Source organism: Mesoplodon densirostris, chromosome 17, assembly GCF_025265405.1.
Source record: "Mesoplodon densirostris isolate mMesDen1 chromosome 17, mMesDen1 primary haplotype, whole genome shotgun sequence".
In the NCBI taxonomy this organism is placed as follows: Eukaryota; Metazoa; Chordata; class Mammalia; order Artiodactyla; family Ziphiidae; genus Mesoplodon; species Mesoplodon densirostris.
In genome coordinates, this window is record NC_082677.1 from 66,359,208 (window position 1) to 66,860,048 (window position 500,841).

General features: G+C 43.3%; 3 protein-coding genes, 1 non-coding gene and 1 pseudogene across 10 annotated transcripts; 3 read left to right on the forward strand and 2 right to left on the reverse strand.

The window, feature by feature from the left end:
- Positions 1 to 8,070: 8,070 nt before the first annotated feature.
- LOC132477845 (U6atac minor spliceosomal RNA) lies at positions 8,071 to 8,193 on the forward strand. Its single transcript, XR_009530349.1, has one exon. It is a non-coding gene; the product is annotated as a U6atac minor spliceosomal RNA (small nuclear RNA).
- A 53,082-nt stretch (positions 8,194 to 61,275) lies between these two features.
- On the reverse strand, positions 61,276 to 94,199 carry SLC15A1 (solute carrier family 15 member 1). Its single transcript, XM_060079781.1, has 21 exons — positions 94,025 to 94,199; positions 93,777 to 93,918; positions 92,498 to 92,617; positions 90,132 to 90,231; positions 89,824 to 89,914; positions 87,842 to 87,925; positions 85,035 to 85,117; positions 82,680 to 82,766; positions 82,063 to 82,152; positions 80,644 to 80,688; positions 80,457 to 80,489; positions 80,287 to 80,375; positions 79,688 to 79,769; positions 77,770 to 77,889; positions 76,568 to 76,714; positions 75,499 to 75,548; positions 64,908 to 65,015; positions 64,680 to 64,785; positions 63,989 to 64,132; positions 62,400 to 62,507; positions 61,276 to 61,467 (listed from the first exon to the last, which is right to left on the reverse strand). The coding sequence occupies exons 1-21, from the start codon at positions 94,197 to 94,199 to the stop codon at positions 61,276 to 61,278; spliced, it is 2,196 nt and encodes a 731-aa protein (XP_059935764.1).
- Positions 94,200 to 146,654: 52,455 nt separating this feature from the next.
- DOCK9 (dedicator of cytokinesis 9) lies at positions 146,655 to 428,927 on the reverse strand. Of its 7 annotated transcripts, none has more exons than XM_060080170.1 (54): positions 428,722 to 428,927; positions 300,465 to 300,581; positions 281,343 to 281,432; positions 277,861 to 277,943; positions 275,852 to 275,921; positions 273,983 to 274,078; positions 272,853 to 272,987; positions 267,364 to 267,538; positions 266,362 to 266,429; positions 256,688 to 256,762; positions 255,264 to 255,404; positions 254,742 to 254,945; positions 254,219 to 254,341; positions 250,683 to 250,765; positions 249,977 to 250,099; positions 242,559 to 242,638; positions 242,291 to 242,478; positions 242,091 to 242,156; positions 240,878 to 240,970; positions 239,502 to 239,625; positions 239,027 to 239,148; positions 237,841 to 237,927; positions 237,363 to 237,452; positions 235,943 to 236,058; positions 235,600 to 235,669; positions 234,666 to 234,791; positions 234,047 to 234,118; positions 219,696 to 219,842; positions 219,408 to 219,491; positions 218,560 to 218,671; positions 215,262 to 215,440; positions 214,907 to 215,020; positions 212,589 to 212,709; positions 208,015 to 208,148; positions 205,855 to 205,969; positions 202,403 to 202,469; positions 200,986 to 201,033; positions 198,049 to 198,185; positions 190,242 to 190,357; positions 184,293 to 184,430; positions 183,993 to 184,175; positions 182,068 to 182,181; positions 181,733 to 181,948; positions 180,192 to 180,249; positions 179,219 to 179,296; positions 177,872 to 177,978; positions 165,688 to 165,810; positions 164,995 to 165,108; positions 163,300 to 163,446; positions 159,738 to 159,948; positions 154,259 to 154,449; positions 151,162 to 151,262; positions 150,888 to 151,026; positions 146,655 to 147,309 (listed from the first exon to the last, which is right to left on the reverse strand). In XM_060080170.1, the coding sequence occupies exons 1-54, from the start codon at positions 428,848 to 428,850 to the stop codon at positions 147,256 to 147,258; spliced, it is 6,294 nt and encodes a 2,097-aa protein (XP_059936153.1). In that variant the 5' UTR covers positions 428,851 to 428,927; the 3' UTR covers positions 146,655 to 147,255. The 7 variants fall into 7 exon arrangements, with proteins under 7 accessions (XP_059936153.1, XP_059936155.1, XP_059936152.1 ...); XM_060080172.1 differs by lacking the exons at positions 146,655 to 147,309; positions 198,049 to 198,185 and adding exons at positions 147,730 to 148,965; positions 197,461 to 197,504; XM_060080169.1 differs by lacking the exon at positions 146,655 to 147,309 and adding an exon at positions 147,730 to 148,965 and having other exon boundaries at positions 198,049 to 198,116.
- On the forward strand, positions 223,014 to 223,289 carry LOC132477776 (keratin-associated protein 3-1-like). The gene is given in 1 exon segment (XM_060080277.1): positions 223,014 to 223,289. A coding segment is annotated over 1 exon segment (276 nt).
- Positions 428,928 to 462,053: 33,126 nt separating the features above from the next.
- Positions 462,054 to 463,693, forward strand: LOC132477447 (protein enabled homolog; annotated as a pseudogene).
- Positions 463,694 to 500,841: the final 37,148 nt, after the last annotated feature.

Here is a 500,841-nt window from a genome sequence, read left to right on the forward strand (position 1 = left end):
CAGTGGCTCCCCATTGCACTTCAGGAACATCAGTGGTGCTAAGATTCCTGGACCAGTAAATCCAACTGGCCCCTGGCTCATCTGTTACCCAAGCACACAAGCCTAACTCCTATTATCTCTGGTTTTCTGGAATGTCTGAAAGGTTAAACCTCCACTTAAAATATCAACCACAAAATCAACTCAGCCTTTGCCTGTTAAGTTTATAATGATCTCTATAAAGACTTTTTTCACCGTCATAAACAGGAGTCCTTGTCATTGCCCTATGCTTAGGATGAGGACTCTAGACTATTTTTCTACCCAGTCTAAATAGCAAATCCAGCTTTGATTTCCTTAATGCGGAGAAAGGAAAAATACCCGCTCATTTTCCTAAACTATCCTCCATATATACAATCCTCTGGTTCCTTACACAAAACATTTGCTGCCTTTTCAGGGTCCTAACTTGAGGAGCAAACAAGACTTTACAGAAAGAGACTGCGGCACATTTACTGGGGCCACCCTTTGGATACCTTAATACCTGTTTCTTTTTGTTTGCAAATGGCTCTGCCCTTAATTAGCATGATATTGCTGATCCAGTAATTGTTCTATTAACCCACAGTAACCATCTTAATCTGTGAAATGCAAGTATGTTATCTAGGAAGTAGTGTCACCTGAAGGAACTGAGATATAGAATTTCCTTCGTGGGTTACAAAAGCAACACTGGAAGGATTTATAGAAAAATTGTCATAAGCTAGTTAGGAAGCATGCTTATGAAAATAATCTTTTTTGAATGCATTCTTCTCTGATATACTGGAAGAGGATCGTGGCAAAGGTATTACATTCTGCTGAGGCTATTAGACCCTCCTCCCTTGCCTTCCAGTGAAGGAGGGTCCATGGGGAAAACCTGCCTCCCTAGGTCTTTTTTTTTTTTTTTAATAAATTTATTTATTTATTTTTGACTCCATTGGGTCTTCATTGCAGTGCACAGGCTTCTCATTGTGGTGGCTTCTGTTGTTGCGGATCATGGGCTCTAGGTGCGCAGGCTCAGTAGTTGTGGCGCACGGGCTTAGTTGCCCTGCAGCATGTAGGATCTTCCTGGACCAGGGCTCAAACCCGTGTCCCCTGCATTGGCAGGCAGATTCTTAACCACTGCACCACCAGGGAAGCCCCTCCCTAAGTCTTTTGCTGGTTAAACTACTTCTTGGTCCTGGCCCTAATCCCTATGCATCTTTATTTATTCATTCAAGCTCCGGGGGATTCAATCTGCTTTCCTTTCCTCTTCGAGTCTTTTACTAAGTATCTATCTCTTAGAGTTCTTCCAACACTGACTCCAGCCTCCTCCGCTTCCCTTTTCCTTGCTGTCCATCATTCTCTTATTCACAAATATTTGCTGAACACCTACTATGTTTTTATGTGTTTACATCAGACTCCATCTCTGCCCTGGTGGAAATCACAAGGGGGAGGCAGGCAGATAGTAAATAATCAGACAACCTACATACTCACAAGAAGATGTAGGATCTTGTGCTTTTCAGTATTTTGGAAGTTCAAATACATCTTAGAGGTGATGAGAGAGAGAGAGAAAGGAGGAGGAAGAGGAGGTAGGGGTGGGAAGAAGAGAGAAACTTTCCAGTTGCCAAGTTAGAGAACACTGCAATATAGTCATATTTTAATACTTTTAGTTTTTGCCTCTGCTATTTGCCTGTATGCTTCTAAACAGTGTGCTGAAGCTGCTGTCTTATGCTGCGTTCCTCCCAAGAGCAGAGCCTGGGGCAAGAGCTTGCATATGGACAGTTTACTTGGGGCCTGATACCCAGGAGAAGGAGTGAGGGGCTGGGCAGAGTGCAGCAGGGAAGGAGGGAGAGAGCTTTCAAGGTGCATCGTGGTTGTCACCACCACGGACCACTGGGGTTCAGTCCTGCTGGGGCCTTCTGAGGAGCCTCAGAATTGTCTACCCATGGATAGAAGGGGGAACATTTTTCCACCAGCTTCATATTTCCACATGCATGAGCGCCGTACTGCATGCTGGGGAAGTGCCAGGTGTGCGGTGCAGCTGAGGCGAGGTGCTGTCATGTTACACTGCTCAAAGCAGGTTGCTGCTGGGCCTCCCTGGTGGCGCAGTGGTTGAGAGTCCGCCTGCCGATGCAGGGGATACGGGTTCGTGCCCCGGTCTGGGAGGATCCCATATGCCGCGGAGCGGCTGGGCCCGTGAGCCATGGCCGCTGGGCCTGCGCATCCGGAGCCTGTGCTCCGCAACGGGAGAGGCCACGACAGTGAGAGGCCCGCATACCGCAAAAAGAAAAAAGAAAAAAAAAAAAAAAAAAAAAAAGCAGGTTGCTGAAGCAGTGGTTGGAGAAAGAGGTGGGCTGAGAGGAAAAGGGGGACAGAAAAAATGTCCTGTACGACTGCTATTTTTTTCTTTTTTAAATAAGAGTGTTCATAGCAGCTTTATTCACAATAGGCAAAAACTGGAAATAACCCAAAAGTCCATCTACAGGAGGATGGATAAACAAAATGTAATATATTTGTCCGATGAAATCCTACTCAGCAACAAGAAAGAATGGAGTGCTGATATACAACAACATGGGTGACACAGACATGGCACTAAGCAAAAGAGGTTGAAAACCAAAGAATACACACTATAAGATTCTTCTTATGAAATTACAGAATAGGCAAAACTAATCTATGGGTGGGGGACCAGAACAGTGACTGTCTCTGGTGGGGTATGGGGGTTAACTGCAAAAAAACATGAAAGAACTTTCCAGAATGATAGAAATGGTCCATATCTTGATAAAGGTATGGATTGCATGGGCTTATGCATGCATCAAAATTCATTAACTTGTACACATTTCATTCTGTATACATTTTACCTAAAAAAAAAACTATAAAGAAATATTTAGCTAGTAGATTTACCGCCAACAGTGGTACAGGTTAGTAACTCTACCTTCTGTGTACTCAAGTCTTGACCAAATGGATAGGATACATTTAGGATAATGAGAGTTCTGTTCTCACTGTTGGAAAAGGGGAATTATAAATATGGACAGAGGGGAGACCAGAATGTGGCCTGTGGTTTTGGTTTGGAACTAGATGCATCAATATGATCTCATGGTTTTATATGGATAGAGATAGACCTACATATATATGTACACATACACAAGTACACACACATACACACACTTCCTAACTCTATCTGCTCAGAGGACCTAGAAGCAACGATGCACCAGGAATACTGAGCACATATAGAGCCCAGATCTTGGTTTCTAAATATCACTTTCTACTGAAAGGAACCAGGGCTCTTTGGAGAAATGGCTGATTCCAGGGAAAGCACCAAATGACCCCGACACATCTTCTGCCATTAAATAAGAAAGTGGCTCAAATGCTGATGGGGAGATATCAAAAGAACAGCAGGACCAAGTTGGAGTTCCCAGTGGTTAAGTCTGGGGCAATTTGAGCATGAAGATAAATAAGGATTGTGATGGAAGTTAACTGTCACAGAACCCATGACAAACTAAATTGGAAATGATGCTGCTGAAGTAACAGTAATTAATAAATGAAGCAGGAATGGCAGCAACTGGAGACCATGCCCCGTTCAAGATAGTACTTACTGGGCTTCCCTGGTGGCACAGTGGTTGAGAGTCTGCCTGCTGGTGCAGGGGATACGGGTTCGTGCCCCAGTCCGGGAAGATCCCACATGCCGCGGAGCAGCTGGGCCCGTGAGCCATGGCCGCTGGGCCTGTGCTCCGCAACGGGAGAGGCCACAACAGTGAGAGGCCTGCGTACCACAAAAGAAAAAAAAAAAAAAAAAAAGATAGTACTTACTGTTAATGCCCTGATAAATAGCATCCTCTCCCCAAACTGCAGGAATTCCAAATATCCAAGTATGCATAAGTGCTGCCAATTTGTTAAGAGCTTCAAGGCGGCCAGCCAGACTTCTGCCTAGTGCCCCAACTTAGAATCCTGTGTCAATTCTCACCACTTCTAAACCTAGTACCAGTAACTATAGCACACCTAAGTAGCAGGTATAAGTTCACAAACTCAAGGTGTGCAAAAAAAAAATTATATTTCTTCATTTTCTTTATATCCAAGTAAATCTTTCAACCCTCTGGCTTGTTAGGCTGGAAGAAAATGACATTGCCATTGTTATGAGGTCTCTCTCTTCTCTTCCCTGACCCTCAGCGGAAGGCACAAGTTCTATGTGGTGCGGGGAACAGGCAAGGTCACTCTTCTGGGTTTCTCAACCTCTTTGTTATCTCTGTTTTCTAAACCCACCACAGACTCTTGAAGGCTCTGCTTCCTTGGAGCCGGGAGCCCTATAGTTAGGGACCAGCCTCCCACGGCCCTCCTAAATCTCAGCACTTCCACTAGGGACAGCAGAGAACAAAGCCAAGGACTGGAAGAAATCCCTCCTGCTGCCCTGCCTTTGCCTCAAAGAAGCTCCTCTGCCCACTGGTGTCTGCAAAGGAAGAGAGCATTATTCCTCTAATCACTCTGGTTTTAGGAAGATAAAGGTCTGAAGAAAAAGTGTCTTTTGAGTAATTTCATTTTGGACACAGTAGCCCCCAACTTCCTCTGAGGCACAGTGTTAATGAGGGAGCACAAAAGCCCTGCCCGCCTTGGTGGAACAGGGGAGGAGAAACTGTTAGAAAAGATGCTCCAGTAAATTATCCTGTCACATAGATTATGTGTTAAGTGACCCTGGGTTGTTTACAAAATTTTAAAACCTATGACTTGTGTATTAGTCACTCATAAGAATCAAGAGAGGACTTGCATTTTGAGATCACTTTAGGTTCATCGGAGGAAGTTTGTGGTCCACTGACCTTTCTTCAGGATCCTGACCTGGTCCAACCTCCCATCCCTGGAGGACGCCCATTACAGCATCATCACAGGGAAGTTGCTAGACACTGCTCAGACATGTCCGAGCATAGGACATAGCTTCCTCCCAGGGCAAATCATGCCCTTTCTGATTTAAAGCAACTTCTGCCTCTTTAACTTCTTTTCACTGATCCATGTTTCACCCTTTGAAGCTGCCCTGAGTTTGTCTAGCTTACTAGCAGTGGTTCCAGGGACATAATTTTAAAGTTTTTGCAGAACTCTGAGGAATAATCTGCTCAGTCCTGGAGTGTTAAACTCGTGTAAAACATCTAGATCTTCTCTTAAGTCTGTTCTCCTCTTTAAGGATTTGAAATTTTTCCCATAAAAAAAAAAAACTATATTGAAATCAAGTAGTTCTTTTTTCTTTCATTGCTTAACTTTATCTCTTTATCTAAACAACAGAAGTTCATAGTTTTTAAAAATAAGGAAAAAAGACAGATCAAGAGAAGTAAAATTACCCATAAACTCAACACTGAGATCTCTCTCCTTTTAATGGATACATATAGGCATAATTATATATTTACCAAGTATCCCACTGGCTGTACTGTTTTGAACTTGCTTTCTCCACTTAGCAACATGTCTTAAAAGGGCCTGTGTTCCCACGCTAGTCACTTGTCATTATACCCCAGTCTCAAGCTGTGAGTTACCTCTTTGTTATCCTTATTTCAAATATATCTATTTTTTAAAGCTCCTGAATATTTTGTTCTTTGGGTTCCTGTACCATTTTTTTGTTCCATAATTTTCATTGACTTGCTTCTGTATACATCCTTCTATAGAAACAATATCATAATCTATAAACAATACCTTATAATCTGTCCCTGTGTGTCACGCATGAACAACCTGACTTTCTTTAGATATCTTCCCATTTCTTCTTCAAAAAAGAACATCACTTGTAATTGCTTGTTCAGAATTTTGCCGTTGTTAAGCCCTCACCCCCTCCTAAGCCAACTAAGCTTTTAGAGTCTCTGGCCTTGGCATCAGATCTATTCCTTCCCTCTGAACATTTCTGACACCTGCCTTCCTAAAATCTAGGGTACGTAGTCGACGGAGCCCAGAGCTGGGGATCCAGCACAAAGCTGGCCAGGTCCATCCTGACATTTTGAGAACTTGTTGCTCAGTCCATCCCTCCTCCTCAACACACACACACACACACACACACACACACGCACGTGCGCGCACACACACACGCACACACACACAGGCTAAGACCCTGCACTCAACGGTTGATCTATGGACTATCCTTGGCTCCAGGACCATAGTCAGTGGGACTGGGGTGGAGATGTCTGGCTCAAACCAAGCCAGTAGATTCTCTCCCGGGCATATGGAACGGGGATACAGGGATTATCAGTCTCTTCCAGGCCCTTGCATGGGAAGTGGTAGGAAGCAGAGCCTGGGGGGAGCCACATCTGGCCCAGATGGAGGCAGATGACACAGAACTGGTTTCCCGAGAGAGAAGAACAAAGCAGGTACAGAGAAGGAAGTGGAGATACTACAGCAGACACACTTGTTGCCCCTCCCAGATCCCCTTGGGTTCCTTTTACCAGCTGTGTGTGCCCACTGCCAGCCTCTGCAAGCCTTGTCGCTCACGGCCCTCACTGGTGACTTTCTGAGCATCACCCTTGTGTCCTGGAGCCACCCCATCCATGGGGCTAGAAGCCCCTGGGCGCTTCCTGTTTCCCTCTTTGCCTCCCCTCCCTCCTCTACGATCATCAACTGATCAGTGCTCAAGTACACACGTCCATTTCCATAGCTCGAGGCCTAATTTACCCCCCTAAGCTCCCCTTACTAAGTTCCCCCTGGAGCATCTCACTGATACCCGAATTCTTAGCATTTGGGAAAGCCTGATGCAGAACACATGGGAAACCAGGTAGCCAGAGAAATGGAGAGAGTGACCTTGGGCCTGAGAGATGACTAGTCCTGGCTGAGGTCCCCTGTGAGGCCCGAAGCTCTTCCCCTGCGGGTTCAGTGGTCCGCTCCTGAATCTTCAACTCACTCTTCTGGTGGGTTAGGCTTGAACCAGCCAATTTCTCTGTCCTGGTACCCCGAAGACCTGACTCAGGCACCTGGCACGCCCTCCCTGCTGGCGGTCACTGTGCTCCAGAGTTCCCAAGCTTTAACTTTGATCAATTATTTATTTCCATTGGTCAGCATCTGGAGGGGATATTATCAGTAAGACAAATTTAGAATTCATCAGAGACTCTGCTTTTACTGGAAAGTGGCTTCCAGAAGAATTTCTAGACCTTTAAGTCACTCAATCACTGCTATTTTTGGCCATGCTTATGCTTGTATATTTATTTCTAGACCTTTATAGGCTACATATACATTATACTTATTTAGTTATATAAAAGAACTAATATTTAATATACGTAAATATTTTATATACATATTTATTATATATGCGTGCCACTCTTGTCCTAGAGCAAAATTTTTTACTGTAATGAACAGCTTTAAAAATATTATTTTAATGGAAAGGTCATGTCCTTTGCCCTTTTATCCAAAAGTCTATTTATATAAATGCAAAAGAAAAAAAAAGAAAAGAAGCTCATGTTCCTTATTTGGTGGTTGTGTTTCTTCTACTAGAGCCTGCCTCACAAAGATATTTTTGTTGCTGACACAGAGATTTTGGTTTTTGTTTTGTTTTTTAAGGTTCTTTACTAAAAGCCAGGGACTTTTTTGTACATCAGTTATCAAGTTCCTCCCAGGCCGTGATGAAAAGGAATATTGCTTAACAGACTTTTCTGACAGTAGATTAGGTGTTTCCACTGTGTTGAGAACACATTATACAATAATTGATAAATACAGAAAATCAGGCTTCACATTGTTCCTTAATGAAATAATGAAGTGGACGTAAAAACCTCGATGATTCCTTATGATGCTCAAAATTGAGATATGGGAAGGAAATGTTAGCCCCACATTGACTTGGAGAAACACAGGACTGGACATTAGTTCCCATTCCTCGTTCAATGCTTTGCTTTTTTCCATCATCTTTAAGGCCTTGTTCTTTTCCAATTTCTCCCCACACTGTTCCTTTATTTTCAGCTGTCTTTTGACTCCCTGATCGTTTTCCACCTTTAAACACAGATGAGCAATGCTTAGGGGCTCTAAACATCGCCATCCAGCACTGCCACAGACCCCCGCACTTGATTTGTTGAATGCTGACCGCAAGTCTGGACGGCCCTTTGCACAGCTCCACACGTAGAAAGATTTCAGTAAATGCTGGCTTAGTAGCTGGATCAAAGGAGAGATGGTGTATAGCGATCCCTCAGGAAAGGACGGACGGACTAGGGTTCCACTCACTTAGTAATTGCACATATCACTTCTTTTTTTTTTTTCATATTACTTCTTTTGGATCCCATTTTTAAATCTAAACCTCAGGACCCATGCCTTTCTGGGGGGCTGGGATTGCGTCATAGCCACACGTATAATAAAAGAATAACTGCCAACATTGAAAGAGTACTTAATATATGACAGGCATTGTTTAATTGCCACAAAACTGAAAGAAGGAGGTAACACTGAATTACCTCATTAATTAGAATTATTAGAATTCATCAGAATTATTTCATTAATTCTAATATATATACTAATGATATATATAATGATGCTAATAATATGGTTACTACTAATAAATATAAACTATATATGCTAATATATTATGTATTAAGTATATATGTATATATCTTTTCACTAACATCTCAGAATCCTGATGCATCTTATAACTGCTGGCATTTCACAGTTAGTCCGGACCTGGCAGCAGCAATACAGACTTGTCCTTGCCTGTGATACACAGACTTGGTCTTTGCAATTAATATTAGTATTTCAACTGAGTTGCGTGCCTTGCTGGGACTACGTGAGCACAGAAAAACATGGGAATAGAGTTGGAAATGTGCTGCTGGAGAAATGATTGCACGCCTACATTTTCTTGCAAAGGCACAACCAAGAGCTTCATGGCCCTGAGAAAGGAAGATTCCCCATAGGCAGATGAAGCTGTGTCACCTTTAGCTCCTGAAATGTGCACAAAAGGACTGCCCACCACATACTGAGCAATGCAGTAGGAAATGGGAAAGCCATGGCAGGCTGGTGTGACACATTCACACTCTATACAGGACTATTTTTTTAAGGCAACGTGCCGAAGTTTCAATGGCAGTGTTTGCCTTCCTTAGAAGTAAAGAAATAATGTATGCCTTTAATCAAAGATCTCTGAGATTTGATTACAACTATCATCTCCATTTTACAGATATAAAAACTGAGGATTGAAGAAACTGGGTAATGTGCCCATTTCCAAGTGCTAGGAAATGATAGAGCCAGGATGCAAACCCCAGCCAGTCCGATCCTAGATCTTCTGGTCCTTAATCACAAAACTGCACCACCCCTCACAGCACTTAGCACGGTGCCTAGTAAAATAAATGTTTGTCGGTACAAACCAAACTGTTTAAAGAGGGTTTATTCTCGGTGAGAAAAATAATCAAATATGTAGAGAATGTCTCTAAACATGGGAACATCATCATTCTGGTGGAAGAAAAACTCAGAGCATAGCTGCATCCAAAGCTGTGAGCCCAGGGATAAATGGGGCTCCTCAGAGGATCATGATCTCCACATGGTCTCCCGTCCAGATCACTGAGTGGGGAGTACCAGGGTCATGAGCCATGTGTCATGGGCTGGGGTCCACGGGCAGCAGTATGCTTGTGAACCTCTGGCCTGGAGTTTGTAGGAGCCGGCCCCCAAGAGGCTAACTTCAACCTATCAACTGAATTATTTCTGATTTTGAAACTTAAAAGTTTTATTTTAACATTATTTTTTTCCTGATTACTGAAGTAACTCACGCCCAGAGAAAGACAAATATCATATGATATCACGTATATGTGGAATCTAAAAAAATGGTACAAATGAATCTATTTACAAAACAGAAATAGAGTCACAGATGTAGAAAACAAACTTACGGTTACCAAGGGGGAAAGAGGGAAGGGATAAATTGGGAGACTGGGACTGACATATATACACACTACTTTGTATAAAATAGATAACTAGGGCTTCCCTGGTGGTGCAGTGGTTAAGAATCCGTCTGCCAATGCAGGGCACACGGGTTCCAGCCCTGGTCCGGGAAGATCCCACATGCCGCAGAGCAAGTAAGCCTGTGCACCACAACTACTGAGCCTGAGCTCTAGAGTCCGCAAGCCACAACTACTGAGCCCACATGCCACAACTACTGAAGCCTGCGCGCCTAGAGCCCGTGCTCCGCAACAAGAGAAGCCATGACAATGAGAAACCCGCGCGCCGCAACTAGAGAAAGCCAGCGCACAGCAACGAAGACCCAACACAGGCAATAAATAAATAAATAAATAAATAAATAAATTTATATTTAAAAAATAGGTAACTAACAAGAACCTACTGTATAGCAAAGGGAAATCTACTCAATACTCTGTAATGACCTGTATGGGAATAGAATCTAAAAAAGAGTGGATATATGTGTATGTATAACTGATTCACTTTGTTGTATAGCAGAAACTAACACAACATTGTAAATCAATTATACACCAATAAAAATTAATTTTAAAAAATGGAGATATTAATTCCTACTATGTGGAACTGCTGCAAGTATTAAATGAGATCTAATATCTGTAAGAAAAAAATAAAGTAACTCATACCCCCAAATTTAAAAATTCATAAGAAAATCGTGGCCACCGTGAACACTCTGGTGTACATACGTTTTCAAGTTTTGAATCAGGTGGCTTTGCAATGTTTTCTGTGGACTTAGTATATTTCCTAAATACCTTCCCAGACACTAAACATCTAGAATATAGCTTTCCATCAGGCAAATATGGTCTTCTTGAAACACTTAAAACCTATATAAAGTGGAAAAGTCCTTGAGGTAAGGTTTACTGTATACAGAGTAAGCCCTAAATAGACAATGAGATTTCCTCAGACAGAATTTAAATGTAGCTGGTTTTTAAAAATGAAATGATGGGAAACTGTTTTCTCAGTGTCTCCTTGAGACGCTCCCTTCCTGGCCCTTCCCAAACTTCCCAAATCAAATGCTTCTTTTTTATATTTAACTATCTGAAATATGATGTATTGGCTTCCTAGGGCTGAGGTAACAAAGTGCCACAAACTGGGTGGCTTCACACCACAGGAATTTATTCTCTCAACAGTGCTGGAGGCTGAAAGTCCAAACTTCAAGGTGTTGGCAGGGCTATGTTCTCTCTGAAGGCTCCAGAGGAGGACTCTTCCTTGCCTCTTCCAGCTTCTGACAGCTGCCAGAAATCCATGGCGACCCTTGCCTTGTAAAGGCATCACTCCAATGCCCGCCTCCATCTTCACATGGCCATCTGCCACGTGTCCTTCTCCTCCTCCTTTTAAGGTCACCAGTCATGTTGAATTAGGGGCCCACCCTACTTCAGTATGACTTCATCCTTTTTTTTTTCTTTTATTATTGTTACTTCTTATTGTGGTTAAAATGTACATAACAAAAATTTACCATTTTAACCAGTTTTAAGTGTACAATTAAATAGCATTAAGTACATTTACATTGTTGCACAATCATCTGCATTACCTATTTCCAGAACTATTTCATCATCCCAGACTGAAACTCTGTACCCATTAAACAATAACTTCCCAGTCTCCCTCCTCTCAACCCCTGGTAATATCTATTCTACTTTCTGTCTCTATGAATTTGCATGTTTTGAGTACTTCATATAAGTGGAGCCATATAGTATTTGTCTGGCTTATTTCACTTGGCATTATGTTTTCGAGGTTCATTCATGTTGTAGCATGTATCAGAATCTCATTCCTTTCTAAGGTTGTATAATAATCTATTGTACGTACATACCATATTTTGTTCATCCATTCATCTGATGATAGACATTTGGGTTGTTTCCATCTTTTGGCCATTGTGAATAATGCTGTTAGGAATACTGGTGCTCAAGTATCTGTTTGCATTTCTGCTTTCAATTCTTTTGGGTATATTCCTAGAAGTGAAATTGCTGAATCACACGCTAATTCCACATTTAATTTTGGAGGAACCACCAAACTGTTTTCCACAGTGGCTACACCATTTTACATTCCCACCAGCAATACACAAGGGCTCCAGTTTCTCAACAATTTCATCAACACTTGTTATTTTCCATATTCTCCGTAATAGGATACTCACATCCTAATAAACGTGAGTATGACAAGTATGACCTCATCTTAACTTTACATTTGCACAGATCCTATTTCCCAGTAAGGTCACATTCCAAGGTTCCAGGAAAGACATGAATTTGGGGTATGTGTGTACTCTATTCAACCCTGTACACGTGGTAAAGAGGATTTCCCATAGGCAGAGTGGGATTAAAGAGAACAATTCCCGGGCTTCCCTGGTGGCGCAGTGGTTGAGAGTCCGCCTGCCGATGCAGGGGACACGGGTTCGTGCCCCGGTCTGGGAAGATCCCACATGCCGCAGAGCTGCTGGGTCCGTGAGCCATGGCCGCTGAGCCTGCGCGTCCGGAGCCTGTGCTCCGCAATGGGAGAGGCCACAACAGTGAGAGGCCCACATACCGCAAAAAAAAAAAAAAAAAAAAAAAAAAAGAGTACCATTCCCAGAAGTCAAACTTACTAAAGATAGGCTGTGATATATAACTTTGAGTTCGAATGAGGAATGATGGAGGTTAAATGAAGGAAATAAAAACTAAGGTTTCCCTCATCTTAGTGGCTGAATTGCTGCCCACTGCAGGAGAAAACAGTGTTAAATTAACTGGACTGATACATGGATTTCTATTTTGTATGCAATATATCATGGGTTTAAAATAGTAAATGACAAAACCGTTCTGAAAAAAACAATTTAGCAGATGGAAGCCAAAAGAAAGGCATTGATAGGCTAATGATCTCTTTTAATCTATAAAGTGTGTTTCTGGACGTGAGGTAACTTTAAACGCATAGCAAGAAGATGCTAATTGCCCCACCAGAGACTTTGTGTATACAACCCCTTCAGTGACACTTGATGGGGGTACAGAACTGGGATGCCGCCTTTAGTGGACCTTGAGGAATTTCATCCCTTGGACAGGTGCTCTCACAATTTACCTTGCAGAGATTACAGATGACTTTGGTTGGATCAACGTCAGTGAAGAGAGAGAGAATGCGCATTTGAGATGTTGAACATGACAAGTGGAAGCATTCCTTATTAGTTCAGGGGGACCATAAGGTCTCTTCTACCTCTTTTCCTATCTGTTGTTAACTCCTGGTGGGTAAATTTTTTTATACTAAAATAGTTCATCAAAATCCATAAAAAGTAAATACAATTGTCTATTTCTAAGAGTCGAGAAATATATTAGAGTGGATTAATCAATAATGAGTGAATTAATAGGTGAATAATTAGGTAATTAATTAGGGGCTGGGATTCTGGAATGACTGGCTGACTTTAGTCACACCCTCAGGCTCACATTCAGTGCCCTGAGCGGACACTGACCAATGGAGATAATCATGACTACTTTCCTAACCCCATACGGCATTTGGGGGAATTAAATAAAGTGAACTTCTTGAGGGTTGAATCTCAGGTCCCACTCATTCTACATCCACTGCCAGGTGCCAGCCACCTGCTCACAGGCCTTTGATGAGTATTTGCAGGTAGCTGTCTCTAGCCCAGACTTCTATGCTGAATTCACACCCTAATCTCCAGCTGCCCACCAACCACCTTCACTTGGCACCTAACCCCTGGAACTCACTATGTTCAGAACTGAACTCACCATCTTTCCCTGTCAACCTTGGCTTCTGTCTCAGGGAATAGTAACAACATCCCACCCACATGGCTGCTCCATGGGGAACCTGGGAGGCGCCCTTGCCTCTGCTCTGTTGCCCACCATACACCATCAGACACTCACGAAACTCTTTTTTTTTTTTTTTTTTTTTTTTGCGGTTCGCGGGCCTCTCACTGGTGTGGGCTCTCCCGTTGCGGAGCACAGGCTCCGGACGCACAGGCTCAGTGGCCATGGCTCATGGGCCCAGCCGCTCCGCGGCATGTGGGATCTTCCCGGACCGGGGCACGAACCCATGTCCCCTGCATCGGCAGGCGGACTCTCAACCACTGCGCCACCAGGGAAGCCCCCACTCACCAAACTCTTGACCGAGATTGTCTTCTTGACCAAACTCTACCCAGGCTCCTCTGAGCCCTCTTCTTGGCCAGGCCTCAACCTTGGCCCAGGAAGACTTGGTGAAACACTAGCATGGTTTCCAACATCTCAAGTTCGTATCCCTGGGATGACCCTAACCCTCCTCCCCGCTTAAAGTGCCTGCCTGAGAAAACTCAAGGCTGCCCAAAGAAGTGACTGTTCCAGCCAGCGCCTGAAGATAGGGGTCCCTTCTCCCAGCCTCTGTGAGAGGGAAGGAACCTACCTTAGCAAATCCAGATGGTTTCACACGGACCCACCCCTTTTCCTGTTTTTTTGTAATGTTTCACTTCCCTGACTCTTCTCAAGGCCCTGCCATCCCCATCCCATTCTCCTTTTAAAACACCCAGTCACCTCTGCATGGATCAGAATGAAGCCCAGAACTTTCCGCTACTGCCAGTAGTTTCTGAATAAGATCTATTTTCACCACTTTAACTAATGTCCAGCTGTGTTTCTCTTTAACACTTTCTCAGTTCCTCTCAGCATCTCTTAGTTCCATCCATGTTTTTCCATCCTTTTGCTTCAGTTCCAGCCACCATCGCCTCTCCCCGGATTGCTGTGGCGGCCTCCTGGAGACCTCCTGGCCCCCAGCCTCGCCTCATCCAACCCCCTTTCTGCACAGAGCACGTTTGATCAGCACCCCCTCCAACACCCCTACTCAAAGCCCTCAAAGATGGCTTCCCTCAGGACACCATTCAAACTCTCTGAAATTGGCCACACAGTGAGGTAGCCCACTGACAACGAAATGAGCAAACTCATGGAGTTTAGCTGGGATGCAGAATCCTTTGGGACAGGATATCCTGTGCTTTTCCTTCCTGTCTGTGAGGGGGATTCCGACTTCGCCCCCGTCCCTTCTCCTAGAAAACAGGCTCGGAGAACTTAAAAGACCAGCCCTAAGTCCCCCAGTCAGCGTCAAGAAGACACAAATCCAAGACTCCTACACCCAAAACAAGTCCTTTTCCTCCACTCTGTGGCACTCACCAGCTCCCCTTTCTAGGATGCACGCTCTGGTTTTTTTGTATAAATTTCACCAACTCTACTTCCTTCTGCATTTTTACCTCTTGTGAGCAAGGGAAGTGCTTCTGTTTTCCTGTCACAGCTTTCCCATCCTCTTCTGCCTGTTCTGTATCCAACAGAGTGAATGGATGATTTATCACTGAAAATTTATCTTATTTGAAAATACAATTGTTAACTTATTTTTTCAAACAAGTAATTTACACAAATGGCTCCAAAACGAACCAGACAGTAAGACACAGAGTGAAAATTCTGTTTCTGCTGTTACTCTCCATCTTTCTGCTCCCTCTGCTCTCTTTCCCACCAATAAGCACTTCCAGTATTTTCTTGTTTATTTTTCCAGAGTTTCTCTATGCAGTACAGGTACCAATTTCCATGCTTATACCCCTCACCTTTTATACAGAATGCACACACATGACATGCCATTCTGCACCTTGCTTTTTTCACTTAACAATAATATATATTGGAAATCATCCATTATCAGGGCATAGAAAGTTCCCTCATTCTTTTTTATAACTGCAGAGCAGTTCAATAAATGGATACATTCCATGATTTATTCAGTTTGTCCCCTAGTGATGGAATTTGGCTAGTTTCCATTTTTTGGCTATTATAAAAAATGCTGCAAGAAATAACCTTGAATATGCTGCATTTCTCCCAGAATAAACTGTTGAGTCAAAGGAAACATTTGATAGATACTGTGAAATTTTCTAATGTACGTTACCTCCAGCAATGAATGAGAGTGCCAGCAATTTGTGTTGTTGAACTTTGACATTTTTGTCAATCCTATAGATAAAGAGTGGTATATCGCTGTAGCTTTAATATGCATTTTTAAAAAATAAATTTATTTATTCATTTAGTTTTTGGCTGCATTGGGTCTTCACTGCTGCGCGCAGGCTTTCTCCAGTTGCTGTGAGCGAGGGCTACTCTGTTGTGGTGTGCGGGCTTCTCGTTGCGGTGGCTTCTCTTTGTTGTGGAAACAAACACAACACGGGCTGCAGTAGTTGTGGCATGCGGGCTCAGTAGTTGTGGCTCGTGGGCTTAGTTGCTCTGCAGCATGTGGGATCTTCCCGGACCAGGGCTTGAACCCATGTCCCCTGCATTGGCAGGCAGATTCTTAACCACTGCGTCACCAGGGAAGTCCCTTAATTTTGCTTATGTATAAGGGGGACCATCTATTCATATTTTTAAAGTTATTTGTATTTATTTTAATGTTAACTGTCTGTTCATATTTTTGCCCTTTCAGGAATAGTGTGTTTTGGTCTTGTTGTTGATACCTAAGAGCTTTTTATATATTAGGGTGACTAGTGCTTTGTTTGTGATATGAGTCATGTAAATATTTTTTCTAACTTTGTCATCTGTCTTTTGAATTTGCTTATGATGCCTTTGGCCATGCAAAAGGTGATTTTCTTTTTTAAAATTAACATAAAGTACAATTGACCTTTCTTATTTGGTGTACAGTTCTACACACATATAGATTCATGGAACCACCACCACAATCAAGATATGAACAGTTTCATTACCCCACAAATGCCCTGGTGCCATCTATGTGTAGCCATGCTCCTCAACCCTAGAAACCACTGGTATGTTCTCCTTTCACTATAGTTTTTTCTTTCCAAGAATATTTTATAAATGGAATCATTCAGTATGTAGTATGTCTCAGCATGATGCCTTTGAGATTCATCCAAGTTGTGGTTATATCCTTAGCTCGTTCCTTTTTACTGCTAAGTAGTGGTCCATTGTATGGATGTACCACAGTTGGTTTATCCATTCACCAAGGACATTTAGATAGTTTCCAGTTTTTGACAGTTATGAATAAAGCTATATAAACATTCATGTAAGGTTTTTGTGTGAACATATCATAAATACCTAGGAGTGGGGTTTCTGGGTTGTATGTTGGACTTTACAGGAAGCTGCAAATTGTTTTCCAGAGTGGCTGCATTGCTTTTCATTCGTGCCAGCAAAGTTGCTTCCCCTCTTCCTCAGCAATTGGTGTTGATAGTATTTTTTTGTTTGTTTTTTGTTTGGCCATGCCACGTGGCTTGCAGGATCTTAGTTTCCTGACCAGGGATCTAACTCATGCCCCCTGCAGTGGGGACCACCCAGGGAATTCCAGATAGTATTTTTTATTTCAGCCATTATAATAGGTATGTAGTGGTATCTCATTGCAGTTTTAATATGCATTTCCCTAACGGTTTGATATTAAACATATTTTCATGTGCTTATTTCCTGATGTCCTCTTGGGTGAAGTGTCTGTTCAAATCTGTTGCCCAATTTTCAATTAGGTTGTTGTTTTCTGACTGTTCAGTTTAGAGAGCTCTTCATATATTCTACATATAATCCATTGGTGGATATGTGATTTGAAAATATTTTGCCTCAGTGTGTAGCTTGTCTTCTCATTCTCTTAATAGTGTCTTTGCAGACCAAAATTCTATGTGCTTGGGCCTCCCTGGTGGCGCAGTGGTTGAGAGTCCGCCTGCCGATGCAGGGGATACGGGTTCGTGCCCCGGTCTGGGGGGATCCCATATGCCGCGGAGCGGCTGGGCCCGTGAGCCATGGCCTCTGGGCCTGCGCGTCCGGAGCCTGTGCTCCGCAACGGGAGAGGCCACAGCGGTGAGAGGCCCGCATACCGCAAAAAGAAAAAAAAAAAAATTCTATGTGCTTTATACAAAATTGTATAATTTTGATGAGGTCAAATTAATCATTTTTTCTTTTATTTATCATGCTTTTGGCATCCTGCCTAAGAATACTGCTTAAGTCCATGTAGTTCATGAAGATTTTCTCCTATGATTTCTCATTTTACATTTAGATCGATGATCCATTCTGAGTTAATTTTTATAAAAGGTGTGAGATTTAGGTCCAGGCTCATTTTGTGTGTGTGTTGATGTTCAATTGCTCCAGCACTATTTATTGAAATGGCTATTCTTTCTCCACTGACTTGCCTTGCATCTTTCTCAAAAATCAATTGGCCATATTTGTTTGGCTCTATTTCTAGCCTCTCTGTTCTGGTCCATTGATTAATATGCCTAACCCTTGCCATACCACACTGTCTTTTTTTTTTTGGCCATGCCACACATCTTGTGGGATCTTAGTTTCCCAACCAGGGATTGAACTTGGGCACTCAGAAGTGAAAACACGGAGTCCTAACCACTGGACCACCATACCACACTGTCTTGAATACTGTAGCTTTATAGTAAGTTTTAAAAATGAGAGGTATGCAGATGGCTTCACAGGCAAATTCTATCAAACATTTAGAGAAGAGCTAACACCTATCCTTCTCAAACTCTTCCAAAATATAGCAGAGGGAGGAACACTCCCAAACTCATTCTACAAGGCCACCATCACCTTGATACCAAAACCAGACAAGGATGTCACAAAGAAAGAAAACTACAGGCCAATAGCACTGATGAACATAGATGCAAAAATCCTCAACAAAATACTAGCAAACAGAATCCAACAGCACATTGGAAGGATCATACACCATGATCAAGTGGGGTTTATTCCAGGAATGCAAGGATTCTTCAGTATACGCAAATCAATCAACGTGATACACCATATTAACAAATTGAAGGAGAAAAACCATATGATCATCTCAATAGATGCAGAGAAAGCTTTCGACAAAATTCAACACCCATTTATGATAAAAACCCTGCAGAAAGTAGGCATAGAGGGAACTTTCCTCAACATAATAAAGGCCATATATGACAAACCCACAGCCAGCATCGTCCTCAATGGTGAAAAACTGAAACCATTTCCACTAAGATCAGGAACAAGACAAGGTTGCCCACTCTCACCACTCTTATTCAATATAGTTTTGGAAGTTTTAGCCACAGCAATCAGAGAAGAAAAGGAAATAAAGGAATCCAAATTGGAAAAGAAGAAGTAAAGCTGTCACTGTTTGCAGATGACATGATACTATACATAGAGAATCCTAAAGATGCTACCAGAAAACTACTAGAGCTATTCAATGAATTTGGTAAAGTAGCAGGATGCAAAATTAATGCACAGAAATCTCTGGCATTCCTATATACTAATGATGAAAAATCTGAAAGTGAAATCAAGAAAACACTCCCATTTACCATTGCAACAAAAAGAATAAAATATCTAGGAATAAACCTACCTAAGGAGACAAAAGACCTGTATGCAGAAAACTATAAGACACTGATGAAAGAAATTAAAGATGATACAAATAGATGGAGAGATATACCATGTTCTTGGATTGGAAGAATCAACATCGTGAAAATGACTCTACTACTCAAAGCAATCTACAGATTCAACGCAATCCCTATCAAACTACTACTGGCATTTTTCACAGAACTAGAACAAAAAATTTCACAGTTTGTATGGAAACACAAAAGACCCTGAATAGCCAAAGCAATCTTGAGAATGAAAAATGGAGCTGGAGGAATCAGGCTCCCTGACTTCAGACTGTACTACAAAGCTACAGTAATCAAGACAGTGTGGTACTGGCACAAAAACAGAAAGATAGATCAATGGAATAGGATAGAAAGCCCAGAGATAAACCCACGCATATATGGTCACCTTATCTTTGATAAAGGAGGCAGGAATGTACAGTGGAGAAAGGACAGCCTCTTCAATAAGTGGTGCTGGGAAAACTGGACAGGGACATGTAAAAGTATGAGATTAGATCACTCCTTAACACCATACACAAAAATAAGCTCAAAATGGATTAAAGACCTAAATGTAAGGCCAGAAACTATCAAACTCCTAGAGGAAAACATAGGCAGAACACTCTTTGACATAAATCACAGCAAGATCCTTTTTGACCCACCTCCTAGAGAAATGGAAATAAAGACAAAAATAAACACATGGGACCTAATGAAACTTAAAAGCTTATGCACAGCAAAGGAAACCATAAACAAGACCAAAAGACAACCCTCAGAATGGGAGAAAATATTTGCAAATGAAGCAACTGACAAAGGATTAATCTCCAAAATTTATAAGCAGTTCATGCAGCTGAATAACAAAAAAGCAAACAACCCAATCTAAAAATGGGCAGAAGACGTAAATAGACGTTTCTCCACAGAAGATGTATACAGACTGCCAACAAACACATGAAAGAATGCTCAACATCTTTACTCGTTAGAGAAATGCAAATCAAAACTACAATGAGATATCATCTCACACCAGTCAGAATGGCCATCATCAAAAAATCTAGAAACAGGGCCTCCCTGGTGGCGCAAGTGGTTGAGAGTCCGCCTGCCGATGCAGGGGATACGGGTTCGTGCCCCAGTCTGGGAGGATCCCATATGCCACGGAGCGGCTGGGCCCATGAGCCAGGGCCGCTGAGCCTGCGCGTCCAGAGCCTGCGCGTCCGGAGCCTGTGCTCCGCAACGGGGGAGGCCACAACAGTGAGAGGCCCGCATACCGCAAAAAAAAAAAAAAAAAAAAAAAAAAATCTAGAAACAATAAATGCTGGAGAGGGTGTGGAGAAAAGGGAACACTCTTGCACTGCTGGTGGGAATGTGAATTGGTACAGCCACTATGGAGAACAGTATGGAGGTTCCTTAAAAAACTACAAATAGGGCCTTCCTGGTGGCGCAGTGGTTGAGAGTCCGCCTGCCGATGCAGGGGATACGGGTTCGTGCCCCGGTCTGGGAGGATCCCATATGCCGCGGAGCGGCTGGGCCCGTGAGCCATGGCCGCTGGGCCTGCGCATCCGGAGCCTGTGCTCCTCAACGGGAGAGGCCACAACAGTGAGAGGCCCACATACCGCAAAAAGAAAAAAAAACAAAAAAACTACAAATAGAACTACCATATGATCCAGCAATCCCACTACTGGGCATATACCCTGAGAAAACCACAATTCAAAAAGAGTCATGTACCAAAATGTTCATTGCAGCCCTATTTACAATAGCCCAGAGATGGAAACAACCTAAGTGTCCATCATCGGATGAATGGATAAAGAAGATGTGGCACATATATACAATGGAATATTACTCAGCCATAAGAAGAAACGAAACTGAGCTATTTGTAATGAGGTGGATAGACCTAGAGTCATACAGAGTGAAGCAAGTCAGAAAGAGAAAGACAAATACCGTATGCTAACACATATATATGGAATTTAAGAAGAAAAAAAAATGTCATGAAGAACCTAGGGGTAAGACAGGAACAAAGACACAGACCTACTAGAGAATGGACTTGAGGATATGGGGAGGGGGAAGGGTAAGCTGTGACAAAGCGAAAGAGAGGCATGGACATATATACACTACCAAACGTAAAAGTAAAATAGATAGCTAGTGGGAAGCAGCCGCATAGCACAGGGAGATCAGCTCGGTGCTTTGTGACCGCCTGGAGGGGTGGGATAGGGAGGGTGGGAGGGAGACGCAAGAGGGAGGGGATATGGGAACATATGTATATGTATAACTGATTCACTTTGTTATAAAGCAGAAACTAACAAAAAAAAATGAGAGGTACGATTCCTCTGAATTTTTCTTTTTCAAAACCATTTTGACCATTCTCATTCCTTCGCCTCTCCATATGTATTTTAGAATCAGCTTGCCTATTACTAGAAAAAAATCCTGCTGGGATTTTGATTAGAGTTATGTTAAATCTGTAGGTCAATTTGGAGAGAAATGACATTTTAATTATGTTGAGTCTTCCAGTCTATGAACTCTCCTTTAGATCTTCTTTCATTGCTTTCAGCATTCAAGTTTTGTAGTTTTCTGCATACAGATGCTGTACATATTTTGTAGATTTTTCATTTCATTTTGGGTAAGCTATTGTAAATAGCGTGTGTGTGTATGTGTGTATTTTTAAAATTTCAGTACGTGTTTTATTGCTAGTATGTAGAGATGATTGATTTTTATGTTGACCTTTTATTCTACAACCTATTAAACTCACTTATTATATCCAGGAGGCTTTTTTTGTTTCCTTGGGATTTTCAATGTAGACAATCATCTCATCTGTGCAGAGAAACTATTTGAATCCCTTCCCAATCTGTGTGCCCTTCCTTTCTACATTTTGCCTTATTGCACTGGCCAAGGCTTCCAATGAGATGTTAAATAAGATGCAGAAGCTTTTGTGGGTTTTGTTTGTTTTATTGTCTGAGGCTGCATTTATCAGTCTTCTATGAAATGTGGATTTTGATTAATGATAAGAAGACTTTCCACTGAAATTATTTTATAACTCTTTTTTTTCATGCTTTTTGGAAGAAAGATGCCAGGGCAGCTGTGAGGACTAGATAATAGAGAAAAAGAGATTTAAAGAGGCATTTTTGTGGTCTATGTATTTCTTTTCGTGATGTCTGAGAACTGTAATAAAAGAACTTGAGTTATCTTGAAATTACTTTTTTATTGATGAACTCTTATACTTGATCACACACTACTCTTGAGACTGGACCATGTGGGTGAGAGTTCTTTAAGTGTCATATTACCAAGGATATCAAAAGCATCCACACTCAATTTTAACACGAGTCTGCAAAGCGAGATAAAATTCCAGTGGCCTGATAAATTTAAGTAAGATTTCAAGAATGAGCAATAAACATATGAAAAAGATTCTCATTCTTATTAGACATCATGAATGCAAATTAAAGCTCTAATGTGACACTATTATAAACTCAGTGCAATGGCTAAAATGGAAAAAGACAAAAATATATGAGGATTAGTCAGAATATGGAATAATCATAATGTTCATTCATTAAAATTTGTAGTATTCATTAAAATTCATTAAAATTTGTAATATTTACTAACTGCTGCCGTGCATCTCCCCTGACCCACTAATTATAGTCTTAGGTAGATGTCCAAGATAAATGCACATAAATGTATGTTTGATAAAAGATATGTACAAGAATATTCATAGTAGCACTACTAGAATAGTTCCAAATTGGAAGCTATCCAACTCTCCATCAACAGAAGGAACAAAGAAATTACGGTATATTCACACTGCTGTATACAAAACTATATTCATTGTGAATGAATCAACTTTAACTTCATACAGTAATGGTCTTGAATCTCACAAACTTAATGCCAAGTGAAAGAAGCCAGATCCCAAAGAATACATACTGTGTGAGTCTATTTATATAAAGTTCAACAATAAGCAAAACTGACTAATGGTGGTAGGAATCTAGATAGTAGATACCCTTGAGGGGGATAAAAAGGGGGTTGAGAGGGCTTCTGGAATTCTGATAATGTTTTGTTTCTTGACATGAGTGCTATTACATGGTTATGTTCAGTTTGTGAAAATGTACCAATTGTACAGTTATGATCTGTACATGTTCCTGCCTGTATTTACCACAGTTTTTAAAAATTCAGTGTTTTTGTTGAGTGTGGAAGCTAACAGGTGGAGTAGGATACAACTGGCATCAAAATCTAACCACATGATGCATTATTTTTAATGTGCTATTGAATTCTGTTTGCTAATGTTTTATTTAAGAATTTTACACTGTTTTGCATAAGTGAAATGGGTCTATAGTTTTCTTTCTTGGTGCCATCTTTTTTTTTTTTTTTTTTTTTTTTGCGTTATGCGGGCCTCTCACTGTTGTGGCCTCTCCCGTTGCGGAGCACAGGCTCCGGACGCACAGGCTCAGCGGCCATGGCTCACTGGCCCAGCCGCTCCGCAGCATGTGGGATCCTCCCAGACCGGGGCACGAACCCGTGTCCCCTGCATCGGCAGGCGGACTCCCAACCACTGCGCCACCAGGGAAGCCCCTTGGTGCCATCTTTATCAAGTACTAGGATTAATGCAATACTTGTTTCGTAAAATGGACTTGGAAGTTTTCCTTCTTTTTCTATGTTCTGGAATATGTTAAGTAGCACCGGGATTATCTGATCGTTAGAAGGTTGGTAGAAGACAGAACTACCCTATGAAATCTGGACCTGGTATATTTTTGCGGAGAGCTTACTTTCTCTATTTCTTCACTGGTAGTCTGTCAGACAGGTGGTTTTCTTGAAAATTATACACTGGATCACTAACTGTGTTATGCTAGTTACTTAATCTCCAGAAGCTTTAGTTTCTCTGTCTGAAAAAAAGGGGATAATGTCAGAACCTCCTTCATATGTGAAAAACTCCTATCTGGTAAATACTAAGTGCTTGGTAAATATTAGCAGTAAGCTAGCAAACTTTACACAGAAAAAGTATCTTTCAGAACACAATTGACCTGCCTTGGTATTTGAACAATCAGTAACTCCTAAATCTACTGCCTTGCTAGTAATATCTTTTCCTTGGATAATAACCATTTATGATACATACTAAAATTTTTGCTTTTTCAGTTTTCTTTATAGTTTTCAAAGCAATTTCACATAAACTATATTCATTGCTTTTACATAAGAATAGACAGAAAAGCAGTGATTTATACTTAAGTGTTAAATTTTTTCTGAATATAAAATTCATAAATGCTCATTGAAAAAATTTTAGACAGTTTAGAAAATAATTTTTTTTTAAGTGCAAAAATTTATAATCCTAACACTAAAACCAGGTACTTCCATAATGGTGTTTTTCCTCCCAAAATTTTTTCCTGTGCATTTAAGACTCAAAGTTGTTGTAAAGCAGTTATACTCCAATAAAGATGTTTTTAAAAAATTAAATTAGGGCCTCCCTGGTGGTGCAGTGGTTGAGCGTCCGCCTGCCGATGCAGGGGATACGGGTTCGTGCCCCGGTCTGGGAGGATCCCATATGCCGCGGAGCGGCTGGGTCCGTGAGCCATGGCCGCTGGGCCTGCGCATCCGGAGCCTGTGCTCCGCAACGGGAGAGGCCACAACAGTGAGAGGCCCACATAACGCAAAAAGGAAAAAAAAAAAATTAAATTAAATTAAAAAATAAAAAATAAAAACTATAATAAAATATTATATAGAAAAAAAAGACTCAAAGTTGTGGTTCAACTTTGTATGCAAAGCTGTATCCTGGTTCTTAAACTTAATATAATGACAACAACGACTTGCCCTCTCCAGACCAGTCTCAGCACAGTGTTCCATCCCACAAAAAGACGTATGTGCTGGGCATGGAGACCCTTTCCTTCTACCCTACGGCCACCCCAGCGATAATGGGCAGGAGAATCTATTAAGCATTTTATTAAAAGTGGTTAAAAACCTTCAAGAAATGAAATTTTAATAGATGAAAATATTCCATTCTATCATTTTTAAATCATCCTCAATCACTGGCTATTTAGTTTGTTTCCAAATATTTGCCATTATATACAAATAACAAGGCATAGTGGAAAGAAAGAAGCTTTGAGAGAGGCAGATGTGAGTTGGACTTCTGTTCCTGCCACTTACCACCTGTGTGATTTGGGGCAAGGCATTTCTCCTCTCTGGCCTTCAGTTTTCTCCTTTGTAAAATAAACACTACAATACCCATTTCTCTGATTTGTTATGAAGATTAGGGACAATTCCATAGATAAAGCAGGTAGTGTGGCCAGTAGCCCTCACACATAGCAGGCTCAACAAATAGTAGTTATAAACCAAAGGGTGATAGTATTATGTACAAAAATGTACTATTTCTGTATGCCAGAATTTTTTTTAATTAATTTATTTTATTTTATTTATTTTTGGCTGCATTGGGTCTTCATTGCTGTGTGCGGGCTTTCTCTAGTTGTGGCAAGCGGAGGCTACTCTTCGTTGCGGTGTGCAGGCTTCTCATTGTGGTGGCTTCTCTTGTTGCGGAGCACGGGCTCTAGGTGCGTGGGCTTCAGTAGTTGTGGCTCATGGGCTTCAGTAGTTATGGCTCACGGGCTCTAGAGCACAGGCTCAGTAGTTGTGGTGCATGGGCTTAGTTGCTCTGCAGCATGTGGGATCTTTCCAGATCAGGGATCGAACCCTTGTCCCCTGAATTGGCAGGTGGATTCTTTTTTTTTTTCCCCTGAGGTACGCGGGCCTCTCACTGTTGCGGCCTCTCCTGTTGCGGAGCACAGGCTCCGGACACGCAGGCTCAGCGGCCATGGCTCACGGGCCCAGCCGCTCTGCGGCATGTGGGATCTTCCCGGACCAGGGCATGAACCTGCGTCCCCTGCATCGGCAGGCGGACCCTCAACCACTGCACCACCAGGGAGGCCCCTGGCGGGTAGATTCTTAACCACTGCACCACCAGGGAAGCCCCAGAATTTTTGTTTAAAGATAAAATTTCCCAAGTGGGAGATTATTTGTCCAAAGGATAGAATGTCTTGTAGATCCTTAATATATACTTGGTAGGTGTTATTACTGACATTTTTCAAATTAAGAAACGAAGGCTTAGAGAAGTTAAGCAATGCAGCTAGGTTTAGGTGCTCATAAATGGTAGGGGCCACATTCAACTTGTATTGGGAATTCCCTGGCGGTCCAGTAGTTAAGACTCAGCGCTTTTACTGCCATGAACCTGGGTTCGATCCCTGGTCAGGGAACTAAGATCCCAAACTAAGATCCCACAAGCTGAGCAACGTGGCCAAAACAACAACAAGTTGAATAAAGGACTCTCACAATTCAAAATAAGAAAGCAGATTAAACTCACATTTTTACAAAACGTCACAAACCCAGAACCCTAATCCTTGCAGCGTGGGAAACTAAATCAAGCCCTTTGTGAAAATCAGCTGTACAAGCTTCCTTATAAATACCACGGTTTTGCTCTGACGGGCCCTTCCCCTCAGGAAACTTTTATGGGTATGCAGTAGGGAAGGAGTTGCTGAAAAGTCCTCAGCTTCGGTCACGGAATCAGGACGCCTGGGATTTCTTCCCAGTCCTGCCATTTACTCTTCATGTTATCTTGGTGGAGTGGTCAACATATCTGGTCACAGTTAGCTTATCTGTAAAGTGAGCACTCTGGATGACTCCATTTCTGGTTTAAAGTCCCGTTGTTAAAGTACAGTGATTACACAGCTGGGGAATCAAGACTGAAACTGTCTTCCTAGATGCCCTCTACTAAATATCATGCCACAACTGAAATAACTGTTGCAAATGTATATACATTGGTTTATGTTTTCTTTAAAAATATCTTCGGAGACCAAAAAACAACGCATGTATGCCTATCCCATAAATGTTCATTAGAAGGTGGTGTTGAGAACTTGAGGGTGGGTCTACTCAAGAGTTTCGTGTGTGAGGAAGACATGTCTTTGTAGAGTTAAGAACTAGAAGGAAAGTGAAAAGTGAAAGCCTCGGACTTGGGGGATGGCCTAAGAGTAGAGTTTTTCTTTTCTTTTCAATTACTCTCAGTATTGTTCATGCAATGCCAACATCAACAACAAAAATACTACTTCTTAAGATGCTGGTGATGAATTCTGGCTTTGAGAACCTTGTTTGGAGGATTTTTTAAAAAATAAAGTCTTATTCTTTAAAAAAAAATTTTTTTTTTTCAAGATCCTGTTTAGTTGAGCAAACATAACAGATGTGGGTAGCCTTCGGGGGTGAGGACGGCTCTGAAATTGGCCAGTACCCCAAAAGGGCAGATTCCTGCACTTAGCATATATAACGATTGGCTGCATAAACACATTTCTGAGCTGTAGAGGCAGAGGACCATCAGAGGCCTCTGATTCAGAAAGTGCGGCTTTCTACAGCCCCGGTCTGCCTTCAGGCTTTCTCTCCGCACCCACCTGAGATTAGAGGCAGTTAGTGTCAGCTGCTTTCCCTTCCTGGCCTCTTCCCTGAGACTCTGAAAGCACAGGGTCGCTCTTACACCCGTGGCTCCCAACCAGGGGTGGTCGGCCCTCACTCCCCACTGCAGGGAATATACACCAACGTCCGGAGACGCAGACATTGGACAACGTCGGAAGACACTTCTTCCTTCGGTTGTCATAAACGAGGAAGATGTTTGCTACCTAGAGGGCAGAGGCCAGGGATGCTGTTAAACACCCTCCGATGCACAAACCAGCCTACCCACCACGAAGAAAGACCCAGCCCCAAATGTCTATGATGCCGAGGTGAGAAGACGTGCTTTAGGGATAAGAGAAGTGAAGATAGGGCGGGGGCTTCCGGCCTAGACCCCTGTGGCAGGCTGTCATTTGCAAAGGGCACAGAAAGTAGGTAAAGGGTCATGGCCAGTCCTGCGGTTCTGCCCCAGTGACATCATCAGCCCCTGGAGATCTGGTGCCTGGAAGCTTTGCCTGGATGAAGACTGACCTCACCAGTCTGCCTAAGTGGACACAGGAGTTGGCCCTTGCCCCGACATTGTGTCCGAGACATACATTCCTACACGTTCAAGACGACTTCGTGCCAACCGCCCTTTCTGTAAAGCCTGTTTCTCACCATAGCAAGTTTCCTGTAAAACCAGTTTCTCAAGCCTGGCAGCCAAGCCCTGACATTTCCAAATCTCTTCTTCCTTGATTAAGTGAACTCAAAGGCACAAGAGGGCATGGAAAGCCCAGGACTAGGTGAAGGGAAAATCAGCCAAGAAGAGAAGCTATCAGAAATGATCAGGGACTTCCCTGGTGGCACAGTGGTTAAGAATCTGCCTGCCAATGCAGGGGACACGGGTTGGAGCCCTGGTCCAGGAAGATCCCACATGCTGCGGAGCAACTAAGCCCGTGTGCCACAACTACTGAGTCTGCACTGTAGAGACCACGAGCCACAACTACTGAAGCCCACGCGCCTAGAGCCCGTGCTCCACAACGAGAAGCCACCACAATGAGAAGCCCGCCTCCCGCAACAAAGAGTAGCCCCTGCTCGCCTCAACTAGAGAAAGCCACGTGCAGCAACGAAGACCCAACGCAGGCAAAAATAAATAAATTTGTTTAAAAAAAAAAAGAAATGATCATAAAACCACCAAGTTATATGAGAAAGTGCAACTTAAATTGGCACAAACTCCGCCCAAAGGCTGACGATGAAACAATAGTTCCGGGAGTTTAGTTCAGAGAGTTTGGCTCGAGACACTGAAAAGGGAAAGATGAAGGGAAAGGAATTGGTCAGAGAGCCAAGAATCCGAGGAAAAGGGTTCACGGACAGGATAGAACAGTCTCGATAGCGAAGAACAGAAACTTATTAGATGACCGTGGTGTGGTGGAAATATTTCTTACAGCATCTGGCTTCTTTCACTTTAATTTTGTATTCGCTGTGCAACTCTGACCTCGATGAGGTTTTCTGAGGTCATGTTTTTCTGTCAACCAGCTAAAATGAAGACTTGCCTGTTTTTATTGTAAATTAATAAGTGAGCATTTTGGTTTTGTTGAGTCCGGCCTGTTCACCCTTGGGTGAGTCTGAATCACAGGACCCGCAATGCTAAGGATCCTGGAAACAGAGCTGGAGGCCTTGGGCGACCTTCGTGGTGACAAAGTGAGGGACCATCTTGCTTCCGGGGAAGTCTTTCAGTAACAAGGTATTAAAAATGGTTTTCAGCCCCCGGTTGACAACACTGATGGAAGACAGACCACACGGCGGCTGAACCCCCGGCATATTTGGCTCTCCCTCTGCTATCAGGATCTTGTCCTCCCATCAGTCCGGCTGAGAACATAATCTTACTAATTAACCGAGACAATAAGGGGTGGGGAAAAGGGAGGGCCTTTTAAATCCAGAGCCGTGGTACAGATGGATGAGCAAGCAGGTCAGCAGGCATAAAAGGTTTTGACTGCAGTAAACTCAACAGACGGTCTTGAGAAGTATGGCCAATGTGGTTAACACAGCGAGGACCGGGGGGCCAGCCAGGCACCGTCTCCTGGGGTCGTGCAGGGTGATCCAAGCCCTGGGCCCTCGCTCGTCCTAGTCTCTTCCCTGGTGGTTTGGAGTCTTCTTCCAGCTGCTCCAGCCACTGGCTTCTGGAATTTCTGCAGTCTTAAATCTCCTGCTCCAGACTCGGTCTTGGCCCAGTGGATTGATTCTGGGTCTGTTTCTCCACCCTGGACCCTCACTTGGGTTAATCGCACACAGACGTGCCTGGATAGTTTACACAGATTCAACTGAAAGGTTCCATGAGAGGTAAATGACCGTGCCCGCCTGTGATGGAATGCTGTATTCCTGCACCCTTTATCTGAGATCGGTGCAACCACAGAAAGAGTCTGAGCTGGGTCGCTAGGAAGATACACCCACACTGTGACAAGTGAATATCAGGACCCATGGAAGCCCTGTGGTGGCCAAGTTACAGTCGTGAAGCCTTGTGTAGCAAACAGGAAAGGTGCTTGTGGTGAAACACTTCCATGAATAGGTGAAATAGGATAGGAACGTGCATGATGCCACGAGGATATTTATTTCTCAAAGACAACGCCATCAGCAGTACTTAGGTCTCCAGCCCTATGGCTGCTGAATCAGAACATCTGAGGCTAGAGCTCAGTAGTCTGAATTTTACCCAAGTCGTCCTGGTGGTTCTTATGGGCTCTAAAGAGTGAGAACTACGGCGGAAAGAAGTCTGTGCTTAGGACGCAGCACTGCAGCCAGGAGTTACGTCAGATTTAGCGGGATTATTCATGGATTTTTCTCACCCCACACTTTTTGCTACTGCTACTTTACCTTTACAATGAAAAGTAAAGTATTTTACTTTTACTATGAAAAATAAAATAAAAATAAAAACAAACTAAATAAAAATTTTGTTTAATATATAAATAAAAAGGAAGAAAAGAGGAACTGGAGGAGCCCTAGAGACAGGCACACAGGTAGGCAGCCACCGAATAGCCCAGGTGAAAGATGACAAAGACAGGGCCGATGCAGTGCAGGTATAGAAGGAGGGGACTTTTAGACCTAGACTTAGAAAACTCGGGTTCAATTTTGTGAAATCTGAATTTAATAATTGCCCATTTTCTACATGCCTGTCGCTATTCCTAGGGCTTTCCGTATATTATCTCATCCAATCATCACAGAAACACTTTGAGAGACATACTATTGATGTTATCATCCCAACTTTTCAAATGAAGAAAGTGAGAAACAGAGAGGTTAAGCAACTTGCCCAAAGACACTCAGCTAGGAAGTGACAGAACTGGTAAGTAAGTATGAAGGCGCTTCCTGCATTATTCAGCTCTGTATAATGTCAGGAAGCAGCTTTTTGCTCTTTGTTTCCTTTTCCTTCTTTTTGAAGTGGCCGAGTAATCCCTTTAATTAGAAGGAAACCTTCAGATCCTTCTCCGTGACTTCAAACATTGTCTATGCCCCCGAAGGGTCACTCCTGCTGAGATCAGCACCACCTGAGACAGACTCTGAACTGGACCTGCTGGGAAAATACCATCCCCATGGTGACCAGTAAGTCTTGTCATGGGGAAGCCATGCAGAGGCAGGCATCCTCACACCACCTCTGCCATGTGACTTGGAAGTGTTACCTGCGCTCCCCTGAACTGGCTTGGTACTGTTCCGTGTCAGGACACCTGGGCTCAAGTCCCAGCCCTGCCGCCTGTCGGCTGTGAGATCTCAGGCAACTCACTCACCCACTAGCTTCAGCCCCAGCTGCCGCGCTGGCCAATTACTGGGCTTTGCAAAGCCCTGCAGGTGATTCCAACGTGCCACCAGCACTGAGCACCTTTGGTTTGCCTCTCCAAGCTTTCTGTTGCTTATGCTCCTTAAAAGGGGAGTAACCGGGCTTCCCTGGTGGCGCAGTGGTTGAGGGTCCGCCTGCCGATGCAGGGGACGCGGGTTCGTGCCCCGGTCCGGGAAGATCCCACGTGCCGCGGAGCGGCTGGGCCCGTGAGCCATGGCCGCTGAGCCTGCGCGTCCGGAGCCTGTGCTCCGCAACGGGAGAGGCCACGACAGTGAGAGGCCCGCGTACCGCAAAAAAAAAAAAAAAAAAAAAAAAAAAAGGGAGTAACCACTCATAACTGAAACTTACTTCTTGAGCATTGATCAGGCATTTTCTCACTGAGCCACCAAAAAGGCCCATGAACCCAGTACTGTTTATCCCCTAGTTTGTACTTAGTTGGTGGTTAGTGGCAGAGCTGAGACCCCAACCCAAGTGGTCAGACTCCAGGCACAGTCCTTCCCACTGCCTGACATCTCTCCACCAGCAAACGGTTTCACACACGGTTTTCTGCATATCAACCAAGAAACTCCCAGCACAATGCCTGGCGCATTAGTCAATAAGTGGAAAAACTGAATAATTAACTTGAGACAGAATTTATTCTAACCTACAACTTTCCAGGTGTCTTGGAATCCACCCCCACCCCAAAGCAAGGCAACATGTTCCTTTTCAGTGATTACTGGATGCATAAAATTCAAAATCAGGGCTCTTACTTACCCCCAGTCCTGGATTTCCAGATCAACTTTGCTCAGCCACGGTCTACACTGGGTGGTCCTTTGGGGACACTACAATGCAGTCTGCTTTCTGGAGTTGAAGACAACAACGGCCTTCCAGCCAGAGGAGCAGGCTCTGAAGGGGTGGTGATACAATGCAGCTTGTGCTGTACCTCCTCCATCTTCGTGAGGATCTTGTTTCAGGAAATCTTTGACTGTTGTCTTTGGGTATCCAGATGACTTACTGATGCCTTCCAGAAATCCCAGGGTTATGGTCAGGTCCTGTCAGCCCAGTGGGCCAGCTGAGGGCTGTGCATTCTCCAGGTGACAGTCTAGATCGCAAGGAGGTATATGAAGGGCCCAGCGTTTCAGCAAAGCCTTCCTTACAATCCGCTTCCCACTTTCCCTATGTCAGGATCACCTGTGGGGCTTGTGAAAGCATCCAATGGCTGGGCCCCAGGCTCAGAGTTTCTGATTATGTACAGCTGTGCATTTCGAACTAGTTCTCAGGTGGTACTGATGCTGCTTGTCCGGGGCCAACACTGGATTAGAGAGACAGCCATCATGATCGCCGGTGTCTTGTGAGGCGGATTCCTGGAGATTCCAGCAATGACTCTGAGGCCACCTCATGCCTGCTCTGGCCCAGGAACTCCTCCTCTTTGGTCGCACTGAGGCTGGAGGCCCATGGGGAGGTACATGCGGCAGTGACGTTGGGCAGAGCCAGGACCAGGAGTCTAGGGACTCCAGCTTGTCGGATCAGGTGACACCCAGGGCTGAACAGGGATGGTCTGGAGTTAAGGAAGTCTTACACGCCAGTGGTGAAGATCAAAGTCCAGAAGAAATGCAAGGCTCCAACGTCAAGAAAGTCTTAAAGATGACAGCGGGGCTTCCCTGGTGGTGCCGTGGTTGACAGTCCGCCTGCCGATGCAGGGGACGCGGGTTCGTGCCCCGGTCCGGGAGGATCCCACGTGCCGTGGAGCGGCTGGGCCCGTGAGCCATGGCCGCTGAGCCTGCGCGTCCGGAGCCTGTGCTCCGCAACGGGAGAGGCCACAACAGTGAGAGGCCCGCGTACCGCAAAAAAAAAAAAAAAAAGATGACAGCAGACCCAGGGGTAGCATGACGTGGCGTTGTGACATTATGGTATCCAGGGGATACCACCCTCAGGCCTGATCCTCTGGCAGCAGGATGTGATATGCAGTGGAAAGGGAGGTGTTGGCCTATGCTCCACCATGAAAACCTGAGAATAAGAGTCAGAAAACTACGATGCACTTTGCTCCCGACTGGGGCTGAGGCAGAAGGGGCTCAGAGTCCCGGGCAACAGCTGTGGCAAAGCCCGTGAAAACACCTATCCACGGGACGGATGCATGCTTGTTGCCATGGGAAACCTAAAAGTAATGTCTTGTTTGATGCTCAGTAAGGCAAGAAATCGATCTTGGGAAACCATTTGGGTACAAAACGTCTGACGTCGATGGCTGTTACACGTGTAGACTATGAGCACTCAGTCTCTCTGGCTGATCTGGAGTTGGCCACTGTCCTGTATCTGCTGGTTCTGTCCCAACACCAGGAGCCTCACCTTCGTTCACTTTGGAAGTGCGCTGTATTCCGCAATATGATGAAGAGCAAGCAGCGTGGCAAAGCTGAGGTCAGGAGCGGTTAAGTGTTTTCCCGGGGAACATGGCAAAGCGCTGGCAGGGCCCTGAGCCTCTGCTAAGCTCCTTCATTCATCATTCAGGCTCTCTGTGACATTTCCAGACCAAATGAGGACACACTGCTTAAAATGAGAAAAGAACAAGGCCTAGCCTAGGAGTTATCATTCTTTTATTAAGAGAAAAACTGTACCCTGCCTCCTCATAATTAAAAAAAAAATTCAACTAACTGCTCTTCATTGGGTAAATTATTTTATTGGAGCATCTTCGTATCATTAGGCCAATGCACGTGCTCCAGAATGCACTGGTATCGAGGTCAGAGGAGGCTAGTTTCCTTCACTGTGTGCCTCTAATGAAAAGAACACCAGCATTGGGATGCTTAGTGGTCTCTGTCGGTTAGCACGTGTTAGTTTTGTCTTTCACATGCTTTCTTCTAAAATGGAGTTTTAATTCCATTGAACACTGTATTGGCTAAAATAAGGTTCAGTAACAGAGAGGAAGTATTCAGGTGAGTAAGCACAAAAATGGAACAGGAAGTGAAAAGAATGCCAGTGTGATGACTGACAGTTAAAAATGAGAACGGCCGAGATGACTCCCAGCGCTGATAATGGCCTTCAATGTAGTAATTATGCCAAAAAGGGCTTGGAACATAATGGTAGAGACAGGGGAGTTTGATAATGCTCGACATTTCTCCTCTGAGGGATTTTTGAAGGCATTTTTCTGAGTGCAAAAAAGGTCCATAAAGTGAAATTCAGTGCATTCACCAGGTTGAGTAGTCACACGGGCGTCGTTTTTAACATACTTTTTTTTTTGGCTGCATTGGGTCTTCGTTGCTGCAAGCGGGGGCCACTCTTCATTGCGGTGTGTGGGCTTCTTAGTGCAGTGTCTTCTCTTGTTGTGGAGCACGGGCTCTAGGCGCATGGGCTTCAGTAGTTGTGGCATGCAGGCTCAGTAGTTGTGGCGCACAAGCTTAGTTGCTCCGTGGCATGTGGGATCTTCCTGGACCAGGGCTTGAACCCATGTCCCCTGCACTGGCAGGCAGATGCTTAACTACTGAGCCACCAGGGAAGTCCCATGAGCATCGTTCTGAGAACATTCTCAGACCAAGCGAGTATGACTGCTGTCGCCATCCAAGGGACAGCTCTGCATCCATTTTTGGCTACATTTTGATGACAAGATCAAGTCTAAACACCCCCCTAACCCAGTGGCATCAGCACACAGATGCTTGTTGGCATTTGCTTTGCTGATTCCTTTCTTTTCATCCCAGCGCCTTCAATCTGTAAGGTCTACAGGATTTCTGTGGACAGTAACAAAACCAAAACCAAACAAACACAAGAACAATACGGGACTTAGCAAGGACATTTAGTGTCCAGTCTAGTCTCTGATGGGTACAGACATTTGGGGGCCTGCTCATGGTTGTTTCTTTATAACCCCCAGAACATCCCACGTGGCTGAATTAACACTCTCAAAAAATACAGGAGAATCAGTTTCCCCGAGGCTTTAGTGCAATGGATGAAGGCTAGGGACGCCTCCGAATATTTTCACGGAAAGCTATGCCTCTTCATGGAGGAGGAGCTGGAGAAAGCACATGAAACTCTGTTCCATGAGGTCTAATTCACTATGTCTATTGGGAAGCTGATTCATTCTTTGTCTGAAGGTCGGGCTGTCTGTTCTTTGGATCTGATCGTTGCTATCACCAGCCATCAGAGTACCCCAAGCGGTTGCCAAGCAGCACAGTGCTGCTCATTCTGTTAGGGTCTGTCATAGCATTCTTCTGCCTGCCTGCAGCTGTACTGCGACTTGCCACAGCGCCTACCGCTCTGCCAGGGTGACTGCCAGTGGGGCTTTTGTTTGCTTTCCAAAGGAGATGGGCCAGAGAGTCACTTCCCAGGACACTCCAGAATGATGCCCACAGACCTGATGGCTCAGTAACCGGAACACCCACGTGGGGAAGGCACTTCCAGAACACATGAAAACCAGCTCAGACCCCTGGGTGATCATCTCCGCCCTGGGGAGGGCAGGCTGGGATGCGATGGCAGGACCGTCGGGGAGGAAGGTGTGAAGATTCGGGAAGGAAGAGCTTCATGCCCAGGCTGGCACGTGGCAAGACGAGCTTCATGCCCAAGCTGGCACGTGGCAAGACCTCTTTCGTAAGCCTCTGCCTGTGGTGACCATGAACGTTGCTCCCAGTCCTAAAAAGCAGCTCTGGCCCCCTGGATGCATCACACAGACTTACCCTGGCAGGAGGAGAGGACACTGACCCACCACTCACTCCACTCACCCCCCACCCTGGAAGGAGCCTCCTCTCTTCCGAGACAGGAGAAGGTGGTCTTACCTTTGTGGAAATAAACAAAGGGCAACCAAATGAGAAGCAGAGGCTATTGATTCAGCGCCTGCTGTAGCAGGGAGTCAGCCACCGTCACTTGTGTTTGGCAGAGACTCAAGGGCAGGCAGGGCAGGGGGAGAGCTTCATAGAGGAGAGAAGGGAAGGCTCCACCTGGGCCCTGATTGGAGGATATTGGCCTGCGGAAGCTGGGGGCGGGACAACTAGGAGAGGGGCTCCTATGTGATTGGTTGGGGGGCATGTTTGGCTTTCTCTGATTGGCCCCAAGTTGGAAGTGAGGATGAAAATTAGGGAAGCTGGGCTTCCCTGGTGGCGCAGTGGTTGAGAGTCCGCCTGCCGATGCAGGGGACACGGGTTCGTGCCCTGGTCCGGGAAGATGCCACATGCCGCAGAGCGGCTGGGCCCGTGAGCCATGGCCTCTGAGCGTGTACGTCCGGAGCCTGTGCTCCGCAACGGGAGAGGCCACAACAGTGAGAGGCCCGCGTACCGCAAAAAAAAAAAAAGTTAGGGAAGCTGGCAGTTATTAAGCAAGTCCTGGCCATTTGGGGACAGTTGCTAGAAGGGTTATTGTTTAGCTTCCTGGACTGGTTACTAGAGATAATGGTCTGACCTTCTACAAGTCTGACTTACATAGCCGGCTGGCTTCCTGGGCTGTACATAAATGTCCTAACAGACCTCTCCCCCATGGTGCCCTCCATTTACACGCCCGGCTCTAAAATAACTTTTTTTCTTAATCCATCTTTCTTCAGTCCTCATCTTCTCCTTCCAAAGCTCCATCTCCAAGTGTGAGGTCTTGGTGGACATTTGCAAAAAGCAAACAGATTAAGGTGTGAGTGTGCCTGCAGAGCCTTCCCAGGTGATTCTGTATATCTAAAGAGAAGGTGCTGATTAAAGCTGATTCAGCTCCAACCGCTGAGAGTCCGGGGGTGGAACTCAGGGAAAGATTCCTGGCAATAAAGGAGGGGAGTATCTTGGGGCAGGTAATCGTGTCCCGTACAGTGGGAGGGCCTCTGATTTCGCTGTGTGAAAGGGAGTGAGAGGACAGCCACAGCCAAGGGCAGGCTGCACCAGGATAAGTGAGCAAGGGATTTGGTGCCACCTGGGGTGATGCAATTCACAGGAATTTCACCAGCCACCTGGCCTCTCAGGTTGGAGATGGAATCAAAGCACGTGGGCCAACAGCAGCCGTCTCAGGACGCTTCCGAAATCCCGTTCCTGTAGATTTAGGCTCAATATTTTGATGCTCACAGAGCATGTTCTGCCCACAATTCAAAGTCCACAAGTACAAACATCAGCGGCTAAAAATCTGGGAGAGAAGCCACAGAGCGCTGGGCCTGGACCGCCTTCGTCAGGTCAATAAGAGGATTTGTGTCTCTCTGCTTGTCCCTGACATGAAATTCATTCCTGGTGCTGTACAAAGTGGGAATAGAATTAAAAACAAAATCCGCTCCTAACCCTGAAAACCTCTCCACAATGGTAGCAGAGAAAGAAAGCAGTTTTACTATCTATCAAGCATTAAACAAGAATGTGATGAGTATTGCAGACAACCTGCTAATGAGATTGCAGACAGGAAGCGTCTCACTCTTAGGTGGCTAACTGGGTACATCGATTACATTTGTGCGTTTCACAGTGCAGAGTCAGGTGACAATTCCGGCCCATCTCCTCCCGGGAAACTGGGAGCCAGGGCCTTATCTTCCCTGATATTACATTGCAAAGGGACGGCTCCAGGTCCTCGAGGAAATGACCCTGAGTCTTAAGGGTGGCAAGTGGCTTCTCTGGCCATTAAAAAGATTTACATACATTTGAAAGGACAGAGGAAAATTCTGAAAGAAAAGGGAGAGGTTGGGGAAGGCTCCCCCACCCCCACCCCCCCTCCTTTCAACCAGAGGAATTAAGCCTCTTATTCTGAATTTATATTTGCCCTTACCAAAGCCACAAATGTCAGACAGATACTCTACGCTATCACTTATATATGGAATCTAAAAAATAAAACAGACGAATGTATACAACAGAACAGAAACAGACACATACAGAGAACAAACCAGTGGTTAACAGCGGGGGGTGAGGTGGGCAAGACCGGCAAGGCGGATTAAGAGACACAAACCATCGTGTATAAAATAGATCATCAACAAGGATATATTGTACAGCACCGGGACATACAGCCATTATTTCGTAGTAACTTGAAATGGAGTATAATCTATAAAAATATTGAATCACTTATGTTGTATACCTGACACTAATATAATACAAATCAAATATACCTCGATTTTAAAGACCCCACACCTGGTTCAGGAGTCAGGGACTCCTGGTTTAGAGGCACCAGCCTGGGGAGGATGGCAGGCAGAAAAACCAGCGGGCGTGGGCGCAGTTTCCCCTTTCGGATGAGCTCCTCTCTCCCGCCCGCCCCCTGCAGGCCAAAGCGAGGGCAGCGGGCTCCACGTTCCCGGCGAAACAAACCCTCTGGGCAAAGGGGGGATTTATGAGCGCTTCTGCCCCCCTTCCTTCTCCCCAGACAGCCTTTAACCCACTCCCCGCCCCCGCCCCCCGCCATTCGCACGTTTTTATCTCCGATCCCCACTCACAAGATAAGGTTTCCATAATGGAAAATGAGAGCAAAAAACGAGCGTCAGGTGATGAGTCAGAGCCATTCAACAGCAACTTAAGAAGCCCTACTCTGAAGGCTGCCGCTTGAGCTGCAGCGGGAACCGGAGCTGCCAGAACATCACAGGCGTTGCGCGCCCACGTTTTCTTTCCTTCTCTTTGCAACCTACCCGCTCTGGAAATGCGGCCCCGCCTCCCTCCTGCTTCCAGGGCTCTGGTGGAGTGAGCCTCCTGCTTTTCGAAAACGTCCCCAAGGAGCCCCAGGTGGGTTTCTAGCAAAGCTATCAGAGGTCAAAAAAGATCTGCAGGAAATCATAAGGTCGGACCCTCTGCCTTTAGCTAGGTCATGGCCAGATGTCCCCAGGCAGGTAACGTGCTGGTCTTATCTTAAATAAAATGTGGCTACTGCTGCCAGGGACTGGACATCCATTCATTGCTTCACTCATTCATTCCTTCCACAAAAATGAGTTGATGGCCAGCTTTGTGCGGGGCACTGCTCTGACGGTGTGGACACAGGACAGATTCTGCCTGTGCGTGGTATGTTCCTACAGAGAGAACAGGTATGTAGAGCTGTGGGGTCAGAGCCATCCATCCCCCTAAGAGGCTTAAGTGAGCCCCCGGCAGTCACCAGGCATGTGGTCTAATCCTGTTTACCGCACCTTCCTGGAAAAATATTTGGTAGAGAGTCCAGGAAACCTTTCTCGAAAAATACCCAATAGCAGATAAGGCTGCAAGGGTGCTTAGCTCTGGCTTTTGGCCAAGATCTGATTCAGCTGTGCAATCAGGCGCACCTTTGGAAGGTCAAAGAGCCAACTTCTTTGTCTTTTCAGGCATCCTGACCTCAGGCACCTAGGTTACCATTAACTCTAATCAGCGCGATGATGCCAGTAATACAAGGACTAAGGTTCACATTTATTGTTATCCCTGAATACTTATTCTCCAATATGAGTAAATATCAGTAACTGAGCAGGACCCCATAGGCCCTTCCTGGGACAGACCCCTCCCCCATATCCCCTGTTTCAGCCCCTCTCTGAAGTACCCAGATAATAATAGTATCTGATGCCTATTTTCTGAGTTGTTTTACAGGTGCTAAAACCACCACAGATGGAAGAGTTAACTACTTGATGACCATGAGCACGTAGCCCCCAGGCCTAGGGCTCCTAAGGATGGATAATGTAACCCCCTGTGGCTCCGCCCTTTTACCTCACCATCAACCAATCACAGAACAGTGCACAAACTGAAATTCCCCTCCCTCACCATCCCTTTAAAAAGGCTTCCTTGAAACCCACTGGGGAGTCTGGGTGTTTGAGCATGCGCTGCCCTGGACTCCTTGCTTGGCACTCTGCAATAAACGCCGCCTTTTCCTTCAGCGCAACCTGCCCTCAGCAGATCGTTTTTACTGCGTGAGGGCAAGCGGATCCAAGTTTGGTTTGGCAACATATCGATGTGTAATAAGGCATCATGCTTAAAAGCACAGCCCAGGTCTTAGTTTGCAGGATTGTTTCAGTGAACTTGCATCATTCCCATTGATCAATCTTTAAGTTCAGGCCTTAAAGAATAGATAAATCTTTACCTTTGTCGCTTGCCACTGGAGAGGAAGGGAAGCTTAATAACTTGGTGACGACATTACCAGCATCAGTACCTTGCCCTGCAAGGCTAAGCCAGAGAAGTCTTGCTCTCCCAACGAGTTCCGCTGAAAGCGAGTGACTTATATCGGAAAAATGTAGTTTCGTGGCCACAAGAGAAATCGTTTCAACACTGAAATGTCAAATTTAAAAACTGACTTCTAAAATTTTTAATATAACATTGTAAGAATCATTAAATAGTTTTTGATGATATTTCAGATTTTTTTTTTTGTAACCCATGAGTTTTAGTCTTTGATATTTGGCTTCAACGTCAACCAGGTATTGATTTTAACACTCAGTCACTCCCATTCAGCCAAAATAAACATTCAATGCACCCGTAGTCACTGAGGACACCGTCAAACTGAGTCTGCACAGTTCTAAATGGCTGGTCCTTGGGGAAGTCGGGGGCCGGGGTGGGGCGGGGGAGGGGTGAGTAAAGGACAATGAAGGCGAAGGTCAAAGGGTAACCAAAACAGCTGAAGGAGTGGTGACCTCAAGAGCTTGTGAGAACGCTGGTCTAGCAGCTCACCCTACCCTGCCGCCCCTCACCCTACCCTGACGCCCCTCACCCTACCCTGACGCCCCTTACACTTCTGCTTTGAGACCAGTGCCCTGTTTGGTATGAGCATTTTAGCACCTGGACACTCATCTTGTCCCCACTTCTGCTCTGAGTTCTTTTGTCCAGAGGTCCTACACGACTGGGACCCTGCCCTGTCTCCTACGTCTTGAAGGTCCCCAATGCTGGCCCTTGAAACCCTGAGCTTGGGGCTGCGCCCCTCCCGCCCATTGTCAGGTTTCCCGACAAGAATGTCCCTCCACTGCACACCCCTTCCTGGGCTGAGTCCCAACCTTCTAGGATGGGCTGGTTCTGCTCCTGACTTCGCATGAGCTGAAATCCCGTAATGACGGCAGAGCTGCCATATTGTAAAGGATGAAAATGGGGCTTGATCAGAGCTTTAAGACAAAATCAATTGCAATTCAAGAAATCTTTAAAATAAACAGGTACAGGAAGAAAATCATATCATAGGTACAGGCATTTAAAAAAAATAGTTCTTGTACCAAGCCACGTAATACCTGGCTTTGAATTTATACCCATTGTATCAGTTATGGGGAGGGAGGACCCCATGAGGACTCGTAGCAGATAACTGGGGGAGGGCAAGTGGAAAGCTTAGTGCTGCAACACCTTACTTCATCTTGATTACATGGCTAGAATAGTGGTATGAAGGCTCAAAAATTTTTGCCATGTAATTAAACGAATTGGAAATCCTTCTGTCTGTCTTTTCAAGGCAGGCTTATTAATATTTGATTTAAACATTTACAATGCTTATGTTTTCTTTCTTAAATTTAAACTCTTTATCCTGAAAAAAATCTCAGACATCAGAAAAGTCATAAGAATAGTATAATGAACTCCGTATACCCTTTACCTGAATTCACCAATTTTAGCCATTTTTACACATTTTCTTTTTTGCTTTCCTGCTCTCTCTCCCTCTCCCTGCTCCTTCTCTCTTAAGAAGAGAGACATTCTCTTAACTAATTACAGTACCATGAGTCAGTCAGGAGATTTTATAACAATGCCATCCTATTATCTAACCAATTTTCCATTAATATCCTTTATAGAATTTTTTTTTTTTTGATCCAGGATCTAGTCCAGGATCACACTTTTTTTTTTTTTTTTTTTTTTTAGTTTTACCGGGTCTTAGTTGTGGCTCGCAGGCTCTTTAGTTGTGGCATGCGAACTCTTAGTTGTGGCATACATGTAGGATCTAGTTCCCTGACCAGGGATCGAACCCAGGCCCCCTGCATCGGGAACGCGGAGTCTTAACCACTGCACCACCAGGGAAGCCCCCTCCGTTTTAGCTGTGATTGTTTCCCCGTGGTTGCAATCAGCTTTCCTCCCGATTAGAATCGGGTTGTTTTTGGCAGGATTACCACACTGATGCCATTGGATCCTTCTCAGGGCCTTGCCTCAGGGGCATGTGATGCTGGTTCTTCCCTTTATTGGGGGCCCCTCAGTTAAAGAACTGCCCTCCAGCTCCCTCCACTGCAAAGTTCCCTTTGCAATTAATAATTTAATTGTGGGAATACATCATTGTATTAAGGTTCTCCAGAGAAACAAAACCAATAGGATGTGTGCGTGGAGGCAGAATTCCCGCTTCCTCTGGGAGCCCCAGGCTTTCTCTCTACTGGTTGCATGAGGCCCGCCCACATTGTGGAGGATAATCTGTTTTACTCAGAGACTACAGATTTCGATGTTGACTTAGACTGGTGTTTCACCAAATGTCTGGCACAGCCAAGCTGACACACAGAATTAACCATTACATTCCCCAAACCTTCATCTAGTGGTTTTAGCACCATTGATATTTCTAGCTTTAATCAATCATTATTATGATGGTTCAAAATGGCAATGTTCTAACTCTATCATTCCTTCTATATTTACTGGCCTTTAAAAAATTAGAAAATTGCAAATAAAGCTAAGTTTCCCAGTAGTATGGTGTATATATATATTACTTTGATGTGCACCATGCCACATAGTTTTAGGTATTTAATTTTTTAGGTATTTAAATATCTTCTTCATTTGGAACTGATTCTGAGTACATTGTGACATATGGAGCCAACTTAATTTTCCCCCAGATAACTACTCTATTTTCCTAACACCATTTGTTGAAAAGTCCACGTTTTTTCCCAGTGATTTGGTATGACACCTTTATCAAATTCTAAATTCCCATATATTTGGGTCTATTTTGATCTTTATGTCCCATTCTATTTGTCTTTTCACGACCCATATTACCTGTTTTAATTATAGAGATTGTATAATACCATATCTGTTGGGACACAGCTGTCTTTGGTCTCTTGCATTTTTGCACATCTTTTGAGCTGAAGATGCCTTTGTTCTGGGCTATCTTTCAAGGATATGTGTGTAGCAAACAGCCTTGGAAGATAGAGGCAGTGTCTCTTGGAAGCAAAGGGCAGGCATGGTCCTGCCCATGATGATGTGGGCTTCTTGAACTCAGGGTCTCTTCCCCTTAATGCAACCCACCTGGCCCTCTTCATGTCGCCTCCGGGAAAGGCTTGGGGAAGCCACACAGGAAAACGTTGATGATGCCGACGCTTTGGATTTACTGGGGGACCTCATGTCTTCTACAAGCCTCACACAACCATGGTAGGGCAGGTTGCTGGCTTGCAAGAAGGGTAAAATCTCCCACTCTCACCCAGTTCTTGACATTATCCTGCAGGGCAGTCCTTTCTCAATGGTCTTCTTGTTTAGAGTTTTCCTGGTATTCTTACATGTCTATCTGTTCATGTCAACTTTAGAATTAGTTAATCTAGTTCCCAAAGTTAATCAATCAAACAAAAACTTGTATTTTTACATGGAATCTTAATTTCACAAAGCCACTTAGGGAGAATCTATGACTTCATTGTTAAGGTTTCTTTTTTCTATTCTCATGATCCATCTTGTAATTCACACCTTATCAATTTATTCTTGAACTACAGCTCTTCTTAAAATCAAATCTTGGATTTTGTCTTACACAAGAGGGGAGGAAACCCCTGTTAAATCACAGGATGAAAAGCATCGTAGTCAAAACATGGCCTGTGGGGCTTCCCTGGTGGCGCAGTGGTTAAGAATCCGCCTGCCAATGCAGGGGACACGGGTTGGAGCGCTGGCCCGGGAAGATCCCACATGCTGCGGAGCAACTAAGCCCACGTGCCACAACTACTGAGCCTGTGCTCTAGAGCCCATGAGACACAACTACTGAGCCTGTGTGCCACAACTACTGAGCCTGTGCTCTAGAGCCCGTGAGCCACAGTACTGAAGCCCGCACGCCTAGAGCCCATGCTCCTCAACAAGAGAAGCCACCGCAATGAGAAGCCCGCGCACCACAACGAAGAGAAGCCCCCGCTTGCCGCAACTAGGGAAAGCCCATACGCAGCAACAAAGACCCAACGCAGTCAAAAATAAATAAATAAAATAAAAAAACAAACAAACAAAAAAACATGGCCTGTCATTGAACAGGGCCTGGGCCCCATCTGTAAAATGGGTAATAGCAGAGCCCACTCCACAGGGCTGTCGTGAAAAGTAAATGAATTCATGCATGTGGATCAGGCTCAATAAGGGCTCAATAAATGGCAGCTAGTGCTATTATAATTATTTCTTTTTTTGTAACAGTGATCTTTCATCTCATTTGGCCAAAAAAATCCCAGTTCTAGCCATTTTAATATGTGCAAATCTGTTGGTGAGGAAGCTCAGGATAACTTTTACAAAATGGAAATGATTTATTGGACACCTCTCCAACATGGCTACATTAATTTGACTACATTGGTTATGATCATCTATAAATAAAATCCTCTCCCTCAAATGTATTTTTTCACTGAAAAACATGTTACATATCTCATGGAGGCCACTACTTCATCATTTTTACAATTTAATGAGAATGAAAGACTTGTGCTTATGCAGAAAGGGATAGTAATGGATGGTTTTGTTCTATATCAGAACTATTATAATTCTGAATCCTCTGCCCTTGGAAATGTTTGGTTCACAGATTAATGTTGAGTTCAGCTGTTGTATAAAATACCTCTGTAGGGCTTCCCTGGTGGTGCAGTGGTTGAGAGTCTGCCTGCCGATGCAGGGGACACGGGTTCGTGCTCTGGTCCGGGAAGATCCCACATGCCCCTGAGCGGCTGGGCCCGTGAGCCATGGCCGCTGAGCCTGCGCGTCCGGAGCCTGTGCTCTGCAACGGGAGAGGCCACAACAGTGAGAGGCCCGTGTACCGCAAAAAATAAATAAATAAATAAATAAATAATAAAATAAAATAAAATACCTCTGTAAAAACCGGCCATTGAGGCAGTTCATAATTAAACAGAAAAAAATTTCATTTGTTCTTTATTTTCTGGAGATGTATAACCCAAATAGCTTTATACTTCCTTAACGACAAATTGATGCAAAATATGACAACCTTAATGCAAAACTTTGTAAAAAGTTCAATTTTGAAATAAAACAAAAACACAAACAAAAAATCCCACAACTGAGAGAGGGCGCAGCAGGCTTCAGAGTTTTTAACTGGAATTTGGTTATTTGCTTTATTCCAAGGTATAATTTTCAATTCTCATTATTTCATTTAGCTATTAAAAATCCTAATTTTTATGCCATAATAAAGGGTCTGAGTGATTTCCACGATAATGTGCTACGCTTTTTTTTTTTTTAAAGCCTAAATCTGAAATGTGACGGGAGTCCTGAGTTGTTAGGAACAGGTCCCTGGGCACAGTAACCTTTTTCAGAGGCAGGAACAAAACTGAGGCAAGGCCCATGTGGGCCATCTGGAGCAGCCAGCTGGGATTTGAGGTGTGGCCTCCCAGCCCCAAACCATGCCCCTTGCCCCAAGACCCATTCCAGCTGGGGAACCAAGAAGCTAGTTCACATCAGCTGGTTAGGCATCCAGCCTATTAACAGTTTCTCTCAGAAGGTTCTAGCTAAAACCACATTCCCCAATTTTTTCCCAGGAATATTTTCCAGGGGCCCCTCCAGGTCCATTCTCTGCCCACCTCCACTCTGCTCTCTGCCCTGGGAGGCTGTCTACATGAACTGCCCACCGGACTTCCTTGCACGGGCTTCTGGTTGGGTTCAGCCAGTGGGAGGCGGGAGGAGAGGGAAGTCAGGGTATCTCTCCTCCCAGGCTGCCTTGGGTTGGCTGCATCCCTCCTTCCAGGACCATCACCCTCTCCCACGGCTGAGCTGCCTTCTCTGGGTTCCAGTACCTGCTCCCTCCCTTTGCCTCTGTCTCGAACTAGTAAGGTTTTTACCAGATCCAGGTGCTTAATCATCGTGTTGGTCCCACCAGCCTCACCCACAATCTTTCTTGCTTATGGTTTCTACAGACTCTTCTCACTTCCCCACTTCGAGAGTGCCATCTGTTTTCTGTTGGGGGCCCGTATGAGTTTTAGGGCTGCCATAACAAACTACCACAAACTGGGTGGCTTCAAAGAGCAGAACTTCATTCCCTTACAGTTCTAGAGTCCAGGAGTCCAAAATCCAAGTGCCAGCTTCCAGCAGGGCCATGTTCCCTCTGAAGGCTCCAGGGAAGACTCTGTTCTAGTTATTTCTCCTAGCTTCCGGTGTTGCCAGCAAGCTCGGGCATCCTTGGCTTGTGGCTGCATCACTCCAGTCTCTGCCTTCCTCATGACACGGCACTCTCCGCTCTGTGTCTCTATAGCTCTTGTCTTCCTGTAAAGACACTGGTCATATTGGATTAAGGGCCCCCCCCTACCCTAACTTGTTGACATCTACAAAGACCTTATTTCCAAATAAGGTCACATTCACAGGAAACAGGGGTTAGGACTTCAACGTATCATTTTGGGGGGATACAGTTCAGCCCACAACAGGGCCTGACTGATGTAGTGCCCCAAGGGGGCTTTTCCCTCCCTCCAAATTCTCATGCCCCCAAATCTCCTCCACTGGTCCTTCCTCCCCAGCCTTCTTCAAGTTGCTCTCCTACTTGACTTCCCAATCACCTCAAATGATGTCCCCTTGAAAACTCTTCTTTCTTTCCTGGTCCCATGGCCACCACCCTAGTTTTAAGGCATTCACCTCTTTTGCCCTGTCCTGGTCTCCTGACAACCTCCCCACTGCCCAGACCTGAGCTGGCTGTGCACGTGCTCTGCTAACAGTGATGAACCAGACGTGGGTCGCATGCTATGCACATACACCCAGTTGTGAGTTGAAAGTCTCTTCTCTCTCACGTGTGTACTAAAATTGACCATGACTAAGGAAGCACTGCTACAGGCATAGCCCTCCTATAACCACGAGGGGAAAATGAAATGAGAATGACGTGGATGGAGAAAAACTGAAAGAAAATAGAGGCTGAAAGTATGGAGTCACTGATGACATCGTAGAGCAGCTGGATCAACCAACCCTGCAGCCTGTCCTATCTTTGGACTTTCAATCATGTAGCCAAAAAATGTCCACGTTACCTACATCTGTGTGGCTTGCGGTTTCTGTTACTTGCAGCCAAAGGCAAGTACACCACTAGGGGTTTTCCCTGTTTCTAAGTCTAAGCAGATGGAAAAAAAATTTAAAACAAATCAGAAACCAACTTCCCTGGATGCCAGGTGGCCAGATCAGAATTTGAGGCTGCCTGGTTCTTAATGTCAGGATGTCAGAGGGGATAAATAACTTCTACTCTCCCTGGGTCCTTGGATTTTCAGCCCCACCAAGTCTGTCCTGAGGGGATGCTGCAAACCGGCTTATAGCTTGAACGGAAGGAGAGTGGGAGCGAGATAACCTCTGCAGAACCTGGAAGACTGCTTTGGGTTTGGGAAGAACAGGTCAGCAAACTAGACCTGGGGAGAAGGTAGCTTTTCCAGGCATCTTGAATAAGTTGTTGGGAAGAGTAGAGACAGAAAGTCTGTTCAATCAGAAGGCTGCAATCGTACACCCGGGTCACGGCGGTGGCGGACTTCTGGATGGAGATGCGCACTGAATAGAAATATTTCCACCTACTCCCTCCTTAAACTCAGTACATGACAGTAAGGACAGTGAAATATTTTTTTTTAAATGTATCAACTCACAAGAACTGGAGAGAAGACAACAATATTGACAATTTTGGAAGCTGAAAAGCAGATAGAAGAGTGGTGAGTGATTGAGCCAATTCAGAGAGCTGGACTCAAAGTTTTATAGTAAGGAAGCTATAAAATAACTCAAATTGCACACACACCCATGCACACACTCACACCCATCTCAGGAATCAGCAGCATCAGCACCTTAGGAAGCAGGTGTGAAGGTGGGGCAACACATGGAATCTGATTGTTAAGCTCCCCCATCCCGTTCCTGCATAGCGGGCTACATCTCCCGCCCCACGACCTCCCTGGTGGTTTAGTCTCTGGAGAGGGTAAAACCAAGCATCAAGGGCTTGGGGACAGCTGGCACACACAGGACGTAAATGAAGTTTTACACACTGAATGCTAAGTTCCTCCTCCCCCTCCCCCCCATTCAGAGCTCAGGACAGTCGTGCTTTCACCCTCTGGTCTGGATCAGCTAAAAAAAAATCTAAAAATGCCACCTTCTGGGTTTCTGCAATAAAATGGCTTATCCATATTTCCTTAGAGTGAAGACCATGGGTCTGTGCACAGAACTTCCCAGCAGCTTTTCAGACCCCTCCTCTTAAACATGAGCAGACAGCCAAGAATCAAAAGACATTTGGGGAAAAACAACTTGGAGGGAACAGAGACTAAACAGGGGAAGAATGCTTAAAATACCCATGGGCATAGTCTAAAAGGAGAGAAGACACCGTCATCATGAAATACAAGCTGGATACCATCAACAATAACAATTCAGATAATTAAAAAGACTCTTTGGATTAAAGCTGGTAGGAATTAAGAAAAATAAATCAGGGAATTTGGAAAATAAGTTGAGGATTTCTCAAAAGTAAAACAAAAAGAAAAAAATGTAGGAGAGAAAGGATAAGAAAATTAGAGTCTCAAGAAGGAATAACATCTAAATAATAGGAGTTCTAGAAGGTAGCAGGGGAAATGGAGGGGAGAGGATTAAAATAAAATTCATGACAATGGCCCAAAATCCAAGGACATGAGTTTCCAGATGAAAAGGGCCCACTGAGCAGCCAGCATAATGGATAAAAATGGATCCACACCAACATACTTCACCACGAAATTTCAAATTACTAGAAGCCAAGAGATGATTCTACAAGCTTCTAGGGAGAAAAACGTTTTCATACAAAAGATCAATAACCAGAACGCCTTGGGCTTTTCAATAGCAACATTGAAAGCTCAAAGTCAGTGGAGGGATGCTTTCAAAGCTCCCAAGGAAAATGGCTTCCAGCTGGAATTCTACACCCAGCTAAGTGTCGATCAAATGGGAAAGTAGAATAAAAAACGTTTTCAGACATTCAAGACCCTAGAAAAAATTTACCTCCCATGTTTCATTTCTCAGCAAGCTACGACAGAAAAGTGCCCCACCGGAAAAAAAAAAAAAGAAGAAGAAAAAAGGAAAGAATCAAGAAAAAAGATGACATGGGATACAGAAGGTAACAGGAGGTGACAAAGCAGAGAGGTGAAGGGGACCCCAGGATGCTTTTAGAAGACTCTTTCTGGCTTCCAGATTGGAGTCCTTCAGAAGGCTCCAGAAGAAACCTTTTTAAGATGATGAAATCAATAGAACATTTAGTGTATTTGATCAAACTGAGAGGATATTTAAACTAAACCAAGGAAGATTTGGAGGCTGAATTAGTAAAAATATATAGAAGAGTAAGCAAGTTTTTAAAAGAGTAAGTAACTCCAGGGAAACCAAAGTACAGTATCTGCAGAGAAGGAAAAGCTAATCTTAGTACACTACGTAGCTTATGTGAAAACAGCACTTACATGAGCATAACAATGTGACAGTGAATATTAATCTAACTAAAGTCACTATAAAGCTGTACTGGGTGGATGGGGAACACCCTCCCCCCAATACATGTGTGCATTTGCAGCTGATGTGAATGGCAGGGGGTGTGTGTGAGGAAGAGCTACATTCTCATTGTCTACAGTAGGAAGTTAATATATAAAGTTGAGAACTGAGAAACCAACAAGTAGTTATATAAGCATGCCATTTGGAGATAAATCATCAGATTGTTTGCAACAGTTCAAAGTGGTGCCTCTAAGGAGTGGGAATTGGCCAGGGGAGGGAAAATGGCGGACTGCTATTTCTCAAAACAAGTCTTGTAGAGATCTTTGCCTTTCTAGACTTTGCATGTACAGATCTGATTTTTAAAAGACTAATTTAAAAAATATACTACATTAATACAGAGTATTCAAGATGGATTGGGTTCGAACAATTATTTTGACTCAGGTGGGTTTGGGTAGATTTCATGCAATCAAATCTCTAGTGAGACGCCTACTGGGTGCCTTACCTCTACTTTGTAAAAATAAACTTGATGTGGCAGGTGCCCAGTCACTCCGCACACAATCTTGCCAAGCTATTGATTAAGGGAAGCATAATCTGAAAGCTTCACACCACCACTCATTGGAGAAGAACAAAGGAAGGGTTACTGCAGTGCTGTTTCCTATCTCTGCTGCCAAAACCACATTGTTTAGGGTCTACCATTCTTTGATTTATTTTTAAATTGCAGTCAGAAATTTCAAAGACCAGTCAAAAGGCTTCACATGCACTTAATCACTGCTAAATGCCACACCTGATATTTGATTTTTATCCAAGCTGAAGGTGGGAAACGTCAGTTTCAACATCTATGTCTATGGCTTCTTGGCCCCAGGGTGGATTTTGCTGCCCAGTGATTGGAGGAGTGGGGTCAGGAAGGAGGATGGTCCAGAAGAGAGGCTGGCAGAGTTCCGTAGAACTCCTGGAGAGTTCCAGCAAATGGAGGCAATGTTCCAAACTGCTGGTAATCTTCTCAGGGCAGAGATGGGGACCCCAACTCAGGCCAGGAAGGAATCCCATCGTACTTAATTTTACAACAAAATGGGGCCCAAGCAGGGCACTTGTTTGTAATATTCAAAGTTCCTCTGTGTGGAGGTGCTGATATGTCGAAGGCAAGGCACAGAGGCCTTGGCTGGCACACGTTGCTTGAAAAAATGATCTAAAAATTATACATGCTTCTGCCAGGCATTCCAGGCACCACTGGGGATGTTCTTAAGAAACTCCCAACATATTTTTTTCTCAAATCAAAGTCAACACATGTTTGCTCAATAAAATGAGCATTCTCATTTCCACAGAGGCCTTCAGCAGGGCACATGCAAATGTGAACAGAACAAGAGAACAAAGGACCCAGAGGAAGGGAGAGGATGTGAGAGGAGTTTTGCTGTTTCCGGAGACGTGACCACCAGCATCTCATCATGCTTGTTCTGGACAACAGCACCGAGGAAATCCAAACTTTGCCTTGGATAGTTTACATCTAAACATACCTGACGAATTTATAGAAACAGAGACATGCCTGTATTTTACCTGTATCACCCTATTTCTTATGCTGGTCATCATAGCTTCTAATGACTCACGATGCTTTAGGAATTTCATTTTCCCCAGGAAAGATTCACTGGTGTTGATGGGACATAGGGGTTCCAACTTAAAAAGTTCATAGTTTTTAATAGCTGTGCTCAGTGACCCACGTCATGCTTCCGTGCACTTACTGGATCCAAAGTTGTTCCCGAAAGGCACACATTATCGCTAATCACAGCGTTTGCGCCGTGCTTTGACAGTTTCTATTGTGCTCTCACACGGTATCGAATGCTGTGGCTTCAACCTTGGTTGCTAATAATCCCTGGCGCGTTTAGAAAAAAAACAGATGCCCAGGCTGCAACCCCAGAGTTCTGATTCTGGGTCTAGGGAGGCCCAGGCACTGGGATTAGAGCCCCTCAGATGATTCTGAGGGGCAGCCCACATTGAGAACCTCTGTCTGACAGCTTCTCAACATGCATAGGAAAGAACCCAAAGTCTTATCATGGCCCCCAAGGCCCTACACGATCAATCCAGGTCACCTCTCCCTCGCCCCTTGCTCACCACACTCCAGACATGGGAGCCTCTTTGCTGTTCTCAGACACACGAACCATATTCCCATCTCAGGCATCCGCCCTTGTTAGGACCCCTTCCAGAATGTTCTTCCCCATCTCGCTCCCTTACTCCATGCATGTCTCTGCTCACATGTCACCTCTTCAGAGAGGCCCTCCTGGGCCACTCCTTCTAAAATACCAGCCTTCACCCCTTACTCTGTTTATTTTTTGTTTCATAGCATTTATCAACACCTGACACTATTATATATTTATTAGCTTACGTGGCCTGTCTCAGTGCCTGGAAACCTCGAGAAGCTTAATAAATATTTATTGCACAATTAAATGAGTGGATGAGGATGTGTATTAGATAATGCAAACTCTGGCTTGTAGGAAGTGCTTGATAAATGTGTTTCTTTCCCAATTCACACAAAGCCTGTTGCTTCTACCTGCTGCCTGGTGTCATCCCAAGGAACAGCGACCCCTGCTGGAATTTATACCTGAGTCCCAGATAGAATAGAGTCCACTAATCCAGTCCCAAGAATGGAACTTCCAGAAAAAAATACGCAGTGTATGATGAGGCCTTCTGATGTGCATTCATGAAAAATCCCGAATAAGGTAATTATGACATTTACAAAAGCCTTTTGTTGGCATGTTGTGGCAAGTTTTCCCAAGGATGTTCTCTTCTGCCATCTTGTGGCCACACTGGGGAACTTCCAGGGGAGCAGTTTGCGATGCCCTTGCTTAGTCAAAAGGAAAGTTGGGGGCTGGGCTTGCCCAGGGCCATTGGGCAAAACACCTGTGGTCATTTAACCAGGCCCTGGTGCTACCCAGGTTCTCGGGCTTCTGTTTTTTAGAAACAGGAAGCAACCGAGGTGACTGCCTCGATTGGTGGCTTCTATTGGGGAACAGCAGAGAGAAGCAATCGAGGGCCATTCCCTGCCCAAACTTGGTCCTTCCATTCTGACACATCCCTACATAAACTCTTCACAGCTAGACCCTGGCTATCTGGTCTGGGTACTCAATAAATGCTTGCCACCTCCATAAGGGCAGGCTTTATCTATTTTGTACCCCTAGTGTATTAAACTGCATTGAGGGCTTCCTTGGTGGCGCAGTGGTTAAGAATCTGTCTGCCAATGCAGGGGACATGGGTTCGAGCCCTGGTCCGGGAAGATCCCATATGCCGTGGAGTAACTAAGCCCGTGCGCCACAACTACTGAGCCCACATGCCACAACTACTGAAGCCCACGTGCCTAGAGTCCATGCTCCACAACAAGAGAAGCCACCACAATGAGAAGCCCGTGCACCGCAACAAGGAGTAGCCCCTGCTCGCCGCAACTAGAGAAAGCCCGCGCACAGCAACGAAGACCCAATGCAGCCAAAAATAAAATAAATTTATAAAAAATAAAATAATAAACTGCATTGAGCACAGAGCAGGTGCTTACTAAATAACTGTTGTTGAAGGAATGAAATAATAATTGTGAGTGTTTATAGGGCACTTACTACTTACCATGCACTGTAGGAAGCCCAAGCACTGCACATACATTGTCTCCTAAATTAGGCTGACCAACTCGTCCCAGTTTGCCCAGGACTGTCCTGGGAACTCCCTCAGTCCCTGACAAACAGGGACGGTTGGACCCTGTATTAGCCAGTTTGGGCTGCCTTAACAAAATGCCACAGGCTCGGTGGCTTAAACAACAGGAATTACTTTTCTTACAGTTCTGGAGGCTGGAGGTCCAAGATCAAGATGCTATCAGGGTTGGTTTCTGGTGAGGCCTCTCTTCCTGGCTTGCAGACAGCTGCCTAGTGGTGGAGGGGTTGGGGAGGGAAAGAGGGGGCAGCAGTGGGGAGAGGGAGAGAGCTCTCACTTCTTCTAAGGGCACTAATTCCATCATGAGGGCTCCCTCCTTCCCGCCTGGGCTGCCTGCTGCAGGGCCTTAATACTTATTGGACACACGTGGGTTGTGACTGTTAGTAGCTGAGTGGGATATATTAAGAATTCTTTGCAGGTTTTTAGCCAAACCAAGGATCCAAGTAAGACTGATGACTCATTGAAGGTTAGTCTTACTAAGACTGAAATCCATTGAACAGCATGGGGCAGCTGAGAATGTCATTTCTGCCCAAAGGTACAGTTTCAGGAGGGGCTCTCAGCACCTTTTGCTGGTAATTGCAGAGCTGGGAAGCCTTACACAGTGAGTTCTGTGAAAGACAGCCTGCACCTCCCTCCTCTTACCTGTGGTGATGGGGGCAGAGACTGCTTTAGGAGCCACGTATGAAATGGAAACTGTTAAGGGAAGCACTTTCTTCATTCAGCACTCAGGGCAGGACTCCCACACAGCAAAAGCTCTTAGGGGGCTTCCTTGGTGGCGCAGTGGTTGAGAGTCCGCCTGCCGAAGCAGGGGTCATGGGTTCGTGCCCCGGTCCAGGAAGATCCCACATGCTGCGGAGCAGCTAGGTCTGTGAACCATGGCCGCTGAGCCTGCGTGTCCAGGGCCTGTGCTCCGCAACTGGAGAGGCCACAACAGTGAGAGGCCCGCGTACCGCAAAAAAAAAAAAAAAAAAAGCTCTTAGGGCCCCTCACTGGCCTCTGGGACCTGCCACCTTAAGAAATGCAAGGCTCTCGGGAATTCCCTGGCGGTCCAGTGGTTAGGGCTCTGCGCTCTCACTGCCGAGGCCCAGGGTTCGATTCCTAGTCAGGGAACTAAAATCCCACAGGCCATGCGGTGTGGCCAAAAAATATTTTTTAAATGAAAAGAAAAAAAAAACAACTGGAAAATATAGAAAAACAAAAAACAAAACCGTGCAAGGGTCTCTGTTTCAAGGGCACCAGAATAGCAACCTTACAGATCCAGCTCCTGTTCCTTCTGAGTCTTTAAACACATCTATGGAGCCTCCAAGTCTCATTAGAACAAGCCAGACATTCCAGTAAATAAAAACCCTGGAGGCTCTGAGTGGTCAGAGGTCAGCAGGATTTGGGAAGGGGGGACAGACGCTCTGTGGTCAGGCTGCAGGGGCTGGAGGTGGGCTGTGTCCCCACGGACACACCTCGGAGCCCCGGGCGGCCCAGGCTCTCTCCTGTTTATCGCTTTTGATCAGGTGTGAGCTGGAGGCCCCAGACACTCAGGGCTTCTCCAGGAAGCCTGAAAGGCCTCCGACATCACAGGATGGAGGTGAGTGGAAGGGGAACTGCTGGAGGCCTCTGGGAGGAGTGGGGAGTGGGGAGTTAGTTTTTACTGAGGATGAAGTTTCAGTTTTGCAAGATGATAAAAGCTGTGCAGCGGGCCGGTGGTGACGGCTGCAAAGTGGAGTGGATGCTCTTAATGCCTCTGGACTCTGTAGACTTCAAAATGGTTCGCGGTGAACTTTGCCACATATGTTTTACCATAGTGAGAAAGGAAACAAGACAGCCTGCCCGCTCTCTGTGGCCCTTGCTGTGACTTGCTGGCCACTCCTCCTCTGTAGTAGCCCACGCCTACCCCTGCCTCCCAAGCTGGCTGCCCCTCACGTGAGACCCTGGCCCCCGCATGGCGAGCTTCAGAGCTGATCACCATGACCTCAGAGGCGCCAACGCCAGGACTCCCACACTGGCCATGGGGGTGTGCAAAACCCAGATCCATGGGGAGGGGGTTCCAGTGTCTCCAGAACGTCACAAGGTCTTTACAGGAGGTCCTGGATCCCTCTCAGATGGTAACTGTGTCTAATCTATTCTGTTTCACCCTTTGAAAGCAGGGTTTACCAGCCTCTCCTCCCTACACATGGCCCCTCTTGCCCCTCTAGGCCAGCCCTGGGGTGTCCACCTGGATTTTGGGTGGATCATGTTTCTCTGAGGCCCCCCAGTGCCCCCTTTGCCCTTCTCCCTGGTACACCGCTCCTGTCATCACATGTCTGCATTTGACTGCGTGAAAGAAGACAGTACAGCCTGGTGATTAGGAGAGAGGTACTTCTCCCCGCTCAGACATGCTTGGGTTCACATCCTGGCTTGGCCAACTGTTGGGTATATGGCCGTGGGCAAGTTACTTAAGCTGGTTATTCCTCAGTTTTCTCATCTCTAAAATGGGGGTAAGAACACCTTCTTTAGTATCGTTATAAGGATTAAATTCAGTTAATCCATACTGTCCAGTAACCATTGGCAGTGAGAGGCAGGCTGGTGTAGTGGCTGGTAGCCTGGGCTCTCGAGCCAGATGGCAGATGTGACCTTGGGCAGATTACTTGGTTTCTCTGTGCCTGTTTTCTGCTCTGTGGAATGGGACTAATAACAGGAATCTAAATTATAGGGCTGTTGCAAGGACCACATGCTTGTAAACGTGACACAGTAAAGTGCTTCACATGCTGTCTGCCCATATTCAGTGTCCAATAAGGGTTAACTACTTCTATTCGTCATAAAACAAATGAAGCTGCAGGACTTCCCTGGTGGCACAGTGGTTAAGAATCCACCTGCTAATGCAGGAACACGGGTTCGAGCCCTGGCCCAGGAAGATCCCACATGCCGCGGAGCAGCAAAGCCCTTGCACCACAACTACTGAGCCCATGTGCTGCAACTACTGAAGCCCGCGCACCTAGAGCCCATGTTCCGCAACAAGAGAAGCCACTGCAATGAGAAGCCCGCGCACTGCAACGAAGAGAAGAGTACCCCCGCTCGCCGCAACTAGAGAATGCCTGTGTGCAGCAACAAAGACCCAACACAGACAAAAATAAATAAATAAATTTATTTTTTTAAAAATGAAGCTGCAGGGCTTCCCTGGTGGCGCAGTGGTTGAGAGTCCGCCTGCCGATGCAGGGGACACAGGTTCGTGCCCCGGTCCAGGAGGATCCCACATGCCGCGGAGCGGCTGGACCTGTGAACCATGGCCGCTGAGCCTGCGCGTCCGGAGCCTGTGCTCCGCAGCGGGAGAGGCCACAACAGTGGGAGGCCCGCGTACCGCAAAAAAAAAATAAATAAAAAAATAAAAATAAATAAATAAAAAATGAAGCTGCAAAATAAGTCCAGAATGCATGAAAAAAATCTATGGCTAAAATGGTCAACAAAAATTAAACTGAAAGGTGCATTTAATAAAGTAACTTTATAAAGTCTAAAATAGACTGCAAAATAAACATGTTAGTACCCTGAAAGAAATAAAGAACATCCACAAAATGAAAAAAAAATTATGGAGACACGTGGAAACAAAACAAGAATAGGCCAATAAGATTCATGTGGACATTATAACCACTGTTCAAAATATTCTCCATCAAAAAGTCTAAAAACAATAAATGCTGGAGAGGGTGTGGAGAAAAGGGAACCCTCCTACACTGTTGGTGCAAATGTAAATTGGTGCAGCCACTATGGAGAACAGTATGGAGCTTCCTTAAAAAACTAAAAATACAGCTACTATGTGATCCAGCAATCCCACTCTTGCACATATATCTAGAGAAAACCATAATTCAAAAAGATACATGCACTCCTATGTTCAATGCAGCACTATTTACAATAGTCAAGACAAGGAAGCAACCTAAATGCCTGTTGACAGAAAAATGGATAAAGAAGATGGTACAATGGAGTATTACTCAGCCATAAAAAGAATGAAATAATGCCATGTGCAGCAACATGGATAGACCTGGAGATTATCATACTAAGTGAAGTAAGTCAGACAAAGAAAGACAAATATCATATGATATCACTTATATGTGGAATCTAAAAAAATGATACAAATGAACTTATTTACAAAACAGAAACAGACTCACAGACATAGAAAACAAACTTATGGTTACCAAAGGGGATGGGGGAGGAGGGATAAATTAGGTGTTTGGGATTAACATACACACTAGTATATAGAAAATAGATAATCAACAGGGACTTATCATACAGCACAGGGAACTCTATTCCGTATTCTGTAATGACCTAAATGGGAAAAGAATCTGAAAAAGAATAGATATGTGTATATGTATAACTGAATTAATTTGCTAGACACTTGAAACTAACACAATATTGTAAATCACCTATACTCCAACATAAAATAAAAGTTAAGAAAACCACAAAACAAAAACCCCACAAAATATTCTGGCTTTTAGGTATCAGCAATGATATCCTGCTATGTACAATGAAAGCATTTCCATTCCAGATACTCTCCCCAACCCATGTAGGATCGTACTTCAACACTCAGCCACTGTTCAAGTCAGTGAATTATTTTGATTAAACACTGATCAGCAACTTAGAGAAAGGTGTAAAGCACAAAAAAATGGGGGCCAAGGAAAAGGCAGAAGACCGGAGGTTGTGGATCTGGCCCCATGCGTCCCCCTTGGCCACTCCTGCCCCATGACATTTGCCATTGTCCAAAGTGTTTTGTCTAGAACCCCCACAGTCGCACCCGTCAGTCTGATTACGTTTGGAAGAAATGGGAAGATTGGAGGGAAGGTCACTCTGAAAACTCACCCCTGATGATCAGAGTGCCCCGATGCCCCCCATCCCCACTCTTATCCTTTAAAGGCCAGTGGAGGCCACATTAACACTGAGTGAATGTTTTCGTCCAACTGCAAAGCACACTCAATGTTAAAGTCGTAGTCGATTGAGGGGCAGGTCTTCATTCAACATTTGGAAGCCTGGTGTGCGCCAGGTACCCTCAAACAAAGGATTTTAGAGATTTCACATTGTCTCGTGTTCTCTTTGTTTTGTAGGAGAGGATAATGAGATTTGAAAGGTGAAGAGTTGCCCCATGTTACCCAGCGGCTGTAAGAAGTGTTAGGACCAGAATATATTTTGAGGATTTAGGATGAGTTCTCTTTGGATTATTGACAAGAGTGGGGTAATGGAGCTGAGAGCTCATCACCGTGACGGTTGTTTTTCTCCAGCAAAGGCATACTGTGTAAGTTAGAGGGTAGAAATGACCAGAGAGGCAAAATTCGTAGTCCCTTATAGCTAGTCTTTCACACTAGACCTTGTCAACGAGGCACATTCAAATCACTGCTCAAGGTTCAGTTCTCAGCCTCTTCCATCTCACTCCTCATGGTCCAAGAGATTTTAAATTGTTATTTAACAAAAGAGGCCAACCACCTTCCGGAAATTAAATGGATCACAGGATACACGCAGAGAGCTTCCGGCCCACAGAAAGCTGGACAGTCACAACCCACTGAGGGCTGCGTCACAGGAGTGCAGAGGAGAGACAGCCAAACTGTTGCCAGAGCTGCTCCAGGTCTTTGCTCAAAACCTGCCAACCCCTACCTTTAGCAGGAGTGAACATAAATCTTGAAGTTAAAGGGTCCAGAGATAAGAAAGGAAGCTACAAACAAAAAAACCCAGATGGGGACTTCTCTGGTGGCGCAGTGGTTAAGAATCCGCCTGCCAATGCAGGGGACACGGGTTTGAGCCCTGGTTCGGGAAGGTCCCACATGCTGCGGAGCAACTAAGCCCATAAGCCACAACTACTGAGCCCGCACTCTAGAGCTCGCAAGCCACAACTACTGAGCCGGCGTGCCACAACTACTGAAGCCCGCACACCTAGAGCCTGTGCTCCGCAACAAGAGAAGCCACCGCGATGAGAAGTCCGCGCAACGCAATGAAGACCCAACGCAGCCATAAATTAATTAATTAATTTAAAAAACAGAAGCCCAACGCAGCCATAAATAATTAATTAAAAAACCAAGCCCAGATGGAACCAGCTGGGACCAAGATGGTGGCCCGACTCGAATCTGACCTCCAACAGACCCTGAGTCTCATTATACACTGATTTTACTACATTAGCATATTAAGCGACACACACCTACCAACGGCCATGACCGGACACCAAGGACCAAAAAAGGATAAAAGCGGTGGCACTCCCCTCCCTCGGAGGAAGTGCTGCCCCTCCCCCAGTAGACTAACGCATATGCCTCCCCATCATTAGCCTCAGTCCTCCTCCCTTCGTCTTTACTCTAAAATTAAATCCCTCTCACCAGGTGGGTGAGAAGTTGATCTGTGAACTTACCTCCCGTTTCTCCATTCCTTGGCCCATGAATAAAGCTTGTGCTATGTCCATCTCAGCTTCAGTTTTGTTATTTGCCTACTTGAACCCAGCTGGGCTAGGGCTCAAACAGGGACCATGCAACTTAATTTGGTGACGAAACTGGGGAACAGGAAAACCGTTGGAGGAAGTGGCCTGGATCCTGAAGACGAAGAGGATTTTGCCAGGAGGCGCGCGTGGGCGAGGGGTGGGTAGAAAATTAAGTGTCTCAAGGCCTGATTTTTCTTTTGCCTTTGACTAGAAGTGAGAACCCACTGCATTCCAGGAACTAGAAGCAGCTGGTGGATCAGAGAGAGCAGAGAGAAAGGTGACATATCCACAGAAGAAACAGCCTTCTCAGTTAAGGAATGAGGACTTGATCCAAAGGGTAGAAAAGGTCCTCAGCAAGCTTTGATCATTTACATTTGCGTTTCTCACTCTAGACTTTGTCCCTCTGTTTCATTCCGTCTCCACACTGCAATGACAAGCTTGTGCCTGAAGCATCTTAGAGATCCAAGCTCCTAACCCAGGAACCAGTTTCCACATTCAGAACTGTGCACACGTCTAAGAACTGTTGCTCGTTTTAACAAGAATGCCAAAGCAGACTCGTTCTGAGTCTGATACCTGGGAATGGTTATATGATAAATATCTATAGGATGAATTAGGCAGGAAGTGTTTATAATATTTGGGAACGATTTTTATTCAAGTAGAAAAATGCTCACGAGTATTGAGAGAAACATTTGGAGATGGTACAAAAATATGCACACAGGAAGCTCCTAGTAATAAAAGAGAAGTGTAGCCACAGATAACCCTGAGAAAAGTAGGAAACGAACTCTGATATTTCATGTTCCTGGAACTTACTGTTTGTGGGTCTTGCTCTGCTCATGCTTTTATCACCTTCTGATGAAATCTTAAGGAGCGGGCGCAGCGTTTATAATCAGGAAGGACGTGTTAAGGATTTCTTACTCTGCCTTCAAATACACAGACACTTACTCTTCAGAATGAGAATTTATTTCATACCATTGAAACTCTAAAAATCATGACTTGCCTTTATCTGAGTAGTTTTTTGAGTTATACATAATTTAAAAAGACGTAGGGGCTGGAAAAACAGAACTAAAAGCAGAAGGTAAAGTTGCCAGTTCCTACTAGCCGGTCCCCATTGTGTACCATTCTAAAGCCTAAACACTCACTTTTTGCCTCATTTAACATCATTTCCATAGAGTGTTCGAAGGCAAACAATATGGAACTTTGCCACCATTTCAAAAATTTAAGTTAGTCCAAAATAACTTTGTGTCTTAGGAAAGGAGTTAAATGCAGGGTATGGACGCAGTGTTGTAAAAGTATGTGCATGTGTGTGTGTATGCTTTAAATAAGACTTCTCTGCAAAACAAACAAACAGAAGGACTTCTTTTAGAGTGTTAGGTTCGTTGCTGGCTGCTTAGAAAACGGCTTTCTTGGTTTGTTTCACAGTTCTGAAGTCTTCCCCATCAGCGGCCACACAGCAGAGTGTCCTGCCCCCAGGGGACAGACACCTGGGCACATCCTGGGCCCAATCCGTCCTCCACTTGCTTCTTGATATTCACATCTGTGTCTGTGAGACAGAATCCAACTTGGGATATGGGTTGCTATTTTCCAGGTACTCTTTCTTTTCATCCGCATCAAACTGCGCTTCAATCTCTGCTGGATTGATGTACGTATAGAATCGGGCCATGATGGCAAATATTACGCTGACGACCAGAAGCAACGCCGCAAACAGAACATACTCGGCCCACTTTGAAGTTGGAGCAAGGAAGAAAACAAAAACAATACAGGTTATGGGAATGTATATATCGCGGGTATTTTTTCTTGAGACATCCAGATCGAAGGTGTTGGAAATGAAGTTGTTAGGGGAAACTGGTAGCTACTGCCACAGATGCAGAATGGCCAGCTTTTCTTGAATGCCCAATGTAACAGTAACATTCTTCGAACAGCTCTGGAGTGCAGACACCCAGGACTTTAAGAAGATGAGACAAAATTTCTGAAAAACCCAAGTCTTAAGACAAATAGCTGGCCCCTGGAAGGATGGGGACCAAGAGCACACCAGGCAGAGTACTCCTGAGGGAAAAAGAATGTGCTGAAATGTTCTAAGGTAAGACCCCCATGTTATCTTTTGGCAAAACGTGGAGGTCTTGAGCATGAAGGATTAGCACAAGCTCTGATGGGACCTGGTGGGGGAAGTAATGAGTCTGATGGGGTAAAGGGACAGCTCCCTTATGAGGCAGAGATTCTGAGTGCTGAAGGAGAGTTCCAGAACCTGAAAAGCCCTCATTTTATTTTAATGGGAAAAATTACGACAACCTTTAGAATGGCTTTAACTTTAGGTATTATGGAACTTTCTGGATAACACGCCTGCTTTGGGGCCATTGAGCTGCATTCACTGAAGCCAGGAAGGATGTTTCCTTTGATAGTAAACCATATGAGTGTGTAGGTATGTTAACCCCATCTGGTTACATCTGGTTATTTTCCAAGTAGAAATAAGAAGAATCAGCACACACTTGGCTGTAAGACCTTTTTGTATCTGCCCTGTCTGGCTGGTCTGGCAGTTTTACTCAGCCATTAGCCAAGACGACCACGTGTATATACGGACAGCTAGGGAGGGTCGTCGCGATGATGATTAACAGGCGAGAAGACAGAGGTACGCGCGATCTCTGTCTGCATCAGTACCTGTTCACTGAACTGGCCTGCTCCTGCTACGATAAGGACGATGAAGTTGCCAATTGCCACTGTCAACAGCCACCCTGCTTGAAGCACGGATTTCATGTTGGAAGGAGCCTGAGGAAACGAAACAGAGTGAGTCCCGATGTAGATGTCAACCGCAGAGCGGGAGAACACAGCGAACTCACAGACTCCCTTAATTAGGCCGTCTACCCCCAGAATGCACATTAAGAGTCAGGCTGGTTTAAATGTAAAAAGGATTATCACTTGGATAACAAGACATCCCAAATGCTCCTGTGGTATGAACATACAAGAATCCTTTGTTTTTCACTCTCCACATGCTTGCAAAGCTGTCATCCTGATGAAATGGACGAATCTACAGATGAACCGATTCTGCTTCTACAGAAGAATTTTCAGACAAAGCCATGCAGTCCGACCTCTCCTTCCCCCCAAACGGAGGCTGCTCTCTGCGCTGTCATCTTGCTCTTTGGGGAGCTTCCCCGCTAGATCACCAAAACTTCTCTTAGAACTCTTGTCACCTGTGTTATAGTCATCTCCTTAACGAGACTCTGAGGTCACTGCAGAAAGGGATTACCCAGCTCATATTTACAATCTTTACTGCAAAACTTGAAGGTATTAGGCATGCTGGGGTTAGGACGACCATAACTGTATTTTGATAAGATAGTTCAGAACCTAAGCTCTAATTTAGGTATCAGCAACATGTGCCTCATTAGTCTAATATTCACAAAAGCAATACTATTTTTTAACTTTTAAAAGCTAGGCCTTGGGCTTCCCTGGTGGCACAGTGGTTGAGAGTCCACCTGCCGACGCAGGGGACGCGGGTTCGTGCCCCGGTCCGGGAAGATCCCACATGCCGCGGAGCGGCTGGGCCTGTGAGCCGTGGCTGCTGAGCCTGTGCGTCCGGAGCCTGTGCTCCGCAACGGGAGAGGCCACAGCAGTGAGAGGCCCACGTACCGCAAAAAATAAATAAATAAATAAATAAATGAAATAAAAATAAAAATAAAAGCTAGGCCTTAATCAGTGTGTTTACTGGGAGCTACAAAGAGACCTCAAGTGAACCTTAAAAATAATGAGGACACAGACCTATGCATGAGCCTGTTATGAACAGGGTTGTTTCAGAACGTGGGATCCACTGACCATCACGACCCTGGTAACGGTTGCTAATACAGTTTTTCCTACAGAGGACCCTAAATCTCTAGCATGTGACTGGAAATTCAGATACCTATATATGGACACTCATGATGCTAAATAGTAATATTCTTTTTTTTTTGGCCACGCCGTGTGGCTTGTGGGATCTTAGTTCCCTGACCAGGGATTGAACCTGTGCTCTCGGCAGTGAAAGCATGGAGTCCTAACCACTGGACCGCCAGGGAATTCCCTAAACAGTAATATTCTTATTCAGTAAATAAGACTTGGTAATTTCTAAAACCTTGTTTGGTAGAACCTACCGTAATGCTTTCTAGAATTTTCTTTTACACTGTAAATACATGGCTACCCTAGCTTTTAATTAAGTCCCAGCAGCATTATTTGAAGGCAGGGTTGTAGGAGAGGGGTGTACAGAACAATAGACAGGAAACCTGAGAATATGAGAACTCCAATCCCGTGACGGAGAAAACCACCTCGCCGCAGGTGAGGAGGAAGTACTGGGGGATTTGCAGGGCCATGCTGATTGTGTTCGGGGAAATATCTTCAAATATCGTCAGTTTGGGGCAGCTGTCACCCTAAACCAGTAAGGCAAAAGCAAGAAGAAGAAATGAAAATCGAGACTGCTTCCAGAATAAAAATTGCTCAGAGAGGCAAACTGAATTTGGACCTTCAGGGTTATACCATAGGATCTATCCAGAAAGTACACATTTTAAATGTAAATATGCAACACTGCATTTTATCCTTGGGATGGGATGGCCTTGGTAGGATTTGAAAATATGTTCACTAGCTTTTTCTTCTTAAATAAGAGAGCAGATTGGAAGTCAGGTTTGTTGAAAACATTGCCAGCTCTTTGAACGAAAAGCTTCCAAGGTCCATGTTGACAGTCTATGAGGACACTGGTCAATGTGAACGTTTAGAGGTCAGTCTGTTTAATTTTATTCTAAAGGTGAACTTAAGGCAATGATAAACCACAGAATTAGTGGTGAACTGAATTAATTCTAAATTCGTTTAAAATACAGATCCTAGTATCACTCTGTTAAATCATTACTATGTCCTGTTTTCAAGGACTCATATCAATAAACTTTGAGTGGAACTTCTGATTCAGTGCAATGAGTTACTAACCTCCCTTGTGATTACATAGGTATACGCACTACCAAATTCAAGGTAGGATGTTTCCAACTTTTTACACTGTTGTGCAATCTCTGATGAGTTTATTGTGAAGGTCTTTCTATGAAAAGAAAGATTAATATAAATTAATGCTCTTGGTATTGAAAGTTTCAATGTATTATTCAAAGAAAAAGACTTGAAACCCTTGAACTTGGGAGCAAAGTGTCCATTGTAGGTACTTACTTGCCAGAAGAGAAAAAATGATATTCGCTGGCATTGTGACTGGTGACGTTTTCATAAACTTCCCCATCCACTGTGACATTGAAGCTCTCAGCAAGAGTATTTACAAATCTGAAACAGAAAACCATCTGTCTTGTGAGTGGACTATGGAATGATTTGCTCCAGGTCACAGTATGTGCATCTGAAGTTGGGCTCTCTTCCCTTTTGGAAGGAATTTAAGATGTCTGCAGAAGATGTCTAGAGTATAAAGACAGAAAGTAACTTACTCTAGGTTTGCCTTTGCTCACCTCATGAGAACACACCTAAAATAATTTATTTAACTCAGGTAAATGCCGGGAACTGTTCTAAGTACTCTGTGACTAGGAACTATCTCAGTGGTATTTTGGGATATTAAGTACAGATTGAAATAGCTGCATCTCCTCCCCCTCCGGAAGGCAGCCACGTCTTTGTGCTTCTTATTTCAGAAGCTTGACAGCCAAAGCGATGAAGGACCAAAAGCAGTAGTTGCCAAGTACCTAAAAGACAGCCTCCAACTGGGGCTTCTTTTACAGCGTCAGGGAAGCCCGTTTATTTCCTTTACTTTAAAGAGCAGCTTCAGGCAGGGAGGGGCTCCAAGGAGTGGACAGGAAGACGTGGGCCAGCCCAGCAATCAGAGACAGTTTGGAGGAATTCCCTTCAGATGGCAGAGACCTGTGTCTGCAGGTCGTGGAGTAACAGTGATCAGCACCCACGGGAATACGGCTGGGAATGGAACACCCAGTAGGACTGGGTGCTGGGTCCCAAGGTTTCCAGTCTCTGAAACATTCCCTGTGTCCAAGCTTCAATGGGACCGTTTGAGTTGTTTGCCTCCAAAGGACCATATAGGTGGTGACCGGGTGGACAGATGATTAGAGATCCCTTCCTCAAGTGTTCCAGGCTAGAGAAGACTCTGATACTCTTGTACTGCCCCAGGGAGAAGGGGGCTACCCCAAATAAGAGCAGCGGACCTTTCCTACCAGATAGGTGATTTGAAGGCATACAGAAGATCATCCAATTCAGAGAACGAGAAGTAATAACAGTATACACTTAGGTACCATAAAGAACAATTTACCTTCTGCATCCCTAAAATACATGGTGATGGAATAAAATTTACGTTTTAAGGCAGGACAAGAATATGTAAGCATATCATTCCCTGCCCTGTATTGAGCACTCCCTAATATGCAGTGTGCATTATACATTAACTTGACCTCCCCAAAGGTGGGAATGCTGGCTCCACCGTAAAGATCAATTTTTTTTCCTTTCTTCTGACGTCAGCAGTGTAACTTCTTGGAAGATAACATTCTTTCCTAATTCTGTAAGGGGTCGTGGCGACCTACTGCTTGCTTTGTATGTGCAGACTTAGACTATGTGTTTTTGGTGAACCTTATGTAAAAGTGTGGTTCATTTTGATGTACAATCTTTTGTCTCAAAAATGTATATTTTGAAGTACCTTTGTGGTTTTTTTTTTTTTTTTTTGGCCACGCCAGGCAGCTTGTGGGATCTTAGTTCCCTAACCAGGGATTGAACCCAGGCCCTCGGCAGTGAAAGCGTGGAGTCCTAACCACTGGACCACCAGAGAATTCCCTTGAGGTACCTTTGTATACTTGAAGTACCTTTGACTTCTAACAAGTGGAACAGTCCTCAGAGTTTTTTGAAAGTCTGTCTCCCGGGTTATAATCTTTTAGATCTGCTCGAATAAAATTCTCTACTTCTCCTTTAGATGGACTATTGATTAATTTTTTTGTCAACAGTGGCCAAGTTTCATCTACTTTGTGGCAATAAGTAATATTGGTCAAATTCCAGGGACTGAGAGAACATTTTTATGAATGAAACATTTGACTTGGTGTCATTTAACAGGTGATTAAAATAGAAAACTGAACCTGATGTAGGTCAACAGGAGCCTAATAGAGTGAATGTTGCTCCGAACTATAAATGCCACTTTGATAAAAGATTAAGATGAACCATTCAAAAGAGAGACAGTGGAAACAGTATGAAATTAGGAAGTAGACCCTTGGGCCTGGGGCCTGGCTTTATATATTATAAGGTAGAAGACTGAATAAATCCTATCCTAAGCCTTGAGTACTACTGCCCGCCTGACATATGTCTCAGGGCTGGTACAAGATACCAATAAGAATGGAAATAATCTGAAAAAAAGAAAAAAAAAGCAACATCACACATACCAGATGTGTTTTCATATACACACAGAAAATAGGAGAGGATTAACAGCAAACACATTCTGAGTGCTTCGAAAGGCATGGAAAGCAGAGGTTCCAGATCAATTGTGCTCTGAGAGCTCTGATCAGGCAAATCCTAGGGTCCACTAGGCTTCACGCTGGCTTGACGTCTTAGGAGCACCAGGATCTAAGCTACAAAGTGATCATGGGAGGAGGGATGGAGAGTGGGAACCAGCTGAGAAAACAAGATGGGACCAGTTCCTTAAAGAATAACGAGAGGACAGAGATATTTGTTCCTCTTCAATAAAAATTTTTTAAAAAAAGGCTTCATGAGCTATAGTTCACATACTGCAAAATTCACCCCTTTAAAGTGTGCAATTCAGTGATTTCCCTATAGCCACATGGTTGTGCAACCATCACAAGAGTCCAGTTCTCATCACTCCAAAAAGAAACTCAATACCCGCGAGTAGTCTCTCTCCATGCCCCCTCCCCACAGTCCTTGGCAACCATTAATCTCCTTTCTGTCTCTGTGGATTTGCCTGCTGTTTCATATAAATGTAATCATACAGCAGGAGGTCTTTGTGCCTGGCTTCTTTCACTTAGCATAGTGTTTTTAAGGGGTATTCATGTGACAGCATATAGCAGTACTCCATCTCTTTTCATGGCTGAATAATATTCCACTGTATGGATAGACCACATTTTGTTTATCAGTTGATGGGCATTTGAATTGTTTCTACATTTTGTCTATTGTGAATAATGCTGCTATGAACATTCATCTACAAGTTTTCGAGTGGACATATATTTCCATTTCTTGTGGGTTGTATACCTGGGTGAAAAATTGCTGGGTCATATGATAACTCTATGTTTAACATTCTGAGAAACAGTTTTTCAAAGTGGTTGCATCAGTTTACATTTGCACCAGATGTGTACAAGGATTCCAATTTATCTGCCTCCTCACCAACATGTTTTATTACCTGTTTTTTTTTTAAATTTATTTATTAGAGCCTGGTGAATGTGAAGTGGTATCTTCTTGTTTTGATTCACATTTCCCTAATGAATGATGATGCTGAGCATCTTTTCATGGACTTTTTGGCCAATAGTATTTTTTTTTGGATAAATGTCTATTCAAATACTTTGCCCATTAAAAAAATTGGGTTACCTGTCCCTTTATTATTGAGTAGTAATAATTTTTATACATTTGGAATATAAGTCTCTTATATATGATTTGCAAATATTTTCTCTCATCCTGTGGGTTGTCTTTCACTTTCTTGATGGCATCATTTGTAGCACAAATGTTTTCAATTTTGATGAAGCCTATTACTATTTTTGTTGTTGTTGTTTCTGCTTTTAGTTTCATATATAAGAAACCACTGCCTAATCCAAGGTCACAAAGATTCATTCCTATTTTTCTTCTAGAAATTGTATTGCTTTAGCTATATTTAGGTCTATGATCCATCGAGTTAATTTTTATATATGGGATCAGTGAGGGGGGTGTTCAACGTCAGTCTTTTGTATGTGGATTTCCAGTACCATTTTTGGAAAACTCCACAATTTTTAAAATGAAGATATCTTTCTGAATCTACTTATGGCCAATCATGTCCCAGCTACACTCCCTCCTTAAAGCATCTTTTTTCAGTATGGCAGTCATCAAAACCAGGACTGAAATAAACTGAACTGACAGTAAATCTTAAATTGAGATTTTTAGCAACCAATGAAGCATATAATCACATTATCTACATGAATGATTTCTGTACCACTACTGAATAAAAATATTTGTAAAATATTGTTTTTTAAAACTTTTTTCATCCTTTTTGTATTTCTTTTTTGTATAACTTATGATGAACATATTAATTTGGTACAGTAGTTTATATACATTTATAATTTATAAAGGATACCATATTCATACATTGTGGGTACATGCTCAAAATATTTTTATTGAATGTGATAAAAGGTTTAAAGATCACTGCCCTCGAGAAACTTCCCACATGTGGACAAAGAAACATATGTGAATGTGGACTGTGACATTGTTTGGAAAAGCGAAAATAACCTAAATTTCCTGTACAGAGGAATGGACAAAAAAATTGTGGTATATCCATGCAATGGAATATTATACAATGGTTTAAGTGAATGGATAAGGGACACAGATATGAATATGACTGAATATTAAAATAATATTTCTAACGTAATATATTTTATAATATGATTGCAGAATGACATATACACAGGACAATGACATTTTAAGTTTAAAAACATGTCAAAAACATATTGTTTATAGATACATATATGTAGCAATATGTAGTGTTAAAAAAATTCATGAGAAAGATCAGTATCAAATTCTTGACCACTTTTTGACTGAAGTATTGCCATTTATTTAAAAGAATGTAGTCTATTAAGTCCTGCAGTTTCCTGATACCACATAATTAAGAGGATTCCATTTTGCTTAAGGTTCTATATACTATTCCTTTATTTCATATATTACTCAGAAGTCTGACTTCCTGAAATTTTTGAAGTTGTTCTAATTATCAGTTTGTCTCTGACGCTAGTTTTTCAGAACTTCCCTTTTTTTTTTTTTTGCGGTACGCGGGCCTCTCACTGTTGTGGCCTCTCCCATTGCGGAGCACAGGCTCTGGACGCGCAGGCTCAGTGGCCATGGCTCACGGGCCCAGCTGCTCCGCGGCATGTGGGATCTTCCTGGACCGGGGCACGTACCTGTGTCCCCTGCACCGGCAGGAGGACTCTCAACCACTGCGCCACCAGGGAAGCCCCTTCCCTTTTTATTTTAATGTGTCTCCTGGGCATTACTGAAATAATAAATAATAAAACCTTTGATCCATTAAGAATTTGTTGTTGCCAATAAAAAGAAAAAAGTTTCTGGTTTATCTTTTACCACGTGGATGGACTGGTGGAGTTAAGTGTTGGCGACCTCATGTATCCTTCTTCCTTTCTAAGATCTCATCAAAGACAATGAAGGAGGAGAGGGAGAGGGAGAGGAGTGAGGAAGGGGGGAAAGGGGAAGGGAAGGAAGAGGGGGAGGAGAGGAAGAGGAGGAGAAGAACGAAGCTTTAACAGCACCAGAACAAGAAAGGATACCACAATCTAAATTGTCAAAGTTTCTAAGGTTAGGAGACGTTTTTGACAAAATCAAAGCAATGGATTCTGAGGCACAAAACAATACCCTGAGGCACAAAGGAAATCCCAGAGGTGCTGCCAGCTCAGAATCAAATACAAAGGTCAGGAAAGGGCCAGGTGACCATGATTAGTGTACTTCCTCCCAGGTCTGCTAAGGCAGTTGTTGCGGATGTGCGTGGGTGAGGGAGAGAACAACAATCCAGAAGATAGAAAAGGTATTAGGGGCTGAACTGTGTTCCCCACTTCCCAGTTCATATGTGGAAGTCCTAACCCCCCAATATCTTGGAATGGGACTGTATTTGGAGACAAGGTCTTTAAAGAGGTAAAATGAGGTCATTCGGGTGGGCCTTAATCCCAGATGACTGGTGTCCTTATAAGAAGAGGAGATTAAGACACAAGCACACACAGAGGGATGACCATGTGAAGACGAAGGGAGAAGACGGCATCTACAAGCCAAGGAGAGAGGCCTCAGAGGAAACCAGCCCTGCCGACACCTTGACCTCAGACGTCCAGCCTCCAGAACGGTGAGGAAGTCATTTTCTTTTTGTTTAAGCCTCCCAGACTGTGGTACTTTGTTATGGCAGCCCTAGCAAACGAATGCAGAAGGGAACAAAGAAAACGAGGGAAGGAACCGAAAATTCAAAGGGCCTAGTGCAGGCAAGATTTATGAATAAAATCACATCCAGACTTACTTTCACTGCAGAGAAATGTGAGAACACCAAGGAGAAAGGAGCTAACAAAAGCGAGGAGAGAAGAAAATGAAATTAACTACAAAGACTGGCAGACGCTTTTTGTTGTTTTTTTTTTGTCTGCACAACTAGGTACTAGATGCCAGTAGAAAAAAAACCTCCAAGGTTCTGGGAGAAAATAGCATCCAACCTTATGATGAAGTGTACGAATAGGAAAAGGCATTTTCAGGCACACAAGGGCTTGCAATTTACCTCACAGCTTCTCTTGACAAGATAACTGAGCATATCCCACAGCAAAACAAGAAAGGTATCTCAGAAAGATGACATGAGATCCAAGAAAGAAAGGCAGAAACCTGGGCATACGACAAAAATTCTATGAGGATAGTGGCATCACAAGATTACAGAGCAAAGGTTCCAGTGGGATCAAAGAGCATGCTGAAGGTTTCCAGAGACACGGAGCCCTGGATCCGCTCACCTTGGGGATAAAGGCTTATGCTTTTGTCAATGAGAGGTCAAGTAAGCTACAGGACAAAAACAAAAGCTATGCGAGAAAGCCTTGGTTAAATTAAGGCAATCAGGATGCAGTACCACCGAACAATTCATGGAATGTCAATGAATCTTGACATTCAGAACATTTCCCTTTGAGGATACATTTTCAAGTTTATAAAGTTACATTCTCTTCTCTTTCAGACTGATCACTCTTATTACACTACGACTAATATTTATACAGTCAAATTGTAAATCCTGTGTATTGATCTATTTTTTAGACTCCACCTAGCACATGAAATACACGGAAAAATAAATGTTAAGTAATAACAATGTGAAACATGGGCAGTAAAGAGAGATGAAGAGTACATTAATTTCTTTATACCATTAAATTAGTAGATACCACCGTAATAACATACTTATTTCTCTATTAATGTGTTCTAGTGGTAGCTAGTAAAAGCTAAAATCAGAAATTCGGTTGTAGCCACAAAGAAATGGGAATTGCAGTAAGGGTTAAGGCAAATAGGAGACCTACTCTCATTTTTCCCCAATTTATTCTTATTAAAAAAGTGTATTTATAGTAAACTGGCTTTTTTGCTATATAGTTCTATGAGTTTTAACACATGTCTAGATTTATATAAACATCATCACAATCAGGATACAGACCAGTTCCATTGCCCCCAAATCTCCCTCATGCTACCATGTAGTTAAACCTTTCCTCCACTCCTACCCATGTCAACCACTAATCTGTTCTTTATTCTTAGGGTTTTTTTGCCACTTCCAGAATGTCATATAAACGGAATTACACAGTATGTATAACTTTTTGAGATTGGCTTCTTTGATGGCATAATGCACTTCAATTTCTTTTATATTGTTGTATGAATCAGTAGTTCGTTCCTTTTTTTTCTTGAGTAATATTCCATTGTATGGATGCAATAAAATCTGATGTCTGTTTACCCATCACCCACTGAAGGATATCTGGGTGACTTCCAATCTTTGGTGATTATAAACAGAGCTTCTATAAACATTTGAGTATAGGTTTTATGTGAGCATAAATTTGCATTTCTCTAGGATAAATATCTAGGAGTGAGATGGCTGGCTCATATGGTAAGTGTACCTTTAATTTTATAAGAAATTGCCAAACTGTTTTTCAGAATGGCTGTACCATTTTGCACTTCCATTTCAATGCATGGGAGGTCTAGTTGCTCTGTATCCTCACCAGCACTTGATATTGTCAGTTTAAAAAATTATTATAGCCATCCAACAGGTGTGTCATGAAAACTCACTGTGCTTTTAATTTATATTTCCTCAATAACCAATGATGTTGAACATTTTTTCATGTGCTTATTTGTGTATCTTCTTTGGTGAAATGTCTGTTAAAATCTTCTGCTCTATTTTTTGTTTTGTTTTGTTTTATTTTTTTCTGGTACGTGGGCCTCTCACTGTTGCAGCCTCTCCCATTGCGGAGCACAGGCTCCGGACGCGCAGGCTCAGCGGCCACGGCTCACGGGCCCAGCCGCTCCGCGGCACGTGGGATCCTCCCGGACCGGGGCACGAACCCGTGTCCCCTGCATCGGCAGGCGGACTCCCAACCACTGCGCCACCAGGGAAGCCCCCTCTGCTCTATTTTTTAACTGGATTATTTTATTATTGAGTTTTGAGAGTACTTTATATGTTCTGGGTACAAATTCTTTGTCAGATATGTATGTGATTTGTAAATATTTTCTCCCTGTTTGTAGCTTACCTTTTCATTCTCTTAACAGTGAGATTCATAGAACAGATGTTTTTAGTTTTTTTGTTTTTTGTTTTTTTTGCGGTACGCAGGCCTCTCACTGTTGTGGCCTCTCCTGTTGCGGAGCACAGGCTCCGGACATGCAGGCTCAGCGGCCATGGCTCACGGGCCCAGCCGCTCCGTGGCATGTGGGATCCTCCTGGACTGGGGCATGAACCCGTGTCCCCTGCATCGGCAGGCAGACTCTCAACCACTGGGCCACCAGGGAAGCCCTGTTTTTAGTTTTGAGAAAATTTATTTTTTTTCTTTTATGGATTATGCTTTTGGTGTCATATGTAAGAACTCAAGTCACAAAGATTTTGTTTCCCTATAAAAATTTAATAGTACATTTTACATGTAGGTCTGTAATCAATTTTGAGTTAATTTTCCTACATGATGTATAAGATTTTTTATATAATTTTGTATAAAATGTAAAGTTTAGGACAAATTCATTTTTTACGTATGTGTCCAAATGTTTCAACACCATTTTTTAAAAAAACTAAACTTATTAGCCCATTGAATTGTCTTTGTACTTTTGTCAAAAGTCAGTTGACTGTACTTGGGTGGGCCTATTTCTGGACCATTACACTGACCAATTATGCTAAGTGAAGTCTGCTAGACAGAGAAAGACAAATACTGTATGGTGTCACTTATATGGGGAACCGAAAAAGAAAAAGTTGAATACATAGAAACAGAGAATAAAGTGGTAGCTGCCAAGGAAGGAGGGAATGGTGAGGGGAGATGTTGGTCAAAGGGTATAAACTTTCAGTTTTAAGATGAATAAGTTCTAAGGACCTAAATAAAGTACAGCATGGTGACTAATTAATACTATATTGTATACTTGAAATTTGCTAAGAGATTGGATCTTAAAATTCTCATAATATAAAAATGGTAACTTTGAGGTGATGAATAGGTTAATTAACTTGATTGTGGTAAATATTTTACAGTGTATACATATATCAAATCATCACGTTGCATACTTTAAATATATATGATTTTGTCAATTATACCTCAATAAAACTGGAAAAATCATAAACCAAAAAACCAATGCTACGATTGAGATAGGAAATGCACTAAACCTATAGATCAATTTGGGGAGGATTGACATCTTTTCTATATTAAGTTTTCTAATCAATGAAACCAACATATCTCTCCATTTATTTAGGTCTCCATTGATTTTTCATCAGCGTTTTGTAGTTTCAGCTCTCAAATCCTGTATATGTCTTATAAGATTTATAATTAGTATTTCATCACTTTTTTTGAGCTATGGTAAAAGGTATAGTTTAAAATTTTCAGTTTCCAATCATTTATTGCTAGTATATAGAAATATGTTTGTTTTGTTGTTGGCCTTGTATCCTGTAACCTTTCTAAACTCACTTACTGATTCTATGGGCTTTTTCTGTAGAGTCCTTGGGACTTGTTTATGCAATCCTGCCTTCGTGAGTTGGGATAGTTTTATTTCTTCCTTTCCAATCTAGATGCTTTTATTTATTTTTCTTGCCTCATGGCACTAGCATCCAGAAGGATTGTGAATAGGAGTGGAGTGGACAGTCTAACCTGATTCCTGATCTTAGGGGGAGAGCATTTAGACTTTTGCCTTTAAGTACAACGTTAGCTTGGATTTTTTTAGATGTACATTTTCAGAGTAAGGAAGTTCCCTTCAGTTCCTAGTTTGCTGAGAGTTGTTAAATGAATGGATGCTGAATTTCATCAAATGCTTTTTCTGCATCAATTCGTATGATGATGTGGATTTTCCTCTTTAGTTTATTAAGATGATGGATTTTATTTATGATTTAAAAAACACTGAACCAGGGCTTCCTTGGTGGCGTAATGGTTTAAGAATCCACTTGCCAATGCAGGGGACACAGGTTCGAGCCCTGGTCCAGGAAGATCCCACATGCCGTAGAGCAACTAAGCCCGTGAGCCACAACTACTGAGCCTGGGCTCTAGAGCCTGTGAGCCACAACTACTGAGCCCACGTGCCACAACTACTGAAGCCCGCGTGCCTAGAGCTGGTGCTCCGCAACAAGAGAAGTCACCGCAATGAGAAGCCTGCGTACCGCAACAAAGAGTAGCCCCCGCTCGCCGCAACTAGAGAAAGCCCGTGCAGCAACAAACACCCAGTGCAGCCAAAAATAAATAAATAAAATAAATTTAATAAATAAATTAATTAATTAATTTAAAAAAAACCATTGAACCAGCCTTACATTCTTGGAGTAAAGCACATACTCTCATTTTATATCCTTGTTATAGTTGAATTTTACTATGGGTATACATTAGTTATGTAAGAAGCTGATATAACTTAAGTTTTAAAGAAATACACATACCTGATTCCATTTTTTCCATTTTCTGGCTTCTGGTTAAGGCCATCCTTTACCTGAGAAAGAAAACATTTTCAAATCTAACTCATCAGAATAAGTTCAGAAGGAGAGTGATATTGGCATTTATCCTAGGAGCTAAGGGCACCTTGATTACATTTGCTGGGCTCCATTCTTCAGCCCTGGTTCACCTGAAGTTAAGATGAGTCTCTACAACTTTTCATGCTTGCTTTCTAGTGGTTCCACAGAACACTGCTCTACAAGAATTTAGGGCAAGTCACTCAACAGTTCCCTAATTAAACACATTACCAAGAAGTCTTAATTCCCTATCGCAGTTCTGTAGAAGCTCACCTAAATTCACCTGACAGAATACCCACAACTCCTTCATTAGGTCAACTACACCATCACAGCTGCTTTGTATGCTGAATGGAATATCCAGATGCCTATATTTTGTCATGAAATCATTTTTATGCGTTTCTATTGCTTTTACCTAACGTATTCACTCTATTTTTTTTTTTTTTTTTTTGCGGTATGCGGGCCTCTCACTGTTGTGGCCTCTCCCGTTGCGGAGCACAGGCTCCGGACGCGCAGGCTCAGCGGCCATGGCTCACGGGCCCAGCCGCTCCGCGGCATATGGGATCCTCCCAGACCGGGGCACAAACCCGTATCCCCTGCATCGGCAGGCGGACTCTCAACCACTTGCGCCACCAGGGAGGCCCTCACTCTATTTTTTAAGAGACGGCTCTAATTTCCCAATTACTCAGTGCAAATTTTTTAAATGAATGCCATTAAAGATATATTTAAAACTTTATCTCAAAAAGTCTCTGAGAATGCACACAGGTACTCTGTGTGACCTGTGTACACATACACCATTCCATGCCCAGAAGGTCTTTTTAAGATTTGTAAAATTACTATTAACCCATCCCATCAAACCTTTACTGCAAGTCAAATGACTGTGTCCTTGAAGAAGGAAGAATTGAGTATTATCTAATATGGGGAGGAAAAAAAGTCACACCACTAAAAGGCTGTGTCTCCAATAGTACAGTCAAGAGTCAGCTGCAGGTGTCCAGCTACTTACCACTTGGTAATTGTCTGGGGCCCAGACTAGAAGGGTATGGCGATGGCCCTGCTCAAAGTCAGGATCTACTGGAGTGAGTGGCGATCCAGTAGAAGAAATGTTTATACTTGTCAGTTTGTCTGCACTGAAAGTCATAAATTTACTTGCCTATAATGGGGGGAAAGGAATCACAGTTAATACCAGAGCCTTATTCAGCACTAACACTCTCATGCATATGATTTGGCATTCCCAGGTCATGTGCATACACATCCAAAAATGCCTTGATGGGGGCTGGCATTGGTTTGTCTCAGCCCCCGCCCTAGTCCACCGCTGTGGACTCTATCCTGAAGTTGTTTAGCATTACCACAAGAATTATGATTTTCATCCAGCATTTTACTTTCATTTTATGAAGATAAATGCTATGGAAATTATTTCTACCATTGGGCAAGGAACAGCATTGAGGAAAAGCAACAGCCTGGGTGAAAATCAATACTGGGCTTTCCCAAGCATCGGGCGTCAAACATTCTTTCTTCCTTCACGATTATTAGTTTGGCAAGATCTAAGGGAGTGGTTCTCAGTGGTGGCTGACCAGGAATGTGACCAGTTAAATCAAAATTTCTGGAGTTGGGTTGCAGGCATCAGAATTGTCAAAGCTCTCCAGACTTAAGGTTGAGAAGCTCTAATCGAGACCAATGACCATCCATTCACAGTAGGGTTTTCCAGTCTCAGCACTGTTGGCATTTGGGGCAGATAATTCTTTGTTGAGGGGGCTGCATGTCAGCATCTCTGGCTTCTACATAGGAGACGCCAAAAGCATACTCCCAGTTGTGACCATTAGAAATGTCTCCAGAGATTTCCAAGTGTTCCCTGTGGGGGCTATTTTGATAGCCCCGGTGGAGAACCGCTGACCCAGAATCTTGCTATTTAAAGTGTGGTTCCACGTACCGGCAGCAGCACTGTCACCCGACAGCTTGTAAAAATGCAGCATTTCAGACCCACTGGTCACAGATCTGCATTTTAACAAGCTCTCCAGGTGATTCACAGACACATTAAAGAGTACACTGGTCCAGAGTGAAGCCAAAATGAGATCAGAGATGAAGATATTTCACTTCCGGGCTCATCTTTGGATTTACACAAGAACCAAGAAGACCGGCTTCTCCAAATCCTATTGTAATAACTCAGGTCAGAAGAGGAAAAAGAAAGTTGCATTTCCTTCTACTTACTTGATACGTCTGGTTAAGTGTCACTGTCGTTCCAGGAAAAGATATATTCATGGTATCATTTCCTATATTCAATACTTTAATTTGGACTTCATTTCCTTTGGGGAAGACGGGAAGAGTTTTCTGAGCAAAATAAAAGAGAATTGGCAGTGAGGTCTTCAGTGCGTACTGAAGATGACCGTAACCATGGCACTGGAGTCACTTTCCCCCTGGCCGAGGAAGGTGGACTGGCTGAGGCACACAACACACCCACCACGAAGCCCAGGAGGCCTCCAATCCCGCACTTCATGGCACCCATAGAAAGTGATGCTCGGATGGAACATGGAAGCAGTCGGCAAGAGGCTGCTCTCGGTCCTACCCAGCCACCTCCAGGTCAGACCTGGTCAAAGGGTGCCAGGGTATGAAGCCTAATACCTGAGGGGTCAGAGTAACCATCGCCTAAATGAAGGTTGATCTTGTTGTAGCACCTGAGGTCTGCTCTCCCTCGTAACTCTAGAAGCTCAGACCTCAGTCCTGGACATAGTGCTCTAAATATCCCCTCACAATGCTTGGGAGCCCCCTGCCTCTCACCCTGCTCAGGGTTTCTGCCTTTTCTCTCAAATCCCAGTGTCACTGAAGTAATCCACGTCTATTTTAGCCCCACAATTCATTTCCCATAAAGCTAGTGATGTCCGAGAGAAAGTGAGCACACCCAAGCTCAAGGCAGAATTACTGACCACAGCCAAGAGGTGGAATGACCCAAATGTCCATCCGCAGATAAATGGACAAACAAAATGTGGTATATCCATATGAAAGACTATTATTCTGCCTGAAAAAGGAAGGAAATTCTGACATGTGCTACAACATGGATGAACCTTGATGACACCGTGCTCAGTGAAATAAGTCAGACACAAAAGGACAAATACTGTATGACTGCCCTTATATGAGGTACAGAGAACAGTCAAATTCAACGAGACGAAATAGAATGGTCATGGCTGGGGGACTGGGGGGAAGTAGAATGAGGACTTGTTGTTTAATGGGTACAAGGTTTCAGTTTTGCAAGATGAGAAGTGCTCTAGAGACTGAGGTCACAACAACATGGATGTACCTAGTGCTACCAAACTGTACACGGAGAAATGGTTAAGATGGCAAATTTTATGTTATACATATTTTACCACACTTAAACATTTAAAAAAAGAGAGAGAAGGGAGGGAGGGAGGGAGAGAGACAGAGATAGAAATAGAGAAAGAGACCGAGAAAAAGAGAGACATGGGGGTGGAGGGGTGGGAAAAGGAGGGAAGGGTGGGGGGGGAGAGAGACAGAGAGAATGAGAGAGAGAGAGAGAGAGAGAGAGAGAGAGAGATTTTACCTCTCATCTTACATACTACCTAACACCCTGTTTCTGAGACCTGCTCTCAGACTAACAGCATTAGGAATCTAGTTCAGTCCCATTTTGAGTCCAGCAGACGTGTGGATTAGCTTGGGAACTAACCATCATCAGGAATGTTAGAATACAAAAGGCATCTTCCCATGAACAATTTCCCATTACAATTGACACATTTTTGCAGGACTTTGTGAGTGACGAACCTCTTTTAACCAGATCTCTTAGGAGTTTAAATAGCAAAAGAACAAGTTCCACAAACTTCCCTCCCCTTATGAAAACTGTATTATAAATGGAAGCCCCTATGTAACTGCCATCTAAGTTTTCTCCTAATTGAGTGCACCCTTTCGGCCCTACTCCTGGCTGCATCCTTTGCAGTGACAAGAACCCACAGGGCAGGCTGACTGAAAGGGACTGTTTTGCCCTGCAGCGCATCGTCCGCAGCCCCAGGACTTAGTTTATCAGCAAATCCCTGGCGTCCCTCATCCTCTCAAGTCCTGGAGAAGGACGCTCCACCAGACCCACCAAGAAAGGCCACTGGAGAATCAGAAAGCAACTCACTTCGATTTCCACCTGCACAATTGCAGCTGCCACAAAAGCCATGGAAGCCAGGATCATTCCAACCGTCATCCTCTTCAAGGGACTGGCGGGACAAGCAAAAGGATGGCTCTCAGCCAGCCATAGGTGAGCAAGCTGATGGTAAACCCACAAGGGAAGCGCTCCTCTCCCGCCCACCTCCCCCAGACAAAACCAACTCCCCCCCAAAACACGTGGATTCCAAGCGTCTGTCTCTTATTCATGACCAGGACTAAGGAGGATAAATGTTACGGCTTCTCATTTGCATTTGGACATTTAAATTCTAGAAACTACTTTAGACCACAGTTACTATTTCTATCATCTGCACATACAAGGGAGCCTTAATGAGAGGATTTTTCAGGGTGCCATTAATAGCACTTTCATTTCAAGGGCAAATTTTCAGAAATGTCAGCACATAGACATCTGATTCAAAAATATTTCTTGGAAAACTCCCTCACATAGTGGCGTCATGGGAGAGAAGCCAGACGTTCTTTCTGCTGAGGCTCTGGGAGCTGAGGGAGCGCAGCCCATCTGCAAAGCCCTGGGACAGATGGAGTCCGAACCCCAAGCTGAGGGTCACCTACGTGAAACTGAAGCCACATTTTGCGATCAGAGGATACACCACGGCATCCATGATGGGGACCAGGATAACGATCAGGATGGCATTCACGGTCTGCAGAGGAAGTGGAGAGGGGCTCTGACTGTCTCAGTGGTGGTTTTGAGCTCTGAAAGCGACTTAAAATTTTTCTCTTACCTGCATCTGATCTGGCTGAATTTCAATAACTCCCTAAAAGGAGGGGGGAAATCTCATTGATAAGTTCGCACAGAGGATCCGTTGGGGGGCTGGGACGTTATGAGAGGGAAGCAAAAAGGGGGCAAAGGGGCTAAAGCAAAGGAATAGGGTCCAAGGGCTGTAAAATAGCTCCAGGTCCCAGACTTACAATTTTCCCATTCATAGCTGTTGCTTGCAGTGTCCACCTGGAGCCCTTCAAAACAAGTTAAGTTTCCTGCGTCATTTGGGAATGTGGGTTTTAAACATTTTATAAGTCAGTGCGGGGTCTTTTCCAAATCGGGAATGAGGTCTGAATTGCTATGGGGTTTAAAGATGTTTTTCAGTATCAGGCTCCTCTCCCAGCTCCACTGTGATTGTAGGTAAGAAGAAACAAGGGCTTCCCTGGAGGTGCAGTGGTTGAGAGTCCGCCTGCCGATGCAGGGGATGCGGGTTCATGCCCCGGTCTGGGAAGATCCCACATGCCGCGGAGCGGCTGGGCCTGTGAGCCATGGCCGCTAAGCCTGCGCATCTGGAGCCTGTGCTCCGCAATGGGAGAGGCCACAGCAGTGAGAGGCCCGCGTACCGCCAAAAAAAAAAAAAAAAAAGAAGAAACAACTTGCATTTCTGCTGTTCAGTTAACAATAAATTGTACTCCAACCACTCACGCAGAGCCTACAAAGGACCACTTTGAGATAAGCTCTCCTTCATAAAGACAAAAATGCATTTCTGAGGTTTGCTGGGAAGCTGACATCACCTGCAAGGTGAAAGCATCTTCACACCCTGAGGATATTTTATGTTCACTGGGATCATAGTTTCAGGAACATTATTACTGTTAAGAGCCTACTGTTATGTTAAAAAACAAAAACGAACAAACAAACAAAAACAAGAAGGGAGTATCATTGTCATTAAAATTTTAAGAAGTAAAATGGTGATTGATATAAGGCAAATGTAAAAAAAAAAAAAAAGAGCCTATTGTTGACAGCCTAGGTTGTCCTAAAATGTAATTCCATCAAGAGAGTGATGGATTTAAACCTGGGCAGCCTAGTTATATTCAACCTATTTTGTAGTAAAAGATGATGCAGGACTGTACAAGTATATGTTATATATTCCATGAGAACTGGATATGTGAATTTTTCAACATAATCTACCATCTCTACTAGGAGAACATCATAGGAAGTCAGGAAATATGCCACCGGCTGAGTTCTTAATATAAGCCAGTCACTGATTACTTACTATACATTCTCTCTTTTGATCCTCACAGCCTTGTCCTGGGTTATTACCCTTTCAGAAGGGTTAAAGGATTACAGCAAGTCACACAGATAAAAGGTGTTCAGTGCATTTCTAGTGCAAGCCTGATTCTAATAACCAGTTCCCGCCCAACATGCAAAACTTGCTCTTAAGATGTTGGTCTAAATTCCATACTTACAAATAAGGAGATTAATGTCTACACTCAGTTTTTTCCAAGAGAAGGTTTACCCTTTTAATAATCCTTCCTGCACAATAAAACCACACATGTGTGTAAATTTCTTGCGGTAATGCCCAAAGAATGTTTTGTTAATGAAGATGTACAGAAACAGTTGCATATTACCTGCTGATCAAACAAGGCCCAGAACATGGGGAGAGGAATATACAGGAACATCACTCTTGTAACCATCTTGATTTGAGAGATGAGCCGCTCCTGCAGTTGGAGTGAGTGCGGGGACAAATCAGACATGACCTGTGCCAGAGCTCTCAGCCAATGCTATTTTCAGCGTAGACATATTTGCATCTAGAGACAAGCTGGGAGGTGAGTAATTGCTCCAAGAACCCTATCACAGGTTTCTTTAGAAAACCCCAAATTCCTAAGGTGTTGAAAATAAGAGTGAAAACATCTTTAGGAGGCAAATTATTCAAATTTAAGTGTAAATTCACTAAATGTAAATCCCACCACCATCACTTAACTCTTCGATATTCAAACTAAAGTTATGTGGTCATAATGACAGATTATTCCACATGAACAACTATGAAGAGGTAATATTGTTTCCAGATAAATTATATCCATTGTTTCTCAAGTTCTTTTCAATATAAATAAGCATTCTCACACAGGGTCTTATTTAAAATGTTAATAAAGTTTATGAAGATACGACTGATAATTCTGTCCATGTAGCCTATTTAATAATACGCATTACAATCAATGGGGCCGTTGTAGCAGTAATCATCACTTACGTCGTATTTCTCCTGAGCCCAGTCCAGCCAGTGCTCCCTCTTGGGAAATCTCTTACTCCGATGCCTGACCCTATTTTTGATGGCAAACTGAAGGAAGGAAGAACAATCAAGTTTCAAAATAGAACTGACTCCTTTATCAGTGCAACACATTCCAATGAAACTCCTTTTAATGGAAGACTTACGAGAGAAGCAAAATATGAAATTGTAGACGTTAGTGTAATGACGATGCTAAAGGCATAACATGCATTTATTTCAAACCTCTCCCTAACTGAGAGCGTTTGAGCCAGGGTGAACAAAACCACATTGTTACTTACTACTTCACTCTCTGGATTCTCTAGAGAGGAGCGTTCAGTAGAAATACAACACATGACACATTTGCCATTTGAGTTTTCCGGTAGCCATGTTAACAAGTAAAAGGGAAACAGGTGAAATTCATTTTAAATATATTTTATTTAACCTAGCAAACCCCAAATATGGTCTTAACATGTACTCAATGTTAAAAAATTAATGAAAAATTTTACATTCTCTTTTCATGCCAAGTCTTCAAAATCTAGGGTATACTTCACGCTTACGCCACATTTCAATTTGGATGCCAAATTTTTATCAGAAATGTTTTATCTGTATTTACATTGTCTAAAATTTATGCTTGAAAAACTAGACTTACACACCTAAGTTGTTTCAAACATATTTAAAAGCTGTCCAGTAACTGAATTGAGTACTGTTTTTGAAATTTAAGAGAACCCACTACATAGAAACACATGTATAAGAAATTACATAATTTAAATTAACTTAAGTGAAATCCAATTTAAAATTCTGTTCCCCAGTTGCACTTGCCACGTTTCAAATGTTCGATAGCCACACGTGGCTAGCGGCTATCATACTGGATGGTGAAGGCCTATTATAATGTATTACAGTCACACGAAGGAGAGGGAGAACTCACTACATAGAAACAGAATTAGAAGAAAATAAAGATTACAGTTGAACATATTTTAAAACATGGTAACACTGATCCAAAAAACATACCTACCTACCACCACCCACTACAAAACTGGAGGCTTCCAAGATTCCTTGTTTGTAAGATGCCTTTAGGAAAGCAAAGTGCATTCACAGTGATGTAACAGCAGGAGAAGGCGATGGTGATGCCAGCTGGGGACATGCATGTGACTCTGTGACTTAAAAGCAATAACTCAAAGCTACGAGATGACTTAGGATGCTGGGAAACAACAATATCATTCTCATGACTAAATAGCTTGAAATTGTTCTTTTGGCGTTGGGACTAAGTCATCAGTTACTTGGGAAGAAAGAACTTAGAGATCACTGGAATTGGATCATTCCTATTAGACTGGGAAAAGCTTTTTGGTGGGAATAGTTCCAATGTTAGAGGAAAGTGTAGGAGGAAAAGGGAATAGCAGCGAGGCGGGAGAATTTTTGACTTTGATAAAGTATACATGTATACTTTAACACAATAACATCAGGAAAAGGGGAAAGTAAGTGACTAAAATTATCTTAAGGCTGCCTTTACATCCAAAAGATTACCCACACTTAAAAAAAATGAGGGACACATTACTCCCTGATTATACAATGTCGATATTCCTAAAAAAAAAAAAAATGGGTAGTACGTTTGAGAATAAAGTTATTTGACTCCATTATTTAAAAATTCCTACACTCAATATTTATTTCCTGCCTTAAAATGTGCCTGTGTGGACACATACCGTGTAGATGCACATGGAAGAAACCATATTCCGCATGTTCCTATTTGGTGAAATAGTCTTGGAAACAAGACTTCTGATGTCTGCACAGTATGACATAGATGTACTATAAGTTAAACACTGTTCTATTTTCAGCAACTTGCTGGACTTCAATTTTTGCCATACATTTTTTTCTAAGTATTACATACATTGATAACCTTTTAATGTGAAGCTGTGTTCATTTTTAAAAGTTATTTTCTTGGCCTTACTTCCTGCAAGTAGGATTACTGACACTTTCCACACTTCAGACTCTGCATATACACTATGAAGCCAGACCTCTCCCTTTTTGTTTCACTGCTCCCTGACAAACATCAGATGGTGTCTGTCATTTTGAGAGGTAAAGAGTCCCTCTGATTTGCTTTTCTTTCACCACTCATCTTATTTTATAAGTTCAATAGCCATTTCCATCCCTCCCTTTTTGAGTTCTGTTTGTGTCCTTTTCCATTTGGTGAGTTTTATAAGAAACTTCAATTTATCAAAAAAGGAAAGAACAAGAATAAAATGTCTAAAGGAAAGTCAAAGGTTCATTGAATTTTAATTTAAAGGAGGTAGAAGGCTCTGGGGGTGACTAAATGTGACTGAGAGAGAGGACTACTGAAATACTTACCCCAACACACCTGGCGACCTCAGCCATGACATTACCCTGGGGCTGGACCTTCTTGTACATTCCACTGCCAATGACAAATACAACTGGGGAGGGAGGGCAAAAGAAGATAAGTCAACAGGGAGTTTGACAGAACTATCTGTGAACTAGGATATGGGTTTTTATTTGACTTACAACCTTGTTTTGGAAATACCGGGATTACTCATAGTGTTGGTTTACCTCCCTCTCTCCTGGTTTCCAGAGTGCTTTTGATTCTAATAATCACAGCAGCTTCTGAGTAATATTATATTGTGTTCTCATATATGAACATTGAAGCCTAATACTATCCCCTTCCCAGAACTTGGGGCAGCTTGCAGCCACTCGGTAGAGGTATTTGAGCACAAGTTCTATCCCTCTTTACAGGGATAAATGCTTTCACAAAGCAGATTAATGCATTATTGTACAAATACACAGAACACAGCTTTAATTTTCTGGCTGCAATAGCAAGAGAAAGTTTATTCTTTTTTTTTAAACTTCAGACAAAAATAGGAACTAATCTGTTGAAACTTCTACTTAGTCACATATGGCAGAATTTATTCTGTGGTCATGGTACAGAAACAGTCACCATTAATTGCATGTGCAGTTACAGTTTTACGAAAAGTTAAAAAGTTCTTTTTCAATGAGGCCATTCTTCCATGGACCTTCTTAGAAAATGCATAATACTGTGAAAATAACTTAGGGGAAAAAAAAGCCTTTCTGCAAGAGACTCTGAAAACCACAATCTCTATGCTGGGATTTCTGATTATCCAATATCACAATTCAATAATTTTAAAACATCGATGAATTGCTTGACTCCTACTTGTTTTCCTCAATTTAAGAAGGCTTGAAGTTTTGACAGGTGCCAACTCTCAAGCATATCTCCAAGTGTGTGCCTGGATTGTAAATGTTCTTACAGTTAAAGGAAGAGAAGTTTACTTGTATTCTCACCCAATGCTAATTTCCCTCAATCCAGACATGGAATACCCAGTTGAGTATTCCATTTGAGTTTACCTCTTTTTGCCAACCAATATTTTAATCTTTAAGCTTCTGATTAACTAATGAACTTGTTCAAGCATAGGATTGTTGCCAATAGGAACCTCTAGAGATGATGGTAAGGCATAGGATTTGGCCTCTTCTCAAATTCATTATAAGAAAAAGCATAATCTTTGAGGTAAGGATGACTCATAGAGACGAAAAGAGAATTTACCTGATGCCAATTTAACACAGCATCTGGCATAAAACAATAGTTTTTGAAAACCTATCTCTTTACCCAGAATTAGAGGAGAGAAGGCATATATAAGCCTTCTAGGGGAGAGTGGCAATATTTAAACAATTACAGAAGAAAATCGATGTTAAAAAGGGGGTGAATCCTGAGCTTTCGCCTAAGTGTAAGGATAAAGCTAAATTACTACAACATAAGCAAAAGAGATGAAAAAGGGCATACTCAATAGTACTAAAAACTGGTAAAAAAAAAAACCAGAGAACGTGATAGTGCTGACCGTTACCTCATCTGAGAGGGACGAGATGCTATGAAGGCTTGAGAAGGTTATCGGGTTCTGTTTCCTTCTTTTGCTTCTGTTGTAGAGTGAACTGTGTTCTCCCCAAAAGATGTTGAAGTCCCTGTCCCCAGGACCTCAGAATGTTACCTCATTTGGAAATACAATCTTTGCAGATGATGAAGTTACGGAGAAGTCATTAGGGTGGGTCCTACTCCAAAATGACTGGTGTCCTTATCAAAAGGGGACATTTAGACATAGATGCACACACAGGGGGAAGGCCATGGACCGACTGAAGTTATACTGCCACAAGGGAACTATTAGAGGTAGCAGGGAAGCCTGGAAGAGATTCTTCCCTAGGGCCTTCAGAGGGAGCACGGCCCTGCTGACATATTGATCTTGGACTTCCAGCCTCCAGAACTGTAAGACAGTTAATAAATTTCTGTTGTTTAAGCTACTCAGTCTGTGATACTTCGCTATGGCAGCCCAAGGAAATGAAGACACCTACCTTTTTTTTTTTTAATTTTTTTTGTGGTACGCGGGCCTCTCACTGTTGTGGCCTCTCCCGCTGCGGAGCACAGGCTCCGGACGCGCAGGCTCAGCGACCATGGCTCACGGGCCCAGCCGCTCAGCGGCATGTGGGATCTTCCCGGACTGGGGCACGAACCCGTGTCCCCTCCATCGGCAGGCGGACTCTCAACCACTGCGCCACCAGGGAAGCCCACCTACCATCTTTTAAACTGGACTATCCCTTGTAGAAAACTCTTCAGACCTCCTAAAAAGCTAATGCCAAGAACTTATGTGCAAATGACTATACACATATATTCCTCCCAGAGGAAAGACAGTCTTCTAGAAACATTTAGAGATGATACATTATGGAAAACTAGATGTTCACTGGAAATATTTAAGTGACAACTGGACCAGGTTGCCATGTCTTCAGGCAAGTTGTAGATGAGCACATGTTGATTAGAACAAAAGCCTTCAGCCATGGTTTCACCTAGTCTAGCAGATTCTATCACCTTTTTCTTAATCTGCCTAAATAGTTTCAAACCTTTAAATGTCCAACTCAATTGATCCCCTTTCCTCTGGACTCTTTTCTGATCCTGCTTTCTCTGAAACAATATGCCAACTCTACTTTCTTTGAATTCTCAGAGTATGTTTAACGTGGGATGGCAATTCTTTGTATTACTTACTATTACAATTTGTTACCTGAACTTTAAAAAACTGGTCACAACAATTAATATGAAGGCCTGACCTGATCACAGGACTGTATTAATTCAACTGATTTGTACTTACTCAGAGCTACAGCCATAAGGGCAGCAGGAACCCCAAACGCCAATGGGTAACAAGGGTGTTTACTGTGAATTCCACATTCTTTAACTGGGGAGAAATGACAAGATTAAAATTCATTATGGCAATGGTAATACTCATGTATTTCCTGGTTTTGTAAATCCCTAACTGGTTCTTACATATTGTTTTCACTTAATGATCTAGACTTATCCATTTGCCTTACTGATGTCATTGCAAGTAGACTGTCATTGCAGTAGACTGATGTCTACTACAAGGCTGAGCAAACAGCTTTGTAGTAGAAAGAGCAGGAGATGGAGGCGGGTTCTAACCTTAGCCACTAAATAGATGTCTGATACCAGCTAAGCCAAAATCAGTGGGAACCCTTATGTTCTGTGGACTTACTTAGTGGGAGAGATGAAAATGACCTAGACACAATAATGTGAAGAAAGTGGGACTCAGAAAGTAAAATCAAAGGGCCCTGGAAAATCAGGATTATATGTCCCTGAATTCATGCCAATTAGAAAACAATTAGATGACCCAGGGTAGGGGTCAATAAACTTTTTTGTGAACAGCCAGATAGTAAATCTTTTAGGCTGTGGACCTAACTACTCAGCCCTGCCTTTGTAGGTGAAAGCAGCCATACACAATACACACATGGATGGTCTTGTCCAGATTTCTGGATTTGGCCTGTGGGCCATAGTCTCCTAACTCCTGTCTGAAGATCTATTTTAGCTCTGAAATCCTAAGGTTGGTAGGGAAAAAATTAAGACTCTGGAAGGGGCAACAGAAATTACTGGAAATCTTTTCAATGGAGTTCTGGAGCCTCCAGGAATCATCTGATCCTAAAGGGGTTCGTCTTTGTTTTTGACCAACTGTTTCACAGTTCTACAGAGAAAGAAGTTAACTAGGCAGAAAACTATAGTCATACAAATGTTTCCTGTTCGTTACTGTACAAATGATTCCTATTCACAGCAATGCAAAATAATCCCCCCATCCAGTAAAGAACATAAATCTCTGTTAGTCAAATCCTTATTTGAACTGATTGTAGCAGCTTTCCAGTTCCCTCATTAACTAATAAGTTACATGAAATCTCTGTCACGCTGATGTTACATCTGTATGAGAGCCATGATTTTCCCTTAAAAATTATCCTATTACACATTTTCTAATTCAAATATGCACAGCACATATTCTAGTAGAACCTGAAGGCGGGGGAGGTTAGGGGGTGAGAAAACATAACGTAAGAATAAAAGCTAGTAAATTTTCATACAAAGCAAGTTGGAATGGGGTTTAAGTGTCATCTTCAAAGTGCTACTACAGGCAGAAATACATAAACTCCATAAATTATCTCCTTTCATAGTTTATTCTGACTCGAGGTGTGGACACCATAGTCCTGTTTTGGTCTAATTTGTCCCCAAATATTCCCTTCCACATGGGAAATTCATAAACCCTCAATGGAGTGCTGACAAGCACAAAAATATGAGCTGAGGATAGATGCTGTCCCATTCTCTTCCTGGGGGGCAGTTCTTTCAGAAATATCTGAGATGATGGGAAAGCAAAGGGTAAAACCTCGCCTGCTAGATTCTTCCTGGCTCACTGAACGGTCATTGGGGAGCAAAGCTTGAAGGCAAAAATGTCAACTAGGGCCCACCCGGTGTGGTTTCCAAACAGCCTCTCTTGTCTTATCTCTTACCATGAATAAGGACTTTGCATTAATAATCATTTAGAAAAATCGATTGCTATGCTAAGGACGGTTTAAAATTTTCAGGGGTCACTGGGATAAGGGATTCAAATAAGATTAGGAGTTAAATCTTGAAAGAAAAGTAGCTGGCATTCCAGATTTCACTGTATCCTCGAGGATGTATGTGACAGCTGAGGCATCGTGGGAGAACTGAGGGACAGGACACACCAACAGGGACTCCACCTTTGCACCTGACTTCTCTTCACAATTAAAAAAAGAAAAACCAAGGTCTACTTCAGATATGTTTTACCTCTGAGCATGGGAGTGATGATAGTAGACAGCAGACTTCCAGCATTTATGGCCAAATAAAAGATGGAAAAAAATCTGTTTCTTTGCTTTTCCTGTAATAAAAAAGGATAAGGTAGGATGACTTTGGCTATACAGTAATGGATCAACTTTGGCGATGATCTGACTTGACTTTGAACTTAGCTTTGGTCAGTGTCTTACTTTCACGTGTACTTGAACAGCCTCCAATGGAGAATACACTTTGACCGTGGAATTTGATTCCTGGGTGTTTATAATCACTTACATGGTTTCTGTGGAGACGCATGCTCTCACCTGGCCCTTTTCAAACTGATCTCCACCAAATGCAGACACACAAGGCTTTATCCCTCCGGTACCCAGAGCTATCAGGGCCAGGCCAACCATGGACAGTGCCCTAGGGAAAGAGGTGGGTATTGCTGAAATGTGAGATCCTTAAAAGCATCGGCCTCTCTCTCCCCTAATTTCCCTAAGAGGACCAGGCACACAGAGAAGGGATTCAACCTGTATTAGAAGATAATTCAAGAAATGCAGTCTTGACAGTTGAATGGAACTTGAACTCAAGGGCCTTCAAATTCATACTTTTATCTAATAATTTACCATCTAGAAAATTTAAAGAAATGGCTTGAATTCAGAACAAAGATTTATGTATGGAGTTCTTTTGTAGCCTTATGATTTTTAGCAAAAGAATGGGTAAGTAAAATTTTAAGCATTGTCTCTGGTACAGTCATAACAGACTAATAATAGTCATTAAAAGACATTAGAAAACATGATTTAATTGCAAAGCAGAATAGCAGGTTATGTAGTAGGATCTTAACTTGTTTACAAAGTATAGAAGACTGAAAAAAGTAGAGCAAAATGTTTATTACTATAACTTTTTATAATAAAAAAGATTATTTATAATAATAAAAGGATTAAAGAGTATTTTTAAAATTTACTTTCGTGTTTTCCAAGTTATCTGTGTTTTTAACTCCTGAATTGAAAAAAAGCACTCACAGAATTTACCAACCCTCATTTTGTAGTTTTGTTAGATTTACAATAGGTTACTACAAATTTCAGGTTTTATAAGTGTTTATTCCATATCTTCTTGATTGCTAATATTGTTTTAAAATGCTAAACAAATATTTTATGAAACAGATAAAGTCAAGGGAAGATACTGCACATAGAAAGAATTCTTTAAAAAATCATGCCCATCTTCCTAGATTAACTGGCAGAAGCATCTCTTTCATCTTGCTTTTGCCTCTTAAAACAACTTGTGTTTGGTGGTGTCACTCTGAGCATTTTAAAGGACAACAAAAACATGGCCAATTGAATATTATATACCATGCACCCTCGTGAGGACTGTAGGCAGGTTTCAATACTAACCCCGTGAAATAAAATAAGTCACTAAGCTTTCTTGAGTACCTACTGCTTGCCAGGCAGTGTTCTAGGTGTTCTGCCTGGATTAACAACTGGGCAGGCACAGAGGTTAAGAAACTTGCTGAAGATCAATACTAGTAAGAGATACAGGCAGAACTGGAACCCATACGGCCTGGCTCCAAAGTCCATATTCTTAATTGATATTGTAGATTAGAAAACTGAGGTGTGGAGGAGATAAGTTGGCCTAGGTCCTACAGCTCCTCTGTGGGACTCAGATCCTGGAAATCTGAGCTGTGGATTATACCCTGCTTATACCCACTCCCCTCCACTTACAGAGTTCCCTGGGGGCACCACGGGTTCACATCCAGGGACCTAGCCTGGATGGCAATCTGATTGACTAACAAACCAGAAACACACATACTGCAGATACTAATTTGAATTTCAATAATATTTTCCCAACCCATTAGATGGTTTACTCATAGATCGAGGAATCAAAGCAAAAGAACAGGAAACGAAATAAATCTTTACAACTTGTCTGCTAGGCCAGACTGCCACGAAGGGAAATTCATCTCACAGAGGAGCAGTTGTCAATAGCACTGTTCATCAAGAAAGCAGAACACAGGGCTAGAAAAAATATTTATGAAACTGAATTACCGAAAAAGGAGCAGAAATGTGGTACAAGACAGAAAATCAAAGGTACAGAGTCTTGAGAAAACCTGGGGCCATTGAGGATCAAGGTCTGTGGGAGTTAATGTCCCTCTAGGGAAGATCGAGATTAATACAAACATCCCGTGCACTGACCGTGCCTCATGGGAGATGCACCCAAGACACCAAGCCTTCAAGTGAGCAATGACTCCAGACAACTGTTAGGATGGTGACATACTGAGGACCCAACTCTGAGTCTATTCAACACCTTTCTCTACACTGATGAGGGAGGAAAGGTTTCCTTACACTTATGGTGAAGGTTCAAGAAAAATGATTAAAAATTAGAGCACCAAAGTGGGGAGGGATAAATTAGGAGTTTGGGGTCAGCAGATACCAACTACTCTACATAAAAGAGATAAACAACAAGGTCCTACTGTACAGCACAGAGAACTATATTCAATATCTTGTAATAAACCATAATGGAAAAGAATATGAAAAAGAATATATAAATATATAACTGAGTCACTTGGCTGTATATCAGAAACGAACACATTGTAAATCAACTACACTTCAATAAAAAATTTTTTTTTTTTTAATTAGAGCACCAAACAAGCAACTAGTGAGAGGATGGGGTAGGGCCGCAGTTAACATCAACTCACACGTGCACAGAAATATGGTCAGGGGTTCCATCGTGGTTGAAGTCCGTGAGGTCATTAATTGAGCTCACTGAAATGACTACTTGTCCAATGGTGTAGACAATGGAGAGCGACACAATCGTCCTGTGTTAAGAGAGGTCAAGAGAATCCAAGTTAATTGTACAAGAGCCACACACTTCCTACGCCACTGAGAAAAGGCCTCTGCTTCCAACTTTCAAAAGCCCAGTCACAATTCTCCTTGTTTCTCAAACTGGGACAAGAACCTGATAAACCTTTGCAAGGCAGCCTGCTGAAGAATCTGTTCCTCAGCACGTAAGCACTGAGCGAAGTTTTGGCTGCAGGCACCTGGGGAGGCAGGAGATCTGTTCTTTCTTTCAACTATTTGAAGACTCAGTGTCTATTGTTACCTAACTACTGAAATGAGGACCTGTATCTTTAAACAGAGATATTTATCTTCCACCTGGTAACACTATTTGGGCAGGAGTGGTCCATTGGTTATTTTTGAATTATATTGAGTAATTTTGAGATAGTGAATATTCCTGCCTCTGCCCGTGTCATGCATTTGACCTGGAAGAGCCTTTACTTCCTTCTGTGTTAAGTCCAAGGAAGTGTCCCAATGACCCGCCCCCTGCCCCGCATCGAGCGCACTCTTGGAGCTCTTCCTGCAGGACTGGTTGAGCACCCCATGCTTGTGGTCCAGCAGTTTGAGTCTTTCAGCAGCTGGGTTTTTTTTTTTTTTTTTTGCAGTATGCGGGCCTCTCACTGTTGTGGCCTCTCCCGTTGCAGAGCACAGGCTCCGGACGTGCAGGCTCAGCGGCCATGGCTCACGGGCCCAGCCGCTCCACGGCATGTGGGATCTTCCCGGACCGGGGCACGAACCCGCGTCCCCTGCATCGGCAGGCGGACTCCCAACCACTGCGTCACCAGGGAAGCCCAGCTGGGTTGTTTTGAGGGAGCTTTTTTGTTCTCCCAGCCCTTAATTTCTCACGCATCGTTAACAACAGACACTATCCCTAGTACTATTTCAAGATGCGACAAAGATGTTATAAGTGTTTAGAGGAGGAAAAAACATCCTACCGATGCTACTTGCATTCACCCTGCCGAAGGCCAGGCACTGCGCTGAACTCTGACAATGCGAGGATGAGCAGAAACAGGGCCTGGGACTCTCTCCTAAGAGTTTTACGTTCCCTGATCCTTTGTTCCCCTAGCCCACCCTCCCAATCCCCAAAGCTTAGCATTACTTGTTGGCTTGCTCGTTAACAAGAAAGCTGCCACGACTCACTTGAACTTCCCCAGCCACGAGTCGGCCACGAGAGCTCCGAGGATGGGCGTCAGGTAGCACAGAGCCACAAACGTGTGATAGATGGCGGTGCCCAGATTGTCGCTCCAGTGGAGGAAGCGTTGAAAGTACAGAATCAGGATCGCTTTTTGCCGAGGGTGGTGGAGGACGAGAGGGTGACAGAGTTAGCAGTGGCCACGGTAACTCAGGCTCTTCACTGACAGGGGGCGGGGAGAGTGTTGAAGAGTTACCTCTCATTCCATAGTAGGAAAATCTTTCACAGAACTCATTGATCACGATGAAGAAGATGCTCAAGGGGTAACCAAAGCAACTCTGACAAAGAGAAACAGTCTGCGTTTGAAACAAGCTCCTCACTGGTCCATCTTCGCCAATGAGGGCTAACGGCATGGAAAGTAGCGGATACATGTTTAGTAACGTATCAGAGGCACCCCAGAGGTGGAATCAAGAAGTAAAAAGTTTTATTCCCTTACACTCTACATAGAGACAACAATGAAATGAAGATTTTCTTGTTTTATCGTTTTACTGTTAGTCTGAGAAAAGCTAGACAGGCAGACCTCAGAGATATTGTGGATTTGGTTCCAGACCATTGCGATAAAGCAATAATTGCAATAAAACAAGTCATACAAAGTTTTGGTTTTCCCAGTGCATATGAAAGTTATGTTTACACTATACTGTGGTCTGTTAAGTACGCAATAGCATTATGTCTAAAAAAACAATGTACATACCTTAAGTTAAGAATGCTTTGTTGGGCTTCCCTGGTGGCGCAGTGGTTGAGAACCTGCCTGCTAATACAGGGGACACGGGTTCGAGCCCTGGTCTGGGAAGATCCCACATGCCGTGGAGCAGCTAGGCCCGTGAGCCACAACTACTGAGCCTGCGCGCCTGGAGCCTGTGCTCCACAACAAGAGAGGCCGCGATAGTGAGAGGCCCGTGCACCGCGATGAAGAGTGGTCCCCACTTGCCACAACTAGAGAAAGCCCTCACACAGAAACGAAGACCCAACACAGTCAAAAATAAATATAAATAAATAAATTAATTTTAAAAAAGAATGCTTTGTTGCTGAAAAATGCTAACCATCATCTGACAACACAGGGTTGCCACAAACCTTCAATCTGTACAGAAACACAGTCTCTGGGAAGCACAATAAAACGAGGTATGCCTGTACACAGCATTTCCTAAAGAGAAGAAATGTCACACAGGAACTCAGGATGGTCCCCTCATTGGTGTGAGATGCATGAGGTGCATTTGTTAAGCGAATAAAGCACAGCTGTGAACATTTACGGGCAAAACAGATTGTAAAGTTTACATCATGAAGCTACGTGGAGAAGTAGAAAGGACACTCACCTGCGATACGGACATTCCTGAAAGAAAACAAAATGCCACCGTTAAAGTCGAGTACTTAAAATGCTTTTGGCTGAGTTACGCTCAGACCCTCCGTGTTGGTCAGGCCGTCGGGTGTGTTGTCCAGACCCTCCGGCCCTGTCCACCATCCCAGTCCCAGGCCTGGGCCTCTTCTCCGAGTCAGGCTGGGCTAGTGGCTGCATTTTCTTTCAATCACCTGCTCGGGCAACTCTCGTGTGTGGTCAGGATGGACAGCCAGAGGCTCAGAGAATCTGCCGAAACCACTTCCTCCTTAGAAGACTTAAAAAGGCTGCCCAACGCCCACGGGATAGAATCCAAACTTCACCACCTCACAAGGTCAGAGGGTTTGGATGGGGGTTAAACAGAAAACGCTTAAGAGCGCCCGCTACACAGTGAGGTCCCGCGCCCCTCCTGTTCCCCGGGCCACCCTTCCTCCCGCCCGGCCCCGGCACACAAGGCTCCCGGGACACGCCACGCGCACCGGCCTTAGGTCCTCAAGACAGCGACCCCTCTGCCGGGAAGCCTCCTTTTAACGTGCCCCTTCCCTTCGCGAAGCCGCCTCTGACCTCCCCACGTCCCCAGCGTCTTTGCGTCAGAAGAGTGAATTAGGAGAACAGGAAGAAAATGGGTGAGAATGCAAGTGAGTTGGTACAAACCGGGCGCCGCTGACCGCCTTCTAAGTCCTAGCTGTCCCCTCGATCCCCTCTGTTCCAGCCCCTGCTTTTCTGTCTCCGCTGAGTTCCGGCCGGAGCGGCCTGTGGTCTCACCTGCGCCGCTGATACCGACAGCCTGGCCCGCCCCGATCAGGGTCTGTCACAGGCTGTCCCAGCGCCCACCGCTACCCGCCGCCCCTCCTCCGGCCCCACTGCCGACAGCTTCGAGTCCCCCGCGGGGCTATGGATCCGTGACGTCACAGCAACTGTTCTCAGACTGGAGGCTGCCTCAGAGGCGCCCCCAGGGCTGGGGAAGCAGGCTTCTGGCCTCCACGCCCAGAGCTGCTGTCCCTGTAGGCCTGACGTGGTCCCTCGAGCTTGCATTTCTAACAAGTTCCAAGGGGATGTCGGTGTTGCTGGTCCAGGGACCACACTCGGAGAATCACACGCAGGCTGTGAGGTCGAGATGCCTGACCGATCTACGTAAGTGTTTTATCCCTGCCCTGTCCCCAGCACCAGAGAGACCCGCCTGTGCCCTGTGTCCCAGGGGCGGGGGCGGGGCGGGGGAGGGAACCGGATACAGAAGCCGGACGGCACGCTGGCGTCTCCACCACGACCCCCAGCGCCAGCTCTTACACCTTCCCCGTCTGGGCCTTTCCTCTCCGACCTGCCACCTTGTGTTTTCATCATGTGCAAGTCCAGGGCCCCATCCCACAAGAAACAAACCGCAGCTCTGCCTGAGGAACTCCCTTCTGGGCCTGGACCGCGTGGTCCTCCAGGCCCCCCTTCATCTCGTGGGCCGGGGTCTTCCTTCCTGAAGCCGCTCACGCTGGGCTGTGGGTATCCGCGCTTCCCCAGCTCAGCACGGCCTCACGCCCCACACCAGATAGCCTCCCACTCTTGCCTCATCACTTAAGAGCAGCGATGCCATTTCAGTCCTTGTCCTAAGGTGGGAAATATTAAAATTCTGGAAGGAGATTCTTCACCACTAATAGACTGGTTTTCTCCCCAGTTAGACTTCCTTGTGGGAAGGGGCTGCTCTCAGGGGCAACATGTGCAGAATGCGGGCATGGGGTCAGATGGGTAACGGCATCTCAGTCCTGACCCCCCCGTGACCCTGGGCAAACCCACCTCCCCTGTGGACAGCCTGCCTATCAGATGAAGATAACGCCACCCACCTTCTAGGATGACTGTAAGAGCTCCACATGGGAAGCCCCAGACCAGGGCTCAATGGGTCCTTCAGTGGGAGATGCTACCACGTCAGAATCCTCAGCCCCTCACACGGTGCTTTTCAGAGTGGAAATTAAATGTTTGTTGAATGAATACATATTCCAAAGAACCAGCCACATCGGTCATCAAGTACCGTGTTCAGATCCTGGCCCTGCCACTCAGCAGTTCCATTTGCCCCGCGAGCCTCCTTCTGTTGGTGAGGCTGACCTGGTGGGCTTCCTCAGTGTCCCCATGTCTTCCCAATCCCCATAGAGTTTGGCCAATGGGGAGCTGTGGCAGGAGGTCAGAGGGTCAGGGTGTTCCTCTCCCTGAGGCTTTGCCCAGGCCACCTCAGATGGCTGAGCCCTCAAGTGTCAGCCACTGTGCCTCCGAGGTCAGCCCTCTCGCTCTCCACACGACTCTCTTTCCAGGTTTCCATCCCGGTTTTGTACCACTTCCTGCAGGTGGTAAGAGTAAGGCCGATACTCCGGGTACCTGCACCATCACTTATGGTGCCCTGCCCCCCACCCCTGTCTAAATGTCTTTCTGTGAATAAACACCCCTATTTTGAGTATGCCATCGGTTTCCTGATGGGACCATCATGGACAAACAAGCCACGTTTCATCACCAGACTCTACATGTTGCTGTGTTTCATCACCAGAGTGGGGAGAGGGCCACTCTGCTGTGAAATAAAAGGACCTGCCAGGAAGGCGCTTTTGCAAAGTTCTACAGGACGAGCCTGTTGGCAGTATTCGAAGCCTGTTTCTTTGCTCTGTCTTCTTGAGGATCTAAGCAGGACGGTGCGACGCTCCGCCTACTTCAACTTCAGATAACGCAGCCCTGCCTCTGTCTCCCAAAGACCAGACAAAGCAATGAGTATCGTCCACACAACAGCTCACTTTGGTTCTTGCAATGGGCCTTCTAGAGAAAAGCAGGAGGAAGGTATGAAACTCCAGACCCAACAGAGACAGCCTGGAGCTTTGCTGCGACCACCTCTTCCACATGTTTCTCAGAACTCTGGTTTGCAGGGAAAGACTTCGCCTGGCCAGGGTAGCACCTGTAATGTTTTGGCTAACTATTACTTAGCACCAATTATTTGCTAAATAATAATGGCAAAGGTTTTGTTTAGTTCAGACTTGAATAGGGTTACAGCAAAGGGATCTTAAACCTTATTACAACAACCGTCACACCCAGAACTACATGATGGAAAATGAAATTCCTGAACTCCCTCAAGTGAAAATCTGAGATTTAGTACCCACTCATCACTCTGGAAGTTTTTTCTTTTCGGAAAGCTGTGTGTTCCAAGGAACCACTTTTATTGCTGTGGGGCAGAGGTTGCTAAGCTCTTCTTTTATAGAATTCAGAGCTACTTACTGGATGTAATACTGCAGTCAGCATTTCTTAATACACCCGTGTCCTCTCAGGATTGCTGTCTGAGGAAGCTAAGTGCGGAAGGGGGGGTACGTTGAGCCTTAAGTCTGAACTCAAATTTCAACTGTCACAAGATTCTGTTTACTTTCGTGGAGTTGGGTCTATTGTTGATATCCTGATAGTAAATCTGATTGGCATATTTGAGTGGTCCGATGTTCCTAGCACCCTTCATGGGTCACTTGGTTTTAACTACTGATCAGAGTAAAACAGCTTAGCCAGTCCCGGCATATAGTAACTGTGAAATCAATGCTGGCTCTTCCTGTTATTCTAAGCCTAGCAGTACTTTTGTCTCTCTTTTGGCTAAAGAATTTAGTAAAGTAAGTGTACATTATAAACCTCTATGATTACTGACTTGTGAGGACAGCAGGAAAAACCAAGGAAGACACACTATCGCTTTCAACTAGTTGATGGAATCTCTCCATTAAGGTGACTACTTCCTACTACTTAACGAAGCACATTCCATATTTTGAACCATTTAGGGATGGAAACCCTAACTTTAATGTTTTATTACCTAGAAACTGATAACTCCCTCAGCAACATGATGGGCGTAAAGAGTGCTTTTCTAGGATTTAGACTTGGGAAGGGAAGGAAGAGGCATCTTTGCTGGATCTAACAGAGAAGCTCACACCTGCATGCAGAGAGAAAAGTATTCCCTATCATCGCCGGGAGGGAAATTGAGGGAAAGATGTAAGTACTGCATCATGTGTTGGGGATGACATTTCTGCAGTCGCATGGTGTGGGTGGCAAACCAGTGGTCCCCCGAGGATGTCCACGTCCCAATCCCCAGGGCTTGTGGATATGTTACCCTCCACAGCAAAAGGGACTTTGTAGGTGTGATTCATTCAAAGACCTTGAGATGGGGCGTTTATCCTGGATTATCTGGGTGGCCGCAGCACAATCAAAAGTGTCTTTGAAAGAGTCAAAGGAGGAGATATGAAGACAGAAGCAGAAGTTGGGGTGACAGCAATTGCTGGAAGGCCACCACGAGCCAAGAATGTGGTGACCTCTAGAAGCTGAAAGGATAAGGAAATGGATGGATTCTGTCCCTTGAGCCTCCAGAAGGAACCAGCCCTGCCAACACCTTGATTTTGCCCCAGTGAAACCCATGTCAGACTTCTGACCTCCAGAGCTTGAAGATAATAATTTTGTGTTGTTTTAAGCTGCTAAGTTTGTGGTGATTTGTTACAGCAGCCATAGGAGACTAATACACATGGGTTTGCCTCAAGCTCTGTAGATGTAGGTTTCATCACTATTTACATAGGTATAAGACTCAAACCTCCTAGCAAGTTTTATTTTTCAGCAACATGTCCTTTTATCATTTGTTTTCCTGAGCTACATTTTCTATCTCAGGGCTTAGGAGTCCATACTCGGCACCTGCCTTTTTGATGGGATTTGGCAGAATCTGTACTTGCTCAGCTGCCTTCTGCAGGTTTCTGACTCTTCATAACCCATCTCTAAAGTGGGGATGCTGCCTTACAGGGTGGCTACTCCTGGAATAAGGGGGTCTGAAAATGGTTTCACAAACCAGGAGTAAAACGAGTTTCCTTGACTATGGCTCTTTTAGGCTGTGCATATGCCTCACAAAGTCAGTCACATGAGACCCCAGGGGACACAATGCTCCTGCTAGAATATACTTAGCCTCTCTCTTAGCAGAAGTAGTTTCTGAGTTAAGGTGAGAACTCCTCTCACAATATTACCCCTGCAGTTAGTAGACGGAAGGACATGGGACTTTGGAATCAGCTTGGAGACATTCTTCCCATCCATGAGGCTCTGGTCAAAACACTCAACCACTGGCCCTCCATCTCTTCATCTAGAAATGCTAACACCTTTTTTGCAGGTTGGTTAATAAGATCGAAGCTACATTAATAAGATGAAGTTTGTTATTTACTGCATCCCATAAGACATCTGGGTAGTGTGGATGGATGTTTGGAATGGACTGACTTTAAAATAGGGACAAGAATTTGCCATGGGGAGCCCTGGCAGGGGTGAGAGGTGGCCCTTGAAGAAAGAGGCCGTCCCCTCCAAGGTTGCTCTCATTGACCCAAATCAGAAGGTCCTTATGATGTCACTTAGGGAAATTAGGTCATGGGATGAGGAAGTTGTGGACAGGAAAAAGTCAGACTTCCCAAATACAAGCCACAGTGGCAAGCACTAACTTTCAGTCAAGCTGTTTTCAAATCGGCAGCAGTATAGTGCGTGACTGTGTGAGTGGCTGCAGGGGTGAAAGGAACGTTCAAAAATTCTCCAATGCAGCGGTTCTCCACATGTGGTTCCTGCACCAGCAGAAACAGCTCCCGGGAACTCCATGGAAATGCAAACTCTCAGGTCCAGCCCAGACCCACGGAATCAAAACCTCCGAGGGTGGGGCCAGCTGTCTGTGCCGGGGATTCAGTTTGGGAGCCACTCGCTGTAGGGAGCCCCACGGGAGGGGCCGGGGCGCAGGCAGGTGCTGGGCATCGCTCACGTCTGGCTGGTCAGCTCCTATGATGTGATTCTGGCCTCGGCTCTTCATCCCCTCTTTCTGAGCTCTGTCTTCCGTTCACCAGGACGACGGTGACCAACAAGACGCCTTGCCTCACCTCCCCGTCCCCTGCCCACCCCACTGACCTGAGCGTCCCGGGTGAAGCCTCTCAGGACTGCCCTCAAACCTCGCTGGCTCTGCTACCTGCAAGGCCAGGCCTCCCCTGGGGACCTGACTTCCGTCATCCTCCACCTCAGCAGTCCAGCCAGGCCTCCTACTTCTCCCTCCCTCCAGGCTCCTTCATGGCTCCTGGCAGCATTAGGGCAGTTAGCGCCTCCCCCCACCGCACACACACACGCCCCCCTCGGTCTCCCCACTCCTCTCTCCCCGCTTAGATCCCTTTAGCCTCTTTACAATCACCCCAGACACAGCGAGCTCTTCTGACTTCTGGAAAGTGTTTCAGAGCCTCACATATCATATGATCCCCCCCACCTTTTTTTCTTTTTTTTTTTTTTGAGAAAATAAAGCATGTGCCATTTCAAAAAGAGCCCAGCAGGACATGCACCAGGCGTAACTGCAGCTGAGCTGAGACTTGGTGGCGGGAGAGGCGGGGGGGCCTGGTGTTGCACCCCTGCTTTGATTTTTTTCCCAAAATTGATCAGCTTTGATCAAGAAGTGAAAGGGCTTTTCGTTCCTTCAATGGGTTTTTCCCACAGGAGTCAGGCTAGTTACAGAACAGGCTCTGCGCCTGTCACCCAAGGCCCTAGTTTCCAGAGTGGGCTCTTCCTGAGGCTGTTTCTTGCCTGACTTGATTTTTTCCCTTCCTGGAATGTCTGGCCACATCTCCCACCTCAGGGTCACTGCTCTTCCTCATGGCAGTTTTGTGTGCTTTAGAACATTGTGATCTTTCCGGCTGGATCCTGCCCAGGAGGCAAGGCTTGCGAGTGGAGAGCGGCTTGGCGGCCTGGGCGGTGCCTTCCAGCCCCGGGCCTCCTGCTGGGGCCCCCAGGCAGGGCACAGCCTGCACACCGATGGGCACAGGCCCTGCCCACCCTTCACTTGTTTTTATAGAAATAGCCTCTTTTCCACAACTACTTCCTTCCCCACTAAGAGAGAACCTATTTTTCCTTTGATACATTGACAGATAGCTACATAAACATAGAACATACTGATGTATGGTTTTCCTAAAGCCATTTAATCAAGCTCCTGGCTGGCCTGCCGGCACCGCTGCTAAAAGCAAATGAGTTATCAGGCCTTTGAGAACGAAGAATTTCAACTAAACCCGAAGAACACGGAGCTGCTTTAGAAATATGGGGAAGCCAGTGCTAATGGGACAGTGTAGGTTTTATGATGCGACCCTGGCACGATGCCATGGCAGGGGCTCGGCCTGGGGCACTGGTGACCATGTATCCACACAGACCGAGGCGTGAGCCCAGGTGCCGGGGCGTGGGGCTCTCTGTCCAGCCCCAGAGGAGACAGACGTGGGGTATGAAACTGTCTGGCTGCAGCCTGGCACTGGCTCCTCAGCCACGGGGTCCCTCACCACCGTGCTGCCGTCATCGGCCCCTGTTGTTTCGGCGTCACCCTTCTTGGCTAGTCTTCCCTCGCTGCCTGTGGGTGCAGTGAGCTGCCTCGTGGCATCCCGAGCCGCCCAGCAACCGGGTCTGGTCCTGTGTGTGTCCGACGGCCAGGCCTTCATCTTTCTTGAAACCTCCTTCTCTCGGCCAGGGGCCCCCTGGTCAGGGCCGAGGAAGGCAGCCCTGGGTCAGTGCCTTCGTTTCCTGGGGCTGCCACAACACTGTACCATGAACAGAGAGGCTTAAAGCGATGGAAGTGCATCGTCTCGCAGTTCTGGAGGCTGGAAGCCTGAGATCAGGTGTGAGCAGAGCTGTTCCTCCTAAGGCTGTGAGGGAGAATCTGTTCGCTGCCTATCCCCCAGCTTCCGGTGGGTTGCTGGCCATCTCTGATGTTCTTTGGCTTGTATTAGCATCACCCGATCTCTGCCTTCATCTTCACCTGGTCTTCTCCCCTTGGGTGCGTCTGGATCCAAATCTCCCCTCTTACAAGGACACCAGTCACACTGGATTAGGGCCGCCTCCTCCAGCATGACCTCATCTGAACTGATTCCATCTGTGATGACCCTATTTCTACATAAAGTCACATTCTCAGGTGCTGGGGGTTAGGACTTCAGTATATGAATTCGGGGGTGACATAATTAAACCCACAACAGTCAAGAGCATTTGTAGTACTTGACCTATTGTTGTAGGTTACAGATGTCCTCCTACCTTTTAAAAAGGTTTCTAAACGAAATTGAGCTATTTGTAGTGAGGTGGATAGACCTAGAGTCTGTCATACAGAGTGAAGTAAGTCAGAAAGAGAAAGACAAATACCGTATGCTAACACATATATATGGAATCTAAGAAAAAAAATGTCATGAAGAGCCTAGGGGTAAAACAGGAATAAAGACACAGACCTACTAGAGAATGGACTTGAGGATATGGGGAGGGGGAAGGGTAAGCTGTGACAAAGCGAAAGAGAGGCATGGACATATATACACTACCAAACGTAAAATAGATAGCTAGTGGGAAGCAGCCGCATAGCACAGGGAGATCAGCTCGGTGCTTTGTGACCGCCTGGAGGGGTGGGATAGGGAGGGTGGGAGGGAGGGAGACGCAAGAGGGAAGAGATATGGGAACATATGTATATGTATAACTGATTCACTTTGTTATAAAGCAGAAACTAATACACCATTGTAAAGCAATTATACTCCAATAAAGATGTAAAAGAAAAGAAAAAAAGGTTTCTACACATGACTGTCTAAAATCACAGGCTTAAGAGGCCCATAATGACCACTTCTGATGGTTTTATAAATCACCTACAACTTTTAGCATCTTGTTTCCATAACCACAGATGTGAATCATTGATCGCCATTCCCATTCTCCTTCAGAAAGAAATCACCTCCAGGGGCCCCAGGACCCAACCCCCTCGGTACATGCTCAGAAGTTGTTTATGCCTCTATTGCAGGGAAAGGGCAGCCAGGCCAGAGGGTGCGACACAGTTAGTATGTAGTAAGCTGCTACGCAAAACAGAAAGATCCAGGGACAGGCCTAAGTTCTGCCTCAGGTGTAGGCAGATCAGTTACTCAGGGTTCAGGAAGGCAATCCTTGCTCTCCAGGGATTTCCTGTATCTACACCTGGACATTCCCGTTTTCTAGAAGAACACCCTGTATTCTGAACTTAGAATGAGGCTGACTCTAAATGCTATGACTGCTGAGAGTGAATAAACAAACATATTCTCAGGGTAAAGACAGACCTTTCCTCAGAGCTGCTCTAAAAGGAAATAGGAGGGAACGTGAGGAAACAGGAGAGAACGTGAGGGGAACCGTCTCTCAGCCTCCTGGACATCACCTTCCCACCACGGCAAGTGACACGCTCCAAGCAGGCAAGAGAAACAAGCATATTGGCATCGGCCCTGATACTGTCGTGCGTTTCATAGGAGAAAACAATGCCAAAGGCACACAAGTGTCACTAAATTGAAAAAAAAGAAAAAAAACTAAAAACCAATCTTCTGGTCTTTGGGGGAGTTTGTTTGGAGGCAATTAAGTTAGAGATCCAAAATTTTAGACACAAAGTGTTTTTACTCTTAGATGTTAAATCGCGGCTAGAAAAACAGCTTTCTGATCACGGTAAGTGTGAAGTTAGGCTGCAAAACTAGGTACAGAATGCAAATATTTTCCTCCGTTGATATTTAGGTTGTACATGCCTCATTCTCATCCTGAGAATACATGAGAATATCCATAAGAAATTTCTAGAAGTAGAACGCTGGTAAAATATTATGCATATTTTAAATTCCATCAGATATTACCTAACAATTCTCCACGGAAGTGTTAGGTGACTTATTTTTTCCAGTCTTATAATTTTAGAATGAACATGCACAGAAGAGACAGCTATTAAAAAAAAAACACTATTCATAGTTAAAGACTGCCTGGAAACTTTATCTACAGATCAGTAATACAGTATCAACAGAGTCTGACCATTATTTTTAGAAATAATTTGAGGTAAATTACCCATGTCTATGACATCAGTGTGAACATTTCTGATTCACCTACTATTATACATGGGGGGGGTGTTTACAGACCAATTCTGTTATTAATAGATTGCTGTTCAGAACTGATTAGAGCTATGACTTGAAAGTCCATCTGTCTTGCTGCGGGGAAGACACTAGTTACTAAATGTAGCACCTAAGCTGAGGATGCAGGCCACAATGGAACCATCTTTGCACAGTAAGAATATTTCCTAACTAAAGTTATGGACAAATAACACACATATATCAGAGAGAATATTTTCTATTACCATGTGTACTGGGTTAAATAGTGTTCTCCCAAAACTACTGTCCTTTCCATAATCCTAGAAGGTGACCTTAGAAGGTGACCTAGAAGGTGACCAGATGAGAAGAGGGAAGATGAGGTCACCCTGGAGTAGGGTGGGTTCTGAATCCCACGTGACCAGTGTCCTGGTAAGACGACAGCCACACACAGAGGGAAGATGATGGCCATGTGATGATGAACGCAGAGACGGGAGTGATATGTCCACAAGCCGAGGCATGCTGGCAGCACCAGAAGCTAAGAGAAAGGCATGGGACAGATTCTCCCCTAGAGCCTTCGGAGAGCGTGTAGCCCTGCTGACACCTGGATCTGGCACTTCCAGCCCCCAGCAATGTGAAAGAATACACTTCTGTGGCTTTAAACAAACTGGTCTGTGATACTTGTGTTATAGCAGCCACAGGGAACGAATACATTATGGGAGCTTCTGTGTTTTGCCTAAATAAGAAAAACTTTTGCTCCTCCGAGAACATTTCAGGTGTACCTCCTGATATGTCCTAATAGAGCTTATGATAAAACTCCGCAGATAGCAGAAGTTTTAAATGTTGACTTTGAGAACTTCGAATGGGTCTTCTTATGTGGTATACTTTGTGAGCTTTCTGGTCTTATGTCTGATCCTTGAACCAAAGCTTCCTGATGGGCACATGTTCATTTCTACATCATACCTGGGGACTCCGACCCCTCTGTGTGATGAGAGGCTCCTGGCGGCAGCCCAGTGGGAGGCCCTGGCTGGTTTGCAGTCTCGGAAGGACTACACCTTCCTCCTCCTTCAGGAGAGTCTGCGGAAGACCCTATCCCTTCCCCTTGGCTGTGGCACCTTCCAGCTGCTGAGATGGTCCTGTAACCCTGTACTGCCTGCTCATGGTAGCTGCACCTGGACCAAACCTGGGTGGCAAGCAGAGGCCTGACAGCCCGTTCACATCGACCCCATGAGTTGACCCCACTGGGCTGCTTCCTCAGTGATACGTTTCTGACCTTTGAAATCAGGGGACAAAGTTACAAAACAGCGACTCCATGGTTCTTTATGTTGCTCTCCCGTGGACTTTACGAGTTCACGGTTCTCGTTCATCTCCTGACAATACTGCCCTTATTCTTTCACCATCATCATGGAAGAACATGGAACGTCCTCAGACTCCACCCTTGTTTTTATTTCCTTATCAGCTCACCTGGGACACCCACATACGTTCTCTCCTGCTAAGGATGGAATCAGGATGTAATTGTGTCCAAGAGCTGCCACCGCCCAGAGGAGTGGTTGGGCGTCCCTGCCCCATGGTTCCATCCATCTGGCTCGATCCTGGAGGACAGAAGGCTCCCCACGAACCAGCCTGGTAGCTCATGATCCCTCGGTCTGCCTCTGTCTTTCAGAAACTCAAAGGGCAGTGGGAAAATTATTCATCAAAATCCAAGTGAACCGAAAATGGAATAATCCCACTCAGGACATTTTGTAGGGTGTGAAGGACGATGCAAATATTTACCATTAAGACGGCAAATCCTCCAACACGGACGTGGTAAAAGCTGCTGCTTTCATAACACTTGATACTGGTCTCATAATACTTTGTTCGCCTCACCTATAACTCAGTGTGGGAAAATGTTGTTTACGGGCTTGTGCTCCTGCCCTTGAGGATATGAGGCTCCTCAAGGCAGGACAGTTTTATTCCCTTATGTGGTAAAACAAACGAACAAGCAAACAAAAACTGCATAAATAGGAGACTCAGGTCAACCCCCTGCCAGCCTTAGCTGGACCACATTGAGTCAAGGCTCCCTTTCCTAAGACTGCCTTTATGAGCTAATTTTTAAATTCTAGCTACTCATTTGACCCAAATTTGGTCACGTGGACAAGCCAGGGGCCAGAGGACACTAGATCTGCTTGCCATGACCTCATTTTGGGGGGCACAGTAGCAACGTCTGGACATGGGCAAGGGTAGAGAAAAAGAAAGTTGTCGTGTAGAGTCACTTAGGGCAGTGGTTCTCAAAGTGTGGTCCTGGGACTGGCAGCAGGAGCATCACCTGGGAACTTGCAGATGCAAATCCTCGAGCCCTGCCCTGACCCACCGAAGCAGAGACGCTAGGGCTGCGGCCCAGGCACGTGTTAGAATGCCTTTGCTCAAGTGATCCCGATACATGCTAAAGCCTAAAAACCACTGACTCAGAGTAATGTCAGCCTAAAAGGACCCAATGTCAGAAGTTCTCTCTTTTTACTGCATGGGAGAAAGAGGTTCTCCCAAGGTTGGGAAGCCCAAGGCTCCCTTTGGTGTGGGGTACCCTCCGCTTCCAGCAGCACACTTACAGCCTACAGCAGGAATGTCAGCCTCCCTGGTCCTTTGGCCGTGTTCACAGGTCTACCCAAGAGCTTCCAGAAAGAGGAGAGAATGTGGAAGGACTTTTAAAGGACCAGGTTTGAGGGACCTTCAAGGCTAGACCCTCCTTTTATACTCAGGAAACTGACTTGAAAAACTCTTCAGAATTGCATACAAGGCCAGAAGGAAGCTGAGGGCTGGAGGGGAGGAATGTGATAAAGCGTCATCACTAAGTGAATGAACTTCTCAGGTCGGCCTGGAGGCCCTGGCATGGGGGGCAGGAAAACCGGAAGCCTCTTCCTAGAACCCGAAGCCTTGTCAACCTCCATTTTCAGAGTCATATATGTGGCATGTGACAGGGCAGGACCAAAGGTTTTCCAGGACCAAAGTGAGGGAAGGAATTGGTGAGAACAACAACTTTGGCATCTACCTTTGCTAAGCTCTGGGCTAGGGAGTCGGGTGGGGGTAACAGGACGGAGACAGAAGATTCCAAATCTTCCGCAAAAGCATCCCCAGCCCTCCAAAGGTCTCAGAGGCGGCGCTCCAGTCACTGAGGAGACCTAACTCCACAAGGCAGGCTGGTCCCTGCCTCCTCTGGCCCCGACTCTGATCATCACACACACCCTTTAAAGCAGAGGTCAGCAGCTATGGCGCGGCACCAAATCCAGCCCCCTGCCCATTTTTGTATGGCTCGTAAGCTAAGAATGGTGTCTACATTTTAAAATCATCGAAAAACGCTATTAAAGACTATTTTGCAACACCTGCAAAGCAAATAAAATTCACACTTCCGTGCCCATTGATAAAGTTTTACTGAAACACAGATTCGCCCATTTGTTTCATATTTCAAATTACAAGGGTGGACTTGAGTCGTTGCCACAGACACTGTGTGGCCCCCGGAGCCAGAAATATCTACTATCTGGCCCTTTTCAAGGCAAATGCTTCTCTAAGAACTTTCCTTGCTTCTTTCCCTCCTGCTGGATTCACCAAGCTTTCCAAGTGTTCCCCGTTCAGTCACGAGGGGATCTGAAACAATCTTGGCATCACCTAAGTCACAAAGGTCTGCTCTTAAGAGGGGAAGTTACTGCTACTTTTTAAAATTAAAAGACATTTTCCTAATTATTTGTTTCATTTACTAACTAGACCCAGATATTGAAAATTTAGGACTTGAGTAAACATAAAACTGGCGTCTGAATATAAACTTTTTGTTGCTACTCACATGCTATGCCAATCTCAGTTGCAAAACAAACAACCCCCCACCCCCAAACCCTTCAGCACCAATCTGTAAACCAGAAAGTCAGTTCACTGGGGACTATACTTCAAAAGCTAACCTTGTGTTCATCCACTGACAATCAGGCTGCCGACAGCTACCCCGATTGGAACTGTGTTAGGAAAAGTTCTAATTCGGCATGGATACCATTCAGGTATTTAGGATCTGAAAACCAAAATGAATACTTCAGAGCACCTCCCAGAAAAGTTACACAGAGTGACAAGCCAGTGGTGTTTGAGGCAGGACCCAGAGCTCCAGCCCAGGAGTCGGGCTGCCTGCAAAGCTGAGCTCTGCTGGGTACTGGCCCCTGACAGCCTGCACCGGAGAGGAGGCTGAAGCATCTTTCCGGAACGAGCATACTTAGCAGCGCTAGAAGTCCCAAGGGTGACCCACTAAACACCGCTACTCCAGGACCACGACTCGGCGTGGCACAGGGAGGCTGAGAGCCAGGTGCCCACGCACACCCGGCACTGAGCTCCTACCCAGCTCAGTGCTGCCACTGAGGGCGGTATGGACATTTCTGCCTAACGGCTGAGGGAGTCAAGGGCCACAGAGCTTAGCTTACTGATGCGAGAGCACAGAGGGAGCAAGTGGCAGGGCAGGAACACAAGTGCAGGCCAAAGTCAGACCCGCTTCTCTCAACCACGTGGCCGCACTGTGACGGCCTGGACCCATCCACGCACAGGCTTGCGGGGAGAAGAGGGCTGGGCTGACTCTGGTCTCTTGCAGCTCCGTTCTGCTTCTGCGTTCATCCCAGAGCTGTTTATTCGGAAGCAGGCAGGATTAAGTTGTTTTCTAGATGTTCCGCCGACACTCCATGCCTATGGAGGACCGGCTACTCTCCTCTGTGCCTTCCCCTGAAGCTCGAAGACAGCAGCAGAACGTTAAACAGGGCCCCAACGGGCCAGCCCCAGGTCCTCCTGGACCAGGGCTCCCTCAGCATCTCTGGAGTCACCTGGCCAGCCAGAGGCAAGAGAAGCGCCAGAACAGCCCCTGAGCGCCATGCTCCCCGCTCCTGGACGGAGGCTCTGCTGGCCCTGCCGTCACCAGCACGATGCAGTCTAGCTTCCAGCCCACTCTCAGCCCGCAGCGTGGGAACACAGAGACCGAGGATTCACAACAGGTAGGCAGGTCAGGGTTACTGCGTTCCTTCTTCCAACCTGTGACCGGGCGCCTGGGGCCCTCTGCCCCCGCGTCCGGGGACGAGATGGGGCGGGGAGGCTGCCCGCCCCGCAAACACGCCCCAGCCTGCGAACCTCACCGCCACCCCGGGCTCCGCTGACCCCGGTCGCTTCCCGCCTCGGCGAGGTGTCCCTGCTGCGCGCCCGCCCTCCTGCGGTGCCAGCGTTGCCGGCTCCGCCAGCAGGTCCGACAGCCGCCGGCGACCGCGGGGACCTGCGTGGCAGCCCGGCCCCGCCCCGCCCCGCGGCGACCCCTCCGCAGCGCCCCGACTGCGCAGCCCCTGCGCCGGGCTCCCCGCGACCCCGGCCCCGCGCGCCTACCCATGGTGTCGGCTCCGAGGGCTCCCTGCGCCTGGCGAGCGAGGAGTGCAGGACGGAGGACCCTTTGCTAAGGCGTTGCTTCCCGTGACTTGGTGTGCAGGCCCTGCCCGGCACCTGTGCGGCTGGAGGTGCTCGGGCGCGGCAGCAGCGCTCCGCCCTTGGAGGCGGCGGAATGGCAGAGGCAGAGGTCAGGGACCCTGGAGCCCCACCCAGCAGGGGGACACCTGTCCGTGGCCGGCACCCGGACTCCACTGTTCAGACCCCCCTGGCCCTCGGGGGCCGGCCAGAGGCATAGCGTGGGTGACAGGGGGGACCTGGGCCGGGGACGCCCCGGCTTGAGTGCGCATCTGAGCCACGGGGAAGGAGCATGAAATGCAGGGCCCCCGGCCTCAGCCGGATTTGCTGACTCAGTAGGTCGGGGTGGGGCCCGAGAATCTGCGTTTCTAACAAGTGCTAAGGTGAGGTTGACGCTGTTGCTCAGGGGACCGCACTCTGGAAAGCACTGCCTGGGAAAGCACTACGTCTGTGCAGGGAAGCAAAGGTGGGTGGAAGGCTGCTCAGTTTAATGTGTGAGCGGTGCCTGGACGTGTGTCTTTAGGTGGAGTGTGAGTGTGGAAAGCATTTATGGAGGATTCTGAACTTCCTTTCTTTAAGAATAACAGGGGGGGCTTCCCTGGTGGCGCAGTGGTTGAGAGTCCGCCTGCCGATGCAGGGGACACGGGTTCCAGCCCTGGTCCGGGAAGATCCCACATGCCGTGGAGCAACTAAACCCGTGCGCCACAACTACTGACTGAGCTTGTGCCCTAGAGCCCGGGAGCCACAACTACCGAGCCCATGCGCCTAGAGCCTGTGCTCCGCAACAAGAGAAACCACCGCAATGAGAAGCCCGCGCACCGCAACGAAGAGTAGCCCCTGCTCGACGCAACTAGAGAAAGCCCACGTGCTGCAACAAAGACCCAATGCAGCCAAAAATAAATAAATAAATAAAATTGATTTTAAAAAAATAAATCTAAATCTAAATCTAATAAATACCATTATGCTATTGAAATTGTAAATGTTCACTGCAGAGCCAGGCAATAGAATCTGATTACATTTTCATGGTACCTTTTCTGATTACATTTACTCCGTGGTTCCAGTGTTTCACTCCTGTGCCAAGCAGAATGTTCCAGATGTCGGTGTCAAATGGATTTCTTTTCTAAGCCCCACCACTGGTTCCATCTGAGGCACGTTTCGGTTTGCTTTACACAACTGTTGTATAGCTTTTCTTTTTCATAATTGCATTTAGCTTTTTCCTTACTGCTAGAAGAAGCACACGCTTTCACTTTATTCGGAAGATTATCCAACTCTCTAATCATGGTATTACATGGAAACCACTTTCTTCTAGAGGGTTCACTCTTACCTCTGGTTCTCATCAGGGCTGAGTGCCCTGTGGGCTTGGGGCACAATCCTGCTGGGACTCCCCTCCAGTGCTCTTCCCGTTAGGATTTCTGCTGTTGGGTCCCATGACTCACTGACTTCCTCCCTCCCTCCTTCTACTCTTCCTTCCCTTCCTTGGAGAACATCATCAGAAAGGGTGCTTGGCAAACAAATGTTCTACCTGCCTGAAAACATCTTCATTATGCTCTTACACCTGAATGAAATTCTTCGTTGGAACTCAATTTCCCTCAGAATTACAAAGACATGGCCTCTTGTCTTCCAGCATGAGTGTAGCTGGAGAGTCCATTTATTTTTTTCACTGTAGGTTTCCTTCTAAGTTTTTCACTCTTCTCATGAGAACGTGTCTAGAGGTGAGTTGATGGGGGTTTTTATACATCTTTATTGGAATATAATTGCTTCACACTGTTGTGTTAGTTTCTGCTGTATAACAAAGTGAATCAGCTATATGTATACACTTATCCCCTATCCCCACCTTCTTGCGTCTCCCTCCCACCCTCCCTATCCCACCCCTCTAAGTGGTCACAAAGCACCGAGCTGATCTCCCTGTGCTATGCAGCTGCTTCCCACTAGCTATCTATTTTGCATTTGGTAGTGTATATATGTCCATGCCACTCTCTCACTTCGTCCCAGCTTCCCCTTCCCCCCAACCCGTGTCCTCAAGTCCATTCTCTACATCTGTGTCTTTATTCCTGTCCTGCCCCTAGGTTCTTCAGAACTTTTTTTTTTTTTAGATTCCATATATATGTGTTAGCATATGGTATTTGTTTTTCTCTTTCTGACTTACTTCACTCTGTATGACAGACTTTAGGTCCATCCACCTCATTACAAATAACTCAATTTTGTTCCTTTTTATGGCTGAGTAATATTCCATTGTATATATGTGCCACATCTTCTTTATCCATTCATCTGTCAGTGGACATTTGGGTTGCTTCCATGTCCTGGCCATTGTAAATAGAGCTGTAGTGAACATTGTGGTACATGACTCTTTTTGAATTATGGTTTTCTCAGGGTATGTGCCCAGTAGTGGGATTGCTGGGTCCTATGGTAGTTCTATTTTTAGTTTTTTAAGGAACCTCCAAACCGTTCTCCATAGTGGCTACATCAATTTACATTCCCACCAACAGTGCAAGAGTGTTCCCTTTTCTCCACACCCTCTCCAGCATTTATCGTTTGTAGACTTTTTTTTTTTTTTTTTTTTTTTTTGTGGTATGCGGGCCTCTCACTGTTGTGGCCTCCCCCGTTGCGGAGCGCAGGCTCCGGACGCGCAGGCTCCGGACGCGCAGGCTCAGCGGCCATGGCTCACGGGCCCAGCCGCTCCGCGGCATATGGGATCCTCCCAGACCGGGGCACGAACCCGTATCCCCTGCATCGGCAGGCGGACTCTCAACCACTCGCGCCACCAGGGAGGCCCTCGTTTGTAGACTTTTTGATGATGGCCATTCTGACCGGTGTGAGGTGATACCTCATTGTAGTTTTGATTTGCATTTGTCTAATGATTAGTGATGTTGAGCATCCTTTCATGTGTTTGTTGGCAATCTGTATATCTTCTTTGGAGAAATGTCTATTTAGGTCTTCTGCCCATTTTTGGATCGGGTTGTTTTTTTTCAGATTGAGCTGCAAGAGCTGCTTGTATATTTTGGAGATTAATCTTTTGTCAGTTGCTTCGTTTGCAAATATTTTCTCCCATTCTGAGGGTTGTCTTTTTGCCTTGTTTATGGTTTCCCTTGCTATGCAAAAGCTTTTAAGTTTCATTAGGTCCCATTTGTTTACTTTTGTTTTTATTTCCATTTCTCTAGGAGGTGGGTCAAAAAGGATCTTGCTGTGACTTATTTCATAGAGTGTTCTGCCTATGTTTTCCTCTAAGAGTTTTATAATGTCTGGCCTTACATTTAGATCTTTAATCCGTTCTGAGTTTATTTTTGTGTATGGTGTTAGGAAGTGTTCTAATTTCATTCTTTTACATGTAGCTGTCCAGTTTTCCCAGCACCACTTATTGAAGAGGCTGTTTTTTCTCCATTGTATGTTCTTGCCTCCTTTGTCAAAAATAAGGTGACCATACGTGCATGGGTTTATCTCTTGGCTTTCTATCCTCTTCCATTGATCTATATTTCTGGTTTTGTGCCAGTACCATACTGTCTTGATTACTGTAGTTTTGTAGTATAGTCTGCAGTCAGGGAGCCTGATTCCTCCAGCTCTGTTTTTCATTCTCAAGATTGCTTTGACTATTCGGGGTCTTTTGTGTTTCCATACAAATAGTAAAATTTTTTTGTTCTAGTTCTGTGAAAAATGCCACTGATAATTTGATATGCATTGCATTGGATCTGTAGAGTGCTTTGGGTAGTAGAGTCATTTTCAACAATGTTGATTCTTCCAATCCAAAAACATGGTATATCTCTCCATCTGTTTGTATCATGTTTCATTTCTTTTATCAGTATCTTATAGTTTTCTGCATACAGGTTTTTGTCTCCTTAGGTAGGTTTATTCCTAGGTATTTTATTCTTTCTGTTGCAATGGTAAATGTGAGTGTTTCCTTAATTTCTCTTTCAGATTTTTCATCATTAGTGTATAGGAATGCAAGAGATTTCTGTGCATTAATTTTGTATCCTGCTACTTTACCAAATTCATTGATTAGCTCTAGTAGTTTTCTGGTAGCCTCTTTAGGATTCTCTATGTATAGTATCATGTCATCTGCAAACAGTGACAGCTGTACTTCTTTTCCAATTTGGATTCCTCTTATTTCTTTTGCTTCTCTGATTGCTGTGGCTAAAACTTCCCAAACTATGTTGAATAATAGTGGTGAGAGTGGGCAACCTTGTCTTGTTCCTGATCTTAGAGGAAATGGTTTCAGTTTTTCACTACTGAGAACGATGTTGGCTGTGGGTTTGTCATATATGGCCTTTATTATGTTGAGGTAAGTTCCCTTTACGGCTACTTTCTGGAGGGTTTTTATCATAAATGGGTGTTGAATTTTGTCAAAAGCTTTTTCTGCGTCTATTGAGATGATCACATGGTTTTTCTCCTTCAGTTTGTTAATATGGTGTATCACGTTGATTGATTTGCATATATCGAAGAATCCTTGCATTCCTGGGATAAACCCCACTTGATCATGTTGTATGACCCTTTTAATGTGCTGCTGGATTCTTTTTGCTAGTATTTTGTTGAGGATTTTTGCATCTATGTTCATCAGTGATATTGACCTGTAGTTTTCTTTTTTTGTGACATCTTTGTCTGCTTTTGGTATCAGGGTGATGGTGGCCTCACAGAATGAGTTTGGGAGTGTTCCTCTCTCTACTATATTCTGGAAGCGTTTGAGAAGGGTAGCTGTTAGCTCTTCTCTAAATGTTTGATAGAATTCACCTGTGAAGCCATCTGGTCCTGGGCTTTTGTTTGTTGGAAGATTTTTAATCACAGTTTCAATTTCAGTGCTTGTGATTGGTCTGTTTATATTTTCTATTTCTTCCTGGTTCAGTCTCGGAAGTTTGTGCTTTTCTAAGAATTTGTCCATTTCTTCCAGGTTTTCCATTTTATTGGCATATAGTAGCTTGTAGAAATCTCTCATGATCCTTTGTATTTCTGCAGTGTCAGTTGTTACTTCTCCTTTTTCACTTCTAATTCTGTTGAGTCTTTTCCCTTTTTTTCCTGATGAGTCTGGCTAACAGTTTATCAATTTTGTTTATCTTCTCAGAGAACCAGCTTTTAGTTTTATTGATCTTTGCTATCGTTTCCTTCATTTCTTTTTCATTTATTTCTGATCTGATCTTTATGATTTCTTTCCTTCTGCTAACTTCGGGGGTTTTTTGTTCTTTCTCTAATTGCTCTAGGTGTAGGGTTAAGTTGTTTATTTGAGATGTTTCTTGTTTCTTGAGGTAGGATTGTATTGCTATAAACTTCCCTCTTAGAACTGCTTTTGCTGCATCCCATAGGTTTTGGGTCGTCATGTTTTCACTGTCATTTGTTTCTAGGTATTTTTTGATTTCCTCTTTGATTTCTTCATTGATCTCTTGGTTATTTAGTAGTGTATTGTTTAGCCTCCATGTGTTTGTATTTTTTACAGTTTTTTTCCTGTAATTGTTATCTAGTCTCATAGTGTTGTGGTCGGAAAAGATATTTGATACGATTTCAATTTTCTTAAATTTAACAAGGCTTGATTTGTGAACCAAGATATGATCTACCCTGGAGAATGTTCCACGAGTACTTGAGAAGAAAGTGTATTCTGTTGTTCTTGGATGGAATGTCCTATAAATATCAATTAAGTCCATCTGGTATAATGTGTCATTTAAAGCTTGTGTTTCCTTATTTATTTTCTGTTTGGATGATCTGTCCATTGGTGAAAATGGGGTGCTAAAGTCCCCTACGATTACTGTGTTACTGTCAGTTTCCCCTTTTATGGCTGTTAGCATTTGCCCTATGTATTGAGGTGCTCCTATGTTGGGGTGCATAAATATTTACAATTGTTATAGCTTCTTGGATTGATCCCTTGATCATTATGTAGTGTCCTTCTTTTTCTCTTGTAATAGTCTTTATTTTAAAGTCTATTTTGTCTGATATGAGGATTGCTACTCCAGCTTTCTTTTGATTTCCATTTGTATGGAATATCTTTTTCCATCCCCTCACTTTCAGTCTGTATGTGTCCCTAGGTCTGAAGTGGGTCTCTTGTAGACAGCATATATATGGGTCTTGTTTTTGTATCCATTCAGCCAGTCTGTGTCTTTTGGTTGGAGCATTTAATCCATTTACATTTAAGGTAGTTATCAATATATGTGTTCCTATTACCATTTTCTTAATTGTTTTGGGTTTCTTATTGTAGGTCTTTTCCTTCTCTTGTGTTTCCTGCCTAGAGAAGTTCCTTTAGCATTTGTTGTAAAGCTGGTTTGGTGGTGGTGAATTCTCTTAGCTTTTGCTTGTCTGTAAAGGTTTTAATTTCTCTGTCGAATCTGAATGAGATCCTTGCTGGGTACAGTCATCTTGGCTGTAGGTTTTTCTCTTTCATCACTTTAAATAGGTCCTGCCACTCCCTTCTGGCTTGCAGAGTTTCTGCTGAAAGATCAGCTGTTAACCTTATGGGGTTCCCCTTGTATGTTATTTGTTGCTTTTCCCTTGCTGCTTTTAATATTTTTTCCTTGTATTTAATTTTTGATAGTTTGATTAATATGTGTCTTGGCATGTTTCTCCTTGGATTTATTCTGAATGGGATTCTGTGCTTCCTGGACCTGACTATTTCCTTTTCCATGTTAGGGAAGTTTTCAACTATAATCTCTTCAAATATTTTCTCAGTCCCTTTTTTTTTCCTCTTCTTCTTCTGGGACCCCTATAATTCAAATGTTGGTGCATTTAGTGTTGTTCCAGAGGTCTCTGAGACTGTCCTCATTCTTTTCATTCTGTTCTGTGGTAGTTATTTCCACTGTTTTATCTTCCAGGTCACTTATGTGTTCTTCTTCCTCAGTTATTCTATTGATTCCTTCTAGAGAATTTTTGATTTCATTTATTGTGTTATTCATCATTGTTTGTTTGCTCTTTAGTTCTTCTAGGTCCTTGTTAAACGTTTCTTGACTTTCTCCATTCTATTTCCAAGATTTTGGATCATCTTTACTATCATTACTCTGAATTCTTTTTCAGGTAGACTGCCTATTTCCTCTTCATTTGTTTGGTCTGGTGGGTTTTTACCTTGCTCCTTCATCTGCTGCGTATTTCTCTGTCTTCTTATTTTGCTTAACTTACTGTCTTTGGGGGGTCTCCTTTTTTGCAGCCTGCAGGTTCGTAGTTCCCATTGTTTTTGGTGTCTGCCCCTAGTGGCTAAACTTGGTTCAGTGGGTTGTGTAGGCTTCCTGGTGGAGGAGACTAGTGACTGTGTGCTGGTGGATGAGGCTGGATCCTGTCTTTCTGGTGGGCAGGACCACATTCAGTGGTGTGTTGTGGGGTGTCTGTGAACTTAGTATGATTTTAGGCAGCCTCTCTGCTAATGGGTGGGGTTGTGTTCCTGTCTTGCTAGTTGTTTGGCATGGGGTGTCCAGCACTGGAGCTTGCTGGTCATTGAGTGGAGCTGGGCCTTAGTGTTGAGATGGAGATCTCTGGGATAGCGCTCGCAATTGATATTACATGGGGCTGGGAGGTCTCTGGTGGTCCAGTGTCCCGAACTGAGCTCTCCCACCTCAGAGGCTCAGGCCTGACACCCAGCCAGAGCACCAAGACCCTGTCAGACACATGGCTCAGAAGAAAAGGGAGGAAAAAAAGGGAAAGAAAATTAAGTTATTAAGACAAAAAATTTTTTAAATTATTAAAATAAAAAAATAATAAAAAAAGAAGAGAGAAACCAAACCAACAAACAAATCCACCAATGATAACAAGCACTAAAAACTAAACTAAGATAAACATATAAATCAGAAACAAGTCAGTCGCAGACAGCAAACCCCAAGTCTACAGTTGCTCCCAACGTCCACCGCCTCAATTTTGGGGTGATTCATTGTCTATTCAGGTATTCCACAGACTCAGGGTACATCAAGTTGATTGTGGAGAAACAATCTGCTGCTCCTGAGGCTGCTGGGAGAGATTTCCCTTTCTCTTCTTTGTTCGCACAGCTCCTGGGGTTCGGCTTTGGATTTGGACCCGCCACTGCATGTAGGTCGCCCTCTGGCATCTGTTCTTCGCCCAGACAGGAGGGGGTTAATGGAGTGGCTGATTAGGGGGTTTGGCTCACTGAGGCCGGTGGGAGGGAGGGGTACGGATGCAGGGTGAGCCTGCGACGGCAGAGGCCAGCGTGACGTGAAAGCCTGAGGTGCGCCCTCTGTTCTCCCAGGGAAGTTGTCCCTGGATCACGGGACCCTGGCAGTGGCGGGCTGCACAGGCTCCCAGGAGGGGAGGTGTGGATAGTGACCTGTGCTTGCACACAGGCTCCTTGGTGGCTGTAGCAGCAGCCTTAGAGTCTCTTGCCCGTCTCTGGTGTCTGTGCTGATAGCTGTGGCTTGTGCTTGTCTCTGGAGCTCGTTTAGGCGGTGCTCTGAATCCCCTCTCCTTGTGCGCCCCAAAACAATGGTCTTTTGCCTCTTAGGCAGGTCCAGACTTTTTCCCGGACTCCCTCCCGGCTAGCTGTGGCGGAACTAGCCCCTTCAGGCTGTGTTCATGCCGCCAACCCCAGTCCTCTCCCTGGGGTCTGACCTCCAAAGCCTGAGCCTCAGCTCCCAGCCCCGCCCACTCTGGCAGGTGAGCAGACAAGCCTCTCGGGCTGGTGAGTGCTGGTCGGCACCGATCCTCCGTGCGGGAATCTCTCCGCTTTGCCCTCCGCACCCCTGTGGCTGTGCTCTCCTCCGCAGCTCTGAAGCTCCCCACCTCCGCCACCCACCGTCTCTGCCAGTGAAGGGGCTTCCTAGTGTGTGGAAACCATTCCTCCTCCACAGCTCCCTCCCACTCCATCCCTATTCATTTTTCTCTGTTTTTTCTTTTTTCTTTTGCCCTACCCAGGTACGTGGGGAGTTTCTTGCCTTTTGGGAAGTCTGAGGTCTTCTGCCAGCGTTCAGTAGGTATTCTGTAGGAGCTGTTCCACAGGTAGATGTATTTTTGATGTATTTGTGGGGAGGAAGGTGATCCCCACGCCTTACTCCTCCGCCATCTTGAAGGTCCTTCAGGAAGGTGTTTTTAAATAACAAGGAGAAGGGCCGACAGACCACACATTTGGCTGGATGGGAAGCACAGAAGCAAGGCCTGGGTACTCAATCTCTCTAACTTTCAGTTTCCTCTCTCTCTAAACGGAGCTACTGATCTGTTTGGGCTGTGGCAAAGGGGAGAGGTAGTCTACGTTCAGTATGTGGCATATAACAAGGGCTGTATAGGTACTGTTTTTACATTATTATTCATCATGTGACTCTGGAATATCCCAAACCAAAGCATAGAGTCAAAACTGAGTTGAGCGTCAGTTCTTAGAGGAACTGGACGTCTGCCTGTCCTTTTGCTCCCCACCCCCGCCCCAATTTCACCAACGCTAAGCTCCCAACTACTGCAAGAAGCTGTATGGATCACTAAGAAAGAAAACAACAACGATTAAATGATGACACAAGGCTTTCTTATCACTAGGTACAGGAGGCAACTGATTTCAGATGTTTAAATGGGAAAACGTGTCAGAGCCAGTGAGTGATAGTTCACTGGGTTCTACTAGATAATCTCTCTGACTTTGGACTTCACTGGGGCAGGGAGCAGGGAAAGGAGACAGGGAAGGAGATGGCAGAGGCAGGCGGGAAGCCTCTGAGCTACAGCCAGGACCAGAGGAAGGACTGGGTGGTTTGTAATACTGCACACATGTCCCACACGCAGAACGGCCTGAGCTGCCTGTACACAAGCAACGTTTCCCAGGGACACACCCCGAGAAGGCTGTGGGCTCAGAGACGGACATGAGAGGCTTCAGAACATTTTGTCTTAAACTTTCTGACTCTTAGGTCGCCCCTTAGCATCTCTAACCTTTGGAAATGTGTTTTATGTCTTTTTCGGGGCAACCTGAGAAAATAAAGATTTTTATACCCAGTGTATAAAAAGTACCCTGAGGAGTATTTGTTCCTTTGTTCAGAAATATTTACTGAGCATCTATTATGTGAGTCATATTAAAAATGAGAAGCCCTCCCTGGCGTAGGATTTGCAGTCTTGTGGGATGGGCTGTGCACACTAATGGGTGACTTTTCTGTGTTCAGGTGGCCCGTGAAGAAGAGGAAGCTGGGTAAGGAGCCACATGTCATACGGGATCTTAAGAGCCTGGGCCCCAAAACCATTTCCACCACTCACTGGCTTTGGTAGCTTGGATGTCCAGCTTTGTGGGGGTCTGTGTGTCTCAGTTTCCTCATCTGTAAAATGGGGCTTCACATAGTACTTATCTCTTAGCATTATTGTAAGGACCCAATGAGTTAACACATGCCTGCCTGTTATGAGTACTTATTAAGTGTTCATTATTTTAACAGTCAGAAGCCACTATCCAAAATTAATTTTTAAATATTAAAAACTTCAAAATAGTATAAAAGAGAGTATAAACTCTTCTTCCCATCCTATTCCTCAGCTACCTGCTTCTCTTCCCAACAGCCAAATTGCCTTCCAGAGATAATTTAGGTTCATACAAGCAAATGGTAGCACATATATAAATGGCACAGATTATATACACCATTCTGCACCTTGGTTTTTTTTAAGCTTTAAAGTTTATCTTAGGGCTTCCCTGGTGGCGCAGTGGTTGAGAGTCCGCCTGCCGATGCAGGGGACGCGGGTTCGTGCCCTGGTCCGGGGGGATCACACGTGCCGCGGAGCGGCTGGGCCCGTGAGCCATGGCCACTGAGCCTGTGCGTCCAGAGTCTATGCTCCGCGGCGGGAGAGGCCACAGCAGTGAGGGACCCGTGTACAGCAAAAAAAAAAAAAAAAAAAGTTTATCTTAGATGGCTTTCCAAATCAGAAGTAAGAAACAGAGGTTTCTCATTCATTTTTTGTTGGTGTTGAATTTTTCTCTGTTATACAGATATATTGAAAATTGCCTTATAATCTCTTTTAAAAAGGCGCCTTTTAATTTTTTTCTATTTTATTTATTTATTTATTTTTGGTTGTGTTGGGTCTTTGTTGCTGCACACGGGCTTTCTGTAGTTGTGGCTAGCGGGGGCTACTCTTCATGTGGTGTGAGGGCTTCTCATTGCGGTGGCTTCTCTTGTTGCAGAGCACAGGCTCCAGGTGCGTGGGCTTCAGTAGTTGTGGCACACAGGCTCAGTAGTTGTGGCTCGCAGGCTCAGTAGTTGTGGCGCATGGGCTTAGTTACTCCACGGCATGTGGGATCTTCCCAGACCAGGGATCAAACCTGTGTCCCCTGCACTGGCAGGTGGATTCTTAACCACTGAGCCACCAGAGGAGTCCCCAAAAAGGTGCCTTTTTAAAAATAATGAAACTATTTTAAACTTGAAGAATTTTTATTCTTGTACTCTTAAATTTTAATATTAAAAAATAAATTTTGGATATTCTGATTAATATGTGGCAATAAATTTAAAAATACATATGAAATGGACAATTCCAGAAAAATAGAAATGACATATGGGGCTCAGGATAAAAACCAGAATTCAGAGTTGTAACAATATAGTATCTAAAATGTCCAATTTCAACAAAAAAGTATGAGACAGGTGAAGTAGCAGGAAAGTGTTACCCGCCCCCAGCCCCCATTCCTCAAAAGAACACAATCAACAGGAACTGACTGAATGGGCGCAGAGGCCGAATTGCACAGAAAAAAATGCTTTGCAGCTTTTATAATTGTGTCCAAAGAATTAAAGGAAGCCATGTTTAGAGAATTAAAGGAAAATATGTTGATATGACTTAACAAATAAGAAAATAACACCAAAAAAAATTGAAACTATAACAAGGAACCAAGTGGAAATTCTATAGTTGAAAAGAACAATAGCCAAAATGAAAAATCCACTAGACGGGCTTAACAGTAGATCTGAGCTGGCTATATCTAGCAAAATTATTCTTCAAGAATAAAAGCATAAAAAAACTCCAGTTAAATAAAGATTGAGGTAATTTGTTGCCAGCAAACCTGCCTTACAAGAAATACTAAAGGAAGTACTTCAGGCTGAAAGGAAATGACAACAGATAGTAGCCTGAAAAAATTAAGAGTGCTGGAAATAGTAAATTTGAGGGTAAATATAAAACACTGTATAAGTAGACTTTTTCAATTACCTACTCTTAATTTAAAAAAAAATTATGCAAATCAATAACATTATGTTGTTGTGTTTATAACATATACAGTTATATGTCAACTATTCAATAATCTAAATTGATAATTGATAATCTAAATGAAAAGGAAAAATTCCTAGAAAGATACAAACTACTGAACTGATTCAACAAGAAATAGGGAGTCTGAATACACCTATAACAAATAAAGAGATTGAATTAGTAAACAGAAACTTCTCCAAAAGAAAAACGTAAGCCCAGACGACCTCATGGGTGAATTCTACCAAACATTAAAAGAAGAATTAATGTCAAATCTTTACAAGCTCTTTGAAAAAAACAGAAGAGGAGGAAACACTTCCCAACTCATTCTATGAGGCCAGTATTTCCCTAATACCAAAACTAGATAAAGACATCACAAGAAAAGGTCAATAGCTTTCACGAATATAGAAGAAACTTCCCAACAAATACTACCAAACTGAATCTGGCAACAAACAAAAAGGATCATGCATGACTAAGTAGGATTTATCCCAGGAATGCAAGGTTTAACATACAAAAATCAATGTAACACACCATATTAATAGAATAAATGGTAAAACCACACTATTTCAATAAAGACAGGAAAAAGCATTTGATGACATCTAACAACTTTTCATGTTAAAAACACTCGGCACACTAGGACTAGAAGGAACTTCATCAACCTGATGAAGGCCCCCTTTCCCCTCAGATCAGAAACAAAGCCAAGGATGCCTGCTCCCAGCTACTTCTATTCAATCTTTTTTTTTTTTTTTTTTTTTTTTTTTTTTGCGGTATGCGGGCCTCTCACTGTTGTGGCCTCCCCCGTTGCGGAGCACAGGCTCCGGACGCGCAGGCTCAGCGGCCATGGCTCACGGGCCCAGCCGCTCCGCGGCATATGGGATCCTCCCAGACCGGGGCACGAACCCGTATCCCCTGCATCGGCAGGCGGACTCTCAACCACTTGCGCCACCAGGGAGGCCCTCTATTCAATCTTGTATCCAGTAGTTTCACTACTAGGTGTGGCACAAGAGAGTTGAAAAGACAAAAACATGCACACAAATATTCATAGCAGCATTATTCACAATAGCCATAAAGTGAAACAACCAAAATGTCCATCACTGGATAAAGGATAAACAAAATGTGGCCTATCCATACAATGGGATATTATCCAGTCATAAAAAGGAATGACACAGGGCCTCCCTGGTGGCGCAGTGGTTGGGAGTCCGCCTGCCGATGCAGGGGACGCGGGTTCGTGCCCCGATCCCGGAGGATCCCGCATGCCGCGGAGCGGCTGGGCCCGCGAGCCATGGCCGCGGGGCCTGTGTGTCCGGAGCCTGTGCTCCGCAACGGGAGAGGCCACAGCAGTGAGAGGCCCGCGTACAGCAAAAAAAAAAAAAAAAAAAAAAAGGAATGACACAGGCTACAACAAGGATGAGCCTTGAAAACATTATGCTAAGTGAAGGAAGCCAGAAACAAAAGCCCACCATAGGAATTTACTTATATAAATGTTCAGACTAGTCGAATCCATAGAGATAGAAAGTAGAGTAACGGCTGCCAGAAGCAGGGAGGAAAGGGGGTGGGGACTGACTGTTAGTAGGTGCAGAACCTCCTTTTGGAGTGATGGAGATGGTCTGGAACTATACCCTGGTGATAGTGTACAATGAACATTCTAAAAACTACTGAATTATATGCTTAAAGGGTGAATTTTATGGTATGGGAATTATATCTCCATTTTTAAAATCCATGAGTTAAAAAAAATTGTACTGGAAGTTCTAGCCAGATCACAAACATACAGCTGGAGAGATTTTCACCCAAGTGCATTCACATATCACCTAAATAAAAAATAGAACATTCTTGTAGTTTCAGAAGCACCCCTTGTGCCAGTCACTAATCCACCTCAAAGTAACCACTCTGCCACCTGCTAACACTGAGGGTGACTTTGAACTTCATATAAATGGAATCATGTGGTATGTATTCTCCATGTCTGACTTCTTTCATCCAACATTACGTTCATCAGATTCACACACATGGTTGTGTACTTGAAGCACGTTCATTTCTGTTTGTGGATTGCATTCCACTGTGTAAATACACCACAGTTTATTTGCTCATTCTCCTGTTGACGGGCATTTTGGGTTGTTTTTACCTTTTGGCTCTTAGTGCTGTGAACACTTTTGTGTTCGTCTTTTACTATATATTTATAAAGCATTTCTCTTGGATATCTTCTGCCGAATGCTGGTTCATAAGGTCTATGTGTAGTCATTTTTTTTTTTTTTTTTTTTTTTTTTTTGCGGTACGCGGGCCTCTCACGGCTGTGGCCTCTCCCATTGTGGAGCACAGGCTCCGGACGCGCAGGCTCAGCGGCCATGGCTCACGGGCCCAGCCGCTCCGCGGCATGTGGGATCCTCCCGGACCGGGGCACGAACCCGTATCCCCTGCATCAGCAGGCGGACTCCCAACCACTGCGCCACCAGGGAGGCCCCATATTGACATCATTTTTCCTTGTCTTTTCTCATGCTGCTCTAGGAAGCTTTTCAGGGCAGGAAGCCCCCAGGTCCGGTTACAGCACCCCTGTTACCTAGCCTCTTTCTTAGATGCCTTCAGTACCAGGAATCTCTTATGCTGCACTGAGTGAAGGAAAGCACAGGACTAGGGGTCTGTGGGGGCCTGGTATATCCCAAAGGCCTAGAACACTGCCTGGCACATAACAGGAGCTCAAGACACATTTGCTGAAGGACTGTATCATCCCATTTACTCTGGTAGGTAGGTGGATGCTATTATTATCTGCCGTTTATTAAGGCAGAGATGAGTTCCTGGCTCCAAGTCCACTTTCAGGAGGTGGCAGAGCCAGAATCTAAGCCCAGGCCCCTTGACTCCGGAGCCCAAGAGCTCAGCCATCTGCTCTCCAGCCTCCCATGGACGTTGGCCATGCCTTTGTTTCGGGTGAGGACAAGGTGGGGAAGGAGGGATGCTGGAGCCCTTGGGAAGATGGAAAGTCTAAGAAAGGGCTGTTCTCAGAAGCTGGGAGATTCAGAGTCTTGGGCAACAGGCTGGAGAGCAGGGTGCTGGGAGGGGGATGGCGGTCATGAGCGGAGGTGGACCCTTGGTGACTCAGGTCCACCCCTGGAAGGAAGCAGACCTGCAGGGCTGTGTGCCGGGACTGCATGGTGCGCCCCTTGTAGAACCTCTTTTGTTGAGTTGCCCTTCCATGTGGTGCCCTGGGCTTTTTGATACACGAGGTCTGTTGGAAGCTTGTTGCTGAGACGGCCATTCTTTAGGGACCCTAAGAAGTTCATGTCCTATCTCAGTTTCAGGACTGCTTATGTTTGCCTTCAGCAACTGTTTTAGTCACCTACTGAAAACTGAGTTTCTTTTTCCACGGGCAGCTAAGACGCCAAATGTGTATGCTTTCCTGTGGGCAGAAGTCTAGGTCTTTAATTATTGGCAATTTTGTCTCAGCTCCACTCTTGCCTCTCTTATGTTCCTGGCTTGGTTTTCTTCTTTCTACCCACCTTCCACCTGAAATTATTCCTGGAACAATGTGAAATATACATAAATTAGTTCAACATATTAAAGCCTTAATATTAATGAGGAAAGGTCTGTCTTTTCTTGCCTTATCATCTCTTGAGCAGCCCGTGAGCTACTGCTGTTTGCACTGGCTCAGGGAGCACTGGCCTGGGACACTTGAGGTTTTGGTCCTGACTGCCAGCAAATCACTGTACCGTTTGAGCCTCCTTCTCCTGTTGTGTGGCTCACTCTGAAGTGGTGGAGAATAACAAGATAAGCACAAAGCACTCGGGCAGATGCTTTATCAGCACAGTAACAGGCATCATCACAGTGACAGCTCTCTTACTGAGATGGAACGTCAGCCCTTGAGCTTCTGCTTATGAATGAATGAGGGCAACCAAGAGCGGGCAGACCGCTCAGGGTCAGGTTCAGATTCTTGCCTAGAGCTCTTGGCCAGTCATGGAGATGACCATTCCGGAAGTGGTGTGTTGCTGTGGGCACAGAGGGAGAAAGTGAAGGCTTCAAGCTGATGACCTTCAGAGAGAAGAACATTCTGGAGTAATTCTCAGCCGGAGAGGGGACTGGAGGGAGCTGACCGGCTCCGCTAGCCCACTGCTCTCCCAGCCCCTCCGAGTGGTGGAGGCGACCGCCGTGAGGCTGCACTTGGGGGAGCTTGGCTCTCCTGGATGTCCACGTCCGTGTCCTCAATGTCGTGTGGAGGGAGCCTCCCTCCCTCCTTCTCTCACTCTCCATCCCCCCCACTCTCTCCCCCAGCGTCTCTCAATTCCTTTCATCCAACATGTGGAGCGTTTACTCGCCACCAGGCACTGCGCTTGGCACCAGGAGAGACCAAATGAGAAGGAGGCCCCATCTCTGCTCTTCTGAGGCTCACTCTCCAGGCAGGTTATTCTGATACTCAGGAAATAACGGGGGCTGGGTGGGTGGAGGGTTTCAAAGCTGCATCCTCTGTAACCGACCAGCAGATGCTCCAACCAAGAGCCTTAACGGAACTTCAAAACACTGGAACACGCTACTGAAAGGTTTGTGGAATCTTCTTATCTTAAGATTAAAAATCGAAATGATGGTCGTACCTGTTTTCACACATCATATGGTGCATACATAGAATTCCATTAGGCTAAATCATTCCTTAAAATAAATATATTGAAGATATTAAAAGAGCTGGCTATTTAGACAAAGCTTTAGCTGAGCACTGCATTCTGGCGGGAGAGTTGACTTTTGCTACCAGGCCCCTTGGCTTTGGGTGGGAGACTGGGGGTTGCTTAGAGCAGAGATTCCCAGACCTTACTGGACAGATGAACCTTGTTGAAACGTAGATTCTGAATCAGAGGTTGGGGTGGAGACCGAGACCCTCCATCTCACAAGCTCCACGTGCCCGTCTGTTTGAGGCTGCTGGTCTGCAGACCACACCTTGACCAACAAGGGATGGGATTAAGGCCTCTCAACGCTGGCACTACTGAAAGTGGGACCGGGAAATTCCTTGCCATAGGGCGCTGCCTTGCGCGGCGCAGGACCCTCAGCCGCATCCCTGGGCTCTTCCCGCGAGATTTCAGCAGCAGCCCCACCCCCGACTGTGACAACCTAAAAAAGGCTCCAAACATCGCCACATGTCTCCTGGGGACCGAACCAAAATTGTTCCCAGTTGACAACCACTGGGCACATGACTTTCAAAGACCCTCCCCAGTCCAAGTTTCTATGATCACAAGCCGACATCAAAACACACATGCCACTAATCCTTTAAAGACGACCCTAGAGCTAGTCTTTAAATCTCCTTTTAAAGGTATGAAGTCTGGGATCAACCTGCCTTTACTACAGCCAAGCGCAGCAGCCCACCTGCCCCCAGCAAAGCCTGGGCTAGCGGCATCTGCACCATTAAAGAGACCCTGGCGTGTGAGAGCCCCATGTGGCGGGGCTGGGGGACAGGGTAGGGCACACTTGCTCTCTGCGGGGATAGGCGTGAGCCTGCCTTGGGGGACAAGCGCTGTTCATCCCAGCTCAGCAATGGAGACCTTCCTTGAGAAGCAGGAGGGCAATTCATCGAAATCAGCAGAACACTGATTTTTCTTTACAAGGGGACTTTGCTCCCATTACCCAAGGGGTTAGGAGGCGTGCGAGGGCTTTAGATGGGGCTGGACAAGTGGCCAGTGTCTTAGGGCTCATTAGCGCCGGGAAGGATAGGACGGGGCAGAGGCCCAGCGTTCATCTGAGAGCCAGTGTCTCAGCCCCAGGACGAGAGATGGGAGGCTGAAAGCCACAGAGAGAGAGAGCAAAATGTGCTACGCGGATGCCCATTTATTTGCAAATGCATTATTAGCTCTTACTGCTCTGAAAGAAAAATGAGATGGTATTTCATTAGTAGTTGGATAAACTACTATGTTTCACAAGTAACAAAAACAAGTCTTTGAATGGAAAGTTACCTGTACAAGAACTACAGAGAAATCTCCCGAGGGAGTGCGAGCTGGGGAGGGCAGGCTGCCACGCATCTAAGGAAGGGGGCGGGGGGCTGTGTCTTGTATTGAAGAAATGGACGGATCTTCCAAAACATTTAAAATTGGTTTTCTTTAAGGAGCAGGAAAGAACGGAGGGACAAGCACGGAAGTTACACTTCTTTAAATACACCTCTTTTTTCTTATATATTTGACCTGGGAACTATGGGAATTAAAACAATAAATAAAAGACTTTATTTTTCAGTAGTGGTGGGTTCAGAGCATAACTGAATGGGAAGCACAGCGAGTTCTCACATCCTTCCTCTCCACCCTCCCACACGCACAGCCCCCCACGGACAGCCCGCACCAGAGCGGGACAGTGTCACACTTCCATGAACCCACACGGACGTGCCACCATCACGCCAGATCCATCGCTCACATTCGGGTTCGCTCTTGGATTCTGACAAGTGTATGATGACGTGCATCCGCCATTATGGTAGCGTTCAGAGCATTTTCACTGTCCCCAGAATCCTCTGTGCTCCTCCTTGTCATCCTTCCTCTGCCTTAACCCCTGGCAACCACTGATCTTTTTATTGTCTCCCCAGTTTTGCTTTTTCCAGAACATTGACAAATCCCACAGTAAGTGGTGACATGTATTGTGTGTTCTGTTGGCTCTGTGGTTAGTTGGAATCACACAGTATGTAGCCCCTGCAGGGTGGCTTCTTTCACTCATCAGTAGGCATTTAAGTTTCTTCCATGTCTTTCTGTGCTACGTAAATCTTTCACCAAGTCATAAGCAAGATTACATTTCAAAAGAACAATCTTTACAAATCGAAAACAGAATAATACAGATGAACTTAACTAGTCCAAGCGACTTTAAAGTGCAGTAATTTGACTGGACATCCCTAGTGGGATAAAACCTAGGGACCAAAATAACTTCAAAAAATTGTTCTAAACTGTTTCTGACACTTGGTATTATTGAGTTATATTTTTGGAGAGAGTGTCAGTATTGTTATTCTGAGGTTGTCAAGTATGTAACATGGAATAAAGCAAGTAGGTAATTAGTGGTATTCAAATTCCATCCTGAATGTCCTGAAAGCCAGTCTTGTTGGTGTGGAGGAAAGGGGATAGAGTTGGAGGACAGGAGAGGTTAGTGGGCACCTGCAGTCCTGGACTGAGTTGGAAGTAGCATTACGAGCTCATGGGGTGGTTAGCATTTTATAGACGTGCGTTTCCTAGTTCTTCCACTGTAAAGACCTAAAACCAGTGACCAACCCAGAACAGGGAGCATCCCTAGTGTCCAGACCAGTGGCTTGCAAATTTCTAATCAACAAACCCCAGGTATTCTGGGAGAATGGGCTGATGCCATGGCTGGGCCAGAAAATAGACAAGACGAGTCTGGACCACCTCATGAATCCCAGGAGCAAGGAAGCTGTCCATGACTTTGAGGGTCATGACTTCAGGGATCACACACAGCCTGAGGAGGCTCCCACTGGCCAGGATGGGACAATCTGAACATCAGTGAGAATGACAACTGCAATGCACCATCAAATATGTTTAAATCTGTGCATTCATAATGGCACTAAAAAGAAGAAAGCAAACTGGTCACGTAGTAGGATGCTAGTGAGCTAAGTCATTGTTTTGAGAACTGGTAATTATAGGGAAAGAGTTAAGTATTCAGTCTGCTTTTCCTACATGAACTGTGCTGAGGGCTAACCAAATGGTAGACGAGGGGAGGTTTTTCTTATGAGAAATATTCTAGTTAGTAAGTGAAGACAGAACATCACTATTTTGCAACCTCTAATCAATGAATGGAATTGAGTATCATATCAGCCCCACAAGACATTCTCTGTCTCAGGAATGGAAGCACTACCACCTCCAAGACAGTTGTGCTTAAAAAAAAAAAAAAAAAAAAATCAAAATCTACATCTGATCAAGCCTCTGGATCCAAATACCCATAGAGAGGCAATACAAAGGATGGAACGGACATTCTAGGAATGTAATCTGCAAAATCCAGTGGGAAGACCTGTGGGACGAATGGCCCACTTTCTTCAACACGTAAATTTCAAAGAACTAAAAGGTGGAGGGGAAACATATAGATTAAAGAGTCCAGACTTCCCTGGTGGTGCAGTGGTTAAGAATCTGCCTCCCAATGCAAGGGATACGGGTTCGAGCCCTGGTCCGGGAAGATCCCACATGCCACGGAGCAACTAAGCCCGTGTGCCACAACCACTGAGCCTGCACTTTAGAGCCCATGAGCCACAACTACTGAGCCCACATGCTGCAACTACTGAAGCCCGCGTGCCTAGAGCCCGTACTCCGCAACAAGAGAAGCCACTGCAATGAGAAGCCCGCACACTGCAATGAAGAGTAGCCCCCATTTGCTGCAACCAGAGAAAGCCCAAGTGCAGCAACGAAGACCCAACACAGCCAAAATAAATAAATAAATAAATAAAAAGAGTCCAAAGAAACATCTGCTTCTCAACATGTGACTAATGATGAAAAAATCTATTTTAAAAAAGTATGATATTTGCATAGCATCATTAATCCTAATCCACCATTATAATGTCATATAGAATAGTTTTCCTGCCCTGAAAATCCTCTGTGCTTCATCTATTCCAACCCTATCCACAGCAACTTTGGTCAACCACGATCTGTTTATTGCCTGGATCATTCTGTCTTTCCTAGAATGTCATATACATTGAATCATATAGTATGCGGCCTTTCAAACTGGCTGCTTTCATTTAGCAATATACACTATTTGTGCCTTGAAAGCCATTTCCTTTTATTACTTAGTGATATTCCACTGTATGGATGTACCACAGTTTCCAATTGTTTATCAGTTCTCTTTGAGGGACACCTTGATTGCTTCTAGTTTTGGCCAATAATGAATGAAGCTGCTATAAACATTCATCAAAAAAAAAAGTATGACATTAAAGAGACAATTGGAAGTAACACTGACTGGGTATTTGATGATATTAAGGGACAACTGTTAATGGTAAGGCATAATAATGGTATCTTTATCTTTTAAAGCTACATCCTGAACTATCTGAGGGTGAACCGAGACAATGTCTGGAATGTGCTTCTAAATGACACAGGATTTGTGACCACCTAGAGGGGTGGGATAGGGAGGGTGGGAGGGAGGGAGACACAAGAGGGAAGAGATATGGGAACATATGTATATGTATAGCTGATTCACTTTGTTACAAAGCAGAAACTAACACACCATTGTAAAGCAATTATACTCCAATGAAGATGTTAACATAAAAACTTAAAAAAAATAAATTGATGACAGAGGAGGGAGCAGAGGCTGGGGGTGAGAACAGCTGAGACAAGACCGGCCATGACTCGATCACTACCGAAGCTGTGGGGTGGGTTTGCCTCTCTTGTATATGTTTGAAATTCTCCATCATAAAAAAGCAAAAGAAAGAAAGATCAGAATCAAGTATACAGGAAGACCATAGGCTAACACAACATTGTAAAGCAATTATACTCCAATAAAGATGTTGAAAAAAAAAAAAAAAAAGACCACAGGCTCCAGAGGAAGCGATGTCTTTGCCTTTATGTTGAATTTTACTTTCAAGCTCTCTCACTGTGGCCCAGCTGCCTGGCCTGTCACCTGGGCCTGGAGCCTAAAGGACCATGAGTGATAGCTCTAATTTGGCAGCGGGATGGTTACGAGTGTGGGCCCTGGAGCCAAAAGCATGCTTCAGACAGAAGGTCTGCCACCTCCCAGCTGTGTGGGTGACCTTGCCCCAGTCCGTCACCCTGCCTTCCTCTCCATTCCCTGGTCTGTGAGTGGGGCTGACAGTAGTACCACTTTAGGGGCAGATTAAATAAGTTCACGTTTGTAAAGCCCTAGAGCAGTGCCTACTGCGTAGTGAGCACTAAACATGCGTTAGCTTCCCCTCTTTATGTATTTATTCTTTTTTTTTTTAACATCTTTATTGGAGTATAATTGCTTTACAATGGTGTGTTAGTTTCTGCTTTATAACAAAGTGAATCAGCTATACATATACATCTGTTCCCCTATCTCTTCCCTCTTGCGTCTCCCTCCCTCCCACCCTCCCTATCGCACCCCTCTAGGGGGTCACAAATCTTTCACTTTCTCTTCAGCTCCAGCTCTGTGACAGGAGCTCTGAGTGAACAAGTGCTAAATAAGAAGCACAGACCACCATGTGGGTACTGCCTCTGCTCGGGGGGTGTGGGCTGTGCCCCAGAGGAGGCCACAGCCAACCAGCACCCACATTACAGAACCATGGCCCATCAGAGGGCTGCGGTCGGGCCAGGGCACCCCAGGCCAATGTTATTTCATGTGCAAATATGCCAAACCCTCCAGGTCAGGGCGAACTGAAGCAACAGGGAAGTGCTCACTGGGCCACAGTGGGGACAAAGAGGAAGTCCGTGGGTCCCTGGGATGTTTCTGAAGTCCTGTCCTCAGGGCAGTACAAGGACAGGACAGAAGGGGACGTTTCCTAAGAGCCCACCAGGCGCCAGGCTCTGTGTGCACATCCATGGACCCTGGCAACAACCCTGTGAGCCTGGCCGGGCCAGACAGCGCGAGGCACCTGCCCAAAGCCACGTCGCTGTACGTAGCTGAGCTGGTATTTGAACACACAGACCTGTGTGATTCCAGAGCCCCCTGGAAAGTTGATAAATTTTACCAGATCCTCTCCAGCCCTGGGAAAGTAAAAACAGAGCAACGTTTATGAAGCCCCATTTCATGACACATACCTCATTTTTACATGGCGGGGCCATCAAATGGGCTGAGAAAGGCTTCTGGTGATGAGTGCTTGGGCTCAGCACGTGTTGAGTTCAGATTCTAATCCATTTCCAAGAGGGGTCGTCAAGGAGACAGGTAGACAGAGTCTGGAGTTTGCAGAAGTCTGCGCTGGAGACATAAATGTGGAAGTCGTCATATAGCAGCACGTAGAGGCGGTCGGTCAAGATCACCAAGGGAGTGGGTGAAGGCAAAGGAAGTGATGCCTTGAGCCCCGGGGCCCTCGGAAAAGCAGCAGCTGCATCTGAGAAGTAGGGACCATGAGGTAGAAGGAAGGCAAGAGAGGGCTGTGTCCCAGGAGCCAAGGCAAAGCGAGGACTGAGGACTGACCACGGGGTTTGGCCACAGGAGAGGCAAGGGAGGACGTGACAGGAGCAGTGCTGGCGGAGCCCTGGTACCCATGCCTCGGGCCTAAAGCAGCCCCACGACCTGGGCGGCGGAGCAAGGAGCTCAGGGGTGTCTCCATGGAGCTTTGCAAAACGACTTGCTTGCTGCCAGAGGAAGCAGACCTGAGGTCACAGGAGCACAGGCAGAACTGGTACCTTCCCAAGAGGCCCCCAGGGCAAGACAGGCTCACGTTCCTGCTGCTTTTGCCCCTTGTACCCAGTGCTCCTGTCCTAGGGCAAAGCCAGCCTTCTGGACAGGCACAGCCGTGGTGACACCACGGAGATGAAGGGGCTTGAGACCTGCACCAGGGCCACCCCCTCCTCTCACCCCAGGCTGAGGGAGACGCTCCCTCTCAGGGCACCCCAGGTGGGTGCATGGGGCCCAGGAGGGCACTGCCACGTGGCCGACTCAGGAGGAACGGGAGCCCCCGCCCCCTCCTTCCAGTAGAAACTAAAGGAGGGCGACCCTCCAGGTCGAGTAGAGGAGAGGGGTTGACTCCTGGTTCCATGGAAAGGGGGGGTCTACACCAGCGACAGGGCGAAGCAGGCAGGGCATCTGGCATTTCCCACCACACCGAGTCCTGGGACCGAGCAATGCTGGGGGGCCGCACGGCTTCCCTGCAGAGCCACAGGGGGTCTTCTTTCCTCCCCTCAGATCTAAAATGACTTCTGCTGCACACTCCAATAAGCCCCCCTCCCCACCCACCTCCGCCCCCTGCCCGCTGGTGCAGTTAGCATCACATGTAAGAGGGGAAATCACAGGTAGAAAGAATTCTCACAAAGATCGATTGATCAGATCTTGGAAGGAGATTTTTAAATGATGTGTGTTAAGTTGTGTGAATCTCCTGTTGATGGAACTTCAAACAGTGAAATAAGAAAGGGCAGGAAAACCCAGGTGCCGATAGGCTTTTTGAAAACTTCTTTTCCATTATAGTTTATTATAAGATATTGAATATAGTTCCCTGTGCTATACAGTAGTTCCTTGTTGTTTATCTATTTTATATACAGTAGTGTGTATATGTTAATCCCATACTCCTAATTTACCCCTTCCCCCCTGCTTTCCCCTTCAGTAACCATAAGTTTGTTTTCTATGTTTATAAGTATATTTCTGATTTGTAAATAAGTTCATTTGTATCATTTTTAATTAGATTCCACATATAAGTGATATCCTATGGTATTTGTCTCTGTCTGACTTACTTCATTTAGTATGATAATCTCTAGGTCCATCCATGTAGCTGCAAATGGCATTATTTCGTTCTTTTTTACGGCTGAGTAATATTCCATTGTATATATGTGCCACATCTTCTTGATCCATTCCTCTGTTGATGGACACTGAGGTTGCTTCCATGTCTTGGCTGTTGTAAATAATGCTGCTGTGAACATTAGGGATGCATGTATCTTTTCGAATTAGAGCTTTTGTCTTTTCTGGATATATGCCCAGGAGTAGGATTGCTGGATCATATGGTAACTCTATGTTTAGTTTTTTAAGGAACCTCCATACTGTTTTTCATAGTGGCTACAGTGGGCTTTTTAAAAAATAAAGTGGGATGGTGATGAGGAGCCCCTTCAAAAAGCTCACTAGGCTTCCAGGTAAAGGTTCACTGAGAAGATAGGAACATTGGGTGAAGAAGTTAGTGCCTTGGAACCACGTTTCTCCCTAGGCTGGGTTCTCTTACAGTTTGCAGAGCAGAGCCTGTTTTGGAGCGGGAATTGGTAGAATTGGATACCCACAATGAGATGTCTATGCCTCATCACGTGCACTGCCTCATGGCCCTCCAGGTGGGACAAGGGGAAGGTGGCCCCGGAACAGGCTGCTTAGCTTGCTTTTGAAGGAAGTGAGCTCCAATCCAGGAGAGGCTGACAGACTGGTAAGTCTGATGCTCCTACACAGCCTTTACTCAGAGCAAAAACTTCCAAGGCTGAGGCAAGTCAAAATTTAGGGTCAAGAAGCACCAGGAGATTCAAAAGACATAGAGAAAATACTGGAATGAAGTCAGTTGAAATGTTGACAGCAGTTATCTGGAAGGAACGGGGCAGGGAGGACTAGGGATATTTTTATTCTCATTTAATATTTTTCAGTATTTTAGACGTTTTCTACTAGGAGCAGGTATTGCTTTCCCAATTAGAAAAGAGCTATTTTTGTAAAGAGTCAAGGAAATAAAAAAGTTTATTAGATTTGCCCAGAACATGAGATTTTGACTGGGAAGAGATTACAGGGATAAATTAATCTATTCTCAACCAAACAAGTCTAGGGACTTCCCTGGTGGTCCAGTGGTTAAGACTCCGTGCTCCCAATGCAGGGGGCACAGGTTCGATCCCTGGTCAGGGAATTAAGATCCCGCATGCCACGAGGTGTGGCCTAGATAAATAAACTAAACAAGTCTAGAAAGCCTAAAATGTCTAAAAATGTAGGAAATTTGAGTTTAGAATCTGGATAGATTCTGTTCTTCATGTTTGGAATCTGCACAGTGAAATCAAATGATCATTTTTAGTACTATATAATGTTTTACTTCAAAAGAGTACAATAAGTGAAACAGCAATATCTTATACTTTATTTTTTTTTCTACTTTTGAAACTGCTCCACTTTTTTTCGTGACCGCCAGGATGCTCAGAGCTGAATTTCGTGCTTAGTCCACCTTGTACAGTTGTACAGCCACGTCCTCCCTCTGTTCCTTAACTTTCATGATTTTATGCTTGCTTAGATGATTCTACTTTTATTTATTTATTTATTTTTTAACGGGTACACGGGCCTCTCACTGTTGTGGCCTCTCCCGTTGCGGAGCACAGGCTCCGGGACGCGCAGGCTCAGCGGCCATGGCTCACGGGCCCAGCTGCTCCGCGGCATGTGGGATCTTCCCGGACTGGGGCACGAACCCGTGTCCCCTGCATTGGCAGGCGGACTCTCAACCACTGCACCACCAGGGAAGCCCGATTCTACTTTTAATATGTCTTTATTACAAGCTCCCCACAATCCTTTTGGGGAGTGGGTGGGGCATAATAATAAGAATAAATGATCTTATTTAAGAGAAAACCTCTGTGAAGTCAAGAGGAACAGGGATTATCTCGTTTACAGATGATGAAGCTGATGGGATCCACTTGAACTAGAACCCAACTTTTCAGACTTCTCATCCAGTGCTTCTTTCCCTGTGCCAAGCTAACTAGTGGGGCATCAGGATGGCTGTCTGTGACCATGTCAGGGAGGGTGACAGGAGAGGCCATATTGCCACCCACTCCTGGTCACTCCCCACCTGGAAAGGCTGAAAGCAGTTGACCAGGTGACATGCCCACTTTACTATATGTGAAGAACCAGGCAAACAAGACGGCCAAAGCCAATGGTAACAATGAATACTTCCCAGTCTTGGTTTCAGAGCAAGGGTTAGTTCCTCCAAAGACTTGCTGTCCTCATTTCTGTCCTGGTTTGGTGACATTTTTGTTCAAACTGTTTTCCCCTCGAGGGTCCTGAGCCTCTCCACACAGCCGGGGAAGCTTTTGCTCTGTCTTCCCTCATGACTGGGAATCTCGCTGGGTGCTTCTGTTTTGGGCTGCCATAACAAGGTACCACAGACAGGGGGCTTAAACGACAGAAATTAATTTTCTCACAGTTCTGGAAGCTGGAAGTCCAAGATCAAGGTGTTGGCAGGGTAGGTTCTTTCTGAGGGCCGGGAAGGATGGATCTGTTCCAGGCCTCTCTCCTTGTCTTGTAGGTGGCCGTCTACCCTCTGTGTTTTCACATCATTTTCTCTCTGTGCATATCTGTCTGAATTTCTTCTTCTTACAAGCACTCTCATGATATTGGATTAGGGCCCATCCTAATGACCTCATTTTAACTTGATTATCTCTATAAAGACACTATCTCCAAATAAGGTCAAATTCTAAGGTACAGGGGTTAGGACTTCAACATGAATTTTTTGGGGAAAGAATTCAGCCCATAATGCTTGCCCCCCCCCCATCTCCTGGTTTGGACAACAGCCCCTGCAGAGGCCCACGATGCTAGGAGGCCCCGGGCATCCAGGCTGGCAAGGGCATATCCACCCTTCTTCAGCCAGCAGCTGACTGGGTCAGACAATCTCAACTAGAACCCCAGCTCCACCATTTACTATGACCTTGGCCATTTCCTCCATTTCTCTGAGGTTTGGTTTCTTCACATAAAACCACCTCCTACCTAACAGGATCATTATGAGAAATAAGAGTAACAATGTCTGTGAAGTGCTGGCACCTGGGAGGAATCTGTGAGGTGAGGCCAAGGCTGATACTTAAGCAAATTGCCAGCTTTAGCTGGGAGACGCCAGGCCCGTCCTATCTCTGAGCTGCCAGGTCAGTCACACCCAGAGGAAAGGCTTCCCCGGGAGAGTCTCTGGGCCTCCTCTCTGAGGGACACATCTTCCTCCTCTGAGCATCTTTCAGAGCTCAGCTCAATACCTTGTGTCCAAAGAAAGAAGTTCTTTCTCAACTTCCCTCATGCCTGGTGACCTCAACAACCTAATGATGGGTCGGGCCTTGATTCAGGGGTTATGCTGCTCCAGTTTCTAAGGTTTAGCAACTCAGCCTCATTTCTTCACCTGTGGTTCCCTTTACAAAGCACAGATCATACACGTGGGGGTTAATTTTGTGTGTCAAGTTGACTGGGCCATGGGGTGCCCAGATATTTGGCCAAACATTATTCTGGGTGTTTCTCTAAGGGTGTTTTTGGATGAGGTTAACACTTAAGTCAGTAGACTGAGTCAAGCAGGTTGCTTTCCCTAATGTGATGGGCTTCGCCCAATCAGCTGAAGGCCGGAACAGTACAAAAGGCAGATCCTCCCCAGAGTAAGAGAGCGCTCTTCCTGACAGCCTTTGAACGAAACATCGGCTTTTTTTCCTGCCTTTGGACTCAAAATGAAACATCGGCTCTTCCTGTGTCTCTAGCCTGCTGGGCTTCAGACTAGAACTACACCATTGGCTCTTCCTGCGTCTCCTGCTTCTGACTCACTTCACCCTACAGATCTTGGGAATTGCTGGCTTCCATAACTGTGTGAGCCAGTTCCTTAAAATAAATCTTTACACACACAAACACACACCCACACACACGTGTGCATGCACACACACATGCATGCACACACTCACACACATCTTAGTGGTTCTGTTTCTCTGGAGAACCCTAATAAAACAGGTAAATCCCAGGTGACTAACACCAGCATACCAGTAGATGTCACCACCCAAATCCCAACCAGTGGGTCTACGTTCCAGCAAACTCTAATTGACACTGACTTCAAGGAACCATTGTAACCATTGTTCTCGCTTTTCCAAACAAGAGGAGGGCATTCCTTTTCTGCCTTGAAGGTCTCCCTTTTAATACGCATATCACCCCCACCTGAGGTAGGAGGTGTTATGGCTTTATCCCTGCCTTGTGGAGGGAGCGACAGAGTGAAAAATAAGTTTGCTCAAGTCATGTGTGGACACGGAAGGAGCAAGCTCCAGACTGGTGCCAAGCCTGTTGCTCAATGTCTGTGCAGCGTGACACACCCCGGACACTTGCCGGATGACATGCAGCCTCATCCATACACAGGCTCAGCCCATCTGGGAGTGGCAGTGACCCTCCTCTCCCAGGGTTATCTGCCCAGGTGGAGGAGGTGACCACTGCATCTGTGCTCCCAGCTGGAGTCTCGACAAGCATACTGGAGCCACTGCTCCACACAGAACAGGGAGAAAAGGCAGGACAGAGGATGGGTCTTGTAGGGTCTAACGGAGGATCCCCAGAGTGCCTTTTGTGGGACACTGGTCCTGGGACAGGCTTTAGAGAAGCAAAATGGATTGCCTCCATGAATTAATTTGGGGAAATGCCCCTTAGGAGAGACCTATCTTGGAAGCAAAGTCCATAAAGAAGACTCTGAGAAGTACCATAGGAAGAGCTTGCTTAACTTTGCCTTACTATACCCATAAATTTTTAATTTTGTTTCCCCATAATACCAATTAACATTCCACATCCTTTGGAATCAGTAATGTTCTACAGGACATGTGCAGGAAAACACGGGTCCAAACAATTATTGAGCAAGAATTAATACCGAATTTTCTCCTCTTTCCTCATTTGGGCTGTCTTGATTTAAAAAAAAAAAATGTGGTATTTACTCTGAGCTTACTCAGAGCCAATTAAGTAGTTAACTCCTTAACTCCTGTAATCCTCAGGGCCACGGGAGGTGTTGGGAACCATTAGCATCCCCATTTAACAGATGAGGAGACCGAGGCAAAAAAGTTAAGAAACTTGCCCACTGTCAGACAGCTAGTAAGTGTAGACTGAATTAAGATACAGTTCACCTCCGGTGGCTTAATTTCCTTGTCTTTTTCTAGTTGCTCAAGTCCAAATAATACCATCCAGCTGTCCCAGGCAGATTCTATAGTCCAAAGTGAACTGTAATTGGAACATTTGTCAGAAAACTTTCAAATACAACCACGAATCCAAGAAAGATGCTAAGCTTTAAAGGAGACAAAATAATGAGCTGTGCCCTTGACCTCGTGTTATTTTTTGGAGAGCAATTTGGGTGAACTGCCACAGTTTTACTTTTCTTTATTCGTTTCTGTACTGCACGGATTTTCTGCAAGGTGCAGCTGTTATCCTTGCAAGTCAGAAAAAATAATATTACAAAGTGCCCTGGGGTCCAGGCGGTAGTCAGAGGGGAGGTGGACATGGGGGAGGACAAAGGGGATGGTCTGCCAAAAGGAGGCGGTTCTGTCCAAACTCTGGGGGCTGCACTGCTGTTCCGGCCTGTGCTAGAGTTTTCTAGAACAGAAGACACCTCTGTCTCCTGGGGTGACATCCCTGGACAGAGGAGATGGAACTTCCTGACAAATGGCAGAGTCCATCCAATGCCAGCAAGGCCCTACAGAGCACACGGGGACCTCAGGAAGAGAACGTGGCTTTAGGGACTGCATGGTCTCTGGAAGTGGAGGCCATGCAATTTGCTGGTTAGTTCCTAGGGAGCGCTAGTTAAAGCAATACCAGGTGTGTAAGTTTCCCTTTGCTGCTGTAACCAATCACCGTAAACTTAGTGACTTAACACAGACTTATTATCTCACACTTCTGGAAGTCAGAAGTCCGACATCAGTTTCCCTGGGCTAAAGTCAAGGTGTTGGCAGGGCGGGTTCCTTCCAGAGTCTCCAGGAGAGAACTTGTTTCCTTGCCTTTTCCGGCTTCACAAGGCTGCCCACATCCCTTGGCTCGTGGCCCCTTCCTGCATTTTGCAAGCTCATCAGCCCAATCTCTGCTTCTGTCATCACATCACCTTCTCTGACTCTCACTCCCCCTGCATCCCTCTTACAAGGACCTCTGATTATACCAGCCCACCTGGATAATCCAGGATGGTCTCCCGCTCAGGGGCCATTATTCAGCCCATCACTACAGGGAACAGAGGCTACTGTTCTCTGTGAATACTAAGAAACACAAGTGTTAAAGTACTAAAGATATAACCTTGATCCCATCAGTTGGTGAAGCAGGGAATGGGAAACGACGGGCACGACAGCCAAGGGGATGGCGTGGTTCACAACAGGACTCAAGGCCAAGTTCTCAGGCTCTGTCCCAAGGCTGGCATGACCCAGAGACTTGCTTGGTCATGACTGCACTGAGTTGGTTGCAAACTATACGAGCGCCAAGAGAATGACAAACATGCATCCAAATTCTGCCTGTGCTCGTGGGGACTGCCCACCCCGGACTTGTCACCATGAGGAAATGGTGACAAGGAGAATGGGGACACGGATATAATTATGAAGCAGCCCAGAGTCAGGAAAAGGCAACTTCATCATTTTTCTACCATTGTGAGAACTGCTCTACTTACTGAAACATTTGACAGCACTTGTGTCCCCAACTCAAAGCATAGCCCGGTCACTCTGAGGGTGGAGCTCAAGTGCCACGTGCACTCTGCTTGATGCCAGCCACGGTCTTGGCTCAAACAACCCCCCTAAAGGTGACACAGGTCATCCTGGCAGTAGGAGCACCTGGCTGGGCAGGAGACAGGACAGGGCGGGCAGCACGCAGCCTCGGGTATCCCTCAGGCTGCCCTCTCACAGCCTCCCACTTCCTTCCCGTCCCACCCCCTCTTTAACCCCCCGCAACCACTTAACTGCCCTCCATTACTGTAATTTTGTCATTTCAAGAATGTTATGTGAATGGAATCATACTGTATGTAACTTGGGGATAAGCTCTTTTCGCCCGGCATAGTCCCTGGAGAGTCACAGGTGTTGTGCGCACCTGTAGTTCACTCCGTTCTACTGCTGAGTACCATCCACGGCCTGGGTGCACCGCAGTCTGTTGAGAAGCTTCTAGGTTGACCTATTATACAAAAAGCAGCTATAAACATTTGTGTAATGGTTTTTGTGTGAATAAGTATTTTCATTTCTCTGGGACAAATACCCAAGAGTGCAATCCCTGGGTCATACAGTAATCACATGCATGGCTCCTTAAGGAACCACCAAACTGGCCAATTTACTTTCCCATCAGCAATTTACGAGTGATTCAGTTTCTCTACACTCTCACCAGCATTTGGTGGTGTCACTATCCTCCCCAGTGAAATGTTTATCCGAGTCTTTGGCACATGTTCTAATTGGATTGATTTTTTTCTGGTGAGTTTTGAGTGTTCTTTATATATTCTAGATATTAGTCCTTTGTCAGATATATTGGTTTGCAAATATTTTCTCCCAGTCTGTAGCTTGTAGTTTCATTCTCTTAACAGAGTCCTCTCAGAGCGAAAGTTTTTACTTTTACTTTTAAAATTCAATTGATCAATTTGTCCTTTTATGGGTCATGCTTTTGTTGTCAAGTCCAGGCTCCCCAGGGGTCTCCACGGGCACCGCAGGGGCAGCGCAGCTGAGAGTCCTGGCTCCCTTCGGGCCTTCTGACCCCACCCTGGCAGGTGTGCTGGACCCGTGCTCCAGCCTAGAGAGGGTGGGAGTCTAGCTCCCCACTTGGCCATTGCTGATGCAGGTGTGGGTCAGGATGCTTTTCCTGTGGTGTTGGCTGGAGTAGTGTCACCGTGGCCTAAAAATTTTCTGTCTTGCTACGCTGCCCTTTTCATTTTCCTCTGGTAGAGAGAGTAGCTTCTGTTTCATTTATTTATTTTTTTTAACGGTGGTTAAATACATATAAAAGTTACCGTTTTAAGGTGTACAGTTCTGTGGCACAAAGTATATTCACACTATTTTGCGACCAGCACCACCATCCAGCCCACAACATCTTCATCGTACCCAGCTGAACCTCTGTACCGATTAAACACTAACTCCCCATTTCCCAACTCCCCAGGCCCTGGCAACCACCCCTCTACTTTCTGTCTGTGTAAATCTGACTGCTCTAGGACCTCATATAAGTGGAACCATGCAAGATTTGTCCTTTTGTGACTAGCTTGTTTCACTGAGCATGTCTTCAAGGTTCATCCATGTCGTAGCACGTGTTAGAATCTTCTTCCTTTTAAAGCAGCATAACATACTGTTGCATTGTTTACCACATTGTTTACCCATCCATTCATCAGTGGACACCTGGGTTGCTTCCATCATTCGGTTATTGTGAACATAGGTGTACAAATGCTATGCTATGAACATAGGTGTACAAATATCTGTTCAAGTACCTACTTTCAATTCTTTTGGGCATATCCTCCAAAGCAGAATTGCTGGATCATACGGTAATTTTATTTTTAATTTCTGAGGGACCATCACACCAACTCCCACAAGAGCTGTACAATTTTACATTCCTACCAGCAACGCACAGGTGTCTCAATTTCTTCACATCCTTATCAAAACTTTTTTTTTTTTTTTGGATAATAGCTATAATAATGAGCGTGAAGTGGTGTTGATCTTCTTTTGTCTGTGCCTGTAGGTATTTCCGTGTTGCTGAATTCTTCAGCTCCAAGTATGGGATATAGGAGGCATAAAGAAAACTGAGGGACTTCCCTGGTGGTGCAGTGGTTAAGAATCCGCCTGTCAATGCAGGGGACACGGGTTTGAGCCCTGGTCTGGGAGGATCCCACATGCCGCAGAGCAACTAAGCCCATGCGCCACAACTACTGAGCCTGCACTCTAGAGCCCACGAGCCACAACTACTGAGCCCGTGTGCCACAACTACTGAAGCCTGCGTGCCTAGAGCCCGTGCTCCACAACAAGAGAAGCCACAGCAATGAGAAGCCTGCGCACCGCAACAAAGAGTAGCCCCTGCTCGCCGCAACTAGAGAAAGCCCACATGCAGCAAACAAAGATCCAACGCGGCCTAAATAAATAAATAAACATATTAAAAAAAAGGAAAAAAAAAAGCCTTGAACAAAATTTAAAAAAGAAAACAAAAAACTGGGGGGCTTACCACTGTTATCATTCTTTGGGTCCCAATGTTGCTGGCTGGTCTGCTTCCTTCACTTTACCTTTCAGAGTCTTCTTATGTTTTGTTTTTTAATGTATAATGTCCAGGGTTTTTAGTTGTATTTAGTGGAAGGGATAGGGAAAAGTTTATCTAGTTTACATAGTAGATATACCATATCAAGAGAACCTTGAATTTCTTTTAACATATAAGTGCCCTCTCCATCTCTTTTTTCTTGAAATTTACTGAAGAAATCAGATCGTTTGTTCTACAGAGCTTCCCACAGAACTGGATTTTGCTGATTGCATTCCCCGTGGTGTCATTTAACATGTTCCTCTGTGTCCTGTATTTCCCAGGGAATTGGTGGTTAGATTTACAGACTTGATCAGATTCAGGCTACAGTTTTTGGCAAGACTCCGTCATAGATGGTGGTGTGTACTTCTATCATGAGGCATGTATCACCTCTTCGTCTTTCTTGGTAATATTAGCTCCTTCAATAGTTGCTAGTCTTTATTTTTCTAGTATCATCATGAACTTAATTATATAATTTTAACCCACTGCTATTATTATTCTTGTTTATGTTCGTCCCATATCTACCTAGAAGGAGCTTCTTGAAATTCTTTTGACAGGGTCTGTGGTGTCTTTGCCAGTCCCATGGAAGTCAGGTATGAGGAGACGCTCCAGACCCACCTTGGACATTTTCTGCCCTAAATCTAGAATCAGCCATTCTCCATGGAGCCTGGATAGTTTTGGTCAGAAAGGTATTTAGAGACCACAATTTGGGCACTTAGAGGTGCTCATTAGCTGCTGGCTTGGTCATTGTTTTTAAGTCTTTTCAGTTAACCAAGTGAGGAAATAAGTGTGTATTTAAGATAAATATATGATGGGTTCAAATTCTTATCTCCATATCAAATTCAGAACTAAAGGGTTTTAATTTAACCTATTTTTGTCTTATAGATGTAACTTCTTTTTCTCCCATGCCAAACACTTGGTTCCTAATGATATCCACATAATCACTCATTTACTTTCTCCAACAGTAAACACACAAGTCTCAGAATGACAATATAATCTCACAAAAACAAAACACCACTTCCACAAAACAATTATTGAAAATGTTTTTTGTTTATTAACCAATCATTTATTTATTTGTTGCTACTATTTTTGTCCTTAGGGTATGTCACTAGAGATGCACAGTGAAATTCCTGTATTTTAAAGTCATTTGAAATAATTCCTATGTATTTGTGTCATCAACTGTATATGTGGTTATGTTGAGTTATTTCATTTTGCTTTCAATTCTTAGGAATCAAAAATTTATTTTAATAATTTTGTAAATATTCACATGGTTCTAGAGCCAAATCTATGAAGCAAATTATATTTGAACAGGTTAATCTTCTAACTCTGTCCCCTATGTATTATTCCCTCTCTCCCCATATAGGTAATAACTTAAAACTTTTCTTTTTTGATTTTTCCCTTCCATCTAAAAAAAACAATTATCTCTGCTTACTTATCCCTCCTTTCTTAAATAATGGGTAGCACACTATTTGCACTTTTCTCTGTCTTGTGTTTTGTACATATGGTATCTTGAAGATCACTCCAAAGCAGTAAACAGAGATATTAATCCCTTTTTATAGCTACACAGTGGGAGTCACTGTGTAGATGTACAATAGTTTATGCAAACAATCCCGTTGATGGAAATCAAAATGTTTTTGAACAGAGTTTCTACACTGAGTAACTCTGACATATGGTTATGTAAATCCCAATGATTATTACATAAGTCACCTTTTAATTTCACATCCCTACTCTCAACAGCTTTCTCCATGCAAGGGGCTGACTTTATTTATGTATACTACCTAGAGTTAGTTAGTTCCCAGGTGGCAAATATCCCTGATAAAGTCCTGAATAGTGTTTTTTTTTTTTTTTTTTTCTTTTTGCGGTATGTGGGCCTCTCACTGTTGTGGCCTCTCCCGTTGCGGAGCACAGGCTCCGGATGCGCAGGCCCAGCGGCCATGGCTCACGGGCCCAGCCGCTCCGCGGCATATGGGATCCTCCCAGACCGGGGCACGAACCCGTATCCCCTGCATCGGCAGGCGGACTCTTAACCACTGCACCACCAGGGAGGCCCCTGAATAGTGTTTTAATTCCAAAGTTACTTCAAAGAATTTTCCCAAAGGGGGAATAGGGCGTTCTTGTTTAATGAGTACAGGGTTTTTGTTTCAGAATATGAAAAAGTTCTGTAGATAAATGGTGGTGATGGTTGCACAACAATAAGAATGTACTTAATGCCACTGAACTGTACACTTAAAAATGGTTAAAATGGTAAATTTCATGTTATGTATATTTTACCTTAATAAAAAAAAAGAATAAATAAGATCTATGGAAAACATTAAAAAATTTATTGAAAATTAGCAATAAAGATTTCTTAATGTTAAAAAACACAATATTCCCCAATAAACTGCTACTTTAATGTATAACTTTATGCCAAAATTAAAATTTTATGCATAAACTAAATGAGGTTTTTAACTGATGTGAATGTGTTTCAGTGCAGGGTCAACAGATGTCTTCATCTTAGAGATGGTTGCTTTCTCCACTGTTGTAATTAGGGAGGGTTGGTCACCTTCCAAGCTGAGTCTTATCTGACATGAAATCTGTACAAACTACTTTCCAAGTTTAACCACAAGGTAGCAAATTAGCTCTTTCTAGATGTATTTATCTTACTGCACGATGACTTGCATTTTATGGCTTCTAAATGAGGCATTTGTGACCAGGAAATCCAGCTCGGCGACAAGGGAGACAAACACTTATACCTATCCCTGCTGGTGTTAGGGAGACTCAAGGTTTATTACACGGGGCTGACATGTCAGAGACGCAAGGCAAATGCAGAGAATCTTCTCAAGCCCTAAGTCTGGATCCACTAATGAATGGGCTGCAGCCTGGTGAGCTGTCGTAACCGCTCACATCTCTTCTTCATGACCTCGTCGCCATCTGTAAAATACAGCCTTGCCCACTGATAGAGAAGTTCCAAAGACACCATAAGATCCTTGGCATCTGGGTGCTCAGGATGTACACAGCATCATGATTTCCTTCCTCAACTGGTTATGAAAAAAGACAGCCTCCAAAACCCTTCAAGCAGGAGAACCAGCTATTTTATTTCTTGTGAAAGACTCCTCTTTCTTCCATCTCTGGAACTCTGGGGCTGCGTGGCTCCTCTGCTGGGTCCCTGGGCACACCACAGGCAGGACCAACACCTGCAGTCTGAGGCATCACTTGACTCGGCTTCAGCGTTTATGATGAGGTAAGGCACAGGCAGTGTGGGCACACCTGGCCACTGATGCACTGCTGGGATAAATGACCACCTTATCCCAGAGTACTCCCCTTCAAAGCAAGCAGGGAGATGACAAAGATGAAGACCTTGGTAGAGTTGAAGAGGAAAAGACAGAAGTATTAACTTGTCTATGTATGCTTGGGAACAACCCGTAGAATTCAGAGCCAGACTGCAGTGTCACAAAGCATTTATCCACAGCCCCTGGAAGATCTGGCCCCTAGCCCTGCCTCTTGAAATCGGTACCAAGGAAACTTTGCACAAAGGCAGAGAAACGGGTATAATGATTCCCGCGTACCCAGCCTCAGCTTCCACAATTACCAACATTTGTCATCTACCTGCCCTCTTTTTTCCCCCTTGGGTATTTTAAAGCAAATTTCTTTTACCACATTATTTCACCCCCAAATATTTCAATATCCTGCCCCTCTTAGGACTGTCAGACAATAAATACCCAATACTCACTACCGGAAAATCAGCAATGTTATTTTTAATACAGCTGTGGTACAGAATGTTTAATTACAGCAGGGCAGAGATTCTAGTTAAATAAAATTAAAAACCTTTATTTTTCCCAAATATAAAATTACTAAATTAATGTCTGAAAAGAAAATATAACATGGTGAAAGCTTTACATTACACCACTATTCACCACAGGATTTATGATTTACCAATGACATACTCCACCATTTTGGCAAAAGGATGAAATTTTTAAAACAGTTTATAAACCTAACATAGCAAAGACTGTATACATCTCCATATTGCACTTTTTTTATGTACAAGAATAAAACAGTAAAGTCAAGTGTGTTGCATATACTAAGAACACCACAAATCTGTCACAATTAAACTTTATGCGGAAGCTGATGTGAGTATTAAAAATGTAGAAATGTCATACGTGTATGTACACAAGCCAAGACCGTATTAACAAACTCTATGTACATAACAGTATACTGTATTACTTTAAATGTTTAGCATAGTTGTGTTTATTAATACAGGCCTTTGGTTCTAAACTGCTTGACTAGTCTTAAGCTCACATAGTTTCTTAAGCTTTTGTATTTTTTAAATGCAAGTAAATGAGTATAAAAGCACTAAACCTCCGGGTTCACTGGTACAAAAATTACAATGGTCGGTTCCCTTAGGTCATCAAAAACTAGTCACAAAAATAGTTCTTGTATTCAACCTGAATGTGCCACAGGAAAAAAAAAAATATTTTCAAGATTTTCCAGCTTAGCCTAGAGGCAAAAGGTTACCCCAGCCTCGATTTCAGTGCTATGTACATTCCAGAATACTTGTTTTCTCCAGGCCGTTTATTTTTAATACTACTCTATAAGGAAGAATAAAATTTAACTCCAGCTTAAGAGTGTCCACCACATACCTCTGTTAAGACATAATGAAAATGTTGACTATTGCCAGCAAGGTTTAAAAAAATATGTGTGCCCTCCTACGACCCTGCAGAACATCTGCTATGAAATAATGCGGCTCTTTCTTTCCCTTCTCGCGCGTTCCCCTCAACTGCTCCTTGGGCTCCGCCTCCCCGGGTCTTGCACGTGCCCAGTGAGTAGCTTTGGAGGTCATCCTGAGTTTGCAAATGACAAAGCAAGTCCCCACACGTGGTCCACGAGATGAAGTCACACTACGGAGGACGAGCTGGTCATGCCATGAACCAGCGTGCTTGTTGGAGTCCCACTGATGGCGTTGAAGATGTGAAGGGAATTCGGCAAAAGGCTGGTCTTCTCCTCCAGGGGGCAAATCTCAAGGCACAGAAACACAAGGTTACCCAAGCGCAAACTGCTCCAAATGACACTTCTCACATTTATCATCCAGTGGCCACTGTTACTGTGAGTGGTGGTGCCCTCAGAGAGCTTGGCTTTGGCGGTTTGCAGAGGGAGTGTGTTAGCTCACCTCATAAATGACGTTTTTCAGATCAGGATTTTAAGGAGAAAGTCAAGAACAACACGCTTTGTTTCCTTTCCAGGTTAGTGAGTAGAGAGTCTTCTAACCTCACCAGGTTATAAGGCACCTTGAGGCCTATCCTACACATACTTGATGGGGACACGACCTGGCCCTGTCCCCTGGAAAAGTCTTTTTAAATTGAATCTGGAGCATCAGTGCTCTCTACCAGCTCCTTCTCTTAGGGTCTTACAGATTTCTATCCTGGGAGCAAGAGAGTGGCTGCCTCGCTGACCCTGATCAAGTCTCTTTCACACTCAGTAATGCAGGGAAGAATTCTAAGTGCAAGACTTGAGCTATTGCCAGGTGGAAACTGAGAAGAACATACACACCGATGCCCCTGGAAAATCCAAAAGCAAGTCTACTCCAGGTCATGACTCTTTTTGCTCAAGGGTTCAAAGTTTAATCTTCATAGTTGTTGAGATAATGGAAAGTTCAAGGTGTAGTTTAGAGCACAGCATGGCATTGTGTCCATACAATCTGGGAGTTTATTTTAGTACTCTCGGCCCACAATTTTCTTCCTACTTTCATCTTTTCTAGTGCTAAATGCTGGCACCCACTGATCAAGCTCTCCATCCTGTCTGGAGGCCCCATGGAAAAGACCTTGAGCTTTCTCCAAAAACTTGTTCCCATGAGACCCTCTCTTTCTGCTTAATGATTCACATGTTTATTCAATTTTGTTTGCCTACTTTTCTAAATGCCCAGGAGAGGGCTTCTTTTTGCACGTGCATGGTCATTATGTCAATGTCTGCCGTTGCCCAAACTCAGTAATAACTTTATGTGAGCCAGTTATCAAGAGCCAGAGAAATAAAATTAAAAAATGACATTACCATCCCATCTGAACGTGTGAGCATGGAGGAGAAAAAAAAGCAAGTTAAAGCATAGACATTTAAGTTAGTTTCCTACAACAGAATCCTTCTCACTAAATCATCACCTGGTATGTTAAGTGACACAAGTGGTCTTGGCCTCCATCTTGCGAGAATGAAAGACAGTACCGTAGGGAGGAGACAGAAGCAGTCATGTGCTATCAAGGTGCCAACACTAATCATAAAGACTGAGTCCGTGACTCAGAAGAAGTCACCGTGGCTGATGGAGAAGCAACAGGAGATGGCCTTTGAGATTTACTCAGTTCCCTGGGCAGCTGTCCCCGCTGATGACCACTGAGCCCACATATGTAATCCTACCAAAAGGAATTCATACAGGAAGACGACAGTAGCAGTGGAATCAGGAAAGCTGCCCACAATGACAAGGAATAAAGAAGTAGCCTTGAGGAACCCACGAGGGCACCCAGGTCAGCTGTAAACAGTAAAAAACTGAACGACCTTATCTTTTTAAATGGTGAAAGACACTTACTACAACAGAGAATTCCTTAAACCAGGCTGGTAAACCCTGTTCTTCCAAAGGATTGGGTGAATAAAGAAACTTCCAGGAACGGTACTGGTATTTTTTTTAGTGTGAGGTGTTTTGAGCTAGATTAAGTGATAAACAGGAGGACGGTGCTGGTCTCCTCTGGTCATATTAGACAATGACGGGTGAGCACAATGTTAGCGGCTCCCCAAGTACCCACGGTTAGGTAGTAGCAGCAGTGCAGCATGCTACACTATCCTTCAGAGAGCAAAATTCTGGAAGGATGTCAGAGGGTTTAGGCCATCATTGGGGGCACTTGAGACGCCAACTGATGTGTGCTCCCTAAAAATGAGAAGCACTCCAGAGTGGCACCTACCTGCTCATGCATGATTTCAGAAAGCTCTTTTGTCATTTCCCTGTAGTTGGCCTTCATTTCCTCCTGATACTCTAACTGGTCCTCTTTGATCAGCCGTTCATTTACCGCTAAGGCTTGACCGCAAGCTTCCACAAATTGCCTGGAATGGTGTGGGAGAGGGAAATCAAGGCATGTACAGAACAAAGGATGAGTCCAACTGGTAGGATCTCTTTCTTGAGTGAGCACAGAAATGATCAATACTTGAAGAAAAAGAGACATTTCCCGTGTGCTTTACCTGAAAACTTCTTTAAGCAACTTCACTTTATTGTCAGGATATCTTTTTGTGTTTGTGTCGTCTAAGAAAGCTCGGGCATATGCTAGTGGACCAGCATTGACCTAGATAAAGAACAAAGATTTTAAATTACATTATGAAGAAAATACCAATTATCATTAATTTAGTTTCAGTTGGCATTTGCTAAAAATGCTGCTTGAGTGAGTTAGTCATGACCTCTGCCCTCCAGGACTTAGGACCCCAAAGAGGAAACCATGAATAAAGCTCATGATGTTATAAGCGATTTGATTTTATCATCTCAGCCATCCTTAGGGCACTTGTGATGATGGTTCATTTTATGTAGGAAGAACCAATGCTTGGAAAACTTAAGGACCCGTTCAAGGTCGAATAGCCAATAAGCAAAACACCTGAGATCAGAGCCCAAGTCTTCCAACTGGTATTTGTGCTACATGACACTAAACTAAGAGGCCAATCTGGTGAGTGCAATGAAAACTGAAAAATTAAGCATATGAGCCAGCTTTAAAAAACCAACTGTTCACCTCATGGAATTGTGTAGCTAGCCATGGGCAGGCTGATCTGCTATCCTCAAATGAACTAACCATTCAGGTGGGCTGGAAAGACAAAGATTTGGGGCATTTAGCAACAGGATGAGTGAACCAGAGCCCTGCATGTCTCCTTTAATTCACCAAGAAGAGTTCGCTGAGGTTGGGTAAGTCAGGAAACGTGGGAGTGTTGAGAGAAAGAAGGTTAGACACACTGGATGGGAAGGAGAAAGTTCCAGGCACCTGAGACATCTTGGGGAAGGTCCTGACCATGTGACTAGTGCATGATTTTTCCTGGGAGGTCTGGTGGACTTGGAAGGTAAGTAGGGAGGGCCGTCTGTCTTGTCTGTGGCTGTCGGTGAAGGGGATGGGCTGTGGTCCTGGTCCACAGTGTACAGGACTTGCACAGTAACTGAGTCAAGAGAATTCACACCAGAGGTGAGGAGATGGGGGGCACAGACATTAGAGGTGGGGCCCTCTGAGACAGGGACAACTAGCGAACCTTCGGCGATGACTGGATATGATTACTGGATATGTGTGGAGAGCTATGTTAACAACCTAAAGGTAGCCCAAATGAAGGATTATCCAAAACGATACGTATGTTCAGTTTTAAGAAGATGCAGAAGGGAAGCTGATGAGACTTCATAAAGTCCAGCATGACAAGATCTTGGAGTAGAGTGCAGAATCACGGAGCCACCTGATGGCTCTGTCCTGTACAACAGCAACCCCAGAGGCTCTTGGTGGAAGAATTAAAGAAACACACAAATAAAACAATAAAGTTCATTTCCCCTGACTCCAGCTTTGTTGTTACCCTGGAGGGTGCACGTGTATAAGCTTAATCTCCTCATTTCATCATGGAATTCTTTGCTTTTAAAGATGATCGGGCATTTATAAAACTCTAAGGTCACTCCTAGAGACTGTCATATGGAGTGAAGTAAGTCAGAAAGAGAAAAACAAATATCGTATATTAACACCTATATGTGGAATCTAGAAAAATGGTACAGATGAACCGGTTTGCAGGGCAGAAATAGAGACACAGATGTAGAGAACAAACGTACGGACACCAAGTGGGGAAAGTGGGGTGGGTGGTGGTGGTGGGATGAACTGGGAGATTGGGATTGACACGTATACACTAATATGCATAAAATAGATAACTAGTAAGAACCTGCTGTATTAAAAAAAAAAACCCCTCAAGGTCACTATCAAATGGCAGGGCACATTTTGCCCTTTAGAAGGCTAGACCCGTCCAGCCCCATCCCTTACTGGCACACACACCCTTCCACTGGCCTTAGATAGAGGCTGGATGTTCCCAGGCCAGGTTTCGTTTTAAGCTGCAGAAAATTTTGGCCTCTGGCCTATTATCTAATCAATCATGTGGCTGGAATATTTATCATATTCGCTTGATAAATTATTTTGGCACATTAGTCTTTTGGGCCGTAAGGGAAGAGGCTGAAAACATCTGTGAAAACTTTTGCAGTGAATGACATTTAGAAAAATGTTAGGTAACAGCTCAGCGTGGATCTGATAAAAAGTTGACAAAAACTAACTTCAGGAAATGAAACCATTGTATTACAATCTATAGGTAACTTTCATAAACACACCCTTCCAGAAAGAGAAAATAATTGGATATGGGAATATATACATATACATAAAGCAGATGCTAGAATTATTTATACACATTTAAAAACATCAATAAAGCAAGAGGCATGCTGGTCCCTGGAGGGAGTGATTTAACATCTAGTAATTTCTTAGGAAATCATATACGTAAAATACCTGAAAAAAAAGAACCCCTATGGTTGAAGTGCACTATACAAACATAAAGGTGCATATATCATAAGTGCTTAGCTTGATAAATTTTCACAAACTGAACATATCTGTGTAATCAGCACCTAGATTCAGGATGACTCTGTCCATAAATGGTACACATCACTTGAACAGCTATAGGAAAAAAAATGTCTTGACCCCTATATGCTACCACATACAAAAACCAATTCAGATTGATTGCACACCTACACAGGAATATAAACAAAGAATACATAGAATGTCTCTGACACAGATTTCTTAAAGAGGACACACAAATAAAGGAAAAATTGATTAGCTGGGCTCTATTAAAATGAATAATTTTGTTAATAAAAGATACCATTAAGAGAGTGAAACTTAATGTACTTTTTCAGGTGCAATTTTCATAGAAACCAGAAAACAATAGTTTTATAAGAAAACCTATAGCTATCCACACTTCTTTATATTTAAAAGAGTCTTTATGCTTCCAATTAGGCACCCAGAATTCCTCAAATTACTGAAAAACCAGGTTGTATGGAGAGCCATCTCCTACTCCTGGCAGACAACTTGGTGAGAATGACACGCTTGTAGCCCCAAGGCTACTGCCCCTCTGGTGTCAGGAGAAACTGCACAGATATTGAAGGGAGGTAACGGGGATCACCTGATAAAGCCAGGGATCTACACTGCACCTTGCTGGTGTGAACGACCTAAAATCTCCCAAGGTCTAAGGATCTGTTCTCTGTTGCCCTGTGGTTTGCTTGGTCCGGCGCCCAGCTCACCTGGACGCTCACACTGCCCTGGAGTTTGAGCTGCAGTTTGATCATGTCCACTTCGGCCGAGGAGCACAGCTGCCGGAGCTCAGCCACCTTCTTACTCATCTCGTCAATGGCCACCTCGATGGGGTTCAGGTCCGTGTGGTGCTGGTACATGACGGGGATCCGCTTCTTCACGTAAGGGAAGCAGTGTATGGCTGTGGAGGAACACGGCCTAGAATGAGTCCACACCTTGCACGTGCTTCACTAGTACTGAGGTAGAAGTGATCATTACTCCCATTCTACAGATGAGGAACCCAGAGCTTGCCTAGGTCACATGCCAGTATTTCGTGGAACCAGAATACTGTCCTCGTTTATCATTGTGCATGACAGGCATCACATAACGTCAAGAGAGTTGGGTTCTTGTCAACTTTAATATGAGAAGTTTGTCTTTGAAGAAATCACTTTATCATTCCCTGCTCAATTTTCTTGCCCATAAATGCACTACTTCCTTGGAAATTATGAGAGCTGAATGAGCTAGTAGGTATAAGATGGCTTTGCAAATATAGAAAAGACTAAATAAACAGCTCTGAGATATCATATAATAAATTAAGTCCAGAAAACAGTTCCATAGAAATATGCTTGAGCCATAGAACAACTGTGAATCACATGCTTAAGTTTGTACAGCCAGAGAAATCAATGAAAAATAACATGAGAATATATTTCCAAGCAAAGTATTTTATGAAGCAGAAATTCACAAACTCTTTGAGTTGCATAATAAAGATATTTTAAAACTTTTAAATGATTCAAAAACATTAAATAAAAATATTTAATTTTTCTCACTTTTTTTTTTTTTTTACCAAAAAAGGTGCCACTTGATATTGTTTTCCTTTCTTATAATAAGACACCTGAACATATCAACACCAAAGAGTTCATTTAAAGAAGAACAGAAAGGTTTTCCTGGAGGCACAGTGGTTAAGAATCTGCCTACCAACGCAGGGTACATGGGTTCGAGCCCTGGTCCAGGAAGACCCCACATGCCGCGGAGCAACTAAGCCCGTGCGCCACAACTACTGAGCCTGAGCTCTAGAGCCTGCGAGCCACATCTACTGAGCCCGTGCACCTGGAGCCCATGCTCCACAACAAGAGAAGCCACCACAATGAGAAGCCTGCATACCGCAAGAAAGACCCAACGCAGCCAAAACTAAATACATAAAATAAATTTATAAAAAAAAAGAACAGAAAAATAACTGGTTCCAATTCGGTACTGTTTTACATTTCTACCTTATTGCTTGTATGGTATATGTAAAAATCTATAATATTCTTATTTAATATATATTTATGAATAGACAGGTAGATATATGCTTAAAAGCTTATTTTATTTTTTAACAAGCTAAAGTAAGATGGAAGTGTTATGTTTGGATTCTTTACTATTTACTAAGTGGCTGGGGAGGGTTTACTCAAAAAGGACTGATCACAAAATGAGAAAGCCCAGCTCCCTGCAAAACACAGAGTTCCCTCGGGTTACCCAGAGTCTGAACAAGACTGGAAAAGACATTCAACGTGTTGCTACTTTGTTTGTCACACACTTACAGGCCTGTTCTAGTCGCTACATGTTTTATCAATCTAAGGCCAAGGGTCTGTGTCTACTATTTCTTCTGTGTTCTTTGTGGACATAGAGTTTTTAAGTGGCAACCCTGGGATTGATACGTCCTCTTCGGACTGAAGGCTCCTTTGATACGTGACAAGAACTAGATGCTGCTGTTTATCAGCCAGGGAGACAGAACACGGTCCTCTGGCCAGAGGTGAACTCGCATGTGATAGACTGACACGCTTTACAGAGGGGAGGGCCACTGCATCCTCACTTGTCAGGACACACGTTTCATGAGGCTAACAGCCATGTCCAAACACACGTGATTAGCGTTATCACAGTGTTTTTGAGTGCCACAGTGCGGTAGTGCCATTATTTCAGAGAGAAAAACCAACTCCAACGATGTCTGTGAGATGTCCACGTTACGCTGATTTCGCTCAGCCAAATAAGTCCTGAGTCACTGCTGCTTACGATGCTTAACTGGAGAGTAAAAGAGGCAAAGGAGGGGTGTAATGATACAGGAAACTCTGGTCTGTGCGTGAGCCTCCCTGGTCCACACAATCTGGGACTGCCCCGGCCCCTGCCTTCCTTGCTGGCCTCATCTCTCCTCTCACTGGGGCTCACTCAGCTCCAGCCACACCTGCCTGCCGGTCGTGCCCTAAATGTGCCAGGCACAGGGACCCCTGCCACTGGCCTCTGCCCTGACGGCGCCTTCTCCCTCCAGACATGTGCAGGGCCCACTCCCTCAACTCCTTCAAGTCTGGACTGTCAGTGAAACCTACCCTGGCCACGCCATTAAACTGCAGCCCCCCTGCCCCCAACCCCACAATCCCAACCCCCTTTGCTTTTGTCCAGAACATGTATTACCTTCCAACACAGAACCATTTACCCATTATATTTACTGTTTATCATCTGCCTCCTCCTGCTAGAGTCTAAGCTGCACAAGCCAGAGAGCTTTGTTTTGTTGATATGCCAAGTTGGAACACTGCCTGTGCTCAATGAATTTAGCTGAACTGAAGAATGTGTTACTGCCCAAATGGCTAAATGAAAGAGCAAACTGGCCTGGAAGGTAGAAAATTAGGTGGTGGACTGAGTGAGCCACCGTGCTACTAATCAATGGCCCACACCAGGGATCTGCAGCCCTTCAGGCAGGAGGACGAGGAAGAGACGGCGGAGAAGCTCGGGTGGGTGTACGGGCTGGCTGGACTGAACAAAGGGTGAGGGGCGGGAGGATACTTCCAACCTGAGTAGGAGTCTGGACATGATTTGGAAGACTTTGGAACAGTGACCGGGAAGAAACTCCATGGAATGAGTTCCATGAAATCAGGAACAGAGGGGATCACGTAGGGAGGCAGGCACAGAAATTTACACCAAGGGGGCCTGGAGGGCAATCATTGGGTTTTTCAAATGATTCCATAACTGCAGCTAACTGACTAAACCATTCAGGAAAGTGAGCCAGTCTGGGTTCAGAGGGCAGGGAGGGCAGGGAGGGCAGGGCGGGGCTCCCCGACAACTTAGAAGGCCAAAGGTCAGCTCTGAAGCAATGCAGTGGAAGAAAAACCTAAGGGATTAATAACACAAGGGAAAACTCTCAAATTCAAAGTCTTCAGAATATCCTGGTCTGTGTGTCTTTAACTGAAGGTTGATGTAGTTTATAGGCTCTTAATAGCATTTTTTATAAACCCTTCTCTAAATCTTTACACTACCCAGTAATTATCCTCCAGAAATTCTGGGAATCTTTCAGGGCAAAAACTGCACCCCCTTTTGGTGCTGTGTTGTGTTATAATCTCCTTTCACTCCTCAGCAACCTCAAAAGGCAAGGAGCTCAATGGTGGGTGAGATGTAGCAAAATGAAGTACATTCTTTCCCCACCTGGGCATAATTTACAAAATTCTTTGACACCAGATGGATAGTACAAATCTCTTTTTACAGATGAAAAACTAAGGTGCAGAGAGGTTAAGTGACCTGCCCAAGGTCACACAGTGAGGATGTGACTGGGTCTACAGGACCCAGGCCCAGGCTCTGCACTGCCCACACCTTCTCAAGGTGGTTATTTCCCAAGCCAACAGCCCCTGTGTCTACTTTGCCTTTCTCTGCAGTGGGGTTACTCTTTGTCCCCTCTGCTCTGGTAGGTACAGAGCTTTGCTCTAGCCCGTTATCTAATCTAAAATATTTCTGTGACAAAACGGGAAACTGGCCAGGAAAGTGCCTCATGGTAACTGTTTATGAATCAGTATGCTACCTGAGCAGAATGATCATAATAAAAAATCCTGACCTTGACTCATCAGTGAGCTAGGTTTATTTAAATCAGCAGTTCTCAAACTTGAGTGGCATCAGAATCACCTGGAAGGATTGCTTAAACACAACCTTCTGGGCCCCACCCCAAGAGTCCTTGATTCAGAAGGTCTGGGTGGAGCCCAAGAGTCTGCATTTCTAACAAGTTCCCAGGTGATGCTGATGCTGCTGATGTTTCCAGGAACAACCTTTGATAAGCACTGATTTGAGGTCATCACAGCTGTAGAGATAAACGTGGTAAACTGGTAATTCTCATCAAATGACTCCACCTAGAAATGCAGTTATTTTGCTTAGTAAGAATTTGCTGCTGTGTCCATTAGAAAAACAATTCATTTACCTATGGGGAGGGGCTAACGTTTTAGAGGCCAATATTGTTTGTGCCTTACATGTTATCTTATTATTCTAAAAGCAGGAGCAGAGACTCCTTCTTTAAGAATGTAGGGTTTTGGGGGTTCTTTTTGTGTTTTAATTTTTATCTCAGTTCCCTCATAAGAACGGTGAAAAATCCTGTGCAATATGCTGTTCTGAGCTATTTCATAATGAACCATATTCTTTCCTTGGTAACAGCTTTACTGAGACATAAATCACACACCACACAATTCACCCACTTAAAGTGTACTGTCCACTGGCGAGGGTGGAGCCTCACCTGAAACACGCCACCCTCACAGCGCTCCTTTCACTATTACAATGATCCCTGTTCCCGCCCAGGAGGAACACCTGACAGCATCGACTGCTGGACAAGCAGCGGGTGCTTTCCAGGTTCGACTTAAGTGAAAAATGTGCTTCAATAGCAGATATAGACACAACTGGCATTCTCAATAGCCTCCTCACCAACTTTTTTTTAAGTCAAGAAAGCGTTTTATTTCAGGTTACCCGTCATTTGCTGACCCTAACCCTAAGAGTGATGGAGTCAAGCTCCCCTAAAGAAGGTAGAAATCACTCACAAGATGACTCTACACTTGTCAGGAACAGGGAGATAATGCACAGCATAGTTCTGGGGGTGGGTGATCAATGGCTAAGCAGTGCCAAAGGATCCATTAAAACTCTGGCACAGCTGAATGGGCAGCCTGTGAATGCAGTGAGCTTCCTGGTACTGGAGGTGCCCAAGCTGAAGGTGGACAGCCACTCAGAGACTAGGTGGGTGGGGTCCAGCCTCATGTCCCATTTATTCACCCCACCTAGAATCTCTGAGCAGGCTCATGCTGGTGTGTAAGGGGTCTCTTCCCATGACGCAGATGCAGCACTGTGTGCGGGGGTTCTTGACCCGGGGGTGGGGCACGGGTCTAGAGAGTCTGCAAATCCCTTGAAATTGTGTGCAAAAGCATTCTGAGCTGTTTTCACCAGATTCTAAAAAGGGTAAGTTACCTGACATTGGATATGAACTTCTGGTCTGGTGGAAGACTAAAATACAAACAGGTAAATAGAAAAATGTCATGAGTATTCGAAAGCAAGCATTAGATCCACGTTAAGCTGAAATGGATATGTAAGGAAAGTTAACTAAGCTCGAAGGGCCCTTCCGATTCTAGACGCTTCTGGACCCCTTCTGGAGGGCTCTTTCTCTTGACATCTGGCCTGATGTCTGGGTGTGACTCTTCAAGAAAGGGGCCAGGAGGACTGTACCGGTCAGTATGGTGCGCCGCTTGCACTGCTCTTCGACGCCTCCCTGCCTCTTCCCAGCCTGGGTGAAGGGCATCTCAAACATGAAGCGGCGAATGTTGTGAGATCTTTCAAACTCCGTTTTTCTTTCTTGCAATTCCTTCTCATCAAAGAATGGGATCACATGAGTCACCTGGATATACGCATACTTGGAATCCAGATCCTTCGGGTTGACCTTTAAATGCAAAAAGGAAATGGAATATTGCCATTGCTGTTGAAAGGACTCCTCCAAAGCATGCCGAAGCTGTGGTTTTCCACTTAGTATTAGTAAACGTTTGGGGAAATTTCAGAAAAGTTTGAAAAAAAATAGTACAACGAACACCCACATACCCACCACTGAGAACAATTGCTAATACTTTGCTATATTTGTGTCTATTCACACACACACGTATATGTAGACTTTTTTTTAGCTGAAGCGTTTCAAAGTAAGTGGTTCACATCATGACACTTGAGCCAGCATCTCCTAAACATGAGGATATTCTCCTCCATAACCACAATACATCATCATATGTAACAAAATTAACACCAATTTCCTAATAGTGCCAAATATACCAAGTTGAGATGAATTTCTCTAATGTCCCAGAATATTATTTATGGCTATTTGTGTTTGAACCAGAATCTAATCAATGATTGCATTTTACATCTAGTTTTGTCTCCTTAGTCCTGTTTAATCTAGACTATTTTTTTTCCATGACATTGACTTTTTTGAAGACATCATGCTAGTTTTTGTGTGGAATGACTCCCCGTCTGGATTCCTCTGATTATTTTCTAAGCCGTATTTTTACATATTTGGCTTAGAGACAAACATGTTTACTTTACTAATAATGTTTAAAGCCTAGGCCCCCAAATCATAATTAATCTGTAGATAGATTAGATATAAACAGATGTAGATGAATTAATTTAATACAGGTACAGACTAACCTAAGACTGCTCAGATTATAAATTTAGTTCCTGACAGACTCAGCACATGAATGCTTTTAAAACTACACGGCTAGACCTCGTGGTGCTCTAACTTCTGTGACATGCTAGAAAATGAAACATAGGCACTTTCCATACAAAAACAAAAGTTAATTTATTAGGGAGACAAATCAACTTTGCACATATTGGTTTTAAGCTTCTAGAGCAATAAAAGGGGACATGAAAGAAATGACCATACAGAGAATTTGGAGACGATCCTGGAATGAGGGCAAACAACTGAGATCAAGATGGGTTTACTGGTCCCAAATGATCATGCACCCCTGTTCTCTTAACAGAGACGTGTGTGAAGAAACATGAAAAACAGATGTGCAAGTGCCTTAAACTCTAGAAGTTCAGAAAATACATAGTCATGAGTTATTTTTCTTTTAGAAGGGGCCATCTGGCCAATCACTATAATTGTATTCAAACCTCTTAGACTTAACTTTCTTTAGCAGAAACAATTTGAAAGCAGAGGAAATGACCATTCTTGCCTATTTTTCCGTGGTGTTTCCCTAGTTTTCACTTTCAAACTTGTATGTGTGCATCAGCAGAAGGAATAAAGGACTGGCGTTTGAGGAAGAGAAGAAGGTCTCGGACGTCTTTTGGCGGCTGCATCAAGGACCACATATCAAAAGGGCAAGAAGAACCAATGCGTGAGAACCTTGATAGAAGGTGGTTAAGGTTAAAGCCACAACCTGACCCAGACAAAGGTCTTGGTTTCAGAGAAAAAGGCAAGTTGGACCTGAGTGATTTGGTCTAGAAAGGAAGTAGGTCTTCATAAGGTTGTGTTGAGGTTTCTAGCTAAAAAGGGACCAACAGTGTACGTCTGTCCCTTTTCCTTTGTGCAACTCTATTAAAATGACAGTATAGAATTAACCAGCAAGGACCAAGAAGAGAGGACAGACAGCAGTGGATGAGTTTAATGAGTATCTGGAAGGCAGGTGCATGGAGATGTACTTCCTGACTTGGGAGAGAAAGTTCTAATCCAAGTTCCCATGGAGAGGGGCAACAACAGGGGAGTCAGATCACCCCACCAAAGCCTGTTGTGATAGACTTAATGTCTGCGTTCCCCCAAAATTCTCATGCAGAAATCTTAACCTTCAATGTGATGGTATTAGGAGGCAGGAGGTGATTAGGTCAGGAGGGTGGAGCCCTCATGAATGGGATTAGTGCCCTTATAAGAGGGACCCCACAGAGCTCCTTCACCCCTTCCTCCATGTGAGGACATGGCAGTAAGACCGCAGTCTGTGAAGCAGTTAGAAGAACCTCACCTGACACCGAATCTGCCGGTGCCTTGACCTTGGACTTCCCAGCCTCCAAAACTGTGAGAAATAAATTTCTGTTGTTTATAAGCCACCCAGTCTATGGTATCTGTTATGGCAGCCTGAATAGACTGGCATCTGTAGAGGACCAGGACCAGGATTTCGGTGACCAGGAGATGTGTGGGGTGGCAAGTGGCCCAAAGTCTATGTGAGGTGGCAGAACCCCGGGCTCCCTTCCCTAGTCCCAGCCCCACAAGACAGAAGAGACTGTTCCTTGGAGAAACCAGTCTGGAAAAAGTCTAAGTGGGTTCACCAGTCTCAGCAGAAAGCAGGGGCAAGGAACAGAGCAGGATGCAGGGAGGCAGGTGAAAGACTGCAAGTCAGACGTGGGACCTTCGCCCTTGCTCATCCCCTGCCTCCAGAATTCAGAATTACCCCCTCCCTTGTCCCTTCCCTACCACCTGGGCAGGAGACTGGAAGAGTCTTCTCTGGAGAAAATGAAGGGCCCCAAGGAAACAGATTCCAGACACTGGGGGCTCCAAAGCAGGGCTCAGGCCAAAAAAAATGAACAAAGGATCCTCCAAAAGGATGAACTGAGAAAGAGGTAGAGCTTATTGCTGCTGGAAACTGAGCAGGAGAAGCATTTTTAATGCAAAGAACAGAAGTTCTATCTTGGCCTGAGCTTCTGGAAGCAAAGGGATCCCATCTCTCGGGAGATGTCCTGAAGACAGTGGAACACATAAACATATAGGAAAAACGTGTACGTTCAGAAAGGGTTTTCATGAGAGCAATACAGCAGAGGACAGCCTCTCTAAGTAGAAAGTAGATCTCATTCCTACAAATGTGCTGGCTAATTAGTTCATTCCTTGGTCTCTCTGTCTGCCCATCCATCTGTCCATATATCAAACAATCAGTCAGAGTGTCAAGTAACATGCCAGGCACTGTGCTAAGTGCAAGGAAAAACTACAAACAGAACCTAGGACCCTACTCTTACAGAGTTTCTAAATAGTTGGACTAAAAACAGTATATCCTTTCAGATGATAATTATTTTGTAAAATATCTTTTTATAATATTTTTTAAAATATCTTTAAAATTATGAAATAAAGGTTTGCTTAATGAAAGACACCTGGGACACACAGAAAGGTATTAAGAAAAAAAAATACACCTGCCACTCAAGGCCAACCACTCCTGACTTTTTCCTGGGTCTTCCTTTTTTCTACCACATTTATAAATATTTAATATATGATCAATCATACATAAAAAAACAATATTATATTGCTATAATACGTTTCCAAGCATAGTCATACCTTGCCAGAATCTTGTATCATTTTGACGTTTTCAGAACCAAATTTATCTGAGTAAAGTTTAAGGAGTCTCTGAGAAATTTCTGACAGAGGCGTGAGTTTGGGCTCCTTGTAGATATACTCCTTTCCATCTTCATCTTCAAAGAATCCCTGTGACATAAAGCACAATTAGAGCTATCCCCAAATATAAGCCCAAGGCTTACCACCCAGGAAGGATTCTTTTGTTACAGGAGCTAACAACAACAAAAAAGGGAATGATTCTAAAAACAAAATCAGGCTTTCCGAATAGGAAGGAAAATGATAATAATGTGAGGTCTGGGTGCAAGGTAAAGGCGAAACACAAAATTGCAAACTCATCCAAGAATGCTGTAGTTAAGTGTTGAGGGAAATGAAAGATTGGGGATTCAAGACTGTGTTCCCTCGGTGAAGTCTAATCATGGGATTCAAGCCTGTTTCACATTCCCAAGGAGCAGAACTCACTAAGACATGACTCAGCAGCCTGCTATCCGCAGGCCTCAGAAACGCACACACATCCCTTCTCCTGATCTCTGCCGTTTACTTGGGATTTTACGGCATAAAAGGAAGCATTCTGGTCTGGCAAAAGTTATGTGAGGTTGGTGTAAATTCTATTTTGTCTCCCTGATGAGACAAATATTAAAGGGCTGTAGTGTAAGATCAGGAAATATTTTCATTATCACCAGTCATCATCTGTTTTAGCACCAATCATGTCTCGATACAAGAAGGCTAAGTATTGCACGGGAAGTGAAAAAGGTTGAAAACTAAAAAGCCCAGATTGGGGTTAATATTTGAAATAAATTAAAAAAAAATTTCTCATCTAAAATGAAAGAGAGAAAATGGTACAAAAAACACAGTATATAAAATAAAAAAATGCAGGCTAACATGAAACAAAAAACACCCACATCAAACTAGGAGTTTAGATGCAGTAATTTCACTACATTACTTGTTTTTTATGCATTTACTGTAATTACCTCCACATCTGTTTCACTGTCTGTAAACTGGTATTGCTATAAAGTTATAAAAGACAATAAATAACAGGATAAATTGAAGGTTATATAATGCTCATAGAAAACCACACACTCTGAATAAATGGATTGTAATTTATACTATTTAATCATGTTAGAGACTTGGAGGTTAAACTTTCAGTTAAATTTAAATGACCCCTTTTCTAAAGGGTTTCTGAAATATTACAATGGTAAATCTACTTGCAGAGATATTGTATTATAAAAGATAGAGAAGCACAGGGACAAAGGAAACCAGAAAGTCTTAATTTTGGTTTAAAACATGCAGTATAGACGTGTAAGGGAACAGGTGATTTATTTCTGTAAATGGAATAAAATGTTAATTTTGTTTTGGAGTTTGTAATGACTGGACAGATATACATACAGACTTGAAAAGGAAACTTGCAAACCACACTGAAGTACCAAAGATGCCGCTAAGAATATCTTATGGAAGGAGAACTTACCGCTGCCTTAAGAAAGTAATAAAGAAAAGACAGGAAGAAAGAAAAAAAGGCAGAAAGTTTACTATTGAGGAAGATAAGAACCATACTAAACATGACAAATTCATCAAATTAGCATTTCTAAAAAACAGAAAATTTACAAAATACCACTTTGTATATAGAGTTTAAACAAGAAAAAAAGGACTTGGGACGGCCTAGAGAACAGAGAGGAGGCTCACCTGTCCGAAGAAGGCAACTCGGAAGTACGTCCCCAGAAGCCTTCGGCCTGAATGCATGACCTCGGTCACCTTGCTGTAGGCTCGGTGCAGTGTGTCATACAGATGGGCCAGCCTCTGGAAAGCAGAACAAAACCCATTTCTTCCCACTTGCAACTAGTAGAATTATTTTAAAATAACAATGAAATGATACTATATAGGTGAAAATTCGTTGGACTTGAGTTTCAAAAAAAAATCAAGAATGAATTTTGACAGCACAACCGGTAGTGATTATTATCCAACTGCTTTTGTTTTCTACCCACAGGGCCATCCTGCATACTGAAGACCCACTGGATTTCCAGTGCAGTGAGCCCATTCAGTCCTCTGATGACGTCTGCAGTCTTTGCTCTTCCTACTCCATTCCTTAGCTGAGAGAAACTGGATGGCCTCCCCAGCCCAGGAAGGATGAAAGAAAGGGTCACTGTTTTCCCACGAAGGTGGAGTGCCAGAATTCCCAACCCCTGTCGTTTGAGATTTGAGGTCTGGGTAGAGGTGTGACACCTGATGGCTCTGAGGATGGCGACCCGCCAGTGTCACGTGGCGGGTCAGAGGCCATTGCTCAAATGGCCTGCTTGCGCTTTCTGCATATACGAACGTCTGGGGATGTGTGTCACTCAACTGTCCTCTCAAACGGGAGAAAACAAACCACTCAGGTACCTCAAAATCCCTCCGCTTCTCGTAGATGGGGATGATGAGCTTATAAATGTCGGCGATCAGCTCGTAGCGCTCGGCCTTCCAGAGTCCGTCTGCACACTGTTCCAGGAGCTCCATGAGCACGTCCTGATCAAAGAAGAAGGCCCCCGGCCAGGAAAGAGTGTTACAGGGAAACTGGCACTGTGCTCCTTGCAGAATACATAAATGGTTAAGACGGCCAGGAAGGAAATTTCAAAATATGTAATATTTTTAAACACTAACTTCCAGGTTCTTTTTTTTTAATGAGCTATTTTCCAAACATGTTTACAAACAGAAACGAAGGGTCACATTGTGTAACTGTGTAATAGTTAAATGCATGGGAAAAAATTGAAATGGATGGTTTCACACAGGCTCTCAATTTTTGTTTAGTTTTCTCTTTCTAAATATAATTTAGATTTTCTTCCTTTCTGAGGAACAATGACAATGCTGAGACATGGAAAGTCACTAAGCATGACTTCAAACCAATTTAAACATCTTAGAGCACTTCAGTAATGGAGTGCGGTAGGTACTGTGCCTGCCTCACCAACGTTCTTTCCCTTTTCCTTTCAAGATTTCTAGCTACTGAAGTTTGGGCAGTCACCCTACCTCCATTAAAGCCCTTGAACTTTGGAAGAAGCTAACACTATGACTCAAGGGCTGGGACAGGTGCCTCAGGTTTAAACTAACCAGCATAAATCTATTTTCCGGCCAATCACTGCTTCATCATATGACCTAAGCTGGCCAATCAGGGTGAATTTTAGGACCCTTGCTGGGAATGCTGGGACAGATGCTCTCAGCAGACTGCACATGCCAGCCCCAGTCAAGCAGGTAGCTTGACTGGGGCTGGCATCCATCCCATGGCCAGCCAGGGGCCTGTCTGCCCTATGAACAGAGTGGAGAGCTCCTCCTCCCTTCCAAAGTAACTGTATCTTTTACCACTTTGTTAAACCATCAGATTGATTTGTCAATCCTCTGTAGAATTTACTAATGGGAGTCAATTTATTCGACCTTTATTTAAGCCCATTGGAGTAGGGTTTCATGAATGACGTTGAGTAAACTTCATGTGCATGTTTGTCATCTATATAGCTTTGGTGAAGTACCTATTCAATTCTTTTCCTCAGTCTTCTTCTACTGGGTTATTTTCTTATTATTGGGTTTTGAGAGTTCTTTATATATTTTGCATAAAAGTGATTTGTAATTTTCTCCCAATCTGTAGCTTGTCTCTGGATTTTCTTAACAGTGTCTTTTGAAGAGCAGATGTTTTAAATTTTGGTGAAGCTCCATTTATCAAGTTTTTATTTTCTGGATTGTGCTTTATACATTACATCTAAGAGATCTTTATCAAGTTCACAAAGATTATCTCCTATGTTTTCTTCCAGAAGTTTTATAGTTTTATATTTCACATTTAAGTCTATGATCCTTTGAGTTATTTTTGAATACAGTGTAAAGTACAGGTCAACTTATTTTTCCCATATGAATGTCCAGTTGTTCCAACACCACTTGATGAAAGACGGTCCTTTCACCATTGAAGTGCCTTTGAACTTTTGTCAAAAATCAACTGACCATACCTGTGTGGGTCTACTTCTGGCTTCTCTACTTTGTTCCATTGATAGATGTGTCTGTCCTTGTGCCAATATCACACTGTCTTGATCACTACTGTAGCTTTATAGAAGGGTTCCTCCACAGTGACATGAACAATATTTTGGGCCAGATAACTCTTTTTTTGGGGGGGCCGTCCTACGCATTATAGGATGCTTAGCAGCATTCTTAGCCTTTACCCACTAGATGCCAGTAGCAGTAGCACCACCCTTCCCCCTTTTTCCAAATTGTGACATTAAAAAACCTTTCCAGACACAGCCAAATGTTCCCTGGGAGAGAGGGGGCAAAATCATCTCTAGCTGAGAACCACTGCTTTATCTTGAAATCAGATAGCACGGCTCTTCCAACTTTTTCAAAATTGTTCTGGCTAGGGCCTCCCTGGTGGCGCAAGTGGTTGAGAGTCCGCCTGCCGATGCAGGGGATACGGGTTCGTGCCCCGGTCTGGGAGGATCCCATGTGCCGCGGAGCGGCTGGGCCCGTGAGCCATGGCCGCTGAGCCTGCGCGTCCGGAGCCTGCGCGTCCGGAGCCTGTGCTCCGCAACGGGGGAGGCCACAACAGTGAGAGGCCCGCATACCGCAAAAAAAAAAAAAAAAAAAAAAAAAAAATTGTTCTGGCTAGTCTAGTTCCTTTGCTTTTCCATATAAATTTTAGAATCTGTTTATCAATTTCTACCAGAACTCCAGATGGGAGTTCGATTAGGATTGCTTTGAATCTATAAATTAATTTAGGGAGAACTGACATCTTAAAAATACTGAGTCTTTCGTGCCACTTATTTAGGACTTCTTTGATTTCTTTCATCAGTGTTTGGTAGTTTTTAGCATACAAATCTCTACAGATTTACATCTAATTTTTCAACGTTTTTGATGCTTTTATAAACAGTACTGTTTTTTAATTTTGATGATTTTTTTTGGAGTAAAGGCCTTTATTTGAGTAAGATTTAAAGTCATCCAGCATACCTGTTTGTAGGAATTATACAAAATAATTGTTAACAATATGGTGAAACTATGGTGTAAGAATCTCTAAACGTGAAGGTTGATTGATTTTTGTACACTGATCTTATGTCCTATGATCTTGCTAAACTCAGTTTTAGTAACTTCTCTTGTAAATTCTTTCGGGTTACTTCTGTCACAAAAGACAACTGCATCTTATGTCAATATATGCAGTTTTATTTCTTTTTCTTACCTTACTGCACTGGCTAGAACCTGCAGCACAATGTCAAATAGGAGTGGTAAAGCAGGTATTCTTGTCTTGTTCCCAATTTTAGGGGGAAAGCATTCAGTCTTTCACCATAAAGTATGATGTTAGCTGTAGGTTTTTTGTAGATAATCTTTTTTCTTGAATAAGTTCCTTTCTACTCCTAGGATTTTCTTTTAAACTCATGAATGGATATTGAATTTTTTCAAATGATTTTTCTGCATCTATTAAGATGGTCATAAGACTTTCCTTATTTATTCTGTTAATATGGTGAATTATATTAATTGGTTTTTACAGGGTTGGACCAACGGTGCATTGTCAGGGTAAACACCACTTAGTCACAATATATTCCTCTTATTTATATACTGCTAGATTAAATTTGCTAATATATTTTTAAGGCTTTTATAGTTGCCTTTTAATATGTCTGTATCCTCCACAGTTCTGAAAATGAAGGGCACGACCTGTGTTTTTCACTACCAGCCTAATGTTTCATTATAGTCCTAATGTCTACGGTTTATAGATCCAAAGAAAGTAAACATTTTAAAAGCAGTTGTGAATCAATTTACCAGAAAATACTACCTAACTGACTTAAACAAACCATCTTTAAAGCAAGACATTTACTTCCTATGTCATATTTACAACATACAAATCATAAAACTGTCATCTGTGTGACTAAACTCTGTACCAATGCTTATAAAGAGGTGTATCAGTTATCTCATACTTTTATTGTAGGTCTCATTAAGTGCAAACACTGAAGCCAGAGTATGTAGTAATTATCCTAACAGCTATAGACAAAGAAAAAAGTCAGTAAAGGTCCTAACACCGTATCTTTTCTCTGTGCGTTTGTATTATGAAGTTGCAAAACCTCTCTCCGTTTTCTCTTAGTTTTGTCTCAAATCTTTTCCAGTGGAGAATCTGTCCAGGTTAAATAAAACAAGATTTTACGATTCTTCTCATGCTTCTCTGATTATAAAAAGCTACATAAAAGAAAAGCATAAAAATAAAACTTGTATAGTGTCAGTGTCAATGTACTTACTTTAGCATATTTGTAAAACTGGGAAGGTAATAAAGGTCTAATCTAATTTGGTAGTTGTGATGATCAAATAAAATTTTACCCATTAAAATGCTCTGAAAACGAAATGCTATATGTAATAATAGGCCAGTTAAACAAATCTCTCTTTTTCAACCATCACTTTCTACTTTGTATTAATTTTTGAAAAATGATATCTTACTTCTACTGGGCAATGTAATATCCCACAGTGCCACATACATATTTGGTAGGCAAGAATTTCTTGGATGAATGAATCGATCTACATTTTTGTTAGTAATATAACAATATTACTATTAGCTGTCCTTCGCTGTAGGGAAACGAGTCCTTTATCAAAGGCTTGCAATTCTTACATATCTTAGATCACAGACACTGCACTGGGTATTTATTGAGCATCTTCATTCTCAGTGATGCTGTGGGACTATAGCAGAGGTGAACGAATTCTGAGAAGATCTAATTTCCCATCAGGGATGAGAATGCTGTACAACCAAGGAATTCTTCTGATAACAAAATAGTCAAGGCATGGAAATTTACCCATCTTAAAGCTATTCTTAGGTTTAATTTACAGACTACTCATTTGGCCCCTTCTTTTCTCACTACTGGGTTTTGTTCAAACTATAGTATGGTTCACACTGTAGACGTAAATACACAATGATGACACCCTATTTATTGTGGATGGGATCAGAGAGACCTAAAGATTCCTAACTCCATGCCTAGCAGTTACAGCCCAATAAGACTCTAGAGTAACTTTAATATAATCTCATAGAATATTTAACATTCTTCTCAAAGAATTATAAATGTTATAACCAGGCACAGTCACTACCACATCATTAACTTGATTCTTTCATTCATTCATTCACACATTTTACCAAGAAGCTACTACGTACAAGGCACTGTACTCGACACTGGGTTTATAAAACAAACCTATATAAATAAAATTTAAGTTTCTGTAATTTATAAAAATGGCTCTGTAGATTTTTACTAAACATGGGGTGGGGGTGGGTTTGGGATAGTTTATCAGGTTATGTGGTATACATGAAACTGGCTTTGAGGAGGAGGCCCTCAAAGACACAGAGAAGTTGTCCTTCGAAGCAGCTAGAAGTGATGGACTAGAGACCCATGACCACTGACTGGAAGAGGTTTGACGTGCATGTTAAGATACTGAGGACAGAGAAAGCCACAGTGACTTCAAATACGTGCCAAACTGCGAGTCAGAAGGGTATAAGCTCTGAACTGAGAGCAGTAGGCGTTTACTGACTTAACAGTAGTCTGTGTGTCTCTGAGTGAGTCCAGGGGAGGCCAAGAATCAAGTGAAGAGAGCACTTCCTGCTCAGAAAGCTCAGATCTCTATGCAGATCCATAAAGAGATTACAAAAGATGGTGGTGAGTGTGCTGATAAATGCACAGGGAATCAGGGATGCAGAGAGGAGCAGCACCTATCCAGTGATGGGGGATGGGGGGCCATGGAAGGTTGCAGAAAGTGATGACTGACTGAGTCTTACACATCATGAGGAGTTAGTGAGGTGAAGGTGAAAGGTGGGAATAGCAAGGAAGAGGGGGGAGACATTCCAGGGAGAGGGAACAGCCTGGGCAGAGACATGGGAGAGACGGCAGCATGGTGTGTGAGAACTTTATAAGTAGTTTGAGGGCTAGAGTATAAAATCTGAGTCAAACAGGGCAAAGAGATGAGGTCGGGGAGGTGGAAAGATTAAATACCCAGATTAAATAGCCACACTCAAAAGTTTTCTAAAAATAAATTAATAATTGAATATAGATAATTTTATGAGAAATGAAAATGCACACATACATCCACTATCACAACAAGGAAGTATTATATAAGGAGATGTTACTTGATTTTAAAATGATGTTCTGTCTGTCCTCATAAGGCGTCCGCGTATATACCTTTCAGGTATATTTTGAATGGTTCTAGATTTAGTCACTTAAATATATATATCAAATAGAGTTTATGAGTAATCTCCTGAGCCAAATGCTCCTAATTGTGAGACTAAGATTTGAATACTACTTTTACTCATTTGTCAAACCAGAAGCACAAGGAAAGTTTAATAACGATGAAACCTGAATTCATGTGGCATATCAATACTATGGACAATTCAGTTCACTATGGAAAAATCTGCCATATTTGGTACAAAAAAGTAGACTTCAACCAGGGACACTTCCCAGAATGGTTGGAAAACAGTAATGTTTCATAGAGTGAATAGAGCTTAGTAAATAACTATGAAATAAGTATCACAACTTGATGTTAATTAAGAATTAGGAAACAATACATCATCAACCTATATATGCTACTGGACATTATTTTATCTTTTCTTTTGATTCAGGAGGCATTCAGAATCTATAGTGTATCAGTCTGAATATCACTTTTTATTGTAGAAAATGGTAATGTATACTATAAAAAGCAGAGTAGTTAGAGATTTTACCCAATAACAAACTAAAAATGGCTTTTATTTTATAAAAAGGTAAGTCCTTCTCTCATAAAGGTAGAGTATGGATTACTGAGCATCAAAGCTTAATTTGGTAAGGTAAATTATTCAAGCTAATGTCAACTCTATACCTAGACGTTTACAGCTGGTACATCAAGTACCAATTCTTTGAATAGAAATAACCAGCAATCATAGACAGCTAAGTTTGAGAGGCCATATGTCAACACAAAATTATAAAGAGTCATAAAAACTAAGACATCATAGTAACTAAACATCGGGGCGTATATGAATAATATTCTCAACAGAAATTCCACGTATTAATTTACTTTGAATTCTCAGCAATCACTTGAAAACAAGAACTTACACTGACAGCGGTCAGAGAGTGGTGACCTTGAAAGGCGATCATACAGAAAGTCTGATGATTTTCCCCCTTGTTTAAAATCTAAATGCCAAGTTATTTTTTTCTAAATTGTCAATACACTCAAAGAACTGTAAGTAATTACTGGTTGGGGGAAAAAAAAACCCTCAATGAGCTTTATGCACCTGGAAAGTATACATTTTACGATACTAGACTAGACTTAAAAAGATCTCGGTACACTGAGCTCGTAAGCCATTCAGGAAGCTGTTTAAAATGTAATTAGCCCGTCATTTTTAGGTGTGTCACAGCCATGCACTTGAGGGCACCGAGCATCTGTCTGTGGAAATAGCTCACTAATGCTGTGCATGGGTGCATGTGTGTGCTTGAAAATGCATTATGGGCCTGTGTATTTGCAGGGTATTTAAAATTTTTTCACTTAGATATTTGCCCCATCTTAGGACTGACTGATTTAATTTAACCTTTCTTATGAAGCTACCTGTCTCTTTTATCTACCATTTGGGAATAACCGTAAGCATGTGACCTGGCTTGGGCAATGGCGTATACATCATGGCATCATTCACATTTCCACTATATTATCGTTTCTCAAGATACAGTCGAAGATCCTTTGTATCGGAATAATCACCTGGGATGCTTGTTAAAATACAGATTCCCAGGCGCTACAGTCACCCAACTAAATCTGGGGATGGGTGGGGGTGGGTTAGAACGGGAATCTATATTTGTAACAGGAATCTAAGTAATTTTTTTTTTTTTTTTTTTTTTTTGCTGTACGCGGGCCTCTCACTGTTGTGGCCTCCCCCATTGCGGAGCACAGGCTCCGGACGCACAGGCCCAGCGGCCATGGCTCACGGGCCCAGCCTCTCCGCGGCACGTGGGATCTTCCCAGACCGGGGCACGAACCCGTATCCCCTGCATCGGCAGGCGGACTCCCAACCACTGCGCCACCAGGGAAGCCCCAGAATCTAAGTAATTTTTAAGCACACTAAAGCTTGAGGACTAGCACACTAGGTCAAACTTTCTAAGACAGGCACCTCCCTCATATATCCCTGAGCTGGCATATGGCACGCAGCTAGTTTATGGAGCAAATCAACACACGTAAATGTAGAAATTTCTAAGCCACAAAGAACAGAGACAACTTTCAATTCAGATTCTAAGGGACCGTGGTTTAGGTGTTTCTCCTCAATGGCAAGAAAGCATCAGAAGCAGTGTTGTGTGCTGGGGCAGGGACCACATCATGCTCACCCTTGTCTCTCCAGCATAAGGAGGCTTAGGAAATATTTGCAACATGAAGCAGGGCAGTATGTCCTGGTATGAGACAAGGTAGAGCAGTCAGACAAGTTCCATGGGCCACGTTCCCCACTGCTATTGTTTTTGAGAAGCATTATAAAAGTGAAGATATGCTACATAACTTTTGTGGTTCTAAGAGCACTCTTGGTCAAGGAAAAGTAGATGCTTGGACCACTCTACAGGGTTACAGAAAATGGCCAGGCTTGGATGACGTGTAAACAAGGAACCACAGAATGTGTTTTGCTGGTAACTCTCTCTTGGGATGTTCTGTAGGTATAAACATTTTATGTTTGTTGTTTCTGAACAGATGCAGTTTGGCTAATACAAGTCAGTGACCTGCCTGGTAAACCTCACCGTTGCTGGTCTGTGAAACAACACTTGAGGGTGCCAAATACAGTCGATCCTCATTATTTGCTGTGGTTATGATCTATGGTCACCACCGACACTGAATTTGTGAACACGGAACACCCCCTTCTCGGGGAAATACAGGATTAGGCTCCAGAGAGCCTCTGGTTACAAAATTTTTGGCAATTGATTAGTACATAACCTTGTTTTATGTGTGTTTCTGTTTAAAGACACCTCATTTAGCACATATTGTTGATTCATTAATATTGAACCCACGACCCAAAGCACTGTAACTCCGGCCTGAACAGAGTTTATCTGACAAGTATTTTCTCTGTAAGGCACATCACCTTCCTGAGCTCAGGAACACTGGACAAGCACTTCAGCACCATGCTAGGGGGCCAGAGAAGGACCCCTGTTTACAGCACGAGCTGAAACAAGGAGGAAGAGTGTTGCCTGTTCAGCCTCAGATGGGAACGTGTGGCCTCAAATTTTTTGCTGCTTTGTGCCATGTCCCCAAATGACTGTAAAAGCACCTCAGTGCGTGCTGATTCTGGGGTAACAAAGAAATTTTAGCAACTGGGCAAATAATGAGGATGGACTGTATTTTCCATTTCCCCACTACAGTCCCTTTTGGCCCTGTTCCTCCCTTGCTCTGTGCCATGCGGGCCGATGCACCAGTACTGCTGGCCTGCCTGCTGGGCTCAGCCAGTGGAAGGCCAGCAGGAGAGACTGGTGGACAGAAGGAGAGTGTTGGGAGGGGGTGCCTCCCTCCCTGCCCCCATGCCAGGACTGAGCCGGGGCAGGTGGCCCCTCTGTGTAGTTTCTCTCTCCCCGCTCCCTTAGCCCACAGGTTGACAGTGGCAACCCAGCTGTTGCTAACCTCCAGGGTTCTGCAATATTCCTTGTTGGTTTCCCTAAACCCTGACCAAACTTTTCAAAATAGTCCCTTTGTTAGACTTGCTTCAATTTCTGAGTGTGCTACCTATTTCCTTCTAGAACCCTGCCTGTATGGGATAATGAGGTTGGGATCTCAAAACAACATGGGCTCTGTGGAATATTGACACCACAGGAAACTCAGAATTCTTCAGTCTGCATAGGCTCCAATTTGTGAAACAAAATGTAAACAGGAATGGAACGTTTCTCTTTAATCAAAAGCAGCTGCGGGGAGTTCGCTCTTTAGATCAGAGTCAAGGAAGATGGACTGCTGCCAATAAAAACTCACCTGAGGTCTCCTCCTAGGAGAATTCTGCATTTTTAGGCAGTGCCTCTAAAATCATGTTAGGAGAGCATCTTAGACATTTAAATATATCTAATAATGCACATTAAAAGGGCAATGATTTTTATTAAACTATTGCTCTACACCTATTCCCATCAGCTTTCCCCAAAACTCCTTCTCTGGCAGAGATATTCGACTTTCCCTTTTTCTTGAAACATCTTGAGAGCCAAAGCAAAAACTACGTGGCAGTTTCTGCTTTCGTGACTTTTGGAACACGTTCTTTTTTCACTGCTGGCTCGTTTCACTCAATGTGCAGGGCTTGCTCGGGGCTTTACAACCCCCTGTACCACATCCTAATGAGGATAGATCATCGCGTACTATGGACCTTGTTAAAGATTTACCAACTTTATGCTTCAAGGACAGGGTGGAAAATCCATATTCTGAAAATAACTGATAAAGTGATCCCTGTCACATGTTCAGTTATTACTCAGAATGGGTGCCATCCACAAATTTCCCCAATCAAGCCTGCCCTTGATTTCACAGGGCTCATTCCCTAGGCTGCAGAGACTATTCCAGCCTATTACTTAATCTGATGAGCAAACCTGAACTTCATGTTATCATTCCAAAGGACAGGTGACCCAGAACTGTTGATTTTCGAATCTTCAGTTGTTCTTGGCATTGCTGTTTTCCTTATCGAATCTAAACAAAGTGCTGCGCTCTGGAGGACTGACTGGTCAGCTGGGGACAAGGGTGGTTTCTCCAAGGAAACAATGCGTTCAAGCCTCTTTTCAGGGAGGAACCCAGTGCAAACCCTCCTTGAAGCGAGGAGTTCAAAGCCAAGAGCGTGCGGGCCTTGTTGCCTAAGGGACAGGCACACACATCAGAGTAAAAAATGAAAAATTACCATTGGGCCAGGCATTTCAAGGTGGAGAAACCGCTGAACTGTTAAGACCATGTAATAACCAACTGTGGTTTTTTTTCCCCTTCAGAATACTTAGAGAACTTCATGTATTTTGGTTAAAATTATTTTAATTATTATTATTATTTTTTTGCGGTACACGGGCCTCTCACTGTTGTGGCCTCTCCCATTGCAGAGCACAGGCTCCGGACGCGCAGGCTCAGCGGCCATGGCTCACGGGCCTAGCTGCTCTGCGGCATGTGGGATCTTCCCGGACCGGGGCACGAACCCGTGTCCCCCGCATCGGCAGGCGGACTCTCAGCCACTGCGCCACCAGGGAAGCCCCTATTTTAATTTTTAAATGTGAAATCACTCAATATATTATCCTTCTTTCTCACAGTTAATTTTTAATTTAGAGGGTCATTTGAGACTAGACAATTTTTGGCAGTGGTTCTTAAACCTTTGAGGCTTAAGGTCCCTTTATATAGCATAAACATTATTGAGAATTCTTTAAAAATAGCTGAGAACTTTTGTATACATGGGTGTTATCTCTCAATATTTACAATATTAGGAATGAAAACTGAAAAAAAAGTAGAAAGATTACTTTAAACTAAGATAATAAACCTATGACATGTTAATGAAAATAACACTTTTAATGAAAAAATAACATTTTCAAAAAAAAAATTAAGGAGAAGTGTGGCATTGTTTTACATTTTTTGCAACTCTGATGTCTGACTTCGTAGGAGAAGCCTGGATTCCTGTCTCTGCTTCTGCATTCAGTCTCTTCAATATGTTGTTCTGGGTGATGTAGACAAAGAAAATCCAGCCTCACAGAGACATTCAATTGGAAAAGTAAGGACCTCAAAGACTTCCTGAAAGGGTCTCGGGGACCCCAGGACCACACTTTGAGAATTGCTGATTCATGGATGGTCAGTGTCATGGAGGATGTTTGCTCATGGGCCCTGCTTACCAGCATGAACATGATCAAAAGTCCTGATATTAATTGCAGGACTTCCACATCATAAACACAAGTATAACAGAGGCAGAAGACATTTACTCCTTTCTCTGTTCTTTATCTCCACATGAAGAAACACGCACACAGAAAACTGGCATTTGTTCAAATTCTTAGCTGTATTTCAGAACTCTCTAGTTTCAGATTTTAAGTGGCTTCAGGGTGATCCTGTTTTGGCAAGAAACTTGCAAAAATTGCTACAATGATCTAAAGTCAAACTTTCTGATCTCTATGGGGGGTGGGCAAGGGTGGTCTTATCTACTCATGGTGCACAGACCCTGGCTGACAGCACTGAAGTGGGGGCAGGGAACTGGGGGCCTGCTCGGCCCCTGAGCCCAGCCTGGCCTCTCATGGCCTTGCATGTTTGGGGACATCAGGGAGATATCTTGTGTTGGAGACACTGATCTAAAAGTCAGAAATAAAACCCAGGAACCAGAGAAATTAACTGTTGCGAAGAATGAGAAACTTTATGATTCACAATATTGGGCCTTTTACCCCAAGTGTTCAAGCTCTCAGCCTCACTTCACTATCAACTAGTTCCTCAAACTCTCTCCAGAGGAAAGGGGGAGTTCCTGGGAATGGGAATGGCAGAAGCTTTCACTGTTCAGTTTCAGCATTCTGGGGAATTATCTTAGAGTGAAGTGTGTACACAGCAACTGCAGACAGAAAATCCCAGTTGGGTGCAGGGGCGGGTGAACGGCAGCACCCGAGACACTGGGGTGACCGGAGCCCTTGCGGGCTGCGGCGCTCACCTCGTTGAAGTGGACGTCCTGCATGCCGACGTCTTCCATCATGGAGGCCTCCTCATCTATGTTTGGGGTGATCACCCTGAAGGCTGTGCATCCTTGTCTAAACATGCCTAGAATGGAGAGAGCAGGGGAGACAGGTGGAGCTATCAACCTGAAAGTGGATGAACCGCGAGGGTTCTTCCTGCCCTGTTTGTTTCTGGGTTGCATGAGGACCGATCCTGAAATCCCTTGCGTCTCAGGCCAGCATTCCCATATGGGGAGCCTGGGCACCACTGTGTGCTTTCCTTCATTCACTTCCTCATATTTAACCCTCACCGCCCTCAATTTTTTTTATTTTTCTCATCCCTTTTTATTTTTCACCCACCTTTATTAAAATGTATGTAATCCTTAAATAAACTGAAATAGGTATTGAATCAAATTAATAGCAAAGTAATCACAACAATAGTTTGATTTGGTAGAATGACCCATGCTCAGATACCAAGAAAAATAAAGAAGCCAAAGCCAATCAGAGAAATACAGACTCAAAAACAACTCTGTTTCCTTCCAGCTGTCATCTCACCCCCTCTGGCTGGAGTAAGCCAGAACTCAGATTAGAACTCGCCCTTCTCCTGCAGGAAGCAGTCTACCAAGATGTGACTCGATGGCCGCAGCCGTGAGCTGAGGGGCTGCCCTGGTTGGTTCCACGTCAGCAGCCTGAGTGGTAAGGAGAGGTCTTTCCTCCCATGGAGTCACTGGGGAAAGTTTCATGTCACTTGGACAATGTCAGCTGGGCAAAAACGATCAAGTGAAGGAGGACTTGAAATGTCTTCCTACTCTACTGAGATTGCTGCTTACAGTAAAACAAAAGTCAAAACCTGAACTGAGACCTCCCATGTTTCAGGAAAAAAAGGAACACAGAGCAGTTTGAATTCAAGTCTTGAAAGAGTGGACCCTAAAGCCAGAGATGTTTCTGCTGCACATGGTCAAGGTTTCCAGCCCCTTCATGGGTTGTCTAGCATCTCTGCCAACGTCCAGCTTTCGCCTTGCTTTTGTTCCGTGGAGACAAAGATTCCCCTATGCAAAGCACTAACCTGGGAGCTTGAGGATACATGAGTGTACAAAAAGCAAAATTATAAAATCCAACCATCCATGTTTTTGGCTACAGAGTAGATTTAAAAATACAACTCAGCTCTGGTGGAACGACGACAATGGTGGCCAAAGTGCTTTCTTCTCCTTGGCTGCCACCAAACCAGAGAGGCCAGGAAAAGAAGGGAGGGAAGGAGAGCCAAGTCCATCCCAGCAGAGTTGAAAGAGAAACCCCCCACGTCCGAGTGTCACAGGGACGGGGCGGCCGGCCCGCTCTCAGCTCACCTCCCCGGCGCCTCCTCTGGCAGGTGCTGTGGCTGGAGGGGAGGAGGGACGGCTCCAGCTGGAGGGCTACGTCTGCTTCTAAACGTGAGGAGATGTGTTACCCGACAGCAGGTCTCAACAGGACATCGTGCTGGCAGTAAGAGAATACGGAGCCCCTCCCTGGTTTCTTTCTCCTTCCAGCTCTGATGTATGACAAGCCTAGATGCCCTTAAATTCCACTCCAAAGAGCCAGCTGTACCAGAAAGATAGAAATTCCCTGACCTGGCCATCTGTGGTTTCCTCACATTGTGAAGGAATCAGCCAGATCTGGTGCAGCCGTGCTCCAGCACACACGTGCACACAACCGGCCTTTCTAAAAGCCCCGTGTTCTCAAATTTGAAGTGGAAACGAGCGACTGGTGTTTAACCAGAGGAGCCGTGACGGAACTTGCAGCCTGCTAACATGGGAACAAGCACTGAGCACACAGGTGGGTGGCACTCACTCCTGCCAGTTCCTTCCATGGGGTGGCAAGGTTTCCAGCCTGCAAGCTGCCTTTGCACACAGCAAAGCCGACCGGGCTGTGCTCCAGAAAATACTGTCTGATCACCTCCTGTTACAGTTGCCTTTTGATTGATAAACAGTTCTGGTGGGAACTATCTTAAGGGCAAATAAAATCTTTTCAGCTGGAGACTGGCTGGTCAGGGACTCCCAGATGCCAAGCTCATTAACTAGTTTTTGCAATATGGAGTTATCAGTAAGAGGTTATATGACAAAATGCCACCTACTTTTGTTTTGCATTTCTGCGGTGCCTACCACACATCAAGCAAATGTCACGCCAGTGAATAAAACAATGAATAGAGTGTACACATACACACACACACACACACACACACAGAAATCCCCCACGTGCAAATCTTTCTTAATGGCTCTCATTTGTCTTTGCTGCTTTGTGCAATTTTTTATTTATTTCACAAACCCAGGAATCGTTTCTTACCTTTCCGTGTGAGATATTCTGCCACCAGGGCTGTGACATGGACATAGCACATTGCTGCCTAAAACAAAAGACACGTTTCAGAATCACCAATTATAAAGAATGGCACAATGCTCACAAACAGAAATCTAATGACTATATGTACTTATATTAGATCTCAAGGCATCAACTAGTGTTTCTAATGGCCGACATCTTACCTTTTGAAAAAAGTAGAACAATTCAAATAAATGGAAAATTTTAAACTTTGAATTGAGACAAATGGCAGTAAATTTGCTAAGACCTATTTCTATTTAAAATTATTAAATTTAAATGTAAAAGATTTTTAAAAAGCATTTTTTCTTACTATAAAATTTCAGCATTATTTCTCTTAAAGGGAAAAGAGGATCATTTGAAGAAAAGGCATGTGCATTCTTAGATTCAGAGATGAAGTGATAACTTTTTCCAAAAATTCTAAATGAAAATATTATTTTATGTTAAATGGATAACATTATAAACACCTTAAAACAAAAGAAAAAATAAAAATAAATTCTTTTCACCAAGTTGCCATGGTTTACAAAACATTAAAGATAGCTGTTGGAAATGAACCTACCATAAGGTTCCAATGCCTGAGCCCTGGGTCTTGTCAGAATGATAAAAAAATTACTACTACTAACAGCATGTAATTCATTTTTATTATGGCTAATGTATATTTTAGATTAAACTTATGGTCAAACAGAATGGACTCTTTGAATAATCAATAGGTAAAAATAGTTACATAAAATTTTCAGATACAGAACACAATTTTACTAATTTAAGCAGTTAGAGAGGTTTAAAAGTAAAAGCACACTTCTTTGGTAGTACTGTTAATCATACCTAAACGCCTCAGGCATGAACCCTGAGCAGAGTTTTCATGGGAACAATGAATACAACCCGCCTTACAGCCTACTGTTTTCCTTAATTTCCCCCATTTTACAAATGATGTCATAGAGACACAGAGGGGTTAAGAACTGGCTCAATGTCACCGAGTTAGTCAGCGTTGGATCCGGGATCCAGTCTGCCTTGGAGCCCACACTCCCCCTCTGCCCCCGCCATGCTGTCGCTTATTGAACTGTGCAGCTCTGTCCATGAGGGAGAGCCCTGACACCTGCCACGACTACAGACGGAAACGGACCACCTCAAACAGGAAAAAGCAACGCCCTGTCATGACTTCCATACAAGGAAATCTAATTTTATCATAAAATAGCTGAATTCTAGATCTAGAGAGGAGTTTTGATGCAGAAACTGAGTGCACTTAACTAGCAGGCAACTGTGTGAGCACGGATGTTTTCTAAGAGCCTTCAAACAATGCCCTTTTGTGATGGAGACATCCCCTTAGAACGTTGTAAATTGTTAAAATGCTTAGGTGACCATGAAGGAACCCCGAGCCCAACACTGTTTAAAGTATCACATATTTTTAACCGGTTTCTTTGAATTACTGGGAAATTTTTCTCATAATTGGCTTCCTTCAGTGAATGGGACACAATTTGTTTTCTCAAAAGCCCGGATTGACAGGCTTGCGGGGCTACCTCGGACAGGTCCCCGTTTTTGACATGGATCCGGGCCATGCTGTCCAGCCACGTCTTCCGGAGCTCGGGGGTGCTGGCGTAGGACTTGGCCAGGCTGTACTGGAGGTCCACCAGCATCTCGGGGTCATTCTCGTGCTCCTTCATCTGGGCCGTGGCCATCAGAACTGTGCGGATCCTTTTGGTCAGGTCCTTCACGTCCGAGGAGAAGGTGGTGTGCTGCAACAAGGGTGGAGGGGGACACGGGGCTTTCAGCTGCATTCTGTCCATGTGCATACATATCAGATGATGAGGCGGAGCTTTGGGGGTAAAACATAAAACGAGACTGGGCCACCCACCTTGATGAGCCTGTCACTGTTGGCACAGTTGTTGATGATAGACAAGGACTGTTGGAATCTGGTTCCCCCAATGCCAACAACGTCTGCTATCAGTTGGCTGACGGAAATAATGACCTAAGGAACACACAAACGTGAGCAAATCAATTCACCCTCAAGTGACGCCCCAGGCTCAGCTCCTGGCTTTGGTTAGGATGTGCACGGGGATGGGGCGACGGGGATGCTGCGAGCAAGGATCGCTCCAGTGTGGGAGACAATGTCTGAGTCATCTTCCCCCTTCCAAGAATTATTCCAGAAGGTGATCTTGCTACCCATCCATCTCAGTTGCACATCAAAATGCTAATCAGGAGAGTGTAGAGGAATGAGAATCAGATGAGCCCATACCACTTGGATGGTTACTTACCTATCACTTTCTCTAATAAAAAGGAAGACCTTATTATTTACCTCTTTGGTGTTTGGCTTGAATTTATATGTACTGAATATTCAGTAAGTGGACTGTCCTTTGCATTTATTATTAAAACATGTACATATGAACTATGCAGTGGGGGAATCTGTCTTTTTGGGGGTCTATAAATAGCACTGCCTTTACCCAGTTACTCAGCTAACCCGTGGACCATCCCCCTCCCCCCATTCCCCCTTCTCATCCTTTACCGTCACCATACCCCGGTATAATCAATCACTAAGTATTGTCAACTCAATCTCCTCTCCCTTCTAACCTCACCAGGCCTGACCCAGGACACCATCCTCTCTGGCCTAAATTTAACCATGGTTTCCCCACGGCCTCCTGATCTAAGGCCTTGACTCCCTGATCCATTCTCAGCCTGGAGTCCAGGCGATCCTTCCAAATGTGCAATGTTGCCATCTCAACTTGTTCTCACCCATACTCTCACCTCCACTGTAAGGACCTTCTCTGGCCCCGTGGATGGTCCCTTTCCCATGGTGCATGCGTGGCCTGGAACATGCTCACCCCCGAACCCCTCTTCATGCTTCACATCCCATGGGAAGTGCCCTGGTCCCCTCCCTGGGCCACTCGAGTTCTTCTGTTAGGGGACCGGGCACACGGCACAAGGGCCTCAGTGTCTGTCTGTCCTCCACTAGATGACACTCTGTGAGGGCCAGGAGAGGTCCTGTTTTGTTCATGGTTGTATCCATGAATCCCAGCACACAGTTTGCAAGCAATAAACATTTGTTTTTTAAAAAAAGAGTAAGTACAGAGACGGAGGAGGCGCTCCTATATGTGTTTGTAGAAAAAGAAAGTCTAGGGGCTTCCCTGGTGGTGCAGTGGTTGAGAGTCCGCCTGCCAATGCAGGGGACACGGGTTCGTGCCCCGGTCCCGGAAGATCCCACATGCCGCGGAGCGGCTGGACCCGCGAGCCATGGCCGCGGAGCCTGTGTGTCCGGAGCCTGTGCTCCGCAACGGGAGAGGCCACAGCAGTGAGAGGCCCGCGTACAGCAAAAAAAAAAAAAAAAAGAAAGTCTAAAAAAATATATAAGAATCTTCAGTATCTGGCCTGGTTCACAGAACAGAGAATTTGGGACACTAAATCTGGAGGGATGGCAGGTGCGTCAACAGAAGGAAGACAGAAAAGAGTCACTTTGGGCTTTCTGTGTCTTACCTAAGATGTTTACTACGAGGTATCCTCTCACAGGTTCTATAAATCTTTACTCAGTAGAATTTCGGTCAGTCGAACATTGATTCGACATTTAAACGTCAATTTACCAATAGAAACACATCCTGGGCCCAAATCTTACAGTGTGGAGGATGAAGTAAATAAAACCAGTAAATGTGACTTTTGAACTTTCCATCTAGAGGCCAGACTGTTCAATCCTTACACCGAGGTAACTTGGTAGATGTGACAGTCAAAGTTTTCCTGCTCAAACGTAACCCCACACAGCACACTTGACCTGGAAAGCTAAAGCACACGCACCTGCAGGTGCGTCCGGACAAAGGACTTCTTGCCAGTGTAGTCGAAGTTGTTCCTCATCAGGAAGTACAGCAGCTGGGAGGCCTCAGTCCTGATGGAGCTCAGCTTGGAGTTGCAGCATTTCAGGACCTCATAGCACAGGGCTGCGCACATGTCTGCTCTCCGCTCATAGAACGTTGAGGGAAACTACATGGACGTGAGGAAGCAAATGAACCCGGAGAGGTTAGTGCTCCGTTTGGCTCCAGGTAGACACAGGAGAGTGGGTGAGAATCAAGAATGACCTTCCCTGGTGAAACAACGTACCTTGTAGATTAATGACCTTAAGGCAGTGAAGACATTTTTTAAAGCCGTTTCAGACTGATGTTTTTGAAGAAAACACAGGTAGACGTCAAAAACCTTTTTCATGAGGGGATTATGTCCGTGGTCAGCCAGGAGCTGGTTCTTAAAACACACAAGGACAGCGTGGTCAGTGAGACACACCAGACAGTGCTAATCGGTTTCATACAACTTTCAGCCTCAAAGGTTACATTTTTCAGGTACTAAGACAACTTATAATTTAAACAAACTTCCCACGAATCCTCTAGGAAAGCACAGAAGTCTCTTGTAGTACAAACAAACATCAATAAATTTATGCTTTGGAGAATTTACTTTTTCTACTAAGGGAGAGACTAATTTAAAACTTCCCAGCAAACTGTACTACGGCTTAAAGGACCACTGTGCCTCAGTATTGATTGGGCTTCTATTTATGTACTTATTTTTACTACCACCAGCCACTAATACGGAGGTAATGTTTGCGACACCTTAATTCCAACAAAGAAGTGCCATTACAGGTATCAGCTAATTAATGGGCTGGAAAAAATAACTGAAGTGAGGTGTATGGAACAGGTCTTCTACCAGTGAGGGCTAGGTTTTCTCCCCCGCCGCAGGCTCTCAGGCACTCTGTGAAGCCATGAATCACCAGGCAGTCTGGTAAGGGGGAAAACGCACAGGCTTCGGTCAGGCACCATTTCTCACGTGCACGGATTTGCACAGGTAAACCGAGCCTGGCCATTCTCATCTGTGAAACAGCGACCCTAAAACTAAGCTTGCGTAGCTACTGGGAAGACTTGAGGTTAAGTATAGGGATTGTCTGACGCCCCCTCTGATCTAGCTCAGTTAAGTGGCAAGCAGGCCACCATTAATTAATTCTCCTCGTTCTTCAAGGTTTTCTCCCACCAGCAGCAAATTCACACTGATTTAACACCGTGAAAGCCTGGTTGGCTAAAACTCCCAGTGATTGCTGCACATGCACAGTGGACTGAGGTGTCGCCCAACTAGAGGCCAGCATGCAGCCACATGTGCTTGACACTGGAGAGCTGCATCTTCAAATACAGACAGCCCTGCCAGGACAAAGGTGTGTTTGGGAGAATGTGTGCATTTTGCACAAGTAGGCAAAAATGGCTGTCATTGAAAAAAAATGTCCAGAGGTCAGTACCTCAAACCAACCTTAGAGTTTAGCCAAAGGAACAGAGATAACTTATGTCCAAATAGTTCGGTTACACAGCAAATTACGGCTGGAGTAATAGTTTCAAGATTTACCTCATCTTATTGTTGGAGAAAAAGTTTTACTCAAGGAATAAGTTTTGTTTTTTTAGGTCCAGTAATTCACGGGTGTATTTACACCTGGTAGGACACCTGGAATCCACAGTGACCTTTATATCATGAAACACTGAAGTATTGAATTCCATCATGTGAAAGAGAAGCAATTTAATGAGCAGAAAATGTGACTTAATTAACTGAATATGATGTAATTCTCAACCATGAGCAGCTGTTCACCAACCGAAAAAAAAAAGAGGTTGTTTCCAGTGTTTGGGGAACTGCTTAGTGTTTACTGTTTCTGAGTTCTTTTCTCAGGAGTCACAGTCCTTCCTAATTATGGCTGGATTAAGGTTTGCATGAACCTGGATGTGAGCTTTTATTTTCTCAGCCCTCTTTGCTGGAGATATCCAGGAGAGAGGGTTCATACAAGAATCGCTAAGACCTCTGGCCTTGCTGTCTGAATTGGCCTGTCTCCAAGTCGTTACCACTGGAGGTAAATTTGCCTTCCTTTCACTCTCTCTGGTCAAGGTTTTTGCTTCCCATTTTCAGGATTTAGTCTTCTTTGGGTTCTGGTCACAAAACTTGCTTGAAGAATGGAGTAAAAACACACACAAAGATATAAACAACCCCTCATTAAAGGGGTAAGGGACCTTTCGTCCTGAACACACCCCAGTTTACCAGCTGCCTTCCTTATTTTCCAATCAATTTTCTTCCTCTCTCTCTTTCTCATTAAAAACGTTGAAAATTCAGAAAGGCTCAGAGCAGGGAGAAAAGCAAAACAAAAATCACCTTCACTTTTCCACTCATAAATAACCACGGATACCAACGGGGTATCTCATTTCTACCTCTGTCTCCCTATAGACTTTTACTGAGGATGGGAGAATTTCATTGATTAAAATGAAATTAAATGAGACGTTAGAATAATGTGAAAGGCATGACTTATTTCTAGCAATAAGGTGGAGAATAGGTTATAAATAATTCTCAGGAATTGTCTGACGTGGATTCAAGCTTGACTGTCGTTACCAGCCTCCTAAGGGAAATGGGGCTTTCAGAGAATGAATACACATTATCAGTAATTTCTAAAGAGCCAGGAACAGGAGAAAAATGAACTTAAACCTCAGGTGCCAAAATGAGATATCTGGAACCATGTTATTTAAGACAGCTACATCCTTCCTAGGGATATGGCTTGATTTTTATTTAGACACTGATTTATAGAATAACTTACAAAATCTAGCTTAGAGTAGCACTCTCTCTGTCGCAGAGGCTCACCAATCACCAAGATGACCTAAACCCCAGGCTCATGGTTGTGTAAACTGGACCCCAGGCTCCCTAGCTGACCCCCATCATCCACGTGCTCCCCACCCTGGTCATTCACAGCGATCCTTCTCATCATGTACTTGCTGGTTCTCACTATGCACCTCAGATCAAGAGAAGGCACTACAGAGAATTACTTAAAATACATTTTCAGATTAAATTTGTAAGTACCTTAAAAATATTATCAACTATTTAAAGGCCAGATTTGGTTTAGGACTGTATTAATAGACAAGTTAAAATAACCAAAGAAGAACCATGTTTTTCTGCATGTAATCACCTTGGTTTACAAAACACACCTTTTGTGTATTAAATAATATCTGTGAAAGTGCCCACACAGTACCAGCATCTGGTAAGTGCTTGGTAATTTTCTTTTTTCTGTGTGAGAGATCATTCAACTCCCTTGATATTCACCCAGCTTAGCTCCTTCCTCCCCCCCCACCCACGACTTACTTAGTGGAGAAAAAGGGCTTGACAGGCCAATTGTGTAGTGATCTTGGGCTAATTTCCTAACCTGTCTCAGCCTCAATCTCCTCATCTGTAAAATGGGGGATAAGAAGATCTACTGGGCCAGGCTGTTGTGAGGACTGACGCTGAAGACACAGAAGGCACTCAATAAACGGCAGGAAGCTAATATAATAATAAATTGGGGTTCAGGGCTTAAATCTTTTCAAACATTTCCTCTCATTAAGAACATGATTTCTTGATTGCCTTTGGCAACTTATTAGATGTGGTCAATTAAGAGGCTCACCAACGATGAGGCAACATTTGTGGAGGAAGATTTTTCTGCCAACAATTATGTCAGCTAACTCAATGTAATAATTTAATTTTCCCGATATGCTCCAATTGATGCCTCAGCTGAGTAAATACTTGCAACGGAAGATCCCACTGCTGCTGTGCCAGTGGGCCTCTTGGACCTGTGAACATAGGCCAGGTAAGCCTACAGCTTGGCATGACATCCTTTAATGCCATAACATTTGCCCATCTTCCCATTTTTTAATGGGTCTGTGTGTGTGTGTGTGTGTGTATGCGCTGAGCTTTAAACATCAAAGATTTTTGCACGCAGGCATACAGACTCTGATAGAGATCACCTCAGCTCTAAAACACAACCTTCCCTGTGCGTCTCAGGAATCAGACCCTTTACCATAGGATCAGGAAGGCGTGAGTCTAGGGAAAGCGCTTATTGCTAAACTAGAGTCAACATTTGAGCTCCTACTGTGTGCCAGACACAGGATAGATGTTTTTGGATACTTCCTATCAATTCATTATACAGTAGGAATAATTGCCATGTTCTAAGTAAGGAAATCAGGGCTTAGAGATGTCAAGCAGACCCACCCTAAGCTTAACATCTGGCTAATGGTGGAGCTGGGGTTTGAAGCCCATGGTGTTTCTGTACACACGGCTGCTCCCAAGTGTCCCGGAGCCTGGTCTGTGGCAGCAGGGTGCTCGTCCATCCTAAGGGTCATCTCACTTTAAGCTACAACAGCCCCGGGAGGCAGATCCTATTTTTTCAGTCTCACAAGTGAGAAATCTTAGGTCTGGAGACATGACGTGATTTTCCCAAAGACATTCACCCAACAAATTTACAATCAGCCTTCATTCAGAGACCATCAGATGTTGTTTCTCTCGAGTCAGAACCTATTTGGTGGCCAGACACTGGAGACCCGGGAACCTTGACAAAGACTCTTCTTTAATACGAAGCCAGCCATTTAAAGGCGGCTGGGTATGAACTGCAGGCTGTGCAGTAAGGGAACTGCCACTAGCCTCACAGTGCTGCCAGGCCACACCTGTGCCACGTGTGCCCCCACCTGCCCGTGGTGCCAGACCACACCTGCTGTGCAGCCCCGGGGTTTCCTGCTCATTTATATGCTGAGGCCCAGGGAGAGAGTGGAAGAAAGTGTCCCAACTACTGTTTTGAACTTACGGGTGCACAGTTAGCACTGATATAGTCCAGGGCAAATGCTCACATTACAAATTTCACTGCCTATTTACTTCAAAATCTCCAAAAGAAAACAGAAAGAGGTTCGAAACATGGTTCTGGTGGAGCAGTGGTTCTCAGGCCATACTGTCTGTGCACATGTCACTCCCAGAGTTTGATTCAGTCAGCCAGGGCCCGAGAACCTGCATTTCTAACAAGCTTCAGGGCCTGCATCTGCTGCCAGCCTGGGGACCATGACTGAAGGCCACTAGACTAAGGCTCCACGTAAAAAGACACTGCTGTCCCCATACTCATCCTAAGGATCTGTATGCCCTCCGCTCTCGACTGGGTTCCCAGTTATGACATTTCCTGGGGACATGAGTAGCATGGCTGCTAAGAACAAAGGTAAATTATAATAAAGCAGCATGACATCAGGTAACTATTTTTACTCTAATAAAGAAATGTGGGGCTTCCCTGGTGGCACAGTGGTTGAGAGTCCGCCTGCCGATGCAGGGGACGCGGGTTCGTGCCCTGGTCCGGGAAGATCCCATGTGCCGCGGAGCAGCTGGGCCCGTGAGCCATGGCCACTGAGCCTGCGCGTCCGGAGCCTGTGCTCCACAACGGGAGAGGCCACAACAGTGAGAGGCCCGCGTACCGCAAAAAAAAAAAAAAAAAAAAAAGAAATGTGCTTCATGAGAAGAGATGAGTAAAGCACAGATTGACTTTGGATATGTTTCCCAAATACCCTTGCAAGTAAACATACTGATTCCATAAACAGAGCATATTAACACATTCAGCTTCTCTGGAAATGGAAGTAGTTATTGAGTGAGAACAGGAAGGGTTAGGTTCCTAAAAACAAGAAGATGGCTGAAGAGACCATCTTTACCTACTTAAATGTTACTTGCTAAAACCTAAAAATAAGACCAAGATCACTTTTTATTCTCTATACTTGAAATGTTTCTATCATTTAATTTAGTAACAGATCCAAAAAAAATTGAAAAGGTGAATGTTTTTAGGTACTGCTCCTCTACGTATAAACATCTAATTTTAATTGCTACCACACGTGGATATGTTTAAAGATAGTAGAGGCAGAAATGCCCAATTAGGTTCCTGTATTTATCATTCTCGAAGGCTCAGCAAAGCCACCTTCCCTGGCAAACGCTTTCATCTGGCCAAGCGTTAACCGCCTCCTGAGACTGTGTCCACCTTTTGCAAGCAGGTGGCACACCCTGACCAGTTAAGCTGTATTATATTTCAGGGAATTCAAGTCATTAACAGTGGAACGGTTTCATTAAGGGAATTTAAGGATTAATGGTTTCCTTACAGGGGCAAAAACAGTTGCTGCAGTAAAAACACAACATAGGAAGTTCTTGCTGATTCAGTTAAATAAGCAGAATGAATTTAAAAGGTAAGGCTCTGACCATGAACAGCTGTTCAATACAAACCTTAAATGCCAGTGTAAACAGAGAGAGGGTGTCCAGAGCCGTCAGGCACACCTCAGTAGCAATATTGGCTTCAAGTAACGACTGGTGGAGAACATCTGCGTCCGAGTGGCCATAGCCTGCATGAATCATAATACAAGGTTACTGCCGGCGGCTGAAGAAGAAAGGCTGGCAGACGGTGTAGTCACAGTCAACTTTTGATTATTTCCAGAAGGCTTCCTTCAGGGCCTTATCTCCCTGTTTGCCTTTTTTTTTTGGTGGGGGGGTGGGGTAAAAGGAGGTACTAAAAATGTTTCCATTCGATTATGATGTTTTCGGCTCTGGGAGGGAAGTAATAGAAGCAAACATTTATTGTGCACTTGCTATGTGCCAGCCATAATTCTATGAACTTTACATGTATCACCTTATTTAATCCCTCAGTAGCCCTATGAAGTGTGTACATTATTAAACCCTTTTTGCAGATAAGGAAATGGAGGCCCAGAAAGGCTAAACAACTTGTCTTAAGTCACACAGTTGGTAAACAGGGGAGCTAGGACTGGTACATAGACCAGAGTCACTCAATTGCGCCACTTGACTGAGCTGTTACGATGGTGGGGTAGTGAAGGAGGCTGACATTTCTGAAGCTTCCCACACAGACAGAGGCTGCAACACAGCACAGGGAAAGAAAATGAGCTGAGGGGCAGACTGCTGGTCAGTGAATCAAGCTCGTCCCCTTACTAGCTGTGTGACCCTGGGCAAGTTACTTGACCTCTTTATACCTCAGTTTCCTCATCTGTAGAATGGGGATAATAACAGTATCTACCTCAAAGGGCTGTGGTGAGCATTAAATTCATTAATTGCTGTGAAGCTCTTGGAATAGTGCCTGGCACACAGTGAACGCTATGTAAGTCTCAAGTCAATAAAGTAAGGATCTGTTTTATCAGGTGGAATCGTGAATGATAACCAAGAGTTGACTGCACTGCTAACAGTATTCTACTTGCTTTAATAAAAAAGCACAAAAGCCACTATGACTGAAAGAAATGTTTAAGAAAAGGAGAGGACTTGAGAATCATAATTTAAATACAAACTGATATCTTCTGTATGTGGCTGTAAAATCAATTTAGTATTGATATAAATGTAGTTTGACATACAATTTGAGATTAAATTATGAAATGGTATGCATTAGCAGAAATATATATAAGGGATGCAAAGGTGTTTCAGTATTGATCTAGATTACAAAGAAAGATGGCAATGTAATAAAACATCAGGTAATGTCTTTCTCCAAGGAGCAGAACAAATCAACACTCACTATGTAGGTAATTTTCTTAATACTCCAGAGAGGAGGACATTTTGTACATAGATCAGGAAAATGAAGTACAGAAAGCCTAGAGAATTTTCTTGAGGCCAGTAATGGGATAAAACCAGAAACTACACTCCCAATTCCTTATCCAGGTCACTGTACCATAATCTCTATTATTAAGATAAAATAAAGTAACTAGCATGATGTTATTCTGACTTTAATAAATGTCAGAGATAGAGAATGATTTTTGAAAGACTACAAAAAACTTTTCTAAAGCTACCGAGTTGCTTTTTAAAGTATGATTAAAAAAAAAAAAAAAACTATTGTGTGCTTTCATCCAACTTTGCTTTGCTTTTAAAATGGTGGTTTTGAGTGGCCTGCATTATTTTCACAGTGTGACAGAGTCATCGTGTCCCTAGTAAGGCTATGGAACACATTTGGCACCATGCTAGTTCTGTTTCTTTATATTCCTGGTTTGCTTTTTTTTTTTTTGGTAAGAAATCTAGCAGAAAGAAAGACAGACATTTTTTGGTACTAATATTCAATGAACTGCCTTTGTAAGCCAAGGTATTTCCTCATTTGGTAAGGTCTGTTTGGTGAGACAGCCAACAAAAGAGGAAAACAAACTAATGATTATTGTTACAGTGATCACAAACCAGGGCAAGTGAGGACCAAAAAAAATGAAACAAAAAACAAAAAACAAACAAAAAGCCCACCACCTTTTATCAGACCAACCAAAATTATCACACAGGTCAAAAGGACCCTATACTGAGGGCTGCCATTTATCCCAAATGAAGTTTTATAATCTGGGTTAAACTGTAACAAGGCACTTGCTTTGGTGATTAACTGTATTCTCTGCACAGAACTATCCTTTTCTCTTTCTAGATAACCTATTGGATAAGTGTATCCAAGTGTGATTATTATAGATAAGTTGGTCTACACACTGAAGAACTCCAACAGAGTTTACTTATACCTGGCTGAACGTCTAGAACAATTCAAGAACTGCAATTTGTCAGTGTGCTATTTTTTAAACATATATAATCAATGGGCCATGCTAATTAATGACAAAGTTTCTCTAAGCTACATTACACTATCTAATCTCCTTTAGAATAAGAGTCAATTCATATAGAAATCTGTCTGCCTGTGTCCGAATCATATAAGAATAAAAGAAACAGTTCTTTTAGCCACAATTGGTTATAATTTGCTTTTCCTTAAACTGTTTCGTCTCAAAAATCAGCAGGTTCCTGAACCAGTGTTACTTAAACATCCCTAAAAGTAAGTGGCAGCATGGGACGTTGTGTGAGTGACAGAGACTGACTGGACAATCTGCCATAAGATACCCCCGTGGGGACAGTCTGTCTCAAGACCTGGAACAAAGCTGTGCATGAGGAAAGACTCTAATCAATGGTCACCTTGTTCCTGGCTAACACAGGAAAATGAAACTGAGCTGGCAAACCCAAGAAGGGGTCTTAAGAGACACAGTAATTTCTCAGAGCATCGGTCAGCAACTTTTTAAAGCTGACTAAGTAGATTCTGACTGAGGCCAGTAAGAAGTACTGTTAACCCTACTGACTTCCACTAGGGGGTAGTGGTGCCTTGGGGCACAGGCACTGACGTGGTCACTGAGGCAGGTCAGGGAGGGAAGGACTTCCCTGATGCGCCATCTCCAGCAGGCACCTCAGGGGGTGCTTTAGAGACCTTAGGATCCACTGCTCACATGTACACAATTTTCATTCTGCTGTCACTCAGATAAGTGATTTATTCTCAAATCCCCACATCTTTTAAATACTCAAAGGACGAGGATGAGATTTTTTTCCCTCTAATGTCATCTGCTATGGTTAGACTTACCTAACTTTACTCCGTTTTATGAAGTCCTGTTTCCTGAAGAGCTTGGTTTAGTAATGCTGAGGACACCTGTAAACTACCCCTCTCTCCCCAGTGCCACATCAGAGGTGATGTGGTCAGAAAGGCAGAAGCCTGATCCACTGCCACTCGCCTTTTCCAAAAGTCAGAGGACATTTGGGCTAGAAGAATAAGTCGAATACATATTCTCACAGGAGGCACTTCCTTCTTGAAAGCTGCCTTCACTCTTTATGAAACCAGAATTCTTGTTTTTATTTTTAATTTTTTTCTCTGGCCCATAATATGAATCCATAAAAATAATACATTTTATGAAAAAAATATAAATACTGAATGGCTAGGAATCTTCTTGCTAAAAGAAATCCCCAAATGTAGAAGACTTAGCATCCTAGATGTATTAACTCATGGTCTACAGCTTTTACTAACTGCACATATTTATGCAAAGTATCAGATGGATCCACCACTACACAATCTATTATTGATCTCCATCTCATTTTTATTGCTAAAAAGTTTTTCCCCACAGATGGGCAAGAAGTGGAGAACAGAATAAGGAATGACATTCCAAGGCGAAAAATCATGCGATTTGCTCTCTGCCCTCTGATTAACCACCAAAGAAACAAATAGGTTCAAAATGATTTGTGAAACTAGTCTATAATCTCAGAGTTTATACTCGAGGAAATGGTTATACTACCTGCTTTCTAGTCTCAGATTACCTTGCATAAGTGATTGTCACTTAGACAATCAGATACTTAGCTGTATCTGAAAATGGTATGGGATATAGACCCCAAACTGTGACAACACTTGGTTTAAGCATATCATACCTTTTAATTTAAAGTCCTCTTTAAGGATACTAAAAATATAAAAAATGACCGACTTTAAATGGGCATTGTGTCAGGTTTTCTCAACTCTGAAACCCTGTCAATTGCAAGAAGCACCAATCAATGACAGGCTACCATGTTAGATGTAAATTAATTCAGGATATATCTGTAAGATAAGATCTGCTAAATCTGTAAAATATATCCTGATTTCAGAAATGCTAGCAAAGGGGCAAAAATCTATCTCCAAATCAAGGAAATGTGGCTTCACAGACATTTTATTTACTATCTTGAGTATAGACATTTAAAGCATCCAAGCCCATTTCACCTCTTTGAAAAGATATATCACCCATGCTTAAGAACTTTTGAGAAATATTGATTTTACTTCGGAGACTATATGCCTCCCCTGCATTTTTTATATTGATTCAATATTATCCACAATAAAGGAATTTAATTATCATCTATATTCAGTTTCTTACTTGAGATTCATAGATATCAAAGAACATCAGAATTAGATGGGGTCTGAACAAGCCATCTCGTCTAACTCCTCATATGATGCTTAAATGACCTGGACAGTATCCCCAATGGGTCCTCATCAAGTCTCTGTTTTCACATTTCCAGCTGCCAGTACCTGTACTAGCTAATAGGTAGTCCAGTTAGAAAATGCTTCCCCATATTCACCTGAGATCTAATTCTCTGCAACTTAATCCAGTGATCTTAAATTGTCTCTTATACTGAATTATATGAAATACAGGTTTTCTCCAAGGGTTTCTACCTCTCGGCTGGCTTCTCTCCCATCACACCAATGGGAAATATGGATTATCATGCAAGTGAATTTAACATATTCCTAGAACAATATATAACATTAAAGTAAATACAAACTGTTATTTTATAATTTTTGCAAATGAATCACTTATTTGCAAACATGTTTCACTTAGTTTTCCCCTCATCACTCAGTTTATATAAAGTATATAAAGTATACTCCGAGCACCTATCACTCTCAATTTGTCCTTTGGCACAAGTCTTTTCTACTGATACACAATGAGTACACGTTGCAGTAAACAGGTCAATGCCTTAATGTTGTAAACATTTGCTTTTTATAAGCCTGGGCAATGACCCAAACAACAAACTCCTACCCTTTGAGTGTTTTTAAAATAGTTAAGACCACTGGCCACAGTGAAATTTGTCATCTTCATTATATCCTATATAATTCCAAGAGTAAGGGTAAGTGCCCGCTAGCGTTACACGTGTGCTGTGTGTGGTGTCTTTTCCCGTGTCCTACTGTTAATAGGCGATGGAGACGGTGTGGCTTGGCCTGCATTGGCTTAAGTTCCTCGCAGTCCTCTGCTGCCCCCTGCTGGTCACGCTAAGATCTGACAAAGCCTTTCCTATTCAGAGAAAGGAAATGAAAAATGCAGGTGTATAGGGGACTCTTCCTATTTTCATTCTTTTCCAAAATAAATTCATTTTAGACTCTGGCATCCCAGCAAGTCTCTCACATACTGGATCTCTGTCATACTGGTTGGCCCAATAGAAGGTACTGTATTCGTTAAATAGGAATTTTCTTAAAGAGACATATGTGGCTACAAATTTCCCATACAATACCTAGGTGAAGATGTAAAAACTCATGTATGTATGAGTTCACACACATACACATGTATACATACAGTATACACTCCCTTCTCTGTGGCTTTTGGCCGAGTTGACGATTTGGAACTCAAAAAGCTAATGGTGGCAGAGGCTGAAGCCTCCCAAATACAGAATCACAATTAGAGACATAAGTGAAGACTGAGTTCAGGGTGAAGATGCGGGGACTACGGGACATCAGAAGCTATTCGGGGAGAGCAGGAACTGTGGGCACACATTAAAAGGCTAAAATAATCAGCTACACACTCTTGACGGGGAAGGCAAAAGGAGAAACTTTGATCGAGAATGGTGTCACTGAAAACTGACTAAAGAAAAACTTGGGGTTGAAAGAGGAGAGGGGCAGGAAGGACAAGGTTCTCTGTGGGTAGCAGGAAGAGAGAATGGAAATCAACCATGTTAACAATAGGGTTTTTGGCAGTAGAACACAGCCAGCTGTCTCTCTCCTCCAATTCAAACCACCACCGTGAAACCCATTTGCAGAGGGAGGGGTTGCTGCATATCTTGGTGGATTAAGGTTATTTATTCGTGTGTTGATCATTCAGTTTATTTTTGTTTTCTATGTTTCCTACATGATTATCTTTGGAGGTGGGGCCTTGGTCTGCTTATGATTTTTTTTTTTTTTACAGTGCTTTAAAGTTTAAGCATTTATTTCAACTGATAGTGAGGTACTGATAGTCCCTGTGTTATAAATTATCTGGGCAAAGGTCATGTAGCAGGTCTTGCAGAAAAGTGGGAATTGGATTTCTCTTTGCTAAATAGGAAATCAAAACTAAAAATAATGAAACTCCTTGTTTTGTTTGTTTAAACCCTTTGTCTGCAGAGCTAAAATAGCCCTAACAGACAAGACGTTGAAAAATCAAGTTCTGTAGCCTTAGACGTGTCACTAGCGCACATTCCACAGCTAAGTATAGAACCCAGAACTAGCATTTGAAGGCTACCAATTCAGTGTGTGGCAGACTGACATAATATTGATTTAAATTAAGCCTTGAATTTTATAAAGAGAGACTGTACCCACTACATTTAACTTTCTTGGGGGTGGAAGAGTGGGAAGGTGTCATATTTTGATTCCTCAGCATTTTTACTTCGAACTATTCTCAAGTTAAGGTGTCAGGAATATATCGTCTATACTCTCAGCCTGTACTAAGAAAGAGGTACGGAAATCACAGTGAATGGAATGAATTCTTATGATTAGAAATGATGAGAAGATATTACTAACCATGAATTAAAGACATTGCTTGCAGTGAGTACAAATAATTGTCTAGATAGAACAGTAACTAGCTAAGTCATGCTTGGAGCAAAGATGGGACAATTTAGAGAACATACCACTGACAGAAATGATGACATTAGTTTTATAAAGTGCTGCATGGTTGATATCTTTTAGGTTTTCTGCTTCAAGAAACCCTTAAGAAGACTAAACACTTAAGATTTCTAGAAACAGCACATGATGCTATGTCCCCTCTGACAATTGATAAAATTAAATTAAAGATATGCTCCCGTGTTTTGGCAAAGTCTCTACTGTGAAGTTAGGAAGCCCCAAAGTTAGGAAGGCGAGATGAACAAGAAGTCTCGGTTTGCAAGTGAAGCGGCCTCGTAAGCAGACTTCAACCTGATTAAATCTTACCATTGTCTACAGAAATTCCAAGCACACTTGATATCTTTCTCACACTGAAAACACAGAAAAAGTCACTTTGTTATTGGCTTTTCCACACCCTCACACATTGATTCATGGGCTTTACGGTTTCACAGCAGTTTAACGATTAACATACATTCAGGGCTGGAATGTCAGAATGTGGACGCTTGATCAATTACACGCATGGGGTCAGGAGGGTGAAAGGAACTTGCTCCAGATGTTCTTGGGAGTCACACGGGGAAAACTGATGATAAGTTGGTTACTGGCAACAAATCAAAATACTAAATTAAAAATATCAGAGAATGTCTCGCTATCAGGCCAGATTTTGTTTTAAAAACACCAAGCAGATGGCGTGGGGCAAAGGGTCTAGGCTTTCAGGTGTGGTGCTGTAGTTGACCGCGTCCCACATTATGTCATTCTCCTCCGAGGAAGGGAACTGCGCCACGAGCTCTTCATCCTACTGCTCTGAGCTGGAAGAAAAGTCGATTTGGTGATGTGGTGTGGTGTAGCCAGGGGCTCTCCCCTCTGAACTGTCACATGGGATGGCTGGCTGTTACGATGGTGTGTCATGGGACTTACTGTGGTTAAAAGTGAGAGAGTTATCCAGGCTGCCCAGCTGCTGCAATCTGGCATGCATCATTCCTGTTCTGTTACGGGAAACAGGCAATGTCTGAGATTTTCGATCATGAACTATGGGTCCCAACCCCTCCTGGTTCCTGCAACATGAGTGAAATGGGATAGAAGCAAAAGTTAGATTTGTTACACTGCAGCGAGATGGGGAGCATTAGTTAGTGAGGCCAGGACACAGCACGAAGGAGACTGGCCACGCACAGACCAAGCACAGAGGAGCCTGTTTGAGGCCACATGAGCCAAAGACACACACAGGCAGCAGCACTTGGCAGAGTTCACAGCAAAGCATCTGAAGACGAAGGAGCAAAAACCAGGGCAAAGCAGAGACCTTTTCAGTTTTGGAAAGTCATTTAGAGATGCTACTTGTTTTTTGTTTTTTTTTCGGTACCCGGGCCTCTCACTGTTGTGGCCCGTCCCGTTGCGGAGCACAGGCTCAGCGGTCATGGCTCACGGGCCTAGCTGCTCCACGGCATATGGGATCCTCCCAGACCGGGGCACGAACCCGTGTCCCCTGCATCGGCAGGCAGACTTTCAACCACTGCACCACCAGGGAAGCCCAGAGATGCTACTTTTTAAAAAGGTGAGCATCAGTCCAATGTGGTGCTAATGACTAGCATTTGGACAACAGCCAAAACACCATGAATCTCTTTGGATTATATATGTTATTAAACAGCAAAAAAAATTTTTTTTAGTTAAAATAATACATTGGAAGAAACAGAGGACAAACATGCAATGGGAAGGATTATATGAGGCGGTTTAACACCTTTATTCTTACCCAGGAAAGGAGGAGAAGAGCCACAACCTTTGTTAGACTTGTCAGCAGTCAAGTGAAGAAAACAGAAAAGTGATCTGGATTAGCAATCAAACAGCTAACTTCCTACTGTGTACCATCACCAGAGCAGATGAAAAATGAGACCAGCGCTGGAATGACACCTGTCCCCCGTCCCGTAGCCAACCGTCTCCCTCACTGTGTTATTGTGTGGAGTAGAACAGGACATGCATGGAATATCATCGGGCAACATGCTGCTGGGTGATTTCAAAGTGACACAATGAGAAGGCGCAGTGTTCACAGAACCGGACCACCATAGAGGGCAAACACTGACAACGTTTAAATCATCACTCAGGATCTCTTCCATGTGCAGCAGAGACCATGGCAATTTTCGATAAAACAGGGAACGTCTTTCCACTGTGCACGTTACGAAGTAACACCATCCTCCACCCCGCCTATCTATTCCCATTTATTTTTAAGACAGTCCAAGGAAGCATACTTTTACATGCAAATATATACAGGGTGCCTAAGAAGTCAGAAGATTTTTCTTTAAAAATATTAAATTTAGAGACTTTGAAAAAATAAGTTAACTGCTTCACAAAATCCAATTCCAAAATAGTTTGTTGGGGCAGAAATCTTTAGCTTTTCACATTCACCATGTTCAGCTCTGAGGCATTTTATCCTATTTGCACAACATTTTCCAAATGCCATCTTGTGAGGTGGGTGACACCATGAGAGGGTGTGAAGCTCCCCCAGCACAGTGTCTTTCTGTTGCAAATATACTGTTTGCCCATCTTCATGGGACAAAGTCAAAAAGGATGAAGTTATTGTATAAGGACACATTGTATATATTTGCATTTAGTACCCAAAAAAACTCAAATGCAAAAATTACTGTTACGATAAAAAATAAGAGTTAAGATTAGAGAACGTTAAGTGCCACCACATTTCAATTAAAAATAGAAAGTATTAATAGGAAGAAGGCATAATATAGTCTCTCTACATTTGCTTTTTAAAAGAAAACATACTTTTATTTGACATAAACACAATTCTGAAACTTTCTCAAATATCTCAAGAAAAAAACAATGTTACCATAAAGAGTGAAATCTTGACACTCAAATAGAAAGTCTATTAAAAATCTATTTCCTATTTCATTGTTGTAAAGCAGAATTATAGATAAGCGAAAAACCTCAATGACAACTAAATTTTAAAGTTTTTCTTAAAACATAAATATGTTTACTTATAATTAAATTTTAGCAACAACAATAGAAAAATAGGATGCTTAGACCAAGACCCCATGAATACATTATCACAGGATACACAACAACGGAAGAAAACAAACACAGACACACTGAATGGCAACAGGGAAGGAGTAAGAACTCGCTAACGACAAGGGGCAGTCCGAGGAAAGCCTCCAGAGAAGGAGCTGCGTGGCTGCCCATCAGCAGTGAGTGTCCAGCTCTCCTCAAGCTCAGCGTGGAACCGAGAGGATGGCTGGGACAGGGCAGTCAGGGTCTGTGATACTCAACAGAGAGTTCTGGTCAGATCGCAACAGAGGGCACAGACAGCTTATTCAGAGAAAGAGGAGAAAAGGCTCAATTTTAGAGATGGTTTTTGTGGCAGTCCAAACAAATTTGAGATGGACTGAAAACATTCTTTCATTAAGGAGGAAAGCGGTTCGATGAGAGATTACTCTGTAGTTGGGAGGTGGGATGGTAAAAAAAGGACCTTTGAAAGCGAAAAAGGGAAAGAGAGATCATTGAGGAAGGAAAAAAAGAAAGAGGGGGAACACACAGCCAGAGGAGCCGGGAGAAGAGAAAGAGGAGACAGAAGGAACAGAGCACGGGGCAGGATGTGGAAGGAAGCGGAGAAGTGCAGCAACAGGCCACGGAGGAAAATCTTTCCAGGAGGTATGCCTGAGACAGAACAAGACAGAAGGAATGGAGGAACGTAGGCGAAAGATGCCACCAGATTTCAGGGCAGCAACCCAAAGACCTGCCACTGTCTGCACGGCGGTTTAAGAGAATGACAACCGCCAATCCCCACACAAGTTCCCACACTCCTGGATCCAAGCAACACAGACAATGACACAACACTTCAAACGAAAACTCCCACAGTACCTGGCGATATATCGCTTCCCCATGTACTGGAACTGGTGCAAGCAGACTCTGCGGAGAGAATGAAGATTATTAGGGAGCGATCAAGTTATTGGAGGTGAACTTATTTTGGACACATGGCTTTGCTTAAACCCATTTACAGTAACATGTTCAATAAGCTCTTACATCTACCACTGGCCCCTTACTTCCGGTTTTCAGAAATTCTCTGGAAGGTCCCTCTAAACCCGGAGAAAATGATCAAACGCAAGGGAGGCCGCGTATTGTGCTGCTGTCAGTGCCATGGTGGCTGGTCTGAGCAACACAGAAGAAAGGCCCAGGACCGACAGGATTGACTGGTGACTTCGGGGGTGGATATTTACTCCACATCTGCCTTAGAAGGCATGGTGGAAACCATATGCACTGTTCCAAGTGGCTTATTCGTTCTCATTCAGCCTATGTAAGGAGCTTTCTTTTTTGATTCAAGTAAATGGACTGGTTCCTTACAGACATCAAGTATGTAGTTTCTTGTTTTACTTTACTGTATTTTGTTTACAACATTGATTTTTTTAAAAAAAATCATATATTTAATAAAAGTCAGTTAAAACAATGTCTAGTAAGTTCTTCTGAACTTACTAGAATCTTGTCTCACATGTGACAACTCCCACCTTTAACTCAGCAGAGGAAGTGACCATGGATTTGGGAACCAAGACCGTAATTCCAAAATGCACAAAGCTCTGAACACCATGGGTTTGCACCGAATTCGTGCAAACACATTTGGCAGCAAATCATGACCCCAACTAACAGAGGTAAAGCTACCTGGTCATGATTTAACCTACTACTGTGAACGATCACAGTACACAGAAATAACTTCTTACTGCAAAAACAACCATGTGCTTGACTGTGGGGTGCTGCGGAATATACTCTCTATGTAAATTTTTCAAAAATCTAAAAAATTCTGGATTTGAAAACTCATCTGGCCCCACTAGTTTTGGATAAGGGATTATAGATTCGTGTTTCTAAAAGTAAAAAGCTTAAAGGAAAACTTAAACTAAAGTGATAAAATAATATAGACTGTATTTAAGATTTCACTTTTACATATTTTTGAATTGTAGCGATTTTTATGTCTCAGTTTCTGAGCATCATCCACCGAATTCAGCGAATAAATGTTGTGTTATTTAATTAAAATGGCTTATACGCACAAGTAGTAACCTCTCATCTACAATAATCACATATCTAATCATTTAAGGCTGTCGCTGTCCACTGGGTCATGAGCCCCTGAGAGTGGGTGTTGGTGTTAGGCCCAGGAGAAAGAGCTTAAGGATAAGTGTGGATGTGAATATATATTGCATTCCTGGTTCAACTGTCAGTGCACTGTATTCTTCACACCTCTTAACTAGCCAGGAAAAATCAAGAGTCAATGAGCAAAGATGAAACTACTCACTCCAATATTGTAAAAAAATCCATAAGTTCAGATGTTGAGGCCTTGTTCCAATATGTAAACAAAGCATCTGCAAAGTAAACATTTATTTGATTAAATTGTAATGCGTATTTCGTACATTATAAGATGGGAAGAGACCTCAGAGTGTAGGCCTCCAAACTTTCCTCGGCCCCCTTTTATAGTTGATCAAAGGATAAACCAGTGACTAATCTATTATAAGGGGTAACATGCACAACAGGCTTAGTCAGTATAAAGAAGCTACATTTGAACATTTGAACTTTAATTTCAGCATGCATCATCTAGCCCTAAATGGTACCTATTTAACTTATACATAATGTGCTCTTAAATGGACTAGAAAATTACCCACTACAGAATCCCTCCCCAGTAGAGAATCTGTTGAAAATTCTGACATGTACGTAAGTAACCCCTTCCCAACACACACACACAAACACACGCACTGCAGTGGAAGCATGTATCCTACAGGCACTGTTTCGCCCTTTGAGGTTTAATTCAGCAAGAAAGCCTGGATCTATCTCAGTCTTTTCCAAGCTGCCTGACAGTCCTCTCCATGGATGTACTGCAGCTGAGTTAACCAGCTCCCCTACTGACAGACATGTACTTGTCCTTCCCCCCAGTTTTTTGCTGTTATATATCATGCTTCAGTAAAAATCCTTTTTACATGCGTCTGTGCACACTCGTCCAACTACATCTATAGGAGAAATTCTTAGAAGTGAACTAGCCATGTTAATAGTGTGTACATTTAAAATCTGACATATATTGTCAAATAGCCTTCCAAATAACAGTGTATGGGAGTTCCTATTTCCTAGCACGATGGTACAATGTACTAGTGGTTAAGAACCACACCCGCTCTTTATTAAGAGCAACTGGGCGCATCTTTAGTTAAGGCAAATCCTACAAATTCACTTACAGGAAGCATTCTCTGCATATGACTCTTAACCATTCGACATTGCACAAAGAGTGTTAGCGTGTGATAGTTAAACATTTTTGCCTTCTTACATTTTACATTGAAGTTGAGAAATGCGTTAAAAGATTTCTTTCAGGGAAAAAGCCACTGAGTCCTTGGGGCCTGAGATGAGCAAGAGGCTGGCTGCAGAGATGCTGGAGGCTCATGAAGATGCACGGCAATGGACTTTTATTCTACACTTGTCAAGAACAGTGACAGGTGGGAGAAGCCGTGGGATACATACCAAGTACCTGCTATGCACCAGGCACTGTGCTAGGTCTCATGACTTCACGTATATCCTGTCATCGAATTCTCACCATGATCTGGGGCAGAGTTTCCATTTACGACTGAACTAATGAAGGCTCAGAGAAGCTAAGTAACTCTCCCAACTACCAGCTGACAGAATGCCAGTGGAATGGCGATTTAAATCAAGTGCACCTGATTTTGAAAGCCACAGCTGGCCTCTTAGACCAGAGGGTGGGTCGGGGAGCGTCCATCTCTTGGGGGTTTCAAGTTTAGAATCCAGAGGGACGGACTCTGGTTACTTGAGGCTGGTGTGTTGGGAACCCAGGGAGTTCCCTGGATGCTGGGCCTCTCGGGGTCAACGTGCAGACATCTGAGGCCAGCAGACAGAACCAGCTGGCCAGCCGGGTGGTACCATCATGGCCTTTCCTTGCTCTGTGCTCTGGCTATTGGCTGAGGAGGGGGGAAGACAGAGCTAAGCTCTATGACGGAGAAAGGAGGCACAAGAAGGCACGGAGGGCGAGGGGCCCTGCGTGTAGGCCGTGCGCGTTCAACATGGGAGAAAGGAAAGAGCAGCTACAGAGCTAGTCACACAACTGATGTTGGGTATCTGTCTGGTAAACTATTCTAAAGGCAATTTCTCCTCCACCCCATACTATACACAAAAACCAATGCTTGGTAGAGACTAAGATTTAAATGTGAAAATTTAAATAATACAGCTTTTAAAGAAAATACAGGAGAACATCTTCAGAGCCTGGCGGGTAGGTAAAGATTTCTTAAATGAGACACACAAAAAAATTCTAATTATAAAGGGGAAAAAAGTGTAACAACAGTAGTTGTAAAAAAAAAAAAAGATATTCTAAAACTGTTTTGAAGAAGTTGTTGCATTTTTTAAATATGTGCCTGGCCTTCCAAAAGGCTGACTTTAAAGGGTAACTTTCATTTGGATGCAAAATTTCTTGTATATATATTTTTAAAAACAGTTATTTTCTAGTTACACATCACATTTAATATTTGAAATGTAAAATATTTTAAAGAAAACTTTCAATAAAGGAAAAACAGGACTATATAATGCTGGCTGAAACCCACTACCATGATGAAAATTGAGAACGTTTGACTTAATGGGAAGAATTTCAACTTTCTAACTGAAAAATCAGAATAAGAGCCTGGTGCTTTTGTATTTGGTCATCATTCACAAAAAAAAATCTCGTCTGCTTGTGTTTTTCAAAATAGCTATTTTAAAGTAACATGTTGACAGAAGAGTAAAATCCTCCAGTTCCAACGCATTTTAAGGATCCTATGCTGCTCCTAACCTCTGAGCTACAGGTCAGGCTCCTGGTGCTGCTGAAATGGAAGCTCGAGACAAAAGAAACACTATGTGCAGCAGAAGTACCTTCCCCTGGATGCTCAATGCCCACACCCCCTGCCACCAGACAAGTGGGCTTCAGGTCTCCAAAAATGGCATTTTACTTTCAAAAGAGTTTGTCTTCTCTCAATGACCTTAATGAAGCTCACAGTACCCTTCCTAATTTGTTACAGGAAAATTAAGAAGATTTTTGACCAAGATAAGAACTGTGACATTATACTATGGCACAGTTTCATGTGATTGCTTATATCACACAATCAGAGTTGGAACTGTCCTGCCATGGATGTTTACAAGCTTTAAATGGTACTGATAAAGCATTAATGGTTGTGGTCATTTCTATTTTTAAATGTGGTGGCCAAACCCTTAATCAGAAGCTTAATCTACCAGAATAACACTATTTCCATTAGAAAACTAAACACACCCCACCTCTAGTTAAAGCCAGGAATGTCACACATACTGTAAATGGAAGAGATGCTTAGGTCACCAACACTACATTCTCTAATTCAAGAGACTGACTAATAAAATTATACAAGTTGCCAGTAAGTTTGCTTGGACAAATGAAATTAAAAAAAAATCAAAAGCTATTTCATTTATCTGCTTCTGTCTCCCTTAGTGAAGATGTATGTCTGAGCTTAATATAAATTTTTAAAATACGCCATTCACATTTTAGAACTCTTTCTGAAACACAATAATTAATGAAAATAAATTTCCAAATTAAGACTTTTATTTCTAGTACATTCAGTAAATTAATATGTATTTCAAACAAGAGAGAAAATCCCTTTAAATCCTTAAACACTTTGAACCAACTATAATTTTTTAAAAAATAAACCAAATACTGAAACAAGGAAAGTAGAACAGATATCTTCATTTTTTTTTACCTACCATCAGACATGCTTTTTAAGATGTAGAGGAAACACATCAGCAGGCTCTTAATCTCAGACTGGTCAAGTTTGTCGCAGCGAACGACAGAATTTCCCAAGGTGCCACTTTGCTGGTGCTAAAGAAGGAAACAGAGGTGATTCTTCTCCTTCGTTACAGGTAAAACAAAATTAGGTTCACTTTTCTCCTTTGGAAGAGAAAGAGTCTTCGAACTGAGTCAAATCATACAAATTGGAAGGTATAAATGATTTGTCAACGAACTACAAGCACACCGTCACCAAATACACACAAGTGTTAATCCATGGAAGCTCTGTCTTGTCTCCTTGGCACACTCTCCCAGGACAATCCAGAAAGCACAGACCTTTCAAACTGAAAAACCAGTCGTAGTTACTGGCTTAGTGCCGAAATGCCAAGTAAAACTTCATGCAAAAAACTTTGTGTGCTAAGACCAAACAGAAATGATGTTTCAGAAGACAGTGCCAAACCAAGCATATCCTCAGGAAAACGTCAGTGGCTGAAAACAGCAAATTAAGTCCAAGGGGCTGCTATGGACCAGCCACTAAAGCCTGGAGCTGAGTCACTGTTATTCTGTTACATCCTGGGGCAGCCTCGGGGGAAAACCACAGGCAGGTGCCTGATAGGGACAAACAGGGACACCTCAGTGCAGCAGGACCAAAGCCCCTAAACTGATGAGATCACGCCATCATCAGCTTAGCTCAACACTGCAAACTTCAGAAAGCTCAGGGCGCAGGGTGAGGGCAGCTTTGCCACTAGACAGCAGGTTCACACCATGTTCAAAGCATTCACTTAAAAAAAAAAGAACAAGAATCTCATCTCATTTAAAAAACACAAGAAATTTAAAAATCTTGAAAGTTGTATTTCCAATTGAAATCTGGGAAAATTTTTTGCCAAATACCAAAGCAGAAAGGTCAGTAAAAAAATATCTTTCATTCAAGGTACCGGTGGGCAATGGAAAAGATATATACTAATCAGGTTTAACTAATAACATACACGAGTATTTTTATTATAGGAAGAGACACACTGCAATTAGTGGCAAAGCCGTGGTGCGGGTGCACCTCCCGCCCACCCACTTCATCAGCGCCGCTGGGAGAGCCCAGGTCTCCCTGCAGCAGGAGCAGGGGTGCCGCCTGCGGGGCCTCCTCCGGCAGAGGCAGCAGTGTTAGCAGCGAGAAGTCCATGGTGACCCGGTGTCTCCTGGCTGACTGGCCGCCGCCCTCCTCCTCTCCAGCTCCGCGTATGACACAAGCCGAGTGCCTTCTGAGCAGCTTCTCCCTCTACACACGAAGGCATGTCAGGGTCAAGGGAAAAGTTCGACAGGTCGTGACACCTGCGCGGAGATGCTCGGACGGCTACAGAACCGCACCTGAGGATCATCACGGCGAGGTCGGCCACACGACCGCGGTAAGGTTACGAACCTGACCCCGAGGAAGGGAGGCTTCCACGTTTCTGAGAACTAGGAATACATCCCTAAGAGAATCACTTGTTTATCGGCACATAAACCTATAACTTAACTTAACCTATACATAACTCACCTATAACTTGAAATAACTTAGGAAAACAGTGGCCGAGGTGAGACTAATCTATCAGGGTTCCAGGTTTAAATCCAAGCTTTATCCATTTGCACAAAATTCCAAACTTAGGTATTTCAAGAAAAAAATAGTTACATATGAGGAGGATGTGTTGTGCTGGGGGCACAGTATGAATAGAGTGATTTCAAATAAAGCCTTATCCCTGCATCGTCTATATGACTGATTAATCTTTTCTGGACCCAGCTTCGGATCCAATGCCCATTCGCATGGATAACTGTGTTATAATTGGTGTTCCCTGGCACACAGACCGTGGGGATTCTAAGCAAGTGGCATTTTGATTTCCCTACCTGTTCAAACTGCCAGAACCACTGGCTCAAAGTGCTCCACTGTAAACACTGCCCTGATGAAATCCTAGAACAGGAATCAGGGGGTTTCAGGGAATGGGCTCCATCCTTAGGTCATACTCTGAGATCATCTACCCCAGGTTAACTGAGTTGTTTAAGGAAAAAAAAAAAAAGGTCATACTTACTGAACACTAGAACATGAAGCATGCTTACTTTGGGCTAAATCCATTAGTTGTAAGAAACACTTAAGTTACATTAAAAGAAATTACCTTATCCAGGGAATTGCTCTTCTCACTATTCCTTTCTGGAAGGCTGTTCCCGGAATCTGTGCTTATGAGGGATCCTCTTGAATCAGCACTTCTCACACTACTGATGTTTGGAGTTGAGTTTGTATATGGAGAAGCTGAACAGAAATCAAGCCAAGACCAAAGGTTTGGTGAGACAGAACAAAATAAAAATAAGTACTGAACTTTAATAAGGGAAACTGCTTCTATGGCACTTATTTTTCCTGTGAGAAAGCTGGCTCAAGAGTTTCATTCGATTCCCTCCCCTTTAAAGAACCAGGCCATTTAGATTGAGATACAATAACCGTTAATCTGAAACGTTCAGACATAACCATCCATTCACTTATGAGAAACCACCTTGGATTGCTCAGACTAAAGGAGAACATGCTGGTTCAGACTGGGGTAGAATAAAGACTTCAAAAAATTAAAAAGATAAATCCACCTACAACTATCAAATTAAAAAAAAACTAAACCATGCAATAAACCCGCAGCACTCAAACGGCGGGCAGAGGTACCCCAGAAAACTCTGAGGGGTGTCATGGGACATTTTAAAATTTCAAGGAAAACACAGTGATACTTGACATCTGCCGGAAACTGTAGTTTCAACCTCCGACTGTGCTACATTCCTTTCCGTGATGTCATATCTCTGCGAAGCAGGTTATTTGGTGGTTGCTATGATAAAAAGCAAGTACTGGGTGAAAATCAGTGTGGAACAGGAAATGAGAATGTCGGTGAGCGATCTGATTCCAAATTTGAGGAGCCGTGTAGCGCCCAACAGGCACACACAACCCATTAGTAAGAATCATTAGTAAAAATAAAAATTTTTTTCTTTATGTATGTGTATAGTTTTCAAATGCCTACTAAGTTGTTAGGTTATAAGTACTTATTATTTGGCCCTAAGTACCTAATAAACAGAACCATTAGGTGTTTCTTTTGGCCTGGGGACTCCATGAAAAATTACTTTGATTAATAAGGGTGCTGTGAATTGAGAATGTTTGGGGATCTCTGCAATAAACAGTTACAAGCAGAAAGGAAATCTAACTTGGAAATAAAATTTGTGACATCTGTTGAAAAAAATAGCATTTTAAGGGAGAAGTCAGCCCCTACCTCAATACTGTGGAATTTTTAAAAGTAATAGATGACTTCCTGCTTAGATAAGATTTAAATAAATCACATAATTAAAAATGACTCTCAGACTTGCACATTCTGGCTTGAACCAAAAGGCACGTCTCCGGCTGCGAGGCTGGGCTGCCAGTGCACGTTGCGGAAGCTTTCGGCGCCACACTGCAGCAAGCTGTAAGCACAGCCTCCCACCCCCAAGCTGTCTTCACCTGAGATGCCTTTCCTTGGCACCTCAGAACAGGCAGGCCCTTTCTGGGTTTCAGCCTGCAAATTACTGCCATGGGCTGATACACCTCGAAGTTGATCCTCTCCCCGCCCCTAACACTCAGGTTTATCCACCACCATCTCTGAAACCAATTCAGTGTATTAAGTATATCAAGCAAAGAAGGCCAAGGGAATCTGAAAATGTAAGTGCAGGCAGGAACACGTAAACCATTGGCCAGGGGCTGCGCCTACCCAGAATAGGAACTGTGTGATTGACTGCCACAGGGTGCAGGTAAAAACACTATGAAAAAGCCAGGGGCCTTTTTCTACACTCAGAGAGAAAAGAAACATGCACTGTGACCAAACTATAACTATCGTCTTCCTAATATAACCAGACTTCATACTTAGTGTAGAACACAGAACTCAGGAGAAAAAGGCTCTCAGTAAAGTAAAATTCGACATTAAATTCTCAAAGTTTTAGGCTCAGTTCCAGAACAAGAGTCCTAATCTAAGGCAAACAGATGTAAAGGCAATAAATCAAAATCAACATGCTTAGTAGAAGTGTGTGTGTGTGTGTGTGTGTGTGTGTGTGTGTGTGTGTGTGTGTTTAATATCCTGGCCCAGTGTATAACTTTTAAAAGAAATTTAGTTCAACTCTCTCCCCTTTGTACAGACAGCAAAATGCAATACACTGAGTAGGTAGGTAAAGGAACCCTGAGCCTAAGAATGCATGCCTTGAGAATGTAATCTTTTTTTAAATTTTTATTTATTTATTTTTGGCTGTGTTGGGTCTTCGCTGCTGTGCATGGGCCCCCTTCAGCTGTGGCGAGCGGGGGCCGCTCCTTGCCGCGGTGTGCAGGCCTCTCACTGCGGTGGCCTCTCCTGCTGCGGAGCATGGGCTCCAGGCGCGCGGGCCTTAGTAGCTGCAGCACACGGGCTCAGCAGTTGTGGCTCACGGGCTCTAGAGAGCAGGCTCAGTAGTTGTGGCTCACGGGATTAGGTGCTCCGCGGCATGTGGGACCTTCCCGGACCAGGGCTCGAACCCGTGTCCCCTGCATTGGCAGGCGGACTCCCAACCACTGTGCCACCAGGGAAGCCCCTAAAATGAATGTAATCTTAGAGTAGTTTTTATCCAGGCAATGAATCGGTTTCAGAAATTTTCATGCACCATGTTCCAAAGACATTAAAAAAACTGCCGAGGGTACATTCTCAGTAAGTGTGGAAACAGAATTTCCTTAAGAGACGTAAGGAGAAAGTCAGCTCTTGAAGCATAAGCACTGGGACAAAAACTAACTGGAAATTCCTTGATGAATAAAAGAAGAATTGCTAAAGCTACCAGAAAACAACTAGTAAACCCAGTTCAAAGGTGGGGGCTTTCCTGGAAGGCATTCGTAAAAGGAAACAAGGATTAAAGTGTTTAAAGATGGGGGCAACATAGATAAAAGCCTGAGTATAAATTAAGTCTATTGTGGTGAATTCCCATGAAGAGTGGATCCGGATCTTGAAAGTCAAGAAAGAATGAAATGGGACAAAATTAGCCTTGAGAACTTTTTGTAACTTCACCACGAACACAGAGCAATCGAAGGCCATTTATGTCACTGAAGTTGTGCTAAAGACCCCCCTCGGCTCATCTCTCTGTTCTCAAGGCATCCCAAACCCTAACAAGGTGAACGTGGAATTGGAGAATCAAGTCGGAGTCAAAACATCACCTCATTCTAGTTTCATCATCTCCACAAAGCCTTGAATCCTACAGAATACTGGTCAGAGAGGACAGAGGGTTAAGATTTAGGCTACGAAGAGTCTATCACAAAGCATGAATAACACTGAAGACCTGTGCTCGTTATAATGGCGGTCAAATAATAACACTGTTTACCTTGCCCAGCACTGCACACATTCAACTAGCTCTTCATCCCTCACCGCGACTCTTTTTTTGAGTTGTGGACACAGGGTAAAGAGGAGAGACACCCTGCCCATGGCAATTGTAAATGGTGGAGTCTGGATCCAAAGCCACATCTGTCCGACTTTAAAAACAGTGCTGGGAACCGCTGCAGACAAAGCCCCTGAAAGGACCCCTTCCCCACTCCTGGAGAGCGGCTGGGCTTGTGGACAGAGTGAGGCCAAGAAGATGGAGCGAGGGCCCCGTGAGAAAGGCAATGGCAATACCACGAGCCAGGCTCTGCATTTTGTATGAATTAACTCACTTCATCTTTACAACGCCAAATGAGGTAGTAAGTGTGACTACGAAAAACACACAGAAACAGAAGTAAGGTTAAAGACTGGTATGGGCGTTATGGGATAAACCTGAGCATTGGTATGCGGATTCCAATTTTACAGTCTGGCCAGTTTCATCACCTACATGAAATACCACGTTAGCAACTAGAACAACACAAAAGCTAAGGACATAAACTCAGAATGAACCACAGTCCTGCAGATTAATTAGGTAAAAGGACTGCCCTTTATTCTGCCCTATGAGTTAGTTCCATTATTGGGTGGTCTAAGCATTAGCCACAGCAGGCTGCTTCATTTATTCAAACTGCGGTGTAAAAGAGAGGAAGAAATATAAAGACAGCATAAGCCTGTGAGTGTCTGTGAAGATATATATATATTTTTTGTACCATTATCTTTATGAAGGAGCTGGCACATGTGCTCAGAGTATTAATAAATACATTTCTCAGGCATTTTCTTATGGAAAAGCTACTCAATTTGAATCTTGATTTATGCCATCTGTTTTCCTCCCCATGGGGGCTGCTCTAACATTATTTCAGATAGAAGAAAATATTGTAGGGAAGAAGATTTTAGAAAACTGATTTCAGGACTGCATTCTAGCTATAAACCAGTATCTCCATCAGCAATTAGTCTTCACATCTCATCTAAATCGTTAACACTACAAATAAATCCTACCCACCACACACACACTTGCAAAGATATTCTTTTCCTAAAAGCTTGAACAATCCAGTTTGAAGATTTAAAATGAAAAATTAACACGCATTAAACAAAAAGCAAACAGGAAAAATATGTGGTTAAGTGTACTACATGTGTTATTCCTGAAATCTGAGATCTTTATTTCAGTGTAGAGTTAAGGGGTTTCACAGCTGAGGAACAAAATCAGGAAAAGAATATCTGAAGTAGAAACTCAAGACTTCAAAGTTCTGATCTGAAAGCTAACAAATGATCGGATTAAAGACGCTTTCCGAATTAGACTGCAGAGAAGCAGGTCAGAGCCCGAGCATTACCAATGCCAGAGATGGCACCAAAGAGGTCCTTGTGCAGACTGGCATCCAGCGTGCTCCCAGACTTCTGCGGTGTCACCATCGGGTTCACGGCTGGCAAAGTAAGGGATTCCTCCTTCACAGTCTGTCAAGGAGGAGAGAGACAAGAAACAATTGAAGGTGACTTTAAAGGATTCACCAACAGTTCTTGGCAGTGTGAGGGCGAGCGTAAGAACAGGACGCAACAGCCTGGCATGTTAAACGTGCCTGAGTGGGAGGAGGACAGCAGGGGGTGGAGGTGGGGTGTGTGGGTCAGAGAAGCGGCAGGAGGAGGGAGCACAGGGCACTTCAGGTCTGGGGCGGGTGGAGAAACCTCGGCCCATGAAGTCCTGTATTTCCCCAGGAGGTCTAGCACCCTTCCCTTTCCAGAGCTCTGATGCCCAACATTTCTGTAGATTATTTCAGTATGTTTCTTCCTTCAAAAGAAGCCTCACGTGCCCTTTCTAACTGGAATGTTGTTTTTTTACTCTCACATCAGAAATCTTCCCAAATGAGCAAGTGACCTCACAATAGCAGCAGTGAAAATCTCTGCAAGGCGGGTGCTTCATGTGAATTCTCAATCAGTGGAAAAATTATGTTCATTATGAAGTTATGTCATAAAAGGGATTTTACTTTCATGAAAGCCAAAGCAAAAGCTGGTGTTCATTTTTCTCAGGATTGAAGCGGTACAGATAGGTAGCATTACACCCTGAATTACTTATTCCGATTAGAAAAGCAGACAAATTTAGAGAATATACATGTGAAATACAATGTTGTAGAGGGTGAGATTAGTGTGGTGCATTCCATGTAAGGATAGTGAACATTCACACTCTTTGGAACTACAAAAACTAGTCTATAAATACAGTTCATCTCAATGCACCATCACGTAGGAGATGTAGAGAAAACAGGACGAAGCACCACCGTTGGGGGAAAAGGGACAGAAATACACACGAGGGAGCTCCCCCGGTGTATGCTGTAATGACAAAGTGGCAAGATGAACAATGGAGCCGGTTCACGGGTCCAGAATAAACAGGAAAAGGGCACTGCTGAACTGCTAACACCTGTCCAAACTAACGGCAGATTGTCTCCAACCAAAACGCTTTGAGATCATTTCTGGCATCATCCTTCAGTCAACTTAATTTCCAGTGTATCTTTAAATGACTGCATAAAGCTAAAGTAAACTAAGGTGGTCAGTTTGGGGAGGTGGGATCATTCACCCTGGCCCCCCGACATCTAGTCTGATTATCCTTCTAATTTTACAGACACAGAGAAACTTCAGCCCAAAGAGGTGGCTTTTCCAAGACCGTGTAGTATGTTACATCAGAACCGGGGCTAGCACTGAGCTCTTATAGCACAGAGGTTAGAACTATGCTTTTTTTAAAATAAACTCCTTCCTCTATAACTTTTTGTTGGATACACAAAGAAGATCCTGAAATCTTACAAGAAAACGAGCCATCAGGAAAGCATGGCTTTTTATAATGTTTTTTTTTTTTTTTTCTTTTCGGTACATGGGCCTCTCATTGCTGTGGCCTCTCCCGCTGCGGAGCACAGGCTCCGGATGTGCGGGCTCAGCGGCCATGGCTCACGGGCCCAGCCACTCCGCGGCATGTGGGATCTTCCCGGACCGGGGCACGAACCCGTGTCCCCTGCATAGGCAGGCAGACTCTCAACCACTGCGCCACCAGGGAAGCCCTATAATGATTTTTAACAAGAGTTGAAGGTTTACTGATTGACCCCGTCTTAGCCAGAAATGCAACTTACCAAGACTACTGTAGATTATTATGGTTTTAGGGGCAAAAAAAGAGGAGACGTGTAGAGTTGAATAGTGTCCCTCCAATTGCGTATCCACCCTGAACCTCAGAATGTGACCTTATTTGGAAAGAGGGTCTTTGCAGATGTAATTAAGATGTAAGATAAGACGATGTCATCCTGGATTAGGGTGGGCCCTAAATCCAAGCACTGGTGTCCTTATAGGGACAGGACAGGACACCAGAGACACAGACACACACCAGGGAGAACACCATGTGAAGACAGAGGCAGAGACTGGAGTGATACAGCTATAAGATAAAAAAAGCAAGGATTTCGGGCAACCACCAGAAGCCAAGAGAAAGGCATAGAACCAACTCTTCACCCAGAGCCTCCAGAAGGAACCAACCCCGCTGACATCTTGATTTTGGACTTCTGGCTTTCTGACTGTGAGAGAATACATTTCTGTTGTTTTTGGCCACCCAGTTTGTGGTATTTTGTTAGGGCAGCCACAGGAAGCAAACACAGGCTGTGTCTATGTGAATGTGCTTACGTACACTGCCAGGGTTCACGGGGAAGGGAGACACATCTCTCACATTGATCCGCTGGACATTCTCAATCAGGAGACCGAACAGAGGCAGGTAGAGAGTAGCTATCCTTGCTTGGTGGCTCTGAAACAAAGGCGTAAAGCGTGAGTTTATCCCGGACTCGGAATTTAACGATGGACTGAGCTAACACTTGGCCGTCTCCTGTATTTGGATCCGTCCTATGAAGACTGCTGTTAGACTTTATCGTGTAAACAGAGCAAGTCTTAGTGCTGTTACCACTAACTGTCTAATGGCTTATTTCTTTATAGTACTCAAAATGAAGGACATTTATCCATCGTATTTCCTTCCATTAGGGAACACTCACCCTGGATGCGTATCTGTCATCAAAAGAATGCTTTATCAGCAGGTTCTTAAGCACCCCGATGGCGATCAGCCGGACCTCCCTGAACTCCTGGAGGGCCGTCCCCACCTCCCTCAGCAACAGTCCCACCAAGAAGTGGTTTCTGCAGAACTCATCCGTTAACGCATAGTCAAGCTGGAGATCTGAAATGAGGATAGAAACCGCTTTAGTTCGAAAGGATGTAACACTCTTTGAATAGAATAAAAACCAAGCCCATCCTTTGCTTTCAGCCTCCCCTGTGTGTGTCATCAGGTGGTCACATCTGGCTTCCAAGGGGAAAGGGCTGATAACCTAAAATACTGCTCTGTACTCCAAAGTGAAAACGAAATTTAAATACAAATAAATGCACTGGATGTTGATTTTAAAAGGTATTATTCCATCCTACATAATTATTAAGTTAGTGAATCGTTTTAGTACCAATTTTTAGAATATAGAACAGCATGTTATATTACAAATGTAATTTTGTTATTGGTATGAAATTTCAAAATAAAATTGTAGCAACTGACAACATTCTAGGGGAGTAATTTGTGCATAACAGACACGTAATTAAAGAATAAATATAGGTGGTCTATTAAAGTGTTCTTCACTACATGAGTTCATTTATCGATTTCCTGGTCATTAATGCCCATTAAAACCCAATGTGTTTAAAATGAACGAGTTCCTATATTACCTATTATTTTGCTATCACTGAAGATCTTATTTGACTTAGAATTTTATAAAATATACTCTTAAAACTTCTTTACCTCAGAAAGCCAATAGAAAACGGATATAAATGGACAAAGCACCAAATCAAACTAGTAAGTCATCAGCAAGCTAAGTGACAAGACTGAAAGCTCTTCTGGAAAAGAGATAATAAGTAAACGTGAAACCTACTGAGGGAGGGTAAATAAAAGCAGCTAAACATCACACTCTAAAGCTGAAATAAACCTATCCAGAAAGCTGTGGCTCGGATTTAAATTCTTATACTGAATCCATTGTTAGAGGAAAATCTATAGGCCTCTCCTTTAACTTTAATGCCATGTTAGTTGCTTCTAAACCTATTCAAAGTCTGACCCAAGTCCTATGAACTCTTTAGCAGAAGGAGGGGAAAGAGTGTTCATCTTTCCAGAATACTCATGTCCACTGTTTATGATTTTTAAGTCCAGTTTACTGAAAAGACAGTTCACAGCTTGAATTCACATGATCCCCTTAGAAGGAAAACTATTTATGGGTTTAACTGTACACGTGTGTGTGTGTACGTGTGCGTGTGCAGAGGGGAGAGTGGAGGAGCAGGTGAGAAGGTAAGAGGAAGGAGGATGCTAAAAAAACCCGAAACTTTATTCCTATCAGTGCAGTTATGGAAATTATCTGTAGCTGACCCACGTCACCTGCCTAGGGCAGCCCTTCTAGCCGCCAATACCCTGACAGTCTACTGAGAGCCTGTGCGAGTCTGTGGGGTACCTGAAGGGTCTCCTCCTCACTCCTCATTTGGTTCTACAGCATAGACAACTGGGCCAGTGGGGAAGATGGACATTAGCACGCGTTCACTGCCCAACCGCTGGGCAGAAAGAGCTATCCTCAGCACCCTGAGAGGTGAGAGGAAAACAGTCACGGTCTCCAAGGACAGGTGGGCTAGGAACTGAAGGTGGGGTGAAGGAGGGTCTGGGGTGCAGAGTAGGGAGCAATTCACTCCAGGTGGGGCGCTGGGAGAGACGAGGGGGAGACCTGGCTGGGCCCACATGGGAGGTGCTGAGTGACTGGCCAGGAGGAAGACGAGGATCCCCAGGGAGGTGCTGTGTGAGGCTGAGAAGTGCGGGGAGGGCCTGCCATGTGTGCGGAGCTGGGTCCAGCAGGTGTGCCCGGCATGTGGGGAACAGTGTGGGGTGGGACAGGCGGGCGGGCTGGGGCTGGATGGGGGATGCTGAAGAGCCCAGGCGCTCAACCCCTCACCATCTTCAATTATCACCCCAAAGTTGCCTTCTCAGTGAGGCTTTGCCTGGCCACCTGATCTCAATGCCAGCCCATTGCCTATCCCCTTCCCTTGCTTTATTTCTCTCTCCTTCGCACTTATCACTCTCTCATGTTCTACGTATTTCACACAGGTAAGACAGCAGGGGATTTCATCCTTGTTGTCCACAACTCTATCCCAAGGCTAGGTATAGCTGGTGCTGAGCAAATATTTGCTGAATGCAGGACTGCCAACTTCAGACCACAGTCCCCCTTCTTGCTCTTTAGAAGGTAAGGTATTTATGTCTCTGAATGAATTCCTTTGTGAGTTTCTCTCACAATTTCAGAGTCAGTTGATTTAGGTGTCATTAATAGTTTGGTGGCATCCTTCTACTTTTTCTCTCCTTTAGCATAAATGATCCTGAGCACATACAAGGTGCTAGATATTACTTGACAGACCCAAGAGACTAATTTGATTCATTTGACTTACTCAGTGAAGACAAAGAAATCTCTATGAGCTTAATTCTCTTCAAACTCAAAAAGGATACAGAACAGTTAATAAAGACTCAGCATGCAAACATAAAAAGCATGTGAAAAGCCACGTTGCTTGTGACATAGGTTACGGCTACTGCTATAAACAAGGACTATGAAAATGGTGGAATAATACATTTTTGAAATGAAGCAGAGCTTTTTGTTTGTTTGTTTTACTTCTTAAAGAAACGTCCTAGAGGACCTAGTGACCCCAGGTGCAAAAAAACCAGATGCCTGCTGGGGACGCTATGGCAATGTCTTAGCTACAGTGAGAACAAATTCACTGGTTTATCATCAATTTTAAAACCGATCCAAGTATATGGCAAATGCCTACATGAATAGCATACGTAAGCATTTCAGCAATCACTTGCATTCTTTTTCTTTTAAAGGAGTAAGATGCAAGAAAGCAAGCGTCACACCCCACACCTACCTACAGGAGTGTCATTTGACTCCACAGCTGGTGAAAGAAAAGCTAATTCATAAGAAAAAAGAAAAGTGAAACAAATAAAAATAAACTACAGTAAATAAAATGGATTACTATTGTTTAAGCAATGGAATTTTTCAATGAAAGAGTCACACTGGCATGATCTGTAGTCTGGTAAATTTGCTAAAAAAAAGTAAGTTCCTACATAGCATTTTATCAATTTTTTTAAAAATGGAAATTTAACAAGAAAAAAAATCAATTCATCAATGAAAAATATCAGATAATTTGAATGTCATGTGTGAACTAATTCTCTTTTCTTATTAAAAATGAATGGCTCTCTTTCTGAAAAGACTAGGATTAATACATTTAAAGATAGATTACCTTGATATCTTTGAATCCTGCCTTTTCCAAATGGCATTGGTAAATTCAATGGAATATAATGTTCATGATTGCACACCACGCGGAGAAATTCAAATTTGTATTCAAAGAGGGTCTGCAGGAAAAAAATGGTTAGTCGTAAGTTAAATACCTCAGTGGATACTTTATACAGCCTCCTGAAAAACCTATTAGGAATCACACACTCGTCTTTAGCTTCTTCCCTGTCTTAGAGCTGCACGCTCTAGGCTATTTTACAGATTTCAGGATGTCTGCAGGGATTTGTTTGAAAATTGGGAACACATTTCATTAAACAATGTCCTCCACTGACTTTTAGGGAATTTATAATTTATGCTCCTCTTACTTCAATAAAGAATTTCAGGCAGCTTATAATTATAGACACAGATTCAGTGCAATACAAAAATGAGTAAGGCAGAGCTTTAAAATAGACACACAAGGGAAGAGACAGATAATTCTAGCAGAGAATGGGTACATGGTTACCTCTGTTACCTTGTTAAATAAACTATGATTTGCAACACATATACTTTTAGTTTTGCAGCTGAGAAGTTATTTAAGGTATTTATGAGAAAAATCAACAGGCATTTATGTTGCATGTGGAATAACTGTGTCCCTAATATCTCACACATTAACGCAAGTACTAGTTAGTACTAGTCAGTATCTCCAAGAGAGGAGAATGAATAGTGCCTCTGGGACTGAATGAAAATTCTGATGCGAACCAAGAGAAGCAGGTGGGTATCCAGATGTCACTCAGAGAGACAAAAAGAACAGTGTGTAACACACACACACACACACACACACACACACACACGCGTGCGCACGCACGCACAGGCTACCTTAGGATCTCCAGGAGCAAAGCAGCTGATGTAGTTGTTGATCTGTTTAAAGACAAAGCCCCTATCCATGAAGGTGAAACATCTCTGTGGAGGAAACAACCCACAAAGGTTAAGTATTTAGGCTTTTTTTGCAAGTTGGCTTCAAATCTGCATTTATTGTGAATAAGTTTATCCTTCGGCATAAAAACCTGCCATCAAAGTTCACTGAGCATCTATATGTACGAGTCACTCTGCTAGAAAAAACACACTAGGCACTTGGCGGACACCCTCTCCCCCGGAGGCCCCCACCTTGATGAATACAGCCAGGCTATGATTCGCATTCTTAGATGCCTCCGGGTTATCTCGAAACTTCTGAGTGATGTGTGGCATCAGCATATTCACAACAGTTTCCACTGCATGATGATAGGATGCAGGAAATCTCTGGTTTCGCAATAACTAAAAAGGATTTAGAGCAAACATTTATTATTTTTTAAGTTGCAACCTTTGAGGGGGAAAAAAACCAACTCATCCCTGAGTTCATTTCAAAAACCCAGGGCTCTCATCTTATTTATCTGAAATTAGATAAGATAAATTATTCTTTCTTCTCTCCAAGTACTGTATAAGTATTCTAATACTTCAAATAAATGCTGTGGATCAGGTCTGAGATGTTAGACTTCAGTATGATAAAGACCACTGTGGAGGTATTTATAAAAATGTGGAGATGCACCTTTACTTCCAGAGATTCTGATCAGACCTGCATTTTTACTGCATTTTACTTTGATTCTAATGCCTGTATCTTTCAGAGATTTCTTTAGAAAACACTGGCTTAGGTTTAAGCCTCAAGTATTCAAACTGAACACACACAGAATGGTGACTGTATGTCACTAGTTGAAACTGCTTAGAAGTCCTCTTTAAATTGACTTTACATAATAATTTTTCCCCATCAGGAATGCTTACCTAAGAAATTACACACCGATCACTTAGCAGTTAGCTACCACTTACCATGTATCTTCTACACACCAGGCACTGCACTAGATATTTTTATGTACTTTTTCATTAAATTCTTAAACACCCTCATACTATAGAGGGTCAGAGAGACTAGGTAAATGTGTCTTCAGTCACACAGCTAACAATAACAAAGATTCAAAGCCAGATCTACAATGAGTTTAAAGCCTATGCTCTTTCTGTTCTGTGAGGCCGCGCTGCCCCCGCTCTGGCCCCAGTGCCTGGAACCATTTACTGAAGGCCTGGAATGTGAAGGGGGCTGAACTGGATGCTCCAGGACACTTATCCGTGCATGCACGTGATTCTAACAGCCACAACAGGGGGGTGTTTTCATCCCCACATTACAGATGAGATGAAACTGAAGCTTGGAAAGATTCAATAAAGAATACTAACTGACCTTTAATATCTTTCCTTTCCTTCTCCCTTTTAGTGGCAGAACTCCTGGGTTTTACAGGGCACATGGCTGCCCAGCTAGAGACTGCATTTCCCAGCATAACTTGTGGCAAGATAATGGCCATGTGACTAGTTCTGGCCAATGGGCTGTAAGAGGAAGTGACGCTTGCCTTTCCCATAAAAGGCACTGCTTGCCTACCAAGTCCTCCTCTTTGCCACTGCCTGGAATGTGGAGTGGTGGTGAGCCAGCTTCTCAACTATGCAGACGAGGGTGACACCTGGGCTGGATAGTTGGATAGGAGCTTGAGTCCCTGAATGACCTTGGGGGACAAGATGCCCACTGTCTGAGCTGCCTACTGGCTCATAATTTTCCAAAAGAGAGAAATGAACCTTCTGTCTTATTTTAGCCACTATTATTTTGGCCTATTTTGGAGCAGCCAAACCAGTATCCTAATATCAAACAAATAGTATTTTGTAAAACTAGAACTGGAGCCTAGGTATTTATGCTATGAAAGCATGCTTTATTTTATGCATTAAATACCAGAACCTACTATGAAATTTTGAAATGCCAGCTTTACAATAATCTCAGTTCTCAAACCAATAACAAGACAATCTTTGTAAATGTACATAAACTCAAGAATCCAGTGAGGGAAAGATCAAGTCATAAGAATTGGAAGTTTACCTACTTTCAAAAACAGAACAGTAAAATGTGAAATTCCAAAAGGATTTTGTTCCATATGTGCAAACCAGTAACTCTATAACCTGAGGTGTCAGCCTCAACAGATGATCAGCTTCCAGGAACCCAGGCAAAGCCAACTCTAACCACCAGGCATGACTGCCAGCTACCTAAGCTGGCCATTCCTAAAGAAGAGGTCTCCCAAGAAAAGCCTACAGAATGGGGCTGAGTCAACAGCTGCTTAAACCATGAAAAGTGGGTGGGGAACTCTATAATGGACGCATGGGGTGGACCAAATGGAGCCTAATAGTCAATATTATTATAACTAAAAGTGGGACAACCAGACTCCTATGCCTTCTGATGTGATACAGTAGCACCAGCTAAGGTGTATCCTTGCCACAAAGAAAATCAAACCTGAATGGAATTAAGCCTCTAGATACCACTACACAAGTGTACAGGATACAGAGGGTACAGAGAATCATGTCACATATCACTGGAAGGTTACAACTGGCCAAATCTATAATATGGGAAATTCTGCAGGACAAATGGTCTACTTTCTTCAACAAATACACTGCATTAAAGAAACAAACAAACGGAGAGGAAACAGTGTGAGGATCCAAGAAACTTCAGAGACACATCAACCCAATGCAATGTGTGGACTATGTTTAGATCCTGATTCAGACCAACTGTAAAATGACATTTTTAAGACACCTGGGGGAAACGGAATACAGATGGGGTGTTGGATGATAATGAAGAAATATTTCTAACTTTATTGAGTGCCATATGGTGCAATGGTTATTCTTTTTCAAGGCTTTATCCATTGGATAATATACACTAAAGTTTTATAGATAAAATGATAAAATATTGGGGAACTGCTTTAAAAATACTCTAGGAAAAAAGAAGTATTAGGGTGGATACCTCAAGCAAGAATGGCAGAGTGTTGATAACTGTTGAAGCTGGGTGGGTGAGAGGCACATGAGATTCATTAAACTATTCCCTTTCTTTTTCTTTTTAAAAATTTCTATAATAAATTTTTTTTAATGGTGAGATAAAGCTCTCCCTGCAGTGACAAACAGCTATTGTCAAGAGTCCTCATTTGGGGCCTCCCCTGGTGGCGCAGTGGTTGAGAGTCCGCCTGCCGATGCAGGGGACATGGGTTCGTGCCCCGGTCCGGGAAGATCCCACATGCCACAGAGCGGCTGGGCCCATGAGCCATGGCCGCTGAGCCTGCATGTCTGGAGTCTGTGCTCTGCAACGGGAGAGGCCACAACAGTGAGAGGCCCGCGTACCAAAAAAAAAAAAAAAAAGAAAAAAAAAAAGAAAAGAGTCCTCATTTGGCAACAAAGCAATGAGGTAAGACACACATCGAAGGATAATAAAGACTGAGGTAATGAGAAGATTTTATGGAGATTATTATAAACTGAGATGGAAGAACATGATCTAGGCTAATGAGCCGATATCTAGGGGAGTGAGTGTATAAGCGCTGCCTCAGGAGAGGACAGACACTAAGACAGCAGGAGACTTCTCAGCCAAATGAAACCTACCTCCTGACCATGTCCTGCGGCCGGATCTCCCCTTGGTAATGCTGCAGCGTCCGCAGTGGCCCGGCCACCACCACCTATGCCTCCAACAAGGGCTGCCGGTGCTCGGTCTGCCTGCCCAGCACCTGCCCACACCTGATCTGCCTCCTCCAGCCCACCTGCTGTGCCCCATGCCCCCCACCCTGCTGTCAGCCCGACACCTTCATGCGCTCCTGCTGGCTGCTCAGCTCCTGCCACCTGGCCCCTGGCCTGAGTGGGAGCTCCCTGATGACCCACACTCAGCCTTGAAGCGAAGGGCCCTGTGGGCCCTGCTGCTGACAGCCACATCTCTACAGACGCCAGCGAGGGGCTATACCATGTCCTACATCATCTGGGTGCCGCATCCACTGCCGCCCAAGTCGCTGCCCACTGCGCAAGGACATCCAGAAGCCTTCACGCGTTCAGTGCTTTGCTGCTTACTGTGTCCTTCTACTCTCTTGGGTGTAGAGACCTCTCTTCTACAGGCCATTTCACTGCTCAGTGTTACAATAAATAAGACTACTAGTTAATAAACTTCATTTTCCTGGCTTAGCAAACAATGGTAACAACAGAAAAGTAATGGGGTAGACGAGAAAGTTGCCAGTGACATTGCCAGCAGTCTCAAGTCACTCCTTCTTCTCACTGGAATCCCTACATCACTTCTTCCCTCTTTTGTCCTACAAGTTCTTTCCTTCTCCTGTGTCCTCGTTTTCATCTGCAAAACTCGGTCTTCTCTCTAATCTTTCTGTGTTTATTTCTCTCTGCAGCCTGCTGGTGCCACATCCTTACAGGGGAAAGGCGTGCCCCCCCCCCTTCGTGCTGGCTCCACATGGACGCGGTGGTGACCCATTCAGATCAGGAGGACGAGCAGCCCTCCAGGTAGACAAAAGAGGGAAATGGACGGAGTCTGGGCCTCCGTAACTTTGTGGAACGGAACCCCCATACTACCCTGGACGTTGAGGTGAGAAGAAATAAACTTTCTTTCTTGTTTGTCAATATTACTTTAGATCTCTGTCACAGCAGCTGAACCCATAGCCCTAAATAAAGCATAAGATCTCCCAAGAAAACTGATCACCTCCACCTTCCCTGGTAAACCATGCCCTGATTCTCTCTTTTGAAAGCTCCATTCCACTGTACGCTCACACTTAATATCCAGGTGGCCTTTTATCCCCCATTCAATCTGACTTTACTATGTTCTAAGTCAGATTTATTGAGGTTTAATTTACATACACTAAAATTCATCCTTTTAAGGTACACAGTTGGGTTCATCTGGACAAATGAATACAGCTGTGTAACCACCACCACAGCCAAGATACAGTCCATTTCTATCACCCCCAAAACTTCCTCTTGTCCCCTTGAATCCCCTCCCCCACGCTGGCCCCTGGAAACCACTGCTCTGTTTCCTGTCCCTGTAGTTTTCCTTTTTCTAGGATGTCATATAAATGAACTCACACAGTGTACAGTGTATTGTGTATATGTGACCACAGTGACCTCCTTCACATAGCATAATGCTTTCAAGATCCACCCATGTTACTGGACGGAAGTCAAATCAATACTTTGTTCCTTTTTATTACTAAGTAGTATTTCATTGTATGGAGTTACCACAACCTGTCTATCATTCACCAGTTAATGGACATTTTCAGTTTTTGGCTACTATGAATAAAGCTGCTATGCACATTTGCATACAGGTCTTTGTGTGGATATATGTTTTCATTTCTCTTTGGTAAATACTTTAGAAGTACAATTGCTGGGTCAAATTATTGGTTCTGTCTTAATATCCTCTCATTCATTCATAATGGTTGGTATCCTCATCCTCAAGCCCACCTCTTCCCTCCCAATGCTAGATCTTCATCAGCATCACCAGAAAATGTCATTTTATATTACTGCAGTTAGAGAGCTTAAAAAATAAATAAATAAAAGACATATAAACAATGACAGGTGCATTAATCTGTTCCACAGACTATTTAAACTCCAGGAGGAAGGGAGACTCATTGGTACAGAAGTTTCCCAATCACTCTGCTAACATTTACACTCTCTTTCATCTTGTCACTACCCTTTCTATGGTCTCTACCAAATCGTCTGCTGCTTGGCCACAAAGCTCCCCAAAATAATCCTTCTAGGCCCAGGTAAAGTTCCAGCTCCAGCTCCACATGAATCTACCACGTTGGAGCTCGTACACCTTCCTGCACTCTCCTCTGACTGCATGTTCTCCTTCTCCAAGGACTCTGTGAGCTTCAAGGTTGAGGACGCACCCTCCACTCTACCTGCATTTCTCCTCAATGCTCTGCACAGAACAAACACTATTTGAAACACGCACTCATGGATGGAAGTATGGCTATTACTGTTCTGCCATCATGTATGTGTAGAGTTCACACATATGGTTTAGGGGAAGTCCAGGCAGTACACTTAGAAGATGAACCATACCATCCTTTTGTTCACTCTTCAAATGAAAGCTCTTTCCTTGCTCAATTAAGACAGAAAATGGTTGAAAGCTAAACAACTGACACTTAAAGGTAGATATTCATCCTGTCCACTGCCAGGTTTCCAGCTTCCCCGAGGAGCACCTGTGGAATGCTAACAATTTGCTTGATTCAGTATGGGAGGGAAGGAAACTCAAAATGGTCTGCTGAAATTACAGTTGCCAAAAATAAATGACAGAAAAAACACACCTAAAATATGCTGACCTTAGAGGCAGAGTGGGGTTGGGGGTTGGGAACTCCTCAGTAAGCCCCAGTGAGGCCTGTTTTTTATCTTTCTCAAAAACTACTTATTACAAATTCTAAGGACCTCACCTATAAAACACTCAAGTTTGGCACAGTCATATGTAATCAATCCAAACTTTGCAGGTCCATCTGCTGTAGTAAAGAAATTGATTACTTTAGATGCTACTTCAGAGAGAGGCTCTGATTCACAGCTCTCCTCCGCAAGTGTAGCAAAGTGTAGTTTGCTTGGCCGTGGATGGGAAGGTGGACATATATACATGGTTGCCTCCATCTTCGGTGTAACAGCGTGCAGATTTATCCCTCCCCATATATGGGCATCAGATGGAACAACCCTGCCAGCACCGGGACTGGAAAATGAAGGCCTCAGTTCAAGACACACTATGCCCCCAAATGCTGATCCACGGCAGATATCCTTGGGCAGGGCGCTTTCAGCAACACTGAAAGCAACATCTGGCTCTTACATGAATCCATGGCCCAGGTGCCCCTACAAGACAGCTGTGTGCCTGTTCATGGCACTTTAAGACAGACTCACCAATGAGGAAGAAAGTCAAGGTCGGGATTATAAACACATTGGATTATATTGACAATCTTCAGACTAAAAATAGAAAAACTCTGAGGGGATTTGATCATGATTCTGGAAATCACAAGTGGTACAGAAATGGTGAATATGAACTTGTTCCCTAAATCCAGAACACAGGGATCAGGGACTAGGGCATGCAATTCTTAAGATGTAAATATAAGACAAACATTAAAATAAATAATTCAAACATAAAAACTCATTACTCCTAAGATATGAGGCAAAGTTAATGCACGCTTCAAAAATTGTGAGAGAAGTTCTAGATCAAGGTGTGGTTTAGGGGAAGGGTGGCATGACTTAGGGGAAGGATGCTATCTTGGGTGACATGGAAGCAGAAGTCACAGGAGAGACCCTCTAAAAGTGAATAATGTCAAACTCCCCAAAGTGGGGAGCAGGTGTTTTGAATCTCTTTTTATAGTAAATTATGTTGCAGTTAAGCTTTCTCCTTTTGGATGCCTGTGTTTCTTTTCAAACTGGATAATTTTAAAATAAACTACCTCTAAAAACTGTCTGAATGTTGTTTTGAGTCCAAGATATAATTAACTTACAGAAAAGGCTGTGCGTGGCAGCATCTGAGTGCTTTGTGTAAAGTTCCAAGTACAAACTATTTCCTCATGCTGTTGGAGAATGGGGTTATACGCTGGGAATGGTAGAACACTTAAGATAGGCTGATCTTGCCTCTAGCATGATTCTTGGCTCTGCTCAATTGTGTGACCCTGGGCAGGTCACTTCATGGGTACAGACTTCCATCTCTACCTCTGCGAAATAAGGGAGGAGTTGGACAAGAAGTTAGCTTTCTAGTCCCTCTGACCCTAAAGTTCTATGGTTTAATTCGCCATCTTGAGAAAAGAACACACACAATTAAATTCCTTTATTAATTTTTTATCACAGTTCTCAGATAGATGACACTGATAGTTGATTTTAAATATACTTCTCAACCAGTCCCTCCCATTAGGAAGCTTGCACAAACCTCTTATATAGCCTCATCCACAAGAGGGCAGACAGCAGAAGCAAGAAGAACTACAATCCTGCAGCCTGTGGAACGAAAACCACATTCACAGAAATATAAACAAAATGAAAAGGCAGAGGACTATGTCCCAGATGAAGGAACAAGATAAAAACCCAGAAAAACTAAATGAGGTGGAGATAGGCAACATTCCAAAAAAGAACTCAGAATAATGATAGTGAAGATGATCCAGGACCTCAGAAAAAGAATGGAGGCAAAGGTTGAGAAGCTGCAAGAAATGTTTAACAAAGACTTGGAGAACTAAAGGACAAACACCTAGAAGAATTAAAAAACAGACAAACAGAGATGAACAATACAATAACTGAAATGAAAAACACACTAGAAAGAATCAATAGCAGAATAACTGAGTCAGAAGAACACATAAGTGACCTGGAAGACAGAAGGGTGGAATTCACTGCCATGGAACAGAATAAAGAAAAAAGAATGAAAAGAAATGAAGACAGCCTAAGAGACCTCTGGGACAACATTAAATTCAACAACATTTGCATTATAGGGGTCCCAGAAGGAGACGAGAGAGAAAGGACCCGAGAAAATATCTGAAGAGATTATAGTCGAAAACTTCCCTAACATGGGAAAGGAAATAGCCACCCAAGTCCAGGAAGCACAGAGAGTGCCAGGCAGGATAAACCCAAGGAGAAACACGCTGAGACACACAGTAATCAAACTGACAAGAATTAAAGACAAAGAAAAATTATTACAAGCAGCAAGGGAAAAATGACAAATAACATACAAGTGAACTCCCATAAGGTTAACAGCTGATTTCTCAGCAGAAACTCTACAAGCCAGAAGGGAGTGGCACGATATATTTAAAGCGATGAAAGGGAAGGACCTACAACCAAGATTACTTTACCCAGCAAGGATCTCATTCAGATTTGACAGAGAAATCAAAAGCTTTACAGATAAGCAAAAGCTAAGAGAATTCAGCACCACTAAACCAGCTTTACAACAAATGCTAAAGGAACTTCTCTAGGCAGGAAACACAAGAGAAGGAAAAGACCTACAAAAACAAACCCAAAACAATTAAGAAAATGGTAACAGGAACATGCATATTGATAATTACTTTAAATGTAAATGGATTAAATGCTCCAACCAAAAGACATAGACTGACTGAATAGATACAAAAACAAGGCCTGTATATATGCTGTCTACCAAGAGACCCACTTTAGACCTAGGGACACATACAGACTGAAAGTGAGGGGATGGAAAAAGATATTCTATGCAAATGGAAATCAAAAGAAAGCTGGAGTAGCAACTCTTCTATCAGACAAAATAGACTTTAAAATAAAGAATGTTGTAAGAGACAAGGAAGGACACGACCTAATGATCGAAGGATCAATCCAAGAAGAAGACGTAATAATTATAAATATATATGCACCCAACATAGGAGCACTCAATACATAAGGCAAATGCTAACAGCTATATAAAAGAGGAAATCGAAAGTAACACAGTAAGAGTGGGGGACTTTAATACCTCACTTACACCAATGGACAGATCATCCAGACAGAAAGTTAATAAAGAATACACAAACTTTAAATGACACAATAGACCAGATAGATTTATTTGATATTTATAGGACATTCCATCCAAAAACAGCAGATTGCACTTTCTTCTCAAGTGCACACGGAACATTCTCCAGGATAGATCACATCTTGGGTCACAAATCAAGCCTCAGTTAATTTAAGAAAATTAAAATCATATCAAGCACCCTTTCCGACCACAACACTATGAGATTAGAAATTACAGGGGAAAGAATGTAAAAAACACAAACACTTGGAGGCTAAACAATACATTACTAACTAATCAAGAGATCACTGAGGAAATCAAAAAATACCTAGAGACAAATGACAATGAAAACATGATGATCCAAAACCTATGGGATGCAGCAAAAGCAGTCGTAAGAGGGAAATTCATAGCAATACAATCCTGCCTCAAGAAACAAGAAAGATCTCAAATAAACAATCTAACCTTACACCTAAAGGACTAGAGAAAGAAGAACAAACAAAACCCAAAGTAGAAGCAAAGAAACCATAAAGACCAAAGCAGAAATAAATGAGAAAGAAATGAAGGAAACGATAGCAGAGATCAATAAAACTAAAAGCTGGTTCTTTGAGAAGATAAATAAAATTGACAAACCATTAGCCAGACTCATCAAGAAAAAAAGGGAAAAGATTCAAATCAATAGAATTAGAAATGAAAAAGGAGAAGTAACAACTGACACTGCAGAAATACAAAGGATCATGAGAGATTACTACAAGCAACTATATGCCAATAAAATGGACAACCTGGAGGAAATGGACAAATTCTTAAAAAGGTATAACCTTCCAAGACAGAACCAGGAAGAAATAGAAAATATGAACAGACCAATCACAAGTAATGAAATTGAAACTGTGATTAAAAATCTTCCAACAAACAAAAGCCTAGGACCAGATGGCTTCACAGGTGAATTCTATAAAACATTTAGAGAGGAGCTAACACCTATCCTTCTCAAACTCTTCCAAAAAATTGTAGAGGAAGGAACACTCCCAAACTCATTCTACAAGGCCACCATCACCGTAATACCAAAACCAGACAGAGATACTACAAATAAAGAAAATTACAGACCAATATCACTGATGAATATAGATGCAAAAATTTTCAACAAAAATACTAGCAAACAGAATCCAACAACACATTAAAAGGATCATACACCATGATCAAGTGGCATTTATTCAACATAGTTTTGGAAGTCCTAGCCACGGCAATCAGAGAAGAAAAAGAAATAAAAGGAATTCAAATTGGAAAAGATGAAGTAAAACTGTCACTGTTTGCAGATGACATGACACTATATATAGAGAATCCTAAAGATGCCACCAGAAAACTACTAGAGTTAATCAATGAATTTGGTAAAGTTGCAGGACACAATATTAATGCACAGAAATCTCTTGCATTCCTATACACTAAAAACGAAAGATCAGAAAGAGAAATTAAGAAAACAATCCCATTCACCATTGCAACAAAAAGAATAAAATACCTAGGAATAAACCTACCTAAGGAGGTAAAACACCTGTACTCAGAAAACTAAAAGACACTGATGAAAGAAATCAAAGATGTCACAAACAGATGGAGAGATATACCATGCTCTTGGATTGGAAGAATCAATATTGCCCAAAGCAATATACAGATTCAATGCAATCCCTATCAAATTACCAATGGCATTTTTTTACAGAACTAGAACAAAAAATCTTAAAAGTTGTATGGAGATGCAAAAGACCCCAAATAGCCAAAGCAATCTTGAGGGAAAAAAACAGAGTTGGAAGAATCAGACTCTCTGACTTCAGACTACACTACAAAGCTACAGTAATCAAGACAATATGGTACTGGCACAAAAACAGAAATATAGATCAAAGGAACAGGATAGAAAACCCAGAGATAAACCCATGCACCTATGATCAACTATTCTATGACAAAGGAGGCAAGGATATACAATGGAGAAAACACAGTCTCTTCAATAAGTGGTGATGGGAAAACTGGACAGCTACATGTAAAAGAATGAAATTAGAACACTCCCTAACACCATACACAAAAATAAACTAAAAATGGATTAAAGATCTAAATGTAAGACCTGACACTATAAAACTCTTAGAGGAAAACACAGGAAGAACGCTCTTTGACATAAATCACAGCAAGATCTTTTCTGATCCACCTCCTAGAGTAATGAAAACAAAAAGAAAAATAAACAAATGGGACCTAATGAAATTTAAAAGCTTTTGCAAAGCAAAGGAAACTATAAATAAGATGAAAAGACAACCCTCAGAATGGGAGAAAATATTTGCAAATGAATCAACAGACAAAGGATTAATTTCCAAAATATATAAACAGCTCATACAGCTCAATATTAAAAAAACAAACAACCCAATCCAAAAATGGGCAGAAGACCTAAATAGACATTTCTCCAAAGAAGACATACAGATGGCCAAGAAGCACATGAAAAGCTGCTCAACATCACTAATTATAAGAGAAATGCAAATCAAAACTAAAATGAGGTATCACCTCACACCAGTTAGAATGGGCATCATCAGAAAATCTGCAAACAACAAATGCTGGAGAGAGTGTGGAGAAAAGGGAACCCTCTTGCACTGTTGGTGGAAATATAAATTGATACAGCCACTATGGAGAACAGTATGGAAGTTTGTCACAAAACTAAAAATAGAATTACCATATGACCGAGCAATCCCACTACTGGGCATATACCCTGAGAAAACCATAATTCAAAAAGACACATGCACCCCAGTGTTCACTGAAGCACTATTTACAATAGCCAGGACATGGAAGCAACCTAAGTGCCCATCGACAAAGGAATGGATAAAGAAGATGTGGTATATATATACAATGGAATATTAGTCAGGTATAAAAAGGAATGAAACTGGGTCATTTATAGAGACGTGGATGGACCTAGATACTGTCATACAGAGTGAATTAAGTTAGAAAGAGAAAAATAAATATCCTATATTAACGCGTATATGTGGAATCTAGAAAAATGGTACAGATGAACTGGTTTTCAAGGCAGAAATAGAGACACAGATGTAGAGAACAAACATGGACACCAAGGGGGCAACGTTGGGGGGCAGGTGGTGGTGGTGGGATGAACTGGGAGATTGGGATTGACATGTATACACTAATATGTATAAAATAGATAACTAAAGAACCTGCTGTATAAAAAATAAAATAAAATTCAAAAATAAACAACTAAATAAATATACTTCTCAGGAATGTTTCAGAAGTGTCCTTACCCCCTTGAACATGGCTCCCGTGGTCTAACTGCACACTTTCCCACGTGAACTCCATGAAGGCACAAATCATACTACATTTAACCGTGTAAACTCTGAGCCTGTCATATAATAAGGGCTCAATGAATACTTTCTGAACACATCAGTTATTTTAAAAAATATAACCAGGTTTACTAATCTGTCTGAAGTGATTCCATTTATTTAAAGACAAAAATGATGAAAAATCCAGCAGTTCAGTTATGAACTGAATTGTGTCCCTGTTCCCAACCTCCCCCCAAAATTCGTATATTGAAGTCCTAACCCTACCTCAGAATGTAAGTGCATTTGGAGATAGGGTCTTCAGAGGAAATTAAGTTAAAATGAGGTCATCAAGATGAGCCTTAATCCAGCAGGATTAAGAAGAGATTAGGACGCAGACAGACACAGAGGGAAGACCGTGTGAGGACACAGGGAGAAGAAGGCCACCCACAAGCCAAGGAGAGAGGCCTCCTGAGAAAGCAACCCTACAGACACCTTGATCTCAAGACATCTAGCCTCCAGAATCACAAGGAAATCAACTTCTGTTGTTTAAGTCCCCCGGTGTACAGTACTTGTGATGGCAGCCCCAGCAGACGCCGACAGGCCTAGAGCCTGTCCTGTACAGGGCATTTTTAACAGAAAAGTAAAATAACATGATGTGTGTGTGTGTGTGTGTGCATGCCTGTTTAGCTGCACACTGCCAAGTAGACAATCTGCTAGATTTTTCCCTTGGCAGGCTGTGCTGGCAAGATTTAGATGGTGCGCTACTCTGTGGAAGGCAGGGCCCACCTCCATCTGGCATCTCCCTGTGCACTAAAATTGGATTTAAAAGAAAAAAGAAAAGAAAGGAAACCTCCCGATCAGGCTCCAGCTCTACTAGAAGAAAAGCACAGCTTTAGGTTCTGAACCACCAGCCTTCCACCTGACAAAATCCACCAGCCTTTCCCCAGGCTTCCTCTCCATCCAGATCCTTTGTCCAGGGGACCCAGATGTTGAGCCTCCCTCCCTGGGGCTCCGCCCTCCTTCCCACGTGCATTGAGGAGGCTGCTGGGTCCCAGGACCCCTGCTCCCCGCATGAGCGCCTGCTGCTCCCGGCCACAGTCACCAACATCCCGCTTCTGTACAGCTACGACACAGTAAGAATCCAGTCATACAGCAACTCCGGGACTCTGAGAGTCTCAGAAGCAATTCTGCGCGCAGTCACCTGGGTTTACCGCATTGGAATTCCATAAACATTTATCTACCCTGAGCCTCAGCCAGCCAGCGGGGGCATCAGGCCAGAGTCTGTTCATCTCATGGCAGAGACCAGTGGGAACCAGGGGACAGCATGGGGACCCAGAGGGTCACACACACCCAGGCACCACGGGGAGGAGGCGTCGGGGGAGACGGAGTTGTCTCAGAGTCCACTAATTGGCCATAGAGGATATGTGGTCATACCAGACTTTCCCATCTAAGTTCCTGAGAAATCTCTACTATGTTTAAGACACTTAACAAACACTGGGTAGTTACATTTGAAATGAACGCTTAAACTGCTACTCCCTTTTCAACAGATGTGAAGATTTCTAAGCTAGTCAAAGGAAAAGACGTATTTTTCTCTGGATTTAATAACACAGAGCTCCACGAGTGTGGGCTCTGGAGCTAGACTGGCCCAAAGCCTGGCTCCTTCCATTCGTTGCAGGGTGATCCTGGGCAGGTAACCCAAGCACTCTGGTCTCAGCTTCTTCATCTATAAAACTATAAGACTAGTACTTCCCCCATAGGGTTGTTATAAAGCTAAAATGACTTACTACTTGGAAAGCCCCTAGAACAGTACTGTGACCGAACGTAGAAAGCAATAATAAGTGTTAGCTACAAACACAATGAAAGAGAATTTCCCATAAGAACTGCCAGGCAAGCCCTGAGAGGAAGTGACATACCTTAACTTTGGAGTTCTCTATCAAATGCTGAGCCATGGATTTGATCAAAACTTCAAAGAAAAACCACGAATACTGAAAGAAACAAAAGAATCCAGTAAGGAAAACAACAAATCAGAAGGTGAGACATTTACTCCCTTAGGCTGACAATGTCACTGACATGAAGCAAGTGTGACCTGAAAACATAGCTGAGCCTCTTGGCGAATGGCTGTCTGAGCAGAGGTGCAAGGCAGATGCACCCGCTTCCACGCGTCCAACAGTAAACAATGCCGCACACTCAGCACGGCACAGCCAACCAGAGGTGCCAGCACGTTCGCACTGGCCTTTCCTCTCGGTTGGGTCCCACCCGTGGACACTTGCCTTTATAGTCTCTAACTCAGTGTCCTCCAACGGTCTGAATATAATGACTGTGAAACTTTGAATACAGTAATACCTTGCGGCTCTGTTAGGAGCACAAGTACAAGCAGCAAAGATGGTACTGGAGAACTAACTCTGTTACCCCGTTTTAGGAGGTGGTGATTGTCTCCAAAAGCACACAAAGAGGGTGAAATCGATCAGGCCATGAAGTCTGAATTTTCTTCAGTTTCAATACCACAGAGCCACACTGGCCCTCCTGACATACCTTAAGTAGTTTGTTGCTGGTGAGGAAATCGGCGGAAGGCTTGAGAATTGTGGTCATGGATTTGGTCAGCTCTTCATGCACCGTCTTGTATTCAGAAGCAATATACGGCTCAGCCTTATAAGCATACTTTGAAGAAAAGGGAAGGATATTTTAATGCACTGGTTCTCCAAGTTGGGCTGAAAGCTGGAAAGGCTCCAAAGGATGGAGATCAGGGACTGAGATACAACTGCATGGGTGGGAGAGGAAGGTGTGGAAACGGAAGGTGGGAAGGGTGGTTGTCATGTGACAGGAAGAGGGAGCCCAGGGCGTCTTCGGGGAGCCCATCCAAACATGTGAATCACCTGACTCAGCTGGTGGGTCCTCCAGCCCAGAACTCCGCCTCCCAAGGACTTTAAGCAACATGTCACGTGACACTCAGGAACAGATTCCCTAAAGCACCCCAATTTTACTTTTTAAACTAATACGTAACTATAATTCACAGAGGTGTCGAAGGTTAAATAGAACACGTGTAACTTTTTAGAACAGTAAAGGCCACCATGTTCACAGAATATTGTATGTAAATGATGAGCTTGTTGATATTTATCCTAACAGCATCTTTTACTTTCCTTCATAGTCTTCTAATTTGATGGTGCCCACGGCTAACCTTCCCATCTTTAAATTTCTATGTCATTTGGGCCACATTATTTGCAAAACCCATTAAAGGACGAAATGTAGCTGAAAGAATGAAATTAAGTAAATAAAGGAATGGCTGCCCCTCTTTGGACTTCCCCGCGTTCAGGTGCAAGCACCAGCTACAGGCACAGAAGATAAAGCAGAGGTGTTAAGTTTCATCCCAGATACATCCCCAAATGACTAGATTAAAAAAAAGTAAGTCCTCAGAAGGAAAATTGGAGAGCCACACATTTAAATGACCGGGGCAGTTTCATTTACATACCTTAACATATGACCTCAAGTGGCTCTCCAATCCTTCCTCATGGCACTGGGCAACCACATGAATAATGACCCTACACATCACAGGAATGAATAAAGCAATGAATAGTAATGTGAAAATGGAAACATCTCATTATCATCACAGTAGTAGTAGAACAATGATGGTGCTATTGGCACCACAGGAAACGAGGACACAAGGAATCAGATGGGGTCCCCGCATATGGGATCAAAAGAAATTTCATAAGTATAATGTTCAACACATACTCGCATCCCAGATACGTATGACTGTGCTCCAGATGCGGACAGACTGAAAGGGAAGAGTATCCACCTCTCTCTGCCTCTCTCACCGTGTCACGTTGACGGCGACTTCCTCCTGGGTTGCTCGGGTGAGGACACGGAATAGCTGGTTTAGGATGGTGGGCAAGAAGGCGATCATCACGTGACCTTCCATCGCGTGCAGGCTCTACAGACGTGGAATGGCAAAGTTCATGTTACCTTTTTAAAAGTAAACCAACCCCAAGAAGTTTCCACTTAGTTCCAAATAAGGATGGAAGAAATCCATCTTAAACAAATGGAGACAGTGGCATGCAGACTAATGGACAAAGATGTCCATGTCCTAAACCCCAGAACTTATGAATGTGTTACATGGCAAAGGGGAATTAAGGCTGCTCATCAGATTAGCTGGCCTTGAGACAGGGGACTCTGCTGGACTATCCAGGTGGGCCCGAAGTAATCACAAGCATCCTTAAAAGCGGAAGAGGGAGGCAGGAGAGTGGGGGGAAGAATGCTCAGAGATGCAACATTGTTGGCTTTGAGATGGAGGAAGGGGCCACAAGCCAAGGAATGAGGGCAGCTTTTAGGAGCTGGAAAAGGACAGGAAATAGATTCACCCCTAGAGTTTCCAGAAAGGAACTCAGCCCTGTTAACAACACCCTGGTTTTAGCCCAGTGAGACCCGTGTCAGATCTCTGACCTACAGGAAGTGTAAGAAAACAAATTTGTGCTGTTTTACGCCACCATTTTGTAGTAATTTGTTACAGCAGCAAAAGAGAATGAATAAAGGCTCTTATTCAAGTCACATGGCTCTTATGACGTAGCTGAAAGGGGACCTGGAGCAGTAATTTCAGAATCCCCACTCCATTTTCCTTGCTTAAATCAAACAAACTCCACTTCTCACATTTCTTCTATTTTGTCCCCATGCTTAGAATGCCCTTTTTCAAAATGCTCCCCTAGAATCACATTCTGGGTGAAACTCCCCTAGACCAACCCTCCTGCTCTCCCTGTGCCATGACTCCAGGAGCCCCCCAGCCTGCCCAAAGCTGGAGTTGGTTATGTGCATCATTTCTGGTTTTTGTGCCCACCTAGCATGCATTCACCAAGTTTATGTTGTCCCCTACAATGAATAAGAAGTTACTTAACAGTGGGACTAAAGTCACTGCTTTTTATGTGCCTGTGACTGTGCTCTGCGCCCAGTGAGCACTCACAGGGAGGGCCTCTAAGTGGGTGGTTTTCTATGTGGAATAATGTGTTTTAGGTCCAGCCTGAGAAAAGGATATGTGGGGCTGGAATGAAGATCACAGTGGTATTATTTCCGAGTCCACTTCTTCCCACTATCTAAAACCATACAGATGCCATCAGTGTGAGGGCATCTCGCTCAGAGCAGCCTTATAAGATTTCCAAGGGGTAAGAAGAACACTCTCCACTGAATAAAAAACCCAACCTCCTCTACACTCATTAAAAAGGGGTTACTAAGAAAGCTATCTGATACCTTAAGGTATTTTACAAGTTCACTCCCTAAGGCCTGGGCTCCGGATTCGGTTTTCTGACAGTACTGGAAAAAATTATGTAAGTGCTGATCCTGGGGAGATAAAAGAAGAAAAGAAAATGAAAGCTTATTAGCGTATCTGCTGTGGAAACAGAAGTATTTGCTTCTTGCAGCATGTATGTTTTATTTAGACTACAAAACATCATATAATAATGAAAGCATCAAAGAGATAAAAATAAAAATGAATTTAAAAAAAGATTGCAAAGATCCTCCAACAAAAAACTGTTGAGAAATGTTACTTGTACTATTCATTTATATCCTTACATGAGAGCACCTTATATGCACTTTCTTTCTTCAAAAAAGGACTTATAGAGTGAAAATATATCTATGTAATATATCAATTAGGATTTTATTTTGCCAAAAAATCATGCAAACTCATTCACAAAGCAATCACTGCTAATTTTAATGGCACAGCACTTACCTGAGTATACACTGTGGAAACCAGATGAGTTGAAACTTTCAGCAGTGGCTTGCTTCCATCTACCCATTTAATTTCTGGACCATAATGCTGAAAAAATATGGAGGGAAGAAACATCCCAACAGATTAGTGACATTAGCTTCAAACGTCATCTTCAGTGAAGGTACTGATGAGGTGCTGAAGGCCAGACAGCCTCAGTAACTTGATATTTATGCCTGGCTCACAGCAGGAATGTAACCAGTACTAATTTCTGCCTACTTCCTTCTCCCAAGTACAATGCTCTTCTTACTGGATAGTCTAAGCTATCTTTTCTGTGTACTTGCAGCTGTATGAATTACTGTCCATTTGAGAGGGAAAGACTCCCAATTTTACCAATGACTTAACCAAACTTGAGTTCAGGGTTCTGAAAGTCATGGCATAAGGTACCAGATAAAGTAAATAGGATAGTAAGTATTCCTGGCACAGGCAAAGGGTCCATCATCTGTTTGTGTCTAGTTTTATTTCTGAAACCTCTGTTTTTCTCATGTTCAGACTAGGAATAATAACTGAATGTTATATGATTTACCCTTATTTTGGAATATTTTAACTATTTGTTCATAACATGGGCCCAAATTTGGCACTATTTTAAAGCAGAGGTATTAAAAGCCATTCACAATGAAACAGATCTTGACTAAGCATGTTATAAAACTGAAGTCTATAACATTTAAGATGGCTAAAAAGAATATAAAACCAACAAACCAATTGGAGAAATCTGAGAAAATTCAAGCTCTAATGAATCAGAAATGTATCAGAGTGGACTACCATGTGGGTGAGAGATTTGCTTACTAGACTTACAACAAGTTGGAAGACAATTCCTAACCATTTGCATGACTCTAAGAACCTATCTTTATTTGAGCACGGCTAGTTTTCAGAGACAAACTTCCATCTCATACAGTACCTCCAAGTTTCCATTTCCCTGCTGAAGCACTGCTAGTTCAGGGCTTATAAAATGCCCAAACTGTAATTCCAGATTGTGATAACTGTTAACAGCACTGCCTTCCAGTGGCCTAAGTTTACTTGAAAATGAATAACTAAAACCAAAATGTGGGACTGGCAAAAATACTGCATGCTTTTGTGTGTTACTGTTGTTTTAGCTGATCTTTAATGCTTTCTGAAAGAACTGTGATCAACCAATCTTAAAGTACCGTACCCTGCCCATCCCAAGCTCCTGGTAGCCGAGGTAGCCGGATGGGAGATTGGCTGAGACAGGGATGTGCTGCTCGCTAGTCACCACCCTTCCATCTTTCAGGAGAGGAAGCCAGGAATATCCAACTGTTGAAATAAAGGACAAAAAAATCACCGTAAGTGTAGGAAAATGTATGAAGACAGCCATGTTACTATATTGCCTGATCTTTAAAAACTGTTAATACCAATCAGAGTAAGAAACTGAAAAGACCCTGAATACAGTCTCTGCAGAACAGCATCTATAATGTACGCTGTCCTCTTTGGGATTAGAATCCTAAAATTATCTCCTATAAAATGGATGTATGTGAGCTGGGCATGCTACCCTTACAAACGTCATCTAAAAACGCCTTCACAAAAGGATGCAAATTCAGAATCAAAACAAAATTTAAGAACCTAATGTGCTAAGTTGTGAACAATCAAAGGAATGATGAAATTCAAACCTTGTGTTTCAACAACATCCTTCTTCTTTGTGCTTCCTTTGCTTGAATTATCACAGCTGACATGGAAGAATGTGAACAGCAAGTGGTGCTTTTCATGTAGCTGGGTGGGCAATTCTATTTTAATCTGCAAGGAAGACAAAATAACAATCTTTTTTATATTCCAAAACAACAACGTGTCACCCATGTACAAACGTGTAGTTGCTCTCCAAACTGATTTAACGTTTGCAGTTAAAGAGAGCTGAGGCTGTAAAGTTGTGCTAAGGAAGAAATGGATCCTTAATACACTGTACTCGTCTAAATGTTTGTGTCCCCCACAAATGCATATGCTGAAATCCTAGCTCCAAAGGTGATGGTATTAGTAGGTGGGGCCTTTGGGGTAATTAGGGCATGAGGATGGAGCCCTCATAAATGGGATTAGTGCTCTTGTAAGAGATCCTATAGAGCTCCCCGGCCCTTCCTGTCATGGGAGGACACAACTGAGAAGTCTGTGACCCGGGAGGTGGCCCTCATCCAACCATACTGGCACCCTGATCCTAGACTTCCAGCCTCCAGAACCGGAGCAATTAATATCTGCTGTTTACAAGCCACCCAGTTGGTGGTATTTTGTTACAGCAGCCTGAATGGACTAAAAACATTCACTGACCAAAAAACAGGAGAGTTAGTATTTCAACTCTACAAAGAACTGGAAAACTCATGACAGAAACCACTTCATTAACTTAACACAACCAAGGCATAATGAAAAACCAGGTTTAAACATTTAAAAGTAGGATTCAGGGCTTCCCTGGTGGCGCAGTGGTTGAGAGTCCGCCTGCCGATGCAGGGAACACGGGTTCGTGCCCCGGTCCGGGAAGATCCCACATGCTGCGGAGCGGCTGGGCCCGTGAGCCATGGCCGCTGAGCCTACGCGTCCGGAGCCTGTGCTCCGCAACGGGAGAGGCCACAACAGTGAGAGGCCCGCATACCGCAAAAATAAATAAATAAATAAATAAAATAGGATTCACATAGTAGTTTTAATGAACTGCATTATAATTCTACATAAGGAAACCCAAAAATAAGAAAGGAAGATTCTCAGGTCCAACAAGTATTTAACTATACTTAAGTATGCATTTGAACGGAAATATTAATTGTGGTAGTTATACGAGAGGAATTTTGACTTTTTCTTTTCTATATTATCTGCATTTTCCAAGTTCTTATTTTTCATAATAAATGTTATTTTTATAATTAGAAAAATTATGTAAAATAAATATTTCAACATTTAGTTCTATTACTGTAATTTCAGTATGCAGCTTCTCTTGAATTCTGGTTTACTAAGCAAAGAAAGTGGAGTTTTCCTTAAAACTGGTTAAACTGGGTTTTCTCTTGAAAACCTCACTTACCTCATCATAAAATTCTGGGTTTTGGTGATGGTGTAAAACTGCAGCAAAGGCGCTTCTTGTGAATACTGGCCCACCAGGTCTGCCATAAATGCACTAAAATAAGAATTAGCAAAGGGAGACACCAGTCTTCAATTAATAGAGTAAGAAATTAAACTCAGATGTGTTGTAAAGAAAGCAGCATTCCTACAGCATAAACTAAGCCACCTTTGATGGATTTCTCCTGCTTACAAAATTCCATACCCACAAGCCCCCTTACTCCTAGATCCTACCCGCTCCTGGCTTATCTCCCAGCCCTCCCCTCCACTCCCTCCCCCACCCCTCCCCCACCCCTCCATGCCCTGGACAATGCCTGCTCACTGCTCACTTTCACCTCCATGCCTTTGCTGACACAAACCCTCGGTCTGAGCGACCTTCCCTCCCATGTACAGCAAGCAAACTCTCATGCATCCTTCAAGAAATGACTCATTCCTTCCTGTGTCCCCTCGGCAATTTTTTATACTAATTATTCAGTTTTATCCAAAAAAAAAACATTTCTGTACCTTCTGTGTGCCAGGAGCTTTTCCTCCATGACTGCCTTTCCCACTAAACTGTGGATTTCTTGAGGGCAAAAACTATATTATATTCTTTGCATCTTTATCTCCTTCCCTTTTTGGAAAGTCATTTCCACACAGTTACAGCAAAGAATTTGGGCTCTGGAGCCAGAATGCCTGGGTTTGAACACCGGTTCCACTAATGTATGGCCCTGAGCAATTCACTTAAATTCTCTGCATTAGTTCCCTCATCTAAAAAAAATTCAGATAATACTAGTTCCTAACTCAAAAGACTGTTATGAGCATTAAAGGAGTCTAATTACCTATAGGGCTCTAGGAGCAGAGCCTGGAATATAACAAGCACTCAATAAACATCACCAATAATCTACTATTATTATTATATACTAGAATAAACATTTTCAAGTTAGGTGCAGATATGTTTACTGAATTGAACACGTATAAGAAAACCCCCTCCCTAAAGAGTATAACAAAACAGACATTATCAATTAAGAGCAAGAACTCAATTATTCCAAATTCCGTAAGGTTCAGCATATGTGGTTATATTCTGTGATGTCACATATTTTGTGTCTGTGTCGATTAAAATGTGCTAAATCCCTTTAGTTGTACAATATCATGCAACTGCATTTTTTAAATGGAAAATTACGAACACATAAAATACAAACCTTCAGAGGCTGTGAGTCTTCCTCATCTGAATCTTTGAATTCAATGCAAATAGCAATATTTCTGGCCTGCAGTGATAGTTAAATAATAAAAAAAAAAGAAAAGAAAAAGCCAAAGTATGTAAATATTTATAAAAGAACACGAGAAGCCAAAATCTAAGAGAGTTTGGTATCAAAAATAAAACCTCAATCTTTGCACTCACCTTGGCAAAAGACTTTTGACTGTCATATTTCAAGGACTTAGGATAAACATAAAGGTGGTGGTTGTAGATGGTGTATGGCTGAGTGTGTTTTGGTATGCAGGGCACAAATTCCTCTACCTCAAACGTGATTGGCATTTTAGTACAGGTTTCAAATTGCTTCGTAGGAATGTACGATGAATTGACATAATCTAAAAAAATTAAAAACAAACAAATTGAAGTAAAAACCAAACAAAAACTTGTCTGTTTATTATATAGAACTTACACTTACTAGGAAAGTCTGAGGAAACATTATCAATTGTAATGTCTAGATTGCCCAAAATCACAGGGAGTTTAGCCATCTTCTCAGGTCTACAAACGAAAGAAGAGAAAAATCAAACAGGTTAGGTTAGCTCTGAATTCTAGAGCAGCACTTTCTAGAGAAATATAATGCAAGCCATAAAAGTAATTTTAAACTTTCTAATAGCTACATTTTCAAAAAGTAAAAGGAAACAGGTAAAAATTAGTTTTAAAAATATTTTATTTAACCCAACATTTAAAAAATATTATCTCAATATGTAATGAGTATAAAAAGTGTGTTCTAATTCTTCGAAACCAGGTGTGTATTTTACACTTGCAGCTCATCTCAGTAGGACCTGCTGTATTTCAAGTGCTGGATAGTCACACCGTGGCTAGTGGCTACTGTGCTGGACTCAAGTCCAGATAAGAATATTAGCAAAATGTTATAGCGGAAGTTTTCCTGAACCACTCCATCCTCAGCATACATTCTTGGCTCATGTAGGATCATGAAAATTCAGAAGCCATCCTAGGCTCCAATGTCTAGTGAAATGCCAGATACAAAGAAGGTACTCAGTGAAATGTCTGGTGTTTGTATTTGGTCTGACTCCATCCAATGCAGGAATGTCCTCTGTGACATTCCTGACCTGCCTCAGCCATTCCTAGTGACATGGAAATCTTCAACATAGCCGTTTCGATACCCAGATTGCTCTTCGTCACAGCATGGTAAAATTCACTTCTCTGAAGCTTCCACTCATTAAGGAGCCTAGTTATGTTTCTCTGTGTAACACTTTTAACCATCTATACACAGCTATCACACCTTCCTGAAGTCCCGGATTCTCAGCCCTTTTGCATCTCCCTCCAATGCCATTTCTCTCACGTAAGAACATCCCCTTTACATCATGGCTCCCAGAACTGCCTAGATAAGGCCCAGTGTGGTCTGCCCAGGTGGGGTAGAGCAGCTGTCTGGTTTTGAACAATATACCCTTCTCCTGAGGCAGTCAAAATTCTATTACTTTTAAACGGTCACACCACCCTAGTGATGCACATTAAATTTACAAGCACCTAAACTCCCTAATTTTTTTTTCATATGCTTCACTATCATGCTATATGTTTCCATCCTGTATTTATACAATTATGTTTTTAGAAGTCAGAACAGGATTTGATTTTTGTCTTGGTGAAAATTTATCTTTTTATGATCGAGTCATGCCAGTTGATCAAAACCCTCCTAAATCCACATTCTAACATCTAATGCATTAGATATGCCTAACAGCTTTATGTCATGAAGACATTCATCAGCACCTTACGTTCTCATAAAAGTCACTGATGAAGATAATGCACAGAATATTGCAAGCAGCAGCTCCTTCTCAAACCTCTAGAGGCCCATCGCCAGACTGATACTAGCCACTCATCACCCCTCCTGGTTTCTGGTCACTCCAGCATTGAACAACTGTCCACTCTCTCACATGTGCTACACTTCTCTGACACGTTGGTCATCTTAGAATATACACTTTGCATTCCTCTGCTGGACCAGCGTGGCAACCCAATTAAAAAGAGAGAAGCAGAAACTTGGCTAGGATAACTTGTTCTACGTGACGTGACTTGTTCCTAGAACACAGAACACTGCTTCCTGGTTCTTCATCGGCCACCTGTTTAATTATGTCTTTGAGAACACTGGCAAGAAACATCACAGCTCAGTGGCCAACAGATTCAGCATTTGGTTTTGTTCCCAGTTTTGAAAAGTTCCTAACTCCTGTTTTTAAGATTCCTCAGACATTATTGTTGTCTTAAGCAATCTCACATGTAACTTAAAACATATCTTGTGGTACTGTGGATCTGAACCAGGAGGCCCCTAACAGTTCCAACTTCTTGCTTTCATATGACTACAGCCCACATTGACCATAGTCATCTTTGCCCATCACCAGCTCCAACTTACACAATCACCTTCTCTCAGGATTCCTCTCATTTCCACTTGTTTTTTGTTTACAACTGAGTTTAAATGAACAATTCCTTGAAATCCTGACAGAGATAACTGTCAGGAAAGCAAGTCAACAAATATTCATCATTCTGCCTTCAGTTAAAAAGATTGCTGGCCAAAAGATGTCCAGGTACCGTCCAGCATTACCCCGATACTTTGTCCCTGTGCCACTGTGTGATTTGTTCACAAACACAATACCCTTTTCTTCTAGCAGGAAGACTGTGCCTTCGACAATCATTCCCTGGGAGCTGTCAATGGCTTCCCAAGCACTGTTAGCTACCACAGTGATACTCCACCAGAGCCTCCCTCACCTTTACCCAAAGCTCTTGGGGCATCATCCCTCAGACCAGGGGGTTTCTATGCAGGTATAAATTTTCTTGACGTATACTGCCTTGCTCCACCTCTTCATTTGAGCAACTTAACTCTGCAACATACCATAAAACTCTGTGTTGACAAAATCTTAGAGACACCTACAGAGTTGTATCTGCTTCCTTGAGTCAGAAATATTATGTTTAATGTAAATGATACTTTTAAATGTACAATAAGTACTCGAGAGTACTATAATTCACCCCTTCCTAGTTATTTCTACCTGTGGATAAATATATACCTTCTTCAAGATTTTTTTTTTTTTTGGTTATCACTATGACATCATGCCCATATAAGTTTGAGAGATTTGGATTTCTAAGCAACAAATTTTAATTAAATTATCTTCATTCACTGGAACTCTTTCTATGATGTGTTACTTACTTCTGTGTCTAACTATACTTACTTCTTATTCTGTTTCCTCCCTCTATTGAGAGCTTTATACTTACTTCTTTTTCTGTTTCCTCCCTCTACTGAGAGCTTTTACTTCTAGTTGCTACTCTGTAGCGGCATTATTTCCATTCATTTCCAAGCAAGCACCGATCTGAGCTTAGTTCCGTATCAGGTAGTACAGGGACTCTGTGGAAGCTGTTTCTACCAACTCAGTTTTTTAAAACATAATCTTAAACCTATTTCAAAACTTTATGATTTTTATTGAACTTGGCTTATTAGAGATCAAAACGTCACACACATCAAAAATTCTACTGCCTTTTATATGTGCATTTCCAAAGTGACCAAAGTGGGGTGTGTGTGTGCAAGTATGTGTTGCACAAAGAGAATTCTCTCATATCTGAAATTAGTTTGGAGTTTTTTTTTTTTTTTTTTTTGCGGTATGCGGGCCTCTCACTGTTGTGGCCTCTCCCGTTGCAGAGCACAGGCTCTGGACATGCAGGCTCAGCGGCCATGGCTCACGGGCCCAGCCGCTCCGCAGCATGTGGGATTTTCCCGGACCAGGGCACGAACCTGTGTCCCCTGCATCGGCAGGTGGACTCTCAACCACTGCGCCACCAGGGAAGCCCCTGGAGTTTTTTTTTAATGCTAAAAATTAGTACCTACATTCTATGTAAAACTTATAAAAGAATGCTTGAGCATGAAAACCCATCTTAAAATTTCACTGATTAAATAAATGTGTAATGGAGATGCATGTACGGAGTCTGGCATTTGGAAACTGCTTCTGTCTACATGTGAACTTAAGAGTGAGGCTCAAACTCCCTCTCTTGGGAAAATGAAAGGTTTTCTTTTCCCACTGCCCATACATTCCTGCTGGTTCAACCACTCCCCCAGAGGAAAGGGCAATGGTATCACAAACTAGCAGTCATCCCATGCCAAGAGGGTTGGTGTCCTTACCTTTGTGTTTCTGGAGCTTGACCCTCCCTTCCCTACTTCCTATATTGACCCATTAAAGTGATCAATTGGTAATACAGACGTGCTTGGGTATGTTGTTGGTGTGAGTCTACTCTTCTAACTGCATTTTGTGAAAGGAAATATTCCCTAAAAGCTCTTCTGTCACTTAAAAATATATATATGGTTGAAAGAAATTTGAGATATTTTTGTTTAAACAAAACCACTGAATTTATGTCTATGATAAATTTCAATAAGCATCTATCAAGTGTTCACGCTGGGCTACAATGTGCACTACACTAGGCACCGTGGACAGAAGACAAACAGGATCTGATTCCCGTTCTCAAGAAGCCAAAAATCCAGTAGATACTGTCAACTATTTAAGATATATGATGGCAACTACTTCCGTAGCCTGTATACAAACTTGTACTGAAAAGTGGAGGGTCTAGACGTGTTGAGAAGGAACAGGGGATGAGACCAGTGCTCACGGTGAGAGGAATCACCCTGACAGGCATTCTCACTTATCCCCACAGTTCTAGGAGGCAGGGCTATTATTATCGCCCCTTAAAAAGAAGAGGACACTCAAGCACAGAGGCCAAGTGACCCGCCTGAGATCTCCCATCACGGAAGTGAGTTACGGATTAGGTTGCGAACAATAATCATGTCAAACTTGGGTACACAGAATAGAGAGGTACAAATAAACACAAATATGTAAGTCTCATGCAGAAACCCTTATAGTATTATTACCTAAACTACTTAATATGGTAGCATTAAAAAAAGGTCTGCATTTTAAAGAAAATGTTCTATTTTTATACTTTGCCTTCAGATCCGCTGCAGAAATAAGACAAGACACAGCCATCAGCAAATCAAACAAATGTAAAAAAAACCACGTCCCTCCTCTTGGATAGATACTTCCTGGAGCACGTATGTTAGCAGTACCATCTATCTGACAGAATTATTTTCTTACTAAATCGTGGAATGTCTCCTCTGATAATTACTACAAGGGAGAGGGGCAAAGTGGCTGATGAGCTTTGCCAGCTGTTTTCTAGACACTAGGGCAGCTTCAGAACATTTTTCTCATCCATCGTTAAATGACATTTTGAGACAATCATGGGAGCAGAAACGATAGCTTTGGATCCAAGCTGGTGCCTAAGCCACTGATATGAGATTATTCTTTGTATAAAAAAAAAAAAAAAAAGAAAAGAAAAAGAAAAAAAAGAGGAAAGAAAAAGAGCAACACTAAGGTTTTTTTAAAAATGAAAAAAGGCATCCTCCACTCCCCTAACTCAACTGTGAAAAACACACAAAGAAACACTGGCATTTCTTTGGATTCTTACTGAAAAAGGACAGCAGCTTTCCTCGTGCCACTGCATTTTCTGCTGCTGACAGCATTGGTTCTCTATTTTCGGGTTTCTGAGTCTCTCGCTGGCCATCTGGACCACAGTCTTCCCAGCAAACCCTTCCTACTGAAGGCCTGTGGTGCAGGGAGAACCCACCCTGCGCTCGGGACCAGTGGAGGCTTTGCTCTTTGCTGCCTGGTCACAGGCTCTCTGCTCGGATCATGTTTTGATTGATGAACCTGTGAAGTTCCACCCTCCAGGTTCCACCCAGGAAGCCAGACCTTCAGCTGGGGCCACCCCCAAAGAGCAGCCACTGTCAAGCTAACCAGCCTAGGGAGTGACTTCTGAGACAGGGCTCCCAACCCCCATCACACATAAAAAACTTCACTTTCTGTTTTGTTGGAATATATGGCTAAATGTTAGTTAAAAAAAAAAAAGTTCATGGAAAATCATAGAAAGCTACAAAGTGGAAAGTGAAAAATCCCCCATAAACCCATCCCTCAGAGATAACCCTGACTACCATTTGGTGTATAACCCAAATGACGATTTTTATGTCCTTCTATCTTTCCATCTAGCTAGCTATTCACCTATCCATTTCTTCATTTATATACAAAAAGAAATATATGAAATATTTTCTTTTCAAAATTGACGTCCCATAGATACACTTTCTCTTTACCAATACAGTGAGCTCACCTTCCTAAGTGAGTACAGAGACCTACATCATGATTGTTGAGAATCGCACGGTAGGCTAGTGAGAGAAAACTGTCATCTATTTAACTAAAGGTGACTAGAGTTTTTTTTAAAAAATCAACTTTTTATTCTATAAGCAAGGCTGAAGATTTCCTGAAAATCAAATAAAAACTTAACAATACTCTAGGACAACACAGTATGTATAACAATACACTACCCATTACCAATAAGTAAAGGTTTTTGAAAGATGTTAATTATGACTCTATTTAGAATTCTGAAAAAAACAGGAGAGAGAAGAAAAAGGTGAAAATGAAGTTAAAGAACACTAAACAGCCCTTCTGAATTCTAGGTAAACTTATAGTGTTACTTTGAAATGCATTTTTTTCCAGTAACAACATCAGACGGAAAGGCCCCTAAGGTATAGAATAGCTCCTGGCTGGCTCCTGGCTCTTCTTCTCATTTCATTGTCCTTTAATACCCTCAGCTCTGTCTCCTTCCCAGAAGTTTCCCAGAGAAATTGTAACACCCACGTCCCTAGCAAAGGACATCCGTGTCATAGGTTCAGCAGTGAACTTCTTACAGTGGAGCACCAGAAGAGCCCAGTGGTTAAGGGCTCAGATCCTCAGCCACCTGACTGCCACCAGCTGTACAATGCTGGACACCTCACTCAGCCTCTCTCTGCCCTATTGCCATGGGTTGAATTGCGCTCCCTGAAAAGATGGTGAAGTCCTAGTCCCCAGTACCTATGAATGTGACCTTATTTAGAAACAGGATCTTCACAGATGTAATCAAGTTAAGATGAAGTCATTAGGGTTGGCCCTAATCCAATATGATGTGTTCCTATAAGAAGAAGGAAATTTATAGACAGAGACACACAGGAAGACAGCCGTGTGAAGACGGGAGGCAGAGATTGAAGTTATGCTGCCAAAAGCCCAAGAATGCCTGGGGCTCCCAGATGATGAAAGACACAAGGACAGATCCTCCCCTAGAGATCTCAGAGGGTGCGTGGTCCTGCCAACACCATGACTTCAGGCTTCTAGCCTCTAGAATTCTGTTGTTTTAAGCCACCCAATATGTGGTGCATTGTTAGAGCAGCTCTAGGAAACAAATACCCTCACTAATATAGGTAAAGCACTTAGAACAATGCCTGTGAACTGTAAGTACTATATGAGTTACTGTCCTTCCCCCCATCACCCATTCAGTTAATGGTACCACAAATCACTCCATCGTGCAAGTCAGAAAACTGGGAGTTATTTACCTGAGACTACCACCCATTTCTCTCTCCTTCCACTCTAACACCCAATCAGGAAGCCAAGACCCAGTGACTGCACCTGTCTAACGTGACGTGAACTAGTCCTATGTCCTACTCTTCCTGTCCACTTGCGATGGCTTTGCTGAGTCCTTGCCCACCTCTTGCCCAAGGTTCCTCAATTGTCTCTTTCCTCCCTGGGCTCATCTCTACCCAACAAACGCTTCACAGCACCACCGATAACATTCTTTATACAATTCAAATTAACCAGCTAACTCTTCTGACTTTAAACCCCTTCTTCCTGCTCAAGGACTTGAGGAAAAGTTCCACGCTCATCCAACATGCCCTTGTGTATGAGCTGAGCAACTGAAAAGACTGCTCCTGCTTCCTCCCTTTCCACGGAACAACTTCTGTTTTTCAGGTGTGGAAATAAGTAAGGCCTTGAGACTCACTTTCGAAAGTCTGCAAGTAACTTGAGCATGTCTTCATTGGATAGCTTATTGCTGTCTTGCTTGTAGAGAGCAGAAAATCTGGCATTTTTGTCAAGGTTTCCAGATGCATCCTTAAACAACGTCCTGAAATAGCAAAACAACGTGTCTAAGCTGTTTCCAAATGACCAAACTAAATCCATAACTTGACTCCGGTTTCTATGTGAAGACTAATTATTATTCCACTGGCTATAGCCCGCAGAAATCTCATTATCTAAAGACATGGAATATATTTATGAGGAGGAACACAACTAACTCAATTTACATAGAAAACATTTCCAGCAAATGGCTTGTGCTTAGGAAGTAACATACACAGCCAAATGCTTAAGAAATAGAGATCACAGATAAAGACGATCTGCAGGCCTCACCGGGCTGCCACCCACTCCCAGCTGGAGGCATGTGGCTGGAACCTGGAATCCCAGCTCTGCAACAAACACTCATGTCCATCCTGCCAGTACGAGCACTGCCATCCTCCAGCTAGCATCTCTCCTCTCTGTGTCTCTAATAAATGATTTTTCAGATATGGAGCTTATTTATTTTTCAGTTTTACATATTTAAAACTTCTTTGTCTCTGGACAAAAAAACAGAATAGGTCAGTCTGTCTGTCTGTCTACTATCTATCTCCATATACCTGTATCCATATAAAAGGTATAAAAGATGTTCTCCTTACCTTGCTGCCCAAGCAAATGGCATTCTGTATTGCCCTAGTCTTTGGCATGCCTGCTTGGCATTCTTCAGCACCTTCTGAGCAACCTTGAAGACATCAGAATAAAACCATGAGTTACTGTATCCCACAGACTAAACAACCTCACATGGTAGTATCAGATGCATGGACAAGCACACCTTACTGCAGTGAATATGGCTGGATTTATACTCATGCAGAGTATTCTGCTTGTCACATTCCCTAGCAGTGATTTTCAAAGAATATCAAATGAAAATTGTTTCCAAAATGTATGTCTTTTCTTTGGTCTTCATAGGCAACAAGCATATCATTTCATAGGCCTTTCTATTTCTTCATAACTAAGGGGTATATAATGAGGCCACTGAGTTATTAACAATTACTAATACTTGGTATTCATGCCCAAATATATCACATTACTAGAGTTTAAATGAGAATACTAATGAAAATACTAAGCTTTCATAACTCCTAATGTGCACTGACTTATGCAGACTCCCCAGATTTGGGGGATATATATTCATTATTAAGACATTACAGGTATTGACTTAAGTTAGGCCAGTGTTTTCAATCACTATGTTCTGTTTTCTAGGTATAAGTTACCATTACTTTCACTTCTAATGATTAATTTTGGTCTGTTGCGGGTGGCTGGATTAACTCTATGGTGCACAGGGAAGCAGATTTGCTTTTGGCCTATGTATGCATGGCAGGTCTATTCATCAACTATACCCCTATTGCTAAAGCAGATGACACCCAATTTCCCCAAATTTGCTTCTTCTGGAATACTGCATTGTTACCACTACGAAGTGTGACTAATTCAGAGTCAGAGCGGGGAGTTGAAGGGTCTTTTACATTTACTTAAGTACATCGGAGTCAAACCAATTTTGGGAAATGTGACCTAGTGCCTGTGAACTAAAGTGTGCTCTGCAGAGCTGCAGCAGCAGCCCCACTGGGAGCCTGTCAGGAATGCAGAGTCTTGGGCCCCACCCCAGACCTCCTGGGTCAGAACCTGCATTCTGACCAGACCGCCGGTGATCTCTGTGCGCCAGGTTTGAGAAGCGCGCATCTAGAAGACTCAGAAGGAGAACAATAGAGCTCTCTGTCTCTGAGTAAAACTGAAACCAGCTGTGTGAGTCTAGAGCATTAAACCTCTCTGGGCTCTACTTTCCCACCCAAAAAATGAAGAGCTTGGGCTAGACTTGCCATTATCCGTTCCAGTTACTAAACATGACGATTCTACCGTAACCATGGGGGGGAACTGCTGCCTTCAGGAATGACTTGGAAAACACTTCTCGACTGAAACAGGTGTCGGGAGCTCATCCAGCCCCTCCCTTTCTGCTTCAAGTGGGGCATGTCCATGCGGGGACTCAGGGATCATAGAGTAAATGGTCTGCCTTCCTGGGGTGGCCATTTTTACTTACACATTTTCAGGTAGAAATGATTATTTTTAGCTTCTAACAGTAATGACTATGTTGTGGAGTAAAATGCAATATTTGTGTAAAATTTAAAGCCACAACAGGCCTCAAATAAGTTTCACTCTTGCCTGTAGTGAACGAGGACTGAACTCTCAGACTTACTGAGGGTATAAATGGAACACAATATATATAAAAGTCAGAGTGAAAAACTATTTTTGCCCTTTGGTCCCCCCCCCACCACTTTTCTTTCTTTTTTAGAAAATCTATTCGTGGTGGACACCTACAGAGACTATTCCTAAAAATTTCCTCCAAAACAATAATTTCCTCCAAATGACGTTCTAGACCATCTTGGAAAACATGAAGAGACATTTTGATATACAGAAAAAATCATCCCTCAGCAAAATCTCTACCGAAGCTCCTATTTTTATATGAGATGGTTGAGTCTTAATCTCTGCTTTAATTTACTGCATTGGAGGTGTGAACGCATGGAAAAATGTACACATGGCTGAGCCTTACGTTCCATAAGTAATGAAGCAGGAGCAAGTTCAACAGATGCTCAACGGACACTGGGAAGTGTGGCATCTAGCCTGGGGGGATATGTGATGTTCACACCAGCGTGAGCTGCCAAATTTCAAACCACGCACGTGGCAGGCAGAAGTAGCAAAGCTGGAGCATAGCAGCCTTGGAAATGTGTTGCATACGTGGCGGGGGAGTAGATCTTACCTTGGGCATTCATTGATTATTAATCAAACCATCAAAGAACTAAAAGAGCTTCTCATCCAAGGTTTTACAGACTTGATGTTAAAAATAAAACTGTTTCTCTCCAGAGACCAAATTTTACTCTGCTTTTATCAGCCAGAAAGGCATATGTTTGAAGTCATGCGCCTGGGTAAATGGGCTTCTCCTTGACTGGAGCTGTAATAATTGATAATGACATCCTCCTATATGCGTCAGTGATTTAGTACCCATAGCACTGTCTCGTATGTAGGTGGTGGGGGGGTAGCAACATCATCTTTCAACTACAGATGGGACACCTGGGGCCCAGAGAGGTGACATGATGTATCCAGGCTAGTTAGGAGCTCAGCACCCAGGTCTCTGACTCCTGGAACCTGTTCTTTAAAAACCGTCCTGCATCTTGGTGGACACACCTGTGATGTACAGTGGCCAAAGAGAGGAAGACAGGAAGCTGTGAATCACTCAGAAAACCCCAGTTAGAGCCTCTGGGGTGTCCCCTCCTACTGCTGACCAACCAGTCCTTGTCAATGTATCAGGGTGTCAGATGACCACTAATACAAAATTTTTTTAAAATAACTAAATAAAAGTACTGTAAAACTGGCACAGGACAGCACTCAACAGCTGACTGGAATCAGGTAGCTCAATGTGCTAGAAAGTGACAGTCAAGTGCCAGTTGGCAACTCTAGCTGTGGGACACTGAGCAGGTAACTAAACCTTCATAAACCTCCGTTTTGGGGAGTGTGAAAGGTATTCTTGGCCTAGATGACTTCTAATATTCAATAACTCTACTGTATGTCCACACCTAGGCACTCCCCAGGTAACGAACAAACACCGAAGTAATGAAAACACACCAAATATACATCTTGTACGTTTTCTTTCCCTCTTCCACCTCATGTCACAACCCCTCTGCCACCGTCGCCCCGCCCCACCTGACAAAACGCACGCGCGCCTGATCTACTGGCACTACCGGCCAGATCATCTGAGCCAGGTCACCTCCTAGTCTCCAGTCTCACATTTAAGTGTAAATGGACCCAAATTTATAATTCCAGGACCTCGGAGACATGCCAACAAGTGGAATGAACTCTATTTAAATACAATATACGTACTTTTTAATGATAGAAAGTTTACTACTAAGCTGGAAATTCCTTTGCCAATTATTTCAGGATGTCAGGATAGTCTAGCCAAATGAAGTATTTTATTTACACGTGGAACTACTTTTCACTGAAAATTGGACACATAAGGTTAACTACAAGACAATCTATGAGACCAGTCTACATCTTTTAGAATATAAATATGGCTTAACTGTGATTTCTTTAATCATTTCTATATATCTTTTTTCTGATTGCTGTTTATCATCTCAAAGCATGCAAGTATCCATACCTTAGAAGAGTCTGAACTTTTCATGTATGGCTCAGCACCATGTGTGATGCTCCCCTGAAGCACTTTTTCAATTCTAGCCACAAGAAATATATCAGGATGAGGGCACGTGACTGAAAATATTCCCTAGGGAACAAAAGAGTTTCTTCCATGAGTAGAATTTACAGCCACATTAAACAAATCCCATGAACATTAAAGCTTCTTAAGCAGCAAAGAGCACTGATACAGTATAGCTATTCAGAAGCACCCAGGGCCAAACTGGTTAACTCATCAACAGTTCATCATCTGATCAAAAAGGCTATTTGGTGGAGGAGGCAACTAGCAGAAAGTTTAGAAAAAAGAAATGAGAAATCGAAAACTACTTCTTCTCTTTCAGCTTGCTTTTACTATCTAATTATATATGCTGTCAATATAACGAACCGTCTCATTTACCCCAGTTGTGCATTACAAAGTTTCATTACGTATTTATGTAGCACGTGCAAGAGAAGCCTTATTGGCATGACCGCTGGGCTCACGCTGCCCCCACCTGCTTCGGATACTGCATGGCGGCTTCGTGAAGGATGTCCTGCAGGGCAGGCGAGCTCTGCCTACCGCCGTTCATCAGAGACGGGGATGTGGTGGCCAGCATCTGCCTCACTGAGAAATGGTTCAGGTCCACGTGGAAATCGGCAGAAATCTTTCGGTTGTATTTTATGTCAAACAGGGATAGGGTAACAAAGAAAGGCTCGACCTGAACAAAACAAAACAATCCAGACCATCACTATGGCTCAAACTGTCAGGAAAAAAGAACACTGCTATCAAAGAAGAAATGACTAGACCTATGTATGACTGTTGCTATAAATTACTGCTCAAGAGCAATAGCCTCCATACCTGTCCTGTATCACAAACGTCCTGTCCCGGCAGCCGAAACAACCCTTGGCACCCTGATCTAACACCGCACCTCTGTGATACCAGGAACTAGGCCTGAATGTCCCAGCTGCACTGCAACAGGCGCATCTGAAACCTCTGGATAGGCTTTTTAATCTTTATTTTTTAAAAGGAAAATTACATTTGTAGTGGGTCCTTCTTCATTTTCAGCAACACAGCATTGCAAATTGAAAGATAAATCATTGCACTTGACAAGAATTCTTTTTCCAAACTTTTCTTCAAATGGCTTCACTTCTGGCTCAGCTGATGAGAAGTCAAGCTTCTTTAAAAGAAAATGCAAATATATAAATGTATTATGCTCTCACAAAAAAAATCCCATAATAAATGTATCCTAAGGAAATTGCTTAAAATATGGAAACGCTATATACCTTAATTTACTCACAACAGTGTTACTATTTTACACATTTATAGAGTATATAATAATGGTCAAATCAATGATGCTATATCTACTCAATGGATCATTATGCAGAGCTTAAAAATTATTGTTATGAACAACTCAAGTGTCCATCAACAGAAAAATCTATAAGCAAAATGTGGTGTATACATACAATGGAATATTACTCAGTCATAAAAAGTGGGGTTCTGACACAAGTTGTAACAGGGACGGACCCTGAAAACATGCAAAGTGGAATAAGCCAGACATAAAAAGGCAAATATTATATGCTTCCACATATATGAACTTCTTAAATAGGCAAATTCATAGAGACAGAAAGTAGAATCGGGGTGAGGGGAAGGAGGCATGGTGGGCTGTTGTTTAATGGGTACAGAGTTTCTGTTTGAGAGAATGAAAAAGTTCTGGAAATAGATAGTGGTGATAGTTGTATAGTAATGTGAATCTACCCAATGCCAGTGAATAGTACACTTAAAAATGGTTAAAATGGTAAATTTTATATTATGCATATTTCACCATAATAATCATCAAAAAGCAAAAATATATATATATATGTGTATATATACGGTTATGAAGTCTGTGAAGAGACACAGAAAAATACTTATGTTTAAAGATAAATGGTTACAAGTTCTATAAAAAAAGACCACAAGTGAAGAAGAGGAAAATATGGGAGGAAACACAGCAGAACAGCTGGCCCCTCAAACCAGCCCTATCTGTAGACAACCCTGGAGGCCCTCCCAAGCCGTGTTTTGGATATTTTTGGGACACAGATGTGGACCGCATGTACTGAAAGGCTTGTATTTGGAACTGAGCTTGGGCTAGTCAGAAAATATCACAGTCTACTGGACATCTGTAGCGATGCTTGTTATCTTCTGATGGTGATTTTAGGGGGTAAATTATATATGTTCTTTGTGGACTTGAGAGTGTCTTTGGATAAATCTCCCTCAATTTTCAACAATCTATTAAATATTCACAATGGTTGTGCTATGGTAATGAGATTACAGGTTGTTTTTATTTTTTCCTCTTTCTCCTTAATTTTCTATATTGTTATACTGCTTGTTATCTAAAGTATATAAATAAGCAAACAAACAAACAAATAATCTAACAAAGGTTTTCTTTCCTTGAACTATTTTAAATATTAAAATAGTTCTTACCTGGGCATCTGGGTCCAAGTAAAAAAGTTTAACTCTGCTTTCACTTTTCAGTTTGATTTCTGCTTCTCTGGTACTCTGATAACAAGATAAACAGAAAATAAAAATTACATTGAAAAAACCCTTTTCTTACAGAGATGTGTAAATATGTTTGAAAGCTACCCCATCCTGAAGACCCAGACTGCCAGACAGCTCTGCCCTCATCTTGGAGGGTCACCTGCATGTCAATGAACAAGGACAGGCTATCCAGTATGTAGCACACAATGTAAGTGCTATGGGGTAAAAAGAGAAGACTTGATCCCTGCCCGTATGAAGCTGATAATCAACTGTAGCCAAAACCAATGCAAAGAAAGCAAAAGAGAATAATTAAGCATTAATATCAAGAAAAGCTTCATAGGGCTTCCCTGGTGGCACAGTGGTTGAGAGTCCGCCTGCCGATGCAGGGGACACGGGTTCGTGCCCCGGTCTGGGAAGATCCCACATGCCGCGGAGCCGCTGGGCCCGTGAGCCATGGCCGCTGAGCCTGTGTGTCTGGAGCCTGTGCTCTGCAACGGGAGAGGCCACAACAGTGAGAGGCCCGCGTACCGCAGGAAAAAAAAAAAAAAAAAAGAAAGAAAGAAAAGCTTCATAAAGTAATGGAACAGGGGACAAGCCTTGAATGAAGGGGTGGAATTTAGATAGCAAAAAGGAGGAAAACGTGAGCATTTCAGCCCAAATGAAAAGGATGCACAGAAAGGACAGATACTGAGAGAGGAAATGAGCCCAAAGGGTAGAAAGGACTTAGGGTCCAGCCTGAGACTGAGGGTACAAGCAAAGGAAGAGGAAGGCATGCGTTTTGGATGGTGGAATAAAGAAAACTGTGGCGTATCCTGAAGGACGGCCGTAGGTATCAGTAGCAAGCAAGGGGAGAACTGCTGATTCACTCAATAAATATTTATGAGCACATATTTTATGTCAAGCTAGGGACACAAACATGAATGAAATGCAGTTCCTATCCCCAAGAAACACCATCTGGGAAGACAGAAAATAAACAGCAATATGAATGGCAAAAGAAATCGTACGTACAGTGAGCTAACCTGCACTAGGGGTGGCCGCCAGGAAAGAGCTCCCAGAGGAAGGCCCATCTTGAAGGACAAGGACATTTGGCCAGAAAAGGAGAGAAGGGCATTCTAAGAGGAGGTACTACAGGGATAAAGGTACGAGTCACACCTGAGCAATGATCAGGTCATTCACTACAACTGAATGGTTGTACATGATGAAAAAAGTAGAGAAATGAGTCAGATTTGTATGGTAAGGTCTGGGGATTTCACTCAGAATCCAAAAAATCCTGCAGTATTTTAACCAAGGGAATAAAGTTACCAGTTCTGCATTTTAGATCCACCTCTCGGGTAGGGCTGAAGCAATGGATTACAAAGGGAAAGACTAGGAGGTCCACATGGTCTCTCCTGAGTTATCACAACAGGCTCCCAGTCTCACAGCAAGGCCCATAGCAAATCCCACCTTCCTAGCTTGCGTGGCCTGCTGACTGGTCAATCCACTAATTTGGGAGGAAGAGCAGGTTTGTGGAGAAGATGGTAGAGTCTGGAGATGCCTGCGGGATTTCCAACTGGAAACATCCAGTAGACAGCCAGAGAGATGGGACGTGAGCACAGGGTGGGGAGGAAGGCTGGAGTTACAGACCAGGAGAACATCAGCATAGAGGTGAGGATGCAAGTCTTGGGGGTGGGTGAGAGTCCCTGGCGGAAAGTGTGAAAGCGAGTCTGTGGACAGAAATCCAGGGGCCCCAACACTGAAGGGATGGACAGAAGAAGAGAGGTCATTCAGGGAAAGAGACATGGTGGCAGAGATGGGGGCTGGAGAAGTGGGATACGGGAACAGGGAGAAGAGGAAGCTTCTTAGACATTCACAAGATAGAAGTCATCTCCAGCCACGTTATGCCACACCTGATGCCTCTAAATCTATATCCTGTTCTTCCTGGCAGTCAGAGTTCTTAATAGAATGTCCTCTCTCATCTGCTTCTTTGCCCAAAGACCATGAGTCACATCTCAGCACATAATGGGTGGTGACAGCCACAGGGGAGAGGGCGTCTTGTCCTCTCTGCTGGTGGCTTAAAGAGGTCTACTATTACATTTCTAATCACGGCCAATGAGAAATTAAGCATCTTAATTTTCTCAGCCATGTAGTTGTAACAGGTTCTTAGCAATGACCCAAACTCTACTCTGACCATATCTGACAAACTATCTACATCTAGAATGAAATGACCACCAGAATGCCAGCCAAGAACTAAGGGTTCTAGTTCTAGTTCAGTTGTTAACTGGCTGCATGAACTTGAGCAAGCCACTTAGCCTCCTTGGACTCTATTTTCATTTCTGAGTAAAAATGTTCAACAAGATGATGGCTCGAGTCTTCTTCTACAGCAAAGTTTATATCTTGATGCTCTCCCTGCAGCTTTAAGGCTTCTGGAGGCTCAGGGGCATTCCTACAAATCATCTGCTCATGCTTACAGAGGAAAGTGTATGCCTGTGGCTGGGGACGGGGGTGTGTAGGACAATGTTTTGTTTTGTTTTGTTTTGTCTTCTTGCGGTACGCGGGCCTCTCACTGTTGTGGCCTTTCCCGTTGCGGAGCACAGGCTCCGGACGCGCAGGCTCCGCGGCATGTGGGATCTTCCTGGACCAGGGCACGAACGCGTGTCCCCTGCATTGGCAGGCGGACTCTCAACCACTGCGCCACCAGGGAAGCCCAGGACAATGTTTTAAATCCATCTTGCCCATACCCTTATCCTAATTTTTGAAACCAAAAGGGCCAGAACACGTGCATGTAGAATACACTTAACTGAACCCAAAGAATTTGCTTTACTTTGTACACAACCCATGGCGTTTCCTAACAGAAACATCAGTACTAGGTGCTGCGAGCCACCACCAACAGAAATACATTCTCCTGAATTTTTGCGTGAGTCCTTCAACAAGGGCAAACGCTATGATCCCAGACACTGGAGCACAGCAATGGGTTCTTAATGTAGATGCATTTCCTCATGTCTTTCTGAAAGATGCTTGTTGACTCAAGCAGAGTAGGAGATGAGAACTGAATAAAGCAAGAAAGACTGCTAAGAGCTCTATATAATTAGAGTACAAACAGAGATGCAGATACATTAACAGAAAAAAAAAAAATCAACAACTAGCCAAAACAGACTCAAAGTATCCTGATGTTGCCACTAATATCCAAGGGATATATTCTTCACTAGAAAAACCATTTAATGGGGAAGAAGGGACAACGTTAGATGTAAAAATAACGTGAAAGCTTATAATCCACCTTGCACACACTGACAGCTCTTCTACGAGATAGATGAAAAGCAGGCTCAGCTTCTTAAAGCTCCTCCCATCCTTCCCAAGGCCCAGAGTGCTTTAAACAGATGGGACGCCTGATAAACGGTGTCTGAAAGAATTACCAAGTAAAACCTAGGCAGTAAGAAAATGTGGCTCGGGAAGGGCAGGGCTTTCCCCCAGAGCCAGGGAATAATAAATACTTGAAAGCATCATAATGATAAAAGCAAGTATTTGTTGATAATAGCCAACATCTCTATGCTAGATGTTATCCTAAGTGCACATTTAAATTTGGTACAAACTTAGGAGGCAAGTCTTATTATTCTCCTTGTTTAAGAGAAAACACTGGGGCTCGAGGGGTAAATACTTTGTCCCAAATTCACAACCCTAAACAGAAACCTGGCTTCTAACTGAGGCTGTCTGGCTTCAGAGCCCAGATTCTTTAACTATTAGATCAGAAAAAAATAGGTAAAGAATATGAACAGGCAAGTCAGAGAGCAGGAAAACCAAATGGCAAATAAATATACAAAAATATGAAAAATACCACTACTAAACAGTGGGATACAAATTAAAGCAGTGAAATATCATTTTTCACTCCTCTGGTGAGTATGCAGAGAAATGGGAATATGAACTGTTACAACCTTTAGGGAAAGTAACCAGGCAATATTTAAAGCACTAAAAGCACAATAAACTGTGACCCAGAAATCCCACCTTGGGGAATTTCTCATACAGAAATAAGAGCATGAGTATTTCAGCTTATAAATATGTCATGATGTTTATTGTGCACTGTTTGTATAGGCTAAAAACTGAAAATTATCTAGATGCGCATGAATAGGGAGATGGCTGAATAAAGTGTTCAGTATCCATATTTGGAATGTTATGCAGCTATGAAAATGAGTGAACTGGATCCTCTATGGCCCCAGGGGAACATCTATGAAAATTTTTTAAGTGATAGAACAAGTTTCAGAGTAACATATATATCATGAGCAAATTTTTAAAAATAACTAAAAACACTGCATATGTGTAAATGTTTCCATGAACAATTGGTTCAGTAAAGAAACAATTATAACAGGTTAATAACATCAGTGCTCTCAGGAATCTGAGGATGGAGGCTGAAGGAAAAGATGAACTTTTCTTTATACAACTTTGAATATTTTTACTTATTATAGCAAGTACATTTATTTTCACTTAAATTTTAGTAAAGACAATAAAGTAGATTCCTGTAATAAGTACCTTCACTGTCTAAGAGCCCACAAAATATAGCTGTAAAAAAATATCCCACAGACTATGCCATCCAGCACTTCTCAAAGTGACAGAGACCAGATCTGCTCTTAAAATAACCTGTAGTCAGTCCATACCGTAGATGCAGGAAGAACCCCAATTGGTTCTTCCCCAAACCCTGTTGCTGGTCCTACCCACTACCCGTCTAATACTTTAGTATAGAGGAAAATGGAGAGAGAAAAGTGACAATGACAGAGCCATTCTCTGTAAAAACGGACACTTCTCAGATACTACAGAAGAGAATGATTTGTCTAAAACAAAGGTTATTCCCCCCACTCCTGTATTCCCTAAGTTTAATCACTAATGATACACCCTGACAATGTTTTCTTCCTTGTCTTAAGAGGCAGTTATGAACCAAACATTCAAGAGTTTCCAGAAGAACTACCATAAAGTTTAGGCATACCCTGTGTCTTAAGTTTATCTCTGAGCAGGGAAAACGATCGAAGGCCAGAGCATCATATTTTGAGGACGGCTCTTCAGGAGAATACTCTGTTGACTGTTGGCTCATTTAAACAGAATGGGTTGCAAACAGGAAGACTTAGCAAAATCCTTTGAAGCCAGAATACATACTTTTAATTTAAAAAGCTGTCATGATTTGTTTCCACTACTTCCATGATATCTAAATCCCAGGGACCGTCATCTCATCCTCTGTGTCACAAAGCTATAATAAAGCATTCTAGATAAGGAAGCCCAAGAAATGGAACGCCAGCTGACCTCACAAACACAACCCTAGCCAATTCCCTTGTATCATAACACAATGACATAGTTTTCTGGATTAGGATACAGAGAAGGAAGCATTTATTACAGATGTGGTTTAAAAACTCAGAGAAGGTGTCTGTGAAGCTGTTTGGGTTCTGACAAGTACTGCTGAACTTGGCCCCCTGATGCTTACTCAACCTCAATGAGACCATAAAGTTTGAGACACCAGACTCTAGCCTGTGTTCAACTGTGGAAGATTTACCAAGAAAGGTAAAGTCATTCACTATAAAGAAGTTACAAGGTAACAGAATGGGAGCAATTTTGGTTCAACAGGAACCACACGGGGAGGCCAAATTAAGAGTGAGCAGCTGGGCTTCCCTGGTGGCGCAGTGGTTGAGAGTCCGCCTGCCGATGCAGGGGACGCAGGTTCGTGCCCCATTCCGGGAGGATCCCACATGCCGCAGAGCGGCTGGGCCCGTGAGCCATGGCCATTGAACCTGCACGTCCGGAGCCTGTGCTCCGCGACAGGAGAGGCCCCGACAGTGAGAGGCCCACACACCACAAAAAAAAAAAAAAGAAAAGAAGAGTGAGCAGCTATTTTTTGAGTACACAAAGAGCTCAAAAATAGAAAAGCTATGGAGGAAAATATAAGGTGGGAGCATGAGGGTCTTCTTCATACTACCTTTACACAGGAGGTGATATATAATACATACATATATATATATTGATTCCAATGTTACCTAAGGTAAATGTAACCAGAAAAAATATTTATCAAATAAATAGTAATCGGGTTTACCACATGATCGTATTACCCCTTGACACTGTAGGGAAGAAACCAATTAACTAACTTTAACTACAGTTTGTGTATTTCATAAAAATGTTTATAAGACTGTGTACTCTGATACTATAAATGCTGTTACGTTTAGAGCAAACGTATGTTTGGCTCCATTTTAGACAACAGGAGGAAAAGAACAGGTTTTAGGGTATACACAGTGTGTCCCTGTAAGAAAACAATAGAGGTGTTCAGTACTAAATGTACAAGCAACAAAAGGGCCAAGAATATACAAACTATTCTGAAAACCTAATTCCACATCACGCCTACTGTATGTCAAGGGCCCCTCCATCACATTCCACAATGAGAAACCAGCTATTTTTGTACTAAAACAACTTCCTGTCGCTCATATCCTGTTGGGTTATGTCTCCTGTCACAGTGGAAAACAAAAGCCGGGGCAACAGGATGAACGAAGCAGAAAGAGGAGTTGACCTGAGGGGAGCCTGCCATTAAATTACACCTTTGCCTGCCCCCACTGTTCTAGTCCTTTCTCTGCACTCTGCCGTAACTGCGGCCTGATCTCCCCACGGACCTTTCCCTGGCGCTGGCCTCTGAATCTCCTCTCACCCCGACTGAACTCTCCCTCCTTGCCTAGCTGTGCAACTGGAGCCTCCCTCCCCCTCCCACACGCCCTCCCACCCCTATTCAATCTCACACTCTGGACTCCATTCCTTCTAAAATCAGGATGACCAGCTATCAATCAACCTCCTTCCTTTCTTAACAGGTCCAAATGATCCCACCCCAGATACACTGGAGGGGGTTATAAATAGTCAACACCACTCACACTCGGGGCCCTGGATGATGAAGGGGCTGAGAGCCCGGCACACCGGCACACTGGTGCTTGAGCCCCTCACACTGCACTTCTGCCACCAAGCAGGCGGACAAGAGGCATCACCAACAGACACCTGCCCCACAGGTGGGATGGCAGCATGCTGGTGAATAACAGCACACCTTAATTTTCTTTTTTTTTTCTCTTCGAAAAATTACCTTCTGCACTTTTTCTACCTTCTTAAGTTAAAATGGTTTAAAAACACTTGAGAGCTGGCGGGGGGGTGGTGCAGGGAAACAACAGTTAAGTCCCCTATAATGATGCACTTTTTAGGTTCTGACCATGACCCACAGTAAGAAATACATTTACATCACAACCCCACACACACATACACAAACACACTCACTTTCTACATATATATATCAACATATGATATATGCATGATATACACATATATCTTAAATAATACCTATCATTATTAAAGGCAGTGCACTTTAATATCCTCTATTCAATTCTATCCATTTTTTTATTCTGGGTCACATAATGTTGAGCTAAAGAAGCCTGACACAAAGAGTCATACGTATGATTCCATTTTTCGGAAGGTCTAGAATAGTCAAAACTAATCTACAGTCATAGAGGTCAAAACAATGAGAATGTCAGCTGGGAGGGAAGATACAAGACAGTCTGCTGAGGTGCTGGAAATGTTCTATATGTTGATATGGATGGGGGTTATGTGGGTGCACAAACATGAAATCCATCAAGCTATACAATTAGGGCCTGAGCATTTTACTCTATGTAAGTTCTACTTCAATAAAAAAAGAAGAAAAAATTTAAAAGTAAATGAGAAATGGCGATTGAAACCAATTAATTTAATTTAATTTAATTAGACCACTTTAATTACTTTTTACCAACTAAAATAGCTTCAGCTAACTTGGTCGTTACCCACCAGTTTGAAAAACAGCTTCATATATGTTTTATAACTATGTATATATATATATATATATATATTTTAAAGAATAAATATATGTGATATATATCTCCTTAGGTCTTAGGATCAAGGGATTCTGAAGGCCAGGTAGTAGCAGGCAGTGAGAGAAGAAAGGAAGGCACAACTCCTGTAGTCTTCACAAGAAAAAAAACATTTCTAATTAATCAACATTAAGCTCAAATAATATGAGTCTTCTCCTAGGTATCCACTGCGTTCACCCAGTAAGGGTAGAAAGTTAACTTTTTAGATTCTAGATTGCACTGCATATATTATCTGTTTCAACAGACATTTTGCTTTGAGAAATCATGAACCCCAAAACATAACAAAAAAGCGAATCTCAATGCAAAATATGACACACAGAAGTTCGTAACATGAAAGCACAAACACATAAGCTAAACTCTTCCCAGCCTAGAGGCAGGTTGCAATGGTAGCACTAAAATTAGCTTTACTAGGGCAGGTGCTAAAGAGATACTGTGGTAACAGTCAAGTGCTAGAGAAACACAATGCTCTGAAGTCCTAGCCAGGGAAGGAGAGTTTATATTTTAGAACAGCTATGTTGTCTTAAAGTAAAGGTCAATGTTGAATGCTAGTCTACTTATAATGGTATATAGATAAACCATGTTTTCTATTACAGTGTTTAAGATACGGGTGTGTAGCATCTCTATTTCACTGTATTCACACACACACCCACCCACACACACACACACAAAAGAATAGAAAGGCCATAACAGAGTAAGAATATAAAGGGCCAAAGAAGACAAGGATATTTCTCTCATTTAAAAAGAATTATTCAGAGATGCACACAAGGAGGCAAGGACAAGGATATTCATTGTAGCATTGTTTGTAATAGAAAAAACTGGAAATAATAGAACTGCTAAAATAAAATGCTTACACAATGCAATAAAGGGTATGAATTAGATCTATATACCAACTTGGATGGATCTCAAAAACAAGGCTAATTTAAAAATAAAAGCAAGTGCAGAATAATAGGTTAGCATTTATCTAATATGTTAAGCGTACAAAACATAGCCACATATTATTATGATAGGTACATTGGTAAAGATATGAAAATCAAATGGAAGTATTTCCAGAAAACTCACAATAGTGGTTGTCTCTAGTTGAGGTTGTGGGGGAAGAAGGGAATGGAGTACAGATGATGTTTAAAAAAGAATTTCAAGTTTAACTGATCTTTTTATTTCTTTAAAAAATGTTGAAGCTGAAAAGACAACACAGTAACAGGTGTTGAATCTGGGTGGTGGGAATACGGTTGTTTCTATCTTCGTGCTTTTCAGTAACTTTTTGAGTTTCTCAAGATTATAAAAAACAGGTATAACTTTTTTTTTTTTTTTTCATTCAGACTGACCCGGGAAAATTTCATATAACTCAGGCAACCCTTTTTGGTTCAGTAACAAGATTATTACTTATCCATCCTTTTTGGAATTGTCTCTATTAACTTGAATAGGGGAAGCATATGTGTGAACATAGTAAGTAACATGTTACTATGGAAACATTTACCTGTGCACCTTGGTTATTTCTTCAATACTTCTAATGTGGTATTAAGTATTACGTGGGGAAAACAAAGAATAACAAAAAGAGAATACTTTGTAAGGCACTTTCTGGAAAACAGACTCAAATCTGACTTAAGTCAGCAATGTATTTCACTTCACCAAATACTGAAGTCAAAAAATAGCAGTAACTACAACATGATTTTAATAATTTACTATAATGTATTTGTTAATCATTTCAATATCATTCTATGAAGAGCAGAAGATTTAAGATGATGTTACCTTGGCAAGTTCAGGCAGGTAGCTATCTAAACCGGAAACGGAACCTTCTATTTTGCTTTGTTCATCATCTAAAACAGCAAAACAGATTACCTAAGTCACTCATAGTTGAAAGCATTTTATTTAAAACAGGAGGAGGAAGGCCGTTTCTCTTATGTGCCCTTTAACACAGTGGTTTTCAACTCTGGATACCCAACAGAAACACCTCAGAGCTTTTAAAAAATGCTGATGCCAGGCCCAGTGGTGAGAGCTGAACATTGATGGCTGGAGCAGCAAGGACAGTGTCTAACCAGAACTGTCAAGAGCTATGAACAGCAGCCCATGTGGCCACACCTACCAGGCACCAGCCCAGGCCAACTAAACCAGAATCTCTGGTGGGACAAAGGAAAGAGTACTTGTTAAAAGTGTCCAGGGACTTCTAAGGCACAGCCAGAGCTGGGGATCACCTGTCTAAGGGCCTGAAATAAAACATGAATTGTCAAGAACATAGCTAGATTTTCCCAACCAATTTAATCTGTGGCTTCTGCCCATCCTAACTTTGACTTGAAAATTCCAAAGGATATGATTAATGATAACAATAAAAACTATAATTTGTATTTGAAGTGCCGACTCCATGCCAGGTACTTGAGATACATTATCTTGTTTAATCTTCCCATCGACCAGCAAGTTCCGTTTTTAGTCCCATTTTCCAAGAGAGTAATCCAAGGCTCTGAAAACGTAAGTGGCTCGTCCAAGGTCTCACAGCTGAAAAATGGTATTGCTGGGACTTGAACTCAGGTATTCCTTTCTGCCTCCAAAGCTGTGATTCTTCTCATTATACAAATGATGTCAGGGTAGGACATTCTACTGGGACAAAATCTTTGCTGACAGGTTATCTGTAAGGAGTTCATGTCTGTCCCACCTCCATGTACCTGTGCAGTAATCTGGCTACTTCCTGTGCCCTCTGGCAAAATAGAAGACACCCGCAGAGTGTGCATGCTCCTGGGGAAAGCTATACCCGCCTACCTTCGTGAGAGTCTCCGTTTCGCTTTTCTTGCATTGCAGCTTCAAAGTTGAGCTGGAGAATCTTGTTCAGAGTTGTGATCCACTCTTCCATTTCCACTTCACTGTCTGCTGCCAAAAGGTAACTACTTTTGTCCTGCATCTTGAGCTCAAAAGCAAAACGCCTGACTTTGTTGTTCTGAAACAGGAAAAGGGTAAAGGGACACATTTTAGAAGAACTGGAACAGCCTTAAAAATTCTTCTCTTTATTATCTGCTGATGGGCATTTCATCGGCATTTCGGACCAAGTTATTTAAAAAGGCAAGCCCCTTCCCAATAAACCCCCATCTGTATCCACCTTCCCTGAATTATTTTCTTCATGGCTTTATTTTCCCATCTGACACGTTACACATTTTACATATTTATTTGTTTGTCCCACCCAATGAAATGGAAGCTCTTCAGAGCAGAGATTTCTTTTGTTCAATGCTACATCCCTATTTCTAGAACACTGCTTGGCAAATAATAGGCTCTTGAAAAATATCTGAATGAATGAAATTTCACTGAAAATTTTCAGTTCCTCTAGCTCCTATCTTTTTTAATGAAATAGTATGTGGTATCACATTTTAAAAGCAAACCATTATCTATCAATATGTCTGATTTCCTTCCCTGGAACTTTCTCATCATTTATGAGGCCCAAAAGGTATTTAGATACCATGTCTACCTTCCTCCAGCTTCCCTCATGCCTCCAGCTTTTATGCCTGTGAAAGGGTATCTTACTCAAAGTATAAAAACCGCAGTCCATGTGCATTAAATGATGAAGGATGAACGTGCACGAGGCCAGGGTTTCTCCACTTTGGCACTACTGACGCTTGGGGCCGATAACTGTTATGGGGACCATCCTGTGCACTGCAGCCTGTTTAGAAGCAGCCTGGCCTTACTCCTTAGATGCCAGTAGCATAGCCCCCCAGTTGTGAAGATCAAAACATGTCTTCAGATATTATCAAACATCCCCTGGGGGGTAAAATCGCCCTGGTGACTGCACTAGATAAAGGTTCAGCTCCGAGGAACATGACACAGGACTCCTGGTACTTACACGCTGAGGGACGTGACATCACAAACTCCCACCAACGTGCGGCGTCCGAGCAGAGCCCTTGCCCACTAAAATTCTAGCTGGTTAGCCGCGGTCCCTGAGGGGGCTCTCAGCGAATGTCTTGGGGACAGGGTGGCCCTCCCAAAGTCTCCTCTGTGACCTCTGCAGCATGGTTCTCAGGAGACAACTGCTCCCAGCAGAGCACGCAGACCACTGTGCACAAGGCCACACACCTCACTTCACAGCAAGAGTCCGAGAAGGGGTCAAAGGCCAGATATGAGAGGAGCTCTCTCCCCTGCACTCCTCACCTACTCATTACTATGAAAATAAGTTAAAAGTAGGGTGAGCATTAGGCCTTGATTCTGAATTATTCCTCTTTCTGAGCCTCAGTTTCCTTATCTGCAAAAGAAGTGCAATCAACTTCAAGGTTCTAAAATACTTTTAGGGCTCAAGATTCGTAACTGGATTCTTTTCAGGTCTATTTTTAAATTTTAGTATAGGCATTTCTTTGAACTCATAGCATTAATCAACTAATTTTTTTACAATGTCCAAAAGCAATATTAAAAAAAAAAAAACCTGAAATACTTAAGCCACAACTTTTGGAGGTGAGCTTACAAACGGATGTGGAGATAAAAACAAATTATTTAAACATGTTGAAGCCTTAGACACAATTCATTAAATGTATAACACCATCAACCACACCTGCAAAAAGAATATGAAGGAAGGGATGGCCACTGAAGTCAGAACTTTAGATTCCGAAATGTATTCCAGAGACTGAGTGATCGGGGACTCTGTACTGTAAATCATCTATACTCTGCTGAAGACAGGCAACAAAACTCTCATAAAACAAAACTAATTACTGCTACTTTCCAAATGAGGTTGCCAAATATATTTAGTTTTGCTTTAAACATTTTTTTAAAGTCAGTGCCAGAAAACTCAACTAAAATGTAACTGAAAAGGTCTCTCAGCTTAAGAATACAAATCAAACTCCCACTTGGCAATCCCACACAAGAAGTTACTTCACTGTCATTGACAATTCGCTCTGGTATTCCTTCCTTTATGCGGTGAATAAACATACTTTGATATAACTTGGTTTCTACAGCGGCAGCTTTCAGCTGAGTTTGGGTTACAAGCTGAGAGTGCCATGTGCCAATTAGCTGTTGACGCAAAAATATTTCTCAATGAATATTAAGTGGTGCTATCACCTTGATCTAGGGTTTGGTCCTGCACTAGAGGACCCAAAACAATGTTTTTGGGGGTTTTTTGTTGTTGTTTTTAAATTAGTCACCAGTAACTAAAAATACCAAGATTTAACTAAAATTTTGTATTTCTGGTTTTCTTGAACCAGATAAGCTGGCAGTGCCACCCAGCACATCAGCTGCCCCTTTAAACAGGACCACTTGTGCTCCAGTTTGTCACAGTCCCCAGCATTCCCTATCTCTTTATGCCCAGGCCTCCTCTTTCACTTAATTTATCTGCTTGGCCCCTGTAGCCATCTGAGTTTGGACCCCCAACTTCCATGCTGACCATGATGAAGCAACAAGGTCTGGACTTATTCTCCCAACATAACTACTAGAAATAACTGGGCAAAACAGATGAAACAACTGTTTTTAAGGTATTTTGCAACCATCAGGGCAGCCCTGTGATCCCTGATAGAAAGGAAATAGAGGAGGTGAGCCCTACCATCACCTCATCACTTTCTGCCTGGAGGCCATATCTGGACCCAGGAAGGTGAGCCTGAACAGAGTCCAACAGTCTTGCTAACTGAGGAGGCTGCCCAGAGTTCAGAAGACCCAGGTGGCTAGAACATGCAGGACAGAGCCTCCAGAACAAGAACAGACTTCTCAGCACAAATAGATAACAGAGATCTAAACTTAGCAAAAACTCATTCATTACATGTTTATTTTCTCCTTATGTCATGCCTTAACAAAAAAGCTTACCAAAAAAATCAAAATCAAGACACAATGACCTAAATTTCAGGTCACCATAGATAAGAGATAAGGAGAAGACTGTGAAGAATAGGGAATAACATAAGACTCCAAAACAACACAAGCATCTAGAAGACAATGGAACGCCTTCACATTCTAAGGTAAATTTCATCTAACTGTCAAAAAATTAAGATCTTACACATGATTTCCAGGAAGCTCCTGGAGGATGTGTTCCTCCAAAACAAGAAAGGAAAATGAGAAAGAAGACGACATAGGATCCTGGAAACAAGGAATCTGACACAGGCAGGACAGCAAAGGGAATTTCCAGGATGGTGACTGTGCAGAGGCTGAGGAAGCAGTCAGTCCAGCTTAGAGCATGAAGGAGGGTTGCAGGAGCTAAAGTCCTCTCTAGCATCACATCATGTCCACAACTAATGAATGAAGAGCAGCGAACAATCCTTATCTAGCAATATGGAGGCAAGTCCCAAGGAAAAAAACAGTGGAAAAAGTTGAAAATGACCATTTCAGGGAGTGGGGAGTAGGTGAAGTGAGGTGATGCTGGCAGGACTGTGCTTTAGTACTACCGCTCCGTACTGTTTGACATTTAAACCAGATGAATGTATTATTTGGATGAAAATGCAATTTAATTTTAAGTAAACATGTGAATGCATAAGCAGGTATACCTGAGGGTCAAACCAGAGCTGTGTCTCTAACCTTAGTCACACTGGCCCCACAAGACAACCTTTCTTAGAGAATCGAGCTTTGGGCTAATGTCCCAGCAAACACTGAGTCACCTTAAGGAAGAATTCTCTGATAATGGTGACTGCGTCTATTGTGAAGAGGCGTCAAGAAGATTGTTCGTTCATCACACAGGGCCCTCTGTATGAGGGCCCCCAAGAGAAACGTCTGAATGCACTTCATTCTGAGATTACTCGGGCAGCTTCTGACTAATTGGACTGTTTGTATCTATAGACACTGGGCAACTGAACGGGTCTCCAAGCTAGAAAGCGTAGAGCCTGGTTTGTCACCCACCGTAGCAGGTGTTAGGTCTTTAAAATATATGCTTTTTCCTTAACTTAATCCCACTTCATCTCCTCCCTACCCTGACTCCTTTCACAACACTTTAAGTTTATATTAGCCTGTGTTTTATGTATCCTTGTAAATTGCTGCCTTAGATCTTCCTGGAAAACGGGAGGGGAGTGGATGAATGGATGGACGGATGAACAGACAGATGGGGAAACTGCCAACCTGCTTTCAAAGGCAATTCTACAAAGGCATGGAAGGAGGCACACCAAACTGGTAATGGTAGCTCTTTGAGAAAGGGAGATATGGGGATCAACAGGGACTTCTGCACTACCTGTATTGTCTAACATTTCATAATACAAATACATTCATGTATCATGTATAATTAAAATAATTTTAAGACTAACTCTACAACTGTAACAGCACTATGATAACAAACCCTAACCCCAACCCTAATATTGGCTGAATGCTTACCATGTGCCAGCACTGTTCTAAGCTCTTTACATGTATTGATTAATCCTCTCCATAACCATATTCAGTACTATCATTATCCCTATTTAACAAATGAGGAGCCTGAGGCACAGAGAAGTTGAAAAATATCTCCCAGGTTATAGAGCTGTAGGTGGTAGAGCGGGGATCTGAACTCAGTCTGAATCTGAAACCCAGTCTCTTGGCCAATATACTACTGTGCCATTGATACTATCATGATAAAAGTCATCACAGAGATGCTAAGAACTGTTCTGAATATTTCCAAGTTAACTCATCCAATCCTCTCACCCTATTAAGGAAATATTATCATTATCTGAATTTTGCATGTGAAGAAACTTCAGTTAATAGCCAGTCCAAGGTCACATAGTTAAAAAGTAGCTGAGGACTTCCTTGGTGGAGGAGTGGTTAAGAATCCACCTGCCAATGCAGGGGACACGGGTTCGAGCCTTGGTCTGGGAAGATCCCGCATGCCACGGAGCAATGAAGCCCGTGCACCACAACTACTGAGCCTGCGCTCTAGAGCCCGCGAGCCACAACTACTTAAGCCCGCGTGCCTAGAGCCCGTGCTCCACAACAAGAGAAGCCACTGCAATGAGAAGCCCGCGCACCGCAACGAAGAGTAGCCCCCGCTCGCTGCAACTAGAGAAAGCCCGCGTGCAGCAATGAAGACCCAATGCAGCTGAAAATAAACAAACAAATAAATAAATTTATATTTGAATTAAAAAAGTAGCCGAGCCAGGTTTTAAATGTAAAAACTCACATGCAGAGCACCTGGGCCTCCTACAACAGAATTCTGCGCGTGTGTTGTACCCACTATCTTCTAAAATGACGAAAAACAAGCCTTTAACTCATTTTTTAAGTCTGCTATTATACTTCTACCACGAATATTGCCATTTTTTGAAGTGTTTGCTTAGATCTGCTAATTCATAGATGGTACTTTTACAAATGAGAAAACTCAACGATAAAACTCGTTTTGTATTTACCTGAACCACACCCATACAGGAGTCCAGAAATATTGATCCTTTTGGTTCCTTGGAGATCTTTTCATCTTTATAAAAATTCAAATTGTAGGACCCATCACCAAGTTGAATCAAGTGGAAAAATCGCCTTTTAAACGACTGAGAGAAAAATACACACATAATTATGGTTTCAAGATGAAAACAGCCACAATCTTTCTCAATAACTCACAAGTACACCCTATGAAAAAACCATTTCAGTTCTCTCCAAAACAAAACTAATTCTGGCCAGCGCCCCAGGTAACTGGGTGAGTTAAGACTCTCCATCACATCTAATAATTTTACTGAATTTAAATTCTGTGGAGTTGGTTCACTAAGCATTCCTGGGTCATTTTTCTCACCCACAGAATCAGAGATTTTTACATAACCACCCAGAAGCAGTGCAGTGAATTCTAATTTGGGATGGAGCTCAGTCTAATTTGGGATGGAGCTCAGAAGGATGGAAACTTTCTCAGATCCCCAGGGTGTCTTGCTCACACAGAGTAGGAACTGTTCTCTGCCTCACGGAACTGGACGATTTTCCAGCCTCAGGATTACAACAATCAGCATTTCCCCTGATTTAACGTTTATCCCCTGCCCATCCTACCTCACTTCCATTGTTTCTCTTTATTATTAATTCTGGCCTTTCACTGGTCCTACTTTTCTCCTGAATAGTTTTTACACTAGTTTTACTTTTCTCTTGACAACCCCCTTCCAATTTAACCATTTTCCCTTTAGTCCTTGATTTTTGCTTTTCTTGACTTTATTGCAAGAAGACCTCCATGAAAGTGCTTAGGTGTAGCCCCTCCGTGATGTTCTACAAGGTACCAAGTATCCCTTTTGTAGTCAATACGGAGAAGAAAGGCTGTAAGGCGACTGCACCTTCACACCAGACTTACGATGATCTCATCACGCTGGAGGGTGACAAGGGGAGCGGGTGGAAATGGGGCTGTACCAGTGGGGGTCGATCACCGATCACCAGGGAGGCATCTCACTAACCAGACAATGTCACTTTTGTCAGGAAAAACAGCATGCCCATTCATCTTGAGCATCATTCCCAAGACCCACAGGAAAAAAAGGGCTTAGTAAGGGGAGAGCAGGGTGATGGGCCTCCTTACCCTCATGGTCACGCTTATTGCACTGTTCATGTTGCCTTTGTACAGCCATCCGTGCTTGGTGATCCCACCCTTCTGAGAGCCGAGGGAAGCAGCATCCTAGGAGACAAGGGCAACACCGCAATCAATCTCCCGTTATTACTGATGGGAAATGCATTCAATTCATACCAGGTTGCCCCTCGCCCCTTTACTGGAGTAACCGTCTGGCACTCACACCTACTGTGTCCACTTACCAATAAAAGAGGTGGAACAAGCCTAAATTTCTGCAAACTCTAGTCCATTAAAAAGCAAAGCTTGTTCTAGTCCAAGTTTTTTTTTTTTTTCTCCCCAAGTGTTTTAAGTGTTTAATGAGCCACAAAAAGTACATACCATACTTAACCACTCAAGTTGTAAGGTCTCACCCGGTTTGATGAAAAATGTTTTCCCATTACACTCCCATATAGTTGGAGGACAAAAGCAAATTCCTGGAAAACTTCCCAGATGCTTAGTTCAGGGAAAGGTGAATAAGAAAGGAAGGAAATATGAGGCAGGCAATAAAGAAAGCAGAGATAAAATGCTGGGGCAACAGAAAAGAGGGAAAGAGAGAGGCAAGACCACAACAGGGAGAGAGGAAAGGAGACAGAAAAGTGGAGGGCAACAGCTAGCAAAGTAAAGAAACATGTTTCCTCAAGTTCTGACCCGAACACTGAGATCTGGGTTTAAGGGCCTGGGGCTGCCAGCTGCTGCTATAAATAAGTCAGGCTTACATTTGCACATATAATGAGCAGACAGACAAATGAAATATACGCACACACACATACACAATGTGGCAGACCTTCCACCACATCCTGACCCCGCCCCTTCCTTACGCTCTAAGACCTCTGCCTTGTGACTCTGCCCCCTAAGACCGTGTCCAATACACACTTGAGTAGGAGCCTTAGGAAGCGAGGACTACCCTGTCAGGTCACCCAGCTCACACCTCCTGAGGACTAGTCTAATTATGATGCTTATTTTTGTAATCAAGTAGACAACTGCAGAAAGACCTGTCTTACGCTTTGTCTGAGACCACCTCAATTTTAATATTGGTGGTTTTACTGTTGTTATTATTAGTGATAACAGAAGTAACTTATCTGTCTAGGATTTTACAGTTTGGTGTGTGCGCTTATGTGCATTATTTCAATCGGTCCTCCTCTTACTATTAATCGGCACCTAGTTTTTAATATCTTATTTTTCATTTTGAATGACCACTCTTCCCAGAATATTCTTAAAGTGGTTTCTAAAATAATGTGCTACCATGGACGTTGTTAACACTCACAATTAGGCATCTAATACTGAGTACGGAAGAATAAGTAATGCGGGGATGGGCAGCACTAACTTTTTATTACGTTTTCCTTGCTCAGGGGACACGGTCACCTTAACGCCCGGCTCTCTTTATACACTTCTCTGGCCATAACGTTCCTCCAATAGTAAGGGGAGTGGGCTTGTTAAATTCAGAGGTTCTGGGTACTATCTACTTTACTCAAAGCCCTCACTGAAGAAACAGCCATTTAAAATCTACTGGCTGCCAGTTTGTTTCAAATAGCCTGCTGAAAAACAACCAAAACTCAGGATCTAAGTAATCTTGATCTTTTAACAATGTAGCCAAATCTTGTCCAGGACTTTGAAAATGATCTCAGAACAAATAAACAAGGACCAGAGGAACAGGCAATGCTAAGCAGTCAAGTTGAAACAGAGACCTTATTTCAATCAATCAAACAATACATTTTTAAAAATTCCTCCCCTGTTTCAAGAAACATTCCAATTCCTGTTTTGACTAAATGTTGGTAATTCTCCAATGAATCTTCTAAATCGGTGAACTAAATCAATTCTTAGATCCGTAAGCAAGCATCCTACCTCATCTTTGTCCACCTCCTCATCAACTTCATAGACATGAACTGGAAGTTTATCCAACTTGGCCACTTTGCTTTAAAAAGAAGAAAGAATCTTGTTTTATAATTACCTAATCTATGAAGAGATGCTGCATTTCTTCCCCCATCAAAGGAACCAGCATTTAACAAACCCAAAGCTGGCCCACTTGGCTAAAGAATAAAAATAATAGATGAAGTTGCTTTTCAAAAAGTGGGTGATCCAAGACTTAGAGAGCTCCCAAAAGCTAGGTAGACAAGACGGCATGGCTTGTTGGGAGTTATGTAGATTACAAATGGGAAAGTGTATTAATAAATAAACACATGGTAGAATAACTTTTAATACGAAGTTTAAATGAGGTCACTCCATTTGAAGTGACTGGAAACCACAGTCTTGATGATGATGGTATTAACAACAAAAACAGGACAATAACGGTATCAGTCATTAGACAGTCATTAAACAGTTATTATGTGCTAGGCACTGTGCTGTACTTCACATGTGTTACCTCCTTTAGTCCTTTAGATGGTGGGGACTGGTGCTAAGACCACTTAATAGATGAGGACACTAAGGCTTACAGAGGGCAGAGTAAGTAGATGATGCAGGCCGACTACAGAGTCTATGTTCTTTTTTTTTTTTTTTTTTTTTTTTTTTTGCGGTATGTGGGCCTCTCACTGTTGTGGTCTCTCCCGTTGCGGGGCACAGGCTCCGGACGCGCAGGCTCAGCGGCCATGGCTCACGGGCCCAGCCGCTCCGCGGCATGTGGGATCTTCCTGGACCGGGGCACGAACCTACGTCCCCTACATCGGCAGGCGGACTCTCAACCTCTGCGCCACCAGGGAAGCCCGAGAGTCTATGTTCTTAATCACTGCTACAACCTTCGTCTCCTTCTCATCACACAACTGAAATTCTTATTAACGCCCAGAGGTCAAATCCACCAGCAGTAAAAGTATATCGTATAAAATACACTGTATCCCCGGTCGGTTCTCTTTCAGTCATGAGAAGAGCATGAACAAACCTATCAGTGAAGACAGCTTTACCAACCAAACAGGAAGAATTAAGTCCCCAAATAAGTACTGGCTACATACAGAAGTAAGGAGCATACCCATCTGGAGAAGACAATGCTGGAAGGGAGTGTTCTCAGCCGAGGTTTAAAAAGAGGCAATTGGGAAGTTGGCTGGACACTCTTAAGGAGTGGCTGAACCACACAAACAGATGAAACAAACAGCTAGGACCACTGAGAATAGTATAAACATTTCAAACTCACAGATGCAACAAACCCTAAGAAAAATTTATTAATAGGGTCTTAATTAAAATTTTCATTGGCAACAGTTACTTTTGAAACACAATCCATTATTTGCTTTCAATTTTCATAATAAACTAAAATCTGCCAACTGTGTTATTTCAGGATGTACCATTTTATAACAGATACCCTCTCAAGGCAAGACCTAGCTATACCTGGTTTACTTTAACTACTGCTCATCAATCTAAACACACGGGCTTTTGGTATATTTTAGAATGAGTTAATACTTTAAAGGAGGTAAAGAAATTTGGGGAAATGCTTGTTCTTTGATGTACATTTTTTAAATATAAAATTTTTTCAATATAAAATACTTTCCATGTCTTTTCAAAATATTCTTTTTAAGATAAAACACACCTCAGCATATTTCAATACACTTACATTTTGTCTTCTGTTTCTCACTGAAAAAAATCTCACCTGTTTTTGTTTTATCAGTGGTACCCTGAGCAGAATCACTGAACATAATTAAACCATCCATGGGTTTCTTACCATCTACCAATTCCCAGAGTACTAGGTTTGAGTACTATTAACAAATACCCTGTAAACAATAGCTAACCCATATACACACAAACCATCTAGAAATATTTTCTCTAATCACTCTGATTGCATGTGAAGTTACACATCTCCCTAGGCATTTCGAGTACAAAGAACTTTCCCTGTGTGTATAACCCCATCTTGTGTGGTCTGATCATTTACTCACTTTGGAAGCTGTCGAAACTCTCCTGAGTAATCTTCATATTTGTAGTTCACGAGATGCCAGTCAGAGTTATAGGCTTTGATGCACTATTTGGGGCGGCGGGGGGGAGCATAAAAAAAAGCATAAGAGAAAAAGAAAAAAGACATGTGATGACTTTTGGAGAACATTCGGGAAAGTTTATGAAGGCACACCCACACCAATATCAAAAAAATTCTTTCCCCTCAACCCTCTCATGCCTGAAATGCCACCACTAAAGGATCCTATGAAGCTTAAGAACCACTGAAACGTTACACTTGGGAGAGGGGTCATTCCAGTCATCGTCATTCATGATCCGAGAGCAGATGTTACCAGGAGACAAACCTCACCTCCTCTTGCTGCATTTACATAACAATGTGCTGTTTCTGACTTAAAACCACTTGGCTCCTAAGAAGTCACGTGGGCTTCTAGAAGAACATGAAAGTAAATGGAAAGTGTGAACCTAAAGATACTTTCATAGTATTTACTAATATTAAAACTTGCTCATTAGTCAATATTACATACATTGGCCCTCAGATTTTCATTTTATTTATAAGGGACAGTGTGAGGTAATTAGGAAGAAAGATTTAGATTCCAATTCACAGTGGCACCATGACCTCTTCACGTGTACATGTGTGCGTGCATGTGTACAAATGTACAAAGTATGGAGCAGTCCATTGCCCGGATTCCACAGTGACACCAACCTACACGGACTGCATTAAGCTACCTCGCTATCTGACAAGCTCGACCAGCCAGCACGGTGTCTTTCATTCACCTGTCCAGGAGGATCCACTGAGTAGTGTGTGGAGTCTTAAGGTTTTAAGGTCTCCTCCACCAGATCTTCAAATATGAATGAGTCACAATCAACAGGTGAAGCATTTGACTTATTTGTCATCAGCGAACTTGCTTTTCCGTATGGACAGCTCTAGACTACACGTATATAGAGGTCAGTGTGGCAAAAAATGAATGAATAAAGTGAAAATATAGGTAGTTAGATGTATTAGTCGTACCTAGTTGACTTGACTCTGGCTGTAACATCATGAACAAAGTCTCTATTCTGTTGACATCACTTCGCTGTTTATCCTGTGAACCTTTTTACCTATTTCATACTTCATGCCCGAATGCTTTCTGAAGCAAAAACCCAAGGTCATGAAAGTAACTACAGCTAATGCCTCTCGTGCCAGGCTCTACACTAAGCACTCTATTGGCAAGGCTGTGAACGGAAGGTAGAGTAAGTTTTTTATATGATCATTCTGAGATGGAATAGAGCAGAGAAGGGTTAAAAACAAAGTCAGACGTGGGAGCTGAACAACATTTCAATTTCTTTGCTATGTAGTTACACATGTTTTTAAATACCATTTTATTCTTATAAATGCTTTTTTTAAAATTTCAAAGCATTTTCACATTTAGAACATCAGACATCCACACTCAAAATCACATTCCAAAAGCAGTATGATTTCAGAATTATCTGTAGGTTTGGGTTTTCCCATCCTATCCCTGGGTCCATTAGCACAGCTAAGTCAGGTCAGACTATGTATGACATAGTCTTGTGGACATGCTCCTATTATCTTTGTTCTGGTTTTTCACCAAGCCCTTCAACTTCAACTTTCATACCACCAAAGTCTCTTGTAGGATATTAAACCTATTCCGAAGCATAAAATGTACCTGCCCAATTAAAAATACATAAATAAGTATACACTTGTACATAATCAGTGCATTTATGAACAGAACACCTGAGTGCCCAGATTTTTAATATCTTAGGGAAAATGGGTAAGAAAGATAATTACAATGTTTAAGTATTTTAAATTATAAGGAACTGAAAAAAACACAGTTAACCAAGTTAAGTAACTAGCGTCACTCATTTAATAAGCCATTGTTGACCACCCACAAGGCAGGCACACAGAACAAGGCAAGCAACCTGCACCCCTCTGGAGGTGTAGAAAGTCTAGGAGACAAGGGGTTCAATCAGAAATCAGTACCCAGAGAACTGCATCTCTAAAGAGACAGGGATCTGACTGGGCTGATTTCATGACTGACCTTTCAAACTTGTGAAATTCAATAATATTTTGAAGTTATACTGGAAGGTTTTTGAAGTTTTTTTTTTGTTTTGTTTAAAGCCGTTAGGTCATCCTCCTGTGGACAAGAGTACGGGGCGGAAGCGCTGTTGCACTCCACCCTGGTGGAAGAGGCCCAAGAGGGTGTAGCTATGCTGGCTCCTGCCCCACAGGGTGAAGTTGCTATTGCCCAACCTGCAGCGATGAAAGAACTTAATGGAGAGTTGTCCCTCGAACATAATATTTTTTTTAAGAAACTGGGAGAACTGAATTAGTAATTAACAATTTTACTATATGCTTTAAAACAAGGATCAACAAATTTTTTTCTGCAAAAGGCCAGAGAGCAAGTATTTTCAGCTTTGAGGGACACACTGTGTCTATTGCAGCCACTGGCGTCTGAGCTGTAATGTGAAGTAGTCACAGGCACATGTGAGCGGGCAAATGGGTGCAGCTGTGCCGCAGTGTACCTTTCTTTACAAAAACAGGCTGCAGGACAGTTCACCTAATGTCCTGCTTTAAAATAAACATTTGAGACTCTGTAAACATATTTGGCTGCATTTGTCTTGCATTAATATTACGAATAGAGTGGCAAAGGAGGTAAGACAAGAAGTTACCTTTTCAGAATGATAAAAGAACACACTTCAAAAATTTTAACTATACATTCAAGTTTTCAAAAATCTCAGTGAAACTAAATGTTGTTATTGTAATGGGCCTTCGCTTAGAACAGCATAGCTTCCTTGTAGTGGGCAAATTTATTGATGGGCATAATTAGCTCCTAAATATCAACTAGAAAAATGGGGATAAAAATACACTATTTTTTAAATGAAGGAGCACTTCAAGAAATAAAATTTAAACACCTAACTCGTTCATCCTATCTAAAGGCACCTGGAGGAAGAAACAAACACCTCAAGACAGAAAAAGCAAGCAATCTCAAAGCAATAATTTTTCTTTCCTCCTTAACGAAAGAGTCGTTTTCTGTGTGTTCAAACAAAAGTAATAATAATCATATATTGATCAGGGATAGTTAGGCTCTGCTCATTGTTACCTGGTACTTCATGAATATTGAACTAATCTTGATAATAAATTACAAGTATAAACATATAAATGAAGTCAATGAATACATAAGTGCATGTGCTGAGTCTCCATTAAAAACAATATCAAAGTCTGCTAAGTGTCCAAGTGAGTTCATTCACAAGTTACTCCTATTCTAAGGCTATGAAATAAGTTTTGTAGAATTCATGTTTGTCATCAAATTGACCCCTGTTGACATTTCTGTCCAAGTTTCAGACTCTGAAAACTTCTTATTATTTTTCTATTCTAACTTCCATCATAAAAATGTAATTACCTCTTTGACACTTTCTTGAAAATAGCACTGGAATTTTTAAAAGGGGAGGAGGCATAGAAGAAATACATTACCTCTGTAACAAATAAGCTCTGAGCTTCCTGCTGTGCGTTGGCAGGGATGGTGGAGCATACGTACCGCCCCTGTCGTCTCAGGATGGCCGTCTGTGAAGGAAGCACCAGGACACGACTCGGTTAAGTGAAGACGTTAAGGCGCCAGCCTCCCAGGGCAGTGGGGCCCTTCCCCTTCCTCTGCAGTCGCACCCCGTGGACCCCAGACTCCAGCTGGCTCCTTAAACTTCAAAAGGTGGGGGCAGTGGCTCCCAAGTCCTTCTGGATCACGGGCCCAAGGACCCCTCCAGGCAGGAAAGAGGCCCCTTTCAGAGACCCTAACGCTCCCCCACCCCAGGTGCTTGATCTAGTCCCACGAAGTTGCCTTTTACTTGCCTGGACTGCGGCAGTTTTAAAACTGTGGTAAAACAGACATAACATTCACCATTTGAACCATTTTTAAGTGTACAGTTCAGGGGCATTAAGTACATTCACATGGTTATACATCCATCTCTTAACTGCCTTTTACAACTGTTCTTATTCACTGCCACATCCCCAGTGGGATCCGTAGCAGGTCCTTAATATTTGTTGACTGAATCTGTGACTGTGAACACTACCTTCCCTCCTGTAACGGAGAACTGCTCCTGTTTCATGAGGCTTAAATGCTTACTCTAAATAATAAAATCTCTCATGACTTTAGGCAGCAACACATCTACCCTAATTAACACTGTAGTGTAGGGACTATAGTGTCAATTCGAGTTAACTAGGCCTTGGGCTTCAGGAAGGAATGTTCTAGATTTTTTCTCCCATGGACTGTAATCCTTGGATACTATTAACAGATCATAGTTATAAAAACAGCACACAAGAAACCAGCTTGTGGACAGAACCTATCCCATCGGTTCCTGAGGCTAATTACTAAGCTGGGATCTCCCAGCATCTGTTCCATCTGTTGTTCTTCTTCCTAAGATTGGAGGAAACTTTGGGTCAGATCTGTGGTCCCTCCTCCTCCAGCACAGGGGAAGAACTCCAGGGCATACATTTTTTTAATAATCTTATTTCCTGCCCGTATTGTCTCCCTGTTGTGTCTGCTTCACCTGTCTTTACTCTTTGCTTGCACTGTGTCCATCTTTGAAAGCAATCTTAAATCCTACTTTTACAATAAGGCTTCCTTATTCTAAAGGAAGAGAAGGAAGGAACTCTGTTCTCTACCAAAATCCTTCACAGGTGAATTATTAATTCATTCAGCTTCCTCCACGAGGGCCTTCAACACCCTGGCTCTTGGCTTCTTTGTGAAAGTCACAAATGGTGACCCTTCTTACACACCTGGTTCCATGAAATGCCATAGAGATGAATGACAGTAGGCCCTGGAGGCATAATCTATTCAAAAAGCTTCAAAGTAAAACATCGATTGTAAGAGATTGTCAAAACTGTTAAGAATCAGGTATACCAGTAAAGGGGAATTAAGAAATTAGGTGCACTTCAAAGAAGGACACATTCTATACCCCCACTTACTGCGTCTCATCTTCATTTATTTGGGTCTATCATGATGTTTTGAAACTAATTATCATACTTTAAAAATGTTCATGAAATGGCTCAGGTCAAGAAATAGGACTATTAGGGTCATTTCCAGCTCATTCCCCATCAGAACATTAGGAAGAAATAAAATTTATTACAGAATTTTCCTAGTGGAATTACCAACTCAAGAAACTTTAATTATGTGACACTTTTCCAAACACCCCTTTAAGGTAAGAAAAATAATAGGAAATGAAACCTTTTTATTATTGTGGATCAAAGTGCATTACGATTTCAATTTAAAAAGAAAGCAACTTTACTCATTAAAGATAGATGACTTTTAACAGATAAGAGAGCACTGAGCATAATTAAACCAATCATCCATGTGTTTATTACCACCCACCAATACCAGAAGGGTGTAAGAAAGAAGAACACAGAAGCACAGGCTGGTACGAGAGGAAAGAGTCTAAGAGGGGAGTCTAAATCCGACAGGGAGGAGAAGCGGACATCAAGAAGATGAAGACGTGCACTGAGGCAAAGATGCTTAAGCTACACTGTACAGGATGAGTACAAGTTGTGTTTAGTACAAAAAGGAAGAGAAATGTGAAGATAAGCCTACCCTTAGAAAGTTAAAATAACAAAATCAAGTCATAATAGATGAGATTAGCTTTTTGCACACACATAAAAAGCAAACCCATTAAGTCCTAGAATTAAAAAAATATACGCCAAAGAAAAAACTGCCTAAAACTCTAATTAGCTTGAATTAAACATCTCTAAAACTGCACCAACCTACAGCCTAGTCAATGGTTTTAACTAGGGAAAGCATGAGCCAACAGAAAGAACAGGGCTTGTATGACCAAAGCAATTCTGTCAATGTCTTTGTCACCCTTTAATAGGAAAGGCTGGGGTCCATCAGGCTGTGACCCACTGGGGGACTCCTGGACTTGGCTCCAGTGAGGAGTCACTGTTTGATGTCACCAGTTGCCAAGGTCTTTCCTCTTGTTCCCTCTGCTTTGAGTTTAGCCTCACCAACCCACCTGTTCATTATAATTCCCATTTCGACTCTGCTAATCAGAGAACACACAGCCAATGAATGTATTCTGATCTGCTTATTAATTCTAGTTCTCAATGCACATTATTAAATGGTATTCTGGTTTGTTTAACTTCTCCATATATTTTATGTATTAAAAGTCACATTCAGGTAATAGTCTACTGTATGTCAAACCGATTCACATTAAATTTCTATAGTTTTATTTATCTGGCTTATAAAAGAGTCCAAATCAATACCTGCAGATTTATACTCAATGAACACTAAAGCTCTTCTCAAATATGAGCTTAATTTTCTTTTTCATGGTTGTGGTATTCTTTCCTACTTTCCTATTAACTAAAATCATATTCCTGCTAAAAGATGGGTCTATGTCCACCTTATATAAATCATCCTCAAGGCGGACATTCAAAGAATATCAGTCCCATCCCTTTGTTTGGAAATAAATTATTTCCATTCTACTAAAAAAGCTGTACATCTGCAAGGGGTAGGGGGAAAAAACTGCACACTATGAAGTGTGATAAGATGCGAAAATTAAATCTAAACATAGCTGGCATCTCAAACATCCTTTGGGATATAAATCTCACAGTACAAAATACAATTTAAAAATAAAAGCCTTCTTCTAGCAACTATAATAGATTCAATTATTTTCAGTCAACATTGTTTCTTAGGTTAAACACTGACAGTGCTTGACGCACAGAAATCCTTAACTACCTTGGCCAAGAATGGGCGTGAGTCTTATGAGGCCTTCCACAAAATTTTTGGACTAACTGAAAAGGTAACTTAGGACTGCAAAAGGAGGAGAAAAAGGTGAAGTCCTCTTCTAAAGGACTTATATAATGATGCACGGACACCTGAGAGCCTAGGCCAATCTTGATGGGACTTTTTTTTTAATGATATGAACTGATGAAATGCAGAGGTGCCCCCGGATCCGAATATAAAGGGTACAATTTACCACTATCTCCAAGTCTAGTTAGGATGACAAATTTCAAATAGAGCCTTTTTTATTTTAAAGACTTTTTTTTTCTCTTGGTTGAAATGATTCCCTCCAAACACTGGGGTCACTTTAATGGCTATGAGCCGTAATCAGGAATGTGGGATGCTCCACCCAGGGAAGCAGGGTCCCTAAAGGGAACATACAGAGGTACCACGTTTCCTCACCTGGACACAACCCCGGGGACTTCTGGGCATTTCCTGCCCCTCTTCTTCACCGCTCACTGCTCTTCCCTGATGGCCTGCTGTGGCCCTGTTTCTTTAGCTCTAACTTGGAATTGCTCTTACTAATGAACTTCCTGCCCCCAACCTGGCCAGGGCTCTGTCTTTCCTCCATAGGGTGCTGGCTAACACGCTACCTTGACCCCACTGAAGCTGGGATACCAAGAAGCTCAGGTTTCAAACCACAAGCAACGTGAAGCACATAACTTAATTGAACTTCCTATGGAAGAATTCGAGAAGTGATCTTGGAAAGAGGTGGGACTTGAGAGCCAGGAAACCTGAGTTCTCATCTGAGCTCTACCTCTAATTAGCTGTGTAATCTTGGAGGAAAGTTTTAACTTTCCACATCCAGAATTTTATAGGATCTCTAAGGTTTTCTTTGTGGTTTAAAAACTCCATAGTTCCATGGAATTCTAAGTCTCTCTCTCACAAGTGGTTTATTGAGTGCTACGAATTGCTTTGTGAGAAACTAAAAACTTAAAAGACATCCAGAAAAAAGATGAATACGCTGTATCTTTTTTGATTTATAGTCCTATTACCCCACTTACTTTTTTAATGAAAGGAATTGTTTTAATGTGTTTTTATGAAAGGAATTGGATTAAAAGGAGGGAAGATTCACTGTGTAGACTCAAATACAGGCGTTAGTATTAAGGAAGATGTTCTTTTGTGTCATCATTTCTTTATTTTTCTAATCCTCTTAACTCAGAAGGCACCAGATTTTTTTTATTAATCACTTTACAATGGGCATTAAACTATAACAAAACAACCCTCTTAATTCCTGGTGGGAAGTATGCATATCTACTGGGTGTCTAAAGTATCATATTTTATAGGACTTACAATTCAGACATTGAAACAAAAGGCCCACCCTTCCCCTGGGACACAGGAACAATGAGCTGGAGACAATATCCCAGAGAAGTGGGTGGGCTGTAACCTGAGCCAGCTGTGCGGATCTACAAGGACTCTCCCCATCTCTCCTGTCCTAAGGAGCACAGGGCAGGGAGTGTCCGCCCTCAGACAGAAAACAGACATCACGGGCAGCCCAGGAGGGAGTGCGAGCTCAGAGATGGCTGCTCCGCAGGTGTCCTAAGCAGAAGGAAGGCAAGGCCAAAGTGCACCACCTGAGACACAGAAGAGGTGAAGAGGGTTCTCCTCAGTAATCGGTCAGTAGGTATGGCTGCAGAACAGAGAGAGAGAAGGGATTCCTTTGCTCCTGCCATCTTACCTCTAAGATGGGCCTTGAGGCCTGGGGAGTGAGGGTAGGAGGGGCCCAGGCGCAGCGAAGGGAGGCAAGTGGATGTGGCAGAAATCAAAGCCCAGGTGGTCTGGGTAAGACCGAGCTCTCAGGCGGGCATGGCCCATCTCCCTAGCTAAAGAGTAAGCCCTGGGTTGAATTTTTATTGTGCTCAACTGTGCCAAGTGGAGTTTCAACTGCTCCCTGCTAGAGAGACAGCTCTCAACACCTCCTTCCTCTGTCTCTAGGTCCCTCTGAATCTGCTGTAAATACCCCCTTGGATGCGTGTCTGTACATTAAACGTTTTGTATCCTGCGCAGTATTAAACCTCACTTTAGATGAGGCTGGGAACTTAGCTGCAACTTTCTGAGCACAGCAGTAATGGAACCTTTCCAAGTATCTGGCAGATGCATTTGTTTCAGAGCAGATGACTCGCTTTTGAGAGGATTCAGTTCCAAGCTAGGCTGGAAACTGAAATCCACACAGGGCGTTCCCCGCATCTCACTGCAGAGATCAGACCCACAGTGTTCCATGAAGATCAGACAAGTCCATTTCCAGGGAAGCGGTTTCCTGAGGATTCTCAATGTTTAATGCACTAATAATCAAGAAAACAAACAAGGTATGGGACAAGACAAGGGTCCAGAGAAAGATGTCCACTTAGGTTTCTGGAGGGACTTAATAAAAAACAACTCCCGAGAAACTAAAACATTACAAGGACGGAGCCTAATATGGGCAGAGAAACGGACATCTCTCTGCCTCTCTCTGACATAGCCCCTGCCCGGTGCCCAGGTTTCCATCTTTAACTGTCTCTCTCTCTTCCCTCAACAGCATCACCCTGTGACGTCAAGGACTTTCCTTGCTGTACATCCCCATGACAACGCACCGATTTAGGGGGCTCTTGTGTGAACCTCAGTGTGGCACCCTCCCTGACGGGGATGTCTGCCTTCCCTCAACCAGCCCTCTGCACAGCTGCCAGTCATCATTCTGAAACCCTTATCAATAGCGTCACGCCTCAGCTTAAATTCTTTCAAGGACCCCCACCACCACTGCCATGAGAATAAAGTCCAGACTCCTCAGCACGACCTGACCTTTGGTGACCCGCGGTACTGACTTTTCTGGACTCCTCTCCTGCCCGTCTCTGACCCTCCAGCACGCGGGCTACTTCTGACTCCCTAACGTAGCAGCCCCTGTGCCTGGCTGCGGGGCTGCTCACTCCCACCCTCCTGCAGCACACGGCACACATGCAGTTCTGCAGAAATTACTCAGAAACCTTGCTGCATCGCCTACCAGACTCAAGAACCTCAGACTGTGCTAGTCATCTTTGCTTCTCCAGCACCCTTACGTAACGTCTGGCCTAACATGAATGTCTGAATGAATGGGCAGTCGGGACTTTTAAATGGAATCACTTGCGGCTCCGAATGAGACAGTGTCTTAGCAACTGGTGAGACATCAGGTAGCTCTGTCACTGCATAGTGTCCTGTTTCCTAAACTGTCATATATGTACATTTATAAATGTCAGTAGACCGTTGACAGTCATAAAAATTTCATTCTGCTACCTTGAAAACCCCCTAAATTATGTATTACATAACAGTTTGGTCAAATGCAGTAAATTATAACTAAATAAGTTAAATGTTCAAAACCCTTAATGACCAGACTCATCAGTTGGGGGGCGGGGGGTGTTTGGTATTACAGAGAAGCTGGTTTCTTTTTTTTAAAATATATTTATTTATTTTTGGCTGCGTTGGGTCTTTGTTGCTGCCCGCGGGCTTTCTCTAGTTGCAGCGAGCAGGGGCTACTCTTCGTCACAGTGCGCAGGCTTCTTGCTGCGGTGGCTTCTCTTGTTGTGGAGCATGGGCTCTAGGCGTGCAGGCTTCAGTAGTTGTGGCATGTGGGCTCAGTAGTTGTGGCTCGTGGGCTCTAGAGCGCAGGCTCAGTAGTTGTGGCGCACGGGCTTAGTTGCTCTGCGGCATGTGGGATCTTCCCGGACCAGGGCTCAAACCCGTGTCCCCTGCATTGGCAGGCGGATTCTTAACCGCTGCGCCAGCAGGGAAGTCCCTCTAGTCACTTAAGTATCACTGCAAAAGTGAGGACGGGGCTGGCTATCCAGAAAACCAGGAGAGGGCTTGCAGCCACCTGAGTGGACACGTGGCAGGTCCAGCTTCCCCATGAGTAAGGGGCTCAGCCTGCTCCCCATCATATGACTTTGCAACTAAAAACTGCCATCCTCAAAAATAAAACGATGTTACCTAGAGGAGAGGAAGAAGACTCCACTAAGCATCCTGGGCACTCAGCTCCCTCCCTGCTACCTGGCGGACATCAGCCAATGTGTACAAAGAGCCTCCCTGAATGGTGGTATCTCTTTGGATTCTCACACATCTAATGAGAACCCCAATTTTAGGGCAAATGTTATCTCTGAATTACAGGTTAAGAAAGGTGAATTTACATGGAAGCATCATTTAAAAAAAAAAAAAAAGGAAAGGTGAATTTTAGGAAGGTTTATGGGTTACTGAAATACCCAGATTAGTGACAGACAGACCTGGGGCTAAAATCTAGACCCAGATGACTACATCTCAGGTCTTGCCACTACCCTAGTGTCTAGAACAACTACCATTCTATTCGGTAACAGAGCCTTGAGGAAGGGGTAGGCAAGTGTAGCCTTTCATTTTCTAGTTGTCTGTGTATGGTTCTCTATGTCTTCTTTAGAATGCAATTTTAGTTGTTAAAAACACCATACCTTTGTGCGAATACCTAGCGTAGTGAATAGTGAAAATGCTTCATGTTAAAACATGTCCATTATTTATATACTTCCGATATCCCAATGAAGTTTCCTTTCAGGACTTGCCTTAGGGAGGCACACGCCTTCATGCACACGTAAGGCCTCGCTCGTGCATCAAGGATAATTTCACACAAGCCCCTCTGCGCGTTTACCAGCACCACCAGGACGGTCTGCTCAGAGCAGCCCTTCAAAGCCTGGGACGCCAGGCAAAGTCCTACCTTAAACACAGTGGCGCAGAGGTTATGCTTTGCGGATAAAATACTAAGCAGATGGGGAAGTCCTGACTGGGGGACTTCTGACATCAGGGGACTTCACGGAACCCCCTCAATTTGTCCTCACTGGATCTCAGGCACACACTCAGGGGTGCTGCTGATGCAAGGTCCGTCAAACCCACACAGGACACGCGGCAGGGCCCGGGTTCCGCCAGCAACCCTGGTAGGAAAAGGCAGAGGTATGGACACAGCAGGACCCATTCAGGTTGTAGGAACCACAGAGTGTGTGCCTAGTAATACGTTAAATGGCATCTGATGATTCTGAGGCCAACACCCAGGTTTTCTTTTTCTCGAAGGACTTCTGAGTTTTGGTTTTGCATGCTAACACGTCTCCCTCTCTTCTACTCTCCTGACCCACCACCTTGAGCTGTGCCCTTACGACCACAAAGGCAGCTGGTGCCGAGATCTCAAATCCATCCATTGACTCAAAACATATTAAATGCTTACCACGAATTAAGCACTGCTGTAGGAACATCACAAATGCAAAGGTGAATTTTCAAAAAGCTATGGTTTATAATAAAAAACCAACAACTATGGTTTGCCACTCTCATAGCGGTTTTATTTTCTATTTGGGGAGAAAATAATAAAGTCTTATAGTTACAAATAACCATAATAAAGAATGATTTTCAGTGAATGCTAGAGATATGGTATAAATAAATCTGCACTGCTTGCACCGTCTTAAGATTTCACCTTGGCTCACATCTTCCTCTGTCAATGCCTGTGAGTCGTATTTAATCACCTAAGACGTATACATGAATCACGTAGATAAAAGTGTTCTTCTACCCTCACTGGTTACACATGAGGTCTGTGCTTACCCAGTTCCCTTCACTGAAGAACCTTCACCGTTCTCTCTGACCTATTTAAAACGTGAGGAAACATTATTTTTATTTATTTATTTATTTATTTATTTATATATTTTTTTTGCTGTACTTGGGCCTCTCACTGTTGTGGCCTCTCCCATTGCGGAACACAGGCTCCGGACGCGCAGGTTCAGCGGCCATGGCTCACAGGCCCAGCCGCTCGTGGCATGTGGGATCCTCGCGGACCGGGGCACGAACCCGTGTCCCCTGCATCGGCAGGCGGACTCTAAACCACTGCACCACCAGGGAAGCCCGGAAACATTATTTTTAAAAAGCAAAGAAATTTTGAAAAAGACAGGAAGAGAGAGAGTGAGTGAGAGAGAAGGGAGGGAGGGAGGAGGGAAAGAAAATGTGACCTGATATGGGGAAAACATACATACAGTAATGGACTACTAGACTCATGTAGTATCTTTTATTCTACCTGAGAAGAGAATAAAATCTTAGATTCACTTATGAAGGTAATATTTTGTGTGTGTGTGTTTTATTTCATCTAGTTATTTATGTAGGTAATCTCAACTCCCCACTCGATCATAAGTTTTCCTAAGCACTGCATGGTGTTTCTAACAAAAATCATGTCATACATTGCCAGTATGGTGGGGGGCAGGGGGGAAGAGCTACTTCCCTCACCGGGCTGTCTTGAGGAAAAATGAAGAAAATGTCTAAAGTGCTAGTAAACACAGAAATCAACCTGACAAGTTTTTCCTCTAATGGTGTTCACAAAAGGCACCGCAGCTCCCTGAGGTGCCCAGCTGCTGGGGCACCATCACATCACATTCTGTATGAACGCCCCAGCTCCCTAGGAGAACAAAGAACATGCATCAATCATGTCCCCTAGAGTTGCATCCCATGGAGCATGGCATGGGCCACCCTCCACTGAAGAACGGGCCTCCTCTGCTTGCACAGAGCACAGGGACCCAGAGGTACACCCGTGGGCAGTGAGGAAGACCAGAGTACCCACCTGGGTGCCACATCAGCTGAACCTTGCTGGTTACGGCCAGATTGTCCTCCTACCCTACAAGGCTGCTACCTTCATTTAGAAAGGATGGCACAAATCAAAGTTAATTATGGTTCTTCAGTATATTTCTGTATTTTCTGATTGAGAATCTGATATAGAAGCTGTTTTTCAAAAGCAATTTTCCCCTTCACCAAACGAACACTGAATTGTCATACTTCCAAGGCTGATATTCCTTTAAAGTGGGTGAGCTGAACACAAAGGTCTTAACAAATTAAGGAACAAATGTAACAGTCAAGGTAATAATAATGACCAAGGTTCCTAAATCACTTCTTTTCCTGTTGCATTTCTAACAAGAAAGGTTACAATATATACCTTCCAAGGGCCTAAGGATCCATGTCAAGCTTGGATTAAATGTTCAAAATAGTCCTTTGAGGAGCTACACCCATAACTTACTTCTTATTTCAGTTTGATTTTATGTATCATTTAAATTCATTAGACCTGGTAGCTGGGCCGAACATTTTCACATCTATTAATCTTCTGAATTTCTATCCAACTATTCAGTGCTCACACATGTCAGCTCACCTTTCCTGTGGGCCCTCCACAGTTGCCCCCACTCCACGCTGCCTACCCAGCACCCCACCTGTAGGATCGCAAACACAGCAACGCCCCGTCTCCCAGCACCACCTTCCATCCCTCCAGCTCCCCCACACCAGGCACTTCTGCTTGTTCAGCCTCAGGGTCCTCCCATGTCTTCTTCTCCCCATCCAACATCCACCTCTGAACACTCCCCAGCAGCCCAGAGTCCTGAGGACTCAGCTTCCGCATTCTTGGGTCCGGTAGCTACATGACCACCCCTTTGCCATCTTAAACCCCATCCTTTGTTTTCTCTTCTCTGTTCTCAAGCTGTTAACATTCCCAACGAGGCTGATTTTATCAAAATCTCAGGTGGAAGGAGCCCACTCCTGGTTGGTGATTCATACATTCTCACTCTCTCTTTCTCTCTCTCACTCACTCCTTCCATTCAATGAGTATTTCTTTCTTTTTTTTTTTTTAAATTTATTTATTTATGGCTATGTTGGGTCTTCGTTTCTGTGCGAGGGCTTTCTCTAGTTTAGCAAGCGGGGGCCACTCTTCATCGCGGTGCGCAGGCCTCTCACTATCGCAGCCTCTCCTGTTGCGGAGCACAGGCTCCAGATGCACAGGCTCAGTAGTTGTGCCTCACGGGCCCAGCTGCTCCGCGGCATGTGGGATCCTCCCAGACCAGGGCTCGAACCCGTGTCCCCTGCATTGGCAGGCAGACTCTCAACCACTGCGCCACCAGGGAAGCCCCTATGAGTATTTCTTGAATTCCTACTCTCTGCCATGTGTCCTGTGTGCTAGGGAAACATCAGTGAATACTGAAATCCCCGCCCTCACGGGGTTCACATGAATTAAACAATAAACATGTGAGCATCTTAGAAGCAGGTAAGTGATATGGTGAGGAAGAAAGAAAACAGAGCAAGGTAAAGAGGACCTGGAACGCCAAGAGGGTGGAGGGCATGGCAGCAGGCAAGGGCCTCATGGAGAAGTAAGAACTGGAGAAAGACCTGCAGTGGGTGAGTGAGAGCTGGAGAAAGAACCCTCCGGGAAGAGGAACAGCCTGAGAAGAGGCCCTGGGGCAGGAGGCCGCCTGGAGTGACAGAGGAGCCCCACAGAGGCCAGTGTGGCTGCAGCAGAGAGTGGGGAGGCGACTGGTCAGAGAGGTGCGGTGGACATGATCACGGCCACAGTAAGACTTCCCTGAGTGAGGTCATCGGATCTACCTTGAAACTTACTTTTTTTTTTTTTTTTTTTTTTTGCGGTATGCGGGCCTCTCACTGTTGTGGCCTCTCCCGTTGCAGAGCACAGGCTCCGGATGCGCAGGCCCAGCGGCCATGGCTCACGGGCCCAGCCGCTCCGCGGCATATGGGATCCTCCCAGACCGGGGCACGAACCCGTATCCCCTGCATCGGCAGGCGGACTCTTAACCACTGCGCCACCAGGGAGGCCCCGAAACTTACTTTTTAGAAGATCACTCTGGCTACTCTGTTAGCATAGACAGGAAGAGGGGCAAGGATAGGATCTGGAAGACCTGATAGGATTAACCAAGGTAAGAAGGGATGAGGGCGGTGGCCAGGGTTACAGCAGTGGGGGTGCTGACTGATGACTCTCACTGTTACGCCCTCCCCATCCCAAGCCCCGTAGCCTGCTGTCCAAACCCTCCTGACTTGCCCCCAGGCTGCTCTTCACCTGGGCCCACCTGACATTAGCTCCCTCAGCCCAACCCGCCTCTAAATTTCTCAAATACCCAATCCTCTCCTTCCCATTCAGAGACAGAACTCCCTCTCCTTCCTGAACTCTTCCTGCAAAGACCCTCATTCCATCCCCACAGGGCCCCCTAAAGAGCCTTGCTTCAAAATGCACCCCCACAGCTTGCATCTTCAATCTCTTCCTCATTCCTGGACTTCCCTTCGTAGCTCATTCTCTCAGTCCTGATAAAACCTCCTGTGTCATTGCTCTGACTTACAATGATCCCTTCTCTCTGCTACCATTTAACGCTAACCTCTGTGCCCCACGCACTCACTTCTTCAGCCCCGGCAAGAAACGACCATCACAGGCAATGACGCCCTAGCTATCAACTCCGAGGGCCATTCTCCCACGCCAGTGGCAGGCGCGCATGATGGTCTGCTCTTTCTGCCTGCCTTCTTCAAAACTCCTCTCACTCCCTTCCAGGGCCCCACAGTTTCCTGGTCCTTTTCCCACTTTCCCACTTTCTGTATCTGATTCCCACCCCCGCTTCCTCCTAGGTGAAGGTGCTCCCCAAGATTCAGTCCCCTAAGGGCACTCTCATGCCCTCGGTCTCTGTGGCCACTGTCTCACATTTCTACAGGTGAGCCCAGACTGATAACCCTGGCTTCTCTCTTAGGATGGACTTCTGCATTTCCAACCACTTTAAGGGCTCAGCACCTGGACGTCCCACTATCTTAATGTTCCAAGAATAAATTCCCATGGGATTCAATTTGTCATGACAGTGGTCACATTCTCCTCCTTATTATTAATATCAATTCAATATCTCCTCTCCTAAGTTTTGAGCAATTTGAAAGCAGGAACCCTGTCTGAGCTCTTTGCACAAAGAGTATAACTCTAAACTATATGCTAAATAAATACACTCAGCTGATCAGTGCTATCCAAAAAATAAGCTTTTCTTTTTAAGACATACTTGATGATTAAAAAAAAAAAAAAATGACCTGTCGCTGTTTTCTGTAAAAGGCAGAATTCTTGACCTGGAATTAAAATCCTCATCTCCTGAAGGTCTGGACAACGTCAATTTGGAAACATTATTTATCCAGATTTTTCAGGTAGGTTCAATCCTAGACATGCACTAATAACCCAAAACCCACAATGTTCACAGAAACTGACATTGCTGGCCACTGAATGCAGACGGATAAAAAATTTGAGGAACTTTATCGAAAGAACACTTTCCAATAAAAAGCCCAAAACAAAGTATTGAGATTATTTTTTGGCAGCATATAATAAAAAGCAAGGACAAAACACTGTGAAAAAAAATTCTTTCTTTTCAAAAGGACAGATGGGAAATGAGATGAGGGACTTCCAGCCCCTTTGTAAGGAGCGGGGCCTGGTTTCCTTTGCAGGTCAGTGGTTTGTAGATCATTATCAGTCTCATGTAAGCAGAAGAGGAAAAGAAACAGAAGAAAAATAAAAATCAGGATGTTATTTAAAGGGAAATGGATTGACCACATTTTTTGATACAATGCTGAGAACACTCTAGGATTCTCCTGTATCTAAACTTTTCCAAAAGTGAAAATTTCTAGAGTTGCCAATTATTAATAATTTTCCCATCTTTTAAATTCTCTTGCTAAAGAGATTTGACATTGATGATACACCATGAAATGTCAATAGGAAGAACACCTGAGAGACACTCCTTGCCCTGACTTCTCATACAACTTCCAGGAAGACAACAATTTCACGTCTGTACAGCACAGAAAACCCGTAACATCCTGCTCTTTTTTCTTCATTGTGGTATAATGTCCGTAACATAAAATTTACATGTCAACCATTTTTAAGAGTACAATTCAGTAGTGTTAAGAATATCCTCATTACTGTACAGCTGTCACCACCATCCATGCATAGAACTCTTTTCATCTTGCAAAACTGAAATCTGTAACCATTAAACAATTAACTCTCCATCCCCCCTCCTCCATCTCCTGGCAACCACCATTACACTTTCTGTCTGGATAAGTTTGACTATTCTAGGTATCTCATGCAAGTGGAATCGTACAATATTTGTCCTTTTTTGACTCATTTCAATTAGCATAATATCCTCAAAGTTCATCCATGTTGCAGCATATATCAGAACCTCCTTCCTTTTTAAGGCTGAATAATATTCCATTGTGCATATACACAATTTGTTTATCCATCTGCCAACTGATGAACACTTGAGTTTTTTCTTCCTTTGGGCTATTGTGAATAATCCCATTAGGAACATGGATGTACAAGTATCTCTTTGAGTCTCTGCTTTCAATTCTTTTGGGTATATCCCCAGAAGTGGAATATGACATTCTCTCTTTATTTCTTTCATACAAACTCTATGCCTTGTTAGTTTATATCAGACACCAAAGTCTAATGTTTGTGAAATATAAATGGTATCCATAAATTGCCCCCTAATATCCTTTTTTACTGTTTACTACCTTTTCCATATTCTATCACTTTATAAAATTGCACAAACATTAGTAAGCTGTGTAACAAGCCAGGATACAAGGAGCTCAAAAGCCAGCTACAGATTCAGTGGATTGATGCCAGCAGTTAAGAATGTCACCACCGGGCTTCCCTGGTGGCATAGTGTTGGGAGTCCGCCTGCCGATGCAGGGGACACGGGTTCGTGCCCCGGTCCGGGAAGATCCCACATGCCGCGGAGCGGCTGGGCCCGTGAGCCATGGCCGCTGAGCCTGCGCATCCGGAGCCTGTGCTCCGCAACGGGAGAGGCCACAACAGTGAGAGGCCCGTGTACCCCAGAAAAAAAAAAAAAAAAAGAATGTCACCACCAACAGTATCATCCAGTAAAAGGCTTCCACCTGAAGGAGGAAGGTGCTCCCCAAGATTCAGTCCCCTGAGGGCACTCTCATGCTCTCAGTCCCTGTGGCCACTGTCTCACATTTCTACAGGTGAGCCCAGACTGATAACCCTGGCTTCTCTCTTAGGATGGACTTCTGCATTTCCAACCACTTTAAGGGCTCAGCACCTGGACGTCCCACTATCTTAATGTTCCAAGAATAAATTCCCATGGGATTCAATTTGTCCTGACAGTGGTCACAAGTGGAAATCAACGGCCAGACTCGCATCAAATTCTGTGTCTCTGACAGGAAAGGGAGGAGCCCTGGGCATTATTTACAGTTATGTTTAGATCTGTCATTTCTTAAGCAATAAGTCAATTTACCTTTCTTTTTTCTTTTTTTTTTGGCCTCACCACACAGCACCTGGGATATCAGTTCCCCAACCAGGGATCAAACCCATGCCCCCTGCATTGGAAGTGTGGAGTCTTAACCACTGGGCCACCAGGGAAGTCCCTCAACTTACCTTTCTTGATCTAAAACATTTTAATCTTAAAGGTTATCATCTCTGTCTAATTGCCTGTTAAAGTTTACCTATTATTTACCCACGGAAAAGTAAGTTCTCAGAGTTTTGCCAAGTAAACTTGAAGAGGCCACAAAACTTTAAGAACAATAAAGGTCCATCAGTCACCAGAAAGTGTGCTCCTTTTATGACTCTGTTTCGCTTCCTTTTTATTTTATTTTTTTTGTAGTACGCGGGCCTCTCACTGCTGTGGCCTCTCCCATTGCGGAGCACAGGCTCCGGACGCGCAGGCTCAGCGGCCATGGCTCACGGGCCCAGCCGCTCCGCGGCATGTGGGATCTTCCCGGACCGGGGCACGAACCCGTGTCCCCTGCATCGGCAGGGGGACTCTCAACCACTGTGCCACCTGGGAAGCCCCCATTTTATTTTTATTTCAAAAATTACCTAATTTTCCACCAAACCAAATCATTGGCTCAGCAAAAAGTTTTACAATTCTAGTCATTGGCATTTCCACATATGCTCCCTGGTATTCATAGTCATTTCAAGAATCAAAGAAAACTAACTAATTAATGTTCATAATAACTTTACAGATTTTATATGAAGCCAGAAGCACCCAAGCCTGGCATCCAGCGTGCAGAGGTCATGTGGATGTGGAGGTGGATGGGTGGGGAGGGAGGTGACAGAGGCACCAGCACAGCCCCGTCCTCAGGGCCACAGCACGGATGGGGACACTTGAAACAAAAAGCATGAGAAGCCATTACTGAAAAGCTCTAGACAACGCACTTGGGTATTCATGTAACAATGTAGACAGTAAGTATTAGAGGAACTGAGAGAATGGGGAGAAAATACTGTGGATTTGAACAACTTCAGAGGACAGGGGATTTGAAGTGGCCTCAAAGGGTGAGAAGGTTGTAGAAGGATGGGAAAGAAGAGATGATATTGCCGGGGAGGAGAACCATAAAGCCAGGGCAGAGACAGAACAGAACGACCCCTAAGCGCCAGGGTCTGATTCTGAATAAAAACAAGCGTAGTCTACATGAGCCACGGTATTCCTACCCCAATCTTGGCAGATAAAGCTTCACTTCATAAATATTCGGACAGCTGAGAACTGTCCTTTTGCCTTTTTAAAATTCACGTTGACTTTCTGTCTCTTGGGTTTTTCTGTTTTAAACACTCTTCTCCCACCTTAGACAAGTACACCCAACAACAAACCTTATCTCCATAAGGCTCATTTTCAGAGAACTCAGACGTTCTTAGGGGCTGACCAATACCAACGCGGGTCTACTTGCGACCTGTACAAATGTATCATCCCTATGCGCACCTATCGTTTAGTAAATTATCATTTTGAATATAGTTGACAGGACTTCACACCAAATTCTATTATCTTAATAGGTAACTAATATTGTTTAACTAGTAAGTATAGGATTGCAAATCAACCCCACTATGCATTTTGCTCACAATCTGACCCACTTCCTAACCAACTTGCTATCATTTTTCCATACAAAGTAAAATACTTTCCCCTGATCTAATTTGTTCCCTCTGCCTCTAATAATACAATAATAATTCTGCTCCCATTCTGCCTAAAAATGCAGGGACAGACAGAAGGAATCTGTGACATCACTAAGACATTTGGCTCATTCCACTAACTAGACAGTTATTAAAATCATCAAGACAATTTAGCAAGAAAGCATATAACCTTACTGGATTAGAATACAGGAGTTTCCTAGAAAAAAGTAACTATCCAAACTTCATTGTGCCCCATCACAATTACTGTGATGGGGATGAAAGCTGAAATTCAAGCTCCTTAATCTTTGAAAAAACTTCCCCAAACAGAACTTAACATTGTTCATTCAATCTTGGCCAGCAGAATGTCAGTGAGTTCTTTGCTGTTCCTAGAATATTTGTGTCTGGTATCCCCAGAGACGTTGTTATAGGCAAAAGGGACAAAGGAGTTTTTCTCAAAATTTCAATCATCTGTTTCTACAAATGCTTAAACATCCAGGTTCCTTGTCTGTGAGATAAAAGATGAAACTAAATTAAGTGTAAATTAAGTGTATATTATTTCTGTGGTTTGTTTGCTTCTTGAGCAATTTTATCTCAGGTTTGCAAATACAATTTTGCATTCCAGGCTGCAAAACTCGAAATAACTTTGTTACTCTAACTGATACCAAGAAGAATACATACTTCACGCTCAGAGAAACCTGAGATAACCTTTAGCTTCCTGAGAGCACACTACAGGAAAAATACGTCAACATGGAGTATAATTTGTAATCATCTGATTTAACTTCTCATGCTAACAAATGATGCTAACAAAAGGCATCATTCTGAGGTTTCCATTTATTCACCCCTTAGCTAGGTAATCTACTCTTGTAATGAAGTTTTCAAGGCATCATATTTGGGGGTGTGATCTGAAACCATTTATGAGCAGAACGTACTTTGGCAGCAGCATCCCATTAATAGTCAGTTTCATTTCCGTGGCATTTCTTATTTTTCAGGAAAGAACTAAAGAATAATCATTTTACCCACAGTTAGAAAAAGTGAACATTTGTGAAAATTCTCACCTTTGTCGTAAACTGGAAGCTTTTAAATTTGGTGGGGAAAAAAAAAACTTCAAGGAATATAATTTAACAATTGTTATTAACATGGAAATTTCTAAAGACAATTCGGTACACAAAGAACTGTATATATGGCAGGTTATGTTCTGGGGAGTGGGATTAAAAAGAAGGTGGTAGGGGAGGCTTTTAATGTCAAGTGTTTCAATAGTGCCTGTCTGTTTGTTACAAGTAGGTACTAGTTTTTAAAATTAAACAACAAAGAATCAAGGAAGCTTAAAAAAAAAATAAGGCAGTTTAATTCACAAAAGACAGGTCTTGGATGGTAACAGCATCAGGTAGAGAAGAAGGAAGTGCCAAGATTAAGTCCCAGGAGATCAAGGGCAATAACTGGAATCTCCAGTAGACAAAGATGACTCCAGGTTGCCAGGCATCTAACGGTACTGGGGTTCTATCACTCGTCAGTGGCTCAAAGCTCTTGCGGGTCACTCAGCCACAGGCCATAGTCTGAAAGGCTTCAAGCAACAATCTAGAGCAACTCACAGCAAAAGCTGTGCTGAGTCCCCTGCTGGCAGCTACTGAGCTCCCAGAAACAGCACCTGTCACAGCTTCAGTGAGGTAAATGTTAGGACATTCCTCGATGTCAGAACCCCCAAACTCTTCTCTATGAGCCCACACACAGTTCAGGGCCTCTCTCAAAGCAGTCTCCCAAAGTGACATCCTAAAAGGATGCATGGCAAAATCCTCCACTGCTTCCGAGCAAATCCCATCCTTAAGACTCTAAGGTACTTGGCAAAACCCCTAAATGCCTCTTCAAACAAATCTCCTAAGACATAGGAGGCACTTGTGTCTACAGAATTAGCCCAGAGTATAGCACTTCTATTCGAGATAAAACATACACACTTGAAAAAGTATTTGTGTCACATACGTATGTGTGTTTATGTATATGTGTATGCATGTATTTGCATATGTGTATGTACATACATACACATACATCTATGCATACATATGTAACATATATTCAGATCTGCATGTGTACACACATACACCCACATATACACACATATATATGCAAAAATAATTCCACATGGCTCTATTTACACTTAGACGTTACCTACCTGAAAGTCATCGTAAGGGAAGAGCAGCATCTCCCTTAAACAGTCGTTCAGGATCTGTGTCTTCTTCTGGACGATGACATTTTCATAGTCGAGTGGCTCAATCAGCTTTGGTTTGGCCTAGAAGGTGAAAAGATAAGCAATTGGAACACTCTTCTAAAAGTAACTTCTTAAGACTAAAGAACTTCATACGTCCTACTCTACATGTTTTTGTACTTTCCAACTTTTCTACAATGAGAGTGCATCAGTTTCGCTATCAGGAAGAATCAGAAACAAGAGAAACAAGTTGTCTTCAAAGGAAAGTAAACATTTCATGGTCCTCATGCTTGTTTGGTTATTTAAACACAAAGGAGGCTATGGAGTCCGGGGGAACTTCCAGTCACGTCTTGGATCACCCCTGGCTAGGTCAGTCCCCTTCTAAGCCTTAAGCTCTGCCAGAACTGCCCTGCTTGGAGGTCCAGCCATGGTCTGGCAACGAAGGCCACCAGCTCCAGCCATGACCATCTCTTCTTGGCCCTGGGCTTAGAGCAATCCCCAGAGCTCACTATTTTATATAAAACTCTATGGAACTCATCTCTGAGTCTCAAAATATCCCTGTCTAACCTGAACTATCTATACACTTACATATGCAACACCTAAACATAGAGAAATGTGAGCTGGACCAAAATCAGGCAAGCAAGGGAAAAAAGTACTTAAACCAGGGCTTGTGGGTGACCCCCAGGGGGTAGGGATGATCATCCCTGGCATGCACTAATCCAAAGAAAGAGGCAATGAGCAACTGGGGAAAGAAAAGAGAGAATATGCCTTTTCTAGCTATTTCCAAACTTATTCTCAGTAAAAATCTCATCTAGTTTTAATCATTGCCACAGTGTTCAGTGAGCACTTCCCACATGCAAGGCACTAACTGGGTAAGTCAAGGATAAAGATACATATTCAACTAACTATAGCACAGTATGCCAAGTTCTAAAAGAGGCACACGTCTGCGCGTGCACACACACACGCACACACACACACTTATTGGAAGTAAATTCATTATATCAATAAATTCATTACTACAAGATTATTTTTGAAACTATTAATAAAAAATCAGCTGATAACACAATTTCAACAAATGCTCTATATATTAAAATGACAATTCATATACAGATAAGAAATGTATTAAAGACATCTGGTATGTGCCATCTAAATTAGGAATTGTAACTGAGACTTCTGTGTGTTCCCAAAATCTGTCTCTTTTCATTCCAAATAGAACTGGACTACATTTCCCAGCCTCCCCATGGTTAGTGTGGTCATGTGACTGTCTTCTGGCCAATGGCGTGTGAGTGGAAGGGATGTGGTCGCTGCCAAGCCTGGCTCATAAAAGCCTCTGCTGTAGACTGAATGCTTGTGTCCTGAAAACTCATATGTTGAAACCTAATCCTGAAAAATAATGGGATTAGGAAATGAGGCTTTGGGGAGGTGATCAGGTAATGAGGGTGGAACCCTCATGAATGGAATTAGTGTCCTTATAAGAGAGACCTCCAAAAGCTCTCTCGTCCCTTCCACCATGCGAGCGCACAGCAAGAAGACAGCATCCACGAACCAGGAAGTGGGCCCTCACCAAACACTGAATCTGCCAGTGCCTTGATCTTAGACTTTCCAGTCTCCAGAACTATGAGAAATAAGTATCTGTTGTTTAAGCCCCACTCAATAGATATCACAGCTGCCCAAGCTAGCTGAGATGGTCTCTCTCCCCTGTTCTCTCCCTATTCCCCTCTGCCAGCAGCACGCACAGGATCCAGCAGTGGACTCAGGAGGCCTGAGGAAAGGGTGAAGCCCCAAGACGAAAGGAGTTTGGATCCTGAATCACCTTGCAGAAGCTGTCTGTCTGAAACAGGCACTGAGATAGCCTGAGAACAAGAACTAAAGCATCTACTGTGTTATGCCAATGAGGTTCTCAAGTTTCTTAATGAAGCAGTCAGCTTGCTCTGCCTAATATAAGAATAAAATGTTCATATTTAACTTCAATTACTTGATTTAAGTAAGACTCTACGTGACGTCATGATATGCTGAGGAAAAAACACAGTGCTCAAACAAGTGCACAATTATTATAATTGGGTAACAGTACATGTTTAGGGACGGAGATTTAAAATATACACAATCAAAAAAATTAGAGCTATCTTGTGAAAGTGTAGGTAATTTCTTCCTCTAAAATATTTGTAATGTTAAAATGTTTTTACATTCAAAAGAGGCCAAAAAAAGGATTTACACAGGTAATTATTTTTAAGTAAGAACTGACACAGAAAATAAAAGTATTCTCCAAAATATTTTAATTCAACTTAAATCGTTTCTTCCTTTATTTTAGTTTGTTATGCTGTATATAGTAATCAATCTACAGGTGCTTGTTGGCAAAATGGATCAATGTCACAATCAGTAACATTTTCTTTAGGAACCGTGACCATATTCCTAATAAAATCCAAAAAGGCATAGAGCTTTCTACAGTGACAGAGCTCAGGATTCTGACAGCTAAACTTCCATTACAAGGAGGTCAGAAGGAGAAAGACTGCAGGATGGAACAGACACTGCGCTCCCCCCTGCCCTGTATCGTGTCCAGCACATGACTGCAGGCAGCGAAGCCCAGAGCGGGTGACCTAGTTTTGCAGCCCGGGGCACCTCCACAGGCACCAGCTGGCCCAGGGGAATCCTCAGCTGGGTACCTCCCCTTCCAGTCCCTCGGCACAGAGCATCAGCTCCACTCCCTCCAGGCCACAGGGTAAGGTCAGACTGCTTTCTCAGAAAACTGCCGCACTGTTAGCCCTGGTTAGCAGAGGGTGCTGCAGGGACACTGCTTAGAAAGCGGCTTTTCTCAAGCTCCAGTGTTCTGGAATTGTTCCTTGGTTTTGGGGATTTTTGCTTTGTTCCTATAGCCCAGCAGCCACTGGGGGCTTTCTGGGAGAGACCCAGTGGCACACACCCTCCAGAAGTTGCACAGGCACCCCAGCAGGTGGTTCCCAGCCTCTAGCCCGCAGATCCTCAGCAGACTGACTTCTCCACTGTCCAGAGACCAGGGCCACACTCCCTCCACCTAGGCCTGAATCTTAGCCTTGGGTGCAGGTTTGGGGTGGGGGGCAGGCGGGGGTTGGGGGGCTCTTCCAAGTTTGTGCTTTCCTTGGGTCTCTGCTCCCTGGATAGACTAGGCTTGTATTCTTAGAGCAGGGGTTGGCAAACGTTTTCTGTGAAGAGCCTGAGAGCAAATATTTTGGCTGACTTACAGTTTCTGTCGTAACTAGTAAACTCTGCTGTTGCAGAGCAAAAGCAGCCATAGTCAACAAATGGGCACAGCAGTGTTACAATCAAACCCTATCTACAAAAACAGGCAACCCAGTGGTGTACGTCAACATCTCAATAAAACTGGCATGGCAGGGGGAGGGGCAGTACAACAGCCAGATTTGGCCCACGGGCCATAGTTTGCTGATCCATGCTTTAGAGTTACCCTTACTCCCTAGTAGTTGATCCCCTTTTACCAATTTAATAATTCTCTACATTAATTTTCCATGTTCGATCAACGGATGTGTTTTCTGCCTCTGGACTGATACAGACAATGTTTACAGCTTCTTAAGTGCATTTAATGACACTTCTCACCATTTGACTGAACTTGGATTTCTTAAATGTTTAGTAAATGAAAACAACAAACATATTCATAAATCAGTTTTGCTATTTAGCATACCAAATAACGCTTTTGTTAATCAGATGAATTACTGTTTTCCCCTGAAGGTATCTTGGCAGTATTTAATGTAACATTGTAGGTATTAGGATTATCTCGCTTTTGTGGGCCACTGTTCATTTTTGAGGTGTTTTCACACTTAATCCACTGTTACATTAATTAGACAAGGAGGCCATCAGTCTGAGGCGGCTGTAAGGCGATGAGGTGACAGTCTACGTAAGCAAACTGAAATGTAAGCCTGTAAATGCCTCGAGGTTAGTGAAATCAAAACACTACGGACAACCCAGCACAAACAGCCGACGAGGCTTCACGCCAGTGCCGATCAATTATTCCTTTCTTTGCTTCTGCACTGTTCTTTATGTAAGTCTCTCCCCAGCTCCTATCATCAGTGTTCCCAACCATTGGGAATTGGGTGTTGCCCAATTTGAATCGATTTTTGCTCACATAAACCTTGAAATGTTTAATATGCCTCAGTTTATCTTTTAACACCACTAAAAGGTAGGCATGGAAACGTCACTCCATTGGACTGAGGCAGGAAACTGAGGATCACAAATTGAGCTGACTGCCTGAGCGTCCCAAGTAGCCAGCAGACGGGACTAGGACCCAGTCTTCTATCAGTCAGAACCCTTTCTTCTCCAGGCTGCCTTGCTAAGGGTCTGTGCTCACCAGTGCTCAACCATGGCTTGTCTGTGGAGAGTTTATAAGCCAGCGTTTCTGTTCAAGACTGATGATGCATGTTAACCAGGAAAGCCCATAGAAGAATGGCATAAGGGAAATCTCAGGGAAGAATGAGACATACAGGGAATCTCAGAGAAGAACAGCACGTCTTCTCTGGTCTTCGGGGCTCCAAGACTGGGAAGATTTGAAACTTGTGCAAACCCTTAAGTTGCTCAACGAAGTGACTCCTGGAGACCTGACTGGGCAGAGGTCTTCGGCAGCTGCAGGGAGCACTGTCCCCGACAGGACCGCTGACTCCAAGGAAAAGGGGCCAATGGAGAGCAACTCACCTGCTACCTAAGTTAAGAACAAGGCAAAAAGCTCTTGCTTCAAACACGAATAACTGGCACAATGTGGATTCTACATGTGGATTTTAGGAGGAAGAAAGAAAGAAACTATCAGAGGAGAAAGGCTGAGAAGGGAGACTGGTGAAGAAAGAAAAGAGACAAGAAGGAGATGGGGGAGAGAAAGAGACAAAAGTGACCGACACCTAGGCGTGGCGGAGGTAGAAGATGCAGGGATGGAGGAAACATAAGGGCAAGATAGAGACAGATAAAGAAGACAGAAAGAAATGACAGGAGAGAGGGGCTTGGGAGGCTTGAGGCGGACCTATCTACCACACTGTGGGTCAAGAGCACAATCGCCTATTTTCCACTCTTCTTTAAACTGATGATTCACTGGTTACAGCTGTTCAGTGTTCTTCAGCTCCACTAAGCTTTTCCAGCTGGTCACAAGTGTGGGGGACAGCCCACTAGTGTAGGAAACTGGCCTGCAGCATCACTAGTAACAGGAATGTCCACTAACAGCAAAGTGAAATTAGGTTAATTATCAGACTGCCAGTCCCCTAGTCCTGGTTCAGAAGAGGCTTTATTAGCACAGAGCTGGCACATGGCCTTGGCTTTAAAGCCATCTCAACACACCTAAGTTCACTGCTTCTCCTGGTGACATAACTCCAAGAGTGTTGGGCTGCACGCCAGAGTCCTGCAATCTTTGCAACTGCCCGGCCATGAGGCCAAAGAAAGAACCTGGAGTCGGCGACATAGACATCAACGATTTACTGAACAGGGAATCTTACAAGCCAGAGGCTGAAGTCCCAGAGCAACACCTGACCATGTACAGCTCACGGCAGGCAGGACACGACAGCAATCTTCACTACACAGAGGAAGAGGATGCCATCAGTTATGGGGGCATGACATCAGAAGGCTCCTCGGTTGCCAGAAGGACTGCTGGAACACATCCCTCTGCAGCTCTTTGGGCTAGCGACCGTAGTGAGGGCCGCGGTCTCCTGTTGATGACCAAACATACTGGAGCTGGTCTAGTCCCAGGGCTAGAACAGTCACTCTCAGACCAATCACATAGGTAGTTACTGATTAAACCGTCAGCTTAGGAGAGGGAGGCAATCATGTGCATAAAGTAAGGGTAATGCAGGGCAGGGTCAGGCAGGGGATGTACAAGACAGCAAGAGAGTAGCCATCTTATGAGGCCTGATTATACAAAGAGCTACTTTTTTTTTCTATTGAGATAATTTACATACAAGTTCTTGATTTTTTATCTTCAAAAGAAAAAAAATCTGGGTCCGGAATTACCCAAATTGATGAATGGTCAATACTCCTAGAACTGCTCCTAGGCCATCAGAACTACCAGGTTTCGGAACCCTGCACATTTACCAGTTTGAATTTTCAGTATTTCAGGACACTGTGTCTCCCTAAGGACGATGGGGCTTGGCCAGCTCCCGAGTCTAGGACATTGAGAACATGTACAGCGCATGTACTGTGCATTTATAGTGTGTAAAAAATGTAACTCGATCTATACACGAGTCCTTCAGCTTTCTCCCCCATTTGGAGGTTAAAAGTCCTTACCTAAGAACATTCAGTTCTCAGTTACTGTGAAATCAGACAGGGAGAGGACTGTGGTACTTTCAGTCCCAACGGTCTACAACAGCAGTTCTCAGAGTGGGGTCCCGGGAACAGCACCATCAGCATCCCTTGGGAAGCTCACACAGATGTAAATTCGGAGGCCCCATCCCAAGCCTGAACCAGAAACTCCAGGAATGGGGACCACGCTTGAACAAGCTCTCCAAGGGATTCTGAAGAACCCCTGGTCTATCATGATGACCCAGGAACTGTGCTGGAATTTGTAAATTTAGGGATGAACAAGGAACAAGCCCAGTGTTGAGCTCCCTAACCTCCTTGGGGTTACAGACCCCTTTGAGACCATGGGCCCCCTCCCCCCAGAAATGTATATACACATTACTTTCTACATTTTATACCCAGTTTCGGGGGGAGGGTTGTCCTTCCCTGGAGAAGAGCCATGGAACTGAGTCACAGAAACCCTGGACTAGTGGGACAAGCAGGCTTGTAAACACCTAATTCAGTATAGTGAGAGGTGCGGGCAGACGTTAATGCAGAGGTGGGGCGGGAGGTGGTGTCAATTACTGTCCACGGGCTGCAAAGTTGCCTCACTTCACCAAGAAGTGCTGCTTCACGAGTGCCGAGGGAAGAGTGAGAAATCTTCAGGTGGGCAAGGTTGTGAACTCCTTAACGTGATGGCGCAGCCCTCCTTGGGCAAGCAGGTGCACAGGTTCCAGTCACATCTCCAGCCCCGCACGCCCATGACACAAGCAGTGTGGTTCACTGTCTCTGACAAGCCTGCTCCTGTCGTTCCCCACGCCTATACACCTGTCGGAGTCCTACAGCCCTTCAGGCAGAGGTCCAAAGATGTTTTATTTTAGCAGCAGAATCCTTGCTCTAAAAAAACAAATATGGCAGAGGCAGAGATGCTGAAAAAGTTAAAGCGTAGTTGCTCTAGCCCCAGGGTATGCAGTGCGTGGCCATATAACTGGAGCACCACCTCAACCCGTTAAAAGGCAGCCTGTCCCGTCTCTGACCACTGCATCTGGGTGAGTAGCAGTCCTAGGACGCAGTTCCTTCTGCCCTGCATTGAAATGACCCATGGACAGTTCATCCCCTCCACTATTGGTGCCTTGGGACAGGGCCGGCCTCCTTATCTCTGTGCTCCCGCAGCATCTAGCCCAGGACCCAGAGACACACTGACTGTCATTAAGACAGCTGAATGCCCCTCACTTGCACAGACCCCTCTCCAGGCCCCGTACACATCCCTGTTGAGTTCAACTGCTGCTTGGCATCCTGGTTTAGGAAGGTTTACAGGAACATGGCCCACTATGTCGGTCCACCCAGTGTCACATAGGCAAATCGATATGAGGTGCAACACAGGGGCCATACTGCAATATAGGCACATTCCAAGGTGCTTGGGCCAGAAATGCTAGGAGGTGCTTGAGATTAGTCATTGCGCAAACTGAGAATGCCCCCAATCACACAGCTCCTGTATAGAAGAAACCTAACAGAGGTTTATCCAATCCTAAAAGCTTATGTGAGGTTACCAAATGTTGCAGAGATAGAAGAAACTTTTCTAAGCTATGATTAATAAAATACGAAGTTCGACTTGCTTGCTACGGGAAAAATTGAATGACCTATTCTTGCCACACAGAATGATGATACAAAATCATGATCACACGGGAGGTAACAGGAGTATGAAGCCAAAAAATGCCGGGAAGAAAGTTATTACTGAGGTGTGCCAAGAGACTCATTGACAAAAATGTGTTTTCCTGTATTTCTGATGTTGATAATTTGGCTTTTTAAATTTTGTAATTTGTTGTGACTTCTTTTCAAATTCTAAATTATTCTAAACTCAAATTCTAAAAGATTCACTTCCAGGCCAAATTTTGTATTTATAAATTTTATTTTTCTTAAAAGTCCCCAAAATTCGAAGCTTCCTTGCTCAGAAAACCTGGGTCTGCCCTGATGGGGCCATATGTACCACACAGATACTGATCGAGTTGAAGGCAGTCTATGGTACAGTGGTTAAGAAGGCTGAGCTGTGCAGTTACGTGAGGTTGTCACTGGGCCTCATTGAGGTAATGTTCGACACAGCCTGGCAAACAGTAGGCACATAATAAATGCAACCATTATTATTATTATTAAATATGTTGCTTGCATGACAGTAGTCTTAGTTTTTTGTTTGTTTTTGAGTGGGTGCTACACATACATTCAATTTTACCAATCTGTTTACAAAAACTTTCCTCTATCCTCCAAGGAACATATTAAACAGACAACAGTGGCAGGGACTCTCACAAAAAAAGGAAAAACAAAAGGCCGAATGCAGAGGAAACTATTAATATATAATAATAAGTAGAGATGACAGCGGCATTCAGGGACTGAGCCCAAAGAAAACCCAAATAGACGCTTACATTATAAACTGAATTGCGTATTGATGAGGTTTGTGTCAGGAAGGGCTGAGAACGGTTGGGGGTCGGAGTGTACACAGAAGCACTTTAGACCCACCCCCCATGAGGGCAGCTCCATGACAGCAGCTGGATCTAACACTGAGGAGGAGAGAAGGTGGGGGTGGGGGTGGTAAATCCCAAGGGACGCTGCTCATCGAGGGTTGTATGGCGCTTCCTCAGGGCAGAAGATGGAGCACAGTCACCGGGGCCCACAGACGGTTTTCTATCAAAGAATCAAAGCCTTGGCTTCCTTGGAAGGACTCACAGGAACAGCCTGAGGCCAGGGCCACGTGACCAGATGGGGAGAAGCACCTCCACCTCAAGGGACATCATGGGCACAGGTGACCCACTGACACCAAGGCCACCAGTCCCCATCTGCTGGTCAAAGCAGCGGGCAGCAGGCAAGCCTGCAGTGATCACGTGGCTCTCACGGGCACCACAGGGCATGATCCATGTGCCCTCCCGTCAGTCTCCCTCTGAGCCTCTCTGAACTCAGTCCTTCCTACAGCATTTGCCACTCTGTGTCTGGCTGCTCAACAACCACGCAAATTGAAATTCCAGATCCACAGGCAATCAGAAGCCAGGGGATCTTCTGAGCGCCAAGAAAATGAGATTCCCCTGGAATCCAGCAGAACTGGTGAGCGTCAACCCACAAATGAGTTCAGTGTTGGCCAAACATGTATGAAGCCTCAAGAACCATGGGAAGAGTTAAACAAAAAGGCTTTCTGATTCTATTGCTCTTCCCTCTGACATGATAGCTTCCCGTGAACTTTCTAGTCATTTCTTCCTTTGTGTGCCTGGTAATTAAATGTTAACACAAGCTGAAACCCTGAATGCCACTTCTTGAAATAGCCAACTAAGGAAATGGCAGCTCTTGGAGCTCTCTATTTTAAGAAATGAGAGATGCGTCGCTTCTGCTTATAAAGAATTTAGGACTTCCTTGATTTATCTGCAGAGCTATAAAAGCTACTCGACCAGCTGAGATAAAAATCCCTCATGGAACTGAGTCCATCTTCAAAATGGTGCACTTCTCAACGTTGCCAGCAGGACCCCAGCACTGTCGCTGGGGAGGGGGACAACACGTCCTGCAGTAAGGAGGAGAGGGCTTCTGCAACTGGATGTTAATCAGTGTGGCCCCCAAGCCTTTCTGCATTACCGTCTTGCACACAACTCTCACTTACTCCGTACTCCCACCGGGAACCTCTTGAAGTTGTCAGATTTTTTTTTTTTTTTTGCGGTATGCGGGCCTCTCACTGTTGTGGCCTCCCCCGCTGCGGAGCACAGGCTCCGGACGCGCAGGCTCCGGACGCGCAGGCTCAGCGGCCATGGCTCACGGGCCCAGCCGCTCCGCGGCATATGGGATCCTCCCAGACCGGGGCACGAACCCGTATCCCCTGCATCGGCAGGCGGACTCTCAACCACTTGCGCCACCAGGGAGGCCCAAGTTGTCAGATTTGAAGGAAAAATCCTCAGCTTCCTATAGTTAGGGTGGCCGCAGGAAATTAGCAGCTGACCCCTTCCTCATGTGCAAATGCTATTAGCAGTTATATGTTCCTTCTCCCCACAGATTTTCACTGAGCCTATCCATGCACGTTGTGCCAGGTCTTTGGGACACTGAGATAAAAAGGACACAGCCCCCACCACAGAAAGCTCACAATCCAGAGGGGAGGTGGATGTGTGAACAATCCCGAGCAGAATGACAGCAATGGGAACCCAGGAGTGGCACCTGACCCACTAGAATGAACCTGACTCCCCTCCCACTCCCACTCCAGTTAGATTACAAGCTCCATGAGGGCAAAGAGTTCTATTTTATTTACTGTGTCTATATTATTTCTGCTTTGTCCAGCCCCTGAACAGCACCTGGCATAGCACAGGTACCCAGTGTGCAAAGGGGCCCAACAACGCGGGTGCTTCCTAAAGAAGGCGGTTAGAGCTGAGTCTAAGAGCTGAACGAGTCAGCCAGGATTCAGGGTGGACTGAGGGCTCCTGGCAGAGAAAATGGAGAAGCCAGGGAGTGCGCTCACAGATGGAACCAGATTTTGTGGGGCCTGAAATCTGTACAATCGAAGAGGGAAGGGGGTAAAGAAAACACAAAGTCATGAATAGGAAGTTGCTGGAGTCTCTTCCAGGGCCTGGTCGATCCCCTCCGAGCAGGGTGAGTTCAGGAAGCAGCAGGCAGATCAGAATAGCTGGGCAGAGCTGCATGAAGTGAGCAGAGGGCAGCTGGCCAAGGGCTTGGGGCACCAGCGTCTGCATCACTGGAAATCCAACGTGATGCAGAAAACTACATTTATGAGAACTCCTTTCTGAAAGGGTACTCGATGCGGCTGCAAAGAATACAAGAACAAGCCGCCTGAAGTCAGCAGCGGAACTCCTGGAATGGATATGCTTAAGAAACAATGGATAGTTACCCGCAGGGCCTTGGTTTCTCTGAATAGGTGGGAACACTGGAGTGAGAGACGAACAGCTCTGCACAAGGGGTCCCGTTTCACCTCTGCCCCAGGCAGCCCTCAGTCTCCCCTCTAAGATAAACAACTATCTAAATAGCATGTCATTTTGGGTTTTTTTTAGTTAGTTTATTTATTTGTTTATTTTTGGCTGCGTTGGGTCTTCATTGCTGAGCGCAGGCTTTCTCTATAGTTGCAGCGTGCGGGCTTCTCATCGCGGTGGCTTCTCTTGTTGCGGAGCACGGGCTCTAGGTGCGCAGGCTTCAGTAGTTGCGGCACGCAGGCTCAGCAATTGTGGCACGCGGGCTCAGTAACTGTGGCTTGTGGGCTCCAGAGCGCAGGCTCAGTAGTTGTGGTGCACGGACTTAGTTGCTCCAGGGCATGTGGGATCTTCCTGGACCAGGGCTCAAACCCGTGTCCCCAGCATCGGTAGGCAGATTCTTAACCACTGCGCCACCAGGGAAGTCCCATGAATAGCCTGTGTTTGAGGTCGTCCCAATGATTAGCTCACCTGGGGTACCCACATGTCTCAAAGCCACCCCTAGACTACAGCCTGTGGTGAAGGATGAGGCCACAGTGGCAGGTGGGCCATGTTGAGAAGGGCCCTAAGGAAGCCAGCAAACAGGTGAAGACTGAGAGACATAAAACTAGGTCCATACATCTTCCAGCCGTGGAAAATGCCTCCCATCTCCTTGTAATACACACGGTCTTCTTCCCTTAACCCAGGACATTAGAACCTAGGAGACCATGGTAATCAACATATGAGCACATTCTCCTTCAGCAATACATGTTCTTCTCCAGGCTGCATCAGTGTGTGTAGGAACAATGGTCTCAGCAGCTGTTCAGAATCATGCATGTTTAAAAGGAGCAGGAGGGTCAGTAATACTAGAACTACAATTGTGCAAACATCAGAACCTGAGATTATCTGCTCTAGCCCTCTCGTCTTACAGACAGAGACACCTGGGAGCATGCATGGGAGTTAAGTGACTGTCCTAAGGTCCCGGAAAGAGTTGCTGACAAAGCTGGGCCTGAATCCCAGGTCTCCTGACCCCCAGACCATGCTCTTCCTTGGTCCCTGTTCTTCTTCTAAGCCTCTACATTTTAAATTTTGCATGTTCACTGACAACATGCACAAGCACGTGCCATAGAAAACTGGAGGAAAAAGGGAGCCCTATCTAAGCCTGGACTGAGAAGAAAGCTCAAACCTGAGCATTACACCATAACAGCTGATGAACCGGAGAATGTCTAGAAGAACGCGTAATGAACAACAGACTTGCACACATCTAAATATATTTCTCATGCTGAAATGTGGTGTTACACTCAGAACAGACTAACACCAAGAATGACACACTTGTGAATATAGTTTTTATATTATAAACACTGATAAGATGCTGAATTCCCTCTTTACACAGTACTAAAAAGAGCACTCAAATGAGAAAACTTGTCACTGAGAGATTTTATTTAATCAGGCATGTCAGTATGAGCAATACTTGGACACTCAAAATGAATCAAGTTAATGGAAGGATGGAAGGATAAGTGCCTGGGTTTTGTATTTGTCATTTTTATAAATAACTGTGGTATTCCAAAGTTATTATCCTATTACTAAAATGAACAGAATTAAAGACTATGAAAAACTGTCAAGTCAATAGCACCTAGAAAACGGAACAGGAATGGAGATAATAATGAAGGTAATAACACCAGTTAACAAAAACCTGCATAACTGCTTGTATTTAGTCAGCTGTGCTCAATGGGGGTGCCAGAGAGAACAAGGGATCTAGGGGGCTTCCTCTATGCCCTGTGCCTCTGGAGCACAAGGAGAGAACTGAGTGGAGGAGGGACCACTCTTGCAGACAGCACCTCAAGTGTCTTCTTTCTATCCTGACACAGGGCATGAGCCAAAGAGGGGTAAAGAAGGGTGTGAGGAGAAGAGAGAGAACAGGTGGAGAGCTGAGGGACAGCTCTGCAAGCACCTCTCACACACACATCCATCCCAGCGGCTAATTCTGGCTGCCATTTTTTCACATGTGAAAAGCGATGATGTAAGCAAAAGAGAAAGAGATGCACCATGGTAGGTGCCTAAATAATTCTATCTTAAATCTATACTACAGACTCTGTTCCAACCAATAATTTCCCTCCCCTTTTTTTTAGCATTATGGCCTGAAATTTTTAATTCTTCCTATGTCGATAAAAGTTATTTTCGAAACTGAAATAAAGAGGGTAAGTAATTAGGCTAAGGGGCTCGAAAAGCCAGATTTAGTCAGATTTCCAAACAACCTACTTTAAGCTACTTATCTGAAAATATTGGTGGCGGGGGATGGAATTCATAACACATTTCTGGTTCACAGGAGTTTCTGAGCATGTCATCACCAGAAAGGCAGTTCAGAGACCACCAAGGGCAGACGTGGGGAGTTAGGATTGAAGTCCTGGTCCCCAAAATATTTACTACTGTTGGAGGTGGCGACAGGTGGATGGGGATTCCTTATATCAGTCCAGTGTTTCTCAAAGCATGGTTCCAGACCAGCAGCATCAGCACCGCCTGGAACTTTTTAGAAATGCACACTCACCCCAGACCCACTGAATCAGAAATTCTGGGGGTGGGGTCACGCAATCTGATTGTGATCTGTGTGATTGTGACACCACCCAAGTTAGAGAACTACTCTAGTAGTTTACCTACCTTTGTGTGTGTTTGAGAATTTCATATTTAAAAGTATTTTTTAAAAATCCTAGCTCGAGGGACTTCCTTGGTGGCACAGTGGTTAAGAATCTGCCTGCCAATGCAGGCGACACGGGTTCAAGTCTTGGTCCGGGAAGATCCCACATGCTATGGAGCGACTAAGCTCGTGCGCCACAACTACTGAGCCCACGGGCCCAGAGCCTGCAAGCCACAACTACTGAAGCCCGTACGCCTAGAACCCATGCTCCACAACAAGAGAAGCCACCGCAATGAGAAGGCCGCACACCGCAGCGAAGAGTCGTCCCCACTCACCGCAACTAGAGAAAGCCCACGCGCAGCAATGAAGACCCAATGCAGCCAAAAATACATACATACATACATACATACATAAGGGAGCTTTCTCAAAAAAAAAAGAAAGAAAGAAAGAAAAAAAATAATCCTGGCTCGACTCCTTGTTTGCTATGTGGCCTTGAGACAAGTTACTAAATCTCCATATCCACATCTGAAAATGGGAAAAGTACCAATTTCTTTTATCTTTATCACAAGGTTATTGAAAGGTTTCAATATACAGTGCCTGGTACAGAGCAGGACCTCACCAAATGGTGGTCATGGGGATCATACATAGTTAAGTGTCATTCAGATACAGGAGAATTTTAGTCCCTACAACATAAACATGGCTTTGCTGGATCACACATATATCTTCTCTTTAAACCTCCCCAAATTTCACCATTTCACAGATGCGGAAACTGAAGCTCAGAGGGGTTACATGAATTAACAAAGGTCTCACAGATGGTGACCCATGGGTCTCCTGGCCCCAAGCCCAGGACCTTTCCCATCACCCGCTAGCAAGACACGTGATGGAATTTCAGAGTTCCAGAACAGGAAGCACTCCCCTGATGCTTCCACTTCTCTTTGTATGAGAAATGCACAACACTGCTCTACACTGTGATGCTTCAGCCTGCACACCTCCAGCAAGGACAGAAATCTGAGGCTTTCTGCCCTGCTCTGAGATCTGGAAACGTAAGCTACACTGAACTGCCCAGGCTCCATGATCTCACGGGGGAGAGAGAAAAGGCAGAGTCCTTTCCTGAAGGATATTCACTTTCCATATCAAGTACATTACAAATCATACTCCAAAATATTAAATCTTCCTGAAGAATCAGGTTTGAATGCGAGGTTTTAATGCCATTAGGTAGAACCTCATTTACATTACCTCCAAATACTTCAAGGACATGATCTGCACAAGGAAAAACCAACCTTAAACTTAAATCATGCATTTCCTCCCCACCCCATCCAATGACTCACCCACCAAAATGACAACTTTCAGGTTTGAGGTGTTTCTGCTATGGAATATGTAAGGTTATAGACCTGCACCGTTCACTACAGTAGCTACTAGCCACATGTGACTATCCTGAATTCAGATGTGTTATAGGTGTAAAATAGACACCAAATTTCAAACACTTAGTATGAATAAAAGAATGTGTAATGCCTTGATATTTTATAAGGATTAAATGCTAAAATGATGATACTTTTGGAAATATTGGGTTAAAACTATATTACTAAAATCAATTACATCTATCTATTTTACTTTAATTTGGCTATAATTTAAAATTACATATGTGGCTCATGCTATAGTTCTATTAGACAGCACTATTATAGATGTATGAAACATTTTTTTTTTAACACACAGGTAATTTTTAATACTTCATGGCAAAACAAAGGACAGACCACTTCCTGAAATTTACACTCGGGGACACAAGACAAATTTGGGAAAAACTACCCTATTAGAGACAAAACAGTCAGGTCGAGTCTTGGTCAAGTAAAGCAGGTGACCTACATTGTTCAGTGTTGCTAACAGGCCCTGCTTTCCTTTCTTTCTCCCCAGGAAGAGTGGTCTTCTTTGCCCTACATCTTGTAGGTCTCCATTACCCTTTCCACATATAGTCAATTTACTGGGATTCTGGTAATAAGGTCACACAATGATTTTTTCCAAATGTCCTACAACCATTAAAGGTAATGTTACAGTTTCAGGTGTGGCTGATGAGAAGAAGTAGTACTCACATGGGAAGGGTGCTGGCTAAGAGGAAGAAATAGAAGAGCTTTGACCCTGGTCACCTAAGTTTGCACTTGTGCCCTCAAGTCACAAAGTGTTAGCTAACATTTTAATTTAGATCAAAAATAACAGAAGCAAAGGAGAGTTTGGGGGCACAATACCCACATCACATTTAGTCAAGCAGGCTCCTCTAGGTGCATCCTTTTTTACTTTTTTGGCATTTCAACATACTTGAATGTTAGTGGCTAAAGTGATGAAGGTGGAAGAGGGAAGAATGAAGACGGAGAATGATCCTCAGATTCCATCTCCCCCAGAAGCCCTTTCTGCAACCTGTTCTTCGCATCTGGCAAAGGTGATGCCGAGAAGAAAAGAAAAAAAAAAAGGCGGGGGAGCTTTGACATTATGTCAGAGACAATACAAAGAAAACCATGGTTCCTGTGGGACAGAAGCCTCCGCATTAGTGAGGGAGACTAGAGTACAAGCCTTAGCTACAACACAGCAGAGATGCATAATCACCTAACACGCTAGAATCATGATGCCATGATGGGCCACGGAGAACAGAGTCTATGGGAAGATGTGGGGAGAGAGTTTTAAAAGCTTCTTGGAGGAGCTGGCATGTGACCGGGACTTGAAGGATGAAGGAGAATGGTCGGTCGGGCAGTGAAGCCACGCCAGGCAAAAGAAGCACTGTGCCCGGGTGTGAAAGCACCCCCGGTTGAAGAATACAGGGCCTGGGTCAGGACGCATTTTGGGAAGTGCAGTAGATGAGGGAGACCTGCAAGCAAGTTCAGGGCCAACTTCTGAGGGTCAAGTGGGCCGTGCTTTGCCTTCTCTGCAAAGGAAAGTCAGGGGAGGGGTTTAGGGAGGAAGTTAATAACCGTATCTGTGTTTTGGAGAGATTGGTCTGGTGGCACTTTGGAGCACGGCTCGAAGTAAGAAAAGACTGAATGCAGTAAGTTGACCAGGGCAGCCAGACAGCCCTCGGAGATGGGGAGTCTGGAGGACAGACACCACGACTACCTCCATCTGACAGAAACGCAATCTCAGCTTAGAAATGTCAAATGTTTAGAAGACACAGGGCCCAGGACTCCTGACCGTGAGTGCAGGGCCCTTGGCACCACTCACATCTGCTTCTCCCTTAGTAGTGACAGCTCTCCACGGCAAGGAGATCCCAAAGCAGAACTTCAGACGGGCTCTTCTTCCCCAAGCACCCGGCAGAGCAGTCAGAGACCCACTGGTAAGGGGCACGTGCACCTGTCTGGAAAGTGAGCACTAAAAACTTCTGAGGCCTCAAAACGGTACTCGAAGAGAAACTTCGCAAGAGCTGTATCACAGTACAGGGATATTTCAAACTTCTGGAAAGTTCAGGGTAAACTATAATTTCCAAGTCTTCTTGTTTCTAAAAATTATACTCAGTCGTGTCATCTGTAGGCTCAAGCCAGGTCTTCTTGCCTCTCCTGTACAGTAATCCCTGGTAACTGCAAATTTGCTACCACTTCTATTTATTTCCAGGTTTGCCAACCCACTGCACTCATTACATTGGGTGGAAATCCAGTATTCCGTTTTACAGCTCCTATAACTCAAAACCCAAACGATTTTGGATAAACTAAGCTTAGAACCTGAAACTGAAACTCTAGGATCTGGATCTGACTCCAACACAAGTTATTCTGGGACCAAAGCTGAAATACAGAGCTTTAGCCCCAGAAGAGACCTTTGAGATTATTTACTACACACTTCTCATTTTACGGACGAGAAAAGTACTAAAGCCAGGGCCCGGCTGGCATGGAGTTGGGGAGGGAAGGGGGGTCATCCTCAGAGACTGAAAGGCAGATTCGAGACCAAATCTGAATCTGGTCTCCAAAGTGCTTTCTCTGAGACCACCCAACACCACCCACTGCCTGTGACATAGTTCTGCTATCTTGTATTTAGCCACTACCTGTCAAAGGGTAGAGCACACTGGGCAAATGGCAGCCTCCTCTAAACACTACGGGGACCACAGTGCCTATTCTACTGATTAGGGAATAAGCATTTCAGGGTTATCCTGGATCGTGCTGTAAATCAGTTAAAAAAAAAAAAAAGGAAATCTAGGGAGGAAAATAAGATGTCTCCAGACTGTCAGATATTCCACCAGTCTATGCTCCTGTATAACTTTCCGGGAAGATGATAAAGCGGGACACTCAAAAGGAAAGTGACGTAACTCCCAGCTCCATCTTGTTCATGTTTCCAACTTCTTCAGGCATGACCATCCTCCTCTTTATTTTTCTGTGCTATTCAACTGCTGTTGTTCTGTCACTTTGAAATTGGCCTTTCTCTGACAATTAAAAAAAATTTAAGGACAGAGAATTTTGAACACCTCTTTTCCATCTTTACGATCCCAATGTCAAGCATAAGGAATACATTCCTTTTTAATGGATCATACATATGTGTTCAGGTGTGCGTTCTGGAAAGCCTGACTGGCAGCTTAAAACCCTGGCTCTGTCACGTCCTAAATGTACGACTTTGTGCAGGTTACCTAACATCTCTGTGCTCAGTCTTCTCATCTGTAAAAAGGCTAATAATAACAGCACCTGCCTCCTGGAATTGGGAGGACTAGCTGAAATAATGTTTAAACAGGTTTAAAACCGTGTCTGACACAAAACAAGGCACTATATAAATATTTTCTATTTTTATCCTTACAACGAAAAAAAAAAAAAGAAAGAAAGAAAGCAATTGCCATTACCTTGTTATAAAAAACAGTGACCAGCCACTCTGCCTCCACGATGATGACAGACGTGAGAAAAGAAACTCACCGGAGCTGGGTGGATTTTTACGCTCTGTACGAGCAAGCCTCCCAGAAGACATGAGTGGCTCAGTGCTGTAATGAGGCGGTGACACGAGCTGTGGAAGCTCCTTCTCTGGGGTAAGAGAAGCATGCACTTCCCAAAGATTCCTTCCACCAACCACTCCACAAAATACGGTGCAATAGCGCGGCCTCAATCACACAGACTATTCATGTGAACAGAGGTCCCTATGCCTTCAGTAAAGCAAGGCTAGGCCTGCTTTAGGTGCTAAAAAATAGAATGTGTCCTTGCTGGAGCTGATGATGATTTAAGTGTTGACTGCCTAAGTGGAAAAGGATGGGTGAGATTAACACTCACTGTGCCTAAAAACGACCACGTGTATCTCACTCACCCCCGTATCCCCAATGCACTACCCAGTATGTTTGGCACACCTCAGTACTTATAAATGTGGCTGAATGAACAAACAAATAAACAAATGAAGGGGAAAACCAAAGAGCATAGTGAAGGCTTATGGCTCTGAATTAGTAAAATGTCCTGTTGTTTGTCACCTGGGAATATGTCATTACACAGAGCTTGCAGGAACTTCCTTCCTTTACCACTCAGTATTAAAAAAAACAAAAACAAAAAAAACTACATATTAAGTATCACCAACATAATATAATTAATTATTTCTAAAGACTTCTATAGAGATGCAGAAAAACTTTAGAAGAGCTTTATAAGTATAATTTAATTAACTCAATCACAGTCCTCTGAAGTCTTGTAGAATATTGACAACAACATGATCATTACCCATAAGCTTATCCTTCAGGGTTTGTACCTTAATTCGTTTCTGCTACTTCTAGAGTAAATAGAACTTAAGGGAGAAAAGGTTTCTCCAGGTAATGCACTGACTTGTCCAACCAGAAGCCCAGTCTCCTACTCCTTTCTACACTGGTACACATGCTCCTTTCTCATGTGGTCATTTAGCTAATCATTTGTTCTTTAAAATGTTAAAATAAGAACTCAGATTCAGTGTTTAACACTTGAAGATTCCAGAAAATTACAAAAAATTGGGAATCCCCTGGCAGTCCAGTGGTTAGGACTCTGCACTTCCACCGCAGGGGGGCACTGGTTCAATCCCGGGCCACGTGGTGAGGCCAATAAATAAAGTTCTGATTGCTGTTTTTTTAAAAAAAGAAAAATATCAAAAATAGAAAAGGTGTTTCTGAAAAGATACTTCTTTAAAAATACCTAAGGAGTATACCTAACAAGTGAAAACGCAGCTCTCTCCAGCTTCCCATCTTACAACCTTCAAAATTCGCAAAATAAGACCTGTGCTGCAGTCCTCCTCACCTGCCTCTTGAAAGTAACCCAATGCAAAGGCAACACACAGGACATATACCCCAGCCAGTTCTGACTCTCTGAGGCCACACCCTTTTCCTCTAAATTGTTGAGCTGTAACAATTAGAATAAATTATTTCCAGGAATTACGTTAGAGTTTGGGGGGCAAAAATAGGTATTCAAATTCAGTGGGGTAACTAACTTGTAGACATCAAGAATATCCTGATTGTTCCCCTATTAGTCATTTTTCTGTAGGGCTGGCAGTGAGCCTGGAGAGGAATGGGGAAAATTCACCATGCACTTCCTCCTGTTTATTGTCACAGTGAAGGGACATGACCTACCTGCATAAGTGCCTGTAAGTTGAACCTTGCAGCCTCTGAAAATCTGTAATGTCCAAACATATACTTCTCTTAGAAACATTGACTTTACGTAGCATGGAACAAGTAGCCACTGCTAAGGGAAACTTAACTGTTGCCCTGGCAGAAGGGAAAGAAACATTGACTTCTGATACAAGTTTTACAGAAAAAAGTACTTCTGTCCAGCATAAGTGCTTTCAGATCAGATACGTTTACTAGTACATTCACTGTTAGTCACTCACAGCCCACAAAGCCGTTTCTCAATGATTATACATTGTACTAATGGCAAAGAATTGGAAACAAATGGAATCAAATTATGGTACAGACATTAAAAATGATGCCATAAATCTATACGTGGTGACAAAGAAAGATGTTCTTGATATGTTCTGGGAGAAAATTAATGCAGAAATTTATAGTACTATGCATTTTCCAAACACACACAATAAATTATATTTTTATGTGCACAGGAGAAAGTTTGGAGAAAGTTATACACCAAATAATAAATGGCGGGCACTTTTGGAAATTAAAGGTAAGGGCACTTTACATTTCCCTATTTTACACAATTCATATTTCTAATTATATGCATTAATTACTTTTTTGCTTTCTAAACTATGTAATATTTTCCCCAAGGAGTGATTGTGTACATAACTAAAACCAGCCAAAACTTGATTTCAAAGTAAGTTACTTACATGTAAACATTACAGACTTGGGGATTCTCAACAGGCACACGGGCTACTAACATAATAGTAATGAACAGCACTACAACACACAGATCTCATGGCTGTGCTAGCATACTTTAAAAAAATCAGCTTGGAGAAAAGCTGTATTCCGAGCAGTGTCTTGAATTCTCATTTGTTGTGGGCAGTGAGAATCACAGGTAAGGAGATCTGCCCTGGGCAGAGGCTCTGCTTAAATATCCTTGCTTCTCTTATCTGGTAGTAGCTCTTTTTATCTTGCTTACCCCAAGGGAATAAGAGAAACACCATCAGATAAGGAAAAGTTTCTTGTTGTATCACTGTTGCCTTCCCCTCTCCCTCACACCTCTCTCTGCAGGTGCACAGGCCAGAGCTCTCCACGCTGCCAGAAGCTCCTGGGTCCCCACAAGCACTCCCACCAGGTGCAGCTGCAGCCAGCACAGTCTTATCCATTACAGTGGAAAACGTACTCCCCGTGGAACTGCCTGGAGTGAGATTTGACCTAAACAAATAACTAGGGACATAAGCGGCTGATTTTTTGAGCACAAGAAAGAGAAGCAAGTTTTTAAAAAGTCACTTGGGTGATTTAAAAAAGAAAAAAAATCACAGAGCATCTTTCTACAGTGTATTTAATCCTCTGGACAAATATTCCTACACATCTGGAGAATCACTGACAAAAGATTTTTAAGAATATTCACAAGGGAACCCAAACCACACAACTTCCTCCAAGAAATCATAAGCGACACCAGCTGGGAGCTTTAACCGGTTAAATCTATTACTGCATGAAAGCTGCTCAAGCTTCTCAATGGATAAATGAACTATTGTGCTAGCAGAAAGGAATCCAAGATAACGAATAACATCTCTAAACAATGCTGGGAGCGGGGAGGGGGGCCTAAATCTCTCAGATGAAAACCTACAGTGAAAAAGCCCATCACACTTTACTGACTTTCTGAGTTCGTGGTTGGCAACATAATTTTGAAGGCAATACAATATAAGGCAGTCTCACAGGTCAAAGGCAATTTAATGCAAATCAAATCCATTAGAGAGGAGTTTAAAGTTCAGATTCTTAAAGACATTAATTGAAAATTAAGTTCAATAACCACTTTATAACAGCAAATGAACCTCCGTGTTAAAAAAAAATCACTATATAAAATTGCTAAGTACAAGTTTAACAATCCCTTTAACAGATCATTTGAAAGGCTCAATTGTCCCCACCACAGGGCATGTTGGTGGTTTTTTGCAGTTTGCTTAAAAAAGTATGTGTCTTTATTGTACTAAAGAAATTCCGAGAGAGAAGCACAACCTACTCATTGATGATAACAACAAAACCATTTTTCACATTCCTCCCTTACAAAGTCTACCAAAGCACTTGAATTTATCCAAACTGCTCTGACTTTAGCTAATGTTAAAAATAGAAACTTTTCTATTAACTAGTTCAAAGCTTAGGTTATTTCTTACTTTGCTCAATTCAAGGCAAACCTGTTAAAATGAGTGAAAATACATGTAACTTCAGCAGTTATGTTCCTTAACACTCCCCCCATGTCATCATCATCATTTTCACAATCACATAAACACATAATGTAAATATGTTTTAATTTTGCAGACGACGTTTTTCAATCCTATAAAAGGCAATTACAACGTGCCTCTTGGGTTTACGTTTGACAACAGTGCAGCTAGGTGAGACATGAACAATACACAGTTGTTCTATACAAAGAAGCCTCCTGAAAACCACATTCACCCACAAAACATCAACATATCTTTCCTCCCAAAGAAGAATCAAAGTGGAACTGAAGTCAGCCTACAGGAGGAAACAGAGAAGAGAGTTCGCCAGAAATAGGCAAGGCAAGTTTAAAATCAAACCAGAGAGCCAGAAGGCACCGAGCATGCACACGCAATAAAAGCACTGCGTGGAGAAGACAGCAGAAGCCCCGTGGATGGGGCCCTCTTACCAGCACTGGCCCTGGGCTCTCTGCTTCCACTTCTCCCTGGGCTGCATCCTTGCACTGCAGGGGGGACTCGATCACCAGCTCCTTTTTGACATTTCTACTACTTGTCCTGAATTTATCAGCCTGCATCCTCGGCTGAAAACGCAAGTCAGAAAGTCTGCAACTGGGACAGCTGCGAGTCCTTGGCTGTGCAAGGCACACGCATGCCAGGGGCCTGAGGACGGAAAGGAAGCTGACTTCCCAGGCACAAGTGGTCAGCCCTGCCGGCTGGGTCTGCAGAGCCCGCTAGGGTGGGAGGGCCAGCCTCCAGGGGTGTTACTACTGCTCGGAAAATGGGAGGTTCCCACTCGCCGGCCAAAGGAAAACAAACCCCAAACTGTACAATGCACAGGGCACTGCCTCTTCGATAAAGACCGGCCTCATTGTGCCTGCTCCACGCGGCGTGGGCCACATCGACCCGAATCAAAATAGTGCTGTGTTGAAAAGAAAACCAGTCACAGTTAGACTCCTTCGTAATTACTTCAAATCTGGAGCTGAAGAGAAGCTAGGTCATCTGGCTGTTCTAAAGTTCTTATAGTTTTCGGATGCTTCCCTTCTTGTTATGGCTAAACACCAAATGCTTGGCTGATGATCAAAGCAGGGAGGTGCAAACAGCAAGGGGTTCCTGTAGCCGGCACCTCACGCGTGCAGATGTAAGTGAAGAGTTTCTCCCTGCACGACAGCCCGCAGCACGCAAACTTAATTTACCTACTATTTTATAGTAGATAAAAGATGAGGTCATCGCACATTTTCATGATACCACATGTCATGGTCAATTAAACAAAATATTACTTTAAATCCATCGCTATGTATGTGAGTACCAAGAGGTCAATGAGTCTGTACTGAGAGGATCACAGTAAAAATATAAGGCAGAGTAGAGTGTCTCTCCCTTCCGGGAGTGTCAGAGCAAGCTGAGAAGGCAAGATTAATAGACATCATAAATAACAGATTCATACAATTAATAGAGATTTACACAAAAGCACAGGAAAGTAGATGGGTCACCATCCCATGGTTCAGTGGTGATAGCACTTAAAATGTGTTTTCCCAAAAGCCTGCTATTTTAGTCATTTCTTCACATTACTAGTGAAGTAACTTTTAAATCATCTCAGGAAAAACCAAAACAAAAGTGTTAAGGGATTTATTAATAAACTACATGGAAAATGCACATTAAGATGGGATTAAATATTAATCTGTACTTCCTGGGATGCTGCAGAGTTTCTCCCAATTAGTTATTCTGCTTGTTTCACTGAGACTGGGGAGAATTTAGTAAGAGTAATAATAGAAGTAGAAGTAAACAATGGAACGAGGTATCACTTAACAGCAATAGGTGCCACAAGGTATACAGGTGTATATATCCAGGAAAATATAGAAACTATTATGTAAGGTATAGGTACAAGTCTCTTCCTTTCCCGATCAAGTGACTGAGGCTGAGAGGGCTCCAAGGGGACACTGGGGGAGCCAAGATGGCGCCCTATGTCCACACGTTCTTCTTCCCACCAGGGCCCAACGAGGTCACCCCAGTCTCTGTCACTCAAACATCAGGTATCTTTCTGAGTGTGGATACTATTGGGTAATGAGTCACAAGGGTTCTATGAGTCCATTAAAAAAAAATTAGTAGTTTCTATAATTTTTTTTTTAAACTACCCAATTTCTCAACCTTGGGTAATCTTTCAGGGTAATATAAACTCACCAAATCTGTGTTCCAAAATAATACAATCTATGGATTTTTAAAGGCTATCTTTGGGGAGGGACTTCCCTGGCAGTCCAGTGATTAAGACTCCGTGCTTCCACTGCAGGGAGCACAGGTTCAATCCCTGGGCTGGGAACTAAGATCCCACATGCAGCACAGTGCAGCCAAAACAACCAACCAAACAAAAAAAAAATCACAACAACAAAATTAAAAAGAAAAAACAAAAAAATTGTTTTTAAATCTATCTTTCAAAAGTTATAAGAAGACAGAAAAAAACCCAAAGAGCCTGTAACATAAATATAGATTTGAAATAAGTTAAATCAAAACTTAGAAATGGGGCTTCCCTGGTGGCGCAGTGGTTGGGAGTCCACCTGCCAATGCAGGGGACACGGATTCATGCCCCGGTCCAGGAGGATCCTACATGCCGCGGAGCGGCTGGGCCCGTGAGCCATGGCCGCTGAGCCTGCGCGTCCGGAGGCTGTGCTCCGCAGCGGGAGAGGCCACAACAGTGAGTGGCCCGTGTACCGCAAAAAAAAACAAACAAAAAACTTAGAAATGTTCTATAAATCAGAGGAGGCAAGCCATAAGCACTAAACAGACAAACTGAGCCCTAGTAAAGTACAACATAACAAACAGTTTGAAAACCTTTTCGAAATGGCTCGAGAAGTTCTAAAAAGCCCAATTCTTCCTCAAATCCCCATCATCATTAAGCCAGAAGTTCTAGACTCTAAGGAGAGAACTGCTGTCCTATTTATTGGGTCAAAATACTCTGACATTCTGTAAGTAATGAGAAGGAATTTAAAAGGTTATTTATTTTATGAACACTGTAAGTGCTCACTGTGTCCCAAACCCTGCAGAGGTAATTTATTTAATCTTTATAACAACCCTATGAAGTAGGTAACATGATTATTCCCATTTTACAGATGAGGAAACTGATGGGCAGAGAGGTTACATATGTGCAGAAGGTCACACACTGCATTGGCAGTATGGATGCAGTGTACACACTCTTCACTATGATGCTATGGTGAACCAGTTTTCTGTTCCAATGATGCCAACAGCTAAAAAGCACAAATAGGTAAAAGCTACTGATTAGCAATTAAAGATAAAGGCAGCATCTGGGTTTAATCCAATCAAGGTAATTTCAGTGAAGAGGTAAAACTGTAAAAATGGCATAGCACAGTGCCTAATACATATGTAGGTATTTATTTAATGGTAATTACTATTGTTGCTGTTGCTATTCCAACCCGAAGAAATTAACCTTAGTCTTAAATTCAGGACTTTGGCTGTGTGATCTAAAATGACAATTCTGCCTACTGTGTTGCTACAACACATTACAAAGCGCTTAGGCAATTTAAAATCCACTGCTCTCCCCTCTTTGCGGCTTGACTGTGACAACAGCCTTCCAACAGTTGTCTTGATCCCCCTGTGTGCATGCCATGAGCATCTTCTTCTTTAAGTTTTTCTATACTTTTCAAAACTTTAGCCATGAATTTATATTTCTTTTGTGATCAAGGAAAAAACTCTGAATTGGCTCTGAGCTTCCAGGTGGCCAAGACAGAAAGACAAACATCATCAGTTCCATAATTCGTATCATCAAAACAAAAAAACATACCAAGCTGTAAGGCAAGTAAATTTTTTGAAGTTTCTCACACAGAGAGTTACATAAAAGAGAACTGATTAATGTCTAGACAAGGTTCTCAACGTGTTTTAGGAAATGCAGCAGCAAAATTCACACAGCTTTCTCACCACCAACTCAGAGCATTATACCGAAGTCCCAGATAAAGGAAAGCAACTGTGAGAGCAAGACATTGGTCTAGGGCCTCCCTGGTGGCGCAGTGGTTGAGAGTCCGCCTGCCGATGCAGGGGATACGGGTTCGTGCCCCGGTCTGGGAGGATCCCATATGCCGCGGAGCGGCTGGGCCCGTGAGCCATGGCCGCTGGGCCTGCGCATCCGGAGCCTGTGCTCCGCAACGGGGGGGGCCACAACAGTGAGAGGCCCGCATACCGCAAAAAAAAAAAAAAAAAGACATTGGTCTAGCCCGTCCCCTTCGAGTGGGTCCACTTTTTATGAAAGAAGGAAAGTCTCAGGACTTAGAGGAACGGAGATCCTACTGTCACCAATCCCGCCACCTAATTCCTCAGGCAATGTAAGGGGCCCTTGTTCGATTCTGCTCATTGAAGACAGACCAACACTTTAGAAGTCTGCCTGTCAAGGGGAGTCACACAGTACAGAATTTAGCATCCGAACCTAAACCAACAAGTAGGATGTGGTTTCTCTAAGGGATTCATGAGATCGATGTCTGAGGACATGAGAATGACATCTGGTCAGAGCAGCCACAAGAGGAAATGCCATCTTAGAAGGACAGGAAGTACGTGGTCAAGTTCTACTTTACAACATTTCAAAGAACAAGGTATAGGCTGGACCTCTAGATTCAAATCCACAAACATTCACCAAGCTCCTAACTCTAGCGACCTCAAGTTCTTTCACACACTAACCACTTTAACTCTTACAATAACAAATACATCTATCAACATGCATTAAGGGTATAGAGTTTTACTGTTAAAACAGAATGGAGTAAAAACCATGGGAAAGTAGGAACGTTTCAGAGACAAGATGAAATGGATGTTTCTGTATATGGGTTTCAGCTCTCAGATTTTGATATACATACAAAGTATTATACAGGTTGGGTACAAAAAAAACATGAAGACTTTACAGGAAATTGAAGGAATTTTCCAAGGGTAATTTTTTACTGTAAGGAAGGCTAACTTTACACTCCAAAGCCCCCATCTTCCTCCTCCCACCGTAAGATGAAGTTCCATCACATTCTCAAAAGCAAGATGCTGAATAAAGGACCCTCTCGCCCAGAGGACATCTCAAGACCCTGTTTACATGCCACCTTCCCTCTGAAACTCCCTGGAGCCTCCTGACCAGACTGAATTAGCTCTTCTTCTGATGCCATCTGGGCATTAGTTTCATTTACCTCCAATCTTGGAGCTTTTCACAGTCTACCTTTTACTAAGTTTGTATGTGCCGCACTCTTTAGTGAGACTGTAAATTCACGGGGGGCGGGGACTGTATCTTAACCACCTCTGAGTCCCCAGTGTCTGAGGTACTGCAAGCATTCAAAACGTACTGGCTGAATTGAATTCTTTTTTTTTTTTTTTTTTTGCAGTACCCGGGCCTCCCACTGCTGTGGCCTCTCCCATTGCAGAGCACAGGCTCCGGACGCGCAGGCTCAGCGGCCATGGCTCACGGGCCCAGCCGCTCCGCGGGATCCTCCCAGACCAGGGCACGAACCTGTGTCCCCTGCATCGGCAGGTGGACTCCCAACCACTGTGCCACCAGGGAAGCCCCATGAATTGAATTCTTATGGCAGCTTTATGTCACCATTATCTTTAGCCCTAAAGTGCAATTTGGTGGTTGTAAAGTTATGCAAATATTTTCATTCGTTAATGACCCAAATTAAGGCAGAAGCATTCAACTGTTCATAAACTGAAACCCAACGGATCATTTACTAACAATTAAAATGTTCCTTTCTCCCAGCTAAGAAAATGTTATTCTGCAAAACTTGCTAGACATTTTTAAAGACAAAGGTATCCCTGGAAACAGTGTAAGTGAACCTTTAAGAAGTGCAAATAAACTTGTTTTTAGCAATGAATTATATAAAAATTCAAACTGCATTTTGCTGTAGCTAGTAACTATATAAAGAATGACTGTGCAAGGAATAAATGTCAATCATCTCAACGGAATTTTTTAAATCTCCTATTAGAGGTTCTTGGCATATCAGGAGGATATTTAAAATATAACAATTAACTTTAAAGGCAAATATATATATATATGCCTTTAAAGTATATGTAAAGTATATTTGAATAAATAAAGTGTACTCTACTTTGGAGTAGATAGTTAAATACATATTAGATATATGCTCCAAAGTAATCACTCCTTTTCTCTTTTGTGGGAAAATGTGAAACAGTAAGAAAAAATTATTAAGAAAAATTGCAAAAAGGAGCAAATGACTAAAGATTTTCCACAGTGTATGGGTCAGCTTGCTAGCCAGAGAAAAGAAAAGGTGTTGGGAATATGACCTGTCCCTCTGAGCAAACAAAAATATGGTACACAGAAGTAGCAGAACAGAGTACAGGACAAGATTGGAGGCAATGGGTGCAGGGAGCAAAGTGCTAAATAGTCAGTTACAGTAGAGGAGGGATATGGTGACAAAAATGCAGGACAGATGTGGGGACAGGTAGAGGTGGGAGGGGAGAGGAGAGAGGGTTTCTATACCAGACCCCTGGGGCCTCTTAGAAGAGTTAATATCAAAAGTACATTCTGGGCTTCCCTAGTGGCGCAGTGGTTGGGAGTCCGCCTGCCGATGCAGGGGACGCAGGTTCGTGCCCCGGTCCGGGGGGATCCCACATGCCACGGAGCGGCTGGGCCCGTGAGCCATGGCCGCTGAGCCTGCGCGTCCGGAGCCTGTGCTCCGCAACGGGAGAGGCCACAACAGTGAGAGGCCCGCGTACCGCAAAAAAAAAAAAAAAGAGTACATTCTGATATAAAGTCTGATGCTCACCTCAGTGACTTCTGTCATTAGAGATTTACTCAGATAATCACAGAAACGAGATACACATCATCATCTAGCCTAGTGTTTCTTAGCCTGGAATCCAATGCTGAACTTGGGAGGAAAGTAATCCACGAACCCTCTAAAATTACATTCAAAATTTTGTGTTCCTGTAATATCTGAGGAGAAGCCCCTAGAGTTTATCTAGTTCTTAGAGAAGGGACCAAGGGAAGACCTTTCACTCACTGAATAAGGTAACTGGGGTCCAGAGGGACTAGCCAGAGTCAACCAAAGTTGTAAGATACAAAGCTCCTCACTTTAGCAGGTTCAAGTTCAATTTAAGTAGAGGTAAAGCAATTTAAATGGTTTAAGTGGTTAAATAAACAGACCATTAGATGGCAATCAGCAGTGTCAACACCTGCAGTCTTACTCATTTGCTGACCGACGGCCAAGTCAGCAAATGAGTCATCAGATGAAGCCCAATGCCCAGGGGACACCCAAAGGCCAACACAGTAAACCTCCAAACAGGACAGATAATAGAACCAATAAAAGATATGTTTTTTGAGAACTTTTGATGACATCGAGGAAATGCCCACAATTATACACATATACAAGACTGAAAACAACAGCAACGACAAAATGTGACTGCTGGTTACTTCTGGTATGTAAGATTATTAGTGATTTTATTTTTCTCACTCTGGTTTTCCAGATTTTCTTCAAAAGCACTTATCACTTCTATAGTTAGAAATAAACAAATACGCTATATTACAAGGTAATGGTATAGCGAAAACTCACACTGAGGTTTTGTTTTAGCCCCACTACATGGCTCAACAGCTGTGTGCTCTTAGAGAAGTCACTTCACCTCTCTGGGTCCCACACACTTTACCTGTAAAACAACAGAGAACTTAACACCAGAAGATCTTGCCAGCTCTAAATGTCTATAATATTAACTGTTAAAACTTCCCCTATTGATGGCATTTGGGGAGAAATAAACCCTCCGAATGGAATGTTAAACATTTCAAAATCATATTGCCCTACTACACACAGAAGAAAAACACAAAGACTAAAAGGTAGATGTATTTCTAAACATGTCAGATCCTCATGTCCAACAGAGCTGGGGCAGAGCTGACAGGCTGGCAGAAGACAAGAACTACAGGATGTTCTGTTGGTGAAGAAGCAGGAAGCGGAGGCCTGCTGCCCTCTCCCCCCAGCTGGGGGTGAGCCCACAGCGCTGGGACAGCGGGGGACAGGCCCTAAAGAAGGCTCTGGTTTCAGAGGAGGAAAGTAAGATGGGCAGAGTCCTCCCATTTCTACTGGCTGCTCTCTGGTACCGGCTGTGGGAATCTAGAACAGCGACTTCACCATTCTGGGGGCCCAGTTCCCTCACCTGGAAAACAGGGATCAGAAAGTCCACCATTATTATCCTAGCTAGATATGGTTCACTCCCAAGACCCAGGTGGATAATGGACGTGTCCCACCACGTGGAGGAATGCTGCCTGCAGCTGCGAATGATCTAGAAGCTTCTCAGTAAAGACAGCCTTTCCCACCCGCAGCATCCCCCTTTCCTGCCTCCATTCTTGCACAGCCTCCATCACCATCTGGCACTCTATATTCTGTTTTCCTTATTTGTTTAGTGTCTGTCTAACTCCAATTTAAAAACAGAAGAAGCTCTGTGAAGACAGAGATTTTTGTCTATCTTGTTTACTGTTCTATTCCCAGGTCCTAAAAGCGGGTAGGTGCTCAAAACACATTTATTGGATGAATCTACTAAAGGGTCGGGAACCCCTCAGTCTGGATATAGAGCTCTCTTGCACTCTGGATACTCACAGTTTTTCTGTGAACTATTTATTTTAGTCACTATAATGATAATTCAGCCAGCAGTGTCAATGATTTGTTTCAGAGATGGAAATTTACAAAGCCAAGGAAAACATAATGTGCCTGGGATTCCTCTCAGGAAATGAAACTCCTGGCCTGAGCTACCAAAGCCAGGCCTGTGGCAGCCTCAACCTTGACTGGAGCATGTGTTATCTCCCCTCATCAGCTTTGAGCCCTGGGAGGGGGATGGCTATGTACTGTGTACACAGTAGGGAATCCATGCATGTTTGCTTATAGAAACAAAGGATGAAACTGCCTCACCTTGGTTTGATTTATCACAAACTCAAGCATCAAGGGAGTTCACAGGAAGTAGAATTTTCTAACTTTCCTCTCCGTGTGACAAATACTGAGGTGAGGGCCAGAGAATGTGTGCTTGGTAAGAAAAAAAAATAATCAAAACCTTTTTTGAAAGCACTAAAATTTTTCTTTCAAATGCCTTATTTGTTTATAAATGGAAGACAAATGTCCATTCTTTCACTTCTCCCCATATCCACCTCTCAAAACAACATAATGAAAAACATGAATAACCACGCCCCAGGTTTACAGGTTTCATTAAAATATTTGTATATGTTAATTTACTTAAAGCATGTTCCATCAGTGTTTATGAGGTGCAAAGCCGGGGGACCATCTTGATGCCTGCATCTCTAAATGACAGAGATGGGACAAGCAGGAAGAGGTCACAGGGCTCTGATTACTCCCAGGTGTCACAGTTCATGGCCATCAGCTCCCTAACAAGGGGGAAGGAGAGAGAACGGGTCCAGTCAACACTGCACACCTCCTTCTGCAAAAAGGAAAACACTCCCAAGCTGCAAGGGGCAAACCCACCATGAGGAAACTTCGCAAAGGGGGTGCGGAGTCTCCTCCAGAAGATCTGGCCAAATGTAGCTTGCATTTAAAAGACAAGGATCATTTACAATCATACCGGTTCCCTAACAATACCTGGGAAGTCCCCCTTTTTAAAAAGCAGTAGATTATCTCCCTTCCATAAGGTAAACTCGTCAGCAGCAAAGATGAGGTGTCCCTTCCCATCCTGCCACCTCAGTGAGGGCCCTCCAAGCTCATTGTGACTGATTTCCTTTGTGAAATTAAGAGACTGACAAGGAATAGAAAATAAAGCCGACAGCTTTAGGGGGCTCAAATGTTATTCCTGGACAATACATCCTGACAAGTCAAAGCTTTCCCCCGAGTGCCTGTAAAAATACATAACTAAACTAAATGAATTTTTCATAGATAAGCTACAAATAAAGGTGACCAGAGACGGAGATACAAACGAGGCAGGTGGGGAGGGCAAATGTCAAAGGCAGGCAGGCCATCAGAGCTTCTCTTCACTGCCAAATCAACACACACACATCACACAACTCAGAAACCAACAGTGGTGGTGGAGCTGCAGCATCTCTGGTCCTGTACTGAAGGCTGAACAGTCCAGGGCTACTTCTGTCACATTTCTAAAGTATTACACATGCAGCACAATGGACTTCAGCTTTCCCCTCCCACACAAGGGAAAACACTCTTCTTCCAGGAAAAGCATAGTTAAGAGAGGTGGAAAAAAAAAAAGAGAGAGAGCGAGAGAGAGACATGTTTAATCAAGCTCTGAAAAGTGCAACACCAGGGGCTATGAATATTCCACTGGCCTTTCCACAAAAGGGGGCCAGGCCTTGAAGTCCCTCTGTCGATTCGAAAATAGCAGGTTAAATAAATACGAAATAAATGAGTCTTCCAAAGTTGTATGAAGCATTTAGGAACTTTCCAGGCACACACTTCAATTTATGCTTTGCCAAGACCTAAATCCAGAAGTCAATAATTATTTATTTATTTAGGTAACTGTCACACAGGAATTTCAACACAGAAGGGGAGAGGAAAGGGAAGAGAATGAGTAGCCTGGGGTCTGGCAGAGATGGGCAAGGAAACCATTCCCAAGTCCCTACTATGTGCTAGGCTTTCAACATACATACTCATTTAATTCATTTCAATTTAACTGTTAAAATAATTACACTATATGGAGGTATTTTTGTTTATAGAAACTGGTGTTATTATAAATCAAATAACTTACCCTAAGTTCACATAGTTGCTGTGCTTTGGAGCTATGTTTCAAAATTAATTTTAAAACTAGTAATTAAGTAGGTCGGAATATTTTAAGGGTTTTTAAAAATAAATTTACTTATTTATTTATTTTTGGCTGCGTTGGGTCTTCATTGTTGTGCGCAGGCTTTCTCTAGTTGCGGTGAGCAGAAGCTTTCTTTTCGTTGTGGTGCGTGGGCTTCTCATTGTGGTGGCTTCTCTTCTTTCAGAGCTCAGGCTCTAGGCATGTGGCTTCAGTAGTTGTGGCACATGGGCTCAGCACTTGTGGCTTGTGGGCTCTAGAGCGCAGGCTCAGTAGATGTGGCACCCGGGCTTAGTTGCTCCGCGGCATGTGAGATCTTCCCGGACCAGGGCTCGAACCCATGTCCCCTGCACTGGCAGGCAGATTCTCAACCACTGCGCCACCAGGGAAGCCCCTAAGTTTTATTTCAAACATAATTTTACCTCCCTTTCGAACATGTATCTCCTTAAGAGAGCCACAGAAAATACTGGAGAGTTTTCTGAGGCCTGAAAATATTAGAATGGAAGATAACAGGAAGTGAAAACTGAAATGCAATATTAATAGCGGTTGTATCTGAAATATGGAACAAAGGCTTTCATCTTCCCTACTTTCTACTTATCTATACTTTTTAGACTTTCTTTAATAAGCATGAAGTATTTTAAACTAAACACATTATTTAAACTTTCTAAAGCCATTTATTACCATTTGGGAACCTTTTTAAATTATGTCTAAAAAGTAGCTGATGCATATATAATACTTCCTCCGTGGCCGGGACTGGGATAGGTTAAGTGAGGGCTGCAACTGAGGAACAGAATTTAAGACAGCACTAAAAACTCAGTCATCAAGATACATAAAAGTTAATAAATACTAAATCAAAGTTAATACCCAAAAAAAGCCATGATAGACAAATCAAAACTTGAAATAAAGATAAGATCAGTACTACTGATTGTTTTTTCTTTTTGCTTCAGGCTCCAATATAGCTCTGCTCAGCATGGGCTTACTCTGTGCCTGGCACTATGATAAGCAGTGTATTTAGTCCCCCACCAACCCTTACTTTACAGACAAGGAAACCAAGGCACGGAAGTTAGGGAATTAGTCCAAGGTCACAGAGGTGTTCTGTGGTAAAACAATTTTAAAAAGATTAATAAGAGGTCATTTTTACGTGCCTTGACCATAAAGATAAAATCAGCATCTATGTTTAAAACTGGTCTACAAGTGACCAGATCTTCAGATTATCATCCACAACTTGAAAGATTTAAAACTTAAGCTCAACATTAAGTTCTTCTTCCTTAGAAGACTAGGTGAATACAGGGGCAATTTGGGCAAAGGACCAAAACCTCACTCTACTGAAACCTTTTCTATTTTGTTGTTCACACATAGGTGAAACCTCCTAATAGTTCAAAGAAGGGAACAGAGGGAAGGAAGACGGAAATGTGAGGGCAAAGACTTTCCTCCCATTTTAATCCCCCAAAGGAAGGCAGGAAGGAAGAAACAAACAGTATAACCTGGAGATCCAGCTCCCAGGGCAGGGCAGTCTCTCCATGTGCTAAACCGTGCAACCCTTCAACCCACAGCCTGCCAGCCTGATGCAGCACACAGACCCACTGTGGTCCCCCCTGCCCTCCTCACCACCCCCATCCCAAGTCTTATGCACAAAGACTACTGACTGTTTTGCCTCCTCATGCCTCACCTTCATGCCTCCAGAAATGCTGTCTGTCAATCTGGAATGTTCCCCTACCACCTCCTGATCTTAACCTGTCAAATGCCTGCTCCCCTCTGTATTATTATACAGATCCAGGACCCCACCAGAACTTCTGACTTGAAACCTTGAGCTGAGACCCAGGGATCTATAGTTTTCACAGCTCTGCAGGTGATAACTATGCTGCAGGCTTTCACCTAAGTCTGAGAATCACTGATCTTCATTTAATAACATAAAAGATATAGGAGGAACACCCACAATGTTTAAGCCCAGATCCAATACAAGGAAACATGTAGAGTATGGGGATGAGGCCAAAACGTTTACTATCCTCCAGGGGATGAACACACGCCTTAGCCTAATTGAAACACCATGGCAGGTTTCGACTCATTAGTGAACTGATCATTTCTATTTAGCTGCACTTTTTGGAAAAACACAACTTTGTGGGGGGGCTCTTCCACCAGAATCCCCCTTCACCCACTTTCCTTGCCCCTTCGTCCCCCACCCCTGCCAAAATAAAATGCCTTTCAATTTCAAGGCAATAAGAAAAGATCTACAGAGCAGGACAAGCTTCACACATCTCTCAAATTATTTTTGGTGTGATCACATACTGAAACAGGTGCTTAGCAGTATACTTTCCTGAAAAGAATATAGAACAAAACCAACCCTAGGGTTTTGTTGCCTAGAATCCCTTCACAAACACCTTGTTTGCCAGCTGAATTACAAGCTCTTATTCAAGTTCAAATTTGTGACCATTATGGTGGCTAACTCAAAGCAATGAAGCAATCTGTTTAGAGAAAGGCCACATGCATTTCGAAGGATTTCCTTTCTTCCTGCCATAAGAGGAATAAGATGCCAAAGTGACATCCTCCATATGTATCCTCCACACTGCAATTAGCCCAGTAATGAAAAAAAAATACTGCTAATCCAATATTACAGTCTAATGTACTACTATTTTCCTTTTAAACAGAATTTCAGATGTGTACATTGGACTGAAAAAAATTACATGAGCTTTCCTAGTTCCTGATTTAAGACTTTAAAAAAAGGTGGTAAAACAAAAAATCTTAAACAAGTTTTGTTTAGCAGCTTTTTTTTTTTTTTTTTTTTTTTGCGGTACACGGGCCTCTCACTGCCGTGACCTCTCCCGTTGTGGAGCACAGGCTCCGGACGCGCAGGCTCAGCGGCCATGGCTCACGGGCCCAGCTGCTCCACGGCATGTGGGATCTTCCTGGACCGGGGCACAAACCCATGTCCCCTACATCGGCAGGCGGACTCTCAACCACTGCGCCACCAGGGAAACCCAAAGCTTTTAAATCTTTAAGAGCTCACTATATTCCCTTATTTTTCTCACTTGCACACAGATCAGAAAGAGCTTTGTCATGGTTTGAGGACCAGCATTTGAGAACCTACGAGGGAGGCAATCAAATGCTCACAGGAGTTGATGAGTGATCACCTAGCTCCCTGCAAAGGTGGGTTTGAGTTGGCTCTTAAGGTATAATTAAGGGAGCTTCCAGGTTGGTAAATATGTGGAGATTCAGGGAGAGTGGTATGACTGGAGAAAGCATGGAAGCGCCGTGCTTTCCCCATACCTCGCCCTATGCATCCCTTCCATCTGGCTGGGCCTGAGATCAGACGCCAGAAAGGACGAAGCCAAATATTGCTGACACTACTCCTGCTTTTGGAATCTGACAAAAATATACAAGCCTGCAACCCAGAGTGGCCTCGCCCTGGGAGACTTTTTCATACAACGTGATGATGGCCTGGATAGTTATTAATGACTGAATGAGATTCTAGTAATGTGCCAGGATCTTTTGACCTTTATGATTGTTTTGCTGTAAGAGTTCATTGTTCAAAGACCAGGGGGCGGACTGTGATACTGTGATCTATAATAAGAAATACATATTTGGTCTTTGTCCCATTTCTGGCACAGAGCTCCTAACAGAATAAGAAGAAGAATTCAGAATTGGATTGGTGCTTCAAAGTTCAAAAAAAAAAAAAAAATCAATGAACTCGACTTCATTTACTTCAGAAAAGTCAAGAATGAAATGCCCACTGCAGAGGAAGGGCTGTCAGCATGAGTCTCAACAGAAGCTGGGATGTGCACACCACCTCCCCGGACAGAAATGCTGATGGAGACAGGCACCCTGTTCTGCCTGCCTTATTCTGAGCACTTAGGCTAGTTTTGAGCACTCACCCTCCAGACTTAACCTGAAGCATGAGATACTCCAATCTAGCGGTTCTCAACTGGGGGTGATTTTGCTCTCCTACAGGGGACACTAGGCGATATCTGGAGACACTTTTAGTTGTGACGTCTGGGGAAGAGGCATCTAGTGGGTAGAGGCCAAGGATTCTGCTCAACTTCCTACAATGTACAAGTCACCCCCCTACAAAGAATTATCCAGCCCAAAATGCTAACAGTGCAAAGGCTGAGAAGCCCTGCACCAACCCTATCAGAGGACTGTTAGTCCTCTGATAGTCCTCAAACGTACAGATCTTCTTCTGCAACAAGAGAATGCAGGCACAAAGAGTTCAGTGTATTCATCCTACAATTATATCTTATATAATCATGTTATTTATAATCATATATGTGAGTGTACATAATATTATATATATACATATACAAATATTTACAATTATGTCCCTAATCAAGGTCAATTAATTCATTACCTTTGTTCCTTCCTCCCAATTGTGCTCCTAATATAAAGTGGTATATAAAGTGGTAGTTTATATCTTCCCTTTTCTTTCCATTCTTTTGTATGACTTCTGGAAGAAAATTAGAAACATGCTTATCAAAAATCCAGGCCTGGGCTTCCCTGGTGGTGCAGTGGTTGAGAGTCCACCTGCCAGTGCAAGGGACATGGGTTCGTGCCCCAGTCTGGGAAGATCCCACATGCCGCGGAGCGGTTGGGCCCGTGAGCCATGGCCGCTGAGCCTGCGCGTCCAGAGCCTGTGCTCCGCAACGGGAGAGGCCACAACAGTGAGAGGCCCGCGTACTGAAAAAAAAAAAAAAAAAATCCAGGCCTTACATATGGTAACTAATTTTTTGTGTTAAAAATATTTAATTATTATGTTTTAGAATAGTACATTCTAGAAGCCCAACAGTATTAAACATTAAGTTTTACGTTTCTGTTCACTTTAAATTGTAAACAAGTAAAAAACTTTAAGTTAGTGAGGTATGGTTACTACCAGTCCACAAACAGGAAATTGTATAAATGACCAAGGTGTTCTAAAGAAATGTACACATAGAAAAACATCCCTAGTGTCTGAATCATGCTGTTAGAAGTCTCTCTGCTGGGTGGCGGTACTCAACCGTCCGGGTCTATGTGCGTGCAGGTCATGCGGCCACCAAGGACCCCGAGTCCCACCATGACAGAGATACCCTATCCCAGGAAGGCCTTTGCTTGTGGACATTCTATTAATATCGTTCCCTCATGTAAAGCTAACGGCAGGGCACTGAGGGGAGTGATAACGTTACAGTGGCTCATCACATAACGCCAGCAAGTGGGCTGGGAGGAAGGAGCACTCCTCAAGGTTTCTACAAACACGTGCAGAGCTCCCAAGGGAATCATCCTGTAAGTAATGAGCTACACAACTGCTGGTTTACGTATGGTCGTGATAAGCGTGCTGAAAGAAATGCAGAAGATGCTTAACCAGTTTGGGGTCAAATAAGCCTCTCTGAGGAAGACACTTTGTGGCCAGAAGGAGGAGTGAAGCTGAATAAAGAATGGCTGAGTTAGAGCAAGTTGGGGGTGGGGTTAGCACAGCACATGCAAAGGTTCTGAGGCACAGAAGAGCTTGCTCATTTGGGGAATGAAAGGTAGCCCACTCAGTTTCAGTGCAGTGGTCCAGGAGAGAACAGCACATGCTGAGCCTGGTGGGGTAAGCAGAGTACAGATTCACCCTGATAGGTGTATTAAAGATTGTGTGTTTTAGCCTGGGTTACATGGGAAGCCATCAAGGGGTTTTAGGCAGAAAATGATATGTGGCCACACATGCACAGAGATGAGAACAGAGCTTCAGATGCAGATCTGGTGGGAGTCCACATACAGGCAGGTGGTGGCTAAAAAATGAAAGTGGATGACATCACCCAAGATGTTGGCCCTGAGTAATACAGGTGCTACTACTAGTAATTACCACAAACCCAGCTCACCCACATTGCTTCCAAGGTGCAAACCAGCCCAGCGATGACAGTGGTCACACACATTTTTCCAGACCCTGAGTACTAACAGCAGTTCACCATTAGGTGACTTACACCTTCTAAAGTCATCCTGAGCTAAGATCAAGACTAATATTACACAGTTATTTAATTTTTCATATATTTATATCCCATACTCCAACTGGACTGTACGTTATAGTTCCTTGATGATGTATATATATTCCAATAATCAATTTTAAAATAAAAGATTTTCTGACCCTGGAGAGATAATCTAATCCAAACCTGCCTTTACACAAGAAGAAGGACAGCTCAGGGAAATTAAGCAACCTGGCCAGGGTCTATCCACTCCGGTCATGGGCTGTTGTGTTACAGAAGGATGCCCAGGACCACATCTGATTTCCTATGTAAATCTTTATTTTTTTAATTTATTTATTTATTTATTTATTTATTTATTTATTTTTGGCTGCGTTGGGTCTTCATTGCTGCGCGTGGGCTTTATAGTTGCAGCGAGTGGGGGCTACTCTTCCTTGTGGTGCACAGGCTTCTCATTGCTGTGGCTTCTCTTGTGTTGTGTGGCTCTCTAGAGCATGGGCTCTAGGCATGCGGGCTTCGGTAGTTGCAGCACACGGGCTCAGAAGTTGTGGCTCAAGGGCTTAGTCACTCCACGGCAATGTGGGATCTTCCCGGACCAGGGATCGAACCCGTGTCCCCTGAACTAGCAGGCAGATTCTTAACCACTGCGCCACCAGGGAAGTCCCTGTTTATGGTTTTTTTTTTTAATTAATTAATTAATTAATTAATTATTTTTGCTGTGCTGGGTCTTCGTTTCCGTGCGAGGGCTTTCTCTAGTTGCAGCGAGCGGGGGCCACTCTTCATCGCGGTGCGCGGGCCTCTCAGTGTCGCGGCCTCTCTTGTGGCGGAGCACAGGCTCCAGACGCACAGGCTCCGTAGTTGTGGCTCACGGGCCCAGGTGCTCCGCGGCATGTGGGATCTTCCCAGACCAGGGCTCGAACCCGTGTCCCCTGCATTAGCAGGCAGATTCTCAACCACTGCGCCACCAGGGAAGCCCCCTGTTTATGTTTTATTATAATATTAATGTGGAATTAAGTTGCTCTGCCAGTGGTAAAGCGAACAGCACAAGCATTCCACAAAAAAAGTCTGAGTGTTCTGAAATCCAAAGAAACTGCATCTGTGCTAAGCCCAATCTGTACTCATTTCTCAGTTGGCTTAACAGAAAGAAAACAAGATGCATGCTCGCCCTTCCGCAACCTCTGAGCAGAAAGAGAGCCCTGCACGGGGCATTCACCCTGGAGCACGCCTGCCCCACAGGGGCGCCTAGTGCTGCCACCGAGTGGCCGTGCACCTCCGTAACTTCAGGGAACGGACAGTGAGGTGGGGTCCCTCCATAGACGATTACACACGCTCCTCCTACTGAGAAGGTATGGTTCCCCCCCAACAACCCCTATCAGGAACCATATGAAAACTCCAGATAAAAAAGAACTCACCGGGCTTCCCTGGTGGCACAGTGGTTGAGAGTCCGCCTGCTGATGCAGGGGGACACGGGTTCGTGCCCAGGTCCGGGAAGATCCCACATGCCGCGGAGCGGCTGGGCCCGTGAGCCATGGCCGCTGAGCCTGCGCGTCCGGAGCCTGTGCTCCACAACAGGAGAGGCCACAACAGTGAGAGGCCCACATACCGGGAAAAAAAAAAAAAAAAAAAAAAAAGAACTCACCAATTTGGCTTGAACTTCTAAATAAAGCCTTTTGTTTAACCTCAGTCATGCTGAGCCCTCAGAGTGGCTTTGCCTAAAACATTGTAAAGAAGACCTCTCTCAAGGGCTTTGATAACGTGTCTCCTGAGTGACCACTAGATTCCTATTTGCCACACCTGAAATCAAAGCAGATCAGCAGCAATGTGAAATAAGGTTTGTCTTCAAAACCACCTGACATCCTTTGGCATTCTCTCACCACCTACCACCCAGACTCCATCCCCTGGGCCCACCTCTCTGGACTGTCTTCCAGTGTTTGCCATGCTCAGCCTCCACTGTTTCTTCCCGGGAATTCACTCTCCGTCTCTGTGTGTTGCTGATTCACAGCTCATCAGGGTGAGACGTTAAGTCAAGAATATTCCAGATGCCTCCCTGATTTTATGCATCTTTGTGATAGAACAGACGGCACTTCCATGCGGGATCGTGGGAGGACAGTTGAGAAGCAGCCATTCTGCAACCTTACAGTTAGGGAGGGGTTGGCTCTGCCCAGTGTGGTACTGCCCAGCCCACCTGTGCCGACAAATCCCTGCTAAATCCCCAGAGTCCTCTTTGCTAAAGCCCTGAGGAGTTTCTCAGACTGTGAAGCAGAGGCCCGTCTGCTTTTCCAAGATGTGCTACAAGCCACAGAAACATCCCAGGATGGTGGTGAAAGTTACACCACAGCGCCCAACCTGACATCCTCCTCCATGGCTCCTGAGCACTTGGCTGGCCCTCTGTGAGTGAGTCACAGCTGAGAACAGCTAACGTGGGACGTGGATGGATGATGGAGCCATAGGGCAGGGATGAGGGGACACATCACAGAGAAAAGCCACACGGGGTGTGACGAGGGCACCCACGTGTCTCCGTGTACACATCTCATCTCACTAAATGGAACGGAAGCCCCTGAAGGTAGGAACCACCCCACCTTCGAGGTTCCAACTGTACTCACCCTCTGGTGTCAACTAAAGGCTGATCATTTGTCCAGACAGACAGAAAAGCGGAAAAAGCCTGTCACCAATGTGATGAGCCCTTTTTAACCTCAAGTGCACTTACAGCACTCCCGGTCTTGGTTTCCATCTGAATCACACAGGCAGAGAGAGCCCAAAGCCAAGCTGCCAAAATATTTTACAAGTTTCCAACCCAAGAGACTTGGTAAGATTCATGAAGTCTGAAAGAGGCTTGTGGTTCAGGGAGCACTGTCTTGGTCAGCACCTCCTCCTTCTAGAGCAAACTTGCGAACTCCCCACCCAGCTGAGATCTTCCCAATCTACCTTCTACCCAGGACGGTAAGAGAAACACCAAGGGAGGCTGCACAGCTGCTAATACTCCAACTGCTTAAACTCTAGGCACACAAATTCTTCTAGATTATTCAGATTACTCTCCATTACTTCAAAAATAGTAACAGAGAGAGGCGATGGGGGCAGACTGTCCTTCGTGGTGGACAATCCAAGGCCATCTATATTTGCTTATGGATCTGAGCAGCCAGATTCATCTTTAGGGCTGTTTTCTAAATTAGTTTGCAATCCCAAAGGTACAGTGAGTGGATAGTGGAGAAAGACAGCCACGATGTCACTGGGGGTGAGGCAGGGAAAGAAACAGAGAAAAGGGACGGGGGGAAGCTTAGAATCACAGTTTCGTTATATAAGTAATCTAACCACAGACAACAGGGTGGACAGGAAGTCAAAGGTATGCGTCAACTCTCCCTTTTACTTTTGTGATAAACCCAAACTCAAGAGTTTGGCCCTAGAAGCTCATACGTTGTATACTTGGAAATAAATGGCCTAAGTATTCTCTTAAAACCTAGTGTGGCAATTCCCTGAGTTCCTTCAACAGCCTTTCCAACTCATTAGTCTTGTTGTCCACAGGCTCAGAGGGTGGGTGGGTGGCCTCAAACAAGGTTCAAAGGAGCAGTTTATAAACACACAGACACAGACACACAGACACACACACACACACACACACACATACACAGGAAGATGGCCAAGGAAAGGATAACAAAACAACTCTTTTTTAACAAGACAAGCAAAAAATTTTAAGGTTTTGTTGGGTTTTTTTTAACTCATTTCCCAATAGAAGGAATTCTTAAACGATGAACTCTCTTGCTTGTTTCAAGATCATCTGGCCTTCTCCTGAATTCTCTAATTGCCTGCTTCCAGCCAAGCCCTACATGTCTAGGGTTGCAGGACAGAAAACATAAGCAATCCTAAAACGTATCTTCAATGGTCTTTTTAAAAAACGTTCCTTTTTGAATAAGAGGGTGATTAGAAATTATAAAAATGAAAAAGGTTTTCAAGTTTTGGTACAGCTAGAGGTTGTTTTTAAAATTGAGACCATTACTGCCTGCTTTCCCTTTGGACGGTGCCCAGCATTTTTCAGATAAACACACATCTCCAGAAACTATCAGAACTTCCTCTTGTTTTACAACACTGGTCACAAGAGAGTATGATTTGGACAGCCGCCTGCATCCCTCTGTGACACAACAGCCCATTCTAAAAGGTGGCTGAATTCTAAGGGTGAAAAGTGAAAACAAATTTCAGCATCAACTCTCTTGCATCCAAGTTCCCAGAAACTATCCATGTGCCCTCATTTATTAATTTGGCGAAGAAGGACTGTGAATCCCACTCCAGTTAGTGGAAAGGGGAAACCAAAAATAAGACAATGATGTCTACTTTGCAGGAGTGGCTAAAACATTCAGGGCTCTGCCTGCCTTCAGTACCCCACCCCACTCATCCCCCAAATCAGATTTATAAACACAGGAGGATCTGGTGTAACTTAAGGCTCTGGGAAAGAACATACATAGAAGCAGCTCCCACCTACCAATTTTAAGTTATAAGTACACACCAGTCCTTTTAATAGCCCTTCTCTGGATTTTCTCCTGCCCTGTTAGGTCCTTCTTAAGATGTAGCAATCAGTTCTCAGCCCTGACTCAGGAACACCAGCAGGTCGTGGACCTTAACGAGAAAGCAACATCTCAGTACCCTTTCTTTATAAGGTCCCAGGATTTCAGGCCCGGTGATGCAATTTGCAGATATTTTCAGTTCACAAGAGCAGGAGCCAACTTTTCCAAGGCAGGTGCTAGATTCCCAAGCTCATCTTTCTGGGAGCTTGGTAGTTTGCAGTTGGCAAGGCACAGCAGAGAAGACCACTGCTAAATATCTCATACCCTCCCAATTAAACATCTTAAGTTTGCACTAGATAACCATACACAGAAAGCCACTGCCTACTTGGGGAAAAAAAAAAAAGAAGAAGAAAAATGAGGTAAAAACATTCTCCTCCTATAATCTAAACAAAAACCCAACACACACAGAAACTAGCATACAAACTCCATTCATTCTGCAGTTTGGAAATGAATGACAAATTGCTCCAAAATCTTCCATAACCTGCAGCGCTACCCTTCGTTAGCAAACTCCCCTCTAAAGTGCAAATACCCTTTGACAGACAGAATTCTGTAAGCTATTTATACCATGTTGTGAAGGTTTTAATCAGATAAGAGCCTAACATAGCTGAGATCATCCACACGCAGACTGACAGTGACAGGAAGGGTGGGGGTAGATTTCTCGAGCACTGAGGGGGCAGGTGGCTGCCCAGAGCACGAGGCACCGTAGTGGGCGGTTCCAAAGGCCAAGGTGCAGCAGCAGGAGAGAGGACGTTTGACCCAAGTACATCCTTGTCCTTGGTAGTGTCAGTAATTATCTCCTGCAAGGATAGGCTCTTCTGCGAAGTTATCAACAACACAGACTAGACAATGATTCTAGCATTCCCCTCTCCGCTCCCTTCTTACTGCTACGGAACTTTTTGTACATATTATTGGGATAATTACCTAAATGTGCTGCCTTACATTTACTGGCTATGATGAAACCATTTTTCATCTCTGTTAGGAAACCACACAAATTTGGTTTAAAAGACTTTATTCTAAGAGGCTTTAGGTAAAATAAGTCCCCCAAACTCTTTCTTAAAAGGAAAAGCTGGAAGTGCTACAGTTCAATGTACACATGGCCACCAATTCCTGCTGATAATCTAAACAGAACATACTGGGTTGGCCAAAAAGTTTGTGCAGGACGTTATGGAAAAACCTGAATGAACTGTTTGGCCAACCGATACTTTCACTATTCTGGTCACAGATAGCGGTAATAAACCGAATCCCTCATCCCATACAAGCCCTTTGTGGCTTTTTCTTTCCGTTTCACTTGTGTGTTAGGGAGACTGGGGTTGGGGGGCGGGGGAGAGGGCGGGAGTAGGGTACCTTTTCTGCAGAAAAGTCAGCAAGCACAGCACAGGCCTTCCTAGACATCACATGAAGGTAACCCTGGGTTAACTTTAATTAGCTCTTACAGTCTAAACAAGGTGATGACCAGCCTATGGCCCAGAGAGGAACCTGGGGGTTTTCTGAGATGCAGGAAGACACAGCAGGGGACACCAGAGAGGGAAAAGGACCTCCAGGAGCCTAGGCACCTGCCACGACACAGGAGCAGGTCCACCAAGAAATTACCAGAGCTCAGGCTTCAGGACCCTCCCTGGCACGGCCCCCTCCTAAAGTCCTGTACCTAACTTGGTCTTTTCATTTTCTACTAGTTCTCTTAAAGAGGGCTCTCAACTGTAGGAGCTTCAGGCCCTACAAGAGCTGGACCTGTCCCTGACCTGAAGGTTCCTCGGGCATTCAAACACAGCAAGACCAAAAGCGAACTCGTGATCCACTCTCCCCCTTCCTCCGCTCCATGCCAGCTACGCTTAAACCCACCCCTCCCCTTCCGTGCCTGCATTTGATTAATGGCCTCACCACCTCCCAAGTCAGAAGACCGGGCGTTGCTATTCCCGGCTCTCTCATCCATTTCCAGCATGCGGCAGTCCTTTCCCTCCATGCCTTCCATCAGAGGGCTTGTCTGGAGGGTCAGAGCTTTCACCCTGGTCCTCCTGCTTCCAGTCTCTCTTCCTTTCTGATTCCAAACCCCACTCTGGCATGAGAAGGATGGTCTAACCCCACAGGGCCCCGCGGGCCTCCAAACTGAACAGCGGCTGCTCGGCACATGAGGCAGCTCTTCCCAGACAGGCCAACTCACCTCACACCCAGCTCTGAGCCGCTCAGCCCTCCCTGCACGCCCCCCAGCATGCTGCTCCTCTCGGCTACAGGTCCTCCCCACGCACGACCGCACCCTAATGCCTTCAGGATTTGCGTTTATCCTTCAAGACCCCCTGAAAGGCCACCTTCTCTGCGGTCCTCCCCAGTCGCCCCCGCTCAGCTGCTGCACACACCCTTCGGCCTCCCGTGGAACTCAGCTCTCGCCTTCTACTGGCCTTTCCTCTTATCCCCAAGCTAGACTGCGCTCCTTGTCCTCTCTGTCTCATCTTCTTCTCACTCATCCGGTGTTACGAGGTTCACTCATTTCTGAGTACTTTCCCACACCCCATGTGTGCTGTACCAGAAGGCTGGACTCTACAGTATGACGGTTAAGAGCACAGGGCTCTGCAACTACATGACTGGTTTGAATCCCAGCCGTGTTACGAACTACTTATATGACTTTACACTTTATTCACCTTTCTCTTTGCTCCCCGGTTTGGTTTCCTCATCTATAAAATTAAGGTAACAAGAGTACTTCACCAGGTTGTCATACGACTTAAACGAGTAAATAAACATATGGAGCTCAGAACAGTGCAGGAGAACTAGTGAACACTCCATAAACGTCAGCTATTCTGATGCGGGTAGAAGGAGGGGCCATGACTTGATTCAATGATCAATTATTCCTTGCTCCACTATTTAAGCCCCTTCTAAAGGGCAGAGGGGATACTTACCTTGTGCAAGAAGGATACTGTGCACACAGCTCGCTAAACGTTTCTGTGAGTCGTTCAGATGACTCTGCCGGTGCTCTAGAGGCAGGAGGCTTAAACAAACATGTGCAGGCAAAGTTCTTCAAGCTCTGGGCATTTAGAGGGCTGTAATCCTGCTTCCAGATGCAAACCTCACCATCCTCTACCTCCCTGGCCACTCCACTCTAGACAGCTATTCCAACTCCTTCCCTTTGCCCTTCCCGGGGCCTCCCAGCTCTCTCACCGGGAGACTGTCCACTCCCATGCCTTCCTCACCAGGCTGGGATCCACAGTTCTACCTACAGCCCGACAGTCAGGGCCCCCCTCAAACTCAAGATGACCCAAAATAAAATCCTCCTCTCCATCCCAACTCCCCCAGACTCATTCCTTCAAAGCTGTTCCCCAGCTCTGTAGATGGCAGCCTGGAGGTACCCAAGGCAGACATTTGAACACCCTTGACTCCTTTCCCTCTCATTTAACTATCTCTTAGATCCAGATACCACCCTCCATCTCCACTACCAGCCACCTTAGTCAGGCCACGATGGCCTGTCATCCTGCTGCCCAGACCTCCTCACTAGGGTTCCCATCTTCAGATACCCTCTTTCTCCAACCCATCATCCACTCTACAGTCTGAGAGATCTTTCTAAAACATCAGTCTGACCATGTATTTCCTAATCTAAAACGTTCAGCAAATGGTTCTCCTCCAATATTAGAATAAAGTTCCAAAAGACCCGCCATGATCTGGTCCATGCTACCTCTCTAGCCCCACTGGTCACCACTGTACTTTCAGCCCAGTAAGCCCTCTCCAGCCTCATGAAACTACAGCAGCTACAAGGAGGCCTCAGCTCTCCCTCCCTAGGACGTTGCTCCTTATGCAGAAATGTCCTTCTCCTACCCCTTTAGTTGGTGAAGAACCTTCTTCAAGACTCAAGTCAGACATCACCTCCTCCAGGAGTCTTCCTTGACTCTGTCCCGAAGGTGAGCTAGGAGTCCCTTGCAGGTTTTCTCATGGTAGCTAGGCTTGTCCCCATCACAGCCTGTATCCCACGTAGGAGATCTCCAAGCCTTCTGAGAGCACAGACTGTGGCTTATTCACCATTGTATTAGCAGCTATCCAATGGATATTGAGTGTGACATAATACGAAGTATTTGGTCTCTGCCCTGATTCCTGGCACAGAGCTTCTAAAACTCTTGTAATTCTGTGACTAACAGGGGTGACAGAAGTATCTTGTTATACATAATAAACCCCTTTCAACCATACCTGAGCTTATGCTAATGAGGTGACTCTTAGAGCAGGAGGGGTTGGTTGCCTGAGGAACCAATCCTGTGACTAGTAGGCTGTATCTTTCAGCTCTGCTTCCTGACTTCCCAGGAGAGGAGAGGGGCTGGAGATAGAGTTCAATAACCAACAGCCAATGATTTAATCCATCATGCCTACATAACGGAGCCTCCTAAACACAGGCGTTTGGAGAGCTCCTGGGTTGGTGAACACATAGAGGTGTTAGGAGAGTGGCATGCCTGGAGAGGGCATGGAAACTCCGTAGCCTTTCCCCATACCTTGCCCCATGCATCTCCTCCATCTGGCAGTTCCTGAGTTGTATCTTTTATAACAAACCAGTAATAGTAAGTACGGTGTTCTCCTGAGTTCCGTGAGCCATTGTAGCAAATTATCGAATCCAAGGAGCAGGGATGTAGGAAACCCTGACTTACAGCTGATTGGTCAGAAGCACAGGTGAAAACCTGTGAGCCCTTGAGCCCTTGACCTGTGGGATCTGCACAAACTCTGAGTAGTTGGTGTCCAAATTGTTTAACATAAGGGATAAACCACACACATTTGGTGTCAGAAGTGTTGGGAGTACAGAAAATAGCTTTTCCAGTAGAGGGGAAAAAACAAGAATAAATTTCAGGGTTCTCTTCCGATTGCTCTTTGACAGTAAAGAAAGCTTAGAGAAATAAGAGCAACTTGGAAGGCAAATTCTTTGATGCTGCTGTTACCTATTTCATAAGCCTAGAAAACACAAGGAATACCAAACGTGCAGAAGGATAAAACTGTTAGCAAGGACCGCCACCAAGCCCACATCTTAGAACTGTATAAGCAAACAGACCCCATAAAGGCAGAACATACTCTAGAAAAGCAGAGAAAACCTGTCCGTCAGCAACTACCAAGTCCCTCTGCTTAGGTTCACAAGTCACATCTACTTCAGTTTTCTAGGATATGGGTTTTTCCTTGGCAGAGAAACAAATGTGTATTGAAATGCATCCGAGGATAAAGCCTTGGATTGTTCACTGACATGCGAAAAAAGTAAAGTACCCCTTTATCCAATATTTCAGTACTGAGGTGACAACAAAAAATACACACACATAAACAAATAGACAGTCACACACAGACATATGCATATCTAAAACTTAACGCAGAGGGCTTCCGTGGTGGCATGGTGGTTGAGAGTCCGCCTGCCGATGCAGGGGACACGGGTTCGTGCCCCGGTCCGGGAAGATCCCACATGCCGCGGAGCGGCTGGGCCCATGAGCCATGGCCGCTGGGCCTACGCATCCAGAGCCTATACTCCGCAACGGGAGAGGCCGCAGCAATGAGAGGCCCGCGTACTGCAAAAAAACAAAAAACAAACAAAAAAACCCTTAACACACAGGGCTTCCCTGGTGGCGCAGTGGTTGAGAGTCCGCCAATGCAGGGGACACGGGTTCGTGCCCCGGTCCAGGAAGATCCCACATGCCGCGGAGCGGCTGGGCCTGTGAGCCATGGTCGCTGAGCCTGCGTGTCCTGAGCCTGTGCTCCGCAACGGGAGAGGCCACAACAGTGAGAGGCCCACGTACCGCAAAAAAAAATAATAATAAAACACACACACATAAAATGTAGGCAAGGAGGGAAATCAATTAGCTTTAGAATTCATATAACGTATAAAGGAAAAACTACAATTCACTCTCCATCTATTAGGATACAGATAAATTTCCTGCAGACACCAACACAATTGGTTTGGAAACTCTGGTAGTACCTCTGCTTATAGTTTGCTGGGACTCCTTTTGTTAGGAGAGACCGGATACACAAAACATGTAGATTCAAACCAAGGTTACTTGAGGATGCAGCTGCCACATTGGAATTTCTCTTTCATCAAAATGCACCAGAGAGTCCTTATTAAGACAAGCTTGATCTACCTTATGAGCAGGGGATTTCACAAGGAAACAAATTTACAAATATACTTAACTCTACACTCAATCCTTAACCCTTAAGTCTTTGAATCTTTACCAATACATGCTTTATAAAACTACCTAATTCAGCAACTTATGCAGTATAGCCTATTTACAGATAAATCTTAAAAATGTAGAATTTGTTTCTTCAAATTTCTCATTTCCATTTTTACTAAACTGTAATTGAACTCATAGCTGGATAAGAACTTTGCTTCTATAATGGACAAAGAATAGTCCCAAAACAAAACCTAGTACATAAAGGAACATAAAACATAACGAAGGCAGGATCACAAATCAATGACTAAGGAATGGATTATTCAAAATACAGGATTGGGAGAAATGAGTGTTGGGAGTAAGGAGGAAATCAAGTTAGGGCCTCAACTGAACTATATACCAAATAAACTCTAGATTGACTAAAGCGAGGATTGGCAAGCTTTCTATAAAGGGTCAGCGAATAAATCTTTTAAGCCAGAAAGTAAATAATATAGACCTCTAAAAATAATAATAATAAATAAAAAGAAGAAGAAAAAAAAAACCATAGACCTCTACCACAACTACTCAATTCTGCCACTAAGAAAGAAGTCACAGACAACATGAAAACAAATGCCAATAAAACTTTATTAACAAAACCAGTTGGCAAGCAGGCCCCTTGGGTACAAAAGCCAAATGCTAAGTAAATAAATAAACAAGCAAACAAGTTCCAAAAGAAAATACTGGTGAGTATCTGATCTGAGATAGGCAAGAATTTCTAAGTATAAAAGTAATGGAAGAGGGACCTCTCTGGCGGTCCAGTGGTAAAGAATCCACCTTAGAATTCAGGGGACACAGGTTCGATCCCTGGTCAGGGAACTAAGACCCCACATGCTGCAGGGCAACTAAGCGAGCCACAACTCTTGAGCTCGTGCGGCTCAAGGAGAGAGACTGTGTGCCACAAACTACAGAGCCCACGCGCTCTGGAGCCCGTGCACCACAACTAGAGAGGGAAAACCCGCACACCACAACTAGAGAGAAGACCAAGCACTGAAACAAAGAGACCACAGGCCTTAATGAAAGATCCTGCATGCCTCAACAAAGATCTCGTGTGCCACAACTAAGACTCGACACAGCCAGAAAAATAAGGGGAAAAAAAAAGTAATGGAAGAAATCACAGAGGAAAAGACTCTTATGCTTATCACATACATTTAAACTTCTATTAGTAAAATAAGTACTATCAAGAAGGTAGGGCTTCCCTGGTGGTGCAGTGGTTGAGAGTCCGTCTGCCAATGCAGGGGACACGGGTTCGTGCCCCGGTCCGGGAAGATCCCACATGCCGTGGAGGGGCTGGTCCCGTGAGCCATGGCCTTTGAGCCTGTGCGTCCGGAGCCTGTGCTCCGCAACGGGAGAGGCCACAACAGTGAGAGGCCCACATACCGCCAAAAAAAAAGAAGGTAAACAAAATTAAAGGCAAATGACAAAATGGAGAAATACTTGAAATGAATATGACAAAGGATTTGAGTTTCAAAATTGTATCTTTTATCTCTCAAATTGGCAAAACGATCCTGGCAATCATCATATATAAAACAAGACTAATATTCACCGGTGCTAGGAATGTAACTTGGATCAATCGTCAAGCAATAAAACAATATGCCTTAAAGGGCCTTTAAAAAATTCATTCCTGCCTTAACAAGTTCACGTTTATGAATCTAGCCTATGAAAATAATTACAGATCCATAAAAATATGTTTGGGTAAAGATCTCTTCAATAAGCTTAGTTTATAACAACCTAAATGCCTAACAAAAGAAAAGCATTTAAATAAATTCTAGTATATGCATTACAGTGGAATATTATGCACATATTAAACACTGTGTTAGCAGAATATTACAGGCATAAGTAAATGGCCATAAAAAATGACAAGAGAAAAAGGCATCAGAATTACTTATGAAAATATACCATTTTCTATATTTGCATAAGCATGGAAAGAATTTAGAAAACATACACTACATGTTAAGCAGTAATTAATTAGGGCTATGGGATTATGGCTGATTTTGTTTTCCTCTTTATTCTTCTCTGTAGTCTCTATATTTTCTAAAATAATTACATATTCTAAATATGAAAGACAACCAATGTTACTTTTAAAAAAGCAAAAAAGTTGTTGCTTCTCACCAGATCAATGGGAGAAACATAAACCAGCTATTGGAATACCTAAAAAGACTTGAGCAAAAGCAGTAACAGCCCTACTCATCTGTTTCTACTCAGTATTTCTGCTGCTCTTCCCTCTTCAATATCTATGAAATAGCTACCAACTCTAAAAGGTTGACGACCCCCCAGAACAAACACATTCCAGCCCCCACAATGGAACATTTCAGAATTCTACAGGGATATTTAAGAATCCTAGTGGTCATGCTTCCAGAAGTTGAGGCAAGAGTAGTACTAATTTGAACCCTGGTATGACTATGTTACTGCCTAAGTATACAGCAATCTAAGTTGATATTATTCTGTTGAGCAGCTAACTCCACCAACAGCTTAATAAAAAGCAATAATGATTTACAATAGCCAGGACATGGAAACAACCTAAGTGCCCATCGACAGAGGAATGGATAAAGAAGATGTGGCACATATATACAACGGAATATTACTCAGCCATAACAAGAAACGAAACTGAGTTATTTGTAGTGAGGTAGATGGACCTAGAGTCTGTCATACAGAGTGAAGTAAGTCAGAAAGAGAAAAACAAATACCGTATGCTAACATATATATATGGAATCTAAAAAAAAAAAAAAAAAAAAAAAGTGGTTCTGAAGAACCTAAGGGCAGGACAGGAATAAAGACGCAGACGTAGAGAATGGACCTGAGGACACAGGGAGGGGGAAGGGTAAGCTGGGACGAAGGAGAGAGTGGCATGGACATATATACACTACCAAATGTAAAACAGATACCTAGTGGGAAGCAGCCACATAGCACAGGGAGATCAGCTCGGTGCTTTATGACCACATAGAGGGGTGGGATAGGGAGGGTGGGAGGGAGACCCAAGAGGGAGGAGATATGGGGATATATGTATACATACAGCGGATTCACTTTTTATACAGCAGAAACTAACACAACATTGTAAAGCAATTATTCTCCAATAAAGATGTTTTAAAAAAAGCAATTATGGGGCCTCCCTGGTGGCGCAAGTGGTTGAGAGTCCGCCTGCCGATGCAGGGGATACGGGTTCGTGCCCCGGTCTGGGAGGATCCCATATGCCGCGGAGCGGCTGGGCCCGTGAGCCATGGCCGCTGAGCCTGAGCATCCGGAGCCTGCGCGTCCGGAGCCTGTGCTCCGCAACGGGGGAGGCCACAACAGTGAGAGGCCCGCGTACCGCAAAAAAAAAAAAAAAAAAAAAAAAAAAAAAAAAGCAATTATGAAAGCAAACTGCTTGAAGTCACAAGCAGAGAAAACAAATTTTCTTGTCTTCAATTTTTAAAAATCTCAAAACAATATTTCTGGAGGACAATCTGGCTATACATACAAAAATCCTTTTAAAAGCAAATACATTGAGCTCCATGAGCTGTTTGTATATTTTGGAGATTAATCCTTTGTCTGCTGTTTCATTTGCAAATATTTTCTCCCATTCTGAGGGCTGTCTTTTTGTCTTGTTTATGGTTTCCTTTGCTGTGCAAAAGCTTACGGAAAACAGTATGGAGGTTCCTTAAAAAACTAAAAATAGAACTACCATATGACCCAGCAATCCCACTACTGGGCATATACCCTGAGAAAACCATAATTCAGAAAGAGACACGTACAACAATGTTCATTGCAACACTATGTACAATAGCCAGGACATGGAACCAACCTAAATGTCCATCGACAGATGAATGGATAAAGAAGATGTGGCACATCTTCAATACAATATTTTATGGCTGAATATTACTCAGCCATAAAAAGAAATGAAATTGAGTTATTCATAATGAAGTGGATGGACCTAGAGTCTGTCATACAAAGTGAAGTAAGTCAGAAAGAGAAAAACAAACACCGTATGCTAACACATATATACGGAATCTAAAAAAAAAAAAAAAATGGTACTGATGAACCTAGTTGCAGGGCAGGAATATAGAGGTAGACATAGAGAATGGACTTGAGGACATGCGGTGGGAGGGCGAAGCTGGGGCGAAGTGAGAGTAGCATCGACATATATACACGACCGAACGTAAAATAGTTGGCCGGTGGGAAGCAGCAGCGTAGAACAGGGAGATCAGCTCCGTGCTTTGCGATGACCTAGTGGGGTGGGATAGGGAGGAGGGAGGGGATACGGGGACATATGTATGCATATGGCTGATTCGCTTTGTTGTGCAACAGAAACTAACACAGTATTGTGAAACAATTATACTCCAATAAAGACCTACTTAAAAAAAAATGCAAATATACTTTGACCCAGCTACTCCAAGTCTAGAAGTCTATGCTAAGAAAATAATTTGACAAGTTTTAAAGTACATATGCAAAGATGTTTATCACAGCATTTACAATTGGAAAAAAATGGGATAGTGGGCATATAAGTTAAATAAAATGTCATTTCCTCCAATGTGAATGTTTGTGTCCCCTCAAAATTCATATATTGAAACCTAATTCCCAATGTGATGGTGTTTGGAGGGGAGGCCTTTGGGGGTGGAACCCTCATGAGGGGGATTAGCGTTCTCTATAGAAGAGGCCCCCAAAGAGATCCCTCACTCCCTCCTCCACATGAAGTTACAGTAAGAAGACAACCATCTAACAACCAAAAAGTGGGTCCTCGCCAGACACCAAATCTATGGCTGCTTTGATCTTGGATTTCCCAACCTCCAGAACTATAAGAAATAAAGGTTTGTTACAAGCCACTCAATCTATGTTATTCTGTTATAGCAGCCCGAATAAACTAAGACACATCCATACGATGAAATGACACCATTAAGAATTAGATATAAAGGTATACTCATTGACATAGATGTTTGTGATGTCTATTTAAAGCAAAGAACAAGACTATAGAACAAAATAACCTGTATATTGTTATGTATTAGTCAGCTTTGGTTGCCATAACAAAATACCATAGACTGAGTGGCTTCAACAACAGAAATTTATTTGCTCGCAGTTCTGGAGGCTGAAGTTCAAAGTTAGGGTGGCAGCATGGTCAGTCGGTTCCTGGTAAGGACCCTCATCCTGGATTGCAGAGAGCTGCCTTCTTGCTGTGTGCTCATATGGCAGAGAAAGAGAGATTTCTTACTCTTCTTAGAAGGCCACAGTCCTATTGGATTAGGGCCCCACCCTTATGACCTTATTTAACTTAATTACTTTCTAAAGACCCTACCTCCAGATGCAGTCATACTGTGGATTTGGGCTTCAACATATGAAGTGGGGGTGGAGGGAATGAACAAAATTTAGTCCACAGACACCTATTATATATGTAATTTTTATGAACAACACTATACATGGATGAAATTCTTGAAGGTTTTTGCCTCAAAATGTTTGTATCAGTGGTTACCTCTGTGTAGCAAACACAGCACGCTTAGTTTCTACAATGAATGTTAGATTTCCTGCTTATGATTTAATAAATATTAAAAAGACGGTAAATTTTTAAAAAGCACCGGGGAAAGGTACAATACTCGCTCCTGCTAGCTCATGCTGGCTGCACTCACAAAAAGCAGCACCAATAGAGCAATGCAATCTCAGGACACAGGAAATGGATCTAGGAATCAGAGCAGACTGTTCCTTGAAAACATCAGCCCAATTTACTGCTGTGATCAAAATAGGCAATGAAATCCACTGGGCATCATTAGGAAGGATATTAGAAATAAAATGGAAAACACAGCGTACCGAAAGCCATGGCCCCGTGACCGGACCTAGAACCAAAGGAGTGCTCCAGAGGTGGCCAAGCAGGTTTCCGCTTTCTTACAATTCAAGACACTTGTAATAGTGCAAGAAACAGTTATGAGAGAACATCTGAAAAAATAAAGATCCAGCCTTTACTTTCCCCGCTGCCTCAAGCTGACAGGTATTATACCACTTTTCACTTAGCCCGTCATCATCGATTATACCGTTATCTCCCCTTACCCTCCTGCAACCCACCTACCCCTGCAGCCGCACAGGCACGCACAAGCAGGACCGCCCGAAGGCTCTTATGGCCATATCACCTTCAACTCTGTTCTCTTTGCACAGTGCACATACGATAAACCAAAGGATTTTCAAAGCCAATAGGTGCTTTACGTTAGGAAGGACTGTTTAGCCTGGGGAGACTAAAGTGGTCTGATAAAACCCTACACAGCAGTAAAGGCTGAGAACATGCTGACGACGTGTAGCACATCTTGAAATAGGAAAACCATGAAAAACTTCAAAGCTTTAAGGAGGTAAGAAAAAAAGATTAACTATCATTTTACCATGGGTAAAATTATCAATATATTATCCCAACATGTCACAAAAGAAATTGAGGACAAGAAAGTTTGTCTTCTGCTCTCCTTGTGACTTGCAGCAACGTGCTCTCTATGAAGCTACTGACAAAATCCCAGCGGCCATCAAGGTTATAACTAAGTGACTTCTTTCAGGTCAGTTACAACTGGCAAAAAGAGAACAGGGTACAGCATAATCCCACAGGTCCTCAATTCCTCCACAGAAACATTAAGAGAGGAAGATTCTATTACTGGCTATGAGTAAAACAGGCCAAGTCCTAGTCAATAGGGCTGGGTGCATCACAAACCTTCACAGACAAGGAAAAATGGGATTTACAAATGTTTTGTCTCAGCTCAAGCTGCCCCTCCTCATGGAAGGTGCCTGGGCCAAGCAGAGCCCTCACATCCTTGACCGTGCCCTGTGCGTCCTGTGTCAGCTTCCCCCAGTGGGGACCTCAGCTTCCTCACCATTCCTGTACATCCAGCACCCGGCACAAAGAAGCACTCAAGGGTGTTTCTTGAATAACCTGGACATTCCATTAATTAGAAAAGAAAGACTTTAGAAAACTCTATATTCAAGAATACAATCTACTCCAACTCAATCCTGTCCCTCCATTGTGGCAGAATTACTAATCAAAATCTAAGTGTGGCACACTGGACATTCAGTCAGTCCATAACTTCCAGATAAGCCCTTTTCCCAGTGTACCACCCGCCACGGGGCTGATTCATGCCTTTTAGACATAAAAAGAACCTTCCTGTACAATACTGCACAGCTGCAGCCTTACTATAAAGCTAACGTCTGCACTCAAGACATCCGATTTTTAATGAGCTATAGTTTAATTTTTAAAGAAGTCACCCAGGTGATTTTTAGTAACGGATGAAGATGTAACATGTAGCGTAAGCACTACACGTGCTGTAAGTGAATATTATATAAAACTGTCTTAACTCTGATGTAGCAATTGGCACAGCAAAGACGCAACTTGTGTGAAAACAAAACGTTAAAAAAAAAAGCAAGCTTAATAAAATTAGATTTTTACGGAATTAAATTAACATTAAAAAAAGACATCTGATTTTGCTTCAGAGCCACCCTGAAGGTTTGTTCTTCACTACAGTTCTCTATTCACTTATTAATTCATACTCTGCTTTGTTTCAAAAGGATTTAAAGTGATTTACATAAAAACACACAGAAGAGGATTAAAAGTATTTTAATAAGCAGATGAGAAGAAGCAGACAGCCATAAAATAGTCATACAGGAAAGTAAGAAGCAAAGTTTAAGGGAAATATAAAACAAATCATTTTGAAAGAGCCTATGTATCTGTTAGAATCGGGTCATATTGTGAAACTGTTAAAAGATAAGCTTTCTTTTATTTATTTAATTAATTTATTTATTTTTTTGCGGTACGCGGGCCTCTCACTGCTGTGGCCTCTCCCGTTGTGGAGCACAGGCTCCGGACGCACAGGCTCAGCGGCCATGGCTCGCGGGCCCAGCCACTCAGCAGCATGTGGGATCTTTCCGGACTGGGGCACGAACCCATGGCCCCTGCATCGGCAGGCAGACTCTCAACCACTGAGCCATGAGGGAAGCCCAGATAAGCTTTCTTTTAACAGTCAACTGAAGAGGTGGCTGAGGTCAGTTACATAAATCATAATGTATATAAAATAAAAACGAAGTAGTTCCTCAGGAAAAGCACAACCATTCAGAGCATGAAGACAAGAAATTTCTTCCAGGGCTCCTCATAAAAGGAACACTAAAAAATAGAAAGAATTATAATTGCTAACAATTAGCACTAACTTACTTGCAAAATACTGTTCTAAGAACTTTAGACATATTCACTCATCTAATAACCCTATGAGGTAAGCACTGTTATTATCTGCATTTAATGGATAACAGGAACAGAGAGGTTAAGTAAAGTGCCCAAAGTCACACAGCTAGCAAGTTGTGGATCTGGGACTCAAACCCTGAAGGCTAGCTCCAGAGTCGCCACTCTTAGCCACTACACTATAGTGCCCTCAACACCCTCATAGTAGACATCACTTTTGTAAGGATGTTTCTTATGATGTCCTTCAGTGTCGGCAAGAGAAAAATGCAAAGCTTAGTTCAGGAGCAGCAATTCCTCTGAGGCCCAAACGAGCCAGTCCACCCCTGTGGGTTTCTGACAGATAGGCAGCTATCTCCGGTATTTTAGAGTCTCTAGAAGAATGGTAGCTTCATGAACACTACTTTTCCTCCACAAGGTTTGTTATGCATTGAGCGGCCGGGGTGGAGGTTATACCCTGAGGAGCAGTGAAGTATAGCGCTGACCTGCTGACAGTTAAGGTCGAGCCACAGGCTGGCGTCACCACCTGAGCTGGAAGAAGGACAGACATCCTCCCCATCAAGGCTGAGGTGCCTGACAAGGACCCACATCTGCCTGATGAGAAGGTCAACCTACTTTGCATGGAGCAGGCCCAAGGGAGGGCCGATGGGCAGGACTCCCTTAATAAAGGGTTTGGCTGGATCAAACCAAAGGATGAGAAGGTCCTCAAATGCCCATGCCACGGAACAGGTCTCAACAGAGCTAGTGTGGACAATATCCAAAGATAGCATTATCAATTGTCACTCAAGGATCGTAGCAAACCCATGGAACGGCCAGCCTTGGACCACATAACTTCTTCGGGTGGCTCCAAGAAAGACTGGTTTTAGAAGATAAACTATCTTCTCAACAGCTTCTCCAAGTTCAAGTTCAGGACCATAAAACCATTTCATCAGAATTCACTTATTAGACAAGCACTTACTAGGAATCAGGCATTGTTCAGGCTGTTGAGGGCACAGCGGTAAGTAAAACAGACAAAAATCCCTGCCATCATGAATCTTGTTCCTGTGTAAGTACCATAAGTAACAGCACTAATTATCATTACTACAGTCACGCTGTTAGTCTTGCCTAACTGTATGTCAGCTGAGATCAATATGATGAAGAAACTATAGCGGGGACCCAGAGAAGGGTGCGCTGGGGGTGCAGCAGGATTACACCGGTGGTCAAGGAAGCCTTGCTGCCATGGGGAGATCTGAGCAAAGCCCTGCAGGAGGCTGGGGGTGGACCAGGTAAACGTCTGAGTAGGGATCCCAGGAGAAGAGGCCAGAGAGAGAGGAATGAGGAGAATGAGGAGGAAACAGGGTGACGAGGAGGAAACAGGGTCCGGTGGGCAGGCTGGGGATGGACCTGGAAGCCCGTGTAAGGATTCTGGATCTGACTGAGCAGAAGAAGGATGGTCTGACTTTCCTTTCCGAAGGACCACTGTCTGCCACGTAGAGAAGAAGGCATGGGGTCAAGGAGAGGGGCAGGGAGACCAGTTTGGAGTGAGAGGGTGCATCTTTCCACCCACAGCACCTCGGCCACATGCACACACAGTTCTGTTGTGTTCCGGGGTCTGCTGGTGTGGGTGAGGGTGGTGGCAGAGAGCATCCGACCAAAGGCACAGGACCAGTGCTTCAGAATCCAGTCCCAGAGTACCAACAAAGGCCCTGGCAGGTTAGAATTCCTTCACACAATACAAGAAAAAGAAAAGCATGCAGAGTCTCCCAAAGGCAGGTTAACCAAACAGAAGTCAGTGTGGCCTGAGGGAGCAGAAGCTGGTGGCGTGGGAGGGGCGCTGGCATCACGGGCCAAGCAGTCCCACAGCTGTCAGGGTCATGGATCACACTACGGGGACAGACACTGTAATGAGCCAGTCCTTCTAACCTCTGATACCAGTTATTCTCAAAAGCATCTCCCAAAATACCTTTGGGTTTAAAATATTTAGTAGTTAAAACAGCACCACTTAAACTCCATACCCACGCATAACACTCACTGCCTTCCAAAGCGCATCTGATGCTCATGTGACATTCTCCTTTGCTTTCCTCCCAAGGATTTTGAGAGCTAACGTCACATAAGCCTCTCCACAAAACACATCCCCTCTACGGGCTTCTGCAAGGCTGGGGCGACCTGGTACGATCCGGAGGTGCATATGGCACGCCAGCCTCTCAGTCTCAGATGGCAGCCTAACGACCAGGAACGGTTTTGGGGTTTCCGCACACCCTGCCCTCGCCATACCGGGATCCTGCTGGCCAGCCACACACAGAAACTCCCATGTGGATTATTCCCCACTCGTTTTGACAAAAACTGTGAGAAGAACAAGGAAAAATGGCAAGGCATCCTGAGGGAGGAGGAGACCAATATGTAGCTTTCTCATGAGCCTGGTATTTGTGAGAAGGCCATGGAGAGGCACACCCATCTGTGACTTGACACCTCCTTGTGCACTGGGAAAGGAGGAAAGAACACAGAGGCGTCAGCTAAGCTTCCTTTTACTCTCAAGAGCCTTCACCCACAAAATTATAAATAGCTAGATTTAAAATAATAAAACTGTAAATATTTTTCTCACACCCATTACATTACAGTTTTCTTTCATGTTCCCTTTACATTTCTCCCCCTGACTCAAAGGACTAACCACAAGCCATTAGTAAGGAAAATCTAGCCAAGTAAAAGGCTAAGATGTAAAGGGACTGAGTAATTCACCATCACAGGGAGAAGGTTCACTATATTAGACCTTAAATACAGGCTTTGCCCAGTATTATTTCTAGAACTATACTAAGAACATGTAAGCTCATAAAGCTAACTCAGAAAACTGGTCTGTAACCAAATATCTGACTCCAGCTGCTCTCTCTGTTATGTATTTCAGGTTTGATTAACACATGACATTCTCACACATACAAACAGGCACTTCATAATTTAATTTTAAGGCCACTAATTACCCATTCATACACACAAGCTACATATATATAAGCATACTGAAATAAATATATTTGCTTTACAGGTAAAGACTAGTTTATCCTAACACCAGCAAACTACTTGTTAATTAAGAGACAGCATTTACCAGACAGGAGGAGATCAATAGTTCTGAATCTTCTTTTGTCCAATTGTATGCTGTGTATTCAAGGGCATTATTCTCTCCTTGCTGTTTGCACATATAAGCACAGTTTCTTTCAAAAACGGTGCGGATGCCTTTAAACAGAATCACACTAGTAGTACAACCCATCCCCAAGGTGTGGATGTTCAGGTCTCTAGCAATCTCCACTCCATCTCCACATCATCTTCCTTGGCTCTTCAGAGCAGCCTCCCACTGCACCATCTTCATGACAGGCAGTTGCCGACACCAGAACAGAAGGGAAGCTCCGAGCTGTTGTACTAGATTCCGCTTCTGCCCAGCAGCCTGACAAAAAAAAAAAACCAAGCTCCGGGTGTAAAACAGGAGGGGTGGTGCAAAAACAAGATGACACACCTTCAGATGCACCAAAACCTTTAAAGTATTGCTTTTCCAATAGATTCCTTCACTGTTAATACCAAAAACAAATAAGCAGAAGATTTACATGTGGTTACTGGAAAACTGCCGGCTCCTGTGATTTGCTTGGGATTCTTCTGAATCTCAGAACCTGCCCAAAATGAAAAAGACGGTGCCAGACAGCCACCCTGCTGCAGATGCTGCTGGAAGGCACAAAGAATGTTCATCTGCTGCAAGAAACCTCTCTCCCAGAATGCTTAGCCTAGCATCTATATTAGCAAACATCTCTCTCCTTGACCTAAATATGCTGTTTGTTTAATCCTGCATCCGCGAGGAACAAGGAAGCAAAAGAAAAAAAAAGTCCAAAAACGAGAGGAATCACTAAGATGACTGCTGCTATGGAAACATGTGTAAGCCCACTTCAAACAACCTTTTGCGTGTGTGGGTAACAGCTTGCTGACAGCAAGCCACAAGGGAACATGAAATTGCTGTGTCAATCTTGACTTCTGCCCATTTCCACTCTTTGCTAGAGAGGAGGCTAGCAAGTTTGCACTGCTTAGAAGAATTCTCCCATGCCTGGTACCCAAAGATGCAAATGAGAAGCTGGATACAGGATTACGTGGCACCTTCTGAAGCAGCTCCCTGGTATGCAATGGTAAATGCACACTGAAGTCCCACAGGCAACAAGGTTATTATTTTTGGTGCATAAGTAATTCAGGTCCTTCCACTGCAGACTGAACTCAGTAACACTATACTACCTTGTGCATATCTTTGGGGATGGCTGACAGGAAAGCTCGTCATTGATATAATACCAAGTTGACTCTTGCCACTTTCCTTCTAGAAAATGAAAAGCGAATTATGTAAAAAGACCACGATGAACACACAGGGGAAACCCCTCCCACCTACAACATGCATCTAGAAAAGAGTTACTGCTCTTTTAAAATCTGTTCCGATATTCTTCCTTCCTTCAAAAGGCAACAGATGGTTTTCATTTTCTATCTACAGACTTCAAAGTTAGAGTGAATTATAATAATTGAGTACCTGCAGGTTGGTAACAGAAACCTGTGTAATGTAGTGAAAGCAAATCTTTAGAGAATACCATGCAGTCACATAATTCTAAAATTTCTGCTTTCTATGGTTAGTTTACCTATTAGGCCCAATAGATAAGCAAAAGTCTAGGCTTCGTCTATCTCCTGAATTTTTATGCAGTATATCAACTAGCTATAGAAATCAAAGGAGTAGAGATACTGGCCACATGCAAAGCAAACAAACAAAACCAGAATAACTATATGTGGTCAAAAGCAATCAGCTTCAGAATGGTAATTCTGTTAAAAAAAAAAAAAAAGAGCTACAGTATTCAAGATTACACCCAAGCCCTGATATCATATCTAAGTCTTCATGTGACATCCCAGTGCTGGCAGATAAATAACATGGAAACTTATCTACACAGAAACTGAATCCTATAGACTATAAAAAACTAAACACCTGGGTTAAAAATTGTCTGTCTTGAGATTTCAGAAGATTCACCAACTAACTTAACTTCTGTACCATAAGGGGAACAATTTAAAAAATAATAGTTAATTCCATATAAATAAGTAAATATAAATAAATAAAGATGATACCTAGAAATTTAAACTTAATTTACTATTATTACTTATTTTAGACATCCTGGGTAGAAGCCAGCGAATACTACTTAATATATAAAAGATTATGTTTGAACTTTACAAAGGATCATAAATGATAACCAAGCAAATTTGAAGCTGCTGGTATATCCTATTTGATTTACTTAAAAAAAAAAAAAAAAAGGGCTTCCCTGGTGGCGCAGTGGTTGAGAGTCCGCCTGCCTATGCAGGGGACACGGGTTCGTGCCCCGGTCCGGGAAGATCCCACATGCCGCGGAGCGGCTAGGCTCGTGAGCCATGGCCCCTGAGCCTGCGCGTCCGGAGCCTGTGCTCCGCAACGGGAGAGGCCCTTGTACCGCAAAAAAAAAAAAAAAAAAAAAAAAAGAACCTAAGTTAATACTTAAAACAATGGAAGAGAATGAAACAATTTCCTAACAGTCATTCAGAGGAAAAAGAAATGCTTCCTAAAGATACATTAATAAGCACTTAAGCAACTTGTATCATTTTCCAACCAACAAAATAAGTGGGCAAGAAAAACAGAAAACGTTTAGAGCAAAGGATTCAACAAGGCCCAAAAGTGAGTTTCATGCTAATAGAAGCATGACAACAATGAATCATTCAAAATGTGTGTTTGGTTTCACTGATTCTTCTGCATCATAATGATTTTGGATTAGTCTAAAATGATAATTACCATGAATTCCATCAGAGGACATGAATAGATGGATGGTATCTATTGGCAACCATTTCAGCTACCTACAGAGTACATATTTCAATTTGGAGATCATGTTTACTCTCACATCTTGAAATGCCACCTCTAATTTATACAACATCCAAGACTGGATGTCTGCCCTTGACTCCCTTTGAGATCCAAGCCCATGTCTTCCTCTCCTGCTAATGATACCTGGCTCTCCCATCATCACCTCACCCTCAGATGTTCCAAGTCAGTCATCTTTTACTATGACTAACTACCACAGTATGACCACACAGTGGAATATTACTCAGCCATAAAAAGGAATGGAGTCCCAGTGCACGGTACAACATGCATGAAGCTGGAAAATGTCATGCTGAGTGAAAGAAGACAGTTACAAAAGACCTCATATTATACGATTCTACTTAAATAAAACATCCAGAATTAGGCGAATCCATAGAGATAGAGAACAGATTTGTGGCTACCAGGGAACGCAGGAGGACTGCTAGTGGGTACGGAATTTCTTTCAGGGGCAATGAAAATGATCAGAAATTAGTGTTTCTAGCATACATGCTATCTATACACAATATATAGTCTGTGGATATACTAAAAACCACTGGATTGAACACTTTTTTTTATTGAAGTACAGTTTATGTACAATATTATAAGTTACAGGCGTACCACATAGTGATTCACAATTTTTAAAGGTTATATTCCACTAATAGCGGCTAAAAAAACACTGGCTATATTCCCTGTGTTGTATAAAGAACACCTTTAAAAGGTGAATTTTGTTGTATGTGAATACAACAAAGAGCCCGAATCCATTTCTGATGTTTTACTGCTAACAGCTCTTAAGTCTCACCCCTCCTTCTTCCCCTGTGGGCAAAGGACAGGGAGTGCCAGGCTGGCTCCCTCCCTTAGTGCCAGCGGGAAATTCAAACCACTCTCGGGAACCCTCACCCCTGCCCCGCCCCCCAACCACCACAAAACCCCCCAAGCCAGTCTCCTTTCCCTGCTCGGTCAAGCCACGCCTCTTTAGGACGTGCTTGGGTACAGCCCTGCTCTCCTCAGAGTGCTTCATTATGTGAGTAACAAGCCTTTCACACCCTCCTGGGTGGTGTGTGTGTGTGTTTGTGTGTGTGTCTCTGCGTGTGTCTCTGTGTTTTTTTAAAAAAAGTTTTTTTTTAAATAAGGGAAATTATGGAAGTGCTATTAAATAAAAATCTTTTTAAAAAATAAGGAAAAGGAAAACTTTCCCACCACTGTGTATTTCAGGAACATAAACCTTAAAATTTGATTGTAGGAGAGTGGGTAGACTTACCACGTATCCAAAAACTTCTATCCATCGTTTATCTTTCCCACCTCAAAACACTGAAATGCCAGGACTGTTACCTCTAGGTGAGCAGAGATTAAGGTGGGTGTAGGGACAGTGGTGCAGAGGAGGGTGTCAGACCCCTGAGAGAGCTCCGGTCTGCATTCCTGTCTGTCCCACTGTGGTGAAACAATTAATTTTGCTAAAAAAAAAAAAATGTATCTCTAGGGCTTCCCTGGTGGCGCAGTGGTTGGGAGTCCGCCTGCCGATGCAGGGGACACGGGTTCGTGCCCCGGTCTGGGAAGATCCCACATGCCGCGGAGCGGCTGGGCCCGTGAGCCATGGTCGCTGAGCCTGCGTGTCCAGAGCCTGTGATCCGCCACGGGAGAGACCACAACAGTGAGAGGCCCGCGTACCGCAAAAAAAAAAAAAAATGTATCTCTAAAGTCATGACCACATAAAATACTGGAGTCAGGTCGGCTGCTAACAGTGGTACTTAAATCATTCTCAGAAGCAGAGAAGGCAAAGTTACACAGGTATCTCTGTGTTGGTGCTGGTGTATTAAGGAGGCAGCCAGTCCCTGTGGGATGCTCTGAATACCTGCATGCTCACTGGGTGACCAGGTCAAATGGAGTGGAAGCAACCAAATCAGGCTCCATGGAACTGAGGGCAGTGGTCTTCCAGAGATGACCAGTCTCCCAAAAAAGGGGGAAAGAATCCTCCTTTTTTTGACAGGAGACCAAGTTAAACAACTTTTCAAATAAAACAGATCTCCAAAAGGAAGAAAAGTTTGCACTAAGAAAACCAACTTACTTGCTGGTAGGAATGCAAAATGGTGAACCACTTTGAAATAGGGTATGGCAATTCCTCACAAAATTAAATAGAGAATTACCTTATGATCCAGCAATTCCACTTCTGGGTCAATCCCCAAAAGAACTGATAGCATAATTTCAAAGAGATATTTATATACATCCATGATCATAACAGCACAATAGCCAAGAGGTGGAAGTAACCTAAGTGTCCATCAAAAAAATGAATGGATAAACAAAATGTGGTACATGCATGCAATGGAATATTATTCAGCCTTAAAAAGGAAGGAATTCTGACACATGCTACAACATGGATGAACCTTGAGGACATTATGCTAAGTGAAATAAGCCAATCACAAAAAGACAAATACTATATGAGTCCACTTATACAAGGTACCTAGAATAGACAAGTTCATAGAAACACAAAGTAGAATGGTGGTTTCTAGTAGCTGAGGGGAAGAGGAAATGGGGAGTTGTTATTTAATGGACACAGGGTTTGTCTGTAATGATGAAACAGTTCTGAAGATGGGTGGTTACACAACAATGTCAATGTACTTAATGCTACCAAACGATACTTAAAAAGTTAAAATGGTAAATTTTATGTTATGTATATGGCATGTTATATATACATTAAAAAAAAGAAAAGCAACTTACTTACTAGGCACTGCTCTCCTATGACTTCCAGGAACAACTGATGTGAAATAACAGAAAACCAGGAGGATAACTAGTCTTTTCTCCCCTTCTCTCCTCCTGCCCCTCACAGAGGGCAGACAAGCCCAAGGAACAGGTTTCATATGCTTATTTTTCTCCTATTTCAAATAGTTTCTATTAGATTAGTTTATATACTATAGTTTATATAACTAATAACTATGATATTTCCTCATTAACACTTGGAAATGAACTTCTTAGAAAAACCCTTTGAACTACGTACCATCACACCCAAAAAAGACAGCTTGAGATTTAAATTCCTGATGCATAGATGACTTCTACTTCTTCATTTCGAGCTACAAAATGAATGAACCAACAGTATTTATACAGGTGCTGATTTATCCCTCAGCTCAGGAAGCTGCAGGCAAAGTCAGAACTTCAATCACTGTTATGGGAGGTCATGGAGCAAAACCATGGTTTCTGAGGGAACTCAGTTTTTTGAAGAGAAACCAATAAACCCATAAATGCTAATCATATGTCAAATACGAGAAGCTGCCAAAAGAGCTATTTGCAAAGCTTTATTCCTCACTGAACACACTGGTAGGGGAGGGGCTCAGTGGAGGGGGGCTGATGGCCCAGAAGAGCAAAATGAATACAGCAAGCGCCAAGGTCCAACTGTAAATGAGACACTGAGCAAAACACAAGGAAGGAGAGCAAACTCACAATGGCAAAGTAAGACTAGAACTCACAGTGACCTCCTCTTGGCCTCCCCCAGCCTCTTCCGAGGAAATTCTATTTTAAGCAGACATCTGAAGAAATCACTTAGTGGCAAGGTATACTGAGTTTAAACAACATAAAAGGTACGCAGCATAATTCGTGTACAAATGCACTCATGAAACAGTTCATGTGCTTCAAATACAGAGTTACAGCTATTGGAAAGTTGTTCTTACATGTGAAGAGAGAAAATTCAGATTCCACACACTTCAAGTACTTGTATCTTATGTTTTAGCAGCTGAATATTTAAAAATTTTTTACTGTCATTGTGTCAGTATAGAAATATTTGTCTCAACACGGATGAGGAAAGGAAATACATAAAATGGAAAACATAAACATAAAATTTGAGTTTGCTATTTTAAAAACTATTGCAATTATATTTCAAAAAACAAATAAAAAAAGAGATCAGATTTGTGGTTACTAGAGGCAGGGGGAGGGGGAAGAGGAATTGGATGAAGATGGTCAAAAGGTACAAACGTTTTTAAAGAAAAAAATAAAATTAAAATAAAAAAATTAAAACTATGCAATAGCATCAGATTTTCAGTCAGATTGATCAAAAAGCAAATAGTAAGAAATAAAGATACCACAGTGGTTACTTCTCCAAAATATAGGTGGGAAATGGAATTTTTCAAAATATTCCTATCGTTTTGAAAAAAGAGAATGAAAAGATACAAAATAAAATATGTACTCCTTTATCTAGGCCAGTGGGTCAGAAAGAACTAGATATATCATATATCCCCACTTATGAAAGCTTATAAAACTCCATTTTCTACCTGACTCCTTAAAAAGTTTTTATTTCTTTTTACAAAGACACAAAATTCAGAGCCTTCATAAGATTCTCTTCTATACACAGCCTATGGGTGGGATATGGCTTAACTATAACTGTGTTTGAAAAGAACATTACTTCGACTAAGCATTCTCTGATGTGTAAGTGGACTTAACCATGTCAGGGAAGTGTGAAACTTTTCTGGGAAACCAGTCTCCACATAACAATTGGACAGATTACAGATGACATTGCCATCCCTCCATGCCAACTAAAAACAGACAAAACCCAAAGAAGATACACATTTGGCCAACAAGCAAATGATAAGTCATTGGTGAAATGCAAATCAAAACCACAAGACAGCACTTCATACCTACTAGGATGGCTAAAATAAAAGACACAAATAATAACAACTGTGGGAGAGACTGGATCACTCATACACTTTTGGTGGGAACGGAAAATAGGGCAGCTGCTTTGGAAAACAGTTGGGCAGTTCCTCAAATGGTTAAACACAGAGCTACCATATGATCCAGCAATTCCACTCCTAGCTATATACCCATGTGAAAACACATGTCCACACAGAACTCTGTGTATGAATGTACTTAATAGTATTACTCATAATAGTCAAAAAGTGAAAACAACCCAAATGTCTATCAATTGATGAATGGATAAACAAAATGCAGAATACCCATACAATGGAATACTATTCACGCTACAACATGGATGAACCTTGAAAACATGATGCTAAATGAAAGAAGCTGGTCACAAAGGACAACATATTGTTATGATTTTGTTGGTATACAATGTCCAGAATATGTAGAGACAGTAGATTAGTGGTTGCCTATGGCTGGGGGGCTGGGTAGGGTGGGATTAGGGGGCAACAGCTAAGGGGTACAGGGTTTCATTGGGGGCAATATAATTTTTCTAAAATTGATTATAGTGTTATCACAACTCTGAATATACTGCAAATGACTGGATTGTACATTTTAAAAGGGTAAATTGTATAATACATGAATAATGTCTTAAATTGTTAAAAAAAAATAGGTAGTACATATCAGGGACAGGAAAACACAGGCAGAACACTCTTTGACATTAATCGTAGCAATATTTTTTTGGATCCATCTCCTAAAGTAAAGGAAATAAAAGCAAAATAAACAAATGGGACCTAATTAAACTTAAAAGCTTTTGCACAACAAAGGAAACCATGGACAAAACGGAAAAACCTACTTCATGGGAGAAAATATTTGCAAATGATATGATCAATCAGGAGTTAATATCCAACATATATAAACAGCTTATACAACTCAACCTCAAAAAACAAACAACCCAATTAAAAATGGGAAGAAGACCTGAATAAATATTTCCCCAAAAAGGACATGCAGATGGCCAACACGCACATGAAAAGATGCTCAACACTGCTAATCATCAGGGAAATGCAAATCAAAACCACAATGAAGTATCACCTCACAACTGTCAGAATGGCTATCAATAATAAAATTATATATATATATATATCAATAACAAATAACAAATGTTGGTGAGGATGTGGAGAAAAGGGAACCCTCGTACACTGTTTGTGGGAATGTAAATTGGTGCAGCCACTGTGGAAAACAGTATGGAGGATTCTCAAAAAACTAAAAATAGAACTACCATATGACCCAGCAATTCCACTCCTGGGTATATAACCAAAAAAAAACAAAAACACTAATTCAAAAAGATACACACACCCTAATGTTCATAGCAGCACTATTTACAATCACCAAGACATGGAAGCAACCTAAGTGTCCATCAACAGATGAATGGATAAAGAAGATGTGGCACATATATACAATGGAATACTACTTAGCCATAAAAAAAGAATGAAATTTTGCCATTTGCAGCAATATGGATGAACTTGGAGGGCATTATGCTTAGTGAAATAAGTCAGAGAAAGACAGATACTATATGGTATCACTTGTATATGGAATCTAAAAAATACAATTAGTGAGTATTACAAAAAAGAAGCAGACTCACAGATACAGAGAACCAACTAGCGGTTACCAGTGGGGAGAGGGAAAGGGACAACACAGGGGTGGAGGATTAAGAGGTACAAACTAGGGACTTCCCTGGCGGTCCAGTGGTTAGGACTCCATGCTTCCACTGAAGGGGGAGGGGGTTCGATCCCTGGTCGGGGAACTAAGATCCCACAGGCCACACAGGGAGGCCAAAAAGAAAGAAAGAAAGAAAAAAAAAGAGGTACAAACTATTAGGTATAAAATAAGCTACAAGGGTATATTGTACAAGGGGAATATGGCAATTTTTTTTTTTTTTTTGGCCACACACACAGCATGTGAGACCTTAGTTCCCCAACCAGGGATCGGAACCCACGTCCCCTGCATTGGAAGCGTGTAGTCTTAACCACTGGACCGCCAGGGAAGTCCCGCAAATATTTTATAATAACTATAAATGGAGTTATTTGTTTAAACTTTAAAAAGTGTGGGGCTTCCCTGGTGGCGCAGTGGTTGAGAGTCCGCCTGCCGATGCAGGGGACACAGGTTCGTGCCCCAGTCCGGGAAGATCCCACTTGCCGCGGAGCGGCTGGGCCCGTGAGCCATGGCCGCTGAGCCTGCGCGTCCGGAGCCTGTGCTCCGCAACGGGAGAGGCCACAACAGTGAGAGGCCCACATACCACAAAAAAACAAAAACAAAAAAACTGTGAATCACTATATTGTACACCTGCAACTTATTTTTTTTTAAGTTGAATTTCTCCTGAAGTCACTCTATCCTCAACAGTTATCTCTACAAAGCATATCACTATCTCCAACACAGCAAACTCCCAAAAGCATCCCTAGCATTGTATATGCGAAAGAGAGTACAGAAGAGAATGGTAAGATGACTTCTTAAACAACGGCCAGTTAAAGCCATGCTGCTTTAGCTTTTATGATGGATTTTGTAAACAGATTTGTTACAGGGTAACCTGTTCTCTAGCTGTGATCTTACCACTTCAAAATGGGTGTAATTTGAGTAAATTTTGTATGGTAAAGGATCAATAAAATGACTTTTTTCAAGAGTTAAAAAAAAAGCTATCCTGCTTTATTAAATTCACAGAGCACTTCAGGGAAAACTTTTGTCGAGTCAATAACTTGGCTCATTCATTCTGTTAGGCAAGGTCTGGGCCTGAGGGCTGAGCCATCTATCCCAAATCATTCTAAGAAATTTATTTTGCAGATCTTTTCCCACAAAATTCTCATCTCTGCTTTAACCACAAGGCCCTCAAGATCCAAGAAAAAAATACCACTTGGAGAAAAAGTCAGAGGAGGGGTGGAAAGAGATAGATTGTGAACAGGGGGTCTGAAATTTTATTTAAATCACAGAATTGGCTCTATTTAGGTCACTCTAGTCACCTAAACAATGTAGGAGATTTACATTTTAAATGTAAATTTTATGGTAAAACAAAGAACGTTCTATAAATAGTGCTGGGCACATCTTTAATAGAGTGGGTTATGTGGACCTAATTCCTGCTACATGCCAGATGCTGAGCACAGAATTCAGTCACATGGTCTCAATCTTCTAAACAATTCTAAAAGTTAAGTTCATAGGTGATCTCACTCGTGACTGCCATCCTTTGACCTTGTTACAAGTAAACAAGATCTCCACAGAAACCCATCCTGGTGTGTAGGACCACTGAAGGACTACAACCAACACTGACATCATGTGGACTGGGACTGATAAACCACGTGGGGTTGGATGTGAGAAACCCACAAGTTCAAATGTCTCCTTAGACTTGTAGCTTTCAAAGTACTGCCACCATGAATTATATTAATAAATGAATTTTAAATCACGATGCAGCGTGTATAAGAATATCTCCCCAAGAATACGTACCCTTACAACATGTGTTACACTATATTATTTTCTATCCTAGCCTCTCTAGTCCATTCTAGCTCATTGGAGGGAAGGAGGGAGGGAACTGGTCACAGCCCACTAAACTGGCTTCAGGACCACTATGGCTCATGGCCTGCAGTTTGAAACCACCACATGTACCGCTTATGAAGCAGCGTCTGTCAGCACTTGGAATTCACCAGTGTCTCTACACAGCCCATTCCCTACAAGCAGCTGGCCCAAGAACAGAATGGAAGGGCCCACTGAAGACAACAGTTGTAAAAACATTCCGAAAGGACGGCATTCTGTCTCACACGATATACTATATGTTTGGAAGCAGCTGTCTCTCGCCAAGTCAGAAGACACTGGCCCAGGAATCAAAGGGTAGAGGTGGGAGTGGCCACTCTCACTGTAACCCTAATAACACACTCCATGCCTGCTGGTACAGAGGGCCTGCTTCCATTTAAAGGAGACAACAATGCACAATGAATTGAAAGGTGAGACCTGGCCATTTGGAGGCTCCTCAAGCTGCTGAACCAGAAGGCAAATGAGGAGGATACTCTACCAGCTAGGGTAAGATGAAACTGGGCCGCCACCTTCCAAAGGGTCAGGAAAGACCATGGCTGTAACCCAGGATGGATTCTTCAAGGCATCTCTTAGTATTTCTATCTCCAACAGTACAAGTTGATGAAAAACCACAGCAATCCAAAGAAAGTCAAGACTACTGAGAATTCAGATGTTCAGGTAAAGAAGTCTAATCAACTGAGGTTCTGGCTGGGGGCAAAGGACATATGGAATTAGTAAGAGGACAATAAAGAGATAATTAGGAACTACCCCCAAACAGCCGGTTAGAGAAATGAACACTGCAACACCTATGCATATTTCCTTCCCGCTTGGGTGTACATGTGTACCGATTTCATCTCTTCTCCTCCTTCCTCTTGTATTACTTTATACAAGCATTGTTGTTGAAACTTTACAATTTAGACTTTGGGTAGCACATATTCACGAGGCTGCTACTGAATTTAAGGATTAATTAACAAAGCCCAGAAATGGATGATGTTAGTCCTCCCTAAGATGGATACAGTGAGACTGTGTGACTCCTTGCTTGAGGAGCCAATGAGAACATCTGCATGTACTTGAAGGATATCTACGTTCTGTTAGGCTGAAACACGTATGGAAGTTCAAGTATGTGTAGAGGGTGGGTCTGCATGCTGAGTAGTCAAGGGGGTGGTCTGTGCCAGTTATTAAGCTACCGTCTCTCAGCTCCAGCCCCACCCTTCCATACTCAGCTCTGGGATGCTAGAGCTGGTCCTCTGAAAACCACATTGTTTTACTAGTTGGGTCCCAGTTAGGCTCGCCAGCAGGGGGCACCAGAGGGAGACTGCAAAGCCTGGGGAGGAGAAGGAGCTTGCTCCTTGGTGCCAGCTTCCTGCTGGCTTGGGTTCCCAGTGTCACCCAGCAACACTGCTTCACCCTGGCGGCAGCACTTCCTTCCTGTGCAGCAGCTGAATCAGGTTTGCCGTTTCTCCAGAACCATCCTCAATACGCTCCCCCTCAGAAACACCATCACCAGCTGCCCAGCAGCCACTCCTCAGAGGTCTGGGTTTCAGCTCTGGGAATCCCCCCACTCTAAGCATCTAAGATTTAATAACACAATCTCAACCCTTGGTCCCCCAAGCTCCAGGGCTGATGGCTGCTTCCTGCAGCCACTACCTCCATGATATCTTAATGTTCTCTTTTTAACGTTTCAATTACCTACTTAACAATTTTATACCTAATAGCAACTCTTTATATTTAATTCTATTAAAATAACTGGTGTGATTTCTGTTTCCCGGCTGTACCCTGACTATTATGCTATACAGTCATTCCTTGTAATGTGCAGAGGATTGGTTCCAGGACCCCCTGCAGATACCAAAATCCAAAGATGCTCAAGTCCCTTATATAAAATGGCATAGTACAGTCAGCCCTCAGTATCTGCAAGTTCTGCATCCATGGATACAGAGGGCCAACTGTACTAGGCTCTAAGGAGTTTTTAAAAACTAGGATCGGGCTTCCCTGGTGGCGCAGTAAAACTAGGATCGGGCTTCCCTGGTGGCGCAGTAGTTAAGAATCCGCCTGCCAATGCAGGGGACACGGGTTCGAGCCCTGGTCCAGGAAGATCCCACACGCCGTGGAGCAACTGAGCCCGCATGCCACAACTACTGAGCCTGCTCTCTAGAGCCCGCAAGCCACAACTACTGAAGCCCGTGTGCCTAGAGCCCGCACTCCGCAACCAGAGAAGCCACCGCAATGAGGAGCCTGTGCACCGCAACGAAGAATAGCTCCCCGCTCACTGCAACTAGAAAAAGCCCACACGCAGCAACCAAGACCCAACACAGCCATAAATAAATAAATAAATAAATAAATAAACAAACAAACAAACTAGGATCACCAAAGAATGAGAATGGCTAATAAGCACTAAATAGATGCTCAAGATCATTAAGGAAATGCAAATTAAAACTGCAATGACATCCCATTACGTACCTATTAGGATGGCTAAAATTTAAAAAGACTGGCCACACTGACTGTTGGCAAAGATATGGAGTAGCTGGAACCCTCATATATTGCTAGTAGAGCCGCTCTGGGAAACACACTGCCTAAAAATGTTAAAGAGTTACCACATAACCTAGCAATTCCACTCCTAAGTATCTGCCCAAGAAAAATGAAAGCACATGTTCACACAGAGACTTGTACACCAACGTTTACAGCAACATTATTCATGATAACCAAAAAAGTGGAAACCACCCAAATGCCCATCAACTGGTGAATGGATAAACAAAATGTGTTTTATCCAGAAAACAGAATGGAATACTATTTGACAATAAAAAGGAATGAACTACTGATACATACTAGAGCATGGATGAACCTGAAAAACATTAAGCTAAGTAAAAGGAACCAGACACAGAGGCCATATATTGAGTGATTCCATTTACATAAAAGGTTCAGGGCTTCCCTGGTGGCGCAGTGGTTGAGAGTCTGCCTGCCGATGCAGGGGACACGGGTTCGTGCCCCGGTCCGGGGAGATCCCACATGCTGAGGAGCGGCTGGGCCCGTGAGCCGTGGCCGCTGAGCCTGCGCATCCGGAGCCTGTGCTCTGCAACAGGAGAGGCCACAACAGTGAGAGGCCCGTGTACCGCAAAAAAAAAAAAAAGGCTAGGAAAAAGATTTGAAGAAAATCTAGTGACGTAGGCAAAGGAAATAAATCATAAGAAACCACGATGCACTAATAAGTAAAACAAAATGTTTGTGTCTTAGATATAATTACATGTGATACATACAGGATGTCTAAGAACCAAACCATTTCAGTAAACAGAATATATTTCCTTCAAATGCTTAAGAATAGGTCTGGTGTGTGGCACTAAAGAAATGCCCAGCTTGAGTGAAAGATGCTTTGACTGCTTCAAAACTGAACAAATAGGATAGTATCAGCATTCAGATCTAGCCAACGCCATTAAATAGGGAGATACTGCTTTAAAGCTGAGAAAATTCTTTCCTGTGAAAGGACAGGCCTTTTTTTTTTTTTAAGGAATGCCTCTTAACAGTGGTAGTGTCATTGCCAAAAAAGACAGACTGATGATGCCTTATTACAAAACAGCAAAGACTGACTGACCATAGGCATATAGTATAACCAAATACATTACATACATCTCTGAAATTGTTCTTGACCTTGAAAACAAGGTTGAACTTGAACTCGGATATCATTACAATGTAAAAGTAAAGGATCTCTAAAGATGGGAACACTCCCTCCACGAGACTAATCATTCAGACAGGCAAATACTTTTTCTTAAAATGAATGACACAGATTTTGAACTCTTTTGTTGATTCCTGGATGATATCTATGCTTACTATAGAGAAAAGAACTACTCTTTAGCCCAAGTTCGGGGCATTCATATTTTAAGAAGACTTTTCCCCAAAAGTCCATGTAAAATATCTCAAAAAGGAATATAATGATAACATAAATTTTATAATAAATATTGTTTTACATAATTAATGTTTTTAAAAGCTAATGTTTACTATTATAACTTCTAAAAATAATCTTTGGTGCTTTTATAGTATAAAATTATGTTCTGCAAAAGAATCCCAATTTGTAACATTGTGCTTAAGACAAATATAAGGTAAATTTAATGTTATCCAGGAACTAATTAGGCCATGAGACATGGGTTGCCTGTATTACTCTCTCATTACAGATGACAAGACCAAGGCTCAGAGAAGTAAACTGATTTGACCAATGTCATAGAGTTCGTATGTGGGATATGAACCAAGGTTCCCTGGCTCCTAAGTCCCTGTTCTTTCCAGCATGTCACAAATCCCATTAATAATAACGATGATTACACAAGAGGTAAAATTATAAAGTATCCATACATATGAGATGCTGAAAGAAAATATGAACTTCCAGTGCTTTATTTAGTTATATTAGTTCCTTAAAATAGATCTAGTCCTCTATTTGGGAAACATAACGCTGGGCTAGGTCCTTTTCATCAACTGAAAGACTTTTCAACACTCTAGAACTGAAGAGCATTGAAGAAGATGCTCAGTAAGCAGGTAGGTATATATATATATATATATTTTTTTTTTTTTTTTTTTTTTTTTGCGGTACGCGGGCCTCTCACTGTTGTGGCCTCTCCCGTTGCAGAGCACAGGCTCCGGACGTGCAGGCTCAGCGGCCATGGCTCACGGGCCCAGCCGCTCGCGGCATGTGGCATCTTCCCGGACCGGGGCATGAACCCGTGTCCCCTGCATCGGCAGGCGGACTCTCAACCACTGCGCCACCAGGGAAGCCCAAGGTAGGTGAATTTTTTTATTATTCCAGCCGCCCTACCAAAACTTCTAAAATACAAAGTGGTTCATGCACAGCCAGTGCAAAGTCTCCATTCAAAAGGCCAGCCTCATGTTCTACTCAGTACATAAATTCCTCATATCCATGGAATGTGAGGAATTATTCCTCCTGTTCCTGATGAGAACCACAGGGAATTCAAGGGCTGATATCACAGCTACCTGCTTAGGACACACCACTGATGGGAGAGACAGATTAGAGTCCTCCAATTTCCACAAATGAACAAACTCAAGGCCACTTCTGGGAACACATGATTCTTAATTTCATAATGACCAATAGCTTGATTATATCTATTATGTAACCAAAGAAATAGCTTGATGATTCAAAATTTCCTGGGAAAAACTAATGATGCACTTCCTTCTTTTAACCTATAAGAGTCACCAATGTAGGTCACTAGCTGGAGGTCACCAGGAAATCAAGGTACATCCTTACTTACACTCAGTGGCCTTGGTCCAAGGAAGTTTCTCAGTTTTTAGTTTTCACCCGATGGATAGGAATATGGTCATATACATTTAATCCATTACCTCAGTACCAATGAAGACACAGTGAAGATTACATACTAGTGTTAAAACTGATTCCAAGATCCTTTCAAATATATGAACTCCTAAAACTCCTCTATTTGGGAAATAAAAGACTGAGGCCAGGTCCTTTTCAACAACCAAAAGAAGAGGTACTATAAATGTATTAATTTATATGTTATAAATTGATGTTTTATTGCTTTCCCACTGAGGATATCAAGCATGTATAATTTTAAAGGAATTCTGAAGAGTCTGTTTCAACATATCACAAAATTTTGGGTACTTGGCAACCAATAAGAACACCAACCTAAATGAAAGTCTTTATTCAGCAGATGCCTACTTAATTTAAAATTAACAGATATTACGAATGGTAAAATTACACATTCCCATAGAAAGTTCAAAGATGCCTAAAAATGAAAGTGTTCATTTCACTTCATTACACATGAATAGCAGATTCAAGTAGTCTAAGATATCACTGGCTTTTAGGAACAAATGTGTCAACCAACAACTGTTAAAGATTAGTTCCCTGCTATAATATAAAAGCTTAAAAATTTAGGACATATGATGTCCTAAATTGTCCTGATATAAATGATGTCCTGATATAAATCAGATAACAGATTTATATACATATGGCCACTTTTCTATCCATCAGGTAAGAACTAAAGACTGAGAAACATTTTGATGATACTCTCTATTTCTTATACATCACTTAATTCAGCCAGGCCCAGTAGAAAAGAAGACAAAGATAAACGTTCCATCTAGGCTTTAAAAGAGAAAATTGGGATAGAGAAGACAGATTAGATTACAAGATGTGGGCTGCTCTAGAAGGAAAAACCAGGACCAATATGCAAAACTTCTCTAACAAGCAGGAGCAGGAATGCCAGTGAGTGATGAAGCACTGCCATGGCGACTGAACTAAATGACGTCAAAAGTCCCTTCAGGTCCTATAATTTGATGGGTTCTCCACTTTACAGGCATTGGCTGTGAGTGTGATTTCAGCCAGGCAAAATGGGATTGAGTGCATCTTTGGTCGCACAGGTAACCTAAAGGGACGGCACGGAAGGCCCAATATGCCTTATGTATAAGGTATATCTTACATATTACCTAGTACAATAATGTTACCAGTGAGGACACTGAGGTTCAAAGATGTTTAAAGAAGACATGGCCAAAGACAACTCTCAGAATGGGAGAAAATATTTGCAAACGAAGAAACTGACAAAGGATTAATCTCCAAAATATACAAGCAGCTCATGCAGCTCAACATCACAAAAACAAACAACCTAATCCAAAAATGGGCGGAAGACCTAAATAGACATTTCTTCAAAGAAGACATACAGATAGCCAAAAAATGCATGTAAAGATGCTCGACATCACTAACCATTAGAGAAATGCAAATCAAAATCTCAATGAGGTATCATCTCACACCGGTCAGAATGCCCATCATCAAAAAATCTACAAACAATAAATGGTGGAGAGAGTGTGGAGAAAAGGGAACACTCTTGCACTGTTGGTGGGAATGTAAATGGATACAGCCACTATGGAGAACAGTATGGAGGTTCCTTAAAAAACTAAAAACAGAACTACCATACGACCCAGCAATCCCACTACTGGGCATATACCCTGAGAAAACCATAATTCAAAAAGAGTCATGTACCACAATGTTCACTGCAGCTCTATTTATAATAGCCAGGACATGGAAGCAACCTAAGTGTCCATCAACAGATGAACAGATAAAGAAGATTTGGCACATATATACAATGGAATATTACTCAGCCATAAAAAGGAATGAAATTGAGTTATTTGTAGTGAGGTGGATGGACCTAGAATCTGTCATACAGAGTGAAGTAAGTCAGAAAGAGAAAAACAAATACCGTATGCTAACATATATATATGGAATTTTAAAAAGCGGTACTGATGAACCTATGGCAGGGCAGGAATATAAAGATACAGACGTAGAGAACGGACTTGGGGCACGGGAAGTGGGGGCGAGGGGGGAGCTGGGATGAAGTGAAAGAGTAGCACTGAAATATATACACTACCAAATGTAAAATGGATGGCTAGAGGAAGCTGCTGCATAGCACAGGGAGATCAGCTCGCTGCTTTGTGACCACCTAGAGGGATGGGATAGGGAGGGTGGGAGGGAGGCTCAAGAGGGAGGGGATGGGGGATAGATGTATACATGTAGCTGATTCACTATGTTGTACAGCAGAAACTAACACAACATTGTAAAGCATTTATACTCCAATAAAGATGTGGAGAAAAAAAAAAGGAAAATATGACCAAAGTCAGAGAGTACTGAGTGTCTGAACTAGGACATCTAGTCCCTCATCCCCAGACTTCCAGATTCGGACTCCTACTCTACCACAATGCTTCCCTGTCAGGACCCAAAGAACCTCATACATTCCTTACACACAGAAGTACTAAGAAAGTAAAAGAAAATTTTATATTTACAGAGGAAAAAATAAAACCCACAGATCAAAATGCCTGGCTAACTTCAGGGGGTCTGCAATATGGCTCCAGTGAAGACCACATCTTTCTTCCAACTTCTAATCATGAAATATATTCAAACCATGTGCTCCACCTAGTGGATTAATGGAAGATCCTCAGGATGATGGAAATGCACATTTTTAGTACTGCTCAATTCACACAACCCTGAAGCATTCATTTGCTATCACAAACCTCTACCTAAAATGGCAGTGCTAAAAAAAGATTATAAAAATCACAAGCTTCCAAGAGTCAAGGATGAATTCTTTCCAACTAGTTAAAACTGTACTCCAAATTTGCTTCCTCCCCCTTCCCAGTTTTCCCCAACATAAGTAACGAGGTAGGTCACCTCACAGGTAATCAAAGTAAAAGTTCTCACGTGGCACACGTCCAGTAGGTGTAACTCAGACCAGACTGTGAAGCTCACAGAGATCCTATAGCCTCTTTTTTTTTTTTTTTTTTTTGCCGTACGCGGGCCTCTCACTGTTGTGGCCTCTCCCGCTGCGGAGCACAGGCTCCGGACGCGCAGGCTCAGCGGCCGTGGCTCACGGGCCCAGCCGCTCCACGGCACGTGGGATCGTCCCAGACCGGGGCACGAACCCGTGTCCCCTGCATCGGCAGGCGGACTCTCAACCACTGCACCACCAGGGAGGCCCCCTATAGCCTCTTGACGTTACTGCAGTTACTAATCGTCACCTTAAACTCAAGAGCAGACCTTCCTCTCAAAGAAAAGAACAAGATGTGACAGGAAAAACCCAGCTCAGAAGTCAGCCAAGATGCCTGGTCCTGCCAAGTTTCTGAATGTTGCAACCTTAAGTCATTTAACTTCTGCCTTGGTTCCTCCTTTGTAAAACATGGTCAGTGATCTATCCCTCAGGGGGTACTGTGAGGATGAAGAGGGATGACCACTGAGAAGCACCTCCAGGAGGACCCTAGCACTCAATGAACGGTAAAGACAGACAGGTGGATTTAAGTACGCTCACTTCTCCAATTTATGGGCCCTTTCTTTTCTTCACCCCCAAATTTCTATTTTAAAAAGGCAATACATCCAAATGGAAGCAGAGTTGCTAGAAGATATGGAGATACAAAATAATAAGGAACTGTCCCTTATTCAGTGTAACCAAAACATCTGTGAAACAAGAAGGTGGGTCCTTGTAAACCATATTAATGTGTTTGAATTTCATCCAAAATTCAATGAGAAGCCACGACACTGTCCTTCCTTGACCCCGATCTGTCACATTCCCACAATGTTCCAAAACTTTGTCAACCCATTTCCTAAGGAATAAAATAGAATACTCTTAAGAAGATGTGTTTCTGTCTTCTGCCTCAGCTTTACAATCTGAATGTCAACTTTCACGTACATGTTCACTCAAGACTTGTGTTTTAAGTCTGAAGCAACATCAAATTCAATAATGTCCATTATGAACCTTTTGTTGTGTCGTAACTCTCAACCTATCAATTTTGAGTGAGCATATTTCATAGCAGCAGTAAACATCCTCAACTCCAATTAAACTATTACCTGTGATGTAATACAAAACATGAAGGAACTGTCCGAGACAGCTGATTGCCTCACTCACCCCAATATCTACCCTGCCCTTTTGACACAGTAAGAGAAGTACGAGTGAGCTTATGGCCACACTATACTTCTCAGCCCCTCTTGCAGTGACGTATGGCTACACGACTAGGCTCCGGCTAATGGGATGTAGGCAGAAGTGATGTGTGCAACTTTAAAGTCATGCACTTAAATGGGAAGGAGTATGTCATCCTCATACCATCTCCCCTTCCTGCTCGCCAGAATACAGACCAGTCGGCAGAGCTGGAGTAACGCATCTAAAACTACAAGAAGAAAGATCATGTGGAAGATGGCAGAACAACAGGCTAACAGGAACCTGGACCCCAAAATGGTAGAGTCATCAAGCAAGCCTGGGCTGTTTACACTTGGACTATCATTGTAAGAAAGATTTTCCATCCTTTATAAGCCACTGTTTTTTGGTCTTTGTTAAAGTTAAATCCTAACGAATACTGAAATAACTACAAACCTGAAAACAAACATTTCGTCCATTCAACAAGTATTTATTGGGGACCCACTACGTGCCAAGCATGGTATAGACTCTAGAAATACAACTAAGAATAAGACTCAGTTCCTGCCCTGTAAGAGCTCACACAATGGTGGGCTGAAAGACTCTGGACTGTGGTATTAAAAAATAAGATAATGCGAATGTACTTAATGCCATTGAACCTATCACTTAAACAATGTTTAAACAGTACATTTTATGTTGTATGTACGTTGCCACAATTAAAAAATATTGCCAAAAAAAGAAGAATCCAGAAGAAGCAAACTTTAACTCGGTGATTTAAGGTTTTCAAATCATGTATCTGATAAAGGACTTTTATCCAAATAAAAAGAACTCTCAAAACTCAATAATAAGAAAATAAACAATAAAAATAGACAAAAGGTTTAAACAAAATCGTCACCAAAAAAGACATCTAGAAGCAGTACATTAGAAGATGCACAACATCATCAGTAATCAGCAAAATTTATTTTAAAACCCAGTGAGCTACCTCTACACACTTACTAGAATGGCTAAAATTAAACACTGACTATAACAAGTGATGCCAAGGATGTGGAGCAAAGGAACCCTAAAACACTCTGATGAGCTGTTTGTGGGAATGTAAAATGGCACAACCACCCTGGAAAACAGTCTGACAGTTTCTTAAAAAGTAAACATTCACGGGCTTCCCTGGTGGCACAGTGGTTGAGAGTCCGCCTGCTGATGCAGGGGACACGGGTTCGTGCCCCGGTCTGGGACGATCCCACATGCCGTGGAGCGGCTGGGCCCGTGAGCCACGGCCGCTGAGCCTGCGCATCCAGAGCCTGTGCTCCGCAACGGGAGAGGTCACAACAGTGAGAGGCCCGCGTACCGCAGAAAAAAAAAAAAGTAAACATTCACCAACCATATGACCAACCATTCTACAGTTATTTACCCAAGAGAAATTAAAACATGCATCCATACAAAAATTTATACACAAATATTCATGGCAACTTTATCTGTAATAAACAAAAACTGAAAACAATCCAAATGTCCAAGTGACTAGATTGACTGACTGATATATAGTATACGCTTATAATCAAATGTTACTCATCAATAAAAAGGAATGAACTGTATGAATGAATCTCAAGATAATTATGCTAAAAGAAAGAAGATAGGGGCTTCCCTGGTGTTGCACTGGTTAAGAATCTGCCTGCCAATGCAGGGGACACGGGTTTGAGCCCTGGTCCGGGAAGATCCTACATGCCACGGAGTAACTAAGCCCGTATGCCACAACTACTGAGCCTGCGCTCTTGAGCCCGTGAGCCACAACTACTGAAGCCTGCGTGCCTAGAGCTTGTGCTCCACAACAAGAGAAGCCATTGCATGAAAAGTCCTCGCACAACAACGAAGAGTAGCCCCCGCTCGCCGCAACTAGAGAAAGCCAGCGCACAGCAACGGAAGACCCAATGCAGCCAAAAATAAATAAATAAAATAAATAAATTTATTAAAAAAAAAAAAAAGAAAGAAGATAAACCAAAAACGTTTGTAATGCATGACGGCATGTTTATAAAAAAACAATTTATAGTAACAGAAAGCAGCTCTATGATTCCCTAGGATGAGGAAGGATTATAAAAGGACACAAGGAGACTTTTGGGGGTGATGGATATGTTCATTTTCTTGAATGTGGTGATTGTTTTACAGATGTACACATGTCAAATCTTATTAAATTCCACATTTTAAGTATGTGCATTTTAATGTTTGTCAATTATCCTCAATAAAACTACTTATGGGGGAAATGTCTCTATAGTAGCATTTTCACACAAAGACTCTCAAATGTACCCATGTTTTAGCTTGAGCTAATCTAATTCAGACTCTGCTCTAAGGTTATCAAAATACCCCAGTATTACTAATTACTAAGCTGAAAAGCTGACATTATGCCACTTTTAACTCAAAACAAAACTGATTTCTGAAAAAAAGAGAAGAAGAATATGCATTTCATATTCTCCGTCCTTTGAAAAGAGTTCAGTTTTCCTATGTGCCATTTTTGGCTTCTCCCATGGGAAAGTACATTTACACTCAGTCTGTGCACATGTATATTCTTCAAAGGGGGATTAAGAAAGGAAAGGATAAATAGTACCTAGAAATTATCAAGCACTAGCGGATGAATTAAAGTTCTCCTAATTCCACTATGAGAATGTCTCAAAACACAATGAAAAACTCATAAATATAATATCTATTGGTTGTCTTGGAAATTATGCACATTTGGTGCATGACAATTATCATTCCACATTATCCTCAGAACAATGGTAAAACATAAAAAGAGTTTAACTTTTATTTCACTTAATTTATATCTACTTCCTTTACTAGAGAATTTCTAAATAAAAATCTGCACATGAATTACCAAACTTTTCAGGAAACATCTTTCATAGATTAATTTTTTAATGCATTATTTAAAAAACAACATCTGTTTGGGCAATAGACCCAGTAAATAAAATACTTTACTTTTTGAAGTTAGAAAATGTTTTGTACACATAATAATTATGTTAGTAAACTCTCCAATATATAAGACGGGATCTTAAAAGTCTTAACACTCAGCTCACAAAATAAGCTCTGTAATTTATGGGTGCTAAAATGGCTCTACGATCTAAATGACATTACTGTCAACCATGACTCATAGGAAGAAAAAAATGGTTTTCATTTCTTAACACTTGGGAGTTGTTTCATCTTTAACTACTAAAATTAAAAAACAAAAACAAAAACACTCTCAAATTAAACTGTTACAAAGAAACCTTGGTAACAAAGAAACCTTGGTAGAAAGTCATACACATACTACTTTAATTGAATATTGATAATAAAAGTAATAAAGTATAGTGGCTACTCTCTGCAAAACGGTGCCACCAGGTTATCAGTCCTTGAACACGCACTGTGCTTGGTGGAGGAAATGTAGTGCAGAAGTAATTCGACCCCATTAGGGCCTCTGTCTGCTAGAGAAGTTCTCTACACCAGAGGGGAAGACCAGCGCATTCTTGGTAGCGGACTCCAAGTGTTCCCTCCTCCGTATTTGCTCAGTCATCAGCACAGCCACAGCTTAAAAGAGGCTGAGTACCATTGTACTTTGATTACAAATTCCTGTCTGGACTGCCTAACGGGAGTTACACTTTCCTGATAGTACTGAAAGGATGCTTGAAATCCGGAGGGGCTCTGGAGTCAGACAGCCCTGGTTTGAGGAGTTCCAGCTCCCTTCCTTACTGCCATGTAACCCTGAACAAGTTACTTAACCTCTCTAAGGCTCAGTTTTCCCATCTGTTAAAGGGTGACAATAACAGTACCCACCTCTAGCATAGTGAGTACTCCATAAACAATATCACTTCATAATTCTTTTCCTATCACAATCAGCAAGAGGGACATCTACAAGTATTGGTGAGAACTGAGTAGAAATTGAAAAAAACTGACACTGACTTTCTGAGAAACCAAAGTTATAGTCAGAAATATAAAAAATGCAGGAAAATGTGTACACAGTGATTTAAGTAAACTGTTCTACTTCAAAATTCAATCCAAGTGTCGTACCAGATATCTAGTGGCTGCATAAATCTTTCATGGATCCCCAGAATTCAAGTACTCATTCACCAAACATTTAGAGAGAGCTTCTACTTTGCTTCGGACCCCAGGGAGGACACACAGAGGGAAGACCTGCTTGCGTCCTAAAGAAGCCAATGACAGCACGGGGGTGGGGAGACTGGGGCGGGCGGGGGACGGGAGCGGGGAGGATGGACACACTCTTAATACAATAGACTGACCCACCTCTTCCAGCCTCACTGCTGTACCCGGGAACCCCCCAAGCATCACTGCGTAAGTCAGCAGTGTAACAAAAGATGGCTTTATTCCTCTGAAGCAAACTAAAATGGAATCTGGCTTGATGACCCACACAAATGTTCAGAGTTGGTTTTCCTCTTCCTAGGCATTCCATTCACACCTAAGGTGGGCCCTGCAGAACCCTTTGTCCAGAAGTGTCCAAGAGCCATCAGACAACTGTGTGGGGCTATTGGGTATGGAGCGTGTATCAGTCAGCTCAGGCTGCCACAACAAAGTCCCACAGACTGGGTGGCTTACAGAAGTGTATTTTCTCACAGTTCTAGAGGCTACAAGTCTAAGATCAAGGTGTCAGCAGAGCTGGTTTCTTCTGAAGCCTCTCTCCTCAGCATGTAGATGGCCATCTTCTCCCTGTGTCTTCACATAGTTTTCCCTCTGCGTGTGTCTGTGTCCCGATCTCTTCTTACAAAGACACCAGTCATATTAGATTAGGGCCCATTCCTACCTCATTTTAACTTAATGACTTCTTTAAAGACCTTATCTCCAAATACAGTCACATTCTGAGGTACTAAGGGTTAGGATTTCAAAATAGGAATGGGGTGAGGGCAGAGGGACACACCTCAGCCCGTAACTGACAGGACTCAGCATCTGTGGTCAGAGCATCTTGAAACAGAGTACAGGGAGGCAGGAGGATGTTCAAGCAGGACAACATGCAAAAATAATCCACTTTCTCCTACTCTCCTAGAGAGAATTATGTACTGGTAAGCAGACACATTTTCCCCCTGGTTTCTTTATACTCCTCTGTATATCTTAAGTGTTCTACAATAAGCTAAGAATGAACTACCTTGATGTGTAAAAGCATCATTCCTTAGAGTTGGACACCTAGTGCAGGCCATGGGGTGCCTCTGGTACACTTTCTAGTCATCAGGATACAGATGGAGAGTACAGTGGGGTGAATGGTATCCCCTCAAAAGATACGTCCATGTCCTAACCCGCAAAATGTGTAAAAACGGGTCTCTGTAGATGTAATGATCTTGAGATGAGATCATCCTGGATTACCCATATGGATCCTAAATCCAATGACAAGTGTCCTAATAAGAGACAGAAGAGGAGAAGACACAGACCCAGAGGAGAGGGTGTGTGAAGACAGAGGCAGGGATTGGAGTGATGCAGCCACAAGCCAAGGAACGCCAGAGACCACCAGAAGCTGGAGAAGGCAAGGAAGGAGTCTCCCTTAGAGCCTTCAGAAGAAGCACAGCCCTGCCAGATTTCCAACTCCAGCCTCCAGAACTGAGAGAGTAAACCTCTGTTGTTTTAAGCCACCAGGTCTGTGATAATTTGTTAAGGGAGCCATAGGAAACAAATACAGAGACCAATATGATTAAAACAGGAAACTCTGTGGTTGTAAGAATTTTCTAGTGGGCTTTTATTGGCAGCCTATGGTCAGGCACCTTTATTTCTGCTGTAGCCAATAATTCTAACAAACTGCCAAGGGAGGTATTATCTCTGTTCTACAACTAGTCACTGATGCACCGAAACTGAACTTGAGGATCGTGCAGCAAGAGATGGTGCAGCGGCATTTTACACCCCAGACTCCACTAAATGTGGCCTTTTACCTACACCTCCATGCTTTCCAGACAAAAGGTGTGTAAGTTTACTGCACCGTCCAGCCTCTTCCTCCTGCAAAGTATCCACTTAGTCCTGCCGGGCGACGGAGTGATGCTTCCCAGACTTGAAGATCCCCTGTCAAACGAGGAAGGAACCTGGAAATATTTTTAAACTTGAGTGAAATGTGTTAACACCGAGTTCCTACTCCCCATGAGTTTACGCTTTTAGACATTTTGCTTTCAACTGTGGAACGGAACGATGTGTCACTGTTATATAAATGCGGCAAAGATGTGCTCTGTGCCTTGATCCCCAGGTCATTTATTCCTTCACTGCAGGCTGAGACAGGTTGGCTCAAGAGCCCCCCGGCACCAAACTCAAATTTTTACACATCTGACAATTTTGAAAACAGCACAAACACGCAGATTTTTAGCCATTTAGCCTGCTTTACATACCCTGTGGAACGTCACCAGACACTGATGAGACAGGGCCTTACAGTTACAAGGCCCAGGCTGCAAGAGCCCCCGGAGCGCGCTGCTGCTGAGCAAGGTCACTTAGACGTGTGAGCCGTCTCCAGTGCCCCCTCAGCCCACTCCGGGGCGTCCCCTGCCCTCCTCCCCTTCTGAATGGTGGTCCCTTGGCTGTACGCCTCTGGCGGGTCTCCTGTAACGTCGCCCAAGTGCTGTCCCATCAAGCTTGTGGGTTACCACTGCCTCTCGTGGTGGATCAGCCCCAAACCCTTCAACCCCCTACAGTCACCGCAACAGGACTCAGAGGCAAAAGGGACTGGGAGGAAATCATCCCGTCTTTTCCTTGCCTTGGAAACTGAACTTCCCTTCAAGCTGACTGGCCCTGAGGTGCAGGCGCCTGGGGTTTCCATCCTCCTGCCCCAGAAATCCTGGACAGGCTCCACCACCACCCCCCCCCCCCGAGGACAGAAGAGTCATCTGTCCTCTTTCTCTACGGGCTCCTGTCCTGGGACATCAGCCCCTCTAGCTTTCCATCACTAGGAGGTCGAGCGCAGGAGGAGCAGGGGGAGGCTGCCAGACAGGTACACAAACAGGACCCAAGAACAAAGATGAGGCAGACAAGAGTGCAGCTGCCAAGGACCATCTCTAACCCTTACCCACCAAGGGTGAGGAAAGGGAGGAGAAGACAGCCCAGAGGGAACTGGGGAAGGGGGTTCAAGCAGGCAGTGGTAATAGTGGAGGAGAACTGACTCCTTTACCCAAGTCATCCACATCCCCTGCCCCCTACTCAGCTCAGCCCCTCTTTGAAACCCTCCGAGACCTCTACCTGTGCCGTATAGTAGTCGGAACAGCAGTGATGTGCCCACCCCTCCGCGTGGCAGGGGTGAGCACCCTGGACGCTGCTTGGCGCCAGAGGCCTCTAGTAAATGTTTGCTGAATGAATGACAGTGAGCACTTACTTAACATTTACATTTAATTGCTGTGTAACCCAACTGTGATTCTTATTTATACGACACATTAACTCTGCTATGAAGTTATCTGTGAACAATGGCTCGGGAAGGCTCAGTCATGGTTTGCTGGTCATAAAGCATGTTCAACTGCAACACTGCTGAACTTCACAGGTGGAAAGCCGGGGCCAAGCCTGATTGTGCACTGCCCCACGCTGATTATGCAAAATGATCTTAAACTCCAACGCTGAGGGAAACAACTGGCCAGCCCTCCTGCAATTGTCTCTGTAGGAATCACTGGCTCAAGTAACAGGAACCCTGCAGGCAAGTGAGCAGCAGGTGTTGGGTATAATTTGTGTGTCCCCTCAGCAGCTGGCAGGTATACAGCAGAACGTCAATAAATGCTTAGTGTGAGGTTTCCTGCAACAGCAGATGCTTCCTACAGCTGAGATGTTTCAACCTCTGGAGACATCAAATGTTCTCTCACCTGGCTGAGGGCCCCGGCCAGACCCATACCACCCAGGACCACTGTACGGTGGCAACTGGAAAGGAACAAGAGACCATTCTTTGTGAAAAATAGGATGACTTCCTACTTCTTTATTTTAGAGTAATTACTCACTGATGCTTTATAAAAGTGCAAATTTTGACACATACACCAAAAAAAAAAGAATTTGGAAATGCAAAAACTTAGAACAAAGAGCAACTGAGATAACTTACAAGACACTTAACTTTGGGCTCCCTTAGAAATTGTTTCCATATTGACAACAGGTTGAAGACAAGGGCAATCATTTCCCCAAAACTACAATGCAGTTTTTAAAACCATAAGTAGAAGTTACACTAAAAGAACTCGCCTGATTATAAGCTCAACTGCTGACATCTCTCACACACACACACACACACACACATTCTCCCTCAGTTTTTCAGCAGCAGGATGGGATTTTACCACACGGAGAAAAAAAGGGAGGAAACTCCCACCTCATCGAACCAATAAAAACATCACTCACAAGCCATTTAGTAGCACCCAGATGGACAGATCTTCTGCAAGACTTGCCTCACTATGTTAATCAGAGGTTTTTTAAGTGGTATCAAAGTGACTGCCACTAACAAAACAACCAGGAAATCTTGAAGCAGACAGAAAAGGAGGGAACTCCTTTTCAACACGGCCACCCCAGACTCGCAGAACCAAGCTGAGTGACCGCTCCGAACTCGCTCTTCCTCCCAAGGGACGGTGGGAGGTGGGACGCTCGGCAGCAGATTCGCTGGAACGATGCCCATCTGCTCTGAGTAGCAGGAACCTGACCTCGGTGCCACACACATCACATAACTAAAGGCTAGGCCTCATCACTCACCCTCTCAGAGATTAAGAAAGGAAGTGATTTGTTGGTTTTGAGGTTTTCGAAAGGAAGAAGGATTTTACAACCAGTGGGCTAACCCCCTTAGCTCTACTCTGCAAAACAACAGTTAAACGGCTGCCCAACTTTTAGGCCCTGTCTTGGCGGTAAACACCCGGTAGAACCTGCCCGGTCAACAGGAAAGGTGCGGGCCATGGCGGCGGGCGGGGTTCTAAAGAGCCACTCTGACTCACTGCAGTGTCAAATACCTTGAACGCATTTCATCCACACCCTCGAAACCTGTTTTATTCAGAGTATAAACTCAGATACGAATCTCTCTCTCTGCCTGAATCCACCATTTACTTTTTCTTTTTCATTACATCCAACTCTTGACCCGTAGTTCTCCTAAAGATATCCCCAGAAATAACTTATGCTTAACTTCACGTGTGCACTGATGCTACAAAGTATAGCTCTGGATGTTTCTTAAAGGCTCCTCTTCAGGTTATGCTTCAAGTGAAAATCCACCTTGAAATTTCCTCTCCCATAAGGGTGAGTAGAAGAGAGAACAAAAGTTGGGTGAAACAAGTTTAATCTCTTATATCCCGAGAAATTAATTAATAGACAAAATGTTTATTTAAAACACTATGTCAGGGCCTCCCTGGTGGCGCAGTGGTTGAGAGTCCGCCTGCCGATGCAGGGGATACGGGTTCGTGCCCCGGTCTGGGAGGATCCCATATGCCGCGGAGCGGCTGGGCCCGTGAGCCATGGCCGCTGAGCCTGCGCGTCCGGAGCCTGTGCTCCGCAACGGGGGAGGCCACAACAGTGAGAGGCCCGCATACCGCAAAAAAAAAAAAAAAAAAAAAAAAAAAAACAAACACTATGTCAAAGAGTCACTGAAATCTATGCCATACTTTTTTTTTTTCTTGGTACGCGGGCCTCTCACTGCTGTGGCCTCTCCCGTTACGGAGCACAGGCTCCGGACGCGCAGGCTCAGCGGCCATGGCTCACGGGCCCAGCCGCTCCGCGGCATGTGGGATCTTCCCGGACCGGGGCACGAACCCGTGTCCCCTGCATCGGCAGGCGAACTCTCAACCACTGCGCCACCAGGGAAGCCCCTATGCCATTTTTTGATGGCTGTGTTGGACGCACATATAGAAGCCAAATAAATAAAGTGAGCCAAGACTTTTAGTATACTTTTCTCAATGATAAAATTTCCCAAGATGATAAGCTAATTAAAACACATTCCAGTTGACCCTGGAAGTAAAGTATGGCCTATTTGCCAAAAAAAAAAAAAAAGAAGTTATACAGTCTTGATTTCCTCAGAATACACGGCCTTTCCTATGGGACCACCTTAAGGAAAACAACTGAACAGATTCTAGCAGAGAGCCACCAGACTGAGAAATGCCCCTACCATGCAAATACACAGGCTTGTCACTGTCAGGGCCCTAGAATTAGACAACAAAAATTAGGGGATTATTTTTCAACTTTTAAACATTTTCAGGACTAAGAATATCTTCTTTACTACCTTGTTTTTCACTCCTGGGGTGTTGTCTGAAAGTAATCAAACAAAAAATTAAATTCCACAGTTAAACTTGTTCTCAAATCAGTGGTTCTAAGAAGCACCAGTCTTAAGCAGCAGCCTTTCCTGCAAAGTGTCCCTGGACACAAACTCAACATTTCGCTCTCCCCCCACTGTCTTGCTTTCCTGTCCAGGACTCCTCAACAGCAGAGCTCCTACTGGTCGAGTCATCGGCTCTGCTACCAACTTTCAACCTGGCAAGGCCCCCAGGTCATGGGCGGCACCAGGGACTACAATGGCAGCACAAGCGTTGACCCAACACTGGTGCCCAGTGACAGAGCTCACTGGCACTGTATCCCATTTGTGCTCAAGGTTCTGGAAGATGTTCACGTGGAGTTAAAAGTGATTCGTTGTTGTCTGCTTCTTGGTTTACTGTTTTGTTTGTTTTTTCATGGTCCAAAGCTCGGGCAAGACTTTCTTTTACCGAACTGTGAGTTTTGGAGAAAGAGGCAAACCTGGATACAACCTATGGGTGACCAGGACTCTGGGCTTCCCCAAATTCACTTCTCACGCTCCCTGCTTAACTTCACCACTCTGCTACTGTCTGGTCCCTACTCTGGAAAGGAAGACAAGCTGGCATTTTTAACAACGTATGTTTTGTATTTGTCAAAGTAACATATGCACATAACCAAAAGAGCTGACAGTGAAAAGCAAGTGTAGCCTGGCTCACCCCACTCCACTCCCAGCCTTGCTCCTCAGAGGCAAATCCTTTCAGTGATTTTGGTGCTTTTCCTGGTAGTTTCCTCTGTAGCTCTAATGTATACATTTTCTAAATTCATCCTTTTTAAGCATTTTCAATCAACTTTCCGCTATGAGAGAGGAGGACAGCACACAAACAACACTCTTATGCTCACATTGTCACTATTTCTAGGTCTCTTTAGTTACCTGTGTAACTGTAAGTAATACACTTTATACTATTATTCCATCACTGACAATTTCTCGTGACTTCCCACTTTGTAAGGTAAAGATGTCGGGTACCAAAAAGTGAAATTCCAATCACTTAAATTTCGCTTTGCTACTAATACCAGCTGATAAATGATGTGCCTGACAATAGAATGAAAAGGAATAGTAAAAACTACGTTTTGGCATTGTATGGACTTCAATAAATTACTCTGTTTCCTGGTTCCAACTGGCAGAGTAATCAATGGCTATTCTTACGCAATTCTCCATCACTTAAGACTTTTGGAGGCAAGGCCCAACTGTGAAGCAAAAATTCATGAACAGTAACACTGAGTTCATGTGAATATGTTTACAACACCTCCAAACTCACACACCCTCCCCACCCCCTCACCTTCCAACCTCAGAGTATCTGGCTAAGTGGAGGTAGCAGGTGATGGGAAAGTTTCTCATCAGATCTTGGCCAGCCCAGAGCTTCAGGAAGCTTGCCATAGCCACGGGGTAAGGGACACACCGCAAAAAGACAAATCTGATTTGAGGGGGCCAGTGAAAGGCTACTGATGTAACAAGTAATTTTTGAAGGTATGACATATACTATAGCCAGTTAATGATCTCGAACACAAAAAAATTGAATTTCATTAGGAAATTATTGATCTTTCAAGATAATGCTGTAGACACTCTTTTAGGCCAACATCTTCATCATACCTAAAAATATAAGCAACAAATATAGCAAATATATTTAAAATAACCTATGAAGTTTTCAAAGTTTACCAAGGATATTTAGGTTTCAGAATGTAAAATGACACCTGATTACATTTTGTTTGGATCCTGCCTAAAATTTCAAACAGTAGACAGCAAGTAAAAACAAATGAAAAGTTGAAACACACATGGAATGTATAGTTTTTGTGTGTTTTTGTTTTTATTGAAGTATAGCTGACTTACAATGTTGTGTTAGTTTCTGGTGTACAGCAAAGTGATTCAGTTATACATATATTCTTTTCCATTATGGTTTATTACAGGATATTGAATATAGTTCCCTGAGCTATACAACAGGACCTTGTTGCTTATCTATTTGTATATAGTCGTCTGCATATACTAATCCCAAAGTCCTAATTTATCCCTCCTTCACCCTGGAATGTGTAGTTTATATTATGTCACAAAGCAGAAGATAAAGCTTCAGTGATGTTTTAATTATAATCCAGTACCTTTAATTCTTCCCATATTTCAGGCCTGTAGGAGAACTATAAACAAGACGGCCTTGGGGTGATACGCCAGTAGAAACAGCTAAGACAGCAGAAATGTGAATCAGCCACAGCGTGATCTTGAATGACTCACTTATTCTCCCGTCCATTCAATAAACATTTCACAAGCACCCACTATGTTCCAGACACCATAGTCAAGTCCTGTAAGCTCTCTTCATCTATAACCTGGAGCAGCTGCAGCCTGACCCACTCCTACGTGCCTCTGCCTCTAAAACTGGATTCTACTTCAGATACGTGACCTCCCCAAATGTTGGTTCCCGTTTGACCCAAAGGTGCCTGACTCTCCAGGTCAAAGATCAAACGTTTTCAGAGACAGCTGCCCAATGTATGAAGCCCAGCACGATAAGCTCATTTCAGGAAGTGGATGCAAGAAGGATGAGGAGCAGGTGGGAGACTTCTTTCTGCGGCACCAACTTCCCACCCTCCCACCTGGCCCCCTCCCCAGCTCTGCCGACACCCCTCCTTCCAGCAAGAGAGGGTGTGCCAGCCACTGCCCGCCGTGTCCTTAGAGTCAGTCCCTCCACTGTCCCCTGGCGCAACAGGGAAAGGAGGCGCTTGGAAGGCGGGGAAACTTCACCGGGTTCTCTGCTCTTTAGCAGCTCGGCGTACCCTTCACTGGCCAGGAGCTGGCAATTAAAACCATGACCCCCCAGGCCACCTATCGTCCCTGACTCCTAGGGTCCAAAGCTCAGTTACTGCTTCCTAGTTCACTGATTTCCACACGTGCTCACTATCCCTGCACACACACCTGTAACTTCCTGAGAGCCCATGAGGACTGAGCCTGGGACACAAACTCACCCTGGGTTTGGGGCCAAGGGCCTGAGGACTCTTCCTCCTCCCCCTTCTCTGCCACCCTTAACAGGAACCTCAGTTTGCAGGTTTCATACCAAAGAAAATATCACGCAAACAAGTTCTGGGTGGTTTTATTTTTAACTGAAGTATAGCTGATTTACAATATTGTGTTAGTACCAGGTGTACAACAAAGTGATTCAACTATACATATATATTTTTTCAGATTCTTTTCCATTATAGGTTATTACAAGATACTGAATATAGTTCCTTACGCTATACAGTGAATTCTTGTTGTTTATCTATTTTATATATAATGGTGTGTATCTATTAACCCCATACTCCTAATGTACCCCTCTTCCCCTACCCTCCCATCGTTTTTTAACACCCAGAACTTAAAGCTATGAGAAGGCTTTACAAGTCATTCCCTGACATATGCCAATCGAAGGAGCAAATCAAAGAAAGCAGAGACAGAAATGATGAGGACAGTCACTTGGAGGACTTGACCCAGCTACAGAAGAGAGTTGTTCACCATCACCATAGTCATCCTTTTTACCCTCTATTACCTCAATTCTCAGACAAAAACCCTCTCAAAAATCAACAAATAAAAACTACGTTTCCAGTGTGGAGATAAAGAATAAGTTTCACTCCTCTAGTGGCTAAGAAAAAGTCGAAATTCACAATCTGCTGAACTTCCCTCATAATAAATTTGCCCAAAAAACACAAGAACCACAGGAAATACCTCGTAGGAAAGAGAAACGAGCTGGCTTTTGAAAATAGAGAGGAAATTAAAGGAGCAACAGATGCCAAACTGATATTCAGCCAAGGGACCATTCCTGTTTAAAGATTCAAAACATCCTTAATAACCATAAGTCATTAGCTCTTGGCATCTCAGCATGACCATTTTCTCATGGAAATATGTGGATGCCAGCAGAACCGGGGCTTACAGTGGAGGGTAGGGGCATAAATACAGCACTCCACAGTCTACGTGGAAACACGGAGAGACCTGCCAGGTGCACTGGGTACCCAGCAAAGAAAGGGGTATACACAGTGGAACCCCAGTATCCTCTCCTCCACAGGGACCCCTGCGCCTGGCCTACCACCCACTACCTGGGCCTGAAGGAAGATGGAAGAATCTCATGTTAAACAGATGCTAGCACGCGGCTGACTCCCTGAAGGTGGCTCCCCATCTCCCTAGATTCCTTGAAGGAGTGATGATCAACATACAAAATATTCTACTATCCCAAAATATTTCCAAGTATCAATTTCTTCATTTACCCTCTTGCCACAATCTCCAAGGAAGAAAGATAATACAGGTTTTATCATAACATTTTTACTCAAGAGGCCTTTGCCTTTCATTCTGAAGACTGTTAAAGGGAGTAAAACTATAGTACTAGTTATTGATAACCACCAATAACATACTATTTTTAAGAGGCTTCAAAAATTCGGTGCCTGTCATGTGCCAAAGGTTAAACCAGATATTTTACACACACCATCCTTCATCTTCCCAGGTTAGGATATAAAATCAGTGATAGGTAAAAGCTGCTTTGGATCACTGCACATCCATTCTTGCCAGAAACGACTCTGATAGTGAAATTTCCAATCTTATTGCTAACTCAGCCATCAACCAAGGCCACTGGGAAGCTTTATGAAGTTGCTCTCCCATTCTGTGCCCTTTTCCCCTTTCCTTTCTATGGCCCGTTTTATCTCAGAGGACAGTTATCTCATAGAAAATTTAATTAGAAAATCTCATAGAGAAACTAATTTGCACTAAGATACTAGTGAGTTATTAAGGCATTATTGTTCCCAGAGATATATACTTGATAAAGGAGACCAACAGGAAGACAGCTACGCTTAACACAAATAAACGAATTACTAATGGTAGACTTTTCAGGTCTCAGGATTATATGGAAGGGTGAAGTCTTTCCCATTACCCCTTCAATCAAACCACTTCCAGTGCCCTGTTTGTCAGTTATCTCCACGACCACAGTCCCTAAAGAGCCCTGAGAATGAACCTCTGGGCAGCAGCCTCTACACTCTCCCCTCAAACAGATTACTGTTGACATCACCACTATCTCCCCTCCCCATTTCCACTGCGTTTACTTTCCTACTGTCCTTTTCTACTGAAATCAGGCAAGAATGATGTCAATAACTTAAACCACAAGATTCCAAGGACTTTGTTAAATGAGAAAAGTGAAAATTCACAAGTCTACAATATTGCACAAAAAGAACTAAGAAGATAAATTTTGTCATCTGTACGTTATTCAAAACTGCAGCAATGGGTACTATAGTTTCCCGCACTAATCACATATGTCAAAAAGAGAGGAGGGAAAAAAACACCAGCAACTCTGATACATATTTCCAAAATATCACATTAGGCTTTTAACAAACAATTTAGAATATAAACTTAATTATTCAAATTCAATTTAATTGAATTTAGCATAATTGCATTAAAATATTTAACTTATTTTCAAAGATATTCATTCTGTAAGCCACCTGAACCAGAAAGTCGCCTGGTTTTATTTAAGGCCAACAGTAAGAACTTTCTGAGAAAGGCAGAAACCTCTGTAACTCAGATACTTGTACAAAGGAAAAAATAAATAAAAACAGGGTCCCAGGTTTCATTAACTGCTAGAGTATTCTGCTTCCTGCCTTGGCCTGGAGTCAGGATCAGTTACTGTAACTAAGAAACCTCAGACTGTTACCTGGTCCCCAGTGATATATAGTACGTGTGGCCTGGGTCCATCAGACAACACAAGCTCAGAGGGTTATCACCAAGGGAAGCTAAGCACCCCGTAACCTCCATCTCCACTTATCTACCTTCCTACTCCCAAGAAAACATCAGGTGGTTTTGGGAAAAAGATTAATTCTGCACTGAAAAAACACACAACAGATGGGGCTAACACAGTTTAAACACCACATCTCAAAGGTTATCTGCCCTAACATGTTAAGCAAGAAAGGGGGAACCATGGTGAAGCCCAAGTCAAAGTCTTAAGTGAATTTCTATATAGATCATTTTCACCTTTCTCCATGTCCCCCATAAAAGATGTTGCAATGCTTTGCCACATGTCAAAGGATGCGACTCTTCTGCTGGACTGCTCTGAAATCTAGTTCATGGGGATTATCCAGGTCTATTTATAAACTCCAAAGGCTGCAAAATTACAAATATAAGAGCTCTCACCGGGGCTTCCCTGGTGGCGCAGTGGTTGAGAGTCCGCCTGCCGATGCAGGGGACTCGGGTTCATGCCCCGGTCCGGGAAGATCCCACATGCCGCGGAGCGGCTGGGCCTGTGAGCCATGGCCGCTGAGCCTGCGCGTCCGGAGCCTGTGCTCCGCAACGGCAGAGGCCACAGCAGTGAGAGGCCCGCGTACCGCAAAACAAACAAACAAAAAAAAAGAGCTCTCACCTAGAAAAATGAAGACTTGGTTCTATAATTATCACATGGAAATGTTACTCTCCATTCTCTGAGACCCTTAAGGTAGGTTACCTTCTTACCTATCTAAAAATTTGAAAGAAGGTGGGCCCATGTTGCCCACTATAACCTAGAACTGAGGCTGAGATAGCTGAACCCAGAATCCTAGTACATCCTAAACAGCAGAGAGACACTGAGCTCACAACAGCAGAAATAACACCCATCATGATGAAGCAGGTTTTACAGAATAACTGGGGAAACAACACAAACCCACACAAAATAATTAAGTTCTTAACTGTGACAAACCTAAAAACTAGGCTTTTCTTGTTTATTGTTTTGTCGAACGGGGTTTGAGGACAAGAGAGAAGGCACGGAATAACATCAAATTTCTTTTATTGTTATTGTTGTTTTTTTTTTGCGGTACGCGGGCCCCTCACCACCGCGGCCTCTACCGCTGTGGAGCACAGGCTCCAGATGCGCAGGCCCAGCGGCCATGGCTCACGGGCCCAGCCGCTCCGCAGCACGTGGGATCCTCCCGGACCGGGGCACGAACCCACGTCCCCTGCATCAGCAGGCGGACCCCCAACCACTGCGCCACCAGGGAAGCCCAAACCTGCTCCTCTTTTTACCTTTGGTATTTATGTTCCCTCTCCTCCGCTCAGAGAGTCTTAACTCCACTGGTTACCACTCACAGACCAGTGCAATCAAAAAGAGCACCATCTTGGGCTTCCCTGGTGGCGCAGTGGTTGAGAGTCTGCCTGCCGGTACGGGGGACATGGGTTTGTGCCCCGGTCCGGGAAGATTCCACATGCCGCGGAGCGGCTGGGCCCATGAGCCATGGCCGCTGAGCCTGCGCATCCGGAGCCTGTGCTCCACAACGGGAGAGGCCACAGCAGCGAGAGGCCCGCGTACCACAAAAAAAAAAAAAAAACCAGCACCATCTTGAAGTTAAGGGATAAGGCTAAAGGAGAGAGATGGAAAAGATCAAGCCACCTTACTCATAGTAAAGGCACCTGAGCTGCCTTTACTATGAGCCATTTTTAAACCAATAACCACAAAGAAGACAAAAAAAAGATGGTGTCTCAGAATTATAGGGTGCCTTCTCTACTTACCTTCCCAACTCAGGAGAGAGGTATTCATCCGTCCATTTTATAGACCAAGAAACTAAATCACAGTCATGACTGCTATTAATGGATATAAAATAGGGAGAGAAAGGTTCTCATCATTTTTAATACAGAAAGTTTCTGCTATGAAAATTTCCTGAATGAACATGTAAATGAATGAATGGTCCATTACTCTACTACTTAGGAGTTCAGTGGCTTAACTGATTCTGTTTAACTAACACAGAGAATGTGTCGAGAGTTAAAGAAGGAAAAATTCCATTCCTAGGTATATACCCAAAAGAACGAAAAGCCAAGACTCAAATTGATACTTGTACACCAATATTCATTGCAGCATTATTCACAAGAGCCAAAAGGTGGAACAACCCAAGTGTCCATCAACAGACAAGTGTATTTTTTTAATGTGATATATGCATACGATGGAATACAATTCAGCCATAAAAAAGAATAAAACTCTGATACAACATGAATAAAACTTGAAGACATTATGCTAAGTGATAGAAGCCAGAAACAAACAAATATCTGTGTATGATTTCACTTATAAGGAGCTACCTAGAATAGGCAAATTCATAAAGACAGAAAGTAGAACAGAAATTACCAGGGGTTGGGGAAGAGGAATAGATTGTTATTGTTTAACGGATACAAGGTTTCTGTCTGGGGTGATAAAAAGTTTGGAAATGGACAGCAATGATGGTTGCACAACATTGTGATTGTAATTAATGCACTGAATTGTACACTTTAAAATTGTTTAAATATCCTCAAAAAATTAAAAATATAATTGCCACATGATCCAGCAATTCCACTTCTGTGTATATGCAAAAGAACTGAAAGCAGGGACTTGAAGATATATTTGTACACCCCGTCCACAGGAGCATTATTCGTAACACCCAAAAGGTGGAAGCTAGCCATGTGCCCAACAGATGAATATGTAAACAAAACATGGTATATACATATAATGGAATATTATTCAGCCCTAAAAAAGAACGAAGGAAATTCTGACACATGCTACAACATGGATGAACCTTGAGGACATTAGTCTGAATTAAATAAGCCAATCACAAAAGGGCAAACACTGTACGACTTCACCTACAGGAGACACCTACAAAAGTCAAATTCACAGAGACAGAACGTAGAGCAGTAGTTGCCAGGAGCTGGGGGAATGGACAGTTACTGTTTAATAGGTACAAAGTCTGTTTTGCAAGATGAAAAGAGTTCTGTGGATGGAAGGTGGTGATAATAGCACGACAATGTTGAAATGTACTGTAACTATATTTTTAAATGGCTAACATGGTATTCATGTCTTGTGTACTTTACCACAATTAAAAAAAAATTTTTTAAAAGGCTAAAATAGTAAACCTTGTTATATATTTTACCACAATTTAAAAAAACTAATAATATATCAAAAACCACTGAATTGTACACTTTTTTTTTTTTTTTTTTTCCTGTACGCGGGCCTCTCACTGTTGTGGCTCCGCTGCATGTGGGATCTTCCCAGACTGGGGCATGAAGCCGTGTCCTCTGCATCGGCAGGCAGACTCTTAACCACTGCGCCACCAGGGAAACCCTGAATTGTACACTTTAAAAGGGGGTTGTGTGGTATGTGAATATCTCAATAATTTGTTTAAAAAAGAAAAAAAAACAGTTGGAAAAGGAAGCAACAGCACTCTCTGCCTACCTGCCGGCTATTACCCAGCTGCGAAGCGGTCCCGCTCACCCACTTCCTGCCCTACTCGTCCACTTCCTGCCCTACTCATCCACTTCCGGTTCTGCTCATCCATGTCCGGCGCTTCCCTTTCCTCCCTCTTCCTGACCCCCAAGCAACCCAGTGCAAGGGGGGAAAGAAGCGCCATGCCTCTCCCATCTCCCCACAATCTCTTCACTTACTTTTGCAGCCTGGCACACAGAGGAAACATGAGAAATAGCTTATTGAATGGAGTGAGCGGGAGAAACTGAATTTGATAAGCAAAATCAGCACTGCATTCAACAGACTTACTAGGTTCTCACTAGCTCGGCACAGGGAGTTTCCGAGGCTGAAACATTAAGTACTGCTTGATGAGATAAGTACACAAATAAATACAAGACAAGAGTTTTTTTTTTTTTTTAAAGCCTAAAAGTACAGAGAAGTTGTTCATGCTAGGGAAGAAATCATATCTGGCTTATCCTTTCTCCGTGTTCATTTAGCAAGATGATCAGTAATACTCAGCCCTAATGTAAACAGCTGAGGTATCTGGGTAAAGGGTATACAGAAGTTCCTGGTTTTATTCTTCCCGTTCTGTTTAAGTTTGAAATTCAATAAAAGTCCCAAAAACAGAATAGGGGAAAAAAAATAGTCATTTGCCCTCTGTGTGGCGTACGGTTCCTTCTGTTGAAGACCAACACTAAAGGAGCTTTCTAGAAACTTTCAAAAGCAAAATCCGTGTCCCCATGTGCAAGCAGGAAAGGAGGATTCCCTGCGAGGAATCCTAAAGGAAAGAAGGAAATGCTGCGGGAATAGGAGATGGGATGTTTGTTTGGGCTGGGTATGCTCTTGTGAGTGGAGGAAGGTGACTTGAGGACACCTGGTATGGGAAAGCTAGCTGGGGCTTCTCCATTTGGAGAGATGAAAGGGGAGGGAGAGATTGGAAGAAAAGGGCAGTTTGGCAAGCACTCAGTCATATGTGGTCAGTCCAAAAACACAGGGCAGAGCAGGAAAAGAGGCACAAGGAATTTGGATTGGGGTTTTAATGGAAAACTATATGCACTTATATGGGACATAAGCTACGTAATTAATTATATTAATTACTACTATGCACACAGTTCTTAACTTTTCTCCAGGCTTTCCACAGGACAGCCTCATAAGCCTGTACAGCCTCTCCCCAGCTTTAAACGAAGACAGACAAACAGATACAGGGAAGACTAGAAGTATGCAGCACTAGACCCAGAATCTGAGACCTATTGTAAATTCCTAGCCCAAGGCATCTGGGCTCTTTCCGAAATAAACCAAGCTTTCCAAAAGCACCATCCGAACCAAAAATCAGCTGCACTAGCATCACAGGGACATGGAATTTTAACAAAAGTGCCTTTGTAGTTGAATGAAACAGAACCTAGTCTGGTTATTGTATTCCACACCAAATGCTTTGAAGATGACAAATTTAAATTCCAGAAGGTCTTCTTCCAGTTTAGTGAACACAGTGCCCCCCTTGGAAACATTTTTTTTCCTGATAAAGAGAGCACTAAATATATTTCGGAGTCATTTTTAGAATATATGTGTAAAAAATACTTCTGAAAACGCAATTGTGAGATCTGTTTTGCCATACAGACTAATAATAGTCAATTTGGCTTCCCCCGGGCATCCAATGACTTTCTTGTTTGACATTGTTTTGGCACATTAAATGGTGCTGCGGAAGCTGTTTTTGAGCTTGTCTTTTAAAACAACAAATCTTAATGGAAAACATCAAAGGGCGATTTAAATACTAAATATTCAAAAGCATTATAAAGATATGTTAATATCCTTATAAAGGATAACTAATATTATTTTGTACATTATTAACTCTGAGGGGAAAAAAGATGTTATATCTGTAATGATTCAACTAGGTGTGGCCCAGTCTTCACTGTGAGTAAAACCAGCTCCTAACTGTCCAGAACAAAGAAATGAGCAATCCAAAAGTCATTTCTGAATGGATTTATATTTTGGGGCAACAAACTTTCCTCCCCAATACTATTCTCTAAGTTAAAATAAACATCGTGGAGTGAATACTTGTTGGGTGGCTGCCCAGCACTTCCCTCTTCCCCGTAACACACCGTTTTTCTGTGATGCCCTTTTTTCCATAACCCCCTCCATGGCACTGGGGGTCATTCATGCCAAGACAGGTTGGAAGGCTGCCCAGGCCAGTCCACCTCTGGGGCCCAGAAGCAGTCCCTTGCTCTGACGCAAGGCAGTAGTCCTACAAAGCCGTAGGGACAGCACTGGGGCTCCCAGAAGCCACATTCCTACAATGACCCATGGCCCCAGCCACAAAGGCAGGTTCTAAGGGTGGACATCAGATCCAAGCCAGGTCCCCTCCTTGTGGGTGTCAGAGCTGGGCCTGAGAGATGGGCCAGTCTCTTGCCAAGTAGCTGGACTCTCAAAGTGCCATTCCCCACCATGAAGACTGGGAGCAAAGAAAGGGAATCTCCAGGTAGAGAAGGACTCAAAACCTTAAGGAGACCAGCAGGGGTAAGGGAGAGATTACTGAAGGCTGGGAAACCCATCGATACACCCAGCTGCATCCCTGCCCTTGGGCTCTGGGAGACACCCTACATCTTTATAATACACCCCCCTTTTTTCTGTCACTTGCAACCAATATTCCAAATTAATACAAAGAATTTCCAGCAGTCACAGTAAAGAAGTGATCCAAAATATCAGCTGATACCTTGGGTGTGAAATCTTGCAAGCACAAAATAGATAACCACAGAACAGTGGGGGATGGGGCGGGGGAATGATATTTTTAAGTCCTAATTTAAGAGTAATTACCCTGCCACTCAGGTAGGGGAAGTCCTGGCTGAGCTGGTTGACTGGACTTTCGTGTTTCATCTCTGATTTCTTTACTAAACCACTGACTGAGGGTCAATTTTGCATTTAGGGGACTTCCACATCTATTACATAATATTCCCCCAAATAAAAGAATAATAGTTATTTGAACATTTAAATGTTTCCATAACACTAACGTGCTGCCTTTAATAAAGTAAAAAGTAACTGCAGCTTATAAAATAAAGGTTAAAAGTGCAAATTATAAATTTACAAGTGGAACAGCTTCAAAGCTCTTGGAAACAATAACTTAAACCCTCCTTAAGGAACAGTGGTTTCAAAAACACAGATAAGCAGAGCCGGAGCTCCATGCTGGCTTACAACAGACTAAAAGACCAGCAGGCACTCTGCTTAGACAGTATACTAATTGACATGCGTTAAACTGATTTTGAAGATACTATCCTTCATGTTGATTTTTCTTATACTGATAATACAACGTAGTTTTGTTCTACTGAAAACCGATGAGATCTAGATTTACAACTCTAAGAGAATCCCATAGCTTGTATTAAACAATATTTCAAAGAATGTGCCAAAATTGGGGGTTGGGAAGGTTATTTCAAGTATTCGTACAGGACCTCTCTCAAAACTGTACATGACCAACATACCAAGAAAAATATGAAATGCCCCAACTTCAAAAACCCCCACCTTAGTGATTCAGACCGTCAGCCCGGCAGTACTTGACATCTTGACACATGCTGTGCCGCTGGGTTCTACTAGGCCAAGTGAAAAACCAGACAGGACATCTACCTGTGTCAGCGACCCCAGGACCCTCTGCCCTAAAGCTGCATCTTCCTTCCCCTGCCCAGCTCTATGTGCCCCATAGGCCAGGGTCACTCACCAAGGGTTCCCCTACAAGCATCCTGGTCAAACACTCACCCAGCAGAGGCCCTGTAAGTGTTTACTGTGCTCCAACGAGGCCACACTATGGAATGCAGAAGAGCCAAGGAAGGCGTGCTGGGTGGTGCTGCCCATCATCATAAGGACTCTATCCCTCGGAGGACCCATGGGCCACATGTGGAGCCCCATGCCAGCCTGGCTCTAGGTACATGTCTGCACCACCCATGGACCTCACCAGGTCACCACCTTGTCAGTAAATCCAATGCACACTTTGCATCTATTACCTTACCTGACCTCTCAGAAGCTTATGGCAAGCTTATGTTTCCTTGCTTTGAAACACCCTTTCCTTGGTTTCCCCGACACCCCACCCTCCTGGATGCCTCTTATCTCTCAGGGTCCAGACCCCTGTGAAGTCTCCTCTTCCACTACCAGGCTCATAAGTGGAGACGGAGTCCCTTCTTTTCTCTTCCACACCCTCTCCACAGGAAATCTCACATCCACTCCTACGGTTTCGAGGCACGTCCACAGGGTGGCCTCAAATTAGGTAGATCCACCCTGATTAGACATTCTGACTTAATACACATAAAGCGAAGCTCCAAAATTTGCATTTTTTAACAAGCCCCCTGAGGTTTTGGATTCCTGAGCTCTGTATCAACTACCTACTTGACACCTCTGTGTGCCCGGTCCGGGACCTCTCAGTGGGTCCAGCGGTGGCATGCTGACGTCATCTTCTTCCCTGCTCGTTCCTCCACCTATGGCTTAAGCTGGGCATATAGGCACAGACCTCAAATCGCTGCCCTCAGCCCCCGCCCGCCTCTGTCCCTCCCACATCTAATCAATCACCAAACCCTGTTAAGTTTACTGCCTGCTTCCGGTCATTCCCACTGCCATTTCCCTAGTTTAAACCAGCAAAGTCTCGCATCTCTATCACCCTAACAGCCTCTTAGTGGGATCCCTGCCTCCCGTCTCAACCCTTCCAAGCCGCTCTCCTCACTGCAGCCAGAAAGATCTTCCAAAAACAAATCCAACCGTGTCACCACCCTGCTGAAAATCCTTCAGGGGATCCCAACCAACCTCAGGATAAAATTCATACTTTTTTTTAAATGTTTTATTAAGATACAATTCACACACCACAAAAAATTCATTCATTTAAAGTATATAATTCAGCGACTTCAGTATATCTACAGGGTTGTCAACCATCACAACAATCTAACTTTTATCACTCCAGAAAGAAACCTCAAATGCATTAGCAGTCTCTCTCCATGCCCCCTCTCCCAGTCCCCGGAAACCACTAATCTACTTTCTGTCCCTGTGGATTCACCTATTCTGGACATTCTAAATATATGGACTTTATGTCTGGCTTTTTCCACTTAGCATGTTTCAAAGTTTATCCATGTTGTGGGATGTATCAGTACTTCACTCCTTTTTATGGCTAGATAATATTCCATTGTATGGATATACTCTATTTTGTTAACTATAGTATTTGTTATTCATCAGTTATAGACATTTGGGTTCTCTACTTTTTGGCTATTACCCACAATGTTACTATGAACATCTGTTGTGATGGTTAGTTTTATGTATCAACTTGACTGGCTCACAGGGTGCTCAGATACCACCTGGCTAAATATTATTTCTGGGTGTGTCTGTGAGGGCGTTTCTGGATAAAATTTGCATTTGAATCAGTGAACTCAGTAGAGCAGTTTGCCCTCCCCAGTGTGGCTGGGCATCATCCAGTCATCAGAGGCCCTGAATAGGACCAAAAAGCAGAGGAAAAATTTGGCCCTTCCTTAAGCTGATTACTTAAGCTGGGACATCAGTCTTCCTCTGCCCTTGGTACTTCTGGTTCTCAGACCTTCAGACTCAGATTGAATTATACCACTGGCTTTCCTGGGTCTCCAGCTTGGAGATGGCAGATTGTGGGACTTCTCAGCCTCCATAATTTCATGAGCCAATTCCTTATAGTAAACCTCTTCCTATACATATAGGATATATATACATATATTTCCTATTGGTTCTGTTTCTCTGGAGAATCATGACTAATATTTCCATGTACAAGCTTTTCTGTGGACATATGTTCTCAATTGTCTTAGATATACCTACTAGTGAAACAGCTGGGTCATAGAGTAACTATATTTAGCTTTTTTTTTTTAACTGAAGTATATAGTTGATTTACAATGTTCTGTTAGTTTCAGGTGTACAGCAAAATGATTCAGTTATATATATATATATATTCAGTTATATATATATATTCAGAATATATATATATAAAGAGCATGCATATATATATATTCTTTTTCAGATTCTTTTCCCTTATAGATTATTACAAGATATTGAGTATAGTTCCTTGTGCTATACAGTAGGTCCTTCTTTGGTTATCCATTTTATATATAGTAGTGTGTATATGTTCATCCCAAACTCCTAATTTATCCCTCCCCACTATATTCAGTTTTTTGAAGAACTGCCAAACTGTTTTCCAAAGTGGCTGCACCATTTCACATTCCCACCAGCAATGTTTGAGGGCTCAGATCTCTCCACACCCTCACCAACATGACAATAACAGACAAGGGCTATTGTCTGTCTTTATGTTCTAGCCATCCGAGTGGGAGCTCTTTGTGGTTTTAAATTACATTTCCCAGATGACTAATGTTAAGCAGATTCATTTGTATATTCCTTTAAAGAAACATTTGTTTAGACACTTGGCTCATTTTTTAACTGAGTGGTCTTTTTATTAATGAGTTGTAAGAGTTCTTTATACATTCTAGATGCAAGTCCCTTTCCTCTCATTCGGTGGGTTATTTTTTCACTTTCTACATTGTGTTCTTTGAAACCCAAGTTTTCATTTTGATAATATCCAGTTAATTTTTTCTTTGGTTACTTGTGTTTTTGGTGTCATATCTAAGAAAACACTGCCTAATCCAAGGTCATGAAGATTTACACCTATGTTCTTTTTCAAAGAGTTTTATAGTTTTAGGTCTTGCATTTAGGTCTATGATCAATTTTGAGTGGGTTTTTACACATGGTGTGACATAAGGATCCAACTTCAATCTTTTGCATATGGATATCCAGTTGTCCCGGCACTGTTTGCTAAAAAGACTAGTCTATCTCCATTGAATAGTCTTGGCACTCTTGTAAAAAATATCAATTGATTATAAATGCATAGATTTATTACTGGACTCTGAATTCTAGTTCATTGATATATATATGTCTATCCTTATGCCAATACCACACTCTTCTGACTACTACAGCTCTGTAGAAAGTTTTGAAATCAGGGAAGTGTAAGTCCTCCAACTTTGGTTTTTTTTTCAAGATTTTTTTTCATTATTCTGGGTTTCCCAAACTTCCTTATGAATTTTAGGATCAGTATGTCGATATCTGCAAAAAAGGCAGGTAGGATTTTGATAGAAATTGTATTAAATTGTAGATAGATTTCGGAAGTAGTGCCATCTTAAGAATATTAATTCTTCCAATCCACAGTGGGTGTCCTTCCATTTATTTAGCATTCTTACACTTCTTAGTTAAATTTAGTCCTAAGTATTTATTTTTTGATGCTATTTATTGTAATGCTATTGTAACTGGAACTGTTTTCTTCATTTCACTTTTGGTTTGTTCATTGCTGGTAGAGAAACACGACTGATGTTTTTATATTGATCCTCCGCCCCTCATCTTTGCTGAACTCCTAAGTTTCTGCTTCTAAACATGCCTAAGAAGGCCTTATGTTGGGTCCTAGCTCACCTCTTCAGAGCCCTCTCTCATCATTCCCATCAGAGGCTAAAGACTTTGGCCATACTGACCAGCCTTTAATTACTGGATGCTAAACTAAAAGAAAAAAAAAAGCCATGCTTTTTCTTGCCTCCAGACCTTTCTGTACATGCTGGTTCCTATAACTAAAATAAAATACCCTCTTTATCTGGCTTATTTCTTTTTATCCTTCAGATCTCCACCTAGATGTCACTCCCTTTGGTCCAGAACAGATGCCTCTACCATTTAATGACAGGACACCTCACATGTCTCTTTTTGGAGCTCTTATCCCACCACATTGGAACTGTCTGGTTACCTATTTATGTCCTGACCAGACTGGCAGGTCTGTGAGGTTGCAAAGTTTATTGCAAAGACTTGCAATAATGGAACTGTCTGGTTACCTATTTATGTCCTGACCAGACTGGCAGGTCTGTGAGGTTGCAAAGTTTATTGCAAAGACTTGCAATAAACTGTCTAATTTACAGTTCTAGTCCAGCTTCTGGCCCAACAGCTGGTATGTAACAGGACTCAATGAATATCTGTTAAGTAAACAAGTTACCAAAATCAACAGATTATCCAGTCCAAGCCTCTACACTTTCCACTTTACATATTAATCCTACATTACCTATAATAAAATGGCTAGCAGATTTGATGGTAAATAAGTTTTCACAGATTTTTTTTTAAAAAAAGATAATTTAATCCCATACCTTATAAGGCTGTCTCTCGGTATCCTTATAAGCTAAATCTGACTAAAAGTATGACCTGCTGACAGCTGCTCTCTAAGTGTTTACTGAGATACAACAGTGAAACGAAACTTACTCATTCCACATAACACCTAAATACTTGTCAATATGGCAAGACAGGGAGGAACTGGGAAGGTCAAGAAGACACTGAAGGATGACAGAGGCCATAGTACATTTCTCCCTTACCCTCCTCAAAAAAACCGTTTTAGGGGCTTCCCTGGTGGCACAGTGGTTGAGAGTCCGCCTGCCGATGCAGGGGACACGGGTTCGTGCCCCACTCCAGGAAGATCCCACATGCCGCGGAGCGGCTGGGCCCGTGAGCCATGGCCGCTGAGCCTGCGCGTCCGGAGCCTGTGCTCCGCAACGGGAGAGGCCACAGCAGTGAGAGGCCCGCGTACCGCAAAAAAAAAAACAAAAAACGTTTTACTCTTCTGCATCAACTCTTTTATATTTTCTTTATCTCCCTTACAGCCAAGGTTCTCAAAGATACAAACACACACAGACACACACACACACACAGACACACACCACTAACTCACTCACTAGCTAATATATCTGTCTCTTTTCAGAGATTCTCCTTGCCTAGCACTCCTCCTCCTAGACAGACAAGATGTGAAACGCAGTGAGTTAATTGGCCTTTCAACCTGTCATCACACAGTTTTCCAGCCCCAAACAGACTTGGAATGTTCAATCAGGTCTAGACTCGTGGTAGAGTGGGGACACCAGCCTCAAAGGGTATAAAGTCACCACTGAAGGTGTGGCATGCATGCAAGACAGCCTCCCCGGGGTGGTGCCTGGGGAGATCGTCCCTGACCCTTTCCCACCCCCACTGCTCCCAGAAGACCCTGGTTTTCTCTCCTTTACCACACTGCTCTAATTTTCCATGTCTACGTCTTTCCAGCCCACTCCTGTACTGTTCAGCTGCCTGTACGTGTTGTCTAATTTTCCTATAATAAACATGTATTGCTCTTGTAGTAAGAGAGGAGAAAGTGAGTTCTTTTTAAAAAGTACCAAGGAACGGTCCCCTAAGAGCATATACCAAACCATCCTCTTGTAAATCTAATTCCACAAGAATTTGCCATTTTAAGTGATCTTTAAACTTAATAATAAATAAAACTTGGATAGCGCTTACATTTACTTGTACAGTTCACTGCCCCCTCCCAGGCAAACTTAGAACCATCTCATGGGAAACAAAAAACGATTTCATTTTCCTAATTTGTCCTGTGCTATAGATCTCTGTGTCGGACAAGTTTTTAAATCACAAAGCACACACTTATAATCCTATTAGTAAGCACCATAAATAAACGGAAAACCATTTTGACTTGGCCTGCAGAGTGACTGATTGCCTTCCCACCTCCTCGTATTCCTTAAAGACACGGGAAGAACAAGGTGCATTTGTCGACATTCACGCCCCAAGCCTCCTCCAACAGGATATCTCCATCCGCTGCTGGCTTTTTGTTCACTGCTCGTAACAGGAAAACTCGCTTTCCTGCTTTCTCAATACCAGACGAGTTAGAGCCGCAAGGGAAAACATCCCCTCAGAACCCACCCCAAGGCTACCCAGAAGGCAAGAGAAACAAAAGCTGGTCCATTCTTTCCCCGGCGTTGGCAGGCAGCCGAGGACCGCGCACCAGTTCAGTGGTTTAATATCCTGTCACTTCGGTGGAAAAGACAGAATTAGGAAGTTGCCAGCCCAAGATGCCAGAATCTGCTCTGCTGGTGTTAATATCTGCTGGACATCTATCATGACACCACCTTTCACAGAAAGAAAAAACAGCCACTGTCAGACAAGTGACAGAATTGGGAAAAGGCCTATGGAAAGGTACATGGCTTAGAATATAAGGGGTCCAGGAAAACTACCAACAGAAGGAATCCTTCTTCATGTTAGAAGAATTTTAAAGACACATTTGGGAAACAAAAGAGAAGAATCACCATTAAGGTCTGTGCAGTATATCTAGGCAGAGTCAAGGTACGAAAGGACAGGGACAAGTAAAAGAGGAAAAGCGAGCTTAGGGCACAGGGAAAGACGTGATACCCTATTCATGTCTGGTGAGCCCAAAATGACACTACCAATGGTGGTCCAACAGCCCAAGCCTAGAAGCCCCTGCCGGTAAGGCAATATACACACTCCTACCAAACGCTGGGGCTGGGCCTCACCTGGGTGTGGGCGCCATGTGCCTAAACACTATTCTTCACCCCAAAACCTCCTTCAAGTCACAAGACCCCGTCTCACTAGGGAACCCTTTTCCTCAGCTGCTAAGAGGAGCACCCACCTGCTCCCGGCCCGGGCACCCCTCATTCCTGCTGCCCAAACCAACCACTTCAAATAGAACATCCCTGACTACCATCTTCACAAACCTACAACAGGCCTTCTCCAACTACTTGTGAAGGCGCTCTTACTCCCCCATTCCACGGGGGACCAACACTTTTATAATATACCAAATAATAGTAACAACAAATGAAATAAAAGACAAAGGCATGCAAGATATGTCACCCTCTGTATTAGATTCAACAGACTTAAAGTTGCCCCTCAAACTGTTCAAGATTTCTAAACACTTCTTCCCCATTTCTGCACACACCTCATCATAGGCCAGTTACACACAATTCACAAGCACACTCCAGTCAGTGGATTTCACAGTGCGTGGCTCAGCCTCACAACCCGAAAGGTAGGGTCAACGCCTCCACGGCTCCATTCCCTCCTGTGCTGCTCTATTCTGGAGCCGCCGACGAAGACCTGTAGATCTTCCATGTGGGGCAAATTCTCATTGATTCTCCTCATGTTTCTCTCACCATAACCCTTCACCAACTGGCTTTTCCTGACCCTCAAAAATGTCTTGGCCAAGGCTGGAAATTAAGATATGGGATGAGTTTTTGAAGTAGAGGTAGCAGCTAAACTCTCTGGAGGGTAGAAGGAGGGAAACTTCATGTACTCACCCTTCTTGGGTATGGCTACAGTGGAAGCAGAATGGGGGACAGTGAGAGACCAATGAAGGCATCAAAAAATAGTTATCATTATTACCACTGTCACCGTATTGGTTAACAGCCAGGTAGTAACAACAGTATCAAAGGAAGATGGGATTTCAAGGTGGAGAGATCTACAGTCATAGCAAGCAAAGAAATCCAAGAGGAGGAAAACTGAGAACACTTTTCCATCTATAATTTATCAATCCATGCAGTGACTTAGCTTGTATCTGGAAATATTAAAGAAACTCACATCCAAAAATGAACTGGGGCCCCGTTGTGCGAAGCAGTCATTTATCTTCTCTTGCCTAAAACAAGTAAATTACAGAAATGTGCACGAAAGGGTAACAAAATGAATTACCTAATTATTTATCTTCTCTCGAAATAATTGTTTATGAACTACCATTTTTAAAGACTTTAATTTTTCCTTAAAAGGAGAGGGAAGAAAGGTGATTCCAGAAAACTGGTATGAAGTCAGACTATCGGCCTTGAAGACACAGTGGCAGAGAAAGCAGCTGGTCGGGACCTCCTGGTGTAGCATACGCTGATAGGACTGCGTATTTTAAAAAGGACTAGATGGTTGGTTTTTAAAGCTATCAGCTCTACCTAAACACTCTCTAAAAAATGAAGGCCCCTAACAGCTCACTGTTAACCCCTTGCTCTAGTGGGGTTTATAGTGGGAGATGAGATTCTCATCTGTCTGCACCAGTTTATCTGAAAGCAGGAGACCAGGTAAACTTACACTTCCTTCAAGGCCTGAGTAAGAGGGGTGGGTGTTCTCAGATTTCTGTATCACCACCGTCCTGGTCTCCGCCTGAAACGTAAGGCTGTATTTAATGCCTCCAGGTTCCCACTCTCCCATAGCCAGGGAGTGCCAAGCTCAGCTGGGGTGGGAGGAGGAGGGATTACTGGTAAATATTTACTGAATAAATAACCTAACCTAATCAGGTTCAAATACTTAGCGACTTTATCCCAAAATTCTTCTTACACATGACCTCTATCTCTTGCCTAAATTATAGTAAAGTCTCCTAAGTAACATCTAAAACTCCAGTTCTCTGCCTCTATCCCCACCCCAGCCACTGGGCTCCAATGTCATGGTCACCATAGTCCCTCGGCAAAGCTCTGATCCAGGCACCTTCCAGCTCAAAAACCCAAAACGAAGAAAAAAGTCAACACTCCAGACATGGCCTCTGTCAGCCCCCTCCTTCCTTGGGTGATGGGGATCTGTGCGCCCCTAACTCTCCCAACACCTCACCAGGCTCAACTACCATGTTCCCCAGATTTCCTTCCTCGGGGCCTTTGTCACAGGGTCCCTCTAGCCAGAACAGTTGTCATCTCTCAAATCTACTTGCAGCTCAAAATGCCACCACCTTCAGTAAGTTTTTTCTAATTCCCTCCACTAAGAGGTACTCTCGTTTCCTTAGTAGCCTTTAACACGTTACTTTTAACTTTCCAATCTTCGATTTAAATGTGCATAAAGCTTATTTTGCAATCTTCCCTCCCTATTAGTCTGTCAGCAAGGTAGGAAAGGATCTGTCTTACTCATCCTGCTTGCCCCAAGCACCTAGCACAGTACTTGGCACGTGTAGGGACTCAACAAATGTGTTCAATTAGTTCAGTGCATGCGTGAAATTAAAAATCTATTCCTGGGGACATCCCTGGTGGCGCAGTGGTTAAGAATCCGCCTGCCAATGCAGGGGACAGGGATTCAATCCCTGGTCTGGGAAGATCCCAAATGCCACGGAGCAACTAAGCCTGTGCGCCATAACTACTGAGCCTGTGCCCTCTAGAGCCCGTGAGCCACCACTACTGAGCCCGTGAGCCACAACTATCGCAGCCCGCGCGCCTAGAGCCTGTGCTCCGCAACAATAAGCCACTGCAAGGAGAAGCCTGCGCACTGCAACGAAGAGCAGCCCCTATCGCTGCAACTAGAGAAAGCCTGCGTGCAGCAACGAAGACCCAACACAGCCATAAATTAATTAATTAATTAAAAAAAAAAAATCTATTCCTGGGACTTCCCAGGTGGTCCAGTGGTTAAGACTCCACGCTCCCAAAGCAAGCAGCCCAGGTCAATCCCTGGTCAGGGAACTAGATCCCGCAGGCCGCAACTAAGACCCCGAGCAGCCAAATAAATAAATAAATATTTTTAAAAAAATCAATTCCTGTACAACACAGGGAATATAGTGAATATTTTATAACAACTGTAGGTGAAATATAACCTTTAAAAATTGTGAATAACTATATTGTACACCTGTTATTTATATAATACTGTACATCAACTATCTTTCAATAAAAAATTAATTTTTAACAATCTATCTATTCAGAAATGTGGAGACATAGATGTGGAAGCATCTATAATATGTGTATTCATTTGTCAATCAAATACTTGCTCATTTCTTTTCCCAGGAGCTTACTAACATAATCCACACACGTCCTTAAAAGTAGGAAGCAAAAATCAATCTATGAAACTAAATAAAAATCAAGCCTAAACCAAGTAATGCACCCTTACATAAGAACGAATTTTAGTATTTTATTAATAAAGATGTTCCTCTGCACTTGAAAAGGGGTACTTTTCTAGTGTCAGTTATGCTATCATTAGCCTAACTGCAATCAGCAGGATGTCACCTTGCTTCCAAAAGCACCCATGCTTAGTTTCTTTTACAATCACTAAAAACCCAGGCAACAGCACCATGCAAATCTCTGTTCCATGGAGCTTAAAGTCACTGACAATTTTGCATAAAAAACTGAATTTTCTTTTCATGCACAGTTCTCACAATCAATTCAGATTATTTTTAATCTGGAGCCCCACAAAAATTGGTTTCATTTTCAGTTCTGAAGAAAGCAGAGGTTTTACAGTTCTTAAACCCTCAACCATAGTATATAAATAACTACAATAATATACTACCGTATTATTTAACGTAAGTTTAATATGTTACTATCACACTGAATTATTTAACACACGTTTCATATGGCTTCTAGGACTAAATAAGGACATGATCAAGATCTAAATCCCTGCATATTTGGGGATCTTTGCACCTCAGAACATATTCTAGATGTCACGAGAAATAAATCTCTTAAACGCCCAATCTGTTCTCCCTAGTTGGCAAAGTAAATTACTCGTGCATAGATAAAAGTCTTAATTTTAGGACTCTTTAGGATGTTAATAGCTCCCTCTCTAGCTCTATAGTCTGTGCCTTTGAGCCTGACCTACAATTCCCATTGCACTCTTATCACTGATGTGAGTTTCCTCTATCTCTACTCAATATCTTCGAGACAAACATTCTGTCACTACTCCTACAATGAACACGCAGGTCAAGCTTCATGTTTCCTGGGTCTCAGGAAAGCAGTGTAATAGTTGAGGTCCCAGTACCTTTCTACTTCCCAGAAAGCTGACTTCACTCTCAGCACCTTCCTAGGAACTCAACCTGCAACAGGTCACAACCGTCCTTCTTCCTTCCAGGATGCGAAAACAGCCACGAGGCAGAGGACTCCCAAAGAGGAACACCAACCCAAGGGCTCCCTGGGGGCTGTCTGTGCTCCTTTTCCCTCTAGACTGCACAGTCTTTGAGGACAAGGTCTGTGTCTTAATCAAATGTTTATCCTGTAGTGTCTGTTGAGTAAATGAACAACCAGTGACAACTGGGGATCTACTGAACACAAGTTTTTAAGCACAAGAGCTTAAAAAATTGTAACAACACAACATTTCTGTCTGCTAATGTCACTGTTAAGAACTCAAAAAATAGGGCTTCCCTGGTGGTGCAGTGGGTGAGAATCTGCCTGCCAATGTAGGGGACACGGGTTTGAGCCTTGGTCTGGGAAGATCTCACATGCCGCAGAGCAATTAGGCCCGTGAGCCACACCTACTGAGCCTGTGTTCCGCAACTAGAGAGGCCACGATAGAGAGAGACCCGCGCATCGCGATGAAGAGTGGCCCCCGCTTGCCGCAACTAGAGAAGGCCCTCTCACAGAAATGAAGACCCAACCCAGCCAAAAATAAATAAATACATTAATTAATTAATTTTTTTAAAAAACCTCAAAAAATGCCTCAAGATCTGCTAAGATCCTGACTAATAGATAAACAAGAGGACACTGAATCCTCAGGAGGCTCCAGGGCAAGACACCCTGGACTGCAAAGAAGAAGATCACGAGGAAGCCTGGAGCACAGAAGCCTGGGCTCCATCTGGCCTCTGCCCCTCCCCTCCCAAAGGTCACCTTTGATGGAAATGAGCTCCAGGGCCGCACTAGGCCAGGCTCCAAAGCAAAATATCTGGTCCAAAAGGAGGAGCTTAAATCCACTGTAGGCTGGTCAGTGTCCCCCCACATTGTGCGGGTGACACCAGGCCAAGACCACAAAGGGATAGGCATCACAGGTAGAACCCAGGCCTCATAACAGCAAGTGTACAGCTCACTGGAATATGCTGGGAGACTGTGGGGTAGAGTGGTTTGGGGCTTGCTTCACAGAGTAGGGGATATATCCAAGACACCAAGACTCCAAGTGGTAAAGAAAGAAGTCAGCACTCTTTCTGATCATTTCCAACAACTGAAGCTATGGAAGAAGACATCTGTGATTCTCTCAAATTCTGGAAGCTATTCTGAAACCCCTTTCCTCAAATGGACCCCCCCCTCCCCAAAATCCACCAAAGGAGCCCATCCCCACCATCCCACCACCTATGGAGTCCCCAGCAACTATGCCTGATATATTAATTCTTCCAGGAGAAATTAACATTGTGTCAGGAATCTTTGCCCATCTCAGTTTTAAGTGGCTTTGAATTCTAAGTCCCTTTAAAAATTTGATACTTTAATTGGTTTTTCACAAAATCAACTCCAAAGAAATCAGTAGGGTACACATTCCTCCATTTAAAAAAAAAATGATAAAATAGCAGTTATTTCTCATCTTCTGGAAAAAAAAATAATTAACATTCTCTCAGAAGGTATTCTTTAAAGAATAAAGAAAATTAAAATGGCTAAATGAACATATTCAAATCCTGGGAAGAAAAAAAGCTAACCTAAGAGATTAAATATCTAGCTAGTGTAATGGTTTATAAACGAATTTAGTATACTATAAATATTATGGGACCTCTGCTATCACCATAGGAACTCTGCTTTCTACTTAAGAAAATAGCAATAAGTTAGAATGACAGATTAAATAAATTCTCTAAACAATCTTAGAAATACAACTCTTTTTGTAATGATACAATTTGAACAAATTGCCATTTACAGCTGAATATTTATTTTAGCCAAGGCAAAGCAGGCTGAAAGGTAAAATGACCTAGATTAACAGAGTTTATTCTACATTAAAGAACTTTAGGTTAATAGGCCCATGAAGGTTTTTTCCTCAAGCCACATAATTATTTTAACCAAAGTACACATAAAACCATGATTTCATATCCCTTAAAAAAATATTATCTGACTACTAAATTAATTCTTCCTTGTTCAGTAAGTTTCTATTGAGATCTTTTGTAGATTAATCTTGTAATTCTTGCTTTTTATTTCTTCCTGTCCTCCTAATATCCCTTAAACAGAAATGAAGAACACATTTCTTGGCTTATGGAAAAATGAATGTCAGTCTCACCTACAAACTGGCCTAGGACTAATGAAATATACAAGCGGGAAAGAGATCCATGGTACAAATAGATGTTTCATATTCTGATATTATGTGATTACCATAGTATGTAAAGATACTTGATAAAATGCAAAAGTAAACAAAGTACATTCAATTATTTCCTGGAGTCAGTGGAAAATACATTGGATCAGAGCCAGTAAACTCTGTAGATTTTGTTCTTTGTTCTCATCTGTAACAGGAACTGTATGACCATAGACAAACAGATTAACCATGGTAGATCTTATCTTCCTCATCTGTAAAATTAGGAAGCTGAACCAGATGACCTCTAGAGATATCTTTCACCTCCAAAGCAGTATGATTTCATTTCCATGTCACAAATTTCTACCAACCCAGAGAATTCATGGTACTTTCCACAAAGGCGTGTAATGATTCAAATTAACCATTTAAAAGTTTCTGACAAACTCAAATTTTAAAATTATATCTTTTTTGACACACCCTGCCACCCTAACAAGAAAAACGTGTTAACTCTGAGCCAGGTGACCTTAAGCGAGTCACTTGACTTCTCTGGTCTTCAGTTTCCTCATCAAAACAGAAATTTAAACAAACAAATAAATAAACAAACCCAGGGCCTCCCTGGTGGCGCAAGTGGTTGAGAGTCCGCCTGCCGATGCAGGGGATACGGGTTCGTGCCCCGGTCTGGGAGGATCCCATATGCCGCGGAGCGGCTGGGCCCGTGAGCCATGGCCGCTGAGCCTGCGCGTCCGGAGCCTGCGCGTCCGGAGCCTGTGCTCCGCAACGGGGGAGGCCACAACAGTGAGAGGCCCGCATACCGCAAAAAAAAAAAAAAAACCCAAAACCCCACTATCCCTGTCTGTCTGACTACATTTTTCCAGAGGCTCATGCAAGATGTTTTTTGGAAAGAATTTTATTATAACACCGTCAAGTGAAACATTTCATTATTTCACCTGGGCCTCCTTCCTCTGAGCATTCAAAGCAGGACCCTTAACTTGTTGACAATATTTTTGCTACCAAGATGCACATGTGTATCTTATTCCAGGAACACACATTTTACATTAAGATGCACAATTTTCAAAGAGGACCAATTGGAGTGTCTTACATGAAGCACCAAAATTTCCCTCCTACATTCGTTTTCTTTTTTCTTGATAGGTTATTATCCATTCACTTATGAAAGTTAAACAATTAGAAAATATTAGAGTATATAAAGAACAAATCATATTCCCTTTTCACGTATTTCCTTCCAACATTTTTCTTACACACAGGTTATTTCTTACACAATTGTGACGTACATACTTCCACATACTATTTCTTTTTCACCCAACATTAAAATTTTCCCCTGTTATAAGTCCTCCATAAGGAGCACTTTTAAGAGTTGTATGATATTCCTTTAGGCTGCCCTCATAAGTCACAAAAGTTTGTACTTACTGGGTTACTGTGCGCCAGGCCCTATTCTAAGTGCTTTATATGCATCTTCTCACTTAATCAACCCAAACATCTATGGGATGAGTGCTATTATGATGTCCATTCTTGGGGTGAAGAGACTGAGAAAGCAGAGCTTTCTCTGAAGAGCTGGGTTTAGAACCTCCTGAGCTCAAGTTCTTATCCACTATATCCTACTGCTACTCCTCACAGAACTATCCCCCTATTAACAGAAACTTGGTTATACCACAGTATTTTCTAAGTTCTAGAATTCAGAGACTAAACATCTGATATTTAACTTATTCCTGAAACAAGAGCATACTGTACTGTAGCATCTGTAATACCATAAAACGTTTTCATCAACAAAATAGTGCTTATGCTTTTTTAAAAAGTGAACAATCTGTATATACTGTTCATAATTTTTTAATTTATCATGGTAAACAACTTTCCTTAGAACATTTCTATATCCACATGACAGAACGTGTATTTTCTGTATGAAAATACAGTATGTGAATCTCTAAGTACACAGAGTTTGAGAATAAACTTCTTGTGGTCAGTGGAGATGGTGGGCAGTTCAATGACATCTGCTTTCAGATTCACTTTCAGACTAATATTCAACAAATGTTAATCTATAATAAATAAATGGGCACATCTCCCACTCATGCACTGACCCAGCCAGCCTCCCTAAGTAGACATACCCAAGCACTATCTTGATTGTATTTATTCCTGCCAACTTCAAAGAAAGCGGGGGGCAGGGAGATGCCAACAAACAATTTGGCATTACAGAGCTCTGATCAGGTAGTAAGTCTCCTTGCCAACAATTTGCTGATAAGAATTTAAGCAGTCCATTAGAGAAAAAGAAAAAGTGACAGAGATGTAAAAGAAACAGAAAAAACTTCACCATCTAAGTACTTCTTAATGATTTGCAAAACTCATGCTTCAAGCGATAGAAAAGCACTTCCAGGTTTTTATTATTTGTATTTTTGTTTTATTTTGTTTTCTTCTCAGATGAGTTACTAGATACCTAACATAAGAATTAGATCACTGTGTTCTTTTACACACTGGAGTTCAAAAGATTTGGTGAAAAGAAACTGTCCTAAAAAAGGAAATGAATATTACTTGTATTAAAATGCGTAGCTGCTCTCAAAACCTATGCAAAGATCACACAGATTTACTGACAACTTGCTTTTTCTAAACTAAAGCAGACAAAGGGCCAGCCTCAAAGTGATGCATTCTTATGTACATGAACATCATCAAATCTATCAGGTTGCAATGAGAAACTAATGATATAATGGATCCTGTGCGTTAGGAAAGTTAACCTGGCAGAGAGAGATAGGCTAGACTGGAGTAAATAGAAATGGGTGCAGGGAAGAGAAATTAGGGGCAGTGGGGAATCAAAAAAAGATTTAAAAATAAAACGTGTCAGATGTAGAGACTTCAGGAGTCTTTCATTCATCAAAAAAAAAATCTAATATCTTGTAATAAACTATAATGGAGAAGAATCTGAAAAAGAATATATATATGTATATAACTGAATTACTTTGCTGTGCACCTGAAACTAACACAACATTGTAAATCAACTATATTTCAATAAAATTTTAAAATATATATATATAGAGAGAGAGAGCCCCTGCTAAGTGCCAGGTACTGGGGAAACCATGGTGAACCAACAGTCCAGTGAGGGAAACAGATGCGAAACAAATGTACATACACATCAATATGTAAATTGTGGGGCTTCCCTGGTGGTGCAGTGGTTAAGAATCCACCTGCCAATGCAGGGGACACAGGTTCGAGCCCTGGTCCGGGAAGATCCCATGTGCCGCGGAGCAACTAAGCCCATGCGCCACAACTACTGAGCCTGTGCTCTAGAGCCTGCGAGCCACAACTACTGAGCCTGCATGCTGCAACTACTGAAGCCCACACGCCTAGACCCCATGCTCGGTAACAAGAGAAGCCACCGCAATGAGAAGCCCGTGCACCGCAACGAAGAGTAGCCCCCACTTGCTGCAACCAGAGAAAGCCCGAGTGCAGCAACGAAGACCCAACGCAGCCAAAAAAAAAAGAACCCACCACATTCAAGACAGTGGCTGTCCCATCAACCCGGGTGCCAGAATGTGGACAATGTGGTCCCCAGCCACCCTCAATGGAGAGGCAGCGTGAGGGAGAAATAAGGAGGAATTAGAGATTTCAGAGTTGGTGACCATGCAACGATGACTCTCACTACAGAAAACAAGTATGCAAAAAGGACGGCTGCTTTGAGATGAAAAGTGACTGTTTATGTTTCATAGATGCTAAACTTAAGGGACTGGTAGGACAGCCAAGTACACATCAGGCAAGTTAGCAGAAAAGCAGGTCTGAGCTGGGGGGAAAAATCAAAACTGAGATAATGATTCAGAAATTGCAATGAAGGTATGCAGCTCGCTGCAGAGTGCAGGGAAGAGATTAAATGTTATGGAGCCAAAGGTGGCGATGGGACTCTTTCGGAAGGGTGGAGTGAAGCAAGGGAACAGAGGAATGGGAGAACCAGAGAAGGGGAGAGGGGTGCTGCGTGGTAACAAATGCTGCAGAAGACAAGTTGAAGGGGTGAGGACGGAGAGGCTACCCCACACTAAAGGCAGAAGCCAGGCTGCAGGGGCACAACCCAAGGTCACATAGTGGTTAGTATTAAAGTGGTAACAGAACCCAGGCCCCCAAACTTAACCGCAGGCCTCACTGCCTCCCAACACTATAATGGAAGAATTTTCTCAAGTCATTATTCTTCTAAAACTAAACGTAATGGCATCATAAACAATCCAACCCCACAATTCATTTACACTACTGTTAAGACCTTTAGATAGTTTGCAGTTGGTCAGTATTTTCCATTTTCTGCCTTGAACCGTCAGCACTGTGACTTCAGACACTGTCCTTTATGTACATTTCAGTTTAGTCCTTAGGGGGAATTCCTATAATTTTAAGTACTGACCCAAAGAACGGAAGCATGTTAAAGTTCTTGATACATACAGCCCAGCTCAAAAAGTTATACCATGCATGTTACAAAACCCAGGTGACACAATTCTCATAAAATGCCACACAAATGGGGCCCCTGGAATTGTGGGATGAGGAAGCCCTGCAAACAAAAGTGCCCGGCTCACCCCATCCATGCAAAACCTTTTCTATCTCTGCAAATTTGAAAATTTATCAAGCAAAATGGCACCTTGTTGTAATTAATGTTTCTTTAATTGTTAGCAAGGCTGAACATGTTTTTCTTCTGTTCTTTATTGGCTAACTGTATTCCTTTCTTTGAGGAATTACCTATTAATGTCCTTGCCCATTTTTCTTCTGGAGTATTTTTCTTTTTTTAATTGATTTGTAAGAACTCTCAATATATTTTTTTAAACTTAACACTATGACAGAGATATAGATATATAGAGAAGACAAATACTGTTCCTAAGCTTACTATTTGACTTTTAAATTTATGGTACTTGTAACATACAGAACAGAGGTTTGAGTTTGCATGGGGAGGCAGAAGGCAGAGTGGTGAGTAGCAACACATGGTCTGAAGCCACGGTGCCCAGGTTCAAGACACAGATCCCCCACTTATAGGCTTGTGACCTTGAGGTGACTTGACCTCCCTAACACATATCCTAGGACACAGTAAGTGCTTAATAAATGCTGGCTCCAGATATATTTAGTTAAGACAAGCAATCTTTTATTATCATAATACAAGCTTACCTTTATTAAGCACTTAGTATTAAGGATCTTTACATATATTAAATTATTTAATCTTTATTTTAAGAATGCCCTAAGATAATAATACCTAACAATCCCAATCTTCAGATGAGCAAACTGAGGCTTAGGTGAAGAAACCTGATCAAAGTCCTCAGCTCATCAATGGCAAGGCCCCGGTTCACCTCCCAAGCCCAGGCCAAACTGCTATTTTCCTTTACTTTCATGCTTTAAAAAAATTCCTCTCCACCCTTACATGATTATTCACCCATGTTTTACGCTGTTTCTTTGATTTATTTTACATGTGACTCTTACATTTAGTTATCACTTATTTCAGTGACACAAGTCCCCTACATACGAACGAGTTCCATTCCAAGAGTGTGTTCTTAAGTCTAATTTGTTCCTAAGTCCAACAAAGTTAGCTTAGGTCACAAACTAACACAATCGGCTATATAGTACTGTACTGTAACAGGCTTATAATAGTTTTCACACAAAAAATACATTAAAAAAACACAAAAAATAAAACATTTTTAATCTTACAGTACAGTACCTTGAAAAGTACAGTAGTACAGTACAACAGCTGGGCTACAGGGGCATGTTCACATCTTTGAAACTTCACAACTTGAAGGTTCGTATGTAGGGGACTTACTGTATAAGGTGGGACCCCAATACTTTTTTTGCAATATCATTTACTCAATGGTGTACCCACCATGTTTGACAACTGCTCACATGCACTGTAAAGGTTGACACACACAAAGGCCTGTTTTCTGTTCTGGGTCACAGGCTTCTCTTTGGGTCCTTAGGCTTGTGTGACACAAAACCGTCATATTATTTACCCCCAAGATTACACTGAGGGGAAGATCTCTCTAAGAAGCGTTTATGATGTGTTCTCAGCCAGTCATTGAAATTGTTCCCCAAATTAGCAACTGTAGTTCTCAAAGCTTCTCTCCCTTCCTTCTAAAACTTACCCCTCTCTGTCCAAGCTGCTTTGCTCCTTCTTTGCCTAGCCGGGCATTTTAAGCATGTGCTCAATCTCTATCTCTCATTCTTTTCTGGAGAAAAGTCTCCCTTACCATTACATCTTCCAGGTCCAGTTCAATTCTTCACAAACCCTTTCCCAAGTATATCAGTTCTCTGCTATTTCATCTTCACGTGTCATCTGAACCAGGCGTTTGAACCTTTATGTGTGCTCCTGCGTGCTGCTATCTTTTTGTTGAAGAGTGACCTGTGCACCTGTCTAGACCATAAACCCTTCAGGGCAAGGGCCTGCTCCAACACAGCAGCAGGTCCTCAGCACCCAGCAAAAAGTCCTAGCACAGAGCAGGCCCTCAACAAATGTGGATGAAGGTTTCACAATTCCGTTCTTCCCTTTTCAAATTCAAGGCGTTACTGATGTCCTCCTGTCTCCCAATATTCAAATGGACCAGAAACCAAAGAAGTAGAACCTGTTGTTGATTATCTAGTTGGAGATGGGCCTCCACCCTGCTTCCTGTATTCTGGGACATTTCTGTTGTTAGGACTCTACCAGAGGGTGGAGAAAGACAGTGAGGTGAAGCTCAGGCCAGTTCAGTTACCGATTTACTATCCTATCTGATTTAAAATTACAGCCAAAATGAGGTTTTACGTTACCTGAGGATTTCAAAGAACACCACCCCTCGGGTCTCAGGTTACCTCAGATCATACTGGAAATCTCGTGTTGACTGAACTGGGAGGGCGAGAAGGGCCTCGAGCGTGCACTCCGGGAGATTATCACCCCACACCTCTGTCCATCATCCTCCAGTTACACAAAGGAAAATTTAGTGACGGCCTGACTCGGTTTCATTTCGTTTCATACTGCAGGCTCTCCGATGGCTGTGCAATGGTGTCACCAGCAGGGGCTTGATGTCAAAGGAGAGCCTGAAGCTGAGCACGCTGAGATAAGATCGGCAAGGAAGCCGGCAGCCAGATGACTCGGGCATCAATACCCAAGCGCAATCGAGCCAGCAAACCCATGCAAAGCGCCCTGTCCCAATATTTACACAAACCTTTCAGAAAAAGAATATTTTTAGGCCTTGGGTGGTATACTCCGTTAGATCTAGGTCATTATGATGCTATCTTTAATGCACCTGAAAGGCCCAATCGCAAGTCAACCCTGATCGGGGAATTATTTCTAGTTTTTCTCCTGAGCTTGCGTATATTTTGAACGTGCTGCCCTCCTGCCTATTCTCAATCACGGGCAGCTAATTCTGGAATTGGGAGGATTCTTCTTTCATTACCCAAAACCATAAATTACATTTCCTACAGTTAAGAATATGACTAGTAGTACCTCTGCTACTCTTATAAAAGCATCTTAGAATCGAATCCTGTTGGTAAGGAAAGGGACTCCAGAACAATCTAGTACAGCTCCTCATTTAACAGGAGTCAGAGACGTTAAGCGACAGCCCAGGGTGACTTAAGTAGCTGGCAGAATATCAGCTGGGCACCATCTAAGAGCTTTACCTCTATGGCTCATATAATCCTCCCGACAACCATATAAAGTGAGTATGATTACCATCTCTACAGATGAGAAAACCGAGGCACACCAAGGCTAAGTTATACGCCTAAGACTGCACAGCTGGTAAGGGGTAGAGCTGGAATTACAACCCAGGTGCTCTGACTTCAGAGCCCACGCTCTGCACTACTAAACCTCTAGGATTAAAACTCAGGACTCCTGACGCCAGGGAGGGTTCACTCCGTCATTAATAATTCTAAGGCTCATGAAAGAGTAAACCACATTTGAAAAAGCCAGCAAAACCTGTTAGGATCCTGATTAGAACAAACTACCGTTAAAAGATGTTTCTTAGGCAATCTGGGAAATCTGAATAGTATGTCAACAGATTATTGCAAACTTTAACATAATGGCATTGTAGTAAGAAAACATCCCTATTTTTAATAATACACACTGGGTATTATATAGGGGTGAAATGATGGGAGGCATGGCACTCACAATCACACAAAAAAACGAGGGGGAAAGGGGATGGTTAAAGCAAGTTTAGCGAAATCTTGATAATTACTGAACCTGGGCGATGGATTATGAAGGTTCGTGATGCTATTCTCTTTGCTCTTTTGTATTTTTTTCAAGGTTTTCAAACAAATTAATACACTATCAGGCCCACACACCGGAGCTTATGAAAAATGAACCTAACAAACAACAACAAATTTATGAGTACACCTTACTTCTACACTTTAAAGCTTGTTTTTTAAATGGCAGCCTTTATTACCCACTGAACTATTTAATTCTGTTGTTTCTGATCTCACTAAAAGCCACTCATCAATACTAGAACCGTGAGAAGAGCTAGTTAAAGCCATACCCTGTTCGTTTTTCTTTTAGTCCATCTACAGAATTGCTACGTTAGTCAGCTAGTTAAGAGATATTTACTGTGTGTTTACTATGCTGTAGGCATTGTATCAGCGCTGACCCAAGCTGTCAAAAACAGAGGAGAGTACTACTTCCATCCAAGCATGGATCGGTGGACCATGGGATTCCAAACCCCGGCTTGGTTGCTGCTCTGCCTTCTGCAGGGATCGGGGTACCTTCTTAGATGCTCCTAGAACAAAGCCGAGACAGGTGCACCTGCTGTGGCTTCCTGGCAGACACTGGGGAGCAGCAAGAAACAGCAGGCGGTGGCAGAATACCTGGCAGGAGGTGAGGGGGGTGAGGTGGATGGGTCGTTTTTAGTATCTGTAAGCTATTGCAAATTCCTCCATCTGCAATGCAGAATCACTGCAGTGTATTTCCCATTCAGCGGGGGAGCCTTTCAAAGGCCCAAGGAGGCCCACCTACTTTCCAGCATTTTGTGTTTGCTTCATCACAAGTTTCATCAGACAAGTGATCACAGACAGACAACACTAAGGGTCTGGCTGTTCATGCTTAAGGGTGAATAGGGAAAACAGATGTACTATTAACGTGTCATGAGGTGGAGCACAGCAGCAGTATGTCGCACATGGGAATGCACACTACTAGGTCACTAGCAGTAGGCCAGCCTCCAACAGGAAGGGCTGTTGGATTCAAGGACTGTGGCACATGAGTAACGAGCAGTGTTGTGCTCAACCTAATGGCTTATCAAACTAGTACCTCCATTCCAGTCCGGGTCTGTCCGCACTTTGGAAATCATGATTTTAGTTACTCTTCTTTTGCCTCAAATCTCTAATGAGGACAGTGCCCCCAGCTAAAAGAACGAAGTTTCCTTCCAGAACAAAAAAGATGCCACAGATGTTTGCGGGCTGTCTCCTTAACATACACACACTGGCGAAAGTCAGGAAGATACAGGATATACTACTGAGGCCAAAGCAACTGAAGTTATGGACGAGATCCCAGGTTTTGGTCTACTCTCAACTCCTGCTCTACTGAACTTCAGTAAAAAGAGAAAATTAAAATCCCTTATGACTAAACAAATTGGAGTTTGAGGAAATCTAGAGGGAGCTGTCAGAGCAATTGAGAGAAAAATCAAACTGCGCAGACTAGCTATGGAAATCAGGGAAGCTTCGTCTCCAATCTCCACAACCAGCATTCACGTCATTCCGTGTCTGACCAGAAAGGGCATCTATCTGCCACCGAAAAGATGAGCCAGGCCCTGTGTTAAGGGACCCAGCACTCCACCCCAACAATAACCCACACGAAGCCCAGAGAATCACTTCCAAGGCCCATCTTCTTGGATCGTTCCAACAAACACAAGTCACCCACCCACAAACAAGCCCCTTTCAAGAAAACAAATGCCAGCGCCAGCGCAAGGAGCTGCTCAAAGTTTCCAGCTCCCCAGGACAGCACAATGCTGCTCTTCCGCACCTTCCAAGTGATGGGGTGTACTGCGTTTCCAAATACAGCAGGACCAGCCCTGGCAGTGGAAAAGTGGATTTAAAACTTCATCTTCCTCACACCCAGAGGCCTATTCTCAAAAGACTTTCTGCTACGACCAGATTAATCACCGGTCTGCTTGCTCCAAATCCCCAAACTTCGTAGTAACTTGCACCCATGCCGAAGTCACGGGGGATTCCTATCAAGACCCTTAACCCTTGATAAGAGGCGGCCAAATCTCAGGATGCCGGCCAGGGGGAGGGAGTGGAGGGGAGAATGCGGAACCCCTTCCCTTCTGGAGCTCAGCCCACCCAAAGGGTCCGCAGGGCCATATCCCACCCTGGGTTGCGGACTGGAAAAGGAAGCCCCCACCTCCACTCCCCTGCGCCCCTTCAGGCCACAGGTGCCAAGCCCCTCCAGAATAAGGGAGGACAAGGGGGATGTGGGAGGGAGGGAGAGGAAAAGGAGAGAGTAATTTCTCAGTCGGCAAAGGGACGTAAAGTTGGGGGGGAGGGGGGAGGAGGGAGATTGCGATCTCATTCCCAGGAAATTTCCCCGGAGGAAAGGGGCCGCAGTGGGGAGAGGACCCCCTAGACGCAGGGTGGGGGTCTGGGAGCTGCTGCCTTTCCAGGACCTTCCCTTCTCCCCTGTATAACACCCCCCTCCTTCACCACCTCTTAATCCTGCAGACCCAGTAGGGTCGGCGGCTCCGCCTCCGCCCCGCCGACTTAGAGGAGCGTGAAGGAGGTGGCCGCCCGCCCTCCCGCCCGCCTCCCTCCCTCCCTCCCTCCGTGGTCCCGCACTCACCAGGAGCACCGAGCCGCGCACCACCTCCGACACGCTCTGCCGCAGCTCGGCCGCCGTGCCCGGCTTACTCAGCGCCCGGGTGAACTTCCGAGTCTCCGCCGAGGAGGGGAGCAGCGGCGGCTGCGACATCCTCGCCACCAGCGCCGCCGCCGAGCCTGCTCCGGCAGTCTGGCCGGGCTGCGCCGCCGCCAGGTGCGCCCTCGGCGCTCGGCCCGGCCCGCCCGCGGCCCCAGGCGCCGCCGCCCGCTCCCCCCGCCGCTCGCCGCGCGTCCGGGCGGCGCAGCCCGAGCCACGCCCTCCGCTCGGTGTCACGCCCCGAGCCACCCCCCTAGGCTCCCGCGGTCCCCCGCACTCCGAGCGGCGCCGGGGCTCGCTAGGGGCAACTGTGCTTGTGGCCGCGGCGGCGGCTCCCCCATGCCACCAGCCTCCCTCGGCGCTCGCTCGCCGGGCCGCCTCTTCGGGGCGGGGTGTCCGGCGCAGCGCGGGGCGGGGCGGGGCGGGAGGAGGAGGGGCCGGCGCGGCAGGACAGCGGGCCCTGCAGGTCGGGCGGCGGGTACCTTACGGCGCGGGAGGCGGGCAGCGGGACGTTGGCAGCGCGCTGGCCCGGACCCCTGGCGGGGCAGGTAGGGACCCCGGGGAGGCGCCTCCTCCCCGGTCCGACTGTTCCCCAGGCCGCACGTCCGAAGACCCGGGGCGAGGGCCGCGCAAGCCGCCGGGAGGGCGCACGACCCGGCGCCCTCCCGGGTCGCCAAGTCCTCGGAGCCGGTGCCTATACACTGGGACCGTGGGTTCCTTACCCGCGGAGTCCCAGCATCTTGGGGACTCCGCGGTCACCGGCAGGGTCGGGGTTCGGTGGCACCACGCCCACCCCCCCTGAGGCTGCTGAAGGGACGGAGGTTTCAGGAAGGTGACACTCGAAAAGCACAGAGCCGTTCGGAAGCCCGGGCCGTGCGGAGCGGGACGGAGTGCCCCTGCCCGGGACCCGGCGCAGAGCACCGCGCGCACTCGTGGCGGCGCTTCTCCGCCTCAAAGCACTATTCCGCCCCCAGAGGCGTCGCGCGAACGGTGGAAGTCTCTGGAGCCGAAGGGAGGGTCCGGGATGAGTCACGCAGACCCTGGCCCGCAAGGACGAGCTGCTGAGTCACCATCAAAACTTCTGAGCCTGGCCCAGCTCCTCTGTAAACTGAGGACAATAACCTGCAAGGGGCTGAGGAGACACGACGTGCCCATCTGCCGCGCCTCCGCGGCCGGGTGGGACCGCTGGGCGCGGAGCCCGGGAAACCCAGAAGCGCCGGCCTGCGGGCCCAACATGACCCGGGAGCTGGCGGCTGCTAGCGACAGCCACGACTCTGAGGAACTTCTTCCTCACACCGCCTTTCCGCCTTCCCCATCCCTAACGGGCCCCACCTCTCCTCTTCTCCTCTTTTCTGAGGAAACTCAGGGGAGCCTAACTCTGACCTCGCCGCGGAGAGGGCGCGCGGGGAGAGAAGAATTTGCGTAGCGCCCGTGGCGCATGCTCCGTGGTTTGGGCGGGGAGACTGCCTTAAGGGTGGGTCTGCTGATTGGTCGGTGTGCGCAGGCCGCGCCCACCGCCTGCTGATAGACAGCTCCTTACCTGCGCGCTAGGTGGCACTGTGGACCCCGCCTTCAGGGGAACCTCCCGTGCCTGTAGTACCCAAGTGCACTGAGGCCTCCTAGGAGACGTCAGCTCCGAAGGAGGCCGCCCGTGGCGTCCCACTCTGCCAGAAAGTCAAATACCGGAATCTTAAAGTGGGAAAACTACCAATCTAGTGTAGAAAGCAAAACACCACCGTTCAGGACTTAATGGGCAGGTCCGGCCCATATTAAGCGTGGAGTTTAGGCATGCAGTCAGTACTCAATAAATGCTTGCTGGATTGGATTGTTTTCCCAGTGCCCTGGGATGCAGGATGTAGCACTAAGGGAGCCTGACAGGCTGGAAGATAAACAAAACAATCATTCGTGATTATAAAAACAATTACTAACCCATTTCCTTTACTGCGAAATGAGGGAGTGGCCTAGACATGAACCAGGCTGCTTCTGTTCCAGGAGTAGGGCTGGGTGACCCCAACAGGCAGAAGGCGCTGCTTTCATGGGGAGCTTGTGCTGCTTGATATGACCATGCCCATCTCATATATACACCTCTGGGCTCCATGGGATATGTGAGTTCGGTTCTTACCTGAACTGTTAGGTGTAGTCTGAGAATCCTAAATTTTTAACCTTTGAGCTTCTGACTCCTGAAGAAGCTCCAGATAGCATAAATCTTTACCCCACTGTGTTACCTTGACTCTCTAAACCGCATCTACTTCCATAGACTGCAAATAGATTATTTTTTTATTATTAAAAACAGAAGCACACAATGTGGGAGTTTTTTTCCTTCATTTCCTTTTTTTGCTTTGTTTTGTTTAAGAAATACGTGAACACAGAAGAGAGCACGTATATCTGGAAAGTGAAGAGTTTACCCATTTCTACTAGTCCTAAATTCTGTGCTTGCTTACTGACTCATATTCTAGAATTGGCAGATTTTCATTTAGGAAGCAGGGGATGATGTGTGGTGCTGGCAGTAGTCACTGACAATGCCTAAACAAGGACAAGTTCTGACAGAGAAGGAGGTATGGAAATGTGAACTAAGCCCAGGAAGACTGATTTTCCCAGCAACTCAGAGCAGAGCCTCTTCTTCCTGGTGGAGTTAACAAATGGGACATTTCTTAGGTTTAACTTTGAGCAGAAATTTGGTCCTTACACTTTTGGATTGAATTGTGTCCCCCCAAAAGACATACTGAAGTTCTAACCTCAGTACCCGTGAATGTGACCTTATTTGAAAATAGGGTCTTTGCAGATGTTACCAAGTTACAATGAGGTCATATTGGACCAGTATAACTGGTGTCCTTATAAGAAGAGAAGAGACAGACACAGAGAGAAGGCCCTGTGATGACAAAGGCAGAGACTGGAATGATGCATCTACAAGCTAAGGAACACCAAGGATTGCTGGCACCCACCAGAAGCTGGATGAAACAGGATTCTTCTTTTGAGCCTTTGGAGAGAGCATTGCCCTGCTGATGCCTTAATTTTGGATTTCTAGCCTCCAGAACTGTTAGAGAATAAATTTCTTGTTCTAAGCGACCCAGTTTGTGGTACAGCAGTCCTTGGAAAGTAATACACTTATCAAAGTCTGTTTTTTTGTTTGTTTGTTTTGTTTTGTTTTTCTATCCCCACCAGTGTGGACCTATAATTGTGAGTTCTTACTGCATCAACTGGAGAGAGGCTGTCACACCTTTATAGAAGGAGGAGCATCAGCTCCAGGTGAGGATGATGCATGGAATGGGGAGGATGGTGTTTAAAGTGTGCTGGAAGATAAACCCATCTACTATAGCTTGAGGGAGTAACCCCGTTTTTGTTTTACCAAAACTGTAGGAAGAAAGCTTTCCTTTTTGCCAAGGATGATACTAGTAGGGAGTGGAGATGAAATATAACTGCAGCCTGTTTTTAAACTTTGCATATAAATGACTGTACAACACCCAAATATTTATAATTCAAGCATTATCTATGTTTTAATGATAACCTCTTAACTGCATCATTTCCTTGTTAGGTTTGCTTCTTAATAATACCTAATTAGTTTAAAATCTCTTACAGGTGTATCCTGAAAGAGCACATCTGTTTTTAGCCTAAATAAAAAGTAACCTGTAAAGAGCAGTCAGTCCTGTGTTAGCATCCGGGGAAGGGCAGAGGGAGCTTTCATTCCTTATTTTTGCATTGATTGAATTTTTTAAAATAAGCATCTTTTAATTTTGTACTTCATTTTTTTCCTATGAAAGCTGAACTCTTTATTTTATTTAAAAAATATGTTGAATCCTTTTGTATACAAGGCATTACTAGGCATCAAATTTTATAACAATAAAATTCTGAAGTTTCTTACAATCTAATGGTGAAAAGATTTGGGTTCCTTTTTATTTTCGTAAACTATACATAATGTAAAGTTTACTATTTTAACTGTTTTTAAGTGTACAGCTCAGTGGCATTAAGTAATTCACATTGTTGTGTAACCATCACCACCATCCACCTCCAGGACTTTCTCATCATCCTGAACTGAAACTCTGTACCTATTCCTTCCCCCTACCCTCAGTACCTGGCAACCACCATTCTGTTTTCTGTCTCTTTGAATTTGACTACTCTAAGTACCTCATATAAGTGGAATCATACAATATCTGTCCTTTTGTGTCTAGCTTATTTCACTTAGCATGTGTCAGAATTTTCTCCTTTTTTAAGGCTGAACAGTATTCCATTGTGTATGTGTGTGTGTGTGTGTGTATCACTTGTTATTTTTATCAGTTCATCCATCAATGGACACTTGGGTTGTTCCCACCTCTTGGCTATTGTAAGTAATGCTGCTGTGTACATGGGTGTGCAAATATCTTTTCTGTCTCTGCTTTCAGTTGTTTTGGGTATATACCTAGAAGTGGAGTTGCTGGATCACATAATAATTTTATGTTTAATTTTTTTTAAGAACTATCATACTGTGCTTCATTGTCTAAATGTTTCTCATAATGCTTGTTTTCTAAAAACACTGGTTGATTAATTTTAGAAAAACCAGCATTTTAAAATTCCACTAGGTAATATAAATAGAAGACACAGCCCTTCAAGGAAGAGCATCTGGGGGAAAGGTACGCAATTAATCTAACAAATCTAGTAAGTTTACAGATACCACTTAGGGCTAATGGTACTGGAGGAATATAACCCCCTTTCACTTTTATCTTTTCAGGAGAGATTCCTAGTGGAGATGAAATATGAGGTCTTTAAGAGATCATTGAGACCAGGGCTTCTCAAACTTTAGTATGCATAAAAATCACCTGGGGATCTTGTTAAAGTGCAGATTCTGATTCAGAAGATCAGGTGTGTTACCCAAAATCAACAGTTCTAACAAGCTCCCCACTGATGTCAAATTCCTTACCCAAGCAGATGCTGCTGATGCACAGATTTTGAGTACCAAGCACTTAAACTTTCATTCCCAGCAGTTTGGCAAACTGCAGGCCCTTAAAATTTCTCCACTTTTAAATTTTAAGGGGAAAAAGACCAAACACCCAATAGGAAAATGGACAAAATTCATGACCAAACAATTCACAGAAAAGATATAAAATGATCAGTAAACATATGAAAAGATGTTTGGCCTCATTTATAATAAAGTAGGTGCAAATTAAAACTACACTGATATACAATTTCTCATCAATCAGACTGGGAAAAATTACAAAGCATAACACTATTGGAAAGGCTGTGGAGAAACAGGCACTCACACACGTGGCTGATAGAAGAACAAAGTGATATAACCATTATGGAGAGGAATTTGGCAAAATCTAATGAAACTACATATGCATTTACCTTTCGAACCAGCAGTCCCACTACTAGGACTTTACACTGAAAAATACACCTCAAATGATAATAAACTACTACACCCAAGGGTATTCATTGCAGCATTACTTGCAATAGTAAAATTTTGGAAAATATCAATATTGGAGACTGGTAAAATATGGTACATACACACAATGAGATATTATTCAACTGTAAAAATGAATGAGAAAGATGTCGATCAACTAATGTGAAATAATTTTCAGGATTTATTGTTTAAATAAAACAAAAAGAGTATCTAAAGTATGCTGCCTTTGTGTAAGAAACAAGGGAAAATAAGAAAGTATACTAGTATCTGCGTGCTTGTTCAAAAACAAACATAAGAAGGATAAAACAGAGATTTGTAAGTTTGGTTACCTTCAAGGGGTCAGTGGGAATAAGGTAGGAAGGAGAGAAGAAATGGGGAAACATGGAGTCAGGGACACTTCTCTGAATATACTTTTTTTTTTTTTTTTTTGCGGTACGCGGGCCTCTCACTGTCGTGGCCTCTCCCGTTGCGGAGCACAGGCTCCGGACGCGCAGGCTCAGCGGCCATAGCTCACGGGCCCAGCCGCTCCACGGCATGTGGGATCTTCCCGGACCGGGGCATGAACCCGTGTCCCCTGCATCGGCAGGCGGACTCTCAACCACTGCGCCACCAGGGAAGCCCTGAATGTACTTTTTTGTGCAATTCTGACTTTTTATGTTAATGTTTCACATATTTTTAAAAATCTCAACAAAGAGAAAAGAAATAAAATCAACAAGAATGGAGAAAAACCCTAAAATGGAATACAAACAGAAACCAATAGACAGAACTCTATTTCAAATGAATAATATAACCACACTGAAGGGGGGAAATAAAATGAACTAAACCCAGTACCCTTTGAACACAGTGTTTGGAATGTATACCATTAGGTTAAAGACAAAAAGAACCCTTAAGAAAAAAAAAAAGAGATGTGAACAAGTAGGCTTTTTTTTTTTTTAAGATGTATCAGTCAGCAATTCTGAGATGACTTTCTGTGTATTCCAGGATTGAACAAATAAGTAATATATTCTTGATAATGAAAACCAGGTTTTTCACTGTCAGAGAAGGGAATTACAAATATAGAAAGGAGGGTTTTAGAATAAACCCTGTGGTATTGGGTTGGATTTGGAGGTATAGTGTGAACTCGTGGGTTTTAATAGAGATAGATTAGATAGATGATTGATAAGTAGATGAGACTAGATAGATACACACATTAAGGTGGGGTGCTACTGGTTCATACTGGCTCCGGATAATCTTTGCTCCATTGTATTGCCTTTGCTCCTTTGTCAAAGATGAGCTGACTATATTTATGGGAGTCAATTTCTGGGCTCTCTATTCTGTTCCACTGATCTCTTTGTTCTTTTGCCAATACCACACTGTCCTGATTACTACAGTCTAGTATTCAGAATATATACTTTAAAAAAAAAACACTTATAGGGCTTCCCTGGTGGCACAGTGGTTAAGAATCCACCTGCAAATGCAAGGGACACGGGTTTGAGCCCTGGTCCGGGAAGATTCCACATGCCGCGGAGCAACAAAGCCTGCGCGCCACAACTACTGAGCCTGCGCTCTAGAGCCCGTGTGCCACAGCTACTGAGCCAGCGTGCCGTAACTACTAAAGCCTGCACACCTAGAGCCCGTGCTCTGCAACAAGAGAAGCCACTGCAATGAGAAGCCTGCACACCGCAACGAAGAATAGCCCTCGCTCGACGCAACTAAAGAAAGCCATCGTGCAGCAACGAAGACCCAACGCAGCCATTAATTAATTAATTAATTAATTAATTAATTTTAAAAAATAAATAATGATAAAATGTTTCAAGAAATTGTTGTCAGAGCTGTTTACTATGCACCCAGAGAGGGTTCAGATTGCGAGATGAAACTCCCTACCCCAAGGCTAAGGAGATATTTTCATACCAAGCTCTCTCTATTTTTGAATTAGCCTCAGATTTTCCCTCCCTTTTAACTGCTCATCACCAGCAGTTTTGCTCTAATTTGTGAACACCGTTCATAAACTACAAAGGTTGACTGACACCAAAAAGGCAAATGATGTTTGTTCATCTCATTTTTCGTTTTGTAATGTGCAGTTCAGAATTTTGTTAATATTCTTTGTAGCAGTTTGTATTACAAAGTCTAAGCTTGTCATGTCATCATTTAATAAAAGAGAGCTGGCAACTGATGTGGAGTGAAAATTGTCTAGTATCACTGAATCTCAACAACCTGTTATTATTTCTATACTAGATGTAATCAAATAATGATCGTATATAATCACAATGAATGCATAATCATAATTGTTTGGTTTAAAAATGCTGTTGTTGAAACGATTCTGACCTTATCAAATGAATTCCCACAATATTCCTGCAAGATAAGTGAGTTAAAGTTCATGTCACAGATGAGCTACAGAAACACAAATAGAGATGTACTCCTAGATAACTTATCTCTCCAAACATGCTCACATGGGACTTGTGTATCAAGAATATATCTGAGGAAGTAACTAGATCTTTCTCCTCAATTATTTCCATTGTAGGTAAGGCTTTTCAATGAGCCAATAAAGCAGAAATTAGGCAGGAATTCTGCATGATTTTAAAATGTCTACCTGGTTAAAACTGACTAGCTGAAATATGACCTAAAAGCCAGTTTCCTTTGGAAAAGATTTATTTAGCAAAATTTACACAGTTTTTCTAGGAAATATAGTAATAAGAATACAAACACAGAGTTTAAACAGATAGGGGGATAAAGTCGACAATGAAAGAAATGAGAATCAGGGGTAAAAATTGAGCCTAGAAAAGGGTTATGCTTCTTAAAAGTATAAAATTTCTCATAGCAGAAAAATGTTGATCTCTAAATGCCTTTTTCCAGGCTTAGGCTCCAGAAGAATGTGGGCCAGGATGAATGGCAGAGGAACAGCGCCAAAGAGAATCTGTGGTTAGCACAAAGAGGACTGGCGTGGCCTCCCCTACATTGTTCCTGGTGGAAACCTTAAGGTAGAATCCCTTTCCACTTGGGAAAAAGGTCCAGTGTCTAAAAGGGCAATGATTCTGTTGAGGACTGGCTATGTAATTTGCCATTATCTACATGATCTGTTCAGTACTGCCTACATAATTTTCAGAGCCCCGTGGAAAATGAAAATGTGGGGCTTCTTATTCGAGAAGAATTTTAAGAGCTCAAAGGCCCTTCTAAGTAAGCTCAGGCCTGGAGGCCCCCTTCACCATCAGCCATTAACGCTTTATATGATCCCAAGGTGGTAGGGAGGTGCTCAGGGTTACAAGGTAATGTCTATTTATCAGCCAGTAAGGACATAGTTTTCAGTGCTTTAGCAACAGGTCCTGTAGTACCAGCTGTATCAGCTTTAACATCAACCAGACATAGAAAGAGCATCACCGTTGAGTATAATGGGAATGTTACAGACCTACCTTAAAGTTTTCAACAGACTGTAGAATAAACAAGTAAGCAGAACACATCCTCTTGACTAATGGGGTAGAAATGTATGTATATACAGTAAACTCCAAAACAAGTAAATAATAAACCCCAAAAGATGGGATCTATGATCACTCAAAAGCAATTCTGAATAAACTGATACCAAGGACTTCAAGAGAAAGAAAAGGCGAAACCAATACTATACAGAAGTACTGAGCAGCAGCACTCAAAGGCTAAGCTGTGTTCTAACCATGACCATGGACGTGGCCATGAAGAGGAGAACTAATACGGAGATGCTGTGTAAAAGCTTACCCAGCAAAACCAAATCCCAGCCGTGACTTAAAAATACATTAAGGGGCTTCCCTGGTGGCGCAGTGGCTGAGAGTCCGCCTGCCGATGCAGGGGACACGGGTTCGTGCCCCGGTCCGGGAGGATCCCACATGCCGCGGAGCGGCTGGGCCCGTGAGCCATGGCCACTGAGCCTGCGCATCTGGAGCCTGTGCTCCGCAACGGAAGAGGCCACAACAGAGAGAGGCCCGCGTACCGCAAAACAAAAACAAAAACAAAAACAAAAACGAAACATTAAGGGCTTCACACCCATTCAAATAGCTATTATCCAAAAAACAGAAAATAAAAAGTATTGGCAAGGATGTGGAGAAATTGCACTGTTGGTGGAATGTTGCAGCTGCTTCCACACTGTGGAAAACATGATGGTGTTTCCTTGAAAATTAAAAAGAGAACTACCATATCCAGCAATTCCACATCTGGGCATATATCCAAAAGAATTGAAAACAGGGTTTGGAAGAGATATTTGTACACCCGTGTTCACAGCAGTATTATTTACAATAGCCAAGAGGTGGAAACAGCTCAAGTGTCCAATTATGGTTGAACTGATGAACAGAGTGTGGTATATACATGCAAAGGAATATTATTAAGCCTTAAAAAGGAAGGAAATTCTGACACATGCAACAACATGAATGAACCTTGAGGACATTAAGTGAAGTAAGATAATCACAAAAAGACAAATACTATAGAATTCCACTTAATGAGATATGTAGAATAGTCAAAATTCATAGAGACAGAAAGTAGAATGGTGGTTGCCTGGGGCTAGGTAGAGGGAGGAATGGGGAGTTAGTGTTTAATGGGTACAGAGTTTCAGTTTGGAAAGATGAAAAGAGTTCTGGAGGTGAATGGTGGTGATGGTTATATAACAATGTAAATGTTCTTAATACCAGTGATCTGTATATTTTTAAATGGTTAAGATGGTAAATTTTATGTCATGTATATTTCACCACAATTTAAAAATGTATAATAGATATAAAGCTTACAGATTTCAAGAGGTCCTCTTTTAGAAAAAGAATACAAAATTATAAATACCAAATTGGGTACAAAAGTGGATATTTAGTATAAGAAAAATCACACAAATTACAATTTTTAAAGCTACTAAATACCACAAACATTGCAAAATCCAGAAACATAACAGTGTTTCTAACTAATTAACTTCCTCATGCATCTCTGAAATGCTTTTTTTCCTACAATATTTGTGTGCATACATTCTGATAGTCCCTTCAAAAGACAATGATTTTTGTACTTTTTTTTTTTCTTGCGGTATGTGGGCCTCTCACTGCTGTGGCCTCTCCCGTTGCGGAGCACAGGCTCCGGACACGCAGGCTCAACGGCCATGGCTCATGGGCCCAGCCGCTCTGCGGCACGTGGGATCCTCCCAGACCGGGGAACGAACCCGCGTCCCCTGCATCGGCAGGCAGACTCTCAACCACTGCGCCACCATGGAAGCCCTTGTACTGTTTTTTATAGTGAGTATAGAAAGAAAATTCAGTCTTCCCTCGAGCATACTTAATTGAAATTTTCTGTTATTGATAACTTGAACAGATTTATTTCAACTCTGCACCTAGCTGTTAGTAATGTCTTGTAAATCTCTTGGATTCCATCAAATTTGAAGGAAGCAAAGAAGTTTCATAGATGAGCTGTAAGATTTCAGAGTATTTTAAGTATTTTGGGGTCAATATCTCCAAATTGACAATATTAAATAGCCAGTTTGTCATCAAAGTCCTCAGTGTACTGGAGGATTAAGCGTTTTATATTCTCCTTATCAATGTCAACATTTCATGTTTAATCTGTAAGAACTTAAAATTCCTTTCCAATGAGTTCATATGATTCACAACTCTTCACCAATCGGATTTTCAAACAATCCAAATACCATTTATTTCTCCTGATAGATTGTCCCGTCCTCATAGTGAATGACTGATTGGTTTTCGTATGCTCTGAAAGTCTGTGTTACGCTTTCCTTCTCCATGTTAGAATAACATCTATTGACTTAATCACTCAACTGTTTTGTTTCAGATTCCAGTAATTTTACCTGAATTTTCTCTCAATTTCTTAGTCAATGAATTTAAAGAATGTAAAATAAGCTACCCTTATGTCTAAATAGGAGTTTATAGTTTCTTGTGTGTCTTTGTTAAAATGTTCCCAAACATCTTTCTCGATTGCAGTTAATATAGCGTATTCCTAACTCAACTTTCCCTTAGCAAATCTGAAAACTGTCCATGAAGCAAGTTGAGATGGAAAGGCACAGTGGGGTTAACTGATTGTGGTTAAAATGTCCTACTTCGGGCCTCCCTGGTGGCGCAAGTGGTTGAGAGTCCGCCTGCCGATGCAGGGGATACGGGTTCGTGCCCCGGTCTGGGAGGATCCCATATGCCGCGGAGCGGCTGGGCCCGTGAGCCATGGCCGCTGAGCCTGCGCGTCCGGAGCCTGCGCGTCCGGAGCCTGTGCTCCGCAACGGGGGAGGCCACAACAGTGAGAGGCCCGCATACCGCAAAAAAAAAAAAAAAAAAAAAAAAAAAAATGTCCTACTTCAACAAATTTTTAAATACTTAACACAACTAAGACCCAATGCACAGCAGAAACTAACACAGCATTGTAAAGCAATTATACTCCAATAAAGATGTTTAAAAAAAAAGACCCAATGCAGCCAAAAATAAATAAAATAAACAAATAAATAAACAAATAAATCTTTAAAAAAAACACCAAGAAACCTTAAGACCATAAGTTTATATCTATATGAGGTGATGGATGTTCACTAAGCTTGTTGAGATAACCATTTCATGATGTAAGTCAAATCATTATACTGTGCACCTTAAACTTATCCAGTGCTGTATGTCAATTATATTTCAATAAATCTGGAAGAAAAAAAAAACAAAGGTGATTTTTATCTGCTTAGCAAGATGTCCCAATAAGTGAGATAGGTAGGTTACAGAGTAGTATGTACAGTATGTAAAACTGAATACATCAATGTACGTGTGTATTTGAAGAGATAGATGTCTTTATGTGTGTATGAAGGGTGTTTACCAAAATGTTAACAGTGATTGTCTTTGAGTTGTTAGATTTGTGGTGACTTTTTTCAACTTTTCAAAAATGTTTCCGTATTTTTTAATTAAAAAAACAAAACAAAACACCTAAGACCATATAAACACATTGCTAGGCCCCTGCCAAGGCCTTGGAGAGGGGACAGCGGACGCCAAAGCTTAGGCAAACCTGCTTCTGCCACCAGCCCCAAGAAGCTGCACCCTAGCAGCAGGTCAAGTCCAGAGAACCAAGTCAGCGGTTTGCCAGTTGTTGTACCATATTTTAATTTTATTTCGTTTCATGACCGCCTCCTGCCAAACTCCTCCCTCTCCTGCTCTAATCAGATGGATGTAGAGAATTCTGTTTCCTCCTGGCCCCTCCTCCTCCTCTGTTAGCTGCTTTTCCACCCCTCCCCCTCTTGCATCCTGGGAGATCGTGCTCTGGGGCCCTGCGGGTGCTGACAGGTTTCATTAGCCTGGTGGAAATGTTTCTCCTCCTTAGGCCCTCCTATGGCAGCTGCCGAATTTCTCTCCTCCTCCCAGGGTGCTGAGTCTCAGGTCAGGTCTCCACTGACCCGGAGCTGCCCATGTGACATGGGGCAGAGGGTGGCAGTCATTGGAAACCCAACCATGGACACTTCCTTTAGTTCATACAAAGAAAGAATATATTTTCTCCAATGAAAATAAAAATACAACCTCGGGTGCCTTGAATTTGATCTCTATTCTTCGACCACTCTTTGCCCTTCCGTGTGTCTTGGATCTCACAAGTGAACTGAAGATTCAGGAGCCTATGGGCTTTAAAATGAGGCAAAATCCAAATTGTCAGGTGCATTATCAACACTTCATGATTACAGTTTTTAGCAAATGCAAAATAGAATTACACTCTCAAAAGGCCGTAGGCTCATGGAGGAATCCTAATTGTCTTGTTAAGTTTCAATGTAAGTCTTCTGAGTCAAGGCCCTGAACAAGTTTCTAGAGAGAGATGAACAAACTGCTTTTGCTAATGTGACCTAGCAGACATGAGACACTATGCAATTTGGGGGAAGACTTCCTGAGTCACATTGTCCTCAACTGTAAAAATAAAAGGATTGTTAAGGTTCCCCCAGCTCTACTGTTCTATTAATGCCCACAGTGTTCATCTTTCATCTCTTCATTTTTTTTTTCCCTGCATGTGGTCTTGGCCTCTCTCTTCCAGTGTTTACATACCACAGTAGGAAAAAAAAGTTTAAGAACCAAGTTCCCTCAGGTCTGATGTAGCTCAATAAAAACCCTTGGAATAGGAATGGGAAATACCGGCCCATGGTCATAGTCCTGGGCTCAATTTTCTGGGAACCTTCAGGTGATAATTGACTAGTCTTTGCTGTAGTCTAAAGCAGGGGTACCTAAACTTTTTTGTAAAGGGCCAGGAGGTGAGTATTTTAGGCTTTGTGGGCCTTTCAGTCTCTGTTGTAACTCTGCCATTGTGATTGCTAAAGCAGCCATAGACAGTGTTTAAATTAATGAGCATGGCTATGTTCCAATAAAACTTTATTTATATTCATGGACATTTGGAAGTGTATATAATTTTCACTTGCATGAATCAATTCTTTGTTCCTGCTCTTTATGAGTAGTGTTCCATTGTATGAATGTACCCCAGTTTATCCATTCATCCCCTAAAGGACATTTGGATCGTTCCTAGGTTTTGACAGCCATGAATAGAACTATTATGAAATGGTCATGTATAGGTGTTTGTGTGAACAAAAGTTTTCATTCATCTAGGTGAATACCTAGGAGTAGGATTCCTGGGTCATACGGCAAATGTATGTACAAGAAACTGCCAGACTGCTTTCCAGAGTGACTGTAGCATTTTGCATTCTTGCCAACAACGTATGAGAGTTCTAACTGCTCCACATCTTTGCCAGCACTAGGTATTACAGTGTTTTTTAATTTTAGCCATCCTAATGTTTGTAGTGGTATCTCATCATGGTTTTAATTTACATGTCCCTAATGGCTAATGATGTAGAACATCTTTTTATATACTTATTTGCCATCTGCTCCTGTTCTCTTTAATGAGCGTTCAAGTCTTTTGTGCATTTTAAGGTGGGTTGTTCTCTTACTGTTGAGTTTGAGACTTCTTATGTATTCTGGATAAAAGTCCTCTGTTGGATATGTAACTTGAAAATATTTGCTCCAAGTCTACTGTTTGCCTTTCCACTCTCTTAATGGCATCTTTCACAGAATTTTGATGGAGTCTAATTTACTAATTTTTTCTTCAATGGGTTGTTTTTCATGTCATGTAAAATAACATGTTGCCTAACTCCAGATCACAAAGATTATGCTCCCTTCTAAGATTCTGGTAGTTTTGTGTTTTACATTTAGATCTATAATCTGTTTTAAGTTAATTTTTGTATAAGTCGTGACATTTAGGCTAGGTTTTGTTTGTTTGTTTGTTTGTTTGGGCTTCTTTTTTATTTGCATATTAGTGACCAATTGTCCCAATATCACTTGCTAAAAAGACTATCTTTTCTCCATTGACTTGCCTTTGCAACTTTGCTGAAAATCAAATGATCATATTTGTGTGAGTCTATTTATAAACCCTCTTTTTTGTTCTATTCTTCTTTCTGTTTGTGGTTTTTCCAATATCAGTTCCATTTTCAAAGTCTTTGCTGTGCTTTTTTGGATCTGTCCTGTGTGTGCACCCCGCAGTGGCCAGTCTGGGACCAGGGTCTACCCCCTAGTTCGGTTCTCAGAGTTTATAGTGTGCTGTTTAGGGTCAGATCCATGCCTGTGCAGTTCGGAGGTTAGCCCAGGAGTTCATGAACTTTGCTGAGGTGTTCCCTTTCTGCTGTGATGCTGGTACATTATAGTTCCCTGCAGTTCCTTCTTTTGGTCCTCCATCTTGAAAGTTATCCCACTCTGCTGCACACTTCTCAGAAGAGTCCTCATGTCCAGGACCAAGAGATGGGAGGAAAAAGCATTAGGACTTTGCTTCCCCTCTTGGGATCACAGCTCCTCTGATTAAAGAGGAAGGCTTTTCGAAACTGCAGGCTCCCACTGCTGCTGCTGTGGCTGGAATTGCGTCCGGGGGTAAGACTCAAAAGAATAGACAAAAGAAGGGAAAAAAAGAGCTTGGATTTCCCCCAAACTCTACTAGGAGTCCCCTTTCCAGTTGCTTCAACCAGAACTAGAGAACTTTTCCTGAAGCTCTTCTGTCCATGACTGGGGTCCACTTCTAGGTTTTAGATGACCTTGAGTCCAGGTATGGGGGGTACTGGAGGGGGCAAAAATAGGAAACACTTGCAGTTTGGTGGTAGTTCACACTCTGGTTTTCTTTCCCAATCCATCTGCTCCCATTTACCCAGGACCAGAATTCCTAAACACAAGGCAGTTTTGGTTTTTTTCCCCAAAATATTTATTTATTTATTTGGTTGCATGGGGTCTTAGTTGCGGCTCACAGGCTCCTTAGTTGTGGCATGCGAACTCTTGGTTGCGGCATGCACGTGGGTCAGTTCCCTGACCAGGGATTGAATCTGGGCCCCCTGCATTGGGAGCGTGGAGTCTTATCCACTGTGTCACCAGGGAAGTCCCCCACAAGGCAGTTTTTACCCTCTTTTGATTTATACTGACTTTTTCAGGAATGTGCATAACATGTAAAATCAGGAGATACTGTACTTGATTTTGTTTAGACCTATACAAAAATGTGTTTATTACCTTCAAAAATCACCAAAGGCAGTACTGCCTGTGGCATTTGGGTTGCCAGCTTAACTCATGCCCATTTGAGCCTGCATTTGTAATTTTATATTCTCCAGTGATTCTTCATACACATGCATTCTTCTTTCTGCCTACTATTTTGTGCTCTGCTTGAGACATTAAAATATTGAAATACTTATTATTTTATTATAAATTACTTAAATTTTGTTTTACTTATACTATAGATGGGGCATCATAGTGATATTTTTGTTTGATGTGCTTTTTTTATATACATAAATATATTTATTTATTTTTGGCTCTGTTGGGCCTTCGTTGCTGTGTGCAGGCTTCCTCTGGTCAAGGCGAGCGGGGGCTACTCTTTGTTGCGGTGCACGGGCTTCTCATTGCAGTGGCTTCTCTTTGTTGCGGAGCACAGGCTCTGGGCATGCAGACTTCAGTAGTTGTGGCACGTGGGCTCAATAGTTGTGGCTCGTGGGCTCTAGAGCGCAAGATCAGTAGTTGGGGTGCATGGGCTTAGTTGCTCCACGGCATGTGGGATCTTCCTGGACCAGGGCTCGAACCTGTGTCCCCTGCATTGGCACGTGGATTCTTAACCACTGAGCCACCAGGGAAGTCCATATGATGTGCTTTGGCAGATTAAAGAGGGCTTTAAGTCTTTTGACATTACTCTTGTCTAGAGGTGCTTCTGGGGTTGGCCAGGCATCTCTCTCTTCATGTAATTTCAGGGACTCACCACGTATTCTCTTGAGTGGGGTGGTCTCAGTGTAGGTGGACTTCTTACATGGCAGTTCAGGGCTCCAGGAGTGTTCCCAGAGCTCCAGAACACAGCTGCAAGAATTCTTATGACCTAGCATTGGCTGTCCCCAGAGGCCATCTTCTATTGATCAAGCAAGTAACTAAGGGCCAGCCAGAATTCAGGAGAGATAAGGCAGGAACTGCTCAGAAAGGGCTGGTGTCAGGAAAGGCTTGTGCATGAGATAAGGACCTGGAGGGCCAAGGCTCTCTAGACTCCAGTCAATGAAAAAACTGCTTAACACTGAGTGAATCTGGACAATTCATAAAACAAATAGAGAGGAAGTCCCTTCATTGGGTGAATTTGCATGTAATATACATGCTATGTTTCTTGTCCTTGTATAGAGCTGCCAAAGATGTCCTTTGAATGCCTATATGCACAGAGCAAATATATATTTATTCAATATCACAGTGCTAAGCATGTGGGTGATAAAGTTAGTGTCTCTGCCCTTCAAGGCTACAGTGTTATTATATATATATACATACAGGCGTGCAAATATATATAAATCAAGCAGTATGCAAAAATTGTCATAGGTTCACTAAAGAGCTTCATGAATCCAAAACAGAAATACTCTTTTCATCTCTAACCATCTATCTGTAATTTCAACACTGGCTTCCCATTGGAATCATGTGGGGAGCTTTTAAACATAATAACTGCCCCCCCTCAGATTATGGTTTAATTGAGGGATGGGCCCCAGGCATCAGTACTGATAAAGAGCTCTCCATACGATTCTAGTGGGAAGCCAGAGTTGCAACCAGTGCCCATTTCTCTACTTTCCTGATGATCAGACCACCCTTGGCTTCTTTGTAAATGGTATCACTCTTCCTGGGAAGCGGATCCAGCATGGCTGAGAGGGACAAGGAATCTGTAGCTCCAACAATTCCCCAGGTGATTCTTGTCATCAGGGAAGTTTAGTTAACACCGCTGGTTTCCAATCCCTTTGCAGTACTTAATGCAAATGCCACTCTGAATCTAAACTCTATCTCAGTCTCAAATACAGAGGCCATCCCCACCTCTCAGTAAAATCCTAACTCCAATGCCAGCCCTAAATTGAATCCTAACCTAACGACTTACTTCAGTTCCTACCTTATCACCTACTTCAAATTTTGACTCAAAAACCCATTCATTAATACCTCAGAGGAAAAGGTCCCATCTTTGACCCTATTTCCCCCATCCTGTTTGCCACCTTTATCAGCTTGTTTAACCCTACATGGGAGTCACTTGGTACTTTAGCCTGGAAACAGGCAAACCTCTGCTTGAACCTCAGTTCCACTTTCTGCAAGTTGTTTAATCTCTAAGACTCACCTTTCCTTATCTGTAAAGTAGGGATAATAATACCTGCTTTATAGGATTGTTCAGAAGAATTAAGAAAGTAATGCCTAGGAGGCATTTAGAGTTAATACATGCAGTTAACATTCTTACATCTATTATATCAACCTCTATGATGATTCCATTCCAGGCTTCAAGCCCAGAAACGTCTGTCTAAACTCCTGCTTCAGAAAATCTAAACAAAGTTTATTTGACAGTGTTGGTGCAGGTCAGAAAAAATCTTACCTTACTCAAAAACAATGAGAAAAATTAAAAGGCAAGAATGGTGTGCTGAGATTTCTGATCTCTTCCCCTTCTATCTGTCAATGAAAGTTCAGAAAGCAAGTTTTAAAAATTTAGACCTACTTAATTTGGAAATTTTTACTATAAGCATTAAAGGAATATTAGCAACAGATGTTTCGTATTCTTTCTCTTTTGACCTCATTTATAGATCTACCACTGTTCACTCTGTTTATTTTTTGAAAAACTTGTTTTCTTTTAAACTTGCCTTTTCTCTAGGATTTAGGTTGTGTCATAAATCCACGTTTCTCTACTCTAAAAGAAGCAAAATCACGCATAGGGATGGTTTCAGCTTTAATGTTTTCAATATTTTAGAAAATAGAGAATGACAAATGACTTTTTAAAACTACAACTTCCCTTCATGCATTCCTCAGCATGCACAGGCTCTCTCCTAAAAGTAGGACATAACCTACTTTTATGTCAGTTATTAAGATCAAAAGAAAAGAAAAAATACTTTTAACCTGACCTTAAAAATGGTTCCTTTTTTGGTAGAATGGGAATTAATGGAAATGGAGTTCCCAATAAAAATGGGAAAAGAAGAAAGATCATTTATAAAAGAAATATATTCTCATTAAATACATATGCCTTCAGATTCAGGGTCAATAATATTCAGGAAAAGAAAGTGTTTATTTAAAAAATATATATATGTATATATATATACACTTAAACTTGGAGAATGTGTGTGTGTGTGTGTGTGTGTGTGTGTGTAAATTCTCCAGGTTTAAGTTTTTAAACTACATTGTCAATGGAAATTATGATTGAAAATTCATTGCTGAGGTATTTAACATTATTAAAAATTTTAGCAAAATGAATGAGAGTTGGGGACAACCACATGGGAATTGAAGAAGGAAAGGTTATGCTCTATCCTGAGAGAGCCCACTTCTTCTGATTCTTTTTCGGCTGGGCAAGAAGAATAATCCTATTCTTCCTTCTGAATTCTTTGTTGTGGAATTTTCATTCTCCCCCTTTGTGGCTTGTTCTTTCTCTTTGGTGTGGGTGCCTGCTGTAATGAGGATTTTTTTTTTTATATACAGCAGGTTCTTATTAGTCATCAATTTTATACACATCAGTGCATACATGTCAATCTCAGTCTCCCAATTCATCACACCACCACACCACCCCCCTGCTGCTTTCCCCCCTTGGTGTCCATACGTTTCTCTACATCTGTGTCTCAATTTCTGCCCTGGAAACTGGTTCATCTGTATCATTTTTCTAGGTTGCACATATACGCATTAATATATGGTATTTGTTTTTCTCTTTCTGACTTACTTCACTCTGTATGACAGTTGCTAGATCCATCCACGTCTCAACAAATGACCCAATTTCCTTCCTTTTTATGGCTGAGTAATATTCCATTGTATATATGTACCACAACTTCTTTATCCATTTGTCTGTCGATGGGCATTTAGGTTGCTTCCATGACCTGGCTATTGTAAATAGTGCTGCAATGAACATTGGGGTGTATGTGTCTTTTTTTTTTTTTTAATATTTATTTATTTATTTATTTATGGCTGCACTGGGTCTTTGTTGCTGCGCACAGGCTTTCTCTAGTTGTGGGAATAGGGGGCTACTCTTCACTGTGGTGTGCAGGCTTCTCTTGTTGCGGAGCACGGGCTCTAGGCGCGCGGGCTTGAGTAGTTGTGGCACTCAGGCTCAGTATTTGTGGCTCACAGCCTCTAGAGCACAGACTCAGTAGTAATGGCGTACGGGCTTAGTTGCTCCGTGGCATGTGGGATCTTCCTGGACCAGGGCCCGAACCCGTGTCCCCCGCATTGGCAGGCAGACTCTTAACCACTGCGCCACCAGGGAAGCCCGCATGTGTCTTTTTGAATTATGGTTTTCTCTGGGTATATGCCCAGTAGTGAGATTGCTGGATCATATGGTAATTCTATTTTTAGTTTTTTAAGGAACCTCCATACTGTTCTCCATAGTGGCTGTATCAATTTACATTCCCACCAAGAGTGCAAGAGGGTTCCCTTTTCTCCACACCCTCTCCAGCATTTGTTGTTTGTAGATTTTCTAATGAGGCCCATTCTAACTGGTGTGAGGTGATACCTCATTGTAGTTTTGATTTGTATTTCTCTAATAATTAATGTTGAGCATCCTTTCATGTGTTTGTTGGCAATCTGTGTATCTTCTTTGGAGAAATATCTATTTAGGTCTTCTGCCCATTTTTGGATTGGGTTGTTTGCTTTTTTAATATTAAACTGCATGAGCTGTTTATATATTTTGGAGATTAATCCTTTGTCCATTGATTCATTAGCAAATATTTTCTCCCATTCGGAGGGTTGTCTTTTCGTCTTGTTTATGGTTTCCTTTGCTGTGCAAAAGCTTTTACATTTCATTCGGTCCCATTTGTTTATTTTTGTTTTTCTTTCCATTACTCTAGGAGGTGGATCAATAAAGATCTTGCTGTGATTTATGTCAAAGAGTGTTCTTCCTATGTTTTCCTCTGAGAGTTTTATAGTGTCCAGTCTTACATTTAGGTCTCTAATCCATTTTGAGTTTATTTTTGTGTATGGTGTTAGGGAGTGTTCTAATTTCATTCTTTTACATGTAGCTGTCCAGTTTTCCCATCACCACTTATTGAAGAGACTGTCTTTTCTCCATTGTATATCCTTGCCTCCTTTGGCATTGATTAGTTGACCATAGGTGCGTGGGTTTATCTCTGGGCTTTCTATCTTGTTAATGAGGACATATTTTTAATTTCTCAGAAATCCATAAACATGCAATTAAAATGAAATAGAAAATGTTTAGCTCAAAAGACACAAGCTCTTTTAGCCAAACTTTTCAATTCCCTTCTACGATTTGTAGATTAACTTAGTTGTCTCCTGTCTGCAGTTGAGTGGTACTATATAAAGCAGAGTAAACAGTAAAAAGCTTGTTTCAGTTATAAAAGGAGCAATGTTTCAAATCCTAATTAGGATGTAAGAGTATCACTTATACAAATTTGCAAAGTGACCACAAACAGACTTGCCAATATGTGTGCACCACTGTTATTCATTCTTAAAGGTGCTGCTTTGGCTAAAGCAATGACAGTTGCTTCGTTGTGTTTTTTCCCCTTTTGGTTTGGATTGAATGAGATGGCAGCTTTATATGCTGTTACTGTGCTTTGTCACCTAACATGTAGAGCATTTCAGTCTAAAAGTTCTTTTTCCTTTAAGTTTCAGATAACATAAAATGAATTAAAGCCCTTTTTGGTCAATATGGCAGGTTCACAGGGTAGGAAAATATGTTTCTTTCGATGAGAGGTAACCTGGACAAATGCTGGGTGCACTTAAAATTCTGTTAGAGGATGGGCATCACAATGATGGAAATCTCAGTGGCGGGTTTGTAAAGGCAGACCAGAGGAAAAGGAGAAAGATATTGCTGTTTGAGATGGTGCCTTGGATTGTGAGCCTGAGATAGGAAGTAGAAGGTCAGGAACGAGGAGCTTGGCAGTAAAGCACTACAAACCCAACATGTGTCAACAGCAGAGGCTCTTTCCCTGGAAATATCAGGAATAAAACAATCTAGCAGAGGGGACTTCCTTGGTGGTCCAGTGGGTAAGTCTCTGCGCTCCCAATACAGGGGGCCCGGGTTGATCCCTGGTCGGGAAACATGCCCACAGCCGCAACTAAAAGATCCCGCATGCCGCCACGAAGATCCCGTGTGCTGCAACTAAGACCCAGCACAGCCTAAATAAATAAATAAATATTTATTTAAAAAAAAAAAAAGCAGTCTAGCTGAAACCAGGGGAGGGGACATTAGCCATAACATTTTTATCATAACATTCCTAATATCTCACAAAGCACAGATACCTACCTAAAGGGGAGCTTTTATTGTTTGCCATGGACCAGGCACTATGTTGACAAAAGCTTTCTTGGGACTGATCAAGGAATTCCAAAGGGACCAAGAAAAAGTTCAGGGGAGGTAGATTTCAGTCCGACCCAGAGAAAAACATCCTAACAAGTGAAGTGCTTCTCTTCAAGCTACCTTACCCTGGAGAGTCACCCTCACCTGCCCCAGCACCCAGCCGCTCCCCTGAACGATTTCTGACTTCATACAGGCTCAGCCCTGCCACATCCCATAACCCAAACAACCTACAGCCCACCCGGATATTAGTTGCTCCATGGCATCCCTTGCAGTGGCCTGAGTAAGAACCAGGCCTAGTGAAAGCACTGCGGTCCAGCCTTGCACCTTCCCTGCCCCTGGTTACTCACCCTGCTGGCCCTTCTGCCTGGCTCCCTGACACATGTGCTTTCTACTAGCTCTCCCCCGGGAGGGAAGAGAGAAGCTGGCAGCCCTGCCCAGCTTACCTGCTTCCTTCTAACCTCTTTGCCTGAGGTTTGCCCTGCGTCGGGTTTTTCTCCCCTGGGGAACAGCGTCTCCATCAGCTGCGAGAAGGCTGGTGTTTCCATGTCTTTCCTGACCAGCTCATCACTTGGATCCCTGACAACTACCCATGGCCTGAGGTCGTCTGGAGCCATTGCTCTTCTCACTGCTCATCTTCACCCTGATTTGACTCAGGTTTTATACAATGTTCCCTCAGACTTTCCACCTCCACTGCTCCAGTGTTTCTCCTGTTCACCTGTACCCCGCCCACCCTGGACACCACTGGGTTCAACCAGTGGACGTCCTGCTCCCTCCTTCAAGTCACAAGGGGGAAGGGGGGGTCTTAACTCTGTCCATCTTCCCCACATGTAACAGGTGTTATCGGTGCCCCTCACCCCAAACCCCTTGGCATTTGCTTCCAGAGTCAAAGGCTACTTACAGCTGACCTTGAAAATCTCCACTTCAAGGTTTTTTCTTGCCTTGGGAACACACTGTGCCTGAGCACGGGGAAGTCAGAAATGCTGACAGTTAATTCCCCTGAAAGTGCCCTGAACCAATGGAGAACTGGTGGATGAGTACCCATCCCCTTGCTCCTCAGCTGGGTTAATTGTGAGTTTTCATTCATAGTTTTCAGAGTTAGCTAGCGGGATTGAGTTCTCTGCCCACAGTGGTAATTTGCTTGATAATGACCCTTCATTGTCTTCCTTCCCTTCCCTTCCCTATCTCACATCCACCATGTCCAGTGTTTCCTGGGACCCTCTCTCACATAAACTACTTGCACTTGAGTTTTATCTGGGCCTCTGCCAATGTGCGAGGCCTGACACAATATCTAGCACACAGTAGGTGTTCAATAAATACATACATAATTAATGCTGGGCAGGCCATCTCTCAATTTTGCAGATGGGATGTTTGCATTGGGAGAGAGGCTACACCATAGACCCACAAAGGATTCTTCCAGGAACAGCAACCTTCCTGTGTAGAAATAGCTTTCCAACTAGGAGACCTGCAAGAGGAGTTGTGAGATGAAAACATGTGAACAGAAAGAGACTTGTCTCCACTTTGTGCCAGTGCACACTCAGGTGTGAAGGGGCGGGAACTAGTATCACAGGTTAGTTATGAAGTTGTTCCGTTTCTGGAGCCACCACGGTGCCTTTGACGGACACTGCAGTCCAGGGTGCTGTGCAGGGAGTGATTTTCCATCACGGTCTATAGAATTCACAGCTTCTAGTCACTACAGGAGGAGCCAAAAATAATATAAGATATTCAAACCCTAGAGTATTGTATTATAAATACATAAGTTCAAAATCATATATGAAATAAAGTTTTAATTACCATATGGCCCGAATTTTCATAACACTCCTTTATGGCTGGTTGGCACTGCATTCGTATTTCTGTGTTACAAGTGAGGAAATGAGTCACAAAAACTGTAAAAAGACGTGAGGAAGATTCTATGGCTGCCATATGAGGACAGCTGGAAGAAAAGGTTCCCATCCACTCTCCTCATACACTCAGGCCAACACGGGGTTTTCATCACAGTTTCAGACTCTCAAATCTTCCTGATATATATATATATATATTTTTTTTTTTTTTTTTTTTTTTTTTTTGCAGTACGCAGGCCTCTCACTGTTATGGCCTCTCCCGTTGCGGAGCACAGGCTCCGCTCCGGACGCGCAGGCTCAGCGGCCATGGCTCACGGGCCCAGCTGCTCCGCGGCATGTGGGATCTTCCCAGACCGGGGCACGAACCCATGTCCCCTGCATCGGCAGGCGGACTCTCAACTACTGCGCCACCAGGGAAGCCCTTCCTGATATATATTTATAAGAGAACAAAATCTTGTGGTGAATGAGCCATAAAAGAGCCATTTGTGAAGGGGAGTTTGATGAAATTATATATTTTGGAGGTAAAATGAGAATGTGAAAATCAGATTTTTTTCCCATAATAATTAAGAGTTTAACATGGTTGAACAAAATCAGATTTTTTTTTTTTTTCAGAACAGCTAGGAGTTTAATGCAGTTGAGCGTATGCAAAATGAGGTCCCCACCTGCAAGGAGCTGCCCTGCTGGGAAGTCTCTGAATTCCACATCCTTTCTATCAGAACAGGAGCTTGGGGATGGAGTAGACAGGACAGGACAGCCCAGGAGCGGTCTGCACCTGGAGTCTACACATGCTCATGGAGCAAAGAGAGATGCATGGAGGGAGGGGACCCAAGTGCAGGCAGCACATCACCTGCTGAGAGGACTAAGACTGACAGTGAACCAGGCAGCACTTAGCACTTAGGAAATCCAGAAAAACAGCCCTCTGTATTTCCCTGTTCCACATCTACAGATTCAACCAACTGGGGATTTGCCAAACTTGGATTGGGGGGCAGGGGGAATTCCAGAAAGTTCCAAAAAGCAAAACTCGAATTTGCCACTTGGTGCCAACTATTTACATAGTATTTACATTGTAATTACAATTATTTACATAGCACTTACAAAGTATTAGGTATTAGAAGTAATCTAGAGATGATTTAAAGCATGGGAAGGATATGTGTAGGTTATAAGCAAATACTATGCCATTTTATACAAGGGACTTGAGCATCCGTGGATTTTGTTATCTGTGGGACTCCCTGGAACCAATCCCCCAAGGGGACTAAGTGCAATACATGGGTGTTGGGCAGACACTGAAGCATGGCAGCCTTGCATTTGGGAACATAATGATCCAAACGGACAAGCAGTAATATTGGGAAGCCACAGGACTGGCTAAAGGGACAGTCATTTGTCAGGCTACAAAAGTAGGCTTACAAGTCAAGAGACACTGGAAGTGAGTGCTAAGTGGGGACAGAGTGTTCAGCCACTAGAGTGAGAACCAAGGTTTAAGAAAACCCAGCCACATGGAAGCCTTGATCAGGACTCACTTGAGGAATGCAGGCAGCCTCTACAAACATGGAAATGAATTCTTCCCCAAAGACTCCAAAAGGAACGAAGTTATGCTGACATCTTAATTTTAGGACTTCTGACATCCAGAACTGTGACATAATATATTTATGTCATTTTAAGCCACTAAGTTGCAGTAATTTGTTACAGCAGTAATAGGAAACCAATATAAATACCTTATGAAGACACAGTAGCCACAGAGAAACTATCAGAATAGTCATGATAGTTAGGTTTTAGGGAAATAAAATTGTTGGAGGAGACAGACAAAAAGTTGAATTAAAATATAAAAAGAGCACATAAGAAGATTCAATCACACACAAACTTTCTGGAACTAAAAACACTTTGAACTAAAATATTAAGAGAAAATTGTCACTGTTAAGATCCAACTTGGTGGTATGGAAGACAAATAGAACAAAAGCTTAAAGGACAGAATGAATATACAAAGAAATGGAAACTACAAGAGGGAAAAAAAACTCGAGAGATATAACTAGGGGAAATAACATAAATAAGAGGATTCCAGAAAGATAAAGAGATATAGGTTTGCTTTAAAATAGCATCAAATCTTCTGTGGTAACATGTTCATGGGGAGTGCAAGCTCCTGGAAGCAGCGGGGAGGGAAATGGGAAGGGGGAGAATAGTTATAAAGGGGGGCACACTGAGCTGCCTAGAGCCTCATAAGCAGCACAGCTGAAAGCTTGGCCCTGTGTGATGCGTGATGTGTTCAGACAGGTGGGATAAACCACTGCGTCTCAGAAAGTCTTCCAGAAAGAGTAAAATTGACTGTCCAGCTCCCGCTGGTGTCCTGTCTGCCACCAGCCAAAGGTCGGTGACTCCAATGACCCAGATGTTAGATGGTTAGTTACTGTCCCACAGGTCCCTGAGGCTCTGCTTTTTTTTTTCTTTTTTTCAGTCTCTTTTCTCCCTTTGTTGCTATCTGATCCTTGAATGCATATTTCATGGCTGATGCCCAAGGTGTCTGTTATCAAACCATCATTTGATTACATAACTGTCCTTACTTGTGCTTTGGCATTTTAAAAGAATGGAGCCTTAGAGAAATGAGTCACAAATAGGCAAAAGAACCAATGTCTTAATAAACCACTAGATTGAAAGTTGAAGCTGAGCATTAGGAGACCAGCAATAAAATATCCATCATTAAACAAAAATTTTTTAAATTAATTAATTAGTTAGTTTGTTTGTTTGTTTGGCTGTGTTGGGTCTTTGTTGCTGTGCGCAGGCTTTCTCTAGTTGCGGTGAGCGGGGGCTACTCTTCATTGCAGTGCACAGGCTTCTCATTGTCATCGCTTCTCTTGTTGCAGAACACGGGCTCTAGGCATGTGGGCTTCAGTAGTTGTGGCTCGCGGGATCTAGAGCGCAGGCTCAGGAGCTGTGGTGCACAGGCTTAGTTGCTCCGCGGCATGTGGGATCTTCCCGGACCAGGGCTTGAACCCGTGTCCCCTGCCTTGGCAGGCGGATTCTTAGCCACTGCGCCACCAGGGAAGCCCCATCATTAAAAATTAAATTGTTGGGGCTTCCCTGGTGGCGCAGTGGTTGGGAGTCCGCCTGCCGATGCAGGGGACGCGGGTTCCTGCCCCGGTCTGGGAAGATCCCACATGCCGCGGAGCGGCTGGGCCCATGAGCCATGGCCGGTGAGCCTGTGCGTCCAGAGCCTGTGCTCCGCAAGGGGAGAGGCCACAGCAGTGGAAGGCCCAAGTAACGCAAAAAAAAAAAAAAAAAAAAAAAAAATTAAATTGTTACCGCTTTAACAGAAACTCATCAAAATATCTACAAGATGAGTAGGAAGCGAACTTGAAAGTAACAGATTGATGTATCAAATAACAGTGTGGAAAAATCAATTTTTACTGCTGTTTTATTTTCTAGAACATTTTCAAAGAAAGAGAAACAAGTTCGATTAAACTGTCAAATTAAAAAAAAAAGTCCCCAAGAAACTGTGCCTGTACTTTTTGCCAGTGCTCAGTGCTTGATTACATAAAGTTCAATAATAACGTTAGGATCTCCTGGCTCTTGAGCCAGAAGACTCAGAGTCTATATATATGTATATACATTGGTTAGAGGAGAACAGATCTGCTGCCATGAACCCCTTACTTCTTCTAATGCCCTCTCAGAAGACAGGTTTAGTGCTGGAAAACTCAGAATGAAAGTACCTGAATGAAAGCCCAGAACAAGTCAAACTTTGGCAGCCAAGATGCAGGGCAGTTTTTCCAGCCAGCATGAGAGGGTGGGTGGGAGAGGGGAGAAAAGAAGAGATGCTGTGGAGTTTAATAAGAGGAAAGAGCTATTAAATGTATTTACTTTATTTTTAGAAATTGCTCTTTGGCCCTTTGGTCTCACAGCCAAAGCAGGGAAGGAATGAGGAAAGAGAAAAATCAGCACCGAAGAATATAGAATTTAGTCCAGTAGATTTTAACCAACATAGAAATTCACTGGGAAGGTTCTATGGGGGGAAGACATAAAGGGCCAGGTGAGAAGGGACAAATTTTGTTTGTTTTCCAGAAAACTGTCAACTCCAATTCTCATCAAGGATTCAGGGCCAGCATATAATTTCTGAACCTTAGAGTGTGCTGGGCACTGAGGGCTCCTGAGCAGAGAGCGTGAAGGGGCTGTGATGAGCTGGGTCAGTTCTGCGGAAGGAGCAGTAAGTGGTAGCAACTGGACCAACCCGGGGAGTAGGAGGTGATTCCAGGTCGTTTCAACCAGAGCTCTAGGTGGAAAATCAAGAGAAATAAGATGATGTGTTGAGGATAGGGAATATGTGCAAAATAGTGTGTGTATGTGTAAGTGAGAGTTTGTGTGAATGTAGAAAACAGGATGGGGCATGGTTCACTGGAGATCATGGAAGTACAAGTTATTCAAGAGTATCAGTTTAAGATTTTAAAAAATGAGAGTGGAGGGACTTCCCTGGTGGCACAGTGGTTAAGAGTCCACCTGCCAATGCAAGGGACACAGGTTCGAGCCCTGGTCCGGGAAGATCCCACATGCCGCGGAGCAACTAAGCCTGTTAACCACAACTACTGAGCCCGCGTGCCACAACTACTGAAGCCCGTGTGCCTAGAACCCGTGCTCCGCAACAAGAGAAGCCACTGCAATAAGAAGCCCGCGCACCGCAACAAAGAGTGGCCCCTGCTCGCCACAACTAGAGAAAGCCCACACACAGCAATGGAGAGCTAATGCAGCCAAAAATAAATAAATAAATAAATAAATTTTAAAAATTAAAAAAAATATATAAGAGAGAGTGAAGAAGGGGACAGCCAATGGGAAATAAGCTCCGAAACAAGGTAGAAAGCTGAGTCTATCCCCCTGGCCAAGATACGGAGATAATTCCCTTCAGGATGCCTCAACATTGGGGATCACATTTTCTTTCTTTCTTTTTTTAAGTACTAGGTCATTTAGCTTATCTTTATATTTTTATTTTTATACATCTTTATTGGAGTATAATTGCTTTACAATGGTGTGTTAGTTTCTGCTGTATCACAAAGTGAATCAGCTATACATATACATATATCCCCATATCCCCTCCCTCTTGCGTCTCCCTCCCACCCTCCCTATCCCACCCCTCTAGGTGGTCACAAAGCACTGAGCTGACGTCCCTGTGCTATGTGGCTGCTTCCCACTAGCTATCTATTTTACATTTCGTAGTGTATATATGTCCATGCCACTCTCTCACTTTGGGGGACCACATTTTCTAAGCTCCTATTGGAGACACATGCTCTGATAAGACTACTTGAAAATGAGTTCATCCCAGAAAATTCTACAGTTGCTGTATTAGCAGGGATTTTAACCTCTGCACTATTGACACTTGGGGCAGAATAATTCTTTGTTGTGAGAAGAGCTGTCCTGTGCAGTGTAGGATGTTTAGCAGCATCCCTGGCCCTTACCCACTAGATGCCAGCAGCACCACTCTCCTAGGTAGGGGGGTCAAAATTGCTCTGGTGGAGAATAACTGCTGTTCTGCAATAGACAGTAGCCCCATTTCAGTCCTAATCCTCCTTAAACTCTGCAGGTTTAACAGGATTGTCTGACCACACCCTCCTTTGGTAAACTCTCTCTTGGCCTCAGTGAGGGTTTATTCCCTTGATTCTCCTCCTCTTCACTGCCAACTCTTTCTCAATCATCCGGAGGGTAGGTAGAGTCCTAGAATCTCCTCCGTTCTTTCTTGATGATTTAATCTGATATTCCCCCTGTTCCTTCAAAGTACCAAACTCCCAAGACCATGGGCAAAATTCAAAGGATATGGCTCCTGGTAGAGCATGAGCTTTGGCTGGGTAACCGGAGCAGTGAAATCAGCTAAGTACTCAGGCTGCAAATCAACTTCCTTGCCCCTGAACTCGCCTCTGAACTTCATACCAACACTTCTGAATTCTCACTCAGAATTTCCCTCTGGATGTAGCTCTGGTGACTTAAGATGAAAATGTCCAGGGATGACTTCTCTCTCTGCTCTAGAATGTGTTCCCTATGTCTGCTGACGGGATCTTCGGCTTTAGTGTCCCTGAAACATCTTTGTCTTTCTCCCCCTAAAGGCACTGGGTCCTGGATCTTGACCTCTGCGGTGAGTCCATTTGTTTGTACTCCTGCAGTGTCCCTGTATCCATGCCTTCCTCTCCACACCATGCTGGCTGGATCCTCTTCATCCCTCAACTAGATGCCTTTCTCTCCACCGTTTTCTCTCTCTCCATTTTCTACCGTCTATCTACATGTTTTCTCAGAGCTTACTTTTTTTTTTTTTTTTTTTTTTGCGGTATGCGGGCCTCTCACTGTTGTGGCCTCTCCCGTTGCAGAGCACAGGCTCCGGACGCACAGGCTCAGCGGCCATGTCAGAGCTTACATTTTTAAAAGAGGAAAACATGCATGAAGTTGATGCTGAAACTAGCATTAATTCTAACAGGAATTAATATTCTTGGATATATGAACTGATTGAAGATATTCACACCCATCTTAGTAAGATAGCATTTTCAATACATTTTTCAAATGTTTTAATGAAAAATTTCAAGAATACAGAAAAGTTGAAAGAATTTTGCAGTAAATGTCATATACCCAACTGCCTAGATTCTAGAATTATTTTTACTAAGCTTGCCATATCACATATCTATTTGTCCTCCATTCTATCCATCTATCAATCCAGAGAAGTTCCAAAGTAACTTGCAGGCACCAGTATATCTTACCCCCAATACTTCAGCATGTTAGAATTCAATATTTGTTGACAGTTATTTTTTTGTAAGATCAACATGCAATGAAATGCTCAAACCTCAAGTGGACCATTCTGTGGGTTTCAACAATACATACACCTGTGTAACAAAACCCCCCTCAAGACAGAGTCGTGCCATCACCCAGAAAGTTCCCTGATGCCATTTCCTAGTCAATCCCTGCCCCAACTCCACCCCGGAGGCAACCACTGTTCTGAGGTTCTTCCACCATAGGTTAGTTTTGCCTGTTTTAGAACTTCATATGAATGGAAATCATACAATATGTGCTCTTTTGTGTCTGGATTCTTTTAGATAAAAATAATATTTTCAAGATTCATTCCTGTTGTTTCATGTATAAGTAGTTTGTTCCTTTCTATCGCGAAGTAGGATTCCACTGTGTGAATATACCACAGTTCATTTATCCATTCTCCTATTGATGCAGACCTACGCGTTTCCAGTTTTTGGCAACATTTTCAATAAAACTGTACTTTTCTTTATCATTTATTAAAGTTTGTAATATATTTTTGTTGTTTTAATCAACTGTGGACTAAGAATAATTATAATATCAATTCAATACAAAAGAAATTTTTATCACCTTCAATTTCATAGTCACAGAAAGTTATATTAAATATACATACTTTTCTTTTTGCAAAGTATTATGAAAGGGTGAGCAATAAAAAACTTTAAAGCATAAAAATGTAGGGAATTCCCTGGTAGTCCAGTGGTTAGGACTCCATGCTTCCAGTGCCAGGGGCTGGGTTCGATCCCCGGTCGGGGAACTAAGATCCTGCAAGCTGGATGGTGTGGCCAAAGGAAAAAAGTTATATTAGGATAAACTTCTAAGGAGGAAGTGGAAAACAAATAAGAGTTTGAAGGAAAATGAGAAACAATGTGAACTATCCAACCGTTAAAGATGATCTGTGTTTCTTAAATGGATGATGTAAATAATAAATTGCCATGGCATTTAGATTCCACTGGATACATCTGAAAGAGCAATATTTATAATATTCCAGAAATGTCAAATTTATGATGAAAATTATTAGATGGCAAAGTAATATTATGCAAAGGGGTTCATAATTTTCCCAAAGTATTTTCTAGAGCTCATTCAAAATACCAACAAGAAAAACAGAAGTCTTCCTTGCTGCTTATTATCCTAAATTGGAACCTGGGTTCCAATTGATCACTCTCTAGCTGCAATTGTCATCTTTGAATCCCAACAGGCCTTGAGAATACTAACAATTAGGCAATTTTCATGGATCCGTTTTGGCCTTATTTTATATCTCAGAAAACTGAAACTGAGGTAAGCCTTTGGGCCAAATGCAACCCAGATGGTCAACCAATGTGGTTTCATTCATATGCCCCTCTTTTTTGGTCTGTGGTCAAGCTCTGACCCCAAAGCAGAAGTGAATTCACAGCTTTTCACTGGGAAGATTTGGGGTCTTCCACCATCTTCTTTATCTTTTTTCCACTCATGTGGCTGGAATACTCCAAAGGAAGTCATAGGTGTCTTTGCATTGGTTATTTCATTTTTCCTCTGAGAAGGCCTCTTTTGGCTGAGTTTGAATAGCCACAGATGCTGTTACAGAAAACAGTGATTACAGAATTTAATGGGTTCCTCGTGTATTATATTTAGCTGTGTCTATAGATATAATATGAAAAGAGCTCACTAATTTGTGGAAAATATAGTAAAAGTGGTGGGAATGGCATAAATAAAACCACTGACTGATAACATTTTAATATGAATAACCTGGAGCCTTTACAGAAAACTAAGGGTCATGGGTAGACTCAACCATTCTTCTTTTCCCAGAAAATGTTCACTTTTTTTTTTTTGGCTGTGCCATGTGGCATTCAGGATCTTAGTTCCCTGACCAGTGATCAAACCTGTGCCCCCCGCAGTGGTTAAGAATCTGCCTGCCAATGCAGGGGACATGGGTTCGATCCCTGGTCTGGGAAGATCCCATATGCCGCAGAGCAACTAAGCCCGTGAGCCACAACTACTGAGCCTGTGCTCTAGAGCCCATGAGCCACAACTACTGAGCCCACATGCCTACAGCCTGTGCTCCGTGACAAGAGAAGCCACCTCAGTGAGAAGCCCGTGCACTGCAATGAAGAGTAGCTCCTGCTCTCCGCAACTAGAGAAAGCCTGCATGCAGCAACCAAGACCAAATGCAGCCATAAATAAATAAATAAACAAACAAATAAATTAAAATTTATATTCAAAAAAAAAAAAAGAAATGAGGACAGTTAAGAGACCTCTGGAACAACATTAAGCGCACTAACATTCACATTATAGGTGTCCCAGAAGGAGAAGAGAGAAAGGGCCTGAGAAAATATTTGAAGAGATAATAGCTGAAAACGTCTTACGTGGGAAAGGAAACAATCACCCAAGTCCAGGAAGCCTGGAGAATTCCATACAGGATAAACCCACAGAGGAATACACTGTGACACATTGCAATCAAAATGACAAAAATTAAAGATAAAGAGAAAATATTAAAAGCAACAAGGGAAAAGCAACAAATAACATACAAGGGAACTCCCATAAGGTTATCAACTGATTTTTCAGCAGAAACTCTGCAGACCAGAAGGAAGTGGCATGATACATTTAAAATAATAATTGGACAGATTATCTGTCAGGCAAGAGCTGCTGTGATGGTTTATGATGATGCCAATAAAAAGTGGGTGCCAGCTGGTGGTTCAACTGGGTTCAGGAGAGTTCATATATATCATCATACAGGCAACAACACGTTCAGCGTGGTGGGCAGGAAGATTCAGGACCATCAGGTCGTGATAAACCGTGCCGTTCCTAAAGGGTTGAAGTACAATCAAGCTACACAGACCTTCCACCAATGGCGGGACACTAGACAGGTGTATGGTCTCAACTTTGGCAGCAAAGCAGATGCCAATGTTCGCAAGTGCCCTGATGCATGCCTTAGAAGTGTTCAGTTCACAGGCAACAGGGTCAACATTGCCTAGACAAAATTCACAGCTACCTGCCCAAGTTCAGAATGGCCCATCACAAGAAGAATTGGAAATTCAAAGAAGGCAACTACGAGAACAGCAACGACAAAAGGAGCTGGAGTGGGAAAGGCTGGAGAGAGAAAGGATGGAAAGGGAGAGATCTGCGAGGGAGAGGTTAGAAAGGGAAAGGCTGGAGAGGGGGCGACTGGAACAGGAGCAGCTGGAGAGAGAGAGAGAAGAGCGGGAGGGGCTGGAGGGACGGGCCCGGGAAAGGCCAGAACGAGAGCCGCAAGAGCAGCTAGAAAGGGAGCAGCTGGAAAGAATATCAAATGCCCCTGCCTCTGAGGAGACTTCTCCAAACTCTGTGCGGGGAGACCCCTCTGCTTCGGAGCCAGGCTTGCAGGCCGCCTCTCAGCCGGCAGAGACTCCAGCCCGACAGGGCGTTGTCTCGGGACCACCTGCACCCCCACCCCCTCCTCCACTCCCACTATGTCCTGCCCAGGCATCAGCCGCGCTCCCTCCTCCCCCAGGACGCCCTCCACCCTCCACTTCCGTCCCCACCTCCTCCACCACCTGCCCCTCCCCTCCCTGCATCCCGATTTTTTTCGGGATCCACATCTGAAGACAACTGCCCTTTAACTGGACTTGCAGCTGCAACTGCTGGAGCAAAACTTCGGAAAGTGTCACCAATGGAAGATGCCTCTTTCCCAAACGGAGGGAATAACATTAGTGTGAATTCGGCCTTATCTAAAACAGATACAGGTCATGGAAAGGGACCCCTTCCTTTAAGGGGTAGTGGTTTAATGCAAGAAATGAGTGCCCTGCTGGCCAGGAGGAGAAGAACTGCTGAAAAGGGACCAACAATAGAAACAGAACAAAAAGAGGACAAAAATGAAGATGGAGAGCCGGTAACTTCTAAGGCCTCTTCAACAAGAACCTGAACACTCTGAGCAACCTGAACAAGCACCTGAACACCTGAACCAGCAAGAAAACCCTGGGAAAGAACAAATACAATGAATGGCAGCAAGTCACCTGCTATTTCCAGACCCAAATCTGCATCTTCTCCGCAGCCCAGGGGAACGGCGTCCAGGCGGAAGCAGGACATTCTAGATGAAATGAGAAAAGAATTAACTAAGCTAAAAGATGAGCTCGTTGATGCAATCAGGCAGGAACTGAGCAAGTCACATACTGCACAGAGAAACAAACTAAGGAGAGATAGGACTTTAATCCGGAGAAGGAAAAAAAAAACCTACAAAGAACAACTGTTAACAACAACAAACCCCTACGTTTTGTGAGCTGTAAGAAGAAAATGGAGACAAACAGTCGGAAGGAGGGAAAAACCAAATACTTTGAAAGCCTTCAGACATTACTACTCTGGCGATAAGCTATTTCCCTCCCAGTTTGCTGCTTTTTTCTGACCTTTACAACAGGATGGAAGGGAGTCATACAGGAGTTCCTGTATCAGTTATGCAGAAAATACTAAACCTGTCAGGCAAGATTGCCATGCCTTGAAATATTTTCATGTCAAGATCGCACGTTTTCCACAATCCACACTAAGATAAAGAGGAGAAAGGCTTGAGAAATTTTTTTCAGAGAAGGCTGAGGAAGAATTTAACAAGTTATGCTATTGTATTGTAAATGTTTCTCTCAGGTTTGTCTTCCTATCATATTTGATATTCCATGAATAACTGAGGTCAGCCCTATGCAGGTTAAGATCATAAGATGTGGAACAAATGGAATTGTATGTGCTTTCACAGGTGATATTTGTAAGAAATTGTCCTAAAAATGATCTGTCCAGAGTGAGGAATTTTAGAACAATAGGAAGTCTCTCGAGTTAGACTTCATGCAATTTTGTAGATTCAAACATAAAATTCGTCCAGAATCTAAAGATGTAGATGCCTTCCTAAATTGTTACAAATGCTTTACCAAATCTGTGACTCCTACATAACACAAACCAGTGGTCAAATGTAAAACAATATATTGTAGATTTACTGTAGGTTTTCAACCTTTTTTAGATTTATGTGTATGGACATTTTTATAATGTAATTACAACTACCACAAAATTAACTTTTTTATTTGTTTTATTTTATTTTATTTTTGGCTGTGCCACACAGCTTGCGGGTTCTTAGTTCCCCAACCAGGGATTGAACCCGCGCCCTTGGCAGTGAAAGTGCGGAGTCCTAACCACAGGACCGCCAGGAAGGTCCCCAAATTAGCTTTTTAAATTGCAGACAGTAATGCATGTCAAACTAATATGTAGTGGCCTTTTCAAGGCCTAGTCCCAGGGAAAAGATTTTGCAGAGTATAGGGGAGTAGGAGGAAGGGAAGGAATAATGTTTTACTTAAAGTTAATTTCTGCACTATCTTTTTTTCTCAATTATCTGCATGAATAATAATGAGGAATATTTTGTGGCTTTAATTGGTAAATATGTTAACAGAACCAAGTACTTCATCTTTTACATCATGTCATCAGCTATTTATATTTTAACTTCGGTAAGTTCAATGGTCTGAAACATGATTCTGAGCTTCACGTGAATTATATCTTACTGCGGAACTCAAAACAGCCACATAGCACAGGGACGTCAGCTTCGTGCTTTGTGACCACCTAGCGGGGTGGGATAGGGAGGGTGGGAGGGAGATGCAAGAGGGAGGAGATATGGGGATGTATGTATATGTATAGCTGATTCACTTTGTTCTACGGCAGAAACTAACACACTATTGTAAAGCAATTATACTCCAATAAATATCTATTTTAAAAATGCTAGATCTTAAAAAAGAAATTGGTTTATGCACTAAAGTTTTGTGCCTTGATCTAATATTAACATGATGTCTGTGTAAAATGACAAAAAGAACCAATACTGAATCACATTACATTTCCTGTCATCCTGCATTATCCCAGATTGCTAAATGTGTTCTTTTTAAGAAGTTTCATTGAATTACTGTATACATTTACTGTCCTATGTGACAGTTTCGTCATTGTTAAGAGATTTCAGTAATTAAAATGGGAAACAGAAGCTTAGGTTATTTTCCTTATCAAAACTATGTTCCTTGAAGCCGCATTATTATGATGGCTTTCATGCTCTTGTACATTGGATGTCTTAAACTGAGTGCAGTTCAGGGGATCCTGTCTCATTACAGGAAGGTACTTCTTTCCTTCAACACTGTGATCTGACCTGTGACAAATCTGTACTATATACTATGTAACTGGCTAACAAGTCAATTGCAAACCAACTGAATGTCCAAATCTTAGTGCTGGTGCTGAAATCTCTTCACAATAGTCATCATGATCTCAAAGTTTGTTTCAAAATTTGCAAACATCAAGTGTCAAATAAGAAGGTGAAACACTAATGAATGTCGAATTTTCATGCTTTAGGTGTACTTCCGTTTTAGATTTTTTGGTTCTCTGCTATTTTTACAGTACTGTTTCATTTAAATTTCCTACATGCTAACTTCGTTTGTGCGATTGAAATAAAATTGCAGTATACATATGTTTAAAAAAAATAATTTGTTGTTTAAGTCACCCTGTCTATGGTATTTTTGTTATAGCAGCCCAAATGGACTGAGACACAGAGTTTAGCACATAATTATTCCTGATTATTTAATCTGTATCTGTTCTCACCTCAAATTTAAACTTCTTGAAGGCAGGTATTATCTAAAATTTCTGTCCCTCACAGTTCCGATCACTGGATTAGGTACATAGCAGGTGCTTAATCTGGGGAATGATAGTCAAAATCTTAATAGCTGACTAATTAGAAAGAACACTGGGGACTTCACAGTGGTTAAGAATCCGCTTGCCAGGCTTCCCTGGTGGTGCAGCGGTTAAGAATTCACCTGCTAGTGCAGGGGATACGGGTTCGAGCCCTGGTCCGGGAGGATCCAACGTGCCACGGAGCAACTGAGCCCATGTGCCGCAACTCTGAGCCTGCGCTCTGGAGCTCAACTCCAGAGGCGCAACTACTGAAGCCCGCATGCCTAGAGCCCCTGCTCCACAACAAGAGAAGCCACTGCAATGAGAGGCCCGCGCACTGCAGTGAAGAGTGGCCCCCGCTCGCCACAACTAGAGAAAACCCGCGTGCAGCAACAAAGACCCAACTCAGTCAAAAAAAAAAAAAAAATCCACAAGAAAATCCATTAAACAAAAAAAAAAAAGAATCTGCTTGTCAATGCAGGGGACATGGGCTCGGGCCCTGGTCCTGGAAGATCCCACATGCCGCGGAGCAACTAAGCCCGTGAGCCACAACTACTGAGCCCGCGTGCCTAGAGCCCATGTTCTGAAACAAGCGAAGCCACCACAGTGAGAAGCCTGCACACCACAACGAAGAGTAGCCCCCGCTCGCCACAACAAGAGAAAGCCCGTGCACAGCAATGAAGACCTACTGCAGCCAAAAACAAACAAACAAACAAACAAATAAAAGATTTTTTTAAAAAAAGAAGAGAAGAAAGAACACTGGCCATAGTGTTTGGTGAGCACCCTCTGTGCCCAGCATTTTAGTTGCTGGATTGTAGGGAAGTCCAGGGGTTCCAGGGATGGGGCCAAAGTAGCAGAGGGGAAGTGGGGGCCCAAGGCTGTGGCTGTTTACCACCCAAACCAGAAATATTTATATGTTTATAGCAGGACTGGAGTTCGCATCCAGCTTCTGGACTCCAGATATCACAGTCCAGATAGTTTGATGTGTTGAGTGATGCTGGTGCTCCGCCTGGATCCCCTCTCATCCATTTGTACCATTTTTTTCTTTCCCTTTTTGGGGTGCTTTTGATTTCAACAAGCAAAGTGTGCTGCACCTTTACGGAGAACTACCTTCTAGTTACTGGACCCCACTTGCCTGCAGGTGGAGGCCCTTGGCGTGGTCTACAGCCTGTGACGGATGGGGCGCTGGGGCAGGAACCCTAGCTCCCTTGCCTCGGGCGAGCCCACCCCAAGGCATCACTTATACCTGAGCCCCCCTCAGAGTTGGGACGTCCCCACCTGTGGAACGTGGCCGAGCAGCCTTACGCTCCTTCCCCCGCTCTGCTCACCACACCGCTCTCTCTCTCATGGTTTCACCTGTGAGCACTTGCTTACGAAGCCGCTCCCACACCAACCTGACTGTGGGGATTCTGACGGTGTTCATTTCCTAGGCCTACTGTAGCAAGTACCCCTGCAGCAAGTACCGAGTGGCTTAAAGCAACAGAAACATCTACTCTCAGGGTTCTGGAGGCCACACGTCTGAAATCAAGGTGTCGGGCAGGGTATGCTCCCTCTGAAGGCTCTAGGGAAGAGTCTGTTCCGTGCCTTTCTCTTGGCTTCGGCTGTTGCTGGCAATCCTTGGCATCTCCTGATTTGTAAACACATCATTCGTCTCTACCTCTGTCTTCACACAGGGTTCTCCCTGTGTCTGTGTATCTTTTCTTTTCCTTCTAAGGGCACCAATCATATTGGATGAGGGACCATAACCTCATGAGTATGGCCTCATTTTAACTTGATTGTATCTGCAAAGGACCTGTTTCCCAATTCGGTCATGTTCACAGGTGGGGAGGGAGGTGTTTGCTGTGGCTGTGAGGGAAGGATCTGTTCTAGGCTTCTCCCCTTGGCTTGTAGATGGCGGTCTTCTCCCTGTGTCTTTTCATAGTGTCATCCTTTTGTGCATGTGTGTTTCTGTATCTTAATTTCCCCTTTTTATAAGGACACCAGTCAGATTGGATTAGGGCTCATCCTATGACCTCACTTTAATTTGATTACCTCCGTAAAAAGCCTTTCTCCAAATACCACCATATTCTCAGATTAATAGGTGTTACGACTTCAACATGTGAATTTTGAGGGGATATAGTTTAACTCATAAGGGGGGCTTACAACTTCATATCTTTTAGGGGCACAATTCAACCCTTGACACTGACCTAAAACATCTTATTTATTACTTTAAGATTTTGTGAAGGTCAACTATATAAACACACAAAAAATGGTATGTACAGTATATAGAACCCAGTGGCTCTATTTTCCAGTCATCATTTTTTATTTATTTATTTGTTTGTTTATTTATTTATTTAGGCTGCGTTTGGTCTTCATTGCTGCTTGTGAGCTTTCTCTAGTTGCATTGAGCAGTGGCTACTCTTTGTCGTGGTGCGCGGGCTTCTCACTGCAGTGGCTTCTCTTGTTGCAGAGCACGGGCTCTAGGCGCACGGTTTTCAGTAGTTGTGGCACGCAGGCTCAGTAGTTGTGGCTCACAGGCTCTTGAGCGCAGGCTCAGTAGTTGCAGTGCACAGGCTTAGTTGCTCTGCGGCATGTGGGATCTTCCCGGACCAGGGCTCAAACCTGTGTCCCCTGCATTGGCAGGCGGATTTTTAACCACTGTGCCACCAGGAAAGCCCTGTCAAATGTATTAAAATACTATATTTTTATCTTTCTGAGTTGTCATAAAATCAGAAACAATATTATAACTTCATTTATAGGACATAAGTATCTACAACATTTGTGTTTTTACTTCCTGTAGTTAAGGTTAGATTCTTTTTCTGATAAGTATCAGTTTTGAATTGGAAATTAAGTATTATTTGTATGAAACAAATGAGTCATTAATAACAGAATAAATAAACTGTACAGTGGTTAAGAATGTGGACTCTCCTGTCAGACGGCTTAGGTTTGCATCAGCTCTATAACTTACTAGCTGTGTGACCTTAGGCCAGTTAATTAATCTCTCTGAGCTTTCATCCCCTCAGCTGTAACTAGCAATGAGAACAGGACTGTTATTTTGAAGCACATTGCACAGTGTCTGCTCATAGTTAACACTCTCTAAATATTAGCTATTATTTTGCCTGAGGTATTCATTTATACATAATAAGTCTGAAAATGTAAAGACATAATAGAATTGAAATTTATAATTATCTCTTTAGGTAAAACCTCACACTTTTCCAGGAAAGTATTACTAATATATTCCTTTAAAATAACAGAATATAACTAGTCTTTTCTCTTTGTCTTTCTGAATTTAACTATTTATTACCAAGATAAAATTATTGTTCTGTTTTCATGAGAAAAAAAGTTTAATTGTATATAATGTTTTTTTTAAAAAAAGGCAATTCTCTAATATGGTACAAATTTAAACATCACAAAAAGAAATATAGTGAAAAGTAAGTCTCCTCCCCTTTCCCCCAAATTATCAGGTGGCCTTTCCAGGGGCAACCATCGTTACAAGTTTCCTTCCAGAAATAGTCTATGAATATGCAAGGAATATATTTTCTTACCCATATTTTTAAACATTATAGCATATTATGTACGCTCTTCTGCATCTTGCTTTTTACAACTTAATAAGATACCTGGGAAATTTTCTCTTATCGATACCAAGTAGTTTTGTTTCATTCTTTTTCAGTGTTGCATAGTATTCCACTCTACGGTTCTACCAAACTTACTTAACCAGCTCCCAGTATATCTGGTTGGCTTCTTTTGTTACTGCACGTGTATTTGCATCTTTAAGCTCATGTGCAAACATATCTGTAAAATAAACTCCTAGAGTAGAATTGCCAAGTCAAAAATATCTGCATATGAAAATCTGGTGGCACTTTGTAAATTGCTCTCCAAAGAGGATGGACCAATTTGCCTTCCCACCAATACTAGTCTTCCCATCACCATCAGGGCATTGCTAAATTTTCTGAATTTTTCCAACCTTACAAGTGTCAACAGCATCTCATGCCACTTTGAATTTCTATTTCTCTCATTAGAGTGCAATTAAGCATCATATCATTTGCTTATGAATGATTTATATTTCCTTTTTTTTACAAACTATTTGGATAACTTACCAATTTTTCTATTTAAATATTATTTTTTTTCATAATAATCTCTATTAGCTTTTTATATATGAAGGAGTCTAAATTTGGTCGTATGTGTAGTATTTTTCCTGTTTAGTCATTTGTCATTGATTTTGTTATGTTTTTTTTTTTCCAGGAATTAAAAAAAATTGTTTTTGTTAAATCTATCAGTAAGGTAGGAGACTATTGCAATTCTGCAGGTAGGAGCGGCAGGTGGCTTGGGATAGAGTAATGCTAGTGGATGTGGTGATAATTGATAATTGTATTTGAGGATACAGGTATTGGGAGGCTAGAGCTTGGCTGACGCATTAAATATGGTGGCAGGGGGTGGGGTGGGGAAGGTGAGGGAAAGACAGGTTGACTCAGAGGCTTTCGGCCTGAGTAACCAGGTGGACAGTGATACCTCTGACTGAGATGGACGAGATTTTAGGGGGAGCAAGTCTCTAACCTGTTTTGGAAACATGCTTCCACATGCCTGGTTTCATAATGTGATACACATTCAGGTCCTGTTCATTCATTGTCTACTGAGGCTCTTCCCATCAAAGTGAAATGCTGAGTCAAACTATATATTCAGCATGTCTGAAACAGTCATTACTACGTTGCATCATAGGTGGTGACTTAGAGTTCAAGAGAGCTAACATCATACCCGCAATGTCATCGCCGCACCCTGCATCTGTGGTCTCTTCTGGGGACTTCAGCACATGCTCTGCAGTCACCGAGGAAACACTGACCTGGCTCTGTGTCTGGGGTTGATTTAAAAGAGTTTGACTAGTTTCCCCTGAATTCTCAGGTATTTAACTGGCAGGTTGAGTCAGTTTAACAACTTGGCCCGGTAACCCAAAACCAAAAAAAATCAGACTGGTTTGTACACGTCTGGAGAGAGGGCCATGGTCTGTGAGCTCAGCTGGTGGGGGCAGGGGAAAAGGTTGATTTTTTCAGAGATTTTATAAACATAAAATTCTGCATGGATGATTAATAATTCTGTGCAACATAATGAGTGTTGGAACACAATGGGGAGAAAATCTTACTGAAAGAAAATAAACAGTGTTGTGGAATGATTCCAGTAGGAATTTAAGACAATCTCAAGGAAATCTCTGAGGGTCTGTTTTAATCTGTCTTTTCATGTATCCCTTTGACAGTAAAATTAGTGCCCAGCATTATGGAACACGGTGAAGAACAGCTGCCAGCTAGCATCTTGCCTCCTTTTACAACACGTCCAATCACTAAGTCCTAAATATCTTCCTAAACAGCTTTCAAATCTATCTTCTTCTTTCTGCAACTTAATGAGTAAAGCTGAGCCAATCACCACCACAAGATATCAAACATTCCTAGCCCCTCTGCAGTGCTCTTTAAATTAGGGAAAATAATACCTTCATTGTACAGAGAGTAGACAGTTTAGTTACGACGCTTACCTTGCTATTTTGTTGATTCTGAGCCGCTGAATGTTTTCAGCTCTGATCACCCAGTTGGCTTTCCTAATAATGTCTTAGAGGTTCATCCAGAGGCCAGGAGAACAGAACATATACATGTACTACAAGGGGGCCTCAAGACCTTAGCAGGTGGGTTACAAACTAGTGTCACTCTAGATGGAAATGTACATGTTACCTTCCTTGGCCAATTGTATTTTCCTGAGATGGTGGCAACACTAGATTCCCATCCCCTGTGCTCCTCTGCAATGTGATCTTGTCACTCTCCCATAGAGTTGGGGGTCTCATTGTCCTCTCCTTGAATCTGGACGAGTCTTAGTGACTTTCTTTTCTAACAGAATGCGGTGGGAGGGATGTTTTGGACTTCAGTGGTCAAGTCATAATAAGCCTTGCAGGTTCTGCCTGGAAATCTTGGGAGCTGCTGCTCTTGGGATACTCCCTCTATGAACCCAGCTGTCAGGCTGTGCAAAGCACATGGTGAGGCCAGGCTTGGGTGCTGTGGTTGACAGCCCCAGCTGAGCTCTCAGCCAACAGCCAACTTTATCCACATGTCACAAGAGTGAGCCACCTTGGATGTTCAGCCCAGTTGAGGCTTCAGATGACCGAGACTCCAGCTGACATCTGATTGCCACCTCAAGTGAGACCCCAAGTGAGAACTTCCCAGTTGAGCTCAGTCAACTCACAGAACTGTGAATGGCTTGTTAAGTAGGAAGAGTTACTGAAACATCTGCCATTCTAGGAGAAATAAGGGCCCGGGAAAGTAAAATCAAGGAACACATACTGAGCATGAGACTCTATGGAAGATACAAGAATATGTAAGCAGTTGAGATGGGGAGAAGGGACACTTACATAAAAGAGTAAGAGATGGTTCAAGGTAGCACATGACTCCTAAATATAGGTGTGTAGAGAACAAAAAGATCAGTGTAGGCTGGGAGTCTTCATGGAGGAGGAGGGACTTGAAGTGAGAATTAACAGATAGGGGCGTGCATGCAAGCAGAGAATAAGAGGGAGGCCTGGGTACAGCACAGATAGAGGTATGGCTTTAGAAATGTGCCTAATGCTTAAGGACTGAATAGATCGACATGACTGGAACACAGCATTTATATACTTATGTAACAGCGGATAAAGTTGGAGACAGACCCAGAATAACAGGTTAAACTGCTTATCAAGAGAAAGGTTAAGGCGAGAGTTTTGAGTTGAAGAGCCATCTGTACTTAGGTGAGAGGTGAGACCATGGAAGTGAAGGTCTCCGAGGAAAAGAGTCTCAAAATAACTTTGTTGGAGTATGGAGTCTTTTAAACTGATCATTTATTTTTGGAAAAATCCAATTTCTATAAAGCAACTCATGTTGGATAGGGGAAGGAAAAAGAATCATCAAGGAAGGAGAACCACTTAAGATTATCATTGTTGAGGAGAATGACAATAATCTCCGGTGGTTCCATCCTAACTGAGGAGAAATTTGGGAGTCAAAAGTAATCTAATGGGTGCTGAGACCACTGATACCAGCTGCTGAGGACAGGGCCGTTCTATAGCTATTTCAGTTACTCTTGAAGCCAGTTTTCAGGGAGCAGCCAGACCCTCCTTAGCCCAACCTCAACTCCAGGGAGGGGTGAAGAGCTGGAGAGTTTAATCCCCAATGACCAATGATTTAATCAATCATGCCTACGTAATGACACCTTGATTTAACAAACTCTAAACAACAGCATCCTGGACGGCGAACAATTGATGTACCAGTTGGGTGGCATACCCTGACCCTACAAGGACAGAAAATCCTGTGCTCTGGACCCTTCCAGACCTTGCCCTATGTATCTCTTCATCTAGCTGTTTACTTGTATCCTTTATAATAAAATGGTAATTATAAGTATAGAGCTTTTCTGAGTTCTGTGAGTTGTTCTAGTGAGTTATCAAATGTGGGAGGGGCATTGTGAGAACTCCTGAATTTTCAGCCAAGCTGGACAGGAGAGCAATTGGCCCCAGGCTGGCATCTGAAGCGGAAGCCGTCTTGTAGAACTGAGCCCTACTTTGTGAGGTCTGCATTAACACTAGGTAGTTAGTCTCAGAATTGAATTGAACTGGAGGACACTCAGTTGGTGATGTGAAACACGAGGGGTCATGGGGAGAGGTGATGCAGATCACAAGAGAGGGTAACCAAGTGGGGCATTTTCATTATGAAGCCCTATGTGTATAAGGCTCTCCCCTTTTGTGGTAAAGGGGAAGGGGTCATGTTGATGAGGTCAGAACTTCTGTCTCCTGCACTTTAATACTTTGGTAAGAGATCTGCCCACACCTCCAGGGTGGTCTGGCACTTGGCGCTAAGCCAGGAGGTAATCAAGAAAGGGACAGGAACTGCTTCCTGGATGTCTTCAGAGGAAGAGGGAATGAATGAATTTAGGCAGAGATGAGGTTGAAAAGGAATTAAATCTCCATAATGCATGGATTTGGTGCCACATATGGCCCCCGATTCACCTCTGGATAAGCATACCTTTCCTATTCTCAGTGTATATGGAGTGGTGGGGCTGACCCCACCACTTGGCTCCTGAACCAAGCCAATGATTGGCTCAGAGGGGGCCCACTACCTAGGCCAGGCCAATCAGAGACAGGAAGCATCATGCCAGGAATTTTGCCAGCGCTACTCCACTCTAGGCTTGCTAAGTTGTTAAGATGTAAGCCTAAAAATGTGGGTGGGTGTCTTGACTCCAGTTGAGGTGAGCGTAACCTGCCAAAGAGTGAAACCAACACAAAGGAAAGCAGAGTGGGGAGGTGTGTATGTGTGTCTGTGAGAGAGACAGAGACAGAGAGAGTGAGACAAAGAGGCACAGAGAGATACAGATGACTTTATCTCTGGAAGGGCTTGTGTGAGGGTAGTTTGTCTTGGGAAGCAATCCCCAAAAAACAGTGAGCAACTGGGAAGAGAGAAATCAGAGCGAAGGCAAAAACAATTGGAAGATATTTTATTCAGTTGCTCATTGCTGTGACCAACTGGGACTGGATCCCACTGAGACCTTCCAAGAAGCCATACTGACAACCTCACAATAGTTTAGGAGTGGGACACACTGATCAAGGCTCCAGGCTCCCAGTGGATCAAAGGATGCTTCATAAGACACTAACTTCTCCCCACCTTTAGTGGCCAAGATTCTCCAGAGACCAGCCCATGCTGATAAAGAGTTTTGATACACATACAGATTGAATAACCCCTTATCTGCAATCCTGTTTCGAAGGGAAAATAAAAAAGTTTTATTTAGGCTTTTGAATAAACTCAGCCAATTCACTTAATCAAAGATGCATAAGACACAGCATATAAAACAAGAGATTTGTTTAAGAAAAGAGATGATTTTGAAACATTTAGTGCTTAATTCTACTTATATGAGGTACTTGAATAGTCAAATTCATTGAGACAGAAAGTTGAATGGTGGTTGCCAGGGGCTAGTGAGAGGGAGAAATGGGGAGTTATTGTTTAATGGGTAGCATTTGGGATGATGGAAATGTTCTGGAGATGGATGGTGGTGATGGTTGTAAAACAATATGAACTTACTTAATGTCACTGAATTGTATACTTCAAAATAGTTAAAATGCTAAGTTTTATGTTATATATATTTAACCACAAAAAAATATTTACTGCAGAAACTTAGCTATAATGAGTGATTCAGGGGGTTATACCACCTCCTTGGCAATGACCAGATAATGAGCTTGATGATTAGGCCAGATTGACTATAAAAAGCAAATGCTTCAAGGAGTATTGCTGTAGTTTTCACTATAAAATATAAATTCATTTTCTGACTTGGAGATAGAACAACTAAGAATGCGATTAAGAGAATGCTCCTAAGGATAAAAGGCCAAAAATTTGGCCTGTGCTCTATGTTAGCAACGGGAAAACGTAGGGCAGGAAAAGAATTCTTCTCACAGAGCAGGAATGCTCTACAATTTCTTCTTTACCACTTAAAAAATGGTGGGTAATCATGGTCTAATGAGAAAAAGTACTGGGTTTTTTGTTGTTGTCATGGGCACAATCTATGAGCAATCCATTCTTTGATTTTATTAATTGTCATCCCTCCCCATGTGTTATCATTTTGATTAATATACACAGATACTTTTTTAAAAATAAATTTATTTATTTTTGCCTACGTTGGGTCTTCGTTGCTATGTGTGGGCTTTCTCCAGTTGTGGCAAGCGGGGGCTACTCTTCATTGTGGTGCGCGGGCTTCTCATTGCGGTGGCTTCTCTTTGTTGTGGAGCACAGGCTCTAGGCTCGCGGGCTTCAGTAGTTGTGGCACGCGGGCTCAGTAGTTGTGGCTCACAGGCTCTAGAGCGCAGGCTCAGTAGTCGTGATGCACAGGCTTAGTTGCTCCGTGGCATGTGGGATCTTTCTGGACCAGGACTTGAACCCAAATCCCCTGCATTGAGAGGTAAATTCTTAACCACTGCTCCACCAGGGAAGTCCCCTATACGGATTCTTTTAATTACCAGCGTACTTTAAAGCCTTTTTAAATTGAAGAATATGAAATTCCTAAACATGAATCTACCTAAATAGGAAAGTTTGTATTTTATTTCCTTTGATACTTTACTTAATTTTGAAGGCTATACACTACAAATTAGTGAATTGCTAAAAGTTATACATAAAATAGCCAAATATAAAATAATTATAAAATAGCCAAGCAAACTGAAAGTAAGTGTAACTATTATTTATATAGAAATGTCTACACGACAAATTATATAATGCATGAGAAGTTCTTAAGACAGGGTCTAGCATATAGGAAGTGCTTAATAAAAGTTGGTTTTTACTGACAATATTGATGCCTTTAATTTGCTTCATTTTAAGTCCATGAAATATGTAATAAAGACTTAGTGCACTTTTACTAGATAAAAGTCCTCTTGCTAGGCTGTATGGGGGAACAGAAAATTGAAGGAAATATATATACCACAGAGAGAAACATCAGTTCTCCTACGGATGGGGAGAAGGCAATTATATAAAAAATAAATTACATGACAGAGAGTTACCCAAATGTTATGGAGATTCAGATAAATCAGGGGAAATTTCACAGAGGAAGAGGCATTTATTGTGGACCTTGAAGGACGGATGGGATTTCAAATGGTAAATATGAGAGAGGGAGATGGAGGGGGTGGGGAGAGCACAGATGCAGAGAGAGGAGTGAGGGCAGGACCGGATTATCAGGTTTATCTGGAACACAGGATGGCAGCCAGAGAGCTGTTGGAGATCGGCCTGGAAAGGCTGGCTGGGGCCAGAGCATGGAGATCTCAGATTCTGAGAGGAGGGGAACCCTTAAAGTTGTTTGTACCTGAAACAACATGACTAGAGGGGGACTTCCCTGGTGGCTAGTGGTTAGGATTCTGGGCTTTCACTGCCGTGGCCCGGGTTCAGTCCCTGGTCTGGGAACTGAGTCCCTACAGGCTTCGCGGGCGCACAGCCAAAAACAAAAGCGGAAAAACATGACTAGAGAAAGTTTTAGGAATCGTGATCTAGAGGCATTCTGCTTCTGCTCTATTGAAATAAAGAGGAAAATTCCATTCATATAGGAAAATGGTTAGTTTCCATTTCACAGATGTGGTCACTGGCTCACCTTAGGCCAGAACCAACCCTTGGTTTTCAGATTTGAGGTCCGGTGTTTGTTCCATTTCAGTTGTACTTTATAAGAGCTCGTCACTGCCACTGTATCTGTATGGACCTGCAGACAAGGTGTCCCCAGTGGCTGTTGGGTGGGCTTCCTGATGGAGTCTGAGAAATGGATAGTAGAATCTGCATCACGCTGATGCTCTCCAAAGGCCCTGGCTGCCATCTTCCCAGGCCCTCCCCTCCCCGAGTCGTGCAACACACCTCAGTGTTCTGGATGGAGCAAGAAAAAAGCGCCCACCCCCCGCCCCCTCGGCAGCGTCCTGCACAGCTGGGGAGCCAGGCGCTCACTCACATGTTCCCACTTTCCCCCATGGGAGAAATCGCCAGCCAAGATGGTCCGTCTTGGTATGAGCTGTGCCAGTTTAGGGGAGGAGGGATGCAGGTAAATCAAAACTGTTCCTCTTAACATCTTCAGTGTGTCCAATCCCCATTTTTTTTTGCTTCACTGACATGGTGGAGCTCCTCCGCTGGACTCCTGGGCTTCCAAAACGACATTCTTGTCCGCAGGCAACTGTCAGAATTGGTGTTCTTTAGGGGGAAGATGGTAGAAAACTCCTATGCTTCCAGTTTGCTGACATCACCCCACAGGATCCCTTTTAATGAATGAGAATACCCCTGGGAAGATCTATTTATTTTTGCTTATTCTCACCTTGCAGAAAATTATCTTATTTATTCTTTGTGTAAAATCTAAGCAACTGAGGGCATCTTCTTTAGAATCAAATTGATGGATGTCAATGATTGATATCATTCACATGTTGAATAAATTCAGTCCTTTGAGGATTGGCTTAAACCAGGGTGACTATGAAGACATGAACTGCTTACTGTCTCTGAAGGGAATTCTAAGAGTGGCGTCCAAAGAACATTTTCGAAAACAGCACTACTTGAGTAAGATTTATGACCTCTTACAGAGCCTGCTTTGAAGGTCAGTCTGTTGGCTTTTCTCAAATTTAACAAATTTGTTTCCAAAACTGAGTTTTATTCTTTCTTGTAACATAGGCTGCTAGAGCTCACCAACATCAGGTTGGCCATACAGCCAGACCGTACTTCCCGGGTCCCGTCGTCTAGGGGTGGTCATGTAACTAGTCTTGGCCAATGGAACGTGGCATTCCAAGTGATGTGTGGCATTTCCAGATGTGGTCCCTTATCCCTCCTTGGATTCTCTGTGTGTCCCTCTTGCCTTGTCTGTTGGTTGGATGCAGAGAATCTTCTGAGACTCCTGGGCTCTAGAGGATAGAAGGGCCACCAAATGAATGAGGCCTGAGTCCCTGAATGATTACATGGAGCAGCGCCTGCTCCCCACCAACACATCAGACTGTGACTTTTTTGGTTAAGCCAGTTGGATTTGGCTATTTTATGTTATGGCTGTGAGCCCCTCCTGACCAATATGCATGATTCCTCTTAGATTCTGATGAAGTTGCTAAGACTTTAGAGGCGACACCTATCCCATGTCTGAACCCCAAATCGCTAGAGCATTGGACACAGCTGTTGCTTTTGGATTTATTTAACATTAGTGTTGTGCTCTCCGGGGCCCCAGGCAAGCCACTCCTCTTGATTTAGTTCCTGATTCACTGTCAATCAGCGTCAATCAGTCCGACCACCTTTGCAGGAGATTTCTCGAGGACAGCTAGCTGTGTTGCTGATGAGAAGCTTAGACTGTCCAGGGTTCCCTGCTGTACAGTTTGTCTTCAACAGTTCTGTCAACAGGCTTTAGAGCTTCACCACCCCCTGCAAAGTCCCAGAATCTTTCCCACATTTTCTTGAATGTGTGCTTTGAGATTGCGGACGGTTAGCACCCAGTAAAGCCTGACCCACAGTGCCAGAACATTCAATAATATAACCAGCTCACTGAGTTCCCAGAAAATGAGAAATCTATTTTAACATCAGCCTCAAGTTCACTTTTCGTGTCGTCAGGGAGACACATACATTCATTCTATTTGGCTTGTAGAATGAGTCAGAGTGCAAACCAGTAATTTGACACAAGTGACCAAATTCTCATGTATTGGGCTCCAAACTCCTCAATAGACATATTAAATGAATGAATTTCTCTGGCTGCTCAGACTTGCCAAATGTATATTTTTATGGACTTAGCTACATAGATTTATGGGCTTAGGAATAACTAAGGTGGACAGAGGTCTGGAAATTGTCTGCACATCTCCTGGAGGGGCTCTGAAGCAAGGACTGGGTCTGCTAGAGCAGCGGCCCCCAATCTTTTTGGCACCAGGGACCGGTTTCGTGGAAGACAAGTTTTCCATGGACTGTGGGGCTGGGGGTGATGGTTCAGGCGGTGATGCGAGTGGATGGGGGGCGATGGGGAGTGGCAGATGAAGTTAATGAAATCACATATAAGAAGTAGCAAATTCACATGGCTCCCTTTGGGGGAGCTTTGGCACTTTAATTCAATTCCATAGTTAAATTTGAACATAGTTGAAGTGGAATTCCATAGTTCCAGTTTTGAATCTCTAGGTCTCTCCTCCTCCTAACATTGTGTGACTCCATGAATCTGAAGTCCTTAGAACAAGTTAGTGGACATTGTCTCAACCCAATTCAAATCAATCTGGAAGGTAAGTATTAATATTATACTTTAAATGATAAAGTGTGAGACCCAGTTATGAGGGAGCCACCCTTCTTTTATTGTATAGGTGTAGTTATATGTGTTCATTGTGTGTATCCTGTGGTCATATTATACAGTTGGACCATTGTTAGGGCTGGAGCCAACCATCTCTATACGCAGGAACCACACCTGAGAATGGACGGTAGGGATGGAAGGCGAATCCTTTCATGATGTCAAATACCTGGGAGAAAGGTAAATCTTCCAGGCCAGAAACTAGAATGGGGAGGGAGGCCGTAAGTGATGAAAAGAGACCTTTTCTTTTGGGTTAAATTACAAAGAGGTCAAGGTGTCCAGGATGAACCTGGTGGTGGGAAATCAGCTGGGACCACCTAGAGAGACAAGCCAGGAGCACTCTCCTTCTGGGACCCCATGTGCAAAGGAAATGGAACCTAAGCCTTGAGGACAAAAGGAAAGCTGTGGTGGCCTTAGAGATTATTTCTAACACAGACTGTATTTATATTCCCTGTATTCCCTGTTCATCTTTGCTGTATTCCCTGTTCATCTTCACTAGCATCCAGTGAAATCTTTCTGGGTCTAGCCTGTCTCAGCAATAATGGTATCTAACATTACTGAGTACGTACTGTGTGCCAGAGACTGTATAAAGTCACCTGACAATGTGACTCCATGGGTTAGGGAACACCCAAGGGACAGAATTAAAGCCCCTATAGACTAGCCACGCCAATGCACCAGATTCTAATTCTAGGACTAAACTTCAGAGGCACTGGTGCTTCCTTACACAGGGGGATGTGAGATCCAAATAGCAGAGGATATTGCACCTGAGAGTTGAGAGAAACTAATGAAGTCAGAACTCGGAAAAGCTGTGATGGGAAAAGGTGGTGCAAAAAGATGTATTCAAAGGGAGACAATGAGAAACAGTGCTGAAAACAACGGTTCCAGGGAACAAAGTGTAGAGAGAGGATGTTCAGGGCAGGAATGCATCGTATAGATAAGTGGAAGAAGCATTATCCTCCTAACAGCACTAGGTGTTTGAAATTATACATTGGTTGCCTGCCTCTTTTATTTGTAATATCTAATCTGCCATACTAAAATCTAGTTTGGCAGTAAGTAGCTTCTGTTTTGTCAAGAACCACTACCTTAAACAAACCATTCTACATTCACCCAACCAGTTTTGGGGGCACTAGAAACATTTTGCTGGTTTTAAGGTATTTTAAAAGGATTGTTTTATTATAGTTCTTGTAATTGGATCTTTTATCTCTGCTGCTTCAAATTATCTGACTAGAATCTGTTCCAGTGTCCTAAAATGAAACGAGGTCAGTCCAGGTGAAATTTTTTTCCTAAACATTTCAAAGTTTCTATTCTTGTTCCATCAGTTGGGGTTTGAAGTGTGGGGACCTGTGGGCTTTTTTTTTTTCTTTCTTTTTTTTCATGTCATAGGTCAGAAACTGCAGCATTCTTCTACCTCTGAGGCAGACAGAAGAAAGAAAAATGTGACACAAGTTTGGACCCAGTTGCCTCCACTGAGGGGCAGGGTCGTTTCTTGGCCCCAAAGTGTATCTGGTCACGTTCCTTCAAAGTGTCCTCTGGTCATGACTTTCTGAAATGGACATGAGATAACCATGGACCAGGGTGAGGGTAGTGATGAAGATCACAGAGCAGAGAGAAGCATGGGAGCAGAATTCCTAGCAGGAAACTGAACTGGCCACACTGGCTATAGCTGGCTCGCAGCAGGGCAAAAGCACTCCTATGTGAATTCAGGTTAATTGCTGCTAAAATTATACCAGATTTCTTTTTACTCTTTATTGTCATAAGAAAAAAATCTGGGAAATTCTGCAAGCAAATTGCTTGATGAACAAAAATACAGCCTGTCAAAAAGGAAGTCTTTAGCACTCGTCCTCAGCAAGTCCTGTGACAGTGAGTTTTCTCCACCAGCAGACTCAGGCCTGCCCAGTTTCTGAGCCAACATCTATGAGTGCAGTTCATCCGTCTATCTTTCTTCACTTCCAACACTATCACTACCAGGCCAGGTCAAGACTCCGGTGCACTGTTAAAGGCCTGGTATTTCCCTTTACCAGGAAGTGGAGTAGGGGCCCTGTTATAGGCTAAATTGTGTCCCCTTCAAAATTCATGTGTTGAAGGTCTAAATCCCAGTAGTTCAGAATATGACTGGATTTAGAGATAAGGCTTTTAAAAAGGTAATTAAGATTAAACAAGGTCGGGGAAGGCAGGGAGGGACAAATTAGGAGTTTGGGATTAACATATACACACTACTATATGTAAAATAGATAACCAACAAGGACCTACTGTATAGCACAAAGAACTGTACTCAATATTTTGTGATAACCTATAAAGGAAAAGGAAAAGAATCTGAAAAAGAATATATATATATACACACATATATATATATATATATCTGAATCACTTTGCTGTATACCTGAAACTAACACAACATTATAAATCAACTATACTTCAATTAAAAATTAAGATTAGGATTTCCCTGGTGGCGCAGTGGTTAAGAATCCACCTGCCAGTGCAGGGGACATGGGTCCGGGACATTGATCCCCAGTCCGGGAAGATCCTACATGCCACGGAGCAACTAAGCCAGTAAACCTCAACTACTGAAGCCCACGCACCGCAACAAGAGAAGCCACTGCAATGAGAAGCCTGCGCACTGCAACGAAGAGTAGCCCCCGCTTGCCACAACTAGAGAAAGCTTACACGCAGCAAGAAGACCCAATGCAGAAACAAACAAACAAACAAACAAACAAATAAATAAATAAAGATTAAACAAGGTCATTGAGGTGGGCCCTGATCCTAACAAGATTAGTGTCCTTATAAGAAGAGGAGGTTAGGACACAGACATACACAGGAAAAAGGCCACGTGAAGACAGAGGGAGAAGGCAATCACGTACAAGCCAGGAGAGAGGTCAGAAGGAACCAACCCTGCTGACACCTTGACCCTAGATTTCCAGTCTCCAGAACTGTGAGGACACAAGTTTCTGTTGTGTTATGCCACCCAGTCTGTGGCACTTTGTTATAGCAGTCCTGGCAAAGTAATACAAGCCCCAAACGTTCATTCCACCAAGTAACATCTGCTTTCTTGTCCTCATTCAACAAGCCAACATCAGTGGGCTTCTGTGAGGATCACCCTCTGCCCTGAACACACCACTTCAATTAGGGGTTGGCAAACTTTTTCTGTAGAGGGTCAGATAATAAAAAGTTTAGGTTTTGAATGTGAAGAAGCAAAAGAGAGAATATTATGTAGCTGCTTATATAACCATTTAAAATGTAACCACTTATACCTGTACACCTACGTTCACAGCAGCACTATTCGCCAAAAGGTGAAAACAACCCAAGCGGCCATGGATGGATGAACAGATAAGCAAATGTGGTCTATACACACAATGGAATAGCCTTCAGCTTTAAAAAGGAAGGAAAATCTGACACATGATACAAGATGCATGAACCTGGAGGACGTTATGCTGAGTAAAATAAGCCAGACACAAAGGGATGAATATTGTGTGATTCCACTTATATGAGGTACTTAGATTAGGCAAATTTGTGGAGACAGAAAGTAGAATAGTGGTTGCCAGGGGCTGGAGTGGGGAGGGGGGATGGGGAGTGATTGTTTAATGGGTACAGAGTTTCTACTGGGGATGATGAAAAAGTTCTAGAAATGCTTAGTGGTGATTGTTGTCCAACATTGAGAATATGCTTAATGCCACTGAATTGTACACTTAAAATAGTTAAAATGGCAAATTTTATGCTATGTATAGTTTATCACCGAAACAAAATGGCTATCCCACCCGTCAAAATGCAACCATGGGGAAGTGGGAGTGGGGGCAGGTGGGTAGGAGGAGAAGCAGATTGGCCCATAGGCTGTAATGCGCCTACTCCTACCCTACACTCTTTGGTTAGGGCTCCGCCTCTATCTCTGCTCCCTGAGCGACAAGCATGAGACCTGCTCTAAAGAGACAGATCACCTGGAATCATCAACATCTGTCATTAAGTATTAGGACCACTGTCTGGAATGACCTCTTACTTTGCCCCTTCTAGATTGTGCCCTTTGGATAAGAAATCAAGCCCAAATTTATCATGTTCCTTCAGACATTCCTGGCTACTCACTTCTGGGGGTAACCCTGCACCTGGACAGCCCCCCGATACCAGAAGCTCGGGGTCCTCTTTCTCCATCAGCCTGTGCTGCTGACATCTCTGCGTGCCTTGGCGCCTAATCCACCGAGGCTGTGGATGGAGATGGTTGAAGGATACAAACAAGTTAAAGAACACGATTCTGCTTAATCGTAACAGGACCTGAAATAAGAAATAGCTGAGTTTGCTGCCTACTATAGTAGAGCTATGCTAGTTAGGCTCGGTATCTCTGAGCAGAGTACAGGGTTGGCTTATGTAGGGTTTGGGGAGCATGGAGCTCGGGGACTGGGAGACTTTCAGAAGCATAAGAGGGTTGACATCATCTGTAGGAGCGTGATTGCTCGCTGAGCTATTGTTGATTGGTTGGCACCGGGAGGTGTATTTATTAAAGTGAGTTGATCTCTGGCTGATTTTCATAAGCTAGGGGTTGAACTGACTGACTAGCTTGTACAAGTGTGTCACTGAGGCAAGTTGTCATTAATCGATTAAAAGGCTGTAAAACTAGTTCGTGGGCTACTTGTTACCATGGTTGCAATCCGTTTTTTCCTAGGTTGGTGGGAAATTTTTAATTTTCATGTATTATCTGTGTAGCTGTCTCTCCAGCCATTAAAAACTTGCCTTATCTTCCATGGCAAAGAATGTTAATTGCCAGAATTCCCTGGCGGTCCAGTGGTTAGGACTCGGCACTTTGCCGTGGCCTGGGTTCAATCCCTGGTTGGGGAACTAAGATCTCGCAAGCCTCGTGCTGCAGCTGAAATAAAAAAGAATGCTAATTGCCTACGTAATATCCATTGTCCCCTTCTTCCTTACTAACAGAGCCCTGTTTTTGTCAAGTGTAACAATGTTCCCCACAAGTACCTTCCCCAGACAACCTTGCCGATTGGGTTGAGCACGTGACACAATCCTAACCAATGAGCTGTGAGCAGAAGTACTGGGTGCCCTTCGGAAAAAGCTCCTTCAAAGCTGAGCAGAGTCAGTGGGCAGGCCCCCTTCTCTCCTTCCTGACTGAAAGGGGGTCATGCTGGCCTGGGGGGCAGGTGCCATCCTGGATCCATGGAACTACAGCCATCATGATGGCAGATAGGAAGAGAGAAGGAAAGAGATCCTGAATACGGTGGGGCTGTCGTATCAGCTCTGGACCGCCTGCCTCCCGTCTTGCAGGTGTGTGAGAAAAATCAAACCTCTATTTGGTTCAGCTACCGTGAGTTTTCTATTAAGTGTAGCTAAACCTATTCTTACTTGATAAACCTGCCCTGCTGCTTTCCTTATCGCTTCCCCTCACAATCATTATCAATGGCTCCCACATGTCTTCACTGGATAGCAGGGTGCTCAGCACAACACACGATACACTCTCAGTATATGTTTGTTGAGTGTGCAATTCCCAGGTGAGGTTTTTGTGCCTCCAGATACGAGGCAAAAAGAAGTACACAACATCATCTACAAAGCAATCTTGCCAAAAATATTTAACCTGAATCCAATCATGAAGAAGCTATTAGACAAACTCTCATGGGAGACAATCTAAAACAACTCACCTGGACCTTCCGAAAAGTTCCACGTGATAAAAACAATAACCAAGGAGGCGGGAGGGAGGATTATTCTAGATTAAAAGAGACTAAACAAACATAACAACCCAGTGCAACGCATGAACATCATTAAATCCTGGATCAAACAACAAAAGATATCTGCATCACCCAGTATACCTGGACTTACCTGCCAGAAATCCCGGAGGCAGCCGCAGTGGCCTATGTGGTATGGAAACGCACTTTTCAAGGGATAGATTCCCCACTCAGAACTCCAAGCAGATGACTCAGATCAAGAGAGAAACTTGGAGAGTTATTTAGTCCAAAAACCACTCATGTAGTTGAGATAGAAATCCAGGAGTTTCTTTACCATTCTAAGCATCAATACAGTCAGAGAGGCTGAGGAAAACTCTGAAATCTATCAGGGATGCTCCTGCAGGGATTGAAAGGCCATTGTAACCAACATATGACAATCTTGCCACAAGCCTTGGAAGCCACCAGGGCTGCTCTGGGGATGCTCATTAGGGGTGTAGCAAAACTCAGCCACTTGCAGTGGTTAAGAATCTGCCTGCCCATCCAAGGGACAGAGGTTCAAGCCCTGGTCCAGGAAGATCCCACATGCCCTGGAGCAACTAAGCCCGTGCACCACAACTACTGACACTCGTGCGCCTAGAGCCCGTGCTCCGCAACAGGACACTGCAATGAGAAGCCCACGCACCGCAACTAGAGAAAGCCTGCACTCAGAAATGAAGACCCAACGCAGCCAAAAATAAATAAACATTTTTAAAAAAAGAAAATGTTTTTAAAAAAAAAAACCTCAGCCACTGTTGCCACTCGCTGTAGCAAACCTGGTGTGGTGCCAGGGTTGAAAGAAGGGGTGTGCTACATAAAACAACAGAAGCATTGTTAATGCATAAAGTAACGACTGTGAAATGCCTTCTTACCGAGAGGGAGAAAAGCTGCGTCTCCTACCTGAGGACCAGCTATCAGTGAGACAACGCAAGACCAGGGGATCCACTAGAGGGCGGTAGAGTCCACTGGTTAAAGGCACAGTCTGGAATCAGAGAACCCCATCAGTCCTGGCTTCTCCACTTCGCAGGTAGGTGACCTAAGGCTGGTCACAACCCCTCTGAGCTTTAGTTTCCTCATCTGTGAAATGGAGAGGAGAACAGTGTCTACAACAGAGGTTTGCTGTTGATAATAAATGTGCCTGGCATACTGTAAATACCCAATTCATATTAGTTATTATTCATTATTTACAATAGCCAAGATATGGAAGCAACCTAAGTGTCCCTCAATCCATCAACAGATGAATGGATAGAGAAGATATGAGATACATACACACACACACACAAAATGGAATACTAGTTAGCCATAAAAAAAGAATGAAATTAGGTATAAAGTAAGCTACAAGGATATATTGTACAACATGGGGAATACAGCCAATATTTTATAATAACTATAAATGGAGCATAACCTTTAAAAATTATGACTTGCTATATAGTACACCTATAACTTATATTGTACAGCAACTATATTATACTTCTATAAAAATAATAAATAAAAATAGCCAGTAGTTTAAAATAAATAAAATTTAAGTGTTGTAAAAATAAAGTATTAATCCAAACTTTAACTTCAAAAAATTTATATATTAGCCATTATTATCGTTCACAGAAATAACACATCGTTCACAGGAAAACTAGAAGGGAAGGCTGCACCTATACATACGCATCTGGGTAGGAGGTGGGTGTGCAGCAGAGCAAACGAAGACAAAACCCATTGGAATTTACGACGTAAAGTCTGGAAAATGCTGCTCATGAAGGTGAGTTGAGGAATGAATCACTGTGGGAAGATGCAGACCTGTGACACATCAGGTGAGGGGTGCCCACCCAGAGCCTCCAGCTGGAACCTTTTCGTTCCTTTTTAAAAATATATAATTGTGGTAAAATACACATAACAAAATTCACCATCTTAACCATTTTTAAGTTGCATTTAGTGCATTCACATTGTTGTACAACCATCACCACCATGCATCTCCAGAATACTTTTCATCTTGCAAAACTGAAACTCTGCACCCATTAAACAACAACTCCCCATTCCTCCTGCCCCTGGCAACCACTGTTCTACTTTCTGTCTCTATGAATTTGACTACTCTATACTCTAGGTACGTCATATAAGTGGAATCACAATGTTTGTGTGTAACTGGCTTATATAATGGCCTCAAGGTTCGTCAGTGTTGTGGTATGTCAGAACTTTTTTCCCTTTTGAGGCTGAATTCCTTTGTATGTATGTATGACATTTGGTGTCTCCATTCATCCGTCGATGGATACTTGTAACCCTTTTTTAGTTCTTTTTGAACTAGATAGTCCATCAGGAATTTTCTGGGAGGGGACAACCAAGGGAACCAGCGGCTGAGCCCTGGGATGGGAAGAAAGCTCCAATTCAGCAAGAGGCCGTAGAAATGATTCTCAGACAAGGGAGGAAAGAAATTCAGCCAGTATACATGTGTGTATAGTGTATAGTTTCTAAGTGTCACCATAGAGTTGAGGAGTGGCTTCCCCATGATGGTCATTGCCTCTCAGCTCCAAACTCATGTTTCTCTACTTGGCTTCATGATGCTGGGCTGAGATTCTGCAAACCACACTTTGGGCTCTAACAATGAGGGATGCCAACAGGGAGGCTGCAAGCTTGGAGGAAGAAGGAGGGACTTGCGACGTCCTTTCTGCTTCTGGTTCTTCAGAGCAACACCCCGGCAATGCCTCTTCACCCGGCAGGGGCTGTGCTTTCCTGTAGCAACAACTGAATCCAGTTTCCATTTGTTCCAACACGTGCAGGGACAGTGTCATTGCTCCCCGACCATCACCAGCCAGCCAGCACCCCCTTCTCTGAGGGCTGGGTCCCGGTCCCGTGGGACCACTCCTGTACCGTTTAAGGTTTTAGTAAATTCCACCCAGCTGCCTTAGTTTGCCCAGCCCGAAAGGTGGTAGCCGCCTCCTCTGTGATATCTTGGCACAAAGTTATAAAAGTTCTCTTTTAACTTTAATGTAGTTAACAGTTCTTCAGATTTAGTTCTCTCTTTTCACATCGCTGTGGGTTTTGTCTCTCGACTAGGTTAAAACTGATGCACCCCCAACCACTATCTCAAAACTTTAATGGCCTCCCAGGCCCCGTGTTTAAGCCTAAACCCTTCACTCTAAGTAAGAATGACCCGGCCTCCCTGTTCATCCAGAAAATTAAAGCCATTATAAGTGACCTCAAACATGCCCCCTCAATCTATAAAAATGTCTATGGCCAATTTTCTCTTCTTCAGTCTCAAAAGATAAAGCATTTTCTTCCTATTTAATCCCAAATCTTCCAAGGGCGCTTTTGAGCCCAACTCCATCCCACGTTCTCGGGGCTCCTGCTCCGTCTGTCCCTATATCCCCTCTCCAATTCTCAGCAGGCTCTTTTCTGTAGCCTCCAGGGAGCTGAGTAAGGACAGGTCAAAGGACTGCTAGGTACTTCTCTTCCTCTCTCATGTTAACCACATCCATGTTTTCCCCCATTGCATGCCCACCCCCCAAGTCTGAATTTCCGGACAAGTCCTGCATGCCCAGCACCCAGCACAGCGTCTGGCAGGGAGTAAAACCCTGGGTTATGAGTCAAGTCCATCTCACCTGCCTTCGCTAATCAAGGTCGTTTGAAGACTTGCATGGCCTCCAAGCTGTGTGTAGCCTAAACAATAGGATGTTTGCCAGAGTTCTGTTCCAGAAACTTGGAGTCAGCTGTGTCTACTTCCAGCTGAGCTGGTTAAGACCGGATAGGACCATGGACCCTCCAACTGGGCATGCGTGAATGTCCTCGGGGTGACCTTTTGAACACGCGGAGGCCTGCAGCCTAGTTACGCCTGCGCAGAAGGATGGTTACCGCACCTTTTCGCAATCACCTTTCCCCAGGCTCCCCACGCCGCAGCCCACCCTGCTTCTTTATTCGTTATCCCATGCATACCCTGAGCCCCTTCCCTTTCGGGAGGCAGATTTGAGATTTGTTTCCTAGCTTGGCTGCCTTGCGACTAAACCCTCTCTTTGCTGCAGACCTTGGCGCCTCAGCATTTTAGCTTGCTGTGAGTTGGGCAAACCAGCCTGGTTCGGTAACAGGAGGAGGCTGCAAGATGACACTCAGTGTTTGCTGAATGGGTAAGATCAACAGAGGAGTCACCCCTTACCTGCTTGCTGGAGGGATCACTGAATGGGTGGGATTCTGCAGGTAGAGCTCATGGCACACCTTAGGGCCATGTTTCTCCCAGTGTGGCCCTTGGACCACCTGCGCCAGAATCACTTGGGGATTTTACTAAAAATGCTGATTCAAAAGTCACATGGCTTGGGGGGGTGTCAAAGTGACACAGGAGTCAAAACAAAGCAGTACTGGGTTATAACCCAAAGTATAAAATAAATATCCGTGAGTCCATACTGATGTAAATAAATGGTTGAGTAGATAAACAGGGAGAAGAGACAAATCTCCTGTGCAGACGAATTCCAAAGAATTTACGTGGAGCCTCTGTCTCCAACAAGATGGAGCTTAACTCCCGCCTCAAGTGCGGGCTGCACATAGCGGCTTCCTTTCAAAGAGGACAGTATGAAAAGGTGTGTGCATGTGCGTGTGCGTGTGAGAGATTAACTTGACAGTAGAGAAACCAGACTAACACAACCTCAGCCAGGTGATCAAGGTCAACACAAACAGTAGGAGTCAGATTGACAGTATGTATACTTGCTATGAAGTGATGAAAATGGCATTTTACCCCTGGGCCTTCCAACGATCCATAACCTCAGTCTTAACATGAGACAAGTATCAGGCAAGTTCCAATAAAGGAACACACTACCTGACACTACTCCTCAAAATTTTCATGGTCATCAATACAAGGAAAATCTGAAAAACTGTCACAGCCAAGAAGAACCTGAAGAAATGCGACAACTAAATATGATGTGCTATCCTGGATGGGATGCTGGACAGAAGAGGACAATAGGTAAAAAGAAAATATTATGAACTAAAGTATGGACTTTAGTTCATAATAATGTATCAATATTGGTTTGCTAATTGGGACAAATACACCACAGTAATGTAAGATGTTAATAACAGAAGAAACAGGGGGGTGTAGGGCTTATGGGAATTCTTTGTACTATCTTCTCAATTTTTCTGTAAATCTATAGCCTTTCTAAAAAATAAGGTCTATTGAAAAATGTTTGGTTCTTTAACAAATGCAAATTCCTGGGCCTCCCTTCAGAATCTCAGGTAATGAGCCTCAGGACTCTGCGCTTTAAACAAGCATCTTGTTGGTTTTGTACACACAAGTCTGAAAGCCAGCGTCTTAGAGACTCTCTGCTCAGAGGTATCGAGGCTCCTTGCTTGTTGTGGTTTGGACCCATGTCACTGTGTGGCACGACCCCCACGTCATCATTGGTACTGTGACCAAACTTACAATGTTAATGGCAGCTGTGGAGTGGACACCATGCATTTTCATCTGCTGCAGGCCTTCCTTTGGCCCACAGATATCAATATGAGCCAACATTTAACAGCTGGGAAATTCTTCGTCAAAGCCCAAAGCCCTGGGCTGCATTTCTGAATCCCCCCAGTCCCTTCTGGCATTTTCTTGTAGGGCTCAGAGTGGCTCAGCTCTTCAGATGGGACATGTGCTGATTAGTTCAACACATTCTCTACCACACCCTATTGTTCCTCACACTTTAAGAGCTGTTATTATCATGACTGTGTTGTTGACTTTTTTTTTTTTTAAATTTTTGGCTATGTTGGGTCTTCATTTCTGTGTGAGGGCTTTCTCTAGTTGCAGCAAGCGGGGGCCACTCTTCATCGCGGTGCACGGGCTTTTCACTGTCGTGGCCTCTCATTGCAGGGCACAGGCTCCAGACGCACAGGCTCAGTAGTTGTGGCTCACGGGCCTAGTTGCTCTGCAGCATGTGGGATCTTCCCAGATCAGGGCTCGAACCCATGTCCCCTGCATTGGCAGGCAGATTCTCAACCACTGCGCCACCAGGGAAGCCCCTGTGTTGTTGACTTTTTACAGAAAAAAAAAGTTCTCTGTATCTGGGTCACGCTCAAAAGTGGGAAAATGAAACATAAATGAAGTGAGCCTGTGTCCTTAAAAACTGGAAGAGAGCATCTTTATTTGTGTAGGTGGAGAATCTTACTGCCTGATTAACATACAAGCTAAGCATGTCTGTTGATTGCTTATGTCCAGCCTTTTCCTTCCATGATGGCCCATTTGGACCTCAGGCCAGCAAGAGATGCTGCAGCGATAAACAGACTGAAGGTGGATCATAGAGGAAGAAGGAGGGGGAGAATGACTCTTCCCTCCCCTCTGTTTTTGCATGCCCCGGGAACACAGCGGGGAGAGCAACTCGACTCCCCAGAGAGTCAGGATCTGGCGGAGCTAAGCCAGAACCTGCATTCCCAGGTCCTTTGTCAGATGGCGTGATCACACCGTTCTGGTCCTTTATTTCTAATTACTATTTTAGGAACAAACTGTCTCAGGAGTGCTCGGGCACAAATAGGCAGACTCGATTTTGAGAACTGTTTCAGCCTCCTTGCCAATGTTCAGAGTATAATTATGAATATGACAATGATAATAATTGCAAGAAATTACTACGGGCAGGATCTGTTCAAAGTGGTTTTTCTTTGTTTTTTTAAAATTTTTTATTTATTTTATTTTTGGCTGTGTTGGGTCTTTGTTGCTGCACATGGGCTTTCCTCTGGTTGCGGCGAGCAGGGGGCTATTCTTCCTTGCGGTGCGTGGGGTTCTCATCGCGGTGTCTACTCTTGTTGCGGAGCACGGGCTCTAGGTGCACAGGCTTCAGTAGTTGTGGCACGTGGGCTCAGTAGTTGTGGCTCACAGGCTCTAGAGCACAGGCTCAGTAGTTGTAGCACACAGGCTTCGTTGCTCTGCGGCATGTGGGATCTTCCCGGCCCAGGGCTGGAACCCGTGTCCCCTGCATTGGCAGGCAGATTCTTAACCACTGCACCACTAGGGAAGCCCTCTTTTTTTTTTTATTTTAATGTATTAACTTATTTAATGCCCAGAAGACCCCTAGAGGCAGATACTATTATATCACCATTCCCTGTTTACAGATGAGAAAATGAGGTGTGGAGAGTCAAGTAGACCTACCTGGGGGTCTACACTAGTTGAGAGTCCAGCTGGGATTTGAAGCCAGGCTCCCGGCTCTGAGCATTAGACCACTGCACTGTACTACCCTGTTCAACTCCCAAAAGTTGAACAGATACCTAGAGTTATTCAACTCTTACAATATATCAAGATGCTGGAGGACATAACTACCTATTTATATGTTAAATACATAACACATTTGTGTTCACGTTTTAAGATGATAAAGAACATGCAATGTATGGTAACAGTATACAAATCATTTCTTTAAATAGAATTATTGATTAAAAGCCCTGGACTTTTAAAATTTGGCATGATGGATTGTTAGCTGGAGTTCATATAAACTACTGGTTGGTGGCAGGGGGAGCAGTTGTTCTGCTGTGAATTTGCTTGGAATAATTTTTTAAATGATACCTTTTATGTTAAAACTTGAGGTAGATTATTTTCTTTATCCACCCAGCTCTTGAGTTGACTGGCAGATTGTATTAGAACTTCTTTTCCTTTCCTTTAGGAAGTCTGGAGTAAGGGATTAGACCTTGTCAGTTATCATCAGAAATATATCATGGTCAATGATATTTTATGCCTCTCTTTTATATGTAGAGTCTCATATACCATTTAAACTCCACAGTGTAAGAATAATATGGAATATTGGAGAGGAATTTAAAAAAGAATAAAAATGATCAAAGGGTTAAAAAGTTATAGAAATATTTAGTCTGGAGAAGAGGAGGCTGAAGGTGTTTGAAAAACTCACTTCAAAAATGACTAAGCAATCAGGAGGACACTGAACAGACGTCTAGTTAGCTGGTGGCCGGTGGAGCAGGTTTGGTTAAGGATATTACTCAGAGCAACTGCAAGGGAATAAATTAGGGGCATCAGCACCAGAAATGAGGGTTATAACCAATGATGGGCATGTTTTAGTTTGGAGCATTATAGGCACACAAAGGCAGTGGTTTATTAAAGGGCACCCAGCCAGATGGACATATGCTCGTAGGCACGGTCAAGGTCAGTGTCAGGATCCCACCGCTCCTGTGGGCACTCCTTCCTCCCTGGAGTCAGGCTCCCTGATGCAGGATCCACCTGAGTCCCAGTCTGTCCACCTGGCATGTTTGCACAGGTAAAACCTCCTTGGCTTGCACACAAGGACAGACTGCTATCAGCTAGTTCAGAAAACGCAGGTCTTTATTCTTTCATATCTTTTTGGCCATTGGTAGGGCACTTGTTGCTGAATCATTTCCTTATAAAGAAATCTATCAGTTATAAGGACATAAATACTTGCCAAATCAGAACAATCACCTCACTTTAACATTTTAACCAACACCAGTTTCTAAACATACATATTATCATTGAAACAATATAAAGGAGAATGTTAAATGCCCTTGTTTATGCAGTGCTACCAGTAGACTCTATGAGACTCTCCTAGAAAATAATTTATCTTACAATGACTTTGGAAATCCTTTGTCCATACCCGGTGGGGGAGGGGGAATGGAGGGATGGAAGGGAGGGAGGGAAGGTGGGGTTATCTTGAAACCTACCTGGGATTTATTTTAATCGGGTATGGTATAGTGACAGCCACGGAGACAGCTGCCTTTGAAGAAGGCAGTTCCCATGAGGAGGGGGACCCGCCACACAGGGCCACAGCGGGAAGTACTAGGGTCAGCCAGGAGGTAGAAGGAGCAGGGAGAGAGCATGGTCTAGAGCCTTTACTGTGGTTTCTGTTGGGAGGAACAGGAGAAGAAGGGTGGGCAAATGTGAGCAAGTTTAGGATTGGATGGTTTGAATACTTCGGGCAGGCTCTGAGCAATAGGGGTGATCTCTAGTTGTATATTACCTGGCCCTGGGGTAATCAGGGCAGGGGGAGATTGGTTTTGGGTATGAGAGTTAGAAACAGGAGGGGCCCGAGAGTGAGGGCTTCTGCCTGGGTGGTTTGCATATGAAAGGCATGCTCCAAGGCAAGTTATTCACCATCTCTGGGAATCAGTAGCCCTTAGAGGAGCAGTCTTTCCAAGCCTCAGGATGTTAAAGCCTCATAAAGTAGGAAAAGCCCCATGATGAATACAGGAGTCTGGTATCCCAGAACCGGGTCTGAGTGACTCTGTGAAAGGTTGAGGGCAAGTCTAGGCAGACAGGCTGCACACACAGTCTGGGGAGAGGTGCAGCTGGCAATGGGGGTGCCGGTCAGAGCACAAGGGGTCGGGACTGTCCACTGATCACAGTGCGTGCGGATAGCCCAAGCATACTCTACTTAGAGAGCCAAGCAGACAGGGACCATCTGTCAGCAAGGGAGCTGATGAGCCCAGCATTCCCAGGAAGGTCACTGGTCCTTGGAAGTGGGTGGGATGGTGTACTGATCAGTGTTTTCCAGACAAACGGAATCAGTAGGATGTATAACTATATCTCTGCATCTATACATTTCTCTGTCTCTCCATTGGTAACTACCTATCTGTCTGTCTATATATCTATCTGTCTATCTATCTATCTACCTATCTACCTGTCTAACCAAAGAGAGAGACTCATCATAAGGAATTGGCTTACATGATTATGTCTGGAGACTTGAGAAGAGCCGCTGCTGGAGTTTGAGTCTGAAGGCTATCTGCCGGCAGAATTCCCTCTTCTTTAGAGGAAGTCAGTCTTTTTTCTTAGGGCCTTTTACTGATTGGATGAACCCCCACGCCCCCATTATGGAGGGTTGTCTTAGTCTATGTGGGCTGCTATAACGAAAATGCCATAGGCTGGGCGGCTTAAACAACAGAAATGTATTTCTCACGGTTCTGGAGGCTAAGAGGTCCAAGATCAAGGTGCAGGCCAATCTGGCTTCTGGTGAGGTCCCTCTTCTTGGTTTACAAACTGACACCTTCTTGCTGTGTCCTCACATAGCAGAGACAGAGAGATCATCTCTCTCATATCTCTTCTTACAGGGGCACGAACTCCACCCTCATGACCTATATACCTCTCAGAATCTCCATCTCCAAACCCCATCACATTGGGGATTAATGCTTCAACATATTTGGCAGAGGGATGAGAACATTCAGTCCATGGCAAGGGTCATCTGCTTTACTCAATGTCTACTGATTTAAATGCTGATCTCACCTAAAAAATACCTTCATAGCAAACTGCAGATGTGTTTGACCAAATGTCTGGGTATTGTGGCCTAGGCAAGTTGACACGTAAAATTCACCATCACAGATGGGGTCAGCAAAGTATAACTGTAAGTGTGAGAAGTCTGGGAGCACGGGGCATGCACTACTCATTCACTGGGGCATGAGATAGACACTGGATCTCGGGAAAAGCTGGAGCCCACCCAACTGTAGAACTGGGGAAGCAGCAAGTGTGGCTCATTCACCTCATGCAATAAGTATGTATATTGAAGCCCTACTGTGTGCCAATCACTGGGCCAAGACTTGGGGAAACAAAGATGAAAGACAGGCCCTGCCTGCAGTTGAGTGGAGGAGATAGACAATTACCCGATGAGTGCGCTTAGTGTCTACTGGCTTTGATAGAGGAATGCGATGCCCAAGGTGCCAAAGGAGTCTGAGGGCATGGAATCCAGCCACCCTCAAAGAGCAGGGGACTGGAACCTCTTAAATTACTCTTACCCTACATCAGAATTAGACCTAGTGACGGGACCACAGGCTCATCTGCAGAGGGAGGTCAAGGTGGGAGCCGTGACTGTGGCAGTGGCGGGTGTCAGGTGACGAGGCGCTGAAGCCAGCAGAGTGAGTAACTGGTAGTTTCTCCTTGATGCTGGAGTGACCAGAAAACAACAGCCTTAACTTAAAGCAGTTTTAATGTTTTTTTAAATTTTTTTTGCAGTACGCGGGCCTCTCACTGCTGAGGCCTCTCCTGTTGCGGAGCACAGGCTCCGGACGCGCAGGCTCAGCGGCCACAGGATCACGGGCCCAGCCGCTCCGCGGCACGTGGAACCCTCCCAGACCGGGGCACGAACCCGCGTCTCCTGCATCGGCAGGCGGACTCTCAACCACTGCGCCACCAGGGAAGCCTTAAAGCAGTTTTAGATTTTGTGAGCATCGTGATCATGAGCAGAAAGATTTTGTCAGTGCATTTCTGGGTTCGTGGTCTTATCATCAGACACATGGCATATGAGATCAAACATATTGTCACCTGTGGGACAAGGGGTTTGTTAGAAAGCGCATGGTGAGCTGTGGCCCTGTGGTTGGTGGGCACAAGTAAAATCTCATCTTTTACCTAGGTGGAAATTAAGAAAGAGGAGAGGGGTAACAGATGAATACCAGACGGAATAAGATATTTTAAAATATGAATTAGGGGACTTCCCTGGCGGTCCAGTGGTTAAAACTCTGCGCTTCCAATGTAGGGGGTACAGGTTTGATTCCTGATCAGGGAACTAAGATCCCATATGCTGTGCAGCACAGCCAAAAAAAAAAAAAAAAAACTATATATATATATATATATATATATATGAATTAAAGAGATGAGTGTTGCCTAGTACTGCCACAAAAAGCACACAACCTAGGCGGCTTAAAACAACAGAAATTTATTCTCTCACAGTTCTGGAGGCTGTGCTTCCCCTGAAACCTACACGGGAGAATCCTTCCCTGCTTTTTCCATTTTCTGGTGTTTTCCCAGAAATCCCTGGTGTTCCTTGGCTTGGAGATACAGCACTTCAGTCTCTGCCTTGGTGGTCACATGGCATTGTTTCTGTGTCTGCCTGGGGCATTTTCTTATAAGGACATCAGTCATGTTGGACTTTGGTCCCACCTACTGCATTATGACATCATCTTAACTAATTACATCTGCAATTACCCTTTGTGCAAATAGGATCACATTCTCAGGTACTGGGGGTTAGGACTTCAACATACCTGTTTTGGGGGGCTACACAGTTCAACTCACAACAGGGAGAGAACTGAAGATGCAGATAAAAGAGAGTCTTGAGTTTAGTTTTACATAACAAAAATAGAAAAGCTGGGCCTCCCTGGTGGCGCAGTGGTTGAGAGTCCGCCTGCCGATGCAGGGGATACGGGTTCGTGCCCCGGTCTGGGAGGATCCCATATGCCGCGGAGCGGCTGGGCCCGTGAGCCATGGCCGCTGGGCCTGCGCGTCCGGAGCCTGTGCTCCGCAACGGGAGAGGCCACAACAGTGAGAGGCCCGCATACCGCAAAAAAAAAAAAAAAAAAAGGAAAAAAAAAAAATAGAAAAGCTAAAATCAATAAGCAAAGTTAAATGGCATATGATGGTCGTCAGTCTTTAGTACTTTATTTTGTATCTCCAGCTTATTTCCTGAAATTTAGGAAATATTGCCACATGTTCTTTTTTTTTTTTTTTTAACCAGCTGCTATGGTAATGATACTCTTCCATGTATGCATATTTCTGTTGTATTTCTATGGATTTTCTATAGTAAATATTACTAATAATGGAAATAAGAGTGATAAGGAGTTTCCTACACAAAATTGTTATGATTATCTCAGCTTGGGAAAAGAAGAAATAAAAGATTAAATGAATATGACTTGTTTTAGAACATTATGTTGAACACATCAAATCAATGTGCTATTACTGGTCGGCATGACCTGGCCATGAGATGCACAGCAAAATTAAACATTTGAGCCAATAATGACCCTCACATTTCTGAGTAAGCCAGAGAGAGATAAGCTCGCACTTCTTTTTTTTTTTTTTTTTTTGCTGTACGTGGGCCTCTCACTGTTGTGGCCTCTCCCTTTGCGGAGCACAGGCTCCGGACGCGCAGGCTCAGCGGCCATGGCTCACGGGCCCAGCCACTCTGCGGCACGTGGGATCCTCCCGGACCGGGGCACGGACCCATGACCCCTGCCTCGGCAGGCAGACTCTCAACCACTGTGCCACCAGGGAAGCCCAGCTCCCACTTCTTGATACAATCCTGGGGGAAGTAGATCTTGGGCGTTGGCCTTGCTGTGATGGACGGGAGGTGGCTGGGCAGTTTCATAAGAGGACATATCCTGGGCAGGGGATGAGATTATGAAGTTTGGCATGACTGTCCTGTTTCGATGATGCCCTGAAATCCAGCTTGCACCCTGTCAAGGATCCAGGGCAGCTACATCATGGTCCAAGAGAAGTCACTTATGTGGCATCAATCCCCAGCCATATCCATCAAGGGAAGGAAAATGCTAGCCCCATAAAAATGTCCTGCCCGGGCTTCCCTGGTGGCGCAGTGGTTGAGAGTCCGCCTGCCAATGCAGGGGACACAGGTTTGTGTCAGGGTGAAGAAGGCGAGGAAGTTTGATTGTCTCACAATCAGGCTCCCTATCAGTTGCTCTAACATACTTCCCTATGTTTTGAGGGGTAGTGATGAAGCTTGATAGAAAACTGATGTCCTGTTTTGAAATCCCACCACATGGTACGGCATAAGTTCTGTCTCTAAAACTCAGACCCTGGAGACCACATCCTTTACTATGTGATAGAACACGGAGATGAAAAAGGAAGAAAGAAGAAAAGGAAAGAAAGAAGGAAGGAAGGAAGGAAGGAACTCTAGAGAAATGATGCAGTGGACTTCTAAGGTGGGAACTGGAGGAAGACGGGGGGGAAAAGGGCACATCACCCCATCACTTCCGTAAAAAAAAACCCACACCCTGATTTCCATATGTAATCTTCTCAGCACGGCTTTCTTACCATTGTGCTACACAAACGAGAAAACCAGAGGCAGGATGGTGCAGTAGTCAGTGCCCTGTCATGAGTCCCAGCTGCGTGAGAGCAGACTTCCCAACCGCAGCTCTGGCTCTGCCACCAGAACCTCTGCCCGCTCACGTCAGGGGCTGGAAGTGCTGGGGAACTGCACCGCTTGGGGGTAGCCCTTAGTAACACACGGGAGTCAGTGGATAAATATCCCAGCTGCCTCCGCCTCTGGCACCATGACTGTGGGGCGCTGGCTCAGTTGCCCACAGTGCTCATGTTTTTGATAATTCATCTCTGTTGGCATCCATCCTTCCCTTCCCATTCTCCCAGTGGTCTTTTCTAGGACCATTGCCAGAGAAACTTGAAACTGAATTTGAAACTTTGCCTCGAGTCTGCTTTTGGGGAGACCCAAACTAAAACAGATGGTAATAATCTCAAATATTTTTTAAAAATCTGATTGATGAAATTTAATGATGTCCTAATTCTGTTAAAAGAAATCTCAGATGTTCTGTTACATTTTGTTGCTTTTGCCAGAATTGTTTAGTGAAACTCTTCACCTAAATATGCCTTTGGAAATACTATAATAAATAATGTAGCTCCCATGTTAAAGGGGGATGAATGGAAGTCCTAGCTGAATCCAAATCTTTCCATAATTAAATAATTCTTTCGTCCCCAAATCATGTTTTAGCCCAATTAACATTTTCTGCAAACATTGGCTAATATCTTTCACCATTTTCAAGTGGATTAATCACCAAATCTGATATTGTAGGTCCATACTGACTTTTAGATCTACTCATTATTTTAAAATAGCATCAAAATTAGCAATATAATCCCAAACCAGTATCTTAGACCTAGTCTTATCCTTATCTTATCCTGCTATAGATAAAGGAACTGGGAAAATTCTGGGCAAGAGAGCTTCTCTTAAATCAATTAAGTTTGTTGAAAAATCTCATGTTAATTCCTTCCCCTTTGATAATATCAATCTCGCTTGCAGTTTAAGGACTTGATTTAACATTTCTGATACATATGCACTATATGTCAAATCTCTTCATAATATTTTGATGCCACTATTTAATTTTTATTGATTGAAAACAAAAATGCATGTTAGTATTAAAGAATAAATAAAATATTTTAAAACAATTTTCTTTGGAATCACCATCTTATTTCTATATGTAGGATAAGACAGTCAAACTCCTTTTCTATGTTATTGCAAAGTTTACAAAATAATCTTTTACTCAAGGCATTAATTTAAATTTTATTAATAGCAGTGATAACATTCACTGACTTGTGGGCCTTTCACTAAGCTTTTGGTGAGTGAGGTTGTCAACGAGTAATGCAGTGACTTACCAGTGGGGCTGTTGCTACTTGTGAGTTGTTTACAACCCTACTTTACTGGCGGACTGTAGCTGCAGCTCCATCTGCTGCCCAATGACACTGGAAAAGGAAAAAGGTCTTCCTGTGAAAAAAATTTTAAAGAATTTCAAACTTTCACAACTCTTAGGATCCAATGTCCATACATATGGAAATAAATTTTCTGCCCAATGTTTTTATTCCCATGAACCTTAACATTTGTGGTCAGTAAAGCTTCATTATCATAGAGGTTTCTTGCAA

Excerpts from the sequence above, each read along its gene's own strand:
- SLC15A1 (XM_060079781.1), bottom strand. The coding sequence starts at position 94,199 with ATGTATCCGCTACTTTCCATGCCGTTAGCCCTCATTGGCGAAGATGGA. Across the intron at positions 80,376-80,456 it reads TTCAGCCAGATCAGATGCAG|ACCGTGAATGCCATCCTGAT; the intron begins GTAAGAGAAAAA and ends CTTCCTCTGCAG. Across the intron at positions 62,508-63,988 it reads TGGAGTTCTCATATTCTCAG|GCTCCTTCCAACATGAAATC; the intron begins GTTTCCTGTCTA and ends TCGTTTCCTCAG.
- DOCK9 (XM_060080168.1), bottom strand. The coding sequence starts at position 428,850 with ATGTCGCAGCCGCCGCTGCTCCCCTCCTCGGCGGAGACTCGGAAGTTC. Across the intron at positions 255,405-256,687 it reads ACTTGGACCCAGATGCCCAG|AAGCTTGACTTCTCATCAGC; the intron begins GTAAGAACTATT and ends TTTCTTTTAAAG. Across the intron at positions 242,479-242,558 it reads TGTTTCCTCAGACTTTCCTA|ATTATGTCAATTCATCGTAC; the intron begins GTAAGTGTAAGT and ends TAATTTTTTTAG.